The sequence below is a fragment of the Tenrec ecaudatus genome, chromosome 8 (genome assembly GCF_050624435.1).
Source record: "Tenrec ecaudatus isolate mTenEca1 chromosome 8, mTenEca1.hap1, whole genome shotgun sequence".
Classification (NCBI taxonomy): Eukaryota; Metazoa; Chordata; class Mammalia; order Afrosoricida; family Tenrecidae; genus Tenrec; species Tenrec ecaudatus.
In genome coordinates, this window is record NC_134537.1 from 39,117,425 (window position 1) to 39,613,007 (window position 495,583).

At 41.8% G+C, this 495,583-nt stretch overlaps 5 protein-coding genes, 3 non-coding genes and 10 pseudogenes across 12 annotated transcripts; 12 read left to right on the forward strand and 6 right to left on the reverse strand.

The window, feature by feature from the left end:
- The first annotated feature begins 22,544 nt into the window (after positions 1-22,544).
- On the forward strand, positions 22,545-22,832 carry LOC142454269 (small ubiquitin-related modifier 2-like; annotated as a pseudogene).
- Positions 22,833-45,603: 22,771 nt separating this feature from the next.
- Positions 45,604-45,710, forward strand: LOC142455725 (U6 spliceosomal RNA). Its single transcript, XR_012785871.1, has one exon. It is a non-coding gene; the product is annotated as a U6 spliceosomal RNA (small nuclear RNA).
- An 18,284-nt stretch (positions 45,711-63,994) lies between these two features.
- Positions 63,995-299,716, forward strand: DLG1 (discs large MAGUK scaffold protein 1). 5 transcript variants are annotated; one of them, XM_075556240.1, is made up of 26 exons: positions 63,995-64,085; positions 65,366-65,416; positions 65,987-66,118; positions 93,699-93,865; positions 134,222-134,386; positions 173,703-173,801; positions 180,369-180,422; positions 185,668-185,718; positions 192,543-192,667; positions 193,100-193,269; positions 196,151-196,287; positions 200,583-200,727; positions 211,104-211,221; positions 214,752-214,908; positions 225,908-226,010; positions 243,427-243,541; positions 250,175-250,351; positions 254,140-254,209; positions 258,226-258,322; positions 268,751-268,792; positions 271,080-271,130; positions 271,881-271,982; positions 272,219-272,391; positions 290,358-290,467; positions 295,376-295,467; positions 297,927-299,716. In XM_075556240.1, exons 2-26 carry the CDS (start codon positions 65,398-65,400, stop codon positions 298,031-298,033), a joined length of 2,778 nt encoding a protein of 925 aa, XP_075412355.1. In that variant the 5' UTR covers positions 63,995-64,085; positions 65,366-65,397; the 3' UTR covers positions 298,034-299,716. The 5 variants fall into 5 exon arrangements, with proteins under 5 accessions (XP_075412355.1, XP_075412356.1, XP_075412358.1 ...); XM_075556241.1 differs by lacking the exons at positions 63,995-64,085; positions 258,226-258,322 and adding exons at positions 64,500-64,896; positions 259,010-259,043; XM_075556239.1 differs by lacking the exon at positions 63,995-64,085 and adding an exon at positions 64,502-64,896.
- Positions 87,868-88,967, forward strand: LOC142454578 (WD repeat domain phosphoinositide-interacting protein 4 pseudogene; annotated as a pseudogene).
- LOC142455660 (U2 spliceosomal RNA) lies at positions 127,663-127,736 on the reverse strand (annotated as a pseudogene).
- LOC142455755 (U7 small nuclear RNA) lies at positions 170,778-170,839 on the forward strand. The gene has a single exon (XR_012785894.1). It is a non-coding gene; the product is annotated as a U7 small nuclear RNA (small nuclear RNA).
- Positions 187,216-187,949, reverse strand: LOC142454579 (large ribosomal subunit protein bL35m pseudogene; annotated as a pseudogene).
- On the forward strand, positions 285,462-285,968 carry LOC142454580 (large ribosomal subunit protein uL23-like; annotated as a pseudogene).
- A 1,166-nt stretch (positions 299,717-300,882) lies between the features above and the next one.
- LOC142454270 (transcription elongation factor 1 homolog) lies at positions 300,883-301,360 on the forward strand (annotated as a pseudogene).
- A 17,085-nt stretch (positions 301,361-318,445) lies between these two features.
- Positions 318,446-346,037, forward strand: MELTF (melanotransferrin). Its single transcript, XM_075555638.1, has 16 exons — positions 318,446-318,595; positions 320,088-320,242; positions 322,034-322,133; positions 324,680-324,862; positions 326,529-326,685; positions 327,405-327,472; positions 331,260-331,447; positions 332,974-333,154; positions 333,771-333,922; positions 336,221-336,317; positions 337,589-337,783; positions 338,595-338,751; positions 338,840-338,907; positions 339,446-339,633; positions 343,373-343,571; positions 344,017-346,037. The coding sequence occupies exons 1-16, from the start codon at positions 318,547-318,549 to the stop codon at positions 344,103-344,105; spliced, it is 2,226 nt and encodes a 741-aa protein (XP_075411753.1). The 5' UTR covers positions 318,446-318,546; the 3' UTR covers positions 344,106-346,037.
- A 49,885-nt stretch (positions 346,038-395,922) lies between these two features.
- On the reverse strand, positions 395,923-398,479 carry LOC142455360 (V-type proton ATPase subunit e 2 pseudogene; annotated as a pseudogene).
- Positions 398,480-402,584: 4,105 nt separating this feature from the next.
- Positions 402,585-418,443, reverse strand: LOC142455361 (transgelin-2 pseudogene; annotated as a pseudogene).
- A 1,756-nt stretch (positions 418,444-420,199) lies between these two features.
- On the forward strand, positions 420,200-420,363 carry LOC142455843 (U1 spliceosomal RNA). The gene has a single exon (XR_012785958.1). It is a non-coding gene; the product is annotated as a U1 spliceosomal RNA (small nuclear RNA).
- Positions 420,364-455,870: 35,507 nt separating this feature from the next.
- Positions 455,871-462,434, forward strand: PIGZ (phosphatidylinositol glycan anchor biosynthesis class Z). Its single transcript, XM_075557157.1, is given in 3 exon segments — positions 455,871-455,917; positions 455,919-456,073; positions 460,909-462,434. Coding segments are annotated over 3 exon segments (1,728 nt in total).
- A 6,144-nt stretch (positions 462,435-468,578) lies between these two features.
- Positions 468,579-469,425, reverse strand: LOC142454272 (uncharacterized protein NKAPD1 pseudogene; annotated as a pseudogene).
- A 2,429-nt stretch (positions 469,426-471,854) lies between these two features.
- LOC142454273 (ADP/ATP translocase 2 pseudogene) lies at positions 471,855-472,812 on the forward strand (annotated as a pseudogene).
- Positions 472,813-480,144: 7,332 nt separating this feature from the next.
- On the reverse strand, positions 480,145-482,966 carry NCBP2AS2 (NCBP2 antisense 2 (head to head)). The gene has a single exon (XM_075556245.1). The coding sequence runs from the start codon at positions 482,893-482,895 to the stop codon at positions 482,596-482,598; it is 300 nt and encodes a 99-aa protein (XP_075412360.1). The 5' UTR covers positions 482,896-482,966; the 3' UTR covers positions 480,145-482,595.
- A 55-nt stretch (positions 482,967-483,021) lies between these two features.
- Positions 483,022-493,626, forward strand: NCBP2 (nuclear cap binding protein subunit 2). Its single transcript, XM_075556246.1, has 4 exons — positions 483,022-483,179; positions 485,957-486,138; positions 491,719-491,857; positions 493,106-493,626. Exons 1-4 carry the CDS (start codon positions 483,102-483,104, stop codon positions 493,196-493,198), a joined length of 492 nt encoding a protein of 163 aa, XP_075412361.1. The 5' UTR covers positions 483,022-483,101; the 3' UTR covers positions 493,199-493,626.
- Positions 493,627-495,583: the final 1,957 nt, after the last annotated feature.

Consider the following 495,583-nt stretch of genomic DNA (forward strand, 5'->3'; position numbering starts at 1 on the left):
TGAGAAGAATTCATGCATTTGGATTGTGGTGTTGGCAAAGGATACTGAAAGTCCCATGGACTGTCAGAAGAACCAACCAACCTGTGGTAGAAGTACAGCCAAATGCTCCTTAGAAGCAAGATGGTAAGACTTCATCTCGCATACTTTGGGCAGGTTATCGGGGAGACCCGTCCGTGAAGAAAGACCCCATAAAAGTCCATGGAGAAAGGTCAGTACAAAAGAAGAAGTCCCTCGATTAGACGGGCTGACACAGTGGATTCAAACACAGCAACCACTGTGAGATGGTGCAGGGCCAGCCAGTGTTTCATTCTGCTGTACATAGAGTTGCCGTGAGACAGAGCTGACTAAATGGCAGCCAACCACCACGAATCCACATTCACTGATCGCTCTTGGGGGTGCAGAAAGAAATCTCAGACCAGAGAAGTGGAAAGTAGAGAAGGCAAGGCAGCTAGAGCAGCCGGAGAGAGACTAGGAGGTTTTCTGGATCAACACTGATTGCCTTTGTGTGAGCTCTTTCAGGAGGACTGTTTGCGCTGTTCAGGGACTCTGTTGACAGAGAGGGCTACTCTCACTGAGTCGTCCAAACTCAGACCACAGAAAGATGAGGCTGCCTTCCCCCGTAAGGATTTGAAGTCTTGGAAACTCAAAGGGCAGATTCTACCCTGGCCTCCAGAGTTGCCATGAGTCAGAATTGACTAGATGGCAGTGGGTTTAGTTAGGATGCTGATTTGGTTACGAGAAAACTGGCGAACAGAAATGAAAGGGTCTCCAGGGGAGGGTGAGCGACTGGGTTTGTTCCCCCAAGGCCGTGATGGTGGCAGTGGTGGCCGAGGGGTGGGGTGGCAGAGGAGGGGGCATGAACTCCTACAATGGCTCATTTCTCAGCATAATAGCAGCAAGCGGACAGTATGCCTGCAAAGCCAATCCCAGGGGAGAACCCACAAGCCCAGACCCACTGCCCTCAACTTAATTCCAACTCACAGTGATACTATTAAGGGTTTCTGAATGTGTACATCACTACAGGTGCAGACAGCCTCACCTTTCTCCAATGGAGCAACTGGTTGGCTTGACCTATCAACCTTGCAGTTAGCTGCTCAATGCCTGCAGCTCAACTAGTCAAACTACCAGTCTATCTAACTAAATTATACTATAGCCAGGCGCTCAGTATAATTTTTAAGTGATAGGAATACCAGATGTCTTATTTCTGGGTAGGTTATCTAGTGACGCCTCCTGGCATTCACAGACAGCCAATTTGTTCTTGAGGAATTTTCCACTAATCTCTTCCCCAGGAATAGACCTTGGCTCCCATGGTTGCATCAGTGAGTTCAAGGCATAACTTAACTCCAACCCTCGCTTTGCCAAAGCAAGATGCCTGTGTCATAGGCAGGCAGGCAGGCTGACTGGTGCCGAGTCTCTCTGAGGCACCAGCACCAGGATGCATGCTGTGCTCTGCCAGCTTGGGCGTCCTCCCTGATTCAGGGGCCTGCGGACCAGAGGTTTGAGGGGTAGGAGGTGGCTGCTGCGTGTATGAGAAGCCTCGACCCTGTGACCCAGCGTGCCACCTCCTCCCCCCCCCTGTGGCAGCCCTCACACCTCAGCTGCCTTGCATCTTCATGCAAAACCGACTTCAACGATTTGGGGCTGAAACACTACTGATTTCCAGCCTCTGGTCCCCCCCCCCCCCCGGGGGGAAATCTTCCCCCAAATATAAAATATAATTCATAAAAGACTCCAATTCATGTTTATTTTAATCTAATATGGAAGATGGAGGGCACTGGCTGTGAGATTGGGAACTGCGACAGCTGGGTGGTGAGCATAGGGGTGTTGATAAACTATTTTACAGAACAGCAAACGGATTCTAATACTCATCAGGGACAGAAAGTGCACAAGCCAAGCAAGTAAATCTGACAGTGGGAAACAAGAAACAGGGACGTCCCTTACGAGGGAACCAACCTTACTTTAACCGTGGTAAACAAAACCAGGGTAGTGGACTAAGCTATCAGGAAAACAAGACCGAGTGAAGAAAGGGGATACTGGGAAAGCAGCAGCTTAGCGTGACTACTTTCTCTCGACATGCTGCCGCAGCGCCTAGCCACCCACCACTTTTTCTGAGCCAAGGCGTTGCTGGGGCCAACAGGCAGGGAAAGGCCTAGAGGGGAAAGTCGGTAGATGGAGTGAGGCTTTCTCTGCTCTGAAGCGGGCCGGCAGAGAGTCTGAAGGAAACATGACTCCGGCCACATGCGTTCTGTCCAAGTCTCCATGCCCACCCCCAGAAGTCAGGAGGACCCGGGGGCTCTACAGCGCTGTTGCGGAGAGAGGCAGAGCAGAGAGTTCTTCCTGGTGCCTGCCTGTCCGTACACCTGCTGCGAGCACAGAGGCATGTCCACTTTCTAGTGGCTGCGCCACAGTGTCTGGGGCAAGGGAAGGGGCAGCATGCTTAAGTGGCCAGTAGACACAAAGGGAGAGCAGGCTCCTAAAGAGCCGCCAGAAGACACAAATGACAACTTGAATCACAGCAATACGCCCTAAATGAAAGCTTGCTGAAACTAAAAGCCACGATTTTTTCAGCCCCAAACATATAGTGTGTGTTTGAAAAGAAAAAAATGAAGGCAAATGAAAAAGCATTGCTACCGGGGCTCTAGTCCTCACATGCACGGGCTTCTCGCAAACCACGCGTGCTTCGACGGGTCTTATGCTCTGTGGCTACAAGCAGACAAGTTCTCTCCGTAGACATTTGTCTTCGTCTCATTAGAGCGCCTTCCACAAAAAAGGTCCAATCAAAACAATGGCTTAAGAAGGGATCTTCTTCCCCTCACAGAAGGGTCTAGGGGAGGACATGAGTCAGTCAGGGTGTGACATAGCACAGATGAAGAATATAGCTTTCCTCCAGTTCCTAAATGCTCCCCCCCACACACCCCCACCATGATCTGAATTCTACTTTGCAGGACTGGATACAGCAGAGGATGTGCCCTGGCGCAGATAGGAGCTGGAGGCACAGGGAATCCAGGATGGATGAAACCTTCAGGACCAGGGGTGTGAGGGACGATGCTGGGAGAGTGGAGGGTGAGTGGGTTGGAAAGGGGGAAGTGATTACAAGGATCCACATGTGACCTCTTCCCTGGGAGAGGGACAGCAGAGAAGGGGGGAAGGGAGACTCCGGATAGGGCAAGATATGACAAAACAACGATGTATAAATTACCAAGGGCATATGAGGGAGGGGGGAATGGGGAGGGAGGGGAAAAAAAAAAAAAGAGGACCTGATGCAAGGGGCTTAAGTGGAGAGCAAATGCCTTGAGAATGATTGGGGCAGAGAATGTATGGATGTGCTTTATACAATTGATGTATGTATATGTATGGATTGTGGTAAGAGTTGTATGAGTCCCTAATAAAATGTTAAAGAAGAAAAGAGAAAAAAATGATTAGGGCAAAGACTGTACAGATGTGCTTTATACAATTGATGTATGTATATGTATGAACTGTGAAAAGAATTGTATGAGCCCCAATAAATTGTTAAAAAAAATAAATAAATAAATAAATAAAATGCTTACAAAAGAAAAAAAAGAAGGGATCTTCTTCCCCTCACAGAAGGGTCTAGGGGAGGACATGAGTCAGTCAGGGTGTGACATAGCACAGATGAAGAATATAGCTTTCCTCCAGTTCCTAAATGCTCCCCCCCACACACCCCCACCATGATCTGAATTCTACTTTGCAGGACTGGATACAGCAGAGGATGTACCCTGGCGCAGATAGGAGCTGGAGGCACAGGGAATCCAGGATGGATGAAACCTTCAGGACCAGGGGTGTAAGGGGCAATGCTGGGAGTGTGGAGGGTGAGTGGGTTGGAAAGGGGGAACTGATTACAAGGATCCACATGTGACCTCCTCCCTGGGAGATGGACGGCAGAGAAGGGGGGGAAGGGAGACTCTGGATAGGGCAAGATATGACAAAATAACAATCTATAAATTATCAAGGGTGCATGAGGGAGAGGGGAGCGGGGAGGGAGGGGGAAAAAAAGAGGACCTGATGCAAAGGGCTTAAGTGGAGAGCAAATGCTTTGAAAATGATTAGGGCAAAGAGTGTACAGATGTGCTTTATACAATTGATGTATGTATATGTATGGATTGTGATAAGAGTGTATGAGTCCCTAATAAAATGTTAAAAAATTTTTAAAAAGAAAAAAAAGAAGGGATCTTCTAGGTCAGATGAATAGAAGGCAGAGGGGTCAGCTGCAAAGGTTGAGGCAACTGTTTTCTGGATTTCCAAAGGAATAATCTTAATAGATTTTCTTAAAGGACACAGGTTAATGATCACAGGGCATTATTAGGAAGTAGCTTTAAGAAGATGAAAAACTACCTTGAGAGAACAAGGCCAGAAAAACTGAGCGGAGGAGTTCTTTCTTGTCACCTCAATGCCCCTGGTCATTCTCTGGGGGCTGGAAGGGTTGTCCTTGGTGGGAAACCTCACCTCACCCTCCCTCCAGCCGATCTTACCCCTTCAGATTTCTTTTTGTTCCCCAAACCCAAATAACATTTAAAAGGAGTATAAAAGAGTGCTCAAGGGGCCCGTTTGACACCGTGTGAATTGGAAAGTGCGGAAGTCTTCCTGAAAAGGCGAGGGGGACATAAATAGTGCTTCCAGATGTGTGTAGACCTACCTAGAGGCTATGTCAAGAAGCAATAGCTTCACATTTGATATTTCTGTTTTATAAAGCTTTCTATAATTTTGTAGCAGTATATCTTTGTAATCGTTACTTACCTTCATATATTCAGAGAAACTGGGAAGATCGTGGCTGGGAGTACAAAATGTACAAAGTATCACAAACCACAGAACAAAATATAAAGAACTAGAAATCACAAGAGACAGTAGAAGAGATCTGGAGGACAGAGCCAGGAGACCTACAGAGGTCCTAGCAACTGAGTCCCAGGGGACAAAAGGGTGGGAAAGAAACCACCAAAACAATACTAGAAGAAAACGCCTATGCTGAAGAGAGAACAGAGTTTGCAAGTTAAAATGGTCTATCTCGGAATATCCTGGCAAATTTCCTGTACCGCAAGGACAACGTAAAAATCTTTTTTAAAGGGCTAGACATGGAGACCAAGCCGCTAACAGAGAAGAAAGAAAAGACATCTCATCTATAACACTGGGAGCGAGGATCCCATAGGTACAGAGACCTGGAATAGGGACTACAGCCCAATGGTGCTATTCCTTGCCAAGGCCTAGTCCAAGGAGACAGATGTCAACTTGAACCACTCACTCGGGGGACTAAAAAGCACATACAAGTGTATCTTGGTGCTCTTGCAGGCTAGTCTCCTAACCACCGTAATAAAATGACCCTCCCAGGAAAGTGGGTCAAGTGATTTTTTTTGGTTTTGTTTTCCAGTTGCATATAAAAGTGTCGAAACATACAACTTTCCTCTAGTTCTTAAATGTTTCCTCCCCCCACCCCACCCCGCCAACTCTCATCCCAATTCTACCTTTTAAATCCAGAGGATGTGCACTGGCACAGATAGGAATGGGAAACACAGGGAATCCAGGGCAGATGATCCCTTCAGGACGAGTGCTGAGAGTGGCGATACTGGGAGGGTGGAGGGAGGGTGGGGTGGAAAGGAGGAACCGATTACAAGTATCTACATATCACCTCCTCCCTGGGGGATAGATAACAGCAAAGTGGGTGAAGGGAGACATCGGACAAGGTAAGAAATGACAAAATAAAAATCATTTATAAATTGTTAAGGGTTTGGGAGAGAGGGTAGTGGGGAGGGAGGGGAAGAATGAGGAGCTGTGATGCCAGGGGCTCAAGTAGAAAGCAAATGTTCTGAGCATGATGAGGGCAAGAAATGCACAAATGTTTTGGACGCACACTGGATGTACGTATGGGTTGTGATAAGAGTTGTATGAGCCCCAATAAAATGATTTTTAAAAAAGGTTGAGTGTACACTAGGCTGTAGTTTATTAAGTATGCAATAACATTAGGGGCAAGTGTGAAATAGTGTGAGATTTCCCAAAGTGTGACACAGAGCTATGAAGTGAGTACCTGCGACTGGGAAAATGGCAATGGCAGACTTGCTTGACATCCAACCTTCAATTTGCAGAAAGACACACGGGCAAAGTGCAATCAGGGAAGCACAGTAAAGGGAAGCATGCTGGCGTGAACAAAAGCGTAAGGGCTCAAGATGAGGTCTCTCACGCGAATCCTTTGAAGAAAGAGTCTCTTAAAGATGCTAACCAGTGATGGGGGGGGGGACATGGGGAAGGACAGGGGAAAATGAGGAGCTGATGCCAACGGATTAAGTGGAGAGCAAATGTTTTGAGAATGATGATGGCAACGAATGTGCACATGTGCTTGACACAATTGATATATGTGTGGATCGTGATGAGTTGTATGAGCCACCAATAAAATGATTTAAAAAATAAAAAGACTCTAACCAAGCTCAAATGAGTTCTACAATAGAGAAGAGGATAGGAGATAGAGGTGAGCAATAGTTATGCTTAACTATACGAGGGGGCTTCCAAAAGTTTATCAGAAAATTACATTATCTTCCCATTTCATTTTTCCATGAACTTTCCAAAGCTCCCTCATATACATGTTTATGTGTGCTGTATAGATATACACATGTGTGTAGTTAAATATACATGGATTATGATAGACTGTCTGGAAATGTCGAATGTTAAATTGGTTCCTTAAAATAGAAGCAAAATACCACAGAGTAAATTCTAATGAGCGCTACAAGGAAAAGTACGAAACAATTTCAGCAAAATTAAAAGTTGGGGGGCAGGGCCCGCCGAGTAAAGGCAGCCCAAAGTTTTTTCCAGGGGAGGAGGAGAAACTTGGAAAAGTAGCCCAAAGATCTCATTGGAGGAAGGAAAAGCAAACCCAACCCAACCCACCGCCATGGAGTCCATTCTGATCATAACAATACCTGGAAGGTTTCCAAGACAGCGAACCTTTGCATGAGCCAGTAGCCTCTTTTTCTCGTGGAGTGGCTGATGGGCTTGAAGGGCCAACATTGAATTTAGCAAGCAGCACAGCATTTCCCCAGGGGAAGGAGAGGCTAAATGGAGACCTACTGTGATATTCTTCTACAATAGCACAGAAATGGAGCGTGGTTTTGAGAACCTGGAGAGAGGAGATGATCATGAACCCAAGGGAAGAGTCTGAGGACCTCCCACATTAGCAAGTGGGAAAAGGAAGAGCAAGTTGAGGAAGCAGCAAAAGTAACGAGGAAAGAACGCGAGACAACGAGGTAAAATAGATCGCAATCCCAAAGCAAGTTGAAAAAAGTAAAAACAAGTGTGTTAGTTGTTACAGGTATGAAAGAACTGCATTCACCCATTCAAAGTCATGGTAAATGCAGAAACTGTTGTTTTGGAAAAGATTTTAATATATTTATTTTCACTGGTTTTTAAAAATTGATATGTATTTTATGAGAAATACAAGAGAGCTTCAAAAGTTTACGGGAAAAAAGCCATTCTCTTTTATTTCCATTTTCCATGAACATTTTAGAGCCACATGAAATATTTATCTTAAACAAAGCGACAGTGTTATTGAAAGAGTAGGAACAGGTCCGCATAGATATACACATTTACTAAATGATAAATAGGTGCCATTTCACACATCATTAATGTCGATGCTTCTAGTGAAGCATCTCAGGGAATGGATGGATATTTTATAAGGACTTTTGAGACAATCAGATGCACACTTGGGATAAAAGCCAAAGTAGGATAAAAAAGGAAACACCTGCAAGCAAAAGAGATATCCTCAAAGAGACGCAGTCAAGAAAATTTGTACAACACGTAGGTAACTTATAGCAGACACGCATTCACTGTCCATGCTGTGTCATGAAATCCTGCCAACTACCCCGGAGAACAGTGAACAAACAGTGTGTGACCCATTGTTGTTGTTCATTGCTTTCAACTCATGCGACTCTAGCTGCCTAGAGTAGGACTACTCCACAGAGTTGACTGGGCTGCGACCTCTCAGAAGCAGGCAGCGGGGCCTGTCCGAAGACATAAATGGGCTTGGACTGCCAAGCTTCTGTTTCACAGCTGAGCACTCACCCACTGGCACCACCCAGAAGGGTACGGCACCTGTGTTCTGGGATTCCAAAGGGATAATCATCTTGATAGATTTTCTCAAGGACACAGAATGATGATCCCAGGGCATTATTAGGAAGTAACATTAAGGACAGTGAAAACTACCTTGTGGGGGAAAATAAAGACCAGAAAATTGAGCTGCAGGTTTTGGGTTTTTTTTGGCCCATCACAGCGATGCTCTTGTTCCTTCTCGGAGGGCTGGAAGGGCTGGCTGTCCTTGGAGAATTTCATTGGGAAGCCTTATGGCACGCTCCCTCCAGCCTTGATCTTGCCCCCTCAGCTTTCTTTTTGTTCCCACACCAAAAAGTGACCACAAAGCACATTAAATGATGCTCAATCTCATGTAGAATAAATGAGAAAATGTGCATGAAAATAACCAATGTCATTTCTCTTGTGAGATTGGCCAAAATGTTAAAGATTTCATATATCAAGCAAAAGTCTGGAGGAGTGTAAATAGAATCTCACTGGATGTCAATTTTATAATTTCTTGATAGTTTTTAAAATGTCTTTCCTTTTTATCATTTTATTGGGGCCTCATGCTACTTTTATCACAATTCATCCATCCATCCATCCATTGTGTCAAGCACATTTGTACATCTATTGCCCTCATCATTCTCAAAACATTTGCTTTCTACTTGAGCCCTTGGTATCAGCTTCTCATTTCCCCCCTCCCTCCCCACTCCCTCATGAACCCTTGATAATTTATAATTATTATTTTTTCAAGTCTTACACTGTCCAACATTTTCCTTCACCCACTTTTTTGTTGTCCATTCCCCAGGGAAGGGGTAAATGCCTTTCTTTTGACTCAGAAATGTGACTTCTTTATCTGAATTCTAGAAGAGTGCTTGTGTTCACATAGGCGTGTACAGGCAGGGTGTGGAACATAACTATACCAGCAAACCAGCAAAAGCATAAAAACTGTCCACTGGAGGGAAAGATTAAATAAACTACAACACACCCAATCTTTGGAATACTTGTAGCCGTAAGAAAGGAGTTCTCATATATCTGATATCTAGATCGCTTCGCCTTACTGTAAGGTGAATGAAGCAAGGTGTAAGATAATCTACACAACACCTCGCCCTTAGAATCAACTGGACAGCAACTAATATCAATGACTTTAATGAAAGAAACAAAACAGAAACCCCACACATCATAATATACCTACACGGTCTAGAGATAGAAATTGAGAGGGGGTTGTAATTGAAGAAATTTAAGATTTATCTAGATGGTTGGAGTGTTTTGCCATGAGAATGTAATGGTGAGTTAATTATATTTGTGATTAAAATACATGAAACCTTAAAGTGTGTGTTTAAGCCATAACAAGATGGCCTTTCCTGATTTGAAAGGCAAGCACATCCATTAATCCATTCATTTGTAAGCACGTATTAGATCCCCATGGCAGGCTGGTTTCCGGCAGGGAGACAGACACGAGTGTTACCACAGCCAGAGAGGGGCCTTCTCCGTCTGGTAAGGGAGATAAGATTGTACACCAGTTCGTGAAATCTGTCAGCAAATAGGATCTGAAACATAGGAGGCATACAGACAAACATTGTGGGGGTTGACGGGAGGGTTAGCTCCTGGGGAGAGAAGTTGGGGGGCGGGAGGGGGGTGCAGACGGAGAAAGCTGTGCATGTGTGATGTATGAGCGAGCCTTGTGCAGTTTGTGCGGGCAGGGGTCGGGGAGGGGGCTCCAGCGCAGGAAAGCAGAGCCTCAGTGGAGAACACAGCTGCCAAGCACACAGAGAGGGAGAATCCGGCCATGAAGAAGAGCAGGCGGCCCTGGAGTGCTAGTCTGTGGGTGGAAGGGTAGAGTCCATGCTGACTCCTAATGACCCCCTAGGACAGGGTTCGCAGACAGGACTGGCCCTGTGCGTGTCTGAGACTGTAACTCTTTCCGGGAGTAGTGAGGGGGAAACTAGGAAGCAGGGCAGGCAAGGGAAAATGGTGTGTTTTATTTCGCTCCCATTGCCCGAGTGCCGGTTGTGCTCCCTGGTTGATGTAGGGGGAAAGGAGCCCCGCTGGCACTGCGGAAAAGCGGTCGCTGCTAAGTGCCAGGCCGACAGCTCACAGCCACCAAGCCGCGGTGGGAGAAACATGAAGCGGTCTGCTCCCGTACAGATTTACCGCCCCAGAAAGCCTCTATTAAGGCACCAGGAGTCAGAATTGGCTTGTCAGCAATGGTTTCATGTGAGGAGAGGTTGGCGGGGAGCAAACAACAAATATGTGATTATATATTTCAAAATAACCGCAATACCACATCCATGGCTGATCACAGAATAGCGATAGGCAGGCCGAGAGGTCTGGATTCAAGTACACGGTGACGGCACCCTAGGAGGCCTCTCAGATGAGCCAGGCAGCTGCAGAGTCCCCATGACCAGTGCTGACTCACAATGACCCTAGAGCACAGGGTAGAAGGGCCCCTGTGCCTTTCTGAGACTGTGCCTTTTACAGGAGTAGAAAGCCTCAGCCATCTCCCGCGAAGCTGGCTGGTGGTTTCAAACTGCTGACTGTGGGGTTAGCAGCCCAACATGTCCCCTCTACACCATCACCAGTGTTAGCAGACAGGCTTTCCAGGGTCTGGACTAGGGGGGATGCACGCCTTCGTAAGGGAATGGCAGAAAGAGGAGGGAAGAACAGATCTGGGCACCATTGTGACAGAAGGACCATCGGGATCCGGTGATTTGAATTTTGAAGAAATCACCTTGGCAGCATGGGGGAGGTACCTAGGGTGTGGGGGTGTCATAGAGTTGGATAAAAGGATTCCTCCTTTCTGGGTGAGAACATTCATGGGCAGCATTTTGTGAGGGGACATGAAAAGGAGACAGGCATTCTAGGATCTCTTGGGATCCCAGCAGAACAGGAAGTACCTGGGGAGAGTCACCAGGACTTCAGTTACCCGGGAAGGGTACAAGGGGGAGACAAATTAGGTCCCGGGGCCTCCCCCAGAAAATGTGGGCCCCTGGCAACCAAGGTGAGAGGCCGGTTGTGTTTGGGCAGCCAGCATTGGCCCCTCAGAGCTACAGCCGGATGCCAAGCTGGTAAAGCAGGAACAAGGAGAGCAAGTGCCTCCACACATGTGGTACTTATATAATCGCTTGTCAATTTGAGAGGATTAAGAGTGAAGTGGGGAGGAGTCTAGCCTGTCAATCAGATCATAGGCAATGAGGCCTCTGTGTGGGCCTGGCCTTCTCCCGAGGATTCTGGGAACTCCAGTCTTCCTCCATGGGGGTGGGAGACACTCTTTCGGCTCACTTCCTGGGAGACATTGCAGCTGACAAGACACATGGAACTACTCTAGTGCCCTGAGCTGGAGAGGCCACGTGGAGACCCCTGCCAGTGCTGAGATGCTTACAATACCCTGGATCCACGAGACTTCCCACCCACTGGCCTGTGCTCTTCCTGTATTCAGTGTCGTTACATGTGTTTCATGAGTCTGAAGAGGACTTTATAGATTGGTATCGGACATATGGACTAATATCAGACTCATGGACTTGATCTAGACTGGGTTGCTGTTTTCTTAATATACAATTATTCTTTATATAAAGAAAGCCCTTTCTTTTTTGCATTGAACATTTTATTTTTCATTTGCATTCAATTCATACATAAATATATATTATTCCTCTTTCATTTCTGGAATTTTTTTTCTTTTTTTACATTTTATTAGGGACTCACACAACTCTTATCACAATGCATACATATACATACATCAATTGTGTAAAGCACATCCATACATTCCCAGCCCCAATCATTCTCAAAGCATTTGCTCTCCACTTAAGCCCTTAGCATCAGGTCCTCTTTTTTTCCCCCTCCCTCCCTGCTCCCCTCTTCCTCATGCGCCCTTGATAATTTATAGATTGTTATTTTGTCGTATCTTGCCCTATCCGGAGTCTCCCTCGCCCCCTTCTCTGCCGTCCCTCTCCCAGTGAGGAGGTCACACGTGGACCCCTGTAATCAGTTCCCCCTTTCCAACCCACTCACCCTCCACTCTCCCAGCATCGCCCCTCACACCCCTGGTCCTGAAGGTATCATCCACCCTGAATTCCCTGTGCCTCCAGCCCTCATATGTACCAGTGTACAACCTCTGCCCTATCCAGCCCTGCAAGGTAGAATTTGGATCATGGTAGTTGGGGAGAGGAAGCATCCAGGACCCGGGGGAAAGCTGTGTTCTTCATCGGTACTACCTCTCACCCTCATTGACCCATCTCCTCTCCTGAACCCCTCTGTGAGGGGATCTCCATTGGCCGACACTTGGGCCTTGGGTCTCCACTCTGCACTTCCCCCTTCATTCAATATATATATATAAAGCCCTTTCTTATACACATATGGGTGTCTATAAATTTGTTTCTCTAGTCTACCCAGACTAACACAACACAGCATGGGGGACTTCCAGTGGATGTAAGGGGGCCACTCAGGACATAAAGGTTGCTAAAAGTTTTTAAAACTTTAAGTAACCACAGCCTCTGATTATGGTGGTCATGGCCAGAGTGATGGTGCCAGTGCTGTTCACTGACTTTGCCCCTCATAGCTGGCTTAGGCGTGCAGATTCCCCACAGAACCCAGGGGAGGAGAAAGGAGGAGGGTGCAGGTGTGCAGGGCGTGGTCTCCAGTGCGCGGGTGGTGAGTGACAGTCATGGTTTGTAATCCCAGAGTAAAGGCTCCTTCCATATATTTGTGTTGTTGTTCTCCTGGCATTCAGGTCTCCTTTTTCTGTGAACAAGCCAGTGGGCCCCACCCAGGCCCTTCGAAGGGTAAGGCCTGCCTGTGAACCTGCCTCTGTCCCACTCTCCCTTGAGCTGGCAGTGGGTTTCCCTGCAGGCAGCCACTCCAAGGACTCTTCCCCTGAGTCTAGCCACCGTCTCAGGTCCTGAGGTCAGTGACACCTTGGGCCTTGGGGTGAATGGCGTACTGCCCTCTTCTTGGTGGCTCCCCGATGAAAACAAACCTCTGAAAACAAACCAGTCAAACCAGTCACCGTCAGGTCCTTTTTCACTATAGTGAAGCCAAGTGTCAAGAGCAGACTGCTCTAAAGGGCTTTCTGTGGCTGACGTTTCTGAAGTAGACCACCACACCTTTCTTCGAAGGCACCGCAAACCTCCAACTTTCCAATTATCCAAGTGTGTTAACAGTTTGAACCCCCAAGGAGCACCCTGCATATAAACTCTCCTCCAATTATTCCATTTTGGGTGTTCTCTCTGTTTCCTGTTAGGATCCTGACTAGACATCACCCCTGCCTCCCCAACAAGCACCTTCCATTCCCTTCACGCTGCCCTCTCACTCTTTCCCTCCATCACCCCAGAACCCACCCATGAATTCTCCCAAGCCTCGCCTTACACCTTTCCCCTGCTGGAAAGCTCCTAAGCAAACCCCACCCTCCTTCCTCTCCCCTCCTCCTCTGAGGCAGAGTGGTGCCTGACAGCGCTGGGTGATGGATGTTTGAATATTACCTTGCAGATGCTCCAGGGGAGGGGGAGGAGTTTCTGAAGATATGGATTTCATAATTAGCCCTCGGAGATGGAGGCTGTTCATATTTCTCCCGAACGGACGCCAGAATCTCTGCTTCCCCGCAGGGAGCCGCTGTCAAAGTGAGAGAGGTTCCTTCCTCCCCGCCCCCCTGGGTGAATGCACGCTTGGAGCCGGGATTCCCTGTATTGAGTCTGAGAGTGATTAAAAGGGAGGCTGGCCAAGTCCCCTGCGTAAATCATTCCCCACCACAGTGCCTGAGGGGCTCTGCGGCATGAACAAGGGTGTATCCTCCCTCTCACTGAGCCTGTGTGAGACAGGGATGTCCTGTCAGAACCAGAGAAGGGGAATTTTGGAAGAGCAGAGGAGACAGCAGCCTGAGCTCGTGGGGAGCAGGTAGGTTTCTGGGCTCCTTCTCCAAGGCTATCTAAAACATGCCACTGTGGTAGGAGGCTGGAAGCCACCTCTTGAGAGCACATCATGAGACTTGGAAGGGAAGTGACTTCAGGGTCTGTTCTTCCAGGTGGCTGGGCCCAGGGATGACAAATGGATTTTGGTGGAGAGGAGGTTCTTCCAGAGTGAAGGGCATCTGCTTAGTCTCTGAGGCGCTTCGTGTAGAATAGGATGGAACGTGGAAGCCAAATCTCTGCTTTGACTTTCTGGGTGGTGGGCCAGATAAATGGGAGCCACTGCACGAGCCCACTGCTCTAACTGCAGCATCTCCAAGCCTCACTGGGAGATGACATTCTCAGAGGAGGAAACTAGGCGCAGAGAGGTTAGCAGCTGGCCCAGTGTCACATAGCTAGAAAGTAATCCATGAAGAATCAAATCTGGGTTTCCCTCCTACTTGCTTTGCAAGTCTTTGATACAAGGGCTTCCGCCTTACCTGTTTCCTTATGAAAGCCCCCCTTCTTTCTAGTTTTCTGTGTTTAAGGAAGTTGCATGTAATGTTTTGTTACCAAGGAAATAGCAGAAAGGAAAGGCTAGAAGCAGTCTCAGGAATTGAGATTCAATGGACAGCTGATTTGACTCCAGGAAACTGCCAAAAGAGGATGGGTATTCTCCCCCCTGAATGGCCCTTGGCTGTTTTGAATGATCCATGACCTTGACTTTGAGCAACACAATGGGAAGAGCTGTGTCAGGGACTAAGGGCCACTTAGGATGAAAACGGGAGGAAAACTCAAGATTCTTTCGACTTCTCTGCTTTTATGCAGCATTTAAGCCCCAAGGGATTACATTTGAGGTGGCCCTTAAACCAGGGCTTATCATGGACCCACCTGTCATTTCCTATACCGGGGCTCCGATGTGCACAGGCAATGGGGTTTTTTGTTTTCCTACCACTGAGCGCTTTGTCCTCTGAGCCAGAAATCCCAAGGGAGTTAAAAGTTACCAAGTGAAAGGTCTCAAGGTTTTTGTGTTTAGGGATGGATGTGGCAAAAAGTTGTTGTCGTCCTCGTTCCCTGCCCCCACAGTCACTTCAGTTTTGAATGATCAAATGATCCAAGGCTCACACATCTTACCAAGGCTGCTTCTCCGGCTCTGAGTTTGGCCCCTGCCTTAGCACCAGCCCGTTTTTCCCTGCTCGGGGAGCAGCGTCCCATAGTCACTCTGGAGCGGAGTCCTGAGGGCCTGCAGGAGGAGCAGGCGTCAGCAGATGCCTGAAAGCACACATGCCCTGGCTTCCCTGCTTTGGAGCTGCCTTTTAATCGGTTTTTGTTTTGTGGTTGGTTTATGCCTCTGGATTTCACTTAGCTGTGTAAAGCAGGCAAGAGACGCAAATAGCAGATCAGTCAGAGGGAGACTGGAGGTTCCCACTGGCCGCAAACACTCTCTGAGCAAGCTCGCTTTTGTGTTGCTTCTTGCTCCGCCAGGTCTTAAGGACCTGTTTTACTCATGGGGATGTGCACCGTCCAGACAAGCACAAGGCAACGCAGGCCATCCTCGCTGCTGCTGCTGCTGCTGCTGCTGAGGCGGTGGCAAAGTGAAGGAAAGATCGTGCCTTTGCCTGTAAATAAAAGCGGAGAGTAAAGGCAATTACCCAGATCTTTCTGATACATTTGAACTACATGTGCCCAAAATATGTTGGGTCACGGTTTTCAAATGACAAGCCGAGTCCTTCTCCTTGCGTGTCTCTGTTCTTTACTATCGGCTTGGAGAAATCTGGTCTGAGAATTTAATTAGCAAATAGTTATTTAGTTCCTGGTCCACAGAAGGAAGGCCCTGAGCACATCAGAGATTTCATTGCCCAGACAAGTGGGGCACGGTCCTGGACCACAGGAGTTCTGCCTGCCGTGGAAGAAGGGGTAGAGGGAGGGTGAAACCATGGATCCTCTCTGCTTTCTTTCAGAGAACCCTCCCTGTCTTCACCTTGTCCCTCTCCCTATGGCTTCGGGCTAATTTTAGAAAAATTAATTCAATGTGCAAGGTCTGCATTTCTTCCACTTGCCTCTGCTCCATGTCACCCTCTGGCCCAGTGCAACTACCACACTTACATGCCTTTTAGAGTCTTTTTCTTATTAGAGTTGCCAGATTTAGTCAATAAACAATATGAGCGATACTAAAAAGTATTTGTCTTTATCTGAAATTCAAGTTTAACTGGGTATGCTGGGTTTTATCTGGCCGCATCCTGACTTGCTTCTTCCTCTCACCGAGTCACTGTTCCTTCCTTCTTGACACCATGTCCTCCCTTCACAGACATTGACCTCACTCTCTCCCGTCAGCCACCCCACCCTTCAGTCCCCTTCCTCTCCATGGCCTTTCTGTGGAGCCCCCTCAGAGAACAGCCTGATTCTTCTCTTTTTCACTCATGCTTCCTGGGACATCTTCCCACAGTGGTGGCCCCAGCCTATGTAACATCTGCAGTTGATGAGTCTGCCCTTAGCATGAACCCAAAGATATTGTCTCACTCCCATTCTCTGTGCTTACTGCCTCTCCAAGATGTAGAACCAAAAAACCAAAACTCACTGCCATTGAGTCAATTCTGATCATATCAACCTTATGGGACAAGGTAGACTTGCTCTTGTGGAATTCTCAGTTTGTAGTAGAACGCCTCATTTTTCTCCCATAGAGCAGCTAGTGGTTTTGAATTGCTGACCTTATAGTTAGCAACCTAAGATATTACCCACTCTACCCCAAGTTTCCCAAGCACCGTATGTTATCAAGTTTACTGATTTGTTTCCTCTCTATTCCTGCTCCTCTGAATTTCATTGACCTCAAGTCACCATCAAGCTCACTGGCCCAGTCAGAAACCCAATAATTCTTCTGCCCTCTCCCTCCTCAGCTTTCCACATCTAGTCGGTCCCTGTACGAGATGGATTCTATTGTCTGCTGCTCTCGGTGTTAGGCAGGGTGGACTAGAGAAACAAATCCAGAGACACTCATAAGGGAGAGCTCTATATCAAAGAGAAATTGTATATTAAGAAAGCATCCCAGCCCATTCTGGATCAAGTCTATAAGTCCAATATTAGCCCTTATGTATGTCCGATACCAGTCCATAAATTCCTCTCCAGATTCACACAGCACATGCAATGATGCCAAATGCAGGAAGATCACAGGCTGGTGGGTGCAAAGTCTTGTGGATCCAGTGGAAGTGGAAACATCTCAGGCCTGGCTCAGGTCTCCTCATGGCTCCCCATCTCTCTGAGTGTGGCTTTTCAACAGGAAGGTGAAACAGAGAGAAAGTGAAACCAGCCTCCAGAGAGCCATTTATCTCAGTCACCCTCCAATGAAGCTGCAACCTGATGGACAGGCTAAAACTCCACCCCTTCACTTTTAGTACCCTCAAACTGACAAGAGATTATTTAACTACCCCACTCCCTCATCCCTCCCCCATCTGTCCCTTCCTCTTCCTTTGCCAGGTTACAGATCATCATCTTACCTAGACCACTGCAGTAACATCCTAATTGGTTTCTTTGCCCCACTCCTCCTTGTGTCTGTCACTCATATTGTTCCCTTAAAGATGTTATCAACACAAAAGTCATTCTACCCATCACATGCACCACTGGGTCCTCATCAACCACTGCGTAGCATGGCATATGGGACTCTTCAGCACTTGGTAAATGTCACCTCTTCAAGCTCACCTACTGACATAGAATCACTTAAAACCATGTCATTGGAGTCAATTCTGGCTCGTGGCAACCCTGTAAGATTTCCAAGACTAAATTTTGGCCAAAGTAGACAGCCACATCTTTCTCCCACGGAGTGACATTTGGGTTAGCATCTGACCACTTTCCCCACTGCACCACCAGAACGCCTGAGAACCACCCCAAACCGCAAACCAACCAACTGCTATCGAGTCAATCCTGACTCATGGTAACCCTATAGAATGTTCCTGAGACTGCACATTTTTACAGGAGCAGACAGCCTCGCCTTCCTCTTGAGGATAAGCTGTTGGGTTTGAACCACCAAACTTGTGCTTAACGGTCCAAGACTTATCCAAAAGCACAACCAGGGCTCACATAACCACAACGAAACCGAACAAAACAAAGTCACTGCCATTGAGTCAATTCTACTCATAGCAACTAAGAGTGTAAATTTTTTTAAATCTTTTTATTGGGGGTCATAAGGCTCTTATCACAATCTGTACATACATCAAATGAGCAAAGCACCCTTATACATTCGTTGCACTCGTCACTCTCATAATTCACCTTCCACTTGGGTTCCTGGAATCAGCTCGGTTTCCCTTTTTTTCCCCCCATCTCCCTCCCTCCCCGATCCCACCCCTGGTCCCTTGATAGTTTATAAATAATTATTATATCTTATCTTACTAAGAGTGTAGATTTTTACAGGAGCAGAAAGCCTCATCTTTCTCCTGAGAAATGTCTGGTGGTTTAGAATTGCTGACCTTGTAGCTAGTAGCCCAATGCATAACCCACTATGTCAGAAGGGCTCCTATAACCACTACAGTCATACGGAAAATACATTCTCTCTCCTATGCACCAGGTGTGGTCCTCAGTCTGCTTCTTCTTCAGTGGCTTTTACCTGTGCTTGAAATGCTAGAGAACTGCTTTACCCTCCCAGTCTCAAGTCAAACTGTCTCCTTAAACAAGTCTTCCTACGTTCTCCAAGAAGGTATGTGGGGAGGGGGCGCCCTTTGCTCTGCTTTCCACTAGCCGCCAGCGTCCCTGTACTAGTTCTCTTCTGTTCAAAGCTCTCTAGGGTAATGATCTGTTTGCATGTCTTGAATGTGTTCTAGTTGTTTGCACATCATCCCAGACATTGAGCTGCTTGAACAGAGATTATATTTCTATTATGTTTAATTGTGTTAATATTTAAAACTTGGAAGAATGTCTATAAGAATAGAGAGACTAATAAAGCCAACACCTGTGTTCCAGTCACCCAGAGTTGATCATTATTAATTGGAATCAAAGGACCAAACTGAGGTCAGAGTAGGCACCTAAGAAATTTTTTTTTTTTTTTTTTTTTGGCACCTAAGAAATTCTGGGGAAGGGAGGAGAGGAATGGGGGGGGGGGGGAGAGGATCTGCCAGGAGAAATCAAGGAGATAGAATCAGTGCAAGTGTTCTTGTGGATTTTGAAACAGTGGAAATCCATGTTTTTCTTAAAAATGCCTCTTTTCCCAAAAAGGATAGCCAAGTTGAGTCTGCTCACGGGCAATGTGAACCACATTAAAAGACAGAAAAAGCCATGAGGGAGGGGGGAGCGGGGAGGGAGGGGAAAAAAAAGAGGACTTGATTCAAAGGGCTTAAGTGGAGAGCAAATGCCTTTGAAAATGATGAGGGCAAAGAATGTACAGATGTGCTTTATACAATTGATGTATGTATGGATTGTGATAAGAGTTGTATGAACCCCCAATAAAATATTTTAAAAATATAAAAATCTTCCTTGACGTGTGATTTTGCTGAAAAGTATTTTTTAAATCATTTTATTGGGGGCTCATATAACTCTTATAACAATCCATCCATCCATCCATTGTGTCAAGCACATTTGTACATTTGCTGCCATCATCATTCTCAAAACATTTTATTTCTACTTGAGCCCTTGGTGTCAGCTCCTCATTCCCGCCCCCCCACTCCCTCACAATCCCTTGATAATTTATAAATTATTATTATTTTGCTATATCTTACACTGTCCAACATCTCCCTTTCACGCACTTTTCTGTTGTCCATCCCCCAGGGAGGAGATTATACGTAGATCCATCCTTGTGATTGTTTTCCCCTTTCTACCCCACCTTCCCTCGACCCTCCCACTATCCCCACTCTCACCACTGGTCCTGAGGGGTTCATCTGTCCTGGATTCCCTGTGTTTCCAGCTCTTATCTGTACCAGTGTACATCCTCTGGCCTAGCCAGATTTGTAAGAGAGGATTAGAATCATGATAGGGGGCGGGGTGGGGGTGTGAGCATTAAATAACTAGAGCAAAGTTGCATGTTTTATTGGTGCTACACTGCACTTTGACTGGCTTGTCTCCTCGCGACCCTTCTGTTAGGGGACGTCCAGTTGCCTACAGATGGGCTTTGGGTCTCCACTCCGCACTGACCCTTATTCACAATGATACGATTTTTTGTTCTGATGATGCCTGATACCTGATCTCATTGACACCTCGTGATCACACAGGCTGGTGTACTCCTTCCATGTGGGCTTTGTTGCTTCTGAGCTAGATGACTGCTTGTTTATCATTAAGCCTTTAAGACCCCAGACATTATATCTTGTGATAGCCTGGTACCATCAGCTTTCTTCACCACATTTGCTTATGCACCTACTTTGTCTTCAGCGGTTGTGTCAAGAAGGTGAGCATCATAGAATGCCAGTTTAATAGAACAAAGTATTCTTGCATTGAGGGAGTACTTGAGTGGAGGGCCAATGTCTATCTGCTACCTTAATACTAAACTTATAAATATATGCACATAGATCTATTTCCCCATCCTCATATGTAAATATATTTACATATGTACATACCTGTATCTAGACCTCTATAAAGTGCCCTTTGCCTCCTAGTTCTTTCCTCTATTTCCTTTTACTTTCCTCTTGTCCCACTATCATGGAAAAACATCGTTTTGTTTTTTAAAGAAGAAGGTAGCAGCAATTTAAAGCTCTACCAAACCCTAATTTGTGTTTGTTTCAATACTTATTAAAAGAAATCTCTTAACTCTCCTGGAAGACTATATATAAATTATTAACTATGGTTGTAGTGGGGTGGTAAAATTGGAATTTATTTTTTTTACCTGTTTTTATCTTTTAAAGCAATGAAAACATATTTCTTATATAATAAAAAAGGAAACTACTCCACTATAAAGAGCAGTGAAGTCCTGATACATGCCCCAACATGGATGAACCTTGAGAATGTCATGCTGAGTGACATAATTCAGGCCCAAAGGGACAAATGATGTCTAGTCCCACTTATATGAGATAAGCAAGTATATAAAAACCAAAGATTATATAATGCGAGCCTGAATCCAGACTCCAACATCATTCTTTAAGAAGACAGGAAAACTAATTACCAACTTTACATGGAAAGGAAAGAGACTTACAATAAGCAAAGCACTACTAATGCAGAAAATCAAAGTAGGGGGCCTTTCACTTTTCAATCTCAAAATCTACTACATAGCCCCAGTAGTCAAAACAGTCTGGTACTGATACAATGATAGACACCTAGATGAACAGGGCAGTATGGAGAACTCAAAAGTAAATCCATCCACCTATGGACAGCTGAGCTCTGACAAAGGACCAAGACACATCCAATGAGGAAGAGATAGTCCAACAAGTGGGGCTGGAGAGCATCATCTCACAACACATACAAAAACAAACTCAAGATGGGTCCAAGAGCTAAATATAAAACACAGAACTATAAAAATCATCCGTGAAAAAAAAAAGAGACAAATGTAGAGTCCCTAGTGCACTGCCTAAGAGGAGCACTGAGGGTACAGTGGTTTCACACTGGGCTGCTGACCACAAGGTCAGCAGTTCAAACCCACAGACAGCTCCAAGGGAGAAAGATGAGGCTTTCTACTCCCATCAAGAGTTACATTCTCGGAAACTCACAGGGGAAGTTTCACTCCGAACGCATGGCATCAATAAAATATAAATGGAAACACACAGACAGCAGAAGACAAACCAGATGATTGGGGGCCTGCTCAAAATTAGACACTTAAATGCAGCAAAAAATTTCACCAAAAGAATAAAAGAGAACCCCAGAGGCTGGGGTGGGGGGAGGGTTGGCAATGGCATTCCTTTTTCTTGTTTTTAATAATCACTTTATTGGGGGCTCTTCTAACTCTTGTTACAAACCATATATCAATTGTATCCAACATATTCATACGTATAGTCCATCGTTCTTTTCTAGACATTTACTTTCCATTGGGCCCTTGGGATTAGCTCCTCTTTCTTTCCCTCCCTCCCCACCTCCCCAACCCTCGGCATTTCTGACAAGTAACTAATTGCTGAAGTTTATAGAAAACTTCAACACCTCAACAAGGAAAAGACAAATAGCCCAATTTAAAACTGGGCAGAGAACATGAACAAACACTTAACCAAAAAAATACATTCAGGTGTCCAACCAACATAGGAAGAAATTTCGGGATCATTAGCCATTGCTAGTATAAGGTCCTGTCTTGTTGGTTCCCCTCAGAGCATAGCAACCTGATGAACAACGGAACAGACACTCTGCCTGGTATGTTCGAGTCCACTGTTGAACCACGGTGTCAATCATCTGTTTGAGAGTCGTTGTCTTTTCCTCCCCGAAACCTCCGCTTTCCCAAGCATGATGTCCTTTTCCAGAGACTGCTTCTTCCTGAAAGCACGTCCTAGGTAGGTGAGACAAAGTCTCTCTATCCTTGCTTCTGAGGAACATTCTGGATAAACTTCGTCCAAGACATGTGTAATTGTTCCCCCCCCCCCTTTTTTTCTGTAAAAAGGATATTTTCAGACCACTGCCGCCTCCTTCTGCTGCTCCTGGAGATGCCTGTGTGCTCATTTGGTGCGGACCTGGTACCTCTTTTGTGAAGCGGCAGCTGAGGATACTTCAGCGCTCGCCATGGCCGACAAGAAACCCAAGGAAGGAATCAAGACTGAGAACAACGGTCATATTAATTTGAAGGTGGCGGGGCAGGATGGTTCCGTGGTGCAGTTTAAGATTAAGAGGCACACGCCACTTAGCAAACTAATGAAAGCCTATTGTGAATGACAGGGTTTGTCAATTAGACAGATCAGATTCTGATTTGACGGACAGCCAATCAATGAAACAGACACACCTGCACAGTTGGAAATGGAGGATGAAGATACAATTGATGTGTTCCAGCAGCAGACAGGAGGCGTCTTCTAACAGGGAGCCTGCTCCTTTCCTCCACAACTCTCTTCCTACCGACCAAGAATCCATTCTCTATTAGAAAACCACAATTTGGTTGCACCACCTCCTGACGGCTACAGTAAAGTTTTCTCTTTTATTTCCCCTTCCCCATTCCTTTATTGTACATAAAGTAACTGGTGCATGTGCACACGCATATTGCATTTTCTCTTTGTTTATTTTATTTATTTATTTATTTTCACTAAATGGCCAATGATATGTTTTGATCGACACCAAGTGGAGATGGGATGGGGAACCACTGGCTCTGTGAAAAAAAAAAAAAACCCTCGCCATCAGCGGCTTGCTCACTCAGCTCCTCTCTCTATATTCCAGTAAGTTATTTTGCTCTCACTGTTTAACAAAAACAAAAACACGACATAAAAAAAAATCCTTGCATACCTTGTTGGATTGGAGAATTTTAATGTTTTTCATTTATCATTGTAAAACCAAGGACAATTTTATAACTTTTTTGAATGTAGCTCTTACATGTAGGGCAATCTGTCTTTACGTAGGGGTAAATTACTCTCAATGAAATGAAGCCTGGATAGTTTTCCCTTCAAGTCAAGCGTCTTGTTGTTCAAATAAACTTCTTGTTTAAAATTTTTTTAAAGGATATTTTCATTTCTATCCTATAAGGATTCTACAGTACCAAACAGTGGCCAAAGAGGGCACATCTACTCAGTCTCCTTGCCCTGGTTACTCAGAAATAGGACTTTAGCTACAGTGATTGTAGTTGCTTATCTTCCTTATTCACCTTCTTTTTGTCCACGTATTCACCGTAATCTTTCTCTTCCACACCAATCCGAGACTGATACACAGCTGATCTTTGACAAAGAACCAAAATGCAGTGAATAAGGATTTTTCATGTTCTGATACACAGCATCCCATAGGCCTGGCCAGAACACTTTCTGTGCCTCGTTACCCGATTGAAACACTTCAGAGTTGCTTGACTGTCACATCTTATTAGTCACTAGAGAAATTTGGTAACTATTTTCCTTTCACCTGCCTCATGACCAAGTCCTGATTCACTTGGACAAATAACAGCATCTAGTTTTTCAAGGACCAAACTACTAGCTATTTTGGACTCCTGTCTCACACTCTGATGGACACAGGTCTTTGTAATATGCCTTCTTTCCTTACAATCTAATTGTAGCATTTTCTGAGACTGCCAGGTTGATTTGGTTCTTCTGGTATGTTCAATATTTTGCAACAACATTATCCAAAGTCATAGAATTCTTCTTCTTATTGCCCAGCTTGTGAGGCGATTGAGAACACCGGGGCTTTGGTCAGGCACCGCTTACTCCTCAAAGGACACCTTTGCTCTTGACACTGAAAGAGGCCATGTGCAGCAGGTTTTCCCAAAGCAGTGTGTCATCTGGATTTCTTGAACTGCTCCTTCCATGAGCGTTGGTTGTGGCTGCGACTAAAATGAAATCCTTGACAACTTCAATCTTTTCATCACGATATTGTCTGTTGGTTCCATTATGACGATTGTGGTTTTCTTTCCATCGAGTTGCAATCCTTAAGTGACCACGGTCTTCACTTTTCTTCAGCAAGTGCTTCAAGTCCTGGCTTTTAGCAAGCCAGCTTAATCATCTGCATATTGTGTGCAGATCGTTAATAAATCTTCTTCTAATCCAAGTTTTTAAGATGATGTGCTCAGTATACAGATTGAATCAGTATAGTGAGAAGCTGAACCCTCACCCATATTTATCATAGTTTTAGACCATACAGTATCATCGTGTTCTTGTTCTGTTCAAATGACTGGTCTCCCGTGTACAGATTCCACGGCGCACAGTGAAGTGTTGTGGAACCCTTCAAGGCTATCTATCCATGGCTTGTTACAATCCACACAGTAAAACAAACATCTTTCTGGTCTTCTCTGCTTCAATCAAGACCCATATGGCATCGGCAGTTATATCCCTCATTCCACATCCTCTTCTGACTATAGCTTCAATTCTGGCAGTTCCATTTTGATGTACTGTTGCAACCATTGTTGAATGATCTTCAGCAAAATTTTACTTGCATGTGTTATTAATGATATTGTCCAATAATTCCTGGATTCTGGTGGGTTGCCTTTCTCTAGATTGGGCACAGATGTGAATCTCTTCCGGTCAGTTGTTCAAATTGCTGTCTCTCAAATTTCTCGCCATAAACTAATGAGTGCTCCCCGTGTTTCATCAGCTTGTTGAAACATTTCAGTTGGTATTCATTCAGTTCCTGGAACCTTGTTTATCTCTGTCGTCAATGAACCTTGGACTTCTTTCTTCAATACTATTGGTGCTTAATCATATTCTCCCTCCTGAAATGGTTGGATATCATCCAACTATTTTGGGTACAGTGGCTGTGTATTCCTTCCATCTTCTTTTGATGTTTCCTGTATTGCTCAATATTTTGCCTATAGAACTTTCGATATTCTAACTTCAGGCTTGAATTTTTTCTTCATTTCTTTCAGTTTGATAGATGTTGAGGGTGTTCTCTTATGGCTTTGTAATCCCAAGTATTTGCACATTTCATTATAATACTTTACTTTGTCTTCTTGAGCTGCCCTTTGAAATTTTCTGTTACTTCATCATTGCTTCCAGTTTGCGCTAGCTAATGTATATTCAAGAGCAAGTTTCCGAGTCTCTTTTGACATTCACTTTGGTCTTTTTTTTTTTAATGTGTACTTCATGTATGATGTTCCTGAAGTCATCCTACAACTTTATAGTTCTGTAAAATGCTTCAAATCTATTTTTGAGATGTTCCATACATTTAGAGATGAGATATTCAAGATTGTTATTTTGGTTCTCATGAATTTAATTTTCTTCAGTTTCAACCAGAACTTACATATGAATAATTGATCATCTGTTTTGCAGTCAGCCCTGCTCTTGTCTTGGCTGATAATACTTCTTTTCCCACTGATATAGTCAATTTGGTTGCTGTATATTCCATGTGGCCAAGTCCACATGTATAGTTATTGTTCATGTTGTTGACAAATATATTAGCAATGAAGAAGTTGTTGGTTTTACAAAATTCTATCATGTGACCTCTCACTTTCTCTTTTTAAAAACAATTTTGGAGGAGTATACTTGATGGACCAACTTTGTTTCTATCACCAAGGCCGTATTTTCTAACTAATGATGCTTTGTCTCTGTTTCCAATGTTCACATTCCAATCGCCAATAATAATCAATACATCCTGACTGCACATCTGGGCAATTTCAGACTAAAGAAGTTGGTAAAAAATCTCAGTTTCTTCATCACTGGCTTTTGTGGTTGGTGTATAAATTTGAATCATAATTATATTCACTAGACTTCGTTGTAAGGGTATAAATATTATCCTATCACAGACAGCATTTTATTTCATGATAGCTCTTGAAATATTCCTTTTGACGATGAGAGCTATGTGATTCCACTTAATTTGCCACTCTGGCATAGTAAACAATATGACTGTCTGACTCAAAATGGCCAATACCAGTCCATTTCAGCTCTGTAATGTCTAGGCTGCTGATCTTTATGGGTTCCATTTCATTTTTCACCACGTCTAATTTTCCAAGATTCCTACTTCATGTATTCCACGTACTGATCAGTAATGGCTATTTGCAGCTGTTTCATCTCATTTTGAGTCATGTCTACTTGTAAATGAAGGTTCCAAAAGCTTCACCCATAGCATTCAGGTTAACTCTATCCGAAGGAGGCAGCTCTTCCTCGGCCAGATTTTGAGTGCCTTCCAACACAAGGAACTCATCTGACGCTAATCAATGTTCTGCTGAAGACTGGGTTTTGGGGGCAAATCCCTAGAAAGTGGACACGTACTCCTCCGTTATAGCCTATTCTTAGTCCGGAAGCTGCTATGAAACCTGTTTGCCATGGTATTTAAAATACCAGCGTCATAGCTTCCAATGTCACATATACAAGCCATCACACTATGACAAACTGACAGAAAACTGGTGACCATTAGAGGATACAAAAAAAAAGATTACAATGAGATTTCACTTCACCCCAAGATTAATAGTTAAGTTCAAAAACACAGTAAACAACAGAGGCTGGATGTGGAGCGATGGAACACTGACACATTGCTGGTGAGACTACAACATGATGCAACTGTGGAAAAGGAGATGGCATTTCCTCAAGAAGGTGGAAATAGAAATGCCACATGGCACAGCATGCAGAGAGACAGGCATACCCATGCTCATGGTGGCACTATTCACAAGAGCCAAAAGGAAATTTAACAAGAGCTTTTACTGGTGAGCAGGGAGCAGAGAGGAGTAAGAGAGTTCTTGCTCAGGGGGCAGAGAACTGATGCTAAGGACTGTGGAATGGTTTAGAAAAAGATAGCACGCTCAGTCGCACAGCTTAAAGATGCGATCAGTGTCATGGAATTCTACAGGTAGGGATTGTTAAGGCGACCTATGTCTAGTACGCATATTTCATAACAGTAAAGGGAAAATGCTTTTTAAAAATACACATTCTAAAATATGAAGGTACCTCAAAAAGTTCATATTAAAACAGAATTAAAAGATAACAACATTTTCCCATGAACTCTTTGAAGACCCCTTGTCCCATTCAGGGGGTATTAGACAGTTTGACATGTATTGTGCATGCTAGACAGAGGATCTGAGTAGATCCTGAGGATATCTGCGGACAGCCTGGAATTTGAGCTTGAAGTTTCATGAGATTTCTTCTTGTCAGAATTATAGATTGACTGTACCACCCAGGGAACAAACAGCTGACCTCAAGTCACATGCCAATATATTCACAAACAATCCCCCTAAGAAGCTAGAAAGAACACAAAATGCATCGTGGTTAAAAAATAATAAACAAATGAAGCTTCTGTGTTTTCTTGCCTGAAAAACAAAGGCCCATTCTTCTAGTCTTCATGATGAAATAGTGAGGCTCTGTGGGAAAAACCACAGCAGTTGGTCAATGCTCAAAGTGAAGCACTGCAAACGGAGCCTCTAAGAGCCTCTGGCATCACCTGGAACTGGCTGGAGGCTCAGCTGCCTGCGCAGGTGGGAAGCGGGGCCTCTCGGTACAAACTCAAGAAAGAAAGCAAACATTCTAAAAACTTTCCCCCCCTTTTCTTGAAAGTCAAATTTCTGAATTTGATTTGATGATTGCACAAATATTTTTAATATGATTGAATGATTAAATGTATGCTATGTGAGGTATGTGTCAATAAAACGATTTGTAAAAAAAAAACTACCCTGCAAAGATGTTGATTTTTAGAGCCAAGCATCTTTCTCCATTTTCTTTTGTCCTATGCATCTGCCACAGAGAGAACAGCAACACAATCCCCAGTTTGAGTTTGAAAAACCAGCACTGGTTGGGTTAGGGGACGGGCCATAGCTGGCCTCCTCCCTTCCCTGTTGCCATAAGCAGGGTCAGTCCTGCCTCCACATTCCATTCTCCTTTGTTTATTCTGACACCACCTGTTCTTCCCACTGAACTCTGTTTCTATGCTGAGGTCATTAATTCATGACAATGGCCACACAGAACTCACAGGCAAAACTCACAATTACAGGGTTTTATTAGGGAAATTATCAAGTGACCACAAGTCAGGATAAAAAAAACCAGTATGGATAGAATCATTAACAACACCTCTCCTCATCCAGCAGTCAAGTTTCTCTCTACTCCTCCGCCACATGGTCCCTTGGTCTTTGCCTCCATGCTCTCTCTGCCTCACAGTCTTTGTTTGTTTGTTTGCCTCAAGTCTTACAGTGCAGGCACCGCTCCTCTGTTCTGTCTTGTCTTGGCCTGGTTCCTTGGTCTCCGTGACACAGCTTCTGGTGCCTCTGGTCTCACTTTCCACCTCTTGAGACAGATACTTTGAATGTGCTCCACTCAGCAGGAGACTCTTCTTCCGATGGCCTGAAAGTTCTCTCTGTGTTCTGATTCTGAGATGGTTCTTACCCGCAGAAGAGTGACTTGGATGTAGGTGCCACCTTTGTCTTTCAGCAGACCATACACCAGGAAAACAAAGGGAGGTGACTTGGTGCACCCTCTCGGCTCCGTGGCGACTTAGTCCCACGCTAATCCTGGTCATCAGCGCAGCAGAAAACTTCTTCCAAAATGGGATTCTAGCCATAGACAGAGGCAGAATTAGAACACATTGCATGTGGGGTTATGGCTAGAAGGGTGACATTAACCGACTACCCCTCAGGGTTATTTTAATTAGATGCTCACTTCAGTTCAGTTGGGCTGTTTCCCACCCCCCCACCCCACCCCCGCACCCCCCACCCCGGTTTCCTAGGCAGGAGAGTGGTGCCATTTGCACATCCAACTGATGGGCAACTTCTGACCTAATCAGCCCTGAAAGCCTCTTGGAGTGCAGTTGGTGTAGAACTGCACATTTTCCGAGGGGGCTTTTCTTGATCGCCACCAGCTACTCTTGTGTACACTGGAGGGTGCAGAGGCTAAGCTGGCGCTTGATGGGTGGTGAACTGAGGAGGGCCGGTCAGCTGGCCAGGCTTCGCTCCAATGAATGCCCTTCAGAGAGCTGCTCTGTCTCCTGGACCTCCACTAAGCACCATGTGGGATTTTGGTGATAAGGGAAATAACTGATAATCATTATCAGGTCTCTATATTTTCTGCACTAATAAGAAAAATTCTACAGCAATTAGAAACTGACCAGAAGAACTATGGCATGATTTGCCTTAAGCTTTCATCCGTGTTACTTCAGGTAAGTCCTTGCCCCAACCACCCTAACTGCCATCAAGTCCATCTTGATTCACAGTGACCCTATAGAACAGGGTAGAACTTCCTCTCTGAGTTTTCAAGACTGTAACTCTTTATGTCAGTGGTTCTCAACCTGTGGGTAGCGATCCCTTTGGGGGTTGAATGACCCTTTCACAGGGGTCGCCTGATTTATACTGGTAGCAAAATGGCAGTTATGAAGTAGCAACAAAACCAATTTTATGGTTGGGGGAGTCACCACAACATGAGGAACTGTGTTAAAGGGTCGAGGCATTAGGAAGGTTAAGCATCAGTGGTTTATGGGAATAGAAAGCCCCTACTTTTTTTTTTCCAAATCATTTTATTGGGGGCTCATACAACTCTTTTTTTGTGTGTGTGTGGTACTTGCTTTTTTTAAAAAACAATTTATTAGGGGCTCATACAACTCTTATCACAGTTCATACATATACATACATCAATTATATAAAGCACATCTGTACATTCTTTGCCCTAATCATTATTTTTCTCCTCTTTTCTTTTTTTACATTTTATTAGGGACTCATACAACTCTTATCACAATCCATCCATCCATTGTGTCAAGCACATTTGTACATTTGTTGCCATGATCATTCTCAAAACATTTTATCTCTATTTGAGCCCTTGGTATCAGCTCATTTTCCCCTCTCATGAACCTTTGATAATTTAGAAATTATTATTTTGACATGTCTTACACTGTCTGACATCTCCCGTTCACCCATTTTTCTGTTGTCTGTCCCCCAGGGAGGGGGTTATATGGAGATCCTTGTGATTGGTTCCCCCTTTCTACCCCACCTTCCCTTGACCCTCCCGGTATTGCCACTCTTATCACTGATCCTGAAGGGATAATCTATCCTGGATTCCCTGTGTTTCCAGTTCCTATCTGTACCAGTGTACATCTTCTGGCCTAGCCGGATTTTTAAGGTAGAATTAGGATCATGTTAGGGGGGTGGGGAGGAAGCATTTAGGAACTAGAGGAAAGCTTTATGTTTCATCGTTGCTACAAAGCACCCTGACTGGCTTGTGTCCTCCCCAAGACCCTTCTGTAAGGGATGTCCAGTTGCCTACAGATGGGCTTTGGGTCTGCACTCCGCACTCCCCCTCATTCACAATCATATGATTTTTTTGTTCTTTGATGTCTGATACCTGATCCCATCGACACCTCGTGGTCACACAGGAGAGTCCCTTCTTTCTCCCTCAGAGCAGCTGGTGGTTTTGAACTTAAAACCTTTCAGATCACAGCCCAATGCACAACTACTACCCCACCAGGGATCCCACCATTGCAGAGTAGACTACAGTAAATGTCACAAGGAAAAGAGCATGTCCCGGGTCAGGGTATGAACAGCTGTCCAGAACCTTTACAATTCAGAGAATTCAAAAATTGGGGAGAGTTACCGTTGGGCTAGGGTTGTCTGGGACGGTTCTGCATGGTGGGTCTTGGACATGTGAACATTGTTGTTGCTGTTGTTGTTAGGTGCCATCGAGTGGGCTCCTTTTCATAACAACCCAATGAGCAACAGAACAAAACAGGGCTGGGTCCTGCACCATCCTCACCAACCACTAATACTAATGATGAAGAAATTGAAGATTTACACCAACTTCTACAGTCTGAATTAATAAATCATGCAATCAATATGCATTGATAAATATTGGCAATCAGAATTCAAAGTGAGGAAGAAAGGGGAAAGATTAGGAATGGGAAAAGATGGCCTTGGTGATAGGAATGAAGACAGAGATAGCATGATAGAATTTTACAGACAAAAGACTTTATTGTAAATACCTTTTCCAACAACATAACCAGTGCTTATACATGCGGACCTCACAACATGGAATAAGCAGGAATCAAACTGATGTGAACATGAGAGTCTGTGAAAGCCAAATAAATGTTGTGGATTATGAAAAAAGAGAAAAATAAATTATCAGACAAATTAGAATCCCTAGTAAATTACTGTGTTTCAAATTCTCCTTTTTTAAAGCAAGAAGAACATCATCTACACAGGCACATACACTTTATACAGAGGAGACTTGTGGGTAGTTTTTCCCAAGGAATCCTTTGGTATAGGTACGCCTTTGTCTTTAATATCTGCGTCCTTCTTATCTAAGAACCTATACAACGACAACCGGTATCCCGCACGAGAAATCCAAGACATTAAATTATCGAGGAAAAAAATAACATGTACATTATTATCAAAGCAAGAAATCTTTCTACTCCATGTTAGAACATTTATCAGAAAAAGAAATTGGAACAAAGTGTTTACTGAAAAACTATCTTTTAGTCAGGAAAAGTTTCATTCCCTAGTCAGCATGATAAATCTTTGTGAGGTTGTCTTAAAGAGTTATAAATCTAAGGACAAAGTCAATGGCCTAAGCCACTGAGGCCCACAAATTCTCCATTCCACCCCATCACAATTTATAAAACATTATCCCCAAATGTACACTCTTAGGGAAAAAGTGTGGAGCCTCAAACCAAGAGAGCAGACCTTAAATATCTTGAAGACTGACCCCAGTGCAGTTCCTCAAACCTTCCACATTCTGGTTTTAAGTCAACATTCTACATTCCTAGACGTTCACACAATCTAACGTTCTGATTGGCTATGTCGAAGACGCTAACGAGCTTCTTAAAGTCAAAAGAGTGAATTAATTTTGTTTTAGTGGGTTGAAATGTTTCTGTTAATCCCGCATGCTCTGCTGTGATGAAACAGGAAGGAGGATGGGAAGCAATCTAAAGTCTCCTGACAAATATAGAAAATGCTTCTCACACCGAGTGAGTGTGTCCGTGTTTTTCTGTTTCCATCTGGATCCTTGTCAGTGTGATTGCTTATTTTTAGGTTGGCATTTTAGAAGGAAGATGAAATGGCTTCAGGGAATGATGTGAAAGGTTAAGAAGATGGATGAGAGGTTCCAAGCGAGCGTTCACGGAAGAAAACATAACCTCAGAGTTTTATCTTCAATGTATGAAGGTAAGTTTTAAAAAAATGATACTAGGGCGTTCCTGTTCATGCATGTATGGGATTATTCCAAGCAAAACGTGTTTCAACATATCTCTGAGAACAGTGTGGCTGCAGATAAATTGTCTCAGTAATACACTTGTCTTAAGCCCATTAGGATGCCTGTGGGAAAAAGTTCAATCACAACAGTGGCTTCTGAGGGGATCTGCAGTGGCCAGTTCAACCCCAGGCAGCAAAGCCATCTCAGAAGTGTATGACTACTGTTTTGCAGGGGGACTCCCAAGGGGTAATCTCAGTAGATTTTCTCGAAGGACCCAGGATGATCATGAGGGTTTATTATAAAGAAGGGGTGTTTGGTGGTGGTTGTTTCATTATCAAAGGCGAAGAAAGCTATACTGGTGATTTTCCCCCCACCAAGGCAAAGTACCTGCTCGTTCTTTGTGGGTAGCAGGGCTGTCCTATGGAGATTTCACTGGGAAACTCCCTGTCTGCCCCACAGCCCTGATCCTGCCCCTGAGACTTCTTTTTAATACCGAAGCTCGAAGAATATTTTAAAGGAACACATTTTGATGTCGTGCAAATCACAGTGCAGAATCCTTAGGGGAGGGTTGGAGGGATGAGGACCCCGTCTCGTGTAGATATGTATGGCCCTAGATGGAGGAAGGTATGTCAAGAACAATGGCTTCACATCATTTTGATAGTTTTGTTTAATACAGTTTTCTAATATTTTGTATCTTTTCCACTAAGCCTCATATTTCTTTGATAAAAACAAATATCCCTATTTCTGTTACACCCATATCTTTGAACTCTGTGAACTCAGTCACTATAGCATCATGCAAAGCATTGGAAACGAAAGTGTGGCCCTTGAAGATGTGTAAATATCGGGCGAGGCCGCATGATGGAATAAGGAAGTAGGAGGAAACCAGCCCCAGCAAAGGCAACACTATGTAAATAGCAAAGCCGTGTGTGCATGGGAGGGAAAAGAGAACTCACGGCCATCGAGTGATCTCCGTGCACAGTGACCCTGCAGGACAGGGTAGAACTGCCCCTGTAGGCTCCCAGGCTGCAACTCTTCCCAGGAGTTAGGATGCCTCAAAGGTGATATAAACTAGAAACGATGGAGCAACTTGGGGATGCCTAAGAGAATTATCTGGAAATAAATATGACTAATTGATATCTTCACTTAAATAAAATGTATGCTGTAGATTAGTACATGTGTTCTAAGAAATCATTTTCATTCTCCTGGAATCCAAATTTCTGGGTCCACACAGTTGGGGCGTCCTACCCAGGCCATTTGCCTTTTGAGCCATGAGCCTTAAAGCCAAAAAGTCACCCTTGAGCCAAACAATGGTTTAGCTAAACTAGTAATACATTTTGCCTTGGGAATCGGGCTCTTTTGAAGACTTGAGTTACTTTAAAGAAAGATTTCAATGGTCAGACTACACCAAAAACCAAACCCACTGCCATCAAGTCTACTCTGACTCACAGCTCCTCTACAGAGGGTTTCTGAGGCTGTACATCTTGAAGGAAGTGGATTACCTGATCCCTCCGAGCTGCTCGAGGGTTTGAACTCCTGCCCTTGCAATGAATAGTCCAGTGTTCACTCAACAAGGCCACCAGGGCTCCTTAAGGGTCAGGCTCAGAGTGGGAGCTATGTTTCTAGGCTAATTCACTAATTAATTTAATTGTTCTTTAAGGCAATGCTGTATAGAATTCCTTCTAATTACAAATTCATCAGCTCTGTTCTGACCTGTTTTCCCATGGCCATGGTGTGAGAGTGTTTTACAGAATATTTTTGACTCTGGAGTTTAAAATGTTACTCTAATTTGAAAATTGTATTTTAAATAAACTTCAATTTACATTGCTGTCATAATATGATTTTTGTCTTAACAGTTCTTAAGAGACATATATTTGTTTCTTTGTTTCATCCACTTGGGAAAGGAAGGCTAGATCAAGTTCAGAATTTGGCCAAAGTCGTCATTTCTTTTGATATGTGTCTATTGATGACTTTTGTAAAAAGTCTGTAAGATCACCAAAAAACCAAGCCCACTATCATGGAGTTGATTCCAACTCACAGCGACCTCCATAGGGTTTCTAAGGTTGTAAATCTTTATGGAGCTGACCGTCTCCAATCTTGCCATGAGCAGCCCACTGCCTGGCCGCAGCACCACCAGGGCTCCTTCTGGTTGACCACAGCCTTGAAACCCTACAGAACAGGTCTACTCTACACAGTGACGCTCACCGTGGGTCGGATAAGCCCAGCGAGCACAACACCATACATTACATGCAGACATGATGCAAGTTAGAATCAGTGAAAATTGATGATTGAATTTCCGAAAGAAAATAATTGTTGCTCCAGATTTCTATATACTGTGAAAAAATTATTTTAAAGGTTAAATGAAATATACCCATTTTCAGATAAACAAAAGGTGAGAGAAGGCAACACCAGCAGATCTACCCTGATAAATATTAAAGAGTTTGAGGGTAAAGGAAAATTTGGGGCTATACAAAGGAATAAAAGTATGGACAATGGTAAACATCGGAGTAAACATAGAAGAACCTTTTTCAATTAAACTCAATTTAAATTGGCGTTTTAAGCAAAGGTAATAAAAGTGTTATGTGAGCCTTGCACCAAAAGCACGAGAAAATAGATGGCATTAGCACAACGGACAAGAGAGGTAAGGAAGTATACTAATGTAAAGTTTCTCTACTATACTTGAAGTGGCATAATATCATTTGAGATAGATGGTGATAAAGATGTGTTGATTTTTGAAAAGATGTAATAAGCGCTAGAGCAACTACTGATAAATGGTTGTTATAGTCAATAAGTCAGCAGGGAAGGTAAAATGAAATCATAAGAAAAACCCACTTACTCCAAAAGAAGCTAAGAAGAGAAGAGGAAAACCAACAGAGAAGACATGGTCAAATAGAAAGAAAAACAGAGTAGACTTCCACTAAACTTAGTAATTATACTAAATTCAGATGATTTCAATACCCCAAATTAGAAGGCAAAATAAAATTATTTTTAAAAAGAAACATCCAATTATATGATGCCCATACAAATATTCAGTTTAAATATCCAAATACAGGATGCTTAGAAGTAAACGAATGAAAAGAAATAAACCATATAAACACTGCATGTAAGAGAGCTGAAGGGGCCATGTTAATATAGACAAAATGTATTTCTACCCCCAATAAAATGATTTTAAAAATGTATTTCTGAAGTAGGTGTATTACCAGTAATAACGAAGGAAAATTTCATAATGTCAATGAGATCATTCAAAACAGGAAGATGAAAGCAATTCTAAGTTCTAACAATTAAGTTAGTAAACAAAATATTTTGGTATTTAGTAAACAAAATATTCATGCATTTTTTAACTTCAAAATACACGAAGTAAAAACTGGCAAAATAGAAAGGATAAACACACAAATCCACATATGGTTGGATTAAAAAATAGAAGTCTCTCCCACTAACTGGCAAGTAAACCCAAACTCAATCGAGTTATTCAAGACTTAGACACTATCACCCTTTTACTCAATATAACTAATTGCCACTTATAGACGTCTCCTCCCAACAATAGCAGAGCGCACATTCCTTTACAGAGCACACTGAACATTGACCAACTTCAACTAAGTGTGGACGTTAAAAAAAAAGTAACAAGGAATTTAAAACCAGGTAGAGAATGCTCTCTGAGGACAACAGGATAACATTAGAAATGAATAACCAAAGCTACCTGGAAGCACTCAATCATTCAGAAATTGAACAACACACTCCAGAATAACTTGCTGGGAACAGAAGGAGTGACTACGGATATTTTTCAAAGCATTTTAAACAGAATGATTAGGGCCCACAGTCTACTAGCAAAGTCTTTCAATTCACCTTTTCAGTCGATCTAAGTGATGCCACTCATTTTAATCATTTTCAATTATGTTGGGAATCAAGGAAGACTATTTTCATTCTTACCTTGTTCTCCACCAGCTAGGCACAGCACTAATTATTTTATCCTCTCATTTGATCTTCACAACCATCCAGTGAGATGGTGCTATTATTGTCCGTCTTAGAGGGAAAGAAATAGAAGCCCCGGAGGGTTAATTTGTTCAGATCAGATAATTAGCAGAGCCATGATTAAAAGCTAAGCCCGTTACACTCGATACCACAGCATATCAGCATCATGAGACATCACACAATTTGAGGGAAAGAAACAATACTGTGGTATACTAAACATTAGATAAATAATGACTTCTTGTTAAATCACAGCTTCCCTGTACTTTCCCTAAAGCATCACCATCTCCTTCCGGATCGAGAGAATGAAGAGCATTGATAAAGGCTGTACTACGCTTGCTCATTACGGCGAGTTCTCAGGGCTAGTAAAGGGATCATCACACTGGGAACCAGCAGACAATGCTTATTAGCTCTGTGACCCCCAGAAAGCCGCTCCTCTGGGGACCCCAAGAAAACAATTAGAATAATCCGGAAACACAAGTGGAAAGGTGCTCTGTAAACTGAAGAGTCATGAAGAAATGTGCACGTAATTTTTGGGCTTACTTAGAAAAGAGCATTTTAAAAATGAGTTGGCATCCCTTATATTGATAGAAACTTCGATCGGCAACACCTGATTGTTGTTTTTCTTAAATAACTTTATGCGAACTGAGTGAAGTTTTACAATTTTCCATTCAACTATGCAGACACATTTTGTTTTACCTCACTCATTGCAATCCCCACAATGAAGCATCACCTACCCCACTTCCCTTCATTTTTCTCCCTAACTGCTGACCTTTGTCCTGGGGTACATGTGCCCTTTGGGTCTTGATTGGTTCTGCAGTGTGCGGACTTCATGTGGAGCGGTGCGTTGTTTGGCTGAAGATTAACCCTCTGGTAAGTTCATCTTCACGCCTCGAGGGTGACTAAGGGTCGTAGTATTGGGTTTACCAGGATCTGTCTGATCAGAAAGTCTACTCCTTTTTTTTTTTTTAATGATTTTGAGTTTTGTTCCACATTTGTCTCCTACTCTCTCCAGGACCTCCTAATGTGGTCCCTTTCAGAGCAGCTGGCCATGGTAGCTGGCTGCCTTCAACGTCCGGCTTCAAGGTCATGGAGCCTGAAGTGTATGTGATCCATCTGTCTTTTGGACTCTTGGTTGTATGCACCTTCATCGTTCTTCTCTTCTCCAGATCAGAAAAGAACAACAGTGGGGCCTTAGATGGCCACACAGTAGCTTTGACGACCCCAGTCTCTGCTTGCTCCTCGCTGAAGTAGGAGGTAGAACACTGTCCTTGTGGGCTGTGTCGTACCAATTGATCTCCGTGTCCCCTGAGATAAGACCTGATCATGTGATTGATAACTTAGATAATACCTTTACTTCTGAATTTATGTTCTTTGAACAAAGTTTAAAGAGACCATAAAATTCACAAGCTACTGACCCTTGCCCCATTGAGTGAAAGTTCTGGGAACAGAGACTAATAATGTGCCATAGAAAAATTTGTAAAAACATTTATATATACTGCAACACGATGCATCAAAATTAATATATGCCCGTTAATCCAGCTATATGGCAGGTTTTTGGTTTCCTCAGCATTTCCTCTTCTAAGAATTCATCTTGTAGGGAAACATTTACTCAGCTAGCACTATTTTTAATCAAGGAGAACTGGTAACCATCACCATCTACGTATTGATATTTGATAAAATACTCTATGGAAAATGAACGCTGTGAAAAGGTGGCTTCGGGTGCTGGAAATCAAGGAGCAGGTGATTTCACCCTCCTGTCCTTTCTGGGAAACATTGAAAAACAAGCAGATACAGGTATAACCCACTTCTTCAGAAGTTTGGAAAACAGTCAGTCTTGAAATACACCCTCAATCTTGAAGCAAGAAAAACGGACGTCTTAAAAACCAGTAGGAAAACTTGGTGGCATTTTTACTTGTCCTAACTTCGCCCCTTCCCAGGCTCCACAGCAGTAGTCTTAAAGGTAGCAGCCCACATTCCCAGGGCAGGCCCCTGGTCCCAGGTTCCAGAGGGAAGAGAGCAGAGCAGAGGCTTTATTTTAAGTGATTGTGTTTGTCTGTTCTAGCCCACATGGTGGCTATCTGAGGAACTGAAATAAGACACACTCATCTCTCCTCTTGTATGTAATGCAGAATCTGGGCAGGGTAGAAATGTGGTTTGAGAACATTCTGAGACTAATTGGCAACCTGTAGCAGCCTGGGACAAGCATTATGATAGAAACGTACAGTAGACTCCCTAAAGCCCAGGGGGAGAGTGTCTTTGGGAAATACAGGCATTACAAATACCCATGTCTACTAGGTAACTGAGAAAGCCACACATGCAGGATGTGTACACTCAGCAAATACCTGCTCAGACCCTAGGTTTTTACTTCAGTCTGATTCTTAGGCTTAGCACAACCCTGCCAAGTGTTGAAAGAGTAACTTTTGTGCATCTGCAAAGACTAGGTGATATGTGTTCTGTTTTGCTTTGCTGTATTTTGTTCCTGAAATTCAAGGAAACTCCCTGTGAAAACATCAGCTGAATAGGAGGGAAAGGAAAGGTGACTCCGGTAATCACGTAAGACGGTGAGCCACACCAGACCCACTGCCATCAAACTGATTCTAAGTCTTGGCAACCCACAGGGAAAGATGACGCAGTCTGCTTCTGTAAAGATCTACAGCCGTGGAAGGCACATGGGACAGTTGTACTCTGTCCTATAGGGTTGTTTGGAGTCAGAATCAATCATTCTGACAAAAGCCTATGCAAGTGCCAGGAGCAAGGTTGGCAGTGGCAACCCTGGATGCCACTACTCTATTGCTGCTGCTGCTTCCTTTCACAACTGCTGCCCCTCACAGCTAAGAGCCCAGAAATGCCCTTGACCCTCATATGGCTGCTGGGCAGGTGACTAAAGCCAGAAGTTGGGCAGAAAGAGGCCAATAGAAGGCATTGTGGGGATTGGAATATACACTGGATCCCACTGTTCATTCACTCTGGGCATCGAGGTTTTTAAATCCATTAGCAAAGAAAACAACAAACTCGCTACCAAGTTGATTCTGACTCATGTCAACCCTTTGGAGCAAGGCAACATTCCCCTTGTGGGTTTCCAAGACTGAAACTCTTTATGGGGGTAGAAAGCCTCATCTTTCTTCCATAGAGCAACTGTTAGTTTCAAACTGCTGACCTTGTGGTTAGCAGCCCAACACGGCACCACTACATCCAGTAGGGTGAAGTAATAAGCAAAAGGAGAGATATTTTCCTTTAGAAAATAAAAAATAAACCTTACAGAACCCGGGGGTGTGCGCTGCTGAACACTGCATGAATGTGTACTAAGGGGCACACACCTGTGTGTTCAAAGGACTGACAAAACTATGGACAAAGGAACGAAAGGGAATCAGAAAATGATGTCTGAACAAAACGGGATGTCAATAAAAAGGCAGAAATTATCCAAAAGAGCCAAATAGAAATCTTGTTGCTCAAAAATACAGTAACTTTAATTTAAATTTTGCTGTAGGGGTCCAAACTAAGATTTGAGCAGACAGAAGACAGTCAGAAAACTTGAAGACAGGATCATTAAAAGTATCCAGTTCAGGAACAGAAAGGATAAAGAAAAGCAGATACAGCTGAAGGGGACCCGTGGGACACACCAAGCAAGCTAATATACTGCATGGGGGGCATAGGGGAAGAGAGGGAGCACGGAGCAGAAAATGATTTGAAGCAATAATGACAGGAAACCTCGCGAATTGACAAAAGACATGAATTCACACATCAAGAAACTCCATGAATTTTAAGAAGGATCAACTTAGAGATCCACAATAGGAGATCTTATGATCATACTGTCAGAAGTCCGTGACAAAAAGAGAATCTTGAAAGCAGTAAGAGAAACAACACAAAATAACAACTTGCCAATGAAAGGGATCCTTGATAGAATGGATAATGAATTTTGTATCAGAAACCATGGAAGTCAGGAACAAATTAATGTGTATGACAACAAATCAGATGATCTAGAGGCAAATCCCTACAAATTAGCCAAACGACTTAAGAAGACTGAAGAAGTGGAGTAGATGTAACAGGTACATTGAATCAGTAATCACAACTCCATTTCAGAACCAGATTACTTCAATACTAATTTCCATCAGACATTAGAAAAAGAATGAACACCAATACCACTCAAACTCTTCCAAATAATGGAAAAGAAGGAAGCACTTTTTAATTCATCCTGTGAGACCCAGATCACCCTAATACAAAAGTCTGACAAGAGAAGAAAAACACAGGGCTATATCACATCAATAGAGACACCAACTCCATCAACAAAATATTAGCAAACCAAATCCAACAGCCCAGTTGGATTTGGTCAAATGGAATTGGATTTGGTCAATTGAAATTTGTTTCAGGAATTCAAAAAGGATTCAATATAAGAAAAAATGATCAGGGCAATACATCACCTTAATATAATGAAGGAAAAGAACTCAACTCACTTGAGACAGAAAAAGATTTTGACAAAATCCAACACATGTAAATGTTTTTAAAAATAGAGTATACACAAGAATTAGCTTAAAACCCAACAACAACCTAAATATCTTCTAAGAAAATGCAGGTCATGATCTTGAATTTTGCAGTGGATGCTTAGTTATGCCACAAAAAGTATGAACAATAAAAGAAAAATAAATAAATTGGTTTTCATCAAAATTTTAAACTTTTGTGCATTAAAGAAAGTTATTTTATTTTATTATTTTAGGAAGTTACTCTAAAAAGTGAACAAACAGCCTACTGTTTTTCAAACGATATTTGCAAATCATTTACCTGGTAAGGGGCATATTCATAATACATATATTTTAAAACTCCTGCAAGTTAACAATGCAAAATCTTTAAAATGGGCTTAACTATACATTTCTCCAGGAAGATGAAAAAATGGCGAACAAGCATATAAAAAGATGTTTAACACCATCAGTCATTCTTCCTCTGGTTGCCTCTAGTGGTTACACTTTAGACTGCTAACCACAAGGTCAGCAGTTTAAAACCACCAAGCACTCTGCCACAGAAAGATGAAGCTTTCTACTCTTGGAAAGAGTTACTGTCTTAGAAACCCACAGGGGCCCTGTCTTACAGAGTTACTATGTTTTATGTTCTGCCCTGTCTTATAGAGTCACTATGCGTCATTTGAAAAACAAAAAACAAACTCATTGTCATCGAGGGAATTCTGACTCATGGCGACCACATAGGACTGGGTAGAACTGACGCTGTGGGTTTCTGAGACTGTAACTCTCTAAGGGATTAGAAAGTTTCCTCTTTGCTCCATTGGTCAAATCGAAACCGCAACGAGAAACCACTTTACACTTGCTAAAAGTATGCCAGCTCCTTTGGAGCCAATTCTGTCTCATGGCGACCTCCTGTGTGTCAGAATAGAATCGTGTTAAATAGCATTTTTTAAAAAATCATTTTATTGGGGGCTCATACAGCTCTTACCACAATGCATACATGCATCCATTGTATGTCAAGCACATTTGTGCATTTGTTGTCGTCATCATTCTCAAAACATTTGCTTTCTACTTGAGCCCTTGGTATCGGCTCATTTTCCCCCTCTCCCTGATATCCCCTCCCACATGAACCCTTGATAATTTATAAATTATTATCTTGTCTTTATCTTACAATGTCCTATGTCTCCATTCACCCACTTCCCTGTTGTCCGTCCCCTGAGGAGGTTATATGTAGATCCTTATCATCGGTTCCCCCTTTCTACCCCACCTTCCCAGCACCCTCCAGTATCGCCACTCTCACCACTGGTCCTGAAGGGATCATCCGTCTGCTCTTTTAAAGGCATGTGATCATGCCTCTATTCTGAGATTCCTCTGTTGTACTTTAACCACCAACTTGCTGGTTAATAGCGGAGGGCTTGATTGTTTGCGTCACTCCGGATTGCCTCACCCTTGCTAGGCTTGCTATATTCCAAAAAGGAGAAAAAGAAAAATAATGCTGGCCAGGAAAAGAAGCTGTAACCATTGTCTGTCGATGGTAAGAATGTAAAATGGTTCAGCTGCTGTGGAAACAATGTGAAGAGCTGTCAAAAAGTGACACATGGAACTACCAATGTGCCTGTCAATGCCACTTCATCGCCAGGACTTGGAAGTGGCCACTCAAACAGACATGCATACGAATGCATCCCGCAGCACTGTTGACAATCGCTAAAAGGTGGAAATAATAAAAAGTCCATCAACAAATGTTATGGCTCAACACAAGGTGCACCATTCATGCTGTTATTGCTAACAGTTACCAAGCCTCTTCTGACTCATGAAGACGCTATCTACACACAGAGGAAGCAAACACTGCCTAGTCCTGCTTCATCCTCTCAGTGTTGTCATGTTTGAGCCCCTGCTTTGGCCACCTCGTTAATCCACCTCATCAGGAGGGCCTTCTTTTTTGCCACCTTCTCTTATACATGCAATGTGATACTATTCATTCACAGAAAGGAGTGGAGTTCTGATGTATGCTAGAACATAGGAAAACATTGCAAGGACGTTGAATAGGAAGACTGGAGACAAATCGATGCATTTGAATTGTGGTGCTAGAGAAGAATGTCGAGAGTACCGTGTGGAAAGCTAAAAGGACAAGCTGATCCGTATTGGAAGAAGTAAGGCCAGAGTGCTTCTTCGAAGCAAGGATGGCAAGACACCGTCTCACGTTCTTTAGACCTATTGTCAGGAGAGACCAGTCCCTGGAGGAGAGTCAGTCCCTTGGTACAGTGGAGGGGCAGAGAAAGAGGAAGCCCCTCTGTGAGGCGGATTGACAGAGTGGCTGCAACAAAGCGCTCGGATATAGGAACAATTGTGAGGATGGCGCAGGACCAAGTGGAGTTTCATTCTGTTGTGCAGAGGGTTGCTATGAGTCAGAACTGAATCAACAGACCTAACAACAACAACAAAATAAGCCAGATACAAAAGGATAAGTATCGTATGATTTCACTTACATAAAATATTTGGACTCGATAAATTTATAGTAAATTAGTGGTTACCATGGGCTGGGAAGAGGACCAGGTGAGAAATTACCACTTAAAAGTAAAGAGTTTCTATGTGAGGTGATATAAGTTTTGGAAATAGAGAGTGGTGATGACCACATACATTATGAAAGAAACTGATGCAATTGAACTGTACATTTAAAAATGGCTAAGATGTCAGATTTAATGTTATATGTAAAAGGGAGCTTTAAAAATTTGGTGGAGGGAAAGGGGAGCGGGGTGGGAGGGGGAGGGGAAAAGGAAAATGAGGATCTGATTCCAGGAACCCAAGCAGAAATCAAATTTTGAGAATGATGAGGGCAACGAATGTATAAGTGTGCTTTACACAATTGATGTAAGTATGGATTGTGATAAGAGTTGTATGAGCCCCAATAAAATGATTTTAAAAAAATTTTGGTGGAAAAATTGTATTTTCCATGAACCTTCTGAAAACCCTGTGTATATATATGTGATATCTTAAAATAATTTAAAGTAGCTCAGTTTTATGGGAAATTATTAATCTGGGGCAAACAAATATGAAAAAGTGAATTTTAAAATAATATGTAAGTAAGGTACTATTTTTGTAAGAAAATATCTATGCATGGAAAACGCTGGAAATAGCAGCAGCAAAGTTTTTTGGCAGTTATTTTTGAGTTGTGCTATTTTAGTTAATATTTGTTTATTGGCATTTTCTATTTTCTAAGGTTTCTTCACTAAGCACATAAGCTAGAAGAAAATGTTATGGAAGAAAACACTGCAGCAGATGACAAGTCTTTCAGCATAATCTGATAACTGTTCCGTTCTTTCGACCTTAGGAACCAATCAACCCTGTGCACACGTCAGCTTGGATCCGTAGGAAGGCCTGGGAATGTCAGAGTTCAGCTGGTAACTCAGGAAAATATCAAGGCATCAGTGGCCTGTCTACTGTTTCCCCTTTTTCTTCCATCTGTCCTTTTCACTCTGCTGCTCAATTAGGGTGGCTTTCTAGAATCTGACACCTGCTTGATAGACTCACTCCCCAAATAGCCTCAAGTGGAGGTCCTTAACTACCCTGGGGGGGAAATGTGCAGGAAACTCCTAGGTTTTCTAACCTGGTCTTTGTTAGAGAAGAATTCCCTGCTTATGAAATGAAGTCATTTTGAAGAATTCAGGGGTGGTGGTGTTATAAAAAGGGGGTGGGTGGGATAAGATTGATAAGGACAATTCAAGTGGCATGAGAAACTTAAGAAGGTCAAAAGAGAATGCTACAGGTTAAATTCCAGAGCTCTCTATAGGAGGACATAGTAGAGACTTCAGTGAGATGCTGAATACAACTTCTGAGGGGCATGGCGCTGTCGCGTATAACCAGGGCGACTTGGTTTCTCATCGCAGGGAAGGGACACTGGCTATGACTAACTTGCCTCTGAATTTTCCAGACCGCGTTCCCCCTTTCATTTTCCCCTTTCTGACCTGGACATTTCGTTTCTCCTACGGTTGTTTTCTCATTTATCCTTCAAGGCTCAGCTGAGGGCTGTGTGCTGTCTCATATGCCAACATACTGCCTCCGCTTGACCATAGCTCCTGGAGAGCAACAGCTGTGTTTTATTTATCTCTGAATTCCAGCGTATAATGTGTAATGTTGTTGTCATTGTTGGTTGACTTATATTTACTGACTTCCACTCATGTACCCCAGACCCCAGCATTGCTATCTCCCGTACCACATTTATCAACGAATATTGATATGCTTGAGTCCATTGTTGCAACAACTGTGTACTTTGTATGCACTCCAGCTCGTCGTCTAGTATTTATCAGACTCTGTTCTGTTTTCATCTACTGGGTTTCCATAGGCTAGTTTTCTGAAGTAAACGGTCAGACCTTTTCTCCTAACCCATCTTAGATGGGAAGTTCTGTTGAAATCTGTCCACTAGGATTAACCCTCGTGCTCTTTGGAATGTTAGTAGCATTGGTTCCTCCATTATAGCAACACACAAGCCACCACAGCATGGCAAATTGATACATCAATTTCATATCACACCAAGCCACTATGGTTCCTACTCATGGTGAGCCTGCAGGATAGGGTGGAACCGCCCCCCGAGGATTGGCAGTGAGCATTTAACCTCTGTGCCACCATGGCTCTTTTATCGTAGAGTTTTTAAAAATCGTGCTTGCTTTGGCGGCACATGTACTAAAATTCGAACGATACAGAGAAGACTAGCATGGCACATGCTCAAAGATGACATGCAAATTCGTGAAGCGTTCTATATTAAAAAAACAATCGCTGCCAACTCACCATGGCCCACTAAGAGAGAGTAGAACTGGGCTGCCTTTGGTTCAAACTTGTATCCAACAAATTAAAGGGTAGCTATACACATGAACTTTCTCGGATGGAATACACAGAAAACAAGTTGACTACATCTGTGAAGAAGCTCAATATCAGCAGCTAAAACCAGACCAGGAGCCAAGTGTGGAACAGACAATCAATTACTCACATGTAAGTTCTGGAAACAGCAAGACCAAATGAAAACAAATCCATAAGAGCCGAAATACAATCTTAAGGCTATTATTCACCTTGAATTTTGAGAATATCTCAGGAACAGATCTGACACATTGAACACTAATGACAAGAGACCTGATGGGCTGTGGGAGACATCAATACCATCCTTCATAAAGAAAGCAAAAGATTTAAAAAGACAGGAAGAAAGAAAGAATCAATGTGGTGGTCAGAAGAGACTCTGAAACTTACTCTTAATTGTAGAGTAGCTAAAGCAAATGGAAGAAAGGATGCGAAGAGCGGAATAGAAAATTTCAAAGGGCACTTGAGAAGATAAAGTCAAATATAATGAAATGTCTTAGTGTTAGTCTTAGAATTAGTAAACCAAAAGGGAAGACATGCTCAGTGTGTTAGGCCAGGTTGATCAGAGAAACAAATCCAGTGACATTCATATATGTGTAAGAGAGAACTTTATATCAAGAAGTAATTATACATCAATAAAACATCCGAGGAAAAAACCCCCCAAAACATCCCAGATCAGTCCAACTGAAGTCCATAAGTCCAATACGATCCCATAAGTCCCTCTTCAGACTCATAGCCACATGCAATGAAGCAGAATGCAGGAACTGGCCGGTTGGTGCAAAGTATTATGAATCCAATGGTGGTGGACACATCTCCAGGGCTCTGGCTGTCATCAGCATGTCTCGAGGGTCGGTTCCCAAGACCCTCCTTATGAGAAGCTCAGACCCACAAGGAGTTATCATTAGGCTGTGACCAGATTGACAGGCTAGACTCTACCCTTTCACTCTATTTATCAAGTTGACATGAGATTATGCAACTATGACACTCAGCGTATCTGAAACTGGAAGAACTCAAGAGGCCATCTTGCAGAGAAGCAACATGGAAGAAGCAAGTCAGCCTGCATGATCATGAGACGTTGTCTTTGGGTTTTCTTTACATTGAGTTGTAATCCATACTGAAGACTATAGCGTAGTCTTTGATCTTCACCAGCAAATGACTTCAAGTCCTCCTGGCTTCAGCAGCAAGCAAGATTGTACCATCTACATATTATAGGTTGTTAATAAGCCATTCTCTAATCCTTCTTCAGAGAATAAAGCTTCTCAGACTATTATCTCTGCATACAGATTGAATAAGTGTGATGAAATGATACAACCCAAACACTCATGTTTTCTAATTTTAAACTATGCAATATCCCCTTGTTCTCTTAGTCTATGTACAGGTTCTGCATGAAGATAATTAAGTGTTCCAGCAGACCATGCTACTTTCCATACCATGATGTACGCAGTTTGTTATGATCTACACAATTATTTTTCATAGTCAATAAGAGACAAGTAAACATCTTTCTTGAATGCCTACTTTCAGTTATGATCCATATGATGTCAACAATGATTTCCCTCATTCCACATCCTCTACTGAATACAGCTTGAATTTCTGGCTACTCTTTGTCACTTTGCTTCTGCAATCATTTTTTAAGTATCTTCAGCACAATTTTACTTGCATGTGATATTAATGATATTCAATAATTTCCACATTTTGATAGGCTTCCTTTCTTTGGAATGGGTACAAATATGGATTTCTTCCTGATGATTGACCAAGTTTCTTGGCATAGTCACGTGAAAGCTTCCAGTACTGCAAATATTTGTTGAAACATTTCAGTTGGTATCTTGTCAGTTTATGAAACCGCAGCCAAGGTCAATCTCCACTTCCTGACAGTCATAGAGGCACTTCCGTAGTTCCTTGTGGTCGTCCTTGACCGTGACCTTCCCTTGGCACCTCACTGGGCCCTCATCGTCATTCCTTGCCTGCGACCCGGGAGGGCTCTGAAAGTAGATGGGAGGCCCTGAGCCTCCACTTCCCAAGCAGCACCCCCGTGATCCACATATTTTAGCTCATTTATGTCATAATTTCTTCCATTCACTTTAGCTACTCTACGTCCATGAACAAGTTTCAGAGTATCTTGCGATATCTATTTTGGTCTTTTTTGTTGTGGTTTTTGTTTTAATGACTTTCTTCTTTCTTCATGTGTTCTTGTTAACATCCCACTGCTCATCTAGTCATTGGTGTTCAGTGCATCAAATTGGTTCTTGAAATGGTCTCTAAATTCAGATGGTACATACTTCAGATCATATTTGGGTTCTCATGGACTTGTTTTAATTTTCTTCAGTTTCTACCTGAACTTGCATACGGGCAATTCATTGGCAATTTCACAATTGGTCCCTGGACTTGCTTCTCCATCATCTCTTCCCACACATGTAGTCAATTTGATTCCTACGAATTCCATCTGGTAAGGCTCAGATGTATAGTTACCATTAATAATGTATATGCAATGAAAGAGTCACTGGTCTTGCAAAATTCTATCATGCAATCTCCAGTTTTGTTTCTGTCACCAAAACCAGAACTCCAATGACTAATTCTTCCTCTTGGCTTCCAACTTTCAAATTCCAATCACCCATAATTATCAATGCATCATCACATATTTGACTAATTTAAAACAGAAGTTGGTAGAATTCTTCGATTTCTTCATCATTGAATGGGGCATAAATTTGAATCATAATTATAGTCAGTCATTGGTCTTCCTTGTAGATGTATAGATCTTATCACTTAGCGCATCATACTTAAAGACAAATCTTGAAATGTCCTCTCTTTAAAACTTTTTATTGTGAATTGGTGAATGTTTACAGAGCAGATCAATTTTACATTCAACAACTCATATCCATTTTGTTTCATCTCATTGATTACAGCTCCCTCAATGTCACATTCCTGTTGCCATTTATTCCCTATACTTCCTAGTTTCATTTCCTTTTCTCCTTCTGAACTCTGTCCATGGGTAAATGCTGGCTTTTTGATCTCAAATAGTTGATTATTCAAAGGTGTGTGTACCTCAGTAGTGAGTTTGATCCACTTATAAATTTGTCTATTGTTTTGCTGAAAATGGAGCCAGGGAGAGTTTTGATGTTGACAGTGAAACCATTCCTCTTGAATTTGTCATTCCCAGCATTTGTACATCATACGCTTTTCCAAGTCAATATGGTCAACACCAGGCCATTTCAGCCCACTAATACTTAGGATATCAATCTTTATGCTTTCCATTTCATTTTAATGACCAATTTTCATATATTTATACTTGTACATTCTATGTGCTCATTAGTAATGGATGCTGCCAGGCGTTTCTTCTCATTTTGATTTGTGCCTCATCAGCAAAACAAGGTCCCCAAAGCTTTGCTCCATCCACGTCATTCAGATAGGCTTTACTTTGAGGAGGCTGCTCTTTCCCAGTCGTGCTCTGAATGCCTTCCACCTCAGGGGCTCATCTTCTGGCACTCTGTCAGAAAGTGTGCCACCGCTTTCCTTTCCTAAGTGGCTGAAAGCCCGCAACGAGATGGACTGACGTTGTGGGAGGCACAATAGGCTTAAGGATAGGAACAATTGTAAGGATAGTGCAGGAAGAGGCAGTATTTTGTTCTGTTGTGCATAAGATTACTATGGGTTAGAACTGACTTGATGACACCTAACGACAACAACCTGCTTAGTCTGGAAGCCCCACTGGAATCTAGTCACCATGGGTGAACCTGATGGTACTGAAATACCAATGACATCAATTATAATCACATCACAGCAACACATAAGCCACCACAGTATAACAAACTGACAGTCGAGTGGGTAAGAGTATTAAATGGTAGTAAGAGTAGTAAAGAGAAGGCTTGAACGGAATTGACCTAATTTTAAAAAGGAAACTTACTTGCTCCTAAAGCATTTACTCTTTCTACTTGAAGGTGAACAACCCTCATTCATCTTTTCACTGACAAGCAGTTGGATGCACTGACCAACCACAAGCACCGACTCCTCTAAAGTTGTGGAGACCTCAGGTCTTTCAGAGCCACCAATGGCACTGTCCACTAGCACCATCCAAGTACTATCCTCTGTGAGCCCTCTGGATATGGCAGCTTTCACAGGAGTGGAAAGACTAATGACAGCTTCCTGCTGGAAGCACTAGCTCTAGTCTGCTCTGCGAGTACAGGCATGCCTTGGAGATTGTAGGTTTGATTCCAGCCTCTGAAACAAAGCGAATGTTGTAATAAATAAATCACACATTTTTTTTTATTTCCCAGTGCATATAAAAGTTATCTTTTCACTAGACTGTAGTCTAGTACATGTGCAATAGCATTATGAAAAATTACAAAATATCATGAAAGGTACCAAAATGGAATACATGCTGTTGGAAAACACTAACACTGACAACTTGCTCAAACCAGGGTTACCACAAACCTTCAATCGATATGAGTCTCTGAGTACAATAAAGCCAAGTGAAATAAAATGAGGTATGAATATACTACACGTAGTCACTTCTCTATCTTTTAGCGAAAAGAAGCCTGTCATTAAGATTTTTAAAGTCATCTCCTTTATTATGGAGAGTTTTAGAATAAGACATTTGCTGTTGTTGTTTTTTTTTCTGAACAGGAAGTTCTCTGCTCACACCTGCATGGCCCTCTTTCCATGACCAAGTTTATAAGGCACTCAGTAAAGTGTTATGCACAGAGCCTGGATGCAGCTTTGTGAACAGAGATCATGAAACTTGGAGACCAAAGGTAAGAACTGTGACCTCTTGCAGCATTTCCTTGGAGGGCTGTTCAAATGAAGCTACTAGCTGCATTCCTTTGTGGCTCAATGTAGAGTCAGTAAACCACAGAACCAGGCTGGTTCACCAAACAAATTGTTGGCTTTCTTTTGCTGGTGCTTCATTTAACTGGTTTATGCCTCAGAGTAAGGCTATTATAGTGACATTATAATGACATTATCCTTCTAATGAGTAACAGTGCAATGCTTTCCTGATGGCAACACCCCAAATTATGCAGTGCTTAAAAGCCATCACGACTTTAGGGAATACTCACTAAATTTTATTCTGCAAATACCCTGGCCATATTCAAAATAAATGAATGTAATTCCCATTTCTCATTGAAAATGTGTTTTCAAACTTTTAATTCTTTTAATAAATCATAGGTCCCCAAAGGAGAAAGCAAAGTTCATTAGTAGTGCTAATGAAAATGTCATCTTCAGTAAAACTTACCAGAAGATCACTCCCTTGAGAAAAATGCACTCAGATGCTCGGTTTGGTAACTTCATTAGTGAAAAACTTCATTGTTTGTATTGGCAAATTGCACAGCATTGGCAGAGAGGAGCAAGGAGAGTAAATGTCTGTGGACAAGTAATTCTATGTAAATGTTATACACGGTTTTGCTTTTCACAATGGCTCTAATCACAGTCTCACAAGCTTTCAGGAGGATGGAGATATTTTTAAAAAATTAAACAGGCTTGAAAAACATTATTAGTAAAAAGTGTTCTGCCATTGTACTCATTTGTGAGGCCTTCTCTTCATGTTAATGGAGTAACTTTGAAAGGTTTTAAATGAATGGTTTGTCTGGTCCAGACTGTAAGCAAAGACTCAAGATTTTAACTTAAAAAAAAACATCCTAGAGCAATGGAATTCATTTTTGTGTCTGTCTCTCATTAATTAAGTGCATAAGAAGTGTGAGTTGCATTAAGGGATAGCCTAATAAAGAAGCCTCTACTGAAACGAACAGATCTCACGGCTCTTCTGATACCTTTTTGCTCCAGAGGACATTTTTGTCATGCAGATGGCAGTGAATTTGGTTTGGTTTGCTTTCCCCCCTCCCCCCCTATTGGAAATAAACGACAACCTGAATGAGAACAAAGAGAGGGTATTCATTCTGAGCTTCCAGTGGAAGGGACTCAGCTACCATCCATTCTGTTTGGCAGCCTCAGAGACAGGCACGAGAATGGCAAAGCTTTCGAGTAGAAAAAGCGAAGACTTCAGGTGGGTTGTGGTTGGAGCTTGTTGATGTGAGGAGGCTGGAGGCAGGATAACTAGGACATTTTAATAATTAGCCCTGGCGGTAGGTATAGTTGAAGCCGTCGGCTGCTGAGTGAGAGGTCAGTGATTCAAACCCATCAGTCACTTGGCAGGAGAAATCTGTAAAGATTCCAGCCATGGAGACACTATGGGCGCAGTTCTACTCTGTCCTGTAAGGGTGGCTATGAGTCAGAAGCCACTCAACAGTAATGGATTAAAAGCGTTTATGATTGGTTTGGGGTACACACTGGCTACTTTGGTTGGTCTTAATTTGGAAACAAAGGGGGAAAACTAGGGATTCTGACACTGACCAAGTCCTGATTGTTCTAGACCAAGGATTGGCAAACTTTTGAGGTTGAAGAACCAATCCTGTCCCTCACAACAATTTAAAAATTATTAAAGAGCCAGAAATATCTTTTGACAAATGAAATCACCATTAGCTGAATAATATTTACTTCAGAGCCACAGGTAAAGACCAAAAGAGCTGCATATAGCTCTCGAGCCAGTTTGATGATCCGGGTCTAGACCAATTGTGGCAGATTGTGTTTGGGCTTCTGAGGCTGCTTGCTGCCCAGCTTGTGAATCAGAGGTGCTATTGTTTGAATCTTCAGTCTCTTAACATAGAGATCCATCTATTGATATTTTTTCTTGAAACTTTATTTACTTTATAGTTGCTGAGAATATACACAGAACCTTGTATGCTCAAGGAATCTCTTTTTTACTAAACCACTGTTCAGTTTTACTAAACTAAACCACTGTTCAGTTTTTTTTTTGTAAATTAAGGCTTGAGTTGCAAGATGTGAATTATATGTCAAGGTTGTTGTTTTTTTTAAAAGAAGTGTATAGACTTTGATGGAGGATATGTCAAGAAATAAAAATGATAGGTTCATATCTCAATATATTTAGTTCATAAAAGTTTTTTTATAGTCCCTGAAATTTTTTTTTAGTCTGAGGGGGGCAAAGACAGGAGGGGAGGGCACATTTTGCTTTTAACTTTATGTGCTTCTAAATGACTTGCCGCTTTATTTATTTAATTTTTTACCATAAACAGGCATTGCTTACACAATTTAAAAAATTATATATTTCCTTAAACATTTATATTTAAATAAAAGCATGAGAATATAAACTGAGATATACTAGCATGCTAATACTAGATGCTAATAGATGACGGTTTTACTTGGAGTTTTTATCATTTGGGGGGGAGAAACTTCACATTTTCAGTTTCAAAGGATCTTCTTTGTCCCTAGACATGTCAGGTAATCGCACACATAGTATGTTTGGAAAGGTTGTGATAAGTAACTTTTAAATTGTCTTCCTAGAGAGGTAAGAACAATAACAAGTACACAAGAAAACAAACCCAAACCCATTTCCACCAAGTTGATTCTGGACTCCTATAGACACTATAGGCCAGGCTGGGACTTGCTCTTTGGGATTTTGAAGTTTGAGTCTGTAGAGGTGTAATTAGCCTCACTTTTCTTCCATGGAGGGACTGGGTTTGAGCTGCCGTGTCAGGGGAAGCCAGCCCCTAGCGCATCATTATGGGTCCGGTAGGCACAATTGTACAGCGATAATAAGTAAAGATCATAGTAAAGTCATAGCGAGCATGAGATAGAAGAGAAATACTGAAATAAATGGAGTCAGACATGATTCATAGTAGCATGCTCACCTCAGTCCCGCTTGGTGGTCCACATGGAGGGAGAGAGAGATTTTAATGCTAGCCCAAGATTTTTATATTCTCTGGGGACATGCAAGCCCCCTAATTACAGGTGAGGACATACGTCACAGGAAGGGGTTGTGCTATAGGTAATACAGTAATGAGGGGGTGGTCTAGGGACATACATGCAATAGGAAGAGGAGGGATTGGGGGGTATACATGTGACAAGATGGGCGGATCCTAGATACCAGATGGCAGCTTAACTTTGACCTGTTCTCTGGATCTCCATAGGAACCATTATCAGTAGGGTGTAAACCCCACCTACTGGAACCAAATAGATGACTGCAGGCATCCATTGTTCTTAACAGCAGGGAGAGGGCCCCCCTGCAGTCTGGCAACTGATCGCCCTCTGGGAGGACGCCTGTGAGCATCTGATCTCCCCCCACAATGCAGGACTTGCAGTTAGTAGCCCGATCTTTACCCCACTGAACCACCTGTAGAACTCTAGAAAAGGAGGGCCTGCATTCTTGTCATCCTGGGCCTGTGACTGCTTCCTCCAGCTGTCCTTCATACTACAAAGAGGGGTACTCCCTGCAGCAGCGACAGCATATGGTGGCAGCAATTGGAGTTTTGTCAGATTATTTACTTCTGCAGTTAGCATGGGAATTCCTTCTGCTTAAGCAAACTGAATCTGCTTAAGAAAGCAATGAGGCATGGAAGCCAATGCACATTGCATAACATTTGTTTATATAAAACATTGAATTGTTTTGTTGTTAGGTACCAGTCAGTCAGTTCTGACTCATAGAAACCCTGTGCACAATAGAAGGAACCCTGTGCACAATAGAAGGAACCCTGTGCACAATAGAAGGAACCCTGTGCACAATAGAAGGAAACACTGTTCCGCACCATCCTCACCTCTGTTCCTGTCCTTGAGCCTAGTGGTGCAGCCCGTGTCAATCCATCTCCTGAGGGACTTCCTCATTTCCCTGCCTCTCTCCAGGGTCTGGTTTCTTCTAACAATGTGTCCAAAGTATGTGAGGTGAAGTGTAGTCTTGCCATCCTGGCCCCTAAGGAGCACTTGGGCCACACTTCTTCCAAGACAAGTCGGGTTGTCCTTTTAACAGCACTTTCAATATTTTTCTCCAGCACCCCAATTCAAATGCATCCATTCTTCTTTGTACTTCCTTATTCAATGTTCAACATTCACATGCAAATGAAGTAATTAAAAATATCCTGGCTTGGGTCAGACACATCCTAGTCCTCAAAGTAACATCCTAACAAACTACAGATAAAACTTTGAGAAGAATGTGAAGTCCAACACAGTCACTGTGCTCTTGTGGAACCTGTAGGTGGCCCAAAAGGCAGTCTTTCAAACAGAGCAAAGAAATATTGCGTAGTTTAAAATCTGGAAAGGTGTGTGTCATCGATGTATCCTTTCACCATACTTATTCAACATATAGATATTGAGTAAATAATCAGAGAAGCTGGATTATATGAAGTAGAGCCAGGCACGATTGGTCGATGACTTATTAACAACCTGCAAGATGACACAACCTTGCTTGCTGTGAGTGGGGATAACTTAAAGCAGTTACTGATGACGATCAGGGACTGCAGCCTACAGTATGGATTACAATTAAATCCAAAGACCCAAATCCTCACAACTAACATCATGATGAACGGAGAAGATTAAAGTTGTCAAGGATCTTATCTTGCTTGGATACACAATCAATGCTCATGGTAGCAGCGGTCAAGAGATCAAATGCATTGCACTGAGTAAACCTGGTACACAAAGGTGTTGAAGAGCAAGGCTATCACACTGAGGACTAAGCGGTGTTTTACCTAAGGCCTGGTATTTTTTCTTAAAAATTTTTTTTTAATAAATCATTTTATTGGGGGCTCTTACAGCTCTTACAACAATCTGCACATCAATTGTATCAAGCACATTTGTACAAATGTTGCCAACATCCTTTTCAAAAAGGCCTGATATTTTCGATCACCTGCTACGCATGTGAAAGTTGGACACTGAGTAAGGGAGACAGAAGAAGCACTGATGTATTTGAATTATGGTGCCGGTGAAGATTATGGAAACTATTATGGGCTACCGAAAAACAAATAAACCTATCCTGGAAGAGATAAAGCCAGAATGCTACCAAGAAGAGAGAATTCATCTTACGTACTTTGGTCATTTTATCACGAGAAACCGGTTCCTAGAAAAAGCTATTGTGCTTGGTAAAGTAGGGTGTCAGAGAAAAGATCTTCAGTCAGATGGACACAGTGGCTGCAACAGTGGTTTCCAATATAATAATTCTGAGAATGGTGCGGGACTAGGCAATGCCTTGCTCTGTTGTTCACAGGGTCTCTTGAATCAGAAACCAGTTGGCGGCACTTAAAAACAATAAGATCTTTTAATTCCGATAAATTATTTATATTGATTACTTATTTCTTCACATTTTCCCTGTTCTCTTTTCTGGAAGACCTATCATTTGACGGCCCTCACAAGTGAAACTTCTCTTTTGCTTTTTTCCTCTCATTCTTTTTCTTTCTTTACACCTCTCTCTACCCCAAGAAACATCTTTGAATATTACGACCTTTCTATGAAATTCTATGGGCTGTTTTTTTCCCTTCAAACTTTTTATTTCAAAGAACTTTCCTCCTTTTTTGTTTAGTAGTCTTTTCTTTGTGGATTCAATAGCTTATCTGAGAATAGTGATGCTAATTTAAAAAAATTATTAAATTATTTCCATTATCTCCAAGTGATTATTTTATCAGAGCTCTCCTTTTTTCTGCCTGCTTGCTTGTTTCTTAATTTGTCTGTGTTCTGCGATGGAGGCACTGGTCCAGTGTCTGGTGATCCTTGGGTGCCTATTTCTATTGAAGAGAAAGTCACTTGAAAGATAAGTTGACTGGAAGTCTCTTGGATACATGGGAGGTGCTCATTGTTAATTGGAAGTTCCACTGAACTTCACGGCACACAATAATAACTTTATTACTAAATCCTAAATTACTGTAGTCATTTTGTTCAGCAATTAAGAATATTCTCATCCTTTTTAAATTGTTTTTGTAGTTGTTATGGTGTCGCCCACCGTCCTTTGAGTTGGCTTAGCTTGTTGTTACACCAGGTTGTCTAGAGAAACAAATCCAGTGATATTCATCTACGTATAAGAGCTTTATATTAAGAAGCAATTATATATCAAGAAGACATCCCAGCCTTCCATAAGGCTCTCTTCAGACTCATGTAGTCACATGTCAATGAGGCACATTAGTGGGCAGGAAATCAGAATGATCCCAAGCTAGTGGGCAGAGTCATGTGGATCCCAACTTGGTGGAAACAAGGCAGGGCGCCAGCAGCTTTCAGGGACAGGCAGCCCACATTGGGCCAACCCTTGAGACAGTCAGAGTTCCAACAAGCAGGAAGGCAGAGGGGCAGAGAGAGAGGCACTCTCCAGAATCCTTCATATGTATGACACCCCAAAGAGGTGTCATCATGTTACCAGTTGATTGACAAGTTTGACTCCACCCTTCTCCAGGAGTGCCTAGTTGACATAAAATCACCCAATTACCACACTTGTTCATTTGGTAATTGGCAATTTGATATGATATCCAATTTGGGGGACTTTTGCATCATTTAAAAAAAGTATGTTGGGGAAAGTTTGGGGTTTAGCTCAATTTACTTATAAAAAGTAGAGGATGTTTTTGTTATATTTACTTCCAATTTATTAAATTATTTCTTTGAAGAAAGTAATCCAATCTAGAAACAACTTAAATAGAAGGTAAGCTTTTAAATCATTCTTTGCCTTTACTAGTCTTGTGAGCTAGAAATAAAAGACAAGGATACAGGAACTTTGGGTTCTACAACACACGGAATAGGAACATTATGACTCTAGTGAGTGCCACTTCCCCAAATGAAATACTGGCACAGAAGAGTTTTGGAAGGCTCTGGAATTTTTCTATCCTAATGGAGATTGGTCACTGGACTCAATCCACATCCAATTGCGAAAACGCTTTTGCCTTCTTTTGCTTATCAGGAGTCTATTAGCCAGGCCACATTTCAGAAATGGAATACAAATGACTTCTTGAAATTCTAATCGTGTTTCTTCAAATTCCAATTATGCTTCCAAGTTTGTGTTCTCAGTCTATAAAGGATAATCTGACTCAGGGGCCCTACTCAGACTCTTCTTTGAAAAGACACTGCTAATCCTCCTGGCTGGGGGAAGGGTGAAGGGGCTGCCTCATGTAAGGAGATTTACCTATAATCCTAAGGATTTCAATATGGTAGTCTATATTCTGCTAGTGCCACGAGTTATTCAAAAGCAGACAGGCACATTTGATTAAACTTAGAAATCTCTAGAAAAGATTGCAAATTCTCTCTTGCTTTCTCTCTCTTTTCTTGAAGGAGAAAAGTGCTCCTGGGAGGTGTGTAGTACTCTACTATCAGGGGAAAATGGGAACAGTACTTTGATCGTTCTGTGGGATGCTGTCTGGAAGCACCTCTGCAGTTTACCTTAATGCCCGTCAAATGAGGGGATGGGACTAAGGGCCCTTCCAAGCCAACTATTTTGTCCATTGAGACATCTATTGAGACATCTCTTTCTAACTTAAGGATGCTTGTTAGGTTAGAGCATGTGTTTCCAAATGTATTTGGCTTACTGCCTCCTTTTCAAGAAAACAATGACGCAGCTCCTCCCCACCCCTAGCAATGAAAAACGTATGTGCTCTAGCCCATAAAAAACTTCAAATTCACTGCCATCAAGTTGATTTCGATGCATAGAGACCTTTGAGGACAGGCTATGATTGCCCCTGTGAGTTTCCAAGGCTAACTCTTTAGGCAAGTAGAAAGGCCCGTCTTGGTCCTAAGGAGTGGTGGTTTTGAACTGCTGACCTTAGCAGTTCAACACACAATGACTATGCCACCAGAACTTCTAAGGGAAACTATAGGGCATTATAAATATACACCCTTTGTATTTTTTTAAACATCCATTTAGTTATAACATATAGTCAGGGTATGGATATTTATTTCTTTGTGGTCAGAGAAAACATTCCCATTTCCATCAAATTGCTTCTATTGTTAAAGATATTCACATATCTATATTTATAACAAATATACTAGACTTCATTACTTTACTAATCTTAGATCTTTCAATTCTCTCCCCTTCTCTCCTCACACACCTTTTCTTTTGTTTTCCATGAAGTGAGCCAAGTAGAGACAAAGTAGTGTAGTCTAATAGAAAAACAATGAAGTAACATTCAGCTCTCACTCTATTATCACCTAGTCCTTCAGGAGCCCTGGACGTGTAGGCAGTGAGGGTGATGCCCTAGACTCAGCTTTTCCTCTTCCTCTTCCTCAGCATCCTATTCCACAGAGAGATAAGTGTTTCTCATAGATTGATGTGAGACCAAAACAAGTTAAACCTACCCTTTGAGCACGGTAAGGGCTAATAATAAAGGTATTATGTGTTTAAATGAGGGCGGGGACTTAAGTTATCTGTGGACACCTACTTAGAAGCCCATTATACCACAATATAGAAATCTGAGGGTGGGTGCCCATTAAAAAGCATAAATTTAATAAGTTCTTGGCATGGAGATAGGTAGTTGTACACCTATTAAGAACTGGTTTTAATTTGTTCATTTATTCAGAAAGAAAGAAATATTTATGAGGAAGGCAGTCGGTCTACCACTTCAATTGAGTAGAAAAAACGAACCCTGGATGGATATAAAATCATACTGATGTTATGGAGGCATTAAAGTTTCAAGGTCTTAGAACTGTGGTCTCTGAGGTCACCTCAGGTTTATTGTTAGGGTCTGGTTATGAGGGGGTACCCTAAAAAACCTGGAATTGCGTTGGGCAGAATGGAGCTTTTGTGGAATGCACTTTTTCCACAAGATGAGCATTGAGCAACTCACTCTGAGTTAGTGCACCCCTTGGCTTTGCCTGGGAAGGTTCTCTCTGGCCATAGTGAATTTTTTCATAAATTTCTCCATAATTGATGGAGAATACTTTGAAGGCGGTAAGTTTTGTAAAAAAATTAATATATAGCTTTGAAAAATTTTCATTTTTTGCGGGGGGCAGGGGGGTAGCTCCTCCTATATCTACCCCTTAGAAAGCCTTGCTGTGTTCATTCAGGCTCTGCTTGATGTAAAACTCCCCATCACTTGAGGGAGTTCTCTGGGATTTGCGGCAGTTTTTTTTTTTTAAAACATTGTTTTAAGGAAGAACTACCAAGGTCCCTATAACTCTTATTCTTGTTTTTATTTCTGAAAGACAAGATAAGCTATTTTGAAGACTGAAATCAAGTTCCAGGAGCCCCTCCTTTTTCCAGTGAAATGGCCTGAGCTTCTATAAGGGTTTCCCTTGGGATCAGCTTCTTTGCAGGTGCTGGTTTGCCTCAAAACAAACAAACAAAAAAAGCTCACTGCCAATGAATTAATGCTGAATCTTAGTGACCCTATAGGACAGAGTAGAAATGCCCCCGTGAGTTTCCAAGACTGTTAACTGTTTACGGTAGTAGAAAGACCGGCCTTTTCTCCTTTGAGTAGCTGGTGGCTTCATGGATTGCAGGTGAAAGTGTAACCACTACACTAGATCCCTCTTAAGGCACGCAGCCAGGATATGTCCTGCCCCTGAGTTCTAGTGGAAGCTTGATCATGTCCAGCAACGGTCACTTCCACCATTCTCTACATCCGTTCCTCCTCTTGCAGCCTGAACTAGAATCAGCTTATTTGAGAGCATCCAACTCTTTCCTTTTGTGATTATTCTGGCACATGCACAGTGCTGCTGAGCTGGAATACGAGTGAAAGTTTCTGCCGAGTCCTGCGGAGCGTGGACCTCTCTAGAGATAGGTTGGGGTCCTGGAGAGGAAGTCAGATGTGGAACTAGAAGGGTGATTAAGAAGGGAAGATTTAGAAGAGAGAGATACGATTCTTTGAGACTGAATCTCCACCTATGTAGAAGAATGGGAGATTGGAACATTTTTTTCATTTCTTTTACTCCTAAACTTTCCACGTATTCTAAGAGATAGTTAATCTGAGACTAGAAAGTTGTGTGGACAGTTTTACCAGCCAACATCTTGAGTAGTAAATTCTTTTTCCCAAAGAAGAGCAATCTTATACTGGACTCTATTCAACGGCAGCTTCTTTTTTATTTTTTTCCCTTTTTATAAAATCGTTTTTATTGGGGGCTCATACAACTCTTATCACAATCCATACATACATCATTTGTGTAAAGCACATTTGTACATCCACTGTCCTCATCATTCTCAAAACATTTGCTCGCCACTTAAGCCCGACATCAACTCATTTTCCCCCTCCCTTCCTGTTCCCCCCTCCCTCATGAACCCTTGATAATTTATAAATTACTATTTTGTCATATCTTGCCCTGTCTGACGTCTCCCTTCACCTACTTTTCTGTTGTCCGTCCCCCAGGGAGGTCACATCTAGATCCTTGTAATCGGGTCCTCCTTTCCAACCCACCCTCCCTCTACGTTCCCAGTATCGCCACTCACACCACTGGTCCTGAAGGGATCATCCACCCTGGACTCCCTGTGTTTCTGGTTCCTATCTGTACCAGTGTCCATCCTCTGGTCTAGCCAGACTTGCCAGGTAGAACTGGGCTCATGATAGTTGGGGGGCGGGGGTGGGGAAGGAGGAGGAAGCATTTAGGAACTAGAGGAAAGTTTTATTTTTTATCATTGCTACATCGCACCCTGTCTGGCTCCTCCCCAAGACCCCTCTGCAAGGGGATCTCCAGGGGCCTACAAATGGGCTTTGGGTCTCCACTCTGCACTCCCTGCCTCATTCACTATGGTAAGATTTTTTGTTCTGATGATGCCTGATCCCTTTAACACCTCGTGATTGCACAGGCTGGTGTGCTTCTTCCACGTGGGCTTTGTTGCTTCTGAACTAGATGGCTGCTGGTTTATCTTCAAGCCTTTAAGACCCCAGACGCTATATCTTTTGATAGCCAGGCACCATCAGCTTTCTTCACATTTGCTTATGCACCCATTTGTTGTCAGTGATCATATCATGGAAGTGAGCACACAATGATATGATTTTTTTGTTCTTTGATGCCTGATAACTGATCCCTTGGGCACCTCGTGATCACAGGCTGGTGTGCTTCTTCCATGTAGGCAGCTTCTAACTACATGAAGTAAGGAAGACATGGAGGCAATAGAAATTGTTTGAAGAACTCCAGATGCTATTGCTTTGTGTGTTGTGATAGTGGGGTAGCCATCCTCCAAGATGGCTCCCCGTGATTCTTACCTCTCAGTATTCAGGCCCTGAGGCGGAACTGAACAATCAATAATAGGACAGTGAAGAAATGGTGAAGTGCTACTTCTGAGTCTAGGTTATAAACATTGTGGCTTCTGCTTTGCACTCTGAATCGCTTTATCTGGAGGAATTCCGCATCAAAATCATGAAAACACTCCAACAGCCCTATGGAGAACTCTGGGTGGTGAGAAACTGCAGCCTAAAGCTAGCAACGGCATTCCAGCCCCATGAGTGCGACATCTTGGGAAAGGACCCTTAAGCCCTGGGCAAGCCTTCCGATCATTCTAGTCTTGGGAGACAATTTCAGAACCATCCAGGTAAGCTGCGCCTGAATGTCTGACCCACAGATACTACGAGATAATTCTTATGGCTCTTTAAGTAACTAAGCAACTGAGTTTAAAGCATTGAAGTCGTTTCTTATGCAGCACTGAATAACTGATAGAGTTGGGGTAGGAAGGAGGAATGAGGAGAAAAGGCCCCTCTCACCAAACCTGGACTTGACCTGGCCCCAAAGAGTAGAAGCAGCACTGGCTTCATGCCTGCCATTGGACACCGCTGACAACTGCATAAGGAGTCCTAGAGGGGCAGGGGGTCCGCTAGTACCAGCTGCACCACAGGAGTCTTTCTGTAAGGATGTACAGCCTTGGAAACTCTATGAAGCAGTTCTGTTCTGTGCTATAGGCTCGCTATGAGTCACAGTGCACTTGACAACAGTGTGTTTGGTTTGGTGACAACTATATTGACTACAGGATGATAAGAAGAGCACCATGCCTCTTCTCCTTTCCCTCTCCCTACCCCTCTCTTTACTTTTAGAGGAGGTTTAGGTAACACAGGGAGTTATACAAAAGTTGCTTTTTAACACTTCAGAGCCTCCAGGGAAAGGCTACGTTAGATTTGAACAATTATGTTAAATTTGATGTTTGAGAATAGGTATTCCATCTTATTTATTTTTATCTTCACTAGCTAGCAAGTCAACAATGAAAGGTATCCAGAGGGCAAGCTTCCCTCCTGAATTCAGGAGAGATTTCATTCTTAGGCTCCCTTCTTATCTTTCTAGTCAGTTAATCATTGGAGCATGCCATCACTCAGTCATCTTCACTGTTAAGATCCCATCCATCTATTTACGCACCTTGCTTTGGGGAGCCTGCCCTTTCATTTGCCCACCCCATTTCCTTTATGTATTGTTGCTTTAACTGTTGCTCAAGCTTCCGGCATGCTTGACCCAGAATTGCACAGAGCAGCTCTTGCCAAAATACCAACATATCACTGTCGAGTTGGTTAAATCACAGTGGAAAGAGCCTGGGGCTGGAGCTAGGATACCTAAGTTTTGGGGCTGTTCTGTTACACATTATCCCGTAGATGCTAGGGCAACTTAGCTTGCCCTCTCTGGACCTCAGTTTATCTTGAATTGAGCAAGTCGGTCTAGATAGCTCAGAGGTCGTTAGAGTATCACAAGCGAGGCTTCCGAAATGCCATCTAAAAGTGAAATTCAGTGGTCAGCATTCAACTGGGTACCTGTTGGGGTTACAATCTGAAGTTCCCCGGACTTCCCGTTACTTCATGGATGCAGTCTCCATGAAAGGCTGTCGGGTTTGCTAGGAAGAACAGGAGACAGGCGCTCCGAAAGTCCAGTTCTGGGTGACCTTGGGCAAATCCTTTTGTCCCAGAGGAGGGAGGTTCCTATTATCCACATACTAGAAGGCGTGGGCAACGACTTGAAGAGCTTTCGGCGAATTCCAAGTCACAAACAGAGTGGCTCCGCCTGTGAGCGGGGCTCAGACCCACTAACCTAATCTGAGGTTCCGAAACTCAAACGGGCAGGGCCTAGGGCGGCTCGGCCTCGGAGGAGGTGGCTACAGGTGAGCTCTTAAAGGGGCCGCCAGGACTTGAGCAAGACTGACGGCAAGGGGAGGAAGCAGGCGTAGGGGGAATGAATGAACAAACGAAGGAACGAATGAATGGGCGCAGGAACAAACAACCGTAAGGTCCTTTCCCTCATGGTTAAATGCACTCAGACTGGGACTTAGTGTCTCTTGGACTGGGAATTCTTACCAAATTAACCAATCTCACCATTTCACGCGCACGCCTCCCATCGAAAGCGCTCAAACTCTTTCCTGCGGGGCGAACCCTAACTTTTAAAAAGCAGTACGGAGCGTCGAGGTGGCACCGCCGCCCTGACTCCTCCTTTCCCCGCTCCCCCAGCCTGGGACACGGGTGCGCCGTCGGCTCCGCCCCAAGCCAGCCTTTCCCGGTCGGGGACCCAGCCCCGGGGGCGCCGGGCCCTCTGCCGCGGTGAAGGTGGACGGGGCGCGTGTGGTGTGAGGTCCAGGGGTGTCCACAAGTGTGAGTCCGGGGCGGGTGCGGGGGAGGTCCCGTCTCGTTACACCCCTGCAGGCTCGGCCTGCGGGACGCACCGGGGCTGCAGGCGCAGGGCTGTCCCGAACCACCTGTAGAGTCGGCTCCTCCACGCCGCCGGCCTCGGCACGTCTCCGGGGGCCGCCCCTGGGAGCGCGGAGGTTCCCTCGGGGTGCTCCCGGGCTCCCCGTCGTCCAGCTCCTCCGTCCGCTCCCGGCTCGGCTCCCTCCTCCCCCCGCCCCAAGGCAGCCGCTCCGCGAGCCCCCGGCTGGGCGCGAGCCGCCTCCTCACTTCCCATTGGTCGAGGCCGCGGGAACGCGGTCACGTGGGGGCGCGGCCATCCAGCTCCGGGGCCGCCATCTTGGCGGAAAGTTTGGGGGGAGAGCGGCAGGGGCCACCGAAGGAGGCGAGGTTCCGGGGGTGGGGCGGCCGGGAAGGGAGAAGGCGACCGGGCTGGCGGGCCCCGGCGAGTGAGGCGGCGGCCGCGGCGTTCGGGGTGGAGGCCGAGGCAGCGGGGGTGCGGCCGCCGCAGGCGCTGCTCCCCCGTCCCCTCACCCCCTCAGCTCAGCTCAGCTCCTCGAGCCCCGGGCGGGGCGGGGGGCGTGGAGCCGGGCCGGGCGGGGGAGCCGCCCCGAGTCGGTTCGGGGCGCACCCCTGCTCGGAGCCCACGCCTCGCGCTGGAACTTTGTGGAGGAGCCGCAGGTGTGGGGGGCGGCGGAGGCGTGCATGTGGGGGCGCGAGGGCGTCGCGGAGAGCGGCCGCGGCCCGGGGCTTCCCTGGCGGAGCAGCCTGGAGAAAGGCAAGCGAGAGGAGGGGGCTGGGGCTGGGGCCGGGGCCGGGCGGGGTGCTGGGCGCCGGCGGCGCGCGATCGGGGCGCACCCGGGCCTCCGCCGGCGCTGGGGCCAAGGGTCGGGGCGCCTCGGGAGCCTCCCTGCGTGGCAGGTGGGGAGGCCGAGTCCTTAAGCCGGCGCTGCCCCCAGAGCGAGGCGTTGACCGGTCTGCGGCCAAGAGAAAGCCTTCGAGGAGAAATGTCAAGCATGCACTGCTTTCTGTCTGCTCTTAATTTGTAGGGGTCCCCCCTCCCCCTTCGGGAACGGCTCTCTGCACCGCCCGGGGTCGAGCGTCTTCCTTTCGCGGGGAAACTTTGCCTGCCGGGTGGGCTGCACCCACGGGGCTGGGAGCTCCTCGGTTTGCAGTGCCGGGAGGAGCCCGGCTCTCACCACGACTCTTGGTTTTCTGTTTCTCTCCCTTCCGTGTCTGTTTGCAAGGTGTGTGACCCCGTCCCGGTTCTGGAGGAAACATGCCGGTCCGGAAGCAAGGTGAGGCGTGCTTTGGGAACTCTTCGGCCGGGGCTGACACTTGTTTGTTCCGTGTGCCCGGTTTGTGGTTGTGGAACTTTTGCTGAGCCCGCGCCGTCCACGCAGCGTCCCCGCGTTTCAGAAGAAAGCACCTGAATGCGGTGGAGCCTCCTCCCCGGGCAGCTGGCCGGCTACTAGAGCAGCACTTCATAGCCCCCCCCCAGCCCCCCAAAATACGTCGTTTGAACGACTCTGAGTTAGTATTTTAGTATGTCACCTGATGCTTCTTCATCAAAACATGCCGATGGTGACAAATTGCAGATGATCTGCTTTGTATCCCATGTAGTCGGAAACTGTGTTGGCCAGGCTTTGATCTACTATTTGTTAGAAACCTTCCTTGTTTTTCTGTTGACCACATAGGTTCCGATTTTCGCCTTGCCAGGTAGAGAGTGCATAGCTCACGTGTACCTGAGACACCAGTTGACATGGAGGACTGGGGGAACTCGTGAGATGTCTTGCAGAATCGTTTGCACAGTTAGTGTGGTATATCTTGTGAGTATATAATTGAATCAAGCTTTGTTCTTCTCCCAGATACCCAGAGAGCGTTGTACCTTTTGGAAGAATATCGTTCAAAGCTAAGCCAAACTGAGGACAGACAGCTGAGAAGTTCCATCGAACGGGTTATTAACATATTTCAGAGCAACCTCTTTCAGGCTTTAATAGGTGAGAATTCACATCTTATTTGTGACCATGGTGCGTCTGTTAGACATTAATCATCCTCTCTATTCTGTTATATTAAATAGAAGAGAATGATGTACCTGGCTCTCTAGGACATATCCAACAACTTGTACGCTCGTTTTCAGTGAGTTGTATGTTTTAGATAGGCTACTATAATTTAAAAAGAATCGAATCACTAAAATAATTCTCAGCATGATTATTTCAGTGGTCTTTGCTAACAGTGTTTTGAATTTTGTTATATATCGAAAGATGAATAAATGCAAAAAATTTCAAGGCCCCCCCCAAAAGTAGTTTGAATTACTGTTAGGTGGGTTCTGTATGTGACTTTTTCCTTTCTCAGGGACCTGGAAGGTCCCTGCTGTATTGAAGAATGTTCGTCCCTTTAAAGCAGACCCTTAGTTTAAAACATTCGTAAAGTTACCATTTTAGCCTAGAACATGATCTTAAAGATGGTGTTTATAACTTGAGGTTGTAAAAAAAAAGATTTGAGGAGGGAGGGAGGGGAAAAATGAGGAGCTGATGCCAGGAGCTTGGGTGGAGAGCAAATGTTTTGAGGATGATGAGGGCAAGGAATGTACAAATGTGCTTTACACAATTGATGTATGTAAGGATTGTGACGGGAGGTGTATGAGTCCCTAATAAAACAATAAAAAAAAGAACACCCTGTGAGATCACACCATTGGACCACTCTATTGATATTTATGCAATAAAATCAGGGATTGTCATGAAAAAAAAAAAGATTTGATTTGGGTGATTTACAGAGCAAATCAGTTTTCCATTCAACGGCTTAGATATTTTGTGTGATACCAGTTGCAATTATAAGTTTATTTTTACAGACAAGGAAATTGAGGCAGAATGTTAATCTTAAATCTAATTTAAATTTGAGGTGATGCCTTGTTTTGTAAAAGAGTCTGATTCGTAGTCAAAAATCCTGAATTCTATTCCTGACATTTAATAAACTTTGGCAAGCCACTTAACATTTTCTAGGTCTCCTTGTTATCTGTATAATGTAGCTAGTGAAAGAGAAAAGTGGGTTTTAGTTCCCTTCCCCATATAAGTCACCAGATCATTCTAAAGAACAAAATCTTATACTTTTTACATAATTTCTATTTTATAAAGCAAGGTGCTTTGGCCCTCTGTCATATATCTTGAAGACTTGAAGCTGCTAAATTAGATTTGCCATTTCCAATACTAAGAATGAAAACTTTATTAGTTATTATTATACAGTGTTTTAAAATAAGACACCTATTTAATCAGTAACTCCCAAGCAGAGATTTACCTTTATCTATTGACAAAATAACTTTATTAGAAGCTTCAAAAAACATTCATAAAATAAAGAAAACCGCATGATGAACAATCCTATATACCTATAACCCATACTTGTATCCCATTTCTACCATAAACCTATACTCCATTTTCAAAAAGTATCCATATTTTGCTATTTTTGTGTAAATGACACATTTTTTTACATTTGAATTACTAAGCTCTGAAGATTAGGGTAATATGGATGATCAAATTGGATTTCTCTAACAACAGCAAAATAACAGAAAAAGGAGTTTTTCAGTAACAGGCATGTTGTGGATTTGGTTCCAGGCCACTGAAATAAAGCGGATATTGACTTTTTTTTTGTTTCCCAGCGCATATGGACCAGTAGGCTTATGAAAAGTTTGAGCTATTGGGAGAAAACTTGACCAAACATGACCCAGAGACCAGAAGCGAACACTTGCTATTGGAAAATGGTGATGGTAGACTTGCTCAAAGTAGCATTGCCCCAGAGCTTCAATTTGTAAAAATCAGTGTCTGTGAAGCTCAGTAAAATGAAGAATACTCTTTGTTTTCTAAATCAACCTTTAAACTTAAGAATAGTTTACTTAGTAGACCACTATTGAGGAATATATAGTATGACTTCTATATCTTTATTTACACACACACACACACACACACACACACGACTCATCTATTCAGCTATCTTAGGAAAACTTTAATGGCGTAGGAAAATTAAAGGATGAATGAAGTAATTAAATAGAAGTTATACTTGTAGACCTCCCCCTAAATTGAGGGGGATTTGCTTTTTGACAGGACATGCATTCTGTCTTTCTTACTGAAGGTTTGAAGTGTTTATCCTTATGTATAATTTAAATCATTCTCTAATGAGTAAGTTTTTATTTGTGAATCTTATTTGCCCTGTACCATTTAATTGGTTTTGAATTTACTCTGATATTTAGATTTCTTTTTATTTAAATGTTGTGTAGGATGTGGTTAAATATTTAGCTGTAAAAAAAAGTAATAGATTCTACTTTGGGAATGGGTAAAATTAAGAGGTTTTTGTGGGCTTTTTTAGTGCAGTTAAATTGTTAATATTACTGAATGAGTAAGTGCATTCCTTCATGTTTGTTGAAATTGAGTTACTTTACTAATTTTATTTTCTCATTCTGAACATATAGGTCAACATGTCACAATAATTTAAGCCTGCACATTGTCCTGAGCTATACCTCAATCCATTGTATTTGTAGTGTGTACTGAAGACTTGTCGTTTTAACTAATTTTTCCATAGATAGTTTCTAACCTTTGAGCTGGTATTTGTGGACCAGTTGTGTGAAAGTCATTCGGAGCTTTGGTTCTTGACCACCTGAGTTGGGAAATCATTTGGTGTTTAGACTGTCTGGGATGCTGAGTTTCTTTGGACTCAGTATCAGCTTTGATTATTGATTGATTGATTCTTTAAGCTAGGAAGAACTGTAGTGGTTACTCTTAGGGCTGTGATCCACAGGTCTGCAGTTTGAAACCACCAGCTAGCTACTCTGAGGGGGAAACATGGGACTTTTTACTCACATGAGCAGTTTACAGTCTCCAACCCACAGGAGTAATTCTAGCTTGTGCTATACATAGAGTTGCTATTGGTCAGAATCGACTTGATGGTAGGGAGTGAGTATATTGGTCTGGTAGTGTGTATTGAATATTTTCATGTAGTTAAAAAAGTTTGCATGAATTTCTAGTTTCGTTATTAAAATACTCATTTCCCCACCTCTGTAATTGATATAGAAGTTAGATTTCTGGTGCCTTGTGATCCTTCATGCCACATTCTGATGTATTTTACAAACCCAATTTTAAAATAATTTAAACCTGAAAATGATGCATAGCATTGTTTATTTGGCATTGTTTTGCTTTCTCAGTGGTACCTCAAAATGGTGAATTTTTTAAAATGTATTTAACTCAATAAGATGGAAATCATTGTTCTGTCCCTATTGCCTGGCAGTATTCCTGAAGGATGGTTTGAGATCTAAAAATTATTGACAGCAGAAAGGTTTTAGTTAATTTAGTGTTTCAGCTGATAAATTGTTTCTTAGGAGCCTTAGAGGTGCAGTGATTAGAGAGAGCTCAGCTGCTAACTGAAAAGTTGACAGTGGAACTCCCTAGAGAGATGCGGTAGTCTGTTTCTGTAACATTTACAGCCTGGGAAACTCTGTGGCAGCAGTTTTACTCTGGTCTAAGTTTCTTTAGAGCCACATATTTACACTTACATCTTAAAAAAATTTTCTGTCATGCTGAAAATGTATTCCCCAAACATACCTAATTTCTGGATGTCTGAATATTTTTGGATGAATGTTAGTTTTCTATAAATTAATAAAGTCAGCTGATTATGATCTCTGGTTTAGATGAGAACATTTTGAAAATTAATATATTCGACATTGCATTACCATTTTGTACATTTATATTTGAAAAGTTTGAGTTCAATGGACAGGTTATGGTTAGATTAAAATCAAAGCCCAGGTGTTCAGATCCATGATGGTTTCAGGTCACTCCTGATTCTAACTGGTTTCTGGATCCAGGACTACCCTAGCTCCTGTAGATTTCATACCATTCTAGACCCTTGACATTTTATCTTAGAAGATCAGAGAACCAACTGTTCTTGTTGTGCACAGAGAGGAAATCTTAGGCTCCTCTACTTTGACTACTTAGGACTTAGTTTTTAATTGAAAGTGGTTCACTGCATATTCAATTCATGCTTTAGTTTGAGTGAAGTTCCTCTCTTAGTTTGCAAAGGTAAAGCTACTCCGTCTTCCAGTAAAAGCTTTGCTGTTTGAAAACACACTTGTTAGAGGTGTATTAGGTTAATAGATAGTTTTTTCCTCTCAGTATTTTTTGCTTCAGTACAAATAACAAGATCTTCATGTAGAATAACAAATGGCCACAACAAACACGAAACAGACAGACAAACAAAATGTATTGGTGAGAATGGAGACTCAAAGCCCATCTGTGGACCATGGAACATCCCCCGACAAGAGGGGTCATAGGGAGGGGATGAATCAGGGTGCAGTGGAACACTAATGGATCACGCAATAATACCTCTGATCCCTTGAGGCCTCCTCACACCCCGCTGTCATGATCCCAGTGCCGCCTCCCAATCTAGACTAGATGGGAGCATGTACGTACGTATAGGAAAGAGTTAAAATTCACAGCACATGGAACCCAGGAACAGGAATGGGAGTAGAGATACCAAAAGGATAGGGAGAAGGGGGCAGAGGGTTGGAGGGAGGGAAGTGAATGGCATATAACCACCCCCCCAATCCAGAGGGAGGAACAACAAAACAGGGGAAGAGGGAGCAGTTGGTGTGAAATTTGAAAATAATTGACAATTGATTATCAAGGGGCCATGAGGGTTGGGGGTGGGGTGGGGAGGAGGGAGGGAGGGATTAAAAAAGAGCTGATCCCAAGGACTCAATGGAAAGTGAATGTCTAGAAAGAATGATGGAATATATGTACTAATATGTCAGATCCAATTGATGTATGGATTTTAGCAAGAGGTGTAAGAGCCTCTTATAAAATGATCTAAAAAACAAACAAAAAACCCCCACCACAACAAATGGATTTTGAGAGGAAACTTAAATTGTGTATTTCATTTAGTGTACTAGCTGCAAAAGGAAACTGAAATAATTGTTTAATAAATAACAAACTTGTCTTAATATTTGTTTTCTTTTACTTGTACACGTGTTTCAGAATGTAGACAGGCAATATCCTGTCCATTTCTGAGTTTTAGATTACAGTTAATATGTTGTTACTCTGTTAACTCTAATATGGATACTTTATTAACATGGTATGGGACATTTCAGTTTATAGATACTGGGATTAAAAAATATGACTCATGCCAGAAATTAAACTCAACTACTTTGAATCAAGACTCCTCACCTTGACCAGTTAGAATGTCCTTTATCATATTTGAATTTTTCAATGTGAATTAATAAGGTATATTAATACAAGCATATTTAAATATGTTGATCTAATGGTCAGTGGTTTTTTTAAAATGACTATTGCTTTGAAGCAGAATGTTTATAATGATGAAACAGATTTACGCATTTTGAAAGTTAGTAAAAGATGCTTTAAGAACTTCTAGCTGTAGCAAAATTTCTTCATTTTGGTTTGTTGGCTGTAACAATGCAAGATTTTCATCTGCGTGTGCACTTGTGCGTGCGCGTTTCTGTGTGTGAGATTTTGAAGTTGGTAGTTTTGATTATTTGCTCAAAGGTCTTCATTGCCAATGAGTTGATTCTGCTCTTGGTGACTCTAAGGGCAGGGTAAACTACTCTTGGGTTGTCAATGCTGGAAATCGCCACAGGAGCAGAGCAGAAAGCCTTATCTTTTTCCTGTGGAGCAGCTGGTGGATCTAACTGCCGATCTTGTGGTTAGCAGCTTAACTCACTGCACCACCAGAACTTACTTATTTGCTAACAGTTTTGCCTATAACTTCACCGTTGAGCAATGTGGAGGATAGAGGCACTGACCTCCTTTATGGGTGAAAATTCACGCATAATTTTTGAGTCCCTAAAAGCTAACTACTAATAACCTGTTGATAACATAACCAGAGGTTATGATAACATAAATCATAGGTTCTCATGCTTATTTGGCCAACTGTCCCTTCTTTAGAAAAAAAAGTCACTCAGCTCCCCCTTAGCAGTGAAATCCCGGATACAGCGTAGGAAGCTGCTTTTGTATACCATCCCTCCTCAGATTGTCCCAGCACCCCCATTCCCCCAGGAGGTGGTATTGCCCACTTTGGGAAACACTGACATTAAGTCAATTAACAGATGTTTTATATGTTGTGTTTATTATATATTGCATCTACATAAAAGCTGCATTTTCAAATATCATTTTTTATATAATAGTTTTTACACTGGGTTCATTTATATTGAGGTTGTGGATAATTCCAATCTAAGGTACATATCAAACAATTTACCTTTTCCTAGTTATGTGTTGGCTTTTATTCGATTATTGGGTGCACTTTCAGTGTCATTGGTGGCATTTTGTGTAGGTCCTGTGATATTCAGATTTTACAATATTGCAGTGAAAGTGATGAAAAGTATGAGCACCTCAAGAGGTAACTTTACTTCAATGTGCAGTTGAAGTAAAAAGAGATAATTATAGTTTTACATAATGAACTTTAAAAAAATCCATTTGTAAGTAGACCTGTGCAGTTCAAACACGTGTTTAAGTGCCCCTGATTTGAAGCACTGCCTTGATAATGTTGAATTCTGCTCAAATTCTGTTCAGAATCCTGGAATGACAGAGCTGTGGAAGCCTCTAAATATTCTTGTAGTCTAAGCTATTTTACCTGTATAAGGTACACATTTCCCTCTAGCACAGGATCCAGTCTAGGACCTGGAATGGCATTTGGTTTGTTATATCCAATTATTCTTTAATCTGGAAACATTACCACAGCCCCTTTTCCTTTCTTTTATGACTTTGATATTTTTGAAGAATACAGTTCTCTTCACTCTCCCTACTCTCACTTTCCCACATACCTTCCGCCCCCTTTATTCTTTATATAAAATGTTCTCATTTTAGGTTAGTCTGTACATGACTGGATTCAGGTTACATATTTCTGCCTAGGATACTATCCATCCAGACACATACTGTTACCTACCCTTAATTGAGGATGCTAAGTTTAACCCCCCCACCATTAGGACATTGTGTATAGCTACTCTTTTTGGTTTTTCCCTTATGACTTATAAGCAGTACATGGAGAAGATACTTTAATACCATGCACATACCCCGCTCCTGAAAATTCCACTTGGACTTAGTTGTGTAGTGCAGTGGATTGCTTTTATAAGAACTTTCTCACCATATTCACTGCACTAGTAGTGATCCTGTAAGACAGAGCAGAACTGCCCCTTGGGTCTCTGACATACTTTATAGCGGAGAAAGCCTCATCGTTCTCCTGTGGAATTGCAGGTAGTTTGAAACTGCTCACCTTGTGGTGAATGGCTTTCTAGTCCCATAAAAAGTTCCATCCTTTAAAACCCACAGGGGGCAGTTCTTTTCTGTTCAGCAGAGTCACTGTGACATGGAGTCAACTCGATGCCAGTGAATTTTGTGGACCATCTAGTTCCTTCTCTTCCTGGTAGCTTTCGAAGGTTTCTGGGACTTCTTATAGTGGTTTCAGGTCATATTTGTCATTTGGTATTTGACTTATCCATTTTGAGAGATGTATTGGGCATCGTTTATTTAGTCCTTTTTTTGCTTGTTTGTTTCCTTTTGTGGATTTTTTTAATTGAGGGTAAACTCACACAGTACAGAATTAACCATTGTAAAGCGAATGCTTCGGGGCATTTAGTACGTTCACAGTGTGTAACCACTACCGCTATAACTAAAACATTTCCATTACCTCAGAAAGAAATTCCGTATGCTACGCCTATTACACAGGTCCTCTCTCTCCTTTCCTTTGAACTTTGGACTCTTAGCAGATGACTCTCTGGGAATGTTTGTATTCTGGCTATTTTACAGACATTCAGTCATATAACGTTAGCTTTTATGCCTGACTTTCATATACCATATATACATGAGTATACGCCTACCCGAATACCAGCCAAGACACCCAATTTTACCACAAAACTGCATTAAAAATGTGCTGAAAAATTTGGCTTATATAAGAGTATATATGGTTTATTCTTGGAAGTTGATGTATGTGCTTTATTTATTGTTACCTTTTTAAAAAATGGCAGAATGGTATTCAGTTGTATTTCCATTCCACAATTTCTTCATCCATTCTTCTATTGGTAAACATTTGGGCTGTTTTTACTTTTTGACTACTGACTCTAAAGCTGCAGTGAAAATGCATGTACTTAAATTTGTTTGAGTACCTGCTTCCAGGTCTTTGGATTCTATACCTAAGGGTGGGATTTCTAGGAGAGAGGGTAATTCTGTGTTTAGCTTTTTGAAGAACTATAAAATTATTTTCCACAGTGGCTGAGCCAGTTTGCATTCCCACCAGTGGACAAAATTTCCAATTTATTCATATCCTCACCAACACATAATATTTTCCTTAAAAGAAAAAGTTATAGCCATTTTAGTAAGTGTGCTTTTGAAAGAGGAGGCAGCTCTTTCTGTCTACAACAATGTGCTGCTTTCCATGAGGTTTTCAGTAGCTGACAATGTTTCAGTTTTGTCCATAGAAGTTTTCAGTGACTAATTCCTCAAGAGTGGACAGCTTATTCCTTCTTCATAGTCTGTTCTTATTCTGGAAGCTTTGCAGAAGCCTATTCAATTTGAGTGACACTGTTGGCGTTTGAAATACTGGTACATAGTGTCCAGTATCACAGCAACACACAAGCACTGTAGTCAGATAAACGGAAAGACAAACTTCCAAGTAGAATCCACCCTGATGACTTGAATGGAGGGAAGCCTGGGGGAGTAAAGCCTTTGCGATGAGTCTTCATTTGCTGATGGACGCAGGACTCCAAATGAGAAGAAACAGCTGCAAACATCAGTTAATAATTGGAATTGGGAACGTACAAAGTGTGAATCTAGGAAGATTGGAAGTTGTGAAAAAAAATGAAGTGGCACACATAAAATCAACATTTTAGGTATTAGTGAACGGAATTGGAAATCAGAAAATCATATGATTTAGTATACTGATAATGGAATGGCATTACATTAATTATCAAACAGGAGTTTTCAAGATCTATCTTGAAGTATATAATGCTGTTATAAGATTGTATCTATTCACATTCAGACAAATTTAATCCATATTATTATTTAAACTTAAACACCAACAACCAATGTTAGTGATGAAGCAGTGGAAGAATCCTATCTTCATCACTCTGAACTTGATCAAACATGCAATAAAAATGCATTGACAGTAATTAGAGATTGGGATATAAAAGTATAAGGAGTAGCTGGAAAATATGGCATTGGAGATGGCATGATAGAATTTTGCAAGACCGACTTTTTCATCTTGAATACCTTTTTTCAGCGACACAAAAGGTTGCTATAATGTGGATTTCTCTACATAGAACATACAGAAATTAAATTGACTACATATGTAAGAAGAGATGCTGGAGAAGCTCAATATCAGCAGCTACAACCAGGCCAGGGGCTGACTGTGGAACAAACTACCAATTGCTCATATATAAGTTCAAGTTGAAGCTCAAAAAAAATTAAAACAAGTCCAGGAGTGCCAAAATACAACCTTGAATCCATCTCACTTGAATTCTGAGCATATCTCAAGCACAGACTTGTTGCGATGAACACTAATGACAGAAGACCTGCTGAGCGGTGGGATGACATTAAGAACATCACACATGAAGAAAAGAAGCAACGAAAGAAAAGATCAGTGAATGTCAAAAGAGACTGAAATTTTTTCTTAATTGTAGAGGTAAATTAGCTAAGGCAATGGAAGAAATGCTTAAGGCAAAGAGCTGAACTGAAATTTCAAAGGGCAGCTTGAGAAAGGGCACTTGAGAGCACAAAGTAAATTATTATGATGAACAGTGCAAAGACATAGAGTTAGAAAGCCAAAAAGGCACAGAACACACTTGGCATATCTTAAACTGAGAGAACTGAGGAAAAAAATCAAGTCGAGTTGCAATATGAAAGTTTCTGTGGGGAAAATATTGAACAATGCAGGATGCATCAAAAGAAATAGAACAAATGCACAGTGAATGTGCCAAAAAGGACTAGTCAACATTCAGCCATTTCAGGAAGTAGCCTATGAGCAAGAATCAGTGATACTGAAGGAAGAAGTTTAAAGTACACTGAAAGCATTAGCCAAAAATAAGATTCCAGAAATTGATGGAGTACCAATTGAAATGTTTTAACAAGCTAATGCCAGGAAATTTGGAAGACAGCTACTTGGCCCACTGACTGGAATAGATCCATAATTTTTGTATTCATTCTAAAGAAAGATGACCTCAACAGAATGTGTGAATTATAGAACAGTGTCAATAATCACGTGCAAGCAAAATTTTGCTGAAGATCATCCAAAACCAGCTGTAACAGTACATTTACAGAGAGCTGCCAGAGGTTCAGGCTGGTGTCAGGACATAGAACAAGGGATATCATTGTTGATGTCTGATGGATCATGGCTGAAAGCAGACAATACCAGAAAAGATGTTTACTTGTGTTTTATTTGACTATGCTAAAGCATTAGACTATGTGGAGCATAACAAACTGTGGACAGCTTTTAGAAGAATGGGAACCCGAGAACCCAACATTGTGCTTCATTCTGAACCTGTACAGAGTTCAGTTATGGGAACAGAACAAGGGAATACTGCATGGTTTAAAGCCAGAAAAGGTATGCGTCAGGGCTGTTTCCTCTCACCATACTTAATCTGTATGCTGGACAAGTAGTCATAGAAACTGGATTATATGAAAAGATGCATCATCAGGAATGGAGGAAGGAAAATTAACAACCTATGATATGCAGGTGAAACACCATTGTTTGCTGAAAGTGAGGAACACCTGAACCACGTATTAAAGATCAAGGACTGCAGTCTTCAATATGGATAACAACTCACTGTAAAGGAAACAAAAGTCCTCATAAGTGGACCAATAGGCAACATGGTAGGTGGAGAAAAGATTGAAGTTGTTGAGGATTTTGTCTTGTTTGGGTCTTAATGCTCATGGAAGCAGTATGTGTTGCATTGGGTAAAAACTGCTGCATAAGAAAGACGTCTTTAAAAAAAAAAAGAAAGACGTCTTTAAAGCGTTGAGAAGGTAGGATGTTACTTTGAAATCTAAAGGGCACCTGACCCAGGCTCTGGCTTTTCCAGTTGCATCATACTCATGTGAACGTTGGGCATTGAATAATGAAGACCAAAGAAGAATCGATGCATCTGAATATGATGCTGAATGAGAATATTGAAAGTACCATGGACTGCCAAAAGAACCAACAAATCTGTCTTTGAAGAAGTACAACCAGAATGCTCCTTAGAGACAAGGATGGTGTGTTAGGCCAGGTTGACTAGAGAGAGAAATCCAGTGACATTCATATGTTTTAAAAAGAGTTTTATATCAGGAAGTAATTGTATATCAAGAAAACATTCCAACCCAGTCCCTATCAGTTCTATAAAGTCTGTATTAATCCTTAAGTCCTTCTTTATACTCAAGTAGTCAGTCACAAACAATGATGCAGAATGCAGGAATATCACAGGTCAGTGGTTGCAGAATTGTGTGGATCCAATGGTGACTGACAGCTATCAGAGTCAGTCAGCAGGAAGGTGGAGGCAGAGAGAGAAGGGGAGGTTCCCAGGGCCCTCCTTATGAGAAGGCCACGCCCACAAGGAGCCACCATCAGACTGTGACGTGGTTGAATGAATACCACACCTACACTTTTATATATATTCAAGTTGACATGAAATTATGTAGCTACTACAGATGGTGAGACTTTGTCTCATGCATTTTGGACATGCCAGTAGAGACCATTCCTTGGAGGACATCATGCCTGGTAAAGTAGGGCTGTGAAAAAGAGGAAAGGTCTTTGATGTGATGGATTGACAGTCCATAAGAACAATTGTGAGGAGGGCACTGAATCAGGCACTTTTTCATTCTGTTCTTGAGTCACTATGAGTAGGAACCAACCTAATGGCACCTAACAGTAGATGTGAAGTGGTAACTTACTGTTTATATTTGAATTTTCCTAATGATTTTTTATCATTGTTAATCAGTGCATGGTATTCCATTGTATGTATGTACCTCAGTTTATCCATCCATTGATTGTGCATTCAGGTTGCCTTTATCTTTCCTATTTTGAATAATGCTGTGATGAACAGGGGTGTGCATGTGTCTTTGTATCACCATTCTTTCTCTAGCATAAAACCTAGGGATAGGATTGCTGGATGGATCTGCCTTTCCTTTTCAAGGAAGCACCACGCTGGCTTCCATATTGTTTGTACCATTTTGTAATCCCACAAGCAATGTATACGAGCTCAACTTTCCCCATAACCTTGCCAGTATATATTCTTTTGATCAGTGTCATTATTGCCAGGGTAAGGTCATATCTCATTGTAGTTTTGGTTTCTATCTGTAGTGGCTAATGCAGGGGCCTCAAGTGTTCAGTGGTTATGTGTTGGGCTACCGCTAATTACAAGCTTCAAGAAGTTTGAAACCACCAGTCTTTCTGAGGGAGAAAGATGGGCCTTTCTACTCCATGAAGTGTCTTGAAAACTCCCAGGGGCAGTTCTACCCTGCTTTTATAGGGTCGCTGTGAGTTGGCGTCCACTCGATGGTGGTGAGCTTGGTTTGGTTTTTTGGAATGGCTAATGATTGGTAGCAGAGTTTCATGTGTTCTTCACGAACATGGTGGAAGTGTCTGTACTTGTCCTTTGCGCATTTTAAAATTGGACTGTTTGTCTTTTTGTTCTAGTAGTATTGAAATTTTCTTTAACTTTTATAGATTAGACCTTTAATATGCCATAATAAAACATTAAAAAAATTCTCCCCCCTTTATTCTTATAATGTCTATTATGAATCCCTTCTTATAAAGTTGTTTCAGTATTCAAAGATCCCAGTTACCTGATTTATCCTTTGCTATTTGTGTATTATTAGTAATGTTTGGTATTCTATTTATGTCATGTCTTGCCTATTTTCCACCCCCCCCATAATCTTTATAGTTTTACATTTTAAATTTAGGTCTTTGATTCATTTTGAGTTAATTTTGTGTATGATGTGAGGCATGGATTTTGTTTAATTTTTCTGCAAATATATGTCCAGTTTTGCCTGCGCCACTCTGTTTCCCATTTAATGGACTTTGGTCCTTTGTCAAAGATGAGTTGTCCATAAATCGGCAGACTTACTATTCCATTGTTCTACATGCCTGTGGTTGTGCTAGTACCAGCATATTTTGATTACCATGACTGTATGTAGTAGGTTCTGAGAGCCAGGAGTGTGAGAGCTCTTACCTTGTTCCTCCTCTTCATTGATGATTTGCTTACCTAGATCATCTCAACTGATGGAGAAAAGGAATTCAATAAAGCCCCCCAAAACAGTCTCTTTGGTATTGCCTGAACTTCTTTTTGTGGGTTTCTGGAGCTACAACATTTATTACTTTTTTATTTTGTAGTTCTTGTCATTTATGGATTGGTTCCCTGTTTGCAGTCTTTTAGCTTCATTTTTGAGCATTCTTTATCTGGGTTAGTATCTGGATAATGTTATGTGTCAATTTCTGGTGGTTGTCTGATGCTTCTGTGTATGAAGAACTCCCTTTAATATATTTGTAAAGTTGGTCTCGTTTTTTACAAATTAATTTTCTGTTTATCTGAAAAAGTCTTAGTTTTGCCATTGTGTTTGAGAGACAATTTTGCTGAATATATCATTCTTTGCTGATGACATATGGCATCTGTTGTTTTCTTGCCAACATGGTTTTGACTGAGTAATCAGAATTTTCGTAATCTCTTGAAGCACCCTAAGTATGTCTTTTTTTTTTTTAGTAGTTGTGTTATCATTTCTTTCTCAGGAAAATTTTCTGCTCCTTTATTTTGGTTACTCTCTTGTATCACTTTCTGTGATTTAGAAATTTATTTATTTAAATCATTTTATTGGGGATCATACAACTCTTATCACAATCCATACATACATCACTTGAGTAAAGTACCCTTGCACATTCGTTGCCCTCATCATTCTCAAAATTTGCCTTCTGCTTGGGTTCCTGGAATCAGCTCGTTTTCCTTTTTCCCTCCACCTCCCTCCCCGGGGGCTCCCGCCTCCCTCATGAACACTTAATAATTTATAAATTATTATTTTATCTTATCTTACACTGCCCGGCATCTCCCTTAACCCACTTTCCTGTTGCCCATCCCCCAGAGAGGAAGTTATATATGTAGATCCCTGAGATCGGTTCCCCCTTTCTATCTCCTCTTCCCTCTCAGTATCGCCACTCTCACCGTTGGTCCTGAGGGGTTCATCTGTCCTAGATTCCCTGTGTTTCCAGATCCCAACTGTACCGCTGTGCATCCTCTGGTGTAACCAGGTTTGCAAGGTAGTATTTGGATCATGATAGTTGGGGGGAGGAAGCATTTAAGAACTAGAGGAAGGTTGTGAGTTTCATTGTTGCTACACTGAACCCTGAGTGACTCATCTCCTCCCCACTACCCCTCTGCAAGGGATGTCCAGTTGTCTACAGATGGTCATTGGGTCCCCATCATGCAGTCTCATTCATGATGATATGATTTTTTTCCCCCGCCTTTGTTGCTTGAAACCTTGTCCCCTCGGCCCTTCATGTTCACACATGTTGGTGTGCTGCTTCCCTCTGTGATTTGATGTTAGTCCTAAACATTATTGTATTTATTGATTGCATGTTTGTTTGCCTTACCCTAAGTTTTTGTTTTGATTACTCTAGGGAGCTGGAGGTGGTGTGCCACTCTTGTTGCTGGTTTGGCAGCATTGCTGTACTTATCACCTGTTTTCAGGTAGATAGGCTACTAGCTGGAGTGCGAGCATGGGTCTTTGTTCACTGATCTGTGTAGCGGAGGGTGACCTGGATGGGTGTTGGCTGCCATCTATTTGTTGTTAATCTACTAGCATTGGAGTGAATAAATGACATCATGTGTGGTAGACTAATGGTGGACTTGGTTACAGCTTGGTTGGGCTGCTAACCACAAGGTCAGCAGTTCAGAACCACCAACTGCTCTGTGGGAGAAATATGAGGCTTTCTACTCCCATGAAGAGTTACCATCTCAGAACCCCCCATGGCAGTTCTACCCTACCCTTTAGAGTCACTCTGAGTTAGAATTGATGTGATGGCTGCGGGTTTGGTGGGACTGAACATCCATAGGATGGTGTCTGCCATATTGAAACGAAGGAGAAATAGTGGAACTAAAGATTATTAAACATCACAAAGGTGGAAGTTGTGATTTGGGCGTGTCTGTTTCCTAAGTATATGATCTATTATGTTTACATAACAAAAAGTAACAAGTAACCTTGTTACTTACCTATCCTATTTGGGGAACAGAATGCCAGAAGGCTGGGGAGATGGACTGGTGGGAGCACTGATTGGCATTGTGGAGCCTTACGTGATGGCCCATTGGGCATGGGAGGGCGGTTGGCTTGGATGGGCACACCTCCGGTCACCGAGAGGGTAATTGGAGAACGGGGAGTTGTGCACTTCTAGTGCTAGCCACTAGTGCCAGTACCGGTGCACTCCTAGGCAAGGCCGTCATCTATCCGATCCTTTCCTTGGCCCGGGAAAGGAGAGGGATTATTTGCAGTCCATTGCCTCTAGCCGCCCTCCACAGACCCTCACCTCCTCTAATTTAGACTGACAGGGACCTTTGCTGAGGAGTTCTGCCCCTGTTTTCTGGCTCCTTCCAGGCTCTGTCATCTCCTTGGTCCCTGAGCGTTCTCCCTCCTTCCTACACGTTCCTTTGTTAAATCTGGTTTACCATATATACTCGTCTCTAAGCCGAGTTTTTTAGCACAGTTTTTATTCCATTTTTGTGGTAAAATGAGGTGCTTCGGCTGATATTTGGGTCAGCTTATACTCACCTTGCCTCACTCAGGATTTGTTGTCACTGCATCTCTGTCCTTTTGGAGACTGTAAAGTTGGTGTCCTGCGCTCTTTACCTGGGATCACTCTTTGCTGTGTTTTACTGTGGCCACGCTGGGCTCAGTTGGCTGCTTTGTATCTCTGCTTGTTCCCTATTTTGTTCAGTTTCTTCTTTCTGCCAGTGTTTGAGCTGATTCTTTGCCCTTTCATTTGATGCTCAGGCTTTTGGGATTGCCATCTTCTGCTTTGCTTGATTTCTTGAGTCTGCTGTGGAGGGAAGGTGTGGTGTGCCTGACTAGGTCAGCATCTTTAGCAAGACTTTCAACATTTCTAAGAGAATGGTTGGTTTTCATTTATTACCATCCTTAATCATTTTGCTGCTTAGATGGTCATGTGTTAATTAGTGAGAGCCCTCTCAAACTTGTGTTTGTGTTCTTAAGGACGTGTCACTATTTTTGTTGTTGTTGAACACTTTTTTGCATAAGTTGGATGTTTCAGGCTGATCTTGTTACTTAACTCCTGTGCCTGCTCAGGAATCTGCCATTTCTTTGAGAAACCCTGGTTCTTTTTAGTACACACCTTCTTTTAAGGACTATTCATGTGAATACCCTGTGACTATTAGTCAAAGCTATCTGAAAGTATTCAAATAATTTTGGCATCTTTCCTATTTATAGTGTGTGAAACATGGATCGTTTATAATATATACTCAATTTTAAAATTAAGAAATGGCTTTTAAAATTTACACTGATTTAGAAGAAAACTTGTATCTGTACTTTGGTAGATTTAAATACTGTAGTTTACAAGTATATAAAAACAGTGTGCTTGCTTTTAGCCAGTCTTCTACATTTCCCCCACCCCTCTGAAATGGCAGGGTTATATTTCAGTGTGCTTCAGCTTTCTAGTATCTTTCTTTTAACCCTCCAAAATGGAATTTATTATAAAAATAATATATGATCTGTGTAAAATGTTTAAAGTCAGTTACATACAAGCAAAGAAATTCTAACACTAGTGATCTCCCATTTCTTCTAGAGGTTGAATATCCTAAAATATATTCTGTGTGTATATACACATTTTCACTTTGTAAAATAAATTCTCTACACAAGTAAAGCAGTGTAATTGTTTTCCACAATCACATCTGGTTAAAATTATCCTTGACCATCCTTCAGGAATTTAACACTGCCTCTCGTTAATTACAGCACAATTGTTTTTTCCTCTGGTGGTAGAACAGACTATTGTTTCGTCAGTTGAGCACCGACAAAGTCCTTGGCTTGGTTTAAATGATAGCTTGTTGTATTAAAACACATTACTCTAGAATCTCACAGAGCACAGTGAGATCCAGAGATGATCACACTTTAAGAGGCACTTGGAAACTGAGGCTACCTATCTTTTATTTGTAGCATCCACTATTGAGTAGTCTGGCAGAATAGTTGTCTTAAAGAAGCAATCAATGGATGTTCTTCTGTACTAATAGATTTGGGTTATGTGTTGGGCTGCTAACCACAGGGTCAGCAGTTTGAAACCACTAGCCACTCTGCAGGTGGAAGATGAGAATGAAGCTTTCTACTCTTGGATACCCACAGGGCAGTTTTACTCTTGCCTGTTAGAATTTACTCAGTGGCAGTGAATTTGGATTGAGATCACTGTTTACATTGTAGTTATATTAGTGGCTTCCCAGGAGCACGCAGATTTACAATTTTTCTGAACTATAGACCACATCTTTGTTTTACATCATTTATTATATCCTTTGGACAAATTCCTAAAATGAATTGTTTTGTCAGATGATCTGTGACTTTTAATGTAATTTGTTAAATTACCCCCAGAAATGTTATGTCTGTTTAAATTTTCAGGTAGTAGTGTGTAGGAGAATGAACAATTCATCATATCTTAACAAGTATAGAGTATTATCATTTTAATCTTTTCTGCTCTGATATGTGAAAATGACATTTTGATGTTTCAATGTGCACTTATCCAATTTACAAAAATAACAAAAATCATACTGTCTTTCTTACATCTTTGATTATTTTGATATATTTTGTGAACTGTTATTTGCCCCTTCTCCCATTTTTCCCTCCTAGAAGTGTAGCTTAGAAAGTGCTCCTCAAAAGAAAACTTTAAGTCTATGTATTTACATTGTATAATGTCTACTTGGGCAAAGTTTGACTGCTTGTAAATTCATGGTCAGAAATTGATTGGAGAATGGGTTGTAACCAGATGGACTTTTCTGTACATAATGTGTATGTTTCATGTCTCTTGTATATACAAACAATTTTGCTGGCAGAGTATAATGGTACCTATATAATTTACAATACATCTGTCTTGGTAATCTTTATAAATGCCTATGTTACTGGCTTACATATATACTGTACTTTATATTGTTATTTTCCCTACTTACAAATGAAAAGTTTGCTCTGTAACAGTATATGCTTCAGGTTGTTGGCAGCATTCAATCTTGTGTATTATGTGTCTTTTGGGTGTTACTTGTTTATTTTTTGTTTTTTTGTTTATTTTTTCTTTTGAAAATGTTATGGTAAAATGCATCACGATTCCCAAACATAGCTAAAACCAGTGATAAAGATATCAAGAGGCAACGGAGAAGTATTGAAACAAAGGAGAAGTAGTGAAACAAAAGATTATTATTATTATTAAGCAACGTAAAGTTAGAAATTGTGATTTAGGCATGTCTTATTGCTAGCTATATGATCAGTGTTTGCACAGCATCCAAATCACATAACACACTACTTTACAGAATGTGAATATTAAGTGACATCTGTGATTTTTCTAGAGATTGCCCTATTTGATTAAGTGCTTTGGAAAATCTTAGCTGACACAATTGAGGGAAGGTTTTTGTGAAGTAAGTTTCTGAAGAGATTCTGTTGCTCATCACTGTAATCTTGTACCCCACATTGAAGAACTATAGTGGACAAGTGATAGGGAAAAAGTATAAGAGAATGGAACCTAAGTCAGGATGGGGCATTGGCCAAGAATAAATACCTCTTTATTTAAGAAAATAATAATAATTGGGACTGTTGTATCGAAGATTTCACTATACTGCACATGTATTACCAGAAATAGTCCAAAACTTTTGCAAATGGTTTTAGTTAGCCAAGGATGGGAATTGGCTCCTTTTTACCTGCCTTCATTGGTTATGTTGAGCCCAATCGAGAAACGACGCTCTCTAAAATGGTATTAGAAAACGCAGAGCACGGCACTGAAGCCCGTGCACTTCACTCATTTAAGCACTTCACTAGGGTTCTGTTTATTTTCCTTTAAGCCTAATATAGTAAATATATGATAAATATTTGATCTCCCAATCCATTGGAACTCAGGAATAACATTTTAGGAAAGGTTATTTGTCAGATGGACATAGGAGCTAGAATCAAGTTAATTTAATTGATAGCATGATGAGTGTGAACTTCTGGAAAAATTCTCTTATGAAATACTTTTCATGATGGTTAATAGTTTTACATAGGACTCATTTTATAAAATGTGTTTACATAGCGTTTTACTTGGTAATATATGAGCAGCTTGTGAGGTAGGTTAGTATTATCCTCACTGCTGAGAGTTTTTATTTGAAAAGTTAAGATTTTTACTGGTTATTAAGACTGCAAAAAGTTACATGTCTCAGTAGAAGTTATTTGGTCTAAACCTTATTGTGCGTAATTTTATACAGGATAATCTATACCGCACTATTACATATAATCTCACTGACATCAAGTCATTGGGACCTCATAACAACCCTATAGGACAGGGTAGAACCGCCCCTGTGAGTTTCTGAAACTATGACTTAATAGGAGAAGAAAGCCCTGTGTTTGTCCCACAGAGCTGCTGGTGCTTTTGAACTGCTGACCTTTCACATCACAGCCCAATGAGTAATCACTATACCACCAGGACTCCCTCATTTATAATAGCACAGGATAGTTTTTTAAATCACATTGTTTTGTTATTAGCTAGAATTGTACAGACTTGGTATATTAACACAGGTTCTTGGTGCTCACAAAGCTGTTCAGTTCTAGTTATTTAATATTCAGGTTTACTGCTTTTACTTCTGATAATTTTCAATTGATTGCGTAAATGGGGCAAATTATTATGTATGGTCTTTGACCATACTAAATACATAAATGTTACTATAGTTTAATTAAATTAGTAAGGATATATACTGTCCTACATGGTAGCCACTAACTCTGTAACAATTGAGATGTTTCTACAACCTGATGAAACACTGGAAAGACTCGGCTGTCTATACTAAGAAGTTTGGAAGACCTCTGCCTGACCAGCTAATTGGAAGATATCCATATCTGTGACTATTCCAGTAAAAGGTGATCCAGCAGAATGCAGAACTTACTGAACAGTATTAATATCAAATACGAGTTACTAAAGATAATTAACAGACAGTTGCAGTAGTACATCTACAGAGAACTGTCAGGAATTCAAGCCAGATTCGGAAGTGGATGTGGAATGAAGGAATATTGTTGCTGATGTCAGATGGATATTTGTGGAAAGCAAAAAAAAAAATGGAGAACAATGTTTACCTGTGTTACAATGACTATGTAAAAGACATTTGATTGTGCAGATTACATTGCTACAAGTGGGAATTCCAGAGCATAGAATTGTGCTTCTGTAAAATCTGTATGTAGATACAGATGCAATATCTCAAACACAACTAGAGGATACTGTATGGATTGGCCTCTGGTGGAATGAAGCTTTACTATCAACGTTTCTGGAACTCCCACCAAATGATTGTCTGTGACTAGGCAAATAGGGCATGTGCAACATTAATCGAGGGGATTGGTCAGTTTTTGTTACCACTCCCCTGCTTTTAAGGATTAGCCATGTTTGAACCAAGAGAGGAAAGAGCCTGGGACCATTGAAGGCACATTTCAGATCTCTGTCTGAAGTGGTGGAAGCTGAGACCAGTGTGGCCCAAGAGACTGGTATGAAGACTATGGGACAGACTCAGGAGCGGCGCCAAGACTGGAACTGAGAAGCACAAGCCAAGGAATCATGTGACTGAGAAACTGAGGAAAGGAGAAGAAACTTGGTTGCTGGATGAGAAGAGGTGTTGATGTGAACCAATGACTGTATCCGTACTGTTACTGATACTAACTTACGGTAACCTATTAAATTCCCTAACAAACCCCCGTAATTGTGAGTATTGTCTGGTTTTGTGTAGCCTTTGCAACAAACTATTGAACCCCCTCCACCCCCCCAACATAGAAGTAGAGTCCTGGAGGAGGAATGGTTGGTATCAGAGTAGGTAAAGAAGGATGGTTTGTGGAGTCATGTCTGACCTCTGCCTCAGCCAGAGGACGTTAAATAACGGCCTCCCATGCCATTTTTCTGCAGGGTAATTACAAGTTACAGATAACATTTCCAAGAATGGACATTCCAGAATATTTATAATTGTGCTTATGTAGAACTTGCACATAGATCCAGATATAGTTGCTGAAACAGAAGGGATTGCTGTGTGCTTTAAAGTCAAGAAAGGTAGACCTTCAAGGTTGTAACCTTAACATATTGACTCAGTCTGCATGCTGGGTATGTTAAGAGGGTCCAATACCTGGAGAAAGACATTATGCTTGGCAAGGTAGAGAGGGTCAGCAAAACTGAGGAAGACCCTCAAGGAGATGGATTGACAAAGTGACTGTAACAAGGGATCAAATGTTGCAACAGTTATGAGGATGATACAGGACCAGGCAATGTTTTGTTCTGTTGTGCATAAGGTTTTTATAGTTGAAACCCATTCACTGGTAATAACCACCATGTATGGATATTTAACTTTAAATTAAGAAAACTGAAAATGATAAATTTGATTGCTTTCCTATATTAGCTATATTTTAATTGCTTAATAGATGTAGCTAGTAGATATACCATATTGGGAGTGGCAATATAGAACATTTTTATCATTGTAGGAATTTTAATGGACAGTGCTGTTGTAGATTTTCATTAGAAATGTAATTAAATGGGGAGGTCAGTAAGCCGGGCCACGGGCAGCACCGAAAAGTAGAACCGGGATCAGGGACGTGCGGAGACAAGGAGAAAAATCTTGGACCATGGCTCAGCAACCACTTCGAGTAGTGACCAGCATTCGTTTCAGCCGACACCAGAGCTGTTTTTGCTGTGCCATGGAGACTGACGTGCATATCTACAATGTGGAGCCATTGATGGGGAAAAGGGGCATCTGGATCATGAGTAGGTAGGCAGCATGGGCCTGGTGAAGATGCTACACTGCTCCAATTTGCTGGCCCTGGTAGGCGGCGGTAGCAGTCCCAAGTTCTCAGAAATTTCAGTGCTGATCTGGGACGATGCCCGAGAAGGCAAGGACTCTAAGGGCAAACTGGTGTTGGAGTTGATCTTCACCAAGCCAGTCCTGGCTGTGGGCTTGCGCCATGACAAGATCGTGATCATGCTGAGGAACCGCATATTCTTCCCTGACAATCCCCGGAAGCTCTTTGAGTTTGACACCCGGGACAACCCCGGGGCTCTGTGACCGCTGCCCCAGCCTGGAAAAACAACTATTGGTGTTTCCGGGACACAGGTGCCAGAGTCTGCAGCTTGAGGACTTGGCAAGCCAAAACCTGGTACTTGGTCTGCTCTGTTTACCAGCAGCGCACATCAGAGAGATCACCTGTATGTGCCTGAACCAGCCAGGCTCTGTAGTGGCCTCGACCTCCCAGAAGGGCACCGTATTCGTCTTTTTGACACACAGCCCAAGGAGAAACTAGTGGAACTGCGCCACATACTGCATCAACTTCACCATGATCCTTCCTGTGCGCCTCTAGTGACAAGGGCACGGCCCAGCTCATTGCTGGCTCGTGTGGGCAAGGTGGGGCCTATGATTGGGCAGCACGTGGACTCTCAGTGGAGCCTGGCAAGCTTCATGGTGCCTGCAGAGTCTGCCTGCATCTGCGCAGTACTTCCAAGCATGTCAACTCTGTCATCATGATCCTGGTGCACGCTTCACTGTGCCTGTGCAATCTCAAGAACAAGCTTGAGAACAACATGGAGAGCATTGGTCTCACGCGGATGCCAATGGAGCTGCTTCTAGAGGTGCTGGGACAAGAGCAGGAGGCTGGATCCTAGGGACCTGGGATCTGTATCCTGGACCATACACCCTGGCCAGAACCTGGGGCCCAAAGCCCTCTCCTAGCCCAGAAAGCAGGGCATCAGCATCCCCCCAACCCTGGGTCCCAAAGTGTGGTATCCTTCATACTCATCCCTGTGGGACCAGTACATTCTTCACGCCTTGAACCTGAGACCAGGCCAGAGCCACTAAAATGGGAGCTTGAAGACCAGAGTCAGCCTGCAACTGAGGACCTGGAGGAACTCCCCGAATCCATATCTGAAACCCACCTTTCCCCATTCTTGACCCCCCCAAGCTGGGAGCTGAGACTAAATATGAGCATATCTTGGTCCTAGGACCAAGGCTTCTCCAGACCCTACCTCAGCTCTGGACCCAGGTCAAGGCATTGCCAAATCTTGAACCCAAGACCCAGATGTCCCCTGCTGCCCCCACCTGGATACTAGGCTCAGGCATCCTATCCTTGTTGAATCCCGGGTCACCCCAATCCTAGCCACAAAGCTTCTCTTAGCTCTCCTTAAGGATCCTGCCACTCCCCGAAACAAGTTTCACAGTGGTAAGGGGTGGGATGTGGGGGGAAGGCCCTCCAGAAATGGGGCATATGTATCAGTGTTGCTACAACAATAAAGGCTGTTGCATCTCAAAAAAAGGAAAATTGAATGGCAATAAAGCAGTGTTTCTGTTAATTGTAGAAAAGAAGATTGCATAGAAATGCAGTGTGTCAAACTTAACTAAAAATATACTTTTATGCAGAGATATGGACTAATCGTAGAGATACTGATAATAGACCAGTTACTCAGAATTTGTTTAGTGTCTTTGGGATACCATGTTTTCTTAAAATAAATGTTTTATACTTGCTATGTGAATGTATATCTGAATATTTTTTGAGAGATACCTCATACAATGAGTATATTTCTTATATAAAAATAAAGATCCTAGTATACATAACTCTACTTCCAATAAAATATGTAACTAGCCTGTTTTCTCAAAAGTAATTTATATTAAAGTTTTCTTAATTGTCCCTACAATGTATAACTTTTGCCCTGCTGCCAAACAAGACTCAAACATTATAGTTGGCTGCCGTGCCTTCCTTCACCATCTTTTTCACCTTTAAATATTTTCCCATCTTGGTCAAAGTATATATAGTTAAAGAGACACCATTTATTTCAACAATTTGCTATTCTTAGTTTCTTTTATACACAACAGAAGCTAACCTGCAAACAATATCCTTTTCTTTTCATTATACTGATATTTTTAACTTGACCAGACAAGTTGTTATGTACAAAATATTATTACCTTCTAGATTTGTTTCATTATATTAGGTCACATTTTATTTTTTTTCTCACCCTATATGTTTGAACTAGAATTTGGTGGTTAATATTTGCTTAGATTCGATTTAAGTAATTATTGGTTAAGAACCATTTATAAGTGATCTTTTCATGATGGTTGGTTTTGCAGAGGACTCATTTTATAAAATGCTTTTACATAGTGTTTTACTCGGTAAATATTTGAGCACCTTGTGAGGTAGGTTAATATTATTGTCACTGTGCTGACAGTTTTTAATTTCCATTTTATTTGAAAAGTTTTAAGATTTTAGTGGTTATTAAGACAAAAATTACGTGTCAGTACAAGTTACTTTGTCTGAATTTTATTGTGCATAATCTTATGCAGGATAATGTACATCCCTGTTACATAATAATCTGTCCCATTTAAACAATCAATTGAAAATTATTAGTAGAAGTAAAAGCAGTAAACCTGAACATTAAACAATCAGCACTTAATAGCTTTGTGAACACCTTGTAAAACCTGTGTTAATATACCAAGTCTGTACAATTTTAGCTAATAGCAAAGCAATGTGATTTAAAAAATTATCCTGTGCTATTATAAGTGAGGGAGTCCTGGTGGTGTAGTGGTTACTTATTGGGCTGTGATCTCAAAGGCCAGCAGTTCGAAACCACCAGTAGCTCTGTGGGACAAAGAGGGGGCTTTCTGTGCCTATTAACAGTTACCGTTTCAGAAACTCACAGGGACAGTTGTACCCTGTCCTATAGGGTTGGTATGAGTTTCCAGTGACTTGATGCCAGTGAAATTGGAAGTAAGGGCTCTGGTAGCATACCTATTGGATTTCAAACCCTCTGTCAGCAGTCTTGTATACAGTGTATTACCATGGAGCAACTGGTGTGTACAGACTTCTGACTGTGCTAAACAACCCAGTGCTTAATGCAGTATACCAACAGGGCTCCTTGTATTTATATTCTAAACCAAACACTGCATTGAACCAATTCCGGCTGATAACTATCCCATAGGACAGAATTATTCCTGTGGTGGTAAGAAACTCTTAAGTCCCTAAGAGAGGGAAAGCTACCAGCGCTCCTTCGTACTGAGCTCAAATTCACTGCCACAAATTCAATGCCGAGTGATTATTGGACAGAGTAGAGCGACCCTTGTGGGTCTCAGAGACTGTAAGTCTTTATGGAAGAAAGTCTCTTCTTTTTCCAGCAGAGCAGCTGGTGGTTTCAAACTGTTGACATTATGGTTAGCAGCCTAATGTGTGATTGCTAAGCCATCAGGATGCCTTTTCTTTGTACTAGTGGATGCTATAAGCCTTTATGGTTCTTTGATTTTATCTCAAATTTTATTTCCTTATGTCTTTTTACTTTAGTTAGGAGGGTAGTTAACACTATGTTAGAAGTTTACATTATAAACTCATATCTCTAGAATTTGCTGTAATGCTTGTGTTGTTGTTGCTAGCTGCCATTGAGTCAGTTCCTGTGCACAGCATCCTCACTATTATGTATGAGACAATTGTTGTAGCCTCTCTGTCAATCGCTGCTCTACTTTACCAAGCAGGATGTCCTTCTGCAGAGACTGGTCTTTTCTGATAACATGTCCAAAGTATGTAAGATGAAGTCTCACCATCCTTGCCTCTAAGGAGCACACTGGCTGGACTTTTAAGGCAGATTGATTTGTCCTTTTAACAGTCTATGGTGATTTCAATATTCTTCTCCAGCACCACAATTCAAGTGCATGGATTTTAGCTTCCATTTAATATACTAGCAAGCTGGTGAAACACTGGAAACACTCACTCTTCTATGCCAAGACATTTGAAAGACGGCTACCTGGCCAACCAACAGGATGAGACCATATTTTATATACTTATTCCAAACAAAGATGACCAAACAATGCAGAAATTATCAATATCAGTATCATATGACCGTGAAATTTTGCTGAAGCTTATGCAACAGCACATGGATAGATTTCCAGAAATTCACGTGGGACTCAGAAAAGGACATGGAACGAGGAAGGTCAGTGCTGATGTTAGATGGATCTTGATTGAAAGAGAATACCAGAAAGGTGTTTGTATTTATTGACTGCAAAGGTATTCAGTTGTGCGGATCATTCAAAACTATGGGTGCATTGAGAAGAATGAGACTTCCTGTGAATATTGTGCCCACACAGAACCTGTACACAGACCAAGAAGCATTTGTTCCAACAGAATACAGGGATACTGGGTAATTTAAAATTAGGAAAGGTGTGTGTCAGGCTGGTATTTACACACTATACTTACTAATTTTGTGTGCTAAGGAAATAATCTGATAAAACTGGACTATGTGAAGTACTTGGCATCAGAATTGGAACTCAGAAAACAAGCTTTTGTGATGAAAGTGAGGATTTGAAGCATTTGAAGATCAAGGAGCGCAGCCTATAGTATCAATTGCCACTCAGTGTAAAGAAAACCAAAATCTTCACAGCTGGATCAGTAGATAACATCATGATACACCAAGAAAAGATTTTTAAAAGTCAGTGATTTTATCTGGATTGGATCCATAATCAGTGCTCAAGGAAGCAGCAGTCAAGAAATCAAGCCATGTTTTCCATTGGGCCATTCCACAAAACTCCTTTAAGCAAGAATGTCACTTTCAGGACTAAAGGTGTCCCTGACCCATGCAATAGGTTTTCAGTTGCTTCAGATGCACGTGGAAGCTAGACAATGAATGAAGAAGACTGAGGAAGAATTTAAACATGTGAATTCCAGTGTAAAGAATACTGAAAATACCATGGACTGCCAGAAAAAGAAACAGGTATGCTTTGGAAGTACAGCCAGCATGCTCCATAGAAGGTGAGCACGGCTAGAATTTCTCTCATGTACTTTGGACACGTCATTAAGAGCGACAAGTCCCTGGAAAACAACCAGATGCTTCAGTAAAGGTGAAGGTCAGTGCAAAAAGACCCTCATTGAGAATAATTGGTACAGTGGCTTCAACATAATAATTGTGAGGATGGCTCAGGGCCACGCAGTGTTTCCTGTAATTGTGCACAATGTTGCTGTGAGTCAGGATGGATTGGACAACGCTAACATCACCGTCTGTTTTATTGAGTCTGGTATGGGCTGTGGGCTAACCGACTGCTTTATATATGTCACCCAGTCCTTACACCAATTCTCAACGATTGGCAAGTTACCAGAAATTGAATAATTGACTTAAACATGTAGATAATTTGTGAGAGAGAGGGGATTTTAACCTAGCACCGACTGACTTTAAAACCAATGATTTTTATACTATGCTATGTAGGCTCATAAGATTGTGATATAATGAAATGAGAACATAGTGACTGTTTAAATAACATTATTATATTGAACTTATTTCCCTAATTCAGAGTAAACATTTTGCTTTGAGTTACATTGCTCTAACATTATATAAAGGATAAAAATACTTTGGAAATTTTCCTTTCAGATATTCAAGAATTTTATGAAGTGACCTTACTGGACAATCCAAAATGTACAGATCGTTCACAGCAATCTGAACCAATACAGCCTGTGAATACTTGGGAAATTCCCAGCCTGCCAAGCACTACTGTGACTTCAGAAACACTTCAAAACAGCCTTAGCCCTATTGTAGAGGTAAGATGAAACTTTTTCTGGAATTGTTTTTTAGTGATCAGTTTATTTGGGCTATTGTATTTTATTAAAATGAATATTTTGTGGAAGTCATCATGGAATAGAGGATTCAATTAAATATATTTGAAAATAAAAGTCCAATTTCTGGTGCTCTTATTAAATATCATGAATAGTGTGAAATACTTGTTTTTGACTACTGAAAAATAATTGATAGACCTCGAAGAGACTCTTATTTGTTTGGAAACTACTTTGAAAAGAAAGTCTTCCTCTAAGATACCACCTTGAGAAGTAGGATCTAGTTTTGTGATCTGAGCACTTTAACTTTATTCATTTATCCCAAAGCTTGTCTGGCTATTGACCCAAAGGATTACATTATTAAAACTTCACTGGAGACTGGTCAATAAACCATCAAGCCAGCATTGGTTTCTGCATTTTCCTGTTATTAGACCTGTTTATTTCTTTGAATTTTCATAATTCTTTTAATATTCTTTTTTGCTATGCTGCCTTCTTGTCAACAGATTTGGATTTAATAGATAGGAAAGGAAGCATTTTGTAAAAAAGATTGTGCTTGAGAGCCATTGGAAAGTCGTTTGAATTTGATTTTTATAGTCCCTTCTATTTAGTACTTTCATTAACTAGACAGTGCCTCAAAACTTTAATCTGTTGCTGAGTAATTAAGGATAGATAAGTGGTAGTAGGTAGCAATCAGATGATCAATTTGGTAACGAGATAGTTCAGTTTTCTCTTGTAGGTGCTTTCAAGTGATTTCTGACTTGCAGATATGCTATGCACCACAGAATGAAACGTTGCTCTCATAATTGTTGCTGTGCTTGATTCCCTTGTTGCAGCCACTGTGGCAGTCTAGCTTGTCAAAAGTCTTCCTCTTTTTCCTGCCCCTCTACTTTACAACAAGCGTGAGACTGTTTTCCAGGCGCTAGTCTCTTGGCGACATGTCCAAAGTACGTTAGCTGAAGTCTTGCCAATGCTTAAAGTAGCATTCTGGCCATACTTCCTCCAAGCCAGATGTGTTTGGTCTCTTGGCAGTCTATGGTAGTTTCAATATTGTTCACCAGCACCATAATTCAAATGCATGGGTTCTTCTTCAGTCTTACTTATTCAGTGCTCAACTTTCATTTGGGTATGTTGTTGTTAAGTGCTGTCTAGTTGGTTCCGGCCCAGAGACCTTAGGCACAGCAGAACAAAATCCTGCCGATCCTGTGCCATCCTCACAATTGTTCCTGTGACTAAGTCCATTGTTGTAGGCATGATGTCAGTCCATCACCTTGAGAGTGCCTCTCCTTTGCTGCCCCTCTACTTTACCAAACATGCATATGAAGCAATAGAAAATACAAGCTCACCTTAGTCCTCAAAGAAACCTCTTTGCTTTTCAACACTTCAAAGAGATCTTGTGCAGCAGATTTAAGTAATGTGGAGTTAAAATAATTTTACAGCAGAGAATATCAGAGATTATCAAACGTTCTGTGATTTTTTAAAGAGAAATAAGGAAAAAATAATTGCTACAAAATTATTGACAGTTTCACTTAAAAACATTAAAATACAAAGCTGTTATTTTTTTCTTCATAGGCTCCATTTGTACTCTTCTTTAGGCAGAGTTTCCCATTCTCTAACCCTTATCTGAACAATTCTGTACTCTTCAGTTTTGGCATTCTTCAGGGAATCAAATAGTGTTCCTTTTCCAAGTTCTTGCATTTAGTGAATACAGAAGTCTGGAGAGACAAGATCAAAGGAAAACATGGTTGGTGTTAGGTTTCCTTCTGGAAATTGTGTTGCATCAACTTTTCTACTCTGGAAGAAGGAGCAGGTGTATCGTTGTGATGGGAAATATTATGCCACAACTCTTCCTGCATTTTTTTCATCAACACAGGTTCCGTTTTCTTAAAACGGCTTCCCCTGATCAGCTCCTCTGATCATCTGTGCACTTTGAAAAATAGATCAAGCGTGTATCTTTGGGATTCCCTCAGATAGTCACCATAACCTCTGAACTGACTTCTCTGGCTTATGTTTAACCGTCCCACCAAATTGGCCAGTTGGGAAGCCATTGTTTTGATTGGATGACTAGTATGACTCTTAAGACTTGTCGCAGTTATGACTTTTTCTTGAAAATTGTCTTAACTTTGAGCCAGCTGATTTTCATGCCATGCTTTTGGATCCCATGGAGCAGAAAGCTTGTTGAGGCTTTTATGCTTACTTCAGTTGGAAATGTTGAACCATGCGAGAGTCCAACTTCAGTAGCTATCACATCAACAGTCTTGTGGCCAGTTTTGGACTTCAGCTATTGTTTTCTTCATTTACTAAGGTTGATAGTCTTCTTTCTCTTGGTTCATCTTTGAGGTCTTTGATGCTTTCGAAAATTTTAATTTATATGGGACAGCATAGCTTCAGTGATTTGGAAAGGTGCTTCCTTGAATTGAGTTTTGTTAAAACATTGATAATAAGCTCTGACTTCAAAATTGTATTTTTTTGAAGGGACCCTAATAAGACTTAGACAAATATATTACTGAGAGAACTTGTCTGCAGCATCATGTTTAAACACTCATGAATGCGTAAACTGGTACCCCAGTACTAACACCTTTTGACTTACCCTCATATATCTCTCATACTGGAGCAAATTTGCATTTTCAAAACAATTGTATAATAGAAGTGCCCATTATGTCTTTGGTCACTTGTATGTGCATTTTTGTTGTGTAAAGATAATTTGGCTTGCATATGATTAATCTTTTCAGTTAATACCAATAGTTTTTTGCAAAGTGATTGTGTCTGTTTTCATTACTACTATCAATATTGTGAATTTCAGTTGCTACACACCATTGTCAACATTTGTCTTTGTTAATCTGTTTACTAAATTTAGCCGTAGTAGTCTGTGGATATTGGTACTTAATATTATTACATTCAATTTCTCCTTACTAGTAACAATGTTAACAATTAGTGGTACCGTTTCATAAATTTATTGTTCATTTTACTATCTCTTGTGATGTATCCAAGTTTCTTGTCCATTTTTCTGTTGAGTTATTGGTCTTTTTTCTTACTGATTTGTAGGAATTTTCTATATGATTTTGGATCCTTTGTTTCATATGTTTATTCTAAATATTTTCTTCTACGAGGTTTGCATAAGCATTGGACAGCTAACCACAATTGGCTGTTCAAACCTACCAGCCCCTCCACAGGAGAAAGATTGGGTTATCTACTTCCATAAAGATATACACCTTTAGAAGCTCTATAAAGAGTCAGAATCAACTTGGCAGTAGATTGCCTTTTTCCCCTCTTTTTAGTGTGTAATGATACCTTTTAATAATCAGCAATGTTAAAATTTAATATAGGCCAATGTATAATTAATGCTATTTGTGCCCTTTGAAATGTTTTCCAGCTCCAAGATCATAAAGACATTCTGTTGTATTATTTTCAGAACCTTTTAAAATGTTGCTTTTCAGCATTCACTTTTATAGTATTTACTGTCATTTTCATAATTTGACATGTAGCGACATTTAGTTTATCATCATTATTACCACTTTCTAAGCTATCCTCATTTTAGTAGTCTAGATTATTGTAATAATTTCATTATTTTGCCTGTTTGCACATACTCTTACCTCTTAAATTTATACCACATTGCTTAGAAGTTTATCTCTCTGAAATGCAGACCATGCCATTACGTTTTAGTGGCTTTTATTCCTCAAAATGAAGTTGGAACTCCTTACAGAGACTCAGATCTCCTTCATTGTTTGGCCATTGCCCTTTCTGCACTTGTGTTTCTTAGAATTCTTTCCTCCTGGGTCAAGGTTTTCCTCTCACCACAGGAGTCCTACACAACCTTCCTTCTGCAGAAACGATTCCTTCCCTTTTCCTATGCTTGCTTATTTTTAACACTTCATTTAATTTTATTCATTTATACACCAAATAGGTGTTGAGCACCAATTTTTTAAAAACATCTTATTAGGGGCTCATACAACTCTTATCACAGTCCATACATATACATACATCAATTGTATAAAGCACATATGTACATTCTTTGCCCTAATCATTTTCTTTTCTTTTTTTTACATTGTATTAGGGGCTCATACAACTCTTATCACAATCTACACATACACATACATCAATTGTATAAAGAACATCCATACATTCTTTTCCCTAATCATTTTCTTTTTTTCTCTCTCCTCTTTTCTTTTTTTACATTTTATTAGGGACTCATACAACTCTTATCACAATCCATACATATACATACATCAATTGTATAAAGCACATCCATACATTCCCTGCCCCAATCATTCTCAAAGCATTTGCTCTCCACTTAAGCCCTTTGCATCAGGTCCTCTTTTTTTTCCCCCCTCCCTCCGCTCCCCCCTCCCTCATGTGCCCTTGGTAATTTATACATCGTTATTTTGTCATATCTTGCCCTATCCGGAGTTTCCCTTCCCCGCCTTCTCTGCCGTCCATCTCCCAGAGAGGAGGTCACATGCGGATCCCTGTAATCAGTTCCCCCTTTCCAACCCACTCACCCTCCACTCTCCCCGCATCACCCTTCACACCCTTGGTCCTGAAGGTATCATCCACCCTGAATTCCCTGTGCCTCCAGCCCCCATATGCACCACTGTACAACCTCTGCCCTATCCAGCCCTGCAAGGTAGAATTTGGATCATGGTAGTTGGGGGGAAGAAGCATCCAGGATCTGGGGGAAAGCTGTGTTCTTCATCAGTACTACCTCGCACCCTAATTAACCTATCTCCTCTCCTAAACCCCTCTATGAGGGGATCTCCAATTGGTGACACTTGGGCCTTGGGTCTCCACTCTGCACTATCCCCCTTCATTCAATATGGTATATATATATATACACACACACACACACATACACATGCATATACTCACACATATATACATATACACACACACACATATATATATTTTTTGCATGATGCCTTATACCTGGTCCCTTTGGCACCTCGTGATCGCACTGGCCAGTGTGCTTCTTCCATGTGGGCTTTTTTGCTTCTGAGCTAGATGGCCGCTTGTTCACCTTCAAGCCTTTAAGACCCCAGATACTATCTCTTTTGATAGCCGGGCACCATCAGCTTCTTCACCACATTTGCTTATGCACCCGTTTGTCTTCAGCGATCCTATCATGGAGGTGTGCAGTCAATGATATGATTTTTTTGTTCTTTGATGCCTGATAACTGATCCCTTCGGGACTATTCGATCACACAGGCTGGTGTGTTCTTCCACGTAGGCTTTGTTGCTTCTGAGCTAGAAGGCCGCTTGTTTATCTTCAAGCCTTTAAGACCCCAGTCACTATCTCTTTTGATAGCAGGGCACCATCATGAGCACCAATTTTGTATGCTTCATTGAACAAGGTGTTTCAGGCAGATAAGGGAATGTAGCAAAGATCCCTGCCTTCTTTTTTTCCCCAATCATTTTATTGGGTACTCGGACAACTCTTATCAAAATCTATATATACATCCATGTATCAAGCACATTTGTACATTTGTTGCCATCATCATTCTCAAAACATTTGTTTTCTACTTGAGCCCTTGGTATCAGTTCATTTAAAAAAAATCATTTTATTAGAGGCTCATACAACTATCAAAATCTGTACACACATCAATTGTGTAAAGCACATTTGTACATTCGTTGCCCTCATCATTCTCAAAACTTTTGCTCTCCACCCAAGCCCCTGGCATCAGGTCCTCATTTTTTCCCCTCCCAACCCTTCTCCCCTCCCTCATGATAATTTATTTATAAATTATTATTTTGTCATATCTTGCTCTGTCTCACGTCTCCCCCCACTTTTATGTTGTATGTCCCCCAGGGAGGAGGTAACATGTAGATCCTTGAAATAGGTTCCCCCTTTCATACGCACCCTCCCTATGCCCTCCCAGTATCGCCACTCACACCACTGGTCCTGAGGGGATCATCCGCCCTGGCTTCCTTGTGTTTCCAGTTCGCATCTGTACCAGTGTACATCCTCTAGTCTAGTCAGACTTGCAAGGTAGGATTCAGATCATGACAGTGGGAGGAGGGGAGGAAGCATTTAGGAAATAGAGGAATGTTGTATTTTTCATCGTTGCTACATCGCACCCTGACTGTCTCGTCTCCTCCCCAAACCCTTCTGTAAGGGGATGTCCAGTGGTCTCCACTATGCACTCCCCTGCTCCTTCACTATGGTAAGATTTCTTGTTCTGATGATGCCTGATACCTGATCCCTTGACACCTTGTGATCTCACAGGCCGGTGTGCTTCTTCCATGTGGGCTTTATTGCTTCTGAGCTAGATGGCTGCTTGTTTACCTTCAAGCCTTTAAGACCCCAGACGCTATATCTTTTGATAGCCGGGCACCATCAGGTTTCTTCACCACATTTAGTTGTTCACCCACTCTGTCTTCAGCGGTTGTGTCGGTAAGGTAAGCATCATAGAATGCCAATTTAATAGAAGAAAGTGTTCTTGCATTGAGGGAGTACTTGAGTGGAGGTCCAATGCCCCTCTGCTACCTTAATACTAACCTTTAAAATATATGCACATAGATCTATTTCCCCATTCTTGTGTATAAATATGTCTGCATATGTACATGTCTTTATCTAGACCTCTATAAATGTCCTCTGCCTTCCAGCTCGTTCCTTTGTTTCCTTTGACTTCCCTCCTGTCCCACTATCATGCTCAGTCCCCACCAGAATTTCAGCCATTCCTTTTCGTTACATTACCCTTGATCATGCCCAACCAGGCCTCCCACACCCTCCTCACCACTGATTTGGATCGCTTGTTGTTCCCTTGTCCCTGGGTTTATTAACACCACTACCTTTCCCCCCACCTCCCCGTCTCCCATGTCCCCACGGAACTATTGGTCCTGTTGTTTTCTCCTGCAATTGTTCATCCAGCCTATCTTATTTACACAGACCTGCAGAGATAATAACATGCACAAAAACAAGACAGAGCACAACCAAGCAACAATATACAACAAAACAACAAACCAATGACCCAAACAAAACAATACAAAACACAACAAAAAAGAAAAACTTGTAGTTAGTTCCAGGATTGTTTGTTGGCCTTTAGGAGTGTTTTCCAGTCTAGTGTGTTGGGGCATTACGCTCTGGCCCCAAAGTCCACCTTCAGTATTTCCTGGGGACCTCGCCGCTCCATTCCCTTGCTGTCTGTTGCACCCCCATAATGTTTTGCCTCGGTGTGGCGGGATCCGATCGGGTGCAATTCCCCCACTGTGTCTCCGGTGTTGTCATCATGGTGGGCCATGATGTGCTCCACTCTCTCCTTCCCCTTCATCTACTCCCGTGTGCTCCAATCAGATATGTCCCTCTTCCGGAGCTGTAGATTCAGTGCTGTCCTTTGAAATAAATTTTTCTGAGGGGAGGGGCAGATGTCCCCTTAGTAATTGGGGTTGGGGCCAGCCACCCAGACTTCTCCACTGGTTCTCTGCTTCACGCCGGCATGTTGCATTCACATCTTGGAGCATTGGGTTGAAGTCTGGTCCCTCTTTCCCTGTGGAGACACAAACAATACCCTCCCCTTGGGAGGGTTAGAGTTTTTCCTTGTCTGGGTAGGCTCTTCTCCATCTATCTTGATCAATAATTTGGCTGGGTAGAGCATTCTTGGGTTTGAATTGTTTTCCTTCAATTTTTGGAATATGTTACTCCACTCTCTCCTCTTCTTCATAGTTTCTGCTGATAGGTCTGAGCATATTCTTATTTGGAACCTTTATATGTGATTGCTTGTTTTTCCCTAGATGCTCTCATGATTTTTTTCCCCCCTTTTCCCCAAAGTTGGATAATTTAACTATTATGTGCCTTGGTGACTTCTTGGGATTCAGTCTAGCTGGTGTTCTTGCAGCCTCCTAAATGGTTGCCTGGTTTTCATTCACTAAGCTGGGCAAGCTTTCCTCCAAGAATTCTCTCACTATTGTTGCAGATGACTTCTTTGTTGTGTCTTCCTCCTGTAAGCCAATGATTCTAATGTTGTTCCACTTCCTAGCATCAGACATAGCTTTTAAGTTATCTACAGCTTCTCTGATGATCTTACTAGATTTTTGTTTGTGTTTGTTAAAGTCTGCTTGGCGGTTCTCTGATTCCTCCAGTTGCTTCTCGAGGTCTGTGAGTGTGCTAATGTCTTTGTTATCTCCTCCCTAAGCTTCTGTACTTCTCTTTGATTTAATGACTTTTGCCTCTTCTGTCATTTCATCCTTTTTCTTTATTATTTCTCTCATATCCTCTGACTCCAAGTAGCATACTGAAAATTTCTTTCTGTGGCAGCTCAATGTCTGCTTCCTCTGTGCATGTCATTATGTTCAGGACAACATCTGGCATTGGCTTTTGTTTCTCCTGTTTTTTCGTTGAGGTTGTTGGGGCTGATGGCTGTTTGCGTTGTGTTGTTTTAGATGAGCCAGTTGCCATTTTCCAGGGAGTCGAAGGGCACTGGCTCTCTCTGGGAGGCTTGTAGCAGTGCTTCTTCGAACTGCCTATCGCTTATTTCACTATGGAATTAACCTACCACTTTATCCTCCTGTGGCGTCCCTCTCAGTGGAGTGACCCAGAAAGGGTTGCCTGCTTTGGTGTTGCAGAGGTTGGGCAGAGGTTCCTGCCTCAGCTTGAGGAGTGTTGGTGGAATTGCCTTACGCCCCCAGGCACACAGGCAGGAATTCCCCAGTAAGAAGTTGGGCAGAGTATCCCCTGGTGGGGCTCAGCAGGGCTTTTCCCAGCCTTCCTAGCTACACAGGGTAGAGCTTACCTAGCTGGGTGTGACGCAGGCCTAAATGCCCTAGGCTAAGGCGAGTGGTCTAGAGGGTAGCAGTAGAGTGTGAGAGACCAAGAAAGAGGCAAAGAGGAGGAAAAAAAAGTTAAAAAGCAGCCTCGATGAACCTGTGGGGGGCGGCGGACTGGGGGATATAGTGAAGAGATGGAAACAAAGCAGCAATGTAGTTGTGTCTAGATCCCCGCCAGTGGAGCTGCAAGGGTTTAGTCCCTGCTCCGAGGCGGCAGAGGCATGCTGTGGCTGTGTTGAGAAAAGGCCCCTGCGCAGCCCTCCAAGACTGAGGGGGCGACAGAGAAGAGACGCAAGGGTCTAGTCCCTGCCCGGAGGCGGCAAACTGTGGCTGTGTTGAGACAGGCTCCAAGTGGTCCGGCTCTGGCACAGATAGTGATGGGGCCAAGGTCAAGCCCCAACCGGCTTCCACTGAGGTAAGCCAAAAGACCCCAGCCCCTCAAAACCCCGTGGGTCTGTGCCTACTTACGTTTATGATGTTCCTCCTGTGTTCCACCAGTGTTGAATTTCCCTCTAAGCAACTCTCCTGGGCTGAATTCTGTGGAGTCCCTCTGGTATGTGTTAGTCTGTCACCATCTTGCCGAAGTCCCGATCCCTACCTTCTTGAAGTTTACATTTTAGCAATTGGGCAGCAAAGTAATGATAAATTATATTTTGTGTTATAGGTTGATAATTGATTATGGTGGGTAGAGCAGTTCAAGGAGGGATCAGCAAATTTAAACATGATAGTCTCTGAAGGATGGCAAATCCAGAACACTCACCTGTGCTCAGTGGAAACTATACATGGGTCAAGAGGCAGTTGTGTGAACAGAACAAGGGAATACTGCATGGTTTAAAATCATGAAAAATGTGTCAGAGTTATAGCCTCTTACCTTAATTATGCAATCTGTATGTTGAGCAGAAAAATTTGAGAAGCTGGACTATATATGAAGCAGAATCTGGGATTGGAGGAAGACTCATTAAGAACCTGCAATATGTAGTTTTCAACCTAGTTTGCTTGAAAGCTAAAAGATATACAGCACTTACTGGTAAATATCAAAGACAGGATAGATTAGGAAAGCCTTCAGTTAGAATTACTGAAAATCAAAAACTCACTGCCATTGAACCTATTTTGACTCATAGAGACCTTATACGTCAGACCAAAACAGCCCTGGTTGGTTTTTGAAGCTGTAAATCTTTACCAGAATGAGCAAAAATTGTCTTTTTGCAACAAAGCAACTGGTTGGTTCGAACCCCTAACCTTCTAGTTAGCAGGTCAATGCATAATGCAGTATACTACGCAGGCTCCTTTTACACCTCAATATAAAGAAAATAAAAATTCTCACAATTGGACATTATCATAAAGCAACATTATCATAGGCAGAGAAAAGATTCAAGTTGTTAAGGATTTAGTTTTCTGTGGATCCACAATCAACATCCAAGGGAACAGCAGTCAAGAAACAAACAACAGATTGCAAGGATGGTAGCCTTCAGTATGGATTATAACTCATGTAAAGAAAACCCAGATCCCCATTACTGAACCAGTATGTAACATCATGATAAATGGAGAAAAGATTGAGGTTGTCAAGCTTTTTGTCTTGCTTGGATCCACAAACAGTGCTTATGGAAGCAGCAGTCAGGAGGCCAAATGTTGCATTCCATTGGGTGAATCTTCTGCACAAGATTTCTTTAATGTCTGGAAAAGCAAGGATATTAGTTAACTCAAGTTAGGGTATTTTCAGTTGCCTTGTTTGTATTTGAAAGTTGGAATAAGAAAGGCTGAAGAAAAGTAAATGCATTTGAATTATGGTACAGGTGAGAATATCGAAAGTACTATGGACTGCTGCCTAGGGAACTAACAGATCTGTCTTAGAAGGAATAAAGCCAGAATGCTCCTATGGGCAAGCATGGTGAGACTTCATCTCATGTACCTGGGACATGCTATCAGGAGAGACCAGACCCTGGAAAAGGACATCATGCTTGGTAAAGCAGAGGGTCAGTGAAAAAGAGGATCACCCTAGACAAGATAGGTGGCATAGATGGACTGAGACATACGAACAATTGTGGGCATGGTGCAGGTCTGGGCAATGTTTCCTTCTGTTATATATGGGGTCACTGGACAATGTAGAAGAAAGACTAGAGAAGAATTGGTGCCTTCAAATGATGGTGTTGGCAAAGAATATTGAATATACTGTGAGCTGCCAGAACAGTGAATACTGGTAAATCTGTCTTTGAAGAAGTAAAGGCAGGGAGCTCTAGAGCGGGACGTTTGACAAGACTCTTATCTCATACAGTGGATGCGTTATCAGGAGAGATTGGCCCCTTGAGAAAGGGGTAAAGTATAGGGTCAGCACAAAAGCAGAAGACCCTCAACAGGATGGATTGCTATGGTGATGGAACAAATTCAAACAGCACTCTTGTGAGGATGGTACAGGACTGTAATGCACAGTTGTTGTGAATCACAGCTGCTCTCTTTGGCACCTAGCAACAGCACTCACGCAGTGATTTGGGAGTTGAAGCAGCTCCATAGGAAACAGCAAACCAGCATTCAAATAGTCAATACAAAGGCTCCGAGACATTAAGTAGTGAGCCAGGTCTAGAAGGGATGCAAACAAGGTTTTTTTAAAACCTCAGTTATCTTTTAACTCTATTTTCAATGAAGGTTTTGAAGCCTCGTCTTCCTGGTCCGTGTAACTAGAGCAGTGTGTAGGAGAAAGAGTAGTAAGAGAAGAAGTCAGAGAGAAAGCATGGTAAGATCACATGAAGTTATCGCAGGGTTTTGGATCGGTATTTACATTATTTGACTTAACCTTTAGCCAGATCACTCAGGCTGTTTAGAAAATACATAGAAAAAAGAGAGTAGTTGAGAATCAATTTCAACGTGACCCAATTAATGATGCACATTGACTTGATCCAAAGAGATGGTGAGGTAGGGTGCTAAGTGACTGAATTGGAGATGCTTTGAATGCAGAGCCACCAGTATTTCAGGACACATTGGAGATAAGGTGATAAAAACAAAGTCACAGATCACTATAAAGCTACTACTTGGTGGAAACTGACCTTTATTGCTCAGATAAAGTAATAGTCTTTGTAGCATTTTATATTTTGGCTTAATAATATTTATCACTGTTTTTACTATTCAAATGTATAATAAGGCTTGTGAAAACCTGTCAGAGAAGGAAATTCCAAGTATTTTCCATGAAAAAGAGAGGCAGGAAAATGTTAAGAGTGTATCTGGTTAAAGGCAGAAAATGTGTAAGACCCAGAAAAACCAGGCAGACCTGGGAAGTTCTGGCTCTCAGGTTTCAATGAATGTCAGATATATTTTGGTCTATTTGCCAGACTATATGGCATCCCTTGGTGGTTAACATCTCTGGTTACTAAACAGTTAACATCACTGGCTACTTCCTAAACAGAAAGTTAGAGGTTCATTTCCAGTTTGAGGGTCTTCGGGTGATGGGCAGTGGGGAAAGACTAGCTGTAGCAGTTTACTTTTGAATAATGACTTGTTGAAAATTCTATGGAGCATATTTCTACTCTGATTAAACAGTTTCCTTGAGTCAGAAGAAACTCTGTGACATTGTTTTTTTTAACCACCCTGTAAGTTTCTGAAATTATATGCAGTACTTGTATGTATTTTTTTGGGGGGGTGCCCATTTGAAACTCAGTTGCAGATGATTTACCCTTTATAAAAATTTAGCACAAGTCTCCGAAGAATATTAGTCAAGGCATTCTCCTTTGTGTTAACAACATTATCACATCTACAATAATTAGCAACAGTTGTATCATTTTATTCTCAATTCACACTAATCTTTTTTACATTTTTTATTTTATTTTGGTAAATGGGATGCAATGAAAGTTAATGAATTGCCTTTGATTGTCAGGTTTCTATTTTGTTTGAGTTTTCCTGAAAGCAAAATCAGAGTATTATTTTGTTTATGGATTTTGCTCTTGGAAAGCAGAAATGTGGGACAGGGTCAATAAACAAGTGAAGGAAGAAGAACCAATACAAGAATGCTTCCTGTCACTAAGAGTGATTGATTGCTGGATCTTTGGTGCTATATCCCTGAGAAACTGGCATCTATAAAATGCATCTCAAGATTTTCTGTCCAGGGAGACAAAGGGAAAGCCCTCCAATTTCTACTGGACAGCAACTCCTTTGCCCTTCAGAACTGTGAATTTCTGGGTATGAAAAGTAGTAATATTAATAGGTTTTGTGATTAACAGGTAAACCCCAAGTAAGGAAGTGAGAAAATGAGGTGAAGGTAGGATGTTAAATTCACTTTAAAAGGCTTTGCTAGGACAGCTCAGAGCCAAAGCCAAGTTTGAAGATTTTGAGGAGAAAGATAGGTGAGGAGGGTACAGATCTTAAAAAGAATCTTTAGTTTCTTATAACCTAGTAGAATAACCTCATTTTTTCTGAGATTGAATTTTTTAAGAGACCATGACTGTTGAGTGCCACACATTTTGTATTTCTACAGTTTTAAGTTTTCGTTTTGTTTCCCTGTTTATATTTCAAGAAGCAGGAAGATATAGATGTTGACTAGATTCATTTCTGGTAAGCAGATTTCATAGTGATATACTTTATGTAGTATTGAGTCATATCAAACAAACAAATGAAACCCACACCAAACTCATTGCCACCAATCACATCATGAGGCACAAAATATCAGATTGTTACACTTGTGGTGCTAAATTGATTACTTAACATGGCCACTTCCAGATCCTCCACTATAAAATTAAGATTTTCTCATTGCAGTTGAAATGTATGCAGTGTGACTTTTTGACCCTTACATTGACTGAATTTTAACTAATTCCTCTATTGGTGAGTCTTGCTTGGATCAATTCCTTAACTAGATGTTTTAAAATGTTGGATTTTTCTAGTTTTATCATTCTATTTGTATTGATTACCTGGCATTCTATTATTAACATGCCTTTCCCATCAACTGAGGATGAATCTTTGTGTCTTCTAAAAATACAAGGTATCAGATTGCTAACCTTACCAATGACAGTCCAACGTGTAACCACTACACCACCAGGGCTCTTTTTGGCTAGGAAAAAAAAGAACCAAACTTGCTGCCATCAAGTCAATACTCTCTCACTGTGGACCCAATGTGGGTTTCGACAATGCAACTGTTTACAGGATATAAAGCCCAGTCTCTATAAGTCGGTGGTTTCAAACTGCTGACCATGTGAATCACAGCCCAACGCATAACCACTACACCACCAGGGCTCCTATTGACTGGAAAGGCTCCCTGTAAAAGTGATCTCCTGTACTGCAATTAGCCTGAATTCCCACCAGGAAGTGAATCTAGACATCACCTTTTTACAACTCTTTCTCATCTTCAGTTCTACTCCTATGGATCTAGGTTAGGGGTAATTGCTGTTACCGTGGTGATCTCCGGTCTTCTAACTTTTGCCCACTGGGCCCTTCTCTTCATTGACTCCCCATGCGGCCCATCTCTGATCTCAGTGACCCTGAGGCAAGTGAGAAAATACATGGTAAAAGGACACAGTACTTCAGATCGCCAAATAGGCCAGCTCCTACTGATTCTTAACTGCCTTCCTACAAATTGGTTGATTCCTTGGAACTGTTCAAAGAACGCATGGAGCTCACCTATGCTTAAACTACCCATTTATTATAACTAAAAAATATACAAATGGGTATACAGTTTGTGGTTTTGAAGAGGCTCTCGGTACAAGGCATTGTCCACACGAACTGCCCTGAACTGATTATGGTATGCCTCCAAGAGCGCATGCTCTTGCCCAAGGGTTGGCAAGCTGCAGCTCAAGACCCATGTGTGGCTCTTTCAGTACGTGCATGTGGCTCTGAAGTAAAATGAAAATAGGACTCTCAAAGTTTCATTTATAACATTGTTAAAGGAACAAAACATTACCCGGCCCTGTGCATCCTCACAATTGTTTTTATGTGCAAGCTTACTGCTGCAGCCTCTGTGTAGGTCCATCTTGTCCAGGGCCTTTCTCCTTTTGGCTGCCCCTCTACTTTACCAAGCATGATGACCTTTTATAGGGACTGGTCTTCTCACATGTCAAGTATATAAGACAATGAAGACCCACTATGCTTGCTTTTAAGAAGCATTTTGGCTCCATTTCTTCCAAGACAGATATGTGTTCTTCTGGCAGTCCATGGTACTTTTAGTATTCTTTACCAGCACTGACATTCAAACACATCGGCTCTTTTTTCATCTTCCTTATTCAATATTCAATTTTCACAGGCATATGTGGCCATTGAAAATGCAGTTGCAAAAAAAAAAAATTCAGTGGCTTGGGTCAGGTGCTCCTTAGTTCTCAAAGTACCTCCTTGCTCTTTAGCATTTGGCCTTGTGCAGCAGATTTACCTAATTCGGTGCACCATTTAATCTCTTGACTGCTGCTTCCATGAACATTGACTGTGGATTCAAGCAAGAAGAATTCTTTGACAACTTTTAATCTTTTCTCCATTTATCATGATGTAATGTATTGGCCCCATTGTGAGGATTTTGATTTTACATTGAGTTGTCTTCCATACTGAAGAAGGCTACATTCGTTGATCTTCATGAACAAGTGCCTCAAGTCCTGCTCACTTTCAACAAGCAAAGTTGTCATTGCATATCACAGGGGTTAATAATCCTTCCCCTAATCCCGATGCCTCAGTTTTCTTCATATCCAGCTCCTGTGATACTTGCTCAGCATATATAAAATTAAATTAGTAAGGTGAGAGTAATATATCTGACCCACACCTTTCCTGATTTTATGTCTGTTAATCCATGTACAAATTCCCCATGCGCACATTGAAATGTTCTGGGATGACCCTTCTTCTTAAGGCTTACCAGTTCGTTATGATCCCCATAGTCAAATTCCTTGGCATAGTCAATAAAATACAAGTAAACATCTTTCTGGTAGATTCTCTTTCAGCAAGATCTAATTTCAACAGTGATATTTCCTGTTCATGTCATCTTTTGAATGCATCCTGAACCTGACAGCTCTCTGTTGTAACTGTTGCTGGACGATCTTCAGCAAAAGTTTACTTGTATGTGATATTAATGATACTCTGAAATTTGAACATTTTGTTGGGTCACCTTTCTTTGCAATGGGTACAAATATGGATCTCTTCCACTTCGGTAGCTGTCTTCCAAATGTCCTGGATAGACCAGTGAGTGCTTCGGGTGTTTCATTAGCTTGTTCAAAACATTTCAGTTGGTATCCCATCAATTCCTGGAACCTTGTTTTTTGCTAATCCTTTCAGTGTAACTTGGACTTCTTCATTGAGTACCATTGGTTTTTGCTCATATATTACCCTTTGAAAGGGTGGAATATTGATTAGTCCTACCCTAAGAGACTATATTATGTCCCTATTTTGATGTTCCCTGAATCATTCAATATTGTGCCCATAGACCTTTTCAGTATTGCAATTCAGGTCATAAATTTTTTCTTTAGTTGTTTAAGTTTTTGGTGTGCTAACTCTAGATCTTTGTACATTTAATTATATTATTGTCTTCTTGAACTGCCCTGCCTTTTGAAATTTCCTCTCAGCTCTTTGACTTCATCATTTCTTCCATTTCCCATAGGTACTCTGTAATTAAGAGCAAGTTTCAGTCTCTTCTGACATCCACTTTGAACTTTTTTTCTTTCTTGTCTTTATAATGACCTTTTGCTTTCTTCATGAATGATGTTCTTCATGCCCTCCTATGGCTCATCATATCTTCTGTCATTAATATTCAGTGCAGCAGGTCTGTTCTTGAAACTCAGGTGGGATATACTTAAGGTGGTATTTGTGTTCTTGTGGTGGACTTGTTTTACTTTTCTTCACCTTCAACCTGAACTCACACATAAACAATTGTGGTCTATACCACAGTCAGTCCCTAACCTGGTCTTAGCTGCTGATAATGAGCTTCTTGTATCACCTCTTAAACTTTAGTGGCAAAGTTATCAGCTTTTTGGGAGATAATTTAAGTAACTTACTGTATAATTCTGATAATAGCATCATTAATCTAGCCAATGGTATAGAATTTAAAATACTATTGAGATAAAGGGTATATTCACATAGGAATGCTTTTTAGATTAAAATATGTGGTATGTTAATTTATACATATTGAAAAACTTAAATGACTGAATCATATATAAGGAAACAATGAGGGTTAGACACAGGGCACAGAATGTAATAACACTAATTCACTATGGCAGAACTATGTCTACAGGACTAAGACATTATAAAAAGCTGAAAAATACACAAATGGCAAATATACCGTAGTCTTAAGTTGTGTCTTATTGGGCAGCCTCAAAAGCAAGAGATTTGAACCAAAGTCCCATGACTTCCAAATCCATGATCTTTGGGTAGCAGTCCTCCTCTCACTAGGGCGTTATAGATTTAATTCCAAAGGAATATGTATCAGTTCCTTTCTGCAACAGATGTTTTTAAGAAAAATCCCAGTTTGCTTAGAGCACTTCCTCAACTTAGATCCTTCTGATGTAGCCTATATCATATGCTGTATGATATAGATTATAACTGTGATAAATCATATGCTATGATAAATCATAAATATATGATTTATTGAGAAGATAAACCCTAAAATCCATGTAGCTTATAGTATAGGGCTTGGGTCACCAAGGACTGAAAAGAGACTCAGTAAAATAGTACATGGTTAGCCATATTATACAGGGTGGATTCTTCCCTTGGGGGTTCCATAAAAGCAATGTCAAGTGTGTTTCTTAAGGATAAATCCCTCTCTATCCTCCCCTAAATCATTATCTTACAGACAGATACCTCTTGGTCATAAATCTCCAATGTAGGAGTGTGCACTCAATTAAGATGACTGAATATTCAGTCTTTAATCAAGTTTGTAATTCCTGGGTATCTGATGTATGGGTGAAAGAATTTATTCTTCCATGATGAAATTTACTTTTTCCTACCTCCAAGCTCCCTCCCCCCTCTCACTCTCGGTATGGGGGTTTGTTTATTGAACACTTAACAGGGTTTGCATTATTCTAAGTGCTGTCTTTAGGTTTCTGATCAGAGTCAAGTCCCCAAGGACCTTATCTTGCGTTGAATCAAGGGCTCTTATCGCATACATATCGATGAGCTGAATGATTGCTATAGGTCCTGTACTAAGTGTTACATATGTATTAACTTTTCCTCATAACTCATAGTGAACTTGGCGTGAGAAGTCATAGTGAACTTGGCGTGAGAAGTTGCCGAAGCAGTTTATGAAAATTTTAAATGCTTAGAGGTGAATTTGGGTATAAGAAGCAAGTGGGAACAGTTCCGTTGTTTGCATTCGAGGTTGTTCGTAGTATCTGTTGACTGTGAGGATGCTTTATGGACTGGAATTGTAGATCAGTACCTTCTCTACATACATAGGCACAGGGAAAGGTGTGGCTTGAAATGTAAGGAGGCCACTGAATGCCAGTTGTATCCGAGTGTTGTTCCATTTCTGTTTCCCCTTCTAGCTTTAACCTCAGTGATTTTTCAGGACCAAGCATAAATTCCCAGAGTTAAGCTACCTCTGGCCTAAAAATGAAGTCTTCTTGAGTTTGAAATGGCTCATGTGTTATAACTGTCTTATCGTGGTGTTTGCATATTTTTGGGCAAGTGATTAGGAGATGGGTTTAGAAAGTAAAGGTTAAAAATCTGGCTTCCGTGGTAAGATGGGGTTATATGATTTTTAGTAGCGAGGAAAGGCAGAGTTTAGAGATGATATAGTAAATGCTTTCATTTTGTCCTTCTTGCTCCCCTTCTCACAAATACCACTTGGAATCTTCCATTCATCACTGCTTGAGAAAGTCATTACTTTGCAAGCTGCAGTCCTGAAATGGTTTAGTGGAAGAAATCTTTGCTTGCCTTTTTAAGTGTTTAAAATTTTTTTTATGATAGTTGTTTTTAAAATCCAAACTGCAGCAGGCAAGGAAAAGCAGATTTATTTTATATCGGAGGAACCCCTTTGTGAAACATCATCAGATGACTCCTTGTCAGCCTCATATCTTGGAAAGAGGGATTATTGAAAATAGCAGCTGAAGAAGCAGTTTCTTGTGGAATAAATCCTGACATCTTCCACATGTGTTTTGTATGATAATTTCAAGTTCTTCAGCTACAGATTACATAAAGAAGATTGTAGAGCACCCGATACATTCTGGTTTCTTGTATTTCAGAGAGTATAAAAATTGCTACCTCTAAGAATGGATCCTGGAGAGATATTGTCACAGTTTTAACTTTTCATTTACAGTTTTATCTTACAACATCATTACCTTTCTTATTGCATGTTTTAAAAATTGGGCAACTTGAAGTAGTTTTGTAGTAAACTGCTTTATGTATAAAATATTTATTGTAATGGTAGAGTAATGGACTGCCTGTGCATTGTAACCACAAAGGTAAGTTACAACATACTTTCTACATTTAATTGTTGTGACAGAATCTTAGAGGCCTTTTGCTTATTGATTTATTTTAAAGGTTAGGTGTAATTTTTATATATTTTAAAAGATAAATTTGAATCCATGTAGTTCTTAGTATATATCTTTTAAGGAAGGTAACATTCTGAAATGTGTTTCAGATAGCCAAAATAATGTGTTGAATGCATATTTCTTTTTAAGATTAATTGAAAGCTTTTCTTTACTAGAAAGGGTTTGTAAGGCATTAATTATATCTAACATATATATTCTCAAAATTCTCCCCTCTATTGTATTTTGTCCTACTAGTTTAACTCATTTAAAAAACATATTGTGTTCTCTTTCATCTATTGCAAATATAATTATTTTATTTTTTATTTTAAAACAAAAGAGTGTCAAGGTTTGCTAGTGTTGTTGCTTTTGGAAAAAATGTTGATCTGGATTAAAATGATAAAACTTAGTTCCAGTACTTTAATACTTGTTTTGAAGTTTATTTTGCTCAGTATAGCATACTTTACCTAATCTTTAAGTTTGGCTTTTAAAATGGATTCAGGACAATTATATTTTGAATTTATATCTTGGTTTTTAAAATATGAGCTAGTTTTTTAAATGATACTACTTAATGATACCACATAGTGATTGGTAGGTGAATATTTAGATTTTTTGTATGTTTATTAACTTGAAATTCTGACAGCAGGTTGTTATTCTCCATAATGACTTATTTCTCTCAAAAGAGGAAAAGTGGGAAGTTGATGAAAATTAGTTTAGTTTGTTTCTTCCAGAGTTATAGTTTATGAGTAGGAGTTTTTGATTGGATAAAGACATACTTACTGTTTGGTCATGTCCCCTGTTTGAGTCTTTTCTGTACCTTGAGATAAACGGTCTTATTGAAATGATCTTGAAGAATGCTCAGACGCACGAAAGCCATCTAAATGATTGTTTCTGTATATTTTATTTTCTCTATGAGTTAGTATAATGCTTGTCTAGAGTTGATTCTGCCCCTATGGTTTACCTTTTATTCACTTCGTTCTAGTTTTTATTTCCGGTATTATAGTAACTTTATTTGGAATGATCTACCTTTTCTCTCTGCCCTCCCCTTCTGGTTAGATTTATCCTTTTTCTTTTCTTTTAATTTGGGCCTTTCCTTATTTAGCAAAGGAGTTACTATTGCTAAAAAAATGTAATCATTATCCTAACATTTTTATAGAGCTTTATTATGTAACTGTTAAGGCAAAAAATAGAAAAAGATGTAGGTTGCAAATTAGGAAGCTTAAAACATTATTTGTAGTTACTTTTGAAAGAGCTAAATTACTTTGTTCTTTTATTAGAAATCAACTCATTGAATATATATTTAGTCAATAGCTACTGCGGGAAGAGCAAAATTCTTGATTTTCATTGTAACAAAAGTGTTCCCACTCTTTTCTCTCTTCCTTACCTTTAAGGAGCTTTGTGGTTTTTGTATATGCTTTTAAAGTGACAATATAGTTGATGTAATTCTATCATGTTAATACTAAAACACCTTTCAGAGTGAAAGTTTTTCATTATCCGCCTCCCCTTTCTCATACTCGTGTAGGCATGGTGAGTTAGGCATACTCGTGTAGGCATGGTGAGTTAGGTAGGCCTGCTGCATCACTGCTGCCATGGATACCCTTAAGAACAGGCATGTGGGTGGAGCTAGAGCAATGATTAGTTTTCTGTGTTTTTTTTCTTCCATAACGCTTGCAAATGACTTGTGAGATGTGATGACTAAAACCATCATTGCTAAGAACTACCTAATCTGCCCTCATTTAGAGTGTCATTTTCTCCTTTAAGGAATAAACAGCTTTACATCTCTTTTTGAATAAATGTGTTTAAACACAAATATGTTTATTTTGTTTCTAGTGAAAAGAATATATATTTCCTCAATTTTTAAAATACAGACTTTTTCAAGGGAAAAGAGCCTAGTGAATATTTCTGTCACAGCATTATTTCTTGTTACCATAAGACATAGATTTTTATGTAATTTAGTCAGCTCAAGTACAATAATTTTGTGGTTTTCCCACATCTTTCTAATGTACTTATTTAATATTTGTAAATTTTTGTGTTCTAGCTAGCTGCCTTGTATATGTGAGTGGGGGTAGAGTAAATACTGTTAGAGGACCATGTACAGGAGTGTGGTTTTGTCTGACTGTTAGCACTGTAGGAAAATTAACGCTGAGCATGATAAGGTCTACCAAAAGGAACTTTGGGGATAGTGCAGTGGTTAGGCTTTGGGGTGCTAACTGCAAGGTCATCCGTTCGAAACCACTGGCCACTCTACAGGAAGGAGGTTAGACTTTCTATTCCTGTTAAGAGGTACAGTCTTAAAATCCACTGGGGCATTTCTCTACTGTCTTAAATAAAGAGTTGCTATGTGTCAGAACTGACTCTTTGGCAGTGAGTTTTAAAATTTGCTTGCATGCCATATGCTTTCTTATATTAACAGTAATGTGTAAACTATAGCTCAAACCACTCACTTAGTGCAGGGACTTTCTACCTGCCCAGCGACTTTCAAGAGAGAGCTACGTAACTTTTATACTAGAGTTGTGTGTAAGATCACAGCTTCCTCCATCTTTTGTTGATCGAGTAGAAAGAGCCATTTCATCAGAAGTTGAGATGAAATGGCTAAAAAAAATTGGAGGTGGAGAATGACTTCTTGATCCAGCCTAGTGTGCTCTTGATATAGTGTAGAAAAGAGAAAAGGAAATTTTAAATTCCAGGAGATTCTTGGGCACCTAGTTCCAGTTGTTAGTAGTTTTATATTTAAACTTATTTGCCAAACTTGGAGGTCATGTTAAGTGTCATCAAAACATCTTTGGATGTTTGAAACATACACAGCCCTGTCATGAAGGAATTGGTAATGCTCGTATATGTATTAGGAGATGCAGATCAAGATTTTTGTTATCAGGACCTCCCCTCTCCCATTCCACACCCCCCCCCCCAAAAAAAAAATCTGGTTAAGTATTTCTTTCTGCTTTGAGATCTTGTAAAAGATAGTAATTTCCTTTGTTTGCATGTCGGTTACACACACATTTTATTAATTAACCTTTCAGAATATCCATTCCACAGGGAAGCCAAACCCTCTTGATTCCCTAGATTAAATGAATTCCTTTGGTGAATATTTTCTTAAGTATACTTTTGTAACACACAGTAGTATATCTTGTGTTTGTCTGATTATTTATTAGTGTAAGTTAACTTTACTGGAATGTAAACTTTTCAAAGTAAGAGCAGTTTTACTCTTAGGTATTGTCAATGCCTAAATAATCTATGTAGTAGAAATTCAGTGTATATTTGTTCTTTGAATGAAGCTTTGGTGGGATGATCCAAATTTGTAAAATTTTTTAAAAGGAAAAGGATTATTTTCTTTTGTAATGCATTTTTAATTTCCATTTCGGATTTGCTGTCATTCTAAGAAATTATTGAAATTTATTTACCTTGCTATATTATAATGAATTTGAAAGAGTCCACAAAGTAGTTTATATTACCAGTGTTTCCACCTCTTTCTTGGAATATGTGGAATATATTTGGAATATATGTCTGACAACTGGCTACTGAACAAACAAATCCACAGGTATCAGGTTGATACGGACTCGTAGTGACTACAGGACAAAGTAAATTACTCCTTGGGACTTGTTGTCTTTTTTGGGTGGTACAGATGATTCCTGTTCTTGGCTACTCACTAAAAGGTCAGCGCACCCAGACTACCTGCTTGGAGTCCATTCTGACTCATGGCGACATGGCAGGGCAGGGCAGACCTCCCGAGATTATAATTCTTTAAGGGGCAGAAGTCCCATCTTTGTCTCGAGGAGGGGCTGGTGGTTTTAAACAGCTACAGCTAGCAAACCAATAGGCATCTTAAAAGAAAGACCTTGTGATTTGCTTCTAAAAAAATCAGCCAGGAGTCAGTTGACTTCATAGTATCTGCTACATTATAATCTTAACAGTGTTTATGTAAACATTAATAAAAATGGTTTTATTTTCCTTATACGATGCTTTACTTTTTATTTTCCTCATAGTAAGAAGCAATATAGTGTATTTGTATACTTCTTTTCACCTCAGGTCTTTCATCCCTTGCTGTTTTCTTTTATTATAGCTAGAAGATCTCTTATGTAAAACTTTTCTTCATTCATTTTTATAGAAGTATATGAAATGCTTCTATACTTTAATATACAATTTTGTGACTATATTATAGTTTATTTCACCCAAGATGGACTTTTGACTAAATGACCAGAAACAGCTGCTTTCAGCAGGTTGGATCTAAAACTGACACTGTACATCAGGAAATTTCCAAATGGTCAAAATATATAATTGTTCTTTTGCTTGACACTGAAGTTATTTCTCATCTTTTACAATTAGACACGACCTCAGTAAATAACTTTGTATGTTGTGCAGATGTGTATGATTGATTCTCAGAACTAGGACTGCTAGTTCAGATAGTAAGTATGTCTATACTTTTGGTAGCTATTGCCAGATTCTCCTTCGTCTGGGTTGTACCATTTTGAATTCCCTCTAGCAGTGTATGAGAGTGCCTGTTTTCTTATGACTATGACTTCAAATTTTTGTATTTTTGACAAATTAATGGGTGAGAAATAATGTATAAATGTTGCTTTTAAAATTTTACATACGTAAGCATGATTTATGTTTTATTTTTTGCTGTATGTTAGTCTATTCTACTTGATTTTTAAACATTCTGTAATATAACAGAAAGATTAACTCTTTGACTATGATATAAGTTGTATTTATTTTTTCCGCTTTGTCCCTTGCTTTTACTCAAGTGATTAGTGTTAGCTCTTCTGTGCTGTGATCATGGCTGAGGGATTGCAGAGGATTAAGGAGAGCTTGGCAGAAACATAGTATTGTTTTTATAAAATGCATTTTCAAAAATCCTTTGTCATCGAATGTTCTATAGCATTTAAAATAACTCCATTGTTGAGATATTCTATGGTTTCTGTAATCACTTGACGTTTGGATTATTTTTGGTTTTCCTCTCTTATTCAGAAGGCCTGGTGGCATAATAGATTTTGTGTTGGACTGCTAACTTGAAGGTTAGTAGTTGAAAACCTCCAGCCACTCTTGGAATAAAGATGAGGCTTTTGCTACCATAAGATACACAGTCTCAGAAACACAGTGACAGCTCTACCCTGTCCTACGGGTGGTTATGAGTTGGCATTAATTCAGTGGCTATAAGTGAGTGTGCCTCTTGATATGCTTCAGGCTTAATACACGAGCTTTAGTTTCTTCAGATGAAAAAAAATTTAGAATCAAAGATAACACTTAACATGGTTTTGACAAATATTGACAAAATTTCCCAATTTACTCAGTTTCAGGCCATTTCCCTGACTATACCTTATTTTGTATCAAATAATATTTTCTCTAAATTATTATTCTGTGTACATCTAGAAAAACCCATTGTAGTTAATAATTTTAGCCATAACAATTGGGGTTCTTTTATTTCTAGGCTGTATTTGTTTTTTGACTATGTAATCTTTTAAAAAAAATTTAATATCCCCTCAGTGTTCATCCCAATTTTTAACCTAATTTAGGACCTACTTAATTGATACCTATTGATAGTAGAGCTGTTTTAAATAACTGTGCTCTATTTCTATAATAACTAAGACTTAATTGTTTTATTTTGTCATTCACTCATAGTTAAGTTTTTTCTTGCTGTCTGGTTTCTGCAGCTGTCACTCAAGTGAAGATGTGTTCTCTCATGCTCTTTACTCTGAGCAGTAAAGAGCTCAGGTTCTGGAGACTGCTGAGGTTCCAGTCCTAGTATACTCAATTCTTGGACAAGTTACTTGCTTCCTCTAGGTTTGGTTTCTTGTTAGTGTAGGGAAGATAGTGGAACCTACTTTGAAGATTGATTGAGGTGTAATACCTTTCAGGTGTGTAAAACAATTTCTGCTACATAAGCTTCCCCCACCAACAAACACAAAAAATCCCAATCCCCACTGCCATTGAGTCAATTCCACCTCATGCCAACCCCATAAGACAGAGTAGAAATTAGAGGTTTCAAGACTGTAGATCTTTATGGGAGCAGATAGCCTCATCTTTGTCCCATTGAGTGATGGTGGGTTTCAACCGTCAGCCTTGAAGTTAACAGCCCAACACCTGGGCCACTCTCATTATCTGTAGATCTTTTAAATATGGTCCTTTGAATCATTCTTTGCCTCTGACATTGCTTGTTATCCCTTTTATAATACCCGCTCCTTGCCCATTATGAGGAAACCTTGGAAAGTTAATAGGAAAATGGAATTTCCCTATAAACTTTATGAAGGCTCTTCATATTATGATAAAGCCTACACTGGTTCTATTTCTTCTTCTTTTTGCTGATAAAGGATTTAATGATACATTGCTCTTCATACAGATGGCTACAGATACTTTAAACTACTAGAATATGCAACATGAAACAGAACAATTAGCCAGAGGTGGAGAATTAATTGGTTTCTTACCATAGCTACCTATAAACACTGCCTCCCCTCTTCTACCCATTCCTCCTCCAAAATAACTCTAAATCTCCTATGGAAACAGCCTTTGGGGGGGGGGGGGGGAAGCGAGAAACCTAGCCTTGTGGCCAAAAATGAGAAACCAAAGGAAAAGTAGCAATTCGGTGGTCAGTGGGTAGAAAAAGCAGGTTGCCTAGCACCCTCACTGTGCTGTGTGCTCTTCTTACTCTTGTTCATTTTTTCTTGAGTTCGTCCACATTCACTCTGAGCAGGTTTGAATAGGCCATCTGAAACTTACTAATTTGGAGCTCACCACCATGCTAACCTTTTTCTTCCCATAAGTAGCTCTTAACAGACGTTTGTTGTCAGAAGACTCAAAGGAGTCCATAGAACCTTTCCTTGGAATGGGTTTAGTTTGACCATCAGCCTTCTTTAGGGTAATGAAAATCAGCCCTTCTGGCAGAGCCTGGTCAGCTCTTTCAAGAACTTCTAGGTCTTCAGCAGCACCATTCTGGACTAGCCGCTCTAATCTGTCAGCGCAAACTCCCCCAGATGCAAAAAGGAAATTGAAATATATAGTCTATGAAAGAGGATGCGATTTACGGAGACTTTGCCTTCTGTATCATCTTTCTTTTCTTTTGCAGTTTGTACATATTTTTAGTTTAAGAGCATAGTCTTCTGAGTTCTGATTTCCCTAGCTCGCTGAATCTATGATTGTCAAAAGATTATGACTATAATACTTCTGTATGACTGGGAAAAGATATTTGTGATTCCTGTTGGCACTTCACCAATATTTGTCTTAACTGGATAATCAATATTAGGGAGGTAAGACTAGAGAAATACCTAGAAACTGGTTGAATCATTATGGTTTATCAATATGGGAATGACACAGAATGTGTCTGAGTGAAGCACCTTCTATCTTTCCTTTAGAGCAGTGCTTCTCAACCTTCCTCAGGCCACGACCCTTTTTTACAGTTCCTCAAGTTGTGGTGACACCCCCCTCCCCCCCAATCATAAAATTATTTTCGTTGCTACTTCATCACTGTAATTTTGCTACTGTTAGGAATCTGGTGACCCCTGTGAAAGGGTCGATGGATCTCCAAAGGGGTTGCCACCCACAGGTTGAATGTTTATATATGTTAGAACAGCTTTGCTTGTACACGGTTGTATGTTAGCCACCAGTTTTGAAAGTAATGTGAAACCTTTTAACTAGAAAATTTGTACAGAAGTTCAGATTATTTAAAAAAGTTAGTTAATAGTGTGAAGAAATGCTGCCCTCTAGTGTTGGCTGGTTTTATTAAAAAGTGTTCAAAAGGGAAAGGGGGAGAAAGGGGGAACCCATCACAAGGATCTTCATATAACCTCCTCTCTGGGGGACGGACAACAGAAAAGTGGGTGAAAGATGTCAGACAGTGTAAGACATGAAAATAAAAAGAAATTATCAAGTGTTTGTGAGGGAGGGGAAATGAGGGATTGATACCAAGGGTTCAAGTAGAAAGCAAATGTTTTGAGAATGATAAGGGCAACAGATGTACAAATGTGCTTGACACAACGGATGTATGTATGATGGAATTAAGAAGAGATTATTTTGAAGAATTTTTTCAACTTGGTTGTATGCCTAATACATACAAAATTCTATGCTATGCATGGGAGTCATGGAAAACAAAGATTTATGTAATTTTTACTTGAAATCTGGGGTGTGTCCATAACAATTTGTGTACTTATCATCCATGACTGTTGTCATGGAACAGTGGAAGAGACCAAATGGCCTGTGTAGTATTTATTTATTATGTTTTTTAAAAAGTTTGCTAATGTTGCCTTAGATCAGTGATTCCCAACCTGTGGGTTGTGACCCCTTTGAGGGTCAAATGACCCTTTCACAGGGGTCGCCCGATTCATAACAGTAGCAGCAGTTTTGAAAAAGCAACGAAAATAATTTTATGGTTGGGGGTCACCACAACATGGGGAGCTGTATTAAAGGGTTGCAGCATTAGGAAGGTTGAAAACCACTGCCTTAGATGGACTTACGGTTTAGTGCAGAAGATATCTAAAGAGATAGATGTAAGTGGGCAAATGTTTATAAAGGGCATGCAGACAAATGTAATTAAGGAAAATACTCTTTCTTCGTCAGCACCATTCTCCCAATTCAGTAGTGCACTAACATCCGGTACTTCCTGATAATTCTAGTTTACTGTGAATTAGCAGCCTCCTGGTTCACAGTCTGATCACTACTATAGTAGTTATTGTTACATAGATTTGTAAATTGAGTTGATGTGGATAGTGATTACAAAGATAAGAAATCAATATTGAATTGTGTAATTACTGCCCACATTGAGAAACAAAATATTTCCAGAACCCTAAAAGACATCCTTTTGTGTTTGCATAGGCAAGACCTGGCAGTCTCTACCCGTTAAGACGGCAGTCTTAGAAAAGCCCAGTGGAGAAGTTCTGCTCTGTTACATGGGGTTACTCTAAGTTAAAACTGACTTGCCCATACTTAGTAGACAGTGGAATGCAGTTAAGTTTAAATCTACCGTCTTGCTATTTGTTTTCTTTTTGACTGCCTTCTTTTGCGTTGTATCTTTTTTTATTTAGATCATTTTATTGGGGGCTCATACAACTCTTTTCACAATCCACACATACCTCAATTGCATAAAGCACATTTGTACATTCATTGCACTCATCACTCACAAAACATTTGCTCTCCACTTAAGCCCCTGGCATCAGCTCCTCATTTTTTCCCCTCCCTCCTGTTCCCCCCTCCCGCATGAACTCTTGATAATTTATAACTTATTATTTTGTCATGTCTTGCACTGTCTGACGTCTCCCTTCACCCACTTTTCTGTTGTCTGTCCCCCAGGGAGGAGGTTATATGTAGATTCTTGTAATCGGTTCCCCCTTTCTACCCAGCCCTCCCTCCACCCTCCCGGTATCTCTACTCTCACCAATGGTCCTGAAGGGATAATCTGCCCTGGATTCCCTGTGTTTCCAGTTCTTTATGTACCAGTGTACATGATCTAGCCAGATTTGTAAGGTAGAATTGGGATCATGATAGTGGGCAGGGGAGGAAGCATTTAGGAACTAGAGGAAAGTTGAATGTTTCATCGTTGCTACACTGCACACTGACTGGCGCGTCTCCTACCTGCCACCCTTCCACCCTTCCATAAGGCGATGTCCAATTGCCTACAGATGGGCTTTGGGTCTCCATTCCACACTCCCCCTCATTCGCAATAAGATTTTTTGTTCTGTTGATGCCTGATACTTGATCCCTTTGACACCTCGTGATCGCACAGGCTGGTGTGCTTCTTCAATGTGGGCTTTGTTGCTTCTGAGCTAGACGGCCGCTGGTTTACCTTCAAGCCTTCAAGACCTCAGACACCATATCTTTTGATACCTGGGCACCATCAGCTGTCTTCACCACATTTGCTTATGTACCCATTTGTCTTCAGCTATTGTGTCGGAAGGTGAGCATCATGGAATGCCAGTTTAATAGAAGAAGGTATTCTTGCATTGAGGGAGTACTTGAGTGGAGGCCCAATGCCCATCTGCTACCTTAATACTAAACCTATACATATATGCACATGAATCTATTTCTCCATCCTCACATATAAATATATTTACATTTGTACATGCCTTTATTTAGACCTCTATAAATGCCCTTTGCTTCCTAGTTCTTTCCTCTATTTCCTTTTACTTTCCTCTTGTCCCACTATCATGTGTAGCCTTCATTTGGGTTTGAGTAATTCCTCTCAGTTATATTACCCTTGATCATGCCCTACCAGGCCTCCTATGTCCTCCTCACCACTGATTTGGATCACTTGTTGTTTTCTTGTCCTTTACCACCACATCCCCATCTCCCATGACCCCCCCAGAAATGTCAGTCCTATTGTTTTCTCCTCCAGATTGTTCATCCAACCTATCTTATTTAGACAGACCTGCAGAGAGCAGGCATAATAACATGCACAAAAAGAAGACAGAGCAAAACCAAGATACAAAACAAAACACCACCACCACCAAGTCAGTAACAAAAATCAAAACAAAACACAGCAACAAGAAAAAAAGCGTGTAGCTAGTTCAAGGACTGTTTGTAGTCTGATGGGCCCCAAACCCTGGCCCCAAAGTCTATTTTTGGTATTCCCTGTGAACTTCTTTGCTCTGTTCCCCTTGCTATTCTGTTCCACGCCCTTAGTGATTTGCATTGGTGTGGTGTGCAGGCGGGCAGAATTCCTACACTGTTTCTCCAGGGTTGTCCCCTGTAGGGCTATGGGTCAGTGAGGGATGTCATACCTTATAGTGGGGCCGGCCATATGGTCTTCTCTGTGGATTGGCTGCTATGAGCAGGCATATCGTCCTTAAGGCTTGGTGGGCCAGGATGTGTTCCACTCTCTCTTTCTCCCCCTTCATTTGCTCTCGTGTGCTCTGATCAGACATTTCCCTCTCCTGTAGCTGTAGATTCAGTGCTGTCCTCTGAAATGCATTCTTCTGTGGAGGAGGGGCAGGTGTCCACGTAGTTGGGATTGGGGCTGGCCCCTCAGACCTCTCCACTGGTTCTCTACACCGTGCTGGCATGTTGCTTTCACATCTTGGGGCACTGGGTTGAAGTCTGGTCCCTCTTTCCCTGTGGTGATGTAAATAATACCCTCCCCTTGGGTAGGGTAGTGCTCTGTGGCCCTGCTACCCATTTCTTTAAAAAAAATTTCCCTTTCCACTCTCCTTTTTACTTGGCTATCATATGTATCCCTGGATTTGGTCTGGCCTCTGCCATACTGCCTGGTCCTCACCCCAGGAATGTTTGTATATAGTAGCTTTTTCCCTATGCCTCTTTTGCTTTTTTTCCCCCTAAAGCTTACCTCAGTGGACTCATGTACTTGCCCTTTTGTGCTTGGCTTATTTCACTGAGCATGATTTCCTCCGGTTCTTCCCATGCAGCGATGGGCTTCATACGTTCATCACTTCTTTTTAGCAATGCATAGTACTCCATTGTATGTATGTTCCACAGCTTTTTAATCCACTTGTCAGTTGATGGAAATTTGGGTTGTTTCCAACTCCTTGCAATTGTGAACTGTGCCGCAATGAACATTGGAGCACAGATGTCTGGCTGTGGTTTGTTTCTTGCCTCTTCTGAGTATATGCCCAGCAAGGGGATTGCTGGGTCGTATGGTAGCTTTATTTCCAACTGTTTTAGATATCGCCAGATTGATTTCCATAGTGACTGTACATACTTAGAGGTCCACCAGCAATGGATGAGAATTCCTGTATCCCCACAGCCCCTCCAACACTTGTTGCTTTCTGATTTTTTTGAATTAGGCTGTCTTTGAGGTTGTTAGGTGGTATCTCATTATAGTTTTAATTTGCATTTCTGTTATGTCTAAAATCGGAAACATTTCCTCATATGTTTATTGGCCATTCGGATTTCTGCCCCTGTGAAACTTCTGTTCAGGTCTTTTGCCCACATCCTCAGTCGGCAATTAGTTTTTGTCTTTTTGGAAGCTAGCAGAGTATTGTAGATTTTAGTAATAAGGCCTTTGTCTGATGTGTCATTGCTAAAGATGTTTCCCCAGTTCTTGGACTCTCTTATTACTCTCAGTGAATTATTTCGATATACACAGGTGTTTGATCTTCAGTGCATTCCATTTGTCAGTTTGTGCCTCCTCTGTGTTTGTGTCCTTCTTTATTTCTGATCGTCTGTGTATTCCCTGCGCCAAAGTTCTCAAGTTGGTCCCAATTCCCTCATTGATGGTCCTAATAGTTTAGGGTTTAACTTCAAGGTCTATGATCCACCTTGAGTTTATTCTTGTACATGGAGTGAGATAGGGTATTGCTTCATTTTTCAGCAGATAGATATCCCCTTTTTCTAGCATTACTTGTTAAAGAGGGCATTTGCTTCCCATTGGATATTTTTGGGCCCTTATCAAAGATCAGTTGTCTGTATGTTGATGATTTTATTTCTGGGTTGTCAGTTCTTTTCCATTGGTCTATCTGTCATTGTACAAATACCATTCGGTTTTGACAACTGTGACTGCGCAGTATGTGCTAAAGTCAGGTAAAGCAAGTCCTCCTACTGTTCCCTTCTTCTTGAGGAGTTATCTGCTAATTCCAGGCTTCCTCCTTCACCATGTGAAGTTGGTAATCAGTTTTTCTGTCTCTTTGAAGAAAGTTGAGGGTAATTGTATCGGGATTACATTAAATTTATATAGTGCATTTGGCAGAACTGACATCTTTACTATATTGAGTCATCCAATCCACAAGCATTGTGATACTCTTCCATTTGTCAAGGTCACTCTTGGTTTCTTGTAGTGTTCTGTAGTTTTTCTTATATAGACCTTTTATTCTTTTAGTCAGATATATCCCTAGATATTTCAATTTGTGCTTCGCTATTGTGAAGGGTACCACCTTTTTTATCTGTTTTGTGGTCTCTTCCGATGTGTATAACAGTCCGATAGACTTCTGTTTATTCATCTTGTATCCTGCCACTCTCCCCAACTCCTCTATTGCTTCCAGTACTCCCCTTGTGGAGATTTCGGGATTTTCCATATATGAAATCATATCATCTTCAAATAACGATAATTTCACCTCTTCCTCCCCCAGACAAATACCTTTGATATCTTTTGTCAGCTAAAACCTCCAGTACGATATTAAGTAAGAGTGGGGACAAGGAACATCCTTGTCTGGTACCCTTTTCCAGTGGGATTGTGTTAGTTTTTCTCCATTCACTACCACGTTGTCTGTTGGTTTTTCATATATAGCTGGTATTGTCTTGAATTTTCCTTCCATTCTTCTCAAGTGTCTTAAACAGGAATTGCTGTTGGATGTTGTTGAGTGCTTTTCCCACATCTATTGATATTATGTAGTTCTTACTGCTTTTCATGTCAGTGTGGCAAATTATACTAATGATCTTTTGTATGTTGAACCATCCCTGCATCCCTGGTATGAATCCACTTGGCCATGGTGAATTATTTCTTTTATATACTTTTGTATTCTTTTTTTTTTTTTTTTATGACTGGCCATACTTTTGTATTCTATTGGCCAATAGTGTGTTAAGGATTTTTGCCTCAATGTTCATTAGGGCTATTGGTCTGTAGTTCTCGATTCTTGTGGAATCCTTGCCTGCTTTTGGTATCTAGAATTAAACTAGCTTCGTAGAAGGAGTTTGGGAGCTTGCTGTCTTTTTCTGTGTTCTGGAGGAGTTTGTGTAGGATTGGTGTTAGTTCTTCCCTAAATGCTTGGTAGAATTCTCCTGTGAAGCTATCTGGTCCAGGGAATTTTTTGTTGGTAATCCCTTGATAACCTGTTCTATTTCTTCTGTTGCTATGGGTCTGTTGAGGTTCTTGACGTCCACTGAGGATAGTCTAGAGAGGGATTGTTTTTCCAAGAATTTGTCCATGTCTTCCAAATTGTTGAATTCAATGGGGTACAGTCCTAAGGACTACGTTGTAATTATTCTTTTGATTTCATTAGGGTCTCTTGTAATGTCCCCTCTTTCATTCTTTATTCTTGCTATTGAAATTTGTTCCATCTTTGCTTTGGTTAGGTGTGCCAGCAGTTGGTCGATTCTGTTTATCCCTTCAACGAACCAGCTTTTAGCTGCATTAATTTTTTCCATAGTTTTCTTATTTTCCCTCTCCTGAATCTCAGCCCTGATTTTTATCATTTCTTTTCTTTTGTTATTTGTGGGATTGTCCAACTGACTCTGCCCTGGTTGTTTTAAATTTTGTGCCAATATATCAATCATTAATCTCTCTTCCTTTTTCAGGTGTGCATGTATTGCTATGAAACTTCCTCTGATGACTGCCTTTGCTGTGTCCCATAAGTTTTGGTAGTCATGTGCTCATTGTTGGTTTCTAGAAATATCCTAATTTCAGCTCTGATCTGCGCCAGTACATACTCCTTTTGTAGTAGAGAGTTATTTATCCTCCAATTGTTTGTTCTTGTTTTCTTTGTCTTCTTTTTGTTGATTTCCAGCCTTATGACACAGTGGTCAGATAGAGAGGTCTGAATGATTTCAATGTGCTTAAATTTATGTAGATTTGCCTTATGCCCCAGCATGTGGTCTGTCTTCGAATATGTGCCATATGGGCTTGAAAAACATGTGGATTTTTTTATATTCGGATGAAAAGCTCTAAATATCTATCAGATCAAATTTTCTAATTGTGGTGTTTAGATCTCTAGTCTCCTTGTTGAGTTTCTTCCCCTGTGCTCTATCTTTCTCAAAGAGTGGTGTTTTGACGTCACCCACTATAATTGTTACTACACTTGATCTTAGCCAAAAGGCCGAGAAGCGATACCCACTATAATTGTTAAGGCTGCGATTTCTTTTTAATCTTTTGGAGTGTTTGGTTGACGTATTCAGCAGGTCTCTCATTCGGGGACTATGTTTACAATGCTTAGTGGTTCTTGTCTACCATTCCCTTGCGCATTATATAGTGTCCCTTCTTATCTCTTTTTATGGTTTGCACTTTAAGGTCAATTTTATCCGAGATTAGGATTGCAACCCCTGATTTTTTTGTATTGCTGTTTGCTTGGTATGACTTTCTCCAGCCTTTGATTCTCAGCCTATTTTTTTCTGCAGCCTTGAGATGTGTCTCCTGTAGGCAGCAGATTGATGGGCTGTGTTTTCTAAGCCAGCCTGCTAGTCTCAGTCTTTTCATGCCTGAGATCAGGCCATTGATACTCAGAGTTAATATCTCCATCTACGAACTCTGTGATGTCATCTTATAACTTTTGTGATGGGAGTTTTCCTACCTTCCTTTCTTATTAATGTGTTGTGGATGTATGTGTGTGTATCATTCTTGACTTCTTTCCATCCTTAAGCCAGTGCTATCTTGGAGTCTGTTTTCTTTTTGTTGCCCTCTGGGTGAGGTTGTTCTATGTGGCGGTCTTTATTTACGTTTGGTGAGTGTTGTTCTTCTGCCCATACTGGGTCAGCAAGGATCTTTTGTAGGGCTGGTTTTCTTCTAACGTATTCTTTGAGTTTTTCCTTGTCTGGGAAGACTCTTCTCCACCTAGCTTGATCGATAATTTGGCTGGGTAGAGCATTCTTGGGTTTGGGTTGTTTTCCTTCAATTTTTGGTATATGTTACTCCACTCTCTCCTCCTCTTCATAGTGTTTGCCGATAGGTCTGAGCATATTCTTATTTGGAAACCTTATATGTGATTACTTGCTCTCCCTAGCTGCTCTCATGATTTTCTCCTTTTCCTCAAAGTTGAATAGTTTAACTATTATGTGCCTTGGTGACTTCTTGCGTTTCAGTCTAGCTGGTGTTCTTTCAGCCTCCTGAATGGTTGCCTGGTTTTCATTCACTAAGCTGGGGAAGCTTTCCTCCAAAAATTCTCTCACTATTGTTGCAGATGACTTCTTTGTTTTGTCTTCCTCCATTAATCCAATAATTCTAATGTTGTCCCTCTTCATAGCAGCAGACATTGCTCTTAGGTTTTCTTCAGCTTCCCTGATGATCTTATTAGATTTTTGTTTGTGTTTGTTAAAGTCTGCTTGGCTGTCCTCCAAGTCAATGATGTGGTTCTCTGCTTCCTATAGTTGATTCTCAAGGTCTGTGAGTGTGCTACTGGCTTTTGTTATTGCCTCCCTAAGCTCTTGTATTTCCATTTGGTTTGTGGACTTTATTTCCTCTTTCTTTTCATACTTTTTCTGTATTATTTGTCTCATATCCTGTATGACTCCAAGCAGCATTCTGAAAATTTCTCTCTGTGGCAGCTCAGTGTCTACTTCTTCTATGCATGTCGTTTGGTTCAGGACATGTTCTGCTATTGCCTTTTGTTTCTCTTGTTTTTTCGTTGAGGTCATTTAGGTAAGAAATACAAATGGATATTGCTATGCAGAGTAATTGTGGGTATGTAAAGTTTCTTGGATATTTTTTCTAAAATAATGATAAAAGTGAGCCTAAGGAATCTCTGGTTTGAATCATTAAAAATAATAAGTAATTGCATTTACCTTTCTGTAACTGTATTTTGTTACAGAAAGGCATCCAGAAAGTATTTGATGATAATTTAACTTGAAACGATGTTTATTTTTAACCATAACCATATATATAATTAGAATAAATTAATATATAAATTTTTATTCAAAAAGACAATACTTTCTTGTCCCACCTCCTTTTGCTTTTCAGAAGGCCACTTAACTGTTTAAGCTTTGTGTTCTGTTCATTATCTCTGGTTATTATGTTTGTATGAGAGTTCATGGAGAAATAGAATGAAAAGATAATGGGATTTTCCACAAACTTTAAAAGCCCCCCTGTATCGCTCTTAATTAACTGTAGAATTATCGACTTCCTTCTATATTAAGTACTTAGCTTGTCACATTTCTCATTCTATCAAGAGCTGTCATATTCAGGTTTCCATTTCTTGATGCTGTGTGTCATTGAGTCCGTTCCGACTTATAGTGACCCTGTAAAACAGAAAGAAACAGTGCCTGCTTCAGCACCATTCTTACAATTGTTATGTTTCAGCCCAATGTTACAATCATTATCTCAGTCCGTCTGCTTGTCAGTCTTCCTCATTTTCACTGCCCTCCTACTTTACCAAGCATGATAGCCTTTTCCAGCGACTGATCTCTCCCGAAAATAGGTCGAAAGTATGGGAGATAAAGTCTCTTCATCCTTGCTTCTCAGCATGCTGGCCTCTTCCAGGACAGATTTGTTTGTCCTTTTGGCAATTCTTGGCACTTCCAATATTCTTTGTCAGGACCATAATTTAAATCCATCCATTCTTCTTCAAGTGTCCTTTTTCCTTTTACCTGCATATGAGGCAATTGAAAATTCCCAGGCTTGGATCAGGTGCCGCATAATCCTCTAAGAAACATCTTGTTCTTCAACACTTTAAAAATTCACCCAATGCCTACTTACTTACATGGAAAGCAAGCTCAAGGAGAAATCAATGGGACCAACGGGCCTTGGGCAGAGAAGGAAGCTGGGGAAGGATGCGGTGGGCAAATAATGCCGTAGACAAGGGAACAACTAGGAAATTAAAATTAATGAGGATATAGAGATCCTGGGGGTGCTAGTGCAATAGCAGTCTAGCTGAGAGGAAGTATTATGAGGCAGAAGTAGGGTGAGGTGGGGCAGAAGGAAGGAAAACGGAAACAGGAATGATCTAGGAAGCAAAGCTATGGATAGAGAGGTATAAGCATAGGTGTGCTCATATGTAAATACATTAATCCACAATAATAGAGGCATTGACCTATGTACATATATTTAGATGGCAATACACTGAGGTAGACGGACTTCAGGCCTCTGCTCATACCCTCCCTCAACACAAGAATACTTTGTTCTAGCAAATTGGAAATCTGAGATGCTGACCCTCCCAGTACAATTGCTAAAGACAAAATGGGTGTATAAGCTATTAAAAGATGGTGCCCAGCTATTAAAAGATAAGTGTCTGAGAACTTAAAGGCTTGAAGTGAAACAAGCGGCCATGCAGCAGAGAAACAAGTCCACATGGAAGCACACCAGCCTGTATGATCATAGGTGTCATTGGGACTGGGTAGAAGGAATCAGAAGATCAAGATCCTTAACAAACAAACAAATCATATGGTTGGGAACGAGGAGGGTTGGAGCAGAGACCCAAAGCCCATCTGTAGACAATGGAACAATCCCCTACAGAGGGGTCACAGGGAAGGGGTGAGTCAGCCATTGCACCAATGAAACACACAATATTCCTCTGATTCCTTGCAGCTTCCTCACCCTCCACTACCATGACCCCAGTGTGCCTCCCACTTCAGACTAGACCAGAGCATGCACACAGGTACAAGAGCTCACGACACATGCAACCCAGGAGCAGGAATGGGATTAGCAATACCAGAAGGGGGAGAGGGGGAGGGAAGGCGTAATGGTTGCCACACAGCCACACACCCCCTCCAGGGGGAAGAACAACAGAAACCATGGGGAGAGACAGCAGTTGGTGTGAGATATGAAAATAATAATTTATAATCTTATCGAGGGGGCGGGGAAGAAGAGCTGATACCAAGGGCTCAATAGCAAGTAGTTGTCTAGAAAAGATTGATGGCAACAAACGTACAAATATGCCGATGTAATTGATGGATGGATTGTAGTAAGAGTTGTAAGAGTCCTAGAGCCCTCCATAAAATGATAAAGATATTTCCCCAATGCAGTGCAGCCTGTGATCTTGACTGCTGCTTCCATGAACATTAATTGTGTATTCGAGCAAGATGAAGTCCATGACATCATTATCATGATGGCGACTGTTGATCCAGTTGTGAGGATTTTGGTGTTCTTTACATTGAGTTATTATCCATTTTGAAGCTTGAAGTCATTCATCTTCATCAGAAACTGGTGCTTATCACAGGTGCATAATAAGCTTCCCTCCAGTCATAATGCTGAATTTTTCTCATAGAGTCCAGCTTCTGGTTATCTTCTCATCACACACATGGAGTAAGTGCAGTGAAAGGACACCACCCTGACACATTGTTCCTGGTTTTAAACCATGCAGCATTCCACTGCTTACCTTCTAACATTCATGTATTTGCTTTCAAAATTATTTTAATTCCTCATTGTGTAATAGGATAATAATGTACCACTACCATTTTTGGTCAGATTTCTTCTTTACTCTTTATTCTGTACTTGTGCCTTGATATAGTTATGTAATAATTTGATAATGCTAAGTTTTGTTTTACAGCTTACTAAGTTACCATTTATTTCCAGAAAGTTGAAAAATCAGTAAATGTTAGTATAATAGCCATGCCAATATTTTAATAATTTATTTTTATTTAAATACATATGCATGTGTACAGACACACACACACACGACATATACATACATGCACATTTTGTCTCTTTCTAGGAGCCCTGGTGGCATAGTGGTTACTTGTTGGGCTGTTAACAATTTGTCCTTTCTGTATCTTTACTTCTCCAAATCCTTTATAGAATTGGGTAATTTAATTAAACCTTTTTTTTTTTTTTTTGTTATCCCTAAAGACCTTTGTTGTGCCCTTAGTTTCCTGGTGCAATCTCGACTTTTCCTCTCGGCTTCCATGAGGCTACCCTTAATGCTTTTTGGGGTCTCTACAATTCTGTTAGCATATATCTTTTTTTCTTTTTTAATAATTTTATTGGTGGCTTGTATAACCCTTAATCACAATCCACACGTACGTCTATTGTGTCAGGCACATTTGTTCATATGTTGTTATCACTTTCAAAACATTTCCATTCTTCTTATAACCTTGTTATCAGCTCATTTTCCTCTTCCCCTACCCTCCCTCCCTCATGAATCCATGAACATTTATTTTAAAAAATTTTCCCCATCTCTTAGACTGACTGATGTCTCCCTTCACCCACTTTTCTGTTCTCCAGCCCCCTGGGAAAGGGTTATATATGTAGATCATTGTGATTTGTTCTCCCCTTTCCCCCCTACCTTCCTCTTCCCCTCCTGGCATCGCTACCCTCATTATTGGTCCTGAGGTGTTTATCTGCCCTGGAGTCTCTGTGTTTCCAGCTCTTATCTGTACCCATGTATGTGCTCTGGTCTAGTCAGATTTGTAAGGTAGAATTGGGGTCATGATAGTGGCAGGGAGGAAGGGTTAAAGAACTAGAGGAAAGTTGTATGTTTCATTGGTGCTATACTGCACCCTGACTGGCTTGTCTCTTCCTTGTGACCCTTCTGTAAGGGGATGTTCAGTTGTCTACAGATAGGCTTTGGGTCTCCACTCCGCACCCCCCTTCATTCATATTGATAAGATATTTTTTGTTCTGGGTCTTTCATGCCTGATACCTGATTCCATTGACACCTGGTGCTCGCACAGGCTGGTGTGCTTCTTCCATGTGTGCTTTGTTGCTTCTCAACTACATGGCTGTTTATCTTCAAGTCTCTAAGGCCCTAGACACTATATCTTTTGATAGCCAGGCACCATCAGCTCTCTTAACCACATTTGCTTTACAGCATAAATCTTTGAATAGCTCCTTTAAAAAATGCTATATGAGGCAGTCCTTTCCATAACTGAATTGTTTTTTTCAATCTCACATTTCAATGATCGTTTGACAGTGCTTTGAATTCTGAGATTAAAATTGTGACCCACTTACGACATAGTTGCATTGTCAAATTTGTAGTTTCAGACATTTTTTATAGCCGTCTGATTTTGTTGTTTGTGGGGAATGTGAGCAGAATAGTTATGTGATAATTTTTTTTCTACATGAAAATTTTGAGAATGATTTTTAAAATTCTTGGCACCCTAATATTTTACAATACTTTAAATATAGCCTCCTCTCTGTCATTATCCAGGAATCTCAGTGAAATCTTTCATTTAAAGAAGATAACTTGTTTTAATTTATTAATTTTTTCCTTTTAAATTTATTTATCCATATGTATGCCTTTTGAATACTCCTTTATTTTGTCCCATTGACGTTTATAAGAGCCATTTATAGCATGGGTCATATATAACCTTTGTTCATTGTTAATACCACCACCCTTATTCTGCCTTGTGATTTTCCTTACGGGTGGGATTTTGTCAGGAGAATGAAATGGAGAATATTTTTGTTTTAATACCTAGGCCTTCCAGCATGAGTTAATAAACACTTATCATTTATAATTTTATTCAGCTCTTATAATTTCCTTTCCTTTTGTGTATGATGTGAGGTAGATTTTGTTTTCATAAAATTATGCTAATATCTTAAAAAAATAGATACCAAAGAATTGACTCTGGTTAAGGGGTAGAGGTCTGAATTGTTTTGCAGATAAAAGAAAAATACTCTTCACTACTGGATTAATTTTCAGTTAGAAATTAAAATATATTTTCTTCACAGAAATACCGGTATCAGGATGAAGACATACCACCTCAAGAGCACATTTCCCCACAAATCACTAATGAAGTGATAGGACCAGAATTGGTTCACGTTTCGGAAAAGAACCTGTCTGAGATTGAGAATGTTCATGGATTTGTGTCTCATTCTCATATTTCACCAATAAAGGTAAGATAATTGTTTATTTTGTTGTTACAAATTATATATTACTTTTATTACTAGCATAGCACATGGTCACAGAGAAGTATTTATAAATATAGGTTTTCTTTTTATAGTTATGGAGAATTTTTTGTACTTATAAGCATTTTAAATAAATGTTTATAAACAAATTTTACTCAGTGTTACCACCTTTAAGTGGTAAAATTCCTATGGAGTCAATAACTTATATTTCAAACCCTGCACACTGAATTATTCTGAAAAAATGTTTTAAATATTACTAATTTGAAGAAAGGTATTATCATTTTTGATACGTGTTTCCTTAGACGTTTCCTGATTTTGCTTTTTCTATTTCCCCTCAGAAATAACAATAGTTCTGATTTTGATATTTATCTTATTTTTTTAAAGTTTTACCACAAAATTGAATCTCTAATCAAATTTTTTAGATTTGTATATTAAAATTTTTTTTTCTGTAAATGAACTATATGTATGTAACTGTCAGCTTTCATTTTTATTCAACAGTATATTTCTGAGATTCATTATTTCCACTGCTTTTGAGTTTTCTATTTTATGAATTTACTGTTTATCTTACTGAGTGTTGAGTTATTTCTAAGTTATTACCAAAAAGTGTTGCCAAAGCATATATAGCTCTGTGTATATCTTTATAAGAGCCCTAGATGGTTTTCCAAGTAATCTTATAATTAATGCTGTTAGCAGAAGTATATGTAATATTTCTAGTTGTTCCTTCTCATTAATATGTATATGTATGTATGTATATATCCCTTGACTTGGGTTTGAAATGGTTTGTCACTGATTTTAATGTAAAATATCCTGCAATATTTCCTGGATATATTTATTAATCATTCATCTTCCTTTCTCTGTGGCTTGCTTATTCAAGATTTTACCTGTTTATGCATTGGAATGTTTTTTATTGATTTGTTGTAATTCTTTTTACATTCTGGATATTGATCCTTGGTTGGTTGAGTTGTAGCTAAAGGATCATTTCTTTACTAGGATAACTATCTGCGTTTTGGAATTGTCTTTTTTTTTACAAAATACTTTTTTTTTTTTAAACATTTTATTAGGGGCTCACACAACTCTCATTACAATCCACACATATACATACATCAACTGTACAAAGCACATCAGTACATTCTCTGCCCCAGTCACCCTCAAAGCATTTGCTTTACACTTAAGCACCCCGCATCAGGTCCTCCCTTTTAATACTCATTTTTATTTTAAAATTTACATTACTTATTTTGTCTATGACATGAACTCAGATTTTCACTCATCTTATTGATACAACAGAGCAATCCATTTATTTGCGTTTGGGTTAAAATCAGATTCGTTGATATCAGTGTACATATCAATTAGGATTTCCCAACCTCTGCATATTATTTGCCGCAGGATAAACTTTGTTGCCAAACAATGAAGTGTATATTTTTCTCAACTCTCTTGTGCCATTAATGTATCGCTTTGTCCTATGGACTTTGTAGAACATAAAACAAAATGTAATTGGAACCTGGAGGCAGGCACTACCAGACACTGGATTCATAAAAGGACTTCGCCATTTACCATATTGATAGGTTTCTGTGCTGTACAAATCCTGTATTGCCACTTGATTCCTTTCTGTAGATAGGCTGTCCCACAAGAACTACATTCTTTTTTTTTTTAAATTTCACTGGTGTTAACTGACACATGAGAAGTCACAGAAGGCATTTTGCAAAGTTAACTGCTGTATATACTCAAGTATAAGTTGACCCTAAAATAATCCAAGGCACCTAATTCTACCACAAAAACCTCGGAAAACTTACTGACTCGTGCGTAGGGTGGGAAATGGAGCAGCCACTGGTAAATTTCAAAATAAAAAGACACTGATAAAATGACGTTAATTGAGGCATCAGTAGGTTAATGTTTTTGAATATTTATTTCAAAGAAAAACAGTAAGCTAGCTCTGTAAGTGGGAAAGAGGGGCAACATCAACGACTCTAAAAGTACAAAAATCTTAGCTCAATCAGCAACCAGGGAAAAACACAAGAGGTAAAATTCTTCAAATGGAATTCCTCCTCATTATCTGAATGTCCAAACAGAGCTTCATCTTTAGCTGGTGTGAGGTTATCAGCATAGACACTGGCATCCTCACTGAGTTCACAGTCATCACCAGCACTGCTGTCGTTCTCATATAAAGCGTCATTCATAGCATCACTAATGCCACATTTCTTGAAGGCATGTTGCACCATGACCTCTGGAATCTCTTCCTATGCATCAGGAACTCACTTGGCTATCAATCCTGTGTCGGGCTTCATCAGATTTCCAACTTTTGTCAGTCGGAATTGACCAGATGACATCCATTCATGCCACATCTTTGGTACACGGTCTTTGAAAAGTTTATTTAAACACAAATGTAGGGGCTGCAATACAGATGTAAGCCCACCTGGATTAACGGCCAAAGTAACTTAAGAAGACTTTGCCAATGTAATACACTACTGCTTAAATTTTCTTTAGTAGCACCATTCAGGTTATTAGTGTTAGTTTTACTAGATTATTTTCCTGTAGGCTTTTGTCCATTTTATATGTTTCTAAATTATTATTTGTAACAATCTGTTATGTTTTAAATGTCTATAAAGTGTGTCTTCTTTTTTATACTGTTTTTAATTCCACCTGTTTTTTCTTTGTCATTCTTACCAAAGAGTGCCTACTTATTTTCAAAGATACTCTTTTTAAAGAAGCCTATTTCTTTGGTAAATCTTCTCTTGTGTTCCTACTCTGCGTATTATTCATCTCACTCCTTATTCTTATACATACATGCACAAAATGACTAACTGCTCCCCAGGAGAAAGATGAGACTCCTGAAAAGACTCACAGTCTCAGAAACCTACACAAGCATTTCTGCTGCTCTATCCTGTGGGGTTACTGTGAGTCAGGCACAACTCAGTGGCAGTGAGTTTACTTTTTAAGGTTTGACCCCATGAGTAGGTTCCTCAATTTTCAAACAGAGGTGCTTTTTTACTCTTTTCATATCTTCTTATGTATTATATTTTCATGTCCTGTTTTCCATATCTTAGAATTTACTTTCTTGTTTTCCTTGTACTGGCGATTCTAGAAAATATACATATTTAATGTAACAAAATCTAAAGTTGATATATTTTACCTTTCTTTTGGACAATATGAGAACTTAAAACCCTTGGGTTTCAGACATTCCTTCCTGCTTTATTTGATATTCTTGTCACCAAACCCATTGTCTTAGAGTCAATTCGGACTCCTAGTGGCCCTCTGGTGCAGAGGAGAGCTGCCCCCTTTTGTTTCTGAAGATGTAAAGCTTTACCCCGCAGAAAACCTCCTCCTGCTATGTGACATGGCTGATAGGTTCAAACGGTTAGTAGCTCAACTCACACCCCATTAATCCAGGGTTGCTATGAGTTAGAATTGATTCATTGATAGCTTTTGAGTTCTTTTACTCTTTTTCAGTTTATTTTCTTCTGGTAAGTATTAGAATATCATTCACTGGAACAATTATAAATACTCCTCTGTGATAGTATTAAATAGAACCGTCTTTGTCCGTTTTGCTGTCTATCTGGTTGATAACAGGGAACTAAATAGGTAAGGATTTTCATCCCTATAATTTTAAAGTAATCCTTCATCCATTTTTAAATTACATTTTACATCTTATTTTCTACAGTTTTTGTTGACATAATTTACATATCATATAATTCAATGTTTAGATATATTAGAGTTGTGCATTTACTAATCAACACCACCCCTGCTGCAATAGTCAACTTTAGGACATTTTCTTCATTCTTGTTTCCCCCCAACTTCTCCTGTCAGAACCCTAGTTTCTATCTCTATAGATTTACCTATCCTGAGTTTCATATAAACAAAATCATTCAAGAATAAAGAAAACCCAAAACACAAACAGCCACAACAAAAACTAGCGACTACGACAGAATACACACAGAAGAACCTCAAGCCAAAAGATAGCAGAATGTAATGGAAACTAGAACAAGTTGAAAATTGGGTAAAAGGGAAAACAAATGGTTAAGATGATAAAGTTCATCAACTGTATGTGCAACAGTCCACATGCTGAGGCACCTTTTCTGAGGGTGAGCCCACTTACATCCTTGGTCAGTGGGCCCAGGGAATGAATTCAAGACTTAGTCCATGTGGGGGCTTTGTAAATGGATTTTGGGCCTTCACTGTCACCCATAGCCTTTTTCAAACTGGGTGCTCAGAATTTTAAGCTCTGATTCAGGCTCTCTCTGATCTTGGATTTTATTAGTGCTGATTAGTGTGCTTCTGTGTTGCCTTAGCTGATAACTCACTAGATTGCTTGTTTTAAGAGTCTAGATGCTATTCTTTCAGTTAGGCATCATCTGATGGCTTTACATTTTCCTGTTACACCTATATCTTTATTGATCTTCATGAGGACAAATAACAAATAGGACCACATTGTAAAACTTAGTTGTTTTTAGATTAGGGTTTATGATTAAGTACAAGCTTTTTCATAAATGTTTAATGGATTTTTCCTATTGCATACTTATTACAAACATTTCTCAATGTCGGAACTTGTAAAATTAGTATGTTTATATTGTAATTTGGTGAACACTTTGATTTTTGTTATTTCCCTTTTACTAGTTTTGGGGGGGGGGAGTGCTAATATGAATAATCCTTGGGCATAAAAAATATTTGGGCTATTTCCTTAGAGTGGATTTACAGGAGTCAAATGACTGCACCAAAAGCATTTGAGGTTTTTTGTTTTGTTTTAAGTTCTCAATCACTTTTGGCAGATTATATTTTGGCTCAATATGATTTAATAACTGTCAAAAGATACTCTGGGGAAAACATACTTTCTTTTAAATTAAAAAGAGCTTAAACATTTGAAACAATAAATTTTTTATAACCAGAAGAAACTAAGAAATTAACAGTGAAGTTTCTTTTTCTTTGTAAAAAAAATAATTTTATTGGGGGCTCATACAACTCTTATCACAATCCATACATCCATCTATTGTCTCAAGCACATTTGTACATTTGTTGCCATCATCATTCTCAAAACATTTGCTTTCTACTTGAGCCCTTGGTATCAGCTCCTCATTTTCCCCCTCACTCCCTGCACCCCTTCCCTCACGAACCCTTGATAATTTATAAATTATTATTTTTTCATATCTTATACCGTCCAACGTCTCCCTTCACCCACTCTTCTGTTTTCTGTCCCCCATGGAGGGGGCTATATGTAGATCCTTGTGATTGGTTCCCCCTTCTATCCCATCTTCCCTCCACCCTCCAGGTATCACCACTCTCACCACTGGTCCTGAGGGGTTCATCTGTCCTGGATTCCCTGTGTTTCCAGTTCCTGTCTGTATCAGTGTACATCTTCTGGTCTAACCAGATTTGTAAGGTAGAATTGGGATCATGACAGTGAAGGGGAGGAAACAGAGAACTAAAGGAAAGTAGCATGTTTCATTGTTGCTATACTGTATCCTGACTGGCTCGTCTCCTTCCCGCGACCCTACTGTAAGGCGATGTCTACTTGCCTACAGATGGGTCTTGGGTCCCCAATTCACACTCCCCATCATTCACAATGATATGATGTTTTGTTCTTTGATGCCTGATACCTGATCCCATCGACACATCATGACCCCACAGGCTGATGTGCTTTTCCCATGTGAGCTTTGCTGCTTCTCAGCTAGATTGCAGCCTTTAAGACCCCTGACACTGTATTTTTTGGTAGCTAGGCACCATCAGCTTTCTTCACCACATTCGCTTATGCACCCGCTTTGTCTTCATTGATCATGTCAGGAAGGTGAGCACCATGGAATGCCAATTTAAGAGAACAAAGTATTCTTACATTGAGGGAATACTTGAGTGGAAATCCAATGTCCATCTGCTACCTTAATACTAAACCTATAAATATATGCACGTACATCTATTTCCCCATCCTCATGTATAAATATATTTGCATATGTACATGCCTTTATTTAGACCTCTATAAATGCTCTTTGCCTCCTAGTTCTATTCTGTATTTCCTTTTACTTTCCTCTTGTCCCACTATTATGCTCAGCCTTCATTTGCGTTTTTTGGTTTTATTAAACGAGTAAAAGCAGCCTTAGGGGCCTAGTGAGTTACGCATTGGACTGCTAACCACAAGGTCAGCATCTCAAACCCACCAACCACTTGACAGCAGAAAGATGAGGCTGTCTGCTCCCATAAAGATTTACTGCCTCAAACCCAAAAGAGCAGTTCTTCTCTGTCTTATGTGGTCATTAGAATCAGTTTAGTGGCAGGGGTGGTGGTGGTAATAGTAGTATATAGTAGCTTTCTTAAACCTAGTGATTAGTATTATTTATGGAGTAAAAGTTAAAATATGATGTAGCATGGCAAAAATGGAGAATTTTTTTGACATTTTTTAAAAGGGAACCGACTTTAAGGTAGGATTTTGAACAATAGTTAAGACAGTAGGAAAAAAGACAGGTTAAAGGAACTAAGGGATGTTAATAGAGGAAACTGCAATATGCAGAAAAGTACATGATACTGTAGCTTATACTTAGGGTGCTTGTTAACAAATGAGTGTAAGTGAAAGGCCGTAATTGTCATTGGATGAGTGACTCCAGAGGTTAGCCACCATGAAACATACCGTGATAGAATCTTACCAGGTGTGATTAGTAATATTATTGTTAGGTACCATCAAGTTGACTTTTGAGTCCTAACTACTCTGCAACTGAATGAAACCCTACCTGGTTTTGTGCCATCCTCACAAGTATTTGCTTGAGCCTATCTGGTAATCTGTGGTATATTCAGTATTCTTCATCAACACAACAATTCATGTATATCAGTTCGTTTTTTGTCTTCCTAATTCTTTGTCCAGCTTTCACATGCATATGAGGTGATTGAAAATACCCTTACTTGAATTGGGCTCACCTTAGTCCGAAACCACCAGCCAATCTGGAGAAAGACAGGGCTTTCTACTCCAATAGAGTTACAGTCTCAGAAACTAACAAGGGCAATTCTATCTTGTCTCTCTGAGTTGGCGTGCACTCAGTGACAGTGAGTTGGGTCAGATGCACCTTAGTCCTCAAAGTGACAGTGACATCTTTCTTTTTAATGCTTTAAAGAAGTCTTGGGCAGCAGATTTACCCAGTGTAATAAGTTTAATTTCTTCGCTGCTACTTCCATGAGTGTTAATGGCGGATCTTAAGTAAAGTTAAATCTTTGATAACTTTAGTCATTTCTTATGATTTATCATGATGTTGTCTATTGGTACAGTTATGAGGCTTTCGGTTTTCTTTACATTGAGTTGCAACCCATAGGTGGATACTGTGTTTCTTCATCATTAGTAAGTGCTTCAAGTCCTCTTAACTATTGGTAATAGTGGTTCCCATTACTGAAATAATATTGTGATTGAAAGTTATGTTAGTCAAGGTTTAGAGTAAAAGTCTTCATGACCTTATTAATGATTTAAGACTATAAAGGAACCTCCCCCACCCCCTCTTTTTTTTTGCCAGTCTTAAGAGGGTATTTCAAAAAGAAATTGATTACATAGTGGTGAAAAACCTACGGTGGAAGAAATAGAGGCATTGGGTAAACTTTTTGTGGCTCTATTGCTGTTAACTACCCTGTAGTATGTGCTCCAACTCCTGGGAACCCCTGGCACACTGAGTGAGACACTACCTAGTCGTCTGTGTTTTCCCCATGTGGTTGTGGATTGGACTGTGGTGATCCGTAGAGTTTTCCTTCGCTGAATTTTGGGAGTAGAGTACCAACCCTTTTTTCCTAGTCTGTTGTTTTCAGAAAGCTCTGCTGAAACTTGTTCACCATCATATCTACAGCTTAAGCCACTACTGATAGGTGATACGTGTTCATGAGAGGCATTGGCCGTAATTGAATTCACGTCGTGCCTCTTGTGAGTTGCCGTTGAATCTGCTCTGACTCAGGATGAGCCTGAGTATAACAGAATGAAACGTACCTGATCCTGTCTTGTTCTGGTCATTGGTGTACTTGAGTCCATTGGTGTGGCAGTTTTGTAAATCCATTTTATTGCGGGTTTCCTTGGCTCTCACTGAACCTCTCCCAATCATGATGTCCTAGCAATTGGTCTTTCCTAATCCTGCATCCAAAATAAACGGGCTGAAGTCTCATCATTCTCACATCTGAGGAGCATTCTTGGCTAAACAAAGATTTGATTGTATCATTTCTTGTGTTCTTTTTTCATTGTCCACCTGCATTCAATTGAGGCTCTCGGGAATCTAGAATTGTACCACTAAACTACCACTGCCCCCTTGAGTGGCCATACGAAACTATAAGCTTAGTTTTTTTTGTTTGGTTTGCTTTTCCTTTCCTCCTCTAATTTTATATATATTTTGTTAAGAATAGAATATACCATAATTTATTGGCCTTTCAGCTAAGATTAAGTGAAGAACAGAATTATACTCAGCAAAGTACACACCATTTCAAAGTATCAGTATGTAAAATTTGGCTATTCCAGTTATGCAAATATTCACCTTTCTTTTTAGACTTGTTTTTCTCTCAGTAACCCACAGTAACTGCCTCCTAAGGTTCCTGTCCACTCTTTTGAGTTGGTATTGTCAATTTGATCCCAAATAAATAGTTCTTAAGAGCACAGTGTTCTAGGCAGATCTCTTACTGCTTAAGTTAAACTAATGTTCAGGTTTATCAGTGAAATAAAAATGCATTCAAATTACTGTCAGCTGGAAAGTTAGAGGAAGAAGGACCAGTAGCTGGAAACTAATGTATCAGTCATACTCTTTGATAAAGTTCACGTTCTTTTGGGTCACCTTTCTTTAGAATGGGCATGCATGTGGATCTCTTCTAGTCAGTTCGCCAGGAGATGCTGTAGAATACATGATGCTGGCAGTTGCATGGTATAGTTTTGCAAGACTGATGACTTCTTCACACAAATTCCTGTTTTCACAACGATACACATCGACACTACACACACACACCTGACTTTTGGAATACATAGAAATCAAAATGACTACACCTGTGGGAAAACAATAATGGAGAAGCTCAATATCATCAGCCAAAACAAGGCTAAGAGCTGACTGGAGCAGACCATCAGTTGCCCATCTGTAAGTACAGGTTGAAGCTGAAGAAAACTAACACAGTACACAAGAGCTCAAGTATGACTTTGAGCATATGCCAATTGAATTTAGAGAACCTCGCAAGAACAGATTTAATGCATTGAACAACAGTGACTGAAGACCTGATGAGTTGTGAAATGACATCAAAATCATCATGTGAAGAAAGAAAAAGATGAGTGGAGAGTAGCTAATGTGAATTAAGAATTTATTTAAATAAAATAAAAGAACTGAGCAGAAAATGTCAAAGGACGGCTCAAGAAGAAATTAAAGTACTGCAGAGCAAAGACCTGGGGTTAGAAATAAACAAATAGAAGAATGTACTCAGCATTTTTCAGGCTGAATGAACTAAAGAAAAATTTAAGCCTCAAGCTGCAATATTGGATTTTCGGTGGAGAGGGGATACTGAATGATGCAGGAAGCAGGAAAAGATGATGGAGGAGAATATACAGAGTCACTATGCCAGCGGTTCTCAACCTGTGGGTCATGACCCCTTTGGGGTCAAACAACTCTTTCACAGGAGTCCCTCGATTCATAACAGTAGCAAAATAACAGTTATGAAGTAGCAATGAAAATAATTTTATGGTTGGGGGGGTCACCGCAGCATGAGGGACTGTATTAAAGGGTCACTGCATTAGGAAGGTTGAGAACCATGCACTATACTAAAAACAGGTAACATAAGATCAAGAACTCTGAGAAAGGTATTGAAGGCAAAAGTTCAAACTCAGTGAAAGCATTAGTGAAAAGGTCCCAGGAGTTGAAATGTTTCAATAAACTGATACAATGCTTAAAGCACTTTCTTCTATGCCAAGAAATTTAAAAGCTATCTTAGCAACTGATGGAGAGATCCATATTTGTGCCCATTCCAAAAAATTTCCCAAGAGAATTCGAAAATTATTGAACAATATCATTAATCTCATCACATGTAAGTAAGTTTTGCTGAAGCTAATTTAAAAACTTTTGCAGTAGTACATCACAGAGAGCTGCCAGAAATCCGAGCTGAATTCAGAAGAGGACATGCTGGTGTCAGATGAATCATGGTGGAAAACAGATATCAGAAAGATGTTTACTTGTGTTTTATTGACGATACAAAGGCACTCTGGACAATGTAGTTAATAACAAACTGTGGTTAGTATTGCAAGAAAGTGGGAATTTCAGATCATTTAAATGTGCTTGTGCAGAACCTGTACATAAATCAAGAAGCAAGTCATTGAAATAGAGTAAGGGTGTATGGGTATGCTGCATGGTTTAAAATCGGTAAGGTATGTGTGTCAGGGTTGTATCCTTCCACTATACTTACTCAATATGTATGCTAAGAAAATAACATGAGACACTGGACCACATGGAGAAGAACTTAGCTTCAGAGTTGGAGGAAGGCTTATTAATAACCTGCCTTATACATATACATGATACAACTTTGCTGGCTTAGCCAACAAGACATGAAATGCTTATACTTATCAATAAAGATCAAAGAGTGCAGTCTTCGTGTAGATTGCAATACAGGGTAAAGAAACTCAGCATGTTCACAACTGAAACAACAGACAACATTATGATAAATGGAGAAAAAGGACTAAAGTCCTTTCTAGGATTTCATTTTGCTTGGATCCACACTCAGTGCACATGGAAGCAGCAATCAGAAAATCAAATAGGTATTGTACAGTGCGGATTTGCAGAAGAGCCAAGATGTCCCTTTGGAGACTAAGGTGTGCCTGATCCAAGCCATGGTATTTTCACTTGCCTAATACGTCTGTGAAAGTTGGACACAATTCAGAAGATCAAAGAAGCATTGGTGCATTTAAATTTCTGTGTTGGTAAAGAATATTGAAAGTACCATGAATTTCCAGAACACCAACAACAAAAAATCTGTCTTGGAAGAAGTACCACCAGAATGAATGCTCCTTAGAAGAGAGGATATTGAGATTCTGGACCGTGTTCTCAGGAGGGATTGGTCCTTAGGGAGGATAATCATACTGGCACAGGCTCATCAAAAGAAAAACAAGGCAGACCCTCAACGAGATGAATTGACACAGTGGCTATAACATGGGGTCAAGAATAACAAGATGTGAGGATGGAGCAGAACCAAGTCATGTTTCACTCTGTTATATATAAGCTTACAGAGATAGAAATCTGACTGCATTGTACCTAACTACAACATAGTTCAGCTTTAAAAAGACGTCAGGGTATATTTTTGGCTTAAGGTTTTAAGATTGTTTCAAGACAATTATTTCAGCGATTAATCCAGCCTTCCTGACTGGAAAGTCTAGAGTTAATTAGGATTTAAAATTTTGGTTTGAATCCCATCCCATCCCACCCTCACCTCTACCCCCTCCTTCATTAGGATTCTTCAAAATGCTCAGAAATGGTAGCCTGGCACTTTCTATTTTTTCTGGTCTCTTGTTATACAAGAGACGGTTATTTGTGGAGGCAATTGGCCATATATTTAATATCCTCCTTTTCCTGACTCCCTTTCTTCCTCTGCTGTTCCTGATGAAGATAGACCCATTATTTTTCCCTTGTGTGGACACTTGCAAGCAGTTACAGCCTCAAGCATGACACATAGCGCTAGGAGGCAAATACAGCAGAAACATTAAACATGTTTCAGGCCAATCACTGGGATGCTCCATGAACTTGTGACTCTTAAAACTTCCAAACCAAGGAACGAGGTCTCATTATGTGTTTAGTTATACTTAAGCAGCTGCATCAGCTGCTCTTTAAGCTTAGAAATTGAATGGTTATAATTATAGATATATGACTCCTGTGGGTCCCTGGATGGAGCACACAGTTAGGTAGTCAACTACTAACAGAAAGGTTGGTGATTGAAATTCATCCAGAGGCACCTTGGAACAAAGACCTGCCTGTTTCTGAAAAGTCACAGCCATGAAAGCCTTATGGAGCAGTTCTATATTATATAGAGTCACCCACCATGAGTCAGAATCAACTTGGTGGATTTTAGTATGAGAACTGAAAATTACTCAATACCTGAGTAAATTATAAAAATAAACAAAATCCTTCAGGACCAATGGTGAGAGTGGCGATACCGGGAGGGTGGAGGGAAGGTGGGTTAGAAAGGGGGAACCAATTAGAAGGCTCTACATGGCTCTACATGTCCCCCTCCCTGGGGGACATGCAACAGAAATGTGGATGAAGGGAGACATCGGACAGTGTAAGACATGAAAAAATAATAATAATTTATAAATTATCAAGAGTTCATGAGGGAGGGGTAAAAGGGAGGGAAGGGAAAATGAGCTGATAACAAGTAGAAAGCAAATGTTTTGAGAATGATGATGGCAAGAAATATACAAATGTACTTGACACAATGGATGTATGTATAGATTGTGTTAAAGAGTTGTATGAGCCCCCAATAAAATGATTTTTCTTTAAAATCAGTCTATTTCCAAATAGTTTTATTTTTATGGCAAGGAATGTAAGGCTGAAATTGGTATATGTAAACATTTTTAGGAGGAAGTTCAGATCTAAATTAGAAGAGGAACTGTTAGCAGATAATTATTTTACAGAGGTATATCCTCTAGCCTGGGCACACATCACTTAATAGTACTGAGAGATTCTCAATTGAAAAGAACTAACAGCAGTTGGTAGTTTTTAAACATTTGTAAGAACTGTGTCAGTGGCAAAGAAGAATGTAGTCAAAGAAATAAAGCCTATTAAATTTAGTGAGAGGAACAGAATATTTCCCATTTTGAACATATGTTGTTGTTGTTGTTAGGTGCTATCAAATCTGCGCTGATACCCAGCAACTCTGTGTACAACAGAAGGGAGCAGTGTCCAGTCCTGTGGATTTAGCCCATGGATGCAGCCACTGTATCAGTTAGTCTTGTTGATGGTCTTCTTTTTCCATACTGAAGGCTCCAGTCCTTGAGTACAGAATGGGACTAATTGAAATTTTTCCTCAGCTCTGGAAATATTAAAAATTGTTTTTTTATTTTTGGATCTGCATAGGCTACATAGGAAACATTTAGGTTGCATGGCAAATTAACCACTAGATGGTGCTCCAACAGAAGGGATCTGTAAAGAGTATTCTAGATAAATATTAAATCATCTGTATTTTTATCTGTCCTTTCCATCATAATCATGTCTTCTCAAATTATTTATGGTATGAAGTTTAATAACCAGGCTATAAAGGTAAGGAAAAAGGCAATTATGTTACACTTATGAATGTTTTGACTGTATTGTATGTGCATGCAAAAACTAGAGAATTAATGAAAACCAAAGACTAATCGATGGCTTTGAATAGTAGTTTTGGTGAAGAATAGTACACAGGCTGCTAAATTTTTGGAAGAAGTACAGCTAGAGTGATCCTTTAGAAATGAGAATGGGAGACTTTGTCTCATGTACTGTGGACATGGGATCAGGCAGCTCTGGAGAACATGTTTGGTAAAGTGAAAAAGAAGCCGACTCTCAGTGAGATGGTGTGACCCAGTGCCTGCCACATTGTGCTCAACCAGCAATGATTGTGAGGATGCCATGGCACTGGGGCAGTGTTTTTTTCGTTGTACACAGGGTCACTATGAGTTGGATTAGACTCAAGGACAACTAGGATCAGCAGCAACAGCTTTATAGTTAGTAATTCATTTTAATATTTTAAAAGGTTTTCTTTCACTTATTTTTTAAAATTTAAAAATGTTCACTAAGTTTATTTAATACTTGTCTTTTGTTACTGTACCTAAACACATTCAGGGTTTTTTTGGTGTGTGTGTTGAGTTTGGAAACATGGACAAATAATTGATATCCTATCCACTATAAAAATTTCATATGGCTTTCTACTTGATGTTATAAAGTGAACATTTTTCATACTTAAAAATTTTTTATAATTATATTTTAGGTGATATGATAACCCTTTGAGTGAATGTATTTCATGTATTTATTAAGCTTTCTCCTTTTGTGGGGCAGGGCCTAGTTTCCCTATAGATTATTTTAAATTCTGAAAAGAAAAATTAGGAGAACTTTATAAGAATGTTAATTGCATGTCATATCAAATTTTAAATAGTGATTCGGTAGGGTGTTTAAGACATTGAGTATTTTTTTAAATTCATTTACTTTAAATATACTTATCAGTTTTTGTATTTTACCAGTGCCAATAAATGTTGAGTTTATTCTGGGTCATAGTGACACCGTGCGTACTAGAGTAGACCTGTGTTGATTTTTGAGAAGTAAATGATGGAGTCTTTATTCCAAAGTGCTCTAGGTGAACTTGAACTTCCAAACTTTCAGTTTGCAGCACACGTTATTTTGTAAACCAGGGATCCTCAAGTTTTTCTATACTAAACTTGAGTTTTGTTTTAATGAGGTAGAATTATCTTTTGAGTCTGCTACATCATTCTATTCTGAAGCACAGATCAGCAAGGAGTTGGTTGTCTTGCTCCTCCCATTCAGTATGTGAAGCTTACTATGGTTTAAGTTGAATGTACCATTTGTTTACAGGTATTGATTACTGAAGGCACCCTGGTAGTAGAGTGGTTAAGGGTTCAGTAGACCAAATGATTGGTGGTTTGAACCTACCAGCCATTAAATGGAGAAAAAAGTTGTAGCTATCTTTTTTCATAATGATATATAGCCTTAGACGATATCCCTGCTCAGAGCAGCCAATGCACAGAGAGGACCATATGGCCAGCCCCACCATGAGACACAACATCCCTCACTGATCCATAGCCCTATGGGGAACAACCCTGGAGACAAGAGTGTGGGAATTGTGCCCGATCTGGCCCCACCATACCGAGGCAAAACACTAAGGGCGTGCAACAGAACAGCAACAAAGTCCCTAGGGAATACCAAAAACAGACTTTGGGGCCAGGGTGTAGCATCCAATTAGATTCGACTGGAAAACACTCCTAAAGGTCAACAAACAGACCTTGAATTATTTATAGGCTTTTCTTTATTTTTTTTGTCATTGGTTTTTTGTTGTTCTCGTTTTGTTTTCTTTTGTTGCTTAGTTTTACTCTCTTGTTTTTGTGCATATTATTATCTCTGCAGGTCTATCTAAATCAGACAGGTGGGATAAACAATCTGGAGGAGAAAACACCGAGACCAGTGATTATAGGGGTGGGGTGGGGGTACGGGAGAGGGGGAAGTGTGGGGAAAGGAAGTGGGTGTTAACCAACCCAGAGACGAGGGAACACGTGATCCAAAATCGGTGGCGAGGAGGGTATAGGAGAGACCTGGTAGGGCTTTATCAAGGGCAATGTAACCGAGAGGAATTTCTGAAACCCAAATAAAGGCTGAGCATGATAGTGTCCACTTAAGTACTCCCTCAATGCAAGAACACTTTGTTCTATTAAACTGGCATTCCTTGGTGCTCACCTTCCCAACACGATCGCTGAAGGCAAAGTGGGTGCATAAACAAATATGGTGAAGAAAGCTGATGGTGCCTGGCTATCAGAAGATACTGTCTGGGGTTTGAAGATAAACAAGCAGTCATCTAGCTGAGAAGCAACAAAGCCACATGGAAGAAGCACACCAGCTTGTGTGATCACAAGGTGTCGATGGGATCAGGTATCAGGCATCACAGAACAAAAAATCATATCATTGTGAATGAGGGGGGGGTGTGATGTGGGGATCCAGGGCCCATCTGTAGGCAACTGGACATTCCCCTACAGAAGGGTGGCAGGGAGATGAGCCAGTCAAGGTGCAGTGTAGCAATGATGAAGCATACTTTCCTCTAGTTCTTTAATGCTTCTCTCCCCCTCCTTCCCCTCCCACTATCATGTTCCCAATTCTACCTTACAAATCCGGCTAGACCAGAGGATGTCACTGGTACAGATAGGATCTGGAAACACAGGGAATCCAGGACAGATGAACCCCACAGAACCAGTGGTGAGAGTGGCGATACCAGGAGGGTGTAGGTGAGGAGGGGTAGAAAGGGGGAACCAATCACAGGGATTAACTGGGAGACAGTAGAAAAACGGGTGAAGGAAGACATCAGACAGTGTAGGGTTAGGGAGTACTTGAATGGAGGTCCAATGTGCATCTGCCACCTTAATACCAAAACTATTAACATATGCACTTATATCTATCTCCCCGTCATATAAATACATTTTCATATGTATATTCCTATATTTAGACCTCTATAAATGCCCTTTGCCTCCTGGTTCTTTCTGCTATTTTCTTTTAGTTTCCTCCTGTCCCACCATCATTTTAAACATTCACTTTGCTCCTAGTAATTCCTCTCCACTACATTACACTTGATTAAACCCCATCAAGCATTCTACGCCCTCCTCGGCATCGATTTTAGATCACTTACTATTCCCTTGTCCCTGGGTCTGTTTATTCTCCCTTTCATTTCTCCCACCTCCCACTTTCCCATGCCCCCCCTGCAACTGTTGGTCCTGTTTTCTCTTTGGGATTGTTTATCCTGCCTATGTTATATAGACAGACATGGAAAAAGAAGAACAAACAAAAATAGCCTATGAATAGTTCTGGTCTGTCTGCTGACCCCTATAAATGTTTCCTGATCGAATCTGATGCAGTGCCAAATCCTGCCACCACCCCACCACCACCAGCCCTACTGAAGTCTATTTTCAGAATTGCTCGGGACTTTTTTGCTTTGCTCCCCTTGCTGCTCTGTTTTTCTCCCTTCATCTTACACCCTGGTGGGGGCAGGGAGTCAGATTGGGCACAATTCCCATACTATGTCTCCAGTGCTGTCATCTGTAGCACTGTGAGTCAGTAAGGGGACATTATGTCTCGTGGTGAGGCGGACCCTACAGTCCTCTCTGTGCGGTGGCTGCTCTGAGCCGGGTTGTTGTCCTTGAAGCTTGGTGGGCTAAGATGCTTTCCACACTCTTTCTCCTTCCTACTTTGTTCCCATGTGTACTGGGCAGACCTGGCATACTCCCCTGGCTGCATCCTGAGTGCTGTCCTCTGCAGTGCATTCTGGGATAAGGCTCTGCTCTGCAGACCTCTGTTAGTTCACTGCTTCATTCCGGTATGTTGCCTTCAAGGCTTGGTGCACCAGGTTGAGGTCTGGTCCTTCTCTCCCTTTCCTGTGTAGCAAGGGCTGTAGTAGGAGAATTGGTTAGGAAACCTTACTCCATATATCCTACAGCCCCGATCTTGCCCTTTCATATTTATTTTTGCTTCCTAAACTCAAACATTTCAAGAAACATAATTTGAGGCCTGGAAGCCTGCCAGAGTGTGGTGAATCTGAGCTCTTTGAGGGAAGGGCTAGAGAAGTGGAGGCCTGCCTTCAGAAGGGGGGGACCTTGATGGAGCACACGTCAAGAAGCAACAGCTTACATTTTGATTTTGTGTGTGTGAATAGTTTTATGATTTTTGCAGCAATATATATTTTTACTTACCTTTATGTTAAAATAAAACTTTTCAGTTTCCCTCAGAGAGGGTTCTTAGTTCATTATCTACCCCTTGTGATTTTCTCTGTTCCATTCCCCTAAATGGAATGGATTATTCCGCTTAAGGCCACAAATTGTCAACCTTAGGAGGAAAGTACCAAACATTCTCCTTAATATACCACAAAGCATCTTCCCTAAGAGTCCCGTGTGACTATAAATCAGGGGTTTTTAAACAGGGGGCCAGTTCACTGTCCCTCAGACCCGTCGGAGGGCCGTACTATACAGTTAAAAAAAAAAACAACCTATGAGCAAATTCCTCTGCACACTGCACATATCTTAATTTGAAGTAAAAAAATAACTGGGGCAAAAACACCCGGCGGCCCGGATAAATGTCCTTGGCATGTGGCCCGCGGGCCATAGTTTGAGGATGCCTGCTCTAAACCAAGTCTGACCATATATCCATTTCTTGGGAATGATGCCAGTGAAACAGTATTAGCATATTTTCTTGCTGAACCAGGTTTTTTAGTTGACACTCTGGCTGTAATTTGCCCTTGCTAGTCTCCAGTAGGTTATATCTGGTTGGTATTGTTTAACATCCAAGAGGGCTTCAGAAAGTTCATAGAAATATAGCATAACCTTTTAATTAAAGTTTTTCACAAACTTTTTGGAAAGTCCCCTGGTATAAATAAGGAAGATTTATGAGTCTATATGTGAAATAATGGCTGCAGTTTGGGTCTAATGGTGAGCTCAGTTTTAAAGTTCCTAAATCACTCAGCATTAGCAAATTACTCTGCAGTCTTTGTTCAGACATTGTTTCAAAAAGACCATACTATTGTTTCTACTGCCGTTAAGTTGATTCCGACTCAATAGTGTTAGCCCTATGTAAGGTTTCCAAGGCTGTGATTTTCCACAGGAGCAGATAACCTCATTTTTTCCATAAAGGAGCTAGTGGATTTGAACCACTGACCTTGTAGTTAACCACCCAGAACTTACCCAACAGCACCACTAGGGCTCCTTTTCTAAAGTCAACTCCCTGTTGACTCAGTGAGCCTGTAGTGCAGGGTAGAACTTCTCCTGTGGGTTTCTGAGACTAACGCTTTACATGAGTCTAAAGCGTTGGTTTAGAACTTTCAATTAGTAACAATGTGTAGCCACTGTGCCACCAAGGCTTAGGTCCCTAGGTATTGGGTCTTTGAAAATACCCATTTGACAACCAAGCAGTATTATTTTGTGAACTAAAGTATTATTCCTATTAATTTTGGCTATGAAACAAAAACTTAGCAATGTTTCATTATACATTTATATGAAGAACCGAGAGCTATCTTAGCTCAGTAAATTTTTATAATTTAATAACTGCAATCAATATTTACAATATACAAGGGGTTCCAGTAATTTCTTTACTGATAACTATTTTCCATCACAGCTGTAGAAGCCAAATAATGCTTATTTTGTTAATTAGTTTTTGTCTCTCAACATAATTATCAAATTATTAAAAGCCAATGTTACATAAAATAATTGTGCTACATTGCAAATGGATTCCTCTCATCATTAGGGCTTAATATAAAACAGTAACCTTTTAAAAATGCAGAACCTGTTCTAATTAATGTAAGCTTTTTCTTGGTGTAGACATTTGTATGTGAATGACAAACACTTCTTTAGTAAATTTATTTTAATCAGACTGTTGGCAGAGAGCATCCTTTTATTTTTTAATTCAGTTCATATTTATAATTTATGTAGGCAGTGAGGCTGCCATTGGATTTTACTACAGACTGTGATTGAAACTTGGTAATCCAGGTTTTCTCCACCCAGTTCATTAAATCAGGCAGTCACAAAGGGTCTTGTTAGTCCAGCGTTTTAAACATCCTCCTTTACCTGCTAATCGACCTCACTTCCTGGATTTCAGCCCGTCTAGTTATCAGCTAACAAAAGAACAGCTTTTGGTTCCTGCAGACGCTGGTGAAAGAAATAATCATGAGAAAGAAATCCACCTTATGCTGTCTTTTGTGTCTGCAAAAATAAACTCAGCTATCATAGAGCTACCAGGTACCAGAGGGAAGATACAAGCTTTTTCATGGGAAGCAATTACAGAAAAAATGAGCATCATTTCTCAAGGTTTTTATTTTCCCTGATCTACAAGTGATGCTGCTGTAATTCTAGCTGCAGTTTTTACCGATCATTCACCACTCAGCATCTGGTAGAAGAGTGAGACTGCTTGGCAACCACCTGCAGGGCTGCAGAGATGAATTACATTTTCGGAAACAACACACTTCTGTACTCGCGCGCCAGTCGAGGAGGTAATACTAGCTCTAGCCATGGCTCGGTAGGCCCAAAGCAGAAACCCTGGGCAAAAAAGGGCTCGTCAGATGAACTACAAACTGAGCCAGAACCTTCGCGCTGGCAGCAGATAGTTGCATTTTTCACTCGAAGACACAGCTTTATTGACTGCATCTCGGTAGCCACCAGCTCCACCCAGGTAACATACCACTTGTTGAAAGGATTTTCAGTGTATTTCTGTTCTTATATGCTTTGTAAATTTGTCTTAATACAGGTTTCTTATTATCAGAAACATGTAGATTATTCACGGAAACCTTGGATGCACAGAAATGTATGTTTTCAGCCCATCTATGCAGTACTTTAGTACGAAAGGGGAACAAAAATATTTTCCCTTATGCTGTTATGTAATGCCAGATTTTGATGATTTATCTAAAAATATAGACATCGATGGGTAAATTAATACTGCTTGTCTCAAAGCTAGACTTTTTCTAAATCTTACTCACTATGATGCCTGGCCAGAAGAAAGAATACCTGTGTGATTATTTAGCTTTTCTATGTCATTAAATAATCATAGGGAGATTGTTATAGTAAAGGATCTAAATAATTTGAAATAATACCATTGTCTTAACATTTTGAGAACACATTAAATATAATACAGTTGACTAGTGTTGCATTATTTTATCTTAGCGGTACAGTAACTAGATAAATTTGAAGAGATTTAAGGAATACTGTCATTTAAAAATATGTATTATCTAGTGTTAATTTTAAATTAGTGAGCTTATGTGATTTACCTGGTCTTTTTAAATATGCACATAACAATTTAAAAATCATTAGAATTTCAAGCCAAATAACAGTTCTGAAGACACTAAGTCTCCAAATTCAAACAAACAAACAAATAAGAAAACCCCTTAAGTCTCCCTTTTGAGGAAATACTTATTGATAATCAGAGGAAAAAAACAAAATTAATACTAGTTCAAGTGAAATATCTATTGTTGGGGGATGTAAAGGAGATAGGGGAAAGAGTCATTTAAAATATAGTTTTAATAGATATTCATTCAACTATAATGAAAACATGAAAATTAGCCTAATTTAAGAACAAGCTAAGAATGTTTTTTCCTTTGACATCCGTAATATTTAAATTAAAAATATAAACATACTCATTTCTGAGGGCCTTTTTGAAAATAATTTGAAGTTTTGTTTGTTTTTAAATGATCAGAAGCAGGGCAGTCAATTTACATTCACAGTCTGTATTTTCTTGTTTTCAGTTGTTAGATTTGTCTTTCAATATATGTGATTTTAAAATATTTAAAATCTTAAAGATATTTTACTTTTTTCATATGTGAGGGAGAAATTAAATTACTGGTAGAAGCAGTCTTCATCATTTTTATGTAAGCACCGAAATTACTTATGATCAAAACTTTTTAGGGGCAGTAATTGAATCAACTGTTATATTTATTGTTACTGACCTAAGAATTTAACTAATTGACTTTGGTATAATTATACATCTCAAAAAGACTACAAAGACTGAGACTCAATATTTCCTTCTCTTATGGTGGTAGTGTCCATTGTAGATTAATATGAAGTGATGTTTTCCATTGTCAAGGAAGATTTTCATAGATGTATGTGTACATGTGTATATATATATAAACACAGCCTATTAACAAATATTTCATCTTGGGGGTACTATCTTTTTAAGGACATACAAATGAGAAGACAAAAAACAATTCATATATAAAATATTGAAATGACAGAATGACAGTGTGGTTTCCTGGGATTTAGAGGAGCAATTTAAAGCCATACTAGCCCAAAATCCAAATTTTAATAATGGTCTCTATTTATAATTTATCTGACAAAACCATGTAAAAAATTTTTTTCTTGCTTGGTTAAGCTTGTTTTTTGTATATTAATAAGTGAGTTTATTTCTATTTCCTCCATATATGTTTCTTTATACATATCTTGTCTACTTCATTATCTTTGTATTTTATCTCTGGAAGGATAGATATAAGATCAGAGCTTTTAGTTTTTATTATGTTTTTAGGTACTAATGTGTAATTTTTAACTGCACATTTTTACAACTGATAAAAATTATATTTAGTGGTGAATTAGATACGTTATATATCCAAGTATTTAACTCTATAAAACATTTGAATTTGTCTCACTGGATAAAGTATAATGGGACTGAAAAACCACTTTAGGCATTTTTGAAACTTAATGCTAGAGTGTATCTTGTTATTTCAGCTCATGATCTCATGGCTTGTAGCATTGTTAAAAAGAGAGTAGATGGATGAAATACCATAGTAATTTATTGCATATCTACTGTATACTTGTTCCAAAGTAAGTAGAAGTACTTTGTACTATGATTAATTGATAGAGGTTACTATCAGGTCTGTGTGAATATTGTCCACAAAAATTCTTTTCTATCAAGATTAACTTTGAGTTTAATTATAACTATGCCATGTTCTATTTTTAGCAGATTGGAGAGTTGTCATTAAATCAAATTTTATTAGTTTGAAAGACATTTCTTGGATTAATTATCTCCCTCGATATCTATTAATAAAAGATAATTTACTGATTCATTTCAATTGCTTGTCAAAGGTATTCATGTTTATATTCAAAATTATTTGTCGTGTTCTACTGGAATATACCTGGTGCTCTTTAGAAAGACAGTTAATGCTTTTTTAATAATAAGGTCATTGGGTGTTAATGAGAATTCCAGGAGGAATAAAGGCGTAGAAACCAGGTTGTTCTAAACTATTTCACGACCACCAGCTCCTAGGACAGAACTTGGTGCATAGTTAGTGCTCAATACATGTTTTTTTATTTAATTTCCATTTAAATCACCTGTAAAGTTGCCATTTCCTGGCCTTCCAAAATCTGTAATGTGACCCCATAATCTGATACGACGTGGATACTTAGATTTACTGAATTTGCTCTCTTCCCTTATTACATGCCTTTATTTCTTCAAAGCAGTGCCTCTTCCTTCATTTGCTTCATAGTTTTCCTTAAGTCACACAAATGCTCTCTCTATATGGCTTTCTTACCCCTTTATGCACTCACCATGAAGTTTGCAAGTGGTATCTAACTTTATTATTTGATTGTAACCCCAAAAGTTTATATTATGGAGATTTCTTTTCAATTTGAATCTAAGGTTTGTAGGAAAAAATGATGAATAAGGGGAAAACAGAGACTCAGGAAGAAACCCGTGTGAAGAGAGGAAAAGGGCACCTGAATCTCATTTTGACTTTGCCTACAGATATGTACACACTTGGAGACTGTCAATACTTTTCTCATAACGTTGAAATTATTTATAAACTCAGATGAAATTTCTTACAAATTGATTTCTTTGAGTGTAAAGTTTTTTATTTATTTTTTTAATTCTGAGGGTCACCACCACTCTTATGTTCTTTAATTTTAAATAGTTAAAGAACAAGTGACCTGAACAATGTCAGGCCCTCGCTGAGCCCTTGAATTAGCATCCTTCTTACCCTTGCATGTAGGACCACTTTATGCCATCTACCCTACTGTGTTTAGCTACTCAATCCTGCTCTGATCTTAAACTAATTTTCATAGTCATTTGAATTATAAGGAACTATGTGTAGCCCAGCACTTCTCTTCTCAACTGCCTTGGTTGGTTCATAGGTGAAAAGTGTTATTTGCTTGGTGATATCATTGTTTATTGATGAGATTAGTAATCATATATAAGCTTTGAAGTACTAAGTGACTTCAAATATGTGTTTAACACTTTTAGTGTGTTTTGATTACTTGAAAATATTTTAAATGATGACTATAAATATTCAAATAGGATTTCCCCAGAACACTTAATATACCTAATTAAACTGAAAACAATAAAGCTAGAAGTAAATAGAATAGACTTGATAATTTGTCATAATCAAAGTAAAATAAAATTTCCATAAAAGTATGTTAGCCACGTATGAAGAGGTACCCACTGCACCCCCCCCCCAAAAAAAACAACAAAAAACCTGGATGTGATGTGAGGGGGACAGTACATTTGGAATTTGTTCTACTAGGTCAGACTGTTAATCAAGCTTTCTATTTAGATGTTCTGAAAAGATTGCAGAACAGTGTATGACAAAAAAGGCCTGATTTGTGGCAGATGGAGGACTGGTTTTGCTAACGCGACAATGCATCTGCTTATGCAGGCATGTCAATACGCCAGTTTTTGGCAACAAACCAAAACAAAAAATAGCATGCCTCGTGTCCCACGCACCTAACTCACTTGACCTCATTCCATGCAATGTTTTTGTTTCCGTAAATGCAGAGGGACATCAAAGGACAGTGATTTGATGATGTAGAAGAGGTGAATAAAAAATGAGGGAGGTGTGGTCAGCATCTAAACAGATGAGTTTGAAAAATGCTTCCAAGAATGGAATTGCAGATTTGACAAATGGAGGAAAAACTTAATTCTAAATTAAAATGTGGGAAAAAATACTATTTGGAAAGCATTTTGTGGAAATACATAACTTAATTTGTGTGATTTTAGTTATATTTGAGGGTCCCTGTATTTCTCGATTTTTTTTTCCCTTTGATAATGTACAATCAACACTGAAGATCTGTGGGGCCAGTTAAATTCAGGCAGAAAGGTCGGCTCACAAACATATGGCCACTGCATTTTGCTATCCTAAAGGGGTAATCTGTGATAGATTGCTCAACACGGGTTGAATATGGATGACTATTATGAATACATTTTAAGAAATGGAAAACTGCATTGATGAGGAAAAGATTAGGAATTACTTTTCTATCAGTTTACCTGTTTGTTCTTCAAAGATAGTAAGGACTGTCCTGGGAGTATTTTGTTGGGAAACCTTACTCCATCCACCCTACAGCCCTGATCTTGTTCCTTTAGACTTCTCTTTGCTTTTAAAATTCAAAGAACAATTCAAGTGAACACAATTTAAGTACCTCAGGGAGACCAAAATTGCTATTTTGATGTGGTATAAATTGAAAAGTGCAGAATTCTTTGAAGACGTGTTAGAGGTGGAAGCATCACCTTCAGAAGTGTAATAGACCGACATGAAGGATAGTGTCAAGAAACGCTAGCCTCATATTTTGTTTAATGAAGGTTTCTGTGATTTTGTAGCATTACTTTTTTGACTTACTCATAAGCATGAGATGGATTCTGTTTAATGTTTTTGCTTGACTTCGTAGATAGTGACCTTTTGCTTCCATCAGCTTCAGGTTTCTTAGTGGAATCTCGCATCCCCCCCTCCCAATTTCTCAATCCTGAACAGATTTCAGCAAAGGTTGTAGATGAGCTAGGAAGAAAGGCTTAGTGATCTATTTCTGGAAACATGGATCACAAAGATCCAGTCTGCAACAGAATATGAGAATGGTGCCGGACCAGGAAGTGCCTGATTCTGTTGTGCACAGTTTACCATGTGTTGAGGCAGACTTGACAGCAAACATGGAATGCCTTTGAATTCAGTCTTCCGTCTGTGTGCCTATTTCAAATGATCTCATCCATTTTTGAGCCCTTGAAATACTATCAATATATTTTCTCTTTAGCTCACAGCTAATCCCTGTACAAGGTTCACTGGTGTTGTATTGTGTTGAACATTGGGTTGCTAATAAACACTAGGTCAGCACTTTGAATCCACTGTTTGCTTCATGGTAAAAAAGATAAGAGTTTCTGCTCCCATAAAGATGTAAAACCTTGAAAACCCAGAGAGTCAGTTATATGCTGCACAATAAACAGTCTCTGTAAGTTGACTTGATACCAGGGGCTGGGTTGGGTTAATTGTTATTAAAATGACTTATACATTTATTTAGATTACTACTTGATATGCCTACTTTGGGTTAAGCTTCTCAGAGTTAACATTTTAAAAACAACTAATTGTGTTGTTCTCTCCATTTTTTCCCTTTAGTATGTCCTTGGGATCATCTTTTATTTTACACTCAGTCTAATGACAAATCTTACTGACCCTCTGAATTCCGGATATATTTGTAATCTGACCACTTTTACCACTTCTACAACTACTAATGGAAATTATTTTTTATTTGTTGTCTGAAGTACAGCAGCAGTCATCTAACTGATCCCCATTCCATTCTTTCCTCTCAGCAGTGAGTTCTTTACCTGCCTAGAATCCAAATTCACTCTTAGAAAATATGAATCTGTTCATGCTAATACCTTGCATTCAGCGTCCCATGGCTCCTGATTACATTTTTAGAAAATACCAAATCTTCCTTAGCCAAACAAATCCAAGAAAGTCCAATATGATCAGATCCCTGGCAATATCTCTAACCCCATTTTCCACCTCTCCCTGATTTATTCTATTCAGGGATACTGCTCTTGTTGATGTTGCTCAAATTCATCAAGCCATGTAACCATCTCATAGCTGCCTTTCCCCATATATTCTCATGGTTCCCTACTAAACTTCCTGCAGATTTCTGGTTAGCCATTCCCCTGAGGATGGCTTTTTACAATACAAAATTGATCATATAATCTAGATGAGATTAGTCATAGTTAAAAAAAGATGAAATTGGTTATATAAGTTAATAATAGGTGTAAATAATGTTCAACTTAGTAGTTTATGTTTAGTGTTGTGATAGTTAGATAGCTCTGTTTATCATGAGAATATCATAAGCTGTAATTGTGACTTAAGTATATTCAAGTAAATTTTAAAGTTTACCTTTAAAATAATCAGTTATACTGTTACAAATGACTGACCGATGTGTTCTTGGTGTTCAGCATGTAACATGTTTTTACTTGCTGTTTATTTTCAAGGAATGCTTATTTATATCAGAATTGTACTTCTTGACACTCTACAGAACTGTAATATAGTAGTCAACTGGGTGGTCTCAGTTGATAAACTGTAAGCTTCACAGGAGATGAGACTACAATCTCTTCTTATCACAGAAAATGCACCTGATAAATATTTATTGAATGAATGAATTCCGTGTAAACTTATGTCCATTTAATCTGAGGGTGGCTGGGAAGTTGGAGCCTTCCAAGCATTTGTTACTGTTAAGTTTCCCAAACCGTTTTTACATAGGACTGTAGCTTGCAGAGTAATCTGGTGACACCATGGTAACTAGTCAGCTGCTAACCAAGAAGATGAGTGATTCTAACCCAGCTGCTCTTTGGGTAAAGATCTGACAGTCTGCCTCAGTAGACAATTGTCGTTAGGTGCCACTGTGTCACAGCAACCCTGTATACAACTGAGTGAAACAAGACCTGGTCCTGGCATCCTCACCGTTGTTACCTTGGAGCCCATTGTTGCAGACAGTGTGTCTATCTATCTGGTTGAGGGACTTCCTCTTTTGTTGACCTACTTTACCCAACATGATGTCTTCATCCAAGGATAGCTTTTTACTGATACCATATCCACAGTACGTAAGACTAAATCTATCTATCCTCACTCCTCAGAAGCGTTCTAGCTGCACTTCACCATAATTCAGATGTATTAATTCTTCCCTCTTATTTATTGTCCAATTTTCAAATGCCTGTGAGGCAATTGAAAGTACCATAGCTTGAGCCACGCCACCCGACTTCCTCAAGTGAAAAATCCCTGTTCTTCTCAACAGCCTTGGATGCCCTGTAGTAGCATTCTTTTTCCTACAAAGTCACTAAGAGCCTAAATCATCTCCAAGGACACATATTTGATTGTTGGAAAGTGAGCAAGTACATTGATGTTTTTGTTGGATACTTCCAGTTCTTAGTGACCTGGTCTTGCCATCTTCCAGCCTATTGTTAAAGCCTCTATTGTACCAGTCCAGCTCCTTGAGGATCGTTTCTTCTTTGCTGCTCCTCTTACTTTACCAACCATCATGTCCTTTTCCAGAAACTGGCCCGTGGAATACTGGTGGCGTGGTTTCTGGCATCGCAGCATACACAATCCATCAGCCGAGGTGGTGGTTTAGCAAGTGTACATTACAGGATGTTATGAGCTCATTGCTATTTCAAAAATAGTTCAAAGGCCTCTGGAAAAACTTGTAAGGCATGTATATTTTATATAGATATAAAACTCTTAGCATCATTTTACTTAGCTTTTTAAAAAATTTTCTGTGCTATTTTTATTTCCTGCTACTCTTTAGAAACATTTTAGTTGTCCACTTTTATATTACAGTTTAGAATTTTGATAAAGGTAAAAATAGTTGTTAAAGTCATGTGAAAAACAGTAGCCTACAATTATCACCTCATTTTCCAAACTTTAAATAAAGCAACTTGTGATATAACTCTACAGGAATATGCAAATCAATCAACAAAGACTGAGCTAGTTTTATGAAAGTATAAACCAACTGGCTTTGCCATCTGGAAAAAGTGTAACTTTAGGAGATACCTAATCATAACTTCTTCTGCCCTTTAATAAAATTATTAAAATATTTAAAAATGTTCTCTTCATAGTAATCATCCCCATTGCTTATTTTACCTTTATAAGCACCAATTTAAATTCCATTTCTCAACAATTTTGTCAGTATTTGTAATACTAAGCACTGATTATTCAATTAGCTCTGGTGTGATAAAGACAAGGTGGGTTCCATTGATTGCATTATAATTTTTTGTTGGTTTTAAGGAAAAGAATTGGGAATTATAATCTGAATTTTGAATTAAAACAACCTTGGTTTTTGTTTTTCTATGTTTACCTCTTACGAATCTTGATAGGAACCATCCAGTAAATATGTCAAAGGGCTACAAATTTGAAAAAGTAATTAACTTAAAATTATTCTAGAAGACAGAATAAAAATGGACAAGATGCATTGCAATCTTAAGAATGAGTTACACAACAGAACAGCAAGGGGAGCAGAACAATGAAGTCCCCAGGGAACACCAAAAATAGACTGTGGTGCCAGGACATGGCGCCCAATCAGACTGGACTGGAAAACACTTGTAAGGTTAACAAATAGACCTTGGACTATTTATAGGCTTTTCTTTTCTTTTTTGTCGTTGGCTTTGTTGGGGTTATTGTTTTAATTTCTTTTGCTTTGTTTTGCTCGGTCTTGTGTTTGTACATCTTATCTCTGCATGTCTTTCTAGATAAGATAGGCAGTTTAAACAAGCTGGAGGAGAGAACAGTGGATCAACTTTCTAGGGGGACATGGGAGAGGGGGAGGGAAAGAAAGTGGGTGTTAACAAACCCAGGGACAATGGAGCAACAAGTGACTGGAAATCGATGGCGGAGGGTATAGGAGGTCTGGTAGAGTTTGATCAAGGGCAATATAACTGAGAGGAATTACTAAAATCCCAATGAAGGCTGAACATGATAATGGGACAAGAGGAGAGTTAAAGGAAATAGAGGAAAGACCTAGGGGGGAAAAAGGCATTTATACAGGCATGGACATATGTAAATATATATATGATGATGGGAAAATAGATCTATGTGCATATATTTATAGGTTTAGTAGTAAGGTAGCAGATGGGCATTGGGTCTCCACTCAAGTACTCCCTCAATGCAAGAACATTTTATTCTGTTTAACTTGTGTTCCATGATACTCACCTTCCCGACATGATTGCTAAAGACAAAGCGGGTGCATAAGCAAATGTGATGAAGAAAGCTGATGGTGCCCGGCTATCAAAAGCTCTGGGGTCTTAAAGGCTTGAAGATAAACAAGCAGCCATCTAGCTGAGAAGCAACAAAGCCCACATGGAAGAAGCACACCAACCTGTGTGATCATGAGGTGTCCACAGGATCAGGCATTAGGCATCAAAGACCCAGAACAAAATGTCATGTCCATGTGAGTGGGGGGAAAGTGCGGAGTTGAGGCCCAAAGCCAATCAATAGACAATTGGACATTCCCTTACAGAAGGATTGTGAGGAGAAGACAAGCCATCAGGATGCAGTATAGCACCCATGAAACATACACCTTTCCTTTGGTTCTTTAATGCTTTCTCACACCCACTATCATGACCCTAATTCTACCTTACAAATCTGGCTAGACCAGAGCACATACATGGGTACAGATAAGAGCTAGGAACAGGGAATACAGGACAGATAAACTCCTCAGGGCCAATATTAAGAGTAGTCATGTCATGAGGGAAGGGGGAGCCAATCACAATGACCTATACATAACCCCCTCCCAGGGGGATAGACAGCAGATACGGGGACAAAGGGAGACATCTGACAGTGTAAGACATGGAAAAATAATAATTTATAAATTATTAAGGATTCATGACAGAGGATGGAGAGAAGGAGGAGGAGGAGGGAGGAAATGAGCTGATAACAAAGGCTCAAGTAGTCTGAATATGTTTTTAAAATCTTGATGGCAACAAATATGCACGACACAATGGATGGATATGTGGATTGTGATAAGAGTTGTACTAGCCCCAATAAAATTATTCAATACCGTAGCAGGATTCTAGAAGGGGAAAAACTTAACTTTAATCTTAATAGAATCTAAATTATTTTGATTTTAAGGACACAACTTTATTTTTGAATTTTTAATAAAAGCATTTATACAACTTTATTATATAGACTTTTTAATAATATTGAAGTTCTAAATGACACTTGAGGACACTTATTGTATTTTAATTATGCCCTTTTTCAGTAAAATGGGTAATAAGGAATGGAAATAATTTATTCCAATAAAAAAGTAACTTGTTCTAAAGTAATTTTTCATTTTCTTCACTTGATTTAATGACACCCAAGGTAAAGCTTTCTACTCCCGTCGACAGTTACAGTCTCAGAAACCTACAGGGGTTTCTATGAGTCAGCATTGACTCCATGGCAGTGAGTTTGATTTTAGGAAAATAGCAAGTTAGAGCCTTCAGACTAATCCCTCCTACAGATTTCTTTTTTTGTAAATAAGTTTTTATTAGTGCACAGGAACAACTATCTGTTCACAGGGTGTCCTTGCTTTCAAGTTGTAGTGACAGAGTTAGGGAGTTGCAACAGAAATTGTATGACTTGCAGAGCTTGAGATATTTGTTATCTGGTCCTTTCAAGAAAAGTTTGCCAAGCCCTAATCTAAGGATTATAACATGTCATATTCATTTTAAAATCATAATTAGTAAAAATAGTAGTAGCTATAACAAAATTAAATAATTCTTGAGCTACTTAAAAGAGATAGTATTGCATACCAGTGGGATACACTGTCTGATAACTTCATGGCCTGCTGAAAGACTTTTAAGTTGTTTGGAGTGCTAATGAAGTAGATTTCTTTGATTTTGTTGTTTAATTTTTCCGACAAGTATTTATTAAACACTTCCTTTGTGCTAGGAACTGTGCTAGGCACTGTAAACAGAAGTGGGTAGAACTGAAATCCTTGGTTCTGCAGAGCTGATAGTAAAGCAGGACAACAGTTACTAAATGCAGTTAAATAAAATATGACATGCCAGGGGGCCTCCAACCACCCAACAAGAAAGTGTGCGCTTTTCTTCCAAAACTATTTATTTAAGTGGCTTTACAAAACAACCTTAACGCCTCCAAAGTACTCTCCATTACACTTGATATATTTGTCAAATCTGGCAATTCCATTCTTGGAAACATTTTTTAAACTCATCTGTTTGGATGGTTAACAGCACCTCCCTCATTTTTTCTTCACCTCTTCTATGTCATCAAATCGCTGTCCCTCTGCATTCGCAGAACCAAAAAAAAAAAAAGTTGCATGGTGCAAGGTCAGGTGAGTGGGGTCAGGGAGGCATGCTGTTTCTTTGCTCAAAAACTGGTGCACTGAGATGACTGCATGAACCTGGTGCATTATTGTGGCAAAACCAGTCTTCCATCTGCCACAAATCAGGCCTGTTTTAAAAATCATTTTATTGGGGGCTCATACAACTCTTATCACAATCCATACATACATCAATTGTGTAAAGCACATTTGTACATTCATTGCCTTCATCATTCTCAAAACATTTGCTCTCCACTTAAGCACTTGGCATTAGCTCCTCATGTTTCCCCCTCCCTCCCTGCTATCCCCTCTCTCATGAACACTTAATAATTATAAATTATTTTGTCTTATGTTATACTGTCCGACATCTCCCTTCACCCATTTTTCTGTTGTCCATCCCCCTGGGAGGAGGTTATATGTAGATCCTTGTAGTCTTTTTCCCCTTTCTACTCCACGCTCCCTCTACCCTCCTAGTATCGCCACTCTCACCAGTGGTCCTGAAGGGATCATCTGTCCTGGATTCCCTGTGTTTCCAGTTCCTAACTGTACCAGTGTACATCCTCTGGACTAGGCAAATTTGTAAGGTAGAATTGGGATCATGATAGTGGGGGGAGGAGGAGTATTTAGAAACTAGAGGAAAGTTGTATGTTTCATCGTTGCTACACTGCACCCTGACTGACTAAATCAGGCCTTTCTTGTCCCATACTGTTCCACAATCTTTTCAGAACTTATAAATAGACAGCTTGATTAACAGTCTGACCTGGCGGTAGCTTGGCAGGGGGGAATCTGGGTCAGTGTTTTTCAAAGCTCAGCATGTTTCCAGTTGACACTCTTTTTTTGCTGGTCATTCAAAACCCAGGGCACAAATATTGCAACGACCCCTGCTCATTCCCAAATCTTCGGTTAAAATTTGCCAAACTGAGCTCCAAGATAGTCCAGATAACGTCCCCATCTCTTCAATGGTTTGTCGCTGGTCTTCAATCACAATTGCATGAATTTTGTTCTATATTTTTGTCCATTCGGGACTTCCAGAACATGGTTTGTGATCAGTCAACATTTCACCTCTTTTGAAACGAGAAAACTCTTTGTACACGAGTTTTGCCCATAGCACTGTCCTTGTAAGTAAGTATAAGTTGTGTTCAGTATCACAACAGTTTGCGTCATTTTTCCCAAGCAAGCAACAAAATTTCACAACTACAAACTGTTCTCTTAAGTCATTCATCACAAAAATGAGGCTTGAGCGAAACTGCTTTTAAAAATATCCACTATGACCAGAGAGAAGCTTCTTAGGCTATGGCACTGGCTGCGTTAAATCAGAGCGACTGGAAAAATGCCTTCTCTGAAAGCTCCGCTCAGAGGAGGTTTTTACTCCATATTTTGGGGAGGGGGGTTGGGTACCCCCTTGTAAACTGGAGAAAAGTAGACCATGAAAATTGTGTGTTGTATGTGTAGAATACTTTCACGATTACCACGGAATACTGTAGCTTGAAGGTGCTACTTGAGTAAGGACACAGAAGACATGGAATTAAGTCATGTTGATATCTGGGACAAGAACATTTTCTGCAGAGTAATAATAGCAAAGAGGCTTTGAGGCAAGAGCCTTTTTAGGATATTTGAGTAGTCAGTTTTACTGTGTTGGTAGTCAGAATTGCAGTGTTCCTCAGGGCTACAATAGAAGACTTGAGAAATAGCTGGGTCTGAATCATCACCTAGGAATGTGCAGGAGTACAGGAGTGATTCCCGGGCATCATTAAGGGTCTATACTATGTTATTAATCGTGAATTTGACGTTCGTAGTGGTGCATGGTTCTTTAGCTCTGTTCTGATGAAATCAAGTTAAGATGAAGAAGGAAAAAGAAAGCATACTGCAGCTAGTTTCATCCCATTATGTTAATTATACAGCCATATCTATAAATCCAAGTGTTGGCTTAAAATTTTTGTGTTAAGGTCATCCTTCTACAAGTCTAAGATGATCAGCTGAATGGTAGAATATAATTGTTTTTAAGGAATGATGAAGGAATTATCAAGAATCTTGTGAACCAAAGATTGAACAAGTTGTTGATCTAAGTGAACTAACAAATTTGTAGCCATGTTTCTATAATATAATATTAATTTCTCAATAAATTTTTCTACTTCCCCTTTGTTATTTTAAAACCAAGACTTTATATTTTAATATCCTTAAGTTTTGTTTTTAAAAATACCAAGTATATAGCTCTTTTCTTCTGAGATAGTTAAGACATGGGTGACATACTCAGCTGATTCAGAGAGCAAGTTTTATGTTTTGACTCTACCATTTATTTTGGGATACATTATTAATGACTGACAGAAGAACATCTGAATAAAATAAGATTTAAAATTAAGCCATAGAAAATACCTTTATTCTGAAGATATTAGACCCCTCTTGAAAACAGTGATTTCCAAGGAAAATTTCTATAAATTTACAAAGCTGTATTTTCTCCTCTCCACGTCTAAAGAAGCCCTAGTGGCACAGTGGGCTATGTGTTGGATGTTAACCACAAAGTCAGCAGATCAAAATCATCAGATGCTCTGCCAGAGAAAGATGAGACTTTCGTTTTGTCTTAAAATTTACAGTTTCAGAAACCCACAGTGGCAGTGGGTTTAAGGGCTACCCCACCTCACACCCTCCCCGTGTTCCCATCTAAGAAGTTTTGGTGACATGTAGTGGGTTTAGTGTTTAGTTGCTAGTTATGAAGTCGGTGATTCTAATTTTCCAGTTATTCCACCGGAGAAAGAATTGGCTGTCTGCTCCTGTATTAAAGTCTAGGAAACTCAAAGAGGCAATTCAATTACAATATAGAGTTGCTATGAGTCAGTATCAACCCAAGGCAGTGTCTTTTTTGTTTGGTTTTTGAATGCATATCTAAAAGAATATCCCTCCCCCCTTTTCTCTCACTTTTAGATAACTCCTTTGACACTTGACCAAAGCAACATATCTCATTGTGACATAATATATCTTTAAAGATTGTAATCCAATGAATTTTGATTAAAAATATTAACTAAATTAAATGTTCTCAGGGGCCAACCCTGGCACTCAGGTAGTTTCCCTTGTTATCTGAAGATATTGATATCAAAAGATTTGCTAAATCACATGTCTAATTCTCTAAATACAGTATAAATTTTACCTAACATCTTCTTATTTCTTGTATAATTATCTAAGCTTAGTTTATCCCACTCATGTAACACATGATATAAGCATAAGATAGAAGCAATTATTAGGTACCTGAAAGTATGGTTATCTTTCTTTGAAGATCCATTTTGTGCTATGAAGATTATTTTGATAAATAATTTAGTCAGGAAAAAGTTTTCAGTGTATTCTGTTTGCCTTGTAAATCTTTTATGCCTGGATCTAACTATGATATGAAAGATAATTTTTAGTGGCCTTCCTAGATGGTGTTCTTAATAATGCTTCGTAGTCCCATTTCCCATCAGTCACCAGGTAGGTATAAATATTACATTCAAAATTTATGTATTCTTAATGTCCATTTTACCATTACCGATATCTGGTTTAACTCTTGAATCACTTCTCAACTAGATTATCATAGTAGCCTTTCTGCTTGCCTCTTCAGTCTCGTCCTTCTTCCTCTATTAGTCAAAATTCATATAAACATGATCAAAAAGCTCTTTGGCTATTTTAAGCAGAAAAGAATTGAATGAAGGTAATTGTTAGGATCCTTAGTGGCACAATAGTTATTTGGGGGGCTGCTTTCTACAAGGTCAGCAGTTCAAAACCACCAGTTGCTCCACAGGAAAAAGACAGGGCTTCCTATTCACACAAAGTTACAGACTCAGAAAAGTTGCTTTCCTAGTTGGTTCTGTTTCATGGTAGATGACTCCAAAGTGATTTTAAGGGTATGATCTGTTCAATGTAGATGACTCCAAAGTGATTTTAAGGCTATGATCTGTTGGAAGCTGATGCTGTGCGTGTTTTTCAGGGTGCCTCTAGGTAGATTTAGGAGCCCTTGTGGTGTATAGTGGGTTTTATATTAGGTCAGCAGTTCGAAACCACCAGCCACTCTGTGGAAGAAATGCAATTCCGTCTACATCCATAAAGAGTTACACCAAGGCAGTTTTACTCTGTTCTGTAGGATCTCTGTGAGTCAGGACTTGATGGTGGCGAGTTATTTTTGTTTGTTGTTTAGATTTGAATCTTCAGTCTTTGGCTGGTACTTAGGGGTTAACCATTTGTGCTACCTGTGAACCTTAATAAAGGTATTAAGGAGAGGTACATAGTCATGAATGTGTGCAAGAATATGAACAGTAAAGTACTAGTTATTCTTGAAGCTTCAGACGTGGTATGTTTAAAAAACTAATTTCATCATTTTAAGACCTTAAACTTTGTTTGAAATGTAAAACTATAAAACTTGAATATCTTAAAAACAAGCCAGTTTAAAATTTTTTCAGAAAGCTATCAATTTAGATTTTTTAAGTACTTTCAGGATATGTGCAATATATTCAATTACTTTACAAATATATAACATTTTCTGCAGTGCTCTTTGAGACTGTGTTAATATTATTGCCTCTGTTGTTATGGAAACAAGTCTCTGAAGGCAGTCTCAGAGGCTAGTGGTTCCATGGTATTGCTATGGATAGAAACAACTGAGCCTGTTAGTCACATGCTCTAAATTTAAAAAAAAAAGGTAGCTGATTTTATTGAGTGATAGAAATGAGCAAAATAAGAACGATGACAGTAATTATTGTCAGATTAATGAATTACATAGGTTTTTCCAGTTCAAACCGCTTTTACTGAATTATTTTTATAGGAACCTAATTATAAAATGCTTGCTGTATAGACTACTCTTCTTTATATTAGAATTTTAAGTTTGACATTTTAACAAATTTAGAACCTTACACAGCCTCCCAGAATTTTATCTTCCTCTCAGAGCTGTACTTTTACTTTGGGTAAATGAAATGAATTATTTTGTAGTTGCTTTGGAACTCTTGTAACTTGAATGTCTATTACGTTGTGGCTTAGAAATTGTGTATTGAAGTGTCATTTGTTTTGAGTACTTGCTGACAAGTAATTGCCTTCCTTAAGAGACAAGTGGGGTTTATTTGTATTTGTATGTTTGTTTTAAAGTGCTCAGTGGCCTCTAAACTGTAGATTAACAAGATACAGGCTGTCTAGGTTAAAAAATTTGTTTAAAAATTTTTTTGCAAGTGTTATCAGCTCTTTTAGAATTTGTCTAGCAGGTTTTCTGGTTTTCCCGGAAAACCCCTTACAAAATTTTTTTTTGTTTAGCCATGATAAAAGTTTACAATAGAGTTTAAGTATAATCGTAAACATGAACATATTTATAGTGTATAATGAAGGGCTTTATTTTGTTCTTGGCCGTAAGTGTGCAGAAGCATGTAGTATATTGCCTTTTGTTTTTTATATCATTGTGGTTAGGTGCCATCAAATTGGTTCTGACTCATAGCAACCCTGTGCGTAACCGATCCAAACACTGTCCAGCCCTGTGCTTTCATCACAACTGCATCCTCACACCACTGTGTCAGTCCATCTTGTAGTGTGTTCCTTTGTTCCCTTTCTACCAACATGACAGCCATTTCTAGGGAATTGGGCTTTCCTGGTAGCATGAGATGGAGTCTAACCATTCTTGTTTCTAAGGAACATTCAGCTAATACCTGATTCTCTTCTTAGGACTAGAGATCTTTATTAAGAAAATATTACATTTGGTCCATTTTCAAGCATATAAAAATAAACATAGATTTCTCATGACTTGACGCATTTGAAGACTACACCAAATTTTCTATTGTCACTCAATTTGGGTTTGTCTGATGCTTAATGTTAGATTCAAGTTATGCATATTTGATAAATGTATCACAAAAGTAATGGATTCTTACATAAGCTTTTGATTTGTCCCATTAATAAATGATGTTAACTTTTATTATTATCTGTTCTGGTGTTCCTCTCTAATAAGTATTTTGAGAGGAGATGCATTAAGCAAACACACCTATCCCATTAAAAACTGCATCCAAAATTGCATTGGTGTTTCTTGAATAATGTTTGTTAAATGATGATTTTGTAATTTGATCATTTTTTATGTATTTTTAAGTTGGCATTCTATTGTACAGAAATGTTTTCTCTCCTTCTGTTTGTTTCTCTACTTGTTTGTTTCTAGACATATTTATTTGTTCTTTTACTGTTCTTAATAGTAGAAGTCACTAGCACAGATTATTTTTAAATGATATGCATTAAATTTTAAATACCACTTTTGTCATAAATTAACAGTTAGAACCTATGGGTTTTCTAAGATTTGTAAATGTATTAGATAAGTGCCGTTTAAAAGTCATTGGTATTAAATTATTGATTTAAACATATTAGATGAACTTAAGAATATTTTTCTATAGGAACTAATATATAATGGTGATTAGAGTCCAGAGCCAGACCTACAAAGACTGTTAATCATCTTTTATTAATTACTAATATTAATGTATTTTAATAAAGCCTCTATTAATAATGCACTACTTCTGCTATCTTATTACCAGTTATTAGATCCCTAGGAAAGCGTATTCTTGCTCTCAGACTTGAGTCTAGAAAGTCTTATAAGTCTTCATTGCTGTCATCCTGAAAAGAAAAGGGCAACTGAAATATCATTTAGAATTGGACTGTTGTATAGGTTAGAGTAGATCTAAACTAGGTTTATTTTGGGTTCTTCTGAGGTTTCAGGGTTTGGTTCTTCTGAAGATATGTTAGCCATTTGTTCTTTTTAAAAAGTCTTTTTGCTATGTACCAGGGGTGTCAAGCTGGCAGCCCACGAGCCGCATGCAGCCCCCGAGGTAATTTTTTGTGGCCCACAATGCTCTGAAATAAAATGAAAATGGAAAAAAATTGTTAGAAGAAAATAGCACTTAGAGGAGATCAAGGTAATATCGTACACACGATTCCCTTGTTACATTTTAATTCAGAGCATCATGGAACACAAAAAAATTACCTCGGGGGCTGCATGCAACTCGCGGGCCACCAGTTTGACACCCCTGGTATACCCTGACCTCTTACCTATCTGGTTTTAGGGTTTTCTTACACAGATAAGAGTATGCTTCATTAAGTTCATAGAAAAATCAAATGAAAAGATGGGTTCTCCCCCCCCACATGAACATATTAAAATGTCCTTATGTGTTATTTTTATAGCAAATATTTATTTATGAATTAATATTTAAAGGATTGGTCTTGTTACAAAACATTTCATATGTTCTAGTTAAATCTTTTTAAAATTACTTAATCAAGTCAAGCATGGTATTTGGTGGGAAATGGTGAAACTCCGTTGTTTCTATCATGAAGAGTTCTCCAGACCATTCTCCTGTCTCCCGTGCTGTTGGTTTCCCTGCTGCCAGACTAACTTTTCAAAAATTTTCACTGACTACTTGATCCTCCTGAATTATGCTTTTAATATCTCATCTTATATCTGCCTTCCAATTTCCCTAATTACTTTTCAATATCCAAAGAAAGTAATGTTTCATTTATAACAAAAAGAAAAAACTTATGGAATTTATAAGGCACATTATAAACATTCAAGAAATGTTGATTAAATGTTAAATGACTATTTAGGGAGGTTTAGTAAGGTTTTACTCTTCTTAATAGTAGAAATCACTAGCACAGATTATTTTAAAATGATATGCATTAAATTTTAATGCCTTTGAATCTTTTGCTTGAGGATTTATAAATCTTAATTGCCTTCTTGGTGGGCTAAAAAATAACTTTTGGTTCTTTGAATGCTCAGAGGAAAGTAGCCAAATATATTTTGAATGCTAGAACAATATTTTGCTGTCTACCTATCATGCAAGTCTGTTAGCTCCTAGAGGGAGGAGTCTCAGGAATCATTATCATTTGAATTTTCATTTATACCCCTGAAAAAGTCATTCAACTATGCAGAGTTCATCATTAAAATTATTGAGAGTGATAGAATTTTAAAAGTAATTTCTGAAGAGAATATTTTGTCATTTAAACTGAAGCATTATAATATTTTACTTATTTTTTTCAGTTATTTGTGTAAATTCTATCTCTATGTCACAACTTTCTGTTGTGTGTGTCCCTTTTATTTTGGTGTTTTTCCTGATTTTTGTCATTGATGATTTTTAGCCAACAGAAGCTGTACCTCCCTCTTCTCCCACTGTCCCTGTGATCCCTGTCCTGCCAGTCCCTGCTGAGAGTACTGTCATCCTACCCACCATACCACAGGTTACTGGTTTCTTTTTTTCATTATGAAAATTTGGTTTGCTTTTAGTATTTTATTTGTAGTCTTTTAAAACTGTTCTCATATTTTCTTTGTTAAATTTGAGCTTCAATGGGGTAGTACCAAGAACTAAATATTTGCAATTTAATATAAAGTAGATTTAACGTTTGCTTTTTAATTAAGTTGTCTAATAAAGAAATGATCTACACTTATCTTCATAATTTAGAACCATCTGTATTATGTTTCAGTTTTTAAACTTTCTTACTTCAGAAAATCTTATTCATATTTTAAAGATGTAAAAACTTAAACAAATTTTGTATCATTTTGTTTCTCAGGATATATTTGTCATCTTTGAAAATATGCCTCCTTCTACCATTTGATTACATAATTCATTTTTATTAGTTAAAACTAATATGGCGTATATGGGAATTCTATGATAATATTGCACATTTTCTATAAATTTAAACCTATTCTACAGTAGTTAGTTTAAAAACATTTTTTAAATGATGGAACAGCTAACCCCACAATAAAATAATACCCAAATATCAGAGAATTTGAACATTTTTCATTTTCAGAGCTTTGGTAAGTCTCAAGGGAGCTGACTTACCCAAAACCACTGCCTTTGAGTTGACTCTTAACTCATAAGCGAATCTATTAGAGTTTCTGAGACTTTTGGCTCTTTTTGGGAGCATATAGCGAGCATGCCATATTCCTCCTACAAAGCAGCTGGTAAATTTGAATCTCTTACCTTGCCAGTCGCAGCCCAATACGTAACCAACATCACCACTAAGCACCGAAGGAGTGACTTGAGAGACGTTAACTACTCTTTCAACAGACTTATTGAAAGTGCAAATAATGTTAGTATTATTAAGTATTGAGGTAATGGTCTTTGGTTTTAAAGGTCTTATTCAAAATGTGAGTAAATCCGTAAACATTTGTTATTGATCTGTAACCATATCTAAGTAAACATAGTATGTCAGCTGTGAAAACATAGTTCCAAAATAAGCCCCATTGGCATAAAAAGCAGGAGGGGATCAACCATGATTATTTACTTTTCAGCACACATCCCCATCTCCTCTAAGAAATGAAAATTGGTGGGAGCATTCTTACAAAATAGGGTTCCAGGGGAAACTATAGATATTCAGCAAAATCAGTCGTACGTGTTACTACTTCTTTATAATCTTGGTACTCTGTGAAAAGTCACTAAAAATTAAGTAAAATCAAGAATTGAATAGATAGTCTCCCTATGTTATAGAACAGAAGTTAAATCTACAATTAAAAGTATAAGTCTTAAGTGAACAGCTTTCAGTGTTAACTACTCTATGTACAACTTCCCAAGTATCTAGGACTTTGTACAACAAATCCTATTTTATCATTTTATTGGGGGCTCACACAACTCTTCCCATATCCACACATCCATTAACAATAAATTTTTAAGTAATATATTTAAATGTCTGTTTTATTCTTGTATCCTGAATCTGTTTAAAAATGATTTTCTACACTCCTCTGAGATTTTGTACCAGTGTCATCTTAAGAAACCTGCTGGATTTCTCTAATATATTTACTTACTCTCAGTCTTCCTACTTTAGTGCCTCCCCTTACACTTAGAAATTATTGAAACATTGTATAGCTTAGTTAAAAATACAGGCCTTGACCCAAATTGGTACCTTCTACTTATTAGCCATGCAACTCTCTATCCAGTTTAACCACACTGAACTTCTGTTTACTCATCTGGAATACTAATTCAGGTGCTGTTGTAATGATGCGAAGGATAATTATTACAGGGGAAGGACATAGCACAGTCACACGGGCACCTGGCAAGCATTTAGATTTTGACTATTCATGTTTCTTTGCTCTAGTAAAGCAGGAGACAAATTTTTTTTTAAAAGAGAGAGAGAAGAGGGAGGGATATATAGGTAGGCCTAAAGATGGGCTTATTTATTCTACCTAGACTCACTTTAGATTTTAAATATACTACAAAAATCCATAGAAGATAGGTTTACAGTTTGCTGCATTTGAGAAAGCCTCCCTTGTGTTCCATTGTCCAGAATGTGTACTCTTGAGTTTGTATAGCCTGTGCATTGTAAAATGAATATAATCATTACTGATTTTTGTCTTCAAATAATTTCAAAAAACACTTAGAATATACAACTTATATAAAGATATTTTCCTTCTGTGGTCTGCTTCTGTATTTTACTACATCAGTATGTAATAGAAATAGAAGCTGAAGACACAAGATAGAGTGTAGTTCTACCTTTGTACCTTGCATAAGTAATAGTTGGACTAGAGTTTCGTTTTGATTTTTTTTTTAGCCTCTCTGAGTTTTATTGCCCCATTCACTTATTAAAATGGAAGGTTATGCTTCTGACTACTTTTGAGTGAGTTTGAAGGTCAGGCAGATTATACACGCACAAATACATACTTAATTAAGAAATTGTAATGCCTTTTATTATTTTTAGAATTCTTATATTTTCAGAGTACTTTTATATTGATCTTGTCATTTGAACTTTATGCAAACCCTCTGCAGTAGGAATTATTGTGGTGTAGGAAAAATGATTATTGAAGATGCAGAACATGAACCTTCTGGTCAAACAGACCCGACTCCATCACTTTCTTTGCCTCACTACTTTCTGGCTGTGTGATGGTGGGGAAAATCTTAATTTCTCAAGAGCTGCAGTTTCTCCACATGCAAACTGAGGAAGTGAACAATCAGTGCTTTTTCTTTTGGATGTATAATAATATAATCTCTGTGATACTTGGTCTATTAAATCCACCGGTTTATACATGCTCTCCCAAGAAAGTACTCTTCTTGAAAACCAGATCCTTCAAACCTTTATTATTTCTCCCGATTACATAGTTGAAGTAATGTTATTTCTCCCAATTACATAGTTGAAGTAATGTGTGTGTGGGTGGGATGTGTATGTGAGACAGAGAGAAGGCTATTTTTTCGTATCTAAGTGTGTACTTTTCCATTTAGCTTTTTTGGGAGTGTGGTTGTTGCTGTTATTCAGTTGTAAAATAAGGAGATGAATATAGCATTGTCCCTGCACTTCAGGAGCCCAGTGTTATTTGTGAAAGAGAAAAGATAACAAATACCTCTTCCATGGCAGGAGAGTAGTTCAATTAAGGCAATGTCCAGAGTAACACATCCTCTTGCTTCTGGATTTTTCTTTTATCATAAATAGTATTAAATATTGCATCATTATTGTAACCTTAGGGTAAACTTCATTTTACCAGTAATCTTATTTTGAGTATACTTTGGATTATTTGAATGAGCCTTTTTTTTAACTGAACAATAACATCTTCCTGTAATGCCTTCAGTTCCATTTGTAACTACAAATTCCAGTTTTCTTTCTTTTTTGTTACAAATTCCAGTTTTCATTTGTACATTTATAATTACCTTAACCCACAATGATCACCTAAGTGATAGCATTTAATGTTTGATGCAATGTTTCTCAAATTAAAATAAAATTACAATCCAAGATGTTCTCAACCTGGGGGTCGCGACATCTTTGGGTGTTGCCCGATTCATAACAGTAGCAAAACGACAGTTATGAAATAGCAACAAAAATAATGTTATGGTTGGGGGGGTCACCACAAGATGAGGAGCTGTGTTAAAGGGTCGCGACATGGGGAAGGTTGCGAACCACTACTCTAGGGTCTATGAAACTACATTTGAAAATACTTGTTTATGATTTAGTTGGGGAGATAGAGACATTAGACAAATAACAGCATGAAACTTTGATAAGTGGTAAAGAAAAGAAATGTAGTGTACTATATAGTAGATCACTTCCTAAACATTATGCCCTGTTTTTAAGTAACTGGGTCACAGGATTATTTTAACATTTTTAAGATGTAATATTAGCTTCTAAAATCATGTGAGGATGTTTTCATTGTTAGAATAGCAATCACTAGGAAACCTTTTGTTAAAGAAATAGCATAGTAAAAGATGCTTAAACAAAATTGTGTTTCATAAGTTTTGTTATTAATGCTTAGTCAAATTCTTCAGGGGCTTATTAGTCCTCCTCCTCCTGGAATATGCCTACCCTTTATTCCCTTCGTGTCTAAGTAAAATCTAGGACTTTATTATTGTCCAAGTGTTTTTAAAAGTTGTTTTCTATGATTTACAATATTTCCTTTATATTCACTAGAGCCTCACAGAGGTTAAGGCAGTTTTACACACTGTCTCTTTACTGATGGAGAAAACGAGGTACAGGGATTGGTTTTTACTTACATGAAATAGCTTTTACATACTGTATATACTCTAGTATAAGCCGACACGAATATCAGCTGAGGCACCTAATTTTACAACAGAAACTACGTTACAAATGTGTGGGAAAACTCGCCTTATACTCGAGTATATGTGGTAATTTCCACTTGACTACATCATGGTTCTCAGTGATTGGGCAGTTTTGTAATAATTAATTTGGCATTAGGTAGTAATGTAGTCACCTTTCATCATGTGATTTGCTATGGCCATCCTCTATTTTCACATAACACCGATTTTCATAGAATGACCTAGTCTTTGGAGCAAATCCATGTTGCTAACTGAGTAGTGAGTATAAGACAATGAACTCATTCATGTATCCAACACCAAACTACAGCAAACATGAACTCGTGTCCAGTTTTATTTGATGCATGTAGATCCTCCCATCCTCACCATCCCATTGTTTTACTTTGAAGTAAATTTAATACTGCATTTCATTTCACTCATAGCTACTTTAATGTATGCAGTATTTTTTAAATCACTTGAATCACAAGTTAACTTTTAGATCATGTGATAAGTTCACTTTTTATAAGCAACTAGTCTTGTAATAATAATTGGATGACATAGATTTTTTATGAGAACCAGATTCTTTTTCTACTGCATGTTTCATGGTTAACAGACACAGGAAACCAAATATGTTTCTGCCATAATTATTGAAAAATATTAACATTATTAGAAATTCAAATGGCTGTGTTCTTTCTTGCCTTCTTCCATAATTACATAAGCAGAATCCAATGAAGTTATACCATATACATTTTTAATGAAGTAAAACATTGTCAATGTGAAGATCATTGGTCAACAAACAATTTCAAATATTCAGAAAATCTCAGATATCTGTAGATTGACTACTAAATTAGCACTTTTACTTACTGTTAGGCTTGATTTCACAAGATCATTTGAAACTAAACTATGATACTTAAAGTTAGTGCAGGTAATGCTATGTTTACATATTTCAAAATATTACCTACTTTTAGCCAGCTGATTTGTATAGCCCACATGTATAGTATATAGTTATTTAGTCATGAAGCGGTGCTATTCCTTTACAAATTTTATCATGTGGTTATTCAGATGTACTACTATGCTGAAAATAATGTAAAACATTTAAGCTCTGAATATTTATCCTTTTAAAAAGCCTAAATCTTGGGAGAAAATGGTTCTTTTGTTTAATAAGTTTAATTTTGAGCACCTTTTATGTAATTAGCTCAGTTAATTGGAATTGTAATGTTTATTAAAGCCATCTGCTAACATTTAGTTAAAAGATTGCCATCTCTTTGAATCTATAAAAATATTGTCATTTGCTGTGGATTATCAAGGGCTCCCGAGGGAGGGGGGCGCGGGGAGGGAGGGGGCAAAAAAAAGAGGATCTGATGCAGAGGGCTTAAGTGGAGAGCAAATGCTTTGAGAGTGATTAGGGCAAAGAATGTACAGATGTGCTTCATACAATTGATGTATGTATATGTGTGGATTGTGGTAAGAGTTGTATGAGCCCCTAATGAAATGTAAAAAAAGAAAAGAAAATGATTAGGGCGGGGAATGTACAGATGTGCTTTATACAATTGATGTATGTATATGTATGGATTGTGATAAGAGTTGTATGAGCCCCTAATGAAATGTTTAAAAAATACATTGTCATTTGGTATTGATACTTTGATAATCTTAAGTCTGCAGGAGAAAGATAATGTATATTTTTCCTCCTGTTTTTGTTTGTTTCTTTCTTAATCCTGTGATAGACCCCTGTGAGTAGTCTAAAATAACAGCTGGATGGAGAGCAATGATTGCAGATGGAAATGTTTGGATGCTTTTACATGTTTCAGTTTCCTACAAGTTCTAGATTAAATCCTATGTGTGCATGGCATATCTCCTTTTATTGGTCCCCCCTTGTTCAAAAAACCCCTTTGTTCAACATTTTTTGTTTTTTCCCCCTGAATGATATAATTGGAATTGTTACAGGTTTCCCTGGAAATAAAAAAGCTAATGTTTTGAATCATCTTAGAAAAAGTTGTTATATTAAATAATATCTGTGGATTTTATGAAAAAGGGTAAACTTCTTTTCAAAGCTTAAAATTATGTCTACTTTAGCAGAAATAACAGTTTCTTTCTCTAATTTAATCTAATTACATATACCTGATTTTTTCCTTCCCTTTAGTGCTGGAACCTGTATATCATTTTTAGTATATGAAAAGCTCATGTAAAACTTTGGTCCAAGAAATGGCATCTTTCATATGCTTCTAACATTTGTGAGAATTAGTATGTAATGCTTTTATTTTCTTGTTAAGCTAACTCATTTAAAATTCTTTCTTTAAAGGCAAATCCTCCTCCAGTACTGGTCAACACAGATAGTTTGGAAATACCAACTTATGTAAGTTCATTTCCTCACATTTTAAAAATTATTATGCCTTTCCCTATTCAGTTTTGATAGAGGAAAATGACCATAGATTTATTTTCCTAACAGCTATGATGTAAAAATTTATTCTCACTAAGCCATAAATGTATTAAATGAAACAATACTAAATTATTTTGAGGAATGTTATTGTCTTTTTAAAATCAAATTTTGACATGAATTTATGGTTTTAGTTTCAAATAATAATGATTTGCTTCCACCAGAGGCTATCTTTGATAAATGGCTACTTTTATATAAGTACTCTGTATTCAGATGGTGTAGTGGGTTATGCGTTAAACTGTGAACCTCAAGGTCAGCAGTTCACTCTGAGGGAGGAGGATGATGCTTTCTACTCCCGTAAAGGGTTGGGCAGTCTTGAAAACCCGCAGCGGCATCTCTATCCTGTTTTAAAGTGTCGCTCTGAGTCAGAATAGACTCAGTGGCACAGGTTGGTTTTTTAATACTTTGGGATTCTGTCTTTGCAGGCCAATAAAACTTTTGTATGCTCTCCAAGCCCTATCTTTCTCCTGTGGAGTACCTGCTCGTTGTGAACATCTGACCTTGCAGTTAGCACGTCAACACATAACCACTATGTTACCAGGGCTCCTTGTGAGATGGTTATTAGAAATATTTAAATAGAAGCAGTGTTCATGGGTTGTTATTTGATTTATTGGTTTTGTTTATTTTGAGGTTGCAGGGCGTCAGTGATGTATAATTTTGTAGACTAAAATTCTTTTTCAAAAAAAATCTTTGTCTCCCATTTGTAAATTGTAATTTTTTTCTTTGTACTTTAAAACAGTTTATTTGTCTTACTATTCTACTTGTGTTTATATTAATATCAGTATGTCAAATAATTGGTGGTAATAAAAATCTACAAATAAGACGTAGTGTCCATAAGCTAGTACCACATAGTCTTGATTACTGTAGTTGTATAATGGTCCTTCACGTTTGTTGTCCTTTTCAAGTTTGTTTAGGCTCTTTTGGTTTCTTTGAATTTCCATGAATGGTAGCTGTAATTTTGCGAGAAATTGAGTTGAATCTATACTTCTTGGGGGGATTATTACTATCATAACCTTATGTCTGCCAAACCATGAACTCATCAATCCATGAGTTTTCACTGATAACATATGAAAATGCCCTTGACTTTGGGGTGTTGTTTACTGCCACCTTGCATAACTCACGTAACTGTAATAGGGTGTGTGTGTATACCTTGTGACTTGCCATATGTAAGATTTTATAATCTGTTCATTCAGACAGTTTTATTTTTTTCTTTCTAATCTGGATACTTTCTTCTTTTCCTTGGTTAAAATTTCCAGTACAATGATGAATAGACGTGATGAGGGCATACTTCCTTATCTTACTCTGGGCTGAAGAGAAGCTTCCAGGACTTTAGTCAAGTGTGACCTGTTAAACACTCAATTGTGATTGTCAGTTGACATTATACTTTAATTAACGTTGAGTTCGATTCTCCCATTCTCTGTTCACCCTTATTTATTTATTTTTATTTACTTGAAATGAATTTGTATATCACTAAAGAATCCAAGTCCACTTCAGTTGTACTTTGCCACCTTTTATAGCCACTCAGGCCAATGTTCAGGTGTGAGGGTAAGTAGTCTGGAGAGCTTCTAAGAGACTTCGTCCCCTATTCTTTCGTTAACAAGTAAAAGGTTGAAAGAAGAACCACAAAATTTCAGGCCAAGACTCTAGAATGGGTATTGGTTGCAGTATGGGAAAGGAATACGGAAATCTTATGAAAAAACCCTTCCTCTCCCTGTCAGTATTTTCTGTGAGACTGTGGTGAAAAGTAAAGGCTAAGAAAATGTGTTCAGTTTGTCTTTGGTAGCTTTCTTATAAACAGAAAGCTTTAGTTTTTCCATGTGCAATATAATCAATAATTATGATATTCTTAAATCGACCTAAGTGGGCATTCATTATTTAGGAAAAACTTTCAAGCAAATTCTTTTGAAGTTTCTACTTTGTATATAATAGTCAACTAAATTTTTAATTAAGAAGAACGTTTTATTCTTCCCAATGCATTTTTATTTTTAGGTTCTTGCTTTGTGGTGGTATAGGCTTTGAGGTTTTTAATTGCCTGAGTTTATGCAATAATATTGAGCCATGAATATTGATAGATAAATCTTGAATTTTGATATGTTAATTCTATAATTAGAACAGTGTAACGGAATTGAATCTTAACTGGGAATTAGTAAGTTAGGCTTCTTTTTATCTTCCTTTGGACAAGTCCCAGCTTTTATGGACTCTGATTAGTCTTGTTTGAATATCTTAGGGTTAGCTGGTTAGAAAATGAAAATCTTTGTGCTATTAAAGGACTGAGAATGTGATTTTATAAAATTCAGTTGCTGTATGACAGTTTGTTGAGTTGGGTGTCTGTGATGCTGGAAGCTGTACCACCAATATTTCCTTCGCTGTATGATCACTCATGGTGGGCAGATTTTCAGGGACTTCCAGACTAGGGGGAAGCAAAAAATGTTCACTTCTGAAAAATTAGCCAGTGAAAACTTTACAGATAGCAGTGAAACATTATGACACATTGTGCATATTCACAATTAAAATAGGATTGAATTAAAGAGAAAATTTTGCATCCTCTAAAAGCTAAACACTAAGTGCTTTTCCAGTATACTAACAACCAGTTTGAAATATGAATCCATTAAAAACATACATACCCAGCACTAAACTTAGACACACATTTGTAGAAAGAACTATAAAACTTTACTGTGAGGAATGGAAGAACACTTAAATATGAGGACAGCATATCTTTTTGCTGAGCAAAATGTAATGCAAAGATCTTAATTTCCTTATATTAATCTGTAAACCTAGTATAATGCCAGTTACAACTCCAAAAAGGTCTTGGGTGTGTGAAAGTGTTCTGGAGGATGCGGAAACAAAATGAGGGCTACATTTGACCTCTGACCCCTGTGGCTGATTGGCACAAGGCGGAGGTCCCACAAGTCTCCACCATCCATCCCTTTTTTCCTATTCTGCCACCAGCTGCCCTCCCATTCTACGTCTTTGGCTGAATTATGACCACACAAAACTAACTGACAGTACTCATGATTATCAGGTTTTTAAGGAAGTTAACAAGTTACAATTCAGGTGAGACATCCTATTTCAAGGAAGTTCAATGTGCTGGAATCTTAAGCTCCAAAGCACCACTTTACTCCTATCTACCCTTTCTTCCTGCATCTGAGATACTTCATTTTATACTCAGCAGGATCTACTAGCAATCACAATTTTCCCTGTTAACAGTCACTCACAGCCGAGTCATATAATACAATCACTATCTTTTCCTACCTTTTTACCCAGACCCATCAGAAAAACCAAGGTCTTTTACTTAGGGTGATTGCACAACTCTTTGTGGTATGTTTAAACTATTGAACGATATGTGTGAATTAAGCCAATAAAACTAGTTTTAAAAAATTACGGTGCATTCTAAGACAGAGCTACATACCGTAAAGCATCATATAACCTAGCTTCAGAGATCATGCAGCATCCTGTGCACCAAAATGTTACACCAGAGCTAGTTGCAGTGCCTGCCAAAATCCAAGGATAGGGGAAATAAACGATTGCTTGCTCGCCACAAGTCAAAATCAACTTGACGATGGTGAGTTTTTGGTTTTCTTGTTGTTGATAGGATGATTCATTTATACTACAAAAGAGCATCTTGTGTACAAGATGTAATGTACTTTATGGAATCTAATTTCTCATAGCCCCAGTTGAGTTAGATTGAGTATATTTGTTCAGCTTCATATCAATAGAAATGTTCTAGTAGGGATTCAAATCATGGCTGATTGGATTCCAGTGATCTCTTACATTTCCGTAAAGACCCTCCCTGGGAGGGTTATTTTTTTAGGAGAGAATTAGGAATCCATTGAAAAGAATAAGACTATTCATATTGACTCTTTATCCTTTTAATTCCTTTTTATTTAGTCATGAGTTCATAACTTAGGCTGCTAACCCCAAGGTTGTTGGTAAACCAGCAGCCACTCCTCGGGAGACAGTTGAGGTTTTCTACTCCTGTAGAAAGTCTGCCTTGTCCTTATAGAGCCACTTTGGAGTTTTTGGTGTCACTGACAGGTAAGTATTGAACCTACCAGCCACTCATTGTGAGAAAGAGAAATTATTGGCCCTGTAAAGATTTGCAGCCTTAGGAACTCTTCTCAGGGTTACTGTGAGTCAGAAATGACTCTGTGGCAGTGGATTTGGTTAGTTGGTTAATGAGTTGGAATCTACTCAGTGGCAGTGGGTTTATACAGGTAAGATTTGAACAAGATCATGAATAGTGAGTAAAATTTGTATATGAAACATTTGTGACAATATTCACCTAAAGCAACAAGATTTTGGAAGTGGGGAAACTGCAGACATTTGAATTGGGTAGTGTGTCAGGTAGGCATATGAATCGGTGAGATAGAGATGTTAGGAACGAAGCTGAAGTGGCAGATGGAATAAGTTCACAGAGAGCCTTATTATCAAGCCAAGAAGTTTTCAAACAAGGAGAATGAATGTTTTGGAGGACGTATGTTATATTAAGCATGAACCTTAAGAATTCTATTTTTAAAATATATCCTGCTTAAAAGACATAGCATGTTTTGGACAGAGGGGTAAGCTGCATTGGGATTAGTCCAAAGAGGGTAAACAAGGACCTTCCTTCAAGATACTAGAAAGAGAAGGAATAGGGAATGATTTTTAAAAAGTACATATTCAATTCTGTATGAATTTGCATCTGGTCAGATATGTAGTTGAAAGGTTGAGTTCAGTAAGAATTTTAAAACTAAGAATGTACCTTTCCTACATTTAAAATTCAGGATACAGTGATCGCATTTAACCTCTCCTACTCCATGGGAGACATTTGATTACTTTAACATCATATAAATTCCCCTAAAATTATTAAAATGATGCTAATTACTAGGTGGCCCATACAGCCATTCTGATACTAACTGAAAAGTTGACAGATCAAACCTACCTAGAGATACGTAAGAAAAAGGCTTGGCAGTCTGCTTCTCAAAGGTCACAGCCATTGGAAACTCTATATACAGAAGCTTTACTCTGAAACACATGGGATTGCTATTACGCAGATTCAACTTGATGATAGCTGGTGGTGATTGTTTTTCAAATTTAATGATCATAATTGTAGTAAAATGTATAAAGATTATTCTTATTTAAATGCATGCACTCTAATTTCTGAACTACTTTTTTTGTCCATTAGGTCAATGGTACTGATACAGATTATGAATATGAAGAAATCACACTTGAAAGGGTAAAACTATTTTGATTATCTTATTTTGTATACATGTCTTGTTTGCTTTATAAAGAACTCTTTAGATATGAATTAGCCATTATGTTTTGAAGACATTATTTTTCTTTTATAGACTTTTCATGAAAATAGACTTTTTACTTTATAATAGTTTTAAATTTACAGAAAAAAAGTGTAGGGTACAACATCCCCACACTCAGTTTTCTGCATTGTTAACACCTTAACATCCCTGTATTCTTAAACCTAGCGTATAATCTTGTTATCTGAAATTCCATACTTATGAGCAATAGTGAAAAATCTGTGCAACTGTTTGTTGCCTCGAGGGCATACTTCTGACAGTAATGAGCTCCAAGGTGCAGGACTGTGGTGTCACTGCTATGATGCTTATGATCATGTGTCAACTCGGCCGGGCCATGTTTCTCAGCGGTGTGTGCTCCTTTCTGAGATCTGCTGTGCTTGTTGTCCACTTTTGCATGATGATTTCGTATTTGGAACCTAAACATGTCATGTTCAGACTTGGTAGAGTTAAATTTTTCTGAGCCAATGAACCAATATTGATAACATTATTAAATAACATTTATTAAGTTTTATTTTGGGGTTTTTACCCAGTAATTTTTATTGTGTGCCAGTACCCGACATATCCTCTTACCATAAAGGTTACATGTGTTTAAAAGACCCCAAGGTCAGCAGTTCAAAACCACAGACTGGACTTTCTATTCCTATAAAGAGTTGCAGTCTCAGAAACCCACCAGAGTACTAGCTTGCCCTGTAGGGTCGCTATGATTCAAAATGGACTCAATGCAGGGAATTTGATTTTTTTTTGAGACAGTGACAGTTTCCCAGTTTTTTTATTTTAACTTTTACTATTTATAAAATAATATTGCTATCTTAGTTAAGATTATTATTTCCTCAGTTTTCTTTCTGAACAAAATACTCAATAATATTCTACAAGGGGGCTTCAAAAAGTTGGAGGAATTCCATTATATTTTCATTCAATTTTTCCATGAATTTTTTAAGCTCTATCATTTAAACAAAGTATCATATATAGATTATCTCCTTAAATCAAAATATAACCTAAGGGTACAAATTCACCTCCTTAAATTTTGTTCAGATGTATTTTCTTCTTAAGAAGATGCTGCATTTTAGCAATTCCACCTTTGGCCAGCATTTTGGGGAAATGGTATGTTCCATAGAAATAAATTTACTGAGTAACAATGTCTATATATTTAAGACTAGAATTCGAAATAATTCATATTATGTTGTAAGTGAGAATAGATTTTGAGTAAGGATCAATAGGTTCCTCTACATACATGATAGTTTTTAATTGTTGCTACCAGAATTTGAGATACCTACTCATGTCAGATAGATGTTAGAGTAACTTTCAAGTTAAGTCATATTAATGCATTGCACATGTCTTAATATGGTATTTTTTTTCCTCTGACCACATCAAGGATGTCTACTCCATTAAGTTTTAATGTTGTTTAGACAGGATTACATGTATCAGCTGGTACAGTTTACATCATCAAGGTACACTTATTCATCTTTGCAAAGACATTCACATAAAGGGCACACACTCAGCAGCTGGGAAAAAGCCCCACACCTCGGCTCTATACTTTCAGGTTTGTGCGATCATGGTAGAGCTGGTAAGGATCATTAGCATACCAGTTTCTCCTCTTCCAGAAAGATGTCGTCATCTTATTTAAGAGTTTGCTCTGGGTTTTATTGCAGAAGACAAACTCTCTCAAGCGTCTCTTCCTTGCAGCTGTCTTTTTCCACAGCTTTTTCTTATAGCCGGCCTTCCTCCTTACCCAAAGGCCAGAATGAAGTCGAAGAAACCGATACACGACAGCCTTGACAGTCTTTCTCTTTCCCTTTCTTATACTGCAGTAAGTTAGAGTTCTGACTGGTAGCTTCAGGACACTAGGAAGCAAGGGACCCACCCTGTTGAGAATTGGTGCAGGCAGCCAGCACGGCAGGTTTCCCACAGGGGTAATCAGTCTTGGAGCAGAGGAAACAACTGGTGTTTGCAGCTGACTAAAATGTCTGGTGGACAATGCAGAGAGAAGACACGCATTCTTGGCACAGTTTTGATAGGCCGAAGATGCCAAAATACTCAAGGGCCGTAAGAATCCTGAAGCGGCTCTCACAGCCCCGGCCAAGGCCCGGGACGCCAAGCCGCCAGCCGCTCGCAGTACGGCGGCCGCGCGGGGCCGGGGCCGGAAGCCCGGGGCAATATGGTATTTTTATATCCTCCAAGTATCTTTATTTAATTCAATTTTCATTCTTTTCTCAGTGCCTTTTTAATTCCTTTTATTTAGTCAGGAATGTAATTTTTTGTGAAAATACTATATTTTCCACTGATTAAAGAACTTGAATACCTATATAAATTAATGCTCTCACATAATATATTGTCACTATTATTGAGGCTCTAGGAACTCTAACACAAGACTGAAGAATTTTTCTCTAGTTAAAATAGAATTTTATAGGGCAAGTCATTGAAAAATGGGTATTAGGACTTACTAATAATTATACAGAAGGACCAGATAGACCCACTTACTTGAGTTACCTCACAGAACATTCTTGCTGCACCCCCTAAATGGTTTTTATACTTTTGCTTACAGTAACTCTTTTTTATCATCATAAGATTGTAATAGTGGGGAGTAAAAATTTTATGGGACAGAGTATAATAACTCCCTCTATGTGTTCCTGAAACTAAATCTTTTTTCTTCTATTTCAAAAATCATTGTATTGGGGGCTCATATAATTCTTATCACAATCCATACATAAATCCATTGTGCAGAACACATTTGTACATATGTTGCCATCATCATTTTCAAAACATTTTCTTTCTACTTGAGCTTCTGGTATCAGCTCATTTTGTTGCCTTCCCTTCCCCACCCTCCTGCCTCATGAACCCTTGATAATTTATACATTATTATTTTTTTCATGTCTTACACCTACTGCTGTCTCCCTTCACTCTCCTTTCTGTTGTTCGTCCCCCCTGGGGAGGGGGTTTACATGTCAATCGTTGTAATCGGTTCCCTCTTTCTCCTCCCACCTTCCCCCTACCATCCTCGTATCCCTACTCTCATTATTGGTCCTGAGGGGTTTATCTGTCCTGCGAGCCCTTATCTGTACCAGTATATGTGCTGTGGTCTAGCTGGATTGAATTGGGGTCAAGCCTTTAAAAACCATGATAATGGGGTGGAGGGAGCATTAAAGAACTAAAGGAAAGTTGTGTGTTTTGTCGGTGCTATACTGCACCCTGACTAGCTCATCTCTTCCTGTGACCCTTCTGTAAGGGGATGTCCAATTGTCTACAAATGGGCTTTGGATCTACACTCTGCACTCCCCCTCTTTCACATTGATATGATTTTTTGTTTTGGGTCTTTGATGCTTGATACCTGATCCCCTCAACACCTCATCACACAAGCTGATGTGATTCTTCCATGTGGGCTTAGTTGCTTCTCAGATAGATGGCCTCTTGTTTGTCGTCAAGCCTTTAAGACCCATGATGTTGTATCTTGGGCTAGCCAGACACCATCAACTTTCTTCAACACATTTGCTTATGCACCCATTTTGTCTTCAGCGAATGTGTCTAGAAGAGGATCACAGAATACCAGGTTTATTAGAACAAAGTGTTCTTGCATTGAGGGAGTACTTGAATAGAGGCCAATGTCTGTATGCTACCTTTAAATATATGTACATAGATTATTTCCCTATCGTTATAAATATATTTACATATGTACATGCCTGTATTTAGACCCCTATAAATGTCCTTTGCCTCCTAGTTCTTTTCTCTATTTCTTTTATTTTCCTCTTGTCCCACTGTCATGTTTGCCCTTCATTCAGCTTTCATTAATTCCTCTTGGTTACATTGCCCTTTATCAAGCCCCACCAGGCATCCTCCTTCGCCATTGATTTTTAGATCACTTGTTGTTCCCTTATCCCTGGCTTCCCCATTCCTCTCCCTGGCCTCCCCCTCTCCTGTTTACCCCCCAGAACCTTCGGTCCTGTTGCTTTTTACCTCCGAATTGTTTATCCTGCCTATCTTATCTGGGGATAGACATGCAAAAACAATAAACATAAAAACAAAACAAAAAACATCAACACAAAACGAAAAGCCTATAAATAGTTCCAGGTCAGTTTGTTCACCTTTATGAGCCTACAGCAATTCTTATAAAACACTTTTTGTAGCATTATAATATCTTTTTCCAAGAAAATATTTTCAGAAATCCTGCATGTAAAATAAAATGTAGTGCTTTCTGGCAAAGCGTAGAGCTTCTCTTGCTCTGCTACCAAGAAAGCTGATAAACATTAAGTTCTCAAGTTCGTCTTTCAGTATTAGAAAATAAAATTATGAATCTCACAAGTCAAAATAAAAGGGGGCTTCAAAAAGTTCATGGAAAATGGAATTAAAAGATAATCAAATTTTCCTTTAACATTTTGAAGTCACTTCATACTGGCTGGACATTGTTATAAGTAAGTGATAGCTGTCATTTAGCACTTACACTTTGGTTATTTTTAAATAGCTGATGATGCCACAGCCACCCTGTGTTAGTCTTGGTGGACAATAGAAACAAATTCATAGACACTCTTGTGTATAAGAAAGAGCTTTTAAAAAAAAGAAAGAAAGAAAGAAAGAGCTTTATATACAAGGGCAATTGTGTATTGAGAAAATATCCCCGCCCACTCTAGATCAAGTCTGTAAGTCTGATATTAGCCCATATGTTGAATACCAGTCTATAAATTCCTCTTCAGACTCACACAACACATGCAGTGACACTGAATGCAGGAACATCACAAGACATTGGGCAGAAAGTCTTATGGATCCAGTGGCAGTGGAAGCATCTTAGTGCTGCTGAGGGTCTCTATGTGACTCCTCTTGCTCCAGGGCTCTAGCTCCATCAGAGGAGCTCCAAGCTGCTTGTCTGCAGGAAGACAAAGCAGAGTGGGTGTGGCCTCCAGTGAGCTATTTATCTCCATAGTGCCTCCAAATGAGGTCAGCAAACAGGAGCCTGATTGACAGGCTAAACTCGACCCCTTCACTCTTAATAGTCTCATGTTGACACCACATTGTGTAACTACCACGAACCCCATTTTTGGAAAGGCTGAAATAATTAATTGGTTTTACATACTGAAAAATACTAGCTGTAGACAAATAGCCTGAGTGTTTTTATATTAGGAGAGATTTGTCTCACCAAGTATATGTCAGGTTTAATGTAAAAGAAATTTGTAGTAATAGTACTGATCAACCAAATTTGCACATACTTTCGAAGAACTGTAGCCTAGATATCAAAAGTACTTAATATGTTTTCTTTAACTACATCAATCTCTACAGTAATTATTCGTGGAGAAACAGGGTTTTCTGTCTACAAGGGTATGCCCATTTCTTAATTGTATGTCATCCTATTCCCTATACTCATACCTTTGTCTGAATATTCATGTGTTAGGGCAGGAGCCCTGGTGGTGTAGTGGTTACACGTTCGGCTGCCATCTGTATGGTTTGCAGTTTGAAACCACCAACAGCTCCACAACAGAAAGACTGGGCTTTCTACTGTCATAAATAATTACCGTGTATACTCAAACATAAGCCGACCTGAATATAAGCCGAGGCACCTAATTATTACCTGGGAAACCAGAAAAACTGATTGATTCGAGTATAAGCCTAGGGTAGAAAATGCAGAAGCTATTGGTGAGTTTCAATAATCAAAACAAATGAAAATAAAATTACTAAAAATTGAGACATCAGTGGGGTAATGTATTTAAATATTTATTTTAAATTAAAAAAACAAAAAGACAAGTCATTTAACATTAGTAAACCATCACAGTAAGTGGAAAATAGGTTCAATAAAAACAATAAGGTATCAACAATGAAGCCTTAAGAGTACTATTCCCTGAGCTCAAACAGCAACTAAGCTAAAATGTAAAGAGCGAAAATCCTTCAAAACTGGATTCCTCATCATCATCCATATCCCAATGCAGAGCTTCAGCTGGTATGAGGTCATTATAGACGCTGTCCTCACTGAGATCGCCGTCATCACCATCACTGCTGTCATTTTCATACAAAGCACAGTCTTCACTGCCATCCATAGCATTACTAATACTACATTTCTGGAAGGCACATCGCACCATGTCTTCTGGAATGTCTTCCCATGCATCTTGAACCCTCTTTGCTATTAACTCTATGTCAGGCTTCATGAGATTTCCTCCTTTTGTTAGTCGGGCTTGACCAGATGACATCCATTCATTACACATCCCTCACACATGGTCTTTAAAAGGCTTATTCAAAGATACACATCATAGGATGGCTCTGATTGGTTAGTTGTGAGTAAACAAACATTCAAAGCCCTGCAGTGTCAGAGGGGCTTTGAATGAACAGTTAAGAAACGGCAATCGCCCACGAGATAACGGGCACTCTTCCCGTTACCTGCAGGGGGGCGGCAGCGAGCTGTTACACCTCGCTGGGATACCATTGACGTGTGTATAAGCCGAACCCCAGTTTTTCAGCACATTTTTTGCGCTGAAAAACTCGGCTTATACACGAGTAGATACAGTACATTCTCGGAAACCCACAGCAGGTTGTTATGAATTAACATGGGCTCAATGGCCGTGAGAGAGAGGATAGTTTCCAAGCCCTATAATGTGTGATACCTATTAAAGATAATTCCTATTAAGCTTTGGAGTGATATTTTAGATGTATTAAAGTGTTTATATTCTATACATTACATGCTAAGCATTATTTTTATGATTATGTGCATTCTTAAATTTAATCAAGTTTTATATCCCTAAATTCAGTCTTAGAGTTTCTTTTCCTATACCCTCAGGGAAATTCAGGCCTTGGTTTCAGCATTGCTGGAGGAACAGACAACCCACACATTGGAGATGACTCAAGTATTTTCATTACCAAAATTATTGCAGGGGGAGCAGCCGCCCAAGATGGAAGATTGCGGTATGTTCTGCACTTTGTCTTGTAATACTGAACCCACTTTGTATGTTGTATGTCTTTCTTAAAGCAAACTGGGTAAGGGATAAATGCAAACAAACACTGTCAATAGTAGTAACATAGAGTGTATTCTCAAACAACATTCAAACTAATGATTGAGACAGTTGTTGTCTAAGCATGTTTATGTCTTTTCATTTAGGAAGTCAAAATTTTAAATAATTTTGCTTCATAGTTTTAAATATTTGTGAACAAATTCATAGAAATTTTAGGTTTCCATTTCTGTTTTCAAATAGAATCTCAAAATGTTTCAAAGTGTGAGAAACATTTACATAAACTTAAAGACAAAGCAAAGCGTGCTTGTATCAGTTTATAGCTTACATCACAAAAAGTAAACTATATGCACACTTTAAATACTTGTATCCCTCCCCCACCCCCCAGGGTTAATGATTGTATACTGCGAGTGAATGAAGTAGATGTCCGAGATGTAACACACAGCAAAGCAGTGGAAGCACTAAAAGAGGCAGGGTCTATAGTACGCTTATATGTAAAAAGACGGAAACCGGTATCTGAAAAAATAATGGAAATAAAGCTCATAAAAGGTCCTAAAGGTATGTGGTACTCAAACTAAAATTATTAGCAAGAACCTTCTGAGTTAAATATAATTATAACTTATTTTTATGAATGTTTAATATTGACAGTACTAATAAGCTACAGTATTTCTGTGAATATTTAGAATGTTGTGTTATTACTGAAATTTTATCTAAATTAGAATTCTAGAATGTTTTAAGTTCCCAGCATGAGTCCAGCTTTCTAAAAGTTCTTGACTACATTGGATATATAGGCCCTCCCACCTGCCCCTGAAGGGGATGAGTAACAGAAATGTGGGTGAAGAGAGACAACAGACAGTGCATATAATACGAAGTGATATTAACAATATACAATTGATCACGGATTCAAAAGGTGGATGAGGGGAGGGGGAAAAAGAGGAGCTTATAGCAAGGACTCAAGTAGAAAATGTATTGGAAATGATGATGGCAACATATGTACAAATATGTTTAATACAATTGGTGTATGGAATGTTATAAGAGTTATAAGAGCCTTCAGTAAAATGATTTAAATAAATAGAAGTTATTCATGTTAATTGCTGTATGCAATTTACATGTGTTTTAATATGACTCTCAGCATGAAAACAAATGAAATAGTCTTGCCTTTGAAGTCAGTTGTAGTTGTAGATCATAACTTATAATCATGCCTGTACGAACTATATTAAATGCAAGTACGCTGGCTAAGTAAAAAGAAGGCTTTTGTGAGTGTGTCATGAGCTCCCTCTGAAATGACAACTGTTATGATGTGATTTCTAAATTTTTCAAACCTGGTAGAATTTAGGGTAAAGTTAATTACTGATTCTGATATAAAAGAGGAAGTATTTTTTTCAAAAACAACTTAAAGACAGAAAATCTTGATGAGTAGCTGAGTATTTATGAATTAAAAAACATCCTTGAAATTGTTAATTCACATTGCTGAAACCCTGGTGGGGAATGAGCATGATAGTGGGACAGGAGGAAAGTCAGGGGAAATAAAGGAAAGAGCTGGGAGGCAAAGGGCATTTATAGAGGTGTAGGTAAAGATATGTACATATGCAAATATATTTGTATATGAGGATAGGGGAAAAGATCTATGTGCATATATTTATAGGTTTAGTATTAAGGTAGCAGAAGGACATTGGGCCTCCACTCAAGTACTCCCTCAATGCAAGAATACTTTCTTCTATTAAATTGGCATTCTTTGATGCTCACCTTCCCGACAAAACCACTGAAGACAAAGTGAGTGAGTAAGCAAATGTGGTGAAGAAAGCTGATGGTGCCCAGCTATCAAAAGATATAGCGTCTGGGGTCTTAAAAGCTTGAGGGTAAACAAGCGGCCATCTAGCTCAGAAGCAACAAAGCCCACATGGAAGAAGACACCATCCTGTGTGATCACGAGGTGCTGAAGGGATCAGTTATCAGGCATCAAAGAACAAAAAATCATATCATTGGGTGCACCCTCCATAATAGGAAACCTGAGGACAAATGGGTGCATAAGCAAATGTGGCGAAGAAAGCTGATGGTGCCCGGCTATCAAAAGGTATAGTGGCTGGGGTCTGAAAGCTTTGACGGTAAATAAGCAACCATCTAGCTGAGAAGCAACAAAGCCCACATGGAAGAAGCACACCAGCCTGTGTGATCACGAGGTGTCAAAGGGATCAGGTATAAGGCATCATGAGAACAAAATATCTTACCATAGTGAATGAGGTGGGGCAGTGCAGAGTGGAGACCCAAAGCCCATTTGTTGGCCACTGAAGATCCCCTTGCAGTGGGGTCTAGGGGAAGAGATGAGCCAGTCAAGGTGTGATGTAGCACCGATGAAGAGGATAACTTTCCTCTAGTTCCTAAGTGCTTCCCACCCCCACTATCATGATCCAAATTCTACCTTGCAAGTCTGGCTAGACCAGAGGATGTACACTGGTACAGACAGGAACTGTAAACACAGGGAATATAGGGTGGATGATCCCTTCAGGACCAGCGGTGTGAGTGCCTATACTGGGAGGATAGAGGGAAAGTGAGATGGAAAGAGGGAACTGATTACAAGGATCTGCATGTGACCTCCTCCCTGGGGTACGGACAACAGAAAAGTGGGTGAAGGGAGTAAATTATCAAGGGTTCATGAAGGAGGGAGGGTGGAGTGGGGAGGGAGGGGAAAAATGAGGAGCTGATGCCAAGGGCTTAAGTGGACAGCAATGTTTTGAGAATTATGAGGGCAATCAATGTATATTGTGCTTTACACAATTGATGTTTGTATGGCTTGTGATAAGAGTTGTATATAGCCCCTAATAAAATGATTAAAAAAATAGATAGATACATGAAAGAAAATACCACCAAAAAAATAAATTGTTAATTCACAAAATATTGAGAAAAGATAAAAGATTAGACAGTATTTCTAAAGCCTATCCATTCTGCCCACCACCAATAGTTCATTTTGTGATGGTATTAAAACGTAATTGCTAAGTAGTACAGTTTACCATCTCTTTCTGGATTTGCAAATGCATGTGTTTACAATGAGACTTTAAGAAGAAACCCAGTAAAGTGTTTTTAAAACGGAACCCACTTGGGTTAAAATATGAGCTTTTAACCAGAAAGTCAGCACTTCAGACCCACCAGCCAATCGGCAGGAGAAAGGTGAGGGTATCTGCTCCCGTAAAGATTTCCAGTCTCAGAAACCCCGTCTAGGGTTGTCAGAATTAATGACAGATTCAGTGACAGTGGGTTTGTTTTTTATTTGATAAAATTGTCCCTCGAGTGAAGAATAGATACATAGGAGTAGAAAAGATAATTAGATAGGTAATTTCTATTTTTAAAAAGCGTGATGAAATCATGGCCTTGTCAGTCATTTCTATCTCGGCTTAAATTGACATTGATTGATCAGAATCTAAAACTAGTGTTTTCCAAGCAGGTCTTGGGTTCAGCATTGCCGGAGGTGTTGGGAATCAGCATATCCCTGGGGACAATAGTATCTATGTAACCAAAATAATCGAAGGAGGTGCAGCACATAAAGATGGTAAACTTCAGATTGGAGATAAACTTTTAGCAGTAAGTATAAGAAGTCTATTATTTAAAATACCATTTTGATACCTTTTTTTCTCTGACGAACTTCAGAATGTCTACAGAATGAAAAATGTTAAATGAGTAAATACTAACCTTGTTTTAGTCAAAACCTAAAAAAACGATTCTTGGTATATAGCTTTATTTTCCATTATCATTTCCTTTTCCATGCTGCTTTCTTTTTCTTTGACTTTTATCAGTCTATTTATTTGTTTGTGTATATTTACTTTTCATTATTTAAAGTGGGCAGTGTTGAGATTTATATCAGTAATCCTTTAATTATTATCCTTAGCTCATAACACTCATTATTTTATTTGTTTTAAGTGAATTAATTTACCTATTTTTACTTATAACAAAAATCTAGTAAACTCTACATTGCCAAGAATTCTAGCATTCATAACTTATATTAGCATTCCTTTTTTGTTTCTAAAAAGGTGTTTAATCTCATGCTTGTGGCTAAATATTTTTAGTGCTTGTTTTAAAACATTATAAAAGGTTATTGTTTTATGTGTAGTCTTGGTATACTTATGTTTTCACTCAGTATTGTTTTACTGAGACATCCGTATTTTTACTGAGAGCTTAATGAATGTATTCATTTCACCTCTGCAGTGAATCCATTTTTCAGTTTATAATTGTTCAGTCAAAACATGAAAAAAAAGTTAATGTTCTGAGGTTTCATTGGCAGGTGGAACCCACGGGATTCAGGAGGGAGTGAGAATAGAAAGTACGGTGAAAGGCAAACCAGTTGCTTATCATATGGTACTGACCCTTCCTGTCTGTTGTTAATAGTCTGCCCCAGGGGAGTGAATTGTCCCAAATCTGGGCAACTTAAGGAAAGCCACTTGTCATACTCTGTGGCACAGCTCTTTATTTAAACCTGAAAGTGGTGAAAAGAGTCAGAGCCTTAGTGATCTATACATGTCACACATGAGTTTCTGAGCTACGACAGCACTCGCTAGAAGGAGCATCAATATCTACCATGCCATTATAAAGCATTATCAGTTTAGTAGTCACAATATAAGACAAAGACAGCAATAAGTAGTAGCCAAGATTAAGGAACAGATAGTCTCAGGTGAATCTGAGGTATATGAACTGCATGTGGTACAGTGATGATGAGTTAGATTACTTCTACTTTTTTTTTTGTATTCTAAATAATTTTTCTTGGAAAAGCTATACTGTGTCTTCTGGTGATCATGTGCAAGAGTTTCATTTGGGAATTTGGCTGGGTTTGGGATTTACCAGAACACAGAGTATACTGTTAGTAGGATTATAAATAAACATCCAGTTATTACTCGAACCACTTGTAAACTTTCACTTTCACATCAACAAGTACCATATATACTCGAGTATACGCCAACCCGAATATCTGCCGAGGCACCTAGTTTTACCACAAAAACTGCTTTAAAATGTGCTGAAAAACCCGGCCTCTACTCGAGTATATATGGTATATAAAACATTCCTTTGTTCTACATCCTTTTCATTATTGCAGCTGTAGCATGGAGGCAAATAATGATTGTTTTGAATTAGTGACAGGAACGAGTAAAGAACAGCACTTGAACTACTTTCTCTATCTTAACCTCTTGCACCTAGTACTTGTCATTGTTTCCCCCAAGGTGCAATCCATGCAGTCAGCCCCTTTTCTGTAATACTCCATACATTGATTGAAAACAGGTGTCTGATTCTCATGGATTTCTCACATTTATTAAAAAATTTCTTAGATGCCATGTTTTCCCCATAATCAGTTTTGGTGGTAGGAAGCCAGTGAACTGTGCTAATTTACCATCTTGACAAGGCTAGTTCCCTCTTGAATTCACTCAGGTTTTCCCATAATTTCATGGAAATAATTCACCTGTTATCTTCTGTATTAATTGACTTACCCAGCTTTTGGCATACTTGTCTCCTTCTTCAAACATTAATCATTTTGCTTAACAGGGCAAGCTTTTATCTGTATCCCTCATTCCTGTCTTGCTGCCCATACCTCCATCCTTCTTACTAGTGCTGCCTTATCTCCCTGCCCCCTCTGAGCATTGCAGCCATCCAGCGCTCAGTCTCTGGACAGTTTCTCTTCTCTATTGGTACTCACTACCCACATCAAGTGTTTTTGAAAAACTTCACTAGAGGTCAAGACTTACCAATTGTTTGTGAAATTTATTTGCACTTTTTACATACACACAATTTGTTTTGGGCGCAAGGCAAACATATTTCAACAGTGGTTCTTAAAAATCTTCAGAGAAGGTGGGGAAGGGAGACTCGGGATAGGGCAAGATATGACAAAATAACAATCTCTGGATTATCAAGGGCTCATGAGGGAGGGGGGAGCGGGGAGGGAGGGGGTAAAAAAAGAGGACCTGATGCAGAGGGCTTAAGTGGAGAGCAAATGCTTTGAGAGTGATTAGGGCAAAGAATGTACGGATGTGCTTTATACAATTGATGTATGTAGATGTGTGGATTGAGATGAGTTGTATGAGCCCCTAATAAAATGTAAAAAAAAGAAAGAAAGAAAATGATTAGGGCAAAGAATGTACAGATATGCTTTATACAATTGATGTATGTATATGCATGGATTGTGATAAGAGTTGTATGAGCCCCTAATAAAATGTTTTTAAACAATGAAAGAAAAAAAAAAACTTACCTAAACTCCCCTTAGCGATCCCAAAAGTCATCTCTAATTTAACATATCCAAAAATGAACTTCTCATTTCCCCTGCCCGGTCCTGTTCCCTGCACTCATCAAGTCTCATAAGGGAACTTTGTCCTTCCATTTGCCCAAATCTGTAACTTTAATTTTTATTATTTTTAAAAATGTAATAAATAGTTGTATTGGGGGAACTTACAGCTCTTTTGACAATCTATACATTAATTGTATTAAAAACATTTGTACATCTGTTGCCATCAATATTTCCAAAGCATTTTCATTCTACTTGAGCACTTGATGAGTCTAACTTTAAAGTCCATCCTGTCACAGTCCACGTTGACTGCCTCAACAAGGTGTGTTACCTCTTATGTCAGTTATCTAAAGTTGCATAAGGAAACATAAAATTTTGTGGCTAAGTTAACAATCATTCATTTTTTTTCCTTTCTGCAATTTTGGTAGGACTTGCCAGTCAGAGCTGGTCTCTTCTCCATATAGTCTCAACAGGAGTGACTTGACTAGAGCCAAAGAATCCACTTCCAGGGTAGCTCAAACATATGGCATGGAAAAATCTACAATTTGACCACTAACAATGGAAAATAAAACTTAAAATAATTGATATACAATTACAACCTCATTCATTATTTTATGTACTTTAAAATGCTTATGTTCAATGTTGGAAATAAGTCAATAGTACACTCTTACTCTGGGAAAACAATTTAGTAGCTTTTCATCTAAGTGGAAAATGCTTATATTCTTTGATTGATCAATTCTGTATCAAAAGAAATTGGCCATCTAAAATACACATGCACAGTGAAGTGGAAGATGGTGGTCTACAGTGAGAGAAGAGAAGTTAAGGGGTGGATGAAGGGTAAATGGGGGATTTGATTAGTAGATTAATCTGTTAAATAAAAAACTAATGATCTGAAATGTAAATCCTCACCTAATGTGCAGTTTTAAAAATTAAGAAAATATAAGAAATAAAACACACCCACAAAGAAATATGTACATGCATGTTCATTGGCACTGCTTATATATACAAAAATTGAGAAGAAATTAGATACCTATTAATGTAAAATGTTTAGTAAATATGATATTTTGTGATAGCTTCAAAAACACAAATCATTTTAGATGTTTCAATATAAAAAAAACCCTCAAAAACAAAACTTCACTGTCATCCAGTCGATGCCAACGTAGAGTGACCCTTTCGGACAGAGTGGAAGTGCTTCTGTGAGTTCCCAAGACTGTACCTCTTTGTTTGTGGTCTTTCTCCCTTGAACTGTTTCACTGCCCGGCGCATAACCACTATGCCACCAAGTTCTCCTGAATTATACCCACATGCACTCCTAAATCCTTAGGAATGAGAGGGTATTCTAGTTGAGGAGATAAGAGCGATAGGATCTGGAATCAAGATTCCACCAACATCTGCAAACAATTTTACATACAGTCCCCTGGTGCTACCTTCACTCTTTGCCATCTAGTTAGTCTCAACTCTCTTAAGCTCTACCTAATGAGTATTTTCTTTCTATACATCTTTATATCCTTTTCATGCCTTATTTCCCCCCCGTCTTTTGGTATAGTCATTTATAACCAACTAGCAGAGAGCAGTTGAATCCAAGTGCCTTAAATGTCTTATGGGGTTTTTCTTATAGGTGAATAGTGTATGTTTAGAAGAAGTTACTCATGAAGAAGCAGTAACTGCCTTAAAGAACACATCTGATTTTGTTTTCTTGAAAGTGGCAAAACCCACCAGTATGTATATGAATGATGGCTATGCACCACCTGATATCACCAACTGTAAGTCTGTCTAAATCATCTTTTCTTTAGTATGCTTTCATATTGTTACTGTCAATATAAACAAGAGTTATAAAAATATTTTAAAGAAAAAATGTAAGCATTGATTTTAAGCGAGAGTCTTTATAAGAGTTCTGCTTCACTTTTACTATTTTGTCCTCACATTTTCTATTTGTGTTCAAGGCATTATAAATAATGATCACTAAAAGCTTATTTGTAAATAATGTAGAGATTTTAAAATAAATTTAGATTAAGCGCAAGATGCATATAATTTATAGACACCAGATTATTCTGATGTTTCTGGTCTGGTAGTTCATGTACTATACCAAATAGAAGCACTAATTTTAAATATGACTAAAATTAAAGGCTTTTAAAAATAGGTATGTATTACTACTCTATCTGAGGACAGAAAATATTGTCATAATCAAAGTTCTTAATGACTTCTTTTATTTATATTTATAGATATAAAATATATATGGTTCCATATAAATGTTTTCAATTTTAAAACTGTCAAGGTTCATAAGAATAAGAAATACAAATTATATCTTGAAATGAATATACTATCTTTTAATTATACATCTTTATTATCTACTTAATTCATTAATTACTCAAGGATAACTTTTATTCCCTTAGTAGTGTTTATCCTCTATAACAAACTGGGAAATGATGTTCCATATTTCTTTTTTGTGTTGAAGAAAAGGACTCTACGGCTTGTTTAAAATTCTTACATTTGAAAGAACTTCAAAATTTTTGTGGAAAATAGAATTTTAAAAATATATGGTGGAATTTTTCTGCAAACTCTTTGGAAACTTTGGAAATCTCGTACACTTAGTCCTGCATATAAGCTTCATTTCTAGTTGAGATTGAGGAAGCAAATTTAGTAATATACTCTTTTTTATTACTTTAAATGTTTATCTCATTTTGAATTCTGTCTATATTGTTCAAGACAACTGTAAGTACACATGTGGCAGTTGTTTCACAAATAGACCATCGCTGCCGTGATGATGAAGGAGTCCTGGTGACACAGTCAGCAGTTTGAAACCACTGTTCACCAAACTTTGACGTATTCATCGTCTTTATGAACTAAGTTAGGACAGTTGATGTGGTTATATCACGGAACTGTGATTGAACCCTCTCACTCCTCTAGTTGCTTCCTATTTTATCAACATTTTGCCCATAGAATCTTTTAATGTTACCTGAAGCTTGAACTTTCTCTTCATTCCTTTTAACTTAAAATAGGCTGATAGTGTTTTCACTCTAAGTCTTCATACATTTCTTCATGTTTTGCCAAGTTTTACCTTTTTAAAAAACATTGTATTGATGGCTTTTGCAGCTCTGTAACAGTCCATACATCAATTGTAATCAAGCACATTTGTACATATGTTGCCATCACTAGCCCAGTCTGGTTTTTTTTTATAAATCATTTTATTGGGGGCTCCTACAACTCTTATCACAATCCAGACATCCATCCATTGTGTCAAGCACATTTGTACATTTGTTGTCATCATCATTCTCAAAACATTTTCTTTCTACTTGAGCACTTGGTATCAGCTCCTCATTTCCCCCCTCCCTTCCTCATCCTCTCTCCCTCACGAACCCTTAATAATTTATTTAAAATTTTTTCCATATCTTACACTGACAAATCTCTCCCTTCAGCCACTTTTATGTTGTCCGTCCCCTTATCCTTCCAATATCGCCACGCTCACCACTGGTTTTGACGGGCTTATCTGTCCTGGATTCCCTGTGTTTCCAGCTCTTATCTGTACCCATGTACTTGATCTGGTCTAGCCAGATTTGTAAGGTAGAATCAGGGTCATGATCTGGGGGAGGAAGCATTAAAGAACTAGAGGAAAGTTGTATGTTTCATCGGGCTATACTACACCCTGACTGATTGACCCAGTCTTTTTAAGCAACCCATTTGAAATCTTCTGTTAAATGCTTTCACTTCCTTGATTCTTCTGTTTGCTTTAGCTTTTCTATGGTTAAGAGCAAATTTCATTCTCTCCTGACATCCAATTTTGTCTTTTTTTTCCTCTCCTGCCTTCTCAGTGATCTCTTGCTTTTTCATGTAGAATGCCCTTGATGTCTTCACAGCTCCCCTGATCTGTAGCCACAAATGAGTGTTTTCTCATTGCCATCCAGTCAATCTTGATTCTTAATACCTTTGCAGGACAGGTTAGAACTGTCCCTTTGCGTTTCCAAGACTAACTCTTTGCAGGAATAGAAAGCCCCATTTTCTCCAACGAAGCAGCTAGAGATTGGAACTACTGACCTTGCGGTTGGAAGCACAACCCCTAACCATTTTAAGTCTGTGGGTCATATTCTGTTAATGTACACAGCGTTTTATTGACTAGCCTTCCGAAATAGTTTACCAGACTTTTCTTCCTAGTTTGTTTTAGTTTGGGAGCTGAAACTTGTCACCATGGGTGACACTGCTGATAACTTGAAATAACAATGGTATTGTTTCCAACCTCATAGCAATATTAAAGCCATCATGTGCCCCAAATCCAAACCCAATAACCTGGTTGCTTGGTCTCCTTTCTAACTTTCCTGCCCTTCATTCTAGCTCAGATACTTATTCTAGATATTGTCTTTGTCAATACTCTCACCACCTGTTAAGTCATCCAAGGTGCTCTGGTGGCATGGTGGGATATATGTGTGGCTACTAATCACAAGATTAACAATTCAAAATCACCATCCACTCCATGGGAGGAAGGGAAGCCTTCTACTTCCATAAAGGTTTGCCACCTTGGAAACCCACAGGGCAGCTGTGTTCTGTCATGTGGGGTTGCTGTGAGTCAGAATCAACTTCATGGCAGTGAATTTGGTTTGAGTTTTTTCTCCGGCTACATCTCCCCTTCCCACTCATTTATGCCTGTTCTTTTTTTTTTTTTTTTAATGCCGGTTCTTACAATTCCTCACTTTCGTTTTGACCTTCAGTCACTTGAACTCACTCTGTTGCTCCTGTGTCTCTGCTTCTCTTGTTTTTGGTAATGATATTCCTTGCCTTGTACATATGTTTCTCTTTCTGTCTCCCTCCATTCTCGTGGGCAACTTTCTCACACTAGTTCACCAACTCTGCTGTCTTCTGCAGTTCTCCCTGAAAAGCAAAGTATGACGAGAGAAAACAAAAGTAAGCTTTTTGCTTAATAATTTACAATCCCACTCTGAGAAACGGTCACTCTGAAGCCTTCCCGTACTCATAGCTAATGACCTCATTTTATATTTTACATAAGCACTTAAAAGACACTTTCAAATGCCTACATAAGAAATGATTATTTCTAAAAGAAAAAAATAAAAATTAGAAATATTCTGTTATCTGATTGGGCAAGTTCTTTGTGTTCTTTTACCTAAAGTTGTCTTACCACTGCAAACTTTCCATTTCATTTGAATTTCAATATGGATTTGTCTTGTTATTTGTCTCCTGCCTAGTGCCACCCTACCCCCACCCCCAAACAAATCTGTAAGGTTTTTTTGTTAAGAGAGACTTAACATATTTATAATACTGGGTCTTCCTGTCTGTGGATGTATCTCCATTTATTCTGATCTTATTCATATCATTGAATACTTTATTCTTCTTTTACTTTTTAATTGAAGTAAAACTAGTACATTTAAGGGATACAAATTTTAAGAACCTAGTGACCTTTTACATAATAGGTATACCTCTGTAACCATCATCCTGATTTCAAACAAAAACATTTCTAGCATCAGAGAAAGGTCCCATAAATATTTTCTCAATAAGTAGTCTCACTCCAGAGGTAATTATTTAGACCTCCATCTTAATAATATATTGAATCTGTTTTAATTGTGGACTTTGTGGTGGCTGTGTACAGTCATCCCATTGGTTTTATTCCATTTCCTTATGACTAATAACATGCCATGCTAATGATGGTTGTTGTCTTTTATCGATTTGAAGAAAGTTTTGGGTATTTTAGAAATGAATCTATCATTGGTATGTCAGTGACAAATATCTTAACTCTACCAATGATGCCTTTTTAATGAACAAAATTTGTCCAGTTTAATTCATCACTAGTGCTTTTAGTAACACTATAATTTTTTCTATTACCAGGTGATAACTGAAATTTCTAAAAACTTTATTGCTTTGCCTTTCACACTTAGGTTTGTGATTTTTTTATTTAATTTTTATGTATTAGTAATGTTTGTTCAATATACATATCTAAGCTTTCATTGGAAAAAACACCATCCTCTCCCACATTCTACTGCAGTATTAATTTTATTGCATATTCATTGTATCATGTGTACATATGAGTCTTCTATTCCATTGGTCTATTTTGTCTTTATGCCAGTATCACACTCTTAGTTGCCATAGCTATATAATGACTTAAAATTGCTTTAAAAAAGGTTCAATTTTGTCATTCTTCAAGATTCTCTTGGATTCTTATGTCCTCTTTATGCATCTTAGAATAAAACATTTTAAAAATAATTTGCTTGGAAATTGTGGTGAATTTGTAGATCAATTCCAGTCACTCAGTCACTGCCACAGAATTGATGCCAAGTAAGCCACCCAATAGACCCAGGGAAGAACTGCCCCTTGGGATTTCTAAGACTGTTACACGTCACAGGAGTATTTTTTTTTAATTCCCCCCACCCCAGCTCATCATTTTGAACTGCTGATCTTGCACTTTGCCACCCAACGTGTAACCACTACACTATGCCATAAGGGTTCCAGTTTAGAGATTAGATCAATTTAGAGACTATTTTAAAATGTGTCTTTTAATCGGTATGTGAAATGCAATTGCTGGCTAATTAGGACTTTTAAATTTTTTTCTGAGCAGTGTTTTTTGATACCAAAACAAAACCTACTGCCATCTAGTTGATTCTGACTCATCGAAACCCTATAGACATAATAGAATTGCACCATTGGGTTTCTGAGACAAAATCTTTAGTAGAACACCTCCCCTCTCTCTGTTTCTCTCTAATGTTAACTGTTCTAGACCTGAAGGAGTGACTAAGTGCACTAGTCTAAGGGGTTCTACCAGTCTATTTGACCAGTAAACGTAAAAGTTTTTATGATTTTGAATTTTGTTCCACATTTTCTCCTATTCTGTTTAGTCCCTTCTAATGTGATATCTTTTAGAGCAGTTGGTAGTGATCACTGGGCACCCTCTAGCTCTTCTAGGCGCGGGGTCAGGGAGACTGGTGTTTGTATGGTCTGTTAGTTCACTGATTGTCTGCGTCTTCCATTTTCTTCACTCTTGGTTCTTCTGCACCGGGAGAGGCCAATAATGGCACCTTCCATGCTCACTTGGGAACTGTTAAGATTTCAGCCACTACTCAGTAAAGTGATTTAGTCATTCAAATTGTTTTTATGATTTTGTTCTTTGCATATATTCTTCCATGAGTAGCAATGTTTTACTTAATCATCTGTTATGCTATAAAGGAGAGCTCTGTTTCTTAGGTTTGAGGTCATGTCATTTTTTTAATAGTAAACATTAATTTTTTAGTCCTTGTTATCTGAGTAAAGTTCCTGGGTTCCACTCGTAACCTTAGGATGATGGGTTTGAACCCACTGAACAGTTTTTCAGAAGAAGGCCTGGTAACCTGCTCTGGTCTCTAGCACATGGTCACTGTGAGTGGAATGAACTAAAGGGCAACAGATTTGTATTGTCCCACATCACACAGACTGACACCACCAAAAGGGGCAATCTGAATACGACAGGGGAAGATGCACATTTGCTGGTTTAGAGATTCAAGCATAATAATACAGCAAAGGAACTTAAGAATAAAAAATTGGGAAATTCTAAACTTAAAAAGATTGGTGATTATAGGAGTTTACATGGGTTTCTGTTGTAATCCAGCAATCTACAAGTTCCCTTAAAATCACAGAAACCTGTACACATTGCCCAGTAATGATTTTGTGCATTCAAAGTCAAGCACTGCTGATTGCAAATTCTTCAGCTTAAATACAAAATTCCTTCTTTGAATAAGGAAGAGCGAAGGAGAATCGATGCATTTGAATTATAGTGCTAGAAAAGAATATTGAACGTACCATTGACTGCTAAAATGGATAAACTAATTTGTCTTGGAAGAAGGGTGGCCAGTGTGCTCCTTAGAGGCAAGACGTTTTCTTTAAAGACTTTGGACATACTGTCAGGAGAGAACAGTCCCTGAAGAACGACATCATGTTAGGTAAACTGGAGGGGCAATGAAAACAACAAAGGCCTTCTACAAGATGGATTGACACAGTGATTACAATAGACTCAGGCATAGGAAGGATTGGGTAATGCCAGGACCATGCAGTGTTTCGTTCCTTTTTGCATAGCGTCACTGTGGGTCAGGATCGAGCCGATGACACCAAACAACATATATGAACTAGATAGGAAGCAGCGATTGTTGGGCATATAATTGTCATTATATAGTTATCAACAAATACACATACTTAAAATCTAATAGAGTCAATAGACACCATAAAAATAGTCCTTTCTGGGTGGTTATAGACATGTGTGGGTCCTGTATTCTTTTAATGGAAAAGATGTATTTCTAAGTACATGATAGTTCCAGTCATTTCCTATTGCCCTTCACTTAGGTTACTTTACTCTTTTATGTCGCTCACTTGCCTAATGACTATAGATAGTAATTTGAATTAATGATCCTTACATTGCTGCTGTTAATATTGGCATTGGTGAACCAACGGTGGACTGTGATTTAGAATGTAATATGGAAGATCTACGTTGGACACCCAGTCACCATATGCACAGCTACCACTAGGATATTGTGTATTGTTAGAATAGTGAACAAGTTTCAGAACAATTTTAGACTAAGACTGTCTAGAAAGAAATTGTGTGACAGTCAGCCATAAAAAAACCCAGTGGATCACAATGATTTGATCTGCAACCAATCATGGAGTTAACACAGAACCAGGCAGCCGTGTGTTCTTTTGTGCCTGGGATCCCCTTGAGTTGAAGACTGGCCAAAGGACAGCTAACCACACTATTATACCTCCAGTAGATAGCATGAATACCCTGGGTCCTACAGATAGGTACACATTCCGCTGTTGTTAGCCAACTAGTCGGAGATTATAATTTACCCACTGACATCATGAAAGAAAAGTCTAGTGGGCTACTTCTAAGTCAGCCTTCGACAAACCTATGGAACACAGCTGTGCTCTGACACATGCTGCTGCTGCTCTTGCTGCTACTTAGCACCGATGCTTTGTATTCAAAGGATGTTTGATAATTTCAAAGAAAAAATAAGATACCAAATGACAACAAGTCAGCTGTGACTCACAGCAACTGTAGAAACAACCTGTGGGTTTTCGAGGCTATAAACTCTTCACGAGAATAGAAAGCCTCATATTTCTCCCACAAAGATATCATAGGTGGATAATATTGTTGCTGAATTTTGAAATGCTTTGTAGCTTTATCATACTTAAAGCCTCAAGGAAGTTAAATAATGCTTTAAATATGAAACTTTGTGTTTTCATTAATTATTCAAATTGTTCAAATCAGTTGTGTCTTTGGAGCAACTACTGAAATATGTCGTTTAGATGAGTGTTAGGGAGGCCTGTTGGTGTGGTGGGTTACATGTTGGGCTGCTAATCACAAGGTTATCAATTCAAAATAAGCAGCTACTACTGTCCAGGAGAAAAGAGGTAGGATCTCAGAAACCCTGTGAGGCAGTTCTGTCCTGTCTGATAGGATCTATATGAGACAGAATTGACTTGATGGCAGTGAATTTGTTTGTTTGTTTTTAACCTGGGTATTTGAAAAGCATAGTTAGAAATCACTTAAATATTTGGCCTTCAACACTGGAGGCACAGTGCAGGAATTGTGCCCAATCTGACCACACTAGGGTGAAATGCTAAGGGTGTGCAACAGGGAAGCAAGGGGAGCAAAGCAATGAAGTCACTCGGGAATACTAAAAACAGACTTGGGGGCCAAGGCATGGCACCCCATCAGTCTGGGCTGGAAAACACTACTAAAGGTCAACAAGCAGACCTTGAACTATTTATAGGCTTTTCCTTTTTTTTAAAGTCAGGTTTTTGTTTTGTTTGTTTTCTTTTGTTGTTTGGTTTTGCTCTGTCTTGTTTTTGTTCTTATTATTGTCTCTGCATGTCAATGTAGATAAGATAGGTGGGATAAACAATCTGGAGGAGAAAAGAGACCAATGGCTGGGGACTGGGGGAGGACACAGGAGAGGGGGAGTTGGGGCAAAGGAAGTGGGTGTTAACAAACCCAGGGACAAGGGAGCAACAAGTGATCTAAAATAGATAGTAAGGAGGGCATAGGATGCCTGGTAGGGCTTGATCAAACGCAATGTAACCGAAAGGAATAACTGAAACCAGAATGAAGGCCAAACTTGATAGTGGGACAAGAGGAAAAGTAAAAGGAAATCGAGGAAAGAACTAGGAGGCAAAGGACATTTATAGAGGTCTAAATAGAGGCATGTACATATGTAAATATATAGATAATGATAGAGAAATAGAGGCATGTACATACATTTATATATTAAGTATTAAGGTCGCAGACAGACATTGGGCCTCTGTTCAATTGCTCCCTCAGCGCAAGAACACTTTCTTCTAATAACCTGCCGTTCTAATAACCTGACTCTCCAACATGGTCGCTGAAGACAAAGTGAATGCATAAGCAAATGTAATAAAGGAAGCTGATGATGCCCAGCTATCAAAAGATGTAGCATCTGGGGTTTTAAAGGCTTGAAGATAAATAAGCGGCCATCTAGCTGAGAAGCAACAAAATCCACATGGAAGAAGCACACCAGCCTATGTGCTCATGAGGTGTTGATGGGGTCAGGTAGCAGGCATCAAAGTCCCAGAACAAAAAAAATCATATCAATGTGAATGAGGGGGAGTGCAGAGTGGAGACCCAAAGCCCATCTGTAAACAATAGGATATCCCCTTACAGAAGGGTCACAAGGAAGAGACGAGCCAGTCAGGGTGCAGTATAACACCGATGAAACACAACTTTCTTCTAGTTCTTTAATGCTTCCCCTTCACACCACACCCCAACTATCGACCCCAATTCTATCTTAACAATCTGGCTAGGCCAGAGAATGTACATGGGTACAGATAAGAGCTGGAAACAGGAAATCCAGGACAGATAAACCCCTTAGGACCAGTAATGAGATTAGCAATACCAGGAGGGGAAAGGGGGGAGGTGGTAGGAGAAAGTAGGCACCTATCACAATGATCTACATATAACTCCCTCCCAGGGGGGCGGACAACAGAAACCTGGGTGAAGGGAGACATTGGTCAGTGTACGACATGAAAAAAATATATATAAATTATCACTGGTTCATGAGGGAGCGAAGGTAGAGGAGGGAGGGAGGGAGGGGGGACAAGTGAATCAATACCAGAGGCTCAAGTAGGAAGAAAATGTTTTGAAAATGATGGCAACATATGTACAAATGTGCTTGACACAATGGGTGGATGTATGGATTGTGATAAGAGCCCCCAATAAAATTATTCTTTTAATTGTCCTTTTCATGTCTCTAACTTTCGCTGGAATGATAACCTAGTCGTAATATTTGTACTGTTTATTTATTAGTGAAGTTAACTATTGTAGGATTTTGTTTATGTTTTTAAACTTTTCATTATGTTGTGTATTTACTAGAAAGAATAGATATAAATTTGTTTGACAAATCAGAGCTGGTTATCAAGGTTGAGGTTTAATATTGCAGCACTATTTTTAAGCTGCTGGCTTTTATTCATAAATTTTGAGTATACTTTTTTTTAAATGTGAATTATGTGAAGGTTACAATCAAATAATCAGTTTTACATTTCAACTTGTCTGACCTCTGAATGCCTTGCCTAAGGACTGCGTATACTTTTTAAAATGGTAGTTTATAAAATTGTACTGACTGTATGACTCCGTAGCAGTGAGGTTGGTGTTTTGTTTTATTTTATTTTGGTGGTGCAAGTGGATTGTAACCTAATTAAAAGTTGAGAGTTCAAATGCACCCAATGACTCAGCAGCAGTGTTTGGGGCGGGGGGGTTAGGGTTTGTTTTTGTTTTGTTTTAGTCTATAAAACATTAAGTTATTTTAGTCTCATCAGAAATGTTTAGTAAGAAAAATTACTATATTATTAATATTTTGTATAAGAATCTCATGACAATTCCTGGATTCCACTGTGTAAATAACTTATAAATATAAAACTTATTTTAGTGCTATTTTTTCTAAAGAAATCAAATGGGGTAATATTGCTTTAATGATTTGAATGTATTAGACTTGTTTCTTGGGCAGTAAGCTTGTTTTAGTTTTGACCTGATGAAAAAAATCATCTCTACTAATAAATCATGTAAATGATTTACTATAGATTATACATTGACTTCACAATTAACAGATATGATGGTGAACAGCTTGTTTCACTTTAAGTATTTTTAACTTTCTTTGTTTTAAAGCTTCTCAGCCTGTTGATAACCATGTTAGCCCATCTTCATATTTGAGCCAAACACCAACATCACCATCCAGATACTCTCCGGTTTCAAAATCAATGCTTGGAGATGATGAAATCACAAGGTAAGAAACTACACATTCATCTTTCTTACATAAAGTTAACTCTATTAGTTGTTCTAATTGACCGTGTAAGGAAGCCACAAATTTCTTAGTAAAACTTTTTTTTGATAAATGACGACTTTAAACCTTGATTTACCCCACCCCACCCCACCTCATTGAGAAGGCTGTAGTGTGTAAACTTGAAGGGGCTTTTAAAAGTTTGTGGGAAATCCTCATTTTTCAGTTGCATTTTCATGAACTTTCTGAAGTCTCTTTGTATTTCACATAACAAATATGTTACTGCTCCTCTTTTGATACGTCTTTTTTTTGGTTGATAGGTAAATTGTCCTTAGAAACTAGATTAATTTTAAAACTTTATTAGTAATATAGTTAATAGGCACATTTAAAACTAACATTTTATATATTCCTTATCTATTAAAATATTCTATAAACTATTGTAGCAATTGTTTGGTTAATTCTCAATTCAACAGGGGTATTTTCTTTATTTTGTGTATACTTTTGATATCCTGATAACTAAAACTTTAGTTACAGCACTGAATTTTACATTAACTCTCTTTTTGTCCCAAATAAATCTAGTAAGTGTATAAAAATACCTGAAAGGGTGTTTTAAAGCTTTTTAAAACTATTATTCAGTATAGTAATATTACATTTATAGTAATTGTCAGCTAGTTCAACCCTTCAAACCTACCAGCCTCTCCATGTGAGAAAGATAGGAGTTTTTACTCTGGTAAAGAGTTACAGTCTCAGAAGCTCATGATGGCAGTGAATTTGTTTTTTTATTATTGTTATTCTTACTTGGGAAACTTACTATTCTCCCTGTCTGACTCCAGACTCTTGAAAGGCAGAATATTTGTCTTTATCCTCTTCAAGAGTGAATGATGTTAGGAACGTAGTGAATGATGTTAGGAACTTGGTAATTGTGTTGGAATGAGAATGAAAATTACTGTACTACAAAGGGGGTAGTGTTCTTGATCTATCTGCAGTATGACTGTTAGGTTATTTGTCTTTAGGTGGTGCTCTTAGACCTTTTCTTTTTGTTGTAGAAATAAAGAGAAAAACTCTATGGATTTGTTCTCTCCTCTCTTTTCATGACTTGCCAGTTAAAATACATGGTTTCCTTTTCTGCCTGTTGTCTGTCACACAAAAACTTTTACTATGTGTTTAACTTTTCTGTGGAGCAGTATTTGACTTAACTAGAATATATCCCCTAATTTGCTGTCTTTCTTAGCATATCATAGTTTAATTTCCCCTTAGTCAACTTTGTTGCTTCTTGTTATCATTTCACCTGCACATATTCTGAAATCATTGTGACACATCTTTTAAATTAATAGAACTTTGACATGTAAGAAGAGGTTATCTTAAATATGATTTTAAATGCCTAATTTTTCCAGAAAAAAATTGGTTATTTGATTTTGCGGAACTCTATTTAAGGTTGTAATGTATAAAGTCCTGTCATTTTCTTGTGTATTATTTTCTGATGGTTATTTTCTTAAGTATAATATACTTAGATATTTGTGTAAATACATACACATATACTCCTGCTTCTTTTATATTGACTAATCTTAATCCTTGACATTTTGCACGTCCCACAATAATGAGCTATCTATTTAGGCTAACTTAAAGCCCCACATGTTTTTTTTTAATTTATTTTTTTAACAATTTATTGGGGCTCATACAATTCTTATCACAGTTCATACATATACACACATCAATTGTATAAAGCACATCTGTACAGTCTTTGCCCTAATCATTTTTTTCTCCTCTTTTCTTTTTTTACATTTTATTAGGGACTCATACAACTCTTATCACCATCCATACATATACATACATCAATTGTATAAAGCACATCCATACATTCCCTGCCCCAATCATTCTCAAGGCATCTGCTCTCCACTTAAGCCCCTCGCATCAGGTCCTCTTTTTTTTTCCCCCTCCCTCCCCGCTCCCCCATCCCTCATGTGCCCTTGGTAAATTATACATCGTTATTTTGTCATATCTTGCCCTATCCGGAGTCTCCCTTCCCCCCTTCTCTGCCGTCCCTCTCCCAGGGAGGAGGTCACATGTGGATCCTTGTAATCAGTTCCCCCTTTCCAACCCACTCACCCTACACTCTCCCAGCATCGTCCCTCACACCCTTGGTCCTGAAGGTATCATCCACCCTGGATTCCCTGTACCTCCAGCCCTCATATGTACCAGTGTACAGCCTCTGTCCTATCCAGGCCTGCAAGGTAGAATTCGGATCATGGTAGTTGGGGGGAGGAAGTATCCAGGATCTGGGGGAAAGCTGTGTTCTTCATCGGTACTACCTCGCACCCTAATTAACCCATCTCCTCTCCTAAACCCCTCTATGAGGGGATCTCTATTGGCCGACACTTGGGCCTTGGGTCTCCACTCTGCACTTCCCCCTTCATTTAATATGGTATATATATACACATACACACACACACACTTATATCGTTGTTTTTTTTTTGCACGATGCCTTATACCTGGTCCCTTGGCACCTCGTGATCGCACTGGCCGGTGCGCTTCTTCCATGTGAAAGCCCCACATGTTTTAAGTGAAAGACTGCCTTGATTCTTCCATTATCTCTCACCCCATTCTTGGAAGCAAAAATAAACTTTTTAAAGAAAAAAAAAAGGCTTCCCATCAGTTCTTATATCCATTAAACCTCCAGGCATGATCCTATGCCTCCCATACTCAGGGCCTTCCTATATCCTAGCCCGTCCTGCAGGCTGGGGTCTGCCCCACCATCTTAGCAGAGCTGTGGCTTGGCTTTAGCCTTTCCTCTGTATGCATTTAGTGCTTACCTGTATCTTTAATTGGATATTAGAATTTTTAAATAATGGAAGTTTTCCATGAACTTTTTGACGACGTCCCCTTTTATTTTCCTAAGTAGGCATTTTATTATTTTAATTTTCACATTCTAGTTTTCCTTTTATTTTGATTTCTTGTTCTTTAATTTATGGGTTTTTTTTCTTGTTATTTCCATGTCTGATTTTTAGGTTTACAAAGAATCTCTCTCCAGCTTTAAAAATGTTGGTGATATAAAGGATAGGGTTATCCCTTTATCAACCTTGAACAGTTGATCTTCCTCTGATGCACTCTAGACCTGTTCTAGTTTTCAGCATTATCTATATTTTGCTTTGTTTTTGTTCGTTCATATTAGGGTGTGTCTCAGAAGTGTCATGTCATTGGAAGATTACCTTTTTGAAGTTGTGGTATCTGTTTTTTGGTATATGAAACCCAGGATTGATGAGCGAGCCCATAGGGACACTGAGTAGAATAAGGCTTTTAAGCGGGGGGGGGGCGGGGGGGGGAATACAATGTCAAGGAGTCCAGGAAGGAAAAGAATTTGGAAACTGTGTAGCAATTATCCAATACTGCTTGACATGATTGAACTATGGAATGATATGTAACTCCCAATTAATAATGAATTTTTGAAAAATAAGAGTTATCAATAAAAATTATCACTGATACAGTACATCAAGTTCAATTAAAATGTAAGATTTTTAATATTTTTTTTTAACTTTTAGGGAACCAAGAAAAGTTGTTCTTCATCGTGGCTCAACAGGCCTTGGTTTCAACATTGTAGGAGGTGAAGATGGAGAAGGAATATTTATTTCCTTTATATTGGCTGGAGGACCTGCTGATCTCAGTGGAGAGCTCAGAAAGGGAGATCGCATTATATCGGTATGATGCACTAATCAAAACAGTAGTATTTTAAAACTTAATCATAATATCACAGAACTGTTTTTTGGTAGATTTTCTTTTAATGTTTGGCTTATTTATAAGAGATCTATTTTAATGTGCTCTACAGGAACATGCATTCTGTCTTGACTGCAAGGTTCTGTATACATCGATTAACTTATGCTTGTTACTTGTATACCTTACAACTTTTCTATGTTACCAACTTGATTTATCTAATACTAAGAGACATTTTTAAGCTGTCCAAATATAATGATAGGTTTAGCATTGAAATTATAATACCAGATATCCTTAAAATCGGCATTCCTTCCTGGTGATGTAAAATCATAATTGTGGTTTTTGGCTTGAATCTCTATCACTTGAAATTAATGTAGCTGTGTTAACTGTAGGAGCTCTGGTGGCACAGTGGTTAAGTGTTCAGCTGCTAATTGCAAGGTCAGCTGTTTGAAACCACCAGCCTCTCCATAGATGACATGGCAGTCTTAGAAATTGCAGCCTCAGAAAACTCTTGGGGGAAGATATACTCTATCCTTACAGGGTCACTGTAAGTCAGAATCAACTCAAAAGGGCTTTGTGGATATAGTCACTCCTCCATGACCCCCTTGATAGTTACCTCAAACATCTTTTTCCTTTTTTTTAATTTCCATTGTGCATGTATGTGGTTATTACCTGTACAATTTTAGACACAATGTTACTAATATTTCTATTACTCTCCCCAAGAGTACAATACAAAGATCTTGGGAAACCTTGATTCTATCACACTGCTTCCAATATTTATTTTATTTTTATGCCATAAAATTTAGTCACATAAAAATTTTTCTCTCTGATAATTAAGCCACATAGTCTACAGTGTCTTTATTGACACTGTTTTGTATCTCACTTCTTACTTGGTGTTTCTTAGTGGGTAACAGAATTTTGAATCAGCACGTTATTGTTTAAGACTATTGTTATTTAGTATTTCTAGCTCCTATGCACCACAGACTAGTAGAATTTTCCTTAGGTCTCTCAAATATCCAAATTATCCTTAATGAGAGCCTTGCAAGATTTCTTTGTGGTATACTCCAGTGGCACTAAGATATGCCTCTTGTTATCATTTTATTATTCTGATTGAGGTTCAGTATGATCCTAAATCAGAGGAGTTACGTGTTTTCTTCATTCTAGAAATTTCTTAGTTATTGATTTGTCAAATTTTTCTGTTCCCTTGTTATATTAATTCTGGCCTATGAAAGGACTTTGTACATTCTTTCCTCCATGTCTTTTCATATTTATTAGCTCTGTCTCCTTGCACTGTATTTCTTCAGATCTGCTTATTGTTCGTAGATTTTTGCATCTCTATCCAATCAGCTCCTAAGCCAAAACTAAGATTTTCATTTCAATGTACCATGTTTGGTTCTTCTTTTTTTTTTGTCTGCTTTGGTATTTTCAGTGGAGGTTTGATTACTTTGTTTTCAGATGTTTCTTTTAGATCTTTAACAGGTTTATTTTTTTCTATGAAATACTTCTATTTTCTAAAATTTGTAGGTGTCTAATGCATGCTGTTTCATTATGACTCATGATGACTTTTCTCATATTCTAAATTTTGCATTACGAACTTATTTTCAGTAGTACTTAATTTTTGGACATACAGTGCTATCTGAATTTTGGGGTGGAGGGAGTAAAGGATGTTTCTACAGAAATGTTTTACATTGGATATAGTAAGCTCCCAACATCATAATTGTTATCACCATTTTTCCAATACGGGAAAACACTAAACTTTAAAGGTAAATTTATCCATAGTAACTAATAATAGCTAATAAATAGTAGAGTCAGGATTCCTCGTAGCCACTGTATTGTGCTACACTGCTTTTTTGTTTGTTTTTAATGAAAACAGGTAAGCTAATATTTTCTGAAACTTTAGTTTTGAGATCTAGAAACACTCCTTATATTCTGGATCAGCATTCTTACATGATATTGTTAACTCTTTGGAATCATTTCTTTTGAATCAAGGAGGCATTTCCAACTACAAATGTAAAATAAGGAAAACAAAATATTCCTAGTTGAATTAAATAAAGATATTATTTGTGTGTCTGGAAGTTAATATGAAAATAATATTAAAAATATAAATTGTATTTTTTACAAAATTTCCCGATTAGTCCTCATCATTTCATAATCCCCATACATACTTAGATACATCAACATGTTTCTTTCAACCTACTGCTTTGAGAATACACTTTACATATAGACTACATCCAGGGCGGAAAGATGGGCAACTGATTATTTACAAAATAAGTAATATGCATTTTCGTTTTAGTTTTTCTGGGACCACAGTGTTGCCCATTGGTGTTTGAATGAAAATAACTTCCGATTACTTGAGTCTTCAAATATGTAGCAAGATTTTTAGTGCTAGAATGTTATAAAAGGCAATTATTAATATGTAGAATAAGTAAATGAAAACTATATTTACATAATTACAGTTATAGCAACTAAAAGTTGAAAGTGCTACCCCAAAGTGTGACCTCTGGAACAGATTTTTTCAGGAGAAATGAAGCATAGTTACAGTGTTACAGATCAACAATCAAGAAACAAATCTAGATCGTTTAGAAAACACTAAATCTATCAGAAACACGCAGCAACAGAATTGGAGCAAGACTATTTTATAACCTGAGATACACAAATGACCCAGCCTTGCTTATTGAAAGCAAAGAGGACTTGAAGCACTTACTGATGAAAATCAAAGACTAGAACTTTCAGTCTGAATTACACCTCAACATTAAAAAAAAAACCAAAGAAAATCTCACAACCTAACCAGCAAGCAACATCGTAGTTAACAGATAAACAGATGTAAGTTATCAAGAATCATTTTACTTCGATCTGTAGTCAAAGCCCATGAAAACATTAGTCAAGAAGTCAAATGACATAGTGCATTGGGCAGATCTGCTTCAAAAGAACTTAGGCATGGTATTTTCAGTTGTCTGACATGCCACATGAAAGGTGAGTCATAAATAAGGAAGACCAGAGAAGAATTGATGTATTTAAATTATAGTGTTGGCAAAGAATGTACTATGGACTGCCAGAAGATTAAATAAATTTGTTCTTAGAAAGAGTACAGGTCCTTACAAAACAGGGTAACATGATTTTGTCTTGATATTTTGAACATGTTATCAAAAGAGATCAGTATCTGCAGAAAGGACATCATGCTTGATAAAGAAGAAGGTCAATTAAAAAGAAGATCCTCAACTAAATGTACTTGACACAGTAGCTGTAATAATGGGTTCACATATGCAAAAATTATAAGGATTTCACAGGACTTTGTTTTGTGCAAGGGGTCTCTGAATGAGAACCAACTTGATGGCACCTGGAAAAAATAACAAACATATCAAGGGACTAAGGACTCAGAGCAATTTGGTGACCTAACCTTCAGAAAGCTAACCCTTCATAGACCCAAAGACTGCTCTCAAGCTTGGTAGAGTGGTAGAAAGAAGAAGAGAAGTAAGCAAGGCACTCTGTACTTCAGACAACACTACAGTTTGCAGTACTGTGGTGGCTTGTGTGTGGCTGTGACGCTGGAAGCTGTGTCCCTGGTAGTTCAGATGCCAGCAGGGTCAGCCAGAGTGAAGGTTTTAGGAGAGCTTCCGAATATGAACAAACTGTGAAGAAGAAACAGGCAATCCACTTCTGATGAATTGGCCACCTTATGTTCAATATCCCAAAACCGTGAGATACTGAAAACCTCATGAAATAAAGCAGAATATTGTCTAGGATAGTGCCAGAAGATGAGCCCTTCGGGTCAGAAGACACTCAAAATATGACCAAGAAAGAGCTCCTTTCTCAAAAATAGAGTTGACTATAATGCTGTAGGAGTAAAGCCTTCAGGGCCTCCATTTGCTGATCGGGCATGACTCAAAATGAGAAGAAATAGCTGATCAGAACTTGAAATATATGAAGAATGAATCTAGGAAAGATGGAACTTACAATGAAACAGAATGCATAAAAATAGCATTCTAGGCATTAGTGAAATGAAGTAGATTGATTATGGCGACTTAAATCAGAAAATCATTTGGTTTGCAATGCTAGGTATGTATTCATCGTCAAAAAGGACATTTCAAGATATAGAAGTACAATGTAGTCTGTTATAGGATCCTATCTGACCTTATTCATGGAAATTTAATTAATACAAGTATTATTCACATTCATTCACCAAAGCTGGTGATGAAGACGTTGAAGAATTCTGCCAACTTCTTCAGTCTGAAATTGTTCAAATATAGGACTGAGATACATTGGTGAATATTATCAGTTGTAATACAAAAGTTGGAACAGTGGTTAGAGAATATGGAACTGGTGCTAGAAACAAAACTGGGGATCACATGATCGAATTTAGCAAGACCAACAACTTCTTCCTAAATACCTTTTGGCAGCCACACAAAAGGTAACATTGACTTCTCCAGTTAGAATACACCAGAAATCAAATTGGCTACCTTTGTGGGAAGAGTCAGTGGAGAAGCTCAGTAACAGCTAAAGCCAGGCAAGGAGCTGACTGGAAAAGACCATGCATTGTTCATATGTAAGTGTAGGTTGAAACTGAAGAAAATTAAGACAAGTTCATAAGAGCCAAAAATAACAACCTTGAGTCTAAGTAGTCTGAATGAATGTGCTCGGTTTTATTGCTCTACTTGATCACTCAGGATTCTAATATTCATTATGGCTACACAGAAAACTCACGGATAAAACTAAACAAGTTATAATGCCAATAAGAAATGCTCTGGGAACACAAACAGAACTGTTTCAACAAGTCGAAGAAGCCCTGGAAGCACGCACTCATTTATGCTGGAAAACTTGGAAGCCAGCTACGTGACTGAATGAAAGAGATCCATATTTGTACCCATTCCAAAGAAAAGTGACTAGCAGAATGCTCAGATTATAGAATAATATTAATATCGCATACAAGGAAGATATTGCTGAAGTTCATCTAGCCATGCTTGCAGCAGTATGTTGACAGGGAAGTGCCAGAGGTTCAGGCTCAGTTCAGAAGAGGGCGTGAAACAAAGGCTAGCATTGCTTACATCAGATGTATCTTGGCTGAAAGTAGAGACTAGCAGGAAGATGTTTATTCATGTCCTATTTACGCAAAGGCATTCAACAGTGTGAACCATGACAAACTATAGCTAGCCTTTGAAGAATAGGAATCCCAGAACATTCCATTGTACTCATGTGTAATCTATTGATTAGTGGGAAGGAAAGATAGGCATCAGGGTTGCATCCTCTCACCATACATATCAATCTGTATGTTGAGCAAACAATCAGAGAAGCCAGGTTATATGAAAAGGAATTTAGCATCAGGATCAGAAGAAGGATTATTAATGACCTTCAGTTCACAGATGACTCATTGCTGGCTGAAAATGAGAACCTGCAGCACGTGCTGCTGAAGATCAAGAACGCACCCTTCAGTGTGGAGTACAGCCCAATCAATGTAAAGGAAACCAAAATCCTCACAACTGGACCCATCGGAAATACAGGACATGGAGAAAAGATTGAAGTTGTCAAAAGATTTTGTCTTGCTTTTATCCACAGTTAATATTCAAGGCAGCGGCAGTCAAGAGTTCAAAGGACTCGCTGCATTAAGTAAATGTGCGGCACAAGGCCTCTTTAAAGTATTAAAACGCAAGGAGAATTAAAGTGCACCTAACCCAAGTCATGATATTTTCAATTGCCCCATATACATGTGAACACTGGACATTGAACAAGAAGACCAAAGAACACCCATGTATTTGAATTACAGTGCTGGTGGGGAATATTGAAAGTACCTTGGATTGCCAAAAGACCAAACAAATCTATGGTACTTTCAATATTCAACCAGAATGCCCTTTATAGGCAAGGATGATGAGACTGTCTCATGCACTTTGGACATGTCAGGAGATATTAGTCCCTGGAGAAAAAGGTATCGTGGTTGGTAAAGTAGGAGGGCAGCAAAAAGAGAGAAAGACTTTAACAAGATGGATTGACACAGTCGCTGCATTGATAGGCTCAACCATAGGAACAATTGTGAGGATGGCGCTGGACTGGGAAGTTGTTACATTCTGTTGTACATAGGGTCCCTGGATCAGACCAACTCGGTGGCACCTAACAGCAACAGCTGCTAATGGATGGGAGTGGGGCTGGGCAAAGGAGGTAAATCCCTTCAAGACATAGAGCCTCTGAAGTATAAGACCCAGAGTCTGGGGTGAAGAGAGCAAAATGATTTACCAGCATCGCTGAGAGCTGTTATCTGAGCTATAAAACATGTTCAGAGTTAAAGTCAGCTGGAAAACACAAACATCTTAGGACTCTCACCAGCGCAGCAGCTAAGTCCTACCCAGCAGTAAAATTTGGATCCTGCTCTCAAGATATTTGAAGCTCAGTGAACTGAAACTACATAAAATTACAACAAAATGCCTTTCATGTTGCAACAAAGTACAGTTCATGCTGACATAGCACCCCGTTAAAAAAACCTTTTAGAAGAAAAGTTAGGTTGATCCCTATTTGGGAGGAAAAGAAGCCCCCCCCCCCCAAAAAGGAAAATAAACAGTTAAAAGTTTATTTGTTAATTCTTTTAAGAGATTATTAACATGTTCTGAACCTTTAACTAAACTTATCAAAGGTCAAGTAGTGGATTAAATGCTGTATTGCTAACCACAAGATCAACAGTTCAAACCCACCAGCTGCTCCAAGGAAGAAAAATGAGGATTTCTGCTCCCATAAGCATACTCTGCCTCAGAAACCCGGAAAGACAGTTATAGTGTCCAAGTCAGGTATACCAAACAATAAGAACAAAAAGGAAACACAAGTAACCAGGTAATGAATGAAAAAGGGTGATCTGAAGGTTTCAGTGGTGAATTCTACCAAATGTTTAAAGAATAATTCACAAATTCAAAAAAAAAACAAAAACGAGGGACACCACATTTAAGTCCTCCTATAAAAACAGTACTATCGTGATACCAACCCAAAGAAAGATATCAGCATCAAATGTCCCAAAAATGGAATTAAGAACACAATTTCATTTATGATAATATTAAAAAGAATTAAGTAGTACTTGGGAATAAATTTAACCTAAAGATAATGACTCTTGTATGGAGAAACTGCCAGACATTAAAGGAATTATAAAAGACGAAACAATTGAAAACATGTCCTGTGCTCATCAAGAAGAGAACATAATCTCCTTAAAATGACAATATTCGCTAACTTGATCTGAATATTGAATTCAGATCTTAACAGAATTCTGGCTGCTGCCCTTCCCCCTCCCCCCCAAAAAAATTGCAAGCTGATCCTAAAACTCATTTGGAAATACAAGAAACCCAGAATTTGCAAAATAATCTTGGTGGGGGTGAGTTGGAAAACTTTCTTCCTAACTTGCAAATTTCAAATTTTAGTACTGAACTTCAAGTTTCCTGGTTAGTTGCTTGGCAAACTGGATAAGTAAGATGAAAGAACTTAACTCTGCCATGTGCCTTTAACCACACAGTGTGCCCTTGTCCTTCTTGAGCGACGACTTGACTCAAGTGCGGATTCTACAGGAGCACAATTAAGTGTCCCAGGGTTCACATTCTTCATGCTGCTCTCCTTGGCTTGCTAAGATCTGCACAGTGTAATGCCTTCCCATAGTCGGTTAAACAAAAGGAACTGTTTGGGGCCAACATCAACCTGATATCAGGAAGGATATAATACCTCCTATTTCATGAAATATTGTAACCTTTTCAGGAAACTACTCTGTAAAAAATCATTGCAGTATTATATGTTTACACACATGTGTTTACCCCCATGCACACACTGCTATCAAGTTGATTCCAACTTAGGTTATATTTTTTTATTAAAAGTTCATTTTATTGGGGGCCCTTATAGCTCTTATAACAATCCACACATCAATTATATCAAGCAGGGAATCCAGGACAGATAAACAGGATTAAAATAGCTCAGATGTTTTTTGTTAATAGTTCAGATTTTAAGGACTAACATTAAATTAAGTAAACTGTAATTAAATGAACAAAGGGACTTGGAGAGTGGGAGCACTTGGGGGGGAGGGAGCTCAAAGGACCCTTAGCTAGTCTAAAAGGCTAAGGAGACTTTTCTGAATAGATCTTCCTTGAGTAAAAGAGTCACCGACGTGACTAATCTCAGCAGGATAGACACCTACTTCTTCTAAAAACTTTTTTTTAATTGTTAAGTGAGCTGTAAAGAGTTTTAGATTGAATCTTGACAAAGTAGACTTTCATATGAAAATTGTGATTTTTGAATTATGATCATATTAAATTCATATGAAATTATGATCATATGAAAATTACCTTTTAAAAAATTCTCAGTGAAGGGCCCGAACATTTTTTAATCAATTAATTTAAAATAATTTTACTGGCGCCTCTTATAGCTCTTATCTCAATCCATATGTCAAGCACATTTGTACATTTCCTTCATTTTCTTTCTGCCTGGGTCCTTGGTATCAGCTCATTTTCCCCCTCCCCTCCCCTTCCTCTCTCATGAACCCTTGATAATTTATAAAACATCTTCATGTCCTTCAACGACCACTATCTCCCTTTACCCACTTTTCTGTTGTCCGTCCCCCAGGGAGAAAGTTATATGTAAATCATTGTGATCACTTCCCTCTTTCTCCCCCCACCTTCCCGTTACCCTCCTGGTATTGCAGCTCGCATTATTGGTCCTGAGGGGTTTATCTGTCCTGGATTCCCTGTGTTTCCAGTTGCTATCTGTACCAGTGTACATCCTCTGGTCTAGCCAGATTTGTAAGGTAGAATTAGGTTTATGATAGTGGGGGAGGGGTAGCATGGTGAAACATTAAAGAACTGGAGGAAAGTTGTATGCTTCTTCAGTGTTATACTGCACCCTGACTGGCTCGTCTCTTCCTTGTGATCCTTGCATAAGGATCTCCACTCCTCGCTCCCCCTCATTCACATTGATAGGATTTTTTGTTCTGGGTCTTTGATGTCTGATACCTGGTCCCATCGACACCTGATGATCACACTACCAGGTGTGTTTCTTCCATGTAGGTTTTGTTGCTAGATGGGCCCGGACATTTTTAAAAAATCATTTTATTGTGGGTTCATACAACTCTTATCACAATCCATACATCCATCCATTGTGTCAAGCATATTTGTACATTTGTTGCCATCCTCATTCTCAGAACATTTGCTTTCTACTTGAGCCCTTGGTATCAGCGCCTCATTTTCCCCTCCTTCCTTGCCCCCCTCCCTCATGAACCCTTGAAAATTTATAAATTATTATTTTGTCATGTCTTACGCTGTCCGATGTCTCCCATCATCTACTTTTCTGTTGTCTGTCCCCCAGGGAGGGGGTTGTATGTAAATCCATGTAATTGGTTCCCCCTTTCTACCCCTCCCCCCCATCGCCACTCTCACCACTGGCCCTGAGGGGGTTCATCTGTTCTGGATTCCCTGTGTTTCCAGTTCCTATCTGTACAGTGTACATCCTCTGGTCTAGCCGGATTTGTAAGGTAAAATTGGGATCATGATAGTGGAGAGGAGGAAGCACTAAAAAACTAGAGGAAAGTTGTATGTTTCATCATTACTACACTGCACCCTGACTGGCTCGTCTCCTCCCCATGACCCTTCTGTAAGGGGATGTCCAGTTGCCTACATATGGGCTTTAGGTCCCCTTATTAGCAATGATAGGGTTTTTTGTTCTTTGATGCCTGATACCTTATCCCATTGATGCCTCATGGTCACATAGGCTGGTGTGCTTCTTCCATGTGGGCTTTTTTGCTTCTCAGCTAGATGACTGCTTGTTTCTCTTCAAGCCTTTAAGACCCCAGACGCTTTATCTTTTGATAGCCAGGCACCATCAGTTTTCTTCACCACATTTGCTTATGCACCCACTTTGTCTTCAGCGATCATGGGAAGGTGAGCATCATGGAATGCCAGTTTAATAGAACAGTGTTCTTGCATTGAGGAAGTACTTGAGCGGAAACCCAATGTCCATCTGCTACCTTAATACTAAACCTATAAATATATGCACATAGATATATTTCCCTATCATCATATATAAATATATTTACATATGTACATGCCTGTATTTAGATCTCTATAAATGCCCTTTGCCTCCTAGTTTTTCCTCTTATTTCCTTTTACTTTCCTCTTGACCCATTATCGTGCCAGCCTTTATTTGGTTCTCAGTAATTCCTCTCAGTTATGTTGCCCTTGATGAAGCCCTACCAGGCCTCCTACACCCTCCTCTCCATCAGTTGTGGATCACTTGTTGTTCCCTTGTCCCTGGGTTTGTTAACACCCACTTCCTTTGCCCCACCTGCCCCTCTCCCATGTCCCCCTGGAGGGCCCAAACAGTTCTATTTTATTAACTGATACATCTTTTTAAAAATTAAAAAGTTAAATGTAAGTGCCCTAAAAATTTTGTCTTATGTTAGAAAATGAATAATCCATCAATGTACCTTAGGTTGCAGCATATACCAGATATATTGGCTACTTTGTAGAAGTCTTTAAAATGTGAGCAATTTTATTATTTCTGAGTAACTCCTTGTTAAACCAAAAGAATAGAAGCTTTAGTTTTGGGGCAGGAAGAAAGAAAATTGGAATTGAGATGAATAGTAGGGTTGGTGAGCATGTATAAATAGGTGAAAGGTTGCTATAAACAAAATTCAGTTTTCACTCATTGTTTGAAATCCTAGTACAGTGAATTGTATAAATTGTTGGTTTTTCGAGTTATCAGGTAAGGTACTTGCTCAAGAGGTTGATAGACAACCATCTGGAAAATTAGATAGAAATTTTGATTTTGTTCACTTGACATTAAGCACAGTGTTTGTAATAAATAAAGTTGCTTTGAGTGATATTGATCTTTCATTGTGCTATGCATTTGTAGTGAATCACAAGAAAATATTTTACTGATAAGTAATTACAACAATTGTTTAAAAATGCCTATTTAAAGAACAAGCTATTATGATGGTTGATCATTGTGACTAAGTTCTCAAATTAAGTTTTGGTTTGATTTACAGGTAAACAGTGTTGACCTCAGAGCTGCCAGCCATGAGCAGGCAGCAGCTGCATTGAAAAATGCTGGTCAGGCTGTCACAATTGTTGCACAGTATCGACCTGAAGGTAATAAACTCTTGCTATGTATGTTTATTTTATTTTAGATGTAGATTTTAAGTTTTTCATCTTAACAATGTCGCATTTTCTAAGCTTACCTTTTTTGTTTGGATTTGGCTTTATTAATCTAATATTTGTCTAGCCTGAGCCAAATTTACTATCCATGTATTTAAATTTGATGATTAGGTTCTAAGAATTGATATCAGCTAACTACACTAAGCATTCTACCATTATTTGGATTAATTTTCAGGTTGTAATCTTTAATCCAATGTATGCCTTTCTCTAGTTTATTACTCTAAAATGATAAAACCATATGAAAATATTGTAATGATCTTAAAGAAATTTGAGTCATCTGAATTTTTTACAGCTTTTGAATTAGGTTATATTTTATCAAAGTCTAAGACAATGTTTCTAAAAGCCATTTTGTTATTTAAAATAAGTAGAAGAATGCAAGTTTTCCTCGTAATTGTTTCTAGGTAGTGAAGTAGCATGGATATGACCTTGCTGAATCCCTAAGGGAAGTACGTGGTAATGGAAAAATTGAGATTGCCATTTTAAACATATAGAAGACTCTAGTGTACATCCACATAACCACTTTCCAGTAAACCTCAGTGGGATTCTAAAACCTTGAACACCCTAAAGAATACATAGCCTACTTGTTAAAGTTGACAAACAACATGATGAAAAAAGAATGATGTTACTTCATGAGCTAAATGATAATTTAGCAACTGTTATATTTATCAGTTCTTTTCATGGAGTAGAATTTATTTTGTAGCAAAACATACAGGGTTTTTCGCTAATCAAAGTGGCAGAAAAGACAGTACTTGTTATTTCGTACTATGTGCTAGGTTCCATTGCCTTGTAAACCTCAGTCTTTTGCATGCAGTAACCTCAATGGGTGTAAATTCCAAACGAATTGTTCACATTAACCAAACAAATAGGGCTTAACATGTGATAGCAAATGACAATCTATTAATTGGGGTGGGGGAAGGCAAGAATACTGCCTCTGGGAACCATGTATGCTTTTTTATCTTTTGGCCAACACATTCCCAACATTAAAGGTATACTGTGTAGGAAACCAATTTCTACTAATAGTTTGTTTATTATTTAAGCCTTTCATATGTCAATGAAGAATGTAGACTTTTAGTTATGATTATGGGAAATCACTCTTCCCAGAATGCACACAGTAGTAACAAGGAAAACCAACATACATTTACACCCTACTTATACTACTCATACCTCATATTAAGCAAAATTAAAACGATAGATTTAATACTTAGACAACAAGACACAGTCAAAAGTTGCTCAAATAACTGAGTTCTAGCAAAAGCTACTTGGAAAGAAGGGAAGAAAAAGATACGGAACGTTTAGAATCCTCAATAGTAGCAAAACATAGAATATAACAATAGATCGAGTGTCCTAAAGGTAGGGGACACCTATAGACACAAAGCCATTATGCGGTTGTTGGGTTTTGGTGGGTTTTTTTTTTGTCAAGCTTCATGGATATTGGGGTAAGCAGGCTAGAGCCACAGTCCTCCTTGATGTGGTTTGGATTAGAAGAGCAGAGAACTGCCATGTGGGTAAAGCAGGATCTCTATAGCATCAGGTGATGTGACAATCTTCTGTTTACAAGCCTGTAAAGATAACCTGTTTTTCCCTTCCTTTGCACACACCTGAGCCTACAAATACCCAGTTTAGCAAAATTCAACTCATTTCAGTGGAAAACAACTTAAATGTTAACCAGGTTAGTATTAATACAAAAGTGTTAATAGGAAGACATATGAATATGCTGCAGTTTGGCAAGGTAGAGACTAGTCATGAATACATTCCAATTTATAGTGATCTTTTATGTGCCGAGTAGAACTACCTACTTCATCGATCATCAGGCCTGTTTCCAAGCCCCTCTGATGGACTTGAACTGCCAGGCTTTTAGCCAGTAGTTAAACACTTAAATATTTCACCTACCCAGTGCTCTCCCCCCACACACACACACACGAGCACACATGTGCCCAGACAAACACACACATGAAACCATTAGCTAAAATAAAATGAAACGTTGGCCTTAATATTTCTAATAATTTAAGCATTTCACTTCTTTGAAGAAGACCAAAAGGTATAAATGATGAAAAATATAGGGGGAAATAGTGCAAGAAGAAGAAATTAATTTCAGCCAGCAGAACCCAGGAAAGAACAAAGGAGAGATCAGTATCAGAGCCTAAATTGTGAGAATCCAGTGTGTGTGCAGAAGGCAGGGGATGACAATGGGAACCTAAGATTCATTTGTGGAGCTGTACACATAGGGAATAAGCCTCCGGAGAACTCCCCCTCTTAAAACTGAGGGAAGGGACGAAAGTGATCACCAGAGTGCTTGGGAGAGAGGAGGATAGAAGATCAAAGGTGGTATCCGTCTGGCCTGAACAGTTACAACTCTGTCAGTAGATCCCCCGTATGATGCAGTCTGGACCTGATACGGTTTGCAACATTTTCTGTATTTTTGGTTTGTATTGTTTTCTTTGTTTATTTGTTTTTTTGTGCATTCTTAGTAGAGTGTATCTCACAGGTGTTATGTCAGTGGGGTCACCCTTTGAAGCTGTTTTAACATGCTTTCCCGTTTTTCTGTATATGAACCTATAGGGACAGCAAGCAGAATAAGGAGTGCAGAAGGAGCAGAGTTCAGTGGTGGTGGTAGGGTATTAAGGAGACAATGTCAAGGAGTCCATGTAAAAAAAGAATGGTTAGAAACGGATTGTGATAGCAATGCTACAATTCTATATGATGTGATTGAAATATGGAATGATATGTTTTATATATTAAAACCCAATTAATTAAATTATGAGGAAATAGGTTTTTATCGAGATCATGTAAAAAATTTCTTATTATTAATTGAGTAATTCATATCCAATTTAAAAATCCACAACTAATATCTGAAATTGGAAAAGATGAATAGACACTGCATAGAATTCCATGGAGGGCATGCAGGGCTCCTCAAACTTTTTAAACAGGGGGCCAGTTCACTGTCCCTCAGACCTCTTGGAGGGCCAGACCCTAGTTTAAAAAACTAAAACAAATTCCTATGCACACTGCACATATCTTATTTTGAAGTAAAAAACGGGTAAAAATACCTGGCGGGCCAGATGAATGTCCTCGGTAGCCGCATGTGGCCCGTGGGCCGCGCAGAGAGGATACAGCAGGAAACAAGCAGAATGAAGCAAGCATAACGAGAAAGGAGCGTTATCTTGTCAAGGTGAATTCATAGCAGCTCGTGATTAAATTGTGAAAGCTGGAAATAAGAAGAATCAGTAGTTGCAAAATAAGGCTGTAGAAATAAGATGATAAAAACAACTAGAGATTTTATGGTAGAATTTTTCAACTTATTATACTTTTAAATACCTTCTTTCAACAACATATACTACAGCTGTGCACGTGGACTGCATAGGAATCGAACCAACGACATCTGTAGTTTAGTATCAGTCAGAACAAGGACAGGGACCAACTGCATTTATCTCAAGAATAGATTTGACATACTGAACACTAATGATGGAAAACCAGATGAATCGTGGGATGACATCGAGGTTACCAGACATGAAGAAAGCCAAAGGTCATTAAGAAGACACAAAGGGAAAAAAAGGCTAAAGTGGATGACACGAGATCCTTGAATGCAGAGTAGCTAGAGAGTCTAGAAATGAGTAAGTGAAAGAACTGACGGAGGACTTCAAAAGGTAACTCCTTAAAACAAAGTATGGTAATGAAATCTGCAGAGACCTGGGGTTAGAAAGCCAAGAGGGAAGACCATTCTCAGCATCTCTCAAGCTGAACTAAAAAAATTAAAGCCTCCCGTTGCAGTAGTGAAAACGCCTATGGAAAAATTTACATATCAAAAGAAGATAAAAAGAAAATATAGAGTCACTGTACCAAAAAGAATTGTTCAGCATTCAGTCCATTAAGGAGGTAACATATGATCAACATCTGATAGTATTAAAAACCAAGCTGCACTAAAGACATTGGTAAAACACGGGTCTAGGACTTGACAGGATATCAATTGAGATGCTTTGTTAAATTGATGCAGCACAACTGGCACGCACTCATGTATGTCGAGAAATTTGGAAGACCAACTAGAAGATACACAGATCTATTTCCATTTCACCGGAAAGGAGTCTAGCAGGCTTTGATGGTTCTTTGTATCTGAGGAATTGGAGCCGGGGTCGTGTGTGACTTTCTCTGGTACACAAGTGGGGAAAGAGAATCCAAGTCCACATCTGTCTTAGGGTGAATCCTCTGAGGAGAGGTCAGACATGTCTCCCTCCTTCCCTACTCTACTCTGCAACCAACTCTCCCTCCCCTACACTCTACAGACAATACTCCTGATTCTGGGACTGGATTAGGGAAGTCAACAAGTTCTCTACAACAAATCAAGAACAGAAAACAGTAAGGATATGCCGTCTTTTGTCCTCAGCAGTTCCCCTTCTTGACCTCTGCCTTGCTGGGAAAAGTGTTACAGAGGGCACTCTGTTCTGCAAGTCAGCCTCCTGCTGAAAAGCAATCCACTTCATTTGTACCAGGGGCCAGGCAACCCGCTGTTCCATCTCATGGGCTGGGGCTGTGACCTCCGGTGCCACTGCCATTTTAGGCAGAGATCTCAGTGCATTCTGCTGTTGGCTCTTAATTCTTGATGGCGCTAGGATGCTTCTTTCTGCACCTGAGATGGCTGACTTTTACCCCCAACAGAAAGGCAAAACTGACCTATCCCCAAGTTGGACAGAGTCCCCTAACCCTTAACAAATTTCTCTCTCAGATTACCTTACATCCATGCTCCCACCCATTTACTGGGTGGGAACTGCAAAGACTGTGGAGCCATAGCAACTAATTTCACTTCATTGGTAGAAAGACAGGGTTTTTTATTTCCCTAAAGCAGCGGTCCTCAACCTGTTGGGTGGCGACCCCTTTGGGGGTCAAACAACCCTTTCACAGGGATCGCCCAATTCATAACAGTAGCAAAATTACAGTTATGAAGTCGCAATGAAAATAATTTTATGAGGAACTGTGTTAAAGGGTTGAGACATTAGGAAGGCTGAGAACCACTGCCCTAAAGGGTTGCCATTTCCGAAACTCACGGGCAGTTCTTCACTGCCTGACAGGGTCACTGTGAGTCCTCTTCAGCTCAGTGGCTATGAGTTTGATCTTTAGAACCCAAAGTACTCAGGCAACACTCCGTCATTTCAGAAGGTAGTGTAATGAAAAAGGACTACTGCTGTTGACCTAAGGGTTACTGTGAGTTGGTCCAAATTGATCGCATTTAGTGATAGCAACAAGAAAATGTTGAATGTTTTTACAATAGAACACGGGTAATTGCATATATGAAATATCTACAATTTTGTCATTTCTGAGTGGGGGGGAAGCCTGAAGAGAAATATTTTAAATTATAATTTGATATACTCATAAAACTTTCTTAAATAAAGGAACATTTTTATACTGAAAAGGTCCAATATAATATAGGAAAAATGTACTCAGAATGGTCAAAATTTAGAAATAGTCTAGTAAAATGAGTGTCAACTAAGAATGAATCTTTTAGAACCAGGCAAACCATCGTTTGTAAGGGTAAGAATCCGTTTGATAAGAAGAGGACGGACTGTTAAGACGCTCAGTGAGCATAGAAAAGAATAAAGCCTGGTGCCATCAAGTCCGCTTCAACTCACAGCCACCAGGCAGACCGAGTAAAACTATCTATAATGTATCTAAGGCTATAAATCATTATTAAGGCAGATCTTTCTCCCGTGAAGCAGCTGGTGTGTTCAAACTGCTGATCTCTAGGTTAGTAAGCAAGTGCTTAACCACTATGCAGCCAGGGCTCTGGGAAACAGAATAAGGATAATTTTACCATTTTTATTTTGATTGATTCCCAATTAAACTGAAAACACAAGAAGACCTTCTAAAGTTCATGAGAAAATGGAATTAAAAGATAATGATTATTTTCTACCAACTTTTTGAAACACTCTCAAATTGTCAGGTATGTTGGCTCTTACAGTTCAAAGTAGACTGCCCTTTTCCTAGAATAAAGAGTGCATGACCCCAGGCATTTCCCTCTCAGATGATGTTACAATGCTTCTACTCTATTTTTGCTTGTTTTGTTTTGGAGTTTGTGCGTGTATCATTTCTATGCTTCTCCTCGGTGTGAACTTTTAAAATCAATAACCTTTTTTTCCCTAAGTTATATTTTGTTCATAACTCTAAAACTACCTTAGTTTGCAAGGCCCATTTTGGTATCAAGACGAATTTGCACTTATATTTGGTTTGATAGTCATGTCCTCTTCATATAGATCTTCATTCCAACCACCTTGGCTACACTAGACCGTATGTCCTGCATGATTTTTCCAGCTTTGTTTTTCCCTAATATCTCCAATATAATATGTCCGTCCAGGTCTTAATTCTTTTCCTACTTCAGTAAATGTTACCTACATCCATGTTTATGCTTTAAGCTTGGAAGTCACCTTCCTTCCCTTTCACAACTTTTCAATCATGGCCCCTACCCTAACCAAACTCATTATACTCTCAATAAATTCTAAACTTTTTAGTAGATCTTGTAAATCATATAATTGAGCACATCACAACATTGTGCCTCCACTTAATATGTCCCTTACACCTAACCTTTGCCTCATCAGACCACAAAGGCCTTGCCATGGTCTTTCCCGATTCTGTACTTACTTTATTATTCTTTTTTTATAGTATTCTTTTTATTACTGGCTCTCTCATGGCTCCCATCTCCTCGTGGCACTGTAACACTGTGATGTTTTCCTTTCTAACACTTAATACAGTTTATAATGTTTACATAAACCTTGCTATGCAGTCACACAGGAAGATGTCACACAGCCAAACAGTGTTTTGTTCTGTTATATATGAGGTTGTCGTGAATTGGAATTGACTCAGTGACATTAATAACACTCCACAGACCTGTGAAGTAGGTAATAGTATCCTAACTAATAATCAAGTAGAATCAGGAAACAAAGTTATTAATATCTAGGATTTAGTCCCAGGTCTTCTACCTTCAAAATCTAGGTACTTTTCAAGAAAGTAATTTTGGAGTGGTTAGTTCTAACAGTGTTGCTTTATACTTTGTCTTTTACAACAGCTAATGATGCTGGCAGCTAAGTATTGAACTGCTAACCACAAGGTCTGCGGTTCATTGCCACAGTGTCCCCAAGGAAAACAATGAGGCTGTCTGCTCCTGTTAAGATATATATCCTCAGAAGCCCTATATAGGGTCAGTATGAGTTGCAATCAACTCAGTGGCAGTTTGTTTAATATGGGGGAGGGGGGCGATACTACCAAAGGAACCCTTGTCACGCTGTGGGTTCGGCCTTGGCCTCCTGCTTCAAGGTTGACAGTTCAAACCCACCAGCTGTTCCACCAGAGAAAGCTGAAGCTGTCTGCTCCCATAAATATTTATAGTCTTGGAAACCCTATTAAAGATAACTATGAGTCAGAATCAACTCAATGACAGTAAATTGGTAGCTTTGCCTAGTAAACACAAATGGATACCCACAAAACACAGAAGACATGACGCTGCCTTAAGAAAACAAAAGGAAGGAGATCATTTGCCCTGACATAACAAAGCAGTGGGAATCTAATGGATAGGACTTAGATGGGCAGAGAAAATAAATTATATCCACCTGAGAAGTAATAGAGATAAAGAGAATAGAAACTTAAAGTACCATATATACTCTAATATAAGCCAACCCGCATATCAGCCGAGGCGCCTAACTTTACCACAAAAACCGCGTTAAAAATGTGCTGGAAAACTCGGCTTGTACTCGAGTATCTATGGTATGTTTTGACTACGTATTTGCAAAACTTACTTGCCCTTCTTACTGTGTTGCTACTTACCTTTTGTGTATTAGACAGTGGCACGATACAGCTTCCTGTATTATTTAATATTATTTACACATTTTAAAAGGTATACTTTGTTGTACAGCACTGTAAAACATTCTGCATACATCAGCAATACGTAACTACAATGAGGGTCAAGGATATGAATTGAAGATAAGAATCAGATATTTTTTCTTAGTGAACTGGCCGTTTTAAGAATTACAGAAGGTATCTCCTGACACTGATAATCATTTTCCTGCCGTTAGTGTCTTTACTAAAGATGAATCCCTTGGGGTTCTCGGCTGACCTATACAAGGTTGACAGTTCATTGGTAATCTGACCTATACACATACAGAGTAAAGAGGTAAGCTTTTACTGGGAGTAAGTTTTCTCTTTCAGAATCTATAGGTTACCTTATTGATTTTCTATAAAGTTCTAATACAGCTTTTCCAAATTGTGAACTTTATTTCAATTGTAAGTTATAAGAAAAATAACTATGGAAGACATTTAAAAGCACCAGGTCTGTTCATTGTCATCAGATTAAATTCTTCCTGTTTGAATAAGCGTAAAAACTGGATGCCAAGGACAATACTAAAAGTTTTACATTGTTAGTTTTTCAAATTAGTATAAGGTATAAGCCAGTTACTGTTATCCAAGTTAGGTTTTAGATAAGGAAACCACAGCAAAAAGAGGTTAAGTAACCTGCCAGTTATACAGTTTATCAGTATATAAATGGGGAGTTCTTCCCCTTTGAACTCTCTCTAGAGAGCTAGCTTACGTCATGGGTAGCCCAAACTTTAGATACCGTACCCTGTTGTTCCTCAGTGACGCTCTCATGGTACTGTGCGCTAGGCATGGATCTGCTAACTGCACAATTAGCATGTCAAACCACCAGCTCCTCCTCAAGAGAAAGATGAGGCTGTGTACGCCTGTGAAGATTTAGTCTCAGGTTGCTTTGAGTTGGAATCAAACCTATGTTGTAGATGTACCCAATCTCCAGATTCTATTTCCATTCTGATTTTCATTGCTGCTCAAGAGGACGAGAGGTGGAGACTGAATAGAGTAGACATTGTATTTCCTGGCAAGCAGCTGCCATGGTGATTTTTAGATTCCACTTAAGTTTTTTAGCCTCCTGCTTTTATGCTAATTAACATTTTAGTCTACTTTTATGCCTTTAACTTTCAACTCTTTATTGCTAATTAAAAGCAACCATCCTGTCTTTTTCTCCCCCACCCTCCCAAAAAATCCCTTCTTTAAACTAGTCATAATGTGCATTATTTTAGAGTTATCACTCTCCAGTTTTGAAATATTTCATTGTTTAGGTGCTGTCGGATTGGTTCTACCTCTGTTCAACAGAAGGAAACACTGCCCAGTCTTGCACCATCCACGCAATTGGTACTATGCTTGAGCCCATTGTTGGCAGCTACTTTGTCAATCCATCTTGTCAAGGGCCTTGCTGTCTGTTGCTACCCCTCTACTTTGACAAGCATATTGTCCTTTTTTAGAGACTGGTCTCTCCTGATAACTTATCTAAAGCATGCCACTCAGGGTCTCACCATTCTTGCTTCCAAGCAGCATTCTGGCTGTACTGGCTCTCAGACAGATTTCTTGTTCCTTTGACGGTCCATTATACTTTCAAGATTCTTCACCAGCACCATCATTCAAATGCATTGACTCTTCTTCCATCTCCTTATTCAGTGTCCAACTTTCACTTGTATACGAAGCCATCGAAAATACCATGGGTTGGATCAGGGACACCTTAGCTCTTACAATAGCATCCTTTTTTTCAACACTTTAAAAGAGGTTTTGTGTGGCATTGAATATAAATGAGTTTTATTCTTCATAGTAGGCATTGTATATTTGAAGGACATTGGGAGAGTCCAGTTTCTCCACAAGTCTCTTACTTTCTGATCACTCAAAAACCAAACCAAGCTCACTGCCGTCTAAATGATTCTAACTCATAATACCTCTGTTACCTAAGGTAGAACCACCCCTTTGACTTTCCGAGACTAATTATTTTGGGATTCGAAAGCCATATTTTTCTTCTGTTCACTTCTAGTGTAAGGGAAACAATAAAGGTTGGAAGTTGAAAGGGGGAATATTTTCCCTCACAGAAGGGTCACAAGGAAGAGACCACCCAGTCAGGGTGCAGTATTGCACCAATGAAACATACAACTTTCCTCTAGTTCTCTAATGCTTACACACACACACACACACACACACACACACACACACACACACACAATTCTACCTTACAAATCTATTATGATCTCAATTCAGGCTAGACCAGAGCATGTACACAGGTACAGATAAGCACTCACAGCACTAGGAGTTAAGGACAGATAAACCCCTCAGGACCAATAATGAGAGTAGTGATACCAGGAGGGGAAAGGAAGAAAGGAGGAACTGATTACAATGATTGACATATAACCCCCTTCCAGGGAGCCGAACAACAGAAAAGTGGATGAAGGGAGAGAGTGGTCGGTGTAAGACATGAAAAAAAAAAAATTATCAAGGGTTCATGAGGGAAGGATGGTGGTGGGGGAGGAGAGGAAATGAGCTGATATCAAGGGATCAAGTAGAAAGAAAAATTTGAAAATAATGAACAGATGTACAAAAGTGCTTGACACAATGGGTGGATCGATGGATATTGTGATAGGTTGTAAGAGCCCCCAATAAAATGATTTTTTTAAGAAAGAAAGGGAATGTAATGTAGAAAATCAACTACTAAACAATTTCTCTCTTGAGCAAAGCATTAAACTTTGAGTAGGCATTTCAGATTTTCCCCAAAAGAAATACAGTTTGGCAGAGGCATTTTTGAAATAGTGAATGTAGAAAAATTCCCTTCAAATGATGATTTGTCTGGTATACTTTGGAATGTGATTTTTAAGAAAATGATTTGACCAAAAGAAAATGGGTAAAAGGTAGTAATTGACAGGCTTAAAACTCTCAATTAATTAAAAGAAGAAATATAAAGGTAGGAATCATAACTGAGCACATAAAATAAGAGTCTTCAAAGGAAAATAACTTTAATGAAAGTGTTGGAATATGTTCTGACATGCTTGCAGACTATGAAAATATGAGTAGGCGTGAACAAAAGATGAGAAATTTAAGAAATTTGTAGTACAGTAGGGATGGATGAAATTTTCTAATATCTAAATATTTAATATCTGGAATTTAAGTGTTCTATAATAACGTAGGTAGTTCTTTCTGGTGTGTTATAATAAATGCCCAAAAGAGTGTACCACTCCATGATAAGCCTAAACTCCAACGCATTCAACTCAAGCTTTGTGGTTCAGCACACCCCATTTCCTAAATTAAGTGACCAGAGTCACCCTCCTCCAAAAGCCAGGCTCCCACACCAAAGTACTCAGTTTTTCTTGCTCCGTGGGAAGTGTCCACCATTCTGTTCCATGCTCTATCTCCTGGTTCAGCTGTTGCTCCTCTGATGGTATTTCTATATCCAAGACGTTCAGGACACAGGGATCTCAGATCTAGAGGACATGCTTCACTCCTGGCTCTTGATGGTAATGAGATCCCTCTGTAGGGATCTGTAGTCACTATCAATCAAAATTGACTCATTGCTAAAGGGGATTTGTTTTGGTTTTGGTCCAAAGCTATAACGCAAGGAAACACTGTCCTGACTAAAAACTCCTGTCTAAAACTTCAGGAACTAACTTTACACAGAAATGAATAACAGAAATGATTAAGATTGAACCTAGTGAAAAGCTTTTTCAATAATGAAAATAATAATTATTGACTATACAGATAATGACAGCCTACTAGAATATGCTAACAAGTCAAAACTGTACCCTAATGTTTCATAATCAAGTTTAAGAAAAATACAAATGTTAGGAATCAGAAAATTATTAGAAGTTAAAAATGTTTTAATGTAAAAAATGGTTTCATTAGAGCCAACATATTTTCGTAAAAAGATACGTGGAACCATGGAAGCAGCACACCAGACTGATCACGAGCTGTCAGTAGGATCAGCTGTCAGGCATCAAAGAACAGAAAAACCTTACTGTGAATGTGTGGAGTGGGGACCCAAAGCCCATCTGTAGGCAACTGGATATGCCCTTACAGAAGTGTCACAGGGAGGAGATGAGCCAGTCAGGGTGCAGTGTGGCAACAATGAAACATACAACTTTCCTCTAGTTCTTTAATACTTTCTACACACACACATAGACACTATCATGATCCCAGTTCTACCTTACAAATCCAGCTATACCAGAGCATATACACTGGTACAGATCGGAACTGGAAACACAAGGAATCCAGGAGAGATGAACTCCTCAGGGCCAGTGGTGAGAGTGGTGAATACCGGGAAGTAGGTGGGAAGGTGGGGTAGAAAGGGGAAACAGATCACAAGGATCTACATATAACCCCCTTCCTGGGGGACAAACAGCAAAAAAGTGGGTGAAGGGAGACATTGGACAGTGTAAGACATGACAAAATAATAATTTATAAACTATGGGTTCATGAGGGAGGTGGATGGGGAGGAAGGGGGTAAATGAGCTGATACCAAGGGCTCAAGTAGAAATAAAATGTTTTGAGAATGAGGATGGCAACAGATGTGCTTGATACAATGTATGTATGTATGTATGTATTGTGATAAGAGTTGTATGAGCCCATAATAAAAATATTTTTTAATGTGAAAAATAGGAAACCATTTTTTCAACATTTTATTATGCTTTTAGGTAAAAGTTTACATAACAAATGACTTTCCCATTCAACAATTTTTATATAGTTTTATGACATGAATTGAAAGCTAGGAAATTTCTCAAATTAAAAATAGGGAGTTCTTTGTACAGCTCAGGCAATTAAGTTCTAGTGCTATCAGGTAGACAGAACAAGGTTGGTCTGTAGGCAAGTGGTGAGAAATGCTCAAGGAATTGGTGGAAACAGTATTCAGTCTGAAAGGGCTCCCACTGGATAAGTCAAGAATAATTTGAGCATTCAATAATGGAGTCAAATTAAATCCATTGAAATAATTAGCAAATTATGGACTCATACTAACAGAATGAATTCATGGACTTCTAATCAACTCCACAGCAGACACTCAAGTAAGTTCATCTTGCAGACCACTTGCTGCTTGGCACACTACTTCCCTCCACCATCCCCAGAGGATGCCATTATCTTTTAATTCCATTGTTCTACAACCTCTCACTCCCCTCATGAAGGAATCTCCTTGGGTAAAAAAAAGCAGTCAATGACACAGAACTTGTACCAAAAAGATTTACACAGGAACACATCTGGGGGGAAGTGTGTGTGTGTTTTAGTTTAAGCTACATATTGAAATGAATCCTATGCATAATCACTGGCATTTAAAGAAAAAAATTATTTGAACCTCTAGTCTCGCCCACATACAACAAAAAGAATCCCTTTAAAAAGAAAATCAGATTGTTATCCAAATTTCATCTGCAGAGTTTCATGGAGGACAGTGGGGTCAACATACCCAAAGAAGACACTACAAATAGAACTGACTCATATAAAGGCTGCAGTGAAATTTATTAACAATGTAATACTTTGTTCCTAAAATAAGCCAGTAGTTCCCTAAGTGGGCGATTTGCTATAATGGTGGTTGCTAGATGATCCTAAACCAAACTCACTGCCTTGGGAGTCAGTTCTGACTCATGGCAACCATCTAGGACAGGGTAGAACTGATCCACAGGGACTACCAAGGCAGGCATCTACACATATTTTTATCAGAACTCAAGTGGAACTCGTCCAAATCATTGAAGCTTTGCAACACGTTTATATAAATGCTGCCCAAGAAAAAAATTTAAAAATCATTTCATTGAGGGCTCATACCACTCACCACAATCCATGCATACATCTGTTATGTCAAGCACACAAATAGCAGTTTTTGTATGCATGAACTATTATTAAGGAAGGTTGGAAAGAGCTAAATGTTAAATTTAAAGCAGAGGAGTCAACTCAGTATTAAAGTGACTGGTACAGGGGAGGACTTCAAAGGGGTAATCTTGGTAGATTTTCTCAAGGGACACATGGTGGTTTATTAGGGGAAAATGTTTTCAGAAAATTGCACTGGTGGGAAAAGGCTAGGTAAGTTGCCCTGGGCCTTTTTCCTTTTCCTTCATGGCAGTGCACATGCCCATGCTTAGAAGGCAGCAAGGGCTGCAGAACGTCACTGGATAACCTTATCCCAACTCACCCTACATTCCTGACCTTAACCCTTCAGACTTCTTTTTGTTTCCAAAACTCAACATTTCAGAGGCAAGTAAATTGTGCCTTGATGATCCCCAAACTGTCATGTTGATGTGGTGCAAATCAAAGAGCGGGGAATTCTTCCAAGTCGATTGAGAGAGACCTTCAGAAGGCCTTGATGGGGATATGTTGGAAACAATTGTTTCGCATTTGTGTTTCTCTGATTTTGTAAAAAGATGCACTGTCTGATTTGTTTGCATGTGTGTATCTGTTTATATTATTTAAATGAGAAGCATAAACCTTGTTAAATGATGTACATGCATAATCGCCCGAGGAATGGAAGACGGTAGAGAAATAGAAATTAGACTTCTTTGAATACCCTTATTCTATAAGTTTTACTCTGAAATTTTGTGAATATTTTACCTACTTATAAAAGCAACAAAAATTTTAAAAGTAAAAACAAAAACATAGTTATGTATCCATTTGGCAACATTACTACTCAGGAAGCAACTATTCCAAATGCTTCTACCAAACCTCAGTTAGGAAATAGCGTTCCAGGTGATGTGACAATGTTAGCACTGTACAGTGATGAGTATGTATAGCCCATCCAGGGGAATAAAGGTTGGTTCTTAAGTCGTCCCCTCTACTAAGAGAGTTTTACCAATGCCCCAAGGAAACAAAGACTTGGTTGACGCTCTCTACTAAAGTCAAGTCTTAATCTCACCTTAATCTTGTCCATTAGTATAGTCGGGAACACCGTCCACAATAGGATAATAGCCACAAGCGTAGAATCCAGAATTATATCACATAAGGAATTATGCGGAGAAGGCTGATGTAAATTGACTAAAACTCAGTGCTTAAGATTTTTGGTGAATTGCTGCTTCTCTGAATATTAGTATTCATTAAACCAGCTTGATGGTGGTGAAAAGAGGACAAAATAATAGTCGTGCTTATTTTACCTTAAACTATGCAAACTCATAGACAGGTTGCTTACTATTACCACAAGACTAACTGTATACTAAACTAATGACACTATCAGTGGTTATGCATTGGGCTTCTAAATGTAAGGTCAGTAGTTCAAAAGCACAAGCCAGCTCCACAGGGGAAGGATGAGGCTTTCTACTACTTTGAACATTTTCAGGGTTAGAGACTCAAAAGGACAGTTCTCCCCTGCAGTGTAGGGTCACTATGAGTCAACATTGACTTGATGGCAGTGGAAGTGATTCTCCAGGGGGGTGATTGATAATGTTGGCTAACAAAATGACAGTCAGGTCTCCAAGGTGAGCCAGAGACATAAACCATAGATGCATGAATTAATTTTGAGCTTGCACTTAGTGCTAGCCCTAATCTAAGAACAATTAGTTCTTATGTCATGGCCCTGCTTGGTTGGTGCTCACCCTCATGAAGAGATCACTGAAGATATAGGTGCTACAGCAAGGTGTGGTGAAGAAATTAGATGGCTCTTGGCTACCAGAACGAATAACATCTGGAGTCCTACAGACTTATTTTAAATAAGCAGCCATCTAAGTGAGACATCAACTAAGTCCACATGGAAAAAGCATGCCAGCCTATGTGATCCAAGGCTTGTAAATAATATACATAATCCGAATCTAAAAGAAAGAATGGTATCAGACCTTGAATTGTGAACACTTGGTTTTTAGAAGGCTATAAACGACAGTGAAAAGGGCCCACACATATATTCCACTTCTGTGAGCCTCCTCTGTCATGGTTAAAGGATGTGGCTAGCCCTGCTGTCAGGCAGTATTGTAAAGTTAATTGTGGCAGACATAGTTCAATTGAATGCATTATCTTAGCATTTCCTCTCCCTTCTGACTCACTTTGAAGTTGTTTCAATTAAAAAAAAAAGTAAAGGGGAAATACACTTGGATGAAACCCCTGGGGAATCCTCTCTGACCATGGACAAGGGCTGTGAACAGCTTTGCTCTCCTGCAGGATGCATTAGAAAGTGGATTGTTGCCAATGCAGTTGGGTTAGAATTTAGCATGTTTTAAGTATTAAAGCATCCATTCAAATTCATTTTTAGTATTTCCTGCTTTCTTTTCTATTGAAGTTTATATTTTACTTTGTGGTTATTGATTGTTTTTTAATGTTTTTCTGCATATGAAATCCAGGACAGGTGACTCTAAAGACATTACTGGTTTTTTGGTTCCTCGGGAGTATGGCAGGAGGGGGTGCGGAGAAATGAGAAATTAATAATGATGAGGACAAGAATGAAGAAAATGTTCTATAGTTGATTGTGGGGATGATTTTACAACTCTTCTTGATGTGATTGAACTATTGTATGATATGTAAATTGTATGGCAATAACACTTAAAAAAGTAGAACAGCTTTATAATAAAATCAGATGGAGCCTTTTCCTAATTATAAAACCATCTATTTAGACTATGAGAGGATAAGTAAAACATACCTCTCACTAACTTATTGTCCAAAAAGTAATGATGTCATTTGGTATTTATATAACGATATGGCTATCCTCCAGTTTTGCATAATGCCATTTTCACTTCATGACCTGGCCTTTAGAACTTAACCACATCAATAAGTGAGGAGTGGGTGTATGGAGTGGGTGTATGTATAGGGAAAGGGTTGCAGGTTTTTTTAAAGTTATTAAAGTTGTTTAATTAATGAATTCAGTCTCTTTTTTGACAATGAGAATATATGATACTTTTTTGGCAATGAGGATATATGATACTGAAGAGAAAAATCACATTTTTAATCAAAATATTGTAGATACATTTTATGTTATTTTTATCAAAATATAGTAAAGAAACAAAATTGCTTTTGTATATTTACTACTGTGGTATTTTGATAATTCATCTACTGACAAATGAATTTACATAAGTTTTATTATTGAGTTGTTAGGATGTGTTTTTCCTGTATTATTTACCCTACTTGAGTTCTGTACTATATTTAGAAGGTAAGGTTAACTGATTCCCCCTGGTAAATCAGTGTTTTGTGTAAGTTGACTGCAGACCTAATTTTTAACATGAAAATTAGAACGACAACAGTATCCGCTAAAAAACTGCTGCTTCTATCCGAAGTATGGAAATTCTCTTTAATTAAAGTATAAGCCAGCCCAAATATCAGCTGAGACACCTAATTTTACCACAAAAACTACACTTTAGAAATGTGCTGAAAAACTCGGATTATACTTAAATATATATGGTATACTTAAAATAACCCATGGAAAAATATTTTAACTCCTAATTTATGAGACATTTGGAAATTTATTAATAATATTTGTATTGGGTAAAAACTTTAACAGATTACTATTTTAAGAGTCTGACCACAACTTATCACTTAAAGATATTTAGTACTTTAACTTGTTTTTTTGGAATTATCTATGAAATATAACTTTATTTTTATTTTTCAACAGAGTATAGTCGTTTTGAAGCTAAAATACATGACTTGCGGGAGCAGATGATGAATAGTAGCATCAGTTCAGGGTCAGGTTCTCTTCGAACTAGCCAGAAGCGATCTCTCTACGTCAGGTAAATTATTTTATTCCTATATGGTAATCCTTAATTATTTATATGGGCAGTTTTTTGTTTGTTTTTCAGAATTTCCATTATGAATTAATGAATTTTACCATAGAAAAATATACTATAAATCAAGGAAATAATTTCTTATATAGTTGGTTTTCTTTTAGCGTGTCTTTTATGAGTTCTACTCTTACAATTTTACTTATGAAAGTTGCATTACCCCTTAAATCAGTGGTTTTCAATCTTTCTAATGCTGTGACCCTTTAATACAGTTCTTCATGTTGTGGTGACCCCCCCCACCATAAAATTATTTTCATTGCTACTTCATAACTGTAATTTTGCTGCTGTTAATGAATCGGGCAATCCTGTGAAAGGGTTGTTTGACCCCCAAAGGAGTCACGACCCACAAATTGATAACCGCTGCCTTAAATGATGATGTGATGAAAGATAACAATCAATATGAAACAGGAATTTTAATTTTAAATTGATGTTGTATTGAGTTTATTATAAGCTTTAATATGTGATAACATCCAATACATATGAAAATGCTTCAAAAAATTCTGGAAATTTTTTATTATCTCTCAATTCCATTTTTCCATGAGCTTTTGGAAGCCCACTTTTATTTACCTATATATTTTTCTTAAAAAATAACCTATTTTGAAAATATTTAATTACATAACAATTTCCATCATAGCTGAGAGCTTGTGGAAATGATAGCTTAAAATGTAAATATCTTTAAATAATACCTATTCGGGAAATTTTCACATAAGTATGTTGGATACTTGGGAGAAGATAATGTTGTCCTCTATTTCCTATTTTTAAATCCATGTTGCCACTTTAGTAATTCAGAACCCCAGCTTCAGAGAAGGCTTTCCCTCTGTATGGACTCTGGGGAAAGGTCCTTGTCACCTTTTAACATCTGTAGGATTGACATTCCGTGGAGATCTCCATGTGTCCTTGGCATCAATTTTCCCAAGTCTAGAAGGCTCATAGTACAGGGACTCGAGCATTGTGCTCCACTCCCACTCTCTTTTTGTTGGTAGTAGTTGATCCCCCTCATCTCTGCTTGCTTGTTTAATCCCTTTTATATCTTGAGAGACATTCACTTAATATATAATGTAACCCTGTAGGTTGTATTCTGCTTTGTTAACATAATTCCCTTTAATCTTGCGTAATATACATCATAGAAATGTCTATAACACATAGGATAATTACATTAGATCACAAAATGGAGGACAATCTCATTATACTGAAAATCATGTCACAGCCAAGATGACACCAATTTTGAGGTATGGGGGAAGTGCACAGTTCAATCTATGTTGTTATTGTTCTGTGCCAGCAGGTTGGTTCTGACTCATTGTCCCCCTATATACAATAAAACCATGCTACCCAGTCCCACACCATCCTCAGTTGTTATGTTTCAACCCCTTGCTATAGCCACTATGTCAATCCATCTTATTGAGAATCTTTCACTGACTCTGTACGTTACCAAGCACTAATCCTCTATTTTACCAAGCATGGTGTCCAAAAGTTGGTCTCCTGTTAATAAGTCAATAGTGAGACAAAGCCTTCCCATCTTCCCTTCTAAAAAGCCTTCTCACTGTACTTCCACCAAGACAGGTTTTTGTCCGTTCTTTTGGCAATCAATGGTATTTTGAATATTCTTCACCAGGACTACAATTCAAATGCATCGATTCTGCTTCCATCTTCCTTATTCATTGTCGAATTTCCACATGCATATGAGGTGATTGAAAATAACAAATGCTTGAGTCAGGTGCACCTTAGTCTTTAAAATGACATCTTTACTCTTCAACACTCTAAAGAGTTCTTGTACAACAGATTTGCCCAATGTAATATATCTTTTGATTTCTTGATGGCTACTTGTATAAGCATTGATTGTGAATCCAAACAAAATGAAATCTTTGACAACTTCAATCTCTTCTTCATATTTCATTTTGTTGTCTATTTGCCCACATGTGAAAATTAGGGTTTTCTTTACATTGACTTGTAATCCGTCCTGAAGGCTATAGTCCGTGACCTGCATCAGCAAGTTGAGTCTTCTTGGCTTTCAACAAGCCAAGGTTGTGTTATTTGCATATTGTAGGTTGTTAGTAACCCTCCTTCTAATTTTCTCTTGTTTCAGCATTATCTTCCATCAAGGTCTAGACAATTAGAATGTGGTATTTCTCCATAACTCTTCCTCAGGAATCTATGCCCTTTAGTTTATAGCACATTAAAATATGTTGCACAAGAAGCTAGTTTTGATAAAGTATACAAATTAAAATATTAAAAAAAGCATCGCACTTCCTTGACATTTTAATATTTAAAAAACCAGCAGTTTGGTTTCCTGGAGGGAAATGTTATTTTAGATCATTGTCCTGTGTCCTTTGAGAAAATCTATCGAGAGTGTCTCTTTGAAAGGTTCTGGGGAATTGGAGAGCCGACACAAATATGTAAGAGAAGAAAATGTTCTGAAATTAATTATGGTTATGATTGTATAACTCTTCTTAAAATGATTGAATGATTTTAAAAAGAGTGTCCCTTGGGAATTACAGTGTACAGCTACCACACATTCTGCACTGCCCTCTTTGCCTTGAATTTAACATGCCCAGCAACTCTTAGTGAAAACCACTGTTATGATTGGACCCTTTACATTTGAAGACATGCTAATGAAAATAATACAGGCGTAGTACTGTGAGAGTTTGGAACTATCCATTTATCATAGCCATATATTTAAGCATGTTTGGTTTGGAATTTGTGTATGTATGAACTAAAATCCTCATAGCAATACATTTTGACTTGCCCTTAAATATAGTAACTACATCTAGAGCAAAAGGAAAAGCATGTAGGTTTTTTAATTCTCATTTTTCTTAATACTTGCATTATTAATTTTTATAATATTTAATATATTCAATTGCCTTTTATATTATTTCTAATTTAATAAAGACTTTAAAAGGCATACAAATGGAAACATATTAGGCTATACTTGGTTTAGTACTTTTGATGAATTACCTTCATTTTTAAATAATTTTTATGTTTAGAGAAGTAGTATAGTACTTGAACTTTTAAAGTCCTATCAACAGATTTATAAAGAAATATTATTCACCTTTCAGCAACTCCGTTTTTTTTAATCATTTTATTGGGGGCTCATACAATTCTTATCACAATCCCTACATCCATCCATTGTGTCAAGCACAATCTACTTGAGCCCTTAATAGCAGCTTCTCATTTTTCCCCTCCCCCCAGCAACTCAGATTTATTCTGAAATTTCCTGTTTTCGCTGGTCTTTACTTGTAGATTTCTAGTTTATCATCTTTAAGGTTTTTTGCTACTATGGTAAATGAGAACTCGTCTCTCTCATGTCAATCTACTTATTCTGCCTCTTTTTCTCTCAAACATTATTCTATCACCGTTTTTAAAATAAATTTAATAGTATGTACAATTGTATAAATTTGTAATATTAGTCAGTACTCAGTCAAGTGTGACCTTATAAGTGTACTTCCTTTTTTCTGCCATACATTATTTTTCCTAGACTTGAGAGTCTCGTGTTTTCATTTAATTTTCCATGTACTTATTTCTGATCTCTTTCTTTGTCTCCCAGTAGCTTATACAGAGTTTTTTACATAGTGAACCATGATCAAAAATGTAGTCTCTCACACTAGATAATCTGTTATTTCAGTTTTGTTTTGTTTTTCCATCTTTCTGCTCAAGGCTGGAGTGGTCGCCCTTTAGGCTTGTTGTATTGCTCTCACAGGGGACTTCCTGTTGCTGTTTATTCTTTCCCTTTTACTCTTAAGCATATTAGTCTACTTCCTAGCTGTCACCTGTTACCCTTGTTTTGTTTGCTTTCATTTTGCTTGTGCATACTCTACAGTCAGAGAAGCCTTCTGCTTGGTCGAGAAATTAATGTGATATGTGGCACAACTTAAGTTGGGAGTTGTTTTTCTTTGCCTTTGTTCTTGCCCGTCAATAATACAGTGTTAGTACTTACTCAAAAATTTAATTTATGATAATAAAATACTAAAAAATCCATTTTTCTCTTCTGAATTTCTCTTGCCTTTTTCTTTATCATCTGTATCTCTTCACCATATCTACTACATTGCCTTTTCAAATATTTGATAAATGACCAACTTTATCAACCCCTTGGTATTACAATTTTCCAGTAGAAAGGACATTTACTTAGATATTCAGAATTTACCAGTCAAAGAGATAAGTGATTTGTATCACTTAAATCATTTTTAACTAGAATTTTTTCTTCAGGTAAAACTATAATTTAATATGTACTTAAATGAGCCTTCAAACTTTTGATTTGCTCTTCCTTCAGACCACTAGTGTGTTCTGTAAGAAACTTGAACAAAAACATTTGAAGACCACTAGAATTTTATTTAGTTCCCAAACAATTTCACTTCTCCTCAGTTTGACTTTAAGACAGTGTATTAGGCTAGGTTGCTAGAGAAACAAAACCAGTGACACTTATCTATGGATAAGAAAGAACTTTATATCAAGAAGTAATTTTCTATCAAGAAGGCGTCCCATCCCAGTCTAACTCAAGTCCATGGGCCAGATGCTAGTCAAAACCCTCTTCAGACTCACATAGCTGGAGGTCAATGACGCAAAGTTGTGAAGCAGAGAGATGATAAGCCAGTGAGTCAAGTTGAATGCAAGGTTGGTGGGAACATGGCAGCATTCCAGAGCTCCAGGTAAACTTGCAGGGACATAGCCCACACGAGGCCACCCTTAGAGGCAGGCACAGACTCCCAACCAACAGGAATGTGAAGGGCCAGAAAGGAAGAAGTTCTTACTGTCTTTCTTTTAATAAAGCCCATGCCCCAAAGAGGCATCATCAGCCTGTGACCTGATTAATAGGTTGAGCTCCATGCCTACACTTTTACACAGACGAAGTTGACATAAAATCTAACTGCCTCACAGAGGTAGACTCTTAAATGGTGAGTAGCATGAAAAAAAGGATGATTTGTATTTTAATTGCTAATTGCTGTGTTAGAAGATTGATAAATACAACTTCTAGGAGTTTTTCCTATAATATTGAGTGCTTTTCTGAACTGAAGAATAGTTTAACTTGTTTAAGTAGTATATATTGATTGCTAAGACACAATATTTTTAACAAATTTTAATATATTCTAAACAGCAATTACCATCTTAAACTCATAGAATCATTGTTCCAAAATGATTGACAGCCGATAAAGTCATCTGTAGTTGGTTTTCATTGTTATTGGCTCTGAAAACTCTATTCCATCAACTTTTGTGAACAAATGGAGAGAATTAATTAGCTGGCAGACAATTACCGTATATACTCGTGTATAAGCCGAGTTTTTCAACACAAAAAAATGTGCTGATAAACTGGGGTTCAGCTTATACACGGGTCAGTGGTACCACAGTGAGATGTAACATCTCGCTGTCTCCCCTCCCCCCAAGGTAACGGGAAGAGTGCCCATTATTTCGCGGGTGATTGCCTTTTCTTAACTGTTTGTTCTAAGCCCTGCTGACACTGCAGGGCTTTGAATGTTTGTTTACTCACATCTAAGCAATCAGAGCCATTCTTTGACGTGTATCTTTGAATAAGCCTTTTAAAGACCTGTGTGTGCGAAAGATGTGGCATGAATGGATGTCATCTGGTCAAGCCCTACTAACAAAAGGAGGAAAATCTCATGAAGCCTGGCATAGAGTTAATAGCAAAGTGGGTTCAAAGCAAAGTGGGTCAGGATGCATGGGAAGACATTCCAGAAGACATGGTGCGACGTGCCTTCCAGAAATGTCGTATTAGTAATGCTATGGATGGCAGTGAAGACTGCACTTTGTATGAAAATGACAGCAGTGATGGTGATGACGGCGATCTCAGTGAGGACAGCATCTGTGATGACCTCACACCAGCTGAAGCTTTGCATTGGGATACGGATGATGATGAGGAATCCAGTTTTGAAGGATTTTAACTCTTTACATTTTAGCTTGGTTGCTGTTTGAGCTCAGGGAATAGTACTCTGAAGGTATCATTATTGATACCTTATTGTTTTTGTTGAACCTATTTTCCACTTACTGTGCTGGTTTACTAATGTTAAATGACTTGTCCTTTTAATAATGTTTTTATTTAAAATAAATATTTAAATACATTACCTCACTGATGTCTCATATTTTAGTAATTTTATTTTCATTTGTTTTGATTATTGAAACTCACCAATAGCTTCTGCATTTTCCACCCTAGGCTTATACTCAAATCAATCATTTTTTCTGGTTTCCCAGGTAATAATTAGATACCTCGGCTTACACTCGGGTTGGCCTATATTCCAGTATATACAGTAATTTGATTTACCAGGGAATTTGTCCTACATGTTTTTTTTAATGTATTAATTTTACAGCAACTATCTAAATTTTTTTAGTAAAATGCCATTATATTGTTCTCTTAAAAGTGAAGCAATAAAGTCATAATCCAGTAACAAAAATAATGTTACTTTTGCTATTTTGTCTCATTTTCCTCTTGTATACAGCATAAAATTGAACTTGATGTTACTTTATCTTCCCTACTCTCTTAGCTTAATAATCTATATTATATATATCTAGAACCTTAACTTACTATCATCTAATACCATTGTAAATAATAGTTACATATTTTTATTCTTCTGAATCTAGAGCCCTTTTTGATTATGACAAGACTAAAGACAGTGGACTTCCAAGTCAGGGATTGAACTTCAGATTTGGAGACATCCTCCATGTTATTAATGCTTCTGATGATGAATGGTGGCAAGCCAGACAGGTTACATCAGACGGAGAGAGTGATGAAGTTGGAGTGATTCCCAGTAAGCGAAGGTAAATCTGAGTCTTTTATAGTCTTTCCACTTGACATTTGAGTAACATCAACAAACAATTGCTGTTCTGTACGGAGTCCTGTTGCATAGTGGTTACCTTTAAAGAGTTAAAGTCTCAGACTCACAGGGCAGTTCTACCCTGTTGTCTATAGGACTGTTGCAGACATTGCCTTCATTGTGCATAAGGTCAGGTTGCCATGAATCAGGAACTAATCTCACAGCTACTAACAACCACCAAAATTCATATAAGAATTTTAAGGTTATGATTACAGTTGTGGAAAAAAGATGAGGCTTTCTACTCCCTTAAAAAGTTAGTTTAAAAAAAAAAAACAGTTTAAAAAAAAACGTTAACAGTTTCGGAAACCCACAGGGACAGCTCTGCCTGGCCCAGTAGGGGCGCCATGAGTGAGAATTGACTGGATAGCAGTGTGTTGGTTGGCTGGTGTATTATTGTTGACTAGCTCCAGATATTTAAGTGTATCCAATTTTGATAACAAATCTTTAAGCACTGTAGCCCTCAGTGTAACTTCTTTTCTGGAATAGAACATGAGCCCTAATGGTACAGTGATGTACATGTTGGGCTTCTAGCTACAAGGAGAAAGGACTAGAACATGGGCTACCTTAAATTCAGAAAGGCTTCTTACTTAGTCCATAAATAATCCCACATCTTAAATATCAGGTCAGAGCTCATAAAAATCACTCTCTCATTTGAACCATCATATCTTATATGAACTTTGTATGCCTGCAACATGTGAGAAATGCTTTTTTTTTCTTAACTTTTTCTTTGGGGGAAAGAAAGGTTATATTTGTAAGTTATTTAACTATTGATTGAAGATAATGATTAGAAAACAGAGTCACTTGGAGTTATAAATGCTTACTCACTAAACACTAGGTTCTCACTATGTGTGTAGGCAAAATTACATGTTATTCATATATGAACCCCCAGAATTGCTCTCGAGCAGTGCAAATTTTTGCCTGTAAATCCATGAATGCTAAGGGTCTTTCATACCCATAGTAATACTAACAGCTAGATAATAAGAGAAAAAATTAAATGCATTCATTCATAGTCTGTTTTAGCAGATTTTTCTACTTTGTGCTAAAATAATTACCATGCTGAAGTCTTAAGATATATGTCAAAATAATGTCGGGATGACATCCAGCCTCCTCTGACTTCAGAAAAGGAGTGTAGCAGAATCACCACCATCAGTATCAACCTTCTGAGATCGATGGCAAGGAGGTAGTCAGACATGCCACTCACTACCTGCCAACCTTTTTCGATTATGACTGAACCACCTCTTCCATAACACTCACTGCTTCTATGCTGGGTTTGAGAATTCATTGCAGTGGTTATCCAGAACTAAAGAACATACTCACAAGAGTTTATTAGAAACTAAGTTGAAATTCAGGATCAGGAGAAACTGTATACAGTTCTTGGGTCAGGATAGTGTCTTCTCAGTCATGCTTACAAGCAGGCCTCTCTCTCCCTGACCCCAGGCCTCTCAGCCCTCAGACTTACGGCCAGCCCAGCCTCTACTCTGCTCACACAAGTGTTAAAGAGCTCTTTAGCTCTCCCATTAAGTGCCCAAAGGTACCCCACCTCACCAGTACACCTTGTGGGGTGAGCGCTCACTCTGTGGGTCTTCTAGCTTAGTTTTTCAAGTACCTAGAGGCATTCTACTTTACCAGTAAGCCTCCTGGCTCACAGTACTTAACTGTCTCACTCCATGGGCCAGGAAGGCCCACTGCACTATCTTAGGCCAATCTGGTTCTGCTGCCCATGCTGCCAATATTTCTCTGATGCTTTTTCTCGTGTCGTTATATCTCTGATGCTCCTGTGTTACAACTCTGTTTCCTGGGCCTAATAAGTCCTCAGTAGAGTCCTGGTTTTAAAGGACACACACTATCTCTATGATGGCTCATTTTCAGCTTAGTGGAATGGCAGAACTGACAATCCCCTTGTTACAAGTTCCATGCACCTGTTTATATGATACCACAACATACCATATACTTTATTTGCATTATTAGCACACTGTTCAGTTCCCTTGGTGGGTCACAAGCACCCACCCAGTCATTTTGTGGGAGCAATAAGGACTATGGTTAGAAGGACCATATTAAATAATTCACTATTTTAATATATTAAAATTGGTGTTACATTCCACATGAAACATTTGTTTCACTATAGTTTTGTTTGCTTCTGTGCTTATTTTGAATGAAAAAAAAATGAACAATGTTTAGAAATCAAAAGAATATTGGGGGGCTGGCTTAATAGTTACAATGCATGGTAACCCATCTCGTATCAGAGTAGATGTGTGCTCTATGGTTTTCAGTGGCTGCTTTGTTGTAGAAATAGATGATCAGACATTTTTCCCAAGGTACCTCTGGGTGAGCCTAAATCTCCAGTATTTAGCTCATAGCCAACCATGATAACCGTTTGCATCACCCAGAGACTCCAGATCACCAGCTCTTAAAAAACAAAATTACTTCCAAAATGTTATTCTGTAACTATTATAGAACTAGTTACTAGGATAATCATTGGAGTTAAGCTTGACTTTGCTTCATTCCCCCTCCTTTTTTATTTTTAAAACTTTCAGGTATATAGAAAAATAACAAAGAATTAGCAAGAATAATGCCACCCACATAGCCTTCACCTGTGTTTTCAATGGTTGTTAACATTTTGCCGCATTTCCTTTCTTTCTCATGAGCATGAGTTTTAGTATATGTGGATCTCCTGTATATACTCGAGTATACCCCGACCTGAATGTCAGTGTGTCACCTAACTTTACCACAAAACTGCATTAAAAATGTGCTGGGAAACTCAGCTTATACATGAGTATATACGGTATTTATTCTTTGCTACATGAATGTGTTTTGATTTTGTTTTGTTTTTAAGGAACAAAAAGAAAATTGGATATTGCTAAACTCAAAAACAGTGCCTTATGTAGTTTCAGTGTATATGTGGAATTAATGGTACATAAAAAGACACACATAAGGGGACTTAAAAACTTTTGTAGGAAATGGGATTAAAAGATCCTGGATTTTTACCTCTAGTTCTTTCATGCTTCCTCCCCCCACTATCATGACCCCAGTTCTACCTTACAAATCTGGCTAATCTGGAGCATGTACACTGGTAAAGATAAGAGCTCTCGACACATGGAATCCAGGACAGGTAAACTCCTCAGGGAACAATAATGGGAGTAACGATACCGTGAGGATAAGGTGAAGGTAGGAGAGAGGAAACCAATTGCTATGATCAATGTATAACATCTTCTGCCCGCCCTTGCTCCCATGGGAATGAACATTAGAAACATGGGTGAATGGAGACAGCAGATAGTGTAAGATATGAAGATAATGATAATTTATAATTTATCAATGGTTCACAAGGGTGGGAAGCTTGAGGAGGGAGGGAGGGAGGGATAAAAGAGGAGCTGATAGCCAAGGGCTCAAGAAAATGTTTTGAAATTGATGGTGGCAACATATATACAAATGTGATTGATAAAATCGATGTATGGATTGTTAAAGAGCTGTAGGAGCCCCCAATAAAATGATTTAGTAAATAAACAAATAAGATACTGGAATTTTTCCTTAAGCTTTTCAAGCTTACATATTACTATTGAGCCCTATATTTCATTTCTCAAAAATTGTATTTAATTTTCAGGTGCAAACTTAATTGTTTGCTAAAGCTGTTAGAAAACAAAAATGTTCAGTACAAGGTGTTAGTTCTGGTCATTTCCAGTAAGATTTCTACATTGTTTGATGTAGTATAAAAAGTGATGATCTGCACTTTAACAGGGTTGAGAAGAAAGAACGAGCCCGGTTAAAAACAGTGAAATTCAATTCTAAAACAAGAGGAGATAAAGGGGTGAGTATATCAAATCTCTTATCTAGAGACTAATGGGCACGAGAGGTTTCTTCAGAGTTCTTGGTTGAAACAGTATTAAAGTGAGGATTTTCATAAATTTACTTAAAACAACTCTTTCGTGGTGCGTTGCAATAACAGACGTCGAGTTAAGCATTTTAAACCACCTGCCTCACAGATCTTTGCGAATTATCAGAACAGCCATTTGATATATTTATTCTTAGTTACCTATTTTTGGTCAAGGTTACTTTTGTAGTCGATTAATTCCATCTTTATTCAGATGTTCGTTTACCAGTTATTAATCATGATAATTAGTTTAATAATGAATTTTCTGGCAAAATAGCCCTAAAAAGTTACCTAATTTATTACTTACATGTATAAGTTGTTGCAAGTGAATTCATGAAAATTTTCTTAATGCTTTATATAATTTGTTATGTACAAGTTTTAAATTATTAAATCCATGTAAATTTTTATTTGGAGAAGAGTAAGGAGAGGGGCAGTTTTAAGACAAGGAGGTATATAAATGGTCAAGAAATATATCAAAAATTCTTTCATATATATTTTATACATGTAAGTTTTATTTAAATTGTCGTGGATCTAAAAATTTTGAAGTGGCAGTAGACAAAAAGGACAATGTAGTGTTTTTATCTTGTACCATGTGCATAAATTCTAGTTAGCCTGAATTTACTATAACAGAATATTTTAGCAGTAAGCATATATAAAGACCTGAACATATATTTTGTTGAAATGCTATTCACAGTAATGGTTTTTGTTCAGAGACGTATATTTTTATTACAAGTCTTTAATCACGTTAACTTTGTACATTTATGATATCACTAAATATTTAAAATAAAGCCTTAGAATCTGAATGCTAAAAATAAGGTGCTTGATCAGAGAAATTAAATCTGAGTAATGAATTTTTATAATATATTCAATTTATTTTAAATGATCATTTCTTTTTTAAATGTAGCTTTACATAATTTACCAAATTAAATTAAATATAATATTTAAAACAGAATATTGATTGGAGAAATAATTCCAAGTTAAATGCTCAGAATTTGGAATATGTACAGTTCTTCCTGTGCTTGTTTTATGTAGGCCTTTAAAAATAATTGAGCAAACTATCACTGTCAATAAATTGAAAAGAAGGTTGCATGTTATAACTTTTCTTTAATACTTAAGTTAACTGAATTAACGACATATTTAAATCTTAGTCTTATTTTTTGACTGTAACCAACTATTTATACAGTCACTGTGTTCTAACACAGCACCCACAGTATGCATGGTCCTTAGTGGGGTAAAAATACGCTTGCCATTGATACAGGACTGCGCTTCTTTCTGAAACACCATTTCCCCTCTGCTCTTCTTTTTCTGGTAGTTTGGGGCCTTGACTTCTACTGCAAACTTACATTTCGTTTTCTCATTAATTTTTAACATTTAACTACTTTGAAATGCTAAAATGATATTTAATCTTTGTATCATGAATTTGTGATCATTTATCAGTATATTTATTATACTCTGTCTTTCTTGCAATACTGCATTGTGACAAGAAGTAATTACATATACATTTGGGTTTGTTGTTTTTTTAATATATGCAGAAACTGAAGGTAGCATGGCTCCTCGGTTTGTGTTTTTAACTTAGTTGCTTTTGCTATTTTCACTTTCAATAAATTCTTCACCTGGAAGATGTTAAATATAATACAATTAATACATTTCTTAACTAACAAGCAGTTCTTTCTGTCGCTCCTACATCATGATATCTTTATGATATCTCATTTTGGCTAACTTCAAAGATTTCAAAACTCAAAACATTTAAAACTTTGTTTCTTTTGGTTATTTGGTGTGAAACTGACTCTGACCACTTACATGCAGTAGGAGAGGTAAATATCTCCTATACAAAGTGAACAGTTGTATCTAATACCATGATATTTAGCACATAATTTTTAAAAACAGTGATCATCATGAATACAAAGATTCAGTTCATTCCTAAAGTAGATTACCATAAAATTTTCTCTAATGAAACTCATATTCTTCTCTTTTCACTTTCTAAAATTTGGATTCAAGCAAAATTTTCTATTGAAATAATGCTACTTGACATTTTATAAAACAATCATATGTCTAAATTACTCCACAGTTAAAAAAAAATTATTCCACAGTTTGTTTTTTTTCCCCATCAACTAAATTTTGTAATTTTGCTTGGAGTTCTTGTTTATCTAGCTCCCTCAGGCCTTAAAATTTTAAGATTGAAATCAAGACATTCTTTCTGCTTAACTGCTGAACTATAAATTTTTTAATCCTAAATTATTGATATGAAAAAGCAAAAAATAGATTTAATTTTGTTTTTAAAAGATTATTGCCAAAATTTAAAGTCAATTGAATTTGAACTTAAAGTCAACTTAGTATCACATGCTATAAAATATGGGCATGCCTAAAATATACTATATGGTATATTTTGTTTCAAAATAGTAGTAATGTGATGTGAATAAATGAAAAAAAAATCAGACCAGATTGCTTTTACATTATTTCCTCATCCAGAAAAATAATAATAATAATTCCCAGTGTTACTGGCAGGTTAGATCATTTCATTCAAGACTTAAGTCCCTTTGACAGAGAAGAATTAAAATGGAAGCTAATCTCTTATAGCTTCATCGTTCTTTGGGTTACATATTCTTCAATCTGTGTATACACAGATAGGACACAGTCAAAAGGGAAGAAACTTGTCTCCAACATCTGTACAGTTAAGGAACAGCAAGTCAATTGTTCACTTCATACAGCAATTATTGTAAACTACTGGAATCTGCCTTTGTGGCTTCTATGAACATCAGACTTTTTATTCTCTAGCTAAAGACATGGTACCGTTGGATACAAACTCCAAAACCAAACTCACTACCATCAAATCAAGTCAATTCCGACTCATTTCGATCCTGCAGGGCAGAGTAGAACTGCCTGTGGGTTTCTGAAGCTATAAATCTTTGTCTCCTAGAGGGGCTGCTGGTTTTGAAGTGTAGAACTTCCAGTTAGCAGCCTACTGCATAATCTCTTTCGCCACCAGGGCTCCTGAATGGATACAAAGAGATGGCTATATAAGGCACAAAAATGCAGTGGCACTAAGAAACCAATAATCAGTGTGGTGTGGTTGCACTCAGGTTGTCCAGGAGAGTTCTGACTTCTGTTTCTTAGCTTAAATAGCATTGATAACTCGGTTGCTGAACTCCCCGTTTTCTTTTCATTTTCTCATTTATGCTATAAACATATAATTATATGTTTTTTCATGAATTAGATTGTTTTAAAATATTCAGCACTGATAATTTTCTCATAATTATATTGATTTTCTTTATTAGTGGTGGCTTTTTTGCTTATTTGTTAGACCCACACGCAAAAGGGAAAGAATTGTACAAATCAAATGAAAATGAAGATTCCTACTCAATGTCTGAAACAAATCTTGAGCAGCTGCAGAAACACATAAATAACTTTTTCTATAGGGTACCTGATGGAGGTGTGGTGTACACATTGGGCTTCTAACCAGAAAGTTGTCACTGAAGAATGGGCTCTCTCCTGCTGTAAAGAGTTAACAGTCTCCGAAACCCACAGGGCGGTTGTACCCTGTCCCATAGGGTCACTTGCTGTCAGTATGCACTCGATGGCAGTGAGGGTAGAATACTTCACACCTAAATATTTTTCTAGAAAAATTCAGATAAGTAGAAATAGATGTTAACGTGCTATATGCATTACAGTAATTACAAGTCATACCTACATCCATATGTCTTTTGTCAAGTAGCAGTCCTTGTTTGGGGGTATAACATACTCTTTAACAATGCAAATATTTTCCATTGTAAAATGTTAGGGAAGTTTATGCAAAAATGGCAAATTCACTTTACACATGATGAAAATGAAATTCACATGTACAAACTGCACACTGTGGTCACAGGAGTCAGCGTCCGCAGCGCTGCTAGGCTGGGCCTTTGTTCACAAAGACAGTAGACATCCCTTTGTTTTGCCCTCCTTCTCTTCTTCCGCAGTCATTCAATGACAAGCGTAAAAAGAACCTCTTTACCCGAAAATTCCCCTTCTACAAGAACAAGGACCAGAGTGAGCAGGAAACAAGTGATGCTGACCGTAAGTATGTGGATCCAGTGATGCATACTGAAAAAGAATGTAGAGGGACCTACTGCCCTGCAGTTGGTTGTTACCATGGAGACAGTTTCAAGAGCTGCAACAGGTTACTGATTTCTCTTAACAAGGGATAACTTGAAAGGCATAAAGTAATTTGTATGACACTCTTAACTATTTCTGGCACCTTAGAAATTCTTAAGGTAGACAGTACTTTTAAGTTATGTGTTTAAAATAGAATTCTTTGATATGAAGACTCTCGTTAGAAATGATTAACATTAACCCTCTCAAGGAATATTGAGTACAGCCGTGGACACCTGAGAAACTACTTATAATTTCTAGGTATAGCATTGCCATCCTTTCTTACTAGATCATCTGGAATCATTCCATTCTATCCTATTTTTCACTCTTGTAAGCAATCTGAATTTACTCTAAAATAGCAAGAAATAGTTTCAAATTTGACTTATCTACCATAATCGGCCTATATAATAAAAGAAACTCATTCTTGTGACAGATTACATTAGCTACTAGCTTATTTTGAACTTTCAGAAATCCACAAAAACACTCGAGATATGTGCACCTGTAATGGTCTTGGAACTGTCTCTTATTGTAGCAACAATTTTATATATTACTGACAGTTATTTTCTTTGATTATCTTTTTATTGCTTGCTCTCTGGGAACTACTCTCTACAGGAGATCCCTGACGACATGGGATCAAAAGGCCTGAGTAAGTGAACAAAATACTCCCAAGTTATTTTCAACCTCCATCTACAGACCTACATTTTTCAGACACATTTTGAGATTCATAGTAGTGCGCCCCTGTGATGAGAAGGTGTCTGATTTAGATTGCTTTTAGACTTTTTATGTTAATAACATGCTTGGAATTTTTATTTCTATAGTAGTGCACACCGTTTGTTTTCTTTCCCCATTTTTCACGTCACATGAAAAATCCTTTTCATAATCACATTTTCCTTTTTGTAATTCTTATGACTTTTACTTTAATCGGGAATGTTTTTAATATAAAAAGTTTAAATGGTAATTGTAAATAGTACTATATACATGCAAAAAATGTTCAGTTAGGAAATGTGACATACATGTGATACACACACATACATATATTCCAGCAGTAAAATAGTGTCTGCTGCCCTTATTGAAATATAGAAAATATGCATCCTTGCAGTTTTATGTCCATCCCATTTTTCTTATTGTTAAAATCACATTAATTCTGTGTTAGAAAAGTTGCTAGAATAGGAAAGTAGGAAACAATGCATTTTAAATATCAGACAAAAAATTCTAGTAGCAATCTATTTAGGGGAGGAAAATGTTTTCTCTTTCCTTAAGGAGATTATAGGTTATAAGACAAATGATAAGAAATATCCTTTTTTTAATATCCTGTATTTTTTTCTATTAATCAAAATAACTGGTTTTTATTTTTGTTTATTTAATTTTCCATTTTGTATATAATCTTCATATAAAGCTTGGTCCAGAGGAGGCATTCAAAAAATGTTATCATGAATGAATGAAGCAAAAAGTCATTTAGTTAACAAGATTTAAAATTTGAGTACTTTGAAATTGCTCAGATGTGTGACCCCTTACCAAATATGTTGGCTAAAATAATAAAGAAATTTTTGCTCGGTTATTTTAGGTGACAGTGACTCAAGAAGCCATCTTGTTAGGCTGAACTTTTTTCTGAATGGTTCTTTCTATTTTGATTTCATACATTTTAAGAACATTTCTTTATAACTTATAGATCATTAGCAATATATCTAATATTTTGCTAACTTTATACAGAAATTTTAATCTTAAGTATAGATAGTTGACTCATGTTTCAATTTCAAGGACGAAAGGTTTGTATTAGATTGCAGTCTATGTGCTCTCTGTAGAATCATTTTTGTTAGACACACTTTGTTATTTTTATGTGCGCTTCTCTTAGGATATGATGAATATCACTAACTTCCCATTACTGGTGATGCCTCTTTTTTTTTTAATCTCTTATATTTGGGGGAAATTATCAGTGAAAATCTTAAAAACTAATTAAAATTAACAGATTTTTAATGCTGTAGAATTCATATTGAGATTGACAACATATATCAGGTTGCGTGGATCAGCAAATGGAGTTACAATTTTTATTATCAGTTGATGAGATCTATGAAAAACTTGTTTTAAAATGAACTAAATGAAATTTCTTACTCTATGTATAACATGTTGATATTGTTATGATGAATAACTGTACCTTGGACACATTGTGTTTTCACCTCTGATTGTTTGAAAACAGAAACAATATAAGAAATTATAACTGATTACCAAACAATGCCATTCTTGGTAGGGTTTTATAGTTCTCAACAGTGAGCTAACAATCCTTCCAATGTACCTATCTTCATCTCCCAAGGACGGAAAGAATCTATTCACCTAGTTACTTAATGATCAGATCAAGACTTTATTGAAAAGTGTTGAGGGAGATAGAGAAATGTCCATTAGGTTCTAACATTGGTTATAAGGAGGTTATCATTGCAAAACAAGATTCAAAGTGGTCAAGGGGCCTGTTATACTACAGAAAATGCTGAGAAAGGAGACCAAGGATATTTTTTGAAGCCTCCATTATCTCTGTTATAAAATTCAGAATTTACTTAGTTTGTAAAATAAAATCTTGTGACTTACAATGGGAAGATACATATAAACTGACAAGTGCCTGGATGGCACTGTCACATAAGCAGTGGATTGCTAACTGAAAGGGGGAGAAAGGGGAGGCTGTCTGCTCTTGTAAAGATTGACAGCCTTGGAAACCCTAGAAAGGGCTGCTGTGAGTCAGAATCGATCCTATTGCCGTCCGTTTTGGTTTTATTCTACAGAGTCAAAATAATTAAATTGCTCTATTGACAATAAAGGAAACAATGTGATCATTGCTAGCTTTTTAATACAGAGAACTAATTAGTATATGTGGCATTTTGGGAGAATGCAACTAAATCACTGTCATGTGAAAAGCAAAAAACAGAAACCTGTGCTGATCGTAAGCAATTTCTAAAAAGCTCAAGGTTGGAGAGAAAAGCCACTGAACAACATTATCTTATCAGAGACTCAAAGGAAATGGAACCCTAACATGTAGCTCCAAAGTGTGCGCATGTCGTTTGTCAATTTTTACAGCTTTATGTTTCCTGGAATATCTCAAGCATTTCCTCAGGTACATGTTGTCAAGTGCTGCCGAACCAAACACTGCCCAGTCATGTGCCAGCTGTTCTTATATTTGAGCCCATCCATGCAGCCACTACATGACTCCATCTTCTCAAAGGTCTTCTTTTCTCATTGCCCTCTACTTTACCAAACATGCTGTACTGTTCCGTGGACGGGTCTCCCCTAACATGTCCAAAGTCTGTGAGATGAAATCTCTGTTCTGGCCTCTAAGGAGCATTCTGGTCACACTTCCTCCGAGACAGACTTGCTCTTTTGGCAGTCCAGTATTCTTCTCCAGTACTACGATTGTGTCCGTCCTTTTCTGGTCTTCCTTATTCATCGTCCAGCTCTCACATGCATATTAGACAATTACCATTGCACACCTTTGCTGTCAAAGTAACTTCCTTGCCTTTTAACACCTTAAAGAGGTCTTGCACAGCATGTTTACCCAATGCAATGTGTCATTTGATCTTTAGACTGGTGCTCCCATGAACATTGATTGTGGATCCAAGCAAGACAAAAATCCTTGGCAAATTTCATTCTTTTTCGGTGGATTCTGATGTTACCTACTGGTTCAGTTGTGGGGATTTTGGTTTTCTGTATGATGAGTGGTAATCCATACTGAAGGCTGCAATCCTTGACGCTTGTTAGAAAGCGCTTCAAGCCCTCCTCACATTCAGGAAGCAAGGTTGTGTCATCTGTACACCGCAGGTTGTTAATAAGCCTTTTCCAATTCGGATGCCACATTCTTCTTCACATAAGCCAGCTTCTTTGATTATTTGCTCAATTTTGCCCATAGAATCCTTCAAGAGGAGGATTAATTTTCTTTCTTTTAAATGCTGAGTGTTTTAAAAGGTATGCTAAGTGCTTTCTTCCGTTTTGGTTTTCTAACTCCAGGTCTTTGCACATTTGATTATAATATTTTACTTTTTCTTCTTGAGCTGACCTTTGCAATTTTCTGTTCACCTCTTTCACTGTATCATTTCTTCCATGTGCATTAGCTACACTATAATTAAGTGCAAGTTTCAGAGTCTCTTCTGACATCAACACTTTTTGTTTCTTTCCTGTCTTTTTAATGATCTTTTGCTTTCTTCATATAAAATATTCTTGATGTCATCCCACAGTTCTTCTTGTCTTCTATCATTAGTGTGCAGTGCAGCAAATCTGTTCTTGAGATGTTCTCAAGATTCAGGTACCATAGACTCAAGAGTCATATTTTGGCTCTAGGGACTTGTTCTTATTTTTTCAGTTTCATCCTCAACTTGTACATGAGCAGCTGATGGCCTGTTCCACAGTCGGCCTGTGGCTTGGTGTTAGCTGCTGATACTCAGCTTCTCTTATCATTTCTTCCCACAGGGCAGTTGGTCTGTTTTGAGCAGTCCGTCTGGAGCACCCACGTGTATTTCATATTGCCGGGACAGGGACGAAGGCATTGGTCTTGCAGAATTCTAGAATGTGATCTCCAGCTTGGTTTCTATCACCAAAGCCATATTTCCAACTACTGTTCCTTCCACTTTGTTTCTAACTTTGTCATTCCAATTGCTAATATTAGTGATGCATCTTGATTACATATTTGATCGATTTCAGACTAAAGACATTCCTAGAATTCATCAACCATCATCATAGCTTTGATGGTACTTGTACAAATTTGAATAATAGTTGTATTAATTGGATCTTCGTGAATTAGTAGCGATATAATCTTATCACAAACAATCTTGTACTTCGAGATAGAACTTGAAATGACCTTTTTATCAATAAATACAAAGCCATTCCTTTGATTGGTTCATTGCTGGCATAGTAAACTATGATTTTTTTTTATTCAAAGTCGCCAATAACAGTCCATTTTAGCTCACTAGTGCCTCAAATGTCCATTTTTATGCATTCCATTTCATTTTTGCAACTTCCAATTATCCTATACTTCATACATTCCAAGGTCTGTTTCTTCTCATTTTGAGTAGTACCCATCAGCAAATGAAGGTCCTGAAATGCGTTACATCCGTAGACTTTACTCTATCCGTGTCATTGATAGACTCCAAGAAGGCAGCGCTTCTCAGTCATCTATTGAGTGCCTTCCAGCCTGAGGGAGCTCATCTAGCACTGTCTCTCTCAGTGTTCTCCTCTTGGTGGAGTTTTCAGAAATTGACAATGTTTTGGTTTTTTTTTTTTTTTTTCATAAAATTTTCATTCCTAACTCCCCAGAAAGGGACGACACATTTCTTCTTCGTAGTCTGTTCTTAGTGTGGAAGCTTTGCTAAAACCTGGTCACTTTGGATGCCCCTGAGGGCATTTAAAATATCAGTGACAAAGCTTCCAGCAACACACAAACCACCACAGTGTATGACCACTGATAGACAAGTGGTGGTTTATAGCTTTTCCTTTGTGTTATTTCTTCACATTCTCTGTTTATCTTAAAGTCTTATTTAAGCAGAAGTGGATAGAGCTCTCGGAAGCATATGGAATAGGGCTTGGACAGCTAACCCTAGTGGCTCAAACCTCCCACCCCTTCCTCGGGGGAAAGATGGGGCTGCCTCCACTATACAGTTTGACAGTGCGGGAAGCCTAGACAGGCTTGCGGTTAAAATCGCCGCATTGGCAGTCGATTTGGGGTTTTCTGGTTTGTTTGTTTTGTTAATATACAGAGGTCTTAAATGCCAGCACAAGACTCTTTTTATTTAGGAACAGTAATATTTTATCGAAGAAGCATGATATAACTTGTTGGAAAGAATGTATGATTATAAAGTTGAAACTTGGTTAAAGAGACATGAAATAACTGGTCATCAAATGTAAAATTAAAATAAAATCTTAAATATTTTATACTATATATATCAAAGAATAATATCCTTGAATTTCTAACAAATCAATAAGAAGCAAACTGTTCATTAGAAAACTAGACAGGATGTGGAAAGAGTGTTCAAAAAATAAGCCGATGAGATTTTTAAAAACGCTTAGCCCCATAGTATTCAAAAGTCATATGATAGTTTATTCTGTCTGTCCCCTTGGAAGACTCTTGTTTTATAGGAGAATCCGTGGAATGGCTACTTTTCACATACTATCTTTCAAAGTTTAAGTTAGTACAACCCTTCTGAGAAAGCATACCTTCTGGCCCCACTGATTCCTCCTCAGGGAGCTCTACTGGCTCAGTCATTAAGCATTCAGCTGCCAACTGAGAGATTGGCTGTTCAAACCCACTAGCCAATCCATAGGAGGAAAATGTGACAGCCTGCCTCCATAGAGTCCAGCTGTGAGACTCCTTTGGGGCTTGTTACCTGCTCCTATCATTTTATTGAGTTAATATTGACTCCAATTTCTTTTCACAATTTTTCCTGAGTAAATCATCAGAGATGCAGAAGTTTATATAGCAGAATGTTCATTATAATATTATTTAGAAGTTCAGTTGAAACCTTTCTAAATGTCTTCCAGTTGGGGAATGATTACTGAAGGGTATGGTTGAACCATACTTTGTAGTATTCTGTTATGCACATAGTCACTGAAAAATCACTTAGAAAATTACTGACAAGGTAAAATGCTCACAACATAAGTGAAAAATATTTAACTTGTACATATGCATATTACAAATATATGTACAAGCTTAGAAAAAGGAATAAAAAGATATTTTCCGACATTGAAGTAGTGAACTTTTTAATTAACTTTTCAGTGAAGTAATGTATTCAGGAACGTACACGGCTCTACGAATCCTGAGTTTACAATTTGATGAATTTTCACAACTAGCCCTCAGAATTAATTGCTTCTTATGACCCCTCTCAGTCACACAACTCCTCCAACCAAAGGGTGGCTCCTGGCATACTCCACAGCCCTCAAGTTGATGCTGACTCATTACAACCCTATAGGGTAGAGTAGAACTGCCCCTTGTGAGTTCTGTATTTTGGGGAGTAGAAAACCCCTTCTTTCTCCCATAGAGTGGCTGGTGGTTTCAAACTGCTGACCTTGCAGTTAGCAACCCAACAAGTAACCACTGTACCACACCAGAGCTCCTCTAACCTAGAATAGTAGAAATTTGCTTTTGAACTTTATATAAATAGCCTAGAGTTTGGCACTTTCACAGTATTTTGTTTGATATTTTCCCCTTGGTTTTTAAATTAGCAGTGAATGCTTTTCTCTTTGATTATGTGAACTTCTCAGAGTTTGTTTTTCATTTCTACAACTGATAAACATTTTGACTTCCTTTCTTTTTGGAATTATTTTGAATAGTCTTACTTTGAACTTTCTTGAACGTGGATCTATATGCACATTACTACTGGAGATGCACCTAACAAAATAATTTAGTAGCTACTGCCAAATAATCCCCCAGAGCGCTTGCATGCACCCACCCATCCCAGAATGAATTCCAGTTGCTGCATAGCCTTCTCTAAACTTGGCATTTGTTTTTGTTTTTTTTTTAATATTTTCTATTGTGAAGTGCCTTGAAGATTTTTTAAATTATTGTGGGGGGGGGGGGTGCAGGAAGAAAACACATCTTGCCATTTAAACTCCCAAGTGGTAATGGTTATGATAGAAATATTCCTTTAAGTAGCAAAAATTTTAGAATAGAGGAGTTATAAGAGAATATTCCAGATATCTTGGAGAGTTCCATTGATCAGTAGGGATCTACTCCAGATGAATAACAGAAATCTCAGAAAATGATAGAAAAGAGATTGTAGTAACATTAATTTTAATATCTAATATATACAACTTTCAGCCCGCAAGTATTCATTTACCCAACATGATCAACTCAGTTTTGTTTATACCCCTACCAAATTCTCATCCCCACCCTATTGTAATAACTAATTTTTAAAAACAACTTTGAGATGTAGAATATATCCTCAATCTCACATAAATTTAAGAAATTTTTAAACATGGGTCATACCTACTTGTGGGAATGAATTTTAAAGTAATCACTTAAAAATTAAAAAGCTAAATAAGACATTAATAATTACGATGTTTGTGATAAACTTAAAGAAAACTAAAATATGTGAATAACAAGGTAAATCATTTGAATAACAGCGTATTATACAACAATTTAAATCAGTGTTTTGAGCTCCATGTGGAGCATGGAAAGATTTTTTTCATTTCTATCTTATTTATTTCATTTATATGTTTTTTAAAGCGCCATTGTTGCCTGGTGCGGCTTTAATCAAGGGCAGTGTAGCCGAGAGGAATTACTGAAACCCGAATGAAGGCCGAACATGATGGTGGGACAAGAGGAAAGTAAAAAGAAATAGAGGAAAGAACAAGGAGGCAAAGGATGTTACTTTAGAGGTCTAAATTTAAATAAATGCATGAGCATATGTAAATATATTTATATGTAATGATAAGGAAATAGATCTGTGTACATATATTTATATGTTAATTATTAAGGTAGCAGACATACATTGGGCCTTTACTCAACTACTCCCTCAATGCAAGAACAGTTTGTTCTAATAGCCTGGCATTCTGTGATGCTCACCTTCCCGACACAATCACTGAAGACAAAATGGGTACATAAACAAATTGTGAAGAAAGCTGATGGTGCCCAGCTATCAAAAGAGACAGCGTCTGGGGTCTTAAAGGCTTGAGGATAAATAAGCAGCCATCTAGCTGAGAAGCAACAAAGTACACATGGAAGAAGCATACCAACCTGTGTGATCATGAGGTGTCGATGCGATCAGATATTGGGCATCAAAGACCCAGAACAAAAAATCTTATCGTGAATGAGGGGGAGTGCAGAGTGAAGACCCAAAGCCCATCTGTAGGCAATTGGACATCCCTTACAGAAGGGTCACAGAGAAGAGAAGAGCCAGTCAGGGTGCAGTATAGCACCAATGAAACATACATCTTTCCTCTAGTTCTTTAATGCTTGCTCCCCTGACTACCATGACCTCAATTTTAAAACCTTATAAGTCCAGCTAAACCAGAGAGAGTATGCACACACGTACAAATAAGAGCTGGAAACAGGGACTCCAGGACAGATAAACACGTCAGGACCAATATTGAGGGTAGCCATACCATGAGGGGAAGGGGAAGGCGGGGGGAGAAAGGAGGAACCAATCACAATGATCTACTTATAACCCCTTTCCAGGGGGACAGACAGCAGAAAAGTGGGTGGAGTCAGTGGTCAGTGTAAGCCATGGGGAAAAAAATTAATATATTATCAAGGATCTGTGCGTGAGGAAGGGTGGGGGAAAAGGGAACATTGGCTGATATGATGGACTCAAGTAAAAAGAAAATGTTTTGAGAATGATGATGGCAACATATGTACAAATGTGCTTGACACCATAGATGTGTGTGTGGACTGTGATAAGCTGTGAAAGCCCCCACAAAAATGACTTTTTTTAAAAAACACCATATAGCATTCAGTTCTTATCATTTTTAAAGTTACTCTTATATCTCAAATATGAATAATAATGATTTTTTTAAAGTGACATGCTATCTCTACAGGTTTAAAATAACATTTTCACTAAGACAGCCATTTTTTGAAAAATTGTTACCATTCTCTGTGCAGTTCAGCAGTGCTGCTTGATTTTAGGAGTCCTGGATAATCTAGTCAATAAGGCAAATATTTATCTTCAGATTTTTTCCCTTATCTTTAAAATTATTTTTTTCTTTTCCTGACATAGGACATTTTGGGTTTTCTTCTTCCATGGAAAATTTTGATTTTTAGTTTCTGCAAATGTAATTATTGGTCTGTTTTCAAACATCATACCACACCCCAGGACTCCCTTCTCTTTGATGCATATGTGTGATCCAAATTTATAATTTCTAGATTGCTTTATCTGAATGATCACAGAAACATGGATTTTCATTTCACTTTAGGAAGAAGAGAGAAATTGAACTGTAAAACAGGGTCAAGTGCTTTTAATTACCAGGACAGCCTGTCAGTCAGGTGTATCTTGTCTTTGTTGCTGCGATGACTGTTTCGTAAAGTAAACTAAATGGTACCGATCGTGTTTTCTCTTTTTAGGTTTCACAACTACAACTGGACTAATTTAAGACCACCTCCTCTTCTCCCCCCCCCCTTCTATTCTGTATGTTATTTGTAGTATTGATTTTGTTCACTAGACATGCTAACAAAAATGAGACATTACCCTTAATATCTTGCTAATAATCTTTTAAAACAAACTTTTCAGAAAATCAAAAATGCTTTTTAGAATTTGTTAGTTAAATGTGGTTTATATCCTAATATTTTGTAATGTCAGTTTATTTTTATGTTGATAATTTGCTTTTATCAGTTTTGCTTTTTAAACTCATGACTCTGTTTTCCTTATTTTTTCCATTGTCCTGCAACTTCAGAGCATGTAACCTCTAATGCCAGCGATAGTGAAAGTAGTTACCGTAAGTGTTCTTTAAGCTATTTGTTCTTTTGTGATCTCAAATTGTAATCTCTTAGTGATATAATCTAAAAATTAATAATTAGATGCTTAATATCTTAACTTAAGAAAAGTTAAGTAAACCACTATACTTAGAAATAAATCATACTTAGCATACAAAAATTAATTTCAAAAATTTTAATGACATACTAAGATTCTTTTTTTTTACCAACCACAATTCATGTCAGAATTCCTGTACATGTATGTGTGAATCTTTATAAGACCATGATACTTAGGTCAGTGAGGGCACCCTGGTGTTTTTTAGTAGCTAACATGAACACTGAAATATTTTAGTAATGCTAAGCTATAATTCACTTTATTTACATTTTGTTTTTATTTTGCCAGTTCTGGTCAGAGGAAAGCCATTGTTCAATTCCAGGACTTAGTAAGCATAGCAAGATGATAGAGGAGAAATTTTCAACAGCTGCTTACACAGTTCTACTGCTTCATATGCAAATTGATGTTTTGTATTGCACTCTTGGTATTAAGTGAGCTATATAAGCATGTGAAGTCTTTTACCAGAGTTGGGGTGGGAAGAAGAATACACAGTTATAGCACCTTAAAAATTAAACTTGCTTTTCTAACCTTTTTTTTACTGCTGTCTAATATGAAAGTAATCTTGATTACAGATGAGTATGGCTGTTCAAAAGGTCCATCCTGTTAATATCAATATCAGTCTCTAATATTTTTTCATGTTGGCAGTATATACTTTTAATCCTCATTTATGTGATTGCTTGTTTTTATGCAAATTTCCCTTTTAAGGAGGGAGACAAGTTTAATATCTTATATATTAGAATTATATTAATCCATAACCCGAGTTCATTATAATTAAGACTAAAAAAAGAGGTGTTGAAAGTATATACTGTCATTGTCACCATTTGCATGACTTATTTAAGATGTGGAATATCAATTGCATGTTTTTACTAATATATAAACCATGTTTTATATACAGTGATTTTTATACTAACTTGTAAAGTATTTGTTCAACATAATAAACTCGAAAACAATGAATTGCACATTTAAAACAGAAAGAATAGTTATGCCAATACATGCATTTAGAAAATCTATACAGCCATTAAATAAAAAACAAAGTGAAAAATTTGTTTCTAGAATCTTGATAATCAAGAAGATAATCCTCAAATACATTATCTAATATTGATTGCTTCCACCGAACCATTTGGATTAACATAATGTTTCCTAGTTTGTTGTCTACACATTTGTTTGTGTATGTGGCTTGTTTTGTTCCCAAGAACTGATTATTTTCAGCTCTTCAGTTCTTTTCACTGGGTCATTTAATAATTTGTAGACATTTTTCTTTAGAGTATCCTAAACTCAAAGCCTGTAATTTAACCTGTAAATATGTTTCAGAGCCTTGAATTTAACCTATGCAGAGCTTTTAAGGCAAAAGCAGAATGCATGTTACCTCCTTTATTATTTAATTGATTTTGTGGAAGTGGAAGGATTTTCTTTTCATCTAATTTTTAAATGTTAGTTTTTAAAGTGATATGGGCATGATTTCATAGAATGGTAAGTTTTTTACAAATGAAATAGAGATAGTAATTTTACCTTTGAATGGTACTGGTTGCCATCAGATCTGTTGTGATTTGTGGCAACCTCACATGTATCAGAGCAGAGCTTTCAGCGACTGATGCTTTCCAGAGGCTGAGTGAACTCAAACCCCCTTCCTCTTGGTTACGAACTCAGCATGTTAACCCTTTAAACCACCGTGGGAGTTTTTTTCCTTTTATATTTTCTCTCTCTCTGATTTTAATTGTAATTATATTTATTGTGCAAATAAAATACACTCTTAAATATAATACCTGGTGGGAATCAAAAAAGTAGTATAATCTTAGCAGTAAATTGTCTAATATGCATCCTATGGCACTATTGTTGAAATATTAATCTTTTAAAGATATACTTGTTATTAAATTCTTGAAGTTCCTAAAAGCATGTTAATAAAATATTAAAAACACATACTAGACAGTACAAATGAAGATTTTAAAATAGCTTTTATGATAATCTTTTAAAAATAGAATTACAAACACCTAGTTGCTAAAGAATTGTTTTTATGCGTATCAAACTTATTTTTATGACTAACATCACTTTGTGAATTTTTTCATAAATTATCAAGTAAATAACTTTCTCTACATCTCCATTTTCTCAGGAAAATTAAGTAATTTATATTATAGCTAAATAATTAAATTATTATTATCATTGTTAATTTTCTCATCTGTATTTTAACTTTCTAATAGGTGGACAAGAAGAATATGTCTTATCTTATGAACCAGTGAATCAACAAGAAGGTTTGTGAACTCTTTTTTTTTTTCCGTACTGTTGAAAGAATTACATATCTAAGTTTATAAAGTAGGGCTAACTCCTACTTAAACACAAAGAGATATAGAGATATATTAAAGCTTTGCTGTTTGTATTGGTTTTGTGAAGCATGGTTTAGCCCATGGTATTTCTGTTTAAACAATTAGCCTCTTAAATTGATATTTTATGTTGTAAGCAATATATCCATTAGTAGTGTCACTTGACTCTGTTCCTCATCCCATTCATCTCTCTTCTGTCATATCTTCTTTATTTATAACTCCCTTTTAATTCTGCTTACCACAGTGTTGATTCTCACTACTAATTCTCACTTTTCCCTCCTTCTAGTATATTCTCCTCCATTCCAATGTAGACAGCTTTCATTAGATCATCTTTTATAGAACACTGTTATTTCATCATTTCCTACACTCAATTTTTTGATTTCTAGTAAGGAACAAACATATCAGTAAAACAGTGTGCTCTGTGTTTCTCTTTGGAATGAGAGGATGTTAACAATGTGTAGAAACATCTACTAACATGCCAAGTATAACTTGGTTGAATGAATTATCAAGTATGTGATTGATTTAGGAGAGTAAAATTTGAGATCTTAGTAAAGACTCATTTTCTGGAAAATGAAGTATCTTTAGTTCATGATGGATAAAGAAATCTATATAATTTAACTTGAGTATTTTTTGTTCTTGAATAAAATAAAATACATTGATAGCACGTTTTTATCTTTGTAGTTAATTATACTCGGCCAGTGATCATACTGGGACCTATGAAAGACAGGATAAATGATGACTTAATCTCAGAATTCCCTGACAAGTTTGGATCATGTGTTCCTCGTGAGTAACAAAATCCCTTAATTACTGTTCCAAACATTCTCTGCCATAACTTATAATGTAAACAAAGATTTCCATTTTTAGTGGTTTATCCTCGATTGTTTTATCGTTTATTCCTTCATCCTCCAGATTATCTCTTCAAATTGAAATTACCCTGTTATTTTGAATTTTGCAAAAATAGTCTTAAATATTATACATTTTTAAGTATTATACATTTCCCCAATATTTTTCTGTTAAAGATACAACTAGACCAAAACGAGATTACGAAGTAGATGGAAGAGATTATCACTTTGTGACTTCAAGAGAGCAGATGGAAAAAGATATTCAGGAACATAAATTCATTGAAGCTGGCCAGTATAACAACCATCTATATGGAACAAGTGTTCAGTCTGTAAGAGAAGTCGCAGAAAAGGTCAGTGTCTGAGTGATCCCAGAACTGAGTGTCAAATCAGCTGTGCTTTAGACAGTATTGAAGAAGAATGGCACTGAGACATTTAGTTCTTATTCGTGAAAAAAATAAAAGGCAGATGGTGGGACTTTTTTTTAACTAATATTATGAGTTCATTATATTATAAATCCTTAATTTTATGTGGCTTTTAAAAGCACATACAAGATAAAGGATTCAACAAAATGAGAATAGAAATTATTAAAAATTGAGGAGAGGTAGTTATTGTATAAGGTGCTATACGTTTGCTTGAGATATTCCCTGGGTTTGGCCCTAGTCTTCTTAACATCTTTTTTTTCTCACTGGGCCCGCGGCAGTGGTGGCGGCCGCGCAGCAAAACCTTTAATCTTATATAACTAAGGAATAAGATCATCTATATCTGAAAGTAAAAATAAACTAGATGTTCGAGAGGTGTTGTTCCTGGTATTAAGAGTGGAGAAAAATTTCTCCTCTGAGTCTTCATTTAAGAAAAAAATCAGTGTATTAAAATCCACACCTTTAATAGGAGCAGATTTTCGGAAATCATTCTTCAAATAGTCTGAGAATGTATTGAACTTGGATTAAAGCAGTTCTATCATGAGACCAAAAATGTACTTTAAGGTACACATTTATACTTAATTACTCTTCGAACCTGCATGACAGACATCATATTATTTTATAGTTAGAGGTTCAGTCTTGAAATACCTACAAAACATTAAAGCTGAGGGATGCAGTGTGTTAGTGTTTCCATCTGTACATGCCACTTCCTACAAGAGATGTGATTAATATTGATTAGTTTTGGGTTTTAAACAATTTATTAGGGGCTCATATAACTCTTATCACAGTCCATACATATACATACATCAATTATATAAAGCACATCTGTACATTCTTTGCCCTAATCATTTTCTTTTTTTTTCTCCTCTTTTCTTTTTTTACATTTTATTAGGGACTCATACAACTCTTATCACAATCCATACATATACATACATCAATTGTATAAAGCACATCCATACATTCCCTGCCCCAATCATTCTCAAGGCATCTGCTCTCCACTTAAGCCCCTCGCATCAGGTCCTCTTTTTTTTTCCCCCTCCCTCCCCGCTCCCCCATCCCTCATGTGCCCTTGGTAAATTATACATCGTTATTTTGTCATATCTTGCCCTATCCGGAGTCTCCCTTCCCCCCTTCTCTGCCGTCCCTCTCCCAGGGAGGAGGTCACATGTGGATCCTTGTAATCAGTTCCCCCTTTCCAACCCACTCACCCTACACTCTCCCAGCATCGCCCCTCACACCCTTGGTCCTGAAGGTACCATCCACCCTGGATTCCCTGTGCCTCCAGCCCTCATATGTACCAGTGTACAACCTCTGCCCCATCCAGCCCTGCAAGGTAGAATTCGGATCATGGTAGTTGGGGGGAGAAAGCATCCAGGATCTGGGGGAAAGCTGTGTTCTTCATCGATACTACCTCACACCCTAATTAACCCATCTCCTCTCCTAAACGCCTCTATGAGGGGATCTCCATTGGTCGACACTTGGGCCTTGGGTCTCCACTCTGCACTTCCCCCTTCATTCACTAGTTTTGGTTTTTTTGTTGTTTTCATGGAAAGAACCCAAATGCCTTACAAATGATGATAAGGATATGAGGGAAAGGAAAATCTTAGATGTTGTTAGCTGGGGTATAAATTGCTAGAACATAACTTTTGAGAACACTCTGGAAATGCATAAATGCGTCTGGCCTGTGATCCAGACACTCTATTTCTTGCTATTTAATTACAGATTCTAACTCAGAGTGACTGTATTAGCATTTTCAAGGCTGTAAAGCTTCACAGAAACAGATAGCTTCATCTTTCTTCTGCAGAAAGCCTGGTGGATTTGTACCGCCAACCGTGGGATTAACAGCCCAGCACTTTACCCATGATACCACCAGGGATGCTCATAGTAATTGGAATCAACAAAGGGAACATTTTAGCATACTAGTTAACAATGAACAAACCAGTACAGTAATTTATACAGTATATCTGCATTGATAAGACTCAATTATAATTTTGAGTAGTTTAAGTTGCAAATGATATATACAGCATCCTATTTGTGTAAACATTGAAAATATTGTTTATAAATACATATTTAATAAACATAAAAGTATGCATGGGAGAGATACATATATACTTTGGGTGTATTACAAATACCACCCAGTCTCCCTTTGAGAGGAAGAGCGAGAGAAGGAAACTGGAGCTATAATATTATTTATAATGTTTTACTTCTTGAAAAATGAAAACATATATTCAGCATAGCTAGAAGACAAATAATATTGAAACTTTAAATCACAGATAAATAGAAACGTAAATGCTGAGTCACAGAAACCTATTTCTTGTGATGCTCCTCCAAACTTTATAGGATACAAGTGGGAAACATTGCATGCATAAAGAAGCTCAAACTGTGTGCCTAAAATTGATCTAAAATTTATTTGCCAGAGAGAGGAATCCACCCTAAGTACAAAATTACTGAGAGTTGCAGTACACTAGAACAGAGAAGGGATTTAGGAGCACCCTTCGTGAGGAGGCAAATTTAGAAAGTCGGCTCTTAAGGAGAAAAAGGAATTTTTTTTAAAAATGAACCTCAGCGGGGTAGGGCTTGGCACCTCATCAGACCCTATCGGTAAACATTCATAAGGGTCAGCAGACAGGCCTGGAACTGTTTATAAACTACTCCCCTCCCCCATATCTATATAAGATAGACAGGATAAACAATCCTGAGGAAAAAACAACGGTACTGATGGTTTCAGAGGGACATGGGAGAGGAAGAGATGGGGAGCCAACAAACCCAGGGACAAGGGAACAGTAAGAGATCTAAAATCGAGGGCGAGGAGGACATAGTGGGGTGGATCAAGTGAAATGTAGCTGGGAGGAATTACTGAGAGCCAAATGAAGGTCGAACATGATAGTGGAACAGAAGGAAAGGAAAAGGAAAAAGAAGAAAACTTGGAGGCAAAAGACATTTATAGAGATATAAATATAGGCATGTGTATATGTAAATATATTAACACATAATGATAGGGATATAGGTCTAAGTACATATATTTATATGTTAAGTATAAAGGTAGCAGATGGCCATTGAGCCTCTACTCAAGCCCTCCCTCAACACAAGAACACTGTGTCCTAATAACCTGGCGTTCTGTGATGCCCACCTTCCCGACACAATCCCTAAAGACAGAATGGATACATAAGCAAATGTAGTGAAGAAAGCTGACAGTGCCCAGCTATTAGAAGATAGAGCATCTGGGGTCTTAAAGGCTTGGAGTTAAACAAGCGGCAATTTAGCAGGAAAGCAACAAAGCCCACATTGGAAGAAGCACACCAGCCTGTGTGATCACAGGTGTCGACAGGATCTGATCAGGGATCAGAAGATCCAAAGCAAACAGTCATCAATGTGAACGAGAGGAAACTCAAAGCCCATCTGTAGACAATTGGACATGCCTTCACAGAAGGGTCACAGTGACAGAGCGAGTCAGCCAGGGTACAGTATAGCATTGATGAAACACACAACATTCCTCTAGTAATTATGCATCCTCCCCTGCCCCACTCCACCTCACCCCTGCTATCATGGCTCCAGTTCTACCTTACAAATCCAGCTAGACCAGAGCATGGACACTGGTAGATAAGAGCTCTCGGCACATGGAATCCAGGACAGATAAACCCCTCAGGACCAGTAATGGGAGCTGTAATAACATGAGGGTAGGAGGAAGGTGTGAGAATGGAAGAACCAGTCACCAATGATTGATGTATAACACATCCACACCACCACCCCCAGGGAAACAAACAACAGAAATGTGGGTGAAAGAAGACAGCTAACAGTGTAAGATACGAAAATATTAATTTATCAAGGGTTCATGAGAGTTGGGGGAGGGAGGGAATAAAGAGAAGCTGATAGGAAGAGCTCAGGTAGAAAGAAAAGGCTTTGAAAATGATGGCAACATAAGCACAAATGTGATTGATACAATTGATGTATGGATTGTTATAAGAGCTCTTAAGAGCCCTCAATATAATTTAAAATAATAAAATAAAACAATTTTTAATGGGTAAAAAGAGAGATGCAGAGTTGATGAAGACAACAGTAGAGGCTATGTCATTGTTAGGTGCCATCGGGTCGGTTCCAACTCATAGCGACCAAATGTAGAACGGAAGGAAACGCCACCTAGAGCATTGTTGCAGCTGTGGTGTCAGTCCATCTCTTCAACGCCACCGTCTCTTTGTGCAGCTCCTCCGTTTTACCAAGCATGAGATCCTCCTCCAAGGACTGATCTCTCCTGACAGTATGCCCAAAGGATATAAAATTAAGTCTTGCCACCCTTGCCTCTATCTCTGGCCATACTTCTTCCAACACAGGTCAGTTTGTCCTGTAGCGGTCCATAGTACTCTCCAGCACCACAATTCAAATGCATTAATTCTTCTTAGGGCTTCCTTATTCAAGATCCAACTTTAACATGCATATGATGAAATGGAGAATATTGTGTAAGTCTACATGATTCACAGACATTTCTTTTCAATATGTTGTTTATATTTTAATTTCTTAATACAGTTTTTAAGAGAGTAGATGTTTTCATTTTTATGCAGTCCAATTTAAAAATAAGTTTTTAAGTGAACAAAGTATTTGAATTAGCATTTCCCCAAATTAATATACACACAGACAAAAATCAGATGGGAAATCAAAATTTTAAATGCTCTGAGACACTACTATGTACCTATTAGAGTGGCTACATTTTAACAGACTGATCATGCCAAGTCTTAATGAAACTGGGCTGCTGAAAATATAAAATGTTAGCACCGCCCCACCTCTGCGCAAGGGATGAGCTGATCCTTCCACCGGTTCCATGGAGAGTGGTCCTCTGCCCACCCGATCCACCCCGAAAAACTCATTCTTAACAGGAGAGCATTTTATGACTGGCTTGGGTGAATTCGGGGGTTTAGTTTTTGCTGTGGGTCACCGAAAATATTATGGAAAATAGTCCCTTCTCGGTGTTTCTGTGGCGGGATCTCTGCTGCGCTTGCGATGGCTATTTAAGGAAGCTCCGCGTGTGGCGCAGCTAGAGCCGTGGTGACCGGAGTCGGTGGGCTGCTGCTTTGTGTGCACTGTGCTGCCATCGCGACTCAACAATGCAGATCTTTGTGAAAACTAACTGGTAAGACCGTCACTCTTGAGGTCGAGCCCAGTGACACCATTGAGAATGTCAAGGCAAAGATCCAAGATACGGAAGGCATCCCTCCTGACCATCAGAGGCGGATCTTCGCTGGGAAGCAGCTGACTACAACATCCAGAAAGAATCGACCCTGCATCTGGTCCTGCGCTCTAGAGGAGGTGTCCAAGTTGTGCCTCCTTTTAAGCTTTCAACAAGTTACATTGCACTTCGCTTTGAATGAAGTTGTTGCACCCCACCAAAAAAATGGTACAACCACTTGGAAAACCAGGTGTGCACCTTCCACATGAGCCACTCCTAAGTATTTACCCAAGAAAAAGGAAAGCATACACCTATAAAAATATTTAGCATGCCATCTAGCTGAGAGGCCACAAAGCCCACGTGGAAGAAGCACACCAGCTGTGTTAAAGGTGTCGATGGGATCAGGTGTCAGGCATCTAAGACCCAGAACAAAATCATACCCAATGTGAATCATTGGCTCAGCAATAAAAAGGGATGCGTTATTGATGGACACATATCAACTTGGGCAAATCTAAAGCTGAGCAACAGGAATACGTACTAGATTCCATTTACATAAAGTTGTGAAAATTGAAACTATTCTAGACCATTAGTTGCCTGAACCCTGCCAATGAGAGCTCACAGAGACATGGGAATACTCTGGGGAGTAATGTCTGGTAGTTGTGGTAGCTTTGGCATGTATACACATAAGAAAACATAATTTGTGCACTTTGTCAGTTATACCTCAAAAGCTTTGTTTCAAGACAAAACTAATAATCCCCCTTTCCCAGAATATTCTGGGATGAAAGAACACTTAAGACTTTTAATTCTATATCCCTTCTGAACTACTTGAATTTTTTTCTCACTGATACTTACAAAGGTAAATCCAAAGATTTTGCTCCAAAATCACAATTAGGCAAAAATATCTAATGTGAAGCTATTGTTTCTTGACATATCCACCATCTAGGTCTGTGAACACTTCTGAAGGCAGTGTGTCCATATCTCAACATTTACACCCAAAGAATTCTGCACTTTCTGATTTAGACCATGTCAGAAAAACTGTTTTGGCATCCAGATGAATGCCTGAAGGCGCCAGATAGGGGCTGTCGAGTAATGAATGGAATAAGATTTCCCAGCAAGCCCTTGCTACCCTCAAAGAATGAGTGTGTGCATTGCCATGATGGAAAAAATTCCTTATTGCAACTTTCCGGGCATTTTCTCACCAATGTAATCTTCCATTTTCACAAAATAAAACACTGTTCATTATCATGTGTCTTTCAAAAGAATCTGACAGGATTACTACCTTGGGACCCAAAAATAAAATAATAATCACCATTACTATTTTTCTTTCCTTCCAAGCAAAAAGTTCTTAATGGACACACTGTCAGTGGGGTATGGCTTCTATCTGCAGACCCAAGAAGTACAGAATTCTATAATTCCAGAACTTAGATTTATGTCTCAATTAGTTATATTAATACTTGATCTACACTTGATCAAATGTAAAGCATTAAAATACAGAATTTTGAAATAAGGTATTGTTTACTTATTATTTGCTATCTAAAAATCAAATTCCTCCATCTGGATGTGTGTAAAGAAAAGACCGAATATACTCACCAGGATAGCTGAATGGCTGAATGAAATAACATCTCAAAGACAAAGCCTACCTATGTAACATGGTGTCATGAAAGCAGCCCTAGACGGGAAGCCAAGTAACCTTAAGTCCACTCCTGGCTGCTTAACAGGTTATATGACCTTGAGCTAAATATAAGCTAACTATTCCTATATGAAATAAAACTGCAGGGCTTGAGTTACAGAGTTTATAAAGTTCTCTTCCAACTTGAATTGTGAAGCATTTACCAGAAGGTCCTACCTGAATCAAACCACAAGGTAATTTTTAGAAACTAATTCAAACAGCTGTGTTCCACCAAGTTTTCAGTAGCTGAGCTTTTGGAAGTAGATCACCAGACCTTTTTTTGTGTGTGTGAATCATCACTGAGTAGATGTGAACCTGTAGCTTTTCAGTTAGCAGCAGAGTTCCTTAATCATTTATACTACCCAGGGATTTTAGAAACAGGTATACATGTATGAGTAATTTTTCTCAAATCTCACTTGTATGTCTAATAGTCATACAATGTCTAAAAGGGCATACAATTTATGTCTTAAAGGGCAAACAGTTGGTCTTTTCAACCATATTATACCTGAATACAGTCACCATAACTTCTTGAGCTAACATCCCTGCCTTGAATTTAGTAGACCCGGCAGATACTGTTTTAGGGGGATGGGTTGGTTGATTTGAAGATGTCCTAATGAGACTAAAGCAGGATATATTACTTAGAACTTGTTTGCAGCCATCCACTGATCACAGAGATAAGTTTAAACATATTTTGTTTGGAACAAACCCCTACATGCATATGCTGGATCTCTGGTAGGAATACTTTTTGACTTACCCTTATATTACTTTTTATGAAAAATATGACTGATAAAAGACTTTTTGAAAGGAATTAAAGCACAGAATAGAAAAATAAAGTATCTACAAGACCAATCTTGATTTCGCTGTTAGGTGCTGTTGAATCTATTCTGATTTATAGCAGCCTGATGCACAATAGAACAAAATACTGCTCTGTCCTTTAACATCCTCCCAATTATTCTAATGTCTGTTTCATTGACCTTTTACTTTACCAAGCATGATATCCTTCCTTTTCCAAGAGTACATAAGATGAAGTCTTGCCATCCTCACTTCTAAAGAGCATTCTGGTTGTACTTCCTTCAAGATATGTTTGTTACTTTGCTATCCTCAGTATATTCAATATTCTTTATCAGTATTATAATCTATCTTGTTATTTTGACTGTCTTCAGTATTTTCAGTACTTTTAAAAATCATTTTATTAGGGGCTCATACAATTCTTATCACAATCCGTACACACATCAATTGTGTAAAGCACGTCTATACATTCATTGCCCTCGTCATTCTCAAAATATTTGCTCTCCACTTAAGCCCCTGGAATCAGGTCCTCATTTTCCCCCTTCTCCCCCCCCCCCCCTGCTTCCCCCTCTGTCATGAACCCTTGATAATTTATAAATTATTATTTTGTCATATATTGCCCTGTCCAACGACTCCCTTCACTTACTTTTCTATTGTCCGTTCCCCAGGGAGGAGGTCACATGTAGATCCTTGTAATCGGTTCCCTCTTTCCAACCCACTCTGCCTCTACGCTCCCAGTATCGCCACTCACACCACTGGTCCTGAAGGGATCATTCACTCTGGATTCCCTGTGTTTCCAGTTCCTATCTGTCCCAGTGTACATCCTCTGGTCTAGTCAGACTTGCAAGACATAGCGGGTGAATAAGCAAATGTGGCGAAGAAAGCTGATGGTGCCTGGCTATCAAAAGATATAGCAACTGGAGTCTTAAAGGCTTGAAGGTAAACAAGCAGCCATTTAGCTCACAAGCAACCAAGCCCACATGGAAGAAGCACGCCAGCCTGTGCGATCACAAGGTGTTAAAGGGATCAGGTATCAGGCATCATCAGAACAAAAAAATTTTACCATAGTGAATGAGGTGGGAGTGTGGAGTGGAGATCCAAAACCCACTTGTAGGCTACTGGACACCCCCTGACTCGAGACGAGCCAGTCAGCATGCAATGATGAAAATTTTTCATTATCCTTTACAAGTATCATAATGTAATCCATCTTGTTAAGAGCCATCTTTTATCACTGCCCCTTTACTAAGCATGATGTCCTTCTCCAGGGACTAGTCTTTCCTGATAGGTCCAAAGTATATCATCATTTTCTATATATTTACTTTCAATTTAACTCCTTGGTATCAGTTCTCCCACACACACACATCCTTGATAAATTATAAATTATTATTTTCATATCTTACACCAACTACTGTCTTCCTTCACCCACATTTCTGTTGTTCACCCCTGAGGGTAGGATGACTAAGCATCAGTCAGTGAATCAGTTTCTCCTTGACCCTGGCCTTCTCCCATTTCTCTTCCTAAGGGGTTTATTTGACCTGGATTCTGTGTGTCGTGAGCTCTTATCTGTACCAGTGTACATGCTCCACAGTCTAGCCAGAACAGAAGGCAGGACTGGGGTCATGAGAGTAGGGGATGAGAAATCCTCAAAGAACCAGAGGAGTATTATGTGGTTTATCGGTCCTATACTGCACCCTGATTGACTCATCCCTTCCTTGTGACCCTTCTGTGAGAGGATGTGCTATTTTCTGCTGATGGGTTTGTGGCCTCTGCTCTGACCTTCCTTGTTCTCAACAATTTTGTTTTGTTTTGGGTCTTCTGGTGTCTGTTACCTTATTCTGTCAATACCTCATGATCCGCATAGGCTGGTGTGCTTCTTCCATGTGGGCTTGTTGCTTCTCTGCTAGATGGCTGCTTGTTTAACTTAAAGCCTTTAAGACTCCTGAAACTATCTTTTGATAGCCAGGCGCCATCAGCTTTCTTCACCACATTTGTTTATGTACCCATTTTTGTCTTCAGCGATCTTATTGGGAGGGTGACTATCACAGAATGCCAGGTTATTTGAACAAAGTGTTCTTGTGTTGAGGGACGGTTTGAACAGCGGCCCAAAGTCCATCCACTTCTTCAACATATCGCCATACAAATATATGTACTTACGCCAAGACCTCTTTTTATGAATTACCGTATATACTCGTATATAAGCTGAGTTTTTTAGCACATTTTTAATGCAGTTTTGTGGTAAAGTTGGGTGCCTTGCCTGATACGCGGATTGACTTGTACTCCAGTATATTTACATAGTTGCACACATATGATTATACCTCTATCCATAGCTTCGCTTCCTAGATATTTCCTCATTTTCCTGTTATTCTTTCAAAGAACCAGCTTTTTCGTGCATTAATTTTTTTTTGCACTATTCTCTTGTCTTCCCACTCATTTAATTTTGCCCTGATTTTTCTTTTCTTTTCTTTTGTTATTGGAGGGATTATTCTGTTTTTGGCGGTTTTATGATAGCAAATCAATCATAACTCTCTCTTCCTTTTTCATATCATTAATTGCTATCACATTTCTCTGACTACTGCTTTTGCTGTATCCCATAGGTTTTGGTACATTGTATTCTCATTAGTCTCTAGGCATTTCCTAATTTTCTCTCATGCCGTAGATTGTTATTCATTGTCCAGTTGTTTGCCCTAGGTTTTCTGGTCGTCCTTTTGTTGATCTCCAGCATTACGGCTTGGTGGTCTGAAAGGGATGTCTGAGTGATCTGTATGTGTTTTAATTTACTCACACTCGACTTGTGTCCCAACATGTGATCTGTTTTCAGAAATAACCGTGTGCATATTTTTTTGTTGTTGCATTTGGATGGAGAGCTCTATAAATGTCTATCAGGTTCAGTCACGTAATTGTAGTGTTGTCGCTCTGTAGCCTCCTGGCTGAACTTCTTTCCCAGTGATCTTTTTCTGATAGCAATGTATTAAAGCCACCTATGATTGCTGGGGTGGGGTGGGGTTGTTCTATCTTTTGAATAGTTCATGTGACAAATTTCACAAGTCTATTAGGTGGGTATGTATTTATTATATGTACTGGTTCCTGTTCTGATCCTTTGAGCATTATATAGTGCCCATCCTTGTCTCTTGTTAGGGTTTTCACCTTAAGGTCAATTTTGTCAGAGATTAGGATTGCAACCCCTGCTTTTTTTAAGTTGCTATTTGCCAGATAAATTTTCTGCCAGCCTTTTATCCTTAATCTATTTTTGTCTGCGAGCTTGAGATGTGTCTCTTGCACAAAAAAAAAGATGTGTCTCTTGCAGGCAATAGATTAATGGGTTAAGTTTTCTGAACCAGTCTACCAACCTTTGTCTTTTAATGGGTGTGTTCAGCCCACTGACATTCAGAGTTATTGCCACCATCTGTGGATTCATGTATGCCATCTCATATCTTTTGTGTTGGGTGTTTTCCTATCCCCCTTCATATCAGTGTTTATGTGGGGATTCATTCTTGCATTTTCGCTCTGAGGCAATGTTATCTTGACTTCTAAATAGAGTTGCGCTATATGGAAGTTCCCTGCTTGTGTTTGGTGAATGTTGTTGTTCTGACCACAGTGAGTCAGCAAGGATTTTCTGCAGAGTTGGGTGTCTTATGGTGAATTCTTTGAGTTTTTCTCTGTCTGGGAAGATTCTTAATTCACTGTCTATCTTATTAGATAGATAGGCAAGATAGAGGATTCTTGGGTTGGCATTTATTTTCTTTCGGCTTTCAGTCTCTCCATCTTTTGATGTTTCCTATATTTTTCCCATGAAATCCTTCAATATTGCAACTCGAGGCTTGAATTTCCTTCACCGTGGCAGGTGCTGAATGTGTGTTTACCTCTTAGGCTTTACATTTTGCATTATAATGTTTTACTCCATTTTCTCAAGGTGCCATTTAGAATTTTCTGTTTAGGTTGTTTAATTCATTTCTTCCCTTTGCTTCAGCTTTATTTAAGAGCAGGTATCAAAATCTCCTCTGACATCCATTTTGGTATTCCTGAGATTTAATGACCTTTTGCTTTCTTCATGTATGATGTTTGAGATGATTTCTAATTTCAGATGGGATATATTCAAGGTCACATTTTGGTTTTGTGAACTTGTTTTAATTATCTTCAGCTTCTACCTGAACTTACATATGTGAGTAATTGATGATCTGTTTCATCAGTTGACCCTGGCCTTGTTTTAACTGATAATATTGAGCCTTCTCTATTATCTCTTTTCTTTTTTTAAATCTCTATTCATAGATGTAGTGAATTTGATACCTGTGTGTGCCATCTGGTGAGAAGCATGTGTGTAGTTGCCATTTGTGTTATTCAAGAAGTTTCCTTGCCTTTTTTCAACAACAAATGGAAGGCATCGTTGGTCTTGCAAAAGTCTATCATTCAGTGTCTAGCATGGTTTCTATCACCAAGGCCATATTTTCCAACTACTGAAATTTCCTTTTTAATGCTGATTGTGACTCTCTTCCTCTTGTTATTCTCAGCATAGTAGACCCTTAAATCACAGTGGCCAATAACAGTCCATTTCAGCTCACTAATGCCTAGAATAGTAATTTCATTTTTATAATATCCAATGTTCCTAGATTCATACTTCATACATTCCACATTCCAATTATTAAAGGGTGTTTACACTATTTCATTTTGAGTCATTATCAGCAAATAAAGATCTCAAAAAGCTTCAAAATACGTCATTAAAAGCACCTCTACTTAAAATTAAATAAAACCTTTACTTTGAGGAGGTAGCTCTTCCCAGTTATAACCTTCTAACTTAAGCCTCACCTTCTGGCACAGTAACAGACTATGTTCCACTGATTTTTGTCAGTTTTCATTAACTAATTTTTTAGAAGTGGACGGCTTCTTCCTTCTCCCTTGTCTGTTCTTAGTGGCATAGTTTCCAGCATTGCAACAACATGCAAGCCACCACTGTAAGATACATTTACAGACACATAATGCAAAAGGAGTGTATTAAATATTTGGTCAACAGAATCTATTATGACTGTACAAAAATAAATGGCCAAATTAATTTTTTATGGCCAAATTAATTTTTTTAATTCAGGATTAGTGCAATATTTTTTAAAACTATTAATATAATTACCATTTTAATAAGTCTAAAGATAAAAACCATATTACTAGATACTGCAAAAAGCCTTTGGCAAAATTTAACATGGTTCCTTGATATAGGTGAAGAAGAGTCAAGAATATAGTGACTGCTGTTATTAAAAGCAGAAAGAGAATATCAGGTTTTAAAAATGGGTAAATAAATTCTTAACTCTTTAATGAGAGAAACTCTGTTAAAGCAATTCCATTATGAACAAGGCCCAATGTCTTTACTGCTTTTCCACGTTGTACTAAAAGTATTAATCAATGCTGTTAAGAAATATCCATTAGCTTTTCACAAAGATGGCGCCCAAGTGAAGAAGGAAGCTCCTGCCCCTCCCAAAACGGAAGCCAAAGCAAAGGCTTTAAAAGCCAAGAAGGCCATGCTGAAAAGCGTCCACAACCACCAAAAAAAAGAAGATCTGCACATCACCCACCTTCCGGCAGCCCAAGACCTTGAGACTAAGAAGGTAGCCCAAATACCCTCGGAAGAGCACCCCCAGGAGAAATAAGCTGGACCATTATGCCATCATCAAGTTCCCCTTGACCACAGAGTCTGCCATGAAGAAGATCGAAGAGAACAACACACTTGTGTTCATTGTGGATGTCAAGACCAGCAAACACCAGATCAAACAGGCTGTGAAGAAGCTCTATGACATTGACGTAGCCAAGGTCAACACCTTGATCAGGCCTGACAGGGAGAAGAAGGCATATGTTCGACTGGCTCCTGACTATGACGCTTTGGATGTTTCCAACAAAATTGGAATCATCTAAAGTGAGCTCAGCTGGCTAATGCTAAATATAAACTTTTTCAATATAAAAAAATGAAAGAAAAACCCATTAAAAGCATATAAGAATTAGTTATAAAAAGTAAAGCTATTGGCAGATTTATATATTGATATAACTGAAAATTTTACAGAATCAATTTTGTAAGGCAAGCCTTATTAAAGACTAGGCAATGTAGCAGTAGATGAAATTATGGAGAAATCAATTCTTTGTATATATAAACAACTATTTAAAAGATATGATTGGGAAAAGCCTACTTATAAACAACTGAAGATAAAATAGTAAGAAATATATAAATTACATACATAGAGTTAAATGAGGAAAAATGTAAAACACGCCTGGATGCTGTCAACAGTAGACTAAAGTAAGGGAAAGATAACTCAATATTATAAAGCTACGAGTTCCAGTTTTAATTGTGCTAAATAATCGCAATAAAAGTATCTCCCAGTTTATTAGTGAAGAAAGATAAATTAAATTATGTTCCTATCTAAGAATTCAGTGTAACAGGAAGAAAGCTATAGGAATTATATTTATCCCTGCCAGATACTAAGCACAGTATAAAGTCATTTTAAAATGAAAACACTAGGGTACTGGCAAATAAATAAATCAGGAAAATGGAATATATTATCTCAGAAGACACCAAAACACATATGGAAATTTTGTACATGATAAAAGCACCATCTCCAATCACTGGAACTTTTAACAAATGGTGGAACAGCTGGGAAGCGTTCAATTAAATTCATACAAAAAGTAAATGGAGCAAAGTTATAGATGTTAAATATAAATAGTATATGTGGCAAAGGAAACATAATCTGGGCATAGGTAAAATTTTACCGAATGATTCAAAACAATATGCAATAGGACAAAATATTAGTAAATTGGACTCGATAAAAGTAAAAAAATTGACATGGCCAGAAAATATCAAAAGACACCCATAAGAAGGTCAAACTGGCCAAATAGAAGGCAGAATTTACAGACGAAGGGCCAGTATTCAAAGTATATTCTTTTGTAAAAAGAACTTGGAAATTGAGGAATGGAGATGAAAAATCTAATGGGAAAATAGGAAAAAAATATATAAATCTCATAAAAGTAAGATATTAATATGACCTTTCACACAATCTATGATGCCTGCTTATCAGCTTGGCCAAGTAAACATTCATTCTCTCGTTGGTAGAAATGATACAAACTGGTACAATCTTTATAGCTAAATTTACCTGTAACTAGCAAAACTGTATAGACATATGTCCTTCAATCTACTAATCCCAAAGCTATCTCCCCCAATGATACAAAGTTGTATGTGCACAAGTGTAGTCCCTGCAATACATAGTTTGTTATTGTCAAATATTAGAAACTATCCATATGCCCATACATAAAGGAGCGATAAAATTATCTACTTTATACTAACACAGTCGATATATGCATCTGTACACAAAAACATAAAGGAGGGTGTGTAGGAACTGTTAGGGAATTAACATCTATGGCAGAATAAGAAAGGAAATGAGAGGATATACCTGTATCTGCTGATTGGTACAAACGGAAATACAGGAAAAAGGAATCAGAAACCAGTGAAAGTGATTACCTTTATGGGTAGGGGTTTGGGAATGGATAGAAAAATGGAGGTGTAGGGCATTTCTCTGAGTATTACCTTTTTGTCTAAGTTTGATTTCTAAAACTATACAATATTCATATACTCAAAGGGGAGGAAGGATACGAGGAATGAAAAATATAAATAACAATTATATTTTAACTCCATTTTTCTACTAACTTCTTGAAGGTCCTTCATAAGTGTTCAGTGAATGATTAAGATGTATCAAGAAGACACAGGAGCCAAATTGTAGAGCCTCTCTCTGGCCACATCAAGAGATTTGTCTATTTCAAAAATTAATAATAATAATAATAGCTGATTAAAACAGAATAAATTAAAAACTTAATCCATAATGCTATAACTATATGGACAAGACAAATGGATAGAAGGGACAGCTTGACATTTTATTAGACAAGTAATTAGTAAAGGTAAAAGGAATGATAAAGTTGGAAATCTCTTGACAATCACTGTGGTAGTGATTGTCTTAGGCAAGAATTAATCAGTGTGAAATTAATAGGTGAAAATTTAACAAGAAACAGGCTCAGTGTCCAAAAGCCAAATGCCATGCCATTGAGTCACTGTGACTCATAGCATCCCTGTGGGTTTCCAAAGTGTTAAGTCCTTATAGGAGTAGCCAACCTGGTCTTTAGCCTGTGGATTCGAACCACTGACCTTGTAAGCAATTCAGTGCGAAGCCCACCATGCTATCAGGGATTCATAGTCTCAGCGTATCCCAATTCCCCCATCCCCTCTACCCCCCCCCTACCACCACCAAAAAAAACACCACTTAGAAAGGGATAGAGTCTGTGGTGGCATAGTGGATTATGCATTGGGCTGTTAACTACAAAGTCAGTTGTTTGAATCCACCAACTGCACCTAAGGAGAAAGATTAGGCTTTCTGCTCCAGTAAAGAGATACAGCTTTAGAAACTCACAAGGGTAGTTCGAGTCTCTCCTGTAAGGATCACTCTGAGTCAGAATTGGCTTGATGACAGATAATTTACAAAGAGAAAGACAGTAACATTACAGTAGAAAAACCTTGCAGCAAAAACTCTTAAGTGCCTCCCCCCCAACTACCATGATCCGAATTCTGCCTTGCAAGGCTGCATAGAGCAGAGGTTGTACACTGGTGCATAGGAGCTGGAGGCACAGGGAATCCAGGGTGGATGATACCTTCAGGACCAGGGGTGTGAGGGGCGATACTGGGAGAGTAGAGGGTGAGTGGTTTGGAAAGGGAACTGATTACAAGGATCTACATGTGACCTCCCTGGGGGACGGACAACAGAGAAGGGGGTGAAGGGAGATGCCAGATAGGGCAAGATATGACAAAATAATAATTTATAAATTATCAAGGGCTCATGAGGGAGGGGGAGCGGGGAGGGGGGGGGAAGAGGACCTGATGCAAAGGGCTTAAGTGGAGAGCAAATGCTTTGAAAATGATTAGGGCAAAGAATGTACTGATGTGCTTTATACAATTGATGTATGTATATGTATGGATTGTGATAAGAGCTGCATGAGCCCCTAATAAAATGTTTTTTTTTAAAAACTCTTTAAGTGATCAAAATTGACATCACCAGTAATAGAGATGCCATGCCTCTCGATAATGATTGACTGAGGGCACATCATCACTTCTGTGGTATTCCTGCCCCCAAAAATGGTATTGCTGGTAAAATAGCATCACCCAAACCCAGGTTGTGGCATGTTTTATGAAATAAATATTCTGTACTCTTCAATACTTGTTCAGATTGTGAAAGACAAAGACTGAGGAACTGTTCTAGATTGCTATGTGCTACCAAGATATTTCAACTAAGTACTAAGGGTCATCATGAATTGGAGGCTAGGCTTAGTGTTTGTTTCTTTCTTCCTTTCTTAGTAAAGGACATTAGATTGTTGTCTGGAATTACAAGTGATGTCAAAGATATGTCATTGGCTTTAGGATATTTAGGGTAAAGAAACAACACCCACAATTTACTCTCAAGCTATTCATAGAGAATGTTAAAACAAATATAGTAAACTTTTAATGTTTTGGTGTATATTAGTAATGGGTATATGGGAATCCTATATTTTATAACTTTGCTAAAAGTCTAAAATAAAATCTTTTTTCAAAGTGTACAGAATCACGTAAAACGTTATATCTACTGCAAGTAGGCAGAAGGTTCCTGAGTGTAGTTCCTCTTCTGTATGTTTAAAGTTTTTATCATTCATTGAAGTGGATGCCAGCCAGGAGGATCTAATTTAAAATGGTATGATATGTGGTGTTATTTGTCAGTGTACTGAAGTATGTCAGAGAAGTCACTGTAGTCCAGATCTGGGCCCCATATTACCAGTTTGTCATGAAGTATTTGCACATCAACAACTAAATGAGAACTAGCATAGTGTAATAGTGAGGCATTTGGTGGTGGTGGTGCTTTTACTTTAAAAGATTCTTTTTTATGGTGAGATGTTAATTTGGAGTATTTTTTATTTTTCAAATATCCTTTCTTGGGAAAATAAAAGAGAGCAAGCAATATTATATTTACCACCAAATACCTGCTTTGTGAAGTCTAGGAATATGAGTTTTTATTCCTTTTTAAATATGTTGTCTGAGAACAGTAAATTCATTATTAATTATTATTATTACCTTTATACTATTTCCTCTCCTAATATTTTCTAATAGAAATGACCAATTTGTTTAAGGGTAACAAAGATACTAACATATCATAATCTAGATTTTGTACCCATAAGAAAATCTTCTTTGATATAATTGAAAAAACTTAGTTCAAATGTTTTGTTCCTTTTTTCCTCATATTTTAGGGCAAACATTGTATCCTCGATGTGTCTGGAAATGCCATCAAGAGATTACAGATTGCACAACTTTATCCAATCTCCATTTTTATTAAACCTAAATCCATGGAAAATATCATGTAAGTGTGAATGCTTAAGGCATGGTCTGCAAATGCACATGCATTCGCTGTCACTTACTAGCTAGCCTGAGTAATGTGCTTAACCTTCCTACGTCTCAATTTCATTATAAAACAGAGGATTAAACAAGTTATCATACTACCATTATAAGTGAGCTCTCTTAGGAACTGGAAACACAGGGAATCCAGGGCGGATGATCCCTTCAGGACCAGTGCTGACAGTGGGGATACCAGGAGGGTGGGGTGGAAAGGGTGAACTAATTGCAAGGATTTACATATAACCTCCTCCCTGGGTGACGGAAAACAGAAAAGTGGGTGAAGGGAGACGTCAGACAGTGTAAGATATGACAAAGTAATAATTTATAAATTACCAAGGGTTCATTAGGGAGGAGGGAGCAAGAAGGGAGGGGAAAAAATGAGAACCTGATGCCAAGGGCTTAAGTCAAGAGCAAATGTTTTGAGAATGATGAGGGCAATGAATGTACAAATGTACTTTACACAATTGATGTATGTATGGATTGTAATAAGAGTTGTATGAGCTCCTAATAAAATGATTTTTTTAAAAAAGATTTGAGTCCAAAACAAAGAAAAATAAGTGAGCTATCTTTTTTTTTGAGCTATCTTTTTAATATCATTAAAGTTTACAGTAACATATATTTGAACTTTATGCTTAAATAGCCACATGTGCTTAGTGGCTATTGAATTGAATACTGTAGCCCTGCCATTTGAAAAATCAAGGGATATGCAGGACACTTGAGAAAGTTTATGCAGAAACTGAATTAAAAGATAAACATTTTAAATGGACGCTAAGGACTAAGATTCCTGACATAACTATATCAAGGCAGTTTGTTTTGTATTATTTTATATTGTTAATTATTATTTTATATTTTATGGATCCTTAAAGTTGTTTTTAAGATTAGGAAACAGAAAGAGCCAAACCAGAACTGTAATGATAGTCCATGAAAACTTTGTCTCATGAGTAGAGACTCTAGTGAAGCTTTCTCGGGAATTTTTCTGCTAAAGTTACTTTCCCCAAAACAGTCTCCAAATAAGCAGCTGTTAACATTCTTTGGCACTCTGGAAAGTCAACAAGCAAAATGCTTAGAGCATCCAAAAAATACCTGCCATGACCTTTGCTCTGGACCAGTGTACTTTGCTTTGTTTGGATCACTTCCACCTCAAAGTAGCTGTTGCTTTGATTGTGTTTTGCCATATTTCATCTCCTATTCCATTTCTCGAAGAAATACTTTAGGAACTTGATTCCACTTGTTTAAAATTCCCATTGAAAGCCCTGCTGTTGGCTGCAGCTGAACTGGACACAACAGTTGGTACATGGAGCAAAAAGTTTGCTCAGCTTTTTCATTCAGAATTGTATAAGCGAAACCAACTGAAATATGAATGGTGTTGGCTTTTGTTTCTGGCGTTAACTGCTGTTTTTCAGGGCCGTGGGCAGGATTGCTTCCTCAAAAACTGGTGTGTCTGGTCTGCCGCAGTGACCGTCCATTTGTAACTTGCTGATTTCTTCAGGGCGTTGTCCCTATAAACTTTTCATAAAGCATCAGTGACTTCATCATTGTCTGTCCAAGCTTCGCTGTAAATGGGATACTTATTCTTCAGTTTTAGTAGAGTTCATATTGCTCTGCTAATGGACCTTTTTTATACTGATGCCTTACCCTTCTTAGGGCCCCACTTTTTAGATCCTGTTAGGATATGTTACAAGTTAGTACAAGTTTATTTTGTACAATACTGTAACAACCACCGATTGGTCACTGGTTGGGCATTGTAAAATCAAGTTGGGTAACAGACCTCAGTAACAGATTATCAGAAGAATCATGATCATTTAGTCAATACAAGGGAAAAAATCAACATCTTTTTATAATCAAACACATTAATCTGAATGTTAAAAAATATTAACAGTAAACTGTTGAAAACTTTTCCACTGATGTTGGGAACAAGCAAGCATGCCTGCTATCACCAGATTGTACTGCAGAGCTAGTTAATGAAATTAAGACAAAAGATCCGAAACAAAACCAAACTCACTGCCATTGAGTTTTTATCAATTCTTAGTGACCTTTTAGGACAGAGCAGAGCTGCTCCTTGGTGCTCCAACAGTGGGAATCTTCATGGGAGCAGACAGCCTCATCTTTCTTTCCAGAGGTGGCTGCTGACCTTGCACTTAGCCACTGCCCCAAGCTTCACCAAGTGTGCCACCGTAAAGAAGCATAAAACTCATTCTTCACAGATCATTTGGTTATTTATGTAGGAGCTTCACGAAGTTTGTGGGAAGTGTTAAGAATGGGCAGAGAGAACTGTTTCACCTGGACATTAAGAAATTAAATTTTGTTTTGAATCTTGAGACCTGTATGCTTTCAGAAAACTGTTCTCTGCAAAGAATGGGGGCGGGGTGTCTCAAACTTTAAAGCCTGTTGTGAATGTATTTATCCTCAGATGAACACTGTTAGTGCATTAAATCTATTAAATTTGCCTTTTTGTTTAAAAGAAAGATAGTGGAATTTTTCCACTTAATGTTTAAGCCCCCTCATAAAAAGAATAGAAAAAATACAAAAGCATCTCTAGATAGGTTAGTAGAATTTTTTTAAAGTAAGACTTTCAAATACAACGTCACCATATGAAAATAATTTTTTTACCAATCAACAAGAAATAAGTGGAAAATTAAATTTTTAAGAGATCATTTTCCATTTCTGCCATACCCCCATCGGGAGCCTCTGATGTCTGTCATCAGAGGGCTCAGGTTTGGGCTTGGTGTTTAGCAGGGCAGACAATAGTATTAGCTGGACGGTATCTCTCTCTCTCTCTCTCTCTCTCTCTCTCTCTCTAATTGTGTATCACACTCAGCTGTTAGGCTCCACTAGCTGCAAGCTGATGACTCTATTTCTGACAATGCTTTGGGGGGAAATTGCTTCACAATCTGATTTTATTAAATCTGTGCCCCTTTGCAGAAATCAGATTTAAGGATCAGTATTTAAGTTTGTTAGGATATGAGGGACACTTTTTTGGTTCTGTCTGATTGGCCTACAGTTTAATTTGCGGCTCCCAAGGAGCTGCAGTCTCTTACTGTCAAGCCACCACAATCTCTGTTGCTTTTGAAACCGCGCTTCGGTTGGAACTTCCCCACGCTCTGTTCAAAAACTAGTTTCTTTGAGGAGCAAAGAGCTCAGAGCTCTCAGTCCTAGGGGTTGCTTTTCCCACTGCACAAAAATCTTTTGTTTCTCAGTCACACCTGGGGACTATGGCAGTAGCCTTATTCTCTAGAAGTGACAGTGATAGGTTGGAGTGGTAGCATCCCGTCTTCTCATCTTGCCTCTCCATAGAACCTCTTCAGGAGCCACCTGGGGAGAGAGCATTTAAACCTCAAATATTCTTGTCTCGGCACTCTGGGATTGGGGCTCAGTGGAAAAAGGGAGCACAGAACTTGGAATGAGAAATGCCAGCAGCCTGCCTCTCTTAGATCGATACCCTCTTCTGATCTCATAGGTGATTAGAAGTTGTAAGGAGAGGGAACCCTGACTTCTTGACCAAATCCTTCTAGATTTGAGCTTCCATCGTGGCCAGCGCATGGGCAGGGGCAGGAGTTAGTCTTGGCTCAAGTGCCACAGACTCAGTAATCTTACTAGGATTAGTAGATTCCTTGAATAAATGGGTTTTTTTTCCTATGCTGTGTGCTTTTAGGCCATTTCCAGAGACTAAGTGGGTTAAGTTCACAGAATTCTTTAAGCCACCATTCTGGAAATCTCAAAAACACCATGATAGCCATTCAGTCTCAGCCCAACTACTTTCAGTGACTGAGCACTCAAACCTTTCATAATTACCTAATTGTATCATTGACTAGCCAGAGCATCACTTAATTATAAACACAGTTACATTTAGCTTTACTCTAGGAAAGTATTTTCATGAATACCAATTCTAATTATGCTTCTTTTTTTTTTTTTAAGTTAATTCAAGGATTGTTTGTTGGCCTTTAGGAGTGTTTTCCAGTCCAGTCTGTTGGGGCACCATGCCCTGGCCCCAAATCCACCTTCAGCATTCCCTGGGGACGTTGCCGCTCCATTCCCTTGCTGTTCTGTTGCACCCCCTTAGTGTTTTGTCTCGGTTTCCGCTGCACTCCCCCAATGCTCTGCCTCGGTGTGGTGGGATCAGGTCGGGCGCAATTCCCACACTGTGTCTCCAGTGCTGTCCACCGTAGGGCCATGGGTCAGTGAGGGACGTTATATCTCATAGTGGAGTTGGCCATGTGGTCCTCTCTGTGGACTGGCTGCTCTAATTGGGGTCATCGTCCTCAAGGTCTGGCAGGCCAGGATGCGCTCCACTCTCTCCCGCTCCCGTGTGCTCCGACCAGATATGTCCCTCTCCCGGAGCTGCAGACTCAATGCCGTCCCTTGAAATAAATTGTTCTGGGGGAAGGGGCAGGCGTCCACCCAGTATTTGGTACCGGAGCCAGTCCCCCAGACCTCTCCACTGGCTCCCACACCACACTGGAATGCCGCACCCACACCTTTTGGGGCACTGGGTCGAAGCACTGACCCACCCAAGGGGAGGCTATTGTTTGTGCCTCCACAGGGAAAGAGGGACCTGATTATGCTTTTTTGAGGCCAGTCTGTTTCTTGAGAGAAAAGTCATGATTTTTTCACACATAATGCTTCTCTGTATCAGACTGTACTCCAAGTGCTTTTTATATTCAACGTCTACATCTCAAAAACTATATGAAGGTAATTGGTACTGATATTTCATAGCTGTAGGAACTAAAGCAAAGAATGGGTAAGTGACTTGCCCAGGGTCCAACAACTAATAAGTAATGAAGTAAGATTTTGAACATATGTTTTCTGTATCTTCTTTTGTCATCTTTTCATTAAAATGTAGTAACTCGATCAATCTCTAAATGTCTTTGCATAGGGAAATGAATAAGCGTCTAACAGAAGAACAAGCCAGAAAGACGTTTGAGAGAGCCATGAAACTGGAACAGGAATTTACAGAACATTTCACAGGTAGCCATCATGTGTGATATGATACCCTTTATGGTAGAAGTTTGCTTTGAAGCCTCAGACTAAAACCCTGAAATGAATTTTAGACTAGCTACCATTAGTAACCAAGACTAGCTTTTGGGTTTTTTTGCAAATGATAATTTTTTTATGTTTTTATTTAGTAGTTTTTAGATTTTTAACTTAGGCTATAATATGATGAGAGAAAAAATTATTCAGACTTGGTTTCTTCTGTGATACTCAGATTTTTCTTCTATTGGTTGTATAATTTGATCCATTCAAACATTATTTGTTTATAAACAAAAAAGTACTGAACGATTCCCATATAGTTTTCTCTCACTTATTTTGTCTTTTAAGTTATTCCTTGAGTATCTGTGGACAGACTTTTGTTGCTTATGTTTTGTTTGACATGGATGTCCCCACTGTCGTTGGTGTTCACATTGAGTGTCGGTGACGGTCATGAGGGAGCCCTGGGGACGCAGTAGGGATGGGGAGTTGGAAACACCACCTTCAAAAGTGATAGGCCTAGGTGGAGGATAGGTCAAGAAGCAAAAGCCTCACATTTTGGCATTTTTATTTGATAAAGGTGCCTATGATTTTGCAGCAATACTTTAGGACTTACCCTGAAGAAAAAGTAGAGATTTTCTTCGGATTGTGCCAGTTATCCCACAATTGCCATCATAGCAGACAGAGAAAGATCTTTACTTCTTCCATAATCTAGTCTATGACCACCTGCTGTGTTATCACATCTTTAGACTTTTTCATCTGGGGTACCTCCTCAGTTTATCTTTTTTATTCATGACCTTAAAAACGAATTATTTTGTCAAACTATCTCCTGTGTTTTAAATGCCTTGTATTTCCTAGTGCTTAGATTTAGGCTATGTATTTTTGTTGGTGATATAAAAAGGGTGTCCCTCCCATCTGTGCCCCGTACAAGGAGCTCCATCCTCAAGAATGCTAGTCATTGGAGCACTTGGTGACAATGTCTGTAGCAGAATGCTGTGCCAGTTGTCTCCCAAGGAGAATTGTTTAACTAACCATTCCAGTGAATGAATTTGCAAAGTAAGCAAAATGTACCGTATATACTCGAGTGTCAGCCAACCTGAATATCAGCCGAGGGACCTAATTTTACCACAAAAGCTGCATTAAAAATGTGCTGGCAAACTCAGCTTATACACAAGTATATACAGTATGTTTCCCAGGCCAAATTACTGAATAACTCTCTCCTCTTAAAGTAAGTTCTTGTCTGTGCTGTTGGGGTGCATTAAGATGCCAAACTTCAGAGCAAAGTGTTTTGTCAAAGGAACTGTGTTTTCCAGGACAGAAGCCAAATCCACTGTTGTCTGGTCGATTCCGACTCAGAGCAACCAAACGGCCTATCTATAGTTAGCTTAAAATGGGAACTCTCCCAGAGCTGAAAGCATCACATACTGTGTTATTTATAAGTCCTGGTTTTTTATGCATTCTTAGATACCTAAGTTGTCAGCCCTCCTTATGCTCCATCAGCCTACTTGTACATGCAGAATTTCAATCTCCAAGTGAATAATTTTTGTAAAATCTCCATTAGATATTTTATGCTATTAAGTGTTTTGAGATCATGGAAAACTTTATCTATGACGCTCTTCGAAATGACTCTTTTGTTGGTGTTATTTTCAGGCTTTTGTTTGTTTTATTCTGTACTTTTTCATCTATGCATAAACATTCCCTTTTTTTCTTATTAAAACCTTAATTCATGCTTAGTGCCTGGTGAGACTTCAGCAACTTTTTTAGGTTTTTTTATGAACTGATTCTCAAATCCTCACAGACCTCTGGGACTCCCAACTATCCCCAAAGGATTCATCAATAATAATTAGGACCATTTTTTATTCACACATTATTTCAGGGAGCAATTAAAATACCCAATATTAATTTTATTAGTTTGTAACCACTAAAACACCAGATGATGTATCTTAATTTATCTACTCTATAGCACCTGGCAGTTACTAGCATACTGAAGAAAATAGTAGCAAATAATCTTTAATCAGCTGGTTTTCCCTAAAATCTTACCACCAAAAATATAGCTTTGATTTGTACCCACAGTCTTTTTTTCCTTTCTATATACATTAACCCAAAACTACATTCATTGCTAGTGAGACAATTCCAACTCTTAGCAATCTGCATTTCCGAAACTAACTCTTTGAGAGAAGAAACCCTCAGTTTTCTCCCCATTTCTACATATTCTTGGGTTGAAATTAGAAAAGCCATAGAAGCACTTGTATTACTACATGTTCAGATGATTAATATCACCAGTGTCAGGTTTGGGATCAGTTTTTTTAACAAAATTGTTTGTATGTAATGAAACCAGCAGTTTTTTACTTCGTCAAGTCTGCATGACTTTCCCTGGATGGAGAACTGTCGAGCTCGCCTTCCTGCTGTTTCACTAAGAATGATAACGGCGGTCTCTGGTTTTGTCTCTGCCCCTGCAGCTATCGTGCAAGGAGATACCCTGGAAGACATCTACAACCACGTGAAGCAGATCATAGACGAGCAGTCCGGTCCTTACATCTGGGTCCCAGCGAAAGAGAAGTTATGAGACTGATAGTTCTCTCTGTCTCTTTTCCACAGCCTCTCTGTTGTTATTTGACACTTCTTTGCCTTTTCCTTCTAGTATCTGTTTTGAATCCTCCTCTGTTACGTCATACCCCCACTCATCATGGTCTGAAATTGCACTTGCATTTGACGTCTCATGTCTCCTTCAGGTTGCATCATCTATGTAATTTTATGTCACTATTGGTTTGTGGCCGTTTTTCAGAACTGAAGATAGAATGGCCTGACCAGCTGTAAGAGTTTTGGGAGATAGGGAAATTATGGTAAATTCCTTAATGTTTAAGGGAAAGTAACTTTAAGAGATTTTCAGAAAAGCTTTATATACATTCTTTTCAAATTTCAATACAAATGAGAGCAGTGGTCTTACTCGGTGATTTAATAACCTTTGAGCACTATGCACGTTTAATTTTTTGATAGCATGGTTTGGCCAGTGCATTCGCTCTCAACTCCTTTTCTGAATTGACTTCGGTTATCAAAGCAAATATTCCATTAAGGAAAAAATGTATTTTAATTTCAAATTTAATGTCTGGGTTAACGTTCATAATTTCACCAAGAATACTCATTTTTCATACGCATTCTTAGGATCTTCAAGTGTCTGAGGTTTTGGCAGTGCGTTTGCTAGGAATGGCAGTGTTTGAGTGAGTTCAATCTTCTGTGTAGCACTCCAGTGTCTTACGAAAGTCCTTTCTAGAGAATGATCATGTCTTTCTGAATTTAGGCCATGTAGGTGCTCGGGTCGCTCACCTTTTACATAGAAGGTGAGAAACTTCACGAGCGGAATTCTGGACAAGAAGACAGTATAGTGGTGATGTGTAGTCATCATCATGGCAGTGGGAAAGGAGTCCAATTCATAGCCTAAAACTTTAAATGTATTCTTAGGGGTCAGATTTAAATGAATATTTTACCCACGATAACTGCCTATTTTGTTATAATAAAATATATATATATAAATATATATAAAACTTTCTTTAACTAAACTGTAACTATGGGAATTATTTTCTTTACATAGTTGCACACACATATATATATATTTAAAATATATTTTTTTCTTTTGCCACCTACTCCTAACTTTTTTTTCTGTTTTATTTTGTTTATAAATTAAGGCTAATTGGCTAGAGTCTATCTTCCTTAATCGTGTGGACTGAAAACAGGGGTGTGGTGGCTGTGGGAAGAAACCTGGGGGGGGGGGTTAGACTACACGTAAAGCGTGCGCCCGTTCTCCTCTTTCCTGTAAAGTTTTCGCGTGGCTCTTGCTCCTCTGTTGTTGTTCTTGTTCGGGGGACTTGGTTTCAGTCCTCTGCCTTTCCTTCATCAATAGGAAAAGGGGAACACCACCATTCCGGGGTGTTGCTCTGTGGCTGCACACCTTCCATCTCCCTCGTTGCTCCGCACGAGTTTGCACACATTCGGGTGCTGAGTCATTGTAAGACATCGTAGTGAAAGGTAGAAACGATTTCAGAAACAGTTTCTCTGGTACTTTACAGTAATAATATTGTTTGGCTTCCCATTGCTTTTGAAGTTGTTTTTATTAAGTATGTGTTTTTGACAACCTCCTCATGATACAATGCTTCTTAAATGAGCACTGGTATGTGAAGAATTATCAACAATTATCCATTCCATTTATGAGAAAGAGGAGAACAGCTAATAAACTTTATTGTGAAATTTACAATTGAAGCGTGTCTTGATTCTGAAGGGAGAGCTCACTTTATAAGCTCGTGTGTTCGTGGAACAGTTTGGTACATCATATAGCCTGAATTCAAGAGCTATTGGACAAAATCAAAATGTCTTCTGTAGGTTTTAGAATTTAGTATATTAGCCCATTGAAGTATAGAATATCGCTTTACACATACATAGTGGGCTGCTGCCAAATATACACATAGGAGAACCTTGTCAAGGGATCAATCCCACGAGTCCCAGAACTCACTTGGTAGTAAGATTGCCGTGAGTCAGTGTGAAGGATTACTAGCTTGTCCCATGTTATAAAATGTTAAGTGCTTGTGGTTTGAGATTTTTGTATTATACTACACATATTTCTGGATATCCTGTCAATGATTAATACTGTTTATGTGCAACTTCCTATTTGTGTAAATGTGTTAATAATGAAAGTACTCATTGCTGAGTGCGGCTATACAACAGCCACGGTAAGTACGCTGGCAGCGTTTTTTGTTTGGGTGTGTTAATTAAGCCCCATTCTAAAGCTTAAGTGAAGCGCTGACCAAGATTACTGAGCGAGTCCTTGGGAGTCCTAGTGCCTTATCTGAGCCTCTGGGCCCCAAGGCCCAGTTATTGCCAGGGTGCTGTGCTGGCTCAGGGTTTCCTCCTCTGCGACCTAACGCACTGTGATCACGTGTGCTAACGGCTGATGCCTTCACAGATAAGAGGAGAAACTTGGATGAAGGGCTTTGTCCAGAGTAATACAGAGTAAGGAAAGACTCATAAAACAAGCCCCTCCCACCACAGAGCAAAAGGGAGCCTTGAGAAACCAACCAGCCAGCCAATGTCACAGTGACACATGGTTCAAAGGGAAGCCGCTTTGGAGTCAAAACTGGAAGAGTTTTTATTAGAATAAAGGTCTGCTCTAACACAGAGAATACTGTTTCGAATGCTGTTCAGAAAATTCCATATTTTTAACTTGTCTTCTGAGATCGTGAAGATGCACTTGAATGTGACAGCGCCACCCTGGCAGTTTTCCTGTTTCTTACAACCAGGCCTCTCATAATAAATCACGAGCAAAACTTGCTGATCTCACACAGCAGAATATGCACTGGTTAATAAATGCCTGATAAGCCATTGTAATATTTACATACATTCCAAAGAAGTCAATTTGGGGCCGTCTCCCAGTGAACCGGACTGTCGCGAGGAGGGAAGGCGAGTGCAGGGCCACCTTCCTGGAGTCATGGGCCGCAGAAAGTCAAAACGGAAGCCGCCTCCTAAGAAGATGACGGGCACCCTAGAGACCCAGTTCACCTGCCCCTTCTGCAACCACGAGAAGTCCTGTGACGTGAAAATGGACCGTGCCCGAAACACCGGAGTCATCTCCTGTACTGTGTGCCTCGAGGAATTCCAGACTCCCATCACTTATCTCTAGGAGCCGGTGGATGTTTATAGCGACTGGGTAGATGCCTGCGAGGCAGCCAACCAATAACAGCACAGAGGACCCGCCCCTCATGCCCACCCACTGGGTGCCAAACCAGAGACATTCCAGGGGTCCAGGGTGTGGGTCCAGGGTCATCCCACCAGCCCCCTATGGATGCGGGCATGCGTGTGGGTGTCCATGAGTGTGTTTGGGAGTGAGAGTGAGTGAGTGAGTGAGTGAGTGAGTGTGTGTGTGTGTGTGTGTGTGTGTGTGTGTGTCAGGATGGGGTTGTGTGGTTGCTGAGGTTAAGGGACTTGACTGGCCTCACTTGCCTCAAACACCTTGGTCTGGCTCCCTTCTCCCCAACCCTGGACCTCCCTACCTGTGGGAGCTGCGGGGGGGGGTGGGGGCTGCCCCCAGCCTCCTCGCTGACATCCCCAGGGGGACACAGCAAGCCCACAGAAGCTACGGCAGGGCCCAGCACAGCCTCCTTGCCCAGCTCCCCAGCACCGAGCCCGCTTTGACTGGACTTCCCCACCCGCTTGCAGTGCCTGGGGCCTGCCGAGGAGGGAGGGACAGGACTGCGGGGGCAGCTAGAAGCGATCAGCCCTGAAATAAAGCAGTCAGTGCCAGAAAAAAATAAATAAATTTTAAAAAAATAAAAAGTCAATTTGGGGCAGGGCATTAATAATGTAGAGCATTTGTTTTCTGTAGTACTAAGGCAAATTTCCCTTCCATGAGTCTGACCTTGAATATTCTTAATTTACGGGAGGTGAATGGAAACCCAAGGTTACAGGGAAAATCAGGAAGAGCATGGAGTGCATGTAGCCTTTTACACATGGTTCCTGGAACAGGGCTGTCGTTTCCTACCGCTCCAGCTCCTTTTGTCCCATGCTGTGAGCGAAATGTAATGTTATCAATCCCTGGGGATATGCATTTCTGATGAAAGTAAATACCAGTAAGTTAATGATTTTTCATTAGGGTATTTGCATTTTGAAAGCCTGGACCAAGTTTAAATCAGGGTATTTTTAATTTTTTTAATTATATTTTTTGGGGGCTCTTACAGCTCTTATAACATCAATCATATCAAGCACATTTGTACTTTTTTTTCATTTGTACATATGTTGCCATCATTTCAAAGCATTTTCTTTCTATTGAGCCCTTCGTAATCAGCTCTCTTTTTCCTTTCTACCCTTGTGACCCCTTGATAAATTATAAATTATTACTGTTTTCATATCTTACACCATCCTCTGTCTCCCTTCACTACATTTCTGTTGTTCCTCCCCCTGGGGTGGTGGTGGTAGGGTTATTTGTTGATCGTTGCGATCAGTTTCCCCTCTCTCCCCCTTCTCCTCCCACCTTCCCACTATCGTGGTATCCCTACTCCCATTACTGTTCCTGAGGGGTTAATCTTATCTGTCCTGGGTTCCAGGTGGCACTAACCTCGGCGATAGCGTGCTATGGAAAGACTCAGTTGAGAACTGGGTGTGAGAGCTAGAGGCTTGGATTAAGGGCACTCAAGTCATTGCTCTCACTGTGAAGGATGAGTGCAGCTAGAACTTCATACTCTCCGAAAGTTAATTCCCCTTTCCTTTAGAAACTACGCCTGGAATTAAATTCCAACTTCCCTTTTGAAGATTAAACTGAACTTGAAAGTTGCAGTATTTTACATGGGGTTTCAGTAACTGCCAGGCAGGATTATAATCATCAGAGGAGTATGTATGAAACGCCTGTCACAGCATCCAGTACAGATATATGCTCGATACCAGTTCTTCCTCACCCTGGAATGTGTTCATGGTTGGTAGCAGAAAGCCATCAGACTATGTTGTATCAATCATCACCCATTTTAAAAAAAATCTCTGGGAGATACTAAGAAATGATTTACAGCCCAGCCTGTGTAATCATATTTTCCCCTCTCTCTTGCCAAATATTTCTTTTTGTCAAATATGCTCTAATTTGTGGCCTTCCCTAACCTAGAAAAAGCCTTGTAAATAGTTCTCATTTGCTAACCAACAGGTTAATGGTTCAAGTCTACCCAGTAACATGTGGGGGCGGGGGGAGTGTCAGTCTACTTCCAGAAAGATTAAAACGAAGAAAGCCTTAAGGTTCTCTCACATGGGGTTGCTGTGAGTTGGAATTTGACTCAGTGGCACCTAACAACCTTAACCCAACCGTAAATAGGGAACTGGAGGCCTCTTCCAGGTTTTGTAAGCCACCCTCAACTCTTTATAGTCCTACACCCAATGGTCCCTAACAGTGCTTCCGATTTTAAGAGTCTAGAAACGGGACAAAGTATGAAAAATTAACTAAGTTTTCTTTCATTCAGTGTTGACTTAAGAATAGTCACTACTTATTCACTGAGACTACATTGTCATTGACTTTCTACCATCTCTTTCACCATCCCATTCTCACACCTAAGAACCGACAAAACAATAAATCCTGGTCTGCTACACGTCATTGTGAACAGAATTGGTCACCAAGTGACGTGTTTGAGATTTGTGAGAACAGATCCCAAACTTGGTCAGAGAGTTTTATACCTAGAATTTACCTATAAAACTCGGTGCGATCGAGTTGATCCCGATTCAGCAACTCTATAGAGCAGAGTCAAGAGGCCCCTGTGGGTTGCTGAGGCCCTAACCCTTCACAGGAGTAGAAAGTTTTATCTTTCTCCTGTGGAGTGACTGGTTTGTTTGCATCCCGGATCTTTCGGTTAGCAGCACAATCCATATCCCCTCAGCCACCATGGCTTCTAGAATTTGTCCACAGTGATACTAAACAGAATGGGAAGAATTAGGGGAAGGAGACCAAGGGACACTGAAGGCTGGAGTTCTCGTTGACTTTGTTGTTTATTCCTAATTGAAGGATAATATGCAGAAATGTACACATGTGTATATGCCTCACATTTCACAAAGACCACATGACCCATGTAGCCAGCACACAGCTCAAGAAACAATATGACCAGGACCCCAGAAACCCGTCTGCTCCTTCCTGGGCACTGTCTAACGTGACAACCACCAGTCTGCTGTGCATAGATCTACCTTTTGCAAAGTGTCATCTAAGTGGAACTATAACTAGCAATTTGGGTATGGTTGCTTTTACTTTGCAAAATATACCTTCGATTCATCCATGTTGCTACATGTATGGTGCTTGTTCCTTTTCAGATGATGGATGTATCTATCCTCTTAGTGGTTGAAAGATACTTGGGTCTGCCCCAGTTTCCCCACTGTATTTGTGTACGACTCTGTCGCCCTGGACCTGCCGGGACAAGAAGAAGCAACACCCTGGAAATGAAGAAAGGGGTTTTCTGATGCTGAAGACCATGACACGGCCTCCTCCAACCCTCCATCATCAATGCTGAGATTCACACATGCAGGTGGTTACATGGGAGCCTCTCATCCTGAAACAAACTCCAAGTGCAAGCTGATAATATCCCAAGGGCCTGTTGACGATTTGCTTCAAGTAGTCAGCGACAAAGTCATTTACAGACCAGAAATCCCAACCCTCAGGAATAGCGCTCAGCTGATCCTGTAGTTGGGTATGTCAGTGACTGCTGCCAGATCCTTGTTGCCTGTGCCCTTCAGGAAGCAAATGTAGCCCATGGAGCACAGGCCCAAATGAGAAGCAAACCAGTGCTTAGAACAAATGGAAACAAGCGACGTGCCATGGTGTGAGGTTCTCTACTGCCTCCCAGTGGAGACAAACCCCTTGAGTGAGTCAGTGTTTGGGTTTGATGGTATCTGGTTTTGAACTCAAGGCAAAGGATTGTAATTCACTGTTAACTGTTCACAATACCAATTTTCTTTAGGTGACAGCCTGTCTTTTAAGGATTACTGAGATGGTATATGATGAAGAGCTGTTGTGCTGACAGGACTCTTGAGTCGGTTGACCCAGGGACTGGCCTGGCACTTCTATTCCTACCACAGTCTGACAGCGTATATGTTTTCAGGGAGGGAAAAATCCTTTACTGTGGGGACACTACTTTAAATCAGCTCTAAAGTTATTTCTACTTTATTACTCAAAGAAGGAATAAACTAATGTTGACCGTATAGCAGTTCCTATTTCTACTAATCAGCCGTTCCTAAGTAGCTCAATTCTTCGGCATATTAAAAACTAAACTGACTTTTTTTAGGCATAAAAGTCTACACAAAATCATGAGCATGTGGAACATAGATACAGTATAAAGAATTTTGTGATGGGAGAAGAGAAAGATTAGAACGAGTGATGTAATCTTTCTTCTTTGGGATGTCTAAAATTAGGTTCCCTTGCCACACAGATGCGCTGGCTAAAGGAACGGTGGAGTGTATGAAAAAAGTCCCCTATGTTCCTCACTGAATGTCAGCAGAAAGGTTTTCTAAATCTTGTAAGTCATTGGCTCAAAAAATAACTGCTTCCTTCGTGATATTTAGACTAGATAGACATCTCTTGATGGATGCTTTTCTCTGGGAGTCCAGTGCGTGTTCAGGTCTCCATGGTTTAGCTGACATTCCTCACCTGTGCTACCAGCTCCACAAGACTTGGGCATGATTTTCCCACGTCACGGTCCGTCAGAGGCAAGTGCAGCAGTCTCTCCGTCTCTTCCCACCATATAGCCCGTCACCCAATGCCACTGAGTCTTCCTGAAAACGCCCTTGCCCACACTGCTCTGTGGCCCTCATCCTGCCAACCACTGAAAGTGTAACTTGGATCGTGAGTCAGTCTCTCTCCCATGGAGTTCCAGGTCCAAAGCTGATGTGTAGTATGTAGTCAGTGAATCGTCGACCACCACCTACCACCCCTGCCGCCAGGGCCTGTCCACATACTCTGTGCCACACTGGCCTTGTGGGTATTCACCCAGCACATTCCTGCCTTGTTCCCTTCTAATTGTGCCTTCAAGGTGTACCCCAAGGCCTGCCTCCAGCAGCTGCCTCTGGACCCCGCATTGCTGCATTCTACCTGCCGGGTGGTGCTCTGTGCTGCTTTCCTCATTTTTAAAAATGAATTCAGATTCGGTGGCGTTTTCCTTATTCCTTGACCATGGCAGCTGCTTGGGTCCATTTCCAACCCCTCTGCCCCTTCAGAAGCCGCAGCAATTGTACTTGGCATGGGAATAGCCAAGTTTGACTACTCACTAACTGATGTAACTTTGGAAAGCAGCTCTTTGGCATTTTTTGCCAGTGACTTCATTTGCAAATTGGTGGAGCAGAGGAGTGGGGTGGTGGATAAGGAGGAGAGGGATTAGGGTGGAGCAAAAAGTCTGACTATAGTCTCTAAATCAGCCAACTTTTTTGGTTCATGCCTTCCATGTTTGGTCTCATTAGTACAGTAATACCCCCTACTGAGCATGCTTTCAGATTTTTCTCCATGTTAATTTTATTTTTGTCGTGCATATGTTTTTATTACATCATCTGAAGCACTCCTTAGAATTAGCGGGGAAATCATTTCTCTAAAAGTTCAGTGACAGAGACCAAATATAATCTTCATATTAAATATTTTGGAAATGATGGGGAAATATGTACAATTGATGTATGGGTTATAAGGGCCCCAAATACAATTATTAAAATTAAATATATATACCGGTATATTCCTTATATTGTTCCTTAACCCTTCCATTCTACTTGTACATGTTTCTACTCATGTTAAATAATTATAGAGAAATTGTTACTTGCTGTGAAGCTATGACTATAGTTCACCTCTGATCCTGTCGCAGTTTTCTCGGGTACTGGAGTGATTTATCTTCCCACCCACTCCCCACTCCATGGCTCTCGGAGCTGCTAAGCAGAGCTTCTAAAGTTGAGGTGGCCCTGACCTGGAATTCAAAGTGGTGGCCCCAGCGTTCTAACTCCCTGCCCTCTGGGCCTGTGGTGACACAAGTAGCCCCACTAGCTTCATAATTTCCTTTTCTTGAGGGGTCACAGATGTTTGCAGGGAATTGGCTCTGTCACACCATATACGGCTTTTAAAATTCCAGGAGTCAGACACCTTTCATTCATTTACACCAGTGGTTCTCTGCCTTCCTAATGCCACAACCCTATAATACAGTGCCTCATGTTGTGGTGACCCTCAAACAGAAAATTATTTTCATTGCTACTTCATAAACAAATTTTGCTACTGTTATGAATCGGTTGACCCCTGTGAAAGGGTCGTTCAAGCCCCAGAGGGGTCACAACTCACAGGTTGAGAGCCTCTGATTTAGATCAATCTCTGTCCACAGGAGCCCCGGTGGCATAATGGGGCTATGTATTGGATTCCTAACCCCAAGGTCAGCAGTTTTAAACCAGCAGCCACTCCTCGGGAAGAAATGAAGCATTCTACTCCCATAAAGACCCACAGTCTCAGAAACCCACAAGGGAAGTACCACCCTATCCTGTAGAGTCAGTATGAGTTGGAATTGACTGGTTAGCAGCAGGTGAGCTGTCCCCTGCGTCTAAAATGGCAACATTTCCACTGATTGGATCCATAAATCACACACTTAATCTCTTTACCAAGTGGTACATACCTGGTATTCATTCCAGTGCTCACTTTCTCCATATTTACAATGTGCATAAGTGGAGAATTTTCTAAATCAGCAAGTTCTGGTTCATCTTTGCTTAATAGTTAATTCCTCAATTTATCTTACACTTATTTTCCTCTTACATTTTCCTAGAAGTGGCAAGAAAAAAGCGTCACTTTCAATACTTTCTTAGAAATTCCAGCCAGATAGTCAATTTCAATTCATAACTTTCCACAGAGCATTAAAACATAATCCAGCCCACTATCTGCCACTTTAGAATATGGATTGTTTTCCTCCAGTGCTCAGTAGTGCATATGTTCATGATGTGGTAAAACCTCACTGGAAGCACCTGTAACACATTCCTAGTGAAAGTATGTATGGCAACATATATGTGCTTTTAAGTGATAGAAGTGTTCTCTACAACTCCTTTCTGATCCTTCACCGGAACATGTATAATTCTACCAATAATCTCCTTGACAGTTTCTTTAACATCTTATTAACGAACTCATCAAAGCTCTTCAAGCCTCTACTCATTGTCCAATTCCAAAACCCATCTGCATTTCAGACGTTAATGGCACCCCACTTCCCGGTACAAAAATGTGTCTTCGTTTCCAAGAGCTGCCAAAACAATGTTCCACAAACTGAACGGCTATAAGAAGAAAAATTATCTCTCAGTTCTAAAAGTACACAATCGGGTGTCAGCCATTTTGTTCCTTCTGATGACTCGAGAATTTATTCATGCCTCAGGTAACAATACCCTTAGCATTCCAAAATCTGCCTCCGTCTTCACACCTGTATGTTTCTTCACTCTGTGTCTCTTCTCCAGTTTCATAAGGACACCATTTGTATTGTATTAGGACCCACCTTACTCCACTATGACTTCATGTTCATTTAGCATCTTCAGAGACCCTGTTTCCAGATAGGGTCTAGTCGCCGAGACTTAATACATTTTTGCTAGACATGTCAATCCATAATAAAGCTTTCATAATCCTATTTTTAAAATGGTGGACTGCAAGATTTTTCTGGAAAGCCAAAGTTTTGTGATTGGATAACTAATAACTCGGAGATGTGGGTTGAAGAATTCCCTTGCCCCCAAATTTCATCTTTGTTCTTCATTCCTGGTAAGTAACCTCTAAACCTCTAAACCCTTGAAATTCCCAATGTAGTTGGAGTGTAACTTCACCTGAGAGTTTATAGTCTAAGGATGGGAACTTGTCACTCCCGGGAAATCCATCGGGTGATAGCCGCCCAACCTCTAGGAAAGAAAGGGAGCTGCGGTGGAGTGGAGTTCAGTTACTTGGCTGTCAGGGGAGCCTGCCCCTAACAAATCGCGGGTCTGGTAGGTGCAATTGTACAGCGATAATACATAAATATTAAAGTCAGAGAATAAGAGAGAAAGTAATGGAGTCAGACACATTTCATGGTAGCATGCGCCCTTCAGCCCCACTTGGTGGTCCACGTGAAGATGGGAGATGAGAGGGCACGAAAGAGTCAGCGAAAGCAGGGGAGGGGAAGGGAAAGAAGACGGGAAGAGTGATTTATTGTTAACCAAGGCTTATATATCTTTTGGAGCCGTGCAAGGCCCCTAATTACAGGTAAAGACGTGACAGGAAAGGGTTGTACTATAGGTAATAAAGCAAGGGGAGGGGGACAATCTAGAACTACACACATTATAGGAAGAGGCGGAATTAAGGGTATGCATGTGACAAGATGGGTGGATCCTAAATTCAGGATGGCAGTTAACTTTGGATGTCACTGAGCAGGTTTGACCACTTCTCTGCCTCTCCAGGGAAACAATTACTGCCCTTATAGTAGGGTGTGAGCCCCACCTACAGTGGACCAGATGCCTTTAGGGAGAATTATCGCTAAGCATCTGGCCTCCCACCTTGTGCTGGCAACCAACCTCTAATGTTTGCCCTATCTTTGGGGAAGACAAAGCTGGGGGAAAGTCTTTTGTAACCCACATTCAAACAATGATTAACTCCAACTGTGACTCCTGAGACTAGCTGAACTTCCTAGCTGGATATAAACAGAGCCCCCCAGGAGGCTATTTCCACAGGGTCATGGAAGTTCTAGGAAGCCTCCTGGGCCACCTCATATGCAACTTTATGCTTGTCCTGATACGTATTAATCGTAAGTAGAGTGCCTTCTCAAGTTCTTTGAATCCCTCTAGTGAACTATTAAATGAGGGGTCATTGAGAACTCCCAGATGCCCAGCCAGCTGGTTAGGTATAGAGATGCCTGTGGACTCCCAAGCATGGCCGAGGTCCTGAAGAGGTAGGAGACACTGCTGAATTGGTCGCCTGCCAGAGAAAGCAGGTGGGTCCAAGCTGCTAGCTTTTCAGCTGACAGTCGAGCACGTACCTGACCGCACCACCAGGAGTCCTCCACAGAGTACAGAATTTGTAGAAACCGAGGGGTGGGGGGCATTTCTACTCAGTCATATGGTGTCACTATGCATCAAAATGGATTCAACAGCACTTAACAGCAACAGTGTAACTGGATGCACTCTTATGTAATCACCTTCAAGATGCAAAATATTATAGTATTGCTGTAGAGTCGATCCCAAACCTAAGCACTTCTGACTCATAAAGAGCAGTATTGGCAGATAAACAAGCGGCCATCTAGCTGAGACGCAACAAAACCTGCATGGAAGAAGCACACCAGCCTGTGTGTGATCACAAGGGATCAGGTATCAAGCATCAAAGAACAAAAAAAATCATAATCATTGTGAATAAGGGGAATTGCAGAGTGGAGACCCAAGCCCATCTGTAGGCAACTGGACATCCCCTTACAGAAGAGTCACAAGGAAGAGACAAGAAGGTCCGGATGCAATATAGTACCGATGAGACAACTTTCCTCTAGTTCTTTAATGTTTCCTCCCTCCCCTGCCCCCACTATCATGATCCTAGACCAGAGGATGTACACTGATACAGATAAGAGCTGGAACCACAGGAAATTCGGGACAGATAAATCCCTCAGGACCAATAATGAGAGTAGCGATACCAAGAGGGGAAGGGGAAGGTGGAGGAGAAAGGGAGAACTGATCACAGATAACCCCCTCCCTGGGGGACAGACAACAGAAAAGTGGGTGAAGGGAGACATTGGACTGTGTAAAACATGAAAAAGTAATAATTTATAAATTATCAAGGGTTCCTGAGGGTGGGGGGGGGGAAAAATAAGGAACTGATACCAAGAGCGCAAGTAAAAATAAAATGTTTTGAGAATGATGATAGCAACAAATGTGCTTGACACATGGATGGATGAATGGATTGTGATAAGAGTTGTATGAAGCCCCAATAAAATTATTTTTAAAAGAAAAAGCAGCATAGCCATAGATAAATTCAAAAGGAATGGCAGTGCATGCATCAGTAAAGTGAATATTTTAAGAGCTATCTTGAAATATAATACTGTCTATGATAGATTAATATCTACCCTTACAACGAAGACCATTAATAGAACAATTGTTCAAATTTGCACATCAAACACTAAAGCCAATTGTGAAGAAATTGACTTAGTATTCAATTTCTAAGACATTGAATTCTACCAACTTCTTCGGTCTGAAATTGATCAAGCATGCAGTCAGGATGCATTGATTCATAATTGTTGGTGATTAGAATTCAAAAGTTGAAAACAAAAAGGGTCAGTAGTTGGAAAACATGGGCTTGATGATAGAAAGATAGAAACAAAGCTGGAGATCTCTTAGTATAATTTTACACCGATAACTTCTTCATTGAAAATACCTTCAGCAGCATAAGCAGCTACTATACACATGGATGTTGTCAAATGAAACACACAGGAGTCAAATGGACTCCATGTGTAAGAAGACAATGGAGAAGCTCAATAACAGCCAAAGCAAGGCTGGGGCCAACTGTAGAACAGGTCATCAATTGCTCTTATTCAAGTTCAAGATGAAAAAAATTGAAGCACATCCATGAGAACCAATACTACCTTGGGTATATCCCACCTGAATTTAGAGACCATCTCAAGAACAGATTTAAATTTAAAGTTCTATTTACACAAGAATGAAAAGAGGACCCAGACCTCACCTGCTACACAAAAGCAATTTAAAGATGTATCAAAAACAGAATTATGAAGATTGTAAACCGAAAACGAGGGAAGTACTTATGGGCCTAAATCCATGGCAAGCACACACTATCAAACACGGAAACTAGATGACTGCGCAGAATAGATGTCTGGGGCCTCTTTAAGAATAAGACACTAAAGGTCATCAAAAGATTTTACCAAAAGAGCTCAAAAGAAACCCACGGGGGGTGGGGGAGATTTGGGCAATGACATGTCAGACAAGGGACTAATCTCTAAAGTCTATAGAAAACTTCAACGCATCAAGAAGAAAAATAGAAATGACCCAATTTTTAAAATGGACATAGAGCACGAATAGTTTACCAAAGAAGACATTCAGGCAGCCATAACATGAAGAATGAATATGAAGAAATTATCAAAATCATTAGCCATCCATGATATGTAAATCAAAACAATAATGAGATAACACCTGATCCCAGAATTAATAGCAAAGTTCAAAAGCCAACAAGTGCTGCAGGAGGTGTGGAGAGATTTGAACCCTCATGCACCACTAGTGGGACTGTAGAACAGTTCAACTATTATGGAAAGTGATAGGCCACTTCTGAAGCCATTGAGAACAGAAACACCATATGACTCAGCAATCACATAACTTACAGAAGTGAGTAACCTGGCACCAGCAGGTCCATGCACACCCATGTGCACTGCAGTGCAATTCACAGTGGCAAGAAGATAGGACAACTTATATGTCCATTGATGAGAGAATGGATAAGTGAATTTTGGCATATACACATAAAGGAAAAAACTATGCATGGTTCCAAAATAATGGTGAAACAAATATCTCTACATAGATGGACTTGAATGACAGTATGCTGAGTGAAGTCAGTCAATCACAAAAGGACAAATACTATATGAGACAACTGTTATTATTTTTTAATCAAAAGAACTTTGTATCAAAAGAAATAGACTGATGGTTATCCAGGGTGGGAGGGGAAGGGAGAGAAGAGGTGTTAATAGGCTAGAAGGTAAGTTGGTGTTAACGGGTTACAGGAAATGTAATGTCCCACAAGAGGGAGATGGACTAAAGGGGGTTGTGGAACAGGGCATTCATGGGGAGAATTGATACGTTTTTAAGTTATCGAATGCAAAAATCTGATGTGTAAGCTCCCACTTAATTCACAATAATGAAAGAAAAATACCAGGATTTTAAAAAAGAACAAATTTGACACATTGAATGCTAATGACAAAATGCCTGTTGAGCTGTGGAATAGCATCAAGAACATCGTACATGAAGAGAGCAAGAAGTCACTGACAAGAAAGACAGAAAGAAAAGACCAAAGTTGAAATCAGAGGTGACTCTCAAACTTGCTCTTGAATGTAGAGTAACTAAAACAAAGGGAAGAAAAAAATGAAAGACCTACAGAAAATTTCAAAGGACAGAAGAATATTGTAATGGAATTATGATGAAGTGTACCAAGACCTGGAGATAGAAACCCAAAAAGGAATAACACACTCAACAGTTCTTAAGCTGAAAGAACTGAAAGAACATTCCAGTCGAATTGCGATACTGAAGGATTCTGTGGGAGGAATCATCGAAGAAGCTGGTTGATAGGAAGAAGAATGTGGCATCAGCTTTGAAGGAAGGCTTATTAACAACCTGCGATAGACAGATGACACAGCTTTGCGTGCTGAAAGTGAGGAGGACTTGCAATCGCTTGCTGATGAAGATCAAGGATTGCAGGCTTCACTATGGATTACAACTCAGTGTAAAGAAACCCTCACAATTGGACCAATAAGTAACAACATAGTAAACAGAAAGTTGTCAAGGACCGTGTCCTGCTTGGATCCACAATCAATGCTCAAGGAAGCAGCAGCTAAGAGATCAAAGTATTCATTGCACTGGGTAAATATGTTACCCAAGACCTCTTTTAACGTGTTGAAAAGCAAGGATGTTACTATGAGGGTTAAGGTGCATCTAGCCCAAGACATGGGCTATTTTCAGTCACCTCATAGGCATGTGAAAATTGGACAGTGAATAAAGAAAATCAAAGGAGAATCAATGCATTTGAATTGTGGCACTGATAAAGAAGATCGAAAGTACCACACACTGTCAAACAAACTAGTTCCTGGAGAAGGACATCATGCTTGGTAACGTAGTGGGGCAGCCAAAAAGAGGAAGACCTTTGACAAGATGGATTGACACACTGGGTTCACCCATGGGCTCAAACATAAAGACAATTGTGGGGATGGAAAAGGACCAGCTGGTGTTTCGTTCTGTTGTACATCGGGTTGCTAACAGTCAGAACTGACTTCATGGCACCTAGCAACAACATGAGCAAAATATTGAACAAGGCCAGAAACAGCAAAGAAGATGGAAGGAATACACAGAGTCACTCACTGTACCGAAGGAATTGGTCGATGTGCAATCATTTCAAGTAGTAGCATTTGATTGAGAGCTGATGGCACTGAAGGAAGAAGTCCAAGCTGCGCTGAAGGAAGTAGCCCCAAAAAGTCTCCAGGAAGTGACAGAAGACCCAGTTGAACTGTTTCAACAAATTGGTGACGCACTGGAAGATCTCAGTGGTCTATGTCAAGAAATTTGGATGACAGCTTCCTGGCTGCCATCAAATATGAATACATCAAATTTGGATTTCTTCCAACCCACTGGAAGAGATCTATATTTACTCCCATTTCAGGAAAGTGACTTAACAGAATGTGGAAGTTATTGAGCAATATCATTAATATCACATGTAAATAAAAATTTGCTGAGGATCATTCCAAACCAGTTGCAGCAATTCATTCACAAGGAGCTGCCAGAAATCTAAGCTGGATTCAGAAGAGGAAGTGGAATGAGGGCTATCATGCTGTCAGCAAATGCATCTTGGCTGAAAGCAGAGAATACCAGAAAGATGTTCACTTATGTATTATCGACTAGGCAAGGGCATTTGACGGTGTGGACTGTTACACGCTACGGGTAACATTGTGAAGGATGGAAGTCCCGGAGCACTTCATTATTCTCATGCAGAACCTGTACATACGCAGACCAGGAGACAGTCGCTGGACCACAACAAGGGGCTATTGGTGGTTTAAAATCAGAAAACTATATGTTTGGGTTGTATACTGTGATAGGTAGGCTTATTGTGCCAGCCTGGCCAATAGGAACACGTGGGATTAATAAGGTCGCAGTTTGATTGGAAGCCAGAGATAAATGGCTCGGCAAGCCCTGCCTTTCTCTCTCTTGCTCTCTGGTGATCGGACCAGCATGCGGCTGCTTGTTCTCTGCCTCAGCTTGTGAGCTGCACTACCTGTGGGACAGCCAGCCCATGGATTGTGTCACTAGAGCTTGAGGTTCCCTCGAGAACTGCTTCGCCATACTGCTGGTGTGTACATCGCTTGAGCTTGGGACTGTCGGATCATGTCGTCTTGCTGACTGTTGGTGACCCACCCTGCTGTTTGCTGCCTGTGGCTGGACTGCCTGCATTGTCCTACAGAAGACTCAGCTGCCTGCTTCCTTGACCTTGGACCTAGTGGCCCTTGTGAGTTGCAGGACTTCCAGTATATTAACTGTTCCACAGAAGTGAATTGAACTGAGCCCTCTGTACTGCTGTGTGGACTAATTAGCTGTTATACCCCTTTGTGCTGTATCTATCTATCTATCTATACATCTACATATAAAATCATAAGTGCCCTGGTTTTGTTTCTCTGGAGAACCCTGTCTAACACATATACGTTCGCCATCCTTATTCAATTTGTATGCTAAGAAATAATAGTAGAAGTTGGGCTGTATGAAGAAGGATGTGGCATAGGGATTGGAAGAAGGCTTCGAGCCCTCCAATATGCAGATAACACACCTTGCTTGCTAAGGGCAAAGAGAATTTGAGGCACTTGCTGATGATATCGAAGACTGCAGCTTTCACTGTGGATTGCAACTCAGTGTAAAGAATCCTCAAAACTGGACCAATAGACAACATCATGTTAACCATGGAAACGATTAAGCTGTCAAGGATTTCACTTTACTTGACTCCACGATCAACGCCCATGGAAGCAGCAGTCAAGAAGTTGAATGACTTTTATGCATTGCGTATCTCTGCTGCATAAAACCTCTTTTAGGTGTTAAAGAGCAAAGATGTGACCTTGGCGATGAAAGCGTGCCTGATCCGAGTGGCGGCATTTTCAATGGTAGGCTGTACGTGTGGGAGTTGGAAATGCATTCTCAAAGACCAGAAGCAGTGAGGCCTTTTCGTGATGCTGAAGGTGAAGGATATCGAACATGCTGTGGACTGTCAGAGAACAAACAGATCTGTCTTGGAGGAAGGAAATCCAGAATGATCCTTAGAAATGGGAATGGCAAGACTTCATCTCACATACTTTGGACATACCAGGAGGGACTAGTCCCTGGTAAAGGACATCATGCTTAGTGAAGCAGAGGGTCATTGAAAAAGGAGAAGTGCCCCAGTAAGCTGCAACAACGGACTCTAATTGTGACAATTACACAGGACCGGGCAATGTTGGCTCAATGTACACAGGATTGCCATGAGCTGGGAATGGAGAAATAGCTTCCACTGAGCAAACCCGGTCTGAAAGGCGACAAGCATGTCAGAGCCATGACAACCTACCTTCCCCACAGGGAAGGCACCTAGAGAAGAACTTGTCCAACTTCACACAGAGAGTATGGGACCGCACAGCAGTGGAGGCCAGGTCTCTCGCCAGCCACATCCCTCCCGCTGCTCCGCCCCGTGTGGTAAGCAGTGGGCTTACCTGGATCCACCTGGAGGTGCCCTGCCTTCTTCCCCACATCCAGCAGCCTGTGCTCATTTCCTTTAGGATGGCACAGAGAGAGGGTCTCATGTGATGGTTCTGTGGGTTAGGTACTTGGCTGCTAACCACAAGGTCAGCAGTTCAAACCCAGCAGGCACGCCTCAGGAGAATGATGAGACTGCCCACTCCAGATATGGTTTACAGTCTCCGAAACCCTATAGAGCGTTGCTATGACTCAGAATTGACTTGCTGGCAGTGCGCTTGGCTTTGGTTTATGGGGTGGGGGTGACCAAAGGTGAGGCTATTACTGGAGCCTGGTAACTGACTAAGTTTCTGCAGCCCCAGTCCTGCTGGAACAGCCGTACTTTACATGGGAATGAAAACCACAGATTGCTGTCCCCCCCCCAGGCAGTGTCTAATACAGTGTGCCCAGGCATCTATTTATTTTTTATTAATGGTTCATTTGTTGGGGGCTCTGACAGTTCTTATAACAATCCATACATCAATTGTATCAACAAATTTGTACATATGTTGTCATCATCATTCTCAAGACATTTTATTTCTACTTGAGCCCTTGGTATCAGGTCCTCTTTTTGCCCTCCTCCCCCTCGCTCTCACCCTTGTGGACTTCTGATGAATTATACATAATTATTATTTTCTTATCTTACACCATCCACCGTCTCCCTTCACCCATGTTTCTGTTGCTCATCCCCCTGGAAGGGGCCGGCGGGGGTGTTATATATTGATCATTTCTATTGGTGCCTTCTCTCGCACCCCACCTTCCCGCTATCCTCATGGTATTGCTACTATCATTCTTGTTCCTGTGGGTTTTATCTGTCCTGGATTCCGTGTGTTGGGAGCGCTTATCTGTAGCAGTGTACACACTCTGGTGTAGCCGGATTTGTAAGGTAGGACTGGGGGAATGGCGGGGAGGAAGCATTAAAGAACTAGAGGAATGTTGTGTGTTCCATTGGCGCTGATTCGTCCCTTCCTTGTAACCCTTCTGTGAGGGGATGTCTAATTGCCTGCAGATGGGCTTTGGGTCTCCACTCCGACCCCCATCATTTGCATCGGCATATTTGTTTGTTTGGGGTCTTCTTAACCTGACACCTGATCCCGTCCATACCTGGGGGTCACACAGGCTGACGTGCTTCTTCCATTGGGCTTTCTTAGTTCCTTGTTAGATGGCCGCTTGCTTGACTTCAAGCCTTTAAGACCCCAGACACTATAGCCTCCGCTTCTTCGCCACAGAAAATGTACCTTTCTAACACGTTCCCAGGTGATGCTGACGCTGCTGGCGCAGGCACCACGCTTGGACCATGGCTGGCCTAGAAACACCCATCGCCCACCATTCTTCTCTCCCTCTGTGGGCTTCCTACTGCTGCCCGTCGGTGCTGGGCTTCCTACTGCTGCCCTTCGGTGCTGGGCTTCCTACTGCCGGTACTTCCTGCTGCAGCCAGGCTTCCCGTTCTCCAAAGCGCAGGGCGGGAAGACAGAGCAGCCCCGCTAATGGCCTGGCCAAGTCCCTTGTCTCGAGGCCCAGCAGAAGCCCCTGCAGACTGCGAGGCCCCTCCCGGGGCACTCCTCCCCCACGGTTCACCCCGTCGCGGATCACTCCCTGCTGGACGGGAAGCTGGGGAACGAATACAGGAGACCCCCGGGCCCTTCACACCAACGCAAACCCTGGCTGGCATGCTGACCTCTTCTTCCTCCCAAATAGCTACGCTTACCAGCCTGGGCGGGCGTGATGTTGGGGGCCTCGGAGCACAAGACGAGGGGGCCGCGCTGAAACACGGGTTGTGGAGGGCCAAGCGCTACGGCCGCAGCTGCCAGGACCCCAGCCCTGGATGTGGGCCCTGGCGGGCGGGTGGGTGCCCGCCTGGCCGGGAGGGTCCACTGGGCGCCGGCAGGAGGCGTGGGCGGGGGCGGGGGCGCGGCCAGGAGGCCCGCTCAGGTGCCCAGCCGGGCTGGGCGCACGGAGGGGCGGGGACGGCGGCCGGGCACGCCTGCCCGCGCTTAAGTAGCTGCCGGCCAGTGCCCGGGAGGCAGGAGGGAGAGCGCCTCGCCGCTGCTGACCCTCCGGGCCTTGGACCCGAACCCGCAGCCGTCCCCAACTCGCAGCCGAGGCAGCCAGCCAGCCAGCGCAGACGGCGCCATGCGGGGCCCGAGCGCGGCGCTGTGGCTCCTGCTGACTCTGCGCGCCGGTGAGAGCCGGGGCGCGGCGCGGGGGGCGCGGCGCGGGGGCGCTGGACCCGAGGTTCCGCCAACTCGCCCCAGCGGGCAGGGAAGGGCCCGGGAGGACCGGGGAGGTGGGCGTCTGGAGGAGCTGGCCGCGCGCGGCTCCGGAGGACTTCTTGGAGGCGGCAGCTTTGGGGCAGCCTCCACAAAGCAGCGTGACACGGAGGCGTGCCAGGCACAGCCTTGGGGCCACACAGACGCTGGGGGAGATCGCGTGGGCTGTGGGGCCTGGAGTCCCGCTGGGGAGGGCGATGGGCAGGGCTGGGAACTAGAAACCCCCCTGGAGGCCGTTTCCAGGCGCCCTGCTGCTGTCGGGGGAGAGAATAGCCTGGTCCCACTCCAGGGCAGTCTGGGCCCAGGCAGGACTTAAGGTGGGGCCCTGGGGAGCGGCTCTGGGGACTGCATTCTCATGGTTCGGATGGCCCAAGGCAGTGTATTCTCTGCCAACATAAAAAGCAAGCCCAGCGACCAGGGCGGTGAGCCACCCATGCTGGGCGAATCTTTGTAACCTGGAGAGTCCATTCTTCAGCGTCTGAGGCAGAGGGAGGAGGCTGAGGAGGAACTTGAACTCTGGAGTGGGTCCAGGACTGGCCCCCAACCCTAGAGACCCCAAATTGTTCCCAAAGCCCCGCATTAGGGAGTGTGGACCCCTTCCACAATCCCTGGCTGGGGCAGGGTCAACGGGAGATTGCGCAGATCTGCAGTCATCACCCCTGGAAAAGTGTACCCTTCTGCTGGGCCTCCCAGCTGAGCGCCCTCTGGGACTCTGACCCCGACAGGTCACCAGACCCAGAGAGTCCCTCGCAGAGGAAGGGCAGAAGCAGCCATCCACTGAGGACCTATGTGTCTCCCTAAGAACACAGAAAGATGGGTTTTCTCCAATAAGAAACCAGCTCAGAAAGGTCCGTTTAGTCCCATACAGTGCCCTGCAGCCTTCCCTGGCATTGGCCTGGCATAGCCAGATGCGCCCCAAGAGGCTGCTCCTCCAGCCGCTTGGCTCGGGCTCATGAGGAGAGCCCACGATGCTCCTGAGTGAGGGAATCTAGTCCCGCAGCAGGGGCAGGAGCTTGCCAAGTGACAAAGCGAGTGTGTTGTCGCGCCTTGACTCTGCCACCAGTGCTCCTTCCTTCCCAGCTGACAAGAACAGGAGGTAGCCTCTCTCTGAGAGCTTCTCCTCTGCTCAGGCCCGATGCCGGCTGCTGACCCTTCCCCCTCTGCCGAGGCCTTTCGTGTGAGAAGGCCCGTGCGCAGGGATACCCGTGATCCTACACACAGCTTTGCCAAGAGCCCAGCCCTTTCCCTGTCTTCTCTGTGGTACTTCTCTGTGCCCCAGTCCCCCGTGGGAGGACAAGGGGTGTTGCAGTGGACTGGCTGTAAGTGCCGAGGCTGGCACGCAGCTCGGGGGATGCCAGGAAGGGCAGGTGCTGGGCCTCACTCTCACCGCCTCCTGGCCCTCAGTGCTGAGCAGGATGGAGGTGCGATGGTGCACCACCTCAGAGCCCGAGCAGCAGAAGTGCAGCGACATGAGCAAGGCCTTCCAGGAAGGGGGCATTCAGCCCGCCCTCCTCTGCGTCCAGGGCACCTCCGCTGACCACTGCATCCAGCTCATCACGGTGAGTCCACTCCCTTCCGCCCTGAGGGCCCTGACTCAGGCAAGCACACAACAGACTCATTCACTGGGAAAGGCAGCCGAGGTCTGCCAGCCTGGCCGATAGGATCTCCTGAGTGCCCAGCAACAAGGGCCGGCTTGTTCCCCGAGGGGCCCTGCCAGGCGGTGGGAGGCCTCTGGCAGGGCTGCAGCTCACATGGGCGCCAGTGGACAAAGGTGGCTGGAGATCTGGTTTTCCTACCACAGGGCCCTTGCTAGAAGGGGACAGGAAACCTCTAGAGGGGAGGGAGCAGGCAGCGGTAACCCCACTCTGCATGGGGGGTTCGTGAAGAGGACTTGTTCTGTTCTGAGGAAGTGGGTGGAGGTGCTGGAGGACCTGGTGGGGCTGGAGAAGCCAGTCTGAGTTAACAGCTGCGCATCTTCAGAAGCATGATGTCACAGTCCGGACAATGTACAGAGGACAGTCCCAGGGCCAGGCTGAGGAGATCTGGGTTTGCACTTCAGCTTGACGCTGCCCTAACCACAGCGCCAGTGGCTAGAGCAAGGGTCCTCAAACTTTTTAAACAGGGGCCAGTCCATTGTCCCTTAGACCCGTTGGAGGACTGGACTATAGTTTAAAAAAAAACTTTGAACAAATTCCTATGCACACTGCACATATCTTATTTTGAAGTAAAAAAAAAAAACCAAAACGGGGCAAAAACACCTGGCGGGCCGCATGTGGCCGGTGGGCCAGTGTTTGAGGACGCCTGGGCTAGAGCCTTGGCTCTGCTGCATAAACTCGTTTTAGGGAACTGCAGTTCCATCCATGAGCCCCACAACACTGATAAAACTGCCAGGCGTGCGTTAAAAATAGAAAGCGGACAATTAAAGAGGAAAAGCACAGACTTTCTTGGAAAGAAAACCCAAGACCTTGTTAGCCGTGGTGGGTTCTGGAAGCAGGGCGCTGGGAAACTGGAGCTAGTGAGGGATACCCACTTTTCCATACATATCGTTTTGTCTTTCTGATGTTTTTTTATTATGTATCGTTATTATTGAGGAGCCCTGGTGGCACAGTGGGTACACATTGGGCTGTGATCCACAAGCATTTCAAACCCTCCAGCCGTCCAATGGGAAAAAGATGAGGCTTTCTACTCCCCTAAAGAGTTACGGTCTCCAGAATTCACTGGGCAGTTCTACACTGTCCTAGAGGGTTACTGTTACTTGAGGGCAATGAGTTTGGGTCTGTTTTGTGTATATCTATGATTAGACCCACAGGGTCAGTTTGTCCTGTGCTGTAGGGGTGCTATGTGTCGGGCTTGACTCAATGGCAGTGAATCTTATTGCTAAACCAGTTGCCCTTTGTCAGCATGTTTGCTCCACAGGGTTTGTAATGGCTGATCCTCTGGCAGTAGTTCACCAGGCCTTTCTTCGTAGGCACCCCTCAGCAGCCCCAAACCACCAACCTTTTCATTAGCAGCTGGGCATGTTAACCATCCACGCCAGCCTGTAAAATAAATCATTAATATGTTTTTAAAAATAGTATAATCAGAAAAACAAGTCAATTATTGGTCCAGGAGAACTGTAGGCATAGTGCAGGGGGACACTCTGGCCCCTGGGGTTGGGGTGGGAGGAGGAACCTTCCAGACTCTAGGGAATCATGGCAGACTGAAAGCAGGGCTCCTCCCTGGGCAGGCCAATCACCCAACGTTAATAGTCTAGCTTTTCCAGGGACACTCAGCAGACCGCTGGTGGTCCCTGTGCCCCTCGCTGAGTGGTGCCCTGGGCAGGGCAGGATTGATCCACGTGTCTCCACCAGGCCCAGGAGGCCGATGCCATCACCCTGGATGGAGGAGCCATTTATGAGGCTGGAAAGGAACACGGCCTGAAGCCAGTGGTGGGTGAAGTCTATGACCAAGGTAACAGGGCAGAGCGGAAGGCGGAGCTGGAGAAGACGGGAGACTGGCCTCCTGGTGCTGGCCCTCACCCCTGTCCACAGAGCTGTCCCTGTAGCTCCCGGGCCAAGCTGTGGCCTTCCCTCTGTGTATGACTTGTTTCCCCGACTGTCATCTCTTCCTAAAGAGGCCAGTCAAGGGCACCTTCATTAGCTGCCACAAACACCCTTATTTCCCCACATAAGGGCAGGAGGAAGGACTTCGGTAAATCTTTGGGGAACATATTGAAAACATAATACCCTGGTGGTGTAGTTGATTATACACTGGCTGCAAGATCATCAGTTCGAAACCACCAGCCACTCTTTGGGAGAAAAAATGCGGCTTCCTACTCACACAAAGAGTTGTAGGCTTGGAAGCTCACAGGGGCAATTCAACCCTGTCCCATGTTGGCAGTGAGTTTGGAGAGGTTGTTTGGAGAAGCAGCAGCTGGAAGAAGGGCCAGGGCCAGGCTAGCACCGGAGCAGCAGAGCCCAGCAGACTAGGAGCATGTCTCTCCCTGTCTCTCCCTGGTTCTGTGTCTCTCCCTGGTTCTCTGACAACCCCGGCTTAAAACCAGCTTTGCTGTCCGGCAGGGATGGAGACATGGGCTCTGTTGTGCAAATTGCAAGAGGCAGCGTGTGTGCCATGTCTCTGGGTTACTTAGGAAGCATGAGTCCTTTGCTCACATCCTGCCTCAAACTTGGGCTGCTCCTCCCTCATTTCTTTTTAAAATCATTTTATTGGGGACTCTTCCAGCTCTTATCGCCATCTATATACACATCCACTGTGTCAAGCACTTTGAACATATATTGCCATCATCATTTTCAAAGCATCAGCTCCTCATTTTTCTCCTCCCCCCATTTCTATACGTCCAATCCCTGTCAGTCCCTTACAGCCCAGCTCAACTGTCACCTCCTCCAGGGGGCCTCCTCTGATTTCCTCCGCCCTTGCAGGGGGTCTCTCTGTGTTCCCCGCATTCTGCCCACTTGCTTCTGCCAATGCTCCATCCCCTTCTCTTTTTACTCCTTGGGCCCTCACTACAGGGAGCCCCCGAGGGAGGGACTAAGTCCTCATTTTGTGTACCCTGTGGTTCCCGGCATAGCACCTCACCTGGACAAGGCAATGGCTGATAACTTGTTGAATGAATGATTGGAAGATGACACTGGGTGGCAGACTAGGAGAGTAAAACCGCAAAGCCAGTAACAGCCTTGCCTCGCGGGGCCCAAACACAGCTCTCCTCCTTAAGCAACATCTGCTGTATACACCAGGGGCGTGGTGAGGCAGTGAGCAAAAGAGTCCCCCTTCATACCTTCAAAGCATAGGAGTCAAACAGGACACAAATAAACACATGAAAACCAAGGGGTGGGGGTGGGTGCTAGGAAGAAAGTGAATCCAGGACCTTGAGAGAGAAATGAGCAGGGTGCGGAGACCTACGGACGAGAGCTCCCAAGACGCTTCTCTGAGGAGATACCATTTCCGTGGGGACTAAGCAAGGATAAAGGCAGGAAAGAGTTGGTGTTGCCAAGGAATTAAGGGAGGACCCCCCGCCCCCACAAGCAAGTCAGAAGGTGGGATAGGCCAGGCAGCTGGAGTTGGCAGGGGCCATACTCAGATGTGCCAGAAATCACAATGTCTCCATGTTCGAGAACGCAGGTTCATTCTGCCCATGAGCAGCATCCCACCTGCCCGGACAATGGTGTGAATGTGTCCGAGTGTGTGACCATCTTCACTGCACGGCCCCCCGGGACACATGTGTCCCAGGGGAATCTTTCCCAAGCCGGTAGACCCTGCCCACCCGCATGCCCTGGAAGCCACTCCAGGTCCTGAGGGATGTGAGGCCACTGAGTTCCCTCTCCCTCCTTCCACCTCAGCCTTGGGGACTCCATCTTTCTAATGAGGAGTAAGTCTCTGTCCTGCTTCCTCCGCTCCTTCCAGCCACTCTACTTCCTATACCTCACTAGCACATGCCCTCAAACCCACCAAGTTCGCCCAAGGGCCTACGCTTTGGGAAAGCAGTTGACTTTGAGGCTGCTTCTTTCCGTGCTGCTATCGCGGCTCCCCCAAGGTGCACGTGGGTACACCCTTACAGGGTAAGGGTCACTGACCAGCCCTGGTGGCACAGTGGTTAAGCACTCGCGCTGCTAAGTGAAAGCTTGGCAGTTCAAGGCCATGTGATGATCACAGCCTTGCAAAGCCTGCTGGGAGCCTTCCTCTGTCCTTCGGTTGTTATGAGTTAGAAGTGGCAATAGATTTGGTTTTCTTTTTGAAGTGCCAGCTGGCTAGGGACAGAAAGAGAGGAGATTAAGTGATAGATTATTATCTGAAGATATGATCTAGCACTTGGGGCTGGCGGTTGTCAGGGTGGGACGCGTGTGCCCTCTTGCTCTCTCAGTACCCAGAGCACCATGCACACGTACACCGTGTACATCTGCGCACACGCGTGTACATTCACTCCCACCTAGCCTGTCCCAGACGGTGTAGCCTTCCTTGAAGCCTCCCCTCTCCCCGCCTCTCACTGTCTCTTTTCCCAGAGGTTGGCACCTCCTATTATGCTGTGGCTGTGGTCAAGAGAAGCTCCCACGTGACCATCAACACACTGAAAGGCGTGAAGTCCTGCCACACAGGCATCAACCGCACGGTGGGCTGGAACGTGCCCGTGGGCTACCTGGTGGAGAGTGGTCGCCTCTCGGTAATGGGCTGTGACGTGCTCAAAGGTGAGGCCCTCGCCTACCCGGGCCCCGCCCCTTCAGGGGCTCTGGTCTTCCTCTGACCTCACGGCCATCTTGCACCTTCTTGAGGGCACAGCCCAGTCCCAGCCCCCAGGAAGCCACCCCTGGCTGGAGTCAGTGGACTCCCTGCCTTCTCTCTTCGGCCTGGCCACCTTTGTTGCCACCATTGAGTGTCTGGTTGGCTGGTCTCCAGGGCACAGGACTTCCATGCAGGCATCGTGGATCTCACAGGACACAGCCAGCCACAGGGTCCCAACACTGAACAGAGATGGAGAACCACCTAGAAATGACTCCCACCTGCTGTAGGTCGCCAGTCCCAGAAACTGGCCTTCGGCCTTAGAGAATCAGAAACCGAGGGGGACCCAACGAGCTGCTCCCTTGCACGCAGAAGGCCACCAGTGGCTAGTCAGTGATTAGCTCGTCTCCTGATGGAGTGATTGGAGACAGACTGCTGGGGCAGGAGGCAGCACAGGGGGTGAGAGTGGGCAGAGGGAGTGGCACAGAGTGAAACCGCCTGAGAACATCTGGCTGTGGGCACAGAACCCCGGATCCAGAGGCCCACCAGCTCTCTAGAGAAAGATGAGTCTGCTTCTGTCGAGATGGCGGGTCTTGGAGTCTCTAGAGAGCGGTGCCACTCTGTCCTGTTAGGGCCATCCATTGGGACGGGCTCGATGACAGTGGGAGGGTCCAGGGAGTGAGGGTGTGAGGACACAGATGATTCACACAGCTCAGCACGAAGCCCAGCAGAGGGTAGGTGTCCAGCACAGCAGGCTGTTGAAAGAATTCAACCTCCGGACCTTCTTATTCTCCATGGACACCTAACTGTCATGCATGCACACCACACATACACAGACATGTGACCATATACGCATGTGTGAGCATTTGTGTGGATATATATGCATGTGCGCACACATACAGACACACTGGCATGCACAATCCCCCCTCCCCCCCACCCCCAGACAGCCAGGACAGGAAGAGAAGCTGGTTTCAGAGGCCCTAGGTCAACCAGCACACCCACCAGATCCTGGATGCCAAGCCTCCCGGCAGGGGGGCCAAACATGAGGGTGGTGGTCAGTGTTGACTCAGAAGGACCTACTCCCTCGGGATCGTGCCAAAAGAAGAGCAAAACAGGAAGCTCCGAGTGGACCCGTGAGCTGTGAGGCACCACTGACTTCCTTAAGCCCATACTCACTGCCACCCAGTTGTGCCAACCCTGCAAGGCAGGCTAGGACGCCCCTGTGGGCTCCGGGGCTGTAACTCCCACAGAACAAATGTTTACAGAAGGAGGGGGCCCAGAGGCCTGGGGTTGGCAGGGCCCCAAACCTCCCCCCCCCATCTGAGCCAGCAGACCGGGCCTCCTGCTCGGCAGTCCTCCCTGCCTGGGGTGTGAGCCCCGTTTATCAGATGCCTGGGGCTCTCGACGGTGGCAACGACACAGGTGACTTGGAAAGGGTCCCAAGTGGCCCTGTGGTCCCTTGGAGAGGAATGTTTGATTGCCCTAAGCCGCGTGTCAATAACAGTAATCATTTCTGGGGACCCATTAGGGGTCTCATGCGTCTGCTTCTGTTCCGCAGGGCAGCCGGGAGTGGTTCTCAGAACCCGGGGGTGGGGGCATCTGCCTGACTTCTCTGACCTCTCTCCCTCTCTCCAGCCGTCAGCGACTATTTTGGGGGCAGCTGCGTCCCGGGGGCAGGAGAGACCAGTTACTCCGAGTCGCTCTGCCGCCTGTGCCGAGGGGACTCCGCTGGGGAGGGCGTGTGTGACAAGAGCCCCCTGGAGCGATACTACGACTACAGCGGGGCCTTCCGGTGAGGGGTGGGGGGGACTCCTGTATTCTGTGCGCCTTGGTTAGTTGAAAATCACGGTGCGGCACAGACAGACGGACGCCGCAGACTTAGCTCGTGCAGCCTGGCGTCTGGGCTCCGAGGAAAGCTAGCGCCAACAGGGTCTCAGCCTCTGCCCCGTGCCACTCTGCGCCCCCCCCCCTGATCCCCGCACCTTGGGTGGCATCTGGCAAATGCAGAGCCCATTGGGGCACAGGGAGAGCCGACACTGGGTCCCTGGCAGAGGGCACCCTGGCTGGCCACCTGCCGTTGGCCTCGTCGTTTTGCCAGTCTCTGCCGGTCTGCTGCCCCGCCCTTACCCCCGTCCCCCCATGGCAGTGAAACAGAGACACCCACACAGGACATTTGGGTCTTCTGGTCAACCCCCTGCCTCTGGGTAAGAGCATCTACGACGCACCCCCAAGGTCAGACTCCACAGACTGGAAGCACGGCACATGGGGGTGCGTCCCCCCGGCTGCCGGCCTCCACCGGATCTCACAGGGGCTGTCCTTGGGGGGTGGGGGGCGCTCTGCTCTGTTACCCCCATAATACAGATGGGGACAACGCCACTTGACAAGTCCCTCAGCCAAGTAGGGGCCAGAGCTCAGGATTGCTTAACTGTGAGGCCCCGCTCTTTCCTTGAGTCTTGCCACCGCCCCCCAGACCCCAGGCCCCACCCGGTCTCACTGACTTGCCCTCCGCAGGTGCCTGGTGGAAGACGCCGGGCAAGTGGCCTTCGTGAAGCACAGCACTGTGCTGGAGAACACGGATGGTGAGTGGGGGGAGGGCTCTCCGCAGATTCCACCCCCCCCCAGTGACCCACCCACGGCATGGGCAGGGGAGGAGCGGGGCGCTCGTTGGGGGGTACTCAGACTGCCTCAGTAAGTCTTCTGAACCTTAACGCCGGTCTGCAGAGAGGAGGGGATGGGCCTGCCCATGGACTTCAAACTTAAGCATGTCTAAGATATATATGCATGCCATGTACATGGACATATACATCTGTACATAGACCGAGGATGAAAACTCCTTGTGGCCAAGTTGATTCTCACCCATGGCGTCTTCCATGGCAGACTGTGCTCCCATGGGTTTTCAGTGGCTGATTTCTCGAAGTAGATGCACTCTTCCTTGGTGCCTTTGAATGGATCCAAACCAACAGCCTTCTGATTGGCAGCCTAGTGGTTAACCAGGGACTCATTAAAGACTGGGCTCTTAAAAAAAAAAAAAGAAAGAAAAAAAGTTACTTTGCAGACCTCTGCCTAGACCTCATCTACAAACCCTTCCTGACAGTTTCCTCCTTTGACTTGAAGAGCCCTTTGCTGACAAATCGTATTAAAGCCCCCTGGGAGAGATGGTGGCCCTGCCCCTTCCTAAAAACATTCTTCACCATGGAAAGCTGCTTCCCAGCATGCACTGGGAATGCCATTATGTCATGATTGCTGACGAAGTTTTTCTTTTGATGAAATTAAGTTCTAGAAAAGTTGCAAGAATAATTCAAAGAAATATACATTCGGTACCCAGAGTCCAATATTTTCCACTTTGCTACATTTGATTTAGCATTCTTTCTATATGTGTGTGTGCATTTTTGGGACCCTCTGAAAGGTTCATTAGTTCAAAGTTCATTAGTCTACATACAGAACAATAGCAGCAGCAAACCACCAAATCCACTGCCATAGTTCATTCCGACTCAGAGAGGCCCTACGTAGGTTTTCAGAGGCTGCAAGTTTTTACTGGAGTAGACAGCCTCCTCTTCCTCCCTCAGAGCAGCAAGTGGGTTTGAACCTCTGATCTTTTGGTTAGCAACCCAGCGCTTACCTGATAGTGCCACCAGGGATCCTTTATTCTCCACCAAGTCCTTCAGCATGTATCTCCTAAGAACAAGGAGGGGCGCTTAACCATGGTACCAGGAGAAATTTCCAGAAGTGGACCAGTCATTCAATGTTATCTAATCTGTACTCCACATTTCATATTCATTCCCATTTCTGACCTTAATAGCAAAACTTGTTACAGGTTCCTGATCTAATCCATAATCATGCATGATATTTAGTTCTACTGTCTCCTTAGTGTCCTTAGAACTGTTTTTTAAGATCTTTTCAAAACAACGATATTTTTTAAAAATACAATTCAATCTCTCTTTCATAGAGGTCCTTCGATTTTTATTTGCCTGGTCATATTTTTCAATTTTAGGTATAATTTATGTAGAGCAAACCCACTCTTTTGAAGCACAACCCTATGGGCTTTGCCAATTGTTTTCGGTGATGTGTAACCATGCCGCAATCAAGACCCTTCACCCTCACCCGCCAAATGCCCTCCGACTCCTTTGTGGTCAGCCCCTCTTCTCAATGCCACACCCCTCTCTGCTAGTTGCCAATCAGACGTTTGTGTCTGGTTTTTCTGATCGTCATTGTCTTTTTTATTCATCATTGCCTTCTAAGTCAGAAGGCCCATCCTGTAGCCTGACCCTCATGAAGGCAAGCAACATGAATCGGATTTGATAAACCCAAACCAAACCGAAGCCATTGCCATCAAGTTGACCCCAACGCACGGCGACCCTATAGCACAGAGCGGAAGTGCTCCCGTGGGGATTCTGAGAGGAACTCTTCACAGGAGCAGCAAGTCTCACCTTCCAGTCAGCGCTGAACCCACTGGGCAATCAGCGATCCTTATGCCAAACCGAGAATCTCGGATTCGAGTTTCAGTATCGCCAGAGCAGGGCCATCTTACCAAGCTGGGCGCACCAGGGCTTGGACCCGAGATGACTTAAGCAAGCGAGAATTTGGGAGGTGAGGACAGAAGAGGGATGTGCTGGGATGTATCCGACTTTTTAATGTTTCCATGAGAACCGAAGGAAAGCACTTTCCAGAGAGAGTACCCTTATACAGAAAGATTGACAGAGCAGGAGCGTGCGATTGCCAGGGAAGGCCAGCGTCCCAGAGCTGCACGGCTGTCCTCACTGGGGCCGTGAGAACGAGGAGGAGCTGCGGATTGGATTGCATTCTGGCCTGGTGCCTTTGTCTCCAGGGAAGGCCGGGTGCTACCCCAGAGTTCCCAGCAGACGAACAGTAGGCTTGTCGTGGCTTAACAGCAGAGAAAAGTTGGGACGAGGGTGTCGCATCGCAGATTGTTGAGTGCTCTAAACTCCCGTGCAGCCGTTCAAAGTGACCTTCGCGGAACTGTGCAAACGGTTACTCCAGGTTTGGTTTTGTGTTTTAAATAGCTTTGGAGTGAACGCGGTATACGTGACCCCACCAACAATCTTCCCCCATTCTACTTCTCAGCTGATGCCCTCTCTCATTTTAAGATTTTAAAGCTACAAAACCTCATTATACCCGGCTACCTGGGATGTGTTCTTTTGAAAGTTTAGTTATGAACGCTTTCTAACACACGTTACAGTGTGAGAAGTGGATATACCGTATATACTCATGTATAAGCTGAGTTTTTTCAGCACATTTTTAATGCAGTTTTTGTGGTAAAATTAGGTGCCTCCGCTGACATTCGGGTCGGCTTATACGCGAGTACACACAATACTTAGAAAAGAAGGATTTAAAGGGAATAAAGCAAAATACTAATCGGGTTTTAGAGAAAGCCTTGGGGCGGTCGCCCTTTGCCTTGCGCACCTCAGTGCTGGTTTCTGTTGAGATTTTCTTCACCGTGGCCTGCCCTCCTCTGAGCCCAGCTGCGTGGTCCACGGGGATGGTAGTCTCCGCTTCAGTTCCTGGTGCAGAGATCCCTTTCCATCTCGAACGTGATGGGTCTGTGCATCTGTAGTTCATCGTCCTGTTGTTGCGATCAAACGTCACGAGCCCACTCTAGCCGTAGAAGCTTCAATTAGGAGAAGTAGAAAATGTCAGGAGAGAGGCACCATCACTGAAGACAAGAGACCCCCGGGGGCATGATGGGTTAGGTTTGGGGCTGCTAATCGCAAAGTCGGTGGTTCAAACCCACCTGCTCTGAGGGAGGAAAATGAGGCTGGCTGCTACTCCCGTGAAGATGTACAACTTTGGACACCTTACATAGGGTTGCTATGAGTTGGAATTCATTCAATAGCAGTGGTTTTACTCTAACTAAAGGAGGAGCTGTGGTAGTACAGCGCACTCAGCGTTGGGCTACTGACCACAAAGTTAATAGTTCAAACTCACCAGCTGCTCCAGAGGAGAAAGATGAGGCTGTCAACTCCCACAAAACTTTACAACCTCAGAAACTCTATGAAGTAGTTTAACTCTGTCTGAGGGGGTCACTGTGAGTCAAAATTGACTTGATGGTGGCAGCGCGGTTTCAGTTATACTGTCGCTGAGTCGTTTGGAATCTCCTTGGTTTTCGCCTTTGTGTTTTCTTGAGATAGCAGGTCTTGTAGGATAGAACCACCAAGCTCCTCTTCTTTGTTCTTGGTTCTGGGATCTCACCTCCTGAGGCAGCTCCAGCCTCGCCTCCTGGACAGGTTTGCTTTACTCTTGGTCTGTGGCCCATAGAACACTAGCCTCACCCAAGGCCTGCCTGCTGGCTCTCTCTGAGCCTCTTGCAGGACATGGGCTTGGCTCACCACCGGCTTCCTGTCTGCTCAGGGAAAACCCTGCCCTCCTGGGGCAAGGAGCTGCAGTCAGAGGACTTCCAGCTGCTGTGCCGGGATGGCAGCAGGGCCGAAGTCACTGAGTGGCGGCAGTGCCACCTGGCCCGGGTGCCTGCTCACGCGGTGGTGGTCCGGGCTGACACGGATGGGGGCCTCATCTTCCGGCTGCTCAATGAAGGCCAGGTGAGCACAGGCCCCTGGCGCCTTCTCAGTACTCATGGCAGCGGGGCGGGGGGTGGGGCTGGGGCGGGAGAAAGAGAGCCACTTATGTTGGGTTCAACAGGATACTGTCCGTGATTTCATTTCTTGAGACGGTCTGTGTAAGAATACATAGTGTGTTTCTTTTAGAAGCAAATTCCCTCCAGAGTCCTTATCCTTCAAGATTAAATAGTGGTTTGAATGAGAGGGAGAGAAAGAGAGAGAGAGAGGGAGAGAGAGAGCAAGTACAATTGAAATGGACTTGGCGTCCTTAGTGTCCAACCAATTCATCACAAACCAAAAAGTCAAAACCAAACCCAAACTGGAACCAATGAGCATGTTAGCAAAATGGCCACAGTCATGTGGTGACTGGTGCTCGCCTGCAATTGCCACTTACAACCCGGCGTGCAGGGGACTTTCTGACTGCGGCCAGGCCAGCAGTGCTGCCCAGTGATGGTCACTGTCACGAGAGCTGTGGCCCTGCCAGGCGCAGCGGACGGCAGTAGGTGATCATCATAAGATCCTTGGCGAAATAGGAAGTCAGGCCTCCGGGTCAAATGGCTGGTCCAAGTGGCAGAGCCAGGCTTGAACGCAGGCCGCCGTCTGGCTCCAGAACCGGAATGTGCTTAACCTCTCCCTCTGTGTGAACATCAGCCAGCCCTCAGTGTGTGCCAGGCCCGGCATGTGTACCTCGGGCTGCCTCTCCTGACCCCTCCACAGCTAGGAACAGAGCAGGCAGGGCTGCTCTGCTGGCCACAGACCCCAACACCCACCCCCTGACCCCCCCCCCCCCCCCAGGAGGATGCGAGTGTGGTTTGGTAGCTCTGGGCTGAGATAGGCTTATGTTTGGGGTTGGTGAGTGTGTCCATTAAAACTACAAAATTCAAATGTGATCCTGGAGAACTAGCAGAGCCTATAAGTAGATTCAGGCCTCCCTGCCCAGAGGGTTTTCCCTGGATGGAGCAGGAGGGTAGGCGGCCTGAGCCAGGGGCTGGGAGGAAGAGTCCCAGGACTAGACATACCTCAGAGGCAGCTGCTCCTCTCCCAGGGGGAGTGCAGGCTCAGCCCAGGCCCCAGCAGGGGCTCAATCTCAGGCCCAGGGTAGGGGGGTGGTGCTGTGGGCACCAGGAACTCAGCAGGGCCCACCCTGAGCGGATGGAGCTGTGGTCTGAGGCAAACCAGCTCTTCAGCCCTCCATGAGGCCCTGAGATGCCCTCGGGGACCTGCACTGCCCTTGTCGGTCTCCTTCCTCGGGACCCCTCTCCCCACGGCAGCCACAGCCCTCACACCACCACGCACCCACAAGCAGAGGTGTGCTACCAACAGCCGATGATGGGGCAAGGCATGGGGACAGCTCCTGGAGGAGGTGGGGTCCCAGTTACTTCTGAAAGGGGGCACCTGGCCGCCTGAGGCCACAGGAAGAGGGAGGTGGTGGCTGAACTGAATGGGGCAGGAAGGGTGGAGGCCCCTGCTGTGCCCTCCCCAGCCCGACCCCTCCTCCTTGCACCCAGCGCCTCTTCAACCACGAGGGCAGCAGCTTCCAGATGTTCAGCTCCCAGGCCTATGGCCAGAAGAACCTGCTTTTCAAAGATGCCACCTCGGAGCTGGTGCCCATCGCCACGCAGACCTACGAGGCGTGGCTGGGCAGAGAGTACCTGCACGCCATGAAGGGTCTCCTCTGCGACCCCCACCGTAAGGCTACCTGCCGGCTCCTCCAGCTCCACTAGATCCAACCATGGTGGGGGCAGGGAGGACGCACCCGCCGGGGAGGGTGTCTAGGGGAACCTGCTACTCCACTTTCTGCCTCTAGGGGCCTGGGGTGGGGTGTCTGGTGTTTGGTGGCCAGCTGTACCCTGGAAGCCCTGCCTGCTCCAGAGGGCTGGGGTCCAGGACACCAGGGTCTGTCCTGGGACCACCCGGGGGACACTCGCCCTGTCCGTCCTCCTCCTCACTGTCTCTCCACCACCGCCACCACATCCTGCCTCCACTCCCCTCCCCTTCTTCCTACCCCTCTCTCTGCCTGCAGACAGGGACTTGGTGAGCCAGACCCAGGGTTAGATACCCCACACCCTGGTTCCTCTTCAAAGCCTCCTCACGGGACCTTGAACAAGGGCCAGGTGCCTAGCCCTTTTGTACGAGTTAAAGGATCTGGTGGCTAAACAGCCCAGCCCAGCTGCACAACAAACAAGGGCAAGAGCCAGAATCTCCCTTGGATCTGCCTCCAAGCTCTTCCTGCTGAGGTTCCAAGCCGCTTTGACCCCTGACCCCGGTCCAGCCTGGTGATGACCGCGCATGCACACCCACACAGGGCTGCCACCCTACCTGCGCTGGTGTGTGCTGTCCACTCCTGAGATCCAGAAGTGCGGAGACATGGCTGTGGCCTTCAGCCGGCAGAGGCTCCACCCCGAGATCCAGTGCGTGTCCGCCGACTCCCCACAGCACTGTATGGAGCTCATCCAGGTGGGGGCAGGGGGTACCACTGGTGCGATCTCACCTGCCCTCTCATGGGGCCACCTGGCTGTGCCGGTACCGGACAGTGGGAAGGAGAAGTCTCCTGGGGCAAGGGGGCTTTCTCCCCTGGGGGAGCCCAGGGATTCCCCATGGGTCTGGACAGAAGGAGTACAAGGCTGGCCCAGCCCTTCCCTGACTGACCAGGTGGCCAGTCCCTTCCCTTCCTGAGTCAGTCTCCCAGGGCACCAGGAGGGCGACTAACTTAGGTTGGTGTTTTAGATCTTGGACAGTTAGGAGCCCTGGTGGTGTAGTGGTTATGAGGTGGACCGCTCCCTGCAAGGTCAGCAGTTTGAGACCACCAGCTGCTTCATGAGAGAAAGATGAGGCTTTCTACACCCTTCCCAGAGTGAGCGTCTGTGAAACTCACTGGGCAGGTCTCCCTTGTCCTGTAGGCTCGCGATGAGTCAGTGTCAACTTGGCGGCAAAGAGTTGGGCTGTTTGCTTTGGTTTCTTCCTTTGATAGCAATGCTCAGCGAGAAATACATTATATCTGGCCCACAAAAGCCTCCAGCCAGAGCAGCGGTTCTCAACCTGTGGGTCGTGACCCTTTCACAGAGGTCGCCCGATTCATAACAGTAGCAAAATGACAGTGATGAAGTAGCAAAGAAAATAATTTAATGGTTGGGGGTCACCACCACATGAGAAACCGCATGACAGGGTCCCAGCCTTTCATGAGAACCACTGAGCTAGGGGATGAGAGAAATACGTATCCCTCACATACATGTGTGTGAAGCCGTTTCCCAGAGCCAGGCTTACCCCTGCGGAGTACAGTGCCCATGATTCTCGGGTGTACTCCGGGGTTTGTCGTTTCTTTGTTTTGTACTTCTTTTTATGAGCCACTAAACTAATGTGGCCCCACTGCGAGGCCCTCTAGGACCCCTAAGCACCCAGTGACTAACCAAAAGGTCTGCAGTTCAAACCCACCAGCTGCTCCTGCGGAGACGGATGTGGCCGTCTGCCTCTGCGAAGATGGCAGCTTCAGACCCCCTCGGAACAGGTCTCCACCGTCCGACGAGGTTACCATGAGTCTGGATGGGCTCGATGGCTGTGGTTGGGTTTGGGGGCGAGGCCCTCCACCTGCAGCTGGGAACACTGGCCCGGGTCTCTGAGCCCCCTCGGCGCAGTCCTGCTTTGGTCCTCTACGTGAAGCCTGAGGCCTGGGCACAGAGGAGCCCCCTGGAGTCCTGCAGTTAGAAGCCCCCAGGACACAGGTCTGCTAGGTGCTGGGCCCGGGGCCCTGCAGCATGCGTCTGAGGGCAAGGAGGCAGGGATGGTCTCAACCTGCTGGCAGGACTTTCATTATAGCCGTCCTCGGGTCAGGCCCCAGTCCAGCAGGGGTGCCCACCCTGCCCTGACCAGGGAACCTGAGACGGGGGCAGGACAGGAATTAGGCAGGGGGACCACCTCGTAATTAGCTACTCCTTCCTGTGTGCTAAGCCACATGCAATCCCTTTGACAACCCAACAGAGTGTGTCCGATTATTCATTCCCCATCTTCGGACGGGAAACTGGGAGCGAAAGGCTGGGGAAGCGGCCTGCCTGCTGAGGGCAGAGAGCTGGGCAGAGCAGGGTCCTGCCCTGGGTCACTGGGTTTGGCACACTGCTGTGTCTTGGTCACCATACAGCTCCTTTGGAGGCTCGTGGGGACCACTTGTCAAGAGACGTCAGAATGCCAGTGAGGGCTGGGTGAGCAGAGGAGAGTCCGTGGGAGGAGACTCTGGGCTAGGCCCCTCCTGCAGCCTCTCCTGGCAGGGCTTTATCCCTCAGCCCTGAGCTCCTCCCAGGCCAGGCCCTGGGTCCCTGGCTATCTGTTAAACCCTGCCTCAGTTCAGTGTCCTACAGTTATCTGACAGTTATTTATCATGCTCCCACTGTGTGCCAGCACTGGGCCAGCGCCCCTGTCCTCACAAGCCAGGAGCCCCACTAGGGAGCCCCCAGGGAACAGGGATCATGGCCTGTTTAGCTCAGGCAGGGCCTGGCATTTGCCCAAGAATGGTGCAGACCCCCAGGAGTGTCCAAGTTAGCTGGTGTGTCAGTGCTCTGTCTCCAGTGCCCATCTTGCTGGGCAGCCTCACGAGGAGAGAAGGGGCAGGCAGGATGGGGCGGGAGGTTCTCCACCCAGCTTCCCAAGAAGAGCCTCAGACCCCAGTCCTGAAGAGACCTGACCCTGGCACCACCCTTGGACCCCAACATCCGGGACCTTCCTGGGACCCATCCCAGCTGGTTCACTCCCTTTGCTCCCCTTCAGGCAGGGCAGATTGATGCCGTGACCTTGAGAGGTGAAGATATTTACATGGCTGGGAAGATGTACGGCCTGACTCCAGCGGCCGGGGAGCGCTATGCCGGTGAGTGTGGATCCTGGCCACCAGCCTCAGCTCCAGGTGGTTCTTCGTTTGTAGGTGTTGTACCCCTGAGTCCCGGTAGTGTAGTGGTTATGTGTTGGACTATTAACCACAGGGTCAACAGTTGGAAACCACCAGCCACTTTGAAGGAGAAAGAGGAGGCTGCCTGATCCCGTTAAGACCCATGGTCTGGGCACCAGCCACAGGGGCAGTTCCACTCTGTCCTATAGGGTCGCTATGCGTCTGAATGGACTTGCTGGCAGTGAGTTTGGTTTGGGGGGGGGGGTTTGAGTCATTCCAGCCCACTCACTGGGTTCGCAGCTGGTTCCAGACGCCCCTGGCTGTGTCTCCTGCCTAAGGGCCTCCGACGGAAGGTGGAGGGAAGACAGAGGGGGTGGGGGTGGGTTCGGGTCACCCTACCCTCAGGCACAGGCACAGAGTGCAAGAGAGACCCCTCTCTCTATCCTTCTCCCCTCCTGAGGCTGGCTCTCTCCTACCCAGGCCCCGGGGAAACTGCTCATGAGAGAGAGTGGCCCTGTTGGTGAGCCCTTCTGTACAGGGTCAGTGAGCAAACACCAGCTCGTCTCTGCAGGCCGCGGAGTAGGAAACCGTGCCGCTCCCAGCTTTCAGGCAGGGCTGGATGAAACAGGCCATGGAGGAGAGTCTCCTGGCCTTGTCCACCCCTGACTATGGGGGTCCATGAGCTGGAGGTCCATATCCTTGTCACTCTTCAGAGAAGCTTGTGGGGGCTTTGTCCTTCCCGCTAGGATGGGGGCAGTGCTGGGGTTTAGGGGGGAAAGCTTCGGCAGGCCGTCTCCACTGTTCTCCCAGGAGGTGGGACACACACACACCTGGATGTCAGAACTGACCCAGCCGTTCTCCCGCTAGAGATCCTGGGCGGTGGGTCTCAGTCCTCCCTGGGCAGGGGTGCCCTGGAGTCAGGCTGGCATCCAAGGTCCCTGCCGAGCCCCCAGAATCCACCATCCCTGAAGGGAAAATGAAAGAATGAAATCCTGAGGCCTGCAGACACCTGGGGGCGGGGGGGGGGTGTCCTGTGAAGAATGGGGCAATCGCTGAGCTGCTCCTAGGTAGGCACCGCTGGCTCTGCACACCCCCGCCGCCTGGCCCCACCTGGCTGGCCGGCTTAGCACAGCCTGAGCTGAGTGCCGGGGTCACAGCCCCCAGAGGGCAGGGACTTGAGGGAGGGCCAGGTGGGGCTCTGCCAAGCTCCAGGTGAGACACCCTCATGTGATGTCGCCCCCCCCCCCCCCAAGCGGAGGACAGGAGCAACTCGTACTTCGTGGTGGCCGTGGTAAAGCGGAACAGCTCCTACGCCTTCACCATGGACGAGCTGCGGGGCAAGCGCTCCTGCCACCCGGGCTTAGGCAGCCCTGCGGGCTGGGACGTGCCCGTGGGCGCCCTCATCCAGCGGGGCTTCATCCGGCCCAAGGACTGCGACATCCTCACAGGTACTGTCTATGTACCAGCCCACGGTGGGTCGGCTGGGGACAGGTCAGCTCCCAGCAGCGCCCCATGCAAAGCCCCTCTTCCTCCTCCTGGCTCTACCCAACCACACACATCATAGCCGCTGGGGTCTGCCTGCTGGTTCTCGGAAGGAATCTGGTACCTGGCCCGGTCCTTCCCAGTCGGGACTGCAGAACTAGCCCAGGGAGCAGCGGCTCCAGCCTTGCCGTGTTACCATGCAGGGGACCTTGCTGGACAGTGTCTGGGGCTCAGAGGACAGGTAGGCCAGAGGAGAGACATTCCCAAGCACCTGCCATATGCCTGGTGCTGCAGGAGGCCCCTCCCTCGGGTTCAACCCTGTAACGTTCAGGATGAAAGGGAGCTGCTGAAATCCTTGGGCAGACTGGACCCACCCCCCGCTGCCCTGGCTGCCCGCCGCCACCCAGCAGAAAAGCATGATTTTGTAACCAGCGCCACCCCCCCACCCCCAGTCACACAAGAAATACCGATGGGGACTGTTGTCCCCACCCCTGGTGAGCTCTGACTGGACCAGGGTAGCTCATGGAGTGCTGAGCGCTCTGGGAAGCAAAGCCGGAGTGACTGTCATAGCAGAGGTGTTGCTGGCATCCCTGTATTTCCGCCACCTCTCCCCCATCCCTGGGGTTCCGACTGCTGCTCCGAGCTGGGTGTCAAGTGGAGCAGATGGGTGGGGAGGATGGGGGTGGCCACAAGGACAAACAAGGCAGGCCGGGTGGTGAAGCAGCAGCCCACCTGGCCTGCCACCAGCCTCTCACCCCAGCCCGCCTCTCCTGCCAGCGGTCAGCGAGTTCTTCAACGCTAGCTGCGTGCCCGTGAACAACCCCAAGAATTACCCGTCCTCGCTGTGTGCGCTGTGTGTCGGGGACAAGCAGGGCCGCAACAAGTGTGTGGGCAACAGCCAGGAGAGGTACTACAGCTACAGCGGCGCCTTCAGGTACGGGGCCGAGCCTGCGGGTGGGGCAGGCCTCCGGCTGGGGGTGGGACCCTTTTGCCCAACATCTGCCTCCCCTCCTTGTCTGCAGGTGCCTCGTGGAGAATGCGGGGGATGTGGCCTTCGTCAAGCACACAACGGTCTTTGACAACACAAATGGTGCGTGTCGGGGGGAGGGGGGATAAGGACAGGGGACTCAGGCCAAAGCAGGCCTAGATGTCTGAGGGGCTGCTTGCAGCCAGCACAATCCAGGCATCGTTGGGCGGTGCTGGGGTTGGGCGCCCGAGTGGCCATGGGTCTGAAAGGTGTTGGCCTCCTGGACCATTGGGGGTAAGAACAGAATTGACTCTCTGGCAGTGAGTGAGTGAGTGAGTGAGTGAGTGAGTGAGTGAGTGAGTGTGTGTGTGTGTGTGTGTGTGTGAGAGAGAGAGAGAGAGAGAGAGAGAGTCCTGCACTGGGGCTCATTTCTAATTCCTCCTAGAAGCAGGAGGTAGATGGATCCTAAGTTAATTCCTCTAAACACACAAAGAACCTGACTCCCAAGGGCTGTTTCTCAGGATGCCTTGGACCAAAGTACCATTAGAACCACACCTTAAAGATCCACCCCTGACATCATACCACCTCCCCCACCCCACCCCCAGAGAAGGATCTAGGTTCCCCCAAGTATAGCAGTCTCTCTCCCTGTCCATCCCCTCAGGTCACAATCCCGAGCCCTGGGCTGCGGGGCTCCGGTCTGAGGATTATGAGCTGCTGTGCCCCAATGGGGCTCGAGCTGAGGTGTCCCAGTTCTCGGCCTGCAGCCTGGCTCAGATGCCATCCCATGCCGTCATGGTTCGGCCTGACACCAACATCTTCACTGTGTACGGACTGCTGGACAAGGCCCAGGTAAGGCAAAGGCAGCGAGGGGACTGCTCCAGTGCAAGTGGTTAGCAGGGCCACCAAGTCCCCTCAGAGGCCCCTGTTGGCCTGGACCAGCCTTCATAGGAATTGAAGGAGCTTCGGGAGAAATTCGATGTTCCACTGGCCAAAGGACATCCCTGCACCGGTCGTTTTCCCTTCTCAACTGGCTCATTCCCATCAACGTGCAAGCTTGTTATTTCTACCATCTTTAAACACACACACACACACACACACACACCCCACACCCTACACCCCTGTCTTGGTGGCCATCCTGCTGGGACGACTCCTCTGCTCCCCTTGAGAGCAAAATTCCCCAGTCACCGATTCCTCAGCGCCTACTCTCTCAGGGATGGAGGCTCCTGTAGACAGGCCCCCACCAGCACGCCTCAAGACAGCTCATCAAGGCCATAGGGACCCATGGTGACAACCCTCAGGGCACCTGACCTCTCAGCAGCACTGGACACAGGTGACCACTTTGGTCATCTCCCAGGGCCTCACAGCCACCTGGTTTTCCCCTCCTCGCCCCTATTTCTCCTTAGCTGCACCTTCTCAGACTCCTCTGTAGCTTCCTGTTCATCTACAGCCCCTGTAGACACTGGAGGACCAGCTCAGTCCCAGCTCTCCTTCCATGCATGCCCTTGTTGGCCTCACCCAGACCCAAGGTATTAAATACCAGGAGGCTTTACCTCCTGTAAGGGGTTACGGTCGCTGAAACCCACACAGGCCCGTCTACTGTGTTCTACTGGCTCGCTATGAGTTGGGATCTATTCAGTGGCTGTGGTTTAATTTTCTGATAGGCAGACATGTCCTAAGTTCACATCTACAGTCCCGTCTTCTTCATCAACCCCGAATCTTTACCTCCACCCACTGCCCATGGCATTTCAAGCTGTCTTGCTAATAGGCAGCTTGACCTGAACAAGCCCCAAGTTGACCTCTTGTTCCTCTCAGTCTTCCCAGGTCCCATCCGCAGTGGCAGCAGCCTCCTCAGGGTCCTGAGAGTCATCTTGGCCCTGCCTTCCTCTCTTAAGGACGTTCAATCCCTTCAGCAACTTCCCTTGGCTGCTCTCTGAAAACACATCTAGAAGTTGATGTAGCTCGTCACCTCCTCTACTGCCAGGCTTAGAATTAGATCCCAGGCTGTGGAATAATGGAGCCCAGGTTCCTGGCCTGGCCCCGGCCCCACCCTCACCCACCACTGGCTTAGGCTCCACCTACCCACTGCACCCACCAGCACCACAGGCTCTCAGGCCTGCCCCTAAACTCTACAAGCACGCATGCTTCTCCCATCTCCCCCACTGCGGTCCTCCCCTGAGAGTTCTTGGCACTGGGTCCCTCAGCTTCCTCAGGGAGGATATGAAGCAAATGGAAAGAGACCAACTAGGATGTGTGTTTTCCTGAAAAGAAGCCAATATGTCTATCTCATCCGATCATGTGGACCCGTTAAAGTTTAATTCTGTGCTTAATGATTAATCAAACACTGGTTACGGTAAAGTCAGCTCCAGCCCACGACGGCCAGCCCTTTCTTCCAAGGCCCTTCTGGCTGGATTGAAGCTACCAACCTTTTGAGTAGTGGAGCACTTAACCACTTGTTCCACCCAGGGATTCCTGGGGACCCATTGGTCACCCAAAAAGGATTGATAGCCACGTTGCGCCTCCTTAGGAGCCCTGATTGGTGGAGTGGTTATGTGTTGGGCCACTAACCACAAAGTAAGCAATTCTAAACCACCATCCACTCCACAGGAGGTAGGTGAGGCTTTCTGGTCCCATAAAGAGTTATAGTCTCAGAAATCCATGGGGGCGGTTGGACCTTGTCCTGTAGGGTCGCTATGAGTCAGAATTGACTCAATGGCAGTGAATTTGTTTGTTTTGAGTTTGCTGTTCCTGGTTTCCCTCATGGTGAGCATTTAAAAACTGTCCCAGGCATGTATGCCTCTTGCCCATATGTCCTTTACGTAGGTATTTTTAATTTCTCCTACTACGTTTAGTCTTCTCAGTAGCTCTTTTAGGACTGGAGCACACTGTTCAATCCAGGGAGGCTCAGCAGGAAAGGGTATAGCAGCAGACTCTCTAGGCCACGTGGAGGGCTATTGTTGGGGTTCGCTTCCCTTGAACCAACTCTTAGGGAAAACAGAAGGCTGCATCATCCAGGCCTGCGCCATCTTCAGTCACCACCAACACGTTCCAGTTTACGTCCACTGATGGTACCAATTAATCTCACCAAGAGTCTCCCACATAGTGGTTGTGTGTGGTCTTAACTAGTATTCTCTACTTTTACACCTAGGTTCGAATGTCCATTGCAATGGCTACTCACACACAACACGACTAGAGGGTTTATTCAGGAAGTGAACAGGTTGTCATGTAAGTGAGAAATGCTCAGGATAGAGTTGTTCATCGGGTCATGGTATAAAGTTCTCTCGGGGCTGCTAATGTATGTCCAAACGATACACCACTCTGCTGTCAGCCCCTACCTGAAGGCAATCAGCTCAAGCTCTGTGAGTCAGCAAACCCAGCTCCATGAATTGAATTGTGGGCCCAGAGGCACCCCACTCCATTAAGTTTCAGCCCAAAGGCACTGAGCTCCACTTCTGTGGGTCACCAAGCCCAGCTCCTCCAATTAAGTGCCCAGGGGCACCCCACTCCACAAGCCAGCCTTCTAGCCCAAAGCACTCAGCTTTCTTTGCTCTGTGGGCTGCAAAGTCTACCACTGTCTCATGCTCTGGCTCCTGGTTCTGCTGCTGCCACGCTGATGTCATAGTTGTCTTCTGGCTCCAGGAGGGTCACTGTGCTGGGATCTCAAGAGCCTGAGGACATGCTCCATACCTTGCTGGTAGTGAAATCCCCACCTCTTGCTCTCAGAGAGCTCGTTTTAGTGGCATCCCAGGGAATCCTGTTCACAATGTTCACAGATGAGTCCTATCAGCATTCCCCCCCACCCCCACCCACCGCCCCACTTTCTTAGCAGACCCAGGCAGGAAGTTAGAGACCGGCTAGAGGAAGCACATTAACCAAGTCAAAGCCCCTGCACATTGGCTCTCTACTTGAGCAACCATGTCGATGCCTTCCTCTAGTGATTGATCCCTCCTGGCGATGTGGCCCAAGCAGGCAAGTTGGACAATGTTCTGCTTGACCCATCAGGTTTTCATTGGCTACTTTTGGAAAGTGATCTCTAGGCCTTGCTTCCTCGTCTGTCTCAGTCTGAAGACTCTGCTGAAAACTGTCCCCAAGGGTCACCCTGCTCGTAGTTGAAATACCAGCAGCCTAGCTTCCAGCATCTTAGCCACCATGGACCGACAGCACGTGGAGAGGGTGTGTCAGTAAAGGTGACAGAACAGAAGGCTCTCTCGATGACATTGTCCTGGTTTGAAGGAAGGAGGCCTGTAAAACAGGGTCGGGAACATGGGAGCGAGTGGAGACATGAGGAACAGGCATGCAAACACGTGGCCTCACACGTCACTCCTGCACCATGCACTTGCTTTGCTGCAATGTTTCTAAAGAACCATCTCATGGTGGCACCCGTAGGCCTCTATTCCTCCGAGGTCCTCCCAGTGGCAGAGGCCAATCCATTGCCAAGCTTATGATTTTAAATCAGAGTAGCACGTAGCGCCCTGCGCTACCTGCTCTTTGGCTCACTGCAGGGAAAGCGCATCAAAGCCAAAGGTCCTGGGCCGATGGCCCACCACGTGTGCGGCCCGGGGCAGAGCAGGTCCCCTTGTGTGGCTTCCAGGACCTGTTTGGAGATGACCACAACAAGAACGGGTTCAAAATGTTCGACTCCTCGGACTATCACGGCCAAGACCTGCTCTTCAAGGACGCCACCGTCCGAGCGGTGCCCGTGGGCGAGAAGACCACCTACCAAGACTGGCTGGGCCTCGATTACGTGGCGTCCCTGGAAGGCATGCTGTCTCAACAGTGCTCTGGAGCAGGTAGGGCGACCTGGGCAGGGGTGGGTGCTTTGAAAGCCCAGGAGGGGACAGTCTCACACCACACCGAGCAGGAGCAGCCAGGACTCTCTGGGTACTTGGTGGCACGGAGCGGGGACCCCCAGTTCTCAAACAGCCATGGTAAGGCGTCCCAGGAGGGAGCTGCAGATAACCGCAGGCAGACACACAGGCGGGGCCATCCAAGCAAGCGGGGTGATCAGTATAAACAGTCGCATCAGTGCTCGTTACCATACTCCAAAGAGGATTCATGGAAAATACATACATATGTGTGCCGTGTGCTTTTGAAAGGCATGAGGACAGATATGGATATAGACATAGAGACAGAGAATGAAGAACAACGACGGCAGAGCTTGGAGGCCAGAGGGAACGTGAGTCCCAAGTGGGGGGTCGGTAAGCTTGAGGCCTCAAGGCTCTGTTTGCTCCCCAGCAGTCCCGGCCTCCACGGCACCCCCGCTGCTGCTGCTGCTGCCGCTGGCCCTGTCCCTCACCACGGGCCTCGCATGGACCTCCCTCTGAAGCCCACTCAGAATCCGTGTCCATCAGGCCCTTCTCGGCAACTCTGGGAGCCCTGCTACCAGACGCCGTGTGACCGCAGGAGCATGAGGAGCCACCGAGCGCCTTGCTATCAGCCATCCCCACCACCGAAGAGAAGTTGCTAGGACGACTGCTTGAACTGGAATTTTAAAAAAAAACAGTGCTAAAGAAAAGTCCCCCAACTTGGATGGGAGCAGGTTCCGCCTGCTGGAAGCCAGCCTCCTGCCTCCCAGGCACCACCTGGCCCCCTGCTACCTGAGGCAGCGTGCTGGTGCCCCCCCCCCAACACACACCCCCATCACACCCCACCCACAGGCTGGCACGGGCCCTGCATCCCTGCAGACTCTCCCTCCACACGGAGCCTCACCAGGCTGGGGCGCAAAAAAGTCCGGTTGCCAAGGAAACAGGATGAGCCCGGCTTCCCACAAGGCCTCTGCTGGAGCCTGCCCTGCAGAGACCACAGTGGGCCCTGGGAGATGTGAAAGGCCGGAGATCCCTGCCTGTTACCCCCCACCCCCAACCACACCCCCCACGCCCCCACCCCAGAGCAGGCACCGCAGCTCCCACCATCCTCCTGCCCCGCCCCCCTCCTTCTGTCTGCTTCCTGCTGAGGACACTGTCCACAAGACACCCTCTCCCCCTGCCCCCCAGAAGGGACACTCCGGGCATGCTCAGCCCCTGGCCCTTGTCTTGTGTGACTGGGACTATGTGTTGCCCCCACCCCCACCAAACACACACACTGGGCACCTGCAAATGCTGAAGAGAGGAGGCTGCCCCGGGTGGGTTTCAGATGGGACCTCCTTTGAATCGCCTGGTTTCCACCTGATCATGCTGGGCTGGGGCAGTCGGGCTTGGACGATGGAGGGGAATCACCAGACAAAGGAGCTGGTCCTCAGTGGGGTTTTCATTAGCTGGGGGCTTGGTGCAGGATTGGGGTAGAGACCCCTCGGAATTGGGCCTGCCTCTGTGTTTGTACCCTGCCCTGGGCTAAGCCCCCTCCGTACTGTCTTCCTGGGGGGGCTCCAGAGCAGAGCATCCTCTGGTAACCCCCTCCTCGCCCGCTCAGCGCACCATGCACAGCAGCTGCCTCAGGCTGGGGGGTCCCAAACGCCTCAGGAAGCTCAGGCCTGTTGGGCTGTGCAGGACCCTCTGCACGTTGGGCACAGGGAGGTGCCAGTCAATGTCAGAGAGTCACAGGCCAGGCTGGGGGCGGCAGTCAGCTCCTCCTCCTGCAGGGCCTGAGGGCCCCTGAGCCCGAGGGAGAGCCTCCTTACCCAGCCCTGAGAGACTCTGTGGGCAATATCTGCAGGGGTCCAGTCCAGTCTCCATCTTCGTTGTCTGAGGAACCAGAGCAAAAGTTTCCAGAAGTACCAGCTCTTACTCAATTTTGCTCCCTGGAGAAAAAAAAAGAAAGAAAGAAAAATCTAAAGAAAAAGAAACAGGAGCAGGCAGCAGACTGGAGCTGCGTGGGCCTGGGGCTATTTGCATCCCGGTCTGATGACAGGCAGGTTCCGGGTGGCCGCCCCCACCTGTGGGCGTCAGGATGGATCCCTGCCATCCCTCAGCAGCGAGGGGGGGCCCTAGCGGCGACTTGGCAGTAGCCACACTGTCCCAAGGAGCCCAGCTACATTGCTGGTGGGGGGCTGGGGGTGCCTGAGCAAGCCTTCACACCTCCACAGTGATTCACCCCGCCTGGCCCCTCACCTGAAGATTGTTGAGTTGCTTTGTTATTTAAAGGAAAGCTGGTGCTCTGGGAAAGGTATTTGTGGCCAGGTGGGAAGCCTGCCCTGTGGGCCCAGGCGGCCTGGCCTACGTGATGGGATGCTCAACAGTCAGGCGGCATGGGGCCACTGCTGCGTCAGTGCTAATAAAAGATGTTGGTTTGCTTTTTAAATAAAGCCAGACAGACCTGCACTTGCTGTCGCTTGGATTCCGAATGAAACTTTCCACCCCAGGATGAATTTTGGCTTCTTTGGAGGTCAAAGGCCTACCGCCCTAGTCCACCCACCTCCCCAAGAATGGCAGCTGGGCATCTGAGACCACTTCAGGCCTCCAGCTATGGAGGCCCCCAACCCCCTTCTCTGGTCTGGACTGATTCCCAGCCCACCCCCACCCCTACCTCAGCCTTGCCTGGCAAATGCCAGCTGCCTCCACCCACGCAGCCTCTTGAGTGTCCTCTCCTCCCGAGGGAGGCAGAGGAGGATGCAGATTCCCACCCTGCCCCTGGCCCCAGTCTCCACACTGGGGAGCAGAGCTGGGTTCTCCCGCTGGCCACTCTGTGCCGTTATTGACGTTCTTATGACCCAGGCTAGTCTGTGCCCAAGTCCTGCCCTCCCTGGTGGGAGGGGAGAAGGTCTTCTGTGCTCCCCTCCTTAGCCCCCTGACCTTACTTACTCTGCCCCCAGGCACCCCCACCCTCCATCTCTGAGCCTTTACACAGAACTGGATCTGGCTCCTGCCAGCAGACTGGCCTGTCTGCCAGCCCCAGTCCACGTCCCTTGGAGGCCTGGTGGTGTAGTGGGTGACAGAGGGAGCTGCCAGTCACACCCACCAGCTACTCCTTGAGAGGCATAAGGCAGTTGGTTGCCATCAAGATCTTTAGCTCGGGAAGCCCTGTGGAGCACCTTGACTCTGCTCTATTGGTCACTACAGGTCAGAATTGGCTTGAGGGCAGAAGGAGGGTCTCCAATCCAGTGTCCAGTCACCATGACACCGGGCAGCCAAAGTTGACAGACCTATTCTGTCATTACATGGTTCCATGTCCACCACCAGCCCAACTCTCCTACGCCTTGGGCAATGTTACTCAGCGTCAGAGCTGAAGAACCTCCCCTGGAAAATGGGCAGAATGGTTATGCCTACAGGTGGGATTGTTGTGAACAGGGATTATAACATGTTACAGTCAGCACGGTGCCTGGCACATCCCGGGGGGCAGCAAACACATTAGCTATTACTACTGCTATTACTCTGGGACCCGATTTCTTTGATTTTAAATGGCAAATTCTTGGGAGAATCCGATTGGCCATTGTGGATCAGATGCCTAGTCCTAGATCAGTCAGCTGATATGAGGACACGCATATAGCTGGCGGAAATCCACCCTACCTGGTGCACAATAAAATGAGAGGCTGCCAGGGCCTGTGCTGTCCAGACCCTGGCGACCCATCAGGATCTCAAGGGCTGGTTTTCAGGAGCAGATCACCAGGCCTTTCTTCCTAGTCATAATCTGGAAGAATTGCTGAAACTGGTTCAGCATCATAACAACAAATCCCAGAAAACGCATTCTCCTGAGGAACATTTACACATAAACTAAAAGGCGGTCCTTCAACTACAGCTAGGTTTACTATGTGCTTTAAAAATCAGAAAATGTTCAACTAAGTCCATGTGGAAGAAGCACGGCAACACCTGTGTGATCCAAGGATGGTAAATTATATAATCCAAATCCAAAAGAGGGAATGGAATCAGAGTTTAAACTGTGAGATTCTGGTTTGGCGAAACCTAGGGGTGGCAGTGGAAGCCCAAAACACATTTGCAGGATCCACTCAGGGAATACGTTTCTGGTGATTTCCCGCGAACCGTGAAGGAGGGAAGGGAACACCTGGTTAGCAGACAGAGAGTACTGGAGAGATGACTGGATTGTCAATTCACATGATGACTGACTCGAGTGGGTAAGACCTGGTCACTCGATCTCCCCTCTGACACACGCTGGGCTAAACCAGGTTTGTAATATTTTCTGTGTGTGTTTTTTCATATTGGAGTTTATCTATGTAGTATTTTGTCATTGTGGATAGCCATCTTGAATCTTCGCTATGTGGTTTCACATGGCTTTCGGTATACGAAACCCAGGATTGATGAAGCTACAGCGACAACAACTGGAATAAGAGTTCCTGGGGGTGTGGTGGGGAAGGTGGGGGGGTAGTTAAGGCGGAGCTGATATCAAGGAGTTCAAGAAGGAAGAAACTGTTCCGAAACTGACTTTGGTAGCAATTGGGCGATACTGCTTGATGTGATTGAATTATGGAATGGTATGCTGTCTAGATGAGCTGCTAATAAAATGTGTGTTTTTTTTGGGGGGGGGGCCGGGATCAGGAAATGTGTGAATCAGAGTTATACCCTTTCACCATACTTAGTCAATCTGTACGATGAAAAAATAACTTGAGAAGAATGCAACACTGGGATTGGAGACTCGTCAACACGTGCAATCTGTAGATGACACAGCGCTGCTTGCTAACAGCGAACAGGAGGAGGATCAAAGGCGACAGCGTGGTTGCTCCTCAACAGAAAGCCGCACAGCTTCTTGCAGCGGGGCGAGTACGCAGCACCAGTAAACGGAGAAAAGACTGGCACTGGCAAGGATTTTAATGTATTTGGATCCACAATGAATGCTCGTGGAAGCAGCAGTCAAGAAGTCAAGTGCCACGGCACTGGGCAAGTCTACTGCCAAAGAGCAAAGAAGTCACCTTGACGAAGAAAGAGCGCCTGACTCAAACCAGGGTCTTTTCTGTTGCCTCGACTGCCGGGAAACTGGACAAGGACTAATGAAGATGAACTTGAATTACGGTGTTGGTTGGAGAAGAACACTGAACAGACCATGTCCTGCCAGAAGAACAAAAGCAGTCCTTGCTGGTAGAAGCACACCCAGAGTTCTTCTTAAGAGAGAGGAGGATGGGACTTCGTCTCACATCCTTTGGACAAAGCATCAAGAGGCACCAATCCCTGAAGAGGGACAGTGTGCAGATAAAGTAGAGGGCCAGTGGGAAGGAGGAGAACCCCGAACAGGATGACCCAGTGGCTGGCACAATGACCTCAAAGTCAGCACCAATTGTAAGGACGGTACGGGATCCGGCAATGTCTTCTTCCATTGTACATAAAATCATTGTGCTCACACAGGCTAGTGGTTTTAAAATGTGCCCCTGCATCAGAATCCCCTGGAGGACTTATTATAAAACAGATAACTGGGCCACACCCTTGAGTTCCCACAGATCTAGCATGAAACCTGACAACGGGTGTCTCTGGCAAGTCCCTGGGGGACACTGCTGTTGCTGCTCCAGGACCACACCTGAGGACTGTCCTTAAAGGAAGGAGCACTCACGCTTGAAAGCATTAACAGGCGCATGTCCAGGAGGCCACGAGCGCTTGGGTGAGGTGATGCTGGGAAGAGTGAGTGCATAGGAAGGGCCTTGTGGAGGAAGCCGACTAAACCTGGACGACAATGCAGGCCTAGGGTAGAGAGGAGAAGGGAAATCCTGGGATTGCACCTCAGTGTTCCCCACAGGAAGGTGGATGTACAGGACAACGTCAAAGCATCCAGTGCGGGTCTGTGGCAGCATACTGACTTCACTCTCTGCCCCAGCATGTGACTCAACCCATCGGCTGGTCTTGGGCCTCGAACCCTCCCTTCCTCCATGGGCACAGGCACACATTTCTGAGGAGGATGTTCAGTAAGAGGGGAGAGCTCAAAGATGAGCACGTCTGTGGTCTGTGTCCAGAAACTTCCACCTCAGCAGAAAACACAAACTTTATATTCTTTGCTGTGGTCAACATTTGAGACATTGGGGACAAAGAGAAGGGTCTGGTGATTTGCTGGGCAGGGCATTCCTAGCCAAGATCCCAATTAAAGAAAGCTGTGTGACAGACTCAATTACCATTCCCCTTTGTCCTTTCTAGAGGACCCCATTTTAGTTCAAGGTCATAAGGTTGTTCTTGTTAAGTACTATCGAGTCAGTTCCAACTCATAGCAACCCTGTCTATACACAACTGAACAAAACCCTGCCTGGTCTTGCCCTGCCCCACAGCTGTTCCGATGCTGCAGCCACAGTGTCGACCCATTTTGTTAAGGGCCTTCCTCTTTTTGCCTGGCCCTCTACTTTCTCAAGCATGATGCCCCTCTCCAGGGACTGGTCTCTCATGATAACCTGCCCAACGGATGAAAGATAACGTCTTACCACCTGTGTTGGTCTGGGAAAACTAGGGAAACAAATCCATAGAAACTCATGCGTAAGAGAGAGTTTTATATAAAGGCTAAGTGTGCATTAAGCTTCCAACCTAGTGCTGTCCAAGCCCATAACTCCAGCATTAGCCGACACTAATCTACAAAGTCCTCCTCCATCTCACAAAACACACACTATGATGCCGACTTCAGGAGGAAAGCCAAATCAATGAGTGTGTAAGCATCTCAGCGCTGGCAGGGGTCGCCACGTGGCTGCTCCAGCACCCAGGGCTGCATCAGGGTAGGTCCATGTGGCTTCTCCTTGGGGGTGTCTTGCAGGAAGTGAGCCTTGCCAGCTGAAGCAGGGAACTGGCTAAGGCAGCGGCACCCTGGTCCCACCATCAGAGAGCAATAGACCCAAGAACTAGAAAGGCAAGACTCACCCACCCATTTAGCTCTCCGCCCTTCAATTAACCCCACATGTGTTTATTGGCCAGGTTGGCACAATAAACCGTAACTATCTCACCATCCTTGCCTCTAAGGTGCACTCTGGCCGTACTTCTTCCAAGACAGATTTGTTTGTCTTGGCAGTCCATGGTATTTTCAAAATTCTTCTCCAGCACTACAACTCAAATGCATCGATTCTTCTTTCATCTTCCTTTTTCAATGTTCAACTTTCGCATATATATAAGGTAATAAAAAATACCATGGCTTGGGCCAGGCAAACCTTAGGTTTTCATAGTTACCTCTGTGATTTTCAACACTCTTACGAGGTCTGCGTAGCAGATTAACCCAATGCAATGCATCTTTTGCTTTCTTGACTGAAGCTTCTATGAGCATTGATTGTGGATCCAAGCAAGAAGAAATCCCTGGCAACTTCCCCTTTTCTCCATTGATCATCATGTTACCTATTGGTCTAGTTGTGAAGATTTTGGCCTTCTTTACATTGAGTCATCATCCATACTGAAGGCTGCAATCGTTGATCTTCATAAAGCTTCAAGTGCCTCAAATTATCCGTACTTTCAGCCAGCAAGGTTGTGTCATCTGCATATTGCAGGTTGATAATAAGCCTTCCTCTGATCTTGCTGCCACATCCTTCCTCAGAGAAGCCAGCTTCTCCCATGATGTGCTCCGCATACAGATTGTGTTTTCTGTTTCCCTTCTTCCTCTTGGTTAATCCTCTGAACTTTCCCTTGGGGACATGCTGCTCTTTAGCTCTCAGATGTTTGATGACTCAGTTTTAGGTCTGAAAAGTAAGGACCGCAGTCTCTGGGGTCCTGTCGGGCTCTATCAGACTAGTGAACCTCATTTCTTTTATGATTATGAGTTTTGTTCCTCTTTTTCTCCCAGTCTATACAGGACCTTGTAATGTGATCCTTTTCAGATCTGTTCCTCGTGGTCGCGGACACTATCTAGTTCTTCTGTGGTTCAGCATCTTGGAGACTGATGTTTGTGTGGTCTATTAGTACAGTGGACTAATTGTTTCCATATGCCCGTTGATTTTCATCATTTCTTCATTCCTCCAGATGGGAAGAGATCTATGCCCACACTTTATTTTTTAATTTTTTTATAATTTTATTGGCAGCACTTACAGCTATCACAACATTCCACAGTTCGACCACATCGAGCAGGATTGTACAATTGCCACCACAGTCAGTTTCCAAACATTCCCTTCCTTCTTGAACATATGCCTGCATTGTAGATAGCTGCTCATGAGCAATATGATCCCAGTCACTACGCATCCAAATAAGATGTAGACGCTGTCTCTCTGAATTGCGTTATCTCATTAGATGGCCCCAATCTCCCACAAGCCCATTCCTTTGAGGGGTTTTGTTATGTCTAAGAAGTATTTGTAATTTTACCTCTTATAAGCTCCACCACACTTATGGACATATTTGCCGCAAAGATAAATACACATATATAATTACCCTCTGTCAAATCTGTATACACCCTCCCACTTTCCCTTCCACATCTGTTCAGTTTACACATTAACGTCGCATCTACTGGCAAAGCCGCACTGTTGCAGCATCGGATCTATGGCAGTCCTTGCCTCAATTGCCTTCAACTCTTGCAAACTTCCCAATGTTTTGCCTTGTCTCCATCATTTTTTCCTCTCGTGTAGTGTCTTCTCCTTCCCTACAGTTCATATCGATCTACCCTCGGGCCTGTGATTTCCCCTCGCTTCCACCCCTGGTTACCTTCAAAGAATATTTCTTTCCATTTGAAAGCCCTTTCGTGACATTTTATAATAGGGGTCTCATAAAATATTTGTATTTTTGTGACTGACTAATTTCACCCAGCGTGATGTCCTCCAGTTCCTTCCATGGTAGGAGAAGCTTCGGAGATTCCTCAGTATCTGTTCACATTGCATCGTACTTCCTTTCATGTGGGTACCAACGTTGGTTTCGCCTTCCTTCCACTGGTGGGTATTTAGGATGCGTCCATCTTTTCGATGTGTGAACAGTGCAGCGATGAATATGGAGGTGCGTGTGTCCAGTCATCTCTTTAGGATATTTACTCACAGGGGACTTCCTGGGTCACCTGGTCTTTGTATTCCCAACTTTTTTTTTTTTTATTCCCAACTTTTTAAGGAGACGTCATACAGCTTTCCATGACGCTTGCACCACTTCACAGTCCCACCCGCAGTGCGTGATGTTCCTGGTCCTCCATACCCTCTCCAGCACCTGTTGTTTTCCGTTTCATTTGCTTTGGGGAACTTCGCTCCTCACTGCGGTGGCTGGTGTATGGCTGTGATGCAGGAAGCGATCTCATCGGGATTCAAATGCCAACACGGTCACCCAAAGTGCAGAGGTTCCCGTGGAACTTCCGATCTAAGAGCAGACAGTAAAGAATAACTTGACCTCCCACTTCAGAGGAAGGAGCCACAGAAAACCCTATGCAAAACGTCAAAACAGTGTCAGGTCCTGAGGGACCAGGGAATGCATGCAGAGCATTGTTAGAGCTAGTTCAAGGATGGACCTCTTGGGTCAGAAGGGACTTGAAGTGTAACTGAAGAGGAGCTGATTTCTCAGCATGGACGTGACCATGATAACCAGCAAAAGCCGGTGGGAGTGGAGCTCTTAGATCTTCAATTGCTGAAGGGGTATGGCTCAAGGTAGGGAGAAACAGCAGCAAAAGTAGGCTACAGATCAGAATTTACAGATCATAATATACAAATTATGAATCTAGGACAATTGCAAGTGGTCAAAATGAAACAGAACACATAAAATCAATATCCCAAGGATTCATGAGCTGAAGTGGATGAGTATTGGCCATTTTGAATCAGAAAATCAATTGATTGACTATGCTGGGAATAACACAATCAAGAGGAATGGTGTGGCATTCATGGTCAAAGAGGACATTGCATGAGAAACCATGAAGTACAATGCTGTCTGTGATAGGATTACATCCATCCTCCTTCAAGGAAATCGAATCAATACAACTATTATTCACATTTATGCACCAACCAATATAACTAGTGATGAAGAAATTGAAGAATTCTGCTATGACTTCACTTGAAAATTGACCAAACTTGCAATCAAGATGTATTGATAATTATTGGTGATTGGAATACAAAAGTTGGACACAAAGAGAAAGAAACAGTAGTTGGAAAATATAGAGTTGGTGATAGAAATGAACCTGGAGATCATATGGCAGAATTTTGCAAAACCAACGACTTGTTCATAATAAATACTTTTTTTCAACAACACAAAAGTGACTATATACATGAACTTTTCAAGATGGAATACACAGAATTGATTACATCCGAGGGAAGAACAGATTTAATGCATTGAACACTAATGACAGAAGACCTGATGAGCTGTGGGAAGAAATAAAGAACATCGTTCATGAAGAAAGCAAAAGGTCATTAAAAAGACAAGAAAGGAAATATCAAAGTAGATGACAAAAGAGACTCTGAAACTTTCACTTTAATTGTAGAGTAGCGAAAGCAAATGGAAGAAATGATGAAGTCATAGAACTGAATAGAAAATTTCAAAGGGCAGCTCAAGAAGACAAAGTCAATAATTATAATGAATTGTGCAAAGACCTAGAGTTAGAAAATTAAAAAGGAGGAAGGCAGTCAGCATACCTTAAACGTAAAGAACTCAAGAAAAAAATCAAGCCTCAAGTTTCAATATTGGAAGACTCTGTGGGCAAAATATTGAATGATTCTGGAAGCTTCAACAGAAGATGGAAAGAATACACAGAATCATTGCACTAAAAAGAACTAGTTGGCATTCCAACATTTCAGGAGGTAGCATATAATCAAGAATCAACGGTGTTGAAGGAAGGAGTTCAAGCTGCACTGAAAGCATTCACTGCTCCAGGAGTTGATGGAATACCAACTGCAAATTTTCAACAGGCTGTTGAAACACTGGAAGGAGTCCTTCATCTATGCCAGGAAGTTTAGAAAACCAAAACTTGGCCAACTGACTGAAAGAACCATATTGGTAGGTACCCATTTCAAAGAAAGGTGACTCAACAGAATGTTCAAATTATAAAACAATATCACTGATATCATATGCAAGTAAAATTTTGTTGGAGATCATCCAACAATGGCTGGAACAACGCATTGACGGGGAGCGGTCAGAGGTTCAGGCCAGAGTCAAAAGAGGACATGGAACAAGGGATATATCATGGCTGATGTCAAATGTATCTTGACTGAAGGCAGAGAATATCAGAAAGATGTTTTATTGACTGTTCCAAAGCTTTCGACTGTGTGGATCATAACAAACTGTGGACAACCTTGAGAAGAATGGGAATTCCAAAACACCTCATTGTGCTCCTGCAGCCCTTGCACATGAATCAAGAGGCAGTTGTGAGAACAGAACAGGGATTACCTCAAAGGTAAAAATGAGGAAAGGTGTAAGTATGTGTCCTCTCACCATACTTAGTCAATCTCTGCTGAGCAAATCATCAGAGAAGCTGTCTTTGTGAAGAAGAGTGTGACATCAGTATTGGAGGAAGGCTTATTATCAGCCTGCAATCGTCAGATGATACAACTTTGCTTGCTGCAAGAGAGTAGGACTTGAAGCTGATGAAGATCAATGATTACAGCCTTCAGAATGGATTACAATTCAATGTCAAGAAGAGCAAAATCCTCGTAACTGGGCCGATAGGTAGCATCAGGAGAAGAAGAGAAAAGGTTGAAGTTGTGGAGGGTTTCATTTTGCTTGGATCCACCATCAGTGATCACGGCAGGATCAGTCAAGAGGTCAAAAAGACTCCTTGTATTAGGTAAGTCTGTGCACAAGCAACGTGGAAGTATTAAAAAGCAATGATACTAATTTGAGAACTAAGTTGTGCCTGATCCAAGCCATGGTATTTCATTTTTGTTCTTGTTTGTTTTGGGGTTTTTAATCACTTTAGTGGGGGCTCTTATAGCTCTTTTCACAATCGTACATCCATCCATTGTGTCAAGCACATTTGTACCTATGTTGTCATCATTTTCAAAGCATTTTCTTTCTACTTGAGCCGTTGATATCAGCTCCTCATTTTCCCCCTCCCTCCCTCCCTCCCACATGAACCCTTGATAATTTATAAATGTATAATCCCCCATGTCGTACACCGACCTATGTCTCCCTTCACCCACTTTTCTGTTGTCCATCCCCCTAGGAAGGAGTTATATGTAGATTATTATGATCGATTCCCCCTTTCTCCCCCCACCTTCCCCTTCCCCTCCTGGACCATGGTGTTTTCAGTTGTCTCACATGCATGTGAAAGTTGGACACTGAATAAGGAAGACCAAAGCTGAATCAGTGCATTTAACTGTGGTGCTGGAGAGGAATATTGAAAGTACTAAAGACTGCTGAAAGGACAGACCAATCTGTCTTGGAAGAAATATGACCAGAGTCCTCCTTTGAGGCAAGGATGGTGGGATTTCTTGTTACCTATTTTGGACATGTTGTCAGGAGAGACCAGGCCCTGGAGAAGGCCATCATGTTTGGTAAAGCGGAGGGGCAGCGAAAAGGAGGAAGGCCCACAAGGAGATGGACTGATACAGTGGCTGCCTCAGTGGAGTGAAGCACAGTAGCCACTGTGAGGAGGGTGCGGGACAGGGCAGTGTTTCATTGTTGTGCTATGGTCACAGTGGGCCAGAACTGACGCAATGGAACCTAGCAACAACAAAGGCGGTCCTTTCGCATCTGTCCTCACTTTGTGACCAGCTCTGCGACTCTGGTAAAGAATCGCCTGGATACTTGTTTCCTCATCTGCAGCCATGAACCAGAAAGTGGCCAGGACTTTCTGTCCTTGGGGTCCCCACTGTAAGTTCCAGGGCTCGACACATAGATGGGGCAGGAAGTCACCTTGGAAATGGGCTACATCCCGAGTTGATGTCTTATCAGAATGCAGACATGAGACCCTGAAACATGGAATTAGAAGTATCTGAGTAACCCAATCCGCTTGTTGTGGGTCTTCCGACATCTTGACATCTGGAGTCCTCAAAGGCCAGGAAAGGCAGTAGGAGCTTGGCTGTTCTGCGGAAGGGCAGAGCCTGGCCCTGCTGCTGAAGGGAAACCTGAGGCCCTGTCTGATTGGCCTCCTCCAAGTCACCAGCCAGCCTCTGTGATATGTGACTTGTCTTTGACCTTAAGGTTCTAGGGTGGAGGGGTGGTGCCTATAAGAACAGGATCTGAGATTGGAGACAGGCTGGGCAAGATCAGTAAAGACCTATGAGCTCTGCTGTTAACCAGAAGATGGTCAGGTTGAGTACGTCCTTTGCTCCACGGGAGAGATGCTTGGCAGTCTGCCTCTGTAAGCCCCATGGGGCAGGGCTATGTGGCCCTATCCGATTGCTAGGCATTGACACCGATCCTATGGCAAAAGGTCTGGATTGAGATGAAAGAATTGGAAGAGGATACTGGCTATCCCAAACCACACCATCTTCCATCCTGGCCAAAGTAATCCTATCCTAGAATCCTGCAATCCCAGATAGAGTGGATCCTGATTCTAATCTCCTCTGTGTGGGGCTTTATAAAGGCTCAGAGACCAGACCCAGAGCCACACAGATGGGGAAGATGTCAGGGGACGATAGAACCTCGTGCGTCTGTAAGTAGCAAACGAAGCCAAGGGCTGCCCGCAGCCACCAGAGCATAAGAGAGGGTCATGGAACAGTTTCTTTCTCTGCTAACAGGCTGATAGAACTGTGAGAAGGTGCATTTCTGCCCCTTCACGCTCCCCAGGTGTTGTCTTTTGTTACAGTAGCCCAAGGGACCTAAGACACTAGCCAAAGGACACACTCAGGTCTGCTGATGGAATAACCACTTCCAACCGCCTCCCTGGCACAGCTTTTACTCCTGAGAAGTGGATGAGAATTTTGGTGGCAGGAACCCAGGGGGCCAGGAGAACAAGAATTTGCAACTGGAATGAGGCAGCTGAGAGGCTTAAACCAGTAGCTGGGAAAATGGCTAAGATAGAAGTGTGATGATCTTGTGCCCGATTTGACCCCTCCACCCTGGGGCGAAACGCTAAGGGCATGCAACAGAGCAGCAAGGGGAGCAAAGCAACGAAGTCCCCAGGGAATATAAAAAATGGGGTCAGGGTGTGGTCCCCCAGCAGACTGGACCGGAAAACACTCCTAAAAGTCAACACACAGACCTGGAACTAGTTATAGGCTTGTTTTGTCGTTGGTTTAAAAAAAATTTTGTTTTTGCTTTTTTGTTTTCTTTTGCTCTGTCTTGGTTTTGTGCTTATTATTGTCTCTGCATGCCTATCTAGATAAGACAGGCAGGATAATGATCCAGGGGGGAAAACAATGGGACCAATGGTTGGGGAGGGCACAGGAGGGAGAAGGGGAGGTGGGGGGGAAAGGAAGTGGGTGTCAGCAAACCCAGGGACAAGGGAACAACAAATGATCTAAAATCAAAGGCAAGGAGGATGTAGGATGCCTGGTAGGGTTTGATCAAGGGTAATGTAACCAAGAATTACTGAAACCCGAATGAAGACTGAGCATGATAGTGGGACAAGAGGAAAGTAAAAGGAAATAGAGGAAAGAACTAGGAGTCAAACGACATTTACAGAGCTCTAAATACTGGATTGTACAATATAAATATATTTATATATAACAATAGGGAAATAGATCTATGTACATATATTTATATGTTAAGTATCAAGGTAGCTGACAGACATTGGGCCTCCACTCAAGTGCTCCCTCAATGCAAGAATACTTTGTTCTAGTAACCTGGCATTTCATGATGCTCACCTTCCCGACAGGATCACTAAAGACAAAGCAGGTGCATAAGCAAATGTGGTGAAGAAAGCTGATGGTACCCGGCTATCAAAAGATAGAGTGTCTAGGGTCTTAAACACTTGAAGACCAACAAGTGGCCATCTAGCAGGGAAGCAACAAAGCCCACATGGAAAAAGCACACCAGGCTGTGTGATCATAAGTTGTCAATGGGATCAGGTATCAGGCATCAAAGACCCAGAAAAAAACCAAAAACATTTTAATGTGAATGAGGGGCAGTGCAGAGTGGATAACCAAAGTCCAATTGTAGACAAAAGGGTCTCGGGGAGGAGACAAGCCAGTCAGGGTGCAGTATAGCACTGATGAAACATACAACTTTCCTCTAGTTCTTTAATGCTTCCTCCCCCCAACTATCATGACCCCAATTCTAGCTTACATGCTAGACCAGAGCATGTACACTGGTACAGATAAAAGCTGGAAACGCAGGGGATACAGGACAGATAAACCCCTCAGGACCAATAATGAGAGTAGCGATACCAGGAGGGAAAGGAGAAGGTGGGGGGAGAAAGGAGGAACCAATCACAATAACCCCCTCCCTGGGGTCCAGGCAACAGAAAAGTGGATGAAGGGAGACACTGGTCAGTGCAAGATATGGAAAAACAATAATTTATAAATTATCAAGGGTTCAGGAGGGACGGAGGGTAGAGGAGGGAGGGGAAAATGAGGAGCTCATACTAAGGACTCAAGTAGAAAGAAAATGTTTTGAAAATGATGATGGCAACAGATGTACAAATGTGTTTGACACAATGAATGAATGTATTGTGATAAGAGCTGTATGAACCCCAATAAAATGATAAAAAAGAAGTGTGATGACATTCATCCTAGAATTTTTGGAATCACAAAACACTAGAAAGAATCTAAATGCCTGTGAGCGCTGGTTTGGGTATATGAGAGATGGTGACACTCATTTGTAATGGAATGTCATGAAATAGCTGTAGCCAGTTAATGGAGGGTAAAGGTGTGGAAATATTCCCATCACATGACTGATTAAAAAGAGTTCCTTATGAAACAGTATATGACCCTGTTACCATGAAGTAACACATACCACACACACACACACACACACACACACACACACACACACAATCTGGAAATATGTTCACCAAACTTAACAGTTGGTGAGAGTTAGGGTAATTTCTACTTTGTTCTTTAAGGTCTATATTTTGAATTTTAAAGCATTATTAATATAGTCATTTTCATGTTGGAATGACTAAATAAGCAAACAAAAAGTAAAACCTTCCACTAGACTCAATGTTTTCTTTGTTGCTTATTTTACTAAGCATTTCTGAGTCTGACGCAGAGAGGCGGCAGAGCAGGGCTGCAGGGAGAACTCAGCCCTGGGTGTGACCGTGGTTCTCCACTAGCCGAGTGACCTTCAGACCTTTTGTCCACCCAGAGTCTGCCTCCTGGCTGGAGGGACAGGTGCCCACGAGGACACTGGAAGTGGAGAGAGTACCCAGTGGGTGGGGAACCACTGCCCATTCAAGGCCTCACCGATCAGAAACCCATGTCTTCAGTTCCCCAGTCTCTAACCCCAACTCCCATAACTGCCTGTAATCCTGAGCCCACAACTTCCTGCCAGGCTGTGGGCAGAGTTTAGAGGTTGATCAGACCTGGGAGGAAGGGGGAAAAACCTCGGTGGACCAGGTAGTCTGGAGCGAGTGGGTGAAAGATCCATGCTGTTGGGCCAGACACGGCGTCCCAGCATCAGAACCCGGGACAGGAAATGTGGGAAAGAGAGGGCGCGCCTGCCTGGAGGAGACTGAGCCCAGGTCAGACAGCGTGTTCCAGACAAAGTGAGGAAGCAAAAAAAACAACAATCCCAAAAAACCTCCAGGATCCTGAAGCCTGCCGTTCCTTGCTTGTCCATATTCTTGGCTCTAGGACACCAAACCCCTCCCTAGTTCATGGACGTCTGTAGAATGTCAAGGGTGGAAGTGGCCTTAATGAATCAGCTTCTCCAGTCAGCTCGTCCACCCCTCAGTTAGCAGGTGAAGCTGTTATAGTTATAAGTGGGAATAGTTATCTCGACCCAGAGTCAGCTACTCGGGTCTGGCATGCAGGGCACGGGGCACAGGGACCAGCCCCACCCAGTACGTACCCTTCCACCAGTACCGAACCCCATTGACCACCTATGAAAAGTTTTAACCTTTGTGCCGCCACTACATGCCAGAAGTCCCGATTGCCCGCTGACCAGCAGGGGGTCTGAGGTAGTTAGTTTATTGTGCCAACCTGGCTGATAAACACATGTGGGGTTAATGGAAGGGCGGAGGGATAAATGGCTCGGTTTTCTAGTTCTTGGGTCTCTTGCTTTGTGATGATCGGACTAGGGTGCTGCTGCCTTAGCCAGTTCCCTGCTTCAGCTGGCAAGGCTCACTTTCTGCAAGACATCCCCCAGGAGAAGCCACATGGACCTACTCCGATGCAGCCCTGGGTGCTGGAGCAGCCGTGTGGAGACCCCTGCCAGCGCTGAGATGCTTACACACTCACTGATTCGGCTTTCCTCCTGCAGTTGGCATCATTGTGTGTGTTTTGTGAGATGGAGGAGGACTTTGTGGATTGGTGTCAGACATATGGGTTAACGTTGGACTTGTGGGCTTGGGCAGCACTGGGTTGGGATGTTTTCTTGATGCGCACTTAACCTTTATATAAAACTCTCTCTTATGCATGTTTTTGTGGATTTGTTTCTCTAAAGTACCCAGACTAACACGGGGTCCAAATCCCATGTTAGAACCTGAGACAAGGGCCATCCCTGGCACCAAATACCACAGGGCAGGCTCCCCAGGAAACAGACTCAGGGGAGATGTGTGCTCGGGGGTGGGTTGGGGGTTGGGGCATTCTCGGGCATTCTCTCAGGAAGGATACTGGCAGCAGTAAGGAATCAGGATTGGGTAGAGGGACAAGTTGAGGGCAAAGGAGACCCCAGCAGACCCTCCCAGAAGCTGCAGCCACTCAGTGGAGGGTCAAGAGGCGTTACAGGTGTGGAAATATTCCCATCACATGAGTGGTTGAAGCTCATGTCCTCTCATCCCAGCCAGCACGGTTTCCTTTCCCCGGTCTTCAGACACCCTGACATCGGAGACAGGCTGGGAGTGAGGAGACATACAACCTTGTGCGCAGCGGTTTGCTCCTGCTGGGGGCAAGGCCCAGACATAACCCTCACTGAGACACATCAGTCACGAACATGCCATCAGCGAGGGGAATGAGCAGCTCATTGTGAACGGGGTCTGGCAGCACACGCTGTCCGCTGCAGACCAGTGCACATAGCCAGTAAACGGTGGTGTTGGATTTAAAAGTAGATGGTAAAAATCCACTCCAAAACCCAAACCAAACTCACTGCCATGGAGTTGATGCTGACCATAGTGACTGTATAGGACAGAGTAGCACCGCCCTTGTGAGTGTCTGAGTCTGTAACTCTTTATGGGAGGAGAGAGCCCCATCTTCCTCACCAAAATCCACACTAGATAATAATCCAATTGTCTAACACTTGCTCAACTTGATCTGTAAGCTATACCATTTGACCCACCTAATAACCCAATGCAATCAATATTATTACCATGTGTAGCCATGTTTTATAGATGGAAAACCTGAGGATTGGAGATGTTCACTCGTCCAGCATCGTTCACCTAATGAGCCAGGGTCGGAACCCAGGCCCTGTTGAATTGAACACTTGCCCAGTAGCTTGTGAACAACGTGTATTTTTAATGTTTCTTTTTTTCTTCTGAGTAAGGGTGGAGTGTGATGAGCCTTTGGCATCTGCAAGTTGCCCAGAATTCTGCAGAGTGACAGCAGATCCCTACTCTAACCCTCCGGCCCGGGAGGCTTCAGGAAATGCAGCCTGCCCCATGCCTACTCCCAGCCCAAGTCCACTGTGACAGCGAAGCTCCTGCCTGCACCAACCAGGCGGCCCTGGGTTTGGCTGCACAAGCACCCATGGGCCTGGCCCCCAGGTCCCTGGGATCCGTGGTTGGGTTGCAGAGCTGTAGAACTAGGGGCCCCTCCTGTTACCGTCAGCACCCCTGCTCCATCAGGGTTCTGTGAGAGGTATGGGGTGAGGTGGTGATAAGCTGTTGTGTTACAGCACCTTGTGAGCAGTTGCCCTTTGGCAGTTTGTCTCCCCCTGCACATTCCTCACAAGTCACACATTTCCCACTGGGATGGAGCGGGGGAGCCAGGGGGAGGCTCTGCTCTCTGGGAACTACTGTTCCCCAGCCGAGTCTCATACCTCAGAGTCCTGGTAGCTGAGTGGGAAAGGGCATTTGAAGTGGAAGGACAGACCTCTTAGCCAGTTCTCTGTTCCACTTGTGTATGGGAAGGGCCTGCCTCCCCCACCAGGCTGGGAGCAAGTTCTTCAAGGGCAGGAATTGAGCGCCTCCTCTAACCAGTGCATGCCCAGTGTCACCTGGAAGCCGGCTGGGAGCCAGGAAGGTGTCTGCTGACTGACTATCTGATGGAGTGAGTGGATGAATGAATGGAGATGAGACGAGACCTTGGGGTTGCCTTCCAGTGGGATGGGTCCCTGAGGATTCCTGGGCTAGTTACTGTCTAGTCCCCGGACGGTGGAGCTGATAAAGAAAGGGCCACTGTTAGCACCAGGGCTGGCCAGTGTCTGTCCCCAGCCCTGAGACAGACCCCTGTCTCAGGAAGTGCTGCTGTTCTGTTGGTCAGGTACCTCAGTCTCAGCGTGCCATGCCCTAGAGCTGGCCCAGGCTACAGAATCCAGGTGGGTGTCGGGGAGAGATTCTGCAATGGGGAGAGGGTCTGCCTAGGTGGTTTGACCCTCCCCTGACCTTCCCCTGACAAAGACCCACAGGAGCAAGCGTCCCTGTGTCTACCCTGCAGGGGGTGGCTCAGAGGAATCCTCTCTGGCACCATAGCTTTGGCAGAACTGAGAAGGCAAGGTCGCCACTTTCCCAGACCAGGGGTCTGTGCACCAGGCTCAGTACACCTAGGTGTGCACCTGCTCCAACTCCCCCATCATCCCTCCTTTCTTTTCCACACCTCCTTTCTGCTTCCCCTCTTCCCCCCACCCCACCCCACCCACACACACTCCAGAAGGCCAATGAGATCAGTGGCTGGTTCCTAGGACCCAGCTCCACGCCGCCTGGGCTTGGACAGGAAGCTCAAAGACAGTGACATTTCCCAAGGCCGTTGTATCTTGTACTATCCACCACCACATCCATTGTTAATTAGGGGTCACTCTGAGTCGGAGTCGACTCGATGGCGTGAGGCTGGCATTTCGGAGGGTGGCCTCCATTCTACCGGATTAGAAGGGAGGACATGAGAAATGAAGGGACTTGCTGGGATTTGAACTTGAGTACCAAGTCCCAGAGCAAGCCCTGCTTCCACCGCTCCTCCCTTGGAGCGAGTGCCTATCTCCACGCTGACTGGGCTGCCCGACTGCAGCCTCCAGGACACCCCCAAGCCAAAGTCCAGATGTGATTATGCTTACCCCACAGCTCCAGATCCCAAGAACCATCTCAGGACTCCTGGGGCGGCCCCAGCCACAGGACTGGGTCAGCGGGCCTCAGAAGAGTACTCTTCACTGATAATGGAGGGCTGGCCTCCCCATCATGATGCAGACAGCTGGGGGATGGGCTTCTCTTTGAGGACCGAATTCCTCAGCCTCTGCTTTTCCACCTGTGCTGGCGGCTCTGCAGCATGTCACCCTGGCAGGAAGGCCCTCTCTTGCAGGGCACTGAGGACAGGGATCTGTCCTGCCACCAGCAGAGACTGGGTGTGGCCAGGGATGAGGGACAGGCAGGATTGAGAAGGGAGGGACCCTGCCTGGCTTCTGAGGGCAGGCGAATGGCTTGACTGACTTCTTCCCAGGAGAGCCACATGTGTGATTGTGAGAAGGGGTCCCTGTGTGGCACAAGCTCACGGAGTCCACCCAGAGAGGCCTCAGAAGAAAGGCCTGGTGATCAACTTGTGAAAACCCAGCCACGGAAAATGCCGTGACGTCCAGTGCTCCTCTGACTCACACGAGGCCATCGGGAGCCAGGGGACGCGGTGGTCACTGGTGCTATGCGCACACGGGTACACGAGAAGCCACTTGCACACATGTCCTCGTGAGCCTTTCTCTCCGATGCCTCTTCCCAGGTCTTCTCTCCTGGATCAGGACACGCAGGGGAGTGGGAAGCAGGACTTTCCTCACCCAGGGCTGTCTTAGGATTTTGAACCTTTTAAATCCTCACTTTTTCTTTTTTCCCTCCCTATTTCCATCAGAGGCCAAAGAGCTTTTTAAAAGCCAAGCCTCTTTCTTCCCTTCCCACTCCAGCTCTGGTTGCTCCAGAGCCTGAGAAGGATCCATCACAACCAGACACGTCTTAAACTCTTCTTGCTGCGCGGAAGGCGGTCGCGGTTCTCCTGAACATTCTGTGGCTCAGCCTGAGGCTGGACTTCTTTGGACCCCAGCCACTGCTGGGGGGCAAGGGAAGAGGGGAGAGCCCAGCCTTGGTACTTGGCCTGAGCACTTGGCTCTCCAGGATTTCAGGCTTATTGCTTGAGAAATCCAGGCACTCAGATCCAACTAGGGATGCGTTTCCTGATGGCTCCTGCCTTCCCTGACATAGATGCAAGTGGGAGGAGCGTTGCCAGGCGGGGAGGGCAGCCCACACGGTGTCTGGGGCCTGGAATATGCAGGGTCTGCTTCCGGTCCCATCAGGCCCCTGGTCAGCTGCAATTCTCCAAGAATTTGTTGTCAGCTGATAGCGTGGCAATTAGGGTCATTTAGCACACACACAAATCTTTCTGCTGATAGAAAAGATTCCAATCATTTTGTCATCAGAAGGAAAGGTTATAGGGCTGAGTTTATCACATGCCTCAATTCAGAGCTATCTTGAAGTACAATGCGGTCTGTAATAAAATATTATCTATACATCTACAAGCAAGACCAGTTAGTAATTATTATTCAAATAAGCCGACCATGATGGAATTTAAGATTGTAAGCAACTTATGCGATCTGTAACTTCGTCAAGCACGCGGTCAAGTGTGTTGATAATCGCAGGTGCTTGGAATGTGAACGTGGGAAACACACAGCCGTTGGGAAACCCGCCCTTGGTGATAGGAGCCGCTCGAACCGGCAGGACGGAATGTCGCAAGACCCATGATGTGTTCATTGCAGATGCCTTCTTTCAACAGCTTTAACCTTGGCTACACAGGAGTCTCACGAGACAGAAGACACGAAATCAAACGGACGACATCTGTGGAAGAAGGCAGTAGAAAAGCTCAATGTCATCACTTAGAACACGGCCCGGAACCAACCACAGGCCAGTTCAAAATGAAGCTGAAGGGAAGTCAATCAAGTCCACAAGAGTCACCTTGAGTATCCCTCACTGCCATCAAGTCCATGCTGATGCCTGGTGACCCACAGGCCAGGGTACACCCGCCTCTGTGGGTTTCCGAGACTGTGACTCTTGATGGGAGTAGAAAGCCTTGTCTTTCTCCCAAGGAGCGGCTCGTGGCTTTGGACGGCAACCCAATGTAACCACCAACTCACCAGGGCTCCTACCTTGAGTCCATCCCACCTGAATTTAGGGAGCATATCAAGAATGGATTTGACCCATTGAAGACTCTGTGACTAGACGGGTTGTGGAGTGGCATCTGAGGTACCACAGAGGAAGAAAACCAAAGGCCATTAAAAAAGACAGGAAAGAAAGAAACGACTTTCACTGTCCAGATGGCACAACCTTGCTTATTGAAATCAACGAGGCCTTGAAGATCAAAGACTATAATATGGATTATACCTCAACGAAAGCAAACCAACCCCCTCCCAACTGCGCCAATAGACGACATCATGATGCGCACAGACGAGATTGGATTTGCCAAGGATTTTATTTTACTTGGTTGGATCCACAAATACCCATGAAGCAATAGTGAAGAAATCAAATGCTTTATTTACTTTTTTCACATTTGGCAAATGCATTATAAAAGACCTCTTTGACGTGTTAAGCATGCCAAGAGGTCACCTGGAGGACTAAGGTGCACTTCACCTAAGCCAAGATCACCTCATTTGCATGTGAAAGCTGGGCAGGGAGCAAGGCAGACCCAAGAGGAATGGATACCTGTGAATGATGGTGTTGGTGCCCAGTAGGGACCATCCCATGGACTGACAGAAGAACAAATCAATCATTCTTAGTGGAAGCACGGCCAGAACACGCCGTACACTTTCCATGTTGTCCAGAGGGGCCAGTCCACGGGAAAGGACAGCATGCTTGGTTAAGCGGAGGGTCTGCAAAAAGAGGAGGCCCTGCGCTGAGAGGGAGGCTCACAGGCTGCAACAATGGGAGGACGGCGCAGGACAGGGCAGTGATCTGTCTGTTTTACACAGGACCACTACGAATCAGAACCCCTGGACGGGACCTAACAAGAACAGCGTTCTGTTTAGTATTCTTCTGATGATTTTGAAATGTTCCTTCTTTGAATTGGACTGTTCAATTTTCTTCTGCTAGTTTGAAAGTGTTTTGTTTTCATAAATCTAAAAACCAAACTCCCTGCGGGTGCGCACACCTCTGGGGCAGATGGACTAGGCAAAGGGGGAGGGGCGCTCTTCATTTGCTACAAGCTGCCGTGAGACAAATGCCACAGTGGGCGGCTTCCGGACACATAGGTGTTTCCCCGCAGCGCTGGTAACCAAGAGTTCACACTGAGGCCTTGGCCGTGTCAATTATGTCTACAAACCTCTCTCCTAGTTTCTGGTACCTTCCGCCAAGCCTCGGTGTTTGCGGACAGCTGTTTTTCCCCTGTAGGTGTTACTGCATCTCTTCTGCTCTTTTTATACCTCCGAAATGAGCAGGTTTAGTATTCCTCTTACCTTAGGATGACCTCATTAGAATAACAAAAATAAACCCTGATTTCCAAACAGAGCCATATTTAAAGGTACAGGGGTAGGGATTTCAATATAGAGTTTGGGAGAGGCAGGAGGGAAGCACTGTTTTGTCCATAACGGGGGTAAATCTTCCTTACAAAAGAATTTCAAGGGAGAGGGAAGAAATGGGGAGCTGATATCAGGGGCTCAAGTGGGGAGAGAATGCTTTGAAAATGATGATGGTGGCCTATGTGCAAATGTGCTTGACACATGGGAGGAATGTATGGATTGTGATAAGAGATGTAAGAGCCCCCAATAGAGGTATTAAAAAAAAAAGAATTTCAAATAATAAACTTAGAATGATTGAAACAGAGAATAGCTATTTGAACACCCTATTTTCACACAGTAGTAACGACAGCAGTAAGATCACTAAATGAATACTGTAGTTAGTGAACCAAACTACAGAGAAGAGAATATTCACAGAGTGTTTCCTCCAAGATATCATTAATGACTGTTCTATCACAGTGGAGAAACCGGGCAGAAGCCCGCTTAACCAAGTGAACAGGGCTACCTTCTGTTGCTATCACGTACTCCCTGATATGACTTGATGAGGAGCACTTCACCTCAGTAGGGTTAGCCTCCAAAATCCATAATCGTGGTCCAATCACAAGAAAACATCAGACAAGCCCAAAGTGAAGAATATTTTATGAAATAATTTGACTAATATTCTTCAAAAGAGCCACGGTCTGGAAAAAGAAGCAAAGACTGAAATATTATTAGATCGGTTTTCCAAATTGGTTCTCCTTTGGCCTTCCTAGTCAGTGTCTCATTTTCACATGCATACGAGGCCACTGAAAACACCACAGCATAGTCCTCAAAGCAGCCTCTTTGCCTTTCAACACGTGACAGAGGTCTAGTGCAGCAGATTGAACCTAATATGAAGTGCATTTGATCTCTTGACTGCTGCTTCCACGAGCATTGACTGCGGATCCAAGCAAGGTAAAATTCTTGACAAATTCAATCTTTTCTCCGTTTATCACGATGTGACCTGTGGATCCAGGTGTGAGGATTTGGGTTTTATGTGCAATGACTTGCAGTCCACATCGAAGGCTGAAATCCTGGAACGGCAAGTGCTTCAAGTCCTCCTCGCGTTCAGCATGCAAGGCTGTGTCAACTGCATATCGCCGCAGGTTGTTAATAAGCCACCCTCCAATCCTGAGGCCGCAGTCTTCCTCACAGAACACAGCTTCTCAGAGTATTTGCTCAGCATGCAGATTATTCAACTGAGTACGGTGAGAGGATACATCCCAGACCCACCCCTTTCTTGGTTTTAAACCATACAAGATGCCCTTGTTTTGTTCAAAGGATTCCTTTTTGGCTCCGGCACAGTTTCTGCATGAGCACAATAACATGTCTGGAACCCCAGTTCTTCTCAATAGTTTGTTATGATAAGCAGAGTTGAATGTCAGATACAAGTAGATAGCCTTCTGTTATTCTTTGCTTTCAACTAAGATCTGTCTGCTTTTGACCGTGATATCCTTTGTTCTACATTTTCGTCTGAATGTCTGACTTGAATTTCCAACAGTTTCTTGGAGCTGTCTTGCTGCATCTGTTGTTAGATGATCTTCAGCAAAATTCCACTTGCATGTGACCTCAATGATCAATTTGTGCCTTGTGTGGAATGGGTACAAAAAGGATTCCCTCCAGTCAGCTGGCCAGGTGGCTGTCTTCCAAATGTCTTGGCATAGATGAGTAAGTCCTTCCAGTGCTTCATCAGCCTGTTGAAACATTTCAATGGTTAGTCCATCAGTTCCTGGAGCCTTGCTTTGGGCGAATGCTTTCAGTGAAGCTTGGGCATCCTCCCTCAGTACCTCTAGAGCAGGGGTCCTCAAACTACGGCCCACGGGCCACATTCGGCCCACCAAGGACATTTATCCAGCCTGCCGGACGTTTTTCCCCTTTTGTTTTTTTACTTCAAAATAAGATGCGTGCAGTGTGCATCGGAATTTGTTCATAACTTTTCTTAACTATAGTCCGGCCCTCCAATGGGTCTGAGGGACTGTGAACTGGCCCCTATTCAAAAAGTTTGAGGAGCCCTGCTCTAGAGGTTCTCCCTCGTGTGCCGTCTCTTGAAATGGTCAGCTGTCGACTTATACTTTGTCATCGGGGACTCGGTGTAGCTTTTCTATCTTCTTGTGATGCTTTCTGCATCGTTCAGCATATTGTCCATGGAAGCTTTCAGTCTTACCGCTTGAGGCTTGACTTTTTTTCTTGAGTTCTTTCCGGTGAAGACATGTTGCGCGTGCTCTGCCTAGGTCTTTGCACATTTCAGTATCGTACTTTGGTTGCTCCAGCTTCCCTTTGAATTGTTTCCGTTCACCTCTTTGACGTCATCAGCTCTTCCAGTTGCCTTTGCTATTCTCCGATGAAGAGGACATGTCAGCGTCTCTTCTGGTAGCCATTGCGATCTTGAGAATTCTTCTGTAAATCTAAACTTTTTTTCAAAATAAAAAGCGATATATGAAATAAGTTTCAAGTAATAAATCAATCCAAAAGACAAACAGGCAATATGAGATATCAGGAATGAAGAGACAAATTTTTAACTCTTAGAAATAAAAAATAATTATTGTGATAAAAAAAGAACAAAGCAGTATGCACAGAGGGCAAGCGAATAAGAGGTCTGGGAGCTAACGAAGACCAAAGGTGCACCACTGAGAGAGGGTCAGGGAACGCATGACAGAAACATGAGCCAAACGATTAGGGAACTAGAGTAAAAATTGTCTATGGGGAAGCTTACAAACGTTTATGGAAATTTTCTCCTATATATTTTTTTCAAACCTCCTCATGTGTGTATTTGAAAAGGGGGACAGAGAGAAGGAAGGAAAGAAAATATTTTATGTAGGCTTGAAAAACATAGTATTAGAGGCCGGGAGCAATGAGGTATACCAACCAACGGAAATAAAAATAAATCCACACCTAAACATGTCTCAGTGAAATTGAGAACACAGAAGACAAGGACAAGCTATTAAAGACATCAGAGAGTAAGGATGGAGCACTGACAAGTATTTGGCAATTAAAGAAAACGGAGTCTGAAGCAGACAAGCTCATATTGCCACATTTAGGCAGAAGTGTCAGGAGCACATTTTCCTTGAGGGTACCCTACCCGTCCCCTCTGACGGGCCTCTGCCTGGCCTGAGGTCATCTGTTTTAACATCACAATGAAGGCAGGTTTGTAAGGGCCCTCAGTACCCCTCACTCCGTACCATTTACTTAGTGATCACGTGAATTTCAACTTGTTTTTTCTTCTGCTTTCTGTATTCTGCCCTCCCTGCGTACTCTAACAGAGGCCCGGCCAGGGAAGATGGGTCCTTTGAACATCCCCCTGCAGTTGGGGCGAGCCTCATAAACAACAAAGACGTCACATCATTCTAATGGGACATGGTAGTGGTCTTTTACCGAACCCGCCAACAGTCTTCTTAAAGTCAACAGCAGAAGTCAGAAGATTGTAAATCAAACATTCCAGATTATGATAGAAAATAACCTATAATTATGAACCTTGCTAAACTATCTTCCAGGATTGCGAGTGATAAAATTGAACAATTGCTATCAAGAAACCTGTCCTGTAGATAGGAGAAAATGATACACACAAATGAGGGGATCCTGAATAGAGAACTGGAAATCATATGTACAAATCTAAACAGAGATTGTTTTTTCAAGTGATGCTACTAATTTATGTAGGTATTAATAAATTACTTTTTTTCAGAAGTTATATACTTACCTTGCCCCCAGCGATGTAAAAAAGTATCCGATTTTGCCTCTCTGATAACTAATTACCAGATTCTAAAAGTTTCACTAAAGCAGTAGTAAGAGTATTTTAGTTAATTGCAATTTACATTTCTTTTAAGATGTGTCTATTGATAAAAGTATTTCTTCCTAACTACTTAGATTGTGCCACATCTCAAAAGAATGTTAAATGCACAAATATGGGGGAGGGTGAGTTTCTCATTACATCTTCCTGTCCTTTCATGCGATTGGAATTCGTTCAAATATTTAGTGTTTGACCATCCCTTGGTCTGAAGAGGCACAGGCAGACTATCCAAAGGAGTGACAAAATCATGGGGCTTTAGACTGCAGTGGGCGCTTGCCCTGAGGAAGTGCCTGGGGCGGGGATTTATGGGGCCAGAGCCCCAAGCAATCTTCAAGTGAGTCATTTCTACCTCTTAAGGCCACCAGACAATTCTGTTAATGATCTGAGATCTAAGGTTTCTCAACTTCTGTCGCAAGCTTGGGGCCCAAGACCAGCCAGACCACGTCACCTGGGCCCTGTGTGTCCTTGGAGTTTCTTGAAAAGGACTTCCTGGGCTTAGTATAGAAGTGTGTGCTAATGTAAAACCAGCGACTTCCACATCTGCCAATCAAGCTCCCAAGTCCCTCTGCAGAGCCCTATTTTGTTCCTGGTCTCTCTGGGGTCTCCCTGGGGTGTCTCGGTCTGTGGATGGGCAGTCCTGGTTGGTGGGTTAAGGGCAGCCCCCTTCAGCAAGCCCAGGCATTCTAGTCAGCCTGGGTCACTGGGCAGTGTGGGCTGCACCGAGAATCCTAACAGACTAGGAAGGCCGTGGCAGCTGCTTGAGCCCATGAATTAGATGAGGATCTTTGCCGAGGTACAGCCTAAAAGAAACCACTCACGGAAGGGGACACCACACACATATTGCAGGACATGGGAAACTGCCACTCCTTGGGTGGTTTTGACCTAAACAAGCGCACAGACGGAAAATTTAAACTGGCGATGTTTTGTGGGTCAACCCAACACAAAAGCCAAGATCCAAACACCAACTGTGTGGTGCCATCTAGTGGTCAGAGAAAGAAGATGACGCTTGTTACATTAACTAAAGAAAAACAGTTGCAATGGAGTTGAGGAAACCAAGTTCCTGCACCGGGGCGCCTGCTGTTTTCGGGTACAACCTGGGAGCGTGCCCCACTTCCACGTGGCTCTTGAGCAGAGAAAGCAAGACATGTCCGAGTAACTCTGCAGTAGTGTGTCAGCCAAGGACCTGGGGGATGCTCAGTCATGAGGACAGAGCTTGCTGCTGAGGAGGAGGGAGTGGAAGGAGGGAAAAACAGAGAGAGAGAGAGACCCCATGACCAGAAGAGGCTGGGGCCTTACAGGAAAGATTCCGGGAGGATTTTGGATCCAGAGAGAGAAGGCCTTAAGCTACTTGATGCTATTTTTAGAGGTATAAAAAAGTGCTCCCAGCATAACCTGATATTGAAGTCTTTTGTGTATACCGGAACTTTTAAAATGGTATACACGTATGACATTGGCTAAAACAAAACATAAGTTAAAGCAGGGAAGACTTCAGTTAGACATCAAGAAACTGAAGGATGACAAAACATAGCCTTGGCTGCCAGAGGTGAAGCTTCCCAGGGGTAGAGGCTCAGGAGAGGGAGGTGGCAGATGGGAGCTAGGAACTGGTTGGGGCGGGGGGAGGGGGATGTTGGCTCGGAATGATGAGTCTTTTTCCTATTTTCATTCATTCCAAGTAATCTCATCTTGTCTCACTAATCAACCACTGTCTGAACTTGAAATTACAATTCCTTATTTATTCCAGGAAAAAAATGTCCGTCTATGCGTCTGCATAGCGCTGCTCATGTATTTCCTCAATCCATGGATTCCCATTCTATGTACTGATCCAACCAGACTCCATGTCTCCAATCCAGCCGTTCCTCCCAGGCTCTGAGTCCACACATCCCGCTTTCTCCCGCACACCTTCCTGGAAGTCTCCAATAACTCCTCATGTGTCGGGTATCCAAAACTGAACTCAAAACATCCCCTACATCCCCTCCTCCCCCAAAGGAGGGACTAGAAGGAAGTGAGTGCTTTTCTCAGGCTGAGAGAACTGAAGAGGAAAGTCAAACCCTCAGTCGCATTCCTGAGGGATTCATGGGCAGCACACGAATGATGCAGAAAGATCAAAAAATAAAATAAGAACCAGAGTCATAGTACTAAAAAGACTCTGTCTACATCCAACCACGTCAGGAGGCAGCATCTGATCCAGAACCGCTGCACTGAAGGGATTGGTGAAAACCAAGACCCAGGAATTAGCAATTCCGAGTGAGGAGCTCCAACAAGCAGATGCACTCACTACACTCATTTACGTCAAGAAGTTTGAAAAACAGCTGGCCAACCAACTGGAATCCATGTGCACGCCCATTCAAAAAACGCGATCTACCGTGATGCAGAAATTATCAAACGGTATCATTAATAGCATGTGCCAGAAAAATTTTGCTGAAGATAATCCAAAAATATTTCCAGCCACGCATCAAAAGGGGACTTGCAGAAGTCCACGCTAGATTCAGAAGACTTGCAGTGAGGGATGTTACTATAGATGCCAGATAAATCTTAGCTGAAAGCAGGAAAGATGTTTTTATTCACTGTGCAAAGGTACACTACTGTGCTGTTCATGACAAGCTCTGGGAAGCCTTGAGGAGATTGCAGAGCAATCAATCAAGCTCGTTGGGAGCCTGTCCATGGATCAGAAGGCAGTCGTCAGCTGCCTGCTTCGGCACTGGCAAAGATGTGCAGCAGAGTTGGATCTTCTTACCACTTGACTAAATCTGTGTGTTGAACAAATACTTCAAGAAAACAGATTACATGAAGGAAAACATCAGAACTGGAGCAAGACCTACTAACAACTGCAGAGAGGCCAATGACACCACCTCGCTTCTCCCAAATAAAAACAAGAAGAAGTGCTTATTGATAAAAGTAAAACATTACAGCCGTCAATACGGATCACACCTACATGTAGAGGAGACGGAAACCCTCACAGGTGGGGCAGTGAGCAACATGGTGATACGTGGAGAAATATTGACATTGCCAAGAATTTCACTCTACTTGATCCACAATCAACACGGGGGGAAGTAGCAGTCAAGGAATCAAAACATGTGTTGCACTGGGCAAATCTGCTGCAAAAGGCCTCTTTCTTGTGGCGGCTAGTTGATGGCACCTGTGTGGGGGTACTGGTGGCATCCAGCCTGTCAACCAGGTGGTAGCATGGTGATGTTGCCTTGTCATGAGAGACACTGGGAGCCTCCATCTCTCTGGCCCTTCGTCTGCTGCTTGCTTTGATCTGTGCCTGCCTTCGGGGCAGCCCCATGTGGGCTGCCAGTGCAGAAAGCTGTGGCACCCTGTTATGTTCCCACGTGACCTTGGATCCACATGACCCTGCACCCACCGGTCTAGGGTCTCTCCACTTCCCACTTCACTTTTCTGCATCACAGGCCTGCAACTCCGTGAGTCTGAAAAGGGCTCTGATTAGCAACTGACCGTGGACTTGAGTTGAACTGGGATGGAATGCCATTTTTAACAGTTTTATTAGCACATAATTCACACATCATATAATTCAATAGTTCAATCACATCCAGAAGAGTTTTTACAATCATCACCACCATCAGTTTTAGAACTTTTCCTTCATTCTTGTCCTCATCGTTATTAGTTCCCCACTTCCCCCCAACATCTCCTGCCCTACCCCCCAAGGAGTCCAGTTACTGTCTCTATAGATTTACCTATCCTCGATTTCATAGACAGAAAAACATTTAAAAAACAAACAAACAAATCCAAGAACAATAGCCAAGTAAAACAGATAAAAACTTCAATCAAAAGGAAAGCAGAAAATATTAAAAACAAGAACAAATTTGAATGGGTCATGAGGGAGACCAAATGCTAGGACTGCCTTCTTGATATAAAGTTTCTCTCTTACATGAGTTACACTGATTTTCCCTAGATAAGCCAGCCTAGCACAAATCTACAAAAGCAAAGCTGTTACATTGAAGACTAAGGTGTGCCTGACCCAAACCATAGTCTGTTCAGTGACCTTCTTTGTTGGACAAAAAGCAGAAGATGGGAGAATTGATACATTTGATTGTGATGTTGACAAAGAGCACTGAATATACAAGATGCTGCCAGTAGAACAAACAAATCAGACTTAACTCAAAAGAAATAAACCCAGAACACAAGAATGTTGAAACTCTGTCTCATTTACTTCGGACATGTCATCAGGAAAGGGCAATTCCTAGAAAAAGGATATCCTATTTGGTAAAGTAGAGGATCAGCAAAAATGAGAGGAACCTTTAATGAACTAAATCAACACAATAGTCCTAACAAGGGGCTCAGACACATCACAGATCATCGTTGTGGGACTTCCAGCAAGATGACAAACTAGGCACACAGGCTATACACAGCCTCTGTGTCAACGACACTAGCGACCTAATGAAGCAGATACTGAGGATAATCCCGGAACCGTGGACTCCGGAGGAAAAGCTACAGAAGTGGACGGAATACTAGTTAGGAAGCAGCTGGCCCAGAGCAGAGAGAAGGGAGACAGGACGATGAGCGGCTGGCCTGATGGCCCACAGCCCTCTTGAACTTTTCCAAGAGGTGTGCAGTCGAGACTGTAGCCTGGCAGCACGACCCCCACCAGTGGCTGGCTGTGCGAAAGCAGGGTTCTCCCGTATTCCCTACACCCCCCTGGTGACCAGAAGCGTGGCTGACTTCCCCCCTCTTCCACCCAGTAGCCAATGATATCCTTCTCCTGTGAACCCCCATTCTACTTGAGGTTGGAGCCCTGCCCTATAATCAGACAGCAGCTGCGCCACCACTTGCCTGAAGGCCCATGAACTCCCCTCCTGGCCACCTCTGGGTGGTGTGGGGGACTCCGATCATAACCACTTGCCCTGACCCTAGAGGTTTTCTGTGCCCCAAGAATTCCTCCCTGACCTCAGCCACTATCTGAGCCAGCAGGAATTATTTCTGGACCAAGTGCCCTGACTCCAGATAGCAAGCGTATCTGTCAGGAGGAACTCCATCCGGGACCAGTGTTCCGCCACCTCCCCTATCCCCCATTAGCTCCTTAGCTGGCTGAAAGTTCTAACCCATAAGAGATGGCATGCCTCCCACAGTTTTCTTCTTTCTTCAATTTGTTTTTTTCCCATTTCTTTCCCTCCCCTTTTCTATCCTTTCTTCCCGTTTCCCTTTTTCCTTTATCTCGTTTCTCCTCTTTTAGCCCCCATTTTCTTTTTGCCTAACTGTTCCCTTCCTGCTTTTCTTTCCTCCCCCCCAGCTTTGCATAGTGTGTATTTTCTTTTGTTTCTTCTACCTCTATTTTAATTCACTTTCTGTTTTAGGTATTTTGCCCCTTTCTGTTGTTTTCCTGAATTCTGATGCTTACTCTTTTGTTTTGTAAGCCATTTCTTTTTTGACTGCTCCATTCTATCTTTTTTTTCTTATTCCACCAGACAAGAGATAGCAACTGTACCCACGTGGAAGCCACATTTGTATATCCTGCAGCCACCCCTGCTGGGAGAGGGCCACTACCTACTTCTGTACTACCTGATCACCATTGATAACTGGAAATACCAGCCAAACTGGCCCTCAACTGTGCTACATGAACAGCAAATGTAGGATTGTGCCCGCTCCCACATTCTCTATGACACTCAGCAGAAGACACGTGGTGAGCGGTTCAGGTCTCACTAGCATAAAGTCATCGAGTAAATACAAATACAACACCACCACCACGTCTCCGAGACAGCAGACAGTCTCAATTCACACGAAGAATTAATAGTGTTCCAGAGGGCTCAGGATAAAAAGTAATAAAAAACTTGCATAGCAAAGAAAACCGACTTTGGAGGTTCCCAAGGGAGGGAGGAGAAGGAGGAGAAGATGAGCAACAGGAGGACAGAGGTCCGGAGGAGAGAGAAGAGAGAAACAAACAAAGGAATCAGGACAAAGGGGTGGGCTAGACTGGGAGCGGGAGTGGATGAGGCTTTGAACTGTTGGAGGCAGACCTACTGGTCTTAATTCATAATTAAAAATACATATAGACAATGTGACTATTATTCGTGTTAGAAAATTGCATGCTCATAAAGTTATTTTATGATTTGCAAAATTTCACTGAAGAAGATATATCTATGCTATTTCTATGTAAATATAATTATATGTGTTGTGTATAAATATATATGCATCTATAAGTCATGTATATATAGATTAAATATATGTGCATATATAAATAATGGTCCAAATAAATATCTAGTAAGCATAGACAGAGACCTTTCTCAGGAAAAGGATCCGAAGCTATGTGATAAAAATTCAAAATAATGATATTTAAATGAGCTGAGAGAAATATCAATAAAACTGAATAAAATATCAAGGAAAATAAGGGGGAAAATTTTAGAAGAATTCAGGAAAACAGCACCAGAACTCGATGACAATATGAAATACTTGAAAAGAAACAAATGCAGCAAATAGACGTTCATAAGATAAATTTCAGAATTCAGAAGTAGACGAAGTATTGAAAGGGCAAAGGAATAGAACTGAACAATTGGAATACTGGATTAGTGAGATTAAAACTAATTTCTCAATACTAATTTGATAGAGTAACTTTTAAAAAAATAACAGAATATCTAAAAATTATATGGGACACTATCAAGAAGAATAACTTACATGTGGTGGGAAATCCAGAACTAAAAAAAAACAACAACAAAAAGTATAGAGAAAATTGTAATTTTGTACAGAGAAAACAGTGGTTGAAAGAAGGACTTCCCTAACACTATAAAAGATGAGGATCTACATTGAATTATTTAAGATGGCTCTTCTCACCAAAGTCTCTCACTCTCACTAAGCAACCTTTACCTGCATGGGTCTGGTAAAGTGAAAAGAAACTGTTAGGACTCACCTGTGAGTACTTACAAACAGTATTCCCTGGAATGCTATCCTGCTGTGTATAAACCAGGCCCTCTGAGAAGCAGAAGGGATCTCATTACCAGCAGTGGAGTGCTTCCTCTGGAGCCAACATCTCCGCCCAGGGAACCTCCTGGACTAGGTGAAAACTACATTATCCGAGAAGACATAGCAGAGCCAGGAGTCAGAGCATAGAACAGAGTGATAGACTTACCAATTAACTGAGCAAGTTGAGTGCTTTTCATCTGGGGTCTTAAAGACTTGACGATTAACAAGTGGCCATCTAGCTGAGAAGCAACAAAACCCACATGGAAAAAGCACATCAGCCTGTGTGATCATGAGGTGTCGACGGGATGAGGTAGCAGGCATCAAAGATCCAGAGCAAAAAAATTCATATCAATGTGAATGAGGGGGAGTGCAGAGTGGGGACCCAAAACTCATCTCTAGGCACTGAACATCCCCTTACAGAAGGGTCATAAGGAAGAGATGAGCCAGTCAGGGTGCAGTATAGCACCGACAAAAAATACAACTTTACTCTAGTTCTTTACTGCTTCCTCCCCCTCCCCATTATCATGACCCTGATTCTACCTTACAAATACAGCTAGACCAGATACTGATACAGATAAGAGATCAGAACACAGGGAATCCAGGACAGATAAACCCCTCAGGATCAATAATGAGAGCAGCAATACCAGGAGGGTAAGTGGAAGGTGGGGTAGAAAGGGGGAACCAATCACAATGATCTACATATAACCCTCTCCCTGGGGGGTCAGACAACAGAAAAGTCGGTGAAGGGAGACATTGGTTAGTGTAAGACATAAAAAAAATAATTTATGAATTACCAAGCATTCATGAGGTAGGGTCGGGGGAAAGGGTGGGAAAAAAATGAGGAGCCGATACCAAGGGCTCAAGAAGAAAGAAAATTTTTTGAGAATGATGATGGCAACAAATGCACAAATATGCTTGACACATGGATGGATGGATAGATTATGATAAGAGCTGTACAAACCCCCAATAAAATGATTTAAAAAAAGATGAGTGCTTTTGTGCAGGAGCTGACTGGTGGCGTGGGGTGTCTCTGGGCACTTAATTGGGGGAGTTGGACTTGCTGAGCCAGGGAGCTTACAAGGGAATGCCCTCAGGTTGAAGGTTACAGTGGGGTGGTGTGTCCTTTAAGCGTCTGCTAGCAGACTGCACAGAGCTTTGTCACATGTCCGGTCAAACTCAACCCTGAGCGTTCCTCACTGGCATTACAAATGGTTGAGTTCCTTACTAAACCCCTTTATCATAAAATTTGTCTGGGTTCTACGTAATCATTGCAATGGATGTTAAAATCTAGAGATAAATTATAGAGCATAGTTAAGTCAGCATAATATTGATTCAAGGAGCTGAACAAACCCCAAATAGAACAGATACCTAAGGGTAATAACCATGACATATCATAATAAGGCTTTCCAAAACCAAAGACAAGGAAACAATCCTAAGAGAATCTCAGGTACAAAAGGAAAAGAAAGGTTACAAGAAACGTTACAAACCAAATGAAAACAAGCTCTGACTTCTCATCATGAACTGTGCAAGCAAACAGGCATGGGGTGGCATATATTACACTGTGGAAAAGAAAAAAACGCAACCAAGACTCTCTGACACAGAAACTAACCAGCAAATGACAGAAGCAAACTCAGACACATAAATAGTGACATGCATGTCAGGGGAGACAATGCACCAGTCAAGAGGGGTAAGAGCACACCGGATTAGAAAATAAGAGCCATCGATCTGCCGCCGACCAGAGACTCACCATAAAGACAAAATGGACTGGAAAAAAATCAAAGGATGGAGAAAATTTTGCCAAGCAAATCACAACCTTTTTCGGAGTGCCAATATTAATCTCTGTTAAGATAGAATTCAAGGCAAAAATCCAAAACAAAAAACATGAAAGACACAAAAAAGGACACCAAAAACACAAAGACATAACCATTTATATATATATAAGCCCCCAGTGAAAGGACCTGAAATTCATTAATCAAACTTTCACAGAGGTGAAGAAAGATATAGACAACTCCTTGATAATAGTAGGAAACTTCAATACACTGACAATTACAAACCTCGCTTTTGCAATTGATCACATGGTCATAACTGATAGGTAGAACTACCTTCTTCTACTACCCATTCTGTGGGTCGCGACCCCTTTGGGGGTCCAATGACCCTTTCACAAGGTTACCATCAGAAAACACATATTTCTGAGACTACACTCCTCTATCTGTGCCCAGGCGGGTGTGCCCACATGCAGATACACCCACCTACGAGTACCCGGGGTGAAGACTTACCCATGCTACACCATGCTTCAAGACAAAATTTCATTTGTTTGCCATTAGAAATAAATATTTCACAATATATAATGGCATATTGTTTTGTGATGAATCACTATGCTTTAATTATGTTCAATTTGTAACAATGAAAATACATCCTGCATATCAGATATTTACATGACTGTGTTAGACAGCGTTCTCTAGAGAGACAAAACCAGATTGCTAATAATTTTATATATATATTTATACAGATAGATATATAACACAAGAAATAAACAGTTAAATTATAAAGCAGTACAAATGGCTCAGTGCAACTCACTCCCGTGAGGCAGTTGCGAGACACTGGCAGTCCTTCAAGTCTTGAGGGCCACCAGTAGTCCTCTGCAGAGCGATTCAGGCTATCCGGGCACAGGCAGCAAACAGCAAGGCAGGTCAACCAACAGTCAGACAGATGACAGGGTCTGACAGTCCCCAGGTCAAGAGATGTAAATTCCAATGATGTGGCAAAGCAGGTCTTGAAGGAACCTCAAACTACAGTGACACAGTCCACAGGTTAGGTGCCCCACAGGTGGTGTAGCTTGCAAATGGAGGCACAGAACAAGCAAGGCAGCCACACACTGGTCTGATGATCAAAGAGCAAGAGACAAGACAGGCGAAGCTCGCCGAGCCATTTATCTCTCCGCCCTTCAATTAATCCCACATGTGTTTATCCGCCAGGTTGGCACAATAAACTAACTACCTCAATCCACCCCTTGCCAACTTGGCACCTGTACACATTCTTCAGCCATATATAATTATATAATTTCCAGACATTAATGAAATCACACTTATACTTAAATCAAACATCTATCATACACATAAATGAAAACACACTGAGTCCAATTGTATCTGATATAGCACACATGAATAAAAGAAAAATATTAAATAAGCACATATAAAGAAAATTCACTGACAATTACAAACCTCGCTTTTGCAATTGATCACGTGGTCGTAATTGATAGGTAGGACTACCTTCTTCTACTACCCATTCTGTATTACCTTTGCCCTTGGCAAGCACCTCAGCTGGCTGTGGTTTCTTTGCCTGGTGGGGTGACGCAGACCTTCATTCCTGAGGGCTCTGGGTCATTAGACATCCTGTCAGGATTGGGTTGCTGTAATTTACCGTTTACTTTAATCACAGGGCATGGTAGCACTAAGAGTCGGCCTATGGGATCTCCTGGATTCCAGACATATTCTTCTTTACCTCCATTGTGTAACACCAGTCCAATTTCTCCTTGGTAATCAGGATCATTCACATCACTCAGTACAGTGACACCCTTCCTGACCTGTTGATCCAAAGGCATGAGAAGCCCAAAGTGCCCAGGAGGCATTCTCAGCTGCCAGTTCAGTGGAATCCATGCTGTGTTTCCAAGTGGGAGAGTTCCTTCCTTTGGGACCAGGGCCTCCAGGCCTGAGGAACACAGGGTTGCTGGGACAGGAAGCAAGAATGCTGCAAGTGGATCACTAGGAGTAATAGTGAGTGGTGCCACTCCAGCTTTCACCCCTTGGTTCCTGGACCTATGAATTCTGACTAGTGGAGACACAGCACCACATGTTGCCCGCTGGTTTAGAGTGTATACAGCTTCCTGGAGAACATTCCCCAGCCCCGCAAGTTGTTGCCACCTAGTTGGTGCTGTAATTGTGTCTTTAGGAGCCCATTCTATCGTTCTATCAAGCCAGCAGCTTCAGAATGATGAGGAACATGATACGACCAGTGGATCCATGGGAATGGGCCCATTGCTGCACTGTATTTGCTGTGAAGTGAGTTCCTTGATCTGAAGCAACGCTATGTGGGATGCCATGCTGGTGGATGAGGCATTCTGTAAGGCCACGGATAGTAGTTTTGGCAGAAGCATCGTGTGCAGGGAAGGCAAATCCATATCCAGAGTAGGTGTCTATTCCAGTAAGAACAAAACACTGTCCCCTCCATGATGGAAGTAGACCTATGTAATCATCCTGCCACCAGGTTGCTGGTTGATCTCCCCGAGGAATGGTCCCATATCTTGGACTTAATGTTGGTTTCTGTTGCTGGCAAATGGGGCACTCAGCAGTGGCAGTGGCCAAGTCAACCTTGGTGAGTGGAAGTCCATATTGCTGTGCCCATGCATAACCTCCATCCCTGCCACCATGTCCACTTTGTTCATGTGGCTCAGGTCTGGGAATTGATTGGCGATTGTGACTATCTATTCTGCTGTTCACCTGATCTACCATTCTTTCGCCTATATAGATCTCATAAATATTTAGTAGGTTTCCCATCTATTTCATTCCTAGGGACACCGTGGCTAAGTAGCCAGTGCCATAATTCCATACGAGACAGGTTGCTTTGATTACTACGGAAACCTTGTTGTCTATTACGATAACGACATCCACTCTGTCTCTGTTGATTCAATGCTGACACCTGCCCTCTACCATCACGGGACCAATCAGCCCCATTGTGGGCAAATGTCGGAGTTCGCTTAGGGCAGTGTCCACTGTTAATCCTGGTGCATATAAAATAGAAATTACAGTAGTCTTAAGAGATGCTGGGGCCCACTTCACAAACTTGTTCCTTATGGTTGTGGTAAAACCAGGGTATATCCTCATTACACCCCCTTTTGGGGTCTATGGGAATATCCTGATAGATCCATTCCAACATACCAATTTGTCTAAGCTTTTGGATGCCTTCCTCTACAGTGTATCAAGGTAGGTCAGGTACTTCAAGTTGGTCTAATCTAGGCCATCTGGCAGTCCATGCTTCATTGAACCAACCAAATAAAGACTTAGATCCTCTCTTAGCCTCTCTTGCAGAGACATTGAAAGAAGAGTCTGTGCTTAGGAGTCCCATATGCAGAAACTCAGACCGGTCTAATATTATATTTCATGTACTGGTATCCCACACCCTTGGTAACCATTCCCAGGGATATTCCCCAGGCTTCTGCTTGTACTTATTTGAGAACTCGAGCAGATCTTTATGAGTATAGCGCACTTCTTCTTGGATAGTCATCTCAACCTCACCATTAGGAGCTTTTTGAGAGTTAATTTTAGTGACTGGTCTTGTGGAACTAATGGGTGGTGAGGGTGTTTCCTGGGTGCTCGCAGCAACATCTTGTAAGGCATCTCCCTCAGGCAATGCTACTGATGCAGCCCCACCTGGCATATCAACTTGATATCAACTAGTTTGGTTAATCTGCTCAGGTGTAGATTGTGAATAAATACTTTCAGCTGGGAGGGGTGGATCTCTTGATTGGGGTGGGTCAATTGTTTCCAGGGGCTCAATAGCCTCCTCTTCTGGATCATCAACCTGTTATGTTCCCATCCCATGTTTTTCAGGGTCCCAACTTTTCCCAATCAATGCCCTCACTTTGGTATCAGACACTGCTCTAGAACTGCAATTCAGCTGCCTTTGCAATTCAGCCACTCGCATGATGAGACTCTGGACCTGGTTCTCAGCTCTATTGCTAGAGGAGAGAAGGCTCTCCTTAGTAGCACAGACGGAAGCTTTCAAATCTGTTAGTCTGCACCTGAGGCGTGCTTCTGAGGCTCTGAGATCATCCCTCTCCTTAATCACATTTTCAATTGTAAGAAGGACCAGCCAACCAGCTTCCCTATACTTGTCAGCCTGACAAAACTCCTGGAAAATATCAAGCATACGATCACTCAGCCTCTCCTTTAACCAGCACCTCATCTATCGGTGGTGCTACTTTCTATAGATATTAGCTTTGCTATTTCACACCATGAATTAGTAAGAGTAGCAGACCTAGCCATGCTTTGGGGTGTTGAAGTAACATTATTAGTGCTGTTAAAACTAATCAGGCTGGAGAGCCAATTTAAGAAACCCATATTTATGATTTTATTTCTCTAGAAACACTCCTGGTACCAAAATGTGTTTGACAGGGTTCTCTAGAGAGACAAAACCAGATTGCTAATAATTATATATATATATATATATATCACAAGAAATAAACAGTTAAATTAAAAAGCAGTACAAATGGCTCAGTGCAACTCACTTTTGTGAGACAGTTGCAAGACACTGGCAGTCCTTCAAGTCTTGAGGGCCGCCAGGTAGTCCTCTGCAGAGCAATTCAGGCTATCCAGGCACAGGCAGCAAACAGCAAGGCAGGTCAACCAACAGTCAGACAGATGACAGGGTCTGACAGTCCCCAGCTCAAGAGATGTAAATTCCAATTGTTTGGCAAAGCAGGTCTTGAAGGAACCTCAAATTACAGGGACACAGTTCATGGGTTAAGTGTCCCACAGGTAGTGTAGCTTACAAATTGAGGCAGAGAACAAGCAAGGCAGCCGCACACTGGTCTGATGATCAAAGAGCTAGAGACAAGACAGGCGAGGCTCACTGAGCCACTTATCTCTCCGCCCTTCAATTAATCCCACATGTGTTTATCAGTCAGTTTGGCACAATAAACTAACTACCTCAATGACGATTCATAACAGTAGCAAAATGACAGTGATGTAATAGCAACAAAAATACTTTTATGGTTGGGGTCACCACAACATGAGGACCTGTATTAAAGGGTTGTGGCCTTAGGAAGGTTGAGAACCACAGGTGTAAATAGTGTCCCATCACTTAAGAGTTTAATTTGTTCAAGTCAACAATTCATGCATTGCAGTTTGTATTTGACCTATACTTTTATAATTTTCTGCTGTCAGCTGTGTTTTAAATTCTATACCATTGGCTAAATTAATGACATTATCAATAGAATTTCCTTATGCCCCAGGGAGGTGATTGATAACCTAAAGCAATAATGATGGCTCTAGAGTAAACTGGAGTCATATATAAGCTATAGAGATATGCATGGATTTGGAGTCACATTTAATTCTAGCCCCAGATGAATGGATTAAAAACTATGGTACATACACACAACGGAGTACTAAACATTCCTAAAAAGCAGAGATGAACACATGAAGCACATTGCTGCATGGGAAGAACTGGAGGAAATTATGCTAAGTGAAGTAAGTCAAGCACAAAAGGACAAGTACAACATAAGTACCCTGGGGTAAGCTTAAAAAAAATCAAAAGGGGCATAGGGAAAAAGCTACTGTATACAAACATTCCTGGAGTGAGGTCCTGGTAGTATGGCGGGGCCAGACCAATTCCAGGAATACATATGGTAGCCAACTAAAAAGTAGGGAGAAAAAGAAATGGGTAGCAGGGGAACAGGGCACTAACCCACCCAGGGGGGCGGTATTATTTATATCTCCACAGGGAAAGAGGGACCAGATTCCACCTGGTGCTCCAAGATGTGAACGCAACACGCCAGTATGAAGCAGGGAACCAGTAGAGGGGTCTGAGGGGCTGATCCCAATCCCAACTACTCCCCCCAGAAAAATTTACTTCAGAGGACAGCACTGATGTTACAGCTTAGGGAGAGGGACATGTCTGGTCAGAGAACACGGGAGCAAATGAAGGGGGAGGAAGAGAGAATAGAGCACTTCCTGGCCCACCAAGCCTTGAGGACGATATCCCTGCTCAGAGCAGGCAATACACAGAGAACCATATGGCCTGCCCCACTATGAGACATGACATCCTTCACTGACCCATAGCTCTACAGGGGACAACACTGGAGACGCAGCGTGGGAAATTGCGCCCAATCTGACCATACCACACTGAGGCAAAACACTAAGGGCGTGCAACAGAACAGCAAGGAGAGCACAACAAGGAAGTCCCCAGGGAATACCAAAAATCAACTTTGGGGCCATGGTGTGGCACCCCATGAGACTTGCCTGGAAAACACTCCTAAAACTCAACAAACAGACCTTGAACTATTTACAGGGTTTTCTCTTTTATTTTGTCATTGTTTTTTGTTGTTGTTTTGTTTTATTGCTTTGTTTTGCTCTGTCTTGTTTTTGTGCATATTATTATCTCTGCAGGTCAATCTAGATAGGATAGGCTTAATAAACAGTCTGGAGGAGAAAACAATCAGACCGACAGGAGAGGGGGAGGCAGAGGAAAGGAAGTGGGTGTTAACAAACTCAGAGACAAGGGAACAAGTGATACAAAATCGGTGGTGAGGAGGGTGTAGGAGGCCTGGTAGGGCTTGATCAAGGGCAATGTAACTAAGAAGAATTACTGAAACCCAAATGAAGGCTGAGCATGATAGTGGGACAAGAGGAAAGTAAATTGAAATAAAGGAAAGAACTAGGAGGCAAAGGGCATTTATAGAGGTCTAAACACAGACATGCACATATGTAAATATATTTATATATCATGATGGGAAAATAGATTGATGTGCATATATTTATAGGTTTAGTATTAAAGTAGCAGATAGAGCATTGGGTCTCCATTCAAGCACTCCTTCAATGCAATAACACTTTGTTCTATTAAACTGGCATTCCATGATGCTCAACTTCCTGACATGATCACTGAAGACAAAGTGGGTGCATAAGCAAATGTGGCGAAGAAAGCTGATGGTGCCCGGCTTAGGCTTTAAGATAAACAAGTGGCCATCTAGCTGAGAAGCAACAAAACCCACATAGAAGAAACACACCAGCCTGTGTGATCGTGAGGTGTTGGTGGGATCAAATATCAGGCATCAAAGAACAAAAAATCATATCATTGTGAATGAGGGGGAATGCAGAGTGGGGACCCAAAGCTCATCTGTAGGCAACTGAACATTCCCCTGCAGAAAGGTGGGGAGGAGATGAGCCAGTCAGAGTGCACAGATGAAATATACAACTTTCCTCTAGTTCTTAAATGCTTCCTCCCCCCACTTTCATGATCCCAATTCTACCTTACAAGTCCAGCTAGACCAGAGGATGGACACTGGTACAGATAGGAGCTGGAAACACTGGGAATCCAGGACAGATGAACCCTTCAGCATCAATGGTGAGAGTGGTGATAGCAGGAGGGTGGGGTAGAAAGGGGGAACCAATTACAAGGATCTACATATAACCCCCTCCCTGGGGGACGGACAACAGAAAAGTGGATGAAGGGAGTTGTCACATGTAAGTGTAAGACATGACAAAAATAATAATAATTTATAAATTATCAAGGGTTCGTAAGGGAGGGGGGAAAATGAGGAACTGATACCAAGGGCTCAAGTAGAAAGCAAATGTTTTGAGAATGATGAAGGCAACAAATGCACAAATGTGCTTGACACGATGGATGTATGTATGGATTGTGAAAAGAGTTGTACAAGCCCCCAATAAAATGAGTTTTTTTAAAAAGTAAAAAGGAAACACACGTGAATTAAGCCTCTGGTAAATACCTTCTGACCATAGACCAGGGACACAGACGGTCTCCCTATGGTGCAGCATGCATTGGAAAGTGGAGTAATGCAAATGTAGTTAGATGAAAACTGAACACTTCCCTTTTGATTAATTTTAAATCTGTTCTAGTTGTAATGTTTTCTCCTTTATTTTATACTGTTTTATGTTTTTATCAGGGTTAGTTTTTCTGTATATGAAATGTAGGGTAGGTACATACAAAGAGATAGTAACTGGATTCATGAATTCTTGTGGGTGTGGCAGAGGAGATTGTGGGGAGGGGGAACTAGGAGCACAACAAAGAAGAAAATGTTCTGAAGGTGATTGTGTGGTGAGGGGTAACTCTACTACAATTAGTATGTACGGAGTAGCATTTCATGCAAATGAAGTGTTCCAGCAGTGTCATAATTTAAACGTCATATGAACAAAAAAACAAGAGACGAATGCACAAATTTGCTGCTGCTGGATCACAGCAGCTTCTAGGACCCAATTTCTTTTACTGATTTAAAAACAAAACAAAAATAATACAAAAGTTGTGCCTGAAATGAATCCTTTTTTTGTTTTGTTTTTAATTAACCAGTATGCCGAGACCACTTCCAACTACGGGCCTTGACAAAGTCAGCGCATGGAGGAGGAGCATTCAAAGAAGGCTCCACCTAGGAAGGTCTCTTCCGTGAACCCTTTGAAATTATTGGCCTGATATCATTAATTGATAATTGTAGCTGGCTGCTCTCTGGTTCTTGATAATTTTGATCACTTCCCCTTTTAGGAAACAACTGATATCAACTGAGGAATATTCCCCAGAAGTTGAAGTTACTCCCCTTCCTATGGCTTTGAAAGATCCATGTCCTGATTGCATGCAAAGTGTATTGTATAATAAAACTAGAAACTGGAAGCCAGTAACCCCCCTTAAGGAATTTATGTTAGATCTTGAGCAGGCTGAGCTATTGCAACCGAAACCCACGGAAATCTCAGAGGCTCGTTTGGAAGCTTTTGTGCAAGACTCTGAAACAGTTTATCATCCTCTTCCCACGGTTCCCCCCACCCCTTATATTGGTTACCGCATAGGGGGCAGACTATGGCATCCCCATCCAGGAAATAACCCAAAGAGAAATAGAGTTCCTGGCCCTGATTTACCTTATACAGTGGCTTGTAATGAAAATGGCATAAGAATAGTTAACAAAGAAGGTGTACAAGTTCCTTTTAGTAGTTTAAGTTTTATGGAAAGGTTAGCACGAGGAAGGCCCCCGTGGTGTTTGAAGTCCACTGAAGCAAAGCTACCTATTGTGAGGCAACGCATACCTTGGTACAGAAAGATTTTTGGGAGTTTAATTTATGGGAATTTAGTGGAAAAGTAAGAACAAGAAATGAAAGCCCTAGAGGAACAGCCCAAGAAGGAACAGAAAGAACAGCCAAAGCCTGTCAAGTAACTTTTGGTAATGAAATGTATTAATGCTTTATTGATTTCATAGTTAGCACAATGCGCCCTAGTTGGATGAAGTGTGTTCAGTTATTGTTAGAAGGTTTATGTCTATCACCCTTGTACTTGAGAAAGTTTTAGTTTCAAGATGTACTAATTTTTAATCAAGAATCATGATGTGATTGATATAACTTGTTATGGTCTTGTGGCCTGAGAATTTCCTGATGTATGATCTCAGGCCATAAACTTTAAGCCAAGAAAAAGAATATATAAGTTGAAGCTTTGCATGAATAAAATTGGAACAGTCACCCGCAACCTTTGAGTTGTGTGATTTCTGTCTCCCATTCGCCGACGCAGTGACCCACCTTGAGGGACCCCCGGACCTTGATGCACCTGGACTGCGACACCAGTCACCACCTGGTCTGGTTCCCGAGTTGTGTAAAATACAGGCACTAGAACCTTGTTGCAGCTTCTGTTTGACCTATTTTGGGAATGAATCTGTCTAATTTAATGACCCTCATCTTGAATTGACCACATACAAGGTCCTTGGCCAGTGAACTCAAAGCTTTTGTCGAAGGTGACAAGGGTCTGCTCAGGGAGTGTGGGGGAGGGTTCTTTAGCTTCCCCATTGTCATTTGAGGTTTGGAGCTTCTCTGGGTAAAGAGGCCATTTATCTTTGTAAACACAAAACATTTTTGCTTTCTCCAATTTACTGTTAATTGCAAAAGAATGGAAGCAATTAAATTTTTACTGATTTTTGAGGAAAAATGATTGTGGTAATGATTGTGAAATTCTTTTTGATATGATTGGACTGTTGAATTGCATGATATGTGGATTAGATACCAATGAAACAGTTTAAATAAATAAATGACCTACATCTCCCTCAACAGAGAAAAATAGAAAGTATTTCTCCTGTGAATGGGAACCAAAAAAAGGATGCCCCTGATCTCCCCACTCATTCAATATGCTGCTGGAAGTCTTAACGAGAGCCCTTAGATAACGAAAAGGAATGCAAATGGGCAAAGAAAGTGGAACTTACTATTCACAAGTGATGTAAATTTTTATCTAGAAAACCACAAAGACTCAGCAAAAAGATTGTTGAAAACAATGAAAAGATTTGACGACGTGGAAGGATACAAGATTATCAAGCTTGAATCAATTGAATTTCTGTTTACTGATGAAGAGAGCTATGAAAAGGATATCAATAAGACAATACTATTCACAATAGTCACTCTGTTATTCCGGGTTGACTGCAGAAACAAATCCAGAGACACTCGTACGTGTGTAAGAGAGAACTTTATAAAAAGAGCAGTTGAACATTAAGAAAACATCCCAGCCCAATCCAGATCAAGTCCATAAGTCCGATATTAACCCACATGTCCGATACTAGTCTGTAAATACCTCTCCAGGTCACGCAACACATGCAATGACGCTGAGTGCAGGAAGATAACAGGCCAGTGGGTGCAAAGTCTTGTGGATCCAGTGGTGGTGGAAGCATCTTAGCGCTGATGTGGGTCTCTACGTGGCTCTTCCAGTTCCAAGGCACTGGCTGCCATCAGAATAGCTCCATGTGCCTTGTCAACAGGAATGTCGTGCAGAGAGAGTGTGTATTTGGTCTCCAGTGAGCTATTTATCTTCCTTGAGCCTCCAAATGAAGTCATCAAGCTGCGACCTGATTGACAGGCCAGACTCCACCCTTTCACTCTTAGTATTCTCAAGTTGACCCCAGATTATGTAACAGCCACAGCCACAAAATAGATTAAATACTTAGGGATAAACCTAATCATAAAACAAAAGATCTGTACAAAGAAAACTACAAAACAGTATTCCAAGAAACAAAAAAAGGCCTACATAAATAGGATATCCCATGTGCATAAATAGGAATGCTTAATATCATGAAAATACCAATACTATCCAAATAATTGATAAATACGATTAATTTCCAATCCAAATCCCAACTTCATTCTTTTAAGTACTAACTTCATATGGAGAGGGAAGAAACTTAGGATAAACAAAGAACTCCTTCAAAAGAAGAATTCAGTAGAAGACCTTGCTTACCTGACCTCAAAACCCATTACACAGTAGTCAAAGCAGCCTGGTACTAGTACAATGATAGATATATAGAGCAATGAAACAGAAGAGAAAACCCAGAAATAATGCACTCACCTACAGGCAATTGATTTTCCACAAACCAATTGATTCAGACTTTAGCAGGGAGAGACAATCTCTTCAACAAATGGTGCTGGCAAAACTGGATTGTCATCTACTGCCATGTGCTGAAGAATGAAGTAAGACCCCCTACCTCAACGCAAGTACAAACACAAACTCACAATAGATCAAATGCCTAAATGCATCGTATATACTCATGTATAAGCCAAGTTTTTCAGCACAAAAAATGGGGTTCAGCTTATACACAGGTCAGTGATACCCCAGCAAGGTGTAACATCAGGGACCCCTGAGGTACTGCAGGTGATTGCCCTTCCTCCACTGTTCATTCAAAGCCCCACTGACACTGCAGGGCTTTGAATGTTTGTTTACTCACATCTAACCAATCAGAGCCGTCCTATGATGTGGACGGCTCCAATTCACAGAAGCACCCGTAGTGATTCACTTATGTCGGCAGCTGAACTGGCTAGGATGTGTCTGTGGCTGTGCTCTGTCTCTCCCTCTGCTCTCTGTTAATTCACATCCTGCATCCCAACCCGCAGGGACTCCGCCCCCACCCCGCCCCTCCTCCCGGCTAACACGTCACATGGGGGGGGGCGGCCTGGGGGGGAGAGGTATTACCATGAAAGTTCTTTTTCAAAGTCTTGTTTTTTTATCCTATTAGAAATGGATACTCTTGAACCAAAACAAAAACGCCGGTCATATGAGGCTGGTTTCAAAATGAAGATTTTGTCAAGAGCAGAAGAGAGCAATAACAGTATTGCATGTAGGGAATTATGTGTTGACGAAAAGCAAGTGAGGGAGTGGCGGAAAATGAAGGCTGACTTGGAACAGATTCCAAAAGCTAAAAAAGCTCGTCGTGGTTTAATGTCTTTGTATGGGGCTCTAGAGAGTGACTTGCATAAATGGGTTATGGAGTGTAGTCAAAATGGTTACTGCGTAACACGCATGGGAATCCACATACGTGCTCCACAAATGGCTAAGGATGACAAATATAAAGCACCAGGCATTGAAAATTTGCTGCATCAGCAGGATGGTGTACCTGCTTCATGAATACGTTTGGCCTACTATGTTTGAGACAAAGAACAAAGATTTCCCAAAATTTGCCACAAGACCTTGAAGAAAAGATTATGTCATTCCAGTCATTTATTATAAAACAAGGAAGGATTTATAATTATGACCTGGCAGATATTGGGAATATGGAATGAAACTGCCATGACTTTTGATCTTCCAAGCAAAAGAACTGTGGCAAGTTTAGGAGAAAATAACATTTTTCTCAAAACCACAGGAAATGAAAAAAAAAAACACTTTACAGTTGTTCTATCATGTTTGGCTAATGGAACTAAGCTGCATCCTGTCATTATTTTTAAAAGAAAGACATTGCCTAAAAGATCAATTTCCCACCAAGAATTACTGTGCATGCACATGTTAGAGGCTGGATGGATGAAGACGGAACAAAAATATGGCTGGAAGAAATTTGGAACCGACGGCCAGGAGCAGCCTTAGAGAAAAAGCCATCGTTACTTGTTTGGGATATGTTCAGAGCCCACCTATCAGATGACATAAAAAAAATTTGGAAAAATTCAGTAAAGTTACTTTAGCCGTTATTCCAGGTGGGCTTACATCTGTACTGCAGCCTCTGGATGTATCTTGAATAAGCTTTTTAAAGACCTGTGTGTGCGAAGGATGTGGCATGAATGGATGTCATCTGGTCAAGCCCGACTAACAAAAGGAGGAAATCTCATGAAGCCTGACATAAGAGTTAATAGCAAAGTGGGTTCGAGATGCATGGGAAGACATTCCAGAAGACATGGTGTGATGTGCCTTCCAGAAATGTAGCATTAGTAATGCTATGGATGGCAGTGAAGACTGCGCTTTGTTAGAAATGACAGCAGTGATGGTGATGACGGCGATCTCAGTGAGGACAGCGTCTGTGATGACCTCACACCAGCTGAAGCTCTGCCTTGGGATACGGATGATGACGAGGAATCCAGTTTTGAAGGATTTTAACTCTTTACATTTTAGCTTGGTTGCTGATTGAGCTCAGGGAATAATACTCTTAAGGTATCATTGTTGATACCTTATTGTTTTTGTTAAACCTATTTTCCACTTACTGTGCTGGTTTACTAATGTTAATTGACTTGTCCCTTTATTTATGTTTTTTATTTAAAATAAATATTTAAATACATTACCCCACTGATGTCTCATATTTTAGTAATTTTATTTTCTTTTGTTTTGATTATTGAAACTCACCAATAGCTTCTGCATTTTTCACCCTAGGCTTATACTGGAGTCAATCAGTTTTTCTGGTTTCCCAGGTAATAATTAGGTACCTTGGCTTATACTCGGGTTGGCTTATATTCGAGTATATGCAGTAAACCCAGAGCCAGTAAGTTCATCATTGAGAAAATAAGGACAAGTCTAAGGGCCCTATTGCAAACCATAGACACTATCAAATGTAACAAAGGGAGCACACACAATAGAAAAGAAAATAAATGACGGACCTACTAACAATAAGACAGTTACATGCATCAGAAGACTTAATCAAAAGAGGAAAAAGAGAGTCCATGGACCGGGAACAATATCTTTAGCAATGACAAAACAGATAAGAGATTATGAGGGGATACAAAAAAAACCATAATTTGTTTTTTGAAGCTATGTATTTAATTTTTTAAAAACAAAACAGCCTTATAACCTTCCAAATACTCTCCATTCCACTTAATACACTTGCCAAATCTGCAATTCCATACCTAGAAACATTTTTCAAACTCGTCTGTTTGGATGGCTGACAGTATCTCCCTCTTGTTTTCTTCCCCTCTTCTGCGTCGTCAAATCACTGCTCTTCCATGCCCCTCTTCATTCGCAGAAACAAAAAGAAGTCGCACAGAGCGAGGGCAGGTAAGTAAGGTGTGTGGGGCAAGAGAGGCATGCTGTTTTTTGCCCAAACTGGTGCACTGAGATGGCTGTGTGAGCAGGTTCATTGTCATGGTGACAAATCCAGTCTACCATCTGGCACAAATCAGGCCTCTTTGGTCACACACTGTCTGCAATCTTTTCAGAAGGTCTAAATAGAAAGTTTGATTAACAGTATGACCTGCTGGAAGGAATAAACAGCAAATGTACTATGAGTCAACATTTCATCTGCCAGGAAGTGGATGCTGTCTAGAATGAGGTTTGTCATCAATCAACATTTAACCTTTTTAGAAATGAGAAAACCACTGTGTTCAACATCAAAACAGTTTCTGTGGCATTTTTACTGGCAGGAAACAAAATTTCACAGCTGCATGCTATTCTCTTAAATTTTCCATCACAAAAAACGAGGTTCGAGAGAAACTGCTTTTACAAAAAAATTCACTGTGACCAGAGAGAACCTTCCCAGGTGACACCGCTGGGTACACTAACTCAGAGTGAGTTGCTCCATGCTTGCCTAGCAGGAAAAATACAGACTCTGAAAGCTCTGCTCCACCCAGTGTAATTCTTTTGCATACTTCAATAAGAAAATAGCAAGATGATTCCATTTAAAAATGGGCAAAAGACATGAAGTGTTCATCAAAATAACATTTAAATGGCTTAAAAGCACTTGAAAAAAAGTGCTCATATTCACCAACCATCTGGGAAATGCAAACCAAAACAACACTGAAATATTTTCTCACTCTGACAATGACAGCACAGGCTAAACAAGAGAGAAAAGAAAAAAATACTGGAGGGTACAGAGAGGTTGGAATTCTCATACACTGTTGGTGGGCCTGTAAACACGTACAACCATTGTGGGAAGCTATATGCTGCTAACCAGAGCAACCGAGAATGGAAATCCCATGTTATTGCTGTAAAGTGCCATCTAGTCAGTTCCAAATCAGAGTAATCCTGTGTATGTACAAGGAAACGAAACACTGCCCAGTCCTGTACTCTCCTCACCATGTTGTCACGCTTGAGCCTCTTGTTACGGCCACAGGGTCAATCTATCTTGTTGAGAGTCTTCCTCTCTTCCATTGCCCCCCACTTTACCAAGGACCGTCCCAGGACTAGTCTCTCCCAACAACACGTCCAAAGTACATGAGACAATGAAGTCTCCCCATCGGTGCCTCTAAAGAGCATTCTGTTTGTCCTTTTGGCATTCCACAGCATTTTCAATATTCCTGACCAGCACCATAATATATATGTATGTATGTATATGTGTATATATCAGTTCTTCTGCGGTCTTCCTTATCTAATGTCAAACTTTCATATACATATGATGGAAAATACCATTAATTGGGCCAGGCACACCTTAGTCCTCAAAGGAACATCCTTGCTTTCCAACACCTTAAAGGGATCTTGTCCAGCAGTTTTACCCAATATAATACGTTATTTTATCTTTTCATTTCTTAACTGCTGCATCTATGTGGATCCAAGCAAGATAAAATCCTTCACAACTGCAATCTTTTGTCCATTGATCATGATGTTACCTGTTGGTCCAGTTGTGAGGATTTTTGTTTTCTTTTCTTTTTTTTTTGAGGTCAGAGACTCAGTTTATTACACAGCCACACTTTCCACCACAGCAGTGCTCACACACTCTACAATCTAGGCACAGGGAGTCAGTCCCCAAGGCTCCACAAAAATGAGCCCCGTCTGCCTCCTCCTGGTTGTGGTGACAGGCAGGCAGGGAGTGGACGCCAGTGTTCTCCAGTCTCAGGAGGCTGATGTGCTCCTGTTTGCATCCGTGATGAGGCAGCTGGGCCAATTACCTTGCTGCCCCCAACCCAAATGAACAAAGACACAGAAGCCTGGTGATAGACCAAGTTACTATGCACCAGACGTTCGCCACTAAACATAGGTTGGGGTTGTCAGCACAGTTCAGACTCTCGATGCCACCACTGTGGAGGCAAGGTGTTTGAGGGGAGCTGGGGAGGAATAGACCAATGCCAAGGTTCAGGTGAGACTCTTCATGGTCCAGATCCATTCCGAAGTGAAGCCATCTCAGGAGGTCTGGGCAGGAGCCACAGCATCACTCCCACAGGAAGCGCACATACCAGATGGTCTCGTTCTTCAGCTGGGGGCCGAACAGGGGGTTGAGCTGGGCCAGGATGGCTATGAGCCAGAAGAGGTAGCAGCAGACAGCGGTAGTCACCAGCATGGTGATGATCACTCCGCGGTTAGGGCCTTTCGGCACGAACCAGGGCCCAGTGATGCCGATGGGGCCCCAGAACGTGGTGAAGATGATGACTGGGAGGGCGAAGGAGTGTGCCCTCAAGGCTGGAGGGGCCACCGACGCCGGGCTGCAGGAGCAAGAGCGGACTTTTGTTTTCTTTAGATGGAGTTGCAATCCTTATTGAAGGCTAGAAACCTTGATCTTCATCAGCAAGTGCTTCAAGTCCTCACTTTCAGAGAGTAAAATTGTGTCATCTGCATAATGAAGGTTGTTAATGAGACTTTTTCCAGTCCAGTGCCGAGTTCTCATATAGTCCAGCTTCTCAAATGATTTGCTCAGCAGACTGAATAAGGATGGTGAGAGGATACAACCTTGGCACACGCCTTTCCTGATTTAAAACCATTCAGTATTCTCTTGTTCTGTTCACACCACTGCCTCTTGATTCATGTGCGGGTTCTGCACGAGCACAATTAATTTCTCTGAAAGTCCTATTCTTCTCAACGCTGTCCACCCTGGATTCCCTGTGTTTCCAATAACCATCTGTACCAGTGTACATCCTCTGGTCTAGCCAGACTTGCAAGGTAGGATTCGGATCATGCTAGTGGGGCGGGGGGTGGGGGGTGGGGAAGAAGCATTTAGGAATTAGAGGAAAGTTGTATTTTTCAACGTTGCTACATCGCACTCTGACTGGCTCCTCTCCTCCCCAAGGTCTTTCTGTAAGGGTATCTCCAGTAGCCTACAAATGGTCTTTGAGTCTCCACTCCGCACCCACCCCCTCATTCACTATAAGATTTTTTGTTTTGGTGATGCCTGATACCTGAGCCCTTCAACACCTCGTGATCACACAGGCTGGTGTGCTTCTTCCATGTGGGCTTTGTTGCTTCTGAGCTAGATGGGCACTTGTTTACCTTCAAGCCTTTAAGACCCCAGATGATATATCTTTTGATAGCCAGGCACCATCAGATTTCTTCACCACATTTGCTTATGTACCCGTTTGTCTTCAGTGGTCATATCAGGGAAGTGAGCACACAATGATATGTTTTTTGTTCTTTGATGACTGATAACTGATCCCCTCGGCACCTCGTGATCACACAGGCTGGTGTGCTTCTTCCATGTGGGCTTTGTTGCTTCTGAGCCAGATGGCTGCTTGTTGCCTTCAAGCCTTTAAGACACCAGATGCTATATCTTTTGATAGCCGGGCACCATCAGCTTTCTTCACCATATTTGATTGTTCACCCTCTTTGTCTTCAGCGGTTGTGTCATGAAGGTGAGCATCATAGAATGCCAATTTAATAGAAGAAAGTATTCTTGCATTGAGGGAGTACTTGAGTGGAGGCCCAATGTCCTTCTGCTACCTTAATACTAAACCTATAAATATAGGCACATAGATCTATTTCCTCATCCTCATATATAAATATATTTGCATATGTACATGTCTTTATCTAGACCTCTATAAATGCCCTTTGCCTCCCAGCTCTTTCCTCGATTTCCTTTGACTTTCTTCCTGTCCCACTATCATGCTCAGTCCCCACCAGGGTTTCAGCAATTCTTCTTGGTTATATTACCCTTGATTATGCCCAACAAGGCCTCCTACACCCTTCTCACCCCCGATTTGGATCACTTGTTGTTACCTTGTCCCTGGGTTTATTAACACCACTACCTTTCTTCCCCCCACCTCTCCCTTTACCATGTCCCCTTGGAACTCTTGGTCCCGTTGTTTTCTCCTCCCATTTTTCATCTAGTCTATCTTATTTAGACAGATCTGCAGAGATAATGGCATGCACAAAAACAAGACAGAGCAAAATCAAGCAACAATACACAACAAACCAATGACAAAAAAACAACAACACAAGCTTGTAGTTAGTTCAAGGATTGTTTGTTGGCCTTTAGGAGTGTTTTCCAGTCCAGTCTGTTGGGGCACCATGCCCTGGCCCAAAAGTCCACCTTCAGCATTCCCTGGGGACCTCACTGCTCATTCCCTTCCTGTTCTATTGCACCCCCTTAATATTTTCCTCAATGTGGTGGGATCAGATTGGGTACAGTTACCACACTGTGTCTCTGGTGTTGTCCCCTATAGGGCTATGGGTCAGGGAGGGGCGTCATGTCTCATAATGGGGTTGGCCATGTGGTCCTCTCTGTGAACTGGCTGCTCTAATTGGAAACATCATCCTCACGGCCTGGTGGGCCAGGATGTGCTCCACTCTCCTCCCCCTTCATCTGCTCCTGTGTGCTCTAATCAGATACGTCCCTCTTCCGGAGCTGTAGATTCAGTGCCATTCTTTGAAATAAATTCTTCTGAGGGGAGGAGCAGGCGTCCACTTAGTAGTTGGGGTCAGGGTTAGCGCCCCCTGACCTCTCCACTGGTTCCCTACTCCTCGCCGGCATGTCGCATTCACATCCTGGAGCACTGGTTTGAAGTCTGGTCCCTCTTTCCCTGTGGAGATATAAACAATACCCCCTCTTGGGTGGGTTAGTGCCCTGTGCCCCTGCTACCATTTCTTTATTATTATTATTTTCCTTCCCCATCTCCTTTTTAGTTGTCTACCATGTGTATCCCTGTATTTGGTCTGGTCCCTGCCACATTACCTGGTCTTCACCCCAGGAATGTTTGTATACCGTAGCTTTTTCCCTATGCCCCTTTTGGGTTTGTTTTTTTTTTTTTTTAAGCTTACCTCAGACGACTTTGAATTCTTTTCAACCTTAAGCCAATGCTATCTTGAGGTCTGTTTTCTCTTTTTTGCCCTCTGGGTGAGATTGTTCTATGTGGCAGTCTCTTATTTATGCTTGATGAGTGTTGTTCTTCTGCCCATACTGGGTCAGCAAGGATCTTTTGTATGACTGGGTTTCTTCTAACGTATTCTTTGAGTTTTTCCTTTTCGGTGAAGACTCTTACTTCTCTATCTACCTTGAACAATAATTTGACTGGGTAGAGTATTCTTGGTTTTGCATTGTTTTCCTTCAATTTTTGGAATATATTACTCTACTTTCTCCTCGTCTTCATAGTTTCTGCTGATAGGTCTGAGCATATTCTTATTTGGGAACCTTTATATGTGATTGCTTGTTTTTCCCTAGCTGATCTCATGATTTTCTCCTTTTCCTCAAAGTTGGATAATTTAACTATTATATGCCTTGGTGACTTCTTCCTGGAATTCAGTCTAGTTGGTGTTCTTTCAGCCTCCTGAATGGTTGCTTGGTTTTCATTCATTAAGCTGGGGAAGTTTTCCTCCAAGAATTCTCTCACTATTGTTGCAGATGAATTCTTTGTTGTGTCTTCCTCTGGTAAGCCAATAATTCTAATGATGTTCTGCTTTATAGCATGAGACATAGCTCTTATGTTTTCTTCAGCTTCTCTGATGATCTTATTAGATTTTTGTTCGCCTTTGTTAACGTCTGCTTGGCTGTCCTCCAAGTCACTGATGTGGTTCTCTGCTTCCTCCAGTTGATTCTGGAGATCTGTGTTTCTGCTACTGGTTTTTGTTATCTCCTCCCTATGCTCCTGTGTTTCCCTTTGGTTTATGGCTTTAATCTCCTCTATCATTTCATCTTTTTTCTGTATTGTTTCCCTCATATCCTGTATGACTCCAAGTAGCATTCTGAATATTTCTATCTGTGGCAGCTCAATGTCTGCTTCTTCAATGCATGTCATTATGTTCAGGATATTTTCTGCCATTGCCATTTGTTTCTCCCGTTTTTTTGTTGAGGTAGTTGGGGCTGATGACTGTTTGCATTACGTTGTTTCAGAGGATCCAGGTGTTATTTTCCAGTGAGTCTTCAAGGTGCACTGGCTCTATCTGGAAGACTTGTGGGAATGCTTCTTCAAACTGCCTACAGCTTCTTTCACTATGGAAGTAACCTACCACTTTATCCTCCTGTGGCTTCCCTCTCAGGGGAGTGACCCAGAAGGCTGGTGGGTTGCCTGCTTTGGTGTTGCGGAGGTTGGGCAGAGGTTCCTGAAGCAGCTTGGAATGTTCAGCAGCTTGGAACATTGAGGAGTGTTGGCCGAGCTACCTTAGGACCCCTGGCACACAGGCAGGAATTCCTCTGTAAGAATTTGAAGAGTATTCCCTGGTGGAGGTCAGCAGGGCTGTCTCCAGCCTCAGGCTAGCTAACAGGGTGGAGGTCACCTAGCTAGGTGTGGTGCAAGCGTAAATGCCCTTGGCTAAGGGGAGTCGTCTGGAGGTTAGCAGTAGTGTGTAAGAGACCAAGAAAGAGACAAAGAGGAGGGAAAAAGTAGAAAGCAAGCCCCTGAGTCTGTGAGGAGGGTGGGAGGGGACGAACATATTGTAGAGATGGAAACAAATGCAACAGTGTAGCTGAGTCCCAGTGCCTGCCAGTGGAGCTGCAAGGGTTTATAAAGTCTGAGGCAAGCTGTGGCTGTGCTGAGAAAAAGCCCCTGCGCAGCCCTCCAAGACCAAGGTGGGCACAGAGAGAAGAGATGGAAACAAGAGCAACACTGTAGCTGAACTCCAATCCCTGCTGGTGAAGCTGCAAGGGTCCAGTCCCTGCCCTGAGGCAGGTGGGGGAAAAGTGTGGCTGTGTTGAGACCAAGCCGCCCCATGGGTTCCAAATGGTCCCAGCTCTGGCAGAGACATTGGCGGGGCCAAAGTCAAGCCCCAGCCGACTTCCAATGAGGTAAGCCAAAAAACCTCAGTCCCTCAAAACTCCATGAGTCTGTGCCTACTTATCTTTTGGACGCTCGTGTTGAATTTCCCTCTAAGCAACTCTCCTGGGCTGAATTCTGCAGAGTCCTTCTGGATGTGTTACTCCTTTGCCATCTTCCCGGAAGTCATCCTCTTTCCTGTTTTTTAAATGACCATTTGCTTTCTTCATGTCTGATGTTCTTGATATTACCCCCACATCTACCAAGTTTTCTGTCATTAGGGTTTGATAAGTATTAATAAACTGTCATTAGTGTTTGATAAATCTTCTGTCATTAGTGTTTAATAATTCAGATTTTTTCCTTGAGATGCTTTGGAAATTTGAATGAAATATATGTAAGGTTGTATTTTGGCTTGAAGAGACTTGTTTTAATTTTCTTCAACTTCAGCTTGAACTTACATGTGAGCATTGATAATCTGTTCCACTGTCAGCCCCTGGCCTCATTTTTGTAGTATTATAAAATGGTACAACCATTGTGGAAAGTGGTGTGGAGCTTTCTCAAAATATTGGGAATAGAAATATCATATGACTCAGGAATCCCTCTACTTGGTATATAACTTAGAGAAGTAGGAGCCTTGACATGAGTAGATTTGTGCTCACACATTTTAATGACAGCACTACTCACAATAGCAGAGATGGAAACCACCTACATGCCCATGTAGAATGGGTAAATAAACATTGGTGCATACATCTATTGGAATGCCACACAATGTTAAAGAATAGTTATGAACTGATGAAACATCTAAACGAACTTGAGAGATATTGTGCTGAATGAAATTAGTCCATCATAAAAGGAAAATTATTGTAAAAGAATGTTATTATAAGAAGTCAAGAAAAGACGGCTATTCTGAGAAGTCAAGAAAATGTTTTCACAGTAACACCATTTGATGGTTACCAGGCAGAGAGAAGAGGAGAGAGGAAGGAGGGAAAGTCATGGATTAGAAGGCAGACATGTGTTAACTTGGGTGAAGTAGAAGGGGATGCACAGTAAGAGGAGGTCGGCCAAATATGTATCTGGAGACAGGAAAGACACTGGGAGGTTGGTAACAGTTAAAGCCAACAGAACCAAGTACTGTTAGATACAAAATCATGCAATAGTAGGGCTTGGATAGACACAGCTGAACAGATGTGGGAGGAAATGTGAGAGTATGCCCATGTATGTAGATTTTACAGAAAATATTTTATATATGTATTTACCTTTTTTTTTTCATCCAAAGAAAGACTGAGATTCTTTATTTAAATCAGCAAACCCACATTCCTCAAGGCCCAGACCACACGTTGGGCAGCCCTCCTTCCCCTGTCCCCTCTCACCACCACCCCATAGCCACAGCAAGGGGAATGGAAAAGAAGAAGCCTCAAGGCCTACTGCTACAGAAGGCTGCCCTAGAGGCACGGGAAACATGGTCCAGCTGTGGCTGGTGTGGCAGCCGCCACAGGTCCCTCCCTTTCAATGAGACCTCTTGTGGCCACAGCTGGTGGAAGGCAGGCCAGCACAGCATCAGAAGACCGGGATCCCCAGTCCAGGAATGCAGTGAGGGCATAAAGCCCGGTGGGAGAGAGAAAAGGAACTGGGGCTGGGTACCCCCCCCCCCCCCATTTTGGTCCAAGGAGAAAAGAAGAGGCCAGCTGGTCCAGTTTGGGTGCACATGGGGCAGGGGTGGAAATGTATTAGTAAGTATGGGGAGAGGCCATCACTGGGCACCTCCAGAGGAGACAGGCCAGGCTAGTTTCCAACCCTGGCAGAGGGCTCTGGGAGCCCTCAGGGATGTCACTGATGAACACAAAATATTTCTATATATTAACCATTCACAGAGGGCCAGTTGGGACATGCTCAGAGGATCTGGCGTGGTATCCCATAGCCAGTCGTGCCTGCCTGAGATGGCCCGCGGTTGGTGCCCATCTGCAACCCTATCACATTCTTGCCCTCTTGCAGCCGGTTGTCCGAGAAGTTCCACGGGTTCTCCTTGGATTTCTTAGGAAAGCAGTTGGGGTCCCTGGAAAAGAGCCCATTGTCCCAGGTTACTGCCAGATTCATCCGTGTCCGTTGTACACAGGCCGTGTCCTCTGCTTCCCAGGGGTCCACAGTCTGCAAGACATCGGTGGTGTTGATGCCCTAGCGCTCGGCTGCAGGCAGGAACTGGAAGCTCAGCCTGAAGGCCATGGTGGCGGCCTGGGTCTTCTTCCCCGGGGGCCTGGCCCGCAGGTACAGCACATCAACGAGCTCACAGAGCACGGTGCCATCCTTGAGCCAGTTCTGGAAATGCTTCGGGCCAGCCTGAGGTCGGCCCACATCCTTGCGGTACTGGGTCAGGGTGTGTTCTCAATCTTCTGCTGCACCTCCAGGCTCAGGCCATAGGCAGGGTCTCAGTTTGCTATTCTGAAGACTAGGGGTGGTTGTGTGGAGAGGACCGATGGACCGGCGGACAGACGAGTGGACTGGAGAGCAGCGCACGCCCAGAAAGGGCTGCAGCAGCGAATCATATGCATTTACCTTTGCTGCAAATATATCCATGAATATCGCGAAGTACACAGGAGGTAAATCGATGAAAACTTATTAGACATAACCAAACACCTTGAGGGACTGATTTACTGGGGGCTTAAGAACATGGTCTCAGGGACCATCAGGGACAACGGACAATGTGATGCTGCTTACTTAGGTGAGTAGAAATTGGCATCTAAAAGTTCTGACGCAGCCATCTGAAGTGCAACCATTAGCCTGTCCCTATCCAGAGGGAAGAAGAGTGATGAAAATCAAAAAGACACGTAGAAATTATTAGTCCACAGGACCGATGGACCACAAACATCACGCTCCACAACCCTTGACCAGAACTAGATGGTGTTCAGACACAACTACCAACTACTCAGAAAAGGACCACGCTAGGAAGTCCTGGGTAGAGTGGAGGAATAAGATGGAATAAGACTGAAAAGCATCAAAGAGTTCAGATTGACTGGTCTGATAGAGACTGATCGGATCACCAAGACTATAGCCCCTTCAGGTCTGAAACTGAACTGACCCCTGTATGAGAATAATCCACCAGTTAAGATCAAGGGCAGTATTTACCCAAGAACAAACTTCAGAGGTTAGGAAATACAGAGGAAGGAAACAGGAAACACAAGGAAGAAGTGAGTACATTGATACCATCGCAATGGATGAGCTGAAACAAAATGCATACGAATCGTTGACTGTAAAACGCATGATCTGTGCTGCAAGCCTTCACCTAATTACAATGAAAAGTGTGTTTAAAGTAGGGATGGGCAAACATTGTGGAGACTTAAATGCACACTGCTACGTGCAGGTAACTGTTGGAAACCATACACAGTAGGAGGGTGAGTCAGAAAGCATTGTTGCTCGAATCCCAGTTCACACATGCATGGGTTTTTTCCCCAAGAAAACCTGCAATCAGGGTTGCAGACAAGTTTCTCTCAGTAAAACATTTATGTTTCTTCTCTTTTTAGGGTACCTTCCAAAAGGAAAAAAAAAGATATGAAGAGGGTGGTGGTGCACAGCATCAGGTAGCTCAACAAGCTAATCTTTCCCCTAGTTTTAAAAGCAAGATTGAAGCTAAGGGGAGATAATTTTATGGAACAAATGACAACTGGGGACAAGTCTTGGATTTACCAATAGGATCCAGCAAACAAGATCCACTGGGTTCTGAGACGATCTTCGGGGCCAGTTAAATCTGAGGCAGAGAGATCTGCTCTAAGGTTGTGTCAGCTGCTTTTTGCTTATCCCCCACATCCCCCTTAATTTCAGAGCGGTAATCATGATAGATTTTCTCAAAGAACACAGGACAATCATAGAGACGTCTTATGAATACATTTTATTAAAATCTGCATTCTAAAGGGAAGAGACCAGGGATTCTCCTCACTACCACCTCTCTACCCACTACCACACAGCCCCCTGACAATGCACCTGCTAGTTCTTTGAGTGTGGTAAGGGCTGCCCTAGGAGAATTCCATTGAGAAACCTGACCTCCTCTTACCGTACAGCCCTGATTTTCCCCCTTCGGATTTCTGTTTGTACCAAGCTCAAAGAACATTTAAAAAGAACAAGACCTGAATCCCCTGAGGATGCTTAAAGTGTCATTTTGATGTGGTGTCAGCCAAAGAGCTCAGAACTCTTAGTGGAGCGATGAGGGGAAAAAATGACTTCAGAAGGTGTTTAGACCCTAAATGTGGGTTTTGTTGCTTCCCAATTAGATAGCTGCTTGTTTAAGACCCCAGATGTGTTATCTTTTGATAGCTGGGCACCATCACCTTTCTTCACCACATTTGTTTACACATTCATTTTGTCTTCAGTGATCGTGTCAGGAAGGTGAGCATCACAGAATGCCAGGTTATTAGAACAAAGTGTTCTTGCGTTGAGGGAGTACTTGTGTAGAGTCCCAGTGTCCATCTGCTGCCTTAATGTTTTAGATATATGTACACAGATCTATGTCCCTATTGCTATATATAAACATATTTACATATGTACGTGCCTGTATTTATACCTCTATAAATGCCCTTTGCCTCCTACTTCTTTCCTCTTATTTCTTTTTACTTTCCTTTTGTTCCACTATCATGAACTATCATGTTTGACCTTCGTTGGGGCTTTCAGTAATTCCTCTTGGCTACATTGCACTTGATCAAGCCCCTCCAGGCATTCTACGCCCTCCTTGTCATCAATTTTAGATCACTTGTTCCCTTGTCCCTGGATTTGTTGGCTCCCTCCTTCCCCCCTCCCATTTCCCCCTGGAACCATCAGTCCCATTGTTTTCTCCATGGGATTATTTATCTTGCCTATCTTATATAGATGCACATGAAAAAAAAAACACACAAAACAGGAAAAGTCTATGCATTGTTCCAGGTCTGCCTGTTGAACTTTATGAATCTTTTCCAATCGAGTCTGATGAGATGCCAAGCCCTGTCCCTGAAGTCTACTTTTGGCATTCCATGGGGACTTGCTTCGGCCCCACCCCCTTGCTGCTCTGTTGCACTCCTGTCATGGTTTGCACCACTGTGGTGGGGTCAGGTTGGACACAGTACCCACACTGTGTTTGCAGTGTTGTTCCCATAGTGTTATGGGTCAGTGAGGGCCATGGTTAATGCTGGGGCCGGCCCTGAGGTCTTCTCTGTGCATTGGCTGCTCCGAACAGAAATATTGTATTTGGGGCTTGGTAGGCCAGGATGCAGTTCTCTCTCTCTCTCTCTCTCTCTCTCTCTCTCTCTCTCTCTCTCTCTCTCTCTCTCTCTCTCTCTCTCCTTCCTACTTAGTTTGCTTAGTGTGTTCTGAACAGACCCACCCTTCTCCCTGAGTTGTAGTGCATTCTTCTGAGGAGAGGGTCCATGTAGCTGAGACTGGGGCTGGCCCATGCATAATTACTTCTTGAAATAAAGTTCTCCCTTACACCTATATGAGTATCTCTGGATGTGTTTCTCTAGTCCACCCAGACAAGCACTGTGTACGTGTCAAAATGTCTTTAACCATTCTTCTAGTGCTGGATTGAGGGGCTGCTGCCAACTGCTTGCTATTGGGAACAGTGCTGCCCTGAGCATGAGAGTGCATATCTTTTTTTTTTTATTAAAAACATTTTATTAGGGGCTCATACAACTCTTATCACAATCCATACATATACCTACATCAATTGTATAAAACACATCTGTACATTCTTTGCCCTAATCATTTTCTTCTTTTTTTAATCTTTTTTTTTAATTTTTAAAAAATTTTTAACAATTTATTAGGGGCTCATACAATTCTTATCACAGTTCATACATATACATACATCAATTGTATAAAGCACATCTGTACAGTCCCTGCCCTAATCATTTTTTTCTCCTCTTTTCTTTTTTTACATTTTATTAGGGACCCATACAACTCTTATCACCATCCATACATATACATACATCCATTGTATAAAGCACATCCATACATTCCCTGCCCCAATCATTCTCAAAGCATTTGCTCTCCACTTAAGCCCCTTGCATCAGGTCCTCTTTTTTTTTCCCCTCCCTCCCCTTTCCCCCCTCCCTCATGTGCCCTTGGTAATTTATACATCATTATTTTGTCATATCTTGCCCTATCCGGAGTCTCCCTTCCCCCCTTCTCTGCTGTCCCTCTCCCAGGGAAGAGGTCACATGTGGATCCTTGTAATCAGTTCCCCTCTTCCAACCCACTCACCCTCCACTCTCCCAGCATCGCCCCTCACACCCTTGGTCCTGAAGGTATCATCCACCCTGGATTCCCTGTACCTCCAAGCCCTCATATGTACCAGTGTACAGCCTCTGCCCTATCCAGCCCTGCAAGGTAGAATTCGGATCATGGTAGTTGGGGGGAGGAAGCATCCAGGATCTGGGGGAAAGCTGTGTTCTTCATCGGTACTACCTCGCACCCTAATTAACCCATCTCCTCTCCTAAACCCCTCTATGAGGGGATCTCCATTGGCCGACACTTGGGCCTTGGGTCTCCACTCTGCACTTCCCCCAGAGAGTGCATATCTTTGTTGGTGTTTTCTCTCTTACTGGTTTAGTTATGTGCCCAGGAGAAGTATTGCTGAATCATAAGGGATTTCCATTCCCGGTTGTTTTAATTTGTGCCATATCACTTTCCACAATGGTTGTACATGTTTGCCCACCAGCAGTATATGAGAGTTCCACTCCCTCTGCACTCTTTCCAGCATTTGTTGTTTTCGGGCTTTTTTGGTTTTGTTTTCCAAATGGGTGATTGTTTGTATAAAGTGGTATCTCATCACTGCATTGATTTGCATTTCCTAACAGGTAGTTTTTAGGGTTTTTTTCATGTGCTTTTGTCATTTGAATGTCATTTTTGGTGATTGTTTGTTTGTTTGTTGCTTGCTTCCTATTAAAGTATTGCAGTATTTTCAGTAAATTTTATAGATTAGCCCTTGTCCATTGTGTCATTACTAAAGATTATTTTGCCCAGTCCATAAACTCTCTTTATATTCTTTTGGTGAAATCTTCTGATGCACAAGAGAAGCCGTGGTGACATAGTGGTTACACAATTGGGTTGCTTAACCACAAGCTCAGCAGTTTGAAACCACCAACTGCTCCACAGGAGAACGATGTGGCTTTCTACTCCTGGAAAGAGTTACACTCTCTGAAACCCACAGGGGATAAGGTTAATACGTGTTGGAATCCACTCGATGGAAGTGGGGGCTCCCCCCCCCAGTGTGATACACATAAATGTCTTAGTTTTAGTACGTCCCAGTCATCTATTTTGCTTTTCACTGTGTGTGCGCCCTCCATTGTATCTGATCATATATCTATATCCTACAGTAGGACCCTTAAATTTATTCCTCTTTTTTCTTTGATGATCTTAATAACTCTGGGATTTACATTCAGGGTTTTGATCCATCTTGAGTCTCTCTTTGCACATGGGGTGAGGTATGAATCTAGTTTAATTCTTCTGCAGATTGAGATCCAATTTTGCCAGCACTGTTTGTTGAAGAGGCTGTCCCTTTCTCATTTCTTTTATTTTTTGTCTTCTATCAAACATCAGTTGACTGCTGTTGTTCTTAGGTGTCACAGAGTCAGTTCTGACTCACAGCAGTTCTGACTATATCCAACAGGATAGAACACCACCCAGGCCCACAATTGTTGTTATGTTTGAACCCATTCTTGTAGCCAAGGAGTCAACCCATCTTGTTGCGGGTCTTCCTCTTCTTTGCTGCTCCTCTACTTTACCGAGCATGATGTCCTTTTCAGGGATTGAAACCATGTCCCAAGTACATGAGAAATGGTGTCACCATCCTTGATTCTAAGCATTCTGGCTGTAGTTCTTCTAAGACAGATTTGTTTTTTCTTTTGCAAGCCCATGGTACCTTCAATATTTTCACCAGCACTGTAACTCAACTGCACCAATTCGTCTTTGCTCATCCTTATTCACTTTCAACTCTCACATGCACATGAAGCCATTGACAAGACCATGGCATGGCTCAGGAGCTCCTTAGTCCTCAAAGTAACATCCTTGGTTTTCAACATGTTGAGGAGGTCTTGTGCAGCAGATTTCCCTAATGCAATATCATTGGATCTCTTGGCTGCTGCTTCCATGAGCATTGATTTTGAATCCAAGTAAGATAAAAATCCTTGATTACTCCAATCTTTTCTCCATCTGTCATGATGTTACCTATTGGTCCGGTTGTGGAGATTTTAGTTCTCTTTGCATTGAGTTGCAATACATACTGAAGGCTGCCATCCTTGGTCTTTATCAGCAAGTGTTTCAAGTCTTCCTCACTTTCAGCATGCAAGGTTGTGTCATCTGCAAATCGCAGGTTGTTAATAAGCCTCCCTATAATCCTAATGTCTCATTTTTCCTCATATAAGAGGGGGTACCCCCAAAAGGAATATTTTTTCATAGCTATGTATTTAAATTTTTTTATACAACAACCTATCACCTTCAAAGTATTCTCCATTACACTCAATACACATGCCAAATCTGCAATTCCATACCTGGAAACATTTTTCAAACTTATCTGTTTGAGTAGCTGAGAGCATTTCCCTCTTTTTTCCTTTACTTCTTCTACATAATCAAATCGCTGTGCTTTCTTGTCCCTCTTCATTTGCAGAAACAAAAAGAAGTCACACAGAGTGAGCTCAGGTGAGTAAGGTGCATGGGGCAAGAAAAGCATGCTGGTTTTTGCCCAAACTGGTCACTGAGATGTGAGCAGGTGCATTGTTGTGGTGGCCACAATCCACAGCAAAGCCAGTCCTCTGTCTGCCACAAATCAGGCCTTTTTTTGTCACACATTGTTCCGCAATCTTCTCAGAACGTCTAAATAGAAAGCTGATTAGCAGTCTGACCTGGTGGAATGAACTCCAAATGCACTATCCCCTTCACATAAAAAAAAACAAAAAAAAAAGAGCATTGTCTTGATCTTTGATTTCACTTGATGAGCTTTTGGGGGTCAAGATAACCAATGACTTCTTCCACTGGCTTGATTGATGTTTGTTTTTGGAGTCATAAGAATAGCACCATGTCTCATCACTAGTAATGAATTTGGGAAAAAATCTGGGTCGCTCCCAAGCTGATTTTTCAAAGAAAGGCATGTTTCCACTTGATGCTCTTTTTCCTGGTCAGTCAGAACCTGAGGGACAAAATTTGCAGTGATCCTTCCATTAAAATTCACTGAAACGACCTCAAAGATAGTCCAGATACTTTCCCCATCTCAATGGTCCATCGTCGGTCTTTGAGCACAAGTGCACAAATTTTGTCCACATTTTCAACTGTTTGGGAAGTTGATGGACCTCCAGAATGACGTCAAACAACATTTCACTATTTTTGAAATTAGAAAAACACTAGTACACTTGAATTTTCCCCACAGATCTGTCCTTACAAGCTGTGTTCAACATCACAACAGTTTCTGCTGCATTTTCCCCGAGCAGGAAACAAAATTTCACAGCTGCTTTCTATTCTCTTAAATCAGCCATCACAAAAATCGAGGTTTGAGCAAAACTGCTTTCACGAAAAAATTCACTGTGGCCAGAGAGAACCTTCCCAGGTGATGCCACTGGGTGCACTAACTCAAAACAAGTTTCTCCATGCTCACCTGGCGGGAAAAGTGCTTACAATGAAAGCCCTGCTCAGTGGAGCTTTTTTTCTGTTTGGGGGGGCGGGTACACCCTCGTAGTCCAACTTCTCAGATGATTTGTTCAGCATATATATTAATAAATATGGTGCGAGGATACAACCCTTTCCTGGTTCTGTTCAAATGACTGCCTCTTGATGCATGTACAGGTTCTTCATGAACATCATTACGTGTTCTGCAATTCTCATTCTGTTTAATGCTATATAGTTGTTTTTGTTTGTTTAATGATCTACACAATCGGATGCCTTTGCATTAGAAATAAAACACAAGTAAATATTTTTTTGCTGGTATTCCCTATTTGAGTCAAGATCCACCTGATGTCAAAAATGATACTCCTTGTCTGTAGGTGAAGGAATTGCCTCTTGGGTTTTCTATTGTGCTCCATTAGTCTATGTAGCCATCATTTTATCAGTATCAGCTATTTGGATTACTCTGACTGTGTAATATGCTTTGAGGTCAGGTAATGCAAGTTCTCCTACTTTTTTCTTCTTGAGTTCTTTGCTTGCTCTAGTTCTCTTCAATATGCAGTTAGTGATTATTTTTTCCATTTCTTTAAAGGATTCAGTTGGGATTTCGATCATAATTTTGTTGCATTTATAGATTGCTTTTGGTAGTGTTGACATTTTCACAATATTAAGCCTTCTTGTAAGTGGACATGATATATTCTCCTCCTTGTGTGTGTCTCTTATAGCGTCTTGTAACACAGTTTTATTGCTTTCTTTGTACACAACTTTTGTTCTCTGGTTAGCTTTATCTCTAATTATTATTGTAAACGTTATTGTTTTGTTGTCTTTATCAGAGCTCTCTTCATTAGTATATAGGAATCAGATTTATTACTGTTTGTTAATGTTGTATCCTGCCATGTTGCCAAATATTTCAATAGTTTGAAACAAACTTTTTGGTTGAGTCTTTTGGGGTTTCTTCATATTATCTGTAAATAGTGAGAGTTCCACTTCTTTGCCCACTTGGGTTCTTTTGATATCTTTCCATTGTCTAATTTTTCTAGCTAGGACTTCCAACACAATGTTGAATAAAAGTGGCTGTATTAGGCCGGGTTGAAGAGAGAAACAAATCCAGTTACACTATATTTGCACAAGAAATAGCTTTACATCAAGAAGTAATTATATATGGAGAAAATATCCCAGCCCAGTCCAACTCAAGTCCATACGTCTGATAATCGTCCATAAATCCTGCTTCAAACTCACACAATCACAAGCAATGACTCAGAATGCTGGAATATCACAGGTTGTTGGGTGCAACGTCTTATGGATCTAATGGCGGTGGCTGCATCACAGGACTCTGACAGCAATCAGGGTCAGCTAGCAGAAAGGTAAAGGCAGAGAGATGGGAAGCTCCCAGGGCCCTCCTTATGAAAAGTCCACACCCACAAATAGGTACCATCAGTCTGTGACCTGATTGACAGGTTGAATACCACTCCTACACCTTTATTTATCTTCAGGTTGACATGAAATTATGTAACTACCCCACTGATGAAAGAAGCATCCTGGCCTAGTTCCCAATCACTGGAGAGGGATGCTTTCAGTATTCCTCATTGAGCAAGATGTTGGCCATTGGTTTTTTTCAATCAATGCATGTTTGATCAGTTTTAGACTTAAGAACTTGGTAGAATTCTTCAGTTTCTTCACCATTGGCCGAAATGGTTGGTACATAAATTTGAACAATTGCTGAATTAACTTGTCTTCCTTTCAGTCATTTATATATATATATATATATATATATATATATATATATATATATATATATATATATATTGTCCCATCACAATTAGCATTGTTCTTCAAGATAGCTCATGCAATGTTCTTTGCAATGATAAATATGAAGCTATTCGTCTTTATTTTGTCATTCTTGCTACAATGTGATTTTCCAATTCAAAATGGCCAATACCAGTTCATTGGTGCTCATTTTTGCGTGTGATGAATCACAATTTCCCTAGATACATACTTCAAACATACTTCATGCATTTCGTGTTCTGATTGTTTAATGAATGTTTGCAGCTGATTCTTCCCACCTTGAGTCATACCCCATCAGCTAATCAAGATCCTGATAGCTTTGCTCCATTTACACCGTTAGAGGTGACTCTCCTTGGTGGAGGCAACTCTTCCCAGTTGTATTTTGAGTGCCTTCCAACTCTAGGGGCTCATTTCCAGCAGTGTGCCAGATAATGATTTATTTATATTTATAAGGTTTTCAGTGGCCAATCTCTAAGCAGTAGATCACTTTTTCCTTCTCTATAATCTTACTCTGGAATATCCATTGAGACATTTACACTATGGGTAACCCTACTAGTATTTTATATTCGGGCAGCATAATCCAGACACAGGCCACTACCATATTATTTGTCCAAATATTGAGTGCTTGCCCTGGACTCCAATTAATTACCAAAAACTTATTTTTATTAGGAAGCTAGCCAACAAAGCATCCATCCATCAACTAAACTTGTTCCATCATTTCCCCAGGTGTTAGGCTAAGCTGTCTAGACAAACAAATCCAGTGGTGTTCATATATGTATAACAAAGAGCTTTCTATCAAGAAGTAATATGACATTAATAAGTTATCCCCAACCAGCCATTCAAGCCATCCCCAATTCAAGTCCATAAGTCCGATGTAAGCCAGGATCCTATTCAAACTCACATAGCCAAAGGCTGATGACACAGAAATGTGAAGCAGGAAGAGCACAGGCTGGTGGGTGCAGAGTCATGTGGACCCAAAGTCGGTGGAAATGTGTCAGGGCACCAACAGCTATCAGGGTAGGTGGCTCACATGGGGCTGCCACTGGATGCAGGCAGAGTCCCAGCAAACAGGAAGGTGAGGGGGCAGAGAGTGTAGTTTTCAGCTTCTTCCCTATAAAAAGGCCACATCTCCCAGGAGGCATCATCATGCTGAGACCTGACCAATCGGTTGGACTCCACCCCTCCATAAATACAAGGTGACATAAAATCATCCAAACACCAGACCAAGTGATCTTTATATGAATTTCTTCTAAGAATATTAATTATGTATTACATGAAGGTGGACTATAATTGTTAAGATACTTGACAGCCTACACAAAGCCTTCATAAAACACAGTAAGTACGTGTTGAGTATATAAAAGAATAATTGTATAATTCATTTTATTGACATCTACAGTCCTTGTCAAACTTAGACAATTATAGAAAAAACTGGAAAGGTCAGTCTACTTTAAGCAGGGCTCAAATAGTAATTAATGTTTCACACTCTTGTTTGAACTTTGGGCAACATTCAAAATACACAATGTCAAATCTATAACAAAATGGATTATACTTAAACATGGACAATTCAAATAAAAACTGGTACATTATTGCTCACAACCCACAAGACCATCGGACAGACAAGCGGTGTAAATATATACTTTAGTGAATAACAGTGTATTAATATTTGTTCATCCATTGTAGTAAATGTACCCCAAAATGCGAGGCTGTTAATAGGAGATATATTGGAACTGTTAATAGGAGTTAGGAGATATATTGGAACTCTTTGTACTTTCTGGAATTTTTCTATAAGTATAAAAATTATCTAAAAATATATTATTTATTAAGTTGTAAAATTAATTTGAATGTATTAGAAAGCTGATACACAATTTTATGTCAAGTTGGAGATGTTTAAAAGTGTAGGGGTGTAGCACAATCGCTGAAAACAAATGGATGCATAAGCAAATGTGGTGAAGAAATCAGATGGTGCCTGGCTATAAAAAGATATTACATCTGGGATCTTAAAGGCTTGAAGATACACAAGCGGCCATCTAGCTGAAAATCAGCAAGCCCAAATGGAAGAAGCACACCAGCCAGTGTGATCACGAGGTGTCATTGGGACTTGGTAGCAGGCATCAGAAGACACATAACAAACAAACAAAATCAAAAAACCATATTGTTGAGAACAAGGGGGTCAGAGCAGAGACTCAAAGTCCATCTAAACAATGGGACATCTCCCCATAGATGGGTCACAGGGAAGGGATGAGTCAACCAGGGTGCAGTAAAACACCAGTGAAACACACAATATTCCTCTGGTTCCTTGAGGCTTCCTCACCCCCCACTATCATGACTCAAGTGCTGCTTCTCACTTCAGACAAGACCAGAGCATGTACACAGGTACAGATAAGAGATAAGAGCTCCCGACACATGGAATCCAGGAACAGGAATGGGAATAGCAATGCCAGAAGGGTAGTGGAAAGGTGGGGAGAGGATGGGAGGAAGGGGGAACTGATCGCAATGATTGACACATAACCACGACCACCCTCCAGGAGGATGAACAACAGAAACCATGGGGGAAGGGAGACAGCAGTCGGAGTAAGATATGAAAATAATAACATTTCATACTTTATCAAGGGGTCACAAGGGCAGGGAGTGTGGGAAGAAGAGCTGATACCAAGGGCTCAATAGAAAGTAAACGTCTAGAAAACAATGATGTCAACATATGTAAAAATATGCCTGGTACAATTAATGTTTGGATTGTAATAAGAGCCCTCAATAAAATGATCTTTTAATTTAAAATAAAAAAGAAGTTATAAACGCAAGGGAATAAAAATGTAGTATTTCATGAAAAGTATAACGAATTTTATTAGATGAATAAATAAATATTATAAACACACTCACAAAAAGTGTAGCGGTGGTATCCATTCTGTCAATCAGCCTGATAACACCTCCGTGGGTATGGTCTTCTCGTAGGAGGGTCCTGGGAACCCCCTTCTCTCTCTCTGCCTTCACCTTCATGCTGTCTGACCCTGAGAGCCGCGAGAGCCCTGGCATGCTTCCACTGACCTTCGATCCATGTGGCTTTGCACCTACCAGTCCACGATCTTCCTGCAGTCTACATCACTGCATGTGGCTGTGTGAGTCTTAAGAGGTACTTATGGACTAGTATTGGACTTATGGACTTCAGATGGACTGGGTTGGAGTGTTTTCTTAAGAAATAATTACTTCTTGATATAAATCTCTTCCTTATACATATAGGAGTGTCTCTAGTCAACCCAGCCCAACACCAGAACTAAACAAAAACTAATGTTCTACAATTCTAAAAGAAAACAGAAGAAAATCTTTGTAACCTCACTTAACTTATAAAAATATTTCTTCTATAGGACCAGATAACATGAACATAAAAGGGCAAAAAGCTCATAAATTGGACACTATCACAATTAGAAAATGTCACTCCATTAAGAAAATGAAAAGGCAAACTACAGGCTGGGACACATTTGTAAAAACAATTCAACCACTTCCTACAAAGTTAAACACATGTTCACGATGTAACCACGACATTCACTTACTTAACAGGCATTTTGTCCAAGAAAAATGCAAGCACATTGACTTAGTTATCTAATGTAGCTATGATAGAAATAAGGCACAGAAATTTATTTTCTCAGTTTGGGAAGCTTGGGATTGAATTCAGAGTGCAGCCTCTCATCTAGAAGAAGGCTTTCTCTCGGTCAGGCCTGGAGGAATGTCCTTGGCTCCTCAGCTACTGCTTCCTGATTTCTTGAAGAGCTCCATGAATCCTGGCATCTATCTCACCCCATATCTCCTTCTGATCTGTTGTTTAATCATTTTTTATAACTTGAAAGAGATTGACTCAAGATAAACCCTACACACCTCAAAGCATAACAAAGGCAACATGTTCACAGATGGAATTACAACCACAGGCATAGAGGTTATAACACATATTTTGGAGGAGAGAGGGCATAATTCAATCCATGCATCCACATACACTTTGATAAATATGTCCGAGGCAGATTTATTTGCATTACTACAAAGTTGGGAACTACCCAGATGTTCAACACCACAAATGTCCTCTTTTGGGGGTCTTGAGACAATATTCCCACACCATACCTGCTGAGACTCCCACTTACCAACAGATGAGCACTACTAATACACCCAGCATGGATGAATCTCAGAAAGTATTGTGCTAAGTAAAAGGAGACCAACACACACAAAAAAACACTTACTATATGATTACAAACTTCCGACAAAGACCAAGTAGAGCGATAGAAATCAGGAGAATGATTGTGGTTAGAGACAAGAGCAAAATATTGATTACAAAGGGACATGAATGAGCTTTGGGGGGTAATGGAAGTATTATTTACCTTGAGAGTAGACATCGTTAATCTAGTGTTTCCATTTGTCAAAAGAAATGGAACTATGTGTCTTTAATTTATTATATGTAACGATATCTCAATAAAGTTGTTTTCCCCCCAAGTTCACCCAGCCTCTTTTTCATTTCTAAAAGTGTTTACTATAAATTGGGTGAAATTTTACAAGGCAAACTAGTTTTCCATTCAACAATTCATACACAGTTTGTTTCATGTCATTAATTGCAATCTCCACAATGTAATATCACTTATCCCCGTATTTCCCATTGCCATTATTGCTCTTTCCTACTTCATCCTGTCTTCTAAATCTTGTCCTCGGGTAAATGCTGTCCGTTGGATTTAAAATCTAAGTAGTGCATACCTCCCTAGTGTAATAATTGTTCACCGTATAATCAAACCGAACCCATTGCCATCAGGTTGATGCCAACTCAGAGCAAACCTGTTGGACAGGTTAGAACTGCCCTGTGAGTTCTTAAGACGGTGACACATTACGGGAGTAGAAAACTCTTTCTTCTGTTCCCCATATAGACCTCTATATGGTTTCAATGAAAATTGAGTTCTAGGTCTGAAGGGTGACTAAGGGAATTCTGTCAGGAATTCTCAGGAATTCTGTCAGTTTCTATCCAAACAGTAAGACTGGTCTTGTTCCTGCTTTTCAGTTTGGTTCCACATTTTTTGCCCACTCTATCCAGAACCCTCTCATGTGATCCCTCTCAGAGAAGTGGGCAGTGGTATCTTGGTGATATCAAGTTCTTCAGGTCTCAGGGCAACGCAGGCTGAGGTTTGCATGCTCCATTAGTCCATTTTGCTAAGTGGTTCCATTTGTCATCAATTTTCTTCCCCTTTCTTTGCTCCCTGGTTTGTTTTGAAGTGAGGGTTGTAAATTATATATAGAAACAACCTCTATGCCCATCAATAGATGAATGCATATATAAAATGTGCTAAGTAGCCCCCAATATGGGACATATTCAAGTTACAACAAACTTTATAGATAGCTTTCCATTTTGGGTGGGGGTAATATATTATTACTAATAATACATACTGGATGTAATATTTCATCATATAATTTTCTGACACTGTCATTCTCAGGTGTTTGCTCCCAGACTTCAATTTTATTGTCTACTGCTCAAAGCACTGGCATAAAGCAGATTTATGGCCTGCTATCCAATTAAGTCAGTGTCAAGAATCTTCAAAAATAAAATGTTAGGCAATGTTCAATTATTAATAACTCATGACAATTTAATGCGCACATGTTTGGCAGCCATCAGAACTCCAGCTTTATTATTACAACACTGTAAATCATGTCATAAACCTCAAATTCACAGGCATCCAGTTCTTGCTGACCCTGTAGGACAAGAAAAAGTGCATCGTGGTTACATGCTGGATTGCTAACCTTGAGTTCAGCTTTCTGAACCACCAGCAGCTCCTCAGAAGAAAAATGATGCTTTCCAATCCCACAAAGATTTACAGAACTCCCAGGGCAATTCTACCCTGTCCTGTTGGGTCACCATGGGTCAATACTGACTTGATTGCAGTCAGTTTGGCTTGGAGGACAATAGAGAACGGTTCTCTAAGATTTCTAAGATCATAATCTTTTTTTAAACAAACTGAAAATGTTATTTATTTAACATAGTCATCACAAGGGTGCAAATAGAGACTTAATTTAAAAAACAAAAATGACACCACAGCTTAGGATACAGAGTTCTACCCAGAAATTAAGGGGAAGAGGGACAGATGTCTATGGAAGAGAAGACAACCCAAGGACAGGGTGGGTCAGGGCTCTTGGCTGGACACTTGCTTTGAGTAGGTTTCCTGAAGGTTCTTCTTAAGGGCTGTGGGTTCTTTCCAGGTTTGGGAACATGTGTGTTCAAAGGGCTGTTGATGTTGGGCTCTCCCAGCAGGCTCTGGAGGGAGAGGGGAATAGTCCTGACATCATACAGCGTGGACCACTTGTCTTTCAGGATGTGCAGGCAGATGTCACCCCGAGTGTCCATGTTGGGGTGATAGCAGGGGGGAGGAACTTCACTGTGGGTGCATTCTAAGGGAAATCCAGGTAGAACTTGTACAACAGGTCTTCACAGATGGTGCCAGCTGCTCCATGGGAAGACCCTACCCACTTGGAAAGGTTGTCAGATTCCAGGAAGGCAGAGATTCCTTTGTCACCAGACATGATGAGAGTCATCGGCTCCTGTTGTAGCCTCTTGCTCACAGAACCCCAGGAGGCATCCCTGCTGGGCTCAACCCCTTTTTGGGAGACCATGACACTGGCTGTGGCTGGGTCAAGGTCCTGCGAGGCCATTCACTCAGTGCTGGCAGAGACAGGAACTGGCAAGACTGGACAGTAATTGCAGTGCAGTGCATCAACCCATCCACGTTTGAATTGTCCCAAGATCATAAACGTTAAGGAAGCAAACAGCCTCATCTTTCCTCCATGGAATGTGGCAGCTGGTAGGTTCCAACCATTAGCCCTTTGGTTAACAATCCAACACTTAAACCACTATACCACAGGGACCCTCCGACCAGGCCTATAGTGTGGTCTTACTCAGCATTTCATACTATAGAAGGATAAGTTGTTCATTTGAAGATGAATTGTTCAAGATTCTCTAGTTGTAATACCCCCACTGCTTAAACTCCCAACATATCTAGCCAAAGAAGTCATGCCCCTGAAAATTCTAATCCAAATCTAATCTAGCAAGGCTCTAGACATGGATAAGAAGATGAAGATCACTAAGGCCTATGATAATGGAAAGTTAGGAAGGACTATTCCATTGCACTGTTTCAACAATCATTATAGGTAAGAATAAGATTTTGGAGGCAGTTAAGAAAGTGATTAAAATAGACAACAACAAAGAATCATAGAACCATTCACCTTAATTTTCAGACTAGCAATATCATCCTCATTCCCGAGAATAATCCAGATAATCTAGAACATCCAAAAATGAATTATTACTGCAGCTGACAAAATACTGATGTCATTAAACTCTTCATTACTAGAGTAAACTTTCCTCAATACATAAAAGATGAAAAGCTAACTATCCAGGAAACCAAAATAAGCCCAATCAGGAGAGATCCAAAAGGAAAACTCCTTGGCATATTGAATCAAGATGTCTAACATCAATGACAAGGAAAAAAATTATAAGAGCAGCCAGAGGGGGAAAAAACAGTTACATACAAAGGGTCAGCTATTAGAGTTATCTCATTTTTCTCAGCAGAAACATGCAGGCAAAAAGGATACAGAGTGACATATATAGATTCCTGAAGGAAAAATACTGTTGACCTAGAATCTTGTGCCCAACAAAAATATCACTTGGAAAAAATATATATATATCACTTGAATATTACAGAGAAATAAAAGTATTCCCATACAAGAAGGAGTTCACATAAACAATACTTCCACTAAGACAACCAAAGAACATTTCAGTGAAGTACTATGGCCAAAAAATCAACAATTCACAAACCTGAAATGAATATACAAGACAATTCCTCACAAACTCCAACACACACAGAGCAACATCCAAAGCAATGAAATAATACAGGAAGAACAAAGAAGCTAAATACAACACACATACACATTCACATACAACGTGCACAAATATAAAGCAAAATGACAATAAAAATGCATATATATATATATATATAAAATCATACTGAATGTTAATGGACTAAATGCATGAATAAAGAGGCAGAGAGTAGCAGAATTGATAAGAAAACAAAATCCATAAGTATGCTGCCTACAAGAAACACATCTCAATACTTACCTGGCCGGGGAGATACCATGATCACGAAGGTGGTTTTCCCAGGGCGAGGCTTATCCATTGCACTCCGGATGTGCTGACCGCTGTGATTTCCCCAAATGTGGGAAACTCGACTGCATAATTTGTGGTAGTGGGGGACTGCGTTCGCGCTCTCCCCTGAAAAAAAGAAAAAGAAAAGAAACACATCTCAGAAACACAACATGAGCAGACTTAAAATCAGAAGCTGGACAAAAGCATAGCAGCAAGCAAATGGCAAACAAAGAAAGCTTTTGTAACAATATTAATCTCTGATAAAATAGACTTCAAGACAAACAATGTTATAAGAGATAAGAATGGATATTACACAATGATCAAGGGGGAAATAACCCAAGAAGACACAACAAACCCCAAAGACATAATAAACATATATGCACCCAATGAAAGATCCACAAAATTACATCAGTCAAGTCCTCACAGAATTGGAAAGGGACACAGATACCTTGACAATAGTAAAAGAAGACCACTATGTCATTCTCAAGAAAACACAGATCATCAAGAAAGAAATTCAATAAAGACACCAAAGAGCTCAACAAAACAATCAACAAGCAGGCCTCAACAAATTTAATAACTCTGAAATCCTACAACCTATCTGCTCAGACCACAATGTTATAACACTAAAAATCAACAGCAAAATGAACTTAAACATAGACAAGCGCATGGAGATTGAACAACATAATACTAAAACATGATGGGGTAATACAGCAAATAACGGAGGAAATTTTTTTTTAATTCCTTGAGACAAACAAGAATGAAACACACATTTAGGACACAGCAAAATCAGTAATCAGAGGCCACTTTATAGCAATCAACACACACATGAAAAAAGAGGAGAAATCCAAAATCAACACCCCAACACAACACCTTCAAGAACTGGAACAAGGACAACAATGTAACCCTCCAGCAAAAGAAGAAACTAAATCACAAGGATCAGAGCAAAGAATAAATTAAATGGAAAATAAGCCCCCAGAATGGAAAAAATCTAGACAAGAAATTGGATTTTGAAGAATTAACAAAATAGACAGACCACTCTTAAACTTAACAAAGAAAGAAAATTTCAAATACCCAGAATAAGAGATAAAAAGAGTGACAATACAAGAGATCCAAATGAAATAAAAGAATAATAACTCAGGAAGTGAGGGGGTGGAAAGGGGAAAATGAGCTGATTCCAAGGGCTCAGGTGGAAAGCAAATGTTTTGAGAATGAGGAGGGCAACAAATGTACAAATGTGCTTGACACACAATTGATGGATGGATTGTGATAAGAGTTGTAAAGTTCCCAATAAAATGATCTGAAAAAGAAAATACTTAGGATAACTCTAGTGAAATAAACAAAAGATTTATATTAATAAAACTGTAGAACATTACTTTGAGAAATCAAAAATGATTTATATAAATGGAAAAATATCCCATGCTCATGATAGGCAGACTTAATATTATGAAAATGTCAATAAAATCTGCAGATACACTCCAGTCCAAATCCAAATCCCAAATACTTTCTCTAAGGAAATGAGAAAACAATTACCAATTTCATATGGGTAAGTTAAAGACCCAGGATAAGCAAAGAACTTCTTAAAAAGAAATACCAAGCACTACCTGACCCAAAAAACCCACTATATAGGCACAGTTATCAAAACAGCCTGGTCATAGTGTAACAGTGTAAATTCATAGTGTAAATTCATCAGCCTACAGGCAACTGATCTTTTTTAAAAAACAAAACTAATCTTTGACAAAGGACCTAGAAATATCCAATGGGGCAGGGACAGTCTCTTCAACAAATGGTGTTGGAAAAACTGGATTTCCATATGCAGAAGAATGACGCAAGACACATATATCTCCCCGTGCACAAAACAAACTCAAGGTGGATTAAAGACCTAAATGTAAACCTAGGAGCTATCAGGATCATCGATGAGAAAACTGGCACAAACTAAAGGGTTCTATTGGATAGACTACCACATATAATAAGCACACACAGAGGAAGACAAAATACATGACTGGGACATGGTCTAATTCCCAAAATATATAGAACTCTATAATAGCTCAATAAGAAAATAATAAATGACCCAATTAAGAAGTAGCCAAAAGACATGAACAGAGAGTTGACCAAAAATGAAAAACAAATAGCTAATAAAACATGCTAGCCGTCTGGGAGATGCAAATTAAAACCACAATGAGATTATACCCACAATGCTAGTCCAATAATAAAGAAAATACCAAATGTTGGAGAGATTGTGGAGATAACAGGACTTATATTGTTGGTGGACCTGTAAATACATATAACCGCTATGGAAAATGATATGTTTATACTTAAAGCAACTGGGAATTTAAATCCCATATGATTCATCAATGCCACAAATAAATAAAAGAAAAAAACATGAGTGGATGTATCCTTTCTCATGCTTATAACAGCACAATAGCCAGAAACTGGAAGCAGCCCAAAGACCCAGCTGGAAGAATGAATAAAGAAACTATGGTACACACACACAATGGAACACTGCGTGTCCTAAAACACAGTGCTGTAACACCACATGACATGGAAGGACCTGGACACCATTATGCCAAGTGAAGTTAGTCAATAGCAAGACAGATTTTGTATGTATCTATTACTATAAGGAGAAACACCAATTAAATAAATATTAGAGGTCAGTTTAAAAAAAAGAGGGGGTAGAAGGTCTGCCTACTGGCCATCACCCACTTATATATACTTCATAAGAACCACCTTGAAAAAGGAGACCTCACATCAGTTGGGGCCACTCCTTCAAGAAGGCAAAAAAAGCAGACTCTCCATTTGATGTCATTCAACACTGAGATGAGGCTGCAAGAAGTCATCAACAGGCCCTCCGCAGGAGTGAGAGGAGAACCTTACAGGGAAAATGATGTGAGGCCAGGGGAGGGGAACATCTACCTTACTGTTGGTGGGTATGGTGGGTAAATGGGGAGGCGCAGCCTCACATGAGGAAGGGATGATAAACAATAATTGTAGGGAGTCTAAGGGGAGAATAACCCCAGTTTTATGTTATTGGGTATATATTTTTTAATGTTTCTCCCCAACCCTTGGTGAACCATGCCCTGGACTAAGCACTATGATGGCTTTAATGCTGGCCTCACAGGGAACGTGGCATCACTCCAGGGTCACACCAGAAGGACTCACTGGGGAAACCTGACTGAATGAACTGGGTTCTACCTCAAAACTACCTGTAGCCCTTGGACTTGGAACTAAAATACTGTGATGGAAAAGGAAGCAAATGATGTCTACCCCAAGACTGGAAATGGCAGTTGTTGGACCTTGGACCCCACTCCTGGTACCAAAATGTGTTAGACAGGGTTCTTAGAGAGAGAAAATCAGATTGCTGATAAATATATATATAAAGATAGATAGATAGATAACACAAGAAATTAACTGTTAAATTATATACAGATAGATAGATATATAATACAAGAAATGAACAGTTAAATTATAAAGCAGTACAAATGGCTCAGTGAAACTCACTTCCATGAGAGAATTGTGAGACACTGGCGGTCCTTCAAGTCTTGAGAGCCACCAGGTAGTCCTCTGTAGAGAGAGCTAGGCTATCCCTGCACAGGCAGCAAACAGCAAGGCAGGTCACCAACTGTCAGCCAGGTCACCAACTGTCAGTCCCCAGCTCCAGAGATGTAAATTCCAATCCTGTGGTCTTAAAGGGACCTCAACTTACAGCGACACAGTCCACAGGCTAGGCGTCCCACAGGCAGTGTACCCTGTAAATTGAAGCACAGAACAAGCAAGGTAGCCACACATTGGTCCGATGATTAAAGAGCGAGAGACAAGAAAGTCGAGGCTCACCGAGCCATTTATCTCTCTGCCCTTCAATTAATCCCACTTGTGTTTATCGACCAGGCTGGCACAATAAACTAACTATCTCAGTAAGCATCTAACAAAAGAGGTTCCAGAACCACCATATATTTACTATCGCAATGCTACCCTTGCATTAAAATGACAGGTATTAATCTGATAGGCAAGGATCTGTGAGGAATGTTACAGGAAATTTTCTTCTACCACCAACCCCTATGTTCATTGTAAACAGAGCTCAGTCACTTTAGAATTCAATAAACACAAATTAACAGCTCATGGATTGCCATTTGCAGCTGGACTATACTTGCACAAACTCCTCTTTTCAACAGTGCCTTAAAAATCTATGCCATTGGATAAATTATTGATGTTATCAATGCAAGTGCTTTATATTCCAAGGGATTATTGACAGTGTTTTTCTTTTTCTTTTTTGTGGTGGTGGGGTGTTGATTTTGTTTTTTTGTTTGTTTTTGTGTTTGTCCTAAAATGATAACAATGACAAAAAAAGTAAAACAGAGTCATTCATAACCTGTGGACAAGCAGATAGATGCTGAGTTTCCACTTAATTCTAGCCTCAATTCAAGTTTGTTCTTATAACATGGCCCTGCTCTATCGTCACCTTCATGAAGACATCACTAAAGATAAGGGTGCTACAGCAAAGGGTAGTGAAGAATGTATATGGCGTCTGGTTATCAATTGGAAGAGTATCTTGAGCTGAAAGGTTTGTATTCAAATCAGCAGCCATCTACTTGAGGCACTAAGCCACTAAGTCTGCATCAAAGAAGCACTTCAGTGTGTGTCATCTAAAGATGATGATAACCAAATCCAAGCATGATGAAGGGAAAAGCACCACCACTTAAATTGTGAACACCCATTTTGTAGAAGGTCATTGAGGACAGTGGGAATCCAAATATATCCATTTATAGAGTCTCTAGTCAGCTTAAGCCTCCAGTGGATCCCCTCTGGCCACGGACGAGAGATTCAAACAGCTTTGTAAACTCGATTATGGTGATGGAACTGGTCAAGCTGACCAAAGTAACTTCATTTTAGTGACTGGTAGATGACCTGCCTGCTTCCCCCTCCCATCTCGGAAAGCCCTGCTACTGATTGATTTTACAGTGTACTCTATGTACCCAGAATCAGAACATTGCAATCTTGTTGTTCTTTAATATTGTTCCTTTTGATTATTCTTCAATATTGTTCCTTTGGATGTTGTAATCTGCATGTTGTAATTAATCTTGCTATTCTTGTTTTATTAACCAGGATGTTATCATCAATCCTGCTATGTAAACGGTAATGCTTGCTTGCTCTTTTTGAAGTTTCAATTAACCAATTAATTTTGCTTTCTGCTTCTGTCACATGCCTGCTTAAGTCCCTAACAAATGAGCCAAATACTTTTGTAGTTTTTGCCTCTACAAACTCACTGAAAATTCCACTCTCTGCTGCTACTGAGGGAAACACTCAGTTTCTCAGTAGCCCAGCAAGCTACTTCTAAATTTTCAAGACATTATAGTGGCTGTCATTTATTCGAACCCACAACAGGATACCTGGTCAGATGACTTCCCTCTTGACCCAACTGGAAGATGCTCTAGGTTTAAGCATTTCTTGCTTGTTTCACAACAGAAATTTCCTCTCTGGAAATTTATATATATTTCTATATATATTATAAATTTATATATATTATATATATAAATTGCTGGTGGTCTTTTCTTCTTAACTTTTTTAATCTTTATATTATTATTTCACTCTGTTTCATTGATTTTGCTTTTTATTGTTTCTGCCAGGTGTCCTAGTTTAGAAACACAGAAGGGGTGGATGCATAGAGACAATGACTGATGGATCACTTAAGGGGGAGGGGGAAGGGAACTTGGGAGCAAACAATGAATGCAGGGGTGGGGAGGGAGCACTAGAATGGATTGTGATGATGGATATACAACGCTTTTAAACAGGGACTTCACTATGGAAGTGTATGATATGTGAATTCTATATTAATAGAACGCTTAAAAAGAAAGAAAGCGAACCTGATGGAGCAGTTCTGCTTTATAACACGCGAGGTCCTGAAGAGTCGTCGGGGATGTTGCGGAAGGAGAACCAAGAGAGACTGCTGAGCGGGCAAAGAGCTTCTTGGGGAGGATGATGGAAAATCTTAGGGATAGTGGTGATGTTTGTCATCTGTACGTTAAAAAAATGTTCAAATGGCAACTGTTTTGTAATACGAAGAGGCTTCCAAAACGTTTGTGGGAAAGTTCTGTATCTTTTTATTCCTTTTTCCACGGACTTTTTGAAGTCCTCTCACACACCACCACTATGTTTATTCAAAAGAAAACCGTGAAGGTCGCTCTGAAAGCAGGAGAACTCGGGTAAAGGGATTGTGCTAGTGAGCTCCAGCCCCCACCCGCCAATTTTGGGGTTCGTGTGTGTGTTTCTTGCTTTGCTTTTATTACTATTGATTATTATTATTTTGGAAGGGAAGCGGAGAGAATCAGCTGCGTGGAGCAGTCTCCCCCAGGAGGCATAGTGGATGCCCGGCTCCGCGGGCTCCGGAGTGAGCCGGGACCCAGAGGGGCGCGGGGAGTGCTCACCTGCAGGGTGCAGGCGCGGAGGTGGCAGCGCCGTGGGCCTGCGGGAGCCTGGGTTCTGGGCACTGGCTCTCCCTCCAGCCTGGCAGCGGAATGCGACAAAGGGCAGCGGGGCACCCCCAACCGGAGTCTCCACTGGGAGCAGCGATCGCAGGAGAAACAAGAGCTGCTACTCCGGCGCTGTTTCTCACAAGATGCCTGCAAGATGCCCGACCGGGGCGCCTATTCCTTCCTGGCTTTCCGTGGGCGCGGAAAGCAGGTCATCTAGCAGCCTCCTCGCTCACACGGAATTCCGACTTGTTCGCCTTGAATGACCTCAGAGCAGACCTCGCTCGCCTAGCGGAGCTCCTGGGGAAAGATCTGGAATGCAGGGGGGTTTGGGGGGTGGAGAAAGGTGACCTGCCCAGAGTCACAGCCCGAGAACTCCGAGAACCCCAGGGCCCGCCCCTTCCCGCCCCCGGGGTCCCGGCCCGCCAAAGGCCCGCGGGGTCAGTCGGCCTGGGACCGCTCGCCGCGGAGCCTGCCTCCCGGGGGCGAACTGTGGCCCCGCTCCGCCTCCAGCTGCAGCCGCCGCGGGTCCCCATCGCTCGGCGCCGCGCCCGCCGGCGCGCAGCCCAGGTTGTCTCCCTGCCAGGACCCGCCTGGAGGGCAGAGCTCCGGCCCCCCGCCCTGCCCTCCGGGCCCGCACCCTCCCCTCCCCTGCCCCCGCCCCGCTCCCCGGCCGCCCCAGAAGCTGGCAGTCGCCGGCAGGGTGCCACCCGTGCCGCAGGAGCTGCCCGGACACAGCGCGTGGGTGAGTTCGGCCACGGGGTGGGAAGGGAAGAGGGGCAAATTGTGTCCATTTCTGTCTGTTCAAATCGAGAGACTCGTAAGTGCCAGGGCTGAGGAGGAGGGTGGACGCGAGGTCAGGGAGCTGTGGTCCCCCACCTTTAGCAGCGCCCCCCATCTGCAGGGACAGCCGAGCAGCCCGGAACTTCAGGGGAGACCCGTCTCAGGACGACTTTTGCTGGGGACTTCGCGGGGAGCCCGTGGACATAACCCACTGTAGAGCGCTGGCTTCAGATCCAGACAGAAGCCTGGCCTCGGAACTTCTCCGAGCCTCAGTTTCCCCAGCTGTAAAACACAGACTAATGCTACCTCACCGGGAAAGTTGGCGTTGTTTTAGTCGAAGAGACTCGGCTTCTGTCTCCCAATTCCCTGGCCTGGCAGTCGCGTGGAAGCACCCATCTGGGCGGGGGCCGCCCACCCGATGCTTGTGGCTGCCGGCGGGCCAGGGCGGAATGCGCTTCTCGGTGGCCTCCGGTCCTTGGAGCAAAACCCCCCACCGGGTGGGGAGAACAGGGTTGTTTTTCGTACGGAGGACCTCGCGATCCTTCCTTCGCGCGGGCTATTTTGCAGCCCCGGGCCCTTCACCACAGAACACTGGGGACCGCTGCCCGAGTCATGACTCTCTCCAGACTCCCGCTGCCGTCAGAGTCCCCATGTAGCCACTCCGACAGCGATGGGTAAAGGATGCCGGTGGATGCAGAAGCAGCTGATGAAGGGAGACACCAGGCTCTTGCCCACCCTCCCCGTGCGTGTTTAATGCTGTGTGTGTTGCGTTCTCTGTTAAACGAAGGATACACAGGAGCCCTGTGCGTGGCGGAATGAAGGAGACCGCCGCACCCACCCTTCTACTGTCTGCAGGGTGAGGCCCCCACAGGGCTGACTGTGGCGGCGGCGAGGTGAGGATGGAACGCGACACCCAACGGGAAAGTGAACCCGGGCAGGAGGCTGCCACTGGGATCCTGGAGAAAGGGGGGGGGTGAGGTGAGGGGGGCGGGCGAGATCTCGGCCTTGACCTTAGGCCCGATCCCTGCGCGTTTGGATCCCGAGACACCTCTGACTGTGGTACAGAGACCCTTTTTTCGCCCCCACCCCCACTCTTAAAGCTTGCTCCTCACGCTGCGTCCGTCCGAAAGGCGACCCTCTCCAATGCAGAGACCCCGCAGCTTTGTCAGGGAGACGTTTAATGGGTGGGTAGGAAGGTGCCTTGGAACGCGATGGGTGTCGCGCTGGTGTGCTAAAGCGCTCTCCAGGGCCGCTGTAACCGGGGTGCCAACCCTGCGGAGGAGGGGCAGTGGCTCGAGTCACTTCGGGCGTGGCAGGACGCTCTGGGCGCTCCTTCCTACTTTCCTCGGCCCTCCGGGTGCCATCCCTTTCTGAGCCTCCCCTGCCCCGTGGTTTCCTCCTCGCCGTACCCCCACCACGGCGATGCTTTCTCCCTGGGTCTCCCCTTGCTCACCCACCGCACACGCGCGCAGGAAGCACCTGTCTCCATGATTCCGTGTCCGCATCCCTCCTCGCATCAGATCTCCGAGGCCCGGGAGGAGTCGCTTTATTTACTCCAGGAGCCTTGCGCGCCTCTGCCCGCCCCCCGAGGTCTACATCGGGGTGGGGGGCTGTGGGAGGTGCGGGATTTGGGCCGCGCGCGGTCCGCAGTCGGGCTGGTGGGAGTCCGCCTGTCACCGGCAGGCGCGCATCTTGATTGGGTAGGTGAGTCGTGCCAAGGCTCTTGGCATGGCCTCCGAGCTGCGGGAACAGAGAGCGCGAGACAGTGACAACAGGAACTGCTGCTCCGACCTCTGGGAGCGCCTGGGCTAGCAGCTGGCTGGCCTCTTTCTGAAGAACTTCCGCGGGTTAAATTACTGAATTCTTGTCCAGCAAAGTTAGTTACTGCTCCTTCGGGACCTCCCACTCTGCCCCCGACTCTGGCTCCGCAAGGGGCCAGGTCCTGCTGGGTTCGAGGGCCTGAGATGGACCAGAAGAGTTTGGAGCCCTGGGGGACCTCAGCCAAGCAGGGCAAAGCAGTGATGCGGCAGCGCCTACAGGGAACACGGGGTGCGGTGCAAAGCCTTGCACGGAGTCCCTAAGGGTTGGACTCCAATGGGCTTCCTGGGAGCCAGGCCAATTTTAGGCAAACTGGAGGGGCAAGGACAGCAGCCATTGGTAAGGCTGGCAAGCTTCCTCCCTCCCCCACCCATCTCATCTTCAGAACAGCTCTGAGGGAGGTATTGCCATTCTCGTTTTACAGACAACAAAATGGCATTGAGAGACTGGGTCCTCTGGCGCCATGAGCAAGGGCCAGAGCAAGGATTTGCGACTACTTTAAACCACTGTTGGACTTGACTCCCAGAGCATACCTACTGCAGGTAAAGAAGGTAGTGTGAGCAGACGCTGGGGTTGGAAACAACAAAGACTGGGGAGGGCATTTCAGAAAACCTGAGATTTCTGGAGCAACAAGTACTATGAGAGAAGAGGACTGTGGGACCTCAGAGGGTTTTGTAAACCACCTGGTCCTGGGGTTGGAGAGGACCTGGCTCTCATCCAAATGAGTGACTGTTCTCTGACAGCAGTTAGGAGGACAGAAGGCAGGAGGAAAGGAAACGGGATTGGGGGGTGGGGTGGTGGTGGCATAATGTACTCTAGATCTTGTCTTGCTTCTTAATACTTTCACATTATGCACTCCCAGGAAATTATTCTTTTTGTGTGTGACACACTGGAGCAATAAACAAGGAACTGTTTGCGGCTAAAGGCAGGCAACTCAGGAACGACATGAGGTTCCTGCACAGCTGCTTTTAGGGCTAGGGCATCCCAAGCCACACCCAAGGAGGCACACACCCCCCCCAAAAAAAAAACAGATTTATTTTTCCTCAAAGCTGTGTATTTAAATTTGTTGTTGTTGTTATCAATTCCAAGTCATGTTGTTGTTAGGTGCCATTAAGTCAGCCTGATGCTGCATTCTTCTTACAGTCCAGTTACTCGGATTATTTTCTCAGCATACAGAGTGAATAAATATCATCAAAGGATACAATTCTTGATACACACCTTTCCTGAGTTTTTTCCACCTTATTTTTAAAAATACTTTTACTGGGGACTCTTACATCTCTTATCACAATCCATACATTCCTCCAATGTGTCAAGTACTTTTGCACATATGCTGCCATCATCATTTGCAAAGCATTCTCTTCCCACTTGAGCCCCTGATATCTGCTCCCTGTATTTAAATATTTTTACAAAACAAACGCTCACCTTCAGAGTACTCTCCGTTACACTTACTACATTTGTCAACTCTGCGATTCCATTCTTGGAAACATTTTTCAAACTCATCTGTTTTGATTGCTAACTGGCACCTCCCTCGTTTTTTCTTCACCTCTTCTACATTGCCTGATAGCTGTCCTTTCATGTCCCTCATCATTAGAAGAAGCAAAAAGAAGTCGCACAGTAATGTCAAGTGAGTCAGGTGTGTGGGGCAAGAGAGACAGGCTGTTTTTTACCAAAAACTGGTGCACTGAGATGGTTGTGTGAGCAAGTACATTGTCATGGTGGCAAAACCAGTCCCCCTTCTGCCACAAATCAGGACTTTCCTGTCGCACACTGTGATGAAATCTTTTCAGAACCTCTAAATAGAAAAGTTGATTAACACTCTGACCTAGTGGAACGAACTCAAAAGCACTATCCCCCTCACATCAAAAAACAAATGAGCATCATCTTGATCTGTAATTTTACTCGACGAGCTTTTTTTGGGTGAGGTGACGATGGTGTCTTCCACTGGCTTGATTGATGTTTGCTTTCAGGGTCATAAGAATAGCACCATGTCTGTCACCAGTAATAACCTGGGGGAAAGTGTGGGTCGCTTTCAAAGCATGGCATGTTTCCACTCAATGCTCTTTTTCCTGCTCAGTCAGAACCAAAGCACAAATTTTGAAGCAACCCTTTCTCATTCCCAAACCTTCTGTAATAATTTACTGAACTGAGCTCCAAGATAGTCCAGATAACGTCCCCATCTCTTCAATAGTCCCTCATAAGTCTGGTCTTTGAGCATAAATGCACGGATTTTGTCAGCATTTTTGTCCATCGGGGAAGTTGATGGAAGTCAAGAACGAGGTTTATCATCAATCCACATTTTACCTCTTTTGAAATGAGAAAACCACTTGTACACTTGAGTTTTCCCCATAGCATTGTCCTTGTAAGCTGCTTTCAACATAACAGCAATTTCTGCACCATTTCCCCCGAGCAGGGCACAAAATTCCACAGTTACTCACTGTTCTCTTAAATCAGCCATCACAAAAATCTAGGTTTGAGCAAAACTGCTTTCACAAAAACATTCACTGTGACCAGAGAGAACCTTCCCAGGTGACGCCACAGGGTGCACTAACTCAGAGTGAGTTGCTCGATGCTCGCCAAATGGGAAAAAGATTTACTATGAAAGCTCTGCCCAGAAGACCTCTTTTCTGTTTGTGTGGGCTTTTTTTGGGGGGGGTACTCCCTCCTAGACCCATGTCACAGCACACCTGGATTCAGTGGAAGTCGAAGATGAATAAGAGTTAGCCTCAAAGAATGATTAGAAGACAAAGTTGCTATCACTTAGGGAGAAGAAGGGTGGCTCTGGGGCTTCTGGAAGGAAACTGTGTTTCGCTCACTTTTTCCTGGGACCTGGTATTGGGCTGGTCCATGGGGAAATTTACCAGGCTTGTGTGTACCAGGCAGGTGCTGCAGTTACCCTAGCAGGCAGTGAACTAGGGCTCTGCAGTTAAGCAAATGAGGTCCAAATCCGAGTTCCACCAACTCACTGTTGTTACTAGTTTCCATGGATTCAATTACAACCCATAGCAACCATGTGTTGAACAGTATAACTGCCCAAGAGGGTTTTCTTGACTGTAAGCTTGATCATAATAATATGCATGTGAAAGTTGGACATTGAATAAAGAAGACTGAGGAATTAATGCCTTTGAATTGTGGTGTTGGTGTAGAATATTGAAAATACCTTGGACTGTGTGTTAGTCTGGGAAAGAAAATGTCTGGGTACTTTAGAGAAACAAAACCACAGAAATTCATGTATAAGAGAGTTTTATATAAAGGTTAAGTGCACATCAAGAAAACATCTCAACCCCGTGCTGCCCAAGCCCACAAGTCCAACATTAACCCATATGTCCAACACCAATCCACAAAGTCTTCCTCCATCTCACAAACACACACTATGATGTCGACTGCAGGAGGAAAGCTGAGTCAGTGAATGTGTAAACATCTCAATGCTGGCAGGGGTCTCCACATGGTTGCTCCAGCACCCAGGGCTGCATCGGGGTAGGTCCATGTGGCTTCTCCTCAGGGATGTTTTGCAGGAAGTCACCCTTACCAGATGAAGAAGGGAACTGGCTAAGGCAGCTGCACCCTGGTCCAACCATCAGAGAGTAAGAGGCCAGAGAACTAGAAAGGTGAGGCTCACTGAGCCATTTATCCTTCTGCCCTTCAGTTAAACCCACATGTGTTTATTGGCCAGGTTGACACAATAAACTAACTACCTCAGACTGCTAAAAAGATAAACAAATCTGTCTTGAAAGAAACAGACAGTGTTCCTTAGAGGCAAGGATGGTGACACTTGTCTCATGGACTTTGGACAGGTTGTCAGGAGGGAACAGTCCTGGAGAAGGATACCATGTTTGGTCAAATGAAGGGGCAGCGAACAAAGAGGAAGGCCCTCGATGAAATGGACTGACACAGCGGCATCAGCAATGGGCTCACACATAGGAACACTCAGGAGAATGGGTCTGTCGTGCAGAGGGTTGCTATGGGTGGGAACCAACTCGATGGCACCTAGCAACAACTAGAGCTGCTGGTCAAGAACAGTGCTTTCCTTGTGATCCAAGGATCGGAATGCCACTGCCAAATTGTCACAGCTGGTGAATGAACATGGAGCACTACTTCAGACACATACCCTTCCCGTTGACCTTCCTCGCCAGCTGCCTAGTGCTGGTGCACCAGAAAAACCCAAGCTTTAATGAAACTCCATGTAGATGGTCAGAAGTCCACGTTCAGGGTACTGGTTCTAAGGAAAGTCTCTCTGTCCACTCTGGGAGAAAATCCTTGTCTCGGTGTCACTGGTATGCTTCCCAGGGTCCCTTGGAGAAATCCAGGTGGCATGTGATGACCAGTCTGTATTCCATGGCCAGAAAAAAAAATCTTCAAGAATGAAGGCAGAACAATAGTAACAACAAAAATATCTGTCTGTCTCTCACTCGGGCTCATTTGTTTCTGGTCTAAGCTGCTTCTGTGTTGTTATCTCTCTAAATTGATTGGCTTATGGCATACCCTACCCTGATTTGGTTCATGAACATGGCATAAAAACTTTATTCCCAGTTGCAGTTGTCTGTGCCATATAGTTGATTCGGACTCGTAGTGACCCCTTGTGACAGATGGACTTGCCCCATAGGTTATCCCAGGCTGTAATCTTTATGAAGGAGTCCTGGTGGCATAGTGGTTATGTGTTGGGCTGTTACCTTCAAGGTTGGCAGTTTGAAACCACTAGCAGCTCCTCGGGAGAAAGACTGGGCTTGCTACCCTCCTAAAGAGTGACAGTGTGGGAAACTCGCAGGGGCAGTTGTACGCTGTCCTACAGGGTTGCTGTAAGTGGCCATGGACTCAATGGCAGCGAGAGTCTGATCTGTATAGAAACTGATGCCAGCTCTTTCTCCTGAGGACCTGCTGGGTGGGTTCCACTGGTCAACTTTTAGATTAGCAGCCAGGTGCTTACCAGGGCTCTACTCCCAATAGGGGCTAGAGTGTACAACACATTTTGTGGGAACAATTCAATCCAGAACACCTGGACAAACCAAACAAAGCAGCAGGAAGGTGCTGTGATAGCTACCTTCTAGATATCTCCCATCAAATGACCGCCTTCCGTGTTCTTTAGCCCTACTTCCACCTCAGATCTTCCATTTGGAATCATTTTTCCTTTGGCCTAATGTATATCCTTTAGCATTCCTTAAGTTTGATTGTGAAGATCTTTCTATTATTTGCTATGAATTACTTTCATTTGGGCCCCATTCTAGAAGATTTTTTTCCTGGGCATTAAATACAGACGGATAGTCTTTTAACATATGAATATCCCCATTCTTGATGGCCTACTGGCTGCAGCTACTTCTGATACCAAAAAGTCAGGGTTCAGGACAGGGAATAGAAACTAGCAGGAAAGAATTTGATGGAGGCAATTGGGAATAAAGCTATCATTCGTGCAATGGAAGAATGGGCTCTAGTTTTGGCCCCCTGGAAACCAAAAGTCACTCCCCCACAAAACTACTAAAGGAACCAGAAATAGGAATTTTAAAGACCACCTTTGGAAGTAAGTGGTGTTTAGTAACAACAGCACCAGAACTGAGGACCAGGAAGCCAACATAACAGCAGCTGGGCCTGGATACCCATAACGACATCATCTAGCTTACTATGCTTTCTAAATCCTCCAACCAGGATTTGCTGGAGTGAAGCTTAAAAGGAATCTGGGCAGTGTAGCTTTTTGTTCCCCAGCTTTTACAGGAAGAGAGTACCTAAGACTAACACGGAGTGCTAATGGAGCTTATTGACCACCCCCACCCCCACCCTTCTAGCCAATGCCGTAAGGAAGGAAAGGGTTTCAAGAAGATGGCAGGGCTCTGCATTGACAAAGAACATGGCAAACTCTCCTTCACGAAGGAGACAAGTGGCTTCTGGTATTCACCACTGGAAAGCCCTAGAGGATCATGGGAAAGCAGTGTCTGTGCAGTGGTGGTGAGAAAATCCAGATGGTATTAGATGGAACAGTAAGCAAGAAGTCAGTGAATGTAGATGGTTTCAGGAATTTCCTGGAAAGGGAAGGAACGGCTAGATTAACCTTCTAGGGAAAGCTTTAGTTGCTAGGATTAAAGAAAAGAAAAAAAGGGAATTGTAGGGATTCACAAATGTGTATGAGTAGAAGAGAAGATGCCAATAGAAGGGATCCAAGAGACTGAGTGGACCCCTGGTGGATTCAGAGATTGAAGGAAATCAGACGGAATATGCTTATAGATGGAATGATGCTCGGGATCTTTTGGCAAATGACAAAAGCACATTATAAAGTAAACGTGGTATATATTTTGTAAATTTATCAGCTTGCTTGTCCAACATGGTGGCCCTGAGATGTGGAGCACCATGAGATATGGCTGGCCCTATTTATAATAGGCTATCGGGGCTAAGTCCATGTCATCTTTTAAAGATATTTTTAAAATCCAAAATACTAATAATTTGATAATGATTATATGTTAAAGAGAGAAAATGTGGGCCAATAAAATACGGTGGCCAATAAAATATGTTACTAAAATATTTTTGAAGTACAGTAGATTGAAAATACATACTGAATGCCTTCCATTGTTGTGAGACTACAACACTGAGGTAGAAGAGCACTCACTGGTCAGTGAGCTAGCACGAGACCATCCCTGGGCAGGGTGTGGAGTAACTCCGAGAAGGATGGGCGTTAGAGAGCATGGGATGGAAGATAGCAAGTGTACAATCTTACAAGCACACAGCCACACAACTGTTTAGTCCATAGCGCTCACCAATGAGAGCTGATAAATCAATCTGATAAATTTATATTATATCATGATTCCTAGATCCCCCACCTTCCCCGTACTGACAAGCAACGAGCCATCAGTTCATCCGAGGCCCGATTGCACGGGCCAAGGCTTAGCATCTTTCCCTGCTTCGCGTTTGGAGCAGCATCAGCATGAACCGTGGAAACAGCCATAGTCTTGGTCCACATCCTGAAAAGGTACCAATGAGATTGGAATACAGTAGTCCCTGTTTCCTAACAGTTTCCTTCCTTTAGGGACTGGCTAGGAGGTTGGGAGGGGGTGGTCAATGTGCCCCATTAGCACTCTGTGATAATCTGATGTCCAGTCTTCCTGCAACAGCTGGGGAGCAAAAAGCTACCCTGCCCACACTCCCTTGAAGCTAGTCCTCAGTACAGTTTCCACGTTCTCCCAAAGCATGACCACAAAGCTCCATCCTTAAGAATATGTGAAATCCTTGAGAATGCCTATCTTAAGCTGACTTAATTTTCTCAACTCTCGTCTTGTCTGCCAGCATAGCTATTTCACATGGCAACCTTCCACATTTGCTAAGTACAAATGGAAATATAAGCCTTCTTTAACATCAAAATGTTAGCAATGCTTTCTTGAGTACTAGGAATTGGGGGGTAATTACTCTTTTCAGCTTGCTTATTGTACTTTATGTTTTTCTACAAAAAAACATTTTATAAACAGGGGATGGAGCAGGGAAGCTTGCTAAAAGTAACACAGGCCAGGGGTCATCTTTAAATTACATAAAGGATAAAATGTTGAAAATAACGGGCGCTCTGGATTAAATAACAACCGGCCCCTGCATGTGCTGCACGGACAATAAGGAACACGGGATGAAGGTGAGGACCTCCGGGGACAAAGCACGGAAGACAGGTGTGAACTCAAGGACATATGCAAAAAGCGTGTGTTTGTAGCTTCTCAGGGCTCGTGGGACTGCCCTGTAGAATCTTCTAGGCTGCAATCCTCACCGGACCAGATGGCCATGTTTCCTCCCGCGGAGCCGCTGCAAGGGTTCAAACCACCACCAGTGAGATCGGCAGTTGATCACTTAACCCCTTTGCCTCCAGTGCTGCTTGCGTAATGAATGATAAAATGTTCACATTGCCGTCATGGTATAATTATGCTAAACTTTAATAAATGTAACAGTTCAGCTTCAAACGTGAGCTAAATCGGACAGAAGGACAAGGAAAACTAGACGAACCCACCATCTCATGAGCTATCGCACCACACATTTCCACTAAAGGAACCAAAGCTAACTCGCTGCTGCTGAGTGAGCCCCGACGAGCAGCCACCCCACCTGACACTGGAACTGCCCCATAAGGCTTCAGAGGCTGCCATCTGCTCAGAAGACGGGGCCACGCTTTGCTCCCGTGAGTAGCTGGCGGGTTCCACAGGGGAAGTTCTCCTTTGACCTTCAAGGTCATTGTGCATCAGAATCCATCTGAAGGCAGGGTGGTGTGTTTGCAGCTTCATGTCTGTGATTATCACCCCTAGTGGGAATACGCTCTTTGATTGGTCATAAGGCAGGATGAGGAGAGTAAGCTTTGAATCAATTTCTTTTGAGATATAAGAGATGTAACACACAGAGAAATCGTAGAATAGTTGCCAAGACACATGGCAGTCTCCAGGGAACCGTGCAGTGTTTCATTCTGTTCTTCGGAGGGGCGTTGGTTCAGTTACACCAGCTCAGAGTTGGAACCTATCATAACAAGGAGTCAGGAAGCAGACGCTGAGGGACAAGGAACGTCCTCAGAGCTGACATGGAGAGAGAGCATCCCCACCCCAGCACCAGCAGCAGCAGCAGCCAGCACTGCGAATTTGGACTTCTAGCCACCTAACCTGTGAGAAAATAAGTTTCTGTGTGGAAAAGCCATCCACTCGTGGTATTTGTGTTATAGAACCACTAAACCACTGAAGACAATGTAGTGAAAGTTCTGTAGAGAGAAAGGTTTCCCCCCAGGTAGAAATACAGCTGCCCATCTAGATAAATGCTCATTTCTTTCAATAGCCAGCAAAGGGCCAGCTTCAAGTATCTCCTACAGTTCCTGGAGCAGCCTGAATTTTTATTTGTAATTGACATCAACTGAGGTCATCTTGCATCACGCATGCATTCAAGCTCTGTACCAGAACTCCCCTCAACCTTGCGAAGCTGAATGTATTATTATATTTTTATATGCTGTTGAATTCTGTTGGCTAAATTTGGTTGAGAATTTTGGCATCATATTCGTACAGATAGTGGTTTTCAATTTTATAGTATCCCCCCACCCCTGGCTTTGGTGTCAGGGCTATGCTGGCTTCGTGGAATGAACCAAGGAGGAGTCTTTCCTTTTCTAGGCTCTGGAACAGTTTAAGTAGACTTGGAATCAATGCTTCAATGAATGTTTACTAGAAGTTTCCAGTGAAGAGATCTGGACTGGGACTTTTATTTATTTATTCTCTGAGAAGTTATTTTTGTTTATCTGTTTGTTTTTAGTGAATCTTCCATTCCTTTTATTATGGGTCCATTTCAATTTTTCTGCCTGTGCTTTTGTGATAGTTTAGAAGAAGTTCTAGAAACGTGTTCATTTCTTCTAGGTTTCCAAATAGGTTATAGTACAATTTTTCATGATATTCTTTTATGATTATCATTTCATCAGTTGTTCCTGTTGTGATAATGCTCATCTCATTGATTAATTTGGTTATTTGTGCAAACTCAGCTGCCGATGGGTGTTGTGTTCCGTATCTATAGGGTCGAATCGGTTAGTCGTGCTTAGATCTTCTGTGTCTTTGTCAAGTTTCATTCTAATTGGTTTGTCCTTCACCAAAAGTGGTGTGCTAAAAGTCTCCTCCTATTATTGTAAAGATGACTATTTCTCTCTTGAAGATGGTTAGAGTTTGTTTCATGTATTTTGGAGCTCTATCATTGGGAGGGTAAATATTATTACAGCTATGTTCTCCTACTGCAGCAATTCTCAACCTGTGGGTCACGACCCCTTTGGGGGGGGCTAAAGACCCTTTCACAGGGGTTGCCCAATTCACAGCAATAGAAAAATTACAGTGATGAAGTAGCAACGAATATAATTTACGTTTTGGGGTCACCACAACCTGAGGAACTGTATTATAAGGTCACGGTATTAGGAAGGTTGAGAACCACTGCTCTAGTGGATTCACCCATTAGTCATTATGTAGTATCCTTCGTTGTCTCTTTGTGATGAAGTGAAATTCCTTCCTACATCCCTTCTATCCATAATCTTGTAAGTCCCACTCAGTGACTGGACGGGAGCATATAAATAGGGTGGAGAGTACTCTCAAGAAGAGATTGGTCAGTTTTGCTGTTCCTCTGTGTTTAAGTAAGCCATCCCAGAAATGAGGAATCTTGGAATCATCAAGAAAGAAGAGTCAACAGCACAGACATGTGAGACCGCTGCTTGCTCTGGTAGAGGCAGCAGAGCATCAGCGACTATAGCACTAAGACTCCGAGACAGCATGGGCAAAGGCCAAGTGAACTTGGGGCTAAAAAATCAAGGGCCAGAGAGAGAACAGTACTGCCAGCCTGGCTGAGAAGAGGTACGGCTGCTAGCAATACAGCTCTATCCTTATAATGCTTTGGAGCCTGACTTGTGGTAACCTATTATAGTCTCCAATTTTTTTGTTGTTGTTGTTAAGTGCCATCAAGTTGCTTCAGACTCATTGTGACCCTATGCACTGCAGGACAAAACACCAACCAAACCAATAATTGTTCTTATGTTTGAACCCGTTGATGCAGCCCCTGTGTCAATCCATATTGTCCAGGGCTTTCTTGATTTTCCCTGCCCCGCTACTTTACCAGTCCAAAGACTGGTCTCTCCCAATAACGTGTCCAAAGCATGTGAGATGAAGTCTTACTTTCCTTGCATCTAAGGAGCATTCTCGCTAAACTTCTTCCACAATAGATGTGTTGGTTCTTTGGACAATCCATGGTACTTTGAATATTCTCAATCAGCATAACTCAAATACATTGGTTCAACTTCAGGCTTCCTTATTCAATGTCCCACTTGCACACATGCACAAGAGGTAATTGAAAATACTATGGCATAGGTCAGGTGTACATTACTCCTCAAAGGAACATCCTTCCTTTCAACACTTTAATGAGATCTTGTGGAGCAGATTTACCTAATGCAATGTATCTTTTGAACTCTTGACTGCTGATTCCATGAGCATTGATTGTGGATCCAAAGAAGACACAATCATTGACAACTTCAACCTTGTCTCCATTTATCATGATGTTACTTATTGGCCTAGTTGTGAAAAATTTGATCTTATTGAGTTGTAATCCATACTGAAGATTGCTGTGGTAGTTAGGTTTATTGTGTCAACCTGGCCAATAGGAATATGTAGACAGAAATTAATCATGTCGCAGTTTGATTGGAGGGTAAAGAGATTAATGGCTCTGCAAGGCCCGCCCCTGCCTGTCTTGCTCTCTGGTGATCCGACCGTGTGCTGCTGCTTTAGCTAGTTCTTTGCCTCAACCTGTGTGCTACACTACCTGTGGGCCAAGCCAACCCATGGATCGTGTAACTAGAGCTTGAGGCTCCTTCGAAACTCGTTTCACCATGCTCCTGGTGTGTACAATGCTTGAGCTTGCGACTGGTGGCTCCTGTCACCTTGCTTTGCTTGAGTTCAATATCCCATCAGGCCCGCTTCGCTAAGCTCCCATGCCACTGACTGTTGCTGATCCACCCTGCTGTCTGCTGCCTGTGGGCAGATTCTTCCTGTTTTGCCTGAGGGAAGATTCTGCTGTCTGCTCCTTGACCTTGGACTGAAGCCCCCTCCATGAGTTGAAGGAATTTCAGTGTATTAACTGTTCCACAAAAGTGAGTTGAACTGAGCCTTCTGTGCTGTTGTGTGGACTAATTAGCTGTTATGTTCATTCTCACTGTATAAACCTATCCATATATATATATAAAATCATAAATGTCCTGGTTCTGTTTCTCTAAAGAACCCTGCCTAACACAACTGCAATCCTTGATCTTTATCAGCAAGTACTTCAAGCCCTCCTCACTTTCAGCAAACAAGGTTGTGCTATCTGCATATTGCAGGTTGTTAATAAGCCTTTCTCCATTCCTGATGCTGCATTTTTCTTCATATAATTCAGCTTCTCTAATTATTTTCTCAGCAGACCGATTGAATAATTATGGTGAGTGGCTATAACCCTGATGTACACCTTTCCTGATTTTAAATCATGCAGCATTCTCTTGTTCTGCTCCCACAATTGCCTCTTGATCCATGTACAAGTTCCTCATGAGAACAATGAAGTCTTTTGGAATTCCCATTCCTTTCAAGGCTATCCATAGTGTTTCATGATCCACACAGTCTAATGCTCTGCATAGTCAATACAACACAACTAAACGTCTTTCTGGTGTTCTCTGCATTCAGCCAACATCCATTTTGACATCAGCAATATCTTAACCTCTCCTAAATCCAGCCTGAATGGACCTCCGGCAGCTCCCTGTCAATGTACTGCTGCAACTGTTGTTGAATGATCATCAGTAAAATTTTACTTGTGTGCGATATTAATGATATTGTTCTATAATTTGAGGATTCTGTTGGGTCACCATTCTTTGGAATGGATACAAATATGGATCTCTTCCAGTCAGTTGTCTTCCATGTTTCTTGGCAGAGATGAATGAGTGCTTGAGACATTTCAATTTGAATTCCATCAATTCCTGAAGCCTTGCTCTTGCCTAATACTTTCGGTATAGCTTGAAAATCTCCCTTCCGCAGCAGTGGTTCTTGACCATATGCTACTTCCTGAAATGGAGGAGTGTCAGCCGGCTCTTTTCGGTGCAGTGGATTCTTTCCTTCTGGTTTGATACGTCCTGCATCATGCAATATTCTACTCATAGCATCTTTCAAGATTCCAACTCGAGACTTGAATGTTTTCTTAAGTTCTTCCAGTTTAAAATATGCTAAGCATGCTCTTCCTTTTTGGTTTTCTACTCTAGGTCTTTGCACATTTCATTATAATATCAGGCTTTGTCTTCTTGAGCTGCCTTTGAAGTTTTCAGTTCAGCTCTGTGCTGTCACCATTTCTTCCACTGGCCTTAGCTACTCGATGAGCAAGAGCACGCTGCAGAGTCTCTTCTGACATCCATTTTGAGCCTTTCTCTCTTTCTGGCCTTCTGAATTCCTTTTACTTCCTTCATGTATGATGTTCTGGAGGTCATACCACAGATCATTGGATCTTCTGTCATTAGTGTTCAATAAATCATATATACTCTTCAGATGTTCGCAGAATTCAGGAGGGATAGACGCAGGTTGTATTTTGGCTCTCGTGGACTTGTTTTAATTTTCTTCAACTTCAAGCTGAACTTACATGCGAGCACTTGATGTCCTGCTTTACAGTCAATCCCTGGCCTGATTTTAGCTGCTACGACTGAGTTTCTCCATCATCTCTTCCCACAGATGAAGTCAATTTGATTTCTGTGTATTCCAACTGGAGAAGTTCATGTGTATAATATGGCTGTGTGTATGTTGTTCAAAAAATGTATTTGCTATAAATAAGTCATTGGTTTTACAAAATTCTATCATGCAAACCCTGGCTTAATTTCCATCTCCACGGCTTTATTTTCCAACTCTTTGTTTCCAACTTTTGCATTCCAATCACCAATAATCAATATATCTTGAGTGTGCATGATCACTTTCCTACTAAAGACATTTGTAGAATTCTTCTATTTCTTCATCACTAGCTTGCCTAAATTTGAATAATAATTGTACTGATTGGATTTCCTTGAAGGCAAATCGATATGATATCACAGACAGCATTATTCATCAAGATAGGTCTTGACATTGGGCCTCTACTCAAATACTCCCTCAACACAAGAACACTTTGTTCTAACATATGTGCTGCCGAAGCGAACACAACACTATATTCTAATAACCTGGCATTCCGTGATGCTCACCTTCCCGACATGATCGCTAAAGACAAAATGGGTGCATAAGCAAATATGGTAAAGAAAGCTGATGGTACCTGGCTATCAAAAGGTATAGCATCTGGGGTCTTAAAGGCTTGAAGAGAAACAAGCAGTCATCTAGCTGAGAAGCAACAAAGAAGTCCATATGGAAGAAGCACACCAGCCTGTGTGATCATGAGATGTCGATGGGATCAGGTATCAAGCATCAGAAAACCCAAAACAAAAAACCATATCAATGTGAATGAGGGGAAGCACAGAATGGAGACCCAAATCCCATCTGTGGACAATTGAACATCCCCTTTCAGAAGGGTCACAAGAAAGAGACAAGCCAGTCCGGGTGCAGTATAGCACCGATGAAACACAACTTTCCTCTAATTCTTTAATGCTTCCTATCCCCCACTATCATGACCCCAATTCTACCAACAAACCCAGCTAGTCCAGAGCATGTACACTGATACAGATAAGAGCTGGAAACACAGGGAATCCAGGATAGAGAAACCCCTCAGGACAAATAATTCGAGTAGTGATACCAGGAGGAGAAGGGGAAGGTAGGGGAGAAAGGGAGAACCAATCACAATGATCTACATATAACCCCCTCCCAGTGGGATGGACAACCAAAAAGTGGGTGAAGGGAGATATGGGTCAGTGTAAGACATGAAAAAGTAATAATAATTTATAAATTATCAAGGACTCATGAGGGAAGGAGGGTGTGGGAGGGAGAGAAAAAAATGAGGAGTTTATACCAAGGGCTCAAGTAGAAAGAACATGTTTTGAAAACAATGATGGCAACATATGTACAAATGTGCTTGACACAATGGATGAGTGGGTGTTTTGTGATAAGAGCTGTATGAGCCCCCAAGAAAATGATAAAAAAAGAGAGAATGAAAGAAAGAAAAAGATAGGTCTTGAAATGTTCTTTTTGACAATGAATGTAGCACTGTTCCCCTTCACTGTGCCATTCCTAGCAGAGTAAATCACATGACTTCTGATTCAAAAAGGCCGATGCCAGTCCATTTCAACTCACTAATGTCTCTACACATTCCATTTCCGTTATGATGGTTTCCAGTAATCCTAGATTCATACCTCCTACATTCCAAGTTCCGATTATTAGTAGATTTTTTCAAATATTTGTTTTCATCTTGAGTCATGCTTCATCAGCAAATGAAGGTCTAGAAGGCTTTACTCCTGCAGACTTTACTCCATCTGCATCAATATTGTCGACTCTACTTTGAGAAGGCAGCTCATCTTCAGTCTTATTATGAGCACCTTCTGAGCATTGTCTCTGACAATGCTATGCTGCTATTCATTAGACCTTCCGTATCTGACAATGTTCTGATGTTATCCACACGTTTTCAGTGACCAATTCCTCCTACATGAACAGCCTAGTACTTCTTATTTGGTTCTTAGTCTGGAAGCTCTGCTAACACCAGTTCACTCTGAGTGGCCCACCTCGTATTTAAAATACCAATGACCAAACTTCCACCATCATAGCAACACACAAACCATCACAGTACAACAACTCACCGACAAGTGGTGGAACTTCTCTAACAAACCACCATAAGTGTACTGCCTGTGAGTTCTGTGTGGCTTTCAATAGACTATGAATCTAGAAGAGAGCTGTAGGAGGGCTGGTGGTGTCAGAAAAGAATAAAGATGGATAAGGGTGGAAGCATGCTTAACCTCTGTCCTCATAGGAATCATATTTGGACAGATATGGAGCTGGATTATCCTGACTCCTGTGTAGCTGGAGGAGGTCAAATGTGGTGTCATGCCACTTCCTCACTCATAATGGATTTTGACCTAATGTCTATTTTACCAGAGATTATTGTTGCCACTTCCACTCCCTTTTGCTTACTGTTTGATATACATGTATTTGATATGTATATACTTGATGTATATATTTCTCATCCTTTAATTTTAAATCTCTGCATGTGTTGTGTCTAAAGTCTATCTCTCTCTCTTTTTTTAATTAAATACTTTTATTGGTGGCTCTTACATCTCTTATTATAATCCGTACATTCATCCAGTGTGTCAAGCACATTTGTACATATGCTGCCTGTTTGGGCCAGGTCTGGACCATGCAGTCCCTGCCCCAACGTTCCAAGGAGCTTATCTCTCCAGGCCGGGTCTGTACAGTCCCTTCCGCCATCGTTCCAGGAAGCGGGTCTGCAGAAACAAGATGATTTACTCACAGACCACATCCTGACTCAGATCCTGCAACTACAGCACCAGAAAGCCTCCTTCCCTTTATCAGTACATCCGCCCTTGGCTCAAACCCTCTATATATCCCACTGCCTCACTGCCAGGCTGCAATTTCCCTGACCTAACACATTGGGTCACGGAACCGGTCCAGGAGATCAAGATGCTCCCATACCTTTCTCTGCTCTCCCTTTCCCTCCCCAAAGCTCTTTCCCTACCCTAATAAAGTCACTCTTAACCTCACGTTCTTTGCCTCAATCCTACCTTCGTTCTGCGCCTCAGTTTATACCTCTCATCTTGGTGCCGAAGACCTGGGAGCAGTAGGAAAGGGGGCTCGTGCCACCCCAACCTCCCTCTGGTTGGAGCACAGCCCCATCCTCCACTTCCCCAAACCTCTGAGGCCTGTCTGAACAAGCGATTTCTGGTCCGTATCTCTGTGTATGTTCGTTCTGTCTCATTAGTCTTGTCATTCCAGACACTGAGGACCAGCAAACTTATATAAGAACATAAGTCCCCGAGAGGGGTGCCAGGCAGGGGTTTATTGTGCCACTCTAGTACTCAGGGGAGCTGGACATAACTCCCTTTCTCCAAAAGGGGTGCCACGATAAGGGCAGTTTCTCTTGTCCATCTTTTTTTCTCTGTGTCTATCTTCTCTCATGTAGCCTCCAGCCTTCTTGTCTCTGTGTTTACTTCCTGGGATTCCTGCCACTAGCAGGACTCCTGGCACCGAGCTTCATCGTCGCTGCACCTTATGACAGGACTAGAGTGCAAAGGGTGTGTCTAAGCCTTTCTACCTGTTCGTGTGTTTGGTGTTTGCCACCCTCCGGTGCTTTCTCTAAAAATTTTTCCACTTCCTCCTTTTCTCACCCTGAACAAAGGCCTCTGACTGCCCTCCATTTTTAACAACCACGAGGCCAGCCCCCTCCCTCTCCTTAGCTCCCCGTGGTGTCTCACTAATCCAAGGTCGCTGTCTGCTGAACAAAGCCGCAGGTCTGTGCCAGGGAACCTTCCTGTTCCGGAGAGTCCAGGACTCTCCCCTGGGTCCCTAGCTCTGAAGGAGTTATGGGACCATTTCCTGCCTGGCAGGTGCAGATGGGGACCAGGGGACCCCCTTCTCCTCTGCCCATATCCCCTGCAGTTTGAGACACCCTGGGAGCCCCCTCTCTAGGCCCCTTAGAGACAGTCCTTTGAGATGCTTACTGGCCAATCTCACCAAGTTGGCCTGGCCCCAGACATTTGCCCTAAGCATCTAGTCTTTTTCTGTAACCAAGTGTGGCCACAATCCCAATTAGACAATAAGTTGCATTGACCAGAAAATGGTACTTTTGATTTCAGCACTCTCCGCAGTCTTGACAATTTTTGTCACAGAGCCTAAAAATGGTTGAGGTTCTGTACATTCAAGCTTTCTTTTTCCTCCGTTCCCTTCCTTAGGTGCCACCTGTTACCCAGCCCAGGTCCTACTTACTCAATCACCCTCAGTAACTGCTGCCATACCTCCATTCCCTTTCTCCACCACTCAACCCAATCTCACCCCTCTAACTCCCTGGAAACATTGTCCTTCCCACTGCCCATCCTCCCTTCCACCCCCTTCAGGCCCCAAAACTAGTCAGACTCCTCCTCAACCCCCTCGGCCTCAGCCCCCTCAACCTTCCCCAACTCCTCTACCTTCCCCCGTCACTTCTCACACCAGGTCACATCACGTTTGTTCTCTCTGTGAGGTAGCTGGAGCTGAAGGTCCCATCAGGGTCCACGCACCATATTCCCTCTCAGCTCTCTCCCAAGTAGAAAAATGCTTGGGAACATTTTATATACGAACCACTACATACATTAAAGAGTTCTAATATCTCACCCAGGCTTATGACTTAACCTGGCAGCTTTCCTCACTTGCCTAAATGAAGCTATAACCCAGTGCTAGGCTAGACCCTATCTCTCCAGGGGGGCTACTGTGCTAGTCACTCATTTTATATCACAGTCAGCCACCGACATTAAAAAGACGCTTTAGAAAGCTGAAGATGGCCATTAGACCCCATCCGTGACCTGGTCAACATGGCAGTTAAAGTTTTTAACGCCATAGAGGAGTAGACTGAGGCAGCTTACAAATCCTGGGCCCACCTGAAGGCAAGCCGGCAAACCCAAGCCTTGATTGCCGCCTTAAGGCCGGCTGGAGGGAGGGGTCAGAAGACTTGAGGAAGCAGCAACTTCACCGGTGACTCTGACTGCCCACCTCCAGGACCTTGCTTCAAATGCAACCAGGAAGGGCACTGGGCTAAGCATTGCCCACAACCCTGAACACCCACTAAGCCTTGCCCATCATGTGGTCAGCAGAGCCACTGGAGAAGCGACTGCCCCTCGGTACCTAGCCAAGGAGGGTCAGTCCCTCCAAACCTTGTACCGCCATTAACACTGCTCAGTCTGGCCACCAACAACAATTAAAGGAGCCCAGACTCAACGACCCCAGTGATCCCCCCTCATCCCACGAGCCCAGGGTAATGATCAAGGTAGCAAGTAAGCCGGTTTCTTTCTTGGTGGACTCAAGAGAGCTGTCTTCTCAGTCCTCCCCTCCTTCTCAGGCCCCACTTCCCCTTCCCCGGTCTCAGTTATGGGAATTGATGGTCATCCCTCCAGACCTTTAGTCACTCCACCTTTAATGACGCCTTTTTAACCAGCTTAACCCAGCTTGTCAGCATTCGTTTACCTTCAAAAACAGTTCAAAGGCAAACACAGACCAACTCCTTTAACCTTTCTCTCCCTCCAAAGCACACTTACCTCGTTCAGCTGCTATCTGTTTAGGCCTGTGCCCCACCACGCAGAGTTTACCTGCAACATAGACACCAGAAACCATTAAACTCCCAGTGAGTGGTCGCAGCAGCCTTTATGCAATGCAGCAGAAACGACTCCCAGCAGACCTTTAACCCTTTGCTGACACTTAGTTAATACAATTTTCATTTCAGTGAATGTTTAAGTCTTTTTTTAATAAATCATTTTATTGGGGCTCATACAACTCTTATCACAATCCATATATACATCAATTGAGTAAAGCACCCTTATACATTTGTTGCCCTCAGCATTCTTAAATTTGCCTTCCACTTAGGTTCCTGGAATCAGCTCATTTTCCTAGTTTTGTGAATTTCTTATCAAATTATTATCATTTCTTCTGCCAAAATATTTCTTTATTTTGTTCATTTGTTTGAACTATTTTATCCTGCTTCTTCATATTACTTATTATTGCCTACTATCTCTGATATATTAAGGAATTAGTTAATCTAGCCATATAGTTCTTTATTGAATAAATGAGTTAACTTTGTACTGGTTTGTTTTGATGCACCTGGAGCTTGGTCTCATCTTTCTCTCTAGAATATGATTCTCCCTTTCTATTATTTTAATTGTTGCTGTTTTGTGGTTCCGTTCTATGTTTGATTTTGGTGGCATCTTTTGGGTGAGCATGGTTTCCTCTCACTATCCTGGGTCACAGCCATATGTGAGTCCTCTGTATTTAGGCTTCTATGTCTTCCCTTCCAAACTGAGATGGAGTTTAGAGAGCAGGTTTCTTTTCCTGATATTGAGGGACAAGCGTTGGATGATCCAAATCCCTCCACAGCTCTGTGGGACCATGGGGTCCTTCTCTGTTGATACTAGCAGTTAGCTTGTTCTCTGGCGCTCAGGGCAGGACTTTTCTATAACTGCCAGCAGAGAACACTACCCTGTAGGCCCTTTGTGCACTTATTAGCATCTCAATAAGATGTGGGATATCAAGGTGTCTTTCTTCCTCTGCAGGAAGTGTTTGGGGTTTGGGTGTGGGGTGTGTAAGATTACAGCCAGGTAGATGTTGGATGAGGGCACTATGATTTCCTGATCTTCACTTGACAAAGGTGAAGATGGCAACTGTCAGAATCTGACTGGCTTTGCTGGTGAGGTGACTTGTCTGTCTGACCAGTCACTGGCTCATGGGTACAGGGAGCACTCTTGCTGGACACTGGATTGGGTAGTGTGTGTGTGTGTGTGTGTGTGTGTGTGTGTGTGTGTGTGTGTGATAGAGAGAGAGCACTGCCAGTGGCTGGCTGATCCAGATATTTGCTGCAGAGTCAGTGATTGATGTGACCAGGCTTGTGACCTTCAATGCAGGTCACTGTGGGGCGGGGGGGAAGCGAACCAGCCTCTACTGAATGGGTCCAAGGGGGGTGGTTTTGTAATTGAGAGGTAAAGTAAAGTGACACCAGGCAAGATAAAGCATTCAGGGGCTCACTTCTGCAATGGCTTCAGGAACCAGGCCTGAACAGAGAGCAAAACGTATTCTCATGAGCTTATATCATCTCAGGCACTCAAGCCAGGTAAGCACATAAGTAACAGCAAGTGGTTGTATAAAAGGGGGATGAGCTAGGGAAGCAGAGGCACTAGAGACATACCTGTGACAGGAGGCACATAGGGAACAAGGTGGCAGCCTAACCTTGGTCATCTCTGAGCTGGCTGGATCTTAGTCATCTTTGAGTCTTCTCCAGGGAAACAATCTATGATCCTTATCAGAAGGGAGTGGGCCCACTTAAGGTGGGGCAGACAATAGGGTATGATTGCTTTTGATGGCAGACAACCTTCAAGCAGTTGACTTTCAAGCACATAGTCAGTGACCATGTGTTTGCAAACCGCATGTTAAATTTGGCATTATTTATAATTGGGACATAGAGGGAACTCATTTCTATTTAGGAGAATGTGACTGGAACACATCTCCAACTTATGAATGTAAAGTCTCCCCTCATGGAGGCCGGCCTCCCAGACTCCTCAACACGTTCCCTGTCTTTCCTGCTCTGTTTCCCACAACCCGGAGCCTTGGGAGAAGTAGTGGCCTTGGGTGTTGTTCTTGGCTTCTCTGTTAGGTTCATTCTACCTCTCTTTCTGAGAAATACTCAATGTATTTCTTTGACTCTGTTTGATGCTCTGGGATCTGAAGTCATTTTTATGTGTCAGTTTTGCTTCGTTTCCTGAGTCTTTGCTTTCAGCAGGTCATTATGCTGTGTGTATCTAATGTCACATTCTGACCGAAGTCCTCAATGTTGTGAGGTTTTGTGCTGGACTACTATTTAAAAACGTATCTGTTGGAACCCACGCAGCAGCACCATGAAATAGTGGTCTGGTGGTCTGCTTTCATAAAGATTACAGCTCTGAAAATCTTAGGACCTGAATTTATTCAGTCACACATAGGGTTGTTAGGTTTCTCTGGTGAGAAATACCTCCGTTCTTGGCAAGTGGAGACCTGAGGCCAGAGGAGACCATGCATGGCAGCTTCAGAAAAGAAAAAAAAAAAAAGAGCCACAGGGCTTCAGATTCTGGCTTTTCAGGCCCCACCCCCACCCCTCTTCGGAGGCCTGGTCGAAGGTCCTGGTTGACCCCACTGGTTGAAATAAGCACACCTTGCCCAGATTGGGGCCCACCTAGGTGTACCACCCTTTCCCAGCTCAGAGCCTAAATTTTGGAGCATGCCCAGTGGACACTCTGGTCCCTGTTCTGACTACCTACCAGGGTCACTATGAGTTAGGATTTATTTGGTAACAGCTGTTTTTGTCTTGTGTTTTAAATAAATGAGGACCTGGGTGCTTAGGTGTATTAAGCAACCTGATTAAATAACACAGTTAATGGCGGGGAGGGGCCAGATTTGGAGCAGACCTGCTGGACTGCAGAGTTCATATTCCAACGGTGGACACTGTGCTGCTGCGTCGATAAGGAGTCGTCAAGAAGGAGAGGAAAACACTGAGAAAACCTTTTGCAGCCCCGTCTCACCTTCTGCAAACTCGATTCTAAAACTCAGAGCACTCGTTGGCTTTGGGGAAATAGTTTGTACAATTCAGTTGGAATTCAAGTAGAAGCCACAGAACTCGTTTCTCAATCTCTGTGAGGACCAGTGAATACCTAGGACTGCTTGTCAACCCCTGTTTTGTTGCTTCCTTTGGCTCATCGTCCCTGGTATGATGCTATAGCATCACAGTGGCAAAAACATCCACTTAAAATGCACATATCAGAAAGTCAGGACACCGTCACGGTGTTATTTCCGGAGGTGTGACAAGCAGGTGTGACAAGCAGAGATCTGTTTTACTCTTCTCTGGAGACTAATCAGAGAAGCTGGGTTTCACGAAGAAGAATGTGGCATCAGGATAAGAGGAAGGCTTGTTCACAACTTGTGATATGCAGATGACATACTTTGCTTGCTGAAAGTGAGGAGGACTTGAAGCACCTGCTGATGGAGATCGAGGACGGCAGCCTTCAGTGTGGATGACAACTCAGTGTAAGGAAGATCAAAATCCTCACAACTGCACCAATAGGTAACATCATGATAAATGGAGAAAAGATTGAAGTTGTCAGGATTTTGTCTTGCTTGTATCCACAATCAATGTTCATGGAAGCAGCAGTCATGAGACCAAAAGACGCATTAAATTAGCTAAATCTTTTGAAGACCTCTTTAAAGTATTGAAAAGCAAAGATGTAAAAAAAAAAAAAGCAAAGATGTTCTTTAGAGATCTAAGGTGAGCCTAACCCAAGCCCATGGTATTTTAAATCTCCTCAGATGTATGTGAAAGTTGGGCATTGAATAAGGAAGACCAAAGAAGAACTGATACACATGAAGTATGGTGTTGGTGAAGAATATCGAAAGTACCATGGACTGTCAAAAGGACAAACAAGTCTGACTTGGAAGACGTAGACTTAGAGTGAGGAGGGTGAGACTTGGTCTCATGGTCCATCGTACATATTGTCAAGAAAAACCCATCCTTAGAGAAGGACATGATTCTTGGTAGAGAGGCATCAAAAAAAGAGGAAGGCAGATAGATAGATAGATAGATAGATAGATAGATAGATAGATAGATAGATAGATAGATAGACAGATGAGGAAGGCCCCCTAGGAAATGGATTGACACAGTGGTTGCAACCATGGGCTCAAGAATAGGAAGAATGTGGGTATGACACAAGCCTGGGCGGTGTTTCATTCTGTTGTGCTTAAGATCATGATTGGTTGGAACCTATTCAATGGCACTTCACAACAACAACTGGAGACGTGGCTGAGCTCCAAGTCCATCACAGCACTGGCTCACATTCTGGTTGACTCCTGAGCCAGTGGAATCAAAGTTCCCCTCAAGGGGATTTCTGTAAATTCCCAACACCTTCTAAAACAGTAGGAGAGCTGTGGGAAAGAGGGATGATTGAAGAGCAAGGCATTGACTGTAGTTCATTTTTCTTTGGAAAGTGGGTAGAATCTCTTGGCCTTCCCACATTTTCAACAGTGTGAGGAAGAAACCAGTGAATTTTGCTTGTGTAGAAGCTGGTAAATAAGGGGTGCTGCGAGACCCAAACTTAGAGGCACCTTAATCCTACTTGATTAGCAAATGTCACATTTAGACATTTAACTTCAAGAGAGAAATAAAGTAACCAGAATATTCTGACAAAGCTTGGAAACAAATCTGGTGTTAGAGTTGTAGTTTATCTGTACAGGTTTTAGCAAATTTCTATAAACACAACTGAGATGTCAGTTACTTAATATGGCCCTTCTAGCCATAATCCCTTTTGTGATGTATTATAAATTCTAGTCTCTGTGCTTGCGGTTATAATCCCATTTGTGGAGAATTCTCTGTTATGCTAATGGACAGGATTACAGTGGGATGTATTCTGAATCTCCACTTTACTGGAGGGTGTGCACCAAGTCACCCCCCTTTGTGTCCTTGGGGATATAGTGTGCTGAAAGACAGAATCCACATCTGCATATGAGAGCTGTCACAATGGAATACTGTACATCAATCAAAAGCACTTCTGACCCTCTTAAACACCACAAGACATGGACAAAGCTAGAGAGCATTCTACTTAACAAAAGTAAAGTTAATCAAATGCTTATATAAAGACAAATATTTAATGACACAATTATTATAAGGAAAAACCAAGAACAATGAAAGTCATTTTCACACCAAAGGATAATACTGTGAAGACAATAGGAGGTCAGGGATGGAGCAGGGGCAGGGGGAGGAAGGGACAGGAAGTTATGGAGGGAAGGAAGACGGAGACTGGAAAGAGATTATTTATAAGGAGTTATCACTGGTTTGATTGATGAGATGGGCTGCTCAACTACATAGAATATGTTTTTCCTTAAAAACCGAAATAAGTCATGAAAGTTAACATTGAAGAGAGAGAGGGAAAGCTCACAGCCTGGAAAACCTCTCACGTCTAAGCATTGGTCCGAGTGGCTAAAAAGGAAGAAAAGTAAAATTGATGTGGACGCGGATTCTTTAGTGACATGAAAGTTCAAATATATGGGAAAAGAGTGAGAGAGGGAGGGAGAGCTATCTCAGAAGCAGGGAGAGATTAAGACCATAATGATGAAGAACCACTCAGACAGCATGTTCCAGAACTCTCCATGTTTAGTGTGGCAAAGGCTGAGGCTAGAAGTACCAGTGGTCAAGTCATGCCAAGAACAGAGGTGAGGCAAGGAATCCATGAGACAGAGCAGAGGAGCAGGGCTGTCACTAGGAGTAGAACAGGGAACAGGCTTCCTGGCAACCAGAGACCAAAGGACTCAGACCGAGAGGCTGGGGTCCAGAGGGAAAGACATTTGGCTGCCGGCTGAGAAGAGGCATTGTTGTGGACCATAGACTATATCATGAATGTTTTTTAATCCCGGCTTGTGGTAACTCGCTAACTTCCTTAATGTTATTGTTGTTAGATACTATTGAGTCCGTTCCAATTCATAGCAACCCCGGTGTACAGCACTGCCCACTCCTGCTCCATCCTTACAATTGCAGTCAAGGTGTCAATCTATCTCACTGAAGGCCTTCCTTTTGTACGCTGCCTCTCTACTTTGCCAAGCACGATGCCCTTGTCCAGGAATTTGTCTCTCCTGACATCATGTCCAAAGTACTGTGGTCAAAGCCTCCCATCCTTGCCTCTGAGGAGCGTTCTGGGTGTACTTCTTCCAAGACAGATTTGTTTGTTCTTTTGGCAACACATGGTACTTTCAATATTCTTCACCAGAACCATATTTCAAACACAGCAAGCAATCTTAGTCAATGTCCAACTTTCACACATGCATATGAGGCAATGGAAAAATACCATGACTTGAGTCAGGCTCACCTTAATCCTTAAAGTAACGTCCGTCTTTTCAACACTTTAAGGAGACCTTGTACAACAAACATACCCACGGCAACACATCTTTTGTTCTCTTGACTGCTGCATCCATGGGCATTGATTGTGGATCCAAGCAAGATGAAATCCTTGACAACTTCAACCTTGTCTCCATTTATCTTGATGTCACTTATTGGCCCGATTGTGAGGTTTTGGGTCGTATTTACATTGAGTTGTAATCCATACTGAAGGGTGAAATCATTGATCTTCATCCGCAAGTGCTTCAAGTCCTCCTCACTTTCAACAAGCAAGCTTGTATCATATGTGTACCGCAGGTTGTTAGCAAGCCTTCCTTCCTCCAGTCCCGATGCTGCCTTCCTCTTCAAGTAATTCATCTTCTCTGATGATTTGCTCAGCATAGGACTGATGAAGTACAGTGAGTGGATACAACCCTGATGTACACCTTTCCTGATGATAAACCATGCAGGATTTTCTTGTTCTGTTCACACACTTGCCTCTTGATCCATGTCGACTCCACGTGAGCACAACGAAGTCTTTTGGAATTCCTGTCCTTCTCAAGACTACCCAAAGCTTGTTTAATAGCCCACACAGTCAAATCCCTTTGCACAGTCAATAAACCACAAGTAAACTGAAGACTAGTCTTACAGATTTTACCTCAACATCAAGAAGGCAAAAATCCTCACAACTGGACCAATAAACACGATAGGTGGAGAGAAGATTGAAGTTGTCAGGAATTGATGTACTTGGATCCACAATCAATGCTCATGGATCAGCAGTCCAAAAAAAAAAAGGCCTCTTGAAAGTGTTAAAAAGCAAATAAATCATTTTTGAAGACTTAAGGTGCCCTTGACCCAAACCACTGTATTTCATTCACTTCATATTTATGCAAAAGCTGAATAATGAATAAGGAAGACAGAAGAAGAATTGGTGCCCGTGAATTATAATATTGACGAGGAATATCAAATATACCAACTGTCAGAAGAATTAAAAAAGAAGTACAACCCAAAAAGAATTAAAAGAAGTACAACCCAAATGCTCCTTAGAAGCAAGGATGGTGAGATTGCGCCTCACAAACTTTGAACATGTCCTTGTCCCTGGAGAAGGACCTCATGCTTGGTAAAGCAGAAGATCGTCACAAAAGAGGAAGACCCTCCATGAGCCAGATTGACACAGGGCCTGCAAGAACGGGCTCACACCTGAGAATGATGTCGTGCTGTTGTACCTATGGTCTCTCGGAGTCAGAACTGACTCAATGACACCCAACCATGACAACATCAACACAGAGGGTAAGCAAGACAGAGGAAGGCCCTCAATGACATGAGTTCACATAGTGGCTGTAGCAATGGGCTCACAATGCCTCCTATTGTAAGGGTCATGCAGGACCGGGCAGTGTTTAATTCTATGACACACGGAGTTGCTGAGCCAGAACCTACCCAAGGGCAGCGAGCAACCGCCATCTGCATGTCAAGTGCCCGAGTCTTTCTTACTGTCTGTAGACCCATCCAGACTTTATTCTAGCAGCTCATCATATTATCGTTTGCATGATAATAACTAACCAATGTTATCCCCAGCAGGCGCAGATGTGTGGCTCCAGAATAGAACCCGCGGCAGCTAGGAAGTCATCCCAGTCTTGGCCCAGTGTCTTGGCACCAATTCGACCTGAAGATGGCAGCCAGGGTGCTTTGGGGCAGCTTGGGCCTGCTGCGTGTGGTCTGGTGTCTCCTTCCACAGACCGGCTATGTGCACCCAGATGAGTTTTTCCAGTCACCTGAGGTCATGGCAGGTAAAGCCCCACAGGGCACCCCAGAGAAGTCGCAGCGACATGCGGCTGTGTTGCTGTCTGGATACTGAGCGGGGAGGACAGTGATGCATGTGCAGAACCCCCACCTCTCTGGGAGAAGTCTTGGGAGTGGGGATTTCCTATCTCCTTTCCAAGTGGTGTCACAAATGCATTCGGCCTAGCACCCACTTTTCAGAAAAAAACAAGCAAACATTACTCAGCACCCCTCTGGCAATGAAAATCTTGTTTTCTCTAGTCCACCGTCCAGGATAAAGTATAGGTATCTGCTTTTACCTCTTTGGGAAACACTGTTCTAGATCAGGTGTCGGCAACCTTTTGAGACGGAAGAGCCGATCTTGTCTTTCGCAATTTAAAAACTATTTGAGCAGTATAGCTAGATCTTTACCAACAAATGACAGCACCATTGTCTGAATCATACCCTTGAGTTTTTCTCAGTCCTGCTTCAGAGCACAGCAGTTTGCCAACCCCTGCTCTAGATGAGGACACATTCAGCAGACAAGCTTTCTTTGGGTCTTTGGCGTCCGAGGCCCTGACAGCAGCCGCAGGTGTGTGAGTGTAGCATCTGCACAGGGTTTGGACCAGCAGAATGGATCAGTCGGAAAGAAGGCAGCATTGGACTTCTTAGTGGACGGATGTTAGAACTGGGGTTCCCCAATGGTTGGGGGAACTTCCACGGGCTCTGGTCCCAGGACAGTGAACTTCTTACTCTGTAGATGGACATGAGGGGCTAAGAAAGTCAGAGCTGGGATGCTCCCCTGTTAGACCTCAACTGCTCAGGGGTGCAGAGCACATCATGAGGATGGTTGCCAGGGGCTGGAGACTTTTCAGATGCTCTGAGCCCAACTCGGCCTCCTCGTGAATGAAGAGCCACCATGTCTGCTTCCTAGCCATTGGAAAGGAAACTGCACGCCTGCTCCTTTCAAGTCACTTTTTAAAAGTCACATACGCGATTGCTCTCTCTCTCTCTCTCTCTCTCTCGCTCTTAAAATCCCAATGGTCAGAAATCACATGACCACACCCAGTTACCAGAGACATGGAGAAATGCGTAATCTTTATATCTAAGTGCTACTGAGAGACAGGACCTCTATTACTAAGAGGATAAGACAGCTATTGGAGGTGGGACGTGGCACCCTCTGCTTCTCGTCTGGGTTCTACAATGACCAGACAGGGCTCGCATATCATAACAATGGTGAGATTGAGGAACAGGGTACAATTTGGGATGGGGATCAACAGGCTACAGCCCAGCATCAGGAAGTACGCAGGCAAAAGGCTCCTTAATCAGCACAGGACAGCTCTCGAAGACTGGGCAGGCCTCCTCCCCACCGCAATGTGTCATCACTGAGCGGCCACGCTGTCTCCAGTGTTCCGGCCCTTGGCCCACGTTGCTGCTGCTTTATGAGTTCGTTGCTTCCTGTTTGGCTCTGCTTCTCTCTTTTTTCTTCCTTCTGCTTCGTTTTATCTTCAAATCAGCTCCCTCCTGCGCCTCTGTGCCTCGCTGCCATGCTGCAGAAGCCAGCACCTTGCATTTAGCGACTGGCAGGCACTTCCCACGCCGTTGGCTCACAGTCCTGTTGAGTGGGAGCTGTCTGCTCAGGATCTCACAAGGCTGAGATCCAGCTCCAGATTGGGCTGCGTTCTTTTCTGGGAGTTCTGGGGAATAGCTGCTTCCAAGCTCAGTCTTGTTGGCAGAATTTAATTCCTTGAGGCTATAGACTCGGGTCCATTTCTTTGTTGGGGATGCTCTTAGCTCTTTATTCTTGCCAGTGGTCCCTTCGCCCATCAAGCCAACAGTGGCAAGGAGCACCAGCCTCGTGCTTGAGACCGCTGCTTCTGCCGCCAGCTGCAGACACCCGTCTGTGGCTAGACCACGCTCACTGGATTATCTCCCTACTTAAAGTCAGCTGTACCAAAGTGTGGTGAAGAAAATAGATGGTGCCCAGCTATCCATTGGCATCGTGCTCGGGGTCTTAAAGACTTGTATTCAAACAAGCAGCCATCTAAGGGAGGCATCAACTAAGTCCACACGGAAGAAGCACAGCAGCAAAGGTGACAATAACAAAATCCAAATGTGACAAAGGGAAAGTATCTGAGCTTAAATGCGACCACCCAATATGCAGACGGCTATGAAGGACATTGGGAACTCCAAATCCATCTGCAGTGTGTCTGGCTGGATTAATTCTCCTGCAGATCCCGTCTGGCCACAGGCTAGGGACTGGGACAGCTTCACGATCAGACACTATTGAAAACTTGATTACGCTGGAATCAAGCTACACTATGATACTTGGCCAGTCGACCTCCCTCTTGACACAACCTAAGTGTGTTCTAGGCTTCACTATTTCTTGTTTATTTCACAACAGAAATTTCTTCTCTGGCTTTTAAAATATTGTTTGCTGTCTTTTCTCTATTACGCTTCTTTTTTTTTTTTTTACTCTTTATATCATTATTATTACTTTTTTTCTGCTTCATTTTGTCTGTGGTCTTTATGGTTTATGTTAGGTTTCCCACACTAAAAACACAGAAGGAACAGATGAATAGAGACAATAACCAAAGCTACGGTTTATCAGGGATGGGGGCAAGAAGGATGAGGGGATCGGGGAGCAAAGAATGAACGCAGGAGGGGAGAGGGAGCACTAGAACTAACAGTGGTGAGGGATGTGCAGCTCTTTTTAATTTTTATTTATTTTATTTTTTTCCTTTTTTCTTAATCCTTTTATTAGGGGCTCATACAACTCTTACCACAATCCATACATACATCAATTGTGTCAAGCACATTTGTACATTCATTGCCCTCATCATTCTTTTTTTAAAAATCTTTTTATTGGGGCTCATAAGGCTCTTATCACAATCTGTACATATATCAATTGAGCAAAGCACCCTTATGCATTCATTGCACTCGTCATTCTCATAATTCACCTTCCACTTGGGTTCCTGGAATCAGCTCGGTTTCCCTTTTTTTCCCCCATCCCGTACAACTATTTTAAAGTGACTTAGCAACAGAAGTGTATTTTTATATCAAGAATCCTACTTTCAAAAGAAAAGGATCCAGAGTTGACCAGAGTGCCATGGGTGAAGGAGGAAGCGTTGTTGCTGAGGCAGCACTAAGTTTTTGTGAATGGTGGGAGAATAATTTTGAAAAGGACATCCATCCTGGTTGTACAACATGAAGAGTATAATCATTGGCACTGAAATATATATATAATGTATGGCGCTGAATTGGTGAATGTTTTGTTGTGTATATTGTTGCCACAGTTTTTAAAAATTACACTAATAATGAGTAAAACAAAGAAGAAAATGTGCTAAAATTGAGGTAATGACTGTACAACTCTTCTTGATATGATTGAACTATTGAACTGTATGATATGTAGAAGTGCCAATGAAACTAATAAAAAAATAAATGAAATCAGGAAAGTCAATTGAATCAGCTGTACCAGATAACATAACTTAATCGTCAGAGAAAAATCCACAATATTCACAGTCCCAGGGATTGGGCAAAAGAGAGCCTTGCAGTGCAATGGTTCTAGGGCGCTGCTGCTCACCTAAGGGCCAGCAGATGGACCCCAACCCGGAGGAGGAAGCTGTGCAGTCTTCAATTCCTAGAAATTATAAGCGGAAAAAACTCCCTGAGGCAGCTCTGCTCTGTCCTGCAAGGTGACTCTGAGTCGGAATTCGCTCGAACGCAGTGGGTTTGGGTTTGGGACACACCAGGCATGTGCCTGAGTGGGGCAAATGGTTTGCATGAGTTACTAACCTCAAGGTTGGCACTTTGAACTCCCTCAGTGACACCAGGCAGCACGGTCGAGCGGTCTGCCCCTGTATGTGCCCATCGGTGGATTTCAAGTCAACCCCATGTTGCTCTCTACCGTTCTCCCAACTGACACCTTTCCAGGAGCAGCTTGACAGGAGCTGCTGGGGGAGTTTGAACTGCCGACCTTTCTGCTCGCAGCCGAGCGCTTAACCATTGGGCCACCAGGGCTTCTTATTCAGCAAAGATGAAAACAAAAACCAAACTCACTGCCATCAAGTCAATTCTGACCCACAGTGACCTTGTAAGACAGGGTAGAACTGCTACTGTGGGTGTTTGGTTTCTGGGACTGTAACTTTTGTTTTTAATCATTTGATTAGGGACTTGTACAGCTCTTATCACAATCCATGCATTCATCCACTGTGTCAAGCACATTTGCACAAGGGCCACCATCATCATTTTCAAAACATTTTCTTTCTACTTGAGCCCTTGGTATCAGTTCCTCATTTTTCCCTCCCTCCCCCACCTCCCTCCCTCACAAGCCCTTGATAATTTATAAATTCGTATTTTTTCATGCCTTACACTGACTGATGTCTTCCTTCACCCATTTTTCTGTTGTCCGTCCACCAGGGAGGAGGTTATATGTAGATCACTGTGATCAGTTCCCCCCTTTCTCTTTCCACCTTCCCCCTACCCTTCTAGTATCACTAATCTCATTTTTGGTTCTGAGGGGATTATCTGCCCTGGATTCCCTCTCTTTAAATTGGTAGAAAGCCTTGTCTTTCTCTTAAGGAGAGGCTGAGGGTTTCAAACTGCTGACCTTGCTGGTAGCTGCCTCACATTTAACCACTCTGGCAGCAGGGCCCAGAGAACCCCATGGAGCTGATCTCTAACTCGTGAGGCCACCATGAGTCAGAATGTACTCAATGGCAACTGGTTTGGTTGGATTGGGGAGGTTGGTGCACTAGCAGGGGTGGGGAATCTCGGGGTGGGGAGAGCATGGGGGCATCCTAGAATTCTGCCTCCCACACGCCCTGAACTTGGTACTGACTCACCTCTGCCTCTCTCTCTGCAGAAGACATCTTGGGCATGGAGGCCGCCCGGCCCTGGGAATTCGGGCCCAGCAGTTCCTGTCGCACGGTGGTGTTCCCACTGCTGACCTCCGGCTCTGTCTTCTGGCTGCTCAGGCTTTGGCCTGGCCCTGTGAATGGTTACCTGCTCCTGGTGGGGCCCCGGCTCCTCCTCACCGCCCTCTCCTTCGCCCTGGATGGGGCTGTGTTCCACCTGGCCCCATGCTGGGGCGCGGAGCCCTGGAACGCACTGGTCCTCCTGGCCGGCTCCTACATCACTCTGGTCTTCTACACAAGGCCCTTCTCCAACGCCATCGAGGGCCTGCTCTTCGCAAGGCTGCTGCTGCTGGTGTCTCCCCGCGTGGCCGGGGTCCCTGCCCCCGCCCCACCTGCCCCAGGACCCTGGTGGCACAACTGGCTGCTTGGGGGCCTCGTAGCTGCCGGCTTCTTCAACCGGCCCACGTTCCTGGCTTTTGCTCTGGTTCCTCTCATCCTCTGGGGCACTGGGGACACCCGGAAGCCTGGCTTCAAGTCATTGGCCTTCAAGGCCCTGGAACTTCTCCCGGGGGCAGCCCTCACCGCAGCAGGGTTTGTGTCCATAGACAGCTGGTACTTCTCCAGCCCATCAAGAGCCAGTGCACTGGTCCTGACACCTGCCAACTTCCTGCACTACAACCTGGACCCGCAGAACCTGGCCCGTCATGGCACGCACCTGCGGCTCACCCACCTGCTGGTCAATGGTTTCCTGCTCTTCGGCCCGCTGCACGCCCGGGCCCTGCAGGCTCTGTGGCAGCAGCTGCAGGCCTGCAGCCACCCCTTGGCGCCAAGGGGCTTCCTGAGGGCGCTGCGTGCCAGAAGCCTGCTGTCCGGTCCTCGATCTAACCTCCTTCTCCTCTATTTCACACCGCTGGCCCTGCTGTCTGCCTTCAGCCACCAGGAGCCTCGCTTTCTGATCCCCCTCCTGGTACCGCTCGTCCTGCTCTGTAGCCCTCAGGCTCAGCCTGTGCCCTGGAAGGGCACGCTGGTTCTCTTCAATGTCCTGGGTGCCTTCTTCTTCGGCTGCCTGCACCAAGGGGGCCTAGTGCCAGGCCTGGGGCACCTGGAGCAGGTGGTTCACGCGCCTGGGCTCCCAGGAGTGTCCACCCATTACACACTGCTCTTCGCCCACACCTACATGCCGCCCCGGCACCTCCTGCGCCTCTCAGGCCTGGGCTCCCCTGTGGAGGTGGTGGACATGGCGGGGACTGAGGACAGGGCTCTGTGCCAAGCCCTGAACAACGTCACCAGTCAGCCAGGCTGCCAGAGGGCTGGTGGCCCATGGCTCTGCCGCCTCTTCGTGGTGACCCCCGGCACCACCAGACCTGCGATGGAGCAGTGTGGCTTCCCCCTCCAGAGTGAGATGCGTGTCTTTCCCCACCTGACCATGGAGGACCCACCGGCCCTGACTTCTCTGCTGAGTAGGGCCTGGAGAGACCACCTCAGCCTCCACATCGTGGAGCTGGGGGAGAGGCCTGACCCGGTGACAGAGTAGCCCCTGCCCACGGCTCCATCACAGGGCCCATCTCCATCTGCGTGGCAGCAGGGCAGCCAGGGCCCTGCTTCCCTTCCCTCCCTGTCCTGTCCACGAGTCCCACCGCTGCTGCTGCCGCTGCTGTGGGCTACTCTGCCTCCTGGGTGAGCAGACCCATCTCCCTCAGAGACAAAAGTCTGGCCATTACAGTCTTGCTGTCAAGGTCCCCGAAGGCACCTAATGTCTCGTCCTGCCTCCTTCCAGCCACTACGATGTGTGAAATAATAGCGGCGTACCTGAGTGAAGCAGGAGGATCTGCGAATGGTGCTCCCAATGGCCTCCCCGCTTCTCCCAGGAGGCCTCACCTCTGTGGCTTCCTGGGTGCCTGAAAGGCAAGGTGGTGAAGCAGAGCCTGACTCAGATATGCGAGGCCCACTCCCAGCCCCTGGTCTGCTGATCTCTGGTGGTATCGTCTTAAGCCAGACCGGTTCCCACTTCTCCAGTGGGTCGCCGGCCGCTCAGGTGTCTGTGGTTAACCCTGGCTCCATGCATGGCGTACGGCCCCTGATTAGGCATTCACGTCCCCTACAAAGCTCCCCAAGCCTGCATGGGGTGGTTTGTAACGAATGGCACTTTGATGCCTGGGGTCTCGTGGTTTGGTTGTTAACCAAAGCCGATCCTTCCAGATCTTCGCTCCCCAGTCTCTTCTGCCCCAGCCCCTGGCAGAGGTGGTGGGCACTCGCCATCATGTCAGCATCTCGCCTTTGGGAATCCTCTTCCCAGGTTCGGAGCCCAGCTGTTCCCCACCTGGCAGCGCTGTCTGGACCCCCTCAGCTTTCCCCACTAAGGATGGAGCAAGGGCAGGGTTCAGTCAGGCCTTGCCAGTCACAGCCTGGCACTTCCAGAGGCCTTCGCAAGTGTGCCCAGACACACAACCGCCCCGCCCCACCCCCATCTGACACCTCTCTTCACAAATGGAGAGCAACGCCCAAGACAAATCAGTCACTGCTGCCTTGGTGGAAGCCACCACCCTGGAAAGTTGCTCCCCACCGCGTGGGGCACTTCCACCCGGACCACTGGGAGCACAAGGGGTGTGGTTCCCCCTAAGTACTTCCTCGTTCGCTCTCTCACACCCGGGCCATCCCAAAGGAGAGCCCAAGGCTTCCAGGCTCCTGAGAAGGCCATTGATTTAGAGTTCAGAGCAGAGCAGGAGACCAAATCTATGCAACTGACCAAACCGAGCACACTGTCCTCGCTTTGCCTTCTCGCTAAAGTTGCCCTAAAGCCAGGCAGCGCACAGGCACGTGGCTCTGTGGCTCTTTCCCCCAGTGCCACTGGGGAAGAGGAAAGCCGGTGGTGTGTCGGTCAATATTGATCTGCCCATTCTCTAGGGCTAAAAATAGAGGGGGAGGGGCGGTGTTTCCATTTGTAGCGTTAGCTGATTTCTGCAGTGTAAATAGTCTCTCCCCATCAATAAGTTGAAGGTGAAGTCAGTGAACTTGGCATTGGGACGAGGCGCAGACCACAGCATGTCCCCGTCTGCTCCCACCCCGAGCCCAGCAGCACCCTCCAGGACAGCATTGCTCTGTGGTTGATGTCTGCCATGAGCTGAGCCTCTGATTCATGGTCACCCCCTAGTGCTAGCCCTGCGTATGGCATGCCACCAGCAGCTGTCTACACTGCGATGTAGATGGCTTCCTGCACAACAGACGAAAAGTCCAACATGGAGCTGCTCCAGACACCTGGGTCTCCAAAATTCCCCTCTGGGTGTTCTGGGATTCTTGATCCTCACCCCCACCCCACCTGGGTCCACAATCCAGCATTCCCGGGAGGAATCGGTGGGATAGCAGACTACGAGGACTGTGGCGATCCCTGAGCGCTAATAAATAACAGTGGTCTGTAAAGTGCTGGGTTGCTGGTATCTGTTTGTAGCACGAAGTCTGCACCCATCAATGAGACAGTGGGGTGAGCTGCTTCCTTGCTTCACCTGGCAGGACTCGGAGGAGCTTGAAAAGGCATGCTGGGAGACTGCTGACCCCGAGGGGGGTGGGATGAAGCCCATTTCTTTGGTAATAGGACTTCGGCTGGAATGACAAGTCCCTGGGGGAGGCGCCACCCAAATCACTTCTGGCTGGAGTAGCCAGGACTCTGCGTCCTCTCTTCTCCCTGACCCCTTCCATAAAGATAGAGAAAACTTAGTTCTTCCTGCTATACTTCTAGGGAAGTTAAGGAACGACTCCCTTCTCTTGCTTCCCGTACTTTCTTACCAGCACTGCTTCCCTTGCAGTCCCCACCAGTCCAGAAAAGGACCCAGCAGTGGGTGTCCCTGTTCATGCTGGGGCCAGGAGGCTGGGCCGGGACCCAGAGACCTCACCAAGAGGCAGACAAGGGGGACAGGGGTCAAGCACCCCGGGCTCCCTGAAGGCCAGGCTCCAAGCAGGATCCTGCTCATCCTGGAAAGGGAGAATTTGACAGCTCCTGAGACAGGAGGAGAGGACTTTAGTGATATGCAGAGTGGGTACCTCTGTCCTCAGAAATTCAGTGACAGCATTTCTAATGGGAGACTGGAGGATAGGATGCCAGCTGACCATGTGGCCAAGAGGTTTTCATTTCTCCACCCTTCACAGGAAAGCCAACTGTGTAGTTATGGCCTGGAAATCTATGTTCCTTGTAAACACGGATGGGACTTTGACTTCTTCAAGAAAGAGAAATCAGGGGTAATTTCTACAGAGTGGAATCCGTTTTTTTCTCTCACTTTAAAAAAGAAACAGAAAACACACATGCCATTGTGTTTTAGGTGAAAGTTGACACAGAAAAAACTATAGACAGTTTATACACAAATTAATCGGTGAACTTGGTTGCTATCCCCCACACATCTGCACTCTCCTCATTTCCACCCTACCCCCTTGTTCCCATCCACACACACTCCTCGCGCCCACTGGCCTTATCATCGTTACTTTCCGTCTTACATAGTTGATGGTTCTCAGGAACACTTTTCTCACTGGTTTAGTGTCTACTTTATAGACCATTCTATTATTTGGTTGAAAGGTGACTGTGTTAGACTGGGTTGACTAGAAAAACAAATCCAGAGACACTCGTATATAGGTAAGAGAGAGCTTTATATCAAAGATCAATTGTATAGTGAGAAAACATCCCATCCCAATCCAGATTAAGCCCATAAATCGGATAGTAGCCCATATGCCCACTACTCCATAAATTCCTCTTTAGACAGACTCACATAGCCACTCGCAATGATGCTGCATGCAGGAAGATCATAGGCTGGCGGGTGCAAAGTCTTGTGAATCCAAAGCTAGTAGAAGCATCTCAGTGGCATGGGGCCTCTACATGGCTCCCATAGTTCTCTGAGTGTGGCTCCACAAAGAGGCTCCATGTGACTTGTCAGCAGGAGGGAAAAAGCAGAGAGAGAGTGGAAGTTCCCAGAATCCTCATGAGAAGGTCACACCCACAAGGAGGCATCAGGCTGTGACCTGATTGACAGGCTAGACTCCATCCCACTCACTCTTTTGTTTGGGGGCAGGGGAAGCTTATTTTATTTATTTATTTTGATTTTAAAAAATTATCATTTCATGGGGGTCGTACAACTCTTATCACAATCCATACATACATCCACTGTGTCAAGCACATTTGTACATTCGTTGCCATCATCATTCTCAAAACATTAGCTTTCTACTTGAGCCCTTGGTATCAGTTCCTCATTTTTCCCCTCCCTCCCTGACATCCCCCATATGAACCCTTGGTAATTAAAAATTATTATTATTTTGTCATGTCTTACACTGTACAATGTCTCTTTTCACCCACTTTTATGTTGTCTGTACCCTAGGAAGGGGCCTATATGGAGATCCTTAGATTGGTTCCCCTTTCTACCCCACCTTCCCTCCACCTTCCCGATATCAACACTGTCACCACTGGTTTTAAGGGGATTATCTGTCCTGGATTCCCTGTGTTTCCAGCTCTTATCTTTACCAGTGTACATCCTCTGGCCTAGACAGATTTATAAGGCAGAATTCGGATCATGATAGTGGGAGGAGGAAGCATTTAGGAACTACAGGAAAGTTGTATTTTTCATCATTGCTGCATCGCACCCTGACTGGCTCATCTCCTCCCCAAGACCCTTCTCTAAGGGGATGTCCAGTGGCCTACAAATAGGCTTTGGGTCTCCACTCCGCACTCCCCACCTAATTCACTATGGGAAGATTTTTTTGTTTTGATGATGCCTGATACCTGATCCCTTCAACACCTTGTGATCCCACAGGCTGGTGTGGATCTTCCATGTGGGCTTTGTTGCTTCTGAGCTAGATGGCCGCTTGTTTACCTTCAAGCCTTTTAGACCCCATTTTGCAATATCTTTTGATAGCTGGGCACCATGAGCTTTCTTTGCCATGTTTTCTTATGCACCCATTTGTCTTCTGCAATTGTATCATGCAGGTGAGCACACAATGATATGAATTTTTGTTCTTTGATGCCTGATAAACAATCCCTTCAGCACCTCATGATCACAGAGATTTGTTTATTGATGTATTTAACCTTTGTTAAGTATGCTACTGTCTTTTTTTTTTTAAACCCATCTCTGTTGGTGCTGATGTTCAGTATCATCAAGTCGGTTCTGACTCACCACCACCTCGGACACAGTGGAATGAAATCATCCTGCACCCTCCTCAAAGCTCTTCGATGCTTGAGCCCCGTGTGGCAGGCCTCTTTGTAGCATTTCCTCAAAGGTCTTCCTCTCTTTGCTGCCTCACCACCTCACCAAGCATGATGCCCTTCTCCAGGCGCTAGTCTCCTATGGGATCAGGATGAACTCTCACCACCTTTGCTTCTAGGGAGCCTCTGCCTGTACTTCTTCCAAGACAGACCTGTGTGCGCTTTTGACATTTCGTAGTATGTTCAATATCCTTCAGCGGGATCCTAGTTCAAATGCACCAACTCTTCTTTGATCTTCTATAACCAAAGTGCAAGTTTCATAGTCACGTGAGGACATTGAAAATGCCGTGGCTTGAGTCAGGTGCACCAGAGTCCTCAAAATTAAATCCTTGATCTTCGTCACTTTGAACAGGTCTCATGCAACAGATTTGCCCAATGCACTGTGTCGTTTGATTTCTTGACTGCTGCTTCCATGGACGATGATTGTGGACACAACCAAAATGCAATGCTCGACTGCTTCAGTCTTTCCTGTTTCTCATGATGTTTCTCATGATGGTCCTGTTGAGAGGCTCTGTGTTTTCTTCCCATTAAATTGCAGTCCACACTGAAGGCTGTAGTCTGATTTTCATCAGCAAGTGCTCCAAGTCCTCTTTGACAAGCACGGTTGTGCATACCACATCTGCATACAGCAGATTGTTAGTAATCCTTTCTCCAATCCTGCTGCCACACTCTTCTTCACATAGCTTCTAGTACTATCTGCTTGACATACAGATTAAAGAAATAAACATGATGAAAGGCTATCGCCCTGATGGGTCCCTTTCCAGGCTTGAAACTATTCAACATGCTCGTCTGTTTGAACGACTGCCTCTCGGTCCATGGACAGATCCACAGGAGCACACGGAAGTGCTCTGGCATTCCCATTCTTCACAGCGTTGTCCACAGTGGGTTATTTCATTGGGGTACGTACCGAGGAAAGAGAGTGTGTGGTCCTGTGATGTTTCTATTCGTGTTTGTTTAAGAAAGCGTCATACTGTTTTCCATAGAGGTTACACAACTCTGCAATTCCACCAGCAATGAAGAAACTTTCCAATCTCTCCACATCCTCTCCAGAATTAAAAAAAAAAATTGCTAAGAGTGTCAGTGTGAGGCGGGATCTCATTTTAACTGGCATCTCTTTTACAGCTACTAATCGTGAGCGGTTCGTCGTGTGTTTTTGGTCACTTGGATGCCATCTTGAGCAAATTGCTTATTTGTGTTTTGTGCCTATCTTTAAATCGGATTATTTGGTTTTTGTTATTCAGGTGTTACAATTTTCTGTAGAATTTTTTTTAAAGGGGATCAAGTTTTAACAGACCAAAATACAAAAGAGGTCCGTCTGAATGTACCCAGATGGCACCAGATTCCTCTGCCCTCAGCCCCCCTGGGTTGACGAGTCCCTGGCACACCCACCAGTGGAAGGCTGTCAATATGAGGTCACATGGAAACGGAGCGCGGCTGTCTCCTTTACTCATCCTCTGAACTCTCAGCTGACCTTTCATCTGTAGCCACTTTCCAAATGGTGCGTCTGTTTGTCCTATCCGGTGCCTCATTGTTGGTCATGGGAATGTGAACTGTTTTCTCTCTTTTGCCTTTTGGTTTTTTCAGTGTCTCTCTCCAGACTGTTCTGAGAAATGTCACTTTCTGATTCCATCAACAAGTCGGCTTTTTTGAGAAACCTTTTTCCTGCATTTTTTCTTGCGCGTATGTGATTGTTTCCTTTTCCTGGTACTAGACACTTCCGTTTCTCCTGAGATCTCGCTTGAAGAATCTGCTGTGACATCCATGGCTTCCTTTTGACTTTTCTTCTGTTTTTCGGTGTGACCTTTATTTCTGCTTTTCTTGTGCGGTTTCTTTGACTTCTTGTGTTTGCGAGATTCCTGGGTAGTTGATTGCACCTGTGGAGATGTTCGTTGTCCATTGGTAATGTCTTGGTGTTCACCGTCTGTTTCAAATTCATCAGGGTATAACTCTTTATAACCACTCTGACCCCATCTGTCTGGCACGTTGGCTCCATAATCAGATGACTTCCTGTTCCAGGACTTAGCCGTAAGAAAATCATCTTCTAGTGTCCCCGAACCTTCATGCCTTGACCTCCAATAGTCTCTCTGGCTTTCTTCATCAAAACCATCACTACACATCCGGCTGGAGCTGCTAGGTGGCATTTTCCTTCTGGCTCCCCAATAAGCATCTTCCATCCTTTTCTCTAGTTCTCTGATTTCCACATAGCCGATTCCTCCTGAATCTTATTGTGAACATCTGTATCCCGGATGGCATTTCTCAGGAGGACTTGCCCCTGTGGAACCCGGGACATTCTTCAATGCCTCGATCCTGAAGAAATCAAGCATCCTGTTAGTGGGAGGCGAAGAACCACTCCATTACAAGCTCTCCTCCGACTCAGGAAGCAAAGGAGCCAGGGCGCAGAGGCAACCCTTCGTGAGCTTGCCGCGGGGTGGGCCCCAGGCAGCATCTAGGGTGTCTGAAGGGGAGGATGAAAGTCTCCGATGGGAAGACAGGGAAATTCCTCCCATCCCTGTCTCTTTGCAGCCTTGGGGTTCCCACCAGCCTTCCCCCAAACGCCCTTAAGTTTGTCCCCGTCTTTTCATTGATGGTCATTATAGTTCTGGCTTTATACTTAGGTTAATTTGTGTACATTTGAGTTCATTTCTGCGCATGGTGTGATGTTGGGCCTTGTTTCATTCTTTTGCAGGTGGAGATTCAATTTTTCCAGCACCGTCTATTGAAAAGACTATCTCTTCCCCATTTAATATGCTTTCAGTCCTTTATCAAAAATCAGAAATCTGTACGTGCTTGTTTTTATATTTCTGAGTTCTCATTTCTAATTCACACATCTACATATCCATCACGTGACCATTATTAAGCTGTTTGGATGCCATGGCTGTGTAATAGGTTTTGAAATTCTGAAGGGAGAGGCTTCCACTCAGTTTTCTAGAAATGTTTTGCTAATTCTGGATTTCTTTCCTTTCAATATAAAGTTCGTGATTCGTTTTTCCATTGCTTTGGAGAATTGTGCTCAAACTTGGGTAGGAATTGCATTGAATTTGCAGAGTGCTTTTGGTACTCTAGGGACCCAGGTGCACAAAGGGTTATGTCTTGGACAACCAACCACAAGGTCCGCAGCTTGAAACCGCCAGCTGCGCTGCGCGAGAAAGATGAGTCTTCCTACTCCTGTAAAGAGTTATCATCTCAGAACTCCATGGGGCAGATCCACCCTGTCCTATAGGGTTACTATCAGAATCGATTCAATGACAATGAGTTTGGTTATTTTTTGCTTGTGTTGCTTCTCTCTCTCTCTCTCTCTCTCTCTCTCTCTCTCTCTCTCTCTTTCGTACTTACATTTTCAGTAGATGAAGTCATTTTCGTTATATTAAGTGTTACTATCCATGAACATGGGACATCCTTCCATTTATATAAATCTCTTTTGGTTTCTTGTATAAATATTTTATCATTGTCTTTGCATAAGTCTTTTGTTTCTCTAGTTAAATTTATTCCTAAGTATTTTAACTTTGGGTGTCATTGTAAATTATATTGTTCACTAATTTCTTTTTCAAAGCATTCAAGGATCCAACTGACATTTGTATGTTTATCTTATAACCTTCTGTGTTGGACAGGGTTCTCTAGAGAGACAAGACCAGATTGCTAGTAATTATATAAAAATATATTTATAAAGATAGATATATAATACAAGAAATAAACCATTAAATTATATACAGATAGATAACAGTTAAATTATAAAGCAATGAGACACTAGCAGTCCTTTAAGGCTTGAGAGCAGCCAGTCGCCAGTCCCTTTCTGTAGAGAGAGCTGGGCTATATATATATATATACCCAGGCAGAAAACAGCAAGGCAGGTCCCCAGCTGTCATCAACTGTCGGTGCCCAGCTCCAGAGACAAACATTCCAATTGTGTGGGATTAAAGGGACCTCAATTTACAGCGACACAGTCCACAGGCTAGGCATCCCACAGGTAGTGTGCCCCTTTAAACTGAGGCACAGAACAAGCAAGGCGAGGCTCACCGAGTCATTTATCCCTCCGCCCTTCAGTTAATCCTACTTGTGTTTATTGACCAGGCTGGCACAATAAACTATCGTACTGTCTATGTTGCTGAATTTCTTAATTTGTTCCAGAAATTATGACTTATTTATTGAGACTTTAGGGCTTTCTATAAATATTTCATCTGCAAATAGTAGATTTGTTTCTTCTTTGCCAATCTGGATGCCTGGGAATCTTTCTGCTATCTTACAGCTCTAGCTAGGCCCTTTAGGACTATATTAAGTAAGAGTGGTAATAAAGGGCAACCCTGTCTGCTTTAGATGGGGAATGCTTTCAATGTCTCTCCACTACGTAAGATGCTAGCCATGGGTTTTGCACATCGCTTTTATTATGTGGCGGAATTTCCCCTTCTATTCCTATTTTAATTAAACAACAAGAATGGATGTTAGATTTTATCAAATGCCTTTTCCTCACCAGTCGATATAGTTCTATGGGTGTTTTCTATGATGGATTATATTGATTGTTTTTCTAATAAATCCCACTTCATCATGATGTATTTTGGAATTATGTTAGGTAGAATTCTGTTGGAAATTTTGGCATCTGTGTTCATAAGGGATATTTGGTCTACAGTTTTCAATTCTGGTGTTGTTTCTGCCTGGCTTAGGTATCAGAGTTATAGTTGCTTCATAAAATAAGTCTGATTTTAAAAAAATTAGTTCAGAGAGCCCCGGAGTCAGAGCCGGTTCCTGTTCCATCTAAGCGGTCGCCCGTCGCCTTGTTCTCTTCCAACATGACAGATGCCGCTGTGTCCTTCGCCAAGGACTTCTTGGCAGGTGGAGTGGCCGCGGCCATCTCCAAGACGGCGGTAGCGCCCATCGAACGGGTCAAGCTGCTGCAGCAGGTGCAGCACGCCAGCAAGCAAATCACCGCAGATAAGCAGTACAAGGGCATCATCGATTGTGTGGTTCGTATCCCCAAGGAGCAGGGAGTCCTGTCTTTCTGGCGTGGTAACCTGGCCAATGTCATCCGATACTTCCCCACCCAGGCTCTCAACTTTGCCTTCAAAGATAAATACAAGCAGATCTTCCTGGGTGGTGTGGACAAGAGGACCCAGTTCTGGCGCTACTTTGCAGGGAACCTGGCATCGGGTGGTGCCGCGGGGGTCACATCTTTGTGCTTTGTGTACCCTCTTGATTTTGCCCTTACCCGTCTAGCAGCTGATGTGGGCAAAGCCGGCACCGAACGGGAGTTCAAAGGCCTCGGTGACAGCTTGGTTAAAATCACCAAGTCTGACGGGATTAGGGGCCTGTACCAGGGCTTCAACGTATCTGTGCAGGGAATTATCATCTACCTGGCTGCCTACTTCGGCATCTATGACACCGCAAAGGGAATGCTTCCGGATCCCAAGAACACCCACATCTTCGTCAGCGGGATGATTGCACAGTCCGTCACAGCCGTGGCTGGGTTGACTTCCTACCCATTTGACACCGTTCGTCGCCGAATGAGGATGCAGTCTGGGCGCAAAGGAACTGATATCATGTACACCGCACGCTGGACTGCTGGAGGAAGATCTCTCGGGATGAAGGGAGCAAAGCGTTCTTCAAGGGCACCTGGTCCAATGTGCTCAGAGGCATGGGTGGTGCCTTTGTGCTGGTCTTGTACGGTGAAATCAAGAAGTACACATAAGTTATTTCCTAGTGGGTGTCCCCGTGAATGGGCATGTTGTATTATGTAACATATCTCAAGCATTCTTGGCAGACGGTTGGCTGTCAGATCAATGGCAACTACCTACTGGTTGAAAATGGGAAGCAATAATATTCATCCGACCAGTTTTCTCTTAAAGCCATTTCCACGATGATCATGATGATGATGGGACTCAATTCTATTTTTTATTTCAGTCACTACTAATAAATAAATAAATTTGAAGAAATAAAAAAATAAAATAATTAGTTCAATAGTAGATTATAATTTTCTGTATTCTGAAACAAGAGATCCCTGGTGGCGGAGTGCGTATGCATTGGGCTGCTAACCAAAAGGTCATCAGTTTTAAATCACCAGCCATTCCATGGGAGAAGGAGGAGGCTTTCTGGAAAGACTTACAGCTTCAGAAACTCAGGAGCAATCCTACCCCGACCTCTAAAGTTGCGATGAGTCGCATTACCTACCTAATTAACACAGCTTGAAGTAGAAAACCTTAACAGACCCACAACACAAGAAGAAACCGTTCTGAACATTTAAAAACACCCAACATCACAAAACAAAACAAAAATACAAACAATGTTGAAAATCAGCCCAGGTCTGGGATGCACCAGAGGTGGGAATCAGCTGACAAAGTTGTAAGTGTTCAAGTCAGATTTATGCCTTTGATCTTCTATGCTCATCTCTCCAAGGCCCTCCGTTTAGTAACCACTTTCCTCCCGTTCTCAAGGTGGGTAGAGCGAGCTCCCCGGACACTTATTTCCTATGTAAATCCACGAATGAATCTCGGGGTCCCACGGTCATCCGTAACCTTCTGCAAACCACATTCTCACAATTTAGCCACTGATACCAATCCCTACTTCAATTTTGGGTTATATGGTTTACAATCCTTCAGTGGCTGATTATGGTGTGCTTCTTCCATGTGGACTCATTGACATCTCACTTAGATGGCTGCTTGATTAGAGACAAGCCTTTAAGATCCCAGACACTATTTCATTAGATAGCTGGGCGCCATCTGATTTCTTCATCTCATTTTGCACCTGAATCTTATGTCTTCTCTTCCTGAGGGTGAGTACTGAGTAGGGCCATGATGTAAGGACTAATGGTTCTTAAGTCGGAGCTAGCTAGTGCAAGCCCCAAACCCAAAACCCATTCCTAGGTCTATTTATTTATTATTAATTGGGAATTAACACATATATCATATCATTCCATAGTTCAATCACGTCAAGCAGAATTGTACAATTGCTTCAACGGTTTCCAAACATTCTTTTTCTTCCTGGACTCCTTGGCATAATTTCCTTTTTACACATGCCCCATCCCCTCCCCACCCCCAACTCTTCTTTAAATTATTGGTGGAGTTACCCAGTAAAACCACCTGGTCCTGGATTTTTTTATGTTGGGTGTTTTTAAATGTTCAAAGCTATTTCTTCTTGTATTATAGGTCTGTTAAGGTTTTCTACTTCACTCAGTATTAATTTAGGCAGGTAATGTGTTTCTTTTCTTTTTAAAATCATTTTATTGGTGGCTCATACAACTCATCACAATCCATCCATCCATCCATTGTGTCAGCCACATTTGTACATTTGTTGCCATCATCATCATTTTCAAAACATTTTCTTTCTGCTTTATCCTTTGGTATCAGCTCCTCATTTCCCTCCCTTCCTTCCCCTCCGCTCCCCTCCCCTCCCCTCCCTCCCTCATGAACCCTTGATACTTTATAATTTTTTTTCCATATCTTACACTGACCAATGTCTCCCTTCATTCACTTTTCTTTTGTCCATCCCCCAGGAAGGGAGTTATATGTAGATCATGGTGATTGGTTCCCCCTTTCTCTTCCCTCCTTCCCCTTCCCCTCCTGGCATAGCTGCTCTGATTATTGGTCCTGAGGGGTTTCTCTGTCCTGGATTCCCTTGTTTCCAGTTCTTATGTGTACCCATGTACATGCTCTGGTCTAGCTGGATTTGTAAGGTAGACTTGGGATCATGATGGGGGCGGCATTAAAAACAGATGCGAAGTGGGTGTTAACAAACCCAGGGACAAGGGAACAATGAGCAATCTAAAATCGATGGCAAGGAGGGCATAGGATGCCTGGTAGGGCTTGATCAAGAGCAGTGTAACCAAGAGGAATTACTGAAATACAAATGAAGGCCGAACATGATAGTGGCACGAGAGGAAAGTAAAAGGAAATAGAGGGAAGAACTAGGAATTTATTGCTATAAATTGTCCTCTGAGTACTACTTTTGCTGTGTCCCAAAGATTTTGGTACATTGTATTGTCATTCTCACTTGTTTAAAAGACTTTTAAAATTGTATTCTTTACTTCTTCAATTACTCGGTGGTTTTAAGTAAAGTGTTGTTCAATTTTCATGTAATTGTTTTTGTTTTGGGTTTTTTTGGGGGGGCGTCATTGTCCTATTATTGATTTCTAATTTTATACCATTGTGATCTGAGAAGATGGTCTGTAGGATCTCTCGGTGTTTTTAAATTTATTGATGTTTGCTTTGTGACCCACATACAATCTATTATGCAGTCTGTCCCATGTGCTACCTCTAGAAATGTCTGGATGTCTGCCAGTTCTTCGTGGTACAATGACCTGTGAAGTCTTTCCTTCTTCGTTTTATGCTTCCAGAATCTTTCAACGTTGCAATTCGAGGTCTGGGTTTTTTCTTCAGTTTTTTCCATTTAAGATATGCTGAGCACACCCCTCCTTTGTTGCTTTCTAACAATGGGCCTTTGCACATTTCATTATAATACTTGAATTTGTCCTCTTGCGCTGCTTTCTGAAAGTCTCCGTTCAACTCTTCCATTTGGTTAGGTTGCTCTACGATCAAGAGCAAGTTTCAGAGTCTCTTCTGACATCCATTTTGTCTTTTATTTCTTTCCCGCCTTTTTAATGACTTTTGTTTTATTCACGTGTGATGTTCTCGATGTTATCCCACAGCTTGTCAGGTCTTCAATCATAGGGTTCAATGACTCAAATCTACTCTTTAGAGGCTCTCCAATTTCAGCTGGGATATACTCAAGGTTGTGTTTTGGTACTTGGGTCTTGTTTTAATTTTTTCTCAACTTCAATGTGAGTTTACATATGAGCAATTAATAGTCCTTTCCATAACTATTTCCATAGTTATTGAGCTTTTTCATCTTCTCTTCCCAGAGATGTAGTCCATTTGATTCCTGTGTATTTCATATGGTGAAATCCACATGTATAGTTGCCATTTATGTTTTGGGAAAAGTTATTTGCAATGAAGAAGTTGTTCTTGCAAAATTCTGTCATGGGATATCCAGCTTTCTTTCTGTCACCAAAACCATATTTTCCAACTACTGTTTCTTCTTCTTTGCTACCAACTTTTGCATTTCATTCACTAATAATTACCAGTGCATCTTGATTGCACAGTTGAGGAATTTCAGATTCAAGAAGTTTATAGAATCCTGGAATTTCTTCATCCCTTTCTTTAGTGGTTGATGAATTAATTTGAGTAATATTTGTATTAACTGGATTTCTGTGTATGTGTTTAGATATTACCTTTGTGTATGTGTTTAGATATTACCTTTGTTTAGATATTACCAATTTCCCCTGGGTAAACCAGGGAAACAAATCCACAGAAACTCATATGTATAAGAGAGTTTTACATAAAGGCTAAGTGTACATTAAGAAAGCATTCCAACCCAGTGCTGTCCAAGGCCATAAGTCCAACATTAACCGATACGTCCGACACCGATCTACAAAGTCCTCCTCTATCTCACAAAACACACTCAATGATGCCGACTGCAGAAGGAAAGCTGAATCAGTGAGCTTGTAAGCATCTCAGTGCTGGCAGGGGTCTCCACACGGGTGCTCCAGCACCCAGGGTTGCATCGGGGTAGGTTCATGTGGCTTCTCCTCACAGATGTCTCGCAGGAAGTGAGCCTTGCCAGCTGAAGCAGGGAACTGGCTAAAGCAGCTGCACCCTAGCCCGACCATCAGAAAGCAAGAGACCCAAGAACTAGAAAGGTGAGGCTCACCTAGCCATTTATCTCTCCGCCCTTCAATTAACCCTCATGTGTTTATCAGCCAGGTTGGCACAATAAGCCTTAACAATCTCATTACCCTTTTACAGATAGCATTGTGTTTCAAGACAGATCTTGAGATGTTCTTTTTGATGATAACTATGATGCCAATCCTCTTGAATTTGTCGTTCCTGGCATAATAAATCATATGATTGCCTAATTTAAAATGGCTAATTTCAGTTCAGGAATTTTAGAACATTGATTTTTATGCATTCCATTTAATTTTTGAAGACTGCCAATTTCCTAAATTAATACTTTGTACATTACACATTCTGATTTAATAGATGTTTGCAGCCGTTTCTTCTGGTTTTGAGTTCTGCCCCATCAGCACATAAAGGTCCCAATGGTTTAACTCTATCGACATCCTTTGGCCAACTCTACTTTGAGAAAATAGACTCTTCAGTCATATTTTGAGCACCTTCTGAATTGAGGGGCTCTGCTTCTTGCACTATATCTGAAAATGTTCTGTTACTATTCATAAGATTTTCAAAATGTTCCACTGTTATTAATAAGAAATCGCTCTATAGATTCTCGTTTTACAGTTTGATAAAGTCTTTAGATTACTAAGAATATTGAACTTCTATGAGGTCCTAGTTATCTAGTGTATCATCTATTTCCTGGTGCGCTTTCAGTTGTATTTGATTTTGTATTTATGCCCTTAAATTAGACCTGTAATTTTTTCCATTTTCTTCCAGGGATTTTTGTTCTGTTTTATCTTTCACATTTAGGTCTTTCGTCCATTCTGAGTTAGCTTTTGTGTATAGTGTGATGGACGGGTCTTGTTTTTATTTTCTTCAAATGGATAACTAATTTTGCCAGCATCATGTGTTAGAAAGACTCTTTCCCTTTAAATGGACTTCAACCCTTTGTCAAAGAACAGCTATCCATAGCTGGATGGATTTACTTTTGTGTGATCAATTCTATTCTATAGGCCTATATATCTGTTATTATATCAACACCATGCTGTTTGACTACTGTGGTTGTTTATTAAGTTCTGAAACTAGTAAATGTAATATTTTCTACTTTATTGTTCTTCTTCCATAATGCTTTATCTAATTGGGGCATTGTTCCTGCCCACAGGAGCCCTGGAGGCTCTGTCAGATAAGCATTGAACTGCTTGCTAATCACAAGGTTGATGGTTCAAATCCATGGGCTGTTCTGCAGAAGGATGAGGCTGTTGTTCCTATCAAGATTGATAGCCTCAGAAACCCTGTGTAGTGTCCCCATGAGTATGAATGAGCTCAATGGCAGTGGGTCAAATCCACCGGTCACTCACTCTATGGGAGAAAGATGAGACTTGATGCTCCCTATTCGTTAGGAAAGCCTAATGAATAGTTCTGAGTCCTACAGCCTCACTGAGTCTGATTCAACTCAACAGCAGTGGGGCTAGTCTGATTTGGGGTTCCTTTCCATAGAAAGTTGGAAATTCGTTTTTCCATTTTGTTAAAGAATGTGACTGGAGTTAGGATCCAGCTTACATTAGTATATCTACGATCACTTGAGGTACTTTTGAGATTTTCACAATATTAAGTCTTCCAACTCATGAGTATGTTTTTTCCCCCATTTATGTAGTTCTCCTTTGATTTATTACAGAGGGATTTTGTAGTAGTCCTTGTATAAGCTTTTTTACATCCCTTGGATAAGTCTTCTACATCCCTGGTGAAGTCCATTGCTAGGTATTTTGTCTTTGGGGAGCTAGTGGCCAGATGTACTTGCATCAGAACGAGCCTCCTGCACTCAGGGAGTATTTAGCATGCCCAGCTTTGTGCCCGTCAGCGCAGGCCACCTGTTCCCCAAGGATGGGTGGTGGGTGTGAATGTGCTTCTAATAAGATGTGCAAGCCGCTTGTGCCTCTTGGCGGGGTTGGCATGTAGGGAAAGTGCCTGGGAAAGTTGGCTGTCATCCAGATGATAGGCTGGGTGAGTGTTCAACCCAAGGTCAAAACCACCAGTTACTCTATAGGAGAAAGATGAGGCTGTCAGTTCCTCTACTGATTGGCTTGGACATCCTTATGGGGTAGCTGAATTGACATTGACTGGATGGCAGTGGGGTTTGATTTGATCTTCTCTGGCATTTATATCTGAAGTGCCATAAAGAGGAGAACCCACCTTTGACGGTTTCTAGTCACCCTTAGCTATCAAATAGCCAGCACCTGCAGGAGTCCTGTTTTCACTGACAGTTCCATTTTAATTCATTCATTATTTATATTCTTGGTTTCAGGTATATATTCAGTTTATACCTCATTTTCTTTCTTTTTAAAAAATCATTTCATTGGGAGCTCATACAACTCCTATCACAATCCATCCATTGTGTCGAGCATATTTGTACATTTGTTGCCATCATCATTCTCAAAACACTTGCTTTCTACTTGAGCCCTTAGTCAGCTCATGTTCCCCTCCCTCCCCCTCCCCCCTCCCTCATAAACCATTGATAATTTATAAATTATTATTTCATCATATCTTACACTGATGTCTCACTTCACCCACTTTTCTGTGGTCCATACCCCCCAGGGAGGAAGTTATATGTAGATCTTTGTAATTAGTTTCCACTTTCCACCCCACCTTCTCTCCACCCTCCTGGTATCACCACTCTCACCACTGGTCCTGAAGGGATCATTCATCCTGGATTCCCTGTTTCCAGGTCCTATCTGTACCAGTGTACATCCTCTGGTCTAGCCAGAGTTGTAAGGCAGAATTGGGATCATCAGAGTGGGGGTGGAAGCATTAAAGAACTAGAGGAAAGTTGTAGGTTTCATCGTTACTACACTGCACCCTGACTGGCTCGTCTCCTCCCCGTGACCCTTCTGTAAGGGGATGTCGTTGCCCACAGATGGGTCTTGGGTCCCCAATCCGCACTCCCCCTCATTCAGAATGCTTGATTTTTTGTTCTTTGATGCCTGATACCTGATTCCTTCGACACCTCGTGATCACACACCCTGGTGTGCTTCTTCCATGTGGGCTTTGTTGCTTCTGAGTTAGATGGCCGCTTGTTTACCTTCAAGCATTTAAGACCCCAGACGCTATATCTTTTGATAGCTGGGCACCATCAGTTTTCTTCACATTTGTTTATGCACCCGCTTTGTCTTCAGCAATCATGTTGGGAAGGTGAGCATCAGGGAATGCCAGTGTAATAGAACAACATGTTCTTGCATTAAGGGAGTACTTGATTGGATATGCCTCATTTTCATGGTGAAATGTTTACTAGTTTAATTCATGCTCTTTTGGTTATATGTAACAGAATCAACCTTAAGTTTAAGGAAAAGAAAAAGCTTTTATTTTCAGGATACCGTTCTCTCTCAGAATCCAGACTGTACAACCACGCTGAAAATAGCAGAATCAGGATCTCTCAGCAGGAGACATTTGGGGACTTTCCCTTTAAGTCACAGCCACTAACATTTACCAACAGTTCTTTGTCTCAAGTCCAAATTCCTAGGCACGAGAATCTGACTGCTCCATATGGAATCATCTCTTTCCAAGAAGAGGAAAAAGGATGTGGAAAATACGCTTGGCAGCTGGACAAAAAAAGCTCGGGGTAAAAAGGACAGTAAGCTCTCCCAGTGGAAGGCTTGGACACCTGTCAAAACTTGCAGGTTTCAAACACATCAGGCTGAATGAACTCTTTGAGGGACATCTTTTTGTTTTGCAAAACAATCACACAGTCTATTTGCAAAGCTAGGTCTGTGAGGGGATGTCTAGGAGGATCCATATTGGTGTCCTTGACTCATCCCTTAATGATGAAGATGAGGAAGGTGAGGAGAATCTTAACTTAGGATTCCCAGGACTTCTCTTCTGACAAAGAAAAACGATAAAAGTGAAAAGTAAACAAATCTGACCGCATGAAAGTGACATTAATAGAACACCTGGCTCTCAAACTCAATGCTATAGTCAACTTTGACTCATGGTAATGCCATAGGAAGGGCTACAACTGCCCACCCCTGTGGATGTCTGAGGCTATAAATAGTTACTGGGGCAGAAAGCCAAAACTTTCTCCCCAGAGCAGCTAGTGGATTGAACTGGTATCCTTGTGGTTAGCATCCCACGTGGGTTACCTGCTAGATCAAATATTGTGTAACATCAAGACGGGGCCCTCTTTGTTTTAAAGGGTAGGGTAAGAGCAGAGGTTGGAAAACGGTACTCAAAGTCATTTTGTTAGACCTGAAGTGATAAATGAGGCGTCAACATTTTAAGAACCAGATTTCTCCTCTTAAAAACTCAAACTCCCTACCATTGAATCAACTCCAACCAAGAGAGACCATATAGGAATGGATAGGACTGTGCTTGTGGGTTTCCAACATTGTAACTCTTTATGGGAGTAGAAAGTACAGTCTTTCTCATATGTAGTTTTGAACTACTGATTTTGTGGTTATTAGCCCAATGTGTAACCACTATACCATCAAGCTCTAGAAAAGAAAATGTCCAGTAGCTAAACAATAAAATCCATCAACGCCAAGCCATAGTCCCACACAACAAAATGGCTAGCACCAAGTAGCCACTACTCATTTGTCAGGGTGCCTACAACATTCATTGCTTGGCCCCTGCAAGCCAGGTGTCTAGCTCATGCTCCACCACGATCAGAAAAGTCAGGGTGCACATTCTGTTTGGTTACTAGCTTCAAAGCTTCTCGAGGGTGAGGAGTGGGGTTCAAGCCTTCTAGATTGCATGATTAATTGCATCATTTAATCAGAGACAATCCAGTTCAGCCAGGAGCCTCAATTAAGAGGGCATTTCTGTATATAATGACTGCAGGCTTCCAATCATGGATTCACTAGCTGAATGACAGGCTTCCTTAGTCTCTCATATCCTCTAACATGGTAAACAGGAACACAGGCAGTTTGTTTCATGGTGGCTATTATCCTACTGCTTGTGGAAGGCATCCAGGGTCAGGGAAAAGCAACATGACCAAATACTCGGTCATCAAGTTTCTTCTGACTCATAGTGACTCTGTAGGGTAGAGTAGAACTGGCCCTTGTGGGTTCCTTACAGCATCATCTTTTTCCCCTGGAGCTGCTGATAGTTCAAACTGTGGACAATGCTGCTGGCAGCCCAACTTGTAACCCAATGCTCCACCCGGGCTCCCGCAGAGCCTAGCAGCAGCATACCGGGTGATAAACAAAAACACTGGGGCCCTGGGGTCAAACACCTGGGCTCACGGCCCACTCTCAGGATCTACTACGCACATGGTCATATGAACAGGATTGTCACAAGTAACGGGGATAATTCACAGTGTGCAGTTAGTGACCAAGCGCCAGAGCACGCAGGTCCTCAATACTTAAGTATGGTGATTCCGGGTTTACAGACCCCCAGGATGACCAATCCATTTTACCAGAGAAGCACCACACTCAGGGCACACTCATCAGCTTATACATTTAATCGGAGGATTTAGGTAGCTTCAGGGCTGTCTTTTCATGCATGATCTTCCCTGTAAGTAGTGCTCTCTCTGGGCCGAGGTGGCGGCATCTGTCGTGAGTCCCGGTTCCATTTGCAAAAGGAAAGCTCTCCTTCTGCCTGTGGTGTGACCTCAAAGGTTTATCTCCGCCGAGCTTCGGAGTCTTCCTCCACAGCATGCCGGCCCAATCCTTGACCACGGGGCTTCGAAGAAGTCGTCTGTTCCGTCCGGGTTCCCTGTACCTCATCGATCGGAGTTAGGAGACAGAGGGGCCTGCAATGTCCCGAATGACCTCTCAACGCCGAGGCCCAAAAAGGGAAGCAGACGACTTGGCCGCAAGTTAGGGGTCTGCGCCCGGGCCCCTCTGGCTGCCCGGTGGTGACCTCGGACGGTCCCGAAGGCCGCGGCGCAGCTCCTGGTTGAAGGTATCCTTGAAGCGGGCAGCGCGGCGGCCTAAGGAACCCGCAGGCCCCGCCGCAAGCCCCCGCACGCGGCGAGCCGCATCCTGGCCGCGCAGCTGGATCTGCAGCAGCGCGAAGGCCGTGAGCTGCGCCGCACGCCGGATGGGCCGGGACTCGGAAAGGCGCTCGACCAGCTGCGGGCTGTGCAGGAGCGCCGCGAGCAGCCGCCGCAACACCATCCTCGGGGGAGCGCGCCGGAACTTGAGCGCGACGCCCTGGGCTTCCGGCCGGAGGCGCCGACGGGGCCCGCCACGGCGCCGGCGCCCAGTGATGACGACACGGCCGCTGGCGGATTGCGCTCGGAGGCCCCCGTAGGCTTCCGGTTCCGCCGCCGCCGCCGCCGCCGCCGCCGGAGCCTGGGCGCCGTGGTCCGCGTCGCCGCACGATGTCCGGGGGCCTCCTGAAGGCGCTGCGTAGCGACTCCTACGTGGAGCTAACCGAGTACCGGGACCAGCACTTCCGGGTAAGGGGCCGCAGTCCCACTGTGTCGTCTCAGCCTGCTGGTGACGCGCAGTGGCCGGGGAGCCCGGGAATGTAGACTGGGCGGTGTGCCTAGCTTACTGGCGCCTCTTCCCCTCCCGGGAAGGGTCGGGGCTCGCTTTCTCCTTCCCGTGCCTCAGAGAGGGAACGTTTAGACGGGGACAGGCTTATCCCGTGGACGCCACTGGACGTGGAGGCAGGCGCCCTTCCCAGACGGCAGCCCCGCTTTCGTGTAAACATTACAGCAGGGAGACGAAGCCCTCTGGCTCTTCAATCTCGCCATGGATGAAAGAGACCACGTTGAGGCCAGAGCTCTGCTAGGCACTAGGATGTCGGAGGTGGCAAGATGAGAGAAGACGGTTCCAGAGGAGGCACCTTCGGTTTAGTGTAGATTAGATTAGATTAGATTTGTGGGGAGAGAAGGTGTGCAGAACTGAAACAGAACCAAGGTGGGCTCTTCCGTAATAGGAATGGCAAGGTGGGGGGTGTGTGTAGGAGAGGGTTTCATTAATCCAGTGACTTCATGTCTGTCGTGTTAAGTCATAGCGGGAGAAGACAGACTTTCTGCACCTCACGGTCGTGATCCTGTAACAGAGGTAGCAGTGGAAGCGAGTGATCATCATCAGGTGAATGTGATGCGCACGAAGGGAGGGTACTCAGAAAGGGAGAACCCCGGACTGGGAAGTAGGAGATTGTAGGCATGGAGATGGTGTAAAATGTGTAGCAGGGCATCGAAACGGAGCTTTCATTTGAGCCCAAGTTGAACACGACATGCGTGCACTGGGTCTGCAGTTTTTAAACACCGATGAAGTACAAAAGTGATTTTGAGGAGCCCCGATGGCCTAGTGGTTACATGGCTGTTTGCAGCCACCAGCCTCTGAGAAAGGAGGATGGGGTTTTCTGCCCCTGTAAACTTAGCAAGGTTCAGAAACTCACGGGGCAGTTCTAGCCTCCCCTGGCTGTCAGTCAACATCAGCTCCGTGGCCCTGAGTTTGGTTTTTGGTTTAAATATGATTTTAAAGTTTACGGCACTCATTACTCTAGAAAGTTGCACGTCATTACCCTTGAATTTAAATCATTCTGACAGATTAAAAAAAAGATTTAGACTTCTATTACATCTGCAGTATAAAGCCTATCGCTTTAATTAAATAGTAATACATGAGTGTCTTGTGGAATATCTAGTGTTCTCTGAAATCTACATTGATAGCATACTTTAAGCTCTGAAACCACGTAAGTCTTCAACCAAGGCTACTTGTTTGGACAGCACTTACCTGTATGAGAAAAGTAGAAAGGAGGTGAAAATGCCTGCTGATCATGATATGAACAAATCCTGAACATCAGTAAAAAAATGTCAATCTACATTCCCTGTTGTCTCATTACAAACTTGTGAAAATCTATTTTTAACATAGAATGTTTTCTTGACTATTTAAGGCAGTATGGGAATGGGGACTAGACTGGGTTGGAATTCTAGTTAGACCGACTAAGTTTCTCTATGATTTGTACAGATTAACTTTTTCCTTATGTGGAAAGTACAGATCATGAACTAGGACCTGCTTCATACAGTCGTTCTAGATATTAACCAAGACAGCATACTTGTCCATCAGACTTGCATTCTCTTTCTTCTCACCCCAGAATCACATTTATTATTATACATAGTTATTCGTGTATTTTTTAAGTAATTAAGGTTTAAGAATAAATTAACTAAAAATATCGTTTGGAGTGTATGCTTCACACTATACCTTGCGATGCTTTTGTCACTTTGCATTCCCTCTTGGAGATGCCCCCTGTCACTGCATGTGGGTACAGGCTTCTTGGGTAAGTTTGTTTAAATGTGCTGTCACTTATTTAGTCCATTTCCCTTTGATGTGACTTCAGTTAGAAGGTTTCCCCAGTTCTCTACCACCAGTTGTAATCACATGCGAACTCTTCCTTTGAGCACTGTTAGGAAACATTCGGAGACAAAGCAAAGTTAGATTGCCTGAGGGAAGGGAACTGGACCAACATTACACCTTGTGAGCTCGTGGAAAGTCGTCTGGAGACTCAGTACAGGTCGACTCAGCTGCTACCTTCCAAGCTAGAATACAACTGAGATGTAAGAAGGGCCATCTTCAGTCCAACTCAGTAGTTACGATGGCTGATTTTAGGGCCTTGTCTGGGTCAGAAGGGCTTGAGAGCAGGTCAGCTGGTAGGCCTATGCAGTAGGCATTTTTCCTCCCTGGTGAGGATCCTAGAAGAGGGTGGTTTCCAGGATGAGCCTTTCTGTGTCTGGGGCTTGTCAGGTGTTTTAGCTGAAATAGTTGTCCTGTGTCTGGCTTTATCCGGGCTTCCAAACAGCCCATCGAGAAGGTGAGCTCTCCTGTTTTTAATGCTAGACACATTATTCCTGGACTCTCACTAACCTCTGTAACTAAGTAATTGTTTGGAATGGTCTCTGGGGGAGGATTATAAAGGAAATCCTCAGTGGAAACCAACTAAAAAGATCAAAGAGCCCTTCCAGATAACTGATTCAAGGTCTACAATAGAAACTTGGGCCTTTAGGATACAGTGCCAAGGAGGGGCAGAAGGCTAGAGGCATGCAGAGTAACGTCAAGCCTTGACGCTCTATTAAGAGTACTCTGGACCTTGCAAAAATGCCTCAGAGAATCAACTCCTCCCCCCCCCCCCCCTTTTAATGCAAGTTTTTACCTAATTCTAAGGAACCCTGAGCAAGCTCAGTTCTAGGTTGTGCAGTCTAACCTTTTCCTCCATTTGAAACCCTAGGGTGATTATGAGGAGCAAGAAAAATTACTGAAGAAAAGCTGTACTCTGTATGTTGGCAACCTGTCCTTTTACACCACTGAAGAACAAATCTATGAACTCTTCAGCAAAAGTGGTGACATAAAGAAAATCATCATGGGCCTGGATAAAGTGAAGAAAACGGCATGTGGATTCTGTTTTGTAGAGTATCCTTCCTGTTATGTCTAAGGTAGCTACTGAACCAGGGAAGAGCCAAGAATGTTTGGGTGCCTGGTCAGTGAGAATATATGAATTTAGGGATCTCTGCCTTCCTCCCACCCCTACCCTCCTCTCTGTTGTGTGTCAGGCTCCTAAATTGAGAAAGCTGCTAGCCATTTGCATTCCTTCAAATAATGGTCTCCAACATAACAAATGTGAGAATGGGCAGAAGCAAGTGGTGTTTCCTTGTTACACACGGGGCTGCTAAGTTGGAATTGACTACATGGCACTTACAGCAAATCATGCTTGCTTATGGTTGCCTCTCGAACAGGCTTTGAGAATGTGTGCCCATGCTGTTTAAAGAAAAGCGGGGGAGAAAGATCCCTAAAAGTAGTAGTTGAAGTAAAATCCGTCTACCACTCCAAGCCCCTAGTGGCCGTCATCAGAGAAAGAAGTGATGGATTTCCTGGGTGTCCTTCCAGAAGCAGTGCGTGCGGGTGAAGGAGCATCCTGAAGACACGCTTTTTTCCACTTGCCCTTGAGATTGTTCCGTGTCAGCATCTGTAAGTGCTCTCCTCCTCTCAGTGACTGAAGCGTTTGTCAGTATATAGACGTACATAGCCCGGTCATGCAGAAAAGAACCCCAACCATATTCCATTTGTTCTCTTCCCAGAAACACTGTCAGAGTCCCTGGGTTGATTCTGTGTCTTTTTGCTAATGCTTTCCTTTGTGGGTCATTTTGTTTTCTATTCTGAGAAAGATCCCAGGCCTGCTTCAGTGTTCCACCTTCTACCCTCCGTGCTCTGGACTGCATTTCATCTGGCCTGTGTGGTTTTCTTTTTTGGTTGTATTTTATGCCATAATTGTCCTGAAATGTCTGATTCTTGATTCTCCTTTTATAGATCAGGGAAAAATGCTAACTCGACCTGGGCACGTTGCTGGCATGCCTTGGGATATGAGGTTCCCATGTGCTAGAATGAAAGGGATTTTATTTCACTTGCTGATATCAAAGGGGTAGCTCCTCTGCACTGTTCATTAAGGACCCTTGCATTTTGACTTATCTCAGTTAAATGTCTCCTAGTTTACAGTGTTCCTTAGAGAAACATTTAATTAACTCCTCTTGCCACCTCAATTTTGGATTGAGAGTCTCCTAGGATTTCGATTTCCTAATATTCCACACAAGACTTTTACCACGAGCCATCCTCCAGCCACGTTGACCTTCTCATCTGCTCATGGCCTCTTACAGTCTTTGGGATTATGTACCTCTACTCTATGCAGTCTTTAATCTGAAAGCCAGAGTGTTTTCACGCTTGGCTTAGAGGTTAGATGCAGTCATAATGGCATCATCATGCCACAGGCCTGATAGGCTGCTTTTGCTAGTTGGTTTTTGCTAATAACGTCTTCCCCATATTCACTTTAAAAATCCAGGAAAGAAATAAAAAATTCCTACTACTTGCTATCTGATGGCGTAGTGGTTACGCATTGGACTGCTAATGCCAAGGTCAGCAGTTCAAGATCACCACGAGCTCTGCAGGAGAAAGCCTGGGTTTCCTACTCAAGCGAAGTTTCAGAGACTCACAGGGGCAGTTCTATCCTATCCTGTAGGGTTGCTGTGAGTTGATAGGCAGCAGGTTTTGGGGGTGTTTTTTTTAACTATTTGCTAATTGCTAAGGTATTGTCTAAGTACTGGATGTTGGAATTTAAAAGCAAAAACACTTAGATCTGATTTTTCTAAAATCTAGCTGATAATCAAAATTTGTTGTAGAGAATTTTAAAAATACCACCCTCAAGTTAGATTCAGTAAATCTGATGTGGCAGGTTCGGAAACTATCACCTGGGTTATTGATAAGGGTCTTTCCTTATAATGAACTGTTCTGACAATTTTAGGGATTTTTTACTATGTTTTTTTTTTTTTTTGATTTTTTTTCTATGTTCTTAAAAAAATCTAATTGGGTGCAGATTTACAGAGTAGACCATCAGTTTTACATTCAACAATTTATATACGTTTTATTTCATCTCACTGATTATAGTCCCTCAGTGTAACATTGCGTATCCCATTTCTCTGTGTTGCCTACATCCATTCCTGGTTTCCTAAATCTTCTCAACTTGGGTCAATGTTGCTTCTGATCTCAAATAGTTGGTTATTTTTTGACGTGCATACCTCCTTAGTGTTCCTGCCTCCCGTATACAGCTCTGTCTGTTCTGTTGAAAGTTGAACTATGGGTGTGAGTGTAGTCCCAGACCTACAGGGAATTTCAGGAGTCTTCTCTCACCAGGAAGCCTGCTTTGTTTTGTTGTTGTTCATCACTTTGAGCTTTAGTCTATATTTTCCCCTGTCTACCCATGACCTTCGAATACGATGATCTCTGAGAGCGGTTGGTAGTCATAAGTGCGCAGTTTGGTTCTCGCGGTCTCCGGGTCATTCACACTGAGGTTCGTGTGGGGCACTGGTCCTTCTGACTGCTCGCTTCCGTGTGTCTTCTCATTTGGAACAGTCTTCTTTCCGCTCGTCAGGGAGAGACCAATGGTTAGTGGCACTCCAGATGGTTATTCCCAGCCTCTAACGATCCTACTCACTCAGGCAGGGTGTAGAACATCATGTTTATGGACTGTGTTAGGCCCTTTGGCCATGGTATGTCCCTGGCCCCCAGGCTCAAGGTGACTCAGTCCCTCAAGTTGTTTGGTTATGTCTAACAAGTTTTCATAACTTTGCCCCCTCTACACTCCACCACATTTGTGGATACATTTGCAGTAAAAATTAATACGAGTGTACAAATACCTGTCGAATTTATATACATGTTTGTGGTCATACTCTCATTTCCTTCATATACCCATCTCTCTGCAGGTCTATCCATGTAACTGCTTGTAGGTCACTGTCACTGCAAGGTTTCTGTACATAACAGTATTTTCCTCTGGTGCCTCTAATTTCTGCACTCTTTTCTGTCTCTCCCCCTTCCTTATTTCCTTTGCCAACTTCATCTTCCCTCAAGTCTACCTGGCTTCCTCTCCACTTGGGAGTTCTGTGAGTACACTATTCCCTCCTCTTCTTTTGTAGTCTTCTCTCTGGTTCCCTATTTGCAGTCTTGTAGGCTTATTTTACTGTGGATCCTTCTTTATATGGTTACCTTCTGGGTAGTGATATCACCGATGTTCAATTCAGCTGTTTTATTGTTGGTTTTCTGTTCAAAGACCTCTCTGAAGGCTGGTCTGTTTTGGTTTTTTTTAATTCCTTTAATTTCTGATCTGGAAATTCCTAATTTCACCGTTGTATTTGAGGGACAGTTTTGCTGGGCATATGATACTTGGTTGTCAATGTGTATTCATTTTTATATAGGTTATCCCGTTGCCTTAATGCATGGGTAGTTTCTGCTGAGAAACCCAAGCTTCATCTTTTTGGTTCTCCTTTGTAGTTAATGGGTTTTTTTCCCAAGGTGCTTTCCACATCTTGGGCTTTAGGGAGGTGATGGTTTGTCTTGCTGATTTTCTTTTGTTTTCTCCCCTCTCTGGTTTGTTCATCATGAATGAATGTCTTCTCCTTTCATATTAGAGACTTTTTTCCCAACAACTCTCTGACAATTTTTTATCTGTGGTTTGGGCAGATGTATGGGATCTCTTTCTGTTCTGGACTTCCTCTAACAAGTAAACTATTACTGTTGACATTTCCCCACATAATTCTTAGGTTTTTTTCCCCTAGCTTTGATGATCAGGTATTACAGGTCTAGATGCTAGCCCTGACCTCGTAGATGGGGTTGCAGGATGTATTGATTGGCTAGGCCATGTGGGCACAATTGCTGAAATGTGGGGGCAAAAAAAAAGTACCAACAATCCAAGCAGATAAAATGGGCAAATAGCAGCAAGAAGATAATTTAATAAGAAAAAGAAATACAGTAAGAAAAACTTGGGAAGCAGGAAAAATAGTAAAGAGCAGAGTGAATGAAAGGGAAGATTTAAAAAAGGGAAGCAGATAAGGCAAAGGAAAGAAAAGGCGGTGGGGGACAGGGTGGAGGGGGGGTGATGACAGGCAGAGGCAGGACCCAGAATGAAGACAACTCGAGGCACCTTAGGGCAGTAGGGCGTCCAGCGTGGATTGGTGCCCTCTGCCAGGCAAGGAGCCTATGGGGATTTGAGAGGTAAGGGAGTGGTATACCAGTACTAGGTAGCATTCTTGCTGGCCTCGATGTGTCTGCATTTAGATATGTGAAACCATACATAGCAGGCTCCGAGGGTGGTTGAAGTCAAGGTACTCTTTCAGGTCTCAGGAGCAGGGGGGCTGGGTATGGAAGATGTTCTTGTCCACCCAGGATTAGCCAGGCTCAGCACTTTGCATCTGCTAGCCTGATGAGGTGGAGTGCACGCACCTTTAGACATGGGGGTGGTACACTGGGAGCCCAATCCACTGGGCTATGGCTCTCACCTCTGAAGAGCAGCAGTTTTGCAGGGGGAGTTGTCATTGGTCGCTGGGGATTTAAGAGTAAGGTTGGTGTATTTCTGGCTGCCAGGAGGGGATGGAGAACAAGGGAAGTTCTTTTCTAGTCACCAGCCATGTGTGGAGGAGGGTGAGGTGGAGGGTGTCAGGCTGATATCAAATGCCACTTGCCAAAGTTCAAGATGGCCATGCTGCATCAGATCAACCAACAATACACCCATCTGCCCTCTCTGCTTTTCTTTAGATTCTCCTTGTTGGCATACTTCAATCCAGGGTGTCCCTGGACTGTCTGTATCTGTTTCATTTGGTCTCTTGTCTTTTAGAGGCGTATCTGCCCAGTTCATCTTGCTGTAAGTCTTCAAGATGTTTTGTATCGTTATTTGCCGTCAGGAAGCTCTGCTAACATGCATAATGGTTAGTGGTTACCTGTTGGGCTTTTAACCGCAAGGTCAGCAGTTCAAAGCCACTAGCTGTTCTGAGGGCGAAAGGCGGGGCCTTCTACTTCAATAGTTACAGTCTTAAACCTCATAGGAGCAGTTCACATTTCTGCCCTGCCCTTTAGAGCCACAATGAGTTAGAATGAGCTCGGCAGTGAGTTTGTTTGAATTGTAGTTGCTGTCAAGTGGCCCACATATAACAAATACGTAATGTTGCTTAGCTCTGCACCATCCCCGTGACCCCCATTTGGGTGTCAAAGTTTACAGTATTTTCACTGTGCTGCACCAGGGCCAGTTCGGAGGTACCTATCAACATATTACTGATTATAACTGCCTCGATGGTACTGTTAACAATGATTTGTCTGCCTATCTCCACGGTTTGATTTGCCAAATGTGTTTAGTGAAGGTTAGTGGCAGTTCATGGTATATTAAGTATTATTTGCCGACACCTACATCAAAGGCATTCAGTTCCAGTGTTGCTTATTCATTGTCCAGCTTTACATGCATATGGCATGATTGAAATTACCATGGCAAATAGCCATGCATAAATATAGTATTTATATTGTGTAGCCATATCGTACAAATGCAATATTATTTGCAATACTGTGGAGGCCTACTATTGTTTAAAGACTTCAATTTACCAGATTAACTCGGCTTCATGTAGATGTAATTCCAAAAGCATTTTTGAAGAAATGCTATAATGTTCCTTAAAACCTATGCTTAAGATACTATTCAAGATCAGATGCAGAAAACGCCATGCGATACATAAACGGAACTCGTCTGGATGACCGGATGATTCGAACAGACTGGGACGCGGGCTTTAGGGAAGGCAGGCAGTATGGCCGAGGGCGCTCGGGGGGCCAGGTAAGCAAGAAGATTCTCTGCTTCTTCAGTCCTTGGTAGTGTTTTATCACTCTGTATTTACTAAGGAGCCTTTGGTACAGTGGATTATGCACTGGGCTGCTAACCACAAGGTCTACAATTCAAACCCAAATGTTATTCTGATGGAGAAAGATATGGCTATGTGCTCCCATATAGATTTGCAGTCTCAGAGACCTTATAGGGCAGTTCTACTCTGTCCTAGAGGGTTGCCATGAGTCAAACTGACTTGACAGCAGTTGGTGGCTTAGTTACATTAAAATAACTGTACAGTGTTGTCCTGAAATGAATCTGAAAGGTTTCTCTAAAAGAACACTGTAATTTTTTTAAAAATCATGAATGGTGTGTCTATACACTCCCACAGCAGTGATTATTGAATCTCTTAGCGGGGCTGTTTTATTACTTGGAGTGGGGAAAAGCAAAATGAGTTTCGAGTTTTCGTGTAAAAGTAAAGAACATGACTTAAATGTACTTTGGAATGAGCTGCACATTTGTGGGTGATTTTGCAAAGTAGTTGAGGTTTATATCACTTGGTTTCAAAAAAAACGCTGCAATGCTTAACCTTTTGACATCCGTAAGATTTGTTTTTCTGATGTGTGTAAGAATCCTAGTTGTCAGGGGAGGAGATGAGTCAGTCAGTCGGTGCGATGTAGCACCGATGTAGAATACAGCTTTCCTCTAGTTCCTAAATGCTTCCTCCCCCCAACTACCATGATCCCAATTCTACCTTGCAAGTCTGGATAGAGCAGAGGTTGTACACTGGTGTATATAGGAGCTGGAGGCACAGGGAATCCAGGGTGGATGATACCTTCAGGACCAGGGGTGTGGGGGGGCGATACTGGGAGGGTAGAGGGTAAGTGGGTTGGAAAGAGGGAACAGATTACAAGGATCTACATGTGACCTCCTCCCTGGGGGACAGACAACAGAAAAGGGGGTGAAGGGAGACTCCGGATAGGGCAAGATATGGCAAAATAATAATTTATAAATTACCAAGGGCGCATGAGGGAAGGGGAGCAGGGAGGGAGGGGAAAAAAGAGGACCTGATGCCATGGGCTTAAGTGGAGAGCAAATGCTTTGAGAATTATGAGGGTAAAGAATGTACAGATGTGCTTTATACAATTGATGTATGGATTGTGATAAGCGTTTTATGAGTCCCTAATAAAATGTTTAAAAAAAAAAGAATCCTAGTTGTCATAGCAGTTTCTCTACACTGTAAACTTGTCTTCACTGAAGGTCCGAGACGAGTACCGGCAGGACTATGACGCTGGGAGAGGTGGCTACGGGAAACTGGTACAAAACCCACAAGGGAACAAGCCACTCCTCTGAGGAAGATCGGGGCCAAGGTCTACAAAGCAAACCCAGCTTCACCAAGTTTCTTCAGTCTGTTACTGAGCTGGAAGCATCTTTGTGGGTTTCGTCTCTGAACATTATTAAAGGACAGAAATCTAAAAGAATGTCTTTAATTTTAGTCTTTTAAGAATCTTGGCCATGTCTCATATTACCAGGATGTTTTTCTACTAGTAAAAATTTGTTCCTTGAATACCAATTGGATATATGATGTAGATTAGTCTGTCAAAACGTCATTTTTAGGGTAGTTGGACAAATTTCGTTTTGTTTACCATGTTTATAATACAGATTCATAATACCAACTTGGGTCTGGAAGTTTTTTACATTTGCATGCCATAACGTTTAATGGGGATATGCTATTCAGTATAAACATTTCCTGTTTCCTAAATAAAGAACAGATATGGGAAGACTTGAGTGTATGTGTAATGTGTGTTTCCCATTCGAATCTCCAAAAGCAAACAGTGGTCCAGAGTCTGGGATAGCTGGGGTGAGAGCCAGCCTTGGGCAGTCAGTCCTAAGAGACACTACCGGCTTTATGGGGTCTGTCAAGACTTTTAGGTGTAGGGTTTAAAGGGCACTTCAAAAGATGCAAGTGTTCTACCAAGAACTAAAGAAAGCAAGACTCTGTTACAAAGAACCTCAAACACTCTAAAAGGGGGACTTGTCAGTAGGAAGTGGGATGAAACACCAAGGGACCCTAGGGAAAATATTGCCTGAAATTAGAAAGTTCAGATTTACTCTCTTCATTTTCCGAGGGCTCTTGGGGACAGTAGGTTTTAGAAAGAGCAGGGCGATCAAGATGTTAGCAGGTAAGTTTCTCACAGGAAATACCTGAGTTGGCTCTCATATTGAAGTCTTGTGTTCTTTTCAATGACCAGTGAATTTGTGTTGAGGTTCAGAGGCTTAATCAGCTGATGCTTCCTACAGAGATGGTAGAGCACACTACGTTTGTATGGTAAGAAGTCATTCAATGCTAAGCTGCTGCTCATGAAAATGGCTACTCCAGTGTGATTTCCTGTGATACAAGCAACTTGTCATACAACAGAGTTCCTTCTCAAGTCCCGTGGTTTCCACAGTTGGGGTTAAAGTACCTCAGCAAGGGTTTCTTATTAAATTCAAGCTGGTCATTTGACTTTTCAATAGAATTGTAATAAGTTGTATGAAATAAAGAACAACTTTGCGGAGCTATGCTACTTGTTTTCTCATTTCTTTTTACACTGTAGCTTGAGCTACTGTGTTTTAATGTTCTTTGGTAGTAAAACAACTCCGATCTCTGCCTGCCTTAAACCAGTGGTTTCTATTTGAACAATCTCGTCTATGACAGGCCACCTTTCAATGAAGTTGGAACAACTCACCACTGTAGTCTTACTTCTACCAGGGGCTTCTGGAACCCTACAGGAGTCTGGAATATCTGTGAATGAGCTTGATTTGGGGGTACCTATGAATAATGAGAATATCGGGGATGAGCTTGGTGGGGGTACCTATGAATAATGAACAGAATGAATGTCCATTTTAACTTGTTCTATTAGAACTAGCTCTGAGCAGCCTTGTGAAAAATACACAATAAAGTTATTTACTCAAGTTAACATTTTCCAGAACATGTCTATTTTAGATGGAGGCAATGTACCCTGGGGTAGGTGAGTACTGGAGTGAAGATGAACTGACCTTATTGGGCAAATTCTGCTCAAAGATGTTTACTATTTAAAGGATTAAATGTTCAGTACTTGAGGCTTGATTTATAGTTACTTTCCCAGCTCAGCCTGAAGTTTCTTGGGCTTGAAGACGCTAAATGTGACAGTCTCAAGGGGCAGGAAGAAAGGTCCTGGTCCCTCTGGGTTTTTGTAACCTTTCATCTGACTCAAAGAAAGTGAACATTCAGCTATGTTTTACATTATTGAGGAATAGCATATACGAGGTACCCCCAAAAGAACGAAATTCCCCCCACTAAGCTATGTACTTAAATTTTTGTAAAAAAACCTATCACCTTCAAAGTAATTTCCATTACACTTAATACATTTGTCAAATCTTAATACATTGTCAAATGCGATTCCATTCTTAGAAACATTTTTCAAACTCATTTGTTTGGATGGCTGACAGCACCACCTCCCTCATTTTTTTCTTCACTTCTCCTATGTCGTCATACGCTGTCGAAATCTCAGAGCGAGGTCAGGTGAGTGGGGCAAAAGGCAGGCTGTTTTGTTTTCTCCTAAAACTGGTGCAGTGAGATGGCCGTGTGAGCAGGTGCATTGTCATGGTGGTAAAACCAGTGCCCTGTCTGCCACTAATTGGGCCTTTTGTTGTTGTTGTTACAATATCTTTTCAGAACCTCTAAATAGAAAGCTTGATTAACAGTCTGACTAAATG

Excerpts from the sequence above, each read along its gene's own strand:
- MELTF (XM_075555638.1), top strand. The coding sequence starts at position 318,547 with ATGCGGGGCCCGAGCGCGGCGCTGTGGCTCCTGCTGACTCTGCGCGCC. Across the intron at positions 339,634-343,372 it reads GACTGCTGGACAAGGCCCAG|GACCTGTTTGGAGATGACCA; the intron begins GTAAGGCAAAGG and ends TGTGGCTTCCAG. Across the intron at positions 343,572-344,016 it reads TCAACAGTGCTCTGGAGCAG|CAGTCCCGGCCTCCACGGCA; the intron begins GTAGGGCGACCT and ends TTTGCTCCCCAG.
- DLG1 (XM_075556240.1), top strand. Across the intron at positions 200,728-211,103 it reads ACCACCTGATATCACCAACT|CTTCTCAGCCTGTTGATAAC; the intron begins GTAAGTCTGTCT and ends TTTGTTTTAAAG. Across the intron at positions 254,210-258,225 it reads AAACAAGAGGAGATAAAGGG|TCATTCAATGACAAGCGTAA; the intron begins GTGAGTATATCA and ends CTTCTTCCGCAG.
- NCBP2AS2 (XM_075556245.1), bottom strand. The coding sequence starts at position 482,895 with ATGGTGTTGCGGCGGCTGCTCGCGGCGCTCCTGCACAGCCCGCAGCTG.
- NCBP2 (XM_075556246.1), top strand. The coding sequence starts at position 483,102 with ATGTCCGGGGGCCTCCTGAAGGCGCTGCGTAGCGACTCCTACGTGGAG. Across the intron at positions 486,139-491,718 it reads TGTGGATTCTGTTTTGTAGA|ATACTATTCAAGATCAGATG; the intron begins GTATCCTTCCTG and ends CCTATGCTTAAG. Across the intron at positions 491,858-493,105 it reads GAGGGCGCTCGGGGGGCCAG|GTCCGAGACGAGTACCGGCA; the intron begins GTAAGCAAGAAG and ends TCTTCACTGAAG.